At 36.0% G+C, this 454732-nt stretch overlaps 25 protein-coding genes, 2 long non-coding RNA genes and 1 pseudogene across 42 annotated transcripts; 12 read left to right on the top strand and 16 right to left on the bottom strand.

Annotated features, from left to right (window-relative positions):
* Positions 1-22352: 22352 nt before the first annotated feature.
* Positions 22353-26224, bottom strand: LOC118270619 (fumarylacetoacetate hydrolase domain-containing protein 2-like). The gene is made up of 5 exons (XM_050698213.1): positions 25801-26224; positions 25134-25350; positions 23612-23776; positions 22961-23127; positions 22353-22536 (listed from the first exon to the last, which is right to left on the bottom strand). The coding sequence occupies exons 1-5, from the start codon at positions 25956-25958 to the stop codon at positions 22380-22382; spliced, it is 864 nt and encodes a 287-aa protein (XP_050554170.1). The 5' UTR covers positions 25959-26224; the 3' UTR covers positions 22353-22379.
* An 882-nt stretch (positions 26225-27106) lies between these two features.
* Positions 27107-30738, bottom strand: LOC118270449 (fumarylacetoacetate hydrolase domain-containing protein 2-like). The gene is made up of 5 exons (XM_035586040.2): positions 30331-30738; positions 29465-29687; positions 28731-28895; positions 28029-28195; positions 27107-27395 (listed from the first exon to the last, which is right to left on the bottom strand). The coding sequence occupies exons 1-5, from the start codon at positions 30486-30488 to the stop codon at positions 27239-27241; spliced, it is 870 nt and encodes a 289-aa protein (XP_035441933.2). The 5' UTR covers positions 30489-30738; the 3' UTR covers positions 27107-27238.
* A 238-nt stretch (positions 30739-30976) lies between these two features.
* Positions 30977-37304, bottom strand: LOC118270542 (fumarylacetoacetate hydrolase domain-containing protein 2). The gene is made up of 5 exons (XM_050698212.1): positions 36921-37304; positions 35183-35402; positions 33866-34030; positions 33117-33283; positions 30977-31844 (listed from the first exon to the last, which is right to left on the bottom strand). Exons 1-5 carry the CDS (start codon positions 37190-37192, stop codon positions 31685-31687), a joined length of 984 nt encoding a protein of 327 aa, XP_050554169.1. The 5' UTR covers positions 37193-37304; the 3' UTR covers positions 30977-31684.
* A 941-nt stretch (positions 37305-38245) lies between these two features.
* Positions 38246-41572, top strand: LOC118270450 (peroxiredoxin-2). The gene is made up of 7 exons (XM_035586041.2): positions 38246-38413; positions 38505-38553; positions 38786-38927; positions 39260-39395; positions 40084-40186; positions 40639-40767; positions 41229-41572. The coding sequence occupies exons 1-7, from the start codon at positions 38381-38383 to the stop codon at positions 41318-41320; spliced, it is 684 nt and encodes a 227-aa protein (XP_035441934.1). The 5' UTR covers positions 38246-38380; the 3' UTR covers positions 41321-41572.
* A 6586-nt stretch (positions 41573-48158) lies between these two features.
* LOC118270797 (cytochrome P450 4C1-like) lies at positions 48159-61930 on the bottom strand. Of its 2 annotated transcripts, none has more exons than XM_050698202.1 (10): positions 61888-61930; positions 59288-59377; positions 58690-58800; positions 57603-57788; positions 55142-55341; positions 52881-52932; positions 50630-50819; positions 50130-50278; positions 49102-49278; positions 48159-48730 (listed from the first exon to the last, which is right to left on the bottom strand). In XM_050698202.1, the coding sequence occupies exons 1-10, from the start codon at positions 61913-61915 to the stop codon at positions 48576-48578; spliced, it is 1338 nt and encodes a 445-aa protein (XP_050554159.1). In that variant the 5' UTR covers positions 61916-61930; the 3' UTR covers positions 48159-48575. The 2 variants fall into 2 exon arrangements, with proteins under 2 accessions (XP_050554159.1, XP_050554158.1); XM_050698201.1 differs by lacking the exon at positions 61888-61930 and adding an exon at positions 60695-60944 and having other exon boundaries at positions 48160-48730.
* Positions 61931-65576: 3646 nt separating this feature from the next.
* LOC118270350 (cytochrome P450 4C1-like) lies at positions 65577-79552 on the bottom strand. Its single transcript, XM_050698178.1, has 10 exons — positions 79251-79552; positions 75228-75317; positions 72420-72530; positions 70174-70359; positions 69493-69689; positions 69022-69094; positions 68618-68807; positions 67688-67839; positions 67113-67289; positions 65577-66226 (listed from the first exon to the last, which is right to left on the bottom strand). Exons 1-10 carry the CDS (start codon positions 79408-79410, stop codon positions 66072-66074), a joined length of 1491 nt encoding a protein of 496 aa, XP_050554135.1. The 5' UTR covers positions 79411-79552; the 3' UTR covers positions 65577-66071.
* A 4551-nt stretch (positions 79553-84103) lies between these two features.
* On the top strand, positions 84104-210006 carry LOC118270728 (cytochrome P450 4c3-like). 2 transcript variants are annotated; one of them, XM_035586487.2, is made up of 10 exons: positions 197111-197293; positions 201035-201124; positions 203842-203952; positions 205343-205528; positions 206124-206320; positions 207004-207070; positions 207534-207723; positions 208281-208432; positions 208950-209129; positions 209547-210006. In XM_035586487.2, exons 1-10 carry the CDS (start codon positions 197143-197145, stop codon positions 209699-209701), a joined length of 1479 nt encoding a protein of 492 aa, XP_035442380.2. In that variant the 5' UTR covers positions 197111-197142; the 3' UTR covers positions 209702-210006. The 2 variants fall into 2 exon arrangements, with proteins under 2 accessions (XP_050554143.1, XP_035442380.2); XM_050698186.1 differs by lacking the exons at positions 197111-197293; positions 201035-201124 and adding an exon at positions 84104-84121.
* On the bottom strand, positions 102531-106535 carry LOC118270484 (uncharacterized). The gene is made up of 3 exons (XR_004783213.2): positions 106341-106535; positions 103093-104619; positions 102531-102769 (listed from the first exon to the last, which is right to left on the bottom strand). It is a non-coding gene; the product is annotated as an uncharacterized LOC118270484 (long non-coding RNA).
* Positions 112521-125570, top strand: LOC118270312 (cytochrome P450 4C1-like). Its single transcript, XM_050698203.1, has 10 exons — positions 112521-112710; positions 114481-114570; positions 115364-115474; positions 115863-116045; positions 116531-116727; positions 117407-117467; positions 120833-121022; positions 121504-121655; positions 122307-122486; positions 124060-125570. The coding sequence occupies exons 1-10, from the start codon at positions 112572-112574 to the stop codon at positions 124212-124214; spliced, it is 1458 nt and encodes a 485-aa protein (XP_050554160.1). The 5' UTR covers positions 112521-112571; the 3' UTR covers positions 124215-125570.
* Positions 130061-141304, top strand: LOC118270316 (cytochrome P450 4V2-like). Its single transcript, XM_050698170.1, has 10 exons — positions 130061-130242; positions 136464-136553; positions 136953-137063; positions 137452-137637; positions 138127-138323; positions 138409-138475; positions 138691-138880; positions 139791-139942; positions 140432-140611; positions 141146-141304. The coding sequence occupies exons 1-10, from the start codon at positions 130068-130070 to the stop codon at positions 141298-141300; spliced, it is 1503 nt and encodes a 500-aa protein (XP_050554127.1). The 5' UTR covers positions 130061-130067; the 3' UTR covers positions 141301-141304.
* Positions 147226-154581, top strand: LOC118270574 (cytochrome P450 4C1-like; annotated as a pseudogene).
* Positions 157401-164121, top strand: LOC118270576 (cytochrome P450 4C1-like). Its single transcript, XM_050698188.1, has 10 exons — positions 157401-157572; positions 158172-158261; positions 158626-158736; positions 160182-160367; positions 161249-161445; positions 161730-161805; positions 162017-162206; positions 162875-163020; positions 163579-163758; positions 163940-164121. The coding sequence occupies exons 1-10, from the start codon at positions 157431-157433 to the stop codon at positions 164092-164094; spliced, it is 1473 nt and encodes a 490-aa protein (XP_050554145.1). The 5' UTR covers positions 157401-157430; the 3' UTR covers positions 164095-164121.
* Positions 164882-226161, bottom strand: LOC118270857 (cytochrome P450 4C1-like). Its single transcript, XM_050698179.1, has 10 exons — positions 226001-226161; positions 225245-225328; positions 224474-224584; positions 224198-224383; positions 223549-223745; positions 222937-223021; positions 222601-222790; positions 222160-222308; positions 221376-221555; positions 164882-165075 (listed from the first exon to the last, which is right to left on the bottom strand). The coding sequence occupies exons 1-10, from the start codon at positions 226146-226148 to the stop codon at positions 164918-164920; spliced, it is 1488 nt and encodes a 495-aa protein (XP_050554136.1). The 5' UTR covers positions 226149-226161; the 3' UTR covers positions 164882-164917.
* LOC118270858 (uncharacterized) lies at positions 167900-170943 on the bottom strand. 2 transcript variants are annotated; one of them, XR_007705888.1, is made up of 3 exons: positions 169079-170943; positions 168793-168997; positions 167900-168493 (listed from the first exon to the last, which is right to left on the bottom strand). It is a non-coding gene; the product is annotated as an uncharacterized LOC118270858 (long non-coding RNA). The 2 variants fall into 2 exon arrangements; XR_007705887.1 differs by having other exon boundaries at positions 168793-170943.
* On the bottom strand, positions 211428-215990 carry LOC118270645 (cytochrome P450 4C1-like). The gene is made up of 10 exons (XM_035586384.2): positions 215798-215990; positions 215321-215407; positions 214664-214774; positions 214065-214250; positions 213592-213788; positions 213176-213233; positions 212910-213099; positions 212498-212646; positions 211903-212082; positions 211428-211614 (listed from the first exon to the last, which is right to left on the bottom strand). Exons 1-10 carry the CDS (start codon positions 215943-215945, stop codon positions 211460-211462), a joined length of 1461 nt encoding a protein of 486 aa, XP_035442277.2. The 5' UTR covers positions 215946-215990; the 3' UTR covers positions 211428-211459.
* LOC118270644 (cytochrome P450 4C1-like) lies at positions 220987-237884 on the bottom strand. Of its 5 annotated transcripts, none has more exons than XM_050698183.1 (10): positions 237705-237884; positions 237056-237139; positions 236140-236250; positions 235873-236058; positions 235020-235216; positions 234771-234855; positions 234435-234624; positions 233804-233952; positions 231954-232133; positions 220987-221298 (listed from the first exon to the last, which is right to left on the bottom strand). In XM_050698183.1, the coding sequence occupies exons 1-10, from the start codon at positions 237850-237852 to the stop codon at positions 221144-221146; spliced, it is 1485 nt and encodes a 494-aa protein (XP_050554140.1). In that variant the 5' UTR covers positions 237853-237884; the 3' UTR covers positions 220987-221143. The 5 variants fall into 5 exon arrangements, with proteins under 5 accessions (XP_050554140.1, XP_050554138.1, XP_050554139.1 ...); XM_050698181.1 differs by lacking the exons at positions 231954-232133; positions 233804-233952; positions 234435-234624 and adding exons at positions 226792-226971; positions 227579-227727; positions 228188-228377 and having other exon boundaries at positions 220995-221298; XM_050698182.1 differs by lacking the exons at positions 220987-221298; positions 231954-232133 and adding exons at positions 226544-226714; positions 226792-226971.
* A 368-nt stretch (positions 237885-238252) lies between these two features.
* LOC118270864 (cytochrome P450 4C1-like) lies at positions 238253-243100 on the bottom strand. Its single transcript, XM_050698184.1, has 10 exons — positions 242947-243100; positions 242197-242280; positions 241249-241359; positions 240982-241167; positions 240317-240513; positions 240066-240150; positions 239730-239919; positions 239299-239447; positions 238507-238686; positions 238253-238429 (listed from the first exon to the last, which is right to left on the bottom strand). The coding sequence occupies exons 1-10, from the start codon at positions 243092-243094 to the stop codon at positions 238275-238277; spliced, it is 1485 nt and encodes a 494-aa protein (XP_050554141.1). The 5' UTR covers positions 243095-243100; the 3' UTR covers positions 238253-238274.
* Positions 243101-243669: 569 nt separating this feature from the next.
* LOC118270305 (cytochrome P450 4C1-like) lies at positions 243670-248539 on the bottom strand. The gene is made up of 10 exons (XM_050698185.1): positions 248356-248539; positions 247686-247769; positions 246996-247106; positions 246726-246911; positions 246081-246277; positions 245472-245556; positions 245136-245325; positions 244727-244875; positions 243924-244103; positions 243670-243846 (listed from the first exon to the last, which is right to left on the bottom strand). The coding sequence occupies exons 1-10, from the start codon at positions 248501-248503 to the stop codon at positions 243692-243694; spliced, it is 1485 nt and encodes a 494-aa protein (XP_050554142.1). The 5' UTR covers positions 248504-248539; the 3' UTR covers positions 243670-243691.
* A 5227-nt stretch (positions 248540-253766) lies between these two features.
* Positions 253767-261662, bottom strand: LOC118270855 (cytochrome P450 4C1-like). The gene is made up of 10 exons (XM_050698211.1): positions 261520-261662; positions 259854-259943; positions 258448-258558; positions 257758-257943; positions 257177-257373; positions 256525-256597; positions 255697-255886; positions 255331-255479; positions 254302-254481; positions 253767-253921 (listed from the first exon to the last, which is right to left on the bottom strand). The coding sequence occupies exons 4-10, from the start codon at positions 257936-257938 to the stop codon at positions 253767-253769; spliced, it is 1125 nt and encodes a 374-aa protein (XP_050554168.1). The 5' UTR covers positions 257939-257943; positions 258448-258558; positions 259854-259943; positions 261520-261662.
* A 157-nt stretch (positions 261663-261819) lies between these two features.
* LOC118270461 (cytochrome P450 4C1-like) lies at positions 261820-269735 on the top strand. Its single transcript, XM_050698176.1, has 10 exons — positions 261820-262189; positions 263055-263144; positions 263216-263326; positions 264692-264877; positions 265298-265494; positions 265592-265673; positions 267185-267374; positions 268472-268620; positions 268702-268881; positions 269556-269735. The coding sequence occupies exons 1-10, from the start codon at positions 262027-262029 to the stop codon at positions 269708-269710; spliced, it is 1503 nt and encodes a 500-aa protein (XP_050554133.1). The 5' UTR covers positions 261820-262026; the 3' UTR covers positions 269711-269735.
* Positions 269736-271088: 1353 nt separating this feature from the next.
* On the bottom strand, positions 271089-277987 carry LOC118270304 (cytochrome P450 4C1-like). Its single transcript, XM_050698177.1, has 10 exons — positions 277715-277987; positions 277050-277139; positions 276553-276663; positions 275368-275553; positions 274832-275028; positions 274659-274740; positions 274250-274439; positions 272264-272409; positions 272003-272182; positions 271089-271403 (listed from the first exon to the last, which is right to left on the bottom strand). The coding sequence occupies exons 1-10, from the start codon at positions 277875-277877 to the stop codon at positions 271249-271251; spliced, it is 1500 nt and encodes a 499-aa protein (XP_050554134.1). The 5' UTR covers positions 277878-277987; the 3' UTR covers positions 271089-271248.
* Positions 277988-280144: 2157 nt separating this feature from the next.
* LOC118270460 (cytochrome P450 4V2-like) lies at positions 280145-305375 on the bottom strand. Of its 9 annotated transcripts, none has more exons than XM_050698193.1 (11): positions 305220-305375; positions 304929-304982; positions 295209-295244; positions 294759-294869; positions 294007-294192; positions 293059-293255; positions 292641-292713; positions 291975-292164; positions 291627-291775; positions 291216-291395; positions 280145-280323 (listed from the first exon to the last, which is right to left on the bottom strand). In XM_050698193.1, the coding sequence occupies exons 1-11, from the start codon at positions 305353-305355 to the stop codon at positions 280172-280174; spliced, it is 1464 nt and encodes a 487-aa protein (XP_050554150.1). In that variant the 5' UTR covers positions 305356-305375; the 3' UTR covers positions 280145-280171. The 9 variants fall into 9 exon arrangements, with proteins under 9 accessions (XP_050554150.1, XP_050554149.1, XP_050554152.1 ...); XM_050698192.1 differs by lacking the exon at positions 291216-291395 and adding an exon at positions 280933-281112; XM_050698195.1 differs by lacking the exons at positions 291216-291395; positions 291627-291775 and adding exons at positions 280933-281112; positions 281326-281474.
* A 6211-nt stretch (positions 305376-311586) lies between these two features.
* Positions 311587-322510, bottom strand: LOC118270458 (cytochrome P450 4c21-like). Its single transcript, XM_050698187.1, has 10 exons — positions 322229-322510; positions 318073-318162; positions 316865-316975; positions 316065-316250; positions 314982-315178; positions 314344-314410; positions 314001-314190; positions 313381-313532; positions 312866-313045; positions 311587-312279 (listed from the first exon to the last, which is right to left on the bottom strand). Exons 1-10 carry the CDS (start codon positions 322377-322379, stop codon positions 312125-312127), a joined length of 1479 nt encoding a protein of 492 aa, XP_050554144.1. The 5' UTR covers positions 322380-322510; the 3' UTR covers positions 311587-312124.
* Positions 322511-343298: 20788 nt separating this feature from the next.
* On the top strand, positions 343299-352610 carry LOC118270691 (cytochrome P450 4C1-like). The gene is made up of 10 exons (XM_050698198.1): positions 343299-343459; positions 344408-344497; positions 347780-347890; positions 348199-348384; positions 349783-349976; positions 350115-350178; positions 350467-350659; positions 351109-351260; positions 351755-351934; positions 352135-352610. The coding sequence occupies exons 1-10, from the start codon at positions 343315-343317 to the stop codon at positions 352290-352292; spliced, it is 1473 nt and encodes a 490-aa protein (XP_050554155.1). The 5' UTR covers positions 343299-343314; the 3' UTR covers positions 352293-352610.
* A 1905-nt stretch (positions 352611-354515) lies between these two features.
* Positions 354516-365383, top strand: LOC118270689 (cytochrome P450 4C1). Its single transcript, XM_050698199.1, has 11 exons — positions 354516-354697; positions 355232-355321; positions 355667-355777; positions 356316-356501; positions 356955-357148; positions 357635-357698; positions 357958-358150; positions 358574-358725; positions 359045-359224; positions 359496-359738; positions 365250-365383. Exons 1-10 carry the CDS (start codon positions 354553-354555, stop codon positions 359651-359653), a joined length of 1473 nt encoding a protein of 490 aa, XP_050554156.1. The 5' UTR covers positions 354516-354552; the 3' UTR covers positions 359654-359738; positions 365250-365383.
* A 4480-nt stretch (positions 365384-369863) lies between these two features.
* On the top strand, positions 369864-374819 carry LOC118270862 (cytochrome P450 4C1). Its single transcript, XM_050697917.1, has 10 exons — positions 369864-370008; positions 370338-370619; positions 370724-370834; positions 371264-371449; positions 372016-372209; positions 372561-372627; positions 372877-373069; positions 373421-373572; positions 373759-373938; positions 374545-374819. The coding sequence occupies exons 1-10, from the start codon at positions 369864-369866 to the stop codon at positions 374697-374699; spliced, it is 1665 nt and encodes a 554-aa protein (XP_050553874.1). The 3' UTR covers positions 374700-374819.
* Positions 374820-378579: 3760 nt separating this feature from the next.
* LOC118270860 (cytochrome P450 4g15-like) lies at positions 378580-385387 on the top strand. The gene is made up of 10 exons (XM_050698200.1): positions 378580-378911; positions 379398-379487; positions 379800-379910; positions 380783-380968; positions 381329-381522; positions 381929-381995; positions 382453-382645; positions 384240-384385; positions 384634-384813; positions 385184-385387. The coding sequence occupies exons 1-10, from the start codon at positions 378767-378769 to the stop codon at positions 385336-385338; spliced, it is 1467 nt and encodes a 488-aa protein (XP_050554157.1). The 5' UTR covers positions 378580-378766; the 3' UTR covers positions 385339-385387.
* Positions 385388-404522: 19135 nt separating this feature from the next.
* LOC118270377 (facilitated trehalose transporter Tret1) lies at positions 404523-422201 on the top strand. Its single transcript, XM_035585951.2, has 7 exons — positions 404523-404679; positions 409679-409870; positions 410311-410393; positions 419609-419689; positions 420197-420357; positions 420681-420856; positions 420983-422201. Coding segments are annotated over exons 1-7 (1629 nt in total). The 5' UTR covers positions 404523-404678; the 3' UTR covers positions 421918-422201.
* Positions 422202-454732: the final 32531 nt, after the last annotated feature.

Here is a 454732-nt window from a genome sequence, read left to right as displayed (position 1 = left end):
AAAATAACCCCTATACCTCTGAGCGGAAGGGTGGTTTTTGCACATATGATCAGATCATCGCTGATCTGATTCCATCCCTGTTCTTTATGCAAGCAATTTTTCAATTCATAGATGCTAGCCTGTCATTCTCACTCAATTGCAAAATGCCCATGGTGATTTAGCCCGACCTAAATAGGAAAATCGATCTGGCGATGCACAAAGCAAATTATTTTGCATCATATTTTGACGGTATATTCTAGATTTTTTTCTTTAGCATTATTTTTTTCTTCATTAAAGCGATATAGAGGGAGATCTATGCGTCCAGTGTGAAGCGGTCAATTTTAAATTCCAAGAAATACAACATTTTTGGAAAAAATGCATTCACCCTTTCTATCGTATAGTCTATTAATGTTGTAAAAGAGGTTAATTATGCAAACAGTAGATATTTTTGTATTTGTATATAAAATAAATAAGCAGTGCTGTCTCAGTAATAATAAGAAATATCTAAGATACATGACCTAACCAGTGGACCAAAAGTGGTTGAAATAATGATACATGTGACTAATTTTAGGAAAAAAATATTAGTACACTCTAACCTAACCTAACTGTAAAGTTAAATAACCCATCAGTATACAGTTTTTGTCAAACCAGAAATCGAACCCAAACCTGTGGTCTACCACTGCATGTTTTGGACTGCAATTTTTTATATAAACACATTGGTGTTTCTATAAAATCCAATTAAATATTGTAACTTTTATTTATCAAAATAATTTTATTATTGATCCATAATAACACCTCCGTAATTCTATAGTCTGGGACACAATGGTTTTCCTTGAAACACTGAAAAATCTTTCCTCCTAAGTTTTGCCTCATACAAGATAGGGTTCAAAATTGACTACTCGAATCACACAGTTGCAGTAGCAATCCTCGGAATAAAGGGAGTCCCACACCTCCCCGCGACGGCTCAATGGAATAAGTAGATAATGTGGGCATCACTATTTAAAGCTAATCAAACTTAGTTAAGAAGTAGTCAGCAAGTGTGCGCCGGCGACGCGCGTTGTGCGTCGTGCGTCCTGCGACACCATATTGGCGTCCATGCAGTTTTATTTCAAATACCGAACGTGACGGTCGTTCTTAAATTCAAGTGTTCAGTTTGACGTTAAGCAGTGACAGTTGGATATGGATATATCATATTTATACAAAGCTGTTTCTACGGAGCGGTAAGTTTTTTTTCTTCATCAAATGTTTCTCGCTTCATGTCTGAGGCGACGCATCAATTTAAGTTTTCAGAATTGGTCATGTTAGTCTGTCTTCCACAAATTGTGTGACATTCCTCTGCTAATGGATGAACTCTTGACATTATAATTTATTTATCGTCATATTTGCTTACATGCGTTTGTACACGTTACTTGTGTGTATTTACTGGTTAACTGCAGGAATTTTCCTTCATGTTTACATTTGCTGGGCTCCAAATGCGCTTGTTTATTAATTTTAATCACCACTCGTTGATGGTATAGTAAACAAAGGGTTATTTCATGATTTCTTAAAGTATCCAGTTAGGATGCCGTGGCTTTAAACAAAAAGTTTTATGTTTTATACATTTATCTCTTTTTCATTACCAAAATTTTGATAAATCTTGGGCAAAATCGTCTTGTAGTCCTATTGGTCCTTTGGTACCCATTCGGTCCTTTTGAACAAAAGGCCTTTGACCCACAGAAGGACCATAATAAACATTCTAGGCGCTTCATGTAAGAACTTTCCTACAAGTAAATACTATAAATTCTTCATTCCGATAACTGTAGTACTAACACGATAAGGTCAATATGTCAGAGTAGTAGAAAATAACATGAGAACCTTCGATCAACAATACCAACTAGATATCGGGTCGGCGCAAGAAATACGTCTCGATAAATAACAGCTCACTTGAGACGTGAGCTCTTATTTTGTTTAGTTTGCTTGTAACACGGCCAATGTAAACACGTTTCACAATGCCGCAATGTGTATTCAAGAAATGCAAAAATAATGTCCGAAAAAGCAATTTATCGGTCGGAGTGTCTTACTTTCGGTAAGTACATGTAAATTAAGTTATATTATAATTTTATAACTAACAAATAATATCTAATTTTGAACAAAATTACCGATTTTTAATCACCGCTACAAACGTTTGGCCAACGTCGGCCAATATGTGCCCAAACTTTTGTGTAACAGAACAGTAGACGCATGGAGTAGATTTATGTTGTAGATAATAATTTAAAATAATTAGTTACTAGAACTTTCAAATAGGTTAATGCTACTGTTGTGTCTGTTTTTTGGACTCTCATTAGATAGTCACTTATTTCTTTTTTTTTAGTTTTCCTAGCAATCCGTTTACGTGTGCAGAATGGGTCTCGATTGTCGCCAGAGAAAGATAATATAACTTTTATAAGCCAGCTAAGAATTCATTTCATCATTCGTTTAATTTTATTTCATTCAGCATTTCATCGCTCCCGCTCTTCCCTTCTCCAACATACTTTACTCTACAGTACAATTTATTATAGGATTAAAACAATTAAAATTAAAGCGGTGTTTAATATACATAAGTATGTATAAACGTAATACCCGAAACATACATAATTTTAACTAAACTTTTACGTTCATATTATAAATTATTTTAGTGCTGAACGCGACTCCATACCTCCTGTAGTAATATTCGACAAAGCAAACTGACACGAAACAAAACGCTGTAACTCACAAGGCCGTGACAGGAAATAGTACTTTATTTGTTGCTTTTTAAAGTTGATTTTACACTTAATGTTATTTGACTTATGTCTTTTCATTTCTAAGTGACAGAATAGGTTTATTGCCATTGTTACGAAAGATAGTAAGTGTAAGATAATATTTTAAAGATTTGTGACTTTATTACTAGGTGCGATGGTTGAAATTAGGTTAAACTTAAAACTGTTTTAAAACTTTTCTCTTAGTACGTTAAAAACAAATGCAGCTATATAGGTATAAATTCACGCGGACAGCATTTGGCTTTGATTTTGTATGTGACCCGTTATCTAGTTGGTATTGTTGATCGAAGATGAGAACATATTGAACGTCAAAATTATGATAAAACTGTTCAAGATGTTATTTATTATGTCTGAGAGTAACGCGCGAATTTACTTGTAGGGGATTCATATGAGTTATGACAAACCACTGGCCTTGAAATGTAAATAAAACTATAAACCGCAAAAGACCAATGCGAAGGGATTAGAAAAACTTTAGAAGGACTTGTAACAAACATAGCAAATGTTGACACAAAGAATTTGATCAGATTTGGAACAATAGCCCCATAGATAGATAAAAGTCTTGTCTCCAATTGTTTTAAACACAATCCTAAATAACATATAGAGAAAGTAAAAGAACAATACAGACAAAACAGAATAGAATATTGTCATATCATTACAAATGACTATCTTACGTAATTTAATGCATTTGCCTAAAAATATAACAAGGAAAACTATTTGAGGACAATTTAATGGAAGAGCTCTGTCCATTCAACTTGGTCCACAATGCGAGTTATGATTGTATGACGTGATCACTATTTAGAACGTTATAACGGCTGTAACAGTGAATCATTCATCAATCAACTTTAGGTGTCTTCTATTCTTCTAATTTGCTGAATACGGGCGCGAAGTGTCGAGCATTCTTTCGATTTTGTGAATCGATATTTTGATATATTATCGATATCAAGTACTCGATTGTTTGGAGTACAGATTTAACTTAATAAATTTTTTGTAGAAACATAGAAGTCATAGAATAGTCTTTAAAATAGCAGATTATGGAGGTTATTTTAGATATTGCCAATTACACAAATAAACAACAGCTTTCGTTGTCAAAGCAAAAGTTATCTATTGAGGAATATGGTCATTTTAGAGGGAACAAACCACTATTCTCTAATACAATCACATTTTTCCAAATCAGCAAAATACTGTGTTTATAGGAAATTTTAAAGATATGGATCGAAAAAACGTTTCTGTTTTAGTGATTCAAAATAAAATTATGATAAATATCGTTGAACATGTGTAAGTCGAGGAAGATCTCCTTGTTATCACAACGAGCAGCTAACCGTTTATTTGTTAATTAGCCTATTACTAATTTAAGTGGGCCGGCACGACAAAGAGGCGGGAACCGTCAGCACAGAATAGATCGCTTCCAATTTTGTTCGTTACTTTTTAAATAATTCGAAAGCGGGTTCATATCATACCTTAGATTGTATTTGGGCTGTTTATAATAGATTTTACTTCTATTTTTAATGTTTGGTTGTTCTTTCTTCAAACTGGTCCTTTTGTCCATAAAGGACCAGTTTCAATACTTGACTTATTAATGTCTCACCACAATGTTTACAATTCCAATAAATTAATATAATGCCCCACATATTTTTATATCTCCTGCAGTATACAAAGTCACAATAAATGCATTATACGCGGACATCAACATAATAATATTAACCAGCGTTATCGACGCGAGAAACTTGACTTTTAACACAGAGGTCTCATTATAGGCACAATATTGTTGGATCTTTGCCTTCAATAGAGCACTATAGTTGCAGAAAAATGAATGGACCGTGTTCTATTTTCAAAAATGTATTGGCCCATTGTGAACGAACTGTGAATGAACAAATAAGTTGGAAGTCTTTATAGGGCGTTATTTGATAAAACGGGGTGGCAACTCGACCGAGAGATAGTAAGGGGCAAATGTCAAAGATGAGCATTAAACAGATAACGCTAACGCGACAGTGTGATGAACTTGCGGCCAAAGTAAACAGCGCTTTATTATTTATTTATAGTTCACCACTCGCATTGTTTAGACTTCGATCTTTAAAGGATAGTCTGTTCAATTTCTTTCACAATTTAAAAATTACTTTCTTCTTCATACAAGTTCTGCTTTTCGTGCGAGTATTTTGTTGTAACTAAATCGTATTTTAATTAAAAGTGGAAGTTTTAAATACTTTTTCCATATTATTTTGCTGTGTGTGGTTAATAATACGGGTCTCTTGTAGACTGCTATGTAGCGTAAACTTCACATTCAAACAAATTAATCAACATGTATTGACAAGGTTATCGTGTCGCGATAAGAATATAAAAAGACTGGATATTGGGTCAGTATTTTAAAAATATTCTTTTTCATAACCATGTGCTTCATATATTTCAAAATGTTCTTAATTTAAAATAATTTTTAACGTCATTCTACCATATTTTTTTAATATTTTCAAAATCAGCACTTTTTCAAATTCAAATATAGAACATGAACTATAAACTACAAAAAAAAAATATGATTCGACCTCATTTCAACGCATTACACATTACCGCGGCCGAGCAATTAAACTTTTTAAAACTATTTTTTTAATTGCGATCAGTTGGCGCGCTACCGAAAAAGCTGGTCATTCATCCCGCGGCCATATGGGAGCGCACGTTGCTACCATGCCGATACAATGTTATAGACAGGCCACGTGCATTATTTGCATATTTTTTGTTCAGTTATTTTTTATACATGTCTATGAATAGGTATCATAGCTTGGATTAGGTGTACTTGCTTGGTTAAAGGTCGAAGGTAGGGTTATAAATGCAATTGGTATTTGGGTACTTACCTTTATTTTCATTCACTTATTCACTCACTGGTCTACATTTCTCTTTGTAAGACGGAACTATTCATCTTCTGTTTCTCCTGGCTCTTGACTATTGAAGAGTTAAAGAGTTAACCGCTGTACTCAGAGTCATTTAATGGGTACTTAACCCAGTCCTTAGCTAATATTTTCGGAAAAAAATAGTTACTTAGGAATACTTTAATTAATCATTTAATGTCTCTGAGTGCGGCAGTAAGAGCCTAAAGTTTACATAAATAGAGTGACTGTCATACACTACCCCCTAGACTCTAGGGCCTAGAGGCTATATATGTCGACTATTCAAAAATCCCAAAACTAACGATTACTTCAAATATTTTACTTCTCTTTTCAAGAACCATCTTGTATTAAACATGATAATTTGTTAGAATAATTATTGTAATAGTACAAACAACTAAACCTAGTTTAAACAAGACAGACGATGCCTAGATAACCCTTTGTACTGATAAACCCCTGCGAATATGAACTATAGTTCTAAATATAAGGAAAATTAGAGGAAGTTTGGAATATTATTATACATATATACTAATAATATACTTTTTCTAAATTCCAATTTTATCATACAAATTTCAAAGTTGTTAGGTAAATGTTTGAACGGATTTTCCTCTATTTCATTGATTGGTTTTAGGAATTGATAATTGTAACATTTATTTGACAGTTGTCATTTTAAAAGTAACGTTTTTTTTGCGCCATATTTGAACTACTTGACAGCTATTAAAAATGTTATGAAATTTTTTATACTTACAATAATCTAGTGGACCGTATCTATCATTGAAAAATACATGAGAACATTTATTAAAATTAGTGATATTGACACACTAGTATTTATAATAAAAAATTGGGAACTACCATACATTGAAACAGACAACTAAATCAATATTCTTATTTCAAAAATCTCAGACTGACAAACCAATCCACACAAGGGTAGGCGTCACCGTTTAAATCTCTCACCGAACAATTGATTGGATTATCAGAATTAACGGCAGTTAAATGTTAACATAGAGTGGGTGGGTTAACGTGTGGCCAGTTCTAATAGATTCATCAGTCTTTGTAGCACGGATGCGACCAATTGAGCAATAAAATTGAAGATCTGCTCTCTGTATGAGTACTGAAGCTATGTTGCATGTGGCTCGTAGTTTTTCTCGTTTTGTAAAATTGTAACTTGTGCATTCGTTTTTAAGTTGATTTTGCTTTGGATCTTTGTAGATGTTGGGTCTGTTAAGCAACGCTATATGTGAATGATGTAGTGCGAAAGCTTTAGTGCAGTTTGGTAAGATAAAATGTGTTCATTTTATTTAATGGAAGAGTTATTGGTACTAGTAAAATTTCAAACTTACTCTTTTGTTTAGTAGAGTAATAATTTTATTTCAGCTTTACTACTTTTCATTTAAAAGTTACATATCATTAGGTAAAACATTTTATAGATCCGTTCTGTCTACTAAAAAGACAACATGTCAGTTAAGGTCCATTTATAAAATGTATCGTTCATAATATCGTATGATTCTGTCAAAAAATATGCACGAGCATGGCTGACTCGGACACGAGCACCAATTAACTCCGTCTGGATTCACAATTATTTAGTACAGATGTTTGACGCGTCGCGCTCGCAGCGCTCACGATAAAATTACTTGAATTTTTCAAATTAGGGCGATGGTTGGTCCTTTTTTCACTCGAGCAATGAAGATTAAAGTGTTTTATGCTGTCTAATGTCCAATAGTAATTTGCGCGTTTATGGGATATTAGATTAATGAGATGTGTAGTTTCTATTTCATTGATATGTGGTGACGATAGAGTAGAATATACCTACTTTTCACCATCATCACACCTACTCTTCCTACAAGTGATTTCAACGAAGACCAAGGGGCACATTTGATACAGACGGGATAAAAACATTCTCAGCTAAATGTTAACTTTTTATTCATAAAATTCTTTTCTACTACGAAAAATGGTCCTTTCTACAACTCTTTTGGTCCTTTCGGATCTTTCTGAAATGGCACAAGCGAAATAAGATAGTGGTAGTTACCTACCTAGCTACTACCATACAAGTAATATAGCCACATATAAATTCATTGATGTAGAAATCTAATACCAACATAAAACCTAATTAGTAGATATCCTATTTATGGAGTGTTAAGTTACAAATTCTCAATTCAAATAGCTGTCTGTGCCCATGTATCTATGCCTACAATACATGCATTGCGGCCAGTGAATGAATCATGAACAACTGGCATGTAGGTATTTAACCTACCATGGTGTTTAACAGTCTTAATTGTCATTATTACAGTTCAAATTTCGAAGCGTTTCGAACCAACAGGTTGTAACGCCCTTTTTATAAAATGTTGTACAAATACATTTTTAAAATGAATTTATTCTTTTAGCTTTATTTAGGAAGAAAAAATATTTGTATTTTAATTCATTTTTTTTATTTGTTGTGATGTGTGTTGCGTCTCTAACTGCCGTATTCCGAGTCATTTAATGATTACTCAAACTATTCCTTCACGATTCCGTAACGATTTTGTTCCAAAAACGGTTGCTAAGGACAGGGTTAAGTAACCATTAAATGACTCTGAGTGTGGCGGTAAGGACCAATATTTTTTGGTCTTGTTCTACGTCCTTTTATTGCTCACAATTGTTGTATATGTTATATTCTTATTTGTAAATACCTATCTATGAGATTTAGTGACTTTTACAACACTATCCTAAATAACCACGAGTCTCAAAGTTAGTTAAAAAATATAATATATTTGTATGTAAAATTAAATTGCTAAAAGTCACTAAATCTTTGTTTCTGAAGAAAGAAGATAGAAGAAGGCTGCCTTCGAGAAGAAAGAAAAAACTAAGTCTTGTTCCTAAGTACTAGTGCCGCAGGAGTGTTACTAATTTCTCCTGCTGCTTCAGTGCTTATCAATGAGTATTTAGTGTTACAACATCTAGAAGAACAGAGAAGATGATTTAATAGTATGAGAAGAAACAAGAAGATGAAGATTTTAGATTAAATTTTTTTGTTTGTTCATTTTGTGTATGTATATTGTTGTATATTTTGACCAGCATGTTAACTTACTTTTATCTGTTAAACTTTAATTAGATTTCAACATTTTTTGTTTTGTTATAAAGTTAATAATGCAAAGAGAATAATTACAGAGTAGGTTTAATTTGAATTTTGTATTTGAACTAACTAATTTATGAAACTTAATTTGTAATCAAAGTATTGCGTAGAATTTTTCATTCAACACTATAAAGTCAAAGTCATAGTCAAATCATTTATTCCAATTAAACCATAAATAGCTACTTTTGAAATGTCAACAAATAAAGAAATAATAGTCTGTCAGTCTGTCCGTCAATGAAGCTAGGTGCTCGTTCCAAAGTATAGCTTCAAATGGAGAAGAATTTGCTATACCCGACAGGGTCCATAATTCTGACTTAATACTGTAGGTATATTATAATACCTATATACATTATGAATGCAATAAATACTTGAAAAAGTAGGTGACTTTTTCCCAATCAATAATTGGAAAGGCTTTTCTTGGTCAAGGACCACTTTTGTTTCGTTCTAGTCAGGGTAGCAACCACTATTACTTTATATTTCATAAATAATTATGTTTCCACATTAAGATTTTCTCCAGCGTCGGGGGTTCGTTCTTGTAAAATAATAACTTTTGGATATAAGAATAAGCTATTCTCAGTTGTCTTCTTTGACATAATTTAGTTTAATTATTTAGTTAAAGCTGGTTTTAACTGTGGAAGAGTTGTTGTCTTGTGTTTTTTCTTGCATTTTGCGGACCATAGTTTTGTCGTCTGCAAATCATTGGTGGTCTGCGAGACATCAATTGGGAACCAATTACAGTGTTGGAACAGTTAGATTTAGCTATTCAAACAAAAATAAATGTTAGGTGTTTCAGTATTCGTAAGGCACTACGTTTAGTACAGTCACTTTAAATACAAATTATTTAAGTGTGGAAAAGCCATGCTTCGGCACGAATGGGCCGGCTTGACCGAAGTGATACCACGGCCTCACAGAAAACCGACGTGAAACAACGCTTGCGTTAAGCCGGGTCCAGACGAGTGTAACGTGTAATGTAATCCACCGTGTAATGTAACACGAATTCTACGTGTGGACGGCAGTACGAGCATTACATGTAACGCTCGCGCGGCGCTCGGGGTTGATCCATCGGCTGTCGGTTTTTCGCGTGAACACAAAGACACTCGCAGTGCTCGTTTGGACGGCGTTCGTGACGGTTGTGTCGTATGTACGTTCATGATGTGGAGTGACGAACACGCTTGAACTTATTAGTTTGTATCACGAAAAACCTGTTATTTGGGATCCAAAAATTGTTGAGATCCACAAGTAAAGAAGATCTTCTTTTATACAAATTAGTTTTCCACCATCGACGCTTCAGACTTTTGCGGTCTTCAGTTAGTAAATACATGAAAATAAAAGCCGCACCAGCTATCACGACCTTCCTATTCGTAGCAATGTTCGTAGCAACTGAGTGGAAACAGCTTTTGAAATATTTTCGCGTTCACAATTCGCTTTGAGTTCGTGTGCCGTCCACACTGTTGATGCTAAATTACACGTAATCTTACATTACATGTTACCCTCGTCTGGACCCGGCTTAATCTTACATTACACGTTACACTCGTCTGGACTCGGCTTTGTGTTTCGTTGTGTGAGTGAGGTTACCGGAGGCCCAATTCTCCCCTTCCCAATCCCCGATTCCCGAACAGCAACCCTTAAATTCCTAACCCCCAAAAAGCCGGCAACGCACTAGTAACGCCTCTGGTGTTTCAAGTGTCTGTCTATGGGCGGCGGCGATTGCTTACCATCAGGTGATACGTCTGCTCGCGTGTTTCATAAAAAAATATATATATTTAAATTAATTTGTTTTACATTCTGAATTCAAATAGAATTATCTTTTTCGATGCTGTCCGGCCAAAATAGGGTAAACGACATTTTTTTTTGCAATTTTGAGATATACCTACATATTCTCGATCCAATCGAAATTCCAGGAAATTGATAACAGGCATCCTATAGGCATCGATTAGTGTATTATAGTGTGTTGGTATCCTATAGATAATTTTGTTTCGTGGATAGGTATGGGGGCTTCTTTATTTTATGGGGTATATTAGCAGTTATATATTATACATGGAATGATGCATGCTATGGATGCGTGTTATGGATGTGTAGGTACTATAGACGGCTTTCCTAATATCGATGCATCGTTAACTCGAGCTGTGAATGAAGTAGCTGTGCGAGGAAGATGTGCACAGCTACTTCATATCAGTGGAAACAGTCAAATAGTTTCAAAACTTAGCTATTCTACATCTTCGTAGTATAGTTGTTACATAGCATATTTCTGGTGGAAAAGCACCCTGAACCTCATTAGCGGTTGTTTATGTAGTTTAAGTTAGTCAGAGATTAGACAACCCTTATTTCAGTAATCCCTGTACATATATTGAAATGCTATTCAATTATAAGTCATACTTATAATTTCAAGTCATATAATTTTAAGTCATACTTATAATTTCAAGTCATATAATTTTAAGTTATATCGTGTTATTACTGTAATTTTATAAATGACTTGAAATTGAATAACGTTTGATTTAATGAACTATATGGTATTGAGATTTGGCTTTGTATTCCGTACTCTGAATGCTATTTTATCAGCTACAGTTGGGGTTGTATTGTATAGTTTTGACATTGAATATTTTTTGAGATTACTAGCTTCTATCAAGGGCTTCGCCCGCATTCCGTGGGATAAAAAGTATCCTATCACCTAAGTCATCTCATACCCTGTCTGTATTTTTTTGTCTGTAGAGAAACCAAAGCCGCATGGCGGTGGCCTGACCAAACATCCAAATCTGTTCACTAGTTTTGATTGACAGACAAATATAACAAACAAATATCCACATTTAATATTTGTGTGATGTTATATTGGATAGACATTGCACTGACATTGAGATTGGTTTCAAGAGTAAAGGATCTGGACCTGGACTAAAGACTTAAGAGAGTTTCTTATTATCTGCAAGTTAATCTGGTGAGGCGAAATATCGCAGATTAAAAGGTTCCAAGTTTATCAGAGAGTAATTCCAAATTTTCTTGTAGTAGTAGCACGGAGTCTGGAATTGTTTCCAATAGACTCACTCCCAATTACATGGGAATTATAACGCCAATAGTGAAACACTGGGTGTACATTCTACCTACAGTGGCATTACGTGCCGTAAGGTGCACCTCTGCCTGACTTTTTCGGGGATAAAAGACGTGATGATATGACGACGACGATGATACTCTTATTTGAACTTTGTCAGCATCCAATGGAAGAGTAAGGGTGGTCTGATATCCATATTAATCGAAGAGCCCTATCATTACCATTTTGTAAACGTTGCACCTTACTAGGATTTTCTCTTGTATCGTGGGTGCGTTTACAAACATATAATTTCACATACACATGACATCCAGACCCAAAACAATAATTTGTAGATCACACAAAGAGTTACTCCGTGCGGGAATCTAACTCGCCATATGTTGCGCTGTTGCCCAGGGCCCAAACACCACTAACCGTGCAGAAAGTAGGTAAATCATATTTGTATCATTAATTATATGTCAGACAGGAAAAAGTTGTCGTGGTAGCCCGGAGCTTTAATTTTTCACATGCATGAAGGCACGATTTCGAAACCTACCAATGGCAAGTACCAATGTGACTTTTACCGAGTTATATTATGTACTGTCTAAGATTATTCATACACCATACACCAGTCTGTATCATTGAAAAACGGAGAAGGAAAACATTGTGAGGAAACCTGGATTTATAATTGCTAATTTTAAGTTTGCAATTGCCAACCAGCATTGAATAAGCGTGGCGTGGTGATCAACTCAACAAACCTTTATCGTGTGAGAAGAAGCCTTTGGTCAGCAGTGGCCACTTATAGGCTGTTGATGATGAAGAAGATAAAGTTAATCGATTTAAAGATACCAGAATTAGTTACAATAATTAGCACCTGGCATTACTTAAGCCTTTCACTGCCAACAAAAAACTGTTAAATGCTATTTCTCCACTAGCGTCAGACAGCGTTGTCCGACATGGTGTCTAATGTGTTAACCTGAAATTATTACAATTTTAATGGATCAAATATCTGCAATTCTCCAACCCACCGAGCAAAGGGTTCCATTCAGGTTCAATATCTCGGGTGGAAAAAGTGACAAAGTATGAACCCCGTCTCTACTGTAGCACTCTGAGACTTAGGTATACTGCATAGCAATCGTCTGAGGCCCTTAGCCATCTTATCATTTTATTATCTGTCACAAAAAAAGTTGCATCGGGTTGAAAATACCAGTATTAGTTACAATTATGTAATGGTGTACATTTAGTGTAAACCTTGTGGTGTTCCACAGGGCTTGATATTGGGACCACATTTGTGAAACATAGAATACGACTTGGCGCAAAAGAATTCCCTTTGGAGAGATCTACCGCTATCCTACCACGGAGCATCGTGTCCTCCGTTTGCAATAAAAATTTATCAAACATAAGAATAATAAATAGAAATATAATATTATGTCCAAATCACTATCAAAGAAAGTGCAGCCAACAATGAGATATACTTCTATTTCTATAGATCTATTAATTCCAAGAATTGTGTTTCGTTGTGTGAGTGAGGTTACCGGAGGCCCAATTCCCCCCTTCCCAATCCCCGATTCCCGAACAACAACCCTTAAATTCCTAACCCCCGAAAAGCCGGCAACGCACTTATATCACCTCTGGTATTTCAAGTGTCCATGAGCGGCGGCGATTGCTTACCATCAGGTGATACTTCTGCTGCTCTGCTCTGCAATCTGCTCGTTTACCGGCGCGTTTCATAAAAAAAAGAAATATTCCAGTAGTTATATAGGTACCTAGCTCATTGTATAAACATCAACCGATAACAAGTTCAAATTGAGTTAATCGATAAATTGATCGTAATAAGGAAATCACATAGTTCACTAGTCTATTGTGAATTGTTCCCTCTTTTTTTTACCCGACTGCGCCAGAAGGAGGGTTATGTTTTTCGAGAGTATGTATGTATATATGTATGTATGTATGTATGTATGTATGTATGTATGTATGTATGTATGTATGTATGAATGTATGTATAATTGTTTGGCACGCCCTGCAGCCTAAACGGCTTGATGGATTTTGGCTTGAGAGGTGTCGTTGGATTCGTATTTACTGTGAGAGTGACACTGGATATATCAAAATATTTAAAAATCAAAATGGCGGATTTTTGGCGCCAAATTCGAATATTTCTCACTCTCTACCCTAAACGGCTTGATGGATTTTGACTTGAGAGGTGTCGTTGGATTCGTATTTACTGTGAGAGTGACACTGGATATATCAAAATAATAAAAAAACAAAATGGCGGATTTTTGGCGCCAAATTCGAATATTTCTCACTCTCTAGCCTGAACGACTTGATGGATTTCTGCTTGATAGGGGTCGTTTGATTCGTATTTACTGTGAGAGTGACACTAGATATATCAAAATATAAAAATAATAAAACTAAAATACCATAAAATAAAAAAGGTAATTTAAAAAACTAAAAAACCCGACTGCGTTTCTTTATAATATTTAAATGAAAAATCCCTAAAACAAGAAAGTCATCGTAAAATTGAAGCAGTCGGGACCCATTCTAAAAAGCCAGCCGTAAGTATGTGCCCTCACTAAGTTTTCATATTTAGAATGGGTCCCGACTGCTTCAATTTTACGATGACTTTCTTGTTTTAGGGATTTTTCATTTAAATATTATAAAGAAACGCAGTCGGGTTTTTTAGTTTTTTAAATTATTTGTATAGTAAATCAATCGGTATCAATTATTATTGGTAGAATTTGAAAGAACAGGGTGTGATGTTCAGTTAAGTAAAGGGATGATCCTTCAACTACGTATGGTGATCATGCCTGGTGGGTGTCATTTCGCCCTAGGCAGAGTGGTCGTAGTCACATTGAGGCGGTCATATTTGTATTGCTGGTGGATGTTCTCAAGTTCTCAATATGCTTACTACTAGGTAGTCCAAGATTCCATCAGTCACCTTCTAATTCCATCACTAGACGTGCTTGAAGGTTCATTAGATTGTATGCTTATTTAATCTGCACATTATTGCCAAATTTGATGATGTCGGTAATCGACCCCCGACATCGCCGAGTGCTGCACGGGTCGGCGACAGCGGGTCAGGCGCGACGCGCAAGCTACGTGTTGTGCAAGCGCCGGTCATCATCGGGTATGATCGAAACTATTAGTTCAATTGCTATAAACCTCTCTTCGGGCTTCGCTTGTGTATTCTAGTTTTCTCCTAATTATCACCAGGGATCAGTCAAATACTCCTTACTAAAGCATATTCCTTTTTAAAAAGGCCGGCAACGCACCTGTGGCTCCTCTATTGTTGCGGGTGTCCATGGGCGGCGCTGATTGCTTACCATCAGGTGGCTCGTTTGCTCGTTTGCCTCCTATACCATAAAATACAGACTTCACTCATTTGACACCCATCTTGTGAACCTAATTGCTGTATGCAACAATGATAAAACAAAAATTTAAAGCGCTTGTAATTCAGATTCTTAGATTTTAATTGATAGCTATTTAAAATTTTTTCGACAAAATAAAAGCGTACTAATAAAGAATCTAGGTGAAATGAAAATTAAATAGTAGAGTGCACGAGAATTTTAGCTTTGAATCTCTCAAGGAGCGAAAGAGTTGAACCATTCTAGGCTCTTTTGTAACTTTCAATTCACAAGATTGAAGTGAACTTGATCGCGGTCCACCAAGTCATTGGTTGTGAGTATAATCTCGACCAATGAGAGGGCAAGAATGCAATCGAACTCACTTCGAAAGTTTGAATTGATACTGACAGAATAGTCTAGCAAGATCTTTTTCTTTGATTTTCTAATGTCTGTACTTCAACATCAAATCAAATGGTAAGGGTCCTTTTTACCAGAGATGCACTATGCATCTGTGCTACTAGCGAATTTAGCGTAGCCATTATATCTGTGTAACATAGCTGGCCGGAGGCCCAATTCCCCCCTTCCCAATTTTCCCAATTCCCGAAAAACAACCCTTAAATTCCTAACCCCCAAAAAGCTGGCAACGCACCTCTGGTGTTTCGAGTGTCCATGGGCGGCGGCGATTGCTTACCATCAGGTGATATGTCTGCTCGTTTATATTCATAAAAAAAGCTGTGAAACTATGTGACCGTTTCAGTGGATATAATCAGATATAAAGTATCAGTGGATACTAAGCTGTGCGAGGAAGTTGCGCAGCTCGAGTATGCGATGTATCGATAGAAGGGAAGCCATCCATAGCACGCATCTTTCCATATTAAAACAGCTTAGCTGTGTCCGTTCTCACAAGTGCTATGCTACGTGTACCAATGAATATTATTGGTGGAAGCCAAACGCATCTAGAGCAACGTGGCACAGCACATTTCAGGTAGAAAAGATCACAAAGTAACACTTTTACATGACAATTTTTAAATTATTCGTTGATGCCGAAATCACACTTTAGGAAACATTTTTATTAGTAATCGTAACCTTTTAAATCAATTAGACATGCTCGTCAATTGTGATGCGACTGATTAGAAATAGAATCTGCAATTTGTACCTGTACCATTGCAATTTGCAAAAAATAAAAATAAACCGCTACCAGACCTGAATTGAATAACTGTCGATGAATTACACAAAAATTGCACTTACCAACAATAACACGACGGAAAATGATTTATATTGTAGTGTTATGAATACATAAAGTAAATTAGAATACAGATATTTTGATTTTATTCTCATCGAATCACGAACAAATTGTATCTAATTCAATAATTCTATTGACAAATTATTGTCCAATAAAATTGATCCTATAAAGGCAACTGCATTTGTCATTTTACTATTGTAATCTGCATTTGACATTTCCCGCATTGGGCGAGCCGAGAGAGAATGTCAGACTCTTTTTTTTGAGGGGGGAAAATCATCCAATGACTTCTCCCGCCTTGGGCGAGACGGGAGGGAGTGTCAGACTCTTACTGACTAAAAACCACCCCATTCCTACTCCTGCTTTTCGAGCCGGAGCCCCGGTAAACCCGCTAGGTAGTCCGCAACTGATAATGTCAGACTCTTACTGACTAAAACCACCCCGTTCCTACTACTACTCTTCGAGGCCCGATAACCCCTTAAGTCCTTCGCAGCGCCGTAAAATTTGTGTAAAGAACACCTAAATATGACTAAAGTCAGATTTTTTTTCGGACAGTCACCAAAATTCTGTACGTCTAACCTACTTGTGATAGATATATTAGGTATATTATTTGAGAACCCACAATAGGTATAAAATCAAAAACCGGCTAAGTGCGAGTCCGCAAATAGATGACATAATATAAAAGTTATAAAATAACTTGGTTTTACATAGTTTTTGTATGAAGGACAAAGTTATATTTGCGGTTTTTGATATAGGTATTACATATTTTTCTTAAAAACTAATAATGATATCTGGTTCAAACCAATTTTCGTTGAAAGTTTCCATTGAAATCTACAACATATATTTTTTTTAGCTTTCTCACTCTCTTATTTTAAAAGTTAGAGGGGGGGGGACTAATTTTTCCACTTTGGAAGCGTCTAACTTTCAAACGATTGATTTTGACGAAAAATTGTTCTAGAAACCTTAATGTTTTTTTTTTTAATTCTTATCCACAGACAAGCACCACGGATAGGTTAGCTGAAAATAAATAAATAAATAATTTCCATGAATGGAGTGGAGTGCAGACAAGCACCCCTTTAATCTTTAAATTTATTATTTTTTATTCGAATTTGGAATAGCGGTAACTAGAATACATCAACTTACAAAGTTTCAACTATTTAGGCCCAACAATGGCTGTGACATACGGACGGACAGATAGACAGACAGATAGACATGACGAATCTATAAGGGTTCCGTTTTTTGCCATTTGGCTACGGAACCCTAAAAACGACGCTCTTCTGTGATATTTACAAAAAATATCAGTATATATATTTCCGGGTTAGCTGGTTTTGGTGGCATACATACATAACTTCACGCCTGTCTCCCATCGGGGTAGGCAGAGACAATGGACTGCCAATTGCTATTTGCTATGACTCTTACATACCTCTTTCGCCTTATCAACAGTCATCAGTTTTGGTGGTATATCATAATATATTGCCATTTCTACAATATATAATTATGTAGAAATGACAATATCACTACATAGTAAAAAACAAAGTCGCTTTTTCTGTCACGTTGTATGTCCCTATGAACGCTTAAATCTTTAAAACTACGCAACGGATTTTGATGCGGTTTTTTTTAATAGATAGAGTAACTCATGAGGAAGGTTTTTATGTATAATACAGGTATAATATATCACCATTGCACCCATGCGAAGCTGGGGCGGGTCGCTAGTATTATTATATACCACCGAATCTTGTCGCTCACAAAGTTCACAGAAAGAAGTTGCGTGATCTTATAGTTAGTAGTATAGTTTGTTGGTGACATACTCGTACCTATAATCCAGGGTAAATTAGTGGTTGATCTTATTATCTTGTTCTATTGCCGTCGATTGCAATTCAATGCGATACATCCCGTACATTCATATTGTTAGGTATCACTTCACATAGCAAGAGCTGATGTTCCAGCGATAATTTACAAGTTTCTGGCAAAAGCTGGTTTTCCAGTTTCATCCAATATAAGTTATATTGTTGCATAGATATTTTATCTCTCTTGGCTTTATCATGAGTCCTCTAGGTAAGACGATAGTCGCAGGGTGAGTCATTGATGCACAGCTTCATCGAAGTGCAGTAAAAAAAGTTTCAGTGACGGATGGCAAAAATTGCACTGAGGTTAACAGTGTTTACTCTGTTTTCCTTATTCTTTACTTGTGTGTCCATTTATGCACTTTATTTAACCCGTAGTTCGCCGCTACTACGCGTTTTCTATTGTATCTCATATAACGACATACTAGAGGTTAAACCAGCCAGCGTATCCAGCGCTTTTTATGGAATGAAACCAGTTGCAATAATTACCGAATCATCTGTGAAGGTGACGGTCGTAACGCTCGCATATCAAAGACAGATCTTAGGACGGATATTAGGACGTATCCAGCAATTTTTCAATAAAAATAAAAAGAATAGACATTTAATTAACTTTGTCGACAGAGTATATCTTCTGAGATAGGCATGTCTCGAGTATAGGGTAGAAACTACGCAATACATAAATTATGTTTTAGGGTGATTCCACCAGAGATATGCTATGTAGCAATGTTACGAAGTTGCAATAGCTAAACTGTGAAACTATGTAACCGTTTCTACTGATATTAAGCCATGTACTGTGCGAGGAATATACGGACCTTGAATGTGAAATTTATCGATAGTGCGGAAGCTATCTATACCACACATTCATAGCACGCATCTTTCCGTATAAACAACAGAGCTTAGCTGACTCCGTCTACACGAGTGCTTTGTGTGCCATTGAATAAGATTGGTGGAAGTCAAAGGCATCCACAGCAACGTAAAATAGCACATCTCTGGTGGAAACGCACCGTCAATTTGAGCACTTCATCAAAGGTCTACTGAATGTCTACTGGAAATCTACTGGAAATCCGACGAATAGTATATCCTTGCTGTTTACGATTCGATAAACATTTTTTACATATGTGAACATTCAGTTTAGTTGGTAAAACTCTTTGTGAACCACAAATAGTTGTTTCGGATCTGGGTCTGATGTGTCTCTATTTATTTGGTTGTAAACGCACCCATGACACAAGAGATAATTTAAAAAAGGAATGTGTTGAATTAAAAAAGATACCAATGAATAGCCATCTATGAATTGCACCATTGTGCATTCGATGTTTTCAATAAAGTATTACTTGTCATTATGATATAAATTGCAAAATAGGATACAAACGCTGTACACTTATACCCATATCAAAGCACTAGTATAAACCAAAATTGAATAACTGCGTCCTCGTCAATTTGCAAGCCCGTACCTCATGTTCCTAACAAGGAAATTGCACTTATCAACAGTAACGTGCATGTGATAGGAAACGTTGATAGGATAAAAATATACTTATTTCATTGTATCGCAATTGAAGTTCTAACAAACCCAAATTGAATAACTGTCAATGAATTGCATACCGAATGTCCTTTAAAAAGGAAATTGCACTTGTCAATTGTAAGTTACATACACGTGATGGGAACTGTTCAATCTTTTGCTCAAAAGGTGACCTCGCTTGATAGATTAAGATACAAATTAAATAACAATACATAGGAACTTAAAGGAATCACTGTAGCATTTCAAAAGACCCAAATTGAAAAATTACAGCAGAATTGCATAAGTGCAAATCCAAGTGTTCAATAACAAAATTGCACTTGTCATTGTGATTTGAATCGTATGATAGGATAAAATATGTATCTCATTGTATCCATATCAAAAACTTTAACTAACCTAAATTGAATAATTGTCAATGAATTGCATACCCAATGTCCTTTAAAAAGGAAATTGCACTTGTAAGTTACACGTGATAGGAACTGTTCAATCTTTTACTCACAAGGTGGCCTCGCTTGATAGATTAAGATACAAATTAAATAACAATACATGTGAACTTAAAGGAATCACTGTAGCATTTCAAAAGACCCAAATTGAAAAATTACAGCAGAATTGCATAAGTGCAAATCCAAGTGTTCAATAAGAAAATTGCACTTGTCATTGTGATTCGAATTAAATGATAGAATATAATAAATATCTCATTGTATCCATAGAAAAACTTTAACTAACCGAAATTGAATAATTGTCAATGAATTGCATACCCAATGTCAACTGTAAGATACACGTGATAGGAACTGTTCAATCTTTTACTTACAGGGTGGCCTCGCCTGATAGAGTAAGAATACTGATAAATTGAATAACTGTAGGCAAAGTGCAATCCATCAAGAGCTACATTTAATGTGAGACTTCCTAGAGAAGACAAAAATAGAGGGGAAAGGATTGAATACAAGATTCGCCAGTTGGAAGTAGATCATCAAGTCATCAGGCTCAAGGGTGCTGAGAATAGAATACAATGCAGTTGATTCCTTTTGATGACCGTGGAAACTTGCCATTGCAAAGATTGATCCAGATGTATGCAGTTTAAAGAACTATTATCAAATTGTAAGACGAGGAAGGATTGGTTAACACCAATCACTGCACCAGTGTCCAATAAATTAGATAAATATCCTACAGCAACGTGACTGAAGCAGTTATTCCATTAAAATCTCCATCCTGACACCAATTGGTTGACGAAGTACAATTTGCAACACTAGAAATAACGCTTCAATCCGTGTGAACCAGAGAATACGTTACAGATCCATCTTCCACTTACAAGAGACCTAAGTATCAATCACTGCACCAATGAAACCAGATTGAATAATTGAATAATCGTCAATTGCAAACGTTAGAACCAATTCAACGAAGCGTTAACAACATAATACGGGACGATCCCATGGTATCAATATAGACAGACAAGAATACAATTGCAAATTGCAAGAAGATGCTGAATGACGCACAAGGAACAGAATACAAGGCACCCGTACAACAGACACCCATTTTTCACTTACAGACGTATCACTGCACAAATAAAACCAAATTGCATAACGATCAACAAATTGCATGCACTAGAACCAATAAATACAAAATAGAGCTCAACAATAAAATTGCTCGAAATAATATCCATAACGATGAATATCCGTCGCGAATAGACGCGCTTAGAATCAGCGGGCGTCAAAACATAAAATACCACTTAAGCTTGATCTATTGTTCGGTAATAATCGTCAGATAACGGCGGCTCAGCTTGTACTGGCATAACAACCCGTATAGGCCACTTAACTCAATAAAACTCCCCTTGGCTGACATTAAATTTAATAGTCTATGAAAAGGAACGACGCGAGCGCAAATGGTCCTTCCTGTGAGCGAACGGAAGACGGCGATTGGCTCAATTGCGGGGCCCATTCACCAATCAGCGTTCTGATCTGCTTGCAGGTCAACCTGTCCAATTTAAAATTGGTAGTTGTAGTCGCAAATCTCCGGATTACATAAGTTTGCTTTTGGGTCAAACTTGTACTTGTAGTCTTTTTCTTCGATCAATTAAATATTATCAACGCCATCTATGATTGTGGTGCGCAAAGCTCAGTAGTAGTTGTTAAGTTGTTATAATACATTACATTTGGAAACTAAAATAGGTCCTTAGGTACAGCATCATCTACAGATATTTTTTACCTATAGTGATCTTCTTATTAATAGTCCTAGGTTAATCATTAGTATCATTACTAGTAACTTAACCTACATTTACTTAGTTACTTATTTTAAAATATTTGAAGTCAAACACTCGCATGTTTCGAATAACCAAAGGCACTTGTATACAAGGAACACTTAATTAGTTTTACGACAAACGTTAATTGCTTAAATTAAGCTCCATCGTGGTATGAAATGTAATGAAATCGGGAGTGCATTCTTTATTTATCTTTAAACTTTATTATAAAACATTTAGGGTGCTTTTTCACCAGAGATGTGCTATGTAGCTGTGCGAGTAAAATACGCAGCTCGAGTATGCGATGTATCGATAGTAGGGAAGCCATCCATAACACACATCCATGCTAGGAACTACGGCATTCATGACAATTTGAAAACTTGTTTGTGTATCTTAGCGACTTATAGAGTTGTCTAAATAAAAATACATCTAATTCTTGCAAAACACTTTTATTACAATATCAAAACTGAACCACTTTTGTTGTCAATATACCGATGTTTTCTATTTCGCTTCGTATTACGTCGCCCGGTTTTAGGTACTCTGGGGGATCGCGCGCACCCCCAATTCCGCCCGGCGTACCGGTCATGATGATATCGCCAGGGTATAGCGTCATGACACTGTAAAGAAATAAAAAAAATTGTTTACTTTGTCAGACCTTGCTCTAATTATTGAGAAAAATATTATCGTACAACAGGGAAACGAACGAAATGACATCGATAGACCGTAACTTAATGCAGTGAATATAAAGTATAGAAATATATGGGGAGAGGAAATCATCCAATAACTTCTGCTATATTTTTATAGTAACTATCGCCAGATATACTAAATTCTACGGGAGTAAACTGTGATTTTTTAGTTAACTTTTGCCGACTTGAGTTAGGCGAGAGCTTCCTCTCGCCAAACTCTTACAGGCGTTCGTCCATTCCTACTCCTGCTTCGAGCCGAAGCTCCAGTAACCTGCAAGGTCGTCTACAGGTCTCGGTGATCTCAATAACTATAGGTATACGTTATGTATCAAAATATGCAAACAAACATACTTACGTAGATATCCTCTCTATAAGAGCCGGTATCTTGTGTATCATTTGAGAAGTGTTGCTTTTCTGCTTTACCTCTCCGTTCACACTGCATACCATTGTCAGGTTATCCACATTTCCAGCCTCATCTGACGACATGATGTAGGGCCCCAAAGGACAAAATGTGTCTTGTGACTGTTAACACAAAATATATGTTTTGAAAAACTGTTTCGTACTTACATACTTACTTTTGTGTTTCTGTGGGTAATAGTATGTGTTCTGTGGTAGTATCTATGGTGATAGATTAATAAAATTATCTAAGGCACGTGGCTGAGTCCACCAATTTGTAAAGAAATATAAAACGCAATAAACAGTATTTCGCTCCCGTATTTTAACTTACTTAACACATACGATAGTATAAACTCAATTCATAAAGCTTATTCATAGCTCAGTTTATGTAGATAGTAGAAATTATTATCAACCATTAATAAGGTTTGATTTCAGGATAAAATAATGGCTTCACCCTTTCAAACGTAGGTAGGTAGTCAAACTGTAGTTTGTTATCATGTAAACTATAAAAGCCAAACAAATGGATAGGGACTCTTTTATTGATTTCGTTCATTTTAGTACCTAATGACTCTTCCTCTTAATTATAATAAAAGCAAGTAAACTAACTTACCTTCCCAAGCAAAAACTGTGTGCCATTCTGATTTTGCAGCCAATCTCTTTCAGTAATATCCTGGGCTAGAGTATATCCGAATATGTACTTGTGAGCGTGATCCGCTTTTACAGAACTCGCTTTCTTTCCTATCACAACGGCTAGATCTAATTGCCAGCCCGCTTTCTAAAAGGGAAGAGGGGTAAAAAATTACTTGGATGCAAGAAAAAGAGTAAGCTATGAAGTTTCTTGCTCGTTCTTCTTCATGACTATAGACTTTGGAACGAGCAAATAGTTTCACTAGAGAACTGACCGTCAAATAGACATTTTAATACTTACTTCAATATTTGTTTTGACGTTCAAAAGTGCCTTCCTGGTCTATTGACTGTGTAGATTTGCTTACTTGAGATATGAGAGATACACATTTTATATTGAATTTTATTATGACAAAATGCCTATAGAGTTAAAGTTACTGTCTCAGGGTTCTAATACTAACCCTCATGATGTAAGTACAAAGAGGAGATACAATAATGTGATTGTGCATTGTGGCAAACCAACTGCCCTGCCCAATATTATTACAAGTAAAAAGGTGTAGATAGATTATAAGCACTCAGAAAGTGGCACATTAACATGTGGATAATTGGCAACGTTTTTGTAGTATGTGACCGCTGAATAAAGAGGGGCGTGGTTCGTAACGTCTCGCGTAAGGTGTCATTCATTATGTTAAAGGTAAATCCAGTTATGACATCTCCTCTTTGTATTTGCTTCATACAAAAAACTTAAAGAGAGTTAACTATTAAGTCTCACTCTCTCAGGGTGTTGTGTAAGCTAACCTTCTGGTCTAGACATAACAAGCAAAAAGGTTTTACCTACTGTGAAGTACCTAAATAACAGAAACGGTCATATGGTTGTCCAAGTAGCTTCAAAAACACAAAAATTAATCCCATACCATCATCAAAACGGAAGACATATTATACACGAGTGATATTATTTCATCACGCGAGCCACACCTACGCACTATGAATTACCGAGTCAATTTACTTCGATAATTGACCCCAATTTGCGTCGCTCTGAGGTCAGTGCAGACCTCCGTGATTCACTACGAATTTTTGACCTCATCTCTTACATGTTGGAAGATGGTATAGGTCGTTAAACTTGGGTATTCGGAAGCAATTAATGTTGTGTCTTATTAGTAAGGATTTTCTTTAGTTACGAATGGAGATAACCATTTGATATATTGCCAAAGTCAAACTCAAAATTATTAATTTCAACTAGACCGGGAAGGCACTTTAAAAAGTACCTTCCCGTCCGCGCCAATGCGGCAAAGTCGGTTAGTCCTCTAGTAAAGCTATTTGCTCGTTCCAAATTGTCAAGATTATGTAGGTAAGCTGGCCTTAGGCAGGAGCCTATAGTCTTGACCCTTTTTAGAACTTAGCATATATGGTATCAAATGGGTGGGCTCATTTCTGTATTCACAAAACAAGTCCTAGTTATACACATCTTGAGTGAAATGGTGTCAATAGGTAGTAATAAAAAGCCTTACTTCACAAACAGGTCTGATTCTCACAGCCTGGTTCGGTCCAATGATAGTACTGGGAAATTTGCTGAAGAAACACGGCACACGAGGCTCTTCCGCTCCAAGTTCTTCGCACTGATCTGAGTAGTTATAGGCGACGCCTAACACCTTGTCTACTCCAGTGATAGGCGCTATTAGTACTACGCTATTCAAGGGTATAACGTCTGGATTGTTTTGTGGTACGCTAGAAGAATTAGAAGTTTTATTTTAATCCCTTTCTTCGTTGGTAAATGTCGGAATCGAAGTTTTTGTTTCAGTCGGATACTTACTTTCATTGTGAATTCATATTTCATTAAGAAAAAAAAACATACTTAAACATTGAAAACTGACTTTGTTTGTTCCTTTTCTAAACTTCAGTGTTGTGACTACCTATCCGTGTTGTATAAATACAAACTTATTACTCAAAGCGAAATAATAATAAGAAAGAAACCCAAACTTCCCAATTCCCGTTTCAGCAACAAGCCATAAATTCCTAACCCCCAAAAGGCAACGCACTTGTAACGCCTCTGCTGTTTCTGGTGTCCATGGGCGACGGATAATGCTTACCATCAGGTGATTCGTCTGTGCGTTTACTGCAACAGCTAGCAAAGCTTCTACACCAAGTACTACGTATATAGTATCTTATAAAACTTACTGGATAATTTTTTCAGCTACATCATGCTTCAATATTTCTAGCATAGTACGCGGCATGGCACAATCCCTGCAGGAAATTTCAACCACTCCAACCCCACGCAAATATCCAACCCTAATCTCATTCGGATTTTCCCTTTTAACAAATTGAACGAATTTCATTGCTCCTTTTGTTCAGTATTTGTTAAAATGTTAGCTTTCCCACCAAGTAATGTATTTTAATTCATTTGGTAAAGTTGTTACTGTTGTAGCAGGAAGGTCTTAAGTTAAACTTTTGTAATTTTATTTCGTAAGTATAGGTAAATATCGTAAATATAGGTAAATAAATATCGTTTTGTCGTTACATTTTGGCTAATTGACCAGTGAAAATACATAATTGGATAATATGACAAGTTATATCTATCATGACATTTGACAACGTAATACAGAAAAGATAATCAGGACTGCAAACTCTATGCTGTTAATGTGAATATTTATGAAAATCGATGTCCCAATATTTGACGATTACAATACGCAAATCGAATGATACATTTTTAACAATCGGAGAAACTGAACTATGAGGTAAAACAAACTTGGGATCGCGTGCCCCTGTGGTTAGATTAACATCCACATACAACCAGTTTTGGCGATTATACGATCTGGACATTTATCACGACCGACCCACTCTTTTCCGATCCAAAATAATTAAAAAAATATGAATAATGTTCCAATTTAATTATTAATTATGTTTTGTTACTTGTCTTTAATTTTATAATGTTATATTTATTTCAATATTCCCGTTCCTGTTTTTATGTTAATTTAAAATATTTTTTAATTTTATAGTTCCTATTAGACTTAAGTACATAATATTGTTAATTGCATTGTATTTATATTATTATTTAATTTTAATTTTATGACATCTAACTGTGTTAATACTATGAATGTGGTGCATGTCTATAATTGGCATAAGCACATGATCTTGTGTCTTCATCTTGTCTTACTTTAATGTTGGTGTTTATTCTGTTGACGTGCCTTATAATAATAAATAAATAAAAATTAATAAATTTTGGAGTGCCCCAGGGCATCGTTCTTGGTCCACCTATGTAATATTTTGTGCAGTGTACACTACAGACGGCTTTGTACGAATTTGTTATAAGTTTATGAGATCAAAACGAGAGCTGCTTAGGCGCTCTAATTGGTTTGTTCATTTGAGTCGGCCAATCAGAGCACTATATATACCATACATATTTGAGATCAGAGACTGAAGATCCCTCGCTTTCCCTCATTAGGTATAGGTAAAAGAGTGCAGAGGCAGATAAAGAAAAAAACTATTTAAAAATACAATTTATTTACAAAAATCAAATAATAGTGCTAACAAAGAATAAACGCAATTCGAAAACCTCTACAAAATATATTGTATAACATTATTGTATATACGAACTCAAATCATCTTTAAAAAATAATTAAAATTGCTCGACGTTGACAACTAAGGTTCCAATTTTTTCTATTTCACTAGTAATTACATCGCCTGGCTTAAGGAATTCGGGAGGGTCACGGTATACTCCCACTCCTCCGGGAGTACCAGTGAGGATAAGATCACCAGGAAGCAGTGTTATTATTCTAGAAAGGAAGTTTGCCCTTTTTGTTTCAGTTTTTTAAAGAAACAGCCTCACATTGCCTCTTTCGTTGTGTGTAAATTCTTCTTATAAAGTCCTTTCTCTTCAATATGCTCATTAGGTACAAAAGCTAGAGACATAGGTACACGTCTTCCTAGGGATGTGCCGTAACAGGCGTTGGTTTTAATAAACCTGGGGGCCTACTCTAATTCAACAAAAACGAAATTTCGTCCGAAACTTCGCAGATTGCATACTACAATTCTATTTATTGCGAACTTTCGTGAACAAAAATAAACGAATGAAATGAAGATAAATAAATAGGTTTTGATATGGAATTAAAAATAAAACGTTATTTTAAGCAATTCTATTAGTAAATCAATAGAATCTACGGCCGAAGATTAAACGAAACTTCGCATTCGAGAACACCGGTAGGCCCCCTGCTCTGGAGCCCCCACTCCGGAGCAGGTCTATTAAGAGGACTCGGTGCCCCTTACAGGTGCTGAGGGTGGCCACCGGGGTGGTTTTAGTGAGGTAAAAATACCACACTCCCTAGTCTCTTTTATCCCCAAAAAGCTAGGCGCCTTTTGAAGGTTTCCCCCGTCATCAAAAAAAAGGTACAAAAGTTAAAACTATTTACGTGCTAAGTCTCTCAATGAGTGCAGGTATCTTATAGATCAGATTCTCAGTGTTGCTGTCTTGTTTCAGTTCAGTGTTCAAAAAACATTTGATGGCCAAGTTGTGTGGGTCACTGATCTCATCAGTTGTCACTATCCACGGCCCAATTGGACAGAATGTGTCTTGAGACTGGAAATATAAGTTTAAGGGTTTCTTACGGTTTTTTAGTTAAAGTATTCAAACTCATACTAAGGGCACAGAGCAAAATATTATTATTCATCATATCAGTCGCAAACTCGCAACTGAACATAGGCCTAATATGAATTCTAGATTAAGTATCGATTATTTTAAAAATATTTTGGATTCTGTGTCCCAATAATGGCAAGACATTTGAAATAAATAGTAGGTAGGTAATGTTTGGTTCCAAGGAACACGCCGAAATGTGCATTGCTTCAGAGAATTTGTATAAGAGAGATGTTTGAGATGAGAGTAAGTAAATGGATCCTTTTTTATAGTAAAAATGGCATCTTATAAGCCATCTTATGGTGGCTTCAAAAGTGGGTGTACATTGTATATTGTATTGCCCATTACGGCACGTAGTGCCGCTGTATAGCCGTATTGCTGTAATGTGCACCTCTGCCTCCCCTTCAGGGATAAAAGGTCTGACGTTGATGATGATGATGATGATGACATCTTATAAGCAGCATAGTACATGAATACTAACTTTCCCTAGTAAGAACTGCCCTCCATTTTCATCCTTCTGCCAATCGCGTCCGCTAATATCCTGAGCTATAGTGTACCCGAATACATAATTGAATGCATCTGCAGCTTTCACACCTGATGCAGTCTTGCCTATGACCACAACTAGCTCTGCTTCCCAATCCACTTTCTGTAATAGGTAACGTAATTAGTAGATTTTACGAAAACCATGCTTCGACACGAATAAGCCGATTTGGTCAACGTGTTATACCGCTATACATATAACTAAGGGAGATTACCGAAGGGCCTTTGGCAACCTCAGATAACAACATCACATAAGAACATAGCGAAGCAATCTGCAAAGCGAATCCTGGAACTCCAAATCCCCCAAAAGGGGCCGGTAACGACCGTTTCACAAGTCTTCTAAGCTGGTGAAACGTCACGTATTATTTTTTATCAGGTGTCCCCGTCTGCTGGTCTATCCCATACAAATGCACTTTAAAAATCTATAAAACATACATAAAACTTATAAGATCTATAAAAGTTTATCTCAACGATGAAATTGGAGTATTATAATTCGGAAACTACGACAATTTAATTTTAATTAATATCTGATCCGGTAAACTTTGTGCAGCCTCAAACATTTTTTTCTAATCTTTTAAACCTTCGTTGGACTTCCACAAATAATTTAAGACCAACATTTGCCGTTTTCGGGTTTTAGCGAGACTACCGGACAGCAATTAATTTTATACCAATTACCTTAGTTACTTGGGTCCTAATCCTCACAGCCTCATTAGGTCCAATGATGGTACTGGCAAACTTGTTGAAGACTACCGGTACCGTTGGTTGTGCTAGGTTCTGTTCCTTGCAGTGATCAGCATAGTTTAGGGCTATGCACAGGATCTTGTCCATGCCGTGGATTGGTGCTTTCAATGTCACTTCTGATAACGGCACTATAGTCTTTGGGTTTGGAGTTGGTGCCCTACAGCAAATAGAAGGTAAATAATAGACTGATATTCTAGCGGTTATGAGCTCATACAATATTTTTCCATATTTTCTCAACTTTAAACTCTTTCAGGTAATAGATTAAGTGTGGGAGAGTCTTGCTCCTGTATGAATGGGCCGGCTCGACCGGAGTTATACCACGGCCTCACAGAAAACCGACGTGAAACAACGCTTGCGTTGTGTGAGTGAGATTACCGGAGGCCCAACTACCCCGCTTCCCAATCTTCCCAACAACCCTTAAATTCCTAACCCCCCAAAAGACCGGCAACGCACTACAACGCCTCTGGTGTTTCGAGTGTCCATGGGTGGAGGCGATTGCTTACCATCAGGTGACACGTCTGCTTATTTACCGGCGTATTCCTTAAAAAAAGATTCAACGTACAAATCTAAATAATTCCTACCTAAAAATAACCCCTCACTGGAAGAAACTCTGAAAAGTTAGAAAAGCTATATAAAAAATTTTGAAAAGCTAGCATTTGCACAGGTGATTGGGGACAATCTTCACAGGCGCTTATCATCGGTAGGTATACTTAAATATCATAAAAAAGACTCTACAAAGAACGTTCATATAACTAATTCTTCAAATGAAGAAGAGTATAGAAATGGTAATGAAATCTTACGTCATAATAGAATGAACTAAATCAGCTTTTAGTATATCGAGCATAGTTTTTGGCATATTGATATCGTAGCTACAAACGTCCACTACGGCATCACCATACAGGTACCCGACCCTCAGCTGATGGGGAGTATCGCTGGGAATAAATTGAACGAATTTCATTGCTCCTTTTGTTCGTAATTGGAAAAATGTTAGCACTAATCACTTGGTATTGTACTTCAAACAATTTCGTTTTGGCTATTTATCTATAAATTTATTGCTTTACATTAATTTTGTTGTAGACCAATTTATTAAGCAGGTACTTGTCATAAATCTGTCTAAAGAGTTGTCAACGTGATCCAGAAAAGTCAAAAATAATAGAGAATGATATTATTAAAACTTCAAGAAAAGTATATAGGTATAAGTAGGTACTCCTTTTTAAAATACTGGCAGTGTACTTATTGTAAGTCTTTGGTGTGGGAGAGCCATGCTTCGGCACGAATGGGCCTACTCGACCGGAGTGATAGCACGGCCTCACAGAAAACCGACCGTATGACTGAGGTAACCGGAGGAAAGGAACACTATCAAATGGAACTGTATGTACATTTTAAGTTATATCTGTTACAATTTTGTAAAAACTCAGTTTTTAACTACAAAATCAAAACAAAAAATTCCATCAATATTAAAAACATGATTTATTTACAAAACGTAAATAAAAATGCTAACAAACATTATGAATAAAGGCTGTACCTATACTGATTATATTAAATGTAACAATAGTATATACTTATATTTAAGCAGGTATATAAAACAAGCAAGATATATCATTTACAATAAATTCATTACAAAATAAACAAAAGCATTAAAAAACGTAAGTACAGAGTGTTCAAAAAGAGAAATGACTTTAAAGGCAAGCGTCCATAGGCCCGTATCGTATGCATCGATCGAATCGCATCAAACGGATTAATTTTTCAGACTACGTCCACACTATCGGCAGCGTTCGGATTGCCGACGCGAATATTAGCAATCAGATTGCCGATCCCAGTTTCACTCGGATTTTTCGGTACGGCATTCGTGAGACGTGTCCGATGCCTACGATGCGGGCCAGTAGACGCTTACCTTAAGGCCGATATTAATAATAGCCGATCTTCAAATCTCTGGACTCTAGATCGATCAGTTTTTGACAGTAATTCAATAGAACTAAAGTCAAATTTTAATTAATCTCGACCTTATATCAACGTAATTAGAGTCTTACTCGCGCACTCAGAGTCATTTAATGGTTACTTAACCCAGTCCTTAACAGTTGTTTTCCATACAAAATCGTTACTAAGTAATAGTTTAAGTAAGCATTAAATGACTCTGAGTGTGGCAGTTAATCATTAATTATGTTCTTCAACTGAAACAACTAATGTTCCAATTTTTCCAATTTCACTGGTGATTGTGTCGCCTGGTTTGAGGAATTGTGGGGGTTTTCGGTGCATCCCCACTCCTCCTGGAGTGCCAGTGAGGATAATGTCACCTGGGAGCAGCGTCATTATTCTGGAAAATATTATATTTACTTTTAATAAAGTCATGAGTACCGAGAGTTTATGAATGGGCTAAAATTAAGTCACAATGAGCAGAAACGTATTTTAAGTGACTTATTTGTAATCCACAGACCACATGTTAAGCAGTTCTAGTGTTGTCTGTACAGATCCTCTGTAGAGGGAAAACAAATGCCTTTTCAGCAGTGGACGTTTTAAGGCCGATGATATTTTTGGTAACCCATCAAAAAACACCCCGTAATTTACATATATATAATAACAACAACAACGTCGCGCCTTTTATCCTCGAAAGGGCAGGCAGAAGTGCATCTGCACATTACGGCACGCAATGCCACAGTACAATGTACATCCACTTTTTAACCCCCGACGCAAAAAAGAGGGGTGTTATAAGTTTGACGTGTCTGTCTGTCTGTCTGTCTGTGTGTCTGTCTGTGGCATCATAACTCCCGAACGGATGCAGTGATTTCAATTTAGTTTTTTTTGTATTAAAGGTGACTTATGTGCGAGTGTTCTTAGACATGTTTGATGAAAATCGGTTGAGCCGTTTTAAAGTTGTGGGCGGTAAGAGTGGAGAGAGTAACCGAATGTCGGCAAATAAACTGGGATGGGGTCTCAAATGAAACCGCACTGAAAGAAAATATTGAAAGAATAAGTCTAACCGAACCTACCTTTAAAAAGTATGAAATAAAAAATTAAATAAAAAATTTACAACCAACAATTTAAATACAAATAGTTCAATTAAGCAACGAAGATGAACTTAAACACAAAATTAGGAGCGGTCCCCCAACGCGACGTATTTTTTATTATTTTTTATCAATACTTTTGTTATAAGACCCATGTATGATGGTATGATGTAATAGAGGGTGAGTCTATTGCCATATACCGGGCACAATTCCCGACTCCGTGCTACTACTGAGAGATTTTCGAAAAACCGAAAAAAGCCTAGTAAGTAATTCTTTTGCCCGACCCGGGAATCGAACCCGAGACCCCTTGTCTGGCAGTCTTGCGACCACTGGACCAACGATGCAGTCAGTTATAGGAATATTATATTTAAGTACTAGCAAACCCAGCGAACTCCATTTCGCCACCAATGACTTTCCAACGAATGCAAAACCGTGGAAATCGGTTCGTGTGTTCTGGAGTTATAGCGTCAGGAAGGAAAACCCGACTTATTTTTATATTATAGAATAAATAGAACCATAACTAGTATTCTGTGCCATAACTTCTAAATAGAAGTCACTTAAACTCACAATATATTAATACTTACGAGCTAATCCTTTCAATGACATCAGGTATCTTATGGATCAGCTGACAAGTGTTGCTGTTTTGTTTCTCTTCGTTGTTCACGGAACATTTGATGTCCAATGTGTGTGGGTCTCCGATCTCGTCGGCCGATACTATGCACGGCCCGATTGGGCAGAATGTGTCTTGCGACTGGAATATTATAATAATATAATGAGTAAGTTGTTAAGAGTTGATTGTAGAACTTAATGTCTAAACAGAAGGCTTTGGTGCTTTAAAAACACAGTGGCGCCATCTATGATCGAAGAAAATGATATTATGTTAGTTATGATGCCATGTGTCATGATAATCTAGCAAATAAACAATGAAAGAGGGTTATTTATGTTTTCAGTCAAAAATGAAGATAATGACTGGGCAACCTTGCAACCTTGGTTCGGACGTTTTTTAGGGAGCCTGATGACAATATTGATGAGTTCATGAACAGTTTACATACTCTACTGTCTAACTAATAGGCAGTGTTACTGTTAATTTTACTTAGTAACATGGTTACATTTGAAAATAACGCCATCAGTTGGATTATACTTAAACTTGTCTTCAATGTCAGTCGCAACAGTTTATTTGAGCAATGGCTAAGCAAGATCAGAAGCCACCAGGATGGTTTTAGTGAAGTAAACATCCCACACTCCCTAGTCTTTTATCCCCAGGAAGCTAGGCACCTTTAAAAGGTTTGCCCTATCATACAAAAAGACAAGATCAATAATTAATAATACAAACCTTTCCCAGTAAAAACTGTCCTCCATTTGCCTCCTTCTGCCAGTCTCGTCCGCTAATGTCCTGAGCGACGGTGTACCCGAATATGTATTTGTATGCGTCCGCAGCTTTCACTGATGATGCAGTCTTGCCAATGATAACGGCCAGCTCCACTTCCCAGTCTACTTTCTGGAATGAGAAAGATTTTTCTTTTAGACTTTGTACTGGTATACCTAAATTGGCAGAAGATTAGAATTTGCAGGTGCTTTGTGTCTAGGTGACCGGCCATGATAGACGGTGCACCGTATCACGAATCTGATCCTTGGATGACTTCAAATAAAGTGCTTTTCAGTTTGACCTTAGTCTGCTATTACAATTGTGTCAGAATGGTCGATCATTGAACAGTGCAAGAGGGATGGAGCTATACAACCTACATAGCTCCGTCCCTCTTGCACTGTTCAATGATCGGTATGTATGTATGTATGTTTGTGTGCGATGTTTTGTGTCTTTTCAGCATAGTATTTTTCAAACTTAGAACTAGGTTTTAGGGATATTACCTGACTTAAAAAAATGGAGGCGGTAAGTAATTTGACTTAGGTAGAAATAATTTCGCCTCACTAGGTAATAGTCGTCATTTCTCAGTAATGACTTCCTTACTGTTTTTGCTAGAAATAAGCGTTTTATTAAGGAAAAGTAAGCACGTTGCCTTGAACTTGAAAAAAACAAAAGAAGTCAGTTAAAAACAAGTACATTGCTGATATTTCATTTACATCACACTTTGAAGAAATAGGCAAAACTACGGTACCTACCAACTTATTTTAAAGTATAGGTATCAAGAGACATTTACGTAATAAATGCAAATATGATAATTTGGCTCGATGAATGGAACAAACAACATGTGATTTACGAATTTTAAAGTAGCGAATGTAATGTTGAAGACTATACCTACGTAAAATTAAGTAGCTACTGCAAAAATCTTGTAGTTATATAGCATTTGAGAACTTTGAGATCTCCGGTATATAACGAGAGCGCGTTCGGCGCTCTGATTGGTTGGTTTATTCGAGCCAACCAATGAGAGCCTCGAACGCGCTCTCGTTTCGTTAACTTTAAACGTATAGCAAACTACTACTACTACTGAGACTGGGCATTTCAGAGCAAGTAGAACAGACTATAGTAGTGTTTCTTTAGCTGTGGACTAGTTGATGACGCGATGACAATAACGTCTAATTTCTGAGCCGTATTCTAGTATTCTAGTTCTGCGTGGAGGACTAAGGTTGGCTAGAGGCCTTTGTTCAGCAGTGGACGTCTCTCGGCTGATGATGATGATGATTCTAGTATTACCTTCGAAATATGAGTCCTAATCTTCACAGCCTCGTTGGGCCCAATGATTGTGCTGGAGAACTTGCTGAAGATGATCGGTATCTTGGGCTCTTGTAGATTCTGTTCCTTGCAGTGATCAGCATAGTTCAGGGCGACGCATAGGATCTTGTCCACACCGTGGATTGGAGCCTTCAGTGTAACATCTGAGAGTGGCACGCTTTGTGGCTTTGAAGATGGGTATCTAAAAATTTTATGTAAGTAACTGTTACTAGAATGGTTATCTTATTATCGTGTTAGGGTAACTGTCCACACCCGAAGCTGCGGACTGCCTGACTGAGCTGCGACTGCGGGTTACCGAGGCTTCAATTTTCGAGCCGGAGCCTCGGGCCAGGCGACAGGAAGTGTCAGACTCTTATACTGACTAATAACCACCCCATTCCTACTCCCGCTTTTCGAGCTGGAGCCCCGGTAAAGCCGCTAGTTGTCCGCAACTCCGAAATATACTTGGGTTGTATGGAATTTCTGTCAGAATTTGAGATTGATTAAGGTGTACAAAAATATTTTGTAAGTTAGATTTTTTTGAGTGAGGAAATCATTCAATGACTTCTCTCGCCTATTATCAAGGTATGTTTGTCTTATCAAATATAATAATATTGCTGTTTGTTGAAGTTGCAAGATATTTCACAATACCTACATGTAGTTATAGGTTACTTACTTATAAAATACAATGCCTACTGATAATTTCAGTGTCAATGTTTATAAATTGAGATTACTATCTTGTAAAGTTTTCTTGTTATCAAAAGAGTGCTCTATTTCAACGAGACCAAAGTTTGTTTTTCATCGACTGAACTGTCTTTATACAGAAAAACACTATTTTTTTCCAGATGATAACAAGATTATAGAAAGTATGACATTATAAATAATAAGTGATAAGTGCTGATGACAGTTTCAACAATCACAATATTGTATAATCAATACTGGCTTAACCTAGCTATGTCGATTAGATTGGATATGCATGAAGTACACTCGGGAGCAAAGAATGGGAGTCATTATGTGATAAATATTTTCTGTTGTAGGTATGTATTTTATTTATTTGTATTGTATCCCATATTTAACAGCAATGATCCTCAGAAAGCAAATATCCGTGAAATTAGAAAGATACACAAGATACCACCACCTACAAAAATACCACAGTTAAATATCAAAGAAAATTTATGTCACGACTGTGAGGATCAACTGATTTCGGTAGTTAATCAAAAAGTCACTATTTTTATGATTTATTACCTCATACTGCTCTAGAGAAAATCTTATGTGGGACCATGAAAAAAATGTTAAAAATATTGTTGTTGGTCATCAAACAATTGGAAACCCTTGCTATATTAAAAATACTCTCATGAAATTGATACAACTATTATTTAAACTTCCTTGCTACAGATTAGATTACCTACTTAATTGAACTATCCAGTTGGTCAAGTGCTTGTTTTTTTAATATTATGTAGAAAAAAACCGGTTTGGGTTATATATCTATTAGCAGATTAATTCATATTCATATTATTGAGACAAAAATGACAATCATGCATATGTTTACAAAAAGTAATAGTTAGCTATTGTTTAACCGCAATTAAGAAATTACTGAATTTCAGTGTCACTATTTCATTGTTATTTAATAACAAATAAGTGTATATTTATTTATTTAACCACATTTATTTATTAACAATAGCAAGTATGAATAACAAAGTATAAAAAAAAGTTTACATACCCAGAAACTTTGTTCACATATTCCGAATTCAACAATCCCAACAATGTTTGAGGGGCTTTAGAATCAATTTTATTAATATCAACAACACGGTCCCCTTCTAAATATCCCGCTCGAATTTGCTTCGGGTCGTCTTTATATGCGAACTGGACGAATTTCATATTGTTGATGTTTGTTGTCGATATATTTCTTTGGCTGACTAAACTGTTGCCGGTCTGGCCTTTTGACAGCAAATGCGTTGTAAACGCGCGCGCGCCTATCCTCATGGCACTCATGATTGAGTAGCTGAATTTAGATTATGTAATTTATTTGAAGTGTTTACTCAAATTCAAGGTTGTTTGATAATTTAAAATGTAAGGCTAGTACACACTTGATTGGGTTGCATTGCATCAACGGTCTTTAAATTATTTATTTATTAAATATTGAAAATACATTAAATAGTTATGATTTCTCAGTTAAAAGGTTTTTATGTTAGTTTTAATAAACAGAGGCATTTTAGATCGCAAATTATTTCTGTGTCCTAAATATTATGTTTGTGGTATAACTGTTTTTTAATGAAAAACTGCTGAATTAACATCTTAATGTGTGTTAATTAAAACGGTTAGATTGTAATATTCATTTTATTCTTATTGACTATAAAATATTTCTTATCAAAAAGGAGTGATTTGTTGATTAAAATGATAACGATTTTTCTGTCAACATGTATATCTGTCATCTGTCATGTGACAACTATGGTGACATTGACAGGCTATGTGTTCGTTTAGAAATCGAATTAAAAATACTTTATCCCAGTATTTTTAATAATGGTTATTCAACTATTTGCACACAATAAAAACATTACATAATTTATAACTGATATTCTAACTTGTCACTAAAATTCTTCTCTGGTATTTCTACAGTCCACTTGTATTTCAAACAATGTATACTTTCCGAACTGATAGAAAGAGGTCGTAACTCCGACTTGTTCTTGTAGTGATGTCCACATCATGTTAAAAATCAATGTATCGACAATCGATAATTATTTCTAATCAGATAACTAGCTTCTGCCTACGGCTTCGTCTGCGTTCACGTGTAATGTGTTATTCCATTTTAAAGTGATTGAATAATAATCTAGATTAATTATACTGGGAACTTAATGGATCACGCTATTATTATTTTGCTCTCTTGTCTTTCATTTTATTTATTTCGTCCTAATATTTTAAAGCACAAATTTGGACAGTGATTTAATTAAAATTTACTATTAAAACTATTGGATGATCTAGAGATACTTGGTAGTTGGTACTGAAATAAAAATTATCGATAACATTTTGTCTGTCAGTGTCGAACAACAAACATCACTATAATAAATTGTTGTCAAATCACGGGTGAATCAAACGGAATCTATTAGGCCGGTTAAGAAAAAACTAGAAATTCATCTAACAGCTCATTGTTCTTGTTTTGTGATTAGAACCAATTTAAACAAAATGTCTTTCTTGGTAAAACAGTTGGCTCGCAGAGTAAGTTTGTATTTTAGATTTTATAAGACCAGTTTCATTACAATAATAAATTAATGACCTATTTATTTAACATTGCTTTGTAATTTCAAAGGTCTTTACTCCAGCCGTGGCATCGGTGAAAACAGTTAATTTTTCTACTAGTAAGTATTATTTTTATTGAATTTGTTATTTTTCTATCTCATTACATAACCTCAAAACGTTGTAGGAAGAGAGCTGTTTTTTTTTAAGATGTAGAGTAAGGTCTCCCTTTATAGAGCCTTATTGCGACCTTTTTATTCTAAAAAAAAATATTTGTGTTATCTGTACCTAATTTTCTTTTTGCTCCTTTTAGTTTTCATTGATATTACTTATTTGCATTTTGTAATATTTCAGCTAGTGCAGTATTTGTACCGAAAGTGCAGCAGCCTGCACCTGCTTTCGAAGCAACTGCAGTGGTGAATGGTGAATTCAACAAGCTGAAACTTGCTGATTACCATGGCAAATATGTTGTTCTAATTTTCTACCCATTGGACTTGTAAGTATTTTTAATTTATTCTAACCTAATACCTAAGTATACAAGGAAAATATTACCAGTAAATACTCACAATTTACTAGTCTTGTTATGGTAATAATTGTTATGGTTGAATTGGCATAGTTTTGAAGTATTCAATCTAAAAAGTATAAGCTAGGTGCTGGTTCTAAATGGAGAAGAAAGAGCAAAAAGCCCACTTGTTACTATTAACAAAAATACATGTTTACAACTTCTCTGATACATTTTTTCTTTTCAATCTATAATAATTATATACTGAATAATATTCACTATAAAAATATCCTGCATTAATTTGTATTTGTATTGGCATCTTCCAGTACCTTTGTCTGCCCAACCGAACTGATTGCATTCAGTGACAGGGCTAAGGAGTTTGCCAGCATTGATTGTCAGATTATTGGAGTCTCCACTGATTCCGAGTTCAGCCATTTGGCATGGACTAACACTCCTAGAAAGGTAGAGTTTTTTTAGTTTTTTTTTTAACATCTATTGTTTCATGGTTATTGGTCATAAAGGGTTTTGGTTTTGATTCATTGGTTAATCAAATTTCTTACTGAGTCATTATGGTTTTAGAAAATTCTCAGTAGTAGTATACTGTCTATTTTAGTGCCTACTTGTGGTTAATCATAAGTTTTATCAATTTACATAATGTTTATTGTAAAAAAAATACTTATATGGGGGCAACAGATAATAAAGGTCATAACTAAATTGATAAAGTTGACATATTAAATTAAATGTTCATATTAGTATTTTTATTTCATTAATTTCAACTTCTAACACATTTTTTTTAAATTTTGTGCACATAAGATGATGTTTATTATAAGATCATTTTTTATGATGTACAGAAACTTTCAAAAGGCGTCTAGCTTTTTTGGGGAGAAAAAACTAAGGAGTGTGAGATTTTTACCTCACTAAAAACCTGGTGGGCCCATCATCATCTATAGGGGCACTAGGTCCTTTACCTGCTCTGGAGAGGCATAAGATTCTAAAAGTCCACTCTGCTTAGATGTTATAAGTTAGCTGACCAATTACTTATAAATAGTAAATCTTAATATATTGATCACTAGACCTTAAGTTACTATAGTGTTTCTAGTCGCGGAAAATCCTTCTATTTAAATATAACTTGTATTAATATACCTTTCAGGATGGTGGTCTTGGCAAGATAGAGATCCCACTTCTTGCTGATTATTCCAAGAAGATCTCAGAAGACTACAATGTTCTGTTAGATGCTGGTTTCGCTCTTAGAGGTAATTCAAGCTATTGAAATAGAAATCACAGGGAGCTGCTTGATGCAGTTCATTTCTCCAAGCCTATCTGAAAATCGTTGGGGGAGGGCTATGTTCAGTAGACGTCTTGTGGCTGATATGATGATGATACGGAATTAGACCACATCCATAATTTATGCTGTGACTTACTGTCCGATGCTATAACATGCGAGTCCATTTTTGGGGCCCCTTATGATGAGCAGAATACATTATATAATTTAAAAAAGGAATTGATTATTTGGGCTTTTGTAATATCTGAAAGAAATAAAAAAAAAAGGAAGTTGGCCGTCAGAGGCGTGGCTGTATCAGCTACGCCTCTGATGAGAAGTCATTCTCTGTTCCATTGGGAACATAAACTCCCTCAGCGAGACTTGTTCAGCAGCAAATGTCTTTCAGTTAAATTGATTCTATGAATTTTCCGTTTATTATTCCAGGTCTATTCGTGATTGACAGGAATGGTATCCTAAGACACATGTCGGTCAATGACCTGCCTGTCGGAAGGTCAGTGGACGAAACGCTCAGACTTGTGAAGGCCTTCCAATTTGCGGATAAACACGGAGAAGGTATGTTCATGTTTTGTTGCTGTTTAACAGTTCTATTTTTTATGGACAAACTAGTAGTCGAATCTCCTGGTGGTAAGCAATCGCCTATGGAAACTCGCAATACCAGACAATAGTTATAAGTGCATTGTAGACCCTCAGCGAATAGGGATTAGGTATTTTTTAATGGTGTAATGGCTTTAAAAGCTTTAGAGTATAGAGAGTTAAGGGCCCTAAGAAAAGGAGGATCCTCCGACCAAGTGAGATGATCATGCCTAAATGGCTTTCTGCTCAACTGTTGTTTGCTGGAATTTTATATCCATATTTATTCACATGTAAACTTCTTGTACGATGTAGGATTTATGTCGTCATCCGTTGATTTATTCGTCGATCTACCTATTTTTGTCAAGTACATTACTTTTGTTTATATAAGTAACAGTGTCTTGTTTCGTTTTCCGTTTCTAAATCATATTTCCTCTTTCCAGTGTGCCCAGCTAATTGGAACCCTGACACAAACGCAGCCACGATCAAGCCTAGTCCCAAAGCCAGCAAGGAATACTTCGAAAAATCCAACTAATGTCTTCCATTCAAATTTTAACCTTACGGCATTTAAATAAGAGTACTTTTTGCGTAACAATTGGACATACATAGTATTATAAAATGTCTAGAAGGAAAACGGGTTTTTCGGAAGGAAAGGTGTGCAATGCAATTTGAGCTTTATTGTAAGGGAAAATGGTGTAGAACAGTAATTATTATGTAATTTATTATTTTCAGTTATTGTGTAATGCATAATGTATCTTGCAGTCATTATAAATGAGTTTTGTTAAGATTTTTATTGTTTTATTGCATCAGGCACTTTAAATATAAGAACGAACATGGTACAAACTAAAAATAGTTAGGTTTTAAGGTGCTTTTACACCAGAGATGTGCTATGCTGCGTTACTGTGGATGCATTTGGTTTTCACCAATCATATCACAATCATACACATAGCATACTAGTGGAAACGGACTCAGCTATATTATGTTTTTTATATAGAACCTATATTTTTTATATGTAAAGATGTGTGGTGTGGCTTCCCTACTATTGATACATTTCATACTCATGCTGCGCATCTTCCTCGCACCGCTACATAGCTTAGTATCAGTGGAAACGGTCACATAGTATCACAGCTTAACTATTACATCTTCTCTTCTCTACATAGCATATTTCTAGTGAAAAAGCATCCTTGCTCATCAATTGAGTGAGGCTAAAGTCTAGCCTTAGTATTCGTATACTCGAGTTCTCAATAAATATTGTACCTAGGCACCAACTAGTTTTTTAACTGTGGAATTTAGAAGACTCAAGTATTTTTCGAAACTAGTGGTCGCCTAGTGGTCGAAGTTCGACCACTTAATATATGTTCAAGGATAATTTTTATTTAACGGATTGCTTATTAGTTTTGTCAAATTCAAATTAATATATTTTGGCGCATCATGAACAGAAAAACTATTCATGTAAGACTCACGTCTTATTATTATTATTCTCACGAATATCATCGCAATGTCGGTCGATTTTGACGTTTTGTCAGATACAAACAGATACTATGCATGGTAGTGTGTGTAATGTTTTATTTATTGATTTAATGAAAAATGTTAGCGTTCTGCACTTCTCCTACACATAAACTATAAGTGTACCGTTAGTGTATTGTTATGCTCCTACGTCCGCGCAATTTTCGTAAAAAGGGGTCCAAAGCTTTTTCCTCACGTATTAATATATAGATCTTTGCCACTACGACTTTCTCCTGTTTTGTGAGTGCGTTTAAAAATGTACAAGTACACATACACACAGACCCACACCCGAAAAAAATTGTGAATAACACAAATAATTGCTCCGTGCTGGTATCTAACTAACTAAATGTTGTGCGACAGCCACTTCGCAAACCGTGCAGTATTTTTATCAATTATGTGGCTAATAATTTAATTAACGAAAATATCCATAATCTCTTCACGGATTAACACGATCACTTGTGAAATCATATTACGTAATAATTTGAAGGCCAATACATCAATTAATGTTCTTCAAAACATTCTTAACGTTTTTAATGACCACAGATTATAATAATTATATTGTTTACCAATCTGTTAGTGTTTTTAGGCGGCAAACTAGCCGACGGATCACCGGACAAACGTTCAGAGGTTTTACCATAAAGCAAGTACACAAAGAAGCTGATGCCATAATGTGATTGTACACTATGACACAAAAAACACGGTGCTGCCCAACAATTATAAGTAAAAAGGTGGAAGATAGTTTTTAAGAGCTCAGTAAGTGGCCCTTAAAATGTAGACAATTATTGGAACCTTTTTCTGGGGGTTCGTGTTTAGTACGGAACCGCTAGATAAAAAATAGAGAGGGGCGTGGTTTGCATCGTCTTGAATTCCCTGTAAAGTGTCACGCATTATGTTAAAGGAAAATCCAATTATTACATCGCCTCCTGTAGGAATTTACTTCGTAAACTTTATAAGTGTTAGATACAAGAGCGTTTCTGGCCCTTAAGAGGTCAGAGCGTTTAAGGATTGGGGATAGGGTGGAGGATTGGCCCTCCGGTACCTAACCTCCCTCACCCGGCATAGTACCTAAGTACCTGATACTATGACTGTATACTGTGTAATTCTTCATTTGATCTTACGCTTACGACATCTGCAGGCAGAGTAGAGGTCACCAAACAGTACAACGGTATTCAATCACTTATTTCTATAGATAGGTTCTTGTAAGTGTCAATTCATCATTGATAAGGTCAAGTACTCACCTAGATTTATTCGTTTTATTGAGGTAGGTGTAGCAATTAATTATGTAAAGTACCTACTAGCTTCTGTCAGCGGCTTCATCCACGGTTTTCGTGGTATAAAAAGTGGCTTAATATATGTTATTCCAGATGACCCGTTTAAGTGTGGGAGAGCCATGCTTCGGCACGAATGGGCGGGCTCGACCGGAGTGATACCACGGTCTCACAGAAAACCGACGTGAAACAACGCTTGCGTTGTGTTTCGTTGTGTGAGTGAGGTTACCGGAGGCCCAATTCCCCCTTCCCAATCTTCCCCATCCCCGATTCCCGAACAACAACCCTTAAATTCCTAATTCCCAAAAAGCCGGCAACGCACTTGTAACGCCTCTGGTGTTTCAAGTGTCCATGGGCGGCGGCGATTGCTTACCATCAGGTAATACGTCTGCTCGATTGCCGGCTTGTTCCATAAAAAAAAAAAAAAAAAAAACCCCAGACCTACCCTCTTTCCTAGCCGTTGCGCGAGACACTCTGGCCGTCGGGGATCGCGCAATGATCTCCGGCCACCGTAAGGGCGGGTCTGCGACCAGAACCAGACCTGCGCGTTCAGTGCGCGCCTCAAAGAGCCAGGCCAGCATAAATGAGGCCCAGCTGCGAAGCTGATGCCCGATCCGGTGCTGCGGACTACCTAAAATGTTTCCGGGTTCCGGCTCATAGCAGGAGTAAGAAAGGGGTGGTGTTAAGTCAGTAAGAGTTTCACTTGCTCGCCCTTACCCTAGGGGCGGGAGAAGCCACTGCATGATTTCTCCCCTCAAACAAAAGAAATAAATATTTTCTTATACGGGGTAAACAAGGCACGCTTAGGTACTTACACCACTGGCTTAATGATAAGTACCTACACATAAACAGCCAGTATAGTACCTATTTAATTAATTGTACCTACAGAATCTGTTATAGACGTGTAGGTAGATGCCTAACTGTATTTAGTCAAGTACTTATATAAAAATTGTGGTAATCGTATTAACAAAGTAGGTAGGTACTTATCTTTCAAGTGGTTATTTTAATAGCGGTACGAATATTAAGATTAACAGTTGTTGATGACTATACATGTCTGTAGTGGAGTGGACTCTCTGTCTAGATTGGCTGTTGTGCAGCATGTTGTAGGTTCGATTCTTTCTCAGAGCAATAGGGGTGTAGATTGGATTTGAAAAAGTAAAGGGATATCGTAAACAGCATGCTAAAAGGCGTTAAGTATATCGAGTATGAGTGAGTATGCTCAATACAAGCGTGCTTATACGCAGTTTACATTTGTTAGCAATAGACGTGCTAATTTTCTAAGTAGATATGATATTTAGTAGTTTGAAGTAAGTGTTACCTCTTTAGACGCGTTAAAAACTCCTGTCTGCCCGCACCGCAGGTGACATGTCAATAGAAAACTGTTAAAAGCTAATCTTCAGCTGATGTCACAGCGTTCATGTGTGGTCACCCATGGCGTTTAACATATTAATACATTTTTAACTCTGTTTTAAAATAATAAGGTTGAAAATCTCTTAACGATTGAATCTTGTCAGATCTGCCGACTCAGTTCATGAGAAGAGAATAGGGAACGAAGTTCAGGAGAAATAACATATGAATAAATTGGCGAATAAAAAATAAGGCTTAGGATTTGTATCCAATTATAAAAGAGTTAAGTAAGTACATAAGTAACTCTCAGACGGTCGAAACGATACAAAGTCCGCCAGTACCACGTGTATACAAAAAATACAATTTTAATAGTAGTCTCCACATTGGACCATTGGACTAACATAATAATGTACCATTTTAATGCTTTTTGACAAACAAAACTGATCAATTAGGTGATAATAATGCAGTAATTATTCTGTAGTATTACAACGAAACACAACGTCACGCATGGCTTTAGATAGGTAGAAATATGTAATTAATACGTATTGCCGAATAATTGTAAAATAAAATAGATTTACTGGATTAGGATGTTATAAGCCATATTATAATAATACCGACCATTAACTAACTGACCGGTTCGAACCCCCAGAAGACCCCTTGTCTGGCAGTTGCACTTACAACCACTCGACCAATGAGGCAGTCAGTTTATTTTATAATCATAATTTATAATTCCACTACAGAATAAAGGTCTACCTACCTGTAATCCTGTTTTACGACAAGTAATAAAAAAGTCCTCTGAAGCTACTGAACTACTGAAAACCGACGTGAAACAACGCTTGCGTTGTGCTTCGTTGTGTGAGTGAGGTTACCGGAGGCCCCATTCCCCGATTCCCAATCTTCCCAATCCTCGATTCTCCAACAACCCTTAAATTCCTAACCTCTAAAAGGCCGGCAACGCCTCTGGTGTTTTAAGTGGGCGGCGGGCGGCGCTGATAGCTTACCATCAGGTGATGCGTCTGCTCGTTTCCATAAAAAAACTCTGCCACAGAATACTCTGTTCTGAGTTATCAAAATTCATGTTAGCGATACAACTAACAAAAATGTGGCACGCTTCACGATTTTGCGTGTCATCCTCGCGCAGTAATTATTCGGTGTTAAAAATACCTATTTAATTAAAATATTTAATATGTTATTCATAATTATTATAATTGAAAGATTAGCTAGTATTATTAACGTCGTGTTGCGCGCAGTTTAATTTTATAAATTGACGCTCATCTTAATCGATTATTCAATAAAAGCCTATGCTGGTCTTTTGTTTTATTTGTTAGTGTTTTTTTTATTGGTATTTTAGTGACGTCTTTTTTACTGACTTCAAAAAAGGAGGAGGTACTCACTTCGAATGTTTCTTTTTTTATTTGTAAACCAATTACTCCGCCATTTGTGGACCTATTTTCAAAATTCTTGATTCAAAATATGAGCGAAGAGCCATTAGCTCATATCAAAATAATATAAGTTAATGCTTACGAAATTGTAAACAACTTACATATAGGTTCTAATGAATAATTTTATTTAGAAGTTATGGCACAAACTTCTCTTTTAGTTGTTGATTTATTGAAGTCGGTTGTTTAAACGCATTTTTTTATTTTTCACCATTAGGTATGTAGGTTCTGCCTTAACCTGCGCAGACAAGGGAACAGGGTATTCAAAAAAAGGAAAAAGAAATATTGGTATATTTTATTTTTTATTCTTATCCACATCTAATTCAGTCATTTACATAATACTTTCATAACTAACTTAATTCAATCTTAAGGCTAAGTAGGTAATTTAAATGAATTAAAATACCGAATTTACAATCTGTTATTAATTTCTACATTGTCTTGTTATATATCTACATAACAGGTAGTAGATACATAATAGTTAATAACGTAGGATAAAAAGTTTTTTATTCCTTAGTCCCATTTTATTAAAATTACGACACAATACCTAAAACCTTTTTTTCTTTGTGATGGCAACTGAGTCTCTCCTAAAACGTTAACCTACCTTTTAAGTAAAACAAGTGGAATGGTTAATTTATTACAATTTATGACATTTTAGTTCACCACCACCGTCCAACCATAGAGATTTCTAGAAATACATAGATTCCTATAATATTTTGTTTCAAAAAAGTATTTTGAAATGAAAATGGTATAACACATTAGCTTCTGCCAGTGGCTTTATAAGGTGAGCGTCCATAGACCCGCATCGTACGAATCGCACGCATTCAGTATGACGTCATCAGTACGCATCGCATGAAGGCATTGCCGATGCTGCGGTTCAGTGGACGCAGTTGTAGGAATCCAAGAGAAACTAAAATCCGTTGCGTGCGATGCGTATGATGCGGGCCTGTGGACGTTTACCTTAAGCCGTAACTTTATGATGTTCCTATTATTTCCATTTTCACGTGTCAAAAAACATCCGTTACTTAATGTCAGCAAACTGATATATCTAGAACGATAGAGAGATAATCACGAAAATTTAAATCTTTAATCCAAAAAACCATTTTTTTTCTAATGTTTGAACCTCAAAAATTGGCCTTGGCAGCTAATCCGAGTCACTGCTCTCTAGACGTCCGACAAACATTGTAAGCTCGTGTAATGCTAAATAGTTCGTATACTAATTTGGTTAGTAAACTTTAACATTTTTTGAAGAAACATTTAGTGTTAAAATTTCGTTCCAATGTCCATTTAACAGATCAAAAATATATTCTCTAGGCACCTATCTACCAACTAGTTTTTTTATTGCTATTTGCCCATGTGGAATTTAGAAGACTCAAGTTTTTTTTTTAAACGTGTGTGCGTTTACAAACATACAAGTTCACATATACATGACACTCATACCCGAAACAACAATTTGTGCGTTACACAAAGAGTTGCTTCGAATCGCACCCGCTACACGTTGCACTTTCAATAAATGAATGTTTTCTATGCTACTTCTTAAATTTTATTTTATTTTATTTTATTTTATTTTATTTTATTTTATTTTATTTTATTTTATTTTATTTTATTTTATTTTATTTTATTTTATTTTATTTTATTTTATTTTATTTTATTTTATTTTATTTTATTTTATTTTATTTTATTTTATTTTATTTTATTTTATTTTATTTTATTTTATTTTATTTTATTTTATTTTATTTTATTTTATTTTATTTTATTTTATTTTATTTTATTTTATTTTTATTTTATTTTAATTTTATTTTTTGAGTAGATAAGCAGTATAAGGATTATACAAGGTCTAAAATAGCTCCGAAACCTAGTTTAGTAGATCTAGTTTAAGAAACAAACAACATTTATTTCCTATTCAAAAAGTACCTCAAGTGTGTTTTCCGTGAAGAGTAAGTTTTCTAAGGAAAGCATTTTACAAGCAACCATTAGATTTGTGTTAATGTACTAACAAACAAACTATGTATTAAATCTTTTTTTCCAAATCACACTACCTATAACCTTATTGACATTGGCAACGTAAACATGTCTAGATTTGTAGATCTAGGTACCAATTAGTATAGATCTGTCTAAATCTATTATTTACTTTTAAATTTATAAAGTACATAGTACATATACGTCGACCCGTCTAACGTAAAAAAACATAGTGTCACTTTAAAAATAAAGTCAGTACCTATACTTATTCGGTTCACGTTCTTTCCTCAATAGTGATTTCATGTCCAGAAACAGGTTTCAAAAGAAAATCGACCTTAAGTTTTAGGTTGCTGTCGTCGGCTGACACCTTGAAAGTTCTCAGGAAATGTACTAGCGTCGTCTTCATGGAGATCATCGCGTATGTTCTACCTGTTAAAGATAAAATTTGAATGAACCAACAGTCTGGTTAATACGGAGGCCAAATTACCACGTCCCCAATTTTCCCAATCCCCGATTCCGCAAGAACCCTTAAATTCCTAACACCCATAATGCTGGCAATGCACTTGTAAAACCTCTGGTGTTTCGGCGGTGGCGGTTTCTTACCATCAGGTGAACTGTCTGTTCGTTTACCGACAAATATATAACATAAAATATAGATTTATTCATCGTACGTGCATTTACAAACACCGTACACAACACACTTCACCCCAAGATAATATTACACAACATCAACTCACATCACTTCACGCATTTTTGTCAGATCTTTTTGATTACAAACTATTTGATTTTAAAATATGTACCTAAACAGGATCGTTTGCCCAAGCTGAATCCGATGAAGGCACCAGGATTGACAGGCGTGTCGGGGTTCAGCCATCTCTCTGGTCGGAACTGCTCAACATCTTTACCCCAAACGGGGTCCCGGTGGGCTCCAAACAACAAGATGATACATTGACTGCCTGCGCGCATCGTGTAGTTTTCTGGAAAATTATTAAGTTGTTAAAACATGTTTCTTGGTAGTTACAAAACTTACAGCTCCACAAATTAAAAGTGGTGTAGGTAAAAACATTTATATTATAACTAGCAAACCCGGCGAACTCTGTTTCGCCACTAATGATTTTCCCTGTTTTCCTGCTTTTCTCTTGAAATTTCCAACGAATGCAAAACCGTGGAAATCGGTTCATGCGTTCTGGAATTATAGCGTCAGGAAGGAAAACCCGACTTATTTTTATATTATTACAATAATTATCTATCAAAATAGACTTTCAACGTGTAAGTCGACCACAGTAAAACAAGGCAAGATCCTGAAAAACTACTTTGATAAATCTCCGTTACTTCCTAAATTCTATAAATTGTGTTATTTTATTAAATTGTTCTTTGCATCCATGAGCCTCACATTCTTATACGATGATATTTAAAAATAGCAATCAAGTTTTAGATAACAATAAAATTATGCTGCTACTATAAATAAATTCAATAATTGAAACTTGTTTTATTTAAGATCTTTCTAGACTTTAGAATATTAAGTTTTACTGCCGTATTTAGAGACATTTGATGATTACCAAAACTATTCTTTATTAACGATTTTGTTACGAAAACAATTGCTAAGGACTGGGTTAAGTAACCATAAAATGATTCTGAATACGGCGGTTCGAGGACTATACGGAGCTGCGGACTACCTAGCGGGTTTACCGGGGCTCCGGCTCGAAAAGCAGGAGTAGGAACGGGGTGGTTTTTAGTCAGTGAGAGTCTGACACTCCCTCTCGCCTCGCCCTAGACGGGAGAAGTTGTTGGATGATTTTCCGCACGCAAAAAAGAGGTTAGAACTTACTGAGTTTGACATCCTTTTCAACGTATCTCAAGGTGACCGGCCCAGTGGTGAAGACTCGCAGACTCTCTTTGATCACTGCTTCTGTATACACCAACTTTTGGAGATCTTCCTTATCGACGTCCCTATCCGTTGGAAAGACTTGTTTGATCCTGTTGGAAATGAGTATTTTGATAGGAAAAGAGTGAAAAAAAAAGAAAAAAATGAATATCTGTTTCGGTAGAGAGTTTGAAATACTTTACTGGGCTTGGTACAGAAATAGAAGTTATAATAAACTAAATAATTCAAGCTTGGGTTATGTTTAACCTTAGGTTAACACAGATTTATTCAGGAGATTGTAGGCCCAGTATCCCTTAACATGTTACTAGGGCTTTGGCTCGAAGAGCAGAAGTAGGAATGAGGTGGTTTTTAGTCAGTATAGACTAGTTTCTACCAGTAGCTTCGCCCGTTCATCTATTGTGACATAATAGTTTAGGAGAAATATTTACTAAAATAAAACTTACTCTTGGTAGATCTTCTCCTGGATTTCAGGATGGGTTCCCAGCAGTATCATGATGTAACTTAGTAAGCTTGAAGTTGTGTCGAAGCCGGTCACGATCGCAGTGTCCACCTCCTCTCGAATCTCCTTGTCAGATAATGCGTTATCGTCCGATAACTCCAATAGAAGATCCAGGAATGGCTTGTATTTTGTATCTGGATAAATACAACAATATAAAGTGGGTTATTTTGTATTCGGAAAAGCTTTCTTTTTATTTATTTCTTTGTTACATTTCAATACAGTTTTACATATTTTTGCACCATTAAACTAGATCTGGTTTGTATTGAAAGGAATGAATAGATGTGGTCAAAATATTCTACACTTAATACAATAATAATAATTGATATTAAGCCTCATTCGCGTTCCCTAGGGATGTGCCGTAACAGGCGTTGCACTAATGTCTAGTTGAGCAGGTCTAGTTAGTGGTCTCGGTGCCTCTTATCGGTGCTGAAGGTGGCCACCGGGGTGGTTTTAGTGAGGTAAAAATCCCACACTCCCTAGTTTTTCTCCCCAAAAGACTACATTTTAAAGGTTTCCCCCCGTCATCAACAAAGGCCTTATTCGCGTCACGTCGTATAGGCATCCGTCGTGCATTGCTCATTATGTTTGTGTTTGCGCGAGCGATGACGCGGATCGCTGCGGCAATGTATGACTGACGCCCGACGCACCGCATCTTAGAGCGTAGCACATCGTAGTTACTAGTATTACGCGTAGCGTATACGTAGCAGCCAGCGGCAAGCGTAGCGGCGCACAGTTTCTACGCACTATGCTACGAAACTATCTTATTACTAAAGAATAACTTTCATACTCAGAGACGTTTAATGTTTACTTAAACTATTCCATAGCAACGATTTTGTTGCGAAAATAATTAATAAGAACTGGGTTAAGGAATCATTAAATGACTGTGAGTACGGCGGTAAGAGTAGTAAAGTATTTTTTTAAATATTTAATCTTATTTTTATACAACTTTCCATTGTATTTCGCTATTAAGTAGGTTTAAGCAATCTTAATTTTTAAATAACAAAAAGATTAGTCTAGCTATATTCAAGATTGGCCTAATAGCCTCAAATCAAATATGTATGATGCATTAGCATAACAAAGACATAGATTTATAAAGATAGATAAGAATATATCGTCGAATCGTCTATTTAAAATTATTGTGCAGTTATTTAAAACAATCAAGTTAATAATATAATATGAAAATCAACTACAAGTCTAAAACCTAATCTAAAAATAAGTATGAGCTTTGAGGAAACTATTCTAATACAGAGATACGTATTTTGTTTAGCACAAAAGTATTATTTACTAAAATAAAAAATATCCGTATTGTAAATCTTTTTCTATTTAACGTTATCACGTTTGGCGTCTATGTCTATTATAATCTGCTAGACTCAGCCAGCGGCTTCGCCCGCTTTTCCGCGGGATATAAAGTGAGGTATTCCACATTGGGCACCTGTTTAAATGGCACCCGAGATAATAGCACCTGAGATATTCCCGTTAAGGCACCTATAGGTATTTGTATAGCTATTTCATACTATAATCTAGACCTATTCCATTTTTTTTCTTGATCCTTCAGTAGTTTTTGCGTGAAAGAGTAACAGACATACTCACGAAGTTTCGCATTGGCAATTTTAAAATTAGTATACTGCCTTCACTATGCGGCTCAGGGCGCTTTCTCTTGCAATCAATCTCAATGTCAATACAATTTCAATGAAATAAAATCTCAATAATTATTCAATGTCAAAACCATAAAAACCGACATCGTAGCTGTTAAAATAAAAGCAATCAGAGTGCGGAATATAAAACCAAAATCGATACCATTTAGTTCATTCAATATCTACGCAATACGGATGCAATGGGCGCTAGTGTTACAACTCAAGAATATGGGATTACACAATATCAAAATTAATTGAGCAGGGGGGCCTACTCCGGTTCTCGAATCCGGAGTTTCGTTTAATCTTCGGCAGTAGGTTTTATTGATTTACTAATAGAATAACTTGAAATAACGTTTTATTTTTAATTTCATATTAAAATCTATTTATTTATCTTCATTTAATTCGTTCATTTTTGTTCACGACAGTTCGCAATAAATAGAATTGTAGTATGCAATCTGCGAAGTTTCGGACGAAATTTCGCTTATCGTTGAATTAGAGTAGGCCCCCAGATTTGGATTAAAGAGTAAGTCTTTACTGGAGGATATAGATATAGATAATTACCTGAAGTATAATCTGTACCGTTGAGTCTCGCTGCTTTCTTCATTTGTATAACCTGAAAAGAAGTAAACAATTACAATATGGAAGTAAAGATAGACTTATCGTCTTTTTTTAAGGGGCGAATATCATCCAATGATTTCTCTTGCCTTGGGCGAGGTGAGAGAGTGTGTCAGACTCTTACTGACTACAAACCAATTTTTTGATGCCGCTGTTCTTGATTCAATGCATGCTGTGATTTAAGTTAATGCTCAGTATGTAGATGTCTGAATGTCCAGAACAAGTTGTTGAAAAAATCCCATCCCGTCCCTAACGTACTGTTTCCTGCTTTTCGATCCGGAGCCCTAGTAACTGTGGAGGAAGTCCGTAGCTACGTGAGGCTCATAGGCTCATCCTGTTATGAGAAAGACTGCCTTATCGGCAAAGTGGTGATTGTTTCATTTTTTGTATCGTATCAGACAGTACGAGACTTTGTCAAAAAAGTTTTAAAAACAAAATTACTCCAGGAAACCTACTTTAATACTAAGTTTATTGCACTCATGAATATGTACGTAGACTAAATCAATTCCGCTAGAGAAACGGTATCTGTATAGGAACGCTAATTGAATAAGTGTATAGTAAAGTCAATGTACTTATGGGATTGACAACAACATCGAAAAAATAAGTTGAAGCCTATGTATCAATGACTTTAGTATTCATTCGTTCAATTAGTATTCACTCTTTACTATTTAAATGCTATTTGTCAAGGGGATTGTGCTATGTGTGTCAATGTAATGTCAATCATTCATAAGTACATACATACATATCGTCACGCCTTTAATCCCCGAAGGGGTGCACATTATGGCACGTAATGCCACTGTGTACACCCACTTTTCACAATTTATGTTAAGTCCCATGTAATAGGTGGTGAGCCTGTTGCCATATACCGGGCACATTTCCAGACTCCGTGCTACCACTGAGAAATTTATGAAAAACTGAAAAAAGCTGAATCGAACCCCTTGTCCGGCAATCGCACTTGCAACCACTCGGCCAACGAGGCAGTCATTCATAAGTACGTAACGTATAACAAACTGGTTATGGCCTATGTGTAATTTCAGTGCAGTCAGCATTTATACTACATATTAGTTATAAAATTCATTAATTGATTCATTAACCACTTGACGGCCGGTATATAAGACAGAATAGAATTGTGTCGTGTGGATCTGCGTTCCTATAAGACAATAGAAGATACCTACTTTTTGTCTCGCGTGGATCTATGTTCAATGGGTTGTGTGTGATGCAATGGGTTGCACAAACAAACGTTTAAAGCTACAAAATTTTAATTACATAGACAGGCTATGGTCTGTCTTAACCTTACCGAAGCTGGTTTATCAATTCTTGGTTCAAACCAATTAAAACTAACTATAGTCGACGAACTAGTCTTTTTGGATATGACTTCATTGTGACGAATTTACTTAAAAATCTTGACATAAATGGCTAAATCTTGATATTTATTAGTCAAAAACGATTTGACTTTAATTAACTTTAATTAATTAAATAAATAAATATATACCTAATCGTATTGAGTTGTTAATTGGAATTCTAAAAACAGAAAGCCTGAATGGTGTGAATTATAGCAACCTGTACAATTAGGAGCCCGGTCAAAAATAGATACTTTAAAAGTCAATCGCAGGTTGTACGAGTAAATAACATAATATAAAATAAATGATGTCTTAATTTTGATTTTCGTGTCCCTACACATGATGGTGTGTAGTATAGTACCTAATATCAAAAATATCGAAGATTAAACCATACCTATTATTTTTAAATTAAAAATACTAAAATAGTAATTTGGCGGTATTTGAGTTCGAGGAGTTAGTTTAGTTAGAGGAATAATTTGCCTAAGCTAGAAATCCAGCTCGTATCCTCCTGCTGACTGCCTAACGGGTTACCGGAGGTCGGAAAGCAGCAGTAGAAACAAGGTGGTTTTGGTCCGGAAGAGTCTGACACTCCCACTCGCGTCGCCCACGGCGAGAGAAGTCATTAGTTAGTCACGAGCTTATCATCGGTTGAGTATGAACGGTCAATTAATTGTTTTTCTATACATTTGTCAGTTCTGGCGTTAGGCGACCGATGATACGCGACGCATGTTTCGACAGATATGAACTGATCCTTACTTACGGCGCATTCCAATAACCTACCGATCGGTAGATTTGCCTACCAGCGGTAGAATTTTGACATAAGCTCCATACAAAATGTGTGAAAATAAAACAAAACATCTTTCTTACCTTATCAGACATGTCATTGACGATCTTCACCACTTCATCCAGGCGTTTCTGATAGCCACACAGCTTGAATATTAGTTGACTTTGCAACCAAAATTTCTGGAATCTTCGAGTCACTATATTCAAGATCTCGTCCACCGCAAGCATGTATTTCTGAATGAATTGTTTGTCTTCGAAACCGTTCGAGAAACCAAATGCTGTTACTGAAACAAAGCGATTCATTAAATTGAATGACCATAATATTTTATAATTATTTCGCAATGCCACACATGTTTAATCATGAAGAGGTAAACAGAGGTGTAATTAATATATAGATATAAAGTGGATGATTTTTCAGCAGTTATGTTGTGGTTTCAAAAGTACCTATTTATGGTTTAATAGATCGTTCCTTTTTTGGAATAAGTCATTTGATTTTGACTTTGATTAACATAAAAAAAGTATAAGTAGGTAAATATAAGAAATCTAACCACCGTACTCAGAGTCATTCAATGGTTACTTAACCCAGGTCTTTGCAGAGCATTGGTTTTCGGTACAGAATTGTTACAAGGAATAGTTTAAAATCATTAAACGTCTGTCAGTACGGCGGTAATCAGGAAATGCGTTTTTATTCAAAAAAGTGTGATACTTAAACATTGAATCTTTAATAAATTCGCACATTGAAGTTGACAGAATGTTTCCTTATTTATCTAGCCTACAAGGTATCTAGACATTTTTTATGTTTGTGCATCGTTTAGCAATACTATGTAACATGTGCTACTTGTTAATTATCTGAGCAGTTACAGCAAAATGTTATTTTTAAACAGTTATAAACGTGTCTGCCAAAGGTTGGGCAAAGTATTGACTATCTTTTAGTTTACCGGAAAATCTTAATATGGAGTGGGTTTTGGAATTCTGCTTGGTGTATGACAATAGATTCACATATCTATAATGGACTAGCTTCTGCCAGCGGCTTTGTCTGCATTGCGGTGGGATAAAAAGTAGCCTATGTTTTTATAACAACTATTGTGAGACATACTAAATTGACTAAAAATCAAGTCCCGTGTCTGCGCACGTTGCTCATGATGAAGAGTCCCTCTGTGACTGGAAACTAGTAGAGCTTTTCTCCATTAATGTACGTGAGTAAACAGTGATTTTTAGTTAATTAAGTAACCTATGTACCTTTCTAGACCATAATCTAACTATAATGTATCAATTCCAAATTCCATCCCGAACTTATCAGCCGTTTTGATGTGATTGAGAAAAATATTGATACACAATATATACAAAAGTAATTTGCAAACTATTGCATTTAAAATATTAGTAAGGAATATAACAGATCTGGGGGCCTACTCTTGAATCCAATTCTGATCAATCAACTTTGATATTGTGAAATTTCGTACTCCTGAGTTGAAACAATAGCATAGCATAGCAATAGCAATGCATTAAAATTGCATTGACATTGAGAATGATTTGAAGACCCTAGTTCTCTCCACGTGTGGTTTGAAAATAGCAGTTAAAAAAAATAAACCGACTTCACTAAAAAAGTTAAAAATAACTTTAATTTCGGAAGTCGGTGTTTCTCGGTATTATTTGTTTGTTACACCGACTTCCGAAATTAAAGTTATTTTTAACTTTTTTAGTGAAGTCGGTTTATTTTTTTGTAAAAAATATTTTATTTCACACTTTTTAGTTGCGATACTCCGTATCGCAATTAAAAAAGTCGGTTAAAATTCTCTATCTCAATAACTACTTTTTTTTATTTGTATTGTCACAGTCACTTAATTAACTTTATTGTGATTTCTATGTGAGTATGAAGTTCCATTGGCCATTTCTGGTCTTCTTCATCAGTTCCACCTCTTCAAAGGTTACTTTTTGACTGTAAATGCTTCAATTCTAGATGAATATACCAAAATCACTATATAGTTCCCTATAATATTTGAGGAGTTCCCTCGATTTCTCTAAGATCCCATCATCAGATCCTAACTTGGTGACAATGGGACCACCTCAGAACTATCTACCATCGAACAAAAAAAGAATTTTGAAAATCCGTCGACAATTGACGGAGTATAACTTTATTGTGATCTCTATGTGAGTATGAAGTTCCATTGGCCGTTTCTGGTCTTCTTCATCAGTTCCACCTCTTCAAAGGTTACTTTTTGACTGTAAATGCTTCAATTCTAGATGAATATACCAAAATCACTATATAGTTCCCTATAATATTTGAGGAGTTCCCTCGATTTCTCTAAGATCCCATCATCAGATCCTAACTTGGTGACAATGGGACCACCTCAGAACTATCTACTTTCGAACAAAAAACGAATTTTGAAAATCCGTCGACAATTGACGGAGTATTCGATGAACAAACATACAAAAAAAAAAAAAAAAAAAACATACAAACAGCCGAACATAGTACCTCCTCCTTTTTGTGAAGTCGGTAAAAAGGTTCAAGTTTATCAGTGAAAATAAATATTATTTATATACTTACAACAAAAAGTCTGCAAAGCGTTGTTCCTTAAATAATCAGTGTGATCAAATTTTCCTTTTCCAACTTTAGCTTTTAAATTGTCAACCAGCATTCGTGATTGGCTGTTAAATACTCCTAGGAAGCTGTACATCACTGGAAGGCTGAACGCTGGAGTCAACAGCTTTCGATGACGTTTCCATATTTCACCTTGATGAAGAAACAGAAGCCATTAATGAATTGGGTTTATTTTTCATTAGAACTATTATCAAACAAGGGGGGGGAATCATCCAATGATATTTCCTGTCTTGGGTTAGGTGTGGGCAATAGCTCACCACCTATTACATGGGACTTACAACATGAAAAGTGGGTGTACACTGCGGCATTACGTGCCGTAATGTTCTCCTCTGCCTACCTTTGATTAAAGGCGTGGTGATATGTATGTATATATGTATGTATGGTTAGGTGAGGGCGAGAGGGAGTGTCAGACTCTTACTGACTAAACACCATCCTATACCTTCTCTTGCATATTACAATAAAGATACTTTGACTTTGACTTTTCTTTGAGGCAGAGCTATGTCTTATATTTACAATGAGTATCAAACTCGATTTCCGCACAGAACAGTTTTGTGTTAATTTCTTCTAAAAATGGTTATTCCGTATCTGGACATGGAATAACATTACAGTCACATATCACACCCAGGTGTGATGTCCAAGTATGACAAATTATGTATTTGTAAACATATTTATTACGATATAGGAGAAAATTGTATTTGTAAGTAAAACTTTTTGATATAGTTAAGAAGAAAAAATAAACAATTAAAGACGAAATAATTAAAATGAAATAAAAAATCGGAATAAAGGGTTACAAGAATTAAAATAATATCGTAATCGTGAAGAATAATAAAACTACTTTTTTGAGACTGGGGGGGGGAGAAATCCAATGATTTGTCCCGCCTCGGATGAAGTGAGAGTCAGAATATTACTGACTAAAAAACAATCCTTTCCTACTCCTGCTTTTCGAACTGAAGCCCCGGCAACCTGCCACGTCTTCTGCGGCTCCATTATAATCAAATTAGCATTGTTTCAGTTGTATGACAAGTATACTAACCTGAAGATGTGATCAATCCTTCTCCCAGCCAAGGTTTGGCATAATCGTAAGTAAAATGCTTCTGTAGACAGGCATTAGCGGCCGTCAACGCGTCTTCAGGATCTGTGATAGCTGTGATAAAAGATATACAAGATGTATTATATGTACTGATATCATCATTAAATTGTATGTAGGTACCTATTAAAAGTACAGGGCCCCAATCTCTCCAATCCCTGAATTTCCCAATAATCCATAAATTCCTAACACCCAATAGGCTATGCATTTGGTAACGCCTCCAGTGTCTCGGGTGACCCAGCTGATCCGTTTGCCCGTTTACCGGCTTAACACATACATAAAAAAACATCACATACAGACAGATTACTGCTAGCCTTTGTGCTCTCGGTTTTACCTATTACGATGATACATATAGAGATAATTTCTTTTAGGAATAGACATGGGTAACACAAGACTAAATATTCAATTTCCCCGGTTATATTAAAGCCCTACGAGGTAAGCTCTTTACCGAATCTGACCACAATTCCAGAATTAGTCCCAGTGTAATTATCCTACTATAGGTAGGGTAACTTGTACATCTACATATGTGTAGGAGTGTACTTACCGTAATATATTCGGTATCCCAAAAGCAAAACAAGAACGCCGCCTTTTTCCATGGCTTTCATGGCAACTGATTTTGCAAAATTCCATAAGTCTGTCAGAGAAAGAAATAATAATAGTATCGAATTATTATTTTAAGATGATCATATTTTTAGATGATCAATGATGGGTAACGCTGCTGCAGGAATAGCTATAATATACAGAGTGGGCAAAAAGTCGTGGATCAAACGAAACAGGGAGATAAATATAAAGGAGGTAATCTCCATTAAAATATATTTCTAGAGCAAATCAGGACTGCTTACCAACACCCTTGCTTAAAAAATTGTTTTTATGTAGATAATAGTTGATGAAATTAACATTTTTATTTTATTACAGCACTTTTTTATTGATATCGTCCATGTTAATTTTATTGTTAACATGGACAATATCAATAAAGAACTTGTACTTTATTAATACTTGTTCTACAAAAAATGTGAATGAATTTATTTCATCAATGAAACTGCGGAGTTTGGTACCAAGAGCTGAAATACAATTTTTGTAGAATTGGTACATTATCGTTATTGAGTCATAATACCTTTTGTTTTTAAACAATTTAATGTTTTACTGACTAAATTGTAAAAAGTACAGTTTCATTGAGAAAACAAATATCATTCATATCCCATTCCATTTCAAAGGTTTTTTGCTGGGAATTACCTCCTTTATATGCCTGTTTCGTTTGATCCATGACTTTTTGGCCAACCTGTATAGTATCGTATAGCTGAACCTGTGTCGTCAAATGATAAGTTTTACGTATGAAATTATTGCTGTATACAGGATGTAAATGGAACGCTTCCGATGAGGGCAACCGATTTTTTTTTAATTATAATTATATTTTAATCGTTTTTGTTTTCGTGTTTTACATGGAACATCAGTCCTAAGCAGTAGATTACAACTATTATAAAACCAAATAAACATTGTATTCCTTAATTTTTAGTAAATGAGATTCGTTTGTGGCGTTTGGGAGCGTTCACTTCACACCCAGTTAGGGTGTGAAGTGAAGCGAACGAACTTTCTCATGATAAAATAATTATTTAGTTAAATGACAAATTTATTCAATGTCCAATTACATAATTCATTTTTTATACCTTCAATGTAAAGTTATTCTATTCTACTTTATTATTCAAAATAAACCGATAAAATGGCTTCAACTCAACAAATATTCAAACAATAATTGAGGGTTACATTTCAATAAATTTACTTAATTTTCAATACTAGATATCTATATCAGAGCTGTACCAATTCTTTTATTCATTTGTATAATTCGGCAATATCAAGCAATGACATCCTTCCAAATTTAAATATTTGAAACGACATAGAACAATCAAATTTTCTAATATATTCAGCTCAAAAACCTATAAAAATCGGTACTTACAAACTCCATCACCTATAAGCAGGTGCAAATGTCCAATAATGGGTAGGTGCCCAGGATAGAAAGGGGGCAGTTTATGTTTCCCATTCACAACGAACACAAGCCACGCCCACATTGCGCAGAGGCACATTATAACACAAAACAACAATACACCAATCATCTTGTCTGAATATCTATCAAGTATTGAACAAACTGCAAACTTGAACTCAAATTATATATGTATAGAGAGGCACAACCGGTGAATCTGTGTATATGACAAAAAATTAAAGGTATGTCCGTCAGTTTGCCGCTCTGATTAGTGATCACTTAGGTGCTATTTATTTGAGTGATGTGATAATGAATTGATATGATTTTTATTATGTTGCTGACGTAATATGTTTTTAATTGATAATATTTACTTTCTTGTATGAAGGACTATAAGTTAATGTTCAGTGGATTAAATTTGACAGGTTATTTTTGAATTTTTTTAAGGGGGACAATTATCTCATGCCTTCCCCAGCCTTGGGGGAGGCGAGAAGAAATGTCAGACTTTTACTGACTAAAAACCATGCCGTTCCTATTCCTGTTTTTGAGCCGGAGCCCCGGTAACATGCTAGGCATTCCTGGAAGTTGCTCAAGACCAAAAGAGATGGAGAAACTGAAGAAGGCCTACACCCCAGCGATAGACGAAAGTTACAGAAGAAGAAAAATAATAATATCATACTAGATTACCGTTTTTGTTAATTTAGAAATGTACTAACTTCTAACTATAACTCCAGAACGCACGAACCGATTTCCACGGTTTTGGATTCTCTGGAAAGATCTCGGGCTCCGTGAGGTTTATAGCAAAGAAAATGTAGAAATCGTAAAAATTGCGAGTAAAGTTTAACACACAAATACTATGTTTAATGAAAAAAAAAACTTTAAACTGCGTTCAATTTGTATGAAAATACATATGCATAACTATATATTATGTTTGCGTCATTTTTTCAAATAATCTGCGTGAAATTGAATAATGTTTGGTATTGGATAAAAAAATTGTTTTGCTACACGTATTGTCTAATGCCGTGCGCACAACTTTGCCCGTTTGCCCTCTAAAAAAATTATGACACAATTAAGTTACACCATTATACTACACATTATATATTAAAAAAATGTTGTTTTTTTTATATATAATGTGTAGTATAGTGAGATCGGTAAACGAGTAGACAGATCACCTGATGGTAAGCAGTCACCGCCTCGCATGGACACTCAAAACACCAGAGATAATAGGTACAAGTTCGTTGCTGTTTTCGGGGTTAGGAATTTAAGGGATGTTGGGGAATCGGGGATTGAGAAGGAGGATAATTAGGCATCCAGTAACCTCACTCACACAACGAAACACAACACTTCACACTTGTTTCACGTCGGTTTTCTGCAAGGTCGTGATATCACTCCGGTCGAGCCGGCCCATTCGTGCCGAAGCATGGCTCTCCCACACTTGAATGGATTTTAAGATAATAATAAAAATATTATAGAATGAGAATGAATTGATAAGAAACAACTGAAATAATGTGTCTGCACGTGGGCGTGATTAACATTCTTTAAAATTGTATTAATTTGAATGTTAATGTAATAAATAAGTTATTTTATTACCGATGTATAAAATAATAGCCCCTTGTTGGATTCCATCGAAAATGCATAGCGAAACATATTATAATTTTTAAAATACCTGTTTATTAACACAAAATGTGGTTTTTCGAATTTCCTGTTAAAATTAACATTTTTTTTTATTAGATAAGAAAAGTTCACTTCAATCTTGAGCCTTGAGAATTTCAGTTAATCTCTGAGGCGTGGAATAATTACTTTAATTTGGCTTTTTAAAAAATAAAGATTCACAGATCCTTCTCTGTGTGTGATAGCGTGATAATATGTATAATCTTGGCCCGACCGATTAGTAAGATCCATGCCTAATTTGAAGTAAATCCATGTATTACTTTTTGAGTTTAACCTGAACGTACAGTCTGATTTTTTTCAACAGCAAAATATTTTCTGAGAGTTAGGTATCATTCAAACATTCCATTTTTAAATAAAAAAACTTTTTCTTACAATAAACAAAATGTACGATGCGGGCCTGTAGACATGTATCTTTAGTGTTCTTTTTAACCGATTTTCTTAAGTGAAATCGGTTATTTTGTTTGTTGTAAATTGTTTTTCATTTATATAAAAATGGAATGTTGTTTGCTAGTGATAAAAAACAGGCTGTATGTACATACAGACATACATTCTAAAAACTATATTTTCGGTTTCGATATTATTTGTAGATCACGCCCCAAGTATTCTTTTATTTTTGTTCTTTTATGTTTATTTCAACCAATCAGAGCGCCCAACGCGCGTTTCTCGTTTTCTTGTTTCGATTACTTTAAACGTAAAGCAAACTCGTAGTAAGGGTACAATTTTGACTTTACTAACTACGATTTTATTATAATTTTATGTTTAGATGACTAACTATTTAACTAACTTAATTTTAAGTTTCTTTTAACTAAGATTATTTTTCTATGTAACTAAAAAAGAAAACCTATTGGGTACTTAAGGGTCAATGACTGTACGACTATGACTGACCGTATGTTGTGGGGTCCCAGAGGTCTTATACGACTGCTTTTCGTGCAAAAGTGTACGAGGTCCTAACCTTGCAACGGCAAGTATCAATATGTCTTTTTCCAACTTATAGGTATACACTTTCTAAGCTTCCTTAGACACCACTGACAAACGGTTAAGGATAACATTATTTTTTGTAAGGGAGGAAAATCATCCTATTACTTTTCCCGCCTTAAGCAGGCAGTCAGACTCTTACTAACTGAGCTTATAATTTCTAATTATAAGTTTGAAGCGCATTCAGCAAGCGTGGCGATTAATGCTCAATCATTTTCTATGTGAGGAGATGGCCTTTGGTCAATAATAGACACTTATATACTATTGATGTATGTCGATGTATGTTATGGTTTAAAACTGGAATTGACTGGTTATTAGATAATTATGTTGATAGCATGAAGAGGAAAGGTCAAGAGGCAGGTTCCGTTTTGTTACGACCTGTGTGTGGTTTTGCACTAGTATGTCAAGAGGTTTATCAAGTACTTATACAGTGAAGTACCCACGCGATATGTCAGATTGAGTGGAGAAATGTTTGTGTGACCACGCAAAATTATGGGTCAATGTTAATTTAATAAAGAAGATTTGTTTTGTTTATTATTTATTTATTTATTTATAAAAATCTTCCTACACTCTCATGACAGGATTTTCCCAATTCGACAGTGAGGCTTAACCTAGTGTACATAATAAACTTAAGAAACTATAAATTATACAAAAAAGGAGAAAAAGAAACAAAACACAATCATAATGAAGAAACCCTTATTTGCATCTAAATGTATTTGTAAATGATCAAAATGTTTTTTTTTACCATATTTACCATTACTATTATAGAATATAGGTAGTACCTAATATACATATCCAAATAGGTACAGAGATACATTCCAGTCTGGAATAACACAATTATTTTGACGTGTAAAAGTTAAGTTCAGATACGGTATTATTATAATCTCATTCTTGTCATTAATGTGGGCGAAACTACCAACAAAAGCTAGTTGTTTATACGTAATGTCACATTTTTTATCCCCGAAGGGGTTGGAAGAGATGCACATTACGGAACGAAATGCCACTATACAATGTACACCCACGTTTCACCATTTGTATTATGTCTCATGTAATAGGGGTCACCCTGTTGTAGGTAGTATTTACCTAGTACCTTGGGAAATATAATTATCACCTTAAAGTAACATTTAATTAGTACAGGTATACTAATGCCAGATATTTCCAAACTTAAACAATTTTTTAAATGAAAAGGATTTTGAATACTGACATTTAAAGGACATCGCACATTTTGATATGATCTTTTGTCCAGGTAGTGTTGACGTTTTATTTGCTACTAGCTTCCGCCCGCGACTCTGTGCGCGCGGATGTCGGTCTTCGCGTGGATCTTTTATTTTTCCATTTTGAGTAGGTAACTCCGACAATGATATCTTATAAATATCAATTGGACCCAAATACGGATTCACTTCGGGTAATGCAACGTGTGTTCGCGGTTCTACAGAACAATGCCTATGGAAAAAACTGAAAAAAATCTACGTATTTTTCCAGGACACAAATTATCCTATTTTATGCCAAGGATAGTAAGGTATAATTATATCAAGTTTCATCGAAATCGAACGGTTAGTTTTCTCGTGATGCCTGAAATTATAGACAGACAAAAAAAAAAATAATCGCACATTTGGGTTTGGTATCGATCCAGTAACACCTACATATTTATTATATGTATAGATGACATGCCTATTTCTTTACATCAGGTTAGAGGGGTATATTTGACTAATTAAGAAATGAAAAGGTACACAATATGTTTATTAGTATTTAATTCATACCTTATAATGACATATCATGTATAATTTATGTATGAGTACAATATTTTAACATATTTTTAATGTACATACTCAATTTATTTAATTTACACTGGCTTTAAACTAATATTAAAATATGGTAGATGACAAATTTTGATTTTAATGTCCGTCTTGTAGATTATTTTTAAATATTAGACACGTATTTTTTTTATTTTCTTACAACACAAACAACAACAACAAATACTTTCGGCGATATATTGACTTGAAATAGCGCATGACGTCACTTTTACGTACGTTTTGTAGTAGAAATTACGTATTTTCTCCCACTCCTAAACTTTGATTCGTTTTATATAAGTATTGTTATCTTATATGTCAAAATAAAAAAAAATACGTGTCTAATATTTTCGTACCCCGTCATCACATCTATTGTGCAACACAGCTATTATAATCATCTTTTTTTTCTTTTGGTTCAATACAAATGTAGATAATTTTGAGTGATCATATTCATAGTCATATTTTATGAAAAGTTTTACAGTTTTTCATGATTAAGATTTTTTATTGGAAATACACAGTTCATTCGACTGAACTGCATCAAACCAAAGGATATCTTATTGTGTGCTTATGATAACGTATTTCGCGTAAAACACAAATACATTTTTATCAAAGCAGATGACGCCGTTGTACTTTTGAAGACATCAGTCTAGTTCAAGTTGTGAATTAAAAAATGTAATGTATCTAATAATGCTTTTTATACAATGAGACAAGAAAATTCCTTGAAATTATACATATTCATTAATATCAACGAACACTTACAATAGTATAATTTCTATTTACTTATTATAATTTATGTTAGCCGACATATAATCTAATATTTGACCACTAGTTCAATATTTACTTAACATAAACTTAAAATTAACTACGTAAATCTAAATGTTTAATATAATTTAAAGCATCGATTGATTGTAATTTTAAGACTAATTTCTCCTTTCTAAACTGACGAGGGATCCTGAGACGGGTTTTAGCAAGAAGTCTATCTTCAGCTTCAGGTCATTGATGTCAGCTTTGATCTTAAACCGTCGCAGTACGTGGGACAGTGTGGTCTTCATCGATAACGTTGCGAATGTCCTTCCTGAAAAGAAAAGGTGGAATTTTGAGGGTTTTATCTTTGATATTTTTTGTTAGTGTTGTTTCTGAAGATATTTAAAAAACATAAAGGTTATTTTTAATCACTGAAAGAGTTGCAAATGAAAAACTAATCCACGACATAGGCAGCAGTCGAGTGGTCAACGGAAAAAATCGAGCTATCCCTCTCTAGCCTTTTAACTACTAGGGTTCCCGATCGAAACGAGTCGGTAGGGGTAGGAACAGGGTACGGCGAGCAAGGGTAGCTCGCCACCCGACCAGAACCAGACCCGTGCGTACGGCGCTTCAAAGAGCCAGACCACCACAGATGGGGCCCAGTAGGGCTGATGCCTGATCCGGAGCTGCGGACAACGTATCGGGTTACCGGGCTCCGGCTCAAAGCAGGAGAAGGAACGGGGTTTTTTAGGGGTAGGAACAGGGTGATTTTAGTCAGTAAAGCGGGATAAGTTATTGGATGATTTTCCGCCTCAAAAATGCGTGCTAACTATCTCCAGACAAATCATCATCATCATGATCATTACCATATCTAACGGAGGCTTCGTCCGCGTTCCATTGGGATAAAAAGTAGCCAATGTGTTATTCCAGACCAGAATCTACCTCTGTTTTATCAATTTTCATCAAGTACCCTTCAGCCTTTTGATGTGATTGAGTAACAAACATACACACAATCACACAAAACTCTTACACTCTCTCTACTCTCTTACTCTTACTCGTATTTATAACATCCCACAAATAAGATACACATCGAATACAAGTCTTCCTCGATGATTTTAGTATCAACCGGTAGATCGTTAGCATCCAGCGACTCCAAACGACCTTTATCAAATCGTCAACAAACACGGCATTAATAAAAAGCAAAAATTTAAACATACCCATGCAAGCTCTCTTTCCAATACTGAAACCAGCAAACATGTTAGGGTTGGGGGCGTTGTTGGGGTCCAACCAGCGCTCAGGTTTGAACTCCCTCACGTCTGGACCCCAGCTCTCATGGTAGTGGATGCCGTAGATCAACAGCGCACATTGACTGCCAGCGCGCATCGTGAAGTTTTCTGGGAAAAGAAGTAAACAATATTATCAAACTGTGTAGGAATACTAGTAGAGCCCTTCGGTTAGCTTGATCGTATTGACAGTTTGAGTAGTATTTTTTCAACTTTCGGTAATTCGACTGCAATCCTTAAGTCATAGATTTTAACTATTTTTTTTCTTCCTTTTTTAATTTTTTCTTTTATTAAAAACGTTACCGCACATTAGGATTTCCTCCTGGGTCGTGGGTGCGTTTACAAACATAAAAGTTCACACACACATAACTAAATGTGGAATAACTAATGTGTGGAATAAGAAACATGGTTTTACATGATATCTAAGTACTTTTTGATAATTATTTTTGACAGGATTCATTTTCGCCTGTCGATACCCAAACTATTCAGTTTTTGTTCTTATTACTTACTCAATTGAACATCTTTGTCGACATATCGTAGTCCTACAGGGCCAGTAGGGATCAGTCTTAGAGTCTCCTTGATCACAGCGTCAGTGTACACCATTCTCGGCAGGTCATCCTTTGTGACGTCACGGTCGGTGCCTTCGAATATTTCTTCTAATCTGTAAAGTTGGAGATAAAAGGTGAGATGAGGTTGAAGTAACAGTATGCTCAATTGTTGGGCTATCTACATAAGAGGGTTTTATTATATCTAATCTCCACGTCTGATTTGGTTTATAAGAAAGCGCTGCAGTCTCGTCTCTGTTAAATATACATAGTATAGTCTCTTAATCGAATCTTTCGATACATGTTACCAGGACACCATGGCGGTGCAATCAGTAGCACCAGGGTGGTGTCCGTAAGCTTTCAAAGTACACTATACAGATACCAGAGTCATTACAACACACTGCGCCAGTTCCAAAATATCTTCTCGAAGAGATACCACTGGCGGCCCGACTAAAGACTGTGGATACGGAAGACTGTGGATACGGTGCTATAGTAATTAGTGGCGACGCGAATAGCATGGATACGCAGCCAATAACATTCTGTAATGTCCTCCGAGTTGATCACGTCCCTAGATTAGTTGAGCAACCTAGCGGACACCAGGAGAGTAACTCTCTATTGATATAAAATAGGATACTTTTTTATCCCGGAAAGAAAAAAAACATTTTTTTTCAGTTTTATACTACAGAACTCGAGCTCGACAGCAGTAGCTCAATAGAGGGATCTCCTTAATTATTATGGGCCTAGCCGTATTTGGGACCAATAGATATTTATAAGACGACATTGTCAGAGTTATTCAAAATGGAGAAATAAAACAACCACGCGAAGACCGACGTCCGCGCGGACGGATTCGCTGGCGGAAGCTGTTATTAATAGAAATGATTAAATCATACTTACTCTTGGTACATCTTCTCTTGTGCCTCAGGGTAAGTTCCCAACATCATCATGATGTAAGCGAGCAAGCAAGAAGTAGTGTCATATGAGGCTACGATAGCGGTGTCTACTTCTTCCCTGATCTCCTTGTCCGTGAGAGTGTTCTCTTCTGCCAATTCCAGTAGAAGGTCCATCAGGGCTTTGCATTTGATACCTGGAATACCATTTTAGGATTTAGAACTCTAAGTATGTTTTGATACGATTTTAATTCATATGGCACGATTAATTGCACCAGGGTAGTTATTGTGATTTAAACTGAAGGTCAATGTAATTAGTTTCTTTTACCTTTTAGTTTTCTGCAATTTTTTGAAGAATAAATTTTTGTATAGATTATTTTTAGGGTATTAAATAATTTAATTTTTGTTTACCTGTGCGTTGACGTTGTGCTTCCCATTCTTCTCTGGGCAGGCTTTGCATTTGTTCTTTTTTCCTTTTAATGACCTGGAATATTATTAAATAAAAGTTATAAACCTTCAATTATGTATAAGAATATTATAGTCACATATCAACTCACTGCTTCTTTCAAATGTTAGGACAAAGGTATAAGAATATTATAATGCCTATTATCTCTATTAACAGCACCTGTGTCTGGAATCGTATCAGATATTATAGAAATCATATCATGACCAGGGATAAGTGTTTTTTTTAAAACGTTGCTCCATCCGCGATAAGTTTCATGGCAGCCAGTTGCACAACCACCGCGTCAACGACGCAGTCTAAAAATATGGTTGTTTAAAAACAACAATTGGCCCTTTCTTTAACGGGACTTATAACACAACTGGCCAAACTGTGCTTCTTCTTCTATCAGAGAATAAAATTCAGTTACATTGATTACTTACAGCAGTAGACATAGCATTCAGCACTTTGACCACCTCATCCTGCTTCTTCCTGAGCTCTGTGAAGCTGTAGATCAGGTCGCTCTGCAGCCAGAAGTTGGAGAACCGCATCGCAATTATGTTCAGGATCTGGTCGACGGCTGCCATGTACAGCTTGTTGAAATCTTTGTCTTCGTCTGCTGTTATTCCGAAGGCTGTTACTGGAATCATCAAAGTAAGGAGGTTGAATTTTCTAGTCTTTTAAGAAGAAAACCATGATAATGATGATGATGAGCAAGTATATGGTAACTAAAAATCATTGTAGTACAGTAGGCTGCGCGACATCGCCGCTGTCATCACGGTGCTCACGATGAAGAGTCCCTCTGTGATTCGAAACTAGTAGAGATTTTCTCCATTAATTTTCGTGAGAAAAAGGTGTTTTTTAGTTAATTTAGTATGTCTCACGACTGTTATTCTAAAAAATTTGCTAGTATATGTTTTTCTCATAAAGAAGGTATTTATTTTTTAATTGTGAGAAGAAAATCGATATTAATGATAGTATCATTACTTTAAGATATACTTCAAAGTATAGATAAGTTTAAAACTGAAACAACAAAAAAGAATATGTTTTTTTAACCGATGTTTGTCCCAAAAGCATTTAATTGCATGTATTCGTTCTTATAATATTATGACAGATATACTTACAGCATACTGTTTCCAAAGCAATGTGTTTCAGCGAGGCAAGATGGTCGAATTTCCCATGGCCGACTTCAGCTTCGAAATGCTTGACCTGACGTCTAGCTTGAATATTGAACACTCCTAAGAAGCTGTGCAGCACCTGAAGACTGAACGCTGGGTTCAGAAGCTTGCGATGTCTCTTCCATGTGGGGCCTGTTGAAAGAAAACATACGTTATATTGTGTCGTGTAAGGTTCAGATTTCATAAATCAAGTTTAAAAAATAACGGTAGAATTAGATTCATTGATATTGACACATATAAGGTGTTCTAAAATTATCGTTGCAGCTTTAATAGGAGGTAGTATTGTGTTTGAAGATTACAATACAATTAAAATAAAATATTGATTATGAGTAATTAATTTTTCATAATAATTGTTTTCATTGATGAAACGACGCATCGTGCTTATTTTTAATCGACTTCAAAAAAAGGAGGAGGTTCTCAATTCGACTGTATTTTTAACCACTTTATGCAGAATAGAGTCAATGATTATTTAACTTCTTTATGTTTCACAAATTGAATCAACTGATCCTGGATACGAAATTTCTTCACTATTGTAATCTTCAAACACAACACTACCTCCCATTAAAGCTGTGGCTGATAATTTCGGCAAGCAAGTTGGTTTATGCTTTAAATTCAATATTGTACCTAAACTACTTTTTTTTTGTTAATAGTGTTCTTTTTTTATGTTCTTAATGGACTAGTATGTCCACCGATTAGCTTAAAAAAGTAAAAATAATAGATCTATTTAGCATAGTTATGCAATTAAATTTCCCCATTATATTATTTTATTGGCATTTGATTATTAATAATGGGTACTTTTTTGTATTTTTTTAATTTCCATTGCAATAAAACTCACTTTTTTATTTTTAATCGTAATAAAATTGCAGTTTTATTACTGGCATTGGATTTTCCAAAATTAGTAGGTACATAATATTTTCAACCTTTTCGAGTACATACGAAAATATTCTGCTCAAATCTGCTTATTTATTTCTATTTTTTTTTTACTGAGTAACATATAAATATTTTAGTATATTTAGCATAGTCATTCATATGATTTACTTTATTTATTTTTTTTGGTCTTTTGGTATGACATTTCAGGCTCTTGGATCCGCGTCAAAGGAATTATAATAAACGATAAAACGATAATTAATATTAAGTCACAAAATTATCAGTCAATTGTTAAATGAAATTTACGTTTATGCTTTAAATTGTATTGTACGAATTTTGCATTTATAAACCTCAATAAAGGAAAATTTTTAATCGATTTAAAAAATAAATAAGGATGTTTTCATTTCGACCTGTACCTATGTATGTTTATGCGCGATTATTTCGCATTTGGCTGAACCAATTTTCGCTGTTCGCACTTTAACACGTGTGTTGAAGTCGGTATTTTTAAACATAGTTTTATTTTAGTAAAAAGTGACAGTTTTCCTCTAGAAGATCTGATTATTCGAAATATTTGAGTGAAGTCGATTTTATATAAATATTTATGAGAAATGTTACGATTTGAATCTTAATAAAAAACGAGAATGAATGTTGAATATTTATATAGAACAAGTATAGCGTTGTCTATCTAATCCGGGTGGAAACAAAATTTTAATTTGAAAAAATATTTGGAAAATATGTGTCTATCAGCCGCAGTCAGAGACATTTAATGATTACTTAAACAATTCTTCAGTAACGATTTTATTATATAGAAAGCAATTGCCAAGAACTGGGTTGAGTACTTAATCATTTAATGACTCTGAGTACGGTGAGTTCAATGTCTTTGAATTATTGTTTTTTTGTTTCGGTTTTCCGTAAAATTGTAACAGCACGGAGTCTAGAATGGTACCTGGTGTATGACTGACTATACGTGATACCATGAGACTTGAAAACAACAGCGGTGTTACTCTTTTAATGTGTATACATAAATAAATATCCTTTTAAGCAGTTAATTGTAACAAAAATAATCTATTTTGTTTCCCAAATATAATAAAACAAATGTATTTAACAATTGGCGTTCCATTGTCTCTGCCTATCCCCATGGGAGACAGTAGTGAGGTTATGTATGTATGTATGTTTTTGTGTCCTCTCTGTGGAAGAATATTTATAAACAAAGGTAGATTTATCAGTCACTTGAGAGCTCATGACAGGCATCATTAATCAAGAAACAGTCGTTTTGCCCAAAATCCGCCTATAAGGATTATTATTATCAATGTTTTTAAAATTACCTGAAGCCAATACAAGTCCTTCTCCCATCCATGGCTTTCCGAAGTCATAAGCGAAGTGTTTGTGCAGGCAGGCATTAGCTGCGGTTACGCTGTCCTCTGGGTCAGCAATAACTGAAATAAAAAAAAAAACAACAAATAAATAAAATCTCCCCGATCGATCCCAACCTTTGGATCGTGGTGGTCAGTCTGTCTAACCCGACTAGTCTACGGACGTGACGGTCGAAATCAGGTAACCTATCTGAATCCAAAATATGTAGATGCGGTTCGATTTTAAACATTAGTTGTATTGAGTTTCAGTCTACAATCGATCGTACCTAATCCACAGATTTTGGTTTGAGATAAGATTTTTTAGAATAAGCCCGTAATCTCCCCAACCCGCTACAACTGCTGTATGCCAGGATCTACAGTAAATACAATTGAAGTCCGGCGCGTCATAGGGACATGATGAGTGTTTTGGATTCCGCATTGCAACTTTGGAACGAGCAAATAGCTTCACTAGAGGACTGACCGACAGACAGACGTTATTAATATTATTATATTTGCTTTGACGTGTAAAAGTGTCTTCCTGGTCTATTTAAAAAAATAATTTTGACTTTTTTGAAAATAAATCAGAAGATATTATTAGAGGAGAAGAAGATACCTACTCGTATTATACAGTTTGACATAAGTAGATAATTACGGCTGATATCTACTAAGAAAACATTATAGTGCACAAGTTTTAGAATGAATGTAAACACGGTTAAACACTCTCTCTATTCCGTCACTCTCTTAATCCGATATGACCGGATAGAGGTCAGGTACAAGACCAACGGCTTTTTATTTTTTCTGAGGCATAAGAACTAATAAATAACGGTACTAATAATAATTAATACAAAAAACATAGTTTAGATGTCATTTCAATGGCGTCAAGTTTTTGTACACATACCTACCTAACTATTTTAACCACAATTCACAGTGCGTCTAAGCTAATCGGACATAAATATTTTTTCTACTTGTCTTTCACGACTTTAACCATAGGTAACAAAAAACGTAAATAATACCGTGTTGGTTAGTATTAAAATCGATAGTCTAACATAGTACTACTAAATGAAAACACGACGACGTTTTGAAAATTTTACTAACGATACGTATACGAGTAGGAACGGGGTGGTTTTTTAGTCAGTAAGAGTCTGACACTTCCTCTCGCCTCGCCCAAAGCGAGACAAGTCATTGGACGATTTTCCCCAATGTTCCCTCCTTAAAAAAAGTTCCTTTGCATCGTGATATTCTTTGATAAATCTTCCAAGTCACATGCAGGTGAAGTCGCTGTCCGAAAGTTAGTTAGGTAAACAGTTTGAAATATTTTCCTTGTACATCCCTAATCAGCTTTTATGCACTTAACATCTTGTCAGACCTTGCAAATGAGATCATGAATCTCCTAAAGATTAGTTGCAGACCTTTACAAAAATTCACATGATGTCATTATACCTATACCTACCTGCTTACTTTCATTTAGTAACCATTCATCAAATAAAATAATCAAAAAATTACATTTGAATGTTTAAAAAAATATACCTAAGCACTTAGGTACCCTAAGTAAGTACAAATTATTATAAAAAATTGTTTTCAAACCGCTTTGGGTCTTTCAATTCAGACTTATTTTGACTTAAACAACTTACAAGTACCAAAAAAAAGACTGTCATTATGTTTGGGAACTTAACGTTTTATTCACACTACACATTTAATAACGACACAAAAAAAAACCTTTACATTAATGTGTTTTCCTCGTTTAATTATATTATTGTTCCAGTTCCAGTACCTAAGTAGTTGACGGTACCTTTTTTGTGGGGAGAATAACATCCATTGACTTTTCCCGCCTTGGGTGAGGCGGGAGGGAGAGTCAGACTAACTGACGGCCCGAAAAGCAGGAGTAGTAACGGAGTGTTTTTTAGTCAGTATGATTCTAACACTCCCTCTGGCCTCGCCCAAAGCGAGAGAAGTCATTGGATGATTGTCCCCCCTAGAACTAATTGGTGGAAAGAGCGTTTCAATTATAATACAAATTTCTTTCAACATACAAAATATAAATTACAATCGAACTATGATAAACATGACACTAATAGAGTAACTTTTTAAAAACCTTGATCATTGTCAAGGTGAGCTATGTAGGTAACTGTACCTACCTATAACTTCATTATTATTCGGATTATCATAAAACACAATTCGGATTATAATATTCATGAATAATCTCTCAAATGTACCAAACAAGTTTTATTTTATTTTCTATTCTTATGATAATTTTAGCAAAGTACTTCTACGAGTATGATGAATGGTGTTAAAATTAATTTGACTAATCGGTTTTTACTTTAGATATTAATCTTCAATAGAATACAATGTAATGATTCATTGTTGTACGTTAAGCGTATAATCAAGGCCACAAAAATGAATTAATCATGTTGACGTTACCACTATGGGGGAATAGGTATTTTTCAAATGGGGGAAATTATCCAATGACTCCAATCCTCTTGCATAGACCGAGGTGAAAGCGTGACTGCCTAAAAGGGTGTCTCGGCTTGAATTCTTTGATTGGGTAAGGTATTAGGTATGACAGTCATGTTATAAAGCTTTTTTTAATTTTTTTTTTGAGAGGGAAAATCGTCCAATGTCTTCTCCCGCCCTGGGCAAGAACAGAGGGACGGTCAGACTCTTACTGACTAAAACCCACCCCGTTTCGATTCCTGCTTGTCGAGCCGGAGCCCCGGTAAACCCGCTAAGTAGTCCGCAGCTCCGGATCAGATGTTATAATGCTAGTATTAAAATAATACTTACTGTAATAGAGATCTTTTCCAATAAAACCAGATATGACTCCACCATTCGCCAACGCTTCTTTAGCCATTCTCTGTACCATAGTCCATAGTCCTGGAAGAGAAAACAATACAACACTTTAAAAACAATTATTATAACAGCTAAGAGTAACAACCCGCTAAGAGTTGAGAGTATTAAAAGATAACATAATAATTGAGGTACCGTCGATATCTCAATTATTATGTTATCGACTTATTCACGTTTGTGTTTGACGAGGCACTCAACTAGTTTCAAGCCATGCTCGGCAAGCTTTTCTTTTCTTTCTTTTTTAAAAAACGTTGCCCCACACTAGGATTTTTTCCTGTGTCGTGGGTGCGTTTACAAACATACAAGTTCACATACACATGACACCCAGACCCGAAACAACAATTTGTAGATCACACAAAGAGTTGCTCCGTGCGGGAATAGAACCCGCTGCACGTTACGCAGCAACCGTGCAGTCAAACCGTGCGCTTGGCAAGCTACTAAGTAGCAGCGCGACAATCGACGTGTCGCGGAATGCTGCTCATAAATATAAACCTCTAGCAAGGCTAGAAACTAGTCGAGTTCCTCGTCAAACAGTTACGTGTGTAAGCTGAAAACATTATTAGTATGTGTCACAAAAGTTATAAGTAAAATAAAATTAGACATCTTGATAATTATGGTCTACATATAACTTCCCGATTCACTCCTCAGAATGACGTGGAGCGAGAAGCGGGAAGCTCAAGACCGGTCGAGATGAAGGACCTTTGTGGACGCTTTATACCCCATCTAGGGGTCATAGGATTTTAAGGACTTGTTTGACTTGGCAATGTCTGGATAGCCGCTATGTATCAGATAATTTGGAATTAAGAATGTAATATGTATGCACTATCTGTCACATAAGTTTATCGGTCACATAAGTGATTCATATAAATGAAGGTGGTGAAACAGACGCTTTGTAAAGTAAGTCAAGGCATATTATTGTAAAGGGCTTCGTACTATTATTTATAGAAGATAAAGGGTGATTAAATAAACGCAAAAACTGACCAGTACTCATTCAGGTTACGAAACGAAACAATTTATATTTTTTTAAGATTTTTGAAAAGTTTTGAAAAATATCAAAGTTTTGCATAATAATCGTCGTAAGTCGCTTCAGTTTATATAGAAAAAAATATTTATAAGTAAAATTACATAACACATATCACACCCAGACCCGGAACAATAATTTGTATATTTCAGTAGCCGCCTAGACACTAACTTAATCATATAAATTACTAACAATTACAGACTAGATAACACCAATTACAATCTAAAACCTATTCTAAGGTTATCCAATTTTTTATTTACATTAACACTCTCTTTGAATTATGTAGGAAGCTTGCACTCTGAAGGCTGTACTGTATTTATTTATGTTACGATATAATAGTTCCATCTTCAGTAAGAATAATACTTCTGTTACTGAGTGTGATTAATGTTCAAGCCTTCTCCGTGCGAGAAGAGATGTTTGGTCAGCAGTAACGACTTATAGGCTGTTGATGTGATGTGTGATGTGATGTTATAGCTAACTAAAGACTGTAGACTTCGAACCCGTTGCACGTTGAGTGGTAGCAGGTTTGCCGTGCATTCGTTTTGTTTTTAGGTGTTTATAAACAAGATCACTTTTCTATACCTCAATAATTATCAAATCACCCAGTTATAGCTAGCGTCTACGGGCCTACACCGTACGCATTCTGTATGACGTTATCGGTACGCATCGCATGTAGGCATTGCTGATGATGCGGTCCGTACGATGCGAATCAGTGGACGTAGTTGTAAGAGTTTCTATACGAGACAAACTAAAATCCGTTGCGTGTGTGTGCGAGGCGGGCTTATGGACGCGTACCCTAAAGGTCCATAAAAACTTCTTACTTTTTATTCCTCGTTTACACTATTACATGCGTTAGGTTGTAAAGAACTTCTAGTTTATAAAGTGAGCCGATGGCCATAAACCGAGCGGATTCCATATTCCGTGCTTAGTAAAAAGGATCTAAGTTGGTCAAAAAGAAAGCAATATTAATTTAATGATTGTCGCTTTCAAAAAGAATAATGAATAAAATAAGAACGATGGAATAAAATTAAATTATATTTAGATTATAACGGTAAACCATCTGCATCATAGCAGTTTCTAGAAAGTTGCACGACAAAAATTAATTGTCTATTTTGATATACATATGTAGTGAAAAACTTGTTTGAAAAATGCTAATGCTTTTGGACTAGAATGACCTGTCAAATATATAATTACTAGCTTTTACTTTTTCTTTCTTTATTTATGGACTCAACCACCACAAATTAATAACGACACTATAAGCTAATATCCAAATATTTCTCAGTAGTAGCACAGAGTCTGAAAATGTGTCCGGTATACAGCAATAGACTCCACTCCTATTACATGTGACTTATAACATAAATTGTGAAAAGTAGGTGTACATTGTACAGTAGCATTAAGTGTCAAATATGCACTTCTACCTACCCCTTAGGGGATACCAAGCACATGAATATGAGCCCTGAGCGAGACTTGAAAATAGTCGAGTCCCCTCGAGAAACAGTTATGTGACTACTAATGCAAATATCTACGATCACAACTTAGAGTGCTTTTCCACCAGAGATTTTTCGAAATTATTTTTTTCACAATCGAAATTTCTTATTACAGTTTACTCTTTAGTCTTTGATCATTAATGGACATATTCCAGCTGATAATGACGATGACTTCTATTAATTTTACTTCTAACTTCGGGTAAGCATAAAATGTCCCATAGTATGCTTGTCAATGCAACAAAGTGCCTCTGTACGAGTGTAAAGTAAAGCCCATTTTTACCGACCTCCTTTACATTTTAAGGAACTCGATACCGCGAGGTCCCTAACTTGCCGGATCGAGCCAGATCGAACCGGGCTCGAGTCGGGTTCAGTCCAGAGGAGGAGTAAGAACGGGTAGTTTTAGTCAGTAACAGTCTATATCAGGGGTGGCCAACTTATATGTAGTCGCGATCGACTTTTTTTCTAAAAGTTCGTCGCGATCGACTTTTTATACAAAATATTTATGTCTACACATACTTTAGTACCAAAAACTTTAAAGCTTTTTCTTATTTTCTGGTCCGCGATCGATCAAAAATGCTCTCGCGATCGACCTGTTAGCCACCCCTGGTCTATATCTAGCCTCACCTATGGCGGGATACGTTCGATAAACTGGTCTATGCAGTCACGATTATTATGGCTAGCCCCAGCAACTATGACAGGGTTACGTTAATAACGGTTGTAATTTTGAATTTTTCACCTCAGATCTACTTTAATTCTTATGGCCCACTAATGTAGGTGCTGTATTAATAATCCTAATTAAGTTTGGGTTTAAGTCTTGAACAACAATTAGGTATAGTTTACAAGGTAAAAATATGCTCATATTCATACATAATTTTATTAAACTCTACAAAATTATACGGTTGACGCAGCGGTTATACGTCCAGTTGGTATAGTAACGTGTTTCGGATTTGAATTTTGCTCAGAATTTGAGTATTTGTCTAATCTCCTAATTATTATACCCAAGAAACTCTTTGTAGAAAACTCGGGTGTATTCAATTATATTTTTTGTGTATGAGGGATTTGTATTCTTAAAAGCAACAGGAACAAACGGGTGATATGTATAGATTGGGGTGACGCCTTTTTAACCGACATAAAGAAAACGAGGTTCTCATTGTTCTCATTGTATATAATTATGTATCTAAGTATGTTTGTGCGCGATTATCTCGCGTTTGGCAGAACCGATTTTGACGCGGTATTTATCATAGTATTTTTCAGTCTTAGGGAAAGGATTTTGGTTTATTATCTAACTAAAAAAATGGAAACGATAAAAAATATTATTAAATGCGGTTCCATTTTTAAATAACATCGTTTTATTAAACTTCTTTACTTAAATTTAACGTATATTAATTTTAAAGGAAACTTTCTGTTATGTTTATTTTAAAAATTAGAAAAAATAATGTTATACAAACTTACGTGTAGTATTTCCAATGAGCAAATGCGCGTGGCCGATGATAGGCAGCACTCCAGGGTACATAGGGGGCAGTTTATAACTCTTCAGCCGACGATAATTACTCTCCCATTGGTACCACGCATACAGAAAACACGACACAGCACACAAAATTAACGCCAACATTTTTAAAAAATTACAAAAAAAAATTTTTTTTTAATTGTTATTAAAGGTTTAATTCAACATAAACATTCGTTATTATATTGCACTGTATATTTATTAATAAAATATTAATATTCGAAATATGAATATTCAAAATTTGAATATTCAGAGGACTGTCCAGTATCAAGGGTTATTCATGAATGTGAGATTTTCATCTAGGGTTGAAATAAATGCGGAATTGAAACCGGTTTCAAAAAGTACAACTGTCATGGGTAGAAACAACGTTATAAAAATGTGTATTGGTACAGTCATGTGCGAAATTTTTTAAAACTAGTTTACGTATAAAACTGTTTTTAATATGCCATTTAGTTGGCTTGCCTAGTTTTTTGGTTTTTGTTATAATCCGCTAGTTTTTTCTATTAAAATCGTGAATAGCTCATAATATTTTTTGTGACAAATGAATTTCTGTCTACATATTTTAATTTGGATATACACATATTCACGAATTTTTACGAAATATGATATTCTACATAATACTATATACTGTCCTATATTATGCCATGCTAGAGGTTTATTTATGAACAGAACAGCATTCTGCGAGTAAAATATGAGCCTCAGGCATACTTTTTTCTAATCTATAATTTGCTGGAAAAAATTAAAAATAAAGTATGGTCGTCAAATCAATGAATACGATACAAAATAATGATTAAGATCATTTTGGGATATTTTATTGTATATTAACAACGTCAAAATTCTTTTTGACCTAGAAAACTACCCAATTAACGGAGTAGGCTCAAGAATATCTATTTTTTTTTTTCATAAACTAAATTAACAAAATATGAATTAGGTTCTTGAATTGTCACAAAAAACAGTATCTCTCTGTAATTAATTTTAATTACCATCATACATAATTATATTTTATTACAAAAAATCATAATAAATATTTGATTACGATATTAATTTAAATTCCGGAGTATTCTTCAACGCATAGTAATCATTTTAATAAAACTGGTAATATGACCTATCATTTATATAAAACTTAGTTTTTGTATACATAAGTATTTCTGAATTCTCTAATTGATTTAAGTTAGTGACTGTACCATACCGCCCACCAATTTATATTTAATGAATCCAGACCTCAAACAGGTTGCACTATTTAGGTAGGTGTATCATTAGACATTTTGTTACATATATGTGTAGATATGTATTAGACGGGCACATCATAAAATTATTCTATTTGCACACTATTGGTATTCTAGCTTCTGCCAGTGGCTTCGCCCGCATTCCACGCGGATTTAAAGTGTTCTATATGGTTATCCAGACCAAAATCTATCTTTATTCCATGTCTCGATCCCCTCAACATACATTTTTTGCGTTTATAATATTGGTGAGATGTGCTTTCAGGGATATAAGTGTGAAATAATGAAAATAATTGAAAAAACTGCTTGATGGTTACTTAACCATCTTTTGCTAAAGCTCTTTTGGTCTTCCATGATATGATGATGATGAAGACACTAAGCTCTTTTGGTATATTTTTTTATAAAATCTAAGTAGATTGATTGAAGACTCCATTGCCATCACAAAGAAAAAAAACACATCATATCAGCCATAATACGTCTACAGATGAACATATAGCTTAGTGTTTCAAGTGAAAATGGGCAAGGAAGTTAGTAGAGAGCTTCTTAGAAGAAAGGATGGATGGAGGAAAAAATTTAAAACAGACCAGAGTAAGAAGTCATGTACGTTTTTTTGGGTAATCGAGTAAAGCCTTCTAAATGCCCATGTGATTAACTAAAGCACTGATAGATAGGAAGATTAGCTACCTAAAAGGTTACTGTTTGCCACAATTCCATGATCCATATTTATAATAAAATAAATACAGGCTTTTTTTGAGGGGGGAAAATCTAATGAGAGGGAGTGTTAGACCTTTACTTGCTAAAATCCACTCCGTTCCTACTCCTGCTTTTCGCGAAAGACTCAGGTTTACTGAATTGGATTGAATTTGAAAAAGTACACTATACACTTTGAAACGAGCAAATTGTTTCACCAGAGGACTGATCGACAGATAGATATTTTTTAAATATTATTATATTTGCTTTGACATTCAAAAGTGCCTTCCCGGTTTAATTGAAAATTATTTAATTTTGTCTTTGGCTTTTTTATATCAGTCAGACTACGTCTCTGACTTTTTACCTCCGTGTGTAAAATTATAATTAATTTTAATTTAACATAAAAAGAATAGAAATTATTTAGGTCTATAATCAAGAAAATTGCTAAACAATTATTTATTAGATCATCGTTCAAGAATCTAAGACTTTTTGTTAGATTTTAATTAATAAAACTGTAGTTTTTACATCTTTTTATTTTTTTGACCAGGTAGTGGCAATCAGAATGTTTAAACTTGACATATACGGTGAGAAACAAAGTGATTTTAATTACAGGAAAATATGTAAATATATCAAGTTATGTACTTAGGCCTACATACCTACCATCACAGCAATGTTACCAAACCAGTTGAATTGACAAAAAAATATAAATAACATTATAAAAAATCGTTTGTTTTTCCCCCTTTTTGTTGCACGTGACTAAGTCACATGGATTTTTTTAATTTGAATGTATTCTTGTATATAAAGTTCTAAAAGTACATGCCACGACTGGTTAAAGATTACAATATTAAATATAAATGAGTGATTATGAGTTTTTTTAAATATACAAAAAAATTACGTGTTATACTATCTCTTTCACTGCCTCTGTCGCTTTATCAATGAAAATAATTGCTAACAATTGTTTTCATTGACCAAGTGACGCAAAGTGCGTATTTGTGAACCACTTTATGCAGAGTAGAGTCAATCTTTATTTAACGTTCTTATGTTTTCAAATTAAATTAGCTGGACTTGGTACACGTTATACGTAGAAATGATGTATTTGCTCTCACTAATCAACTTTGATTCGTTTTATCTCAGTATTGTTGTCTAAGTATTGAAGAAGAAATGACGTCACGCGACATTTGCAATAAATTTATCTTCAAAAGTACCTATTTGTTTCCGTAAGAAACAAAATACGTGTCTAATGTTTTAAAATAATACCTATACAAGACGGACATTAAAATAAAAATTAGTCATCTACGCTATTGTTGAAAATGTGGAGAAACATTATTAGAATTTATAGGTAGGTACAAAACTGGTAATAGATAGACTGTATACCTTTTCGGGTATGTTATCTTTTTATAACTTTGACAATAAAATAACTTGAAAAGTAAAACTCGATATATAGGTACTTTATTACGTTTTGTTACCCATTAATTCTCAGACCTGACCGTACCTGTATCTAACAATAAATACCTATAAAAATTCTAAAGATCAACCGAACAAGTTTATGTGTGGGAGAGCCATGCTTCGGCACGAATGGGCCGGCCCGACCGCAGTGATACCACGGCCTCACAGACAAACAAACCGACGTGAAACAACGCTTGCGTTGTGTTTCGTTGTGTGAGTGAGGTTACCGGTGGCCCAATTCCCCCCTTCCCAATCTTCCCAATCCCCGATTCTCGAATTCCTAGCCCCCAAAAGCCGGCAACACACTTGTAACGCCTCTGACGTTTCAAGTGTACATGGGCGGCGGCGATTGCTTACAATCAGGTGATACGTCTGCTTGTGTTTCATTAAAAAAAGAACATTTAAGATATCAATCTCATTAAATTTTCTAGTTTATAAGACCATATCATTAGCAAGGCTTTGACCGGCCCAGAGGTCAATGTGAAGTTATTCTTATTTATATTTTTATTAGGTATAAATTGGATAAACCGGATCTTGGCCACCTGGCTGAGATGCCCCATAGTGACATATGGTAGAAATTTTTGTTACCATCCATTAAGAAAAAACTCGTCCTCATGTCTTACTGTCGTGGTGATTTGTTGAATTTTTGTATAATGAGAAAAAAGAAAAGGATGTATGTATGTGCGTGACTTTTATGGTGCTTTTCGATCAGAGATACATACATCTCTATACTACGTCGCTATACTACGTTGTTGAGGATGCTTCCACCAATCGTAATTATTTGACAAAAAAACACACCAGAAAAGTTGAAAAGTAAAAGCTGTAACCGAAACCGAAGTAGACAACTAGTCAATCATAAAAATATTGGTTACCATTCATTAAAAAAACTGGTCCCTTTAATAATGATTTGTAAAATTTAACGTTATAGATAATTTATTACAGGTAGGTGATTGATTTCGCATATTGTTCGGACAATTAGTTTGAATTTACACCTGTATGTTAATTTTACTGTGAAGTGATCTCAAGCACAAATAAAATAGGGTCTTTTAGATTGTTGTTTAATATTTAGACACGTATTTTTATTTTCTTACGGAAACAAATACTTTCGAAGATATATCGATTTGAAATATCGCGTGACGTTACTTCTATGTACAATTTATACGCAAAATGACATGTTTGCTCCTGCTTTTAAACTTTGTATTTGTTTTATCCAAGAATTGTTATATTCTCCAAAGAAATACATAACGGTTACACAATGGTGCACTGATTTGTTATGTAAACAGTGATATTTTTTTTCTTAGCAACAACTGTATAAATTAAAACAAGTACAGCGGCGTAAATTAACTACAGTAGAATCCGGTTATAACGACTACCAAGGGACCGGTGACATTACGTCGTACTAACCGGAAGTCGTATTAAACGAACAGAAAAAAGTTTTTTTTTATATAACAGATATTACAGTTAAATGCCCGTTTAGGTGATGAGCAGATAAAAAAAAACTCATTTTAATCAAAATAGTTATTTATTAATTATTTAAATTACGTAAGGATGTGTAATGTACGTACATAATGTACCGCTTTCTTATATGGAAGTGTAAATCTATTCTAACAACTTTACATTTAATGCAAATGGTCTGTAATTTTTGTTTATTTCTGGTTTTATTCGCGTTTTATCGCGTCACTTGGATTTACCTACAAATACGTACTGCCATAAAATAAACAGTCAATTTCCAATCAGAGGCGTCGCGCGGGGCGATAGTTGAGATAGCTAATCATTTATTTCATTATTTTCTATGAATTATTTGTAAACACGGCAACGCTCGTCGTTTTGTCGTTGTAACCGGACAATTATGTGTGAAATTCGGTCGTTAAAAGCGGTTGGTCGTTGTAAGCGGAGTCGTAATAAACGAATGTCCATTAATGCAAGTTTATACTAAAACCAAACAAATGCCTAAACTTTCGTCGCTAAAAACGGTTGGTCGCTATATGCGAAGTCGTACTAAAGGGACTACACTGTAGTTATTTTAATTACAAATAAAACAATAAGTAGTTTTAAAGCTATCCCAGAAAAAAAATTGACAACTATGCGACAAAAAAATTAAGTTTATTGCCGAAGCTGGTTATATATTGAGGAAGTTGAATATTAAGTAACAAAATAATTATTATGTATTAAAAATAATAACATCATATTTAAAGGTTAGTTATCATGCTTTTTATTCTTTAAAGAGGTAAGTACACGAAAAATGGTTACCATTCACTAGTAAAATGAAAGAGATGAGCCTTTGTTGGGTTGAAAAGTATAGTATTAGAATTATTTTCTATCATCACGCTTTTTATCCGCAAAGATATAGGTAGAGGTGCACATTTCTGCACGTAATGCTATACAATGTACACCCACTTTCATCAGTGTGTTATTAGTCCCATGTTATAGACCTTATTACCATATACCAGACAAAATTCCAGACTCCATGCACTCAGAAATTTAAAAAAATCTGAATAAGGAAATAGGTAGGGTAATAGGTACTTTGCCCGACCTGGGTATCGAACCTGAGACCACTCTACCAACGAGGCAGTCATATTGTAAGAAAAAAATATATTATGAGAGAGTTACTAATCAACAGCAATGTTATAAATCCTTTAAGTAGGTATATGTTTATTTTTTCGAACAGTATTTTTTTTATTTTGACTGCAATTGTTACACTGTTTTTGTGTACCGAACGGAACAATGTTTTTTATAAACCTCAAATTATTGTTTTTGTGTGTGTATATCAAATCTTGTTTGTAATCGTGTCAATGATTGAAGAATTCTAGTTCGTTCGGGGCAATACCTTTTCCAAGAAAATAGGTAAAAAGAAAATGAATTTTTAATTTGAAGCGTAGTTCAGTGACATGCCTGCTCTACAGGTCTTGTGACTCCATTTTATTTTGGAACTATACCGATTATTATCATTGATTTATTTAGGTACCTACTTTATATTTGTAGTTTCGATTTATGCACCTAATAATATAAAAGAACATAATTATTTATAGAAAAACGTGTTCTCTTGTTTCAGTATTATTCTTTTTAAACGTACAATGTCTGTTTTTATTAAAAACTAGCTTTTTTTTGAGGGGGAGAAAATCATCCAATTACTTCTCCCGCCCTGGGCGAGGCGAGAGGGAGCGTCAGACTTTTACTGACTAAAAACCCCGTTTCTACTTCTGCTTGTAGAGCTGGAGTCCCGGTAAACCCGTTAGGTAGTCCGCAGCTCTGGATCAGATTAAAAACTAGCTGGCCCGGCAAAGTTAGTATTGCGTCCAACATTTTTTTTCTCATCTTTTAAATGTTCCCTGTATCTACCACCCCGTTCCTACTCCAGCCCTTCGAGCCGGAGCCCCAGTAAACCTAGTAGGTAATACGCAGATCCGGCTCAGGCATCAGCCCTACTGGGCCCTATCTGTGGTGGTCTGATGGCTCTTTGAGTGTATTCATAGCTTAAGTATTCAACGCAGTGTAATGTAATAAATATCCAAAACAGTTATGACTAGGCCAAAGTGTAAGTCATTGTACTTTACCCAGAAAAGGTATGAGACTGGTTTTTTACGCAATAATTAATGTTCGTTGGTCCTTTACACATAATGAAACTTATCTACAGTTACAAGTACGTGAATTAGGTTTTTATTTCTACTATGAAATTGGGCTGCGAATTTTGGTTGCAAAAATTTCTTAAGCCTAATTTTAAATTTTATTTTTCTATTTAAGTTTTACTTGTTCTTATGTTTTGACGTATCTTTCAATATTTAATATACTGTTGAATACTTGTTAATTATAATTTATATCCACAAAAGTTATTTTTGGAAATTTAAATCAGATGTGCAATAAAACCAAAAATTTTTAAAAAGGTCAGACTGGCGAACATATTTTCGAAAAACAGACAGACTTAGTTTTCATGTTTATACCTGCCTATAAGTTACATAATATTTACATTTTGTATAAAATATTTTTTGCAGTGGTCCATGTTCTTGCTAACTTTTTTGGGATGAGTTGGCATATACTTATTTTGACTTTTTGAAAATGTATAAATCATTCTGCTGGTTGTTAGAAAAAACATACTATGGGTAATTGGGTACCCACAAAAACATTTCATGTTAAATGTTGCCAAGACGAGACCATATAGCTCGCACTGTCAAAAAGTAATCAGATCCCGTGTAGAGCCAAGTTTCTAACCCTACATGCCCAGACCTAAATCGATAAGCCGCACGGACTTTTTGCTATTCGTCATATGGGCTTGAGCTTAAAAATCTATTCAATCTTCTAAACTCTTTCCGTGCGGCCAACTCGCCAGTTACGTCCAAGGTTTGCACGCCTACGAGATTATGGCGTAAAAACTCTGCTACGCGCTACGAACTACGCAGTACGAGCTATGGCTGTAGAATTTCCCCGTAACTTGAGTGTGAAATTAGGGCTTATCGATTTAGGTCTGGGCATGTAGGGTTAGAAACTTGGCTCTACACGGGATCTGATTACTTTTTGACAGTGCGAGCTATATGGTCTCGTCTTGGCAACATTTAACATGAAATGTTTTTGTGGGATTTCATTTCTTTTTGTAGGTTGCTTATGATAGAAAGATAAAATGAGCGACAAATACAACCTAATACTTTTTATCAATGAAAATTAAAACACTAGTATCTAAACCTTTACCTACTAAACTACTAACAATTAAATATTAGGCAAATGGTTTTTTTCTCCGCGATAGCAAACTTTTAAATCACCGAAATATTCCGAAAATTTTTCATTCAACGAGACAACCGTCAACGACGTCTGCCCTCGCGCGTCTGCCCGCGTTCGGGTGCCGCGCTCGCTGACGGGCCGATTATTTTTAGCTACTGCGCGGGGACGAGGGGGCAGGCGGCGGGCGTTGGCGCATACTATACTTACGATGCTTATGTTCAAAAGTATAGGTTGATTAATAAACACTTACCGAAGTGAAGTGTAGTAATATTATTCATATCTAAGTACTTATGGGTAGGATAATGTTTTGATTTGATGAAAAGTTTGTGTTCTATGTACTTGTGTATAATTTTCAGATCTCAAGCAGGAAATAGGGAATTAAGTTTCCCTATTTCAGATTTTTACCCTCCGCGGCCGCATTCAGACCTCTAGCGTCAAAAGTTGCGGAAGTCTCGAACAAACTTTCACCCCTAGTTTAAGGGGTTGGGGGTAAAAGTTCCAAGTTTTAGGATTTTTTTGTTGTTTGGGTACTAATACTAGCTTACATACCAAATTTCAGTTTTCTAGGACTTCAGGAAGTACCTTAAGAATTTTGTTGATCATCAGTGAGTGAGTGAGTGACGAAATCGGGGTATTTTAGATATCAATAAAATCTAAAGTATAAGAGCTATGCAATTGAAACTTTAGAGGTTTATTAAGTCTACCACTGACATTATATCCTGAAAATTTTGTTTATCTGGTATAACCCAAACTCAAGTTATGAAGGTTCAAAAATACGACGAAGCGCTTCGAGAAAAGGTAGGTAGTGCCCTTGCGCTTGCGCTTCGCTTGGCTCGTCTTGGCGGGGGCACTACCGTGCCCCCAGATATTATACGGATGTGCAGCGAATCGTTTTACGCGTGCCTTAAAGCGTCATCAGACTACCACAGATGGGGCCCGGATGCCGACCCGGAGCTGCGGACTACCTAGGGGGTTACCGGGACTCCGGTTAAAAAGCAGGAGTAGGAACGGGGTGGTTTTTAGTTCGTAAGAGTCTGACACTCCGTCTCGTCTCGCCACAAGGCGGGAGAAGTCATTGGATGGTATTTCCTGCTCAAAAAAGGTATATATTATTATAGATTTTGCACCTCTGCTTCCCCTTATGATGTATAAAAGGTGCGACTTTAGATTACGTGTGCTATACAATGACAACCTTTAAGTACTACTACCCTTTAAGTGTGGGAGAGCCATGCTTCGGCACGAACGTGCCGGCTCGACCGGAGTGATACCACGGCCTCACAGAAAACCGACGTGAAACAACGCTTGCGTTGTGTTTCGTTGTGTGAGTGAGGTTACCGGAGGCCCAATTCCCCCCTTCCCAATCTTCCCAATCCCCAATTCCCGAACAACAACCCTTAAATTCTTAACCCTCAAAAAGCCGGCAACGCACTTCTAACGCCTCTGGTGTTTCAAGTGTCCTCGGGCGGCGGCGATTGCTTACCATCAGGTGATACGTCTGCGTGTTTCATAAAAAAAAACTACATGTCATAGTTTTTACGCATGCGTGTTTGTCATTACCGTTACCACAGAACGTTAACAAGGTAATGATAATTGTGTGTGTGAAGTGTGTCAACATACTTTGTTTTATTATTTTATTTACACCGGCTTAAGACAAGTACCTACCGGTAATCAAGGCATTGACTCGGCATACATATTCATAATACGGAAGTTATGTAATACTTATACATAATTATATGAGTAAACTCTTTGTGTCAAGCTGCTACTAATTACCAGTCAACATACAGATCTCTACCGTCAGTACAAGTTTGTTTAACCTCGAACAAAACGAAACGAGAGCACTGATTGGTCGGTGCGAATGAACCAACCAATCAGAGCGCATAACGCGCTCTCGTTTTGATCTCGTTAAACGTAAAACAAACTCGTACTAAGCCCTCTGAATCTGACTGCATGGTTCGTGCAAAGGTTGCAACGTATTGCAGATTCGATTCCCGCGTCGAGCGAAAAGTGCTAAGGTAATTTTCTGAGTAAAATGACCATTTAACCCGGAGTTAGAAAGTTCGGCGGTGTTTCACCCCGTGCCTCCGAATGCACGTAAAGCCGTTGGTTCTATATCTGACCTCTCTCCGGTCGTGTTTGTCTGCCATCCCTTCGGGTTCAGTGGAGTGAGGGAATAGAGAATGCAACTGTGTTTGCGTAGGTACACACTTATGTACTACAACATATCCTGCCTAGTAGGCTAGTTATGTCCGAATACTTAAACGCTACTCAATTTTAAGACGCTCTCAAAACTAGTTCTGTCCCTATCAATTTTTTATAAAATGACTGAAATAGCAGATAGTACAATTTAAAATTAAAATAGAGTAGCATTTCAGTATTCGGGCGTTAGACTTGCCACATTGATCGAAACCCTATCCTATAATATTATCCGATCTACCAGAGATAGCCCTTTATCTCTGGTAGATCGGATACTTAACCTATATCGGATACTTAGACCTTATACTTAAACGTCGACTCTTACAGAAGTGACCGGCACACTGCTTCTTCAGCTTACTAATACTTTGGTCTATGTTGAAAACGTTTGTCGGATTGTCCCGACATTAACCTTTCAGCGAAAGCCAAGTGTCAAAATTAACATACTTATAAAGAGAGTAAATTAAATTTATTAATGAATTGTTAATCAGTTAAATACGATCACGAAAATGTTAAACAATATTGTTAAAAATGTTTATTTGCAAAATAAGGTCAAATGTCTACAAGTAAATGATCTCTAGTTTAAGTAAATTGATAACATTCAAAGAAAAAGTTTGTTGATTAATATTAATGTATTCATTTGTAAAACATTGTTATTAATCTTACTATTTCGTGTGTGCTTTGAACTTCTTTAATCGAGGAAATATGTAATCAACGTCAAATCACCAGATTTTTTTTAGGGAAATGATAAAATCGTGTTGTTATTTTGACATCCTCCGTGGTTTAATCAAATCCAATAAGTGATTTGGCAAAATCCCTGTTCTTATCATATCGCTGCGACATATATATTTAGGTTTATATAGTTTGTAATAACTCGCTAGTTAAATTGTTTAGCATTTCGATAATTTTCTCGGGTGAGGAGAATTATTAAAAAGCAAAAACTCAATAAAAAAAAACTACGTTTTAAAGCCCCGACTTTCATAAACTAAAAATAACTATGATAGTTTTGATGTCGGCGCCAAAAGTACTAAACAATCTAATTAGGTTTTAATATAATTTGTTTACGTACCTAGTACCTATACCTACATTGTACATGTTAATACATACCTACAAATTACCTTAAAACTTATGTTTTAAGTATCTACTTAGGTTTTAATATTATTTTGTTTACCTGCCTATACATATAGGTAGTATAGGTAAGTTATATCTTGTTATGAGGTTGTGGCACCGACTTCTAAATTCGTAGTTGACAAATTCAACATCAGATTTCGAATCTACATTTAGATGCTACGTGTGTTGGACCAAAGTTCAAACTTGGAAACAAAATAAAAAAAAATCAAAATTATTCAGTGTGTTTTCGGTTTCTAAATATGACTTTGTTAATATACATATTAAATGATATCTTGTCTAGTATAAAAATGCATAATATTATACTAAATAATTTTATATTAATTTTTATACTGCATAATATGCATTTTTATACTAGTCAACACCGCGAACTTTTGTTTTGCTTTAACTTCTGCGTATTTTTGTATTTTTTTTTAAATGGTTTTATTTAGCTTGACCTGTTTGTTCGTTTCGGTCAAATTTAGTAATAGGAATTTCTCCCGCTTTCTGAGGACAGATCAATCTGATTTTTTATACACACTCTATTTTTTGATTACCATACACATTAAAACCAGAACTAAAAACACCAACATTTCATTACCATGCCTCAATAGTATTTTGTGGAGGGGTTTTTTTTTATGAGGTGGGAAAATCATCCAATGACTTCTCTCGTTTTGGGCGAGGCGAGAGGGAGTGTCAGACTCTTACTGACTAAAAACCACCCCGTTCCTACTCCTGCTTTTCGAACCAGAGCCCCGGTAAACCCACTAGGTAGTCCGCAGCTCTGGATCAGGCATCACCCCTACTGGGCCCCATCTGTGGTCGTCTGATGGCTCTTTGAGGCGCGTGCGGAACGCGACGCGCCGCACGCACGGGTCTGGATCTGGTGCAGACCCGCACTTACGGTGGCCGGAGATCGTCGCGCGATCCCCGACGCCCGGAGTGTCTCTCGCGACGGCTGGGGGTTTTGTGGAGGGTGATGCTTTAATCCTGTCGTAAAGAGATTTTTTTTTGTAAAGGATTATGGGCATTTGAAATAAAAAATTAAATTAAAAATTTAAAAAACCCCCGACATAAAAACTTAATTTCCCTTTAAAAAGTAAAAAATAATAAAAGAAACTTAATCTTAAAGTACCTAAGAATGTACTAATAATTCTAAAAAAAAAATACGTCTCGTTGGGGGACCGCTCCTAATTATTTCTTACTTATCTACAATTTGTTCATAAGTATCACATGCTTGGTGTTAACATTAAAGTAAATTGATGTTTAAGTACTTAACTATAACGCAGAAAATAGAAATATAACGGCGCGTGCGGCGGTGTACAGTCCGTATGAATGCGGTCCTAAATTGAGATCACTGCATCCGTTCGGGAGTTATGATGCCACAGACAGACAGACAGACAGACAGACACGTCAAACTTATAACACCCCTCTTTTTGCGTCGGGGGTTAAAAATGTAAAAAAGCGTTTATGAAGTCACAAGAAAAATACATAGAGTTTATTATTTTCTTTTGTTCTCCTCTAATTATATTTTCTGATTTATTTCGTTGCAAGATCCATGTCCCTGAGAAGCGTCGGACTTCAGTGTACTGGTATTTTCATAGTTGTATCTACTGTAGATGCTGGCTTAAAGGAAATAAAGCGGTTCGGGAGGTTGTGGCGGGCTTGTATAAAAAAATGTTTACTATTTTGACGTATAATTTAATAACTGGTCTCATACTGGTTTTAATATAATATAATATTATATAATATTAACCTTCGTATGTAATGAAATAGATGCACCAATTACCATTACATTTTTTACTATTAAAATTTGTTTCGCATAGTCGACATTATTTATTTAAATGTCATTTCCTTGTCAAAATAATAATTCGGTTGTATGTAATATGTTTATGTTAATTATTTTTTATTGTTTTATATAAGGTGTTCTAAAAGTATCTGCCACGGCTTTAATCGGAGGTAGTGTTGTGTTTGAAGATTACGTATGGACGTAATTGGACATTTCTACATGTTTTTTTTATCACATCAACATCCACAGCCTATAAGTGCCCACTGCTGACCAAAAGCCTCTTTTCGCACGGAGAAGGTTTGAGCATTAATCACCACGTTTGCTCAATGCGGGTTGGCGATTTCAAACTTATAATCAGAAATTATAAGTCCAGATTTCTTCACGATGTTTTATTTCACCGTTAGTTATTTGTATTTAAATGATCTTAGAAAGAACATATAACTCGGAAAAAGTCATATTGGTACTTTGTCGTTGGCAGGTTTTGAACCTCCGGGCCACCATGGCATTCTTTTTTATGAAGCTTTTTTTATCAAGATTCCTTTATTTTTAAACCAGTTTGCAGTAATAAATTATACGTGGCTATTTATATTTTTATATTAAAATCCAGTACCTTTGATGCATTGCTTTTCTAGAATATTCTTGTATCACAACTGGACATGAAGTGAGCTTAAAACCTGGCTCTGGAAAGGTCAAAGGCCTAATGAGATGTGTAGACCAGTTTATGGCCTCGCCAAGGAGACATAGGTATAAACTATTTTTAGACTAAGCCATGAGTCGTTAAATCCTAAGTCAATGAGGAATGTAATAAAAATAAGTGTATCTTAACGTTTATTTTGAGTTTGTTTCAATATTTTAATAAGAATAACAAAGTTTTTAGTTAGATAAGAATACCCTTAGTACGAGTTTGCTTTACGTTTAACGAGATCGAAACGACAGCGCGTTCGGCGCTCTGATTGGTTGGTTCCTTCGCGCCGGCCAATCAGAGCACCGAACGGGCTCTCGTTTCGTTTTTCCTCAACGCAAAGCAAACTTGTACAAAGGGTACAGATAGCTTCAAATTAGTATTTTAATATTCATTTCTTGTTCAACGCATAATATTTGTATTTGTATAATTTGTAAACACGTGGCTTAATAAAATCACGTGACCAAGTGAAATTTTTTTCCTTGTCGAAAATTCGTATAATGTATATACTACATTTCCATTCTTAATAAAAGTCGAATTCTTGCTACTTTTTAAAATATATGTATATGTCGCTAGTCGCCACTTTTACCGTAAACATAATTTATCAATGATCATTTATAAAAATAAATTTATTAGTACCGTTTTAACGGAAATCGGGGCCAAAGTTGATATATTCAAGATCAAACAAAATTTTAATCTTCCAATGTAGAAATTAAAATAGTATATACGGTAAGTTAAAATAGTAGGGATTAAAAATAGACGAATATTATAAATCTGAATGAGTGTGTCTATGTTTATTAATAAACAATCACCTCAAAATGGCTGAAGGGATCGGGATGAAATTTGGAACAGGGGTAGATATTTTTTTTTGTAATATACCTTAGCCAATAAATATACAGTAATAAGTATACGGATCATCCGATTTCGTGAATCATGCACCTTTATATGCTTTAAGGTAAAATTGTCGTTGATGTTGAATAAACAGGAATTTCAGATGTCGGCAGATGCTATAAACAGGTTTTTAAGTGATATTATCAATCTTGACATATACACAGTGAATGAAAACATGTTTTTTTTGTTTGTTCTATTATACTTTATTTATTTCTAATACTTGATTATTCCATTTGTAAATATTGAATTTGAAAAAAACATTAGATACGGTACTAATTATTAATATCTAAAATGATTGACTTTTCCGAAACACGGGAGATGACTAATTTTTATTTTATTGTTGAGAGTATGTGTTATTACAGACTATTATCTACCTTTGTTCCCGATCCCTTCAGCTGTTTTGATGTGATTGAGTAACAAACATACACACAAACTTACTAACTTTCGCATTTAAAGAAAGATACATAGTAAGATGATAAAATGATTTTAACAGGCTTATTAAAATTTATTGTATGACGACATTGTCAGAGTGGCGGGGAGCCAGTGAATGCAGGTGGCGGCTTGTCGTTCTACGTGGAGGACTAAGGAAGAGGCCTTTGTTCAGCAGTGGACGTCTCTCGGGTGATGATGATGATGGTGATGATTTATTGTATGGTCATAAAGATTAATAATGTTTACCAAATACCTGATCGATCGGACGTCAGGAAGGGGACCCAAACAAACAAACAGGGGCCTTAGTTTGCTATTACAATTGTGTCAGAATGGTCTCCTCTTGCACTGCTCAATGATCGACCATTCTGACACTATTGTAGTAGCAGACTAAGGCCCCAGGTTAAGCGAAATAAAACCATTTAAAAAGATGTCACCATCGGTAAAATTGGTATACGTTAATAGACATAACCAAAGACCAAAGCTAGTTTTAAAATAAAAATAAGATGGATAACTAGTTAAACTCGTTTTGGGAATCAGCACATAAAGTGCCCGTCTACAATAAAAACTAGTCCTGCAGTCGATCACGATTAGACTTTGGTATTTTTATAAATTATTCAGATCTTTATACATTGTATATTTTTGTATTGATTTTAAGGTGTGTAAAATAAAGTATGCAAGTGTGGGAGCCATGCTTCGTCACAAATGGGTCGGCTCGAACGGAGTGATACCCCAGAATACCGACGTGAAATAACGGTTGCGTTGTTTGTTGTGTAAGTGATAATCTTTCCAGTCCCCGATTCCCCAACAACCCTTAAATTCCTAACCCCCAAAAAGCCGGCAACGCACTTATAACGCCACTGGTGTTTCAGGTGTCCATGGGCAGCGGCGATTGTTTACCATCAGGTGACACTCTCTGCTCGTTTACCGACTTACATCATAAAAAATGTATTGTTTTTCTCCATTCTTTTTCTTTATTAATTAACTTAAATACACTTATATACTACTTAATATACCACTATATACTGTGTAGGTACTGTTTACTTATATTCGAAAATATCTCTAATTTTGGAAATAGTCAATTCAGAAGAAGGATATCGCTAGTAAATATGCGTTTAAAAATCGTTAATAATAGAATAATTTTGTTTTGACCATGAAAATCGAAAATATTAGTATTAAAAGTAATATTTTCGATTTCGATAGTTATATTATTAGTATTTAAAGTAAGATTTTTCCTGTTTTTTTTTGTAAGAACGTCATCGCGATGCGACGTGTAATCAAACATGAGGTCTCGTGCTGCGCGTAGTTCCAATATCTTTAATTATGAAGCAAGCACGTTTATACTACTTTTTTGTATAATAAATCGAAGTAATAATAATATGTATTAATTCAAGTTCGTTGTTTTATTGTTACCAAACTTGCCACTTAACGATGACATAATATTTAATGACATAATATTTGAAAACAATATGAATTGTTTACGTACAAGTTACAAGCAGGCAACAGGCAGCAGTGGACGACGTGTTGTCGTGTCGCTTCATATCGCCACGACACTTCACTATGACCTGTCCCTTTTTTTTGAGGGCGGAAAATCATCTAATCACTTCTCCCGCCTTGGGCGAGGCGAGTGGGAGTGTCAGACTGTTACTGACTAAAAACCACCCCGTTTCTTCTTCTGCTTTTCGAGCCGGCCCCGGTAAACCCGCTAGGTAGTCCGCAGCTTCCACTGCAGTCATGATTTCGAACTATAAGGCTAAGAACTCACGAAGTGGTTTCTACCCGCGGCCGCTGCGGTGGCGGAATAGGGTTTTATTTTCAAAACTCACGAGACTGCAGTTTTTACACAGCTTGCCGCTGTGATTATCGCCCGCAAGTTTGATTATCGCAAAACGGGCGGTTGTAAGACGGGACGTTAAACGGTCAGTGTAGTTCCAGACCACCAAGGATAGGTACATACAAAGAATATAATATTCTGTGTATCTAACACAGAATATTGAAAAAAATAAAGTTCCGGGCCCGCTGCCACAGCGGGTGTGACAGAAAATCACTTCATGAGTTCTTAGCCTAAAGCTCCGTACTCACATACGGTATTAGTCGATGAAGCTAAGCTGTCGAGTAAAACCCATGGCTTGGCCTTTCGCCCACACATTCAGTATTGATCTATCGAGTGAAGTCCACCGTTTAGTATTCGCCGAACAATTTGAGCCAAAGGTTGACGGTGCTTCGAGTAGGCTCGAAGGAAATTACTTTCATTTAATTCCATCGAGCTAGCTCGGTGTGAGCCTTCGAGCTGTACGTTTTGCTGTCCATACGTTAATTTTTACTTGACTTCGAGTAAAACTGTCAAGTAATACCACATGTGAGTACGGACCATAACAGTGACACTACAGACCCGCGATCGGGCGACACTGTCGTCTGTAGCTCGACGACGCGTCGCTAGCTTCGTATCGCTAACCACGTAGGTAATTTCATAGAAATACATAAAAACCAGTAATGTCGCTGCGCTGCTGCCTCCTGTCGCCCGCTTCCAACTTGTACCTTTAATGTCATCATGGTGAAGTTATGTAGAATGAGATAACATCACGGTATGTGTTTATTTTTCCCAGAAGGGTGGGGCAGTGTCTACAGTAATAAATGTATCGCTTGAAATGTGCATCATACATTAATGTATAAAAGTATAGCGTTAGAACTTCGCTATTAAATACGCAATCCTAAATTGTGACTATTTGCGTATTGTTAATTATTATGTTATCGGCTTACTCACGTAATGTTTTGACGAGGAACTCGACTAGTTTCAAGCCATGCTAGAGGCTCATATTCATGAGCAGCATTACGCGACACACGACGCGGCGATTGTCGCACTGCTACTGGCGATTCGAGCCACGCGCCCATCGCGCCCTCTGCCTGGAATCGCGCGTACTATCCGTATTGTTACCGAATTTGTTAAAAAAATTGTATTATTATACTTAGGGCCGATTTTTTCAACACCACATTTTTATCAGAGGTTAACTTTGTATTGACAATTCTATGTACGCCATATATACCACAAATATCACCTCGTTTTTTGCAAAGAGTACGGTAACGATGGAGTTTCTTGCCTTTCTTCTCCATTAGAAACTACACTTTGGAACAAGTACCTAGCTACTAACAGACAGACTGACGAAAAATTTTAGTTGACTGCCTAATTAAGGATTAATTGAAATAAATGCTTTGACTTTGTGACGTTTGAAGCAAGCCTTTTTCTGTTGTGGCATTGAAAGATTTACGAATATGTCTTGTTGAATATTTTCATTTCCCTCTTATGTCTGTATCAGATCTGATCAGCAGTCAGCAACGGCATTACACAGGTTGCTGTACACAGTCATGGTGGATATTTTCAAGATTTTTTTTAAATAGTCGAAATAATGTGGGACTTTGCTTAAGTCCTTGAACTTCTAGTATATATAGCGGATCGGGAATTACCGGCCTTGAGTTAGACTAGTTTCTAAAACATTACACATTAGGACTTGATTTCGAAAATGAATGAATAGTTTTTTCTACCATGTGATTTATGATAACTGGTGTTATTTTTAGAAAAAAAAGATTATCATTGCTAATTTACTTAAAATGGTTAGTTTACATATCGGATTGGTATCTACCTATAGTTTATTTTATTGACATTTTTAGACTTCTATATAACTTGTCAATTATCATTCGTCTTGATAAATTACAATAGTTTTTTTTTTATTGGGAAAACCATTCAATGACTTCTCTCGCCTCGGGCGAGGCGACAGGGAGTGTCAGACTCTTCCTGACTAAAAACCACCCCGTCCCTCCTCCTGCTTTTCAAACCGGAGCCCGGTAAACCCGCTAGGTAGTCCGCAGCTCCGAAAATTATATTTTGTATATATCCCCTTTAAACTTCAAATTGTATATCGAAAGCTGAAAGAAAATTTTCCAAATACATTCCGCCATTACCGTCGACAAACCGTCTGATATTTTATCTATAGATATATAAAAGTCGTTTGTAGATAAAAAACGAACTATAATCCTGTATCGTCTATAGATTTCAATATTTAACGAGCTTGATAGAAAATTATAACCGGAATTGAAAAATGTTGCTCGGTCGAAACTATTTTAGCTACCTATCAGGATGTAATTTTTTTTAAGTTCTACTTACTCAAGGATCACAGGTCTTTCTTATACAATACTAGATACTTAATTATTATGTTGTCGGCTTACTCACGTAAGTGTTTGACGAGGAACTCGGCTAGTTTCAAGTCATGCTTGAGGCTCATATTTGTGAGCAGCATTCCGCGATAAATACTAGATACTGCCCCACGATATCACCTACTGCTTAACTACTTTTGATTGTAGCGTGATGTTTAATAGCCTACGTCACCCTCCATTCTTTTAACTATCTCCTCTTAAAAAATCACGTCTATTTGTCTCTTTGTTTTGCCGTGAAAGATAGACACAAAGTCAAAGTAACATTTTCATAATTTATTCCAATTAAACTATACAGAAATAAATAATAGTCTGTCAGTCTGTCCGTTAGTGAAGCTAGGTAGGTACACAGTTTCACATTTATAAAATTAGTATGAATTAAGTATCTGATTTCGGTAAATTATTGTTGGGATTTCCGATATTTGAAGCTATATCACATAGTCTGGAATCGTAAAGATTATTACGAGTATTTAAGAGTCAAAGCCAAAGTCAAATCATTTATTCCAATTAAACCATAAATAAGTACTTTTCAAATGTCAACAACTAAAGAAATAAACAATAGTCTGTCAGTCTATGCGTCACTGAAGCTAAAGGGACTCGATGCTAAAGTAGAAGAACGAGCAAGAAACTAAAATCGTTACTCTTTAAAAAAGATACATTTTTACAGTTTTTCTGAATTCAGTTTCATTGAGTGACAGTGCCAATTACGCCGCTCATGAATAAGAATCCCAGTATGATTTGAAACTAGTCGAACCTTTTTCGAATAATTCGTCAAAGCGTGTGTGAGTCATATTTTACTGTTAATTTAGTATAATATCTTACGAAAATTATTTATTACATAAAATGATTAATGAATTCTTAAACCCTTTACTCTTTAATCGACAGTTGAACTATTAAGTAAACATACAAAAACACCTGTTTAGTTTAAAAATGATTAATAAAATGTCAAAGTTTGTTTTAAAAACGTGACAAATCGGAAAGTGTAATGAATATTTTATGGTATTCGAATACCTATATTAGCATAATGTTCCTAAACTTGTTTTTTCACTGTCATCAAAGGTACGTCTGTCCTATAAAATATGCCATTTGCATATGATTAGGAGTTCACACGAGCTTGTATTCCATAAAATTTATGAATAAACCTGATACCTACTATGTAATATACTTACTCAACATAAAATCAATGGTTCTGCATAAAAAATGTTATGCTCCTAGCGGCCCTTAGGAGCTTTTCGATATTTTCTATGATTGATCGAAGTCATCTTTTCTTGGCTATAAAGAAGATGATACACAGATTTATAAAAATTCATTTGTAGGTACTTATGTATTGTAACACCTTAGGAGTTACACACGCCGAGGAAGACCTGATGGGTTGCTGGGGATCCGGCTCGAAAAGCAAGATTAGGAACGGGGTGGTATTTAGTCTTTAAGAGTTTGACACTGCCTCTCGCCTCACCTAAGGTCGGAAAAGTTATTGGACTATTTTCTCCCCTTAAAAAAAGACTTAGTTACACACGGATAAGGTTGTATCGTTTAATACAACCTTAAGACTTCTCGTCAGTTATCAAGATTTACGTATCGCCACGCCCGTTATATTATAAAAAAGTAACGTTTCACACACTATTTTATTTCTCTAGAGTAGCCACCTGGTTGACTAATCCATAAGTCACCGACAGTGTAGGTATGTATGTACCTACACTTTGGCGCAAAATCAAGTTTATCAATAAAAAAAGGTAATTTAAAAAACTAAAAAACCCGACTGCGTTTCTTTATAATATTAAAATGAAAAAACCCTAAAACAAGAAAGTCATCGTAAAATTGAAGCAGTCGGGACCCATTCTAAATATGGGTACATGCGGCTGGCTTTGTAGAATGGGTCCCGACTGCTTAAATTTTACGATGACTTTCTTGTTTTAGGGTTTTTTCATTTTAATATTATAAAGAAACGCAGTCGGGTTTTTTAGTTTTTTAAATTACCTTTTTTTATTTAATTTTTTTTTAGTTTTATTATTTTTGTATTTTGATATATCTAGTGTCACTCTCACAGTCAATACGAATCAATTGACACCTATCAAGCGGAAATCCATCCAGGCTAGAGTGAGAAATTTTCGAATTTGGCGCCAAAAATCCGCCATTTTGTTTTTTTATTATTTTGATATATTCAGTGTCACTCTCACAGTAAATACGAATCTAACGACACCTCTCAAGTTAAAATCCATCAAGTCGTTTAGGCTAGAGAGTGAGAAATATTCGAATTTGGCGCCAAAAATCCGCCATTTTGTTTTTTTTTATTATTTTGATATACCCAGTGTCACTCTCACAGTAAATACGAATCTAACGACACCTCTCAAGTCAAAATCCATCAAGCCGTTTAGGCTGTAGAGCGTGCCAAACAATTATACATACATACATACATACATACATACATACATACACTCGAAAAACATAACCCTCCTTCTGGCGCAGTCGGGTAAAAAATACTAGTTTGAATTTTTAATGTTTCAAACACGTGCTTGGTACATCTTGGTTAAAGTCATATTTATTGGCTGTTGATTATAATAATGTTCGCATAACTTGTTAAAGGCTTTGTTTGCCATTTTACTTATAACTATATGAGATTTGAATCATTTGACTCAATGATTTGTTCTAGATATGTGTCCCAGAGATGAGCTATGTACCTACCTATGCTACGAAGATGTAATTGCTTAAGCTGTGAAACTATGTGACCGTTTCCACTGTTACTAATCAGCTATGTGGCTACGCAAGGAATATGTGATACTCGAGTATGTAATGTATCGATAGTAGCGAAGCCATCCATAGCACGCATCTTTTCATATAAAAAAGTTCGTTTCCACTAGTACTAAGCTATGTGTACCAATGACTAAGATTGGTGGAAGCCAAACATATCCATAGCAACGTAGCATAGCGTATCTCAGGTGGAAAAACACACTAAGACGGGGAAAATATTGTTGTATCTACATTTAATTTTTACAAACTTATAAATAAATAAATCACTAAACTTAAAAATTGCAACTAATCTCTCAAGCTCAGTGGTGTTTTTGTGGCTATTAGATCAAAGAAGAAGTATTTAAACATGAGTAAAAATTAAAGAAGATATCACCTAGATAACTACCGCCATCTATCCATAATCAGTGCAGTTGAGTGTTTGTATCGTTAAAATATTCTCAGCTTCTCATGATACTGGTTTTACTAATGTACTCAATTTGTAACAAGTTTACACGAATGTCAATAGATGGCATGTGTACATATTTTCTTCTCTATTTTATACATACTAGTGGTCGCCTAGTGGTCGAAATTCGACTAAATACGATTTAATTTACAATACCACTTAACATACGTTCAAGGATAATTTTTATTTAACGAATTGCTATTAGTTTTGTAAAATTCAAATTAATATATTTCGGCGCATCATGAACAGGAAAACTCTATTCATATGAGACGTAAGAATATCATCGCAATGTTTGTCGATTTTGACGTTTTGTCAAATACGATCAGATACCATGCATGGTAGTGTGTGTAATGTTTTATTTATTGATTTAATGTACTTTATAAGCATTATTTTTGAAAAATATTAGTGTTCTGTACTTCTCCTACACGTAAACTATAAGTGTACCAAATTTTATGCTCCTACGTCCGCGCAATTTTCGTAAAAGGGGGCCCAAAGTTTTTGCATCACGTATTAATATATAGATAATATAACTGTAGAAGTGTTAATTCTGTACAATGAAAAAATAAAAATTTAAAATTCGCCACTTTTCATTATAAGATTAAAATGTGCGCTTTCGTTTTGACTTCGTTGAAGCAAACTCGTACTAAGGGTACAGTTACAAAAAAAAAAACAACATTTGTAAATATGTAATACATATAATCATTACAATACTTATATACTAGTATAGATTTTGACAGAAGATGGGCTTAATATTGACAATACTTACATTGTATATAACGAACATATCATATAAAACAATGAACCAAAATGTATATAAAACTTTAATATTGTTTTCTGCTTAACTAGGTGTAGTTTTTAGGCCGTAGTCCGATTGATGAGCTCGGTAGATGAAGGGAACCCGACGGATCAGGTTTCTGAAATAAAAGGAATCTTTTTCAAAATGCATTTTTTCTCTGGCCGGGTAATCTCAGGCCAAATACCGGCTCAGACGGATCACTGGATGGTAAGCAATCTTTTGGAGGTTATAGGGTTGTTGAGGATTCGGGGTTTGGGTAGATTGGAGACAATTGGGCCTCTGGCAACCTCTCACAACAAAATACAACGCAAGCGTTGTTTCACGTCGGTTTTCTCTGAGGCCGTGGTATCACTCCGGTCGAGCCGGCGCATTCGTGCCGAAGCATGGCTCTCCCACACTTAAATGTCCTAATAACAACACCAATCACTTATTTATACTTACCAATATCTTTAGGTACTCTTGTGTTCGTTGTTGAAAATTCCTTAAGCTTCGTCTGTGGCACGAAATGTTGAACAGTCATCCACACCCAGGTACCGATCAATATCATCCAAATGAATATAATTAACAAAGCCAACATTATTACACTTTATTCGAGTATTTTTGAAATAGTTTCCAACTGACTGTGAATCCCGCTTCTGACTTATTGAATAATTATAACCGTCTTGTTAAGCTCGTTTTATACAATCTCGTGCAAAAATTATGTCATCTATGGAATATATTAGTGATGTACATATATCTTCTTTATATGTATATGTATGTATTATAAAACTAATAAAAGTTTGTTTTGGCTAATCACATCCTCAATTTAATAAAAGGTCGCGGCAATGACATTGACATTTCTTTTGAGTTGCATTTAGTTAAGATGATTAAAACAATTCAACTAAAAATACGTCCAAGTCGATGTATGTCTGAAATAAAAGTGTGTGTTATTTTTGGCTATATTTGTTCTTTTATCTTTCACTTCTTAACTTAACTTAACCTTTTCCCTTAATTAATTGAAACTAACTAACTATTATATTATTATGTAAATGCAATTTAATTAGTAATAAAAATAATACTGCACTGGGCGCATTATTCTCAAAAACAATCTTAATGTCAATCCAATAAAATCTCAATAATTATTCAATATCAAAATTATACAAATTCAATCGTAGCTGTTAATAACATAACATTCAGAGTACGGAATATAGAGCCAAACTAAATGTACGTCACTACGTCAATAAACTAAATGAGTATCATTTAGTAAATGAGTATCACCAGGCAATTGGATGCTATCTATTGGGAACTACTGTTGGTTACGCAAGAGTACAAAAATAATTCAGCCTTTGTCATCCTAAGCATTTAACTTAGGACGACAAAAGCCAAGGAAATGTAACCAATGTAAAACGTATGCCTCACTCAGAATTAAAATAAAATTTACTGCTATTTATTGGAATTTACTAAAATGTTGAAACAATATGTAGAAAAATGTTCCTGCGCGATTAACCATAGCAATACATAAACATACAATTAGTTGCTGCTACTAATCTTAACCTGTTCTAAGATATATACCTACATATCGTATCAGTCTAGTTGATTTTTAGATGTATTTTGTAAATCTATCATGATATTTTCTATTTACTATAATGTATATTCAATTAGCAATGACATGTGTCTTATTGAATTTCTTTACTGCTTTAAGAAGGAAGCCAATATTTTTTTATTATAATATTTTATTCTCTATTTTTTTTGACAGCATTTATAAAAGTTATAGGTAACTATGATATTATATTTAAAATACAATATACTACTTAATTAATAGTTGATTATGATACATATTGTTATCGCATAATTCATGTAAAATAAAATATGAAAACAAATAAATAAGAACTTGTTATCAAAAACTGATGTAGTTTCTTCTTTGATGAGTTTTGTTTTTCTAAGTTTTGACGAGTGTTGATAGAAAACGGCAAACGGTGGATAAAGTTTCTGAAACAAAATAAATAAGTTATTTTACTAAAAGAATAATAATAATACTTGTTCTTCTTTAGGCCCTCTGGTTGCAAGTGCAACTATTGAAATAAAAAGTTCTGGGTCAGAAAATGTATTTTCGAGGTTTTCCGATATCTTTCACACGAATAACAACCTTTCGCTTGCGTTCAATGGCTACAGGATATAACACACTTAATGCGCAACGGTCCAACCCAGCAATTAACTTGACATTTAAAATATACAATAGAATCAGGCGTTACTTTGCAGAAATCCATGCTACACTAACAATACAGTAAGATTTACCTACAGCAAGCCGGGCACAAGTGAAACATCGTCGCATCGCGCGCTTGCAGCACGCAGTCGGCACGCCGTAAGCACGCTGGCAGCTAGCGGCAGCCACAATTTTATTCGAAACCACGCAATATCGATGCCGTGCGTGCTATGTGTGTTTTGACCTTAATTAATAGTGTTTCCTACATTGCCGTTTAAATAAATAACTAGTTTATTGATTTAATGTGATGGTGATGATTAATGATAAACACTCATCGTCACCTTAATTATAATATTTAAATTAATGAATACTATTCAGATTTATTGTTTTTTTTTGAGATAAGCCCGCCACAGCCTTCCACAACTACTTAAACTCTTGTTAACTAGAATCAACAGTAGATATCACCATGAAAAAACCGGACCACCGAAATTCAGCACGTTTCAGGGACATGTATAACTGTCTTAGACTCCGCAACCAACGATACTATTCAAATTATGGATTTTCGAAACATTTTATTAAAAATAACTTTGACCCACACTATGATTGTTTCGGGTCTGGGTGTCATATGCATGTGAATGTGTATGTTTGTAAACGAACCCACGACACAGGAGAAAATCGTAGTGTGAGGCCATGTTAAAAAAATAGATAAGGCTAACAGGCCACGTGGTCCTCTTGAATTAATTTCAAATGCATCTTCAAGAAGTTATATTAATAAACAATGCGTCTAGTGTCTATAATTATAAATATATACCTAATCTAATAGGTAGTAAAAAAAACATAATTTCTACAATAATTACGTAAATCAGAGCAAATCTTGAGATAGTTCTTTTAATAACCACAATATAAGTGTTTGTACAAAAAAAGAAAAACAATTGACCATTAAAAATAAGACAAAGGGTTTCATAACGGTGAACAATAATAATTTACTGTAATGATTTCTAAGTGAAAATTGCTACCTAAAGTACCTGCAAGAATCAGTGTTTATTGAGTTTCTTTTAAACTTAATTACATTTAGTATTGCTTCTCCTGGTTACTTGGTAAGATATAGGTCTCAATATCTGATACATTTAGTTGTTTTTAATTTTATTGCGAAGGGCTTACCTAAAAAATTTAGCTGTATGGCAAAGAAAATATATCACTTAACATATGTTATGATCCCATTTGATAATAGGAGTTTTTTTTTGAGGGGGGAAAAATCATCCTATGACTTTTCTCACCTTGGGTGAAGCTAGAGGGAGTGTCAGACTCATACTGACTAAAAACCACCCCGTTCCTGCTCCTGATTTGAGCCGGAGCGCTGATAACCTGTTACGTTGTCCGCAGCTCATATGGGGTGAGCCCAAAACCATTTGTCCGGTATCACACTTGTGAATGAACGACCAACGACGTTAGAATATTTATATTGATGATAATCATTAGAAAATTATTAATAGGTAATCGTACTTACAATTAAATCGAAAAGAAAATCTTCAGAAAGATTTCCTTATTCCATTTGCGATGAAAAATGTTGAACAGTCATCCACGCCCAAGTACAAATTAAAATACTCCAAACCGATATAAACATCAAAAACATCATGTTCGCACTTTTCTCAAGGCTTTTTGGATTATTTCTTACTTTAACTATGAATCTGGTCTTTTGGTACGCGCTAGAATAATTAAACTGAATTGTGGTCTTTTAATATGGTCCTTTTATACACAGAACTAACTTTAAAGAAATAATTAGATACCCACTAACTTTATTAGATAATTGTAAGTGGAACAAGCATAAATATTCCATATGTTACATAATGCTTTTAAATAGATATAGACTTAAGAGTTCTGTATCTTTTTTATTTAGTTTTATAGAAACGAATTAAAATATAAAATTTTATTTATCCCATTTTTATCATAGTAAAATATTTTATAGTAAAATAATGTATCGGGGAATTCAATGTCATTGTTATTGGTCACCTTCTCCCATTCGACCTTCAATCTGGCACCTTCAAAACTTCAAAATATGATCTCTGATTGCCTGCCCATTATTCTCTTTGTAAAACTACTTAAATAAAATATTCATGCATCACATCATCAGCCTATAAGTGGCCACTGCTGACTAAAGGCGTCTCACACGGAGAAGGTTTGAGCATTAATCACCACGCTTGCTCAATGCTTTTTCAAACTTATAATTAGAAATGTTTTCACGATGTTTTCCTTCACCGTTTGTCACTGGTATAAAGTACATATAAATCGGAAAAAGTTACATTGGTACTTGCAATTGGTAGGTTTCAAACCCGCACTCTCTTGTATGTATAAGAAGCTGTACACAAATACAAGCACGGTTGATACAGTGTCTGGGTCAACTGCCTGCTACGCAATATGTCGCGAGTTTGATTACCACAAAGAACGGTTTTAGAAAATGGTTTATCTCCATACTGTAGAGATCCATAGAAACAGTCATACCACCACAGGTCACACAGGGTACCTAATGCCTTATAGCTATGATTATGTCTTATGATATTTAATTATTATAAAAGGTCCTATACTTATACAGAACTTACATAACTTAATTCACCGTTATTATGAAATCGCAATTTGCTCTAGTTTACACACACTTTTGATTGAGGATTATATTTAAATTTTGACTCTAATAAAGAGACCCTTTGAAATTAAGAAAGAACACTTAAGTAATCAAAATTTTATTTGAACATCTTTCCTTAACCTCTAGAAAATCGGCACTTTATGCCGTTATACAATGTACTCGTACACCCACTTTTCACCAGGGGTAGGCTTTGTAATATTTGTATGTAATACAAAGTATTATTTCTATGTAATATTGCCATAAACTGGGCACGATTTCAGACTCCGTGACTCTGACTACCGACAAAAAAGCCCAGTAATACTTTGCTCGATCCGGGAATCAAACCCGAGACCTCTTGTCCGGTAGTCACACTTGCGACCAGTCGACCAACGAGGCAGTTTTCTATAATCATAATTCACATAATCCAATGTAAAAACCATTGAATAAAAGGACCAAAGAAAAATAGTCCTTAAATCCGCGGTGACAGATAGTCTTTGCAACACATGTTTTTTGCGTACAGGGTCACAAATCTATGGTGGGTTGATAATAGTACGTTTTTCGGGCCGCGTATAAATGCGAAAGCCTACCCGATGGACGGAATAGATCAATGGTTATTGGAATTTGGCTCGCTGACAGACTTTGTCCATAGAACAAAAATGAATTGCAGATGTGATAGGGGTTTAAGTTTTATTTATTTATTTATTTACGCTGCGGCATATGACATACGAAGGCGGACTTAATGCCAGGTGGCATTCTCTAACAGTTGGGTGATGCAGTAATGTGTTTTTTTTAAGGGGGGAAAATCATCCAATGACTTCTCCTGCCTTGGGCGAGGCGAGAAGGAGTGTCAGACTCTCACTGACTTCTCATGGCGGAATGGCAGCAACGACTGTCGCAACCGAGGGCTGGGCTCGCTGTCATTGCAGCGGTAAGTCCCCTCTTTGAGGAGTGGCTAGAGAGGCGCCACGGCGTCCTCACCTACCGCCTGACGCAGGTGCTTACCGGACATGGGAGTTTCGGTAGGTTCCTGTTCCTTATTGGGCGGGAGGAAACGTCCGGGTGTCATCACTGTGAGGACCGCCCGGAGGACACGGTAGAACATACGGTGGCGGTGTGCCCTGCGTGGGCTGAGCACCGCCAAGTCCTCAGGGATGTGGTCGGCGACGGCGACCTCTCGCGCCCGGCACTGGTTCAGGCCATGGTGCGGAGCGAGAGGGACTGGGATGCCGTCTCCTCCTTCTGCGAAGCAGTCATGCTAGCTAAGGAGGAGGCGGGGCGCGTGAGAGAACAAACATCCTCACGCCCCAGCCGCCGCGAGAGACACTCCGGGCGTCGGGGATCGCGAGACGATCTCCGGCCAATGACGGCGAGCAAGGGTAGCTCGCCGCCCGACCAGATCCAGACGTGCGTGCGGCGCGTCGCGTTCCGCGCGCGCCTCAAAGAGCCATCAGACCACCACAGATGGGGCCCAGGGTTGATGCCTGATCCGGAGCTGCGGACTACCTAGCGGGTTTACCGGGGCTCCGGCTCGACAGGAGTAGGAAGGGGGTGGTTTTTAGTCAGTAAGAGTCTGAACTCGCTAGAGCTAGAGGCTAGAGAAGTCATTGGATGATTTTCCCCCTCAAAAAAAAAAAAAAACTCTCACTGACTAAAAACTACCCCGTTCCTGCTTTTCGAGCCGGAGCCTCTGTAAACCTGCTAGGTAGTCCGCAGCTCCGCATGCAGAAATATGTAACAGTACCAAAATAGTGCATCGATTTGTTGCACAGAATAAATAATAAGTTTTAAGTATTATTTTAATTTACGCATGTTTTTTGACTTTATCTAACCTCTTTTTTCGAGATAACATTTTCATTTAGTGTTCGAGTGTCGAGTCTTTTTCTTAATCTTTGTCAAGCTAGTAGCTAGTCCCCACAAATTCACGTTCGCAATGTGACTAACAGATAATATAAAGAGTAAGTCAATTCTACAAGCTCATTCGTTACGGATACAATTTGATCCAGAAATTGAATGGATTCGTATGAGGATATCCTTTTTGTTTTCTCTAGACGTAAATTATTATCTAAGAAGATTTTTAAGGTAATGGTGGAATTAGGAATGAATGGAACTTTGGTAGAAACAAATTATCTTATGATTTCATTATTGCTGGCACGGAGTGTAGAATCATATTTGATAATGTAGGCCATTGTAGACTTTCTGATAAGTATAAACATATTTTTGTAAAACTGAAAATCCCCTACATAAATAGCGGCCAGATTCGCGATATATTAAACAAGGGCCAAATTAAATCTACCTTTAACCGACTAGTATGCACGATAAGAAAGAAGACTGTTTATGAAGCGAAAGAGGTGTGTAAGAATCGGTTCATTTAGCGTTCCATTGTCTCTGCCTACAAAACAAAGGTTTCTAACCTACCTTTATGTATAAAAATCCCAGTACCTAAAACACTGTTAAACAATAAAATTAAATCTAAATATAGCCCAAAGTGACCTATCACACAAAACAGTAGCCAAATTAATTCTCAAATAAAATTAATACATCCAAAAATTCAAACAAAGCAAAAGATTATTCTACAAACAATATTTTTTGGAGGCAATTGCCTTCAATTTAATTTGTATGGACAAAAGAGGAAGAATGAACGGTAAGGCGCATAAAGGCGAATCATTATCTACAGTAGAACGGTCCTGGAGAATTTCAATAGACAGCCCTATATTAAATTACTAATTAGAACAGGTCTTTGTTATGAATGGCCGCAGCTCTGTAGGGTTGCTGCCTTCAGTGTTGATGTATTTGTGAGTAAGATTAATTTGAACATTCAATGCTAATATTTTGTTTGAAACGTGTTCAATGTATGTAACTTATGCATATTTTTTAGTAGGAGTAACTAGCTTCTGTCAGCGGCTTCGTCCTCGTTCCCCTGGTATTTAAAGTACCCTATGTGTTATTACAGATCATAATCTACCACTGTTACAAATTTCATACTGATCCCTTTACCCGTTTTGATGTGATTGAGTAATAAACATACACACATAACACATAAACTTTCGCATTTATAATATTAGTAAGATAAGCTAAGATGAGATTATACGAAATAAGTTGTTCAAGTATATTCAGTTTATGATTTTGACCTAAGTACCTTTTAATATTCACGTTTTATTTTTCATCCGATTTTGGTTCTAAAACTGTTAACGAGTCGTTTACACAACCCTAGCGGGGAAGATTTGGGACAAAAATTTAATCAGTAGAAAATGTCCAGCAATCGATGAAACAATATTCTCATTATGTTTCATTGTCTCTGAGACATTTGAATTTACGTTCTCATCACGGTACCTGGAGCCTGTACCCTTAGTACCAGTTTGCTTTACGTTTAAAGTAATCGAAACGAGAGCGCGTTCGGTGCTCTAATCAGAGCACCGAACGCGCTGTAGTTTGACGCAACATACAATAAAACAATAAAGCAACCAATCGGTTGCTTTATTCGAACCGGCCAATCAGAGCGCCGAAAGCGCAACGCGCGTCAAAATGTCAAAAAAAAAAACACAGAACTTTAAATCAATGCACTTCTTAATATGAATTACAAATGGCTATTTTTATTTCTATTTGAATATCCTATTGCTTTTCTAACTTCTAACTTTCAATAAATGTACAATCCAACATAATAAGAATTATACAAACCGGACCAGTATTTCTGGAGATTAGCGCTTTCAAACAAATAAACAAACTCTTTATATTATATTAGTATAGACTATACCTTTACCGAACTTTACCTAAAACAACTAATATAAAGAGGTACAAATAAAAAATCACGATCACACATAAATAAAAGATTACAAAAGGAATATTTAAGTAGAATATACACGTGAATGGTAATGTGGCAAGCGTCGCCACCAATTTTATTAATATAGTACAGTACCTACCTCATAGTGTGGAATATTCATGATTGGATGTAGACACGCGCTATGACATAACAACATGCTTTACTTTCTATATAGTGGTAGGCAATGATACGCGTATTTATATTGTGGCTATATCACTAGTTTTTCACCCGCGGTTTGGTAATGGAAAAAGTAAACTCAACCTCCTATCTTGTGCGGGTCTGCGGACGGCGAGCAAGGGTAGCTCGCCGCCCGACCAGAATCAGACCCGTGCGTGCGGCGCGTCGCATTCCGCGCGCGCCTCAAAGAGCCATTAGACCACCATATTATGTAGGGCCCAGTAGGGCTGATGCCTGATCCGGAGCTGCGGACTACCTAGCGGGTTTAACGGAGCTCCGGCTTGAAAACCAGGAGTAGGAACGGGGTGGTTTTTAGTCAGTAAGAGTCTGACACTCCCTCTCGCCTCGCCTAAGGCGAAAGAAGTCACACACACTTGTGAACTATAATATCTCTTGCGTTGTGGGCTAGTCTAGTCAGACAGACTGGCGACAGTGATCGAAATCGATTGGGAAAAACTTTGTTTTTCGATCGGTTATACTGCTGTTGTGGATTTAATTTGTTTTTGGTTTTGAAAACATTTAACCTTCAATAAAATGTTTGTCCTGTTTCATGAGTGCGTTTACATACATAATTTTGCTTGCACAATAAACCCAGACGCAGCACAATTTTTCGATCATAGAAATAATTTTGTGGATCATAAATATAATTGTATAATAAGGGAATTTTAGCGACGCGATGAGGCGCCAACGGCCGGTCACCTAATTTGTCAATGTCTATTACTGTATTCACAAGCGATATGGTCGTTTTATGAGACACGTGCGCGAACCTTTTAGGGAAAATACACGTGATACATTATCGTCTTCCATCAAAGCAGTTGATCGACATTCCAAATACGATTATATTAAAACTAGCCCGTTTGTAAAATAGGCCTAAGCCTATTAGGCATGATAATAGAACTGTCAATTTGAAATTTCGAAGCGGGCTCGACCACATTCTCGCCCGTTAGTGGTCAAAATTTACTTATATAAAATAGTTCAGCTGTTTCAATTATCAAAACGTGTAAACACAGACAGTCATGCGCATTCGTTAGTCACATAGTTTTCATAGACCTTTGCAAATTCCAGGCTGGTATATAAAGAAAGACTGCTACAATAATTAACATACATTTAATTGGTTTCGTGTGAAAATGGTAGTGGCAGTGTATTTGATATGTTTCGTGGTAATCAGTGTGTGGCTGTGGGTTAGGTCAAGGAGACTAATGCCTCCAGTTGTTCCTGGAGCTCTTCCACTTATAGGACATATGCATCGGTTCCTGGGTTTAGAAAGTGAGTACAAAAAATGCATTGTGACAGTGCCGGCGTCAGGCCGGGGGCTTGATGGGGCGATGGCCCAGGGCGACAAATTCTGGGGGCGTAAAAGTCTGAAGTTGGAGTCTCTTGCCTCTCCTGGTGCAAACCCTCAAAACTGTGCTCTACGCTCTGTGCATGGGATCAGCAAAAAACTAACACTTGATATTGCTTCCCTCAAGTGGGCGCCACAATATTTTCGCCCGGAGTATCAGTAGCCCTTACGCCTGCATTGTGAAATAATTTTAAGAAGCCAGGGATATGAGTAGATATTAATAATTATGATGATTATTTTCTCACCTTTTCTTGCTTTTATATAATAAGTAAGCGTTTAACAATCCACTTAAGAGGGTGTATATGAAAAAATATCATTAAAATTAAAGTCAAAACTACACGCAAAGTATTCTTTCATCAGATTTAATTTAATTACAGCGCAAGGACAAACATTTGCGTTTAGTACAGTAGTCGCTTCTAGAGATCGAGTCGCACAATAAAATTTGTGTTTTAGTGTATACTTTTGCCGAATAAAATATCCAGCGTGATGTCCAGGATATTAAAGTATAATTATAACAAGTTTCATCGTAATCGGAGCGGTAGTTTTGCGTGATGTGTGAATATACAGGCAGACAAAAAAAAATTGTTTAATCATATTTTTGTGTTTAGTATCTGCCTAGTAACACCTCTTTCTATATCACCTATTTTTTCCCCCTTACTTTCCCAAAATGTTGGCACTGATTTCTGACCTATCAGTTACCTATCAGTACCTACATAATTATTATGACTCATAACAGCTATTTTTTGCTTTTAAAGCTTTAACCATTAGTTAGTTTTTGTTTTAGTTTTTTGAAGTCTATTTTCTTAATTATATAGGCATTTTCAATGTACAGAATTAACACGAATATAGTTTTATTATATCTATTTATATGGATATCAAATATTAAAATAGACTATAGATTGGAAAATCAATTTCATTTAAATATCAGTTCCATATCTGCAAGGTTTCACCCTAAATACTCGAGACAGAAAATATCTATACTTACGAGTTTTATTTCACAGTTCAAGGACAAATTCTTTATTGCATATAACGTTAATGTAAATAAACAATTCAAAATCAAAGTCAAATAATTTATTCCAATTAAACCATAAACAGGTACTTTTGAAATGTCAACAAATAAAGAAATAAATAATAGTCTGTCAGTCTGTCCGTCATCACTGACGCTACACTTTGAATCTAGCTTTAGCTAATTGAGCTTCGTCGCTTTCTACTATGAACAGCTGAAAGTACTGACAAAATTCTTCAATATTTTTTTATTTTGAATTAACTTCTAAAATGATTATTTAACAGATTTGAATAAGTCGATGTTCTGATGTCTCTACGTGTGTTAATGTCCTTGTACCTACTATACATATGTATACAATTTGTAAACATTAAATATGTAATTATGTATATAACACGTGTCTTTAAACTTTAAAATTGCTAATTATATTTTGATAAAATCATTAGTATTTTATCATTGTCACTCTTTTGTCTCTCAGAACAAGGAATGTTAATGTTACTAGAGGATTGACCGACATAATTTTTTTTTTTCTAAAATTATAATATTTGCTTTGACTTTCAAAAGTGCCTTCCCCTGTCTATTTGAATTTAAATAAATAATTTAGACTTTTTAATTTTAGATTTTTTGGAGATCAATAGGACTTTGTCTTTGATCCTAACTATGATGTTTAGATACTTATCTTGTTTTTCAGGTATATGGAATACAATCGAAGAAACCAGTAAATTTTCATTGGAAAATGGAGGGATTTCCATATTGAAAATCTGTGAACATAATGTATACAGTAAGTAAGGCAACTACATCATCAACTTTGTCTTTTACAATAGGTAGTAATATGCCTTGATATGTGACCAGTTTCATTTTTAAACTAATTTTCTACGGTAAAACGGGGTGAATAGAAATCAAAGGGTGTATACTTAGACATAGGAATGGGATGAATAGATGTTAGAAAATTTTCCCAACATTTATTCACCCCACTTGCGTGTCTATTCATCCCGTTTTACGGTATTCATTAATAGAACATACTTATATATATAAGACGAGCTGACGAGGTCTTTTGGTACTGTAGGTATCCAAATGACGTGTTGATCTCTTATGATCAAGTGATGTGTAGAAGAGTAAGTTTAGGAGACCCCTGCTTCGGCACGAATGGGCCGGCTCGAGCGGAGTGACCACGGCCTCACAAAAAACCTATGTGAAACAAAGCTTGCGTTGTGTGAGTCAGGTTATCGGAGGCCCAATTGGAAGGGTATCTTCCCAATCTTTCCAATCCCCGATGCCCCAACAACCTTAAATTCCTAACCTCCAAAAAAGCCGGCAACGCATTTGTAACGCTTCTGGTGTTTTGGTTGTCCAGGGCCAGTGGGGATTGCTTACCATCATGTGATTCGTCTGTTCTTTTGCCGGGTTATAACATAAAAAAATCGAATTCAAAATCGTATTAGTACCAAAGAAATATGCTCGTCTTCTAATAAAACTAATTAACATAACCGTAGAAAGGTGCTCCTAACATGTGTCATATTAATATACTTATTTGACCTTGAAGAACAAATCGGTTATAAATAATTTTGTTTTAGTGCTTACCGATCCGGATCTCAGTCTCATGGCGTTCAACATATCCTTAAACAAGATGTTCCTGTACCATTTCACTAAAGATTTAATGGGCAATGGGCTTGTCACTTCTGATGGTAATGTGTTTCTTTAACTAGTAACATTTTTATTATCTTACAAGACCGCTAATCTCTTAAGTTCTCATAAGACTGTATTAATAATCTAGATTTGCTTTCTCCAATTGTAATGAACTGCAGTCAAAAAGTGACCAGTTTAAAAGATTTAATCCCTAATGAATAGTTCACCCATAAAATATAATGAATAGTTGGTGCTGTTGTATTTTGTATTTACATTTAGTTATAAATACCTTTTATTAGCCTTCGGTTGAAAATCATATAGGAAACCTAAGTCACAGTGGAAATTGTTTCATTACCTACATAATTTTACCCTGGCGGATATTTTAAATCACAATGCCTGCTATTAGATTATTAACTATTAGATTATGATAAAAGTTTTCTTTTACAGCACAAACCTGGAAAATACATCGCAAGTTAATAAATCCAGCGTTCAATCAACAAGTTCTAAATTCATTTATAAACGAAATGAATGTTCAATCAAAATGGCTCGTCTCTGAACTCTCTACTAAGCTTGGAAAATCAGTGAATGTGCGCAAACCTCTTATCAAGTTCACAATGAATATTACTAGTCGTAAGTCTATAATATTATTATGTTTGTTCTTTTCCTTTCACGGGACCATTGAGTTCCGGACCTATGGAAGGCGTACGAAGAGCTGAAGCGCAAAAAAATTCTGAAGCCAACGTCAGCCGGCAATAAGGTATCCCTATACTACTATGGAAGTACGCCCAAGAACAATCTCAGATGCAAGAGTATTGTGAGATATGGTAAAAAGAAATGATAGGGTTATGGATGTTAGTGGAATAGTTAACCGGTTAACTATGGCCTCTGCCCCTGACCAATATTGATACATGCTGATAAACAGGCTGGGGGTGACTAGTAAACTCAATTAATGGGTCCCCGGAAAGGATGCTAGTATGTAGTGACACGGGGGCAAAATACGTTGAGCTGTATCTCATATACATGTACTTACTTACACCTCCTTGGATGTTGTAAGTGTACACCAGTGAACCGCCTGCTCTTATACCCCCTCTCACAAAGAATCTATTCTGTTGCAGGTATTTCTTTAGGATTAAATGCCGAAGATCAAACTTTAATTGACAAGGATTATGCTCACGCATTTGAAGTTTTGTCCGTGATATATTACGAGAGGGGTACGAAACCGTGGCTGCACGTACCTTTCATCTTTAACAGAAGCGCATTGAAGCGTAAACAGGACAAACTGACGGAAACATTGACAAATATTCTTAATCCTGTAAGTTTTACTTGAATCATACATTTTTACACATACACAATCATAGTCTGTAAGTGGCTACTACTGATCAAAGGCCTCTTTTCGCATCCCGTGCGTATGGCGCGTCGCAAAGATGTGGCCCAGTAGGGCTGATGCTCGATTCGGAGCTGCGGACAACGTAAAGGTTACCGGGGCTCCGGCTCAAAGCAGGAGAAGGAACGGAGTGGTTTTTAGTCAGTAAGAGAACACTCCCTGACACTCCTACCCGTCTCACCCAAGGCGGGAGAGGTCATTGGATGATTTTCCCCTCTAAAAAAGGGCTCTTCTCACTATGCTTGCTCAATGCGGGTTGGAGATTTCAAACTTGTAATTAGAAATTATAAGGCCAGGTTTTCTGATGACGTTTTCCTCCACTTAGTTAGTCAGTGGTAGATGAGTGAATAGAAATAGGATTTTTAGAAACATATATATCTTGCTGTCTTAGATTTTGACTGAGACGCATGAGGTCAACGCCCGAATACATATTTACAAAGTTTCAGTTTCGAAATTTTCTGTGTGAAAAGTTTTTGATAATTTCACTTATGCTGATTTGTTTTTAAATGATATTATTATATTATGTTTGTATCTACAATGTACATATCGGAAAATTGAAAAATTTTACTTCAATTTTATGAAACTATCGTTTTGTGACTTTTTTCAGGTAATACACAAAAGAAGATTAGAAATGAAGATGAATTCGTATAACAATAATGAAAATGATGGTACGTATCTAGACACACGGCAGTGTGTCCGCCAAGTTCGAGCAAGAAAACCGACACACCGGCCGTGGGTTATATTACACGAACCATTTCGGGCCAAGTTCGACCCGCATATGAAATTTCTAGTATCTATCGAGATCTACTTACTTATCTAAAATACAAAATTTCATTAATGTACCTATTGTAGATCTTGAGATATTGACGTCAGAAAATCGCTATTTTTACTATACACTCACTGACTGACTCACTCACTCACTCATCAAAAACCTAGACCACTACCAATGGTCGTATTGACAAAGTTTCAGCATGGAGGTAGGTCTGAAGGTCAAGGTAAAGGAAAAAATCTGAAAATGGTTTTAAGTGTGATCGGTTAGTTAAAAATAATGAAGGTGTAAATTCATACACTAAGGAATTAAAACAATTATCTATATCTTCCAATATACCGACCTGTAAATTCGTTACGAAGGTTTGTATTTAGTCAAATAAAGTAAAATAAGAAAAAAAAAAATGAACTTACAAAAATAAATGAAATCCCACCCAAAACATATGTTTTGGATGCCAAGTTCAGATAATATTGGATTGAAGCCTAGAAATGAAGTGAAATCTATAATAATGTACCAATGATACACAGACCTATTAAAAATGATATAACTTGGCAATTTTAATAGAAAATTATATACTTGACTCATTGCGTTTAGTACTGGTTTATACAAAGTGTGTGAAAACTTGCCAACTTGTTATATCATTTTTAACGAGGTCTGTGTATGGAAGTTGGTACTTATTTAGATTTCACTTCTTTTATAGGCGAAGCAATCCAATATTATCGAACTTGGCATCCTTTCACATTTATGTTTTGGGTGGGAACATTCTTACGAGGGTAGATGACTGATTTGGGTTTTGTTTTAAGAAAAAAGTAATGAATAACCATCAGCTCATTAATTATTTGGCCATGACCGTACATATGAATGACTCGTAACCTATATTTTTATACATCTTTATTTCATTTTATGCAACAGAAGTTTTGATGTATTGAATCGAATAGTATGCGATAAATTGCATCGTAATAGGTACATATGTACATAATGATGAATTACGTAGGAATCTAAATTTACTTGTAAGGTCAAGCAGTTGTGTAAGTATAAGAATGGAATACGATACGATTTACAACGTTTACATAAACATATACTAGTGAAATCATTTAAATATAATTGAATAATGATGAGGGAATACAAAATCGACTGGAGGTTTAAATATAAGGAATTTCTTTTTCTTGTTAAGCCGACATGTCATTTTATGATTCTTATATATCATAATCATCATCATCCTTTTTAGTTTATTTATAACACTCTAAAATTATATTTTTAAACATTACTTATAAAAATAAAAAACAAAATAACATTTAAAAATATAAAAATAGGAGCCGACCAGTAGCGGGAGCATGGTCCAAGCTACCGGTGGTTAGGGCATATAAAGACAGAAACCTCCTCACAATATAATTGCCGTTTCGAGGAGTACTGCCTTCTGCATCTGGGCCCTTAATCCAAGGACGCCTAACCCCAGCCTCCTAAGGTGGTTGTCGAGGCTGTTGGGTATTAATCCGTTGGCCGAAACGACTATCGGCACAATGATAGCCGAATCCGTATTCCACATGGTGACAACCTCGTGAGCCAAGTCAAGATATTTTATTTGTTTATCTTGTTCAGCTTTCACGAGGTTCTCGTCATGAGGGATGGTTCATCATAATAATCGTTATCATAATCATCATCAATATCAGCCGGAGGAAGTCCACTGTTGAACAAAGTCCTTTCCCTTAGTCCTATATGTAATATCCTGTATGATACATATAAAGTGGAATTTATACTTCATTTGAAGCTCTATGATCTATGTTTTTGAACTGTGTCACAGATTTTTTAATTATCACTAGTTTTCCACCCGCGACTTTGCCCGCGATATTTTAAAAGTACTAGCGGCAGATTTACAAAAAAAAAACAATGATGCACGATCGATACCAATTTGTAGCATTGTACATTAAAAATTATGCCATACAAACTTCCACTTTAGGGAAGTATAACCTCATACTTCTCATATAAGAGATAAAAAGTAATTTTATTATAATTTTCGTGAGACATAATAAATGAATGATTATGTTATCGGCTTACTCACGTAACTGTTTGTATGTGTATTAATTGTATGTACGGTACTGTCGCGTTGCTATGCGGCGACTGTAGCGCGTAGCAGAGCGACGTATCGTGTGTCCCGGAATGCTGCTTATGAGCCTCTAGCTAGCATGAAACTAATCGAGTTCCTTATCAAACATTTACGTGAGTAAGCCGATAACATTATAATTTGGATAAAAAGTAGCCTATGTCACTCTTCACCCCTTCAAATATTTTCACTTAAAAAAATCACGTCAATCCGTCGCTCCGTTTTACCGTGAAAGACGGACAAATAAACAGACACACACACTTTTGCAATTATTGTATTTTAATTTAATTAATGGATATTGTTCAACCGTTTACAGAAAACAAAATCAATACATCTAATAAATATGCATAACTATACATTGTTCTAATGCATATTTTATGTAAAAATTGGTATGACAGTTGCTTAAAATGTTTTTTTTTCGTCTGTCATTTTGACTGGGGGGTCGCAAGTGCAATGCAGGTCTTGGGTTCGATGCCCGAGGCGGGCAAAATATTGTTGCCTATTCTGTTTGCGTTTCTAAAATCATCCAATGTCTTCTCCCGCCTTGGGCGAGGTGAGAAGTAGTGTCAGACTCTTAGTGATTAAAAACCACCCCGTTCCTACTCCTGCTTTTCGAGCCGGAGCCCCGGTAACCCGCTAGGCAGTCTGCAACAAATAGTACCTATAGTCTAGATTTGTCCCTTTCGTATGAATAACTTATATTGCATTATAAACTTGGCAATCATAATATACAGCGTGTGTCATAATTATGAAATAATACGTTCAGTACGCTATTGATGTAACAAATCTAATGCAAAAAATATACAAAAAAAAATTAACTTTTGACCAGGGCAAGTAAAAGTATATAAGGTTTGCTTCAATGACATAATAATATTATTTCATATACATATTTATGACAAATGCTGTAAAAATTAGATGACCATACAATATTATGATAGGTACTATCGAGCTAGTCTGATGATGGAATTGGAAGGAAGCTAATTCAACCATATATATCCTGCTTTAAACCTAATTATGCAGTTGAAGACTTTGAGGTCATTAGATATTCCATTCTCCATACGTTCATTTCTCCTGGCGACGTCAGGAAATATTGCTAACAAAGTCGTGATTTTAGTTTTTTTTAATAAGATTTTTCTCTTGTATTTCTTTTATTATATTTACAGATAAATTCAAACCACTGTTGAACCATCTACTATATCTAGCCGATGAACAAAATGCTTTCTCTGACACCGAGATACGGGAACATTTGAACACTTTTGTGATTGCTGCTTACGACACTTCGACAGTATCACTGACTCTCCTACTGATGATGATTGGATGGCACAAAGGTGTGCAGGAACGGGTTTACAATGAGTACGTATGTTATAATGCCGACAAATCCTAAAATTGCCAGCCAGATCAGCAGACCAGCCACTATGAGACTGATCGACGTCAATGCACTTCAAATTTTTGTAGAGTTATCGGCAGTGGTCATTTGCCATACGTAGGAATCATAGCAAACGAATAGACCGAACTCCTGATGGTAAGCAATCGGCGCCACCTAACCTATGAACATTCGCAAAACTATATGAGTTACAAGTGCGTGCGTTGCCGGTCTTCTAGGGATTAGGAATTTGGGGATTGGGGATGGGGAGTTCCCGGGGTAAGGTAGGTATGGGGCCTCCGACAACCTCACTCTCGCAACAAAACACAATGTAATCATTATTTCACGCCGGTTTTCTGTGAGGCCGTGGTCTCCGGTCGAGCCGGCCCATTCATGCCAGAATATGACTCTCCCACATTTACCCTAAAAGGGTAGACAGAGACATTAACATCCACTTTTCACCCATTACAGGATACAAGAAGTATTAAACAATGAAGACAGAGACTTTACAAAGAACGATTTGCCAAAATTAGTGTATTTGGAAGCAGTAATAAAAGAAACGTTAAGGTGTTATCCCACGATACCGATCATCGGTCGACAAGTTGACGTCGACATGAAATTAGGTACGTAAGTAATAAATAATTAGGTTTTGGCCGTGACTTTGTATGCATACAATTAGTTTTAATTAAGAGCGGTACTAAACGTAAACACTTTGTGACTACGTGCATGCATGTAATTGTAGATTATTCTGAATAGTGTTATTTTGTCTTCAACAGTTTTGCTATCATTAGAACTCACGCTATCATGAGTTTCCAATATTGACTTATATTGTACTCATCCGTGATCATGGCGCTTGCAACAGTGCCGAAATATCGGAAACTCATAGACATAAATAAACATGGTAAATATCCCGTCTCAAGTTCTAATGAAAGTGTTAGTGACCATGTCAGTTTAAAAACTTCTATAGTTTTGCTGTTAAACTAAACAGTTAGTCACGTTACTTTAAATAGTACTGTTTGTGTGTCAAAACACACATAACAAGTACGGCTCCGGCTCAGTTCCGATACGGCGTAGTATAGAATTGTGGCTACCACTAGCTGCCAGCGTGCTTACGGCGTGCTGACTGCGAGCTGTAAGCGCGCGATGCGACGATGTTTAACTTGCGCCTGCCAACGATTTTAGTTCAGTAATTTTTAAGTTTTTTCAACCGTATATACAAAGACTGCGGAAGATTTATCTTACAAACTAATAAGTTTAAAAATATGTTGTTCCAGGAAAATATACCATACCAGCCGGTAGTTCTTGCGGAGTGTCATTGCATGGCATCCATCGGCACCCAATGTGGGGCCCAGACGCTGACCAGTTCAATCCAGACAGGTGGCTTGATCCTGCCCGGCTGCCAAATCTCGCAAATGCCTTTGTAGCCTTTGGTGTAGGGAAAAGATATTGTATAGGTAAATCATTTTCTCATTTGAATATATACATAATATAATAGACTGCCTCGTTGGCCGAGTGGCAAGTGCGACTGCCGGGCAAGGGGTCTCGGGGTCGATTCCCAGGTCGAGGTCGAGCAACGTATTGCTGGGCTATTTTCAAAAATGTCTCAGTAGTAGTACGGAGCCTGGAAATGTGCCCAGTATATGGCAATAGGCTTACTGCCCATTACATGGAACTAACAACATAAATTGTGAAAAGTGTGTATACATTGTACAGTGGCTTAACTTACCATAATGGCCCTAAAAACTTATAATAAGTGGCCATAATGTGCACCTCTGTGTTTGCTTGTATGGGTGTCCGGGCTAAACTCAAAAAGTATTGCATGGATTTACTTAAAAATTTTCATGAATATTACTAACAGGTCGGGTCAACATAGGCTACATGTTATCACGTTATCACCGCTACGCGGGAGGACTTGTGACCGCGGCAAAACTACCTTTTTTTTGAGGGGGGAAAAACATCCAATGTCTTCTCCCGCCTTGGGCGAGGCGAGAGGGAGTGTCAGACTCTTACTGACTAAAAAAAACCACCCCGTTCCTTCTCCTACTTTTCGAGCCGGAGCCCCGGTAAACCCGCTAGGTAGTCCTCAGCTCCGGATCAGGCATCAGCCCTACTGGGCCCCATCTGGCAATGCATCTGGGAATGCGACGCGCCGCACGCACTGGGAAAAACTACCTAAAGTCTAAATTTAGCACACCTAATAATAATTTATACAAGATATTTTTTTATGGTCTGGATAATTTTCATAATTATTCTTCATCCATAACGGCAATAGAACATGTTTTCGCAGATGAAAAAAAAATCTAGCTTCAGATTAATTAAAAAAAAATAATCTATCTTTATCTATCGGTCATAACTTGAGATTTATGTACTGAACGTGACAAAAAAAAACATGTTTAATTAATTTAGGTACTAAATGAATACCATATTTAAATTTAGACACACCTAAAAAAAAAAATATCCTACATATAGACTATTATACAGTACGGTGATAAATAATTACACATTGATTTTTGGAAAGAAACAATCGGTCACGTCAAATCTCGAATCATAAAACGATTGAAAAGAAGAAGAAAAAAAATGTTTAGTACAATATAAATACATAAAATGGTCTCTTTCCAAAAGTGCATTTATTTATTATTTTTTATGCTATAAGCCTATACGATAAACGAGCAAACGGATGACCTGATCGTAAGCAATCGCTGCCGCCCATGGACACTTGAAACACCAGAGGCTTTACAAGTGCCTTCTAGCCTTTTGGTGGTTAAAAATTTAAAGGTTGTTGGGAAATCGGGGATAGGGAAGATTAAAGAGTACTTAATTGGGCCTCCGGTAACCTCACTCATAAACCGAAACACCATGCAAGCGTTATTACACGTCGATTTTCTGTGAGGCCGTGGTATGACTCCGGTCGAGCCGGCCCATTCTTGCCGAAGCATGGCTCTTCCACACTTAATATTTGTTAATCGCCGAGTACCCACTGTTAATTTTAATGGTGTTGTTTAATTTGAATATTTTCGCAATTTTCAGGTAAAACATATACCATGATGCTGATGAAGATCGCAGTAGGACATATAGTGCGTCAGTACCACGTGCAAAGCGATCTTTCCAGACTGAGGTTCCAATTTGAAGGTGTACTGCAACCAACGAAGGGTCATCGAATTACATTTACAAAAAGAACGTAATATTCCAAAGATGTTTGAATAAATGAAAATCTCACCAAAAACCAAAAGCCAAGTTCAATACAAAACCTATGTTTGGTTGTGGGTTTCGCTGCAAAATGAGTGGAGATCTAAATGAATGCCCTGATCTGTACATAAACCATTTCTCCCAATTTATAGGAACAAAATAACACCATGAAAAAGTACAAGACTATTTCTATGTTTTATTAGATACCTATAACAATTGCTGTTATTTAAAATAGGAATGATTTGATTTGGCCAGTTTTCATTACCTCAGTCATTCTATAAAGATATTCAACATTTTTTTAATCCTGAAAAAAAAAAACGTTCGTGGTCCATGTTGTGAGCCATAACCAAGCATAGGTTTTGTATTGAACTTGGCTTTCCTTTTTTACATTTATGTTTTTGGTGGGATATCATTACTTTTTGTAAAGAAAACTAGGCACTTAGGCAGGTATAGTCTTCGGCACGTAACTTGGCAATTTTTTTTTTTAAATAATAAGAAAGTTCCGCCAATCGCACAGGGATTGATCCTCACAAGCATCGTGCGCAGACGCGGCGACGTTGCGCTGACTATTGAACGTCCGCGTCCGCGTATTTTTAGTTAATAAAGTAATTTTCTTCAATATGATAACAAAATCTTGCCAAGTTATCTGCCAACCTTTATATAGATTTAATTTATTTTTCTTGTACCGCTGTACTGTACAGTACTCTCAATGGATCGTGGCAGGTCTGAACTACGTGCAGAAGGCTGCGCAATAAGTCTTTTTTAGAACCAAATGGTGGCATGAGGCGAGGTGCGGGGGGCGGCGATCTAGGCTAGAGATTGACCATTTCTAAATACAATTGACCCTTTACACTTATTGCGCAGCCTTCTGCAAAGTTAGTTCAGACCTGCCAAGATCCGTTGAGAGTACTGTACTGTGTTACCGCTGTATTGTTCTGTGTATGTATATGTGGTGCCGCGCGCGCCGCCGACGACTGACGACACTCCACGTTGGCTGGTTGTTCAGCGCGTATTACTATTTTGTATGGGGTTTTCACACTTCGTTTTTGACTTGAATTTACTTTTATATTTCTGTAATATAGCAAATATAATAATATATATTTGGATAGTTTCAAATATCTGTTAGTATCTAATGTAGCATAGTTCTGATGGAAAAGCACCGATATTCGGCATCGGATCTAAGTTTAATGTGTCATTTTGTACCTATGTGAATTTATATGTTTGTAAACGCATCCACAACATAGAGGATAAAATATTTGAAATAATGACAAAATGTCATATTCGTTTAAGTATAGTTTTAGATGTAAATAAAACGTAGTTTTGTAATTGAAATAAATGTTAAAGAAAATGTATGTTCTTATTTCATTTCTGCCCTTGATAATAAAATTGTAGTTTTTTTCTATGGTAAATATCGGTGAACTGGCTGATGGATCACCTGATGGTTAGCAATCGCCATCGCCTATACCTACCCAGAACATCAGAGGCGTTACAAATGCTTAGCCGGCCTTTTGGGAGTTAGGAATTTAAGGGTTATTTTGGAATATTGGATTGGAAAGGGAAGGAATTGGACCTCCGTATTGGAATTTCCGTCAATAAATCAGCAAAATCAATTTATTTACATATCTTATTCGTCCGTCGCACTTGGGCTCACGCAATATAATAAAATAGGTATTTTAATTAATTCTTAAACATTAAATAGGTATAGAATAAAATTAAGATAAAACCGCTTATTTTATTTTTAGAGGCCTATTAATTTACCATAGTTAAGTTCACGGCCGAATAAAGAAGTAAAAAAATAGTTATCTAGTATTTCTATAAAATCCTTCATAGACAGATTTTCAATTAAGATTTATTATACAGGGTGTCCCTGAAGTCGGCGTCCAACGGGCACTAGATGATCAGCAAGGTTCCAACTGTTATCAGAAAAATTGGCTGGTCTAAGTCCTACAGCGTTTTAAATTACAGTGATTATGTGTTATCCACGAAAAAGTACACAGTGTGCCAGTCTCACACTTGTTGCTACAAATCTTAATTTTTTCGTCTGCAGTCTTCCTTACATTATCCTGAATAGTGCTCCAGTAATATGGAATCATAAATTCTTAGCCAACTGCTTTAGATTGGAAAACATTGTTAGTTTTAGAGGAACCAAATACTCTGAATAAAATTTTCACCTTGCTTTAAGTGACTGTACTGAATAAACTATGTATGGCAATAGTAGTGGCAAATTTCACCAAAGTTGGCGCATTTAATAAGGATTATAAAATGGTATAGCACTTTGCACACTATTTCTTAAATTCGACACAGAAAAAGATTTTTCAACGAAACTCCGTTTCGATGAATTTATTTGAACTTACTAAAAATTCTTCCAGTGTACTAAAAATTCGTCAAATCATACGTTACAACCTCGTATGCACTAGACAACACTTTGCACGCGATTTGTAATCATCATGTTGAAAATCAGCGAGGATCTATTGTCAAACAACATTGTCTGTCTACTCATGATTTCGCTTGCAGCTTTCGTCGGCAATATTACTAGACTTACTAGAGGAACTGGTGTTGTGTATCATGTTTCACTAAATAATACTGAATGATTGCAATATGATGTTGATAGTGCATCAAACACATTATCAAATGTGTAGTAAATCAACGGACGCAGCAGATTCATGTACACAGCATATCGACGCGGTAGTGGTATGGTGTACATTTTACGCACAATTATGGTCATATCCCCATCAAAAAAAAAGAAATGGGTGAATCCTCCGGCTTAAGTTACGTGTTCATGCCTTGTGATCAAATGCGGGGTGAAGCATCAAATATTCTTTAGTTTGTCGAGAAAGAGTTATTTGCACCGTTACACGGAATTGCAGGTAAAGCAGAAGCCGAAGCCCGGGTACGATGCCTCGAGATGCACGACACTAGTTCGTCTAGCGATAATATTGCCGACGAATGCTGCAAGCGAAATCACGGGTAAACAGACAATTTGTTTGACAGGAGATCCTCGCTGATTTTCAACATGATGATTATTCGCGTGCAAAGTGTTGTCTAGGGCATACGAGGTTGTAATGTATGAATTTGAGCACTCTGTAAGAATTTTTAGTAAGTTCAAATAAATTCATCGAAACGGAGTTTCAATGGAAAATCTTTTTTTGTGTCGAATTTAATCAAATAGTGTGCAAAGTGCTATACCATATTTTACTCGTTATTAAATGTCGCAAACTTGGGTGGAATTTGCCACTACACGCCATACATAATTTATTCAGTACAGTCACTTAAAGTAAGGTGAACATTTTAATTCAGAGTATCTTGGTTCCTCTACAACTAACAAATGTTTTCCAATCTAATAAAAGTTGGCTAAGAATTTATGATTCCGCTATTACTTTTATTCAGGATAATGTAAGGAAGACTGCAGACTAAAAAATTAAGATTTGTAGCAACAAGAGTCAAAAGTTCACACTGTGTACTTTTTCGAATAATACATAAGTCACTGTAATTTAAAAACTAGTAGGACTTAGATATATTTTTCTGATAACAGTTGGAACCTTGCTGAGATCAGATGCCCGTTGGACGTCGACTTCAGGGACACCCTGTATATGATTATTATAGGTAATAAATAGTTGTGGAATATCTGTATATATAAAAATCAATTGCTGTTTGTTAGTCTCGCTAAAACTCGAGAACATCTGGACCGATTCGGCAAAATTTGGTCTTGACTTAGGTATTTGTGTGAAGTTCAGGGAAGGTTGAAAACGTGAGAAAAAATTGTTTGAGGCGGAACGTAGTTTGCTGGGCCAGCTAGTTTCTAAGTACATTTTAAGTTAAGTATTAAAATTATTTATTTACAAATTAAATGTATGCAGTTTTCGTTAGTTACATTATTAATGTCATGTAATAGTCACGACCCTGACGACCCTGGTATACTTACCTTATGAAAATTTGAAATGTCCAAAAATATAATTATTTCGACTTCGGAACCCAAGCCAAGAACTAATCACAGTTTTACGATTTTATAATTATGTATAAAGTCAAAGAATCTAAAAAAAATTCATTGCCTAGCAATGAATTTTTTTTTAGATTCTAAATATATCTCTATTATCGAAACCCAATCTATATAACTCTGTATTAAAAATAGAACAAAAAAATATAATTGTGAATTAATAGGCTTTTTTGAGGGGGAAATCATCCAATGAGATCTCCCGTTGGGCGAGGCGAGAGGGAGTGTAAGACTCCTACTGATTAAAAACTACACCGTTCCTACTCCTGATTTTCGAGCCGGAGCCCCGGTAAACCCGCTAGGTAGTCCGCAGCTCCGGATCAGGCATCAGCCCTACTGGGCCCCATCTGTGGTGGTCCGATGGCTCTTTGAGGCGCGCGCGGAACGCGACGCGCCGCACGCACGGGTCTGGATCTGGTCGGGCGGCGAGCTACCCTTACTCGCCATCCGCATCTGTTGCCTCTGGATAGTCCGCATCTGTTGACTATCCAGAGCTGCCTCTGGATAGTGTGATGCACTGCGTCGACGGTCAGTCATCACGTTTTCTCGAGTATCTGAAACGCAGCTGCGATCTCGAGGGTTTAAAAAAAATACAAAAAGTTAACGGCGTCATTATACTCAACCAAAAGTTAACAATTCTGGCAATTAACTCAAAAATAAGCTACCACAATGCTTAAGAACGTGGGGAAAATGATTTGTTAAATAAAATTTTAAGATTTTTGCAGAAATACCCGGGTCGTTAAAAGTCGAAATTGTTTATTTCAATTAGGCCAGGAAGGCAATTATGAACGTCAAAGCAAATATAAGAAGTCGCAACCCTAATGAGACCGTACTATGCATTGTTCCGCTGTGACGACGCGACGCGACTTCACGCAGCGCATCGGACAGGCGCCTCGCTCATAGGAAATAATTTTGCCGCAAAAATTGCACTTGATCAATGAATGAATATTAAATCAATATATACGGAACTGTCTACCATTAAAAGGTTATTTTGTGTTTTTAAAAACAACGTTCTCTTAACTTTTTAATTGCACACAATTATGTTTTCTTAAAAAAATAATTCCTATAAATATCCTGAAATGGTTGACAATGCGCCCGCGACTAGTCGTGATGCTTGGAAGGTAATTAGGCGACGCCAACTGTGACTACTTACCAGCAAGCTTTCCGTAAGGCTTGTTTAAAAAAACCAGGTGCTAAAATTACTACTACTACTTAATAACAATTTATAGTACTATATATCACAGTATAGAATCGTTCGGTAGAAGGGGCTGCATCGACGACTGACAGTTCAATAACATAATCTTGATAACACCGGACGGATACGTCAAAAATAATAAACCAGGGATGAACACTTTGGCAATGCGTAGAGATGTAGCCTCGTTGTGCATTTTCTATTGCCTGTACCACGGGAGTGCTCTGAGGAATTGTTTGGTCTTATACCTGCCAATTCCCTTCACAATTGACCTATACGACAGCATTTCCATCCCCATCATATAGATGGTTAGCAGGTCACAACTGTGCGCTTCTCGCACAATTGTGGGATGTTGCGGATGTCCATGGGCGGCGTTGATTAGCAAACCCTTTTACAAAATGTGTAAATTGCTCACTCGCTAATTACGAAACATTTCTTCTGTCAATTTGATCGCCTAGTACCTGTATCTACATAATTTTGATGTTCGGTTTCTGGAATTTTATGTATTGGAAAAATTCATAACTTCGTTCCATGAAAACATAAGTTTACAAAACCCTTCCCGTATGGTTTGTTATGTTATCTAGGAACCATGCACTTGATATGTATACCCCCTTTTTGTTACACCGTGTATATATAGGTATACCTATATATAAGGCTTTCGCTTGTATGAGAGCGCAGATAGTTGTCAGCCTCAGAATGCCAGTGATCGCACCATTTTTAATCTGTGTCATTGTGTTTACACTGTGGTTGTGGTGGAGGCCGAGAAAAAATGCCCCCCCGTGTTATCCCGGTGCATTGCCATTAATAGGCCACGGGTACCAACTTTTTGGAAATCGTAAACGTAAGCAAATGATGTATTAATTTTTAATTTGTTAAATATATATACTTTTTTTCAGTAAAAAGCACCATGTTTCTAAGGTAGTCCCTTAAAGAAAGCAATGCATTTTTTGATGTCTTCTTTTTTGCGTTGACACATTTATTAATTGTTTTCTTAACAATCACGAACTCAATATAAAATTGATATTATGATCCACTTTGGTGAGATTGTGGCCAAACGTCGACCCATATATTATGCACATATTTTTTTATTTTTTTTATTTTGATACAACAGTATTGTAATTTTCGTTTTAATGGTTAATTGATAAAATATTATAAAATATATTGGAGATAAGTGATTTTATAAATTATGCCTGGTGTATAGGAAGAAAATTTTATGAAAAGATTAAAATAAAAAATAATTAAAATTAGAAAATTTTACCTTTTATTATAAATATAACGTAACTAATGAAAGTGGGTGCTCCATTAATATTTTGTACTTCTGAATATCCCTTCTGAGATTAAAAGCCATCATGAATCACTTCAATATCATAAAAGACTTCAAAAAGGGGGGATCTCAATTTGACGTGTTTGTATGTATGTTTGTGCGATATTATCTCGCGTTTGGCTGAATCGAGTTTGTTGCGGTTTTCAGAAAAGTATTTTTCAGACTTATGATAAGATTTTTACAATATTAGCCGACTTAAAATAAAAGTCGGCGAAGAAAATTAAAGGCAAAGGAAAAAATAAGTTTAAAAAAAGATTTTATGTTATCTCTGTCTAAAACCTAATTTAATAGAAATTAACGGCTTACTTAAATAATTTAATTAAGTAAACCTCTTTATGAGGTTTCAAGTAATTTTTACCTGCCTGTCGTTATAGACTTGTATAGATCTTGCAGTCTTGTATGTCCGTAAAAATATTTTATTTTAAGGTTTTTGGGAAAGCTTGTCTGGCATTGAATTTATTGTCAGAGAGTGGTACTTACTTATTAACGTTTCGGGTTTTATATTCAAAAAATCCTTTCTTTTTTATTATCTTTTATCTTACTTTAAGATTTTAATGCTTTTAATGTTTAACACGTGCTTAAATTTTACGAGTGTTGTGACATAATTTTAAACAAATTTTGTTATTTAATATAATCATAATATTACGAATTGACTGGCTCGTTGGTCGAGTGGTCGCAAGGGCGACTGCCGAACTAGGGGTCTCGGGTTCGATTCCCGGCTCGGGCAATGTATTGCTGGGCTTTTTTCGGATTTTCGAAAATTTCTCAGTAGTAACACGGAGTCTGGAATTGTGTCCAGGATATGGCAATAGGCTCACCCCCTATTACATGGGACTTATTACACAAATGGTGAAAAGTGGCTGTACATTGTATAGCGGCATTACGTGCCGTAATGTGCACCTCTGCATACCCTTTCCGGGATAAAAAGGCGTGGAGTTGTGTGTGTGTATTACGGATATTACAGTTACAAGAAACAATGCGTTACACATTTTATATTTAAAAAGAATAAAAATTATTTTAAAATAACCTACCTCAACACATGTATTTAAACACGTGATCAAGTATAGGTGGTACAAGAGGATGGCAAGCGAGCTGCCGGCGTTCTTACCACCATTTTGTATTGACGTTACAAATTATATCATACGAAGTACAATTTAAAGTTAAAATTTAAATGACAATGTAATTGCTGGGTTGGATCGGTACTTATTAATTGAGTTATTATAATACCATGTACAGAGCGAACTTTTTTTTTGAGGTGGTAAAAAATATCCTATGTCTTGAGAATCCGAGAGGGAGTGTCAGACTCTTACTGACTAAAAATCACCCCATTTTTACTCCTGTTTTTCGAGTCGGAGCCCCGGTAAACCTGCTACGAGAGTGGGTCAAAAAGTTCGCGGAATGTGGGGTATATAGGGGGAAAAGGTAACTTTTTTACCTGCACTGGTTGTGACACTCATTGAAGGTTTAAATATGAAATTTTATTATAAAAACAGGTAATTATTCACTGAGATATACGTCAATCAATAAGTCAATCCGGAAGAAAATTTGAAACTTGGTGAAAATTTAATTTCGTGCAGTCATAAAGTTCCCTACCAAGCAAGGAAAACCTCCTCAAACTTTTGGAAAGAGATGTTTTTTGTTTATGGGGACGCTTGCCCTTGTAAAACCATGATTTACAACTGGCACAACCTCTTCAAGCAAGGCAGGGATTCGATTGAAGACGATCCCAGGCCAGGACGTCCTGTCGAGTCGACCACGGTGGAAAACGTCGACTTGAGATGAAACTTGGGTTCATCATTATGAGTCTGAGTCCAAATACGACTCGATGCAGTGGCACAAAAAGGGTACACCACCCCCAAGAAATTCAATGTGTCTTCGTCGGCTGGAAACTCATAGCCACTGTTTTTTGGGATACAGAGGCAATCCTTCTTATTGACTACAAGGAAAAGGGCGTCAACATAACTGGAAGTAACCACGCTACATTGCTGGAACGACTGCGACATGCTGTGTGGGAGAAAAGGTGGGGAAAAATGTCCAAAGAAGTGCTCCTTTTGCACGACAATGCACCCGTGCACAAGGCACAAGTTGCGATGGCTGCTGCACAAATAGTGGGCTTTGAAACCTTGAAATATCCTCCCTATAGGTCAGATTTAGCCCCGTGCTATTATTATCTGTGTTCAAAATTGAAGAAAGAGCTTCAAGGGTAGAAATGAGGACGTGAAAACCGCAATTTCGGCCTATTTTGACGACAAAGACAAAACATTTTTTTTCGAGGGTATTAATAAATTAATTCACCGTTCTGATAAATGTATTTGAGTCAAGGGAGAATATATTGTATAGGAAAAAATATTTTGTGTTTAATTTCTTAATTTTTCCCCTCCATTCCGCGAACTTTTCGACCCACCTACGTAGGTAGTCTGTAGCTCCAGACAGTGCGAACTTGATACCAGAGCTGCAGAGAGAATTACCGGGGCTCCGGCTCGAAGCAGACATAGGAACGGGGTGGTTTTTAGTCAGTATGGGTCTGACACTTTCTCTAGCCACACACTGTACGGCAAAAGCCGTTTGAAGTTTTTCTCTCCCAACATAAATAATTACTACTTATGTAAATGAGAATCTGAGTAATGCTTCATTCAACCTGTTATAATTATATATTTGAATACGCTTACTCTACACTCGCGACTGAAGAACCAATAAGAGTATATTAATTTATGCTAATTTTATTAACATGTTATTTTACTCAAATAAAATAACATGTTAATAAAATTTAATAATCAGTTTATAATTCGGCTGAAATGTATTTTTGTTAAAGGGCTAATTATTTTTTTTATATAAGGTGTTCTAAAATTATCTTCCACGGCTTTAATGGCTTTAATGGGGTGTTGTGTTTAATGATTACAATCTATACATATAATAATACATATAATAAATCTGTAGAAGGGTCAATTCTGTACATTGAAAATATTGAAAAAATAAATAGCAGGGGGTGTTACTGGATCGATACCAAACCCAAATATGTGATTAAAATTTTTTTGTCTGTCTGTCTGTCTGTATGGTTCGATTTCGATGAAACTTGGTATGTTCAAGCATCACGTGAAAACTAACGGTTCGATTTCGATGAAACTTGGTATAATTATACCTTACTATCCTAGGCATAAAATAGGATACTTTTAATCACGCTACGATCAATAGGAGCAGAGCAGTGAAGGGAAATGTTAGGAAAACAGGAGAACTTACTCCATTTTTTAAGCTTCCGTCGCGTGTGCAGCCTTAGATATAGTTTAGAACCTTAGAAAGGACATAGATATATTTTTATTTCAAAAATCTACACAGAAATAATGTATGACAGAAATGTTCTCCTTAAAATGGTTTAAAAAATATTCCACGACAGCAAATGTCTATCTCTTATGGTTGACTTACAATGTATTATCAGTCGTATGATTATTTGTCTGTAGTGGTCCTGCTGTTTCGTATATTCTAAATTGCGTTGTATTTGTCAATTAATAAGTTTATTTGTTGGGTTTTCCTGGTTTTTTGGTTAAACTATTTAACGTAGGTTTAGTTTGATATCGATTATTAGTAGTTACTGTAGTTAGTTTTTTTAATAAAATTGTAAGTCTAATTTTTTTTTAATTAGATTAGATTTAAGTCGTTTCTTTTAAATTATTTAGTTTAAGCTTGGTTATTATAGCATAGAGGATAGGTTGTAATATAGTTTCTTTTTTAATTGTTATAAATTCGTAATTCGTAGCTTTCTTTAGTTTTAAGTTAGTTTAAGTCCGTTTTTAAACTATTTTTTCAATGCCCTAAGTGAGTATACATCTATTAAATTCAAACGCAGAGCTCATTATGTTGATTTTTGAAGAGTTCCCTGGAATATCTTCCACATCTCATTTTTGAAGAGATCCCGCGAGATCGGGAACTTAAAACCAAAAATTTGCCGGAAGTCACTATTCCACGCGAACGAAGTCGCGGGCAAAAGCTAGTATTATAATAAATCTTTAGAAGGGTCAATTCTGTTCATTGAAAATATAGAAAAAATAAATAGCAGGGGGTGTTACTGGATCGATACCAAGCCCATATATGTGATTAATTTTTTTTGTCTGTCTGTCTAAACAACGTGTAACAAAAAGGGGGTATACATATCAAGTGCATGGCTTCTAGATAACATAACAAACGATACGGTAAGGGTTTTTTAAACTCATGTTTTCATGGTACCAAGTTATGAATATTTCAAATCGCGCTGCCGCTTGATTCAAAATTAGGTAGACAGGTACTAGGCGATCAGATTGACAGAAGAAATGTTTCGTAATACTAGCGAGTGATCCCTGTAGTGTTGTGACATGTTTGTATGATTTAAAATCAAGAAACATGCGATACCAAGTATTTGGTACAATTTTTTTTAATCGTATTTTAAGCTGAAACTTTGTGTAGAGACTCTATTCAACCTGTATTCATCATCGTCTTTTGTTACACGTTGTATATGTTCAGGCATCACGTGAAAACTAACGGTTCGAATTCGATGAAACTTGGTATAATTATATCTTATTATCCTGGGCATAAAATAGGTTACTTTTTATCCTGGAAAAATACGTAGAAAAAATACTTTATTTTTCAGTTTTATTCTGCTCAACAGCAGTAGCTCAATAGAGGGATCTCCTTAATTATTATGGGCCTCGCCGTATTCGGGTCCAATAGATATTTATAAGATGTCATTGTCAGAGTTACTCAAAATGGAGAAATAAAACTTCCACGCGAAGACCGACATCCGCGCGGACGAAGTCGCGGGCGGAAGCTAGTGATTAATAAAATTGCTTTCAAAATTATTTTCTTTGACGAAGCGACGCAACGTGCGTAAATTGAATTAAATAAATATTACTTGAGGGTACGTCAATTTCTTCACTATTGTAATTTACAAAATTACAACACTGCCTCCCATTAAACTCATGGCAGATAATTTTAGAACACCTTATATATGTTCAACGTGATCGAATTCTTATGAGTATCATAAATATTCATGCAATGTCTCGTTTAATATTTTACTTACACTTTTCCAAGCTGTCTCTTGTTCTAAATTAAACTTTATGTTACTTGTAAAACTGTTAAAAGAAAACAAAATCTCAATACGTTTATAAAAATATTAACAGACTAGTTTCTGCCAGCGGCTTTGTTCGCGGTTCCGTGGGATATAAAGTCTGGGATTTTACCATAATCTATCCATGGTCCAAATTTCATTCCGATCCCTTCAGTCGTTTTAACGTGATTGCGTAACAAATAAACACACATACTTTCGCATTTATAATACTAGTAAGATAGTAAGCTTACTAATGCCGTACTACCTGATATTATTGTCAGTTAACGCACCCAAGACACAGGAGAAAAATCTTAGTGTAGGGCAACGGTCTTTACAAAAAAATGTAAGTGAAGAACTGGACAAACGTGTTAATCGTGTATTTTAACACGATTAACACGTTTGTCCAGTTCTGATTTTCTTGATTTCCATGACCACAAACGTAATAAACTGATGTTATATTTTTTATCTCTCATTAGTATTGAACCCAATTTTCTGTCTCAAGAAGTCAAAGAACATTTTTTCTTTTAATAGTTAGTGCAAGTGACATAGAGTTCAATTTAGAATAAAAAACATATTTATATTAATAATACCTTTCATTTTTAGGGTTAAATTTTTTTTATTGTTATAATAATTGAAATACCTCTTAACACTATTCTTGTTTCAGAATTATGGATTTACTTAAAGAAAATATTTAATTATTCTTTGGAGAAGGGTGGGGTTCTTGAAATCTGGATTGGAACGCATTCTGTTTATGGTAAATAACACAAAATTTTCCTATTTTTGCCAAAAAACGAAAAGTCGTGGTAGCGCGGAGGTTTAAGATGCCCGCTTAGGGCATGAGAGTGTTGGTTCGAAACCTACTAATGTGACACATTCCAAGTTGTATGTACTTTCTAAGATTATTTTGACAATGACAAATGGTGAAGGAAAACATCGTGAGGAAACCTGGGTTTGTAATGCCTATTTATAAGTTTGAAATCGCTTACTCGCATTGATTAATGATCAAACCTTCGCCATGCGAGAGAAGGCCTTTGATCAGCAATGGCCACTTATAGGCCGATGATGTGATGTGATGTGTAGCCAAAGTATTTTTTCAAGTGTGTTGCGGGCGATGTGGGAAACTGTTTAATGGTTTAATTATTGTCTGTTGCAGTATTGACGGACCCAGATGAAATCCTAACAGTCTCTAACTCATGTTTGAATAAAGCATACTTTTATGAGTTTGCAAAGGAATATTTGAAAAATGGGTTGATTACTTCAGACGGTGAGTGTCTCATAATGACAATTAGTATTCAAAAGTAATACTTTAGGTAATACTGTGATTGTAATATTGATAATACGAATGGGCTAGCTCGACCGCAGTGATACCACGTGAAACAACGCTCGGCTGTGTTTTCTTGTATGAGTGAGGTTACCGGAGTCCCAATTACCCCCCTTCCCAATCCCCGATTCCCCGAGTTTAGCTAGCGTGACCGCTTGACAGAAGGAGGAGATGGCATCCCAGTCCCACTCGTTTCACATGTTATACATAAATATCTATACATATATACATAAAATGTAAGGCCTATCAAGCCATATTATTATACAACTTTATTACACGTGGCCTTGTATTTTTACTTTAATTTCAATTTAGACTTATTTTTTTGTTCTAGCATCAACATGGAGGAGCCATCGAAAATATCTAGATGCGGCCTTCAGTCAGAAAGTTCTGGAAACATTTATCGATGAAATGAACACACAGACTCGGGGTTTGGTCGCTCATTTAAATGCCCATGTGGATAAAGAGCCATTTGATGTACGACAGTACTTGATCAATCATACGTTGAAGACTGTCAGCCGTAAGTTTTAAGACCTATATTTTTTATTTTCTTTGTAAGACGTTGCCCCACACTAGGATTTTCTCCAGTGGCGTTTACAAACATACTAGTTCACATACACATGACACTCAGACTTGAAACAACAATTTGTGGATAACATAAAGAGTTATTCCGTCCAAGAATCGAACCCGGTACAAACTGCGCGGCAGCCGGTTGCTTAGTCACCGTACAAACCGTGCAATATGTATATACACTATCTCATTGGTCGAATAGTTTCAAGTCCAATAGTATTGTAAGTCATACTAAGATTCGCCATACCTACGAAACATTGCGCAGCAGCTGATTTCCTAGTCCTTCGTTTAAAAGTAAACAATGCAATTTTATTGGAACCACTCAGAAATTTCAAAATATTGAAAACACATCGACCCCTTGTTTGACAGTCACACTTGCGACTAGTCGATAAACGAAGTAGTGATGATCGAAATAAAAACATCAATATATTTTTTTCAGGGACCTCACTAGGACTAGAAGTTAAAGACCAGACAATGATAGATCACGCATACGCAGATGCATTAGATAATTTAATCAATGTTTACTGTGAGAGGGTTCAGAAAGTTTGGATGCACCTCTCTTGCATCTACCAAAGAAGTTCTTTAAGAAAGAGAGAGGACTATCTGCTAAAGATCATGAATAATATTATAGATGCCGTATGTATTATGACATTTTGTTAATAAATGGTGGTTTGAAATTTCTTACTTGTATGAGATACATTTTAATACAATTATTTTACAGGTTATTGTAAAACGCAGATCAGATTTGAAGAAAAAGGAATCTGTGGAGTGCGATACAGTAAAACCAGGTAAATCTCATACTAAACTTTAAACTTAATAGAGGAAAGGTAGATTCTTTTATGGTATAGGCCCTTAAATGAACAGACGCATCAATTGATGATACAAGTGTGTTGCCAGCCTTTTGGGGGTTAGGAATTTATGGATTGTTGGGGAATCGGAGATTGGGAAGATTAAAATACTTAATATGAACAAAAATAACATAACACTGGTTGTCCCATTTCAGGTAAATTCAAACCAGTATTAGATCAAATTCTGCAGTTAGTCGATGAGCAGCATGTCTTCAGTGATGAAGAGATTAGGGAACACCTGGATACAATTGTAGCTGCTGCTTATGACACGACCTCTGGAACCCTGACTTACATATTGTTGGCCATAGGATCTCATCCAGAAGTACAAGAGAAAATTTTTAAAGAGTGAGTTATTGAAGTTTAATTCTGTATTTGTTTTGTTTTATTTTATTTCTGGTAGTCTTTTATTTTCTTTTCTTTATTATTGGTCGAGTGGTTGCAAGTGCGACTGCCGGACAAGTGGTCTTGGGTTAGATTCCCATACCGGGCAAAGTATTGCTGAATTTATTTAGGTTTTTCGAAACTTTCTCAGTAGTAGCTCTATAATGTGCACCTCTGCAGGGGTAGGCTCCTTTTGTGGATGAAAGGCGTAACGATACATGTTTTTATTATTTTTGTTTAATCTTGTTTTCTTTACGTACTATTCCATGTATTTTTTTCTTGTTGTTCTTAACTTATTGATAGAATATAGATTCTATCCATAATTGTACTCAAACACCATGCTCAACACCATGGTTGCATCAATGACCTTGAAAAACAATGCAGAATAAAATAAAATTGTTATAATTGCATTAAGTAATTATTTAATTAAATGCTATTAACTGTGATTGTCGCAAGCATGAGCGAGCCTTTGTTACGGTCGAGAAAGTCAAAAGGTCAGCTAGAGTAGTGTTTTCTTAAGTAATCATTGTTATTAAAACGATATTTTTTATAATTAATGGCCACTGTTAACAACGCTACTTATAGACACAAACTAAGATCAAAATAAATACAACTTTAAAATTAAAACCCCGTGCAACGTTTCGTGGGTTCGCTTCCCATACGGAACGACTCTTTGTGTGATTCCACACATTGTTGTTCCGGGTTTGGGTGTCATGTGTATGTGGAATTGTATGTTTGTAAACGCACTCACAGCACAGCAGAAAATCATTTTTTTTACAACAGAAAATCCTAGTGGTAAAAACTCTGTTGATATGAATATTCTTCGGAATATGTAGGAGATATATTTCCATAAATAAAATTGTATAAATTACAGGATACAAGAAGTTCAACCGAACAAAAACGAAGATATCACAAAATATGACCTTTTGAAACTGGAGTACGTGGAGGCTGTGATCAAAGAAGTACTTCGGTTGTACTCGCCAATGCCAGGAGTCGCAAGGAAAATTGATAAAGATGTTAAACTAAGTAAGTTTGTTCAATCGTACCTTAAGTTGGTTCTGTCAGCATGAAAATCCCAGATAGTCTGATGTTGGACAGCTTCAGACTACCTAGCGGGTTACCGGGGCTTCGGTTCGAAAAGCAGGAGAAGGAGAAGGAACGGGGTGGTTTTTGGTCACTAAGAGTTAGATTCTACCTCTCACCTCACCCAAGGCGAGAGAAAACATTGGAAGATTCCGAGAACCGCCTCATAAGAGGGTCCTGTCTTCTATATAAGAGGGTGGTACAATCTCACAACAGGCGAGTTGGAGATTGCAGTTATATTATGTTTATCAGAAAGCGCTGCTATCTATACCCAGACACTGAAAAATGTACAGTGCCTTAGTCGTTTATCTCGATGCCTTAGAGAAAAGAAGATTAGGTACACCTAAATCTAAGTGTTTCATGTATACAGTACTCTACCGTTTCCAGGTGGCTCATGTTTGTTGACTAACCTGATTTCGTTACTTTTTACAGAAAATTACACATTGAGAGCGGGCAGCACTTGCATATTCAGTCTTTATGGGGTTGGCCACCATCCTATGTGGGGTCCCGACGTGAACGAGTTCAAACCAGAGCGATGGTTTGATGTCGCAAACTTTCCTACCAACCCAAATGCGTTTGGTGGGTTTGGCATCGGCAGACGAAACTGCATTGGTAAGTTTGGAAAATTTTGGCTACAATAGTATGATTCTGGAAAAGAACCGTGATGAGTGATTGGAACTGCAATTATCGTTAATGAACTCAGATGAATTATTATTGGTTGTTTCGACTTTTGGAACTCTTAGCCATAACATAATTTTTACTAAGTGCTCGCAGCGGTGTGTACCAAGCAGAGTCTCGGACTCGATTCTTAGTTAGGCAAAGTATTATCCCGATCCGGAGCTGCGGACAACGTAACCGGTTACTATAACTCTGGCTCAAAGTTGCAGAAGGAATCGAATGGGGTGGTTGTAGTCAGTAACACTTAGATACTCCTTGTCGTCTCACACAAGGCGAGAGAAGACATTAGTTGATTTTCCCACCTCAAAAAAGGCAAATGATTGTCGGGATTTTTTCTGCTTTTCAATGTGGTCTGAAATTATTTCAGTTCTTAAGAATTAAGAAATGAGGAGTTAATAGGATCCAAACCAGTACCAGGCTTTTTATAATTTTGTGTAAACAATACTAATTTTCCTTTTACTTTTACAGGTAAACAATTCGCCATGTCAGTGATGAAGTTAGCAGTTGTATACATAGTGCAAAACTACCATCTCTATAGTGATATAAGTAAACTAGAGTCTGAATACGATGTAGTACTAAAACCTGTATCAGGACATTTAATTAGTCTAAAACATAGGTCATAAGGGTAGCGTAGAGTAAGATATCAAAACAAGGTTTTACTATAACTTTTGTGAGACATAAAGGACCATGCAAAAAATCGTCCCATATCATCAACAGATGCCAAACCTATCTCATTAAATACATCTAGACATTATGATTATTTTTTACTATGACGACATCACTGAAGGATATGGGGTTATCGTGCAATAAAGAGAAATATTTTATACTTATACAGTTTATTAAGTATTAAGAACTGAATTAAAAATGTACTATTTAACTAAAACTATAGTATGTAGGCAAAGGTCGACATATCAACTTTAATCTACCAGCGGCAAGCGTTATTTTTGTTTGGATAATAGTTTTGTTGTTATTAAGTGTCTACTTGCACAATTGTTTTTGTGTTATTAATACTTAAAATGTCTAGTTGAACAATTGCTTTTTTGTAATTATCGTCTAAAATATCATTTTATATTTTAATTTTTTTTTTATGAAACACGCCGGTAAATGAGCAGACGTATCACCTGATGGTAAGCAATCGCCGCCGCCCATGAACACTTGAAACACCAGGAACGTTACAATAGCGTTGCCGGCTTTTTGGGGTTAGGAATTTAAGGGTTGTTGTTCGGGAATCGGAGATTGAGAAGATTGGGAAGGGGGTAATTGGGCAATAACCGCACTCACATAACGAAACACAACGCAAGCTTTGGTTCACGTCGGTTTTCTGTGAGGCCGTGGTATCACTCCGGTCGAGCCGTAAAAACCCCATCGAATTCCGATCTAAAAATTGGTACGATACTTTTCATGGGACGTAATAATGATATTGAAACTTGTTCCATGTTTGTTGATGGGGTGGGACACTGCCCATACATTTTTTTGCATGGTCCTTTATTAATTATTTGATCATTTATTTATTTCTTATACTTGTTTATTACATTTTTAAATATTAAATTAAAAAGAAAAAAAAAACATTTAAAAATATAAAAAGCAGTAGCCCACCAGTAACGGGATAAATCCAAGCTACCGGTGGTCAGGGCTCAAGAGAGAGGAATTTCCGGACAATACGCGCCGTGTCCAGAAGTACTGCCTTCTGCATCAGGCTCTTGATCCAACCGTCTAACGTTAGCCTACTCAGGTGTTGGTCGAGGCTTTTGGCTATAAGGCCATTGGCAGATACGACTATCGGCTGATTATTGCTGAATCTACATCCCACATGTCGACAACCTCATGAGCTAAATCAAGATATTTACTGGCTTTATCTTTTTCAGCTTTCACAAGATTTTCGTCATGTGGGATTGTTATATCAATTATCATTGTGCGACGGCTTGGTCGATCTATCACCACAATGTCAGGTTTGTTAGCGACAATTGCCCTGTCTGTGATGATAGTTCGATCCCAATACAGTGTGACATCTCCATTTTCAAAAACTGGGTCAGGCAGATACTTATAATACGGCACTTTAGATTCAACAAGTTTGTATTTTAAAGCAAGTTGTTGATGAATAATCCTGGCAATAACATAATGATTAATTTGATTATTAAATTAATCATTATGTTATCGGCTTACACACGACGCGGCGAGTGTCGCGGAATGCTGTTCATGAATATGAGTCTCTAGCATGGCCTGAAACTAGTCGAATTCTTCGTCAATTACATGAGTTAGCCGAAAGGTTTTACAACCATATTTGTGTATGAATGAATTTGTTCGCATCTTCGGCATTTGTTGATTTCAACCTTTAATTTTGGTTTTACTTGAAATTATCTGTTATTATTACTGCAGTAGAATGATTATGGCTGAAAACATAATTATTATTATTATGTAAAGTTCTAGTATTTAAGTTTTTGTTGCATCCACAATGTACGAGTTAAATCATTCCCTTTACTTTTAATGATAGTGATCATTTTTATCATTAATTACCCTTCATCTAATTTTAATATTTCTTGTTATTTGAAAACATACGTCTGTATGTTTCACAAAATATTAGAGATAACTATGTATTTTTGTGCCTCTAAAATAAAATTGGATCTATGAAACTTTCCTTCAAGTAGACATTGTATACAGGGATTGCATTAAATCGTTGTAAAAATGAAGAAATTATTATTATTAATGAAACCATTTAGACAATGAAATGGGTGTCCTTTCTATCTTTAAATGATGAGGGCTATTAAAAAGGACATTTCATTGAAAACTTAATTGATTAATAATGTTTTTAATGCCTATTTTTTGTAGTGTAATAAATTTGTTTTGACTTAATAAATTATGTATTTTAATTTTCTCAAATTTACCCTTAGACAATACATCAAGAACACTAATAAAGTGGGCTGTTTACCCTTAGACTATACATCAATGGATAGTTTGTAGACTCACATAGAAAAAAGATTGAGAGAATTGGTTTTTTTTATTCGCTATCAATTCTTTCGAAGAAGATACGACGACAAGAGTGGTCATAAAAGTAGTGATACCATGTTTTATGATCAAGATTGCATTCTCTACTGCGACTTGCGACTACTCGATCAACAAGGCAGTCAGTGTTTACTAAAAATTTAACAATTGAAGGTAAAGTAAAAGTGGAAATAACCACAGAATTAAGAACGGTATGTGATTATGTTTGACAGCTCTTAACAGCAGACTTCCTGATACCAATCTACACTGACCTTAAAGTCATCATTGAAGAAACCTTTTACTGTGTTTAAAATATTGCATAAAAATTCTTAATTTATAAATTTCAATAACAACTTTTTTTACGTTTGATGGGACGACGTTTGGCCGCTATCTCGCCTGATGGTAAGCGATAATGCGGCCTACGATTGATGACAATGCCAATTGCTGTAATTAATACCTTAATTGCGCATTGTCAGATATGCCGATATATTATGAACTATTCACATCTTACCCCATCTGTTGAGTCTTGCTCAAACTGTTTTCATTGTGATGTAATTTGTTGTGATGAAGTCAAAGTAGATGTCGCCACATATTAAAATAATAATCGATCCGATAAACTCTATAAAACTTTCATAAACTCTTCAAAAGTTATAGTGCGTACCTCCATTTTTTAAGTCAAGTAATATACCTACCTAATACTTTTTCCTAAGTCTAAAAATACTATGTCATTAACCACATCAAAATCAGTGTAACACAAACATAATGTTATACAGCTTGATAACCTTTAGACTGTCAAAAGTGTTGTCAGAGGCAACACGTGCTCTCAGATTTTAATTGTGATTGTGTTAAAATATTTATTTATTTATACTTTATTGCACACATACATTAAACACATTTACATTGTAATTAATAGTAATTAAAGTACAATGGGCGGTCTTATCACACACGGCGATTTCTTCCAGAAAACCTTTGGATGGAATTTATCATATCATCTGGGAATGGGTAGTATGTGCACAATAATTCAAAAGGGGGAGAAAAAAAAGAAAAAAAACAACTAAAAAATAAAATTTACAAACTATGCTAAAATGTACTATAGTAACATGAGAAATTGGACATAATTCTAATTAATAAATAAACTAATATTATATAAGAAATAAATGAATATTGAGTAATAAATATATAAATGCAATATGATAACTACATATGTGTGTGTGTGTGTGTGTGTGTGTGTGTGTGTGTGTGTGTGTGTGTGTGTGTGTGTGTGTGTGTGTGTGTGTGTGTGTCCTCGAATTGCAAGGATACAAAAAACTACAATGACAGGTAGTGTTCCCTCACAAGCCTTTTAAACTGACCTGGAGTTTTAGCACGCCGCGCTTCCACTGGTAAAGCATTCCACAACCGAGCCGCTTGTATTGTGAAGGACTTGTCGTAGAAGCAAGTGGAGTGCTTACGGATGCTGAGCTTAAGATTCTCCGATGATCTCAGGAACTTCGTATGCGTGACACCCAGGAACTGAAAGCGTTCCTTTCAGTAGTATCCATAAAATAGGAAAACCTGCGCATGAAGTAACGTCATATCGCCCGATTAGCTTACTACCAATTTTGTCCAAACTGTTTGAGAAAGTTCTCCTGCGTAGAATTGAACCGATTCTTAGAGAAAACAAGATTATACCTGACCATCAATTTGGTTTTCGCCAACAGCATTCAACAATAGAGCAAATTCACAGGGTCTATGAAACAATAAGAAATGCCCTGGAACGAAAAGAATACTGCTCATCAGCATTTTTGGACATTCAACAGGCATTTGACAAAGTCTGGCACCCTGGCCTCCTATACAAAATTAGAATCAGTATTCCACACAGCTACCACCTACTAATGAAATCTTATCTCTCTGAAAGAATATTTCAAGTGAAAGAAGCTGGATCTACTTCTACTTTTAAGGAAATTAAAGCTGGTGTACCTCAGGGATCCATACTAGGTCCAATTTTATACATCCTGTATACAGCAGATCTGCCAACAATACCTGGCTTAACCACGGCAACATACGCTGACGACACTGCCATTCTCGCCTGTAATAAAGATCCTAGTGCGGCATCTAAGGTCCTTCAGCAGGGACTGTATGAAATTAATAAATGGCTCCAGAAATGGAAAGTCAAAGCCAGTCCTTCCAAATCTGTGCAGGTAACTTTTGCTTTAAGGAAAGGAGATTGCCCGCCTGTGCAGCTTGGTAACATCACCCTACCACACAGTGACAGTGTGAAGTATCTTGGCATGCACCTAGACCGTCGTCTAACGTGGGAAAAACATTTAAAAACTAAAAGAGAAGAAATAAACATCCGATATCGATTACTATACTGGCTACTTGGAAGAAACAGTAAATTGTCTACTGATAACAAGTTGCTGATATATAAATCTGTCCTCAAGCCCATCTGGCTTGAGGACAGATTTATATATTTATATATATTTTTATTTATATATATTTATATATTTATATATTTATATGACGAGTCGCTAGTGATAGAGCAAAGTGGCGAACAATTGGGGAGGCCTATGTCCAGCAGTGGACTGCTATAGGCTGATGATGATGATGATGATGATGGGGTACAGCAAGTAATTCAAACATCTCCATAATACAAAGATTTCAAAACATCATCCTCAGAACAATTACAAACGCCCATCGGTTTATCAGAAACAATGAAATTCACGAACACCTACAAATGAATACAGTCAAGGAAGAAATAAGAATCGCAGCTGAGAAATACCAAAATCGATTGACATACCACCCCAATGAATTGGCAGCCAAACTAATATCTCAGAGTTATACCAATCGCCTGAAGAGACACGACATACTGAAGCTACAGTCTAGATTGTAGCAATACTGCATATGAGAGTAGCTGTCTCACTGGAGACGGCACTCCACATAACAACATCCAGACACCTCATCTGATTATAGTTAATGACGACTGATTGCAGATTGAACCACAAAAACAAAAAAAAGGTTGATAAACTTATTGACTCAGGTCGATATGGGAAATAACAGGTATGTTAATATTGTGTTGATTTCCTAGACAGTGATCAAGGTGAGACGTACAAATAACCTAAATGTAATCTGAACGTTCTTGAAACTTTCATAAATAAAAGAAAAAGGTAAACAGAGGGTTTAGTACGAGTTAGTTTTACGTTCAACGAGATCGAAACGAGACGGCGCTCTGATTGGCCGGCTCGGATGAACCAACCAATCAAAAACGTTTATGTTTCGTTTTCATTAAACGTAAAGCAAACTCGTACTAAGGGTGCTGGACAGACCTTTTACTGATTTTAAAATCCGAATCTTTACTTTTTTTTGTATTTGTATAAAATTACTATTAGAAGATAATAGAACAATACATTTTTCTGAACTCAAAATCCTCATCGCAACAGTGGTTAAATTATATTATAATGATATTGATATTCATAATGAGCGATACTGTGATATTATTCGAAATTTAAAATAAACAGGATTCTGATAGATCAAGGTTCTTATTAACTTAAAAAGTCTCGAATCTTAAACTCGAAGATTATTCAGTTTTGTACATGTACGAGGAAAGGTTGTAAAACAAGTCTTTATTGATAATGTCAGTGTTAGTGCAAGCTGTGTTATTTGGTCTAGTATTTCTAATATGGAGGTGGTGGAAATCTCATTGTCGTGCACCTCCGAAGTATCCCGGTGCATTGCCCCTCATTGGACATCTGCATTTAATGATTAAAAGTAGAAATGGTAAGTAAAATTATTTTGATTGTTATTGCGTGCGTTATCGGTGAAGTGTTGTATTTTTTTAAGCTTTGCCCCACACTAGGATTTTCTTCTGTGTCGTGGTTGCGTTTAGAAATATACATGTTCACATACACATGACATCCTGGCCCAAAACAACAATTTGTGGATCACACACAGAGTTGTTCAGTGCGGAAATCGAACCCACTACACGTTGCGCGGCAGCCGATCAATCAGTCTCCGTGGCAACCGTACTGTTAACCGTATTAATTTAAGGTAAAAAATCAGAAGCAAATTAGGAGACTAATTTTACACGGCAAGTTTTTAACGGGTAACAAGTTTGTTAGCAGACACATATCTATAGATGCTGTGAACATCTGAAATTAACCTTTACCAAATCAAATAAACATAAAAAACGATACCTATATACAAGATTTTGGGCGAGACATATAATAAATTAACCTTTACCAAATTATATAAAAGTAGAAATGGTAAGTAAAATTATTTCTTGCATGTTTATGCAAGAATTTCGGGTCATCTAAATGACTTCAATTTTAATGTTGTGTTCATATTCATCCAGATTTTTTCATACATTCTACTTAATATTATGTTAATTTCAGACAAATGGAGCTTCATGAAACGCGTTGGTGACTACATGGTAGAAAAAGAGGACATTTTGCAGTTACGGATCGGCCCACGTACTGTTTACGGTGAGCAAGAATCGTACACCAATATCAAAACAATTTTTCTATATCCATAGAAAAAAAAAACATTGTTCAAATGAACTAAAAAGAGAGCAATTATTCAACAACAACTGTTAAAATTAAACACTAAATTGATTTGTCCTTGATGCCTAAAGTACAGAAATAAAAAATAAGATAATAAATATGACGCAATAGTCTCACCCCCTATTACATGGGACTTATAACACAAATGGTGAAAAGTGGGTGTACATTGTATAACGGCATTACGTGCTGTAATGTGCACCTCTGCCCACAGCTTTGGAGATAAAAGGCGCGACGTTGCGTGTAATAAATGATATAAAAAATAAAAGAGAATGGATGAAAGCTTGGTAAGTAAGTACAAGTATTAACAAAATACAGGGAAGTGACAAAACCATGATCTTCTAATTACAGTTGCAAGCGAACCAGAAGACGTCGGTGCAATAGCAAATGCATGTCTCGACAAAGCTGATCATTACAAATTCACAAAGGATTATTTAGGAAATGGATTAATAACGGCTGATAGTAAGTGATAAAAACAAAGAACATTAAATACAAATTTTAAGTACATTATGTAGGTATGGCATTATAAACTTTAATATTGAAAAACAAGTACCTAGGTATAAGTTTTGAGAAATATAATAATGAATAATCATTATAATATAGAATTTGAAACTACGTGTTGTAAAGTTCATTAGCATTTCTTTCTTATTTAATGTCATTTTTTATAACTAAACAATCACTGAAGCTTACTTATACAGGAATGCCACAGGGTTTTATTTGAGGACCATTTTTATTCTCATAATTTTTTATTTTATTTCAGCTGCTATGTGGAGGATACATCGCAAATTACTAAATCCAGCCTTTAGCCAACAAATATTGAACACATATTTAAATGAAATAAATGTGCAAGCTCGAAACCTTATCTCACAATTGAAAACTGTTGCGGGAATGGGACCAGTTGATGTCCATGAATTTTTGGTTAAATACATTTTGAGAATAGTTTGTCGTAAGTTCATGTCGTATCATAAAATAAGGCATTTTATCAAAATAAATAATCTCTCTCTCTCTCTCTCTCTTACTCTTATGACTTAATTGAAACTACTTACATATTTGTTTATTATCTTGGCTGACAAAATATGAAAAATAAGCGAAATATTTCTGTAGACCAAGTAGGTAACCCAAAAAGTGCATTTTCTCTTTGAACTAATTTGAAGCCTCTTTACAAATACGACATTGCAAGAGCCGCGCCGCGTCGCATGATCGTAACATTCTTAGACAACCTACAACATTACAGCTCTTCTGTTATCAAGGAACATGGAGTTGTTCATACAAAATTTAATACTTGATTATTTTTTATTTATTTCGTTTGTTTTTTTTTCACTTTCAGTTTTTCCTTGAAATATTTAATTGTATTATGCCTCTGTAGACTAGTAATACTTGTAGTTTCATTAAGTCATATGAGTGATCTCTATAATGTATACCTAGTTCACATATGAACTTTTGATATGATCACCTGATTGTTAAATTTATTGTTAAATGATGTTAAATGTTGACTAATGTTGTGTTTGTAGGAACATCATTAGGGTTAGAACCTACAGACCAAGACATGATTGACAATGATTATGGAAAAGCGGTCGACGAAATTATTGCACTAATTTGTCGTCGGGGACTTACAGCGTGGTTACATCCACCATTTATATACAACAGAACTGCTATGAAAAGGAGGGAGCAAGAGCTCATCAATAGCATTAAGAATATGATGAATCAAGTAAGTATGTTGCCTCTTTTGAAATTTCTAATTTTGCGTATCCTACTTTTTCGATAAAATTTTATGCATTTCAGGTAATCCAAAAACGTAAATCTGATTTAAAAGCAAATAACAACGTTGGTAATGACGACAGTTTAATGTCAGGTAAGTAGATATTATTTATTTCATAATTCGTTTTTATAACTATCGCTACTCTTTCTTCAACGTTGGCTTTATATTATGTATTTAAATATTATTATTTTGACGAATTTTACATTCCATTTTTAAAAATGAACTAAAACTGTAGTAGACTGGAGCTAGCTGTTCCATAGATAGGATGATAGGAGGGATGAACGTCAATGTCAAAGTCAAAGAACTAGCGACGAAAAAAGGTGCCGTAATGCTTAAAACCGTTGAGACATTGACACAAATAACGTTGATTTTCTCTTTTCCAAAGGTAAATTCAAACCTATACTAGATCTATTGCTGCATTTATCTGATGAAGAACATGTGTTATCTGACGATGAAATCAGAGAGCATCTGGATACATTTGTAGTAGCTTCTTACGATACAACTTCGTCGGCACTGATGAGTTTGTTATTGATACTTGGATCGTATCCAGATGTACAGGAACGAGCTTATAAAGAGTAAGTTTTGGATTAATAGAAAACCGTTTTTAGACTACATTTTTTATAATTTTATTATAACTTTCGTGAGACACACTAAATGATTGACACTGATTACGCCAAAGCGATTGACGAAATTTCTAGAGTTTATAATGAGAGAGGTTTTAACGTGTGGCTTTATCCATCGTTTATGTATGACTTGTCTGCATTGAAACGTAAAGAACAGGAACTGATCACAAGAATTGAGAATATTATAAATTCCGTATGTACATAATTTATGTTTTATCACATATCTAGTTATTAACTAGCAACATGTTCTGGTTTTGTGTTTTGCTAAGAAATTTTGGCTTTTTGTCGTATTGTTTGTTTAGTGCAAGCATTCCGATTTACTAATTAATTTAATTTCCCAAAGCAGTTAATTTGATTATAATAAAACAGAAAACATATCTGCATTTGAATCATATTCAGGCGGCCAATTTTTTAATTTAATATCAGCTTAATTAATATATATTTAATTAATAATTTTAGGTGATTCAAAAACGTAGGTCTGATTTAAAAGGGAAGTACATCACAAATGACGATGCATCGACGGATAGCGTAAAAGGTACGTAATATTTACCCATTATTAAATAAAAGTTGTGGGACGACCATGGCTGAAAATAAATAAATTATTTATATTCGCTATTTCCTTAATTTGAGAACCACATGAAATGATGGAATAAAAGAAAGTCCCCATTCTCATTTAAAAAAAAAAAACAGATAACTTGTGAATCTTTTTTCAGGGAAATTCAAACCTCTTCTAGACTTACTGTTGCATTTAGCTGATGAAGAACACATCTTCAATGACACCGAGATAAGAGAGCATCTGGATACATTTGTAATGGCTGGTAACGACACAACTTCAGCGGTACTACGGAATGCTTTGTTAATGCTGGGAACTTATCCAGATGTACAGGAACGATTGTATAAAGAGTACGTTTCATAGTTAAAATATTAAATTCAGACTTCAATATTATGGTCAATGGTTTCGGAGCTGCGGACTAGCTAGCGGGTTTACCAGGGCTCAGCCTCCGGTTTGAAAAGCAGTAGAAGGATCGGGGTGGTGTTCAGTCAGTAAGAGTCTGACACTTCCTCTCGCCTCGCCTAAGTCAGTCAGTCATTGGATAATTTTCTCTCCTTAAAAAAATGGTCATTGGTCACGTCATTTGCTATAATAATTTTTTTAAACGACTTTATCCTCAAATTAAACTCAGAATTTAACGGAGAAGTCACAGTCCCATGTAGAATACGAGTATTGCTAACATTGTACTTTTCTTCATTGTAAAGTTATTGTTTGTGTTTTTTAGGGTTCCGTAGCCAAATGGCAAAAAAACGGAACCCTTATAGATTCGTCATGTCTGTCTGTCTGTCTGTCTGTCCGTCCGTCCGTCCGTATGTTACAGCCGTTTATTTTCGAAACTGTTGGGCCTACATAGTTGAAACTTTGTAGAGTTGTGTATTTCGATAACCGCTTTTCGAATTTATAAAATGATAAAATTTATAAATTAAAGGGCCCCCTTTAATTTTTCTCCATACATGGAACTGATTCAAAAAAAAAAATTTCATCTAACATATCCGTGATGGGTGTCTATGGATAGGTCTTTAAAAAAGACATTGAGGTTCGTCAAAATCAATCGTTTGAAAGTTAGACGCTTCCAAAGTGGAAAAATGAGTGTCCCCCCCCTCTAACTTTTAAAATAAGAGAGTAAGAAAACTGAAAAAAATATTGCATAGATTTCAATAGAAACTAACAACGAAAATTGGTTTGAACGAGATATCATTATTAGTTTTTAAGAAATAAAACATTTTCAAAAACCGCAAATATAACTTTGTCGTTCATACAAACACTATGTAAAACCAAGTTATTTTACAAATTTTATATTATATCATCTACTTGTTGTAGCAGCAAGTAGTTGCTGCTACGGAACCCTTCATGGGCGAGTCCGACTCGCACTTGTCCGGTTTTTACTTATTTCTATTATTATCTTTGTTGTACCCGACTTTATGAGTTATTGCTATGAAAATGATACCTTTTATAGCATCAACAATGTTTTTTATGCTATAAGCCAATAATCGAGCAGACGGATTAACTGCTGGTAAGCAATAGCCGCCGCCCTTGGACATCTGAAACCTCTGGTGTTTCACACGTTTGTTTGTTGAAACGCCAGAGCGGTAAAAATGCGTTGCCGGCCTTTCGGTGGTTAGGAATTGTTGGGGAATTGGGGATTAGAAAGTGGGTAATTGGGCCTCCAGTAACATAATTCGTATTTATTGTATTTTTATTAGTTTTGCTTAATATTACAGAGTGAAGGAAGTATTTCACAATGAAGATTTAGGAAAGCATGACTTGACGAAACTCGTTTACTCAGAAGGGTGATAAAGGAAGTATTGAGGTTGCATCCTCCTGTTCCCTTTGTCGCGAGAGACCTTCAATCTGATGTTGTACTTCGTGAGTATTCATTTTTTAATATCTGACTACTGTTCCACGTGACTTTTCATCTGGGGGCCTACTCTAATTCAACGAAAAACGAAGTTTCGTCCGAAACTTCGCAGATTGCATACTACAATTCTATTTACCGCGAACTTTCCTGAACAAAAATGAACAAATTACGAAGATAAATAAATAGGTTATGATATGAAAATAAAATTAAAACGTTGTTTCAAGTAATTCTATTAGTAAATCAATAAACCTACGGCCGAAGATTAAACGAAACTTCGAATTCGAGAACCGGAGGAGGCCTGGTTTAGAAAACATGTTCAACTGATCTCATCATTATGAAATTTCACAATGTCCACGATTGTTATTTTTTATGGAACACGCCGGTAAACGATCCGACGTATCACCTGATGGTAAGCAATCGCCGCCGCCCATCATGGACACTTGAAACATCAGAGGAGTCACGTTTGTGCCGAAGCATGGCTCTCCCACATTTAAATTGTTTTTTTCAACGTGGTCTACAGCTAGTATTTTCTTCTGTGATGTATCGGTGCTGTTATTTTTGTGATGCATATTGAAATTTTAACGACATATCAATAGGTGACGTCAAAAAATTTTACATTGCTGATGTGAAATTTACTGTATAAAATTTATTCCCTTTATCGGCCTTATTAACCTGCCTGGCCGGAGGATCCTCATTTTCTGATCTTAGAAAACTTTATTCTCTGTTCCCTAAAATAATTATATTTTCTCTATAATTTCAGCAAAGTATACATTACGAGCTGGAAATACATGTGCCTTGTCATTGTACGATCTTAACCGTCACTCCTCGTGGGGACCAGATGCAAAAGAATTCAATCCAGACCGATGGCTGAATCCCGATACATTACCTCAAAACCCCTATGCATTCGCAGGATTTAGTATCGGCAAACGAAACTGTATTGGTAAGAAATCACTACAATTTAATTTATCATTTAGAGGCTTTTAACACACTCCGGTTGCCAGATATCCTACAGCGTATGTACAGTCGAAGACTTAGTACCCTTAGTACGAATTTGCTTTACGTTGAATAAAACGAAACGAGAGCGTTTTCGGCACTCTAATTGGTTGGTTCATTCACACCGGCCAATGAGAGCGTAAAGCATAACCAGTTAAGTAAACTCCTACTAAGGGTACAGAAGTCGTTTAGCAATCTCACAATACTATGACTCGATATGCGTATAGGGTGTATAGACACGGATATAAAGCACAGGCGCTGGTCATTGTTGTGTTAGTGTACTTGTAGACAGAACTCGTACATTGAACCGTACGAGTGAAAAGGGCCTTATAGTATTTAGATTTGGTGTTACTTTGTACATAGATACTAATTTTATTCTTTGTAGAAACTATACTTAACAGAAAACTTATACTTATACTATACAGGTAAGAAGTACGCCATGATGACCTTGAAGACATCGCTTGCACACATCGTACGCAAGTTCCACATTTCTGGTGATATCACTGATCTGAAGTGGAAAATTGAAGTCGTATTGAAACCCACAACACCAGCTCTTGTTACTTTGACATTAAGGTCTTAATTTGCGATTAAAGATTGTTATTAAGCGGTTGTTTTGTTTTACTGTCTAAGAGAAAATGATTGTGAATAAAAAATATTGAAACATAAAGGAAATACGAATTATAATGACCAGATAAATTATTTATTACCAAGAACATTTTTTCTCTCGTTTTTTTTCTTGTCTGTAAAATGTTACACGACATATTAAATAAATAATTGTAAAGTTGGTTAATGAATACAAAAAAAGTATTTCCTTCATTCAAATTATGTGGAACGATTTATACGAGTCCTTACTCGTAACCAAACCACCTGTTTTCACAGACGAAACAGGCAGATAATTAATTAAATGTTTAAAAGGTCTTTGGTGCAGATTGAGTACGTTTGATGGAGATAAGGCAGTCAGCGCTCTCTGTCAAACTCGTCTACCAAGCTTGGAGATTGTAGGAAAATCTCTTACTTAGAGAAGGCCTATAAAATCACATGTAACCGTGAGAGAGCCATGCTTATACTTATAATGGTGTTATAACTTTATAACACCGCCTCACCGAAACTTGTCTGAAAAACGCTTAAGATTGATTGAGGTTACTAATATAAGCCCGCCCATTTCCTAATCCTCAAATCCTTTTATTTTTATTTATTTTATTTATTTATTCATTTATTTCACTTTATAGGCCCATATCAAATACTATAAACTAATTCATTAGAATTTATAAATACTATACAAACATTAAGACAAACAATATCGCAATTATTTAGTACCGTACTTAATAACTAGTTCACACGAAGAGACGACGTCGTGTCGCGCGGTGTCCGGTAGCCGACCTCGGAACTTCGGTAGACTACTTTCGCGGCCAAAATTTTTTTACAGATGTTGACAATAGAGAGCATTCAAATGGTTTGTCTGAATCTAATGAAATCCAAATCTCCTCCACCATTTGTGTAGTCATGCAGAACAGATAGAGCAACTTGGTACAGCAGGACGTCAGATAATTGTGTCCTGTCAATGTTTGATTGCGGCAAGTAGGCTTCCTTGACAAGGAAAAATTCCTTGTCATTCTGGTTCTTTTTACTAAACTTTAGCCACCGTAGGGCCATGGTGTATTTGTTAGACCCTTGTGTTTGCTCTGTCTGTCTGGGTGGTGTCAATTCTATTATGTATCCATGTAGTAAAATCAAGTGTAGTATGTTTCAAACACGAATCGGCTTCGAAGTGACACCACGGCCTCACAGATTACCGACATGAAACATTTATAGCCTTTGTAAGTTTGTAATCTGGTGTTTCGGATTTCTAGTTTTGCGGCGATATTTTATTGTCGTGTATAAAAATGGCTGCCTCATTATTGGACAGACTTGAAACAATGCACCGATATCAATACTATAACGCTCACGAAGTAATGTATCAATTGGTTATTGATTAAACCATAACAAAATTATAATACAGTCTTTTATTTTTCTCAGTCCCTTAGAAAAATGGCTCTTAAGTGTTCTAATGGTGCTGTCGACAATTACTTACAATGTTGTTTAGTGGTGGCGATGACCTTCTATGATTATAAAATTTTTCCATTCAACGATAATGTTTGTTTATTTTTAGGGTTCCGTAGCCAAATAGCAAAAAACGGAACCCTTATAGATTCGTCATGTCTGTCTGCCCGTCCGTCCGTATGTCACAGCCATTTATTTCTGAATCTGTTGGGCTTACATAGTTGAAATTTTGTAGGTTAATGTATTCTGGTAACTGCTATTCGAATTTTGAATAAAAATTTGTAAATTTCAAAATTAATGTGGGACTCCATACATGGAACTGATTAAAAAAAAATTTTTCAGCTAACCTATCCGTGATGGTTGTCTATGGATAGGACTTTAAAAAAGACATTAAGGTGCGTAAAACCATTTTTCGTCAAAATCAATTGTTTGAAAGAAAGACGCTTCCAAAGTGGAAAAATTAGTGTGTCCCCCCTCTAACTTTTAAAATAAGAAATAGAGAAAATTAAAAAAAAAATATGTAGACTTAAATGGAAACTTTCAACGAAAATTGGTTTGAACGAGATATCATTATTAGTTTTTAATAAATAACAAATTTTCAAATAACGCAAATATAACTTTGTCGTTCATACAAACACTATGTAACACCAAGTTATTTTATATTATGTCATCTACTTGCTGCTACGGAACCCTTCATGGGCGAGTCCGACTCGCACTTAGCCGGTTTTTTTCTTTAACTTGTTGTTGGTACACAATAATTTATTTATAAAGATGTATTTAAAAAAAATATGTATGTCTGTTTATTTTTTTTTTATATTCGTATTCATTTTTATTTTATTATGTTACTTTTCTGTCGCCATGTTTTACGTTGTCTCCGTCCGTGGGTCATTGCAAGGGGTGCCAACTGAAAATCAGTGCTGGGTACTTTCGGTGCCCAGCTCATACTGAGGTGGCAACCCTTTTGGCTTGGGCACGTTGCCACCTTGTTTTTGCATGTAATATTTTTATAGTTTTACTTTTATTGTATTTACAAATATTTTTATTTATTATTGTACAGTACTTTCTTTGTTTCCCCGGTTTCTAATTAAATAGAAAATGTTGTATTAATGTTTGTACTGTTTTTGTGTTATTTTTTCATGTTATATCGTGCCCGGTGCTAAATAAATACTTTTTTTTCTTTCTTTCTTATTTGTTCATTAAAAATTCTCACGAAATATTAGTAGTAGTACTTCCTCCTATTTTTGAAGCTGGTAAAAATGTTATATGAAATTTTAATTACCGGTTACTGAGACAGTATCTCAGAATAACATTATTAGAGATATAAAGCAGTCACACGGGTTCATTAATAGGCCCTTCTATGTATAAATATGAGGTAATTCATGCCATTAGCGTAGTTAATAAGTGTATTCCACAATGGGTGTGTTAGTATTGGCCCTTGTTTTTTGTATCGTGTTTCTAACTTGGTGCTGGAGACCTCGTAGTCGGTCACCTCCAAAATATCCTGGTGCATTGCCAGTGATCGGGCATGTGCCTAAAATATTAAAAAATCTTAACGGTAACGTTATTATATTATTTTTTATTAGTTGTAAAAATCTTTGCCCTTCACTAGGCTAGATACTATAATTTATTGAGTAGTAATAAATAATAAATTCTCAAATTTCTCAGTAAGGCGGAAGAAATTATTAAATGATTTACCCCCCTTAAAAGGGCAATGCTGCTTGGCTTTTATCGGTTTTTCAAAAAGTTTTCAGTACTAGCTTGGAGTCTGAAAATGTGCCCGCTATATGGCAACAAGCTCACCACCTATTACAGGGGACTTACAACATGTACTCTGCAAAGTTGGTATACATTGTACAGTGGCATTATGTGCCATAATGTGAATCTCTGTCTACACCTTTGCGGATAAAAGGCGTGACAATATAAAAAAAGTTTTGGGTTAGGTCATGGAATACCTCTCCATTTCATTGGCTGCCATAGTATGAAAGGGGATTAGATGCCCATCACCATAGCCATTACTAATAGGTTTCTGTGACTTGAATTTACCGCCTTGTACACCAAAGTACCGAAGTTGATATTATAGGACCACTGGTATAGGCAATAGAATAAGAATAAACTAAGTAATGTTACGATTATTTCAAAATTAATTTATTTCAGATTTATGGACGTATTTTAGAAAGATATGTGATTACATGGTGGAACACGATGGATTGATTAGTTTACAAGTGGGCCCTCATTCTATTTACGGTAAGTTTTTTTTTTATTCAACACGCCGGTAAACGAGCAGACATATCACCTGATGGTAAGCAATCGCCGCCACCCATGGACACTTGAAACACCAGAGGCGTTGCAAGTGCGTTGCCGGCCTTTTGGGGGTTCGGAATTTAAGGGTTGTTGGGGAATCGGGGATTGAGAACATTGGGAAGGGGGAATTGGGCTCCGGCAACCTCACTCACACAACGAAACATAACGCGAGCGTTGTTTCACGTCGTTTTCGGTAAGGCAGCCCGTTAGTGCCGAAGCATGACGCTCTCACTCTTAAGTTATAATTCAGCTGGTAATATGTCAGCAGATGTATCAATAGACTAAGATGGTGTTTCTTGTGTTACAGTTGTAAGTGATCCAGATGACGCGAGTGTGATAGCAAATACATGTTTAGAAAAATCATACCATTACAAATTCTCGAATAATTTTGTAAAAAATGGATTGGTGACTTCAGATTGTAAGTAATTGTATGGTTAATAATTTATTAGATATATAGTTTCTTTTTGTGAGAAGTCTTTTAAACATAATTACCTAATTTAATGTCACATACTAGGGTTGATTCAAAAGTAAGGATAGTGAAAATAAAACACAGTATATTTTAATTTTACGGTAAAATTTATAGTTAAAATACATACAGTTTGTCATCATCTTAAAATTTCTTGCTTCTGAGGTGTTCTTTAAGCCGAGTAAAGAAGTAAATGTCACTAGGAACTTGATCTAGAAGAAAACTAGCGGTTTTTGAGCAGTCTGAATCTTGTTTCTTGAATGGCAGCCATCGTAGCTGAGGCTGTGTGTGCCGTTATTGTAATCGTCATATGCATATATTACGAGAATTATTAATAATTAAAAATACATAATAATTGTATTCACACATAGGACAAAATCATTTATTTGAAGGTCAAATGGTAGTTCGTGTTCGTACATGGTGTTACAAAACACATCATTACTTATAACATAAACAAATATTAACCTAAATAGTTACAATTTTAAACTGTACTTATTACAAATGTCACAAGGTTGTATCTTAATTGAGCCCTTTGCCTTATTATCACATATTATTATGTATATGTAATAGAGGAAACTATTAACCCCTTTACGACAAAACGGCTAAAGGGATCGAGGTTAAATTTGGAACAGGAGTAGATTATGGTCTGGAATATAAACATAGGCCACTTTTTAATTCCACGGGAACGCGAACAAAGCCGCTAGCAGAAAGTATATAGGGCATAGGCGTAGGGTTTTAGTTCAAGAAAGTCAACCCATGAAATGTGTGACCAAAAAAAACCATTTATGTAATATATGATAAACAGATTCATACAGTCATGGAGACCTTTGCCGAATAAGGGGTACTATGCAAACTAGAAAAATAACGCTCTGTAATGTCTAGGTACGCATTTTTCGGGGGGGGGGGGGTGTGTTGAACTGGAATGGCTATGCTATGCTATGCTAAGCTATGCCATGCCAAACCATTATATCTATGCCATGCAATAGCTATAGCATGGCATAACATAGCATAGCATAGAATAGAATAGCATGGCATATCTTAGCATAGCATTGCTTGGCATAGCATAGCATAGCATGCATAGGATAGCATGCATAGCATAGCATGCATAGCATAGCATAGCATAGCACGCATAGCATAGCATGGCATAGCATAGCATAGCATAGCATAGCATAGCATAGCATAGCATAGCATAGCATAGCATAGCATAGCATAGCATAGCATAGCATAGCATAGCATAGCATAGCATAGCATAGCATAGCATAGCATAGCCATTTCATGCCATGCCATGCAGTACCATGCTTGGCTTGCTAAAATTCCAATTAAGTACTAAATACCCAAACAAACAAAACAACGGAGTAAGCTAAAACCATTTAGTAAAAATAATTTATTAATTTCAGCTGCTACATGGAAGGTACACCGCAAAATATTAAATCCAGCGTTCAGTCCGTTAGTACTGAACACCTATGTAGATGAAATGAACGTGCAAGCTCAACATCTTGTTTCAAAATTGACTCTTTATGCTGAGAAAGGGCCAATAGATGTCAAAGGATTCATCACTGAATTCGTATTGAGATTAATATGTCGTAAGTATCCATTAACACGTTGAACACCGCCGGTGACCGACGTTAGCGGAGGATTTGCCTTCAACAGTTTGACTGTCAAAGTCTTAAACTACATATAAATTTATAAAATTGCAAGTAATTCTCATCTAAAGCTCTGATTTACTGTTGTATTGACGAAGATGTCTTTCTGTATATTTGATATCTTGTACTCAATCCCAGATCACAATGACTTGTAATTAATTTTATGACTTAAAATCTTTAACGTGTATTGGCAATTGTCATTTTATCGCCATCGCCCATATTATCAGTTTCATTTCTATTGACACGTTTTTCTTTCGCTTTACAATGTTTTTCACCGCCGTACACAGTTCTTGGCGATTGTTTTGGACTAAAATGTTACTGAGGAATAGTTTTTGTAATTATTAAATATCACTGAGTAGTTATTAAAGTTATACCTGATTGAAATGTAAAAAGCCTAAGTTATTTACTACAAGTAAGGAGAGTAATAAGAAATATTCATTGGTATTAGATAGATAAACAAAATCGGCCTCAGAAGCGAACCTCGAGGTACACCATAATGTACCTACCATATTTGATGTTAAATAAATAGGTTTTACTAAATACTATTGGACTATTTGTCCCTCAGTAATCATTATCCATCCTGACATCATACAATTCTTTATACATTCAGTTTCAAGATAAAGATTTATGATCAACCTTGCCAAAGGCTTTACTAGAATCTGTGAATATTTTAGCATTGTGACGTAGGTTTCAAGTTTCAAATACTTCAATCATTGTAAAAATCTTTTGTTATTCAATATCAGTGAATGTTAATAAAAGAGCGTGCATCTTTGATTAATTATCAAGTAAGTATGATAATTTTTATTAATTTATATTTTTAGGAACATCATTAGGACTTAAACCTGAAGACCAAGAAATGATTGACACCGATTACGCCAAAGCGATTGACGAAATTTCTAGAGTTTATAATGAGAGGGGTTTTAACGTGTGGCTTTATCCATCGTTTATGTACGACTTGTCTGCATTGAAACGTAAAGAACAGGAACTGATTACAAGAATTGAGAATATTATAAATCCCGTATGTATATAATTAACATAATTTATTATGTTCTATCACAATATCTTTGGTTATTAACTAGCAACATGTTCTGGTTTTGTGTTTTGCTAAGAAATTTTGGCTTTTTATCGTATTGTTTGTTTAGTTCAAACATTCCGGCTTCGTAATTTATTTAATTTCCTAAAGCAGTTACTTTTAATATTATAATACAGAAAAAATATGTGCAATTTGAATCACATTCAGGCGGGCTAGTTTTTTTTTGGTACGTAATATGTAATTAATACGAATTTAATTGAACATTTTAGGTGATTCAAAAACGTAGATCTGATTTAAAAGGGAAGTACATCACAAATGACGATGCATCGACGGATAGCGTAAAAGGTACGTAATATTTACCCATTATTAAATAAAAGTTGTGCATTACTTATATTCGCTTAGCGACCTTTATCCCGATTCACACGTTAAATGTCATCATATTCGCTATGTGCTTAGTTTGAGCACGGCGTGAAATGACCGAATAAAAGAAAGTTGTATTACTGATTTAAAAAAAATTTTCTTATCCTTCTAAAAAACGTACACTTCTTTCTTTCAGGAAAATTCAAACCTCTTCTAGACTTATTGTTGCATTTAGCTGATGAAGAACAAATCTTTAGTGACACTGAGATTAGAGAGCATCTGGATACATTTGTATTAGCTGCTAATGACACAACTTCAGCGGTACTACGGAATACTTTGTTAATGCTGGGAACTTATCCAGATGTACAGGAACGATTGTATAAAGAGTAAGTTTCATAGCTTGAATATTTTAATTCAGACTTAAATATCATGGTCATTTGTTCCGGAGCTGCGGACTACCTAGCGTGTTTACCGGGCTCCGGCTCCAGGTTTGGAAAGTATGGAGCCTGACACTTTCTCTCGCCTCGCCCAAGGTAGGAAAACTCATTGGATGATTATCCCCCATTAAAAAAATGGTCATTGGAACGTCGTTTGATATAATTATTATGTTAAATTACACATCATCCTCCAACTTTAAAACAGAATTTAACGGAAAAGATACTGTCTCATCTAGCATACGTATATTGCTCACATTGTACTTATTTTACTTCATTGTAAAGTTGTTGTGTTTTTTTACTTATTTCTATTATCTTTATTATACCTGACTTTATGAGTTATTGTTTTGAAAATGATACCTTTTATAGCATCAACAATGTTTTTTATGGTATAAGCCGATAAACAATTGCAATTGCCGCCGCCTTTGGACATCTGAAACACCAGAGGCGTTAAAAATGCGTAGCCTTTTGGGCGTTAGGAATTTAAGGGTTGTTGGGGAATCGGGGATTGAGAAATTTTGGGAAAGGAGGTAATTGCGCCTCCGGTAATCTTACTTACACAACGTATGTATTATATTTTATATTGTATTTGGTATATTTATTTTTGCTTAATATTACAGAGTTAAGGAAGTATTTCACAATGAAGATTTAGGAAAGCATGACTTGACAAAACTCGTTTACTCAGAGGCCGTGATAAAGGAAGTATTGAGGTTGCATCCTCCGGTTCCCTTTGTTGCGAGGGACCTTCAATCTGATGTTGTACTTCGTGAGTATTAGTTTTTTCTTTCAATATTTGACTACTGTTCAACGTAACTTTTGTTCTGGTTTAGAAAAAATGTCCAACTGAATTCATCATCATGAAATCTCACAATGTCCACGATAGGTTTTTTTTTTATAAAACACGCCGGTAAACGAGCGGACGTATTACCTGATGGTAAGCAATAGCTGCCGCCCATCATGGACACTTAAAACACCAAAGTGGCACTTTCACACTTCCCAAATTGTTTTTTTTTCAACGTGGTCTACAACTATTAATTTCTTATGTGATGTATTGGTATTTTATTTTTGTGATGCATGCAATGATAACATAGGTTGTCAAGTTTCAACGACATGGCTCAATAGGTGATGTCATATACATTGGTACTAAAGTAAAGATAATTTGTATTTTGCAGTTAAGAATAAATTCCCGCAATGAAAATTAGCCCGCCTAGGTCACGATTACACTTCTCGCTTTTTCGGCGGATCCTGAGCCGAAAGTTTTTCTAATCTTAGAAAACTTTATTCTCTGTTTCCTAAATTAATGTAATTTTCTCTTTACTTTCAGCAAAATATACGTTACGAGCTGGAAATACATGTGCCTTGTCACTGTACGATCTTAACCGTCACTCCTCGTGGGGACCAGATGCAAAAGAATTCAATCCAGACCGATGGCTGAATCCCGATACATTACCTCAGAACCCCTATGCATTCGCAGGATTTAGTATCGGCAAACGAAACTGTATTGGTATGGAATCACTACAATTTGACTTGACATTTAGTGGCTTTTAATACTACACGCTCCAATTGCCAGATATCCTACAGCGTATGTACAGTCGTGTACAATCCATTGGTGTTACTTTGTAGATACTTATTCTTTTTAGAAATACTTTGTAGAAACTAATTTTATTGCTATATTATTATTACAGGTAAGAAGTATGCCATGATGACCTTGAAAACATCGCTTGCACATATCGTGCGCAAGTTCCACATTTCTGGTGATATCACTGATCTGAAGTGGAAAATTGAAGTCGTATTGAAACCCATAACACCAGCTCTTGTTACTTTGACATTAAGGTCTTAATTTAAGATTAAATATAGTTATTAAGCGATTGTTTATTTTACTTTTCAATGACCATGTCTAAGAGAAAATGATTGTGAATAAAAAAAATATTAAAATACAAAGGAAGTATGAATTAATATGTCTTGATAAATTATTACTAAGAATATTTATTTCTTTTGGTTTTTCTTTATCCACAATGAATGTAAAGTATTACCTATAGTTTAATAGTGGAAAGTGACAATAAATTGTGAGAGAGTCATGCTTATAAGTTATAACACCGCCTCACAGAAAGTGGCATAAAACTGCTTGAGATTTCTTCAAGTTACCAGAAGCCTAAGCCTAATCTCCAAATCCTTTAGCCACTTAAAGGTCTCTGGTATATTTATAACACCTCTATGTTGTGTTTGTCTATGGGTGGTGTCAATTCTAATTATCAGGTAGTCCATCTGCTAGTTTAGCCCACTACTCCATAAGACCCAAGTGTGGGAGAGCCTATGTTTCGGCACGAATCGGCTGGCTCGACCAGAGTGATACGGCCTCACAGAAAACCGACGTGAAACAATTACCACCCTTCCCAATCTTCCCAATCCTCAATTCCCCAACAACCCTTAAATTCGTTACTCCCAATAGGCCGCCAATGCACCTGTAACGCCTCTGGTGTTTCAGGGTGTATATGGGTGGCGGCAATTGCTTACCATCAGGTGATCCGTCTGTTTGTATACAACGAAAGACGGATATAAATATAACATAACACGGACTTAAATATAATATAATAACGGATATAAATATAATATAACATAACAATAAAAAAACAAAAGACATTATTATAAATCTTTATTCTTAATCAAGGTCTTAACTTAAAATCGACAAGAGCTGTGGTTGCAGGTTTCAAAGCGAGTTCATATTTCCATTGCATGTTATTGATATTATCACTAGATATTTTAAATTTGCGTACGATATGTGCAAGCGACAGTTTCAAGGTCATCATAGAGTATTGTTTCCCTGTAACAATTAAAAAGTTTTATTATAACTTTCTTGAGGCATACTAAATTAATTATTATGTTACTGTTTCGGCTTACTCACGTAACTGTTTGACGAGGAATTCGACTAAATTCAAGCCATCCTAGAGGTTCGTATTCATGAGCAGCATTCCGCGACACACGACACGGCGATTGTCGCGCTGCTACTGATGCGCGCGATGAATACGAGCCTCTAGCATGGCTTGAAACTAGTTGAGTTCCTCGTCAGCCAGTGACGTGGAAAAGCTGATAACATAATAATTAATTAAAAAAACATTGTTATTATTTTGGTAACATACCAATAATGTTTCTTTACATTCACGTTAAATTATAAATGGCATGAAACCGATAGCTACCTTTAGGTATATTGATTTTTATCTTAAGGTTTTCACCTTAAATTCCAAGATCTAATTTTTATTTATACAGTCATGACTCCTTAAAAAGTTAACATGAACGTACCAATGCAGATTCGTTTGCCTATACCAAATGCGGCAAATGCGTGGGTATTACTGGGTGAAGTGGCGGGATTCAGCCATCGCTCCGGTTTGAACTGATTCACATCTGGTCCCCACGAAGGGTGACGGTGAAGGCCGCATATTGACAGCATACATGTACTACCAGCTTTTAAGGTATATTTAGCTGAAATTGAACAAATAGCAGTTACACTTTACAGCTATAATTTTTACTAAACATGTGGGTCAGCAATGTATTCGTGATGCCTCTGGTATTGTAAGAGTACTTAGGCTACAGTAGTAGCTTACCATCAGTGGATTGGCATACGTCTAAGTATTAAAGAGATATTAGTGAGTGAACGAAACATAACATTCAAATAACATGACATCAGCAAATAATCTTAAAAAATCTGGAAGGTTAATTTTTATGCCCAACAACGAGCAATAGCATAAACATTGATTTATATTGTAACTTTCGTGAGACATACTAAATTAATTATTATGTTATCGGCTTGCTTACGTAACTGACGAGAAACTTGACTAGTTTGTAGCAGCGCGACAATCGCCGCGTCATGTGTCGCGGAATGCTGCTCCTGAATATGAGCCCGACTAACGATGATTTGAAACTAGTTGAGTTCCTTGTCAAACAGTTACATGAGTAAGCCGATAACATAATAATTAATATAGAATAAACATTTTAGCTTTAAAAATAAAGTGGAAGAAAAGTTACATACGTAGTACAACATCAGCGTCAAGTTTTCTCCCAATCCAGGGTATCACATTATATAGCCTCAGTGTCTCCTTCAGGACTGCTTCTAAGTAAATGAGTTTAGGCATGTCTTGTTTAGTCAACTCCTCATTATTATTAAACACTTCTTGGATCCTGAATAATGCAAAAAAATATCTTAACTTCGTTATAAAATGAATCATAAAAGTTTTAAAGTCTGCGTTTGGCCACCAACCTGCTTGCTACCAAGCGAAGTGAAGATATTGTGGCCGAAGATGGAGCGCACAGACTTAGAAAGTACCTATTCACTCTGATCTTGAAAAGACCCGGGTCATATTTCTCAGGAAAAATGGAAGCCGGCAGATTGTTCCGATCCCTGGGTGCACGGATTAGAAACGTGGATTCGCACCGTTTCGTTTGCACCCGAGGGAAGTCAACTTTTAATTAATAATTAATGGTGCTTCAACTCGGGCTAGATAAACAATGGTTTAAAAATTATTGAAAAACTCTTACAATATCGACCAATACGTACTCTTTATAAACCCATTCCTGTACATCTGGATATGAACCTAGTACAAATAACATAATCTGAAGAACTGATGATGTTGTTTCAAATGAAGCTATAACAAACGTGTCCAGATGTTGTCTGATATCATCGTCCGAGAGTACATGTTGTTCATCAGATAAATGCAGCAACAGATCTAGCATGGGCTTGAATTTACCTGGAAACGAGAAGTACGTATTAATTAACTTTTATGATATAGAATAGAATTAGGCGTTGCTTTGCAGCAATCTATGATACACTCACAATACATTAGATTTGACATACAGTTTTAATTATAAGATGAATTGAAACTAAAAATCTAATGTATTGAGAGTAACGTTTATGAGTTGAAACAGCGATAGATCAAGGAAAACTATTTGAGAGTACTTCTGTGCGTGTAAACTTAAGATAAAGAGTAATATACTTAGTTTATTGGATGTCTTATTATATTATTGTTCATAAAACATTAACAAAGATCAATCAATGTATAATTGTGCTGTTTTCTTGAGAATGCTTTGCTTTGATCTGGATTTCTTTTTTATAATTTAGCTTGAACATAAGCTGTGTTGAAGATTTTTCAACTAACCTGTCACTGAATGATTGCCATTATCGGTAAAGTTGGTTTCTCTTAAATCAAATCTACGTTTTTTAATTATCTGGAAAGTACAAAACATACGGTTAATAATATAATATGATAAATATAAGGTTAATAATAGAATATGGGAAAGTGTTAAAGATGGCTAAGATTAAAATGGACAACCAGTGTGTGTTGCCAGTGATGACGTACGGTACCGAGACATGGTCCCTAACTGCTGGCCTTTTAGAAAGGCTCAGAGTCGCCCAGCGCGCGATGGAGAGAGCTATGCTCGGAGTATCTTTGCGCGACAAAATCCGAAATATGGAAATTCGCCAAAGAACAAGAGTTACAGACATAGCTCTCAAAATATGCAGGCTGAAGTGGCAATGGGCAGGCCACGTCGCTCGGAGGACTGATGGCCGCTGGGCCAGGAAGGTGACTGAGTGGCGACCGCGGACCGGAAGACGCAGCGTGGGCAGACCTCCCACTAGGTGGACCGACGACATCGTCAGAGTGGCGGGGAGCCAGTGGATGCAGGTGGCGGCTTGTCGTTCTACGTGGAGGACCAAGGGGGAGGCCTTTGTTCAGCAGTGGACGTCTCTCGGCTGATGATGATGATGATGATGATGAAGATTAAAATAATGAATACCTATAGACCTAGACATCATCGGAGCTGCGGACAACGTCTAGAGCTGCGGGCAACATAACGCGTTACCGGGGCTAAGACATAAAGTAGGAAAAGGATCAGGGTGTTTTTTAGTCAGTAAGAGTCTGACAGTCCCTCTCACCTCACCCAAGGCAAGATAAGTTATTGGATGATTTTCCCCCCTTTAGAAAAAAGCCATAAGTGACTCATGTATAGGTTTTCAGACTTTACAATGGGTTAGATACTATACACGCTTATAGGATTTATAATATTCTTGATATCTTCGACTACTTTTAATTCTTTACTTCTCAATGTAGTCCAATTGTATATCAATGACGGATGTAATCCCACATTATAACATCGACTACATATTATTTTCGCATATTCGTCGATAGTTCTTGCATATTCGCGGTCAATCATGTCTTGATCTTTAGCGTCAAGTCCTAGTGATGTTCCTGGAAACTGTCTGACTAAACCTTAACTAATATTATTATTTCATCCCCATCTTCTTTCTGACTTTCTTTCAGTTCATCTAAAGGGCCGTCATCAGACCTTCTAGTTGCATTAGTAAGTTCTATCCCTGGTTATTTGCGCACTGCATTTTTTCTTCTCCTAGTGTCTTATTTCGCAGTGAAGAAAGTAGCAGCCCCACTGAAATGCTTCCCTTTCATTGCCGTCCCAATTCTCTCTTACTTATTACACTACAGTAATGTATATTGAATTCCTTCCTTCTCATACAGCTTAAAATACTTACGACAAACTGTTCTTAGAATATATTTATTTAAACATTCTTTGACATCAACTGGTCCTTTACCCGCCATGACAGTTAATTGTGAGATTAGGTTTCGAGCTTGCGCGTTCATTTCGGGCGTTTAGTACTGTGAATGAAGAAAATGTGTTTAGTACTAATTGACTGAATGCTGGATTAATAAGTTTACGATGTATCTTCCACATTGCCCCTAAAATATCACACATTAGTAGATTTATCTTTCTTACAAATAGGACTGAACATAATTCGAATTCATTAAGTTTCATTATACCATCTGTTGTTATCAGTCCATTTCCTATTCCATCAACTAAGAAATTGTAAAAATATGGCTTGTCCAAACATGTGTTAGCAATAATCCTGACTTCTTCTGGGTCGCTTGTAACTGTAATAAAACAATATTTGTTCAGTTGTCTTAACACATCATCGACACGCATCGTGTATTCTTGAGCTATAACAATTGCGCCTACTTTGGGCACTTTAGCAACAAACACTAGTTAAGCACATGTTAAGGTGTAGGTGAAAGGAAATTTAAATACTCTCTAGTTACAGTAAGCTATTTTTTGCAAATGTTTCGAATGTAGGTATGTCTGCAAACAATTTAATTTGGCACCTATATTTTTGAGATCAGTGGAAAAACAATGAAACTAACCAAACAATTTTTAGTAATAGGACTTTTTACAAAATATTTAGTTGCCTGGTATTACTTACTGTAAAGAATATGAGGCCCCAACAGTAATTGAACAAGCTGTTTGTTTTTTAAAACCGAATCCACAATATTTTTCATGTATCGCCACAAATCTGAAATACACAACGCCTCCAGTACCTAGTTTTTGTTTAAAAAAAATCTTAGCTTTCTTATATACTTATACTTCAAAAAGTATTATTATACCAGCTTCTGCCATTGACATCTTAGTCAAAAATAGGAATTTAAGAAAATCTTCTCTTAGTACTACCCCTACTCTCATCAAGAAACATATATGCTAAGTTTTAGCTTTCTAAGTCCAGTAGTTTCGGCCTTACGTTGTCTGTTAGCCAGTCAATCACTCATTCAGTATTGGATAATACATATACATTTTTAAATAAAATATTTTGAGTGAACCTAATAACCAAACAAGCTAGACGCCTACATAATTTCTATTAATTATAGAACTAAAATCAACGATCTGCGATTGTAAATGAAGGTGCTTTTCACTGTACTGCGTCATTGCTATTTGAGTTAAAATCATCCAATGACTTCTCCCGCCTTGGGCGAGGCGAGAGGGAGTGTCAGACTCTTACTGACTAAAAACTATCCCGTTCCTACTCCTGCTTTTTGAACCCGCTAGGTAATCTTCAGTTCCGGATCAGGTATTAGCCCTACTCGGCACCATCTCTTTAAGGCGCGCGAAGAACGCGACGCGCCGTACGCACGGGTCTGTTTCTGGTCGGGCGGCAAGCTACCCTTGCTCGCCGTCCGTAGACCAAAACCATTGGTTAGATAGTGAACCAATCAAATGGTTCCAGAAAATATGGCTTGGTTGAAAAATACATAATTTAGTATTATAAAAGCCACTGTTTCTGTACTACTCTTTATTTTCTTCTTTGCATACTTAGGACGGATAATTAGCTATATGTATAGTGTCACTCTTTACGTGCCATAATGTGCACCTCTGCCTACCTACTACCTAAAAAAATTTATGACGTTTTACTTATAAAATATGTAATTTTAGTAGAATGATCATTTATTTATTTATTACATTTGTTTATTACATTTTTTAATATTAAATTAAAATAAAACATTTAAAAATATAAAAAGAAGTAGCCCACCAATAACGGGATAAATCCAAGCTCCCGCGGCTCAAGAGAGAGGAATTTCCGGACAATATGCGCTGTGTCCAGAAGTACTGCATAGTAGAATAATTGTATTATTATGTATGCATAATCTAACCATGATTTCGAACAATATTTGTTAAAGGATATACTAATACTTAATTGACTGAGATTTATAACGTGAGATCATTGCTATCGATAACAAAATGTCTGCCATACATCCAATAAACATAGGCGCAATAGCAAAAAAAATAATCCTGTTTCGTATTGATGATATATCACCAACGTAATAGTAGCTACCTCTTAGCTAAATGTTTTTATTTTACTTAATGGTTTCAAGGAAAATCATAATATGAATCATAAATCTTGTTCTTGAATACATAAATACCTACTTATGCCTCGATTTTAATTAAAAAACGTGCTTCACTTGCTACGATAGGCCCAATGACCTTCAACAAGCATGCCTCTTTCGAATTATGAAAGATTTAATTTGTTCATACATTAATTCAACACGTGTTTTAATATTTTTTAACTAATAAAATTATTTTGCTCCATTGTGTGGATTTTCTCCTGTATCGTGGGTGCGTTTAGAAACACACAAGTTCATATTCACACGACACCCAGACCCGACCCACCCATAACAATGTGAGGATCACACAAAGAGTTGCTCTCTGTGGGAACCCACTACACGTTGCGGGGCAGTCGGTAACCCTGCCACCGCGTCAACCGTGCAGTCAATTATAAAGAAGTCTCAGACTTCAAGATTTACCAAGTTTCAAGTGACCTACAATTAGCGACTCTCAGCAACCTTAATCACGTCAATGACCTGACTGAGTGCGTTGATGGATGGACCAATGGTTTCAGGTCGCTTCCAACCTGCCTATTTGGAACTCATTGGGGGAGACCTATGTTTATGGTGATATACATAGTATGGGAGACTTATTTTCATAGTGAATGTGCATGGTATGTTTAAAAACACATATTTTGTCAAGCTCTTAAAATTACGCGGTAGATTTTTGTACACCTGCTAATAAATAGGCTTTAAAGTATTTTTATTTTTAACTTTGCCCATACTACGACTTTCTTGTGTGACGTGTGTGTATTTACAAGCATAAAATCACACACATAAGTATGACACCACCAGAAACAACAATTCGTGGATCACACAAAGAGTTGTTCCGTGTCGGAATCGAAAACGCTACTATAGATTAAAGAATCCACTAAAAAAAAAAATGATATTAGTTTTGCAAAATTTTTAAATATCAGAAGCCAATACCGCACCAATACCAAAAGGAGAAGGGGACTTTTGGGCCCAGCAGTTAACTAGTTGAAATGTACATTAAAAAAACCGTCATTTTTTTCTAAGCGAAATCACAAAATATGGTACCTTGTTTCTATCTGGGAAGCGAGAAAACTTAAATTAAGTTATCAAACATTTATGATTATTTAATCATTTATGTATAACGTACTCTGTGATTTAAACTTCTTACAACACTCCTGTCTGATATCAGTCAGTCACCGATTGACAGATGACACTCGTTCATTGTGTTTCGTTCTGAGTGCGCACGTATTTTCCATGTTTTATTGTTTAACCCCACGACCTCGGCTTTATAAAGGACTTTTGACGGATCTTGCATCTCTAAATTACCTGACTCTCTATTTTGGACAACTGTTTAATCGGATATTGACGACATGGATCGCTGTGTAAATTGTACGATTGCGACTGGTCGCAGTAACTCTATTGGTAAAAGAGTCTTGGAAGATGTGGCGATTTTATCAGCTATTTGTCAGTGGCGTGCATCTCAGCCTGTATAATAATATGGTATCTCAGTTGGGAAAGATACCAAGAAAATATACGTACCCCGACCCCCTACCCAATTCTTAGATGACATTCTCCTAATTATTGAAAATGAATAATACATATTTTATACTAATATTGGTGTTTTATTTATATATCCTCCTGTCCCTTTTTTAGTTTTTAAAAGGTTAGTACTGCTTCTAAGTGCAGGATATTGAGAATGTAAAAACTTGTCTTTAACTGTAGCGACTGTTCAGGGTCCGGGAGAGCCAAACGTGTCAGATATTCGACACGTCGCACCAATGAGGTTTTACTAATAGAGACGTCATACTTATTCTAAAGAAATAATATTCAGATTCAGATAATATATAATATGTATATATATATCCTCAGATTATATATAATATCATTGCGTCACACACGCTCCTTGCTTAAAACCATAACACAACCAAAACTATTCAAAAGTATTTCGTAAAAAACATAGAAATACTGCAATGTTATAATATAACCTCACTTTTACTACATTAGATACATATAACTTGATTCCTGGATAGCCAAATTTCGCCAAATTTTCAGTGAGGCCTTGTTATTATATACTCTTACAAATAAGGCTAGTTTGATTCAGTTAACACCTGGGCCCAGGAATGTATGGAGAAGTCCCCTTCTCCTTTGCAATTTCATTGAATTTGCATAATGCGTCATCCTAAATCTTCATAATTATGCAAAGTATTATTGAGTCATTGAATTTTTTCGAAAACTGTTACGCACTAGCACAGACTAGGTTTTTATCTTCATGTTTTTTTTTTACAATAAAATGTAGCCAGTACGAGATAGCGGTTTAGACTTTTATATTTTTGTTATTCCTGGTATTGTTGGGTGCCTTATAAACCACAAAACTACCTCCCATTTAAAGTCGTAGAAGATAATCTTAGAACACCTTATAGATATAAAATAAATAAATATACTATAATGTAAAATAGCATAAAATTATATTACCCTTCTTCGACTTGAATTTTCATTGCAAAAAGAGTATTATATAGATAAAAACAATATCTAGTTTAACCAGAAAGTGCCCCAACACCTTTTTGCGCGCACCGATAACACTAATGTTAAGTAGATATCTATACATATAATAAATCTGTAGAAGGGTCAATTCTGTACATTGAAAATATTGAAAAAATAAATAGCAGGGGGTGTTACTGGATTAATACCAAACCCAAATATGTGATTAAAAAAAATATTGTCTGTCTGTCTGTCTGTCTGTATGTTCAGCCATCACGTGAAAACTAACGGTTCGATTTCGATGAAACTTGGTATAATTATGCCTTATTATCCTGGGCATAAAATAGGATACTTTTTATCCTGAAAAAATACGCAGAAAAAAATCTTAATTATTATGGGCCTCGCCGTATTTGGGTCCAATAGATATTTATAAGATGTCATTGTCAGAGTTACTCAAAATGGAGAAATAAAACTTTCACGCGAAGACCGACATCCGCGCGGACGGAGTCGCGGGCGGAAGCTAGTATGTAATATATAAGAAGGTAGGTCTGTGTACACTTGTGCATAATCCGTATGCGCTTCGGGTACAAAATAACAAATAAAACTTTAACAAAACATCGATTTCTCTTAAACCTTCATATTACGGCTAATAGTAGGTAATTAGGAAAAATATAAACACATTTAATTAAAAAATCAACGTTTGAGGCGAATGACCTATGGACTGAACCACTGGACACTTCAGAGACGGATGGACGATAGCAACACTTAGGTAGTGAATGTAATATTTTAGACATTTGCGAATGCCAATATGATTGCGAATATACCTAATTGCGAAGACGCAACGAACTGAGAGATCGATTTGAGAAACGAGAATCGATGAGATAAATTTTTTAATTAGTTTCTTAGACAGATTCTGATCAATTAAAAAATAATGTATTAAGATACTCATTAAAAAAATAATCTCATCATCATCATTAACAGTCGGACAAAGAAAAAAAATAATTCATAAAAATAATAATATAAAACCTATTACTTTGTAACATAGCTTTACAATTTAATGCAAATAGTTACCTTATTGGCATAATATACTTATAAAAACCAAGGTTAAATAAATACCATCTACATCTAATCTATGTCCGGATACCATATCCGGATACCATAATCCATTTATAGTACTAACACAAAATATACGTAGTATTTGCAGGAACTTTGACAGTTTTAGCATTTTTCTTCATAGACTAGACATAGCTTGCGATATCATAATACTAACCGAATGCTGGTTACCAAAACGACTAGACAACATCCCTACTATGACGGGATACAACATGTTCCACAGCACAACTAACCAGAATCAAAATGATGGAGTCGTGGTTTACGCAAAACAATCGCTTATAGCCACAGTCGAAGAACAGAATCAACAAGACTGTAACTGCCTGATAATAAAAATAGGATCAAATATAGCAATAATAGCTATCTATAGATCCCCATCATTTAGTAATTTGGAATCCTTTCAACATTTCTTAAACCAGACCTGTCATAATCTTTCCGCTTTTAAACATATCATACTAACAGGTGACATTAACATAAACATCACTGCTGAAAACTGCGATGTAGGAATCCAAAACTACCTTAATTTGTGTTCATACCATGGGCTTTTCACCGGTCATATACTACCAACTCATCAGAGTGGCTCGTGTCTCGATCACATGATGATAAAAACTAGCCTACCATATATTACCCTAGTAACTAATTCATCAATTACCGATCATAAAGCCGTCCTACTAACAATCAACTTAACGCTGCCTAAGCAAAATCGTCCCCTGACAAAGTCCAAACTAAATATGCACAAACTAGAACATGACCTGCATAACATTGATTTCAGCCCAGTTTACAATTCCAATGACGCTAATTTGTCTTTATCGTATTTAATTAAAAATGTCCAGCAAGCAATATTACATAATACGAACGTTATAACATTAAATCGGAAGCATTATAATATTAAACCGTGGATTACTCCGGGCCTTGTCCGATGTATAAGGCACAGAGACAAATTACATCAGAAAACCAAACGATTCCCTGATAATATAATGCTTCTTGTAATATATAAGAGGTACAGAAATTATTGCAACAATCTCTTGAAAAAACTTAAAATTGATTACGATAAAAGCGAATTGCAGAAAGCAGGCAATAACAGTAAACAGATATGGAAACACATTAAAAACTTGACTTACAGTTCAAAACAACGAGAATCCATTTCAAGTTTACTGCTCACTAACCCATCACCCCTATCATCAGCTAATAATGTAAATAACTACTTCGTTAATGTGGGGAAATCCCTCGCTGAACCACTTCTGACACAATCGTCTTATCAGTCTCCCGCGCACTATCAGACTTCTCTTAAGAGATGTTCTAAATCTTTAGCACTTTTGGATACCGACGAAAGTGAAATAGAACAAATTATCTCAGCACTAAAAGATGATAGTGCGGCCGGCTGGGATAATATTAATAATAAAATCCTTAAGCGTTTTAAGCACATTTTAGTCCGACCGTTAACATATATATTTCAGAGGTGCCTCAGTGAAGGAATTTTTCCTAAATGCTTAAAAAAAGCAGTGATCATCCCTATTTTTAAATCTGGATCTAGAGATGTAGTGAATAATTATAGACCAATATCTATACTGCCTTCTTTGTCCAAAATCTTAGAAAAAATAATAAACAAAAGACTAGTCAGTTATTTAGAAACGAACAACTTACTGTCTTCTTCACAATTCGGGTTTAGAAGCAAATTGTCCACAGCAGATGCGGTTCAAAAACTAACAGATCACGTTGCACAAGAACTTGGCGATGGAAACCAAGTCCTGACTATCTTCCTAGACTTAGCAAAAGCTTTTGATACCGTATCTGTTCCTTTGCTTTTAAATAAACTAGAGGCTTTAGGCATAAGAGGTACACAGCTGAAACTCTTTGAAGATTATTTATCCAATAGATCCCAATGTGTTCGAATAGATGATATAACTAGTAACGACAAAAAAACACTAAGTTTTGGAGTTCCACAAGGCAGTATACTAGGTCCATCATTGTTCCTCATTTATATTAACGATCTATGTAATTTGAATGTAGGAAATTGCAAAATAATATCGTACGCCGATGACACTGCGCTTATTTTCACTGCAAAAACCATTTCAGAGTTATACGATGTTGCACAAGCTGGTTTTAACATTGTTCTAAACTGGCTTCGTTGTAATTTACTAACACTGAATACAGACAAAACAAAATATATTCAGTTCAACATGCGCAATGTTAAAAACAATACTAATAATCCTCGCTTATATGCACACCAATGTAACGATCCGTCAGTCACTTCATGTACCTGTCCTACGATCCTGGAAACAAAATATCTCAAGTATCTTGGGGTTTTTGTTGATAACACTCTCTCCTTCAGGCAACATATTGACAGTTTGGTTACTAGAGTTCGTAAACTAATGTTTGTTTTCAAGCAATTGCGCTCCATTGCAGACACTAAATTAGTCAAGCAAGTTTATTTTGCTCTATGTCAATCAATCCTTCAATATTGTATCACCTCATGGGGCGGAGCATCAAAAACAATTATTCTCTCCCTTGAACGAGCACAAAGAGCCGTGCTAAAAGTAGCAAATTCTCTGCCTTTCCTTTTTCCTACCAACGAGCTATTTAGATCCTGCGAAGTGTTGACTGTTCGTCAAATTTACATTCTGCACATTGTACTAAAACAGCATGCTACACTTACTTACAACGCTGACATAATTAACAAAAGACGGAACGATATAGTCTGCAGCTCAACCACTACCTCTATATATGCATTTTCAAATAAATTCTTCATGTTTTTAGGGCCCTTGTTGTACAATAGATTAAATAGAATACTAAATATTTATAATTTGAATTCTTTTATGTGTAAAAATAAGGTCTCGAAATATTTGCAAGGCTTGTCTTATGACCAGACCGAAGAACTGCTGACTGTATGTAAATAAAATTACCTAGAGATATAAATAAAATATCGATGTAAGCAATATTATACTTATAACAACTTTATGTATATTTTTAACTTTGTCCTAGTTTTTAGTTTTTTTGATAGCTATTACGTAGTTGTTAATTTGTTGCTGACCATTACTATATATTAATAAGCATTTTTATGCCTGAAGCACAGGTTTTACCTAGTTCAGGCAATTTACACATTAGCATTTTATTTAGAAGTAAGCAAATTATTGTAAAATATTTGTACAAATGGAGTAAAATAAACAATTTATTTATTTATTTATTTATTTATGTATGTATATTAATCGTATTATTAGTGCAATAATAAGTCAAAGTCAACTCGTTTATTGCAACTAAGTGGACATAAAATTATTATAGTGCTTTAACACTTTGCGGTCTTTTACAGACATTGTAACATTTTAGATTAATAAATTCATTGTTATTAATATTTCTAATAAAATTCTAGGCAGAAGGTGCAACATCCGGAGATCAACACCCGTAAAGAAAAAAAATTACAACTTTAGGTCAAATAATAGTAAAAATAAATTTAATAAATACAATTTTGAAAACAAGTTGGTTTATTAAGCTGGCTGTAAAACGATACTAAAACAAAATAGACAGCACGTAGGTTCTGGGTAAATCCTATGACACAGATGCAAATTCTAGCGTGTGACATTATTTTTACGAGTATTTTAATGTTGGTAGATGAAATATATTGACTATTATACCTTTGACAGAGCCTGGTATCAGGCACCTAATCCAACCTTCTAACATCAGCATCCTGAGGTAATAGGACTTTAACTGCATGGTTGACGCGGTGGCTGGGCAACTGTCTGCCATGCTACGAGTAGTAGGTACGATCCCCGCACGGGGCAACTCTTTGTGTGATCCATAAATTGTGTATGGGAAAATGGATTTGTAAACGCAAAATTCTAGTGTGGGGCAACGTAAAAAACAAAATAGAAAAAGACAGGAGAAAATCCTAGTGTTGGGCAACGTAAAAAACAAAACAGAAAAATAACTATCGAGATTTCAGGGGATTTACTAATTACGTATGTACGGGAATTTGCCCATCGCATCGGTAGATCTTGATATCATCGGCTAACTTTTGCCTCAAGTTGTATTATTATTAGAACAGCTAGGTAGTGGAACTCTTTGCTTTGAGTCTGTTCCCCGATCAACATAACTTAGTTCTCTTCAATCTCCGACTGAACACATTGCTTATACGCAGGTGTGTTTTATCGTAGGCTGCATTATCGCTTACCACCAGGCGAGATAGCGCCCAATGGGGGGCGGCCATTACCATTATAAGAGGTCAACATATATGATAATCTAATAGGGATGATGGCGACGTATGAAAACTAAAGATCTAATTAATCCGTCCGTTAGGTCATGAAAAAATATTAGACACGTATTTTTTTGATAAATGATATTTATTTTTGCAAATAGGTTATAAAATAACACTTCTATACGTCAATCTCTTAAATAACTAGATGAGGCCGGCATTTCCTTCTCTTTTAAAGTCCAGACAAAATCAATTAAAGACGTCGGAGAACCGTGCAAGTTGATTCTGTAGTGGTCTTTTGAGGAAAGAACCACAGCAGTTTGAGCGGACCTGTTCAGATGGCAGCACGCATGTGTCAGTTTACAATCAGCTCAGCTGACGGCTGTTGCTGAATGATCCGACGAACAATACCAACCAAAAGAACATTTGGGTAGGCCACACAAATGCTCAAACTGTCAGAATATAATTTACTAAAAATAAAATGACTAGCAAAAGTCTCACACGGTCCTCAAACTAACAATTTTAAAAGGAAATATAAAAATATAAAAGGAAAAAAATATATAAAACAATGTCAAGTTATGTTAATGTCAAATTGTATAAAAAATTTAACTATATGTTTTTTTTTTTTATCTTTATTAAATACATAAGTTGGAGGGTTTAATCACACAATGATTATGTCACCCTCATAGGAACTTTAACAAAATATATAACTTAATTTCTATTAATCAAAATATTTTTAACTAGTAGATATACTTTTTTAGCTATGTCTGATAAAGGTACAGACAAAACACTATTAAATTTGCCAACATTATAATTTAATTTAGGAAAAATTTGCTTTCTTTCGACTTCGCCCCGAACACATTCCGACAGAATATGGTGCACATCTTCCACTATATTACACACTGCACAGTCAGGCGACTCGACTTTGCCCATTAGATATGCAAAACCATTGGTCGGAATATGTCCTGAGCGAAGCCTTAAAGCTGTGACTATTTCATATCTGCTCATATTGGCTTGATCTATCCACGGAAAGCGGTGGATGTTTGGTTGGATCGTTTTGTACCAGATCCCTTTACTTAACGATCTTTGGTCGAAGTATTCGGTCCACAATTTTACACACTGGTTTTTAATAATATATAACAGATCGGAGAAATATGGTAAACAATCCACATCAATACCATCTGCTATAGCTTCCTTCGCTAACTGGTCAACTCTCTCATTTTCAATCAAGCCAATATGAGCTGGTATCCACTGGAGAACAATATTTTTATTCCTATCCACAAGTTCACACAAAGATTGAAGAATCGTGTAGGCTATCGGTGCACCTCGAAAGTTCGAGGTACATCGAGCTAGATGTTGGAGTGCGCTCTTCGAATCCGTGAACACGACGTAATTACCGCTTTCAAGGGAGTTAATATATGACAAAGCTTCTGCTATTGCAATAAGTTCAGCGTACATAATATTAATGTTACATTTTATTTTTAACTTAATGTGGGTATTCGAATGCGGATCAAAGAACGCTGCTCCTACTCCACTTCCATCTTTTGAACCATCAGTAAAGATCATACCATAATTAATATAATTTTGATTAATATACTGCGTACACATTCGATGAAGATTATAGGAATTATAACATCTTTTTGATTTGTCTACAGATTCAATCTTTAGTCTAATAATATTAGATAAATCCACATTGCTGACCCAAGTGTTTAAAGAAAACATTTCTAATTTTGGACTTACATAAATCGCCTTTGTCTTAAGGAATTGATGAACAGTTATCAACAAAGGTTTTTTCTTCCGATACCAATATGAATTATTATCATTAATAATATCACTCAAATTATCTAACAAAGAAATGACTGCATCACGGGTGTAAGATTTTGATTTAAGCCAATACTTTCCTGCTAAATAATACCTACGGATGTGCAATGGTTGAAGATAAAGTTCATTTTCCATGATATGTATAGGAGTGGTTTTAACGAAACCACCGATAAGTCTCATGATTACGTTTTGCACTTTAATCAATTTACTTAAATGTGTATCACTAGCATCGTCATAAAGGAAACTAGCGTAATCTATCCTACTTCGTATTAGAGATATATATAAGCGTCTTAAATGCACCGGATGTACTCCCCAATTAGAACCAACAAGAAATTTGAAAATATTAACATGTTTCAAAATTTTATCTTTAATTTCATTAATGTGTCTAGACCATCTTAGAGATCGGTCAAGCCACAGGCCTAAGTATTTTATATTGTCTACCACTGGCAATAACATATTTTTAACTTTAATTTCTGCTAATTCTTTCCTAAAACCCCTTCTAAAAATGCAAATATTACTTTTTGACGTAGAAATTTCTAATCCTAGACCTGAAAGTATATTTGTAAACTGATCTAAGGCTAATTGTAAATTACAAGCTGTTTCTGAAATATTACTGCCAGTGATATACAAAACAAAATCATCAGCATATTGTGATATATTTACGAGACTTATATCCTTGCACAAAGAAAATGTGGCAATATTAAACAATAGAGGCGACAGTGGGTCACCCTGTGCCAATCCCCGACCCGCCCTACGGCCCAACAACACATTGTTTACATTAATCTTAAGATTTCTTTCTTTTAAATAGTTCCAAATATATCTACACATTTTATCTCCTACGCCTAGTCGATCCATTATTTGTAACAGGGAGGTAATGTCGATGTTATTATATGCGTCCTTAATGTCTATAAAACATCCAATCGTTGACTGTTTTCTTGCAAAACCTATTTGTATTTTTAATAATAGTTTGCTTAAATTATCTATTGTTGAGCGACACCTTCTAAAACCGGTTGTGTCATCAGATAAAATGCTGTGTTTTTCAATAAACCACTCTAACCTTCTCATTAGAATGGTATGAAAAACTTTACAGATGCAAGAGATCATCGAGATTGGTCGCAACGAAGAAAGACTGTTGGGATTGCGGCCGGGTTTTGGTATTGGCACCACCGTAACATCACGCCATTGTTTAGGCACAAAACCTGTCAAATAGATTTGATTATAAAAATAGAGTAATATTTGTTTTCCATTATCTGGAAGATTTTTAATCATTGAGTATGAAATATTATCATGACCTGGTGAAGTATCTTTAGATCTAATGGCTTTATCTAGTTCCTGTTTTGTAATAATAACATCTAATGTAGGATTCCGAGAATAAAAAGACGGATCTAATGGATTTACAAAATCCGGCGCTAAACTATGAAGCAACTGATTGACTTTATTTGTATCTACATATTCTTTTCGTGATTTGTATCCTTTCAACCATTTCATTTTTGACCAAACTACATTTGGAGAAGTTGCTTCATCTAAAGCGGAACAAAAGGATTGCCACGCTTTGTTTTTAGCATTACGAATTAATTTTTGTGAGATACTAATATTTCGTTGCAATACTTCAAGATTCCGCGGAGTTGGGTTCCTCCTAAAGTTTGATAAAGCTAACCGGCGTTCAGCTACACATTTCGACAAGTTTGCATTCCAGTACGGTTTGGGAGAAAAGGTTGAGTTCGGGTTTTCGCAAATTTTGATAAAAGGGATACATATGTCTGCTGCCATATTAATATTCTCAATGAAAAGATCATAACTAAGTTGTAAACTTTCCGAATATTTAAATTCATTAAAAAGATTTAATAGTATGTATTTATACGCATCCCAGTCCGCGTTTTTGAAATTTCTACGTAACGTACTTTTCGCTAAGCATTCAATATAGGAAGACATTTTAATCACATTATGGTCGCTGCCTAACGTTTCATTGAAGGAGGTCCAATCAAATTGTAATGCTATGTCAGAAGATGCTAATGATAAATCTGGAGAAGATTGTTGGAGTACACTATTAACTAATTTCACGCGGGTAGGTGCTCCGTTGTTCAGAATAATAAATGGGTGGTCTATTAAAGCGTCGAAAATCTGATTACCCCTACTATCCGATTTAGACGACCAGTTTCTATGATGTCCGTTGAAATCACCCAATACTAATGTGTTCTTAGGCATAATAGAGAATATTTCATCCCAGTCATTCTGACTGGTAGACACTGACGGAGGACAATAAACTGAAACTACATTGGTGATATCTTGACAGTTAAATAATTTGACACTAATAATTTCTATCCCTGAGTTTCTAATTTGAAGACTTTGTAACTGGGCTTTTATTGACATATGAGTGAGTATAGCTACGCCTCCATAACCATCATCCCTATCTTTACGAAATACATTGTAACCACTTACCTTAAGCAAACTCTCCGGTTCTAACCATGTTTCACTTAACACAGCAATGTGGATCTTTTCTTGTAACAATAGATTTTCAAATAGCAACACTTTAGGCCTTAAACTTTGACAATTCCATTGGATAATATTGATCTTTAACTTTTGATGACTTTTAGCCATTAACAAATTCAAAAAGATTTTTAACTATAGGCCAGTCTGCAATGTTATCTGCAACAACTAAAATTACCCATTCAACACAACATTTAATCATCCTAAAAAACTTAGTTTGATATGAATCACTTTTTAAAAATAAAATCTCCTTTAGTCTAAACAATAATTCATGAAAATGTATTTCTCTATGTTTTTCTTCTTTAGTTGTATCTTCTTGGTTGACGGGTTTTTGATTATTTACAGGAGACTCCGCTTGAAAATTAAATTCTGGTATCTCTGATTTAACCGGCTTTTTAGAACTTTTGGCTATGTATTTTGGAGATTCTTCTTTATGAATTTCAACAGTTGCTTTAGATTTAACAACATCCGCAAATGATAGTGTACTGCGGTAATCAGGTTGAAAATTTTGCTGAGTATTTGATACGGTTTGAATGTCTACATCATCTGGTTCCTTTTCTTTCATGACTGACATGGTCGGTCTGACAGGAGGCACGTACATTGTAAGGGCTCTTCGATAAGTACAATTAAATTCAGCCATAAGTTCTCTGATCCTCTTTTCCTTCAAGAAACCAGGGCATATTTTCGTCATAGCCATATGCTTTCCTTTGCAATTTACACATTTAAAATTTTCAGTAACACAATTCTCATGATTATCGCCACATTTCGGACAAACTATTTTCGACGAACATGTTTTTACTGAGTGTCCGAATTTCCAACATCTTGTACATTGTGTAACTGGGAATATGTAAGGATCCACCTTTATTCTTAGTTCATCGACGTAAATGTAAGCGGGAATATTCGTTCCTTTAAAACAAAGTCGAACAGCTTCGCTCTGTAACCATCGCTCATCCGAATCCTTGATTCTATTACGTCTGTTAAGTCGAAGAGCTGACACCAACTGTATGTCATTCGGACAAGTAATACTTTTTAGTATTTCGGCTTCAGAAATATCCATATCGACATCTTTTATTACTCCGTATGAGTAACTTTTCTCCATAGCCCTATGAATTCTCCATCCTTTTTCAATAAAAGTTTTACACTGCTCAAACTTTATTGCGCTCAACTCATTACTAAATTCAACTCGTACCTTGAACTGGTTTATATACTTAACTTTTATAATATCTTTTATGTCTTCCTGTTTAAAGAGTTTCGCTAACGCGAATTGTTTAGGTAACTGTTCATTCCATGAAATATACAATTCAATTTTATCTTGTTCTTTCATCTTCTTTCCCTTTCTTTGTACTCGCCATTCTGTATCAGTCTCTTCTTCTGTATCGGATCTAACTCGCTTCCCGGATTTTGTATCGTTACTCATCTCAAAGTTCATCTCCTCCTCTTCATGATATTGTTCTATAATTTCGTTAATATCATTCTCACTAAGTGAATTGTAGCTCGATCCGTTGGTAAGGCATATACTTTCACTACTTATTTGTTTATTATTATCCGCCATCGTTTGTAATATGAGTTACGAGATTACTCATAGTAATGTACTCGTCGATCAAGCCCCAAGGTCACCGGGCGCAACGAACACAATACCGACGTCAGCTAATTAGCACAAAATAAGAAATACGCCTTCTAGGTACGAATCCCGTAACGCAATTCACAAATTGATTTCAATAACTATTAAATATTTTGAAATTTTACTTTCATAAAAATAACCTCAACAAACACGCTCGTTTGACATTGACGTTATGTTAACTATATGTTACAAACATGTCAGCAAGACCTGTGTGAACATTATAGCAGTTCATTCCCAAGCCTGATTATCCTCCAAATAGTCTTTTATTTTATAAAAAGCTTTGGAGTTACAAAGTTTTTCTTTAATAACGTTTTTAAATTTACTTAAGTTTAAACTTTGAACACTGTAGCTTAGCGTCTAGGGTTATACCTAAAAAGATAGCTGTATCTACAGGGTCCAATTCCTCGCCCTGGATTAGCACGCTGGTTTTGACATGTCTAACATTTGGTGTTGTGAATTTAATGCATTTAGTCTTTGATTCATTTAGTAACAAACTATTTGCACTAAACCAGTGTACTATTTTTGAGAGAGCACTATTTACATGATCACTGGCTAATTGTTCACGTTTGAGTTTAAATAATAGAGAGGTATCATCAGCAAACAGTACTATCTCATGGTTATCCTTTACAAGGTAAGGTAAGTTATTAATATAAATAAGAAATAAAAACGGACCGAGAATTGACCCCTGCAGAACACCCATCCTAACAACAGACCCGGCAGAAATTTTCCCGTTAATCTCGACTTTCTGAATTCTATTATTTTCTGAATTTTATTTTGTCATATAAGAAAACAATACTAAATGGATAAAACGAATCAAAGTTTAGGAGTGGGAGCTATCTACGTCACTATTCAGTATGAAACGTACTCAAAAGTGACGTCATGCGATATTTCAAATGGATATACCTACAACATATCTTCGAAAGTATTTGTTTCCATAAGAAAATAAAAAATACTTGTCTAATATTTTAAACTATCTACAAGACGGACATTAAAATAAAAATTAGTCATCTAACTTATTATTATTATTATTTACAAAATGAAATCCTTCATTAAATCACGTGCCTATCAACATAATATTCAAAAAATGTAAGTTATAATTTATTAATCTGGTGTGAACCGGCCTACTGGTTATTCTGGTATGGACAAGCAGTTGACCGTCAACATAGTTACTTATGAATTAATTAGTTAGATGTCAATTAAACTTTGAACTATTTTCTCGGAACTAAAATATTTACATTGTTTTTTATTCCATCAGTGCAGATACAAACGACAGATTGAAATGATACACAATAATCTTATCTTAATAAAATTATATTTTTATATCTGAAATTAAATTACAACTGTACATGATATAATATCATATAACTTACTTATAGTTAAAAAAAAAAGTTACACCAATCATTCTCAAATATTAATTTCCTTTTCTGTACCAAATGACGTTCTATTTACCGACTACTACACAGAGTAATAGACATAGCTCTTCAAATATGCAGACTGAAGTGGCAACGGGGAGGTCAGTTCGCCCGAAGGACTGATGGCTGCCAAACCAGGAAGGTGATCGAGTGGCGACTGGGGACAGCAAGACGTATCGCGGGCAGACCTCCCACTAGCTGGACCGACGATATCGTCAGAGTCGCAAGGAGCCAGTGGATGCATGATAATGATAATGATAAATGATAAATGATATTTATTTTGCAAATAGGTTATAAAATAACACTTTTACACGTCAATCTCTTAAATAACTAGATGAGTGCGGCATTTCATGTGGCGGCTTGTCGTTCTAGGGGTGAGGCCTTAATCCAACACTAGCCATCTTTCGGCTGATGATGATGACGATGATAAATTAAACACAAAATCAGCAGTTAATTAAAATTGACAACTAAAGAAAAAAAACACGAAGAACAATCCGGTTCAAAATGGAGCAAAGTCCGGAAAACCAATAAAATTAATGTTTGGCATTTATTTTCTATGCAAATTGAAATGACGTAAAGATTTGATTTGATGATGGCCTTCAACATTTTTTAGATGTAGAAGACGCTTTTATTGGGCGGTCGTATATATCAGCAATTAGGTACGTCTGTAATGAAATCTAAGGTATTGAACTTACCCATCTTCCAAGGACCGCGACCGTAGCGTTATGATAATTAACAGTTGTATGTATTAAAATTGGCAGTTGTATGTGGTTCTAATGACCATACAATAATATGGTATTGTTAACCTGATCTGATGATGGAGCTGGAAAATGTGAACTGGTATCGGCGGTATTATTTCCGAACCGATACGACCTTCAAACCTTCAAGAAAAACCATACCGTACTCCTTTTTAAAAAGGTCGTTAACGCACCTGTGACTCCTCTGGTGTTGCGGGTGTCCATGGGTGGCGCTGATCGCTTACCATCAGGTGACTCATTTGCCTCCTATTCCATAAAAAAAAACTGGCATTCCATGATGGATTTTCATATCACGCTCGTATTTGGACTTTTGGAAAGGTAAAACGTAATACACAACTAAGTTTCAACTGGCCGAGATGGTAAGGATACAAGCCCATACGTCTACTTGAAACTAATGTGTATGTATAAATAAATGTAAAAAAAGACTAAAACGTAGAAAATAAATTAATAGTTAACAAAAAACTAGGAAAATACGCTCTTATAAAATGTTTGTAAAAGTAAAAAACTAACTAAAAATGAATAGTTAAAAGCACAGACAAATATTTTAATTTTGAATCCAGATAATGAAACATTTTGAATGATCTAATTGTTTATTTTTGACTTTTACGTGCATTTATAAAAACGTGTTTTTCTAGTTTTGTTAAAATATAGATTTATAGCGAATTCATTAAGCATCCAACAAAGCTTAGCTTAAAACATTTTTAGTTTTCCTTGTAATGTTTGCATAAACAACGCGATTTATATAAAAATAATTTAATAATTAATAATAAAAATATATTCCAAAATACACAGATGATTCCTTGTATCACAACATAAAAAATATTAAATATGTATTAGAATAGAATAGAATAGAATTGCTGTTTGTTAAACTCGCTAAAATTCGAAAACGGCTTCACCGATTTGGCTAATTTTGGTCTTAAAGTATTTTGTGGAGTGGTGAGCAGTGCGAAAAGGGTAAGAAAATAATTTAGGGGCAAAGTTAGATAGCATAAAAATAATTTTATTAAAAAAAATAATTATTAATATCAGTTATCTAACTGAAAGCACTGAACATGATAAAACCATCCTTCAGCTTCCGAAAAACTCATTTGCCTTGTATTATATCTTTATATAATAAAAAATTAAATTAAAAATTTAAAAAACCCCCGACACAAAAACTTAATTTCCCTTTAAAAAGTAAAAAATAATAAAAGAAACTTAATCTTAAAGTACCTAAGAATGTACTAATAATTCTAAAAAATATACGTCGCGTTGGGGGACCGCTCCTAATTATTTCTTAATTATCTACGATTTGTTCATAAGTACAGTACGGTGTGCAGTCCGTATTCATGCGGTCCCCCAACGAGAATTACTAGTTTTTGTTTCTATAAGTAGGCTAAAGATTACATTGGTGCCAGATTTTTTGTTCATAATAAAACATTAAGTTAAAAATTTTTGTTATTAAATTTTTAATTTATTATTTAATATTTTTTTATTTTTTTTAATACGAAAAAATAACATCTTTCAATATATATTCTTTGAGTGCGGTTTAATTTGAGACCCCATCCCAGTATATTTGCAGACCTTCGGTTAATCTCCCGCTTACGTTACTTTCACCGCCCATAACTTTATAACGGCTCAACCGATTTTCATCAAACATGTCTAAGAACACTCGCACATAAGCCCCTTTCATACGAAAAAAACTAAATTGAAATCACTGCATCCGTTCGGGAGTTATGATGCCACAGACAGACAGACAGACAGACACGTCAAACTTATAACACCCCTCTTTTTGCGTCGGGGGTTAAAAAAGACATTAAACGTTTAACACTGGGCTCGCAGTCATTGCAGCGGTAAGTCACCTCTTTAAGGAGTGGCTAGAGAGGCGCCACGGCGTCCTCACTTACCGCCTGACGCAGTTATTTACCGGACATGGGAGCTTTGGTAGGTTCCTGCTACTAATTGGGCGGTGTGGCGCGTGTCATCACTGCAAGGACAGCGGGGAAAAACTATTTGATTGATTTTCCCACCTTAAAAATGCACTTGCAACCTACTGATGTAACCAGTTTCTATTCATCCATGTTCTTATTATAAGATCGCTACTGATCTATATGGTTTACACCTATTTGTCCTAAAAAGCTTATTTTCCAGTCAAGTAAAAGCATTGTGAAATTCTCAAATGAAAAAAAATCTATTGATGAACTCGTTGGTAAAGGTTATAAAATGTTCAAAGCATGTATTAAGAAAATAATAATAGCGAATACATAGTTTTGCAAATGTCTGACATTTAAAATTACAAAATTATTAATAATAATTAATCAAAATAATCATTATGTATTAATTTCTGGTAGAACTGGTTTTTCATTCTGATGACGTAAGATTCTCTGGTATGTCAGGATCAGAAACAAGATATGTCGGTAACGTGCTTTTTTGTTGCTATAGGTAGGTAACATCATTTCATTGAACTTGTGATCTTTTTTCTATGTGTCGGCTTGAACTTGTTAAGCTAAGCAATGGAAGTAGTAAGTAGTTTGATTTCGAAACTGATAAAGTGATAATCAATAATAATTACAATAATTAATGTGTTCCTTATTTCTATGAAGGTTGTTTGAAGTATCGAATCTGAAACGAAGTGATCCAAACAAAAAACAAAATTATCGACATAGACCATAGAATTAGCAAACCCAACTAAATCTTCCAAAACTTTGCAATGGTAAGCAAGGTATTGCAGATTGCTAATAAAGTCATTGAACATACGCAACGTCACGACTTTTATCGCCGACGAGGCAGGGAGAGGTGCATTACGACACGTAATGCCGCTATACAATCTACATCCACTTTTCACCATTTGTATTATAAGTTCCATGTAATAGGGGGTGAGCTTATTGCCATTTATACTGGCCACAATTCCAATTCATTGTAAAAAATTGAATATCATGGAACATATTGTATCAAAATTTTACATTTTTAGGTTTTGATAAGAACAAAATATAAGTTGATTGCATTACAATGCAATACGAGAGCGTGTCCTCACAATGCAATAAAGTCTTCCCATGTGAAGCACTGGACGTCTTGTCGATGATATGATGATGAAGAAGCCGGGGTAAAAAAAATCTTCTTTTTTTTAGGGTTCCGTAGCCAAATGGCAAAAAAACGGAACCCTTATAGATTCGTCATGTCTGTCTGTCTGTCTGTCCGTCCGTCCGTCCGTATGTCACAGCCATTTATTTCCGAAACTATTGGGCCTACATAGTTAAAACTTTGTAGGATGATGTATTTCGATAACCGCTATTCGAATTTTGAATAAAAATTCCTCCGTACATGGAATTGATTCAAAAAAATTTTTTTTTCTGCTAACATATCCGTGATCGGTGTCTATGGATAGGTATTTAAAAAAGACATTAAGGTTCCTAAAACCACTTTTCGTTAAAATCAATTGTTTGAAAGTTAGACGGTTCCAAAGTGGAAAAATGAGTGTCCCCCCCCCCCCTCTAACTTTTAAAATAAGAGTGTGAGAAATCTGAAAAAAATATAAATGCTGTAGATATCAATGGAAACTAACAACGAAAATTGGTTTGAACGAGAAATCATTTTTAAGAAATAAAACATTTTCAAAAACCGGAAATATAACTTTGTCGTTCATACAAACACTATGTAAAACCAAGTTATTTTACAAACTTTTATATTATGTCATCTACTTGCTGTTACGGAACTCTTCATGGGCGAGTCCGATTCGCACTTGGCCGGTTTCTTAAATAAACGATATTTTCCTAGAAAACTGGCAAATAGTTAACCTTGAAAGACGAGGTGAGCCGCTAGTTTAAAATATTTTACTTAATCAACGGCATTGGTCTCGGTTTTACTCATTATTTACTTAATCTGCATTGTAATGGGAGATTAATGAAGGATTGTTTTTTTAATTAATTCAAAACATTAACTTAAGATTTGAGCTCGAACTCTCAAACTTAGCGTCACTGATGGACTTATTGGTTTGGAGAACTAACTTCTAGACAACATTCTATAGAGCTGCAATTACAATAATTGAATATGTGCAGTATCAAGTGGTATGTGTTGGACATACAGCTATGACCATACAGAAACAATGAACCCCAGTGTTTATTCGGAACATGAAACAATCTTAGATACTATATTAAAATAAATCAATAGTAATATCTTATGTCCTAGTAAAAGTTTACATTAAGTTTAAAGTAATCGAAGCAAGAGCGCGAGCAACAGTAGACCGACAATTCTATTTCTGACATTTAAAAAAATTGAAATAGAAATGCATAGTTGCCTTGACGTTTACTCAACTCGTATACACAAAAATCGTATATGATTAGTATTTCGTTTTGCGTACGGTGGACGCAGTTGCGTAGTTTGATAGATACTTCATCAGAGTCCTTCATGTTTATGGCGTAACACATAAACGCGCTGACTTTGGCCTTTTTATACGATCTATCAAACGATACAAGTGTAATAAAACGATCAGTAATTCTGTGCCCTTGCTCTTAAATATTTTATCTAAACATGAATGAAATATAAATATTGGAAGTAATAACTACATAAGATAAGTATTGCCATTCAACGTAGCAAAGCGGCCAGTCTTCTGGGAACGTTTCCCAATGACAGCAATTTTATGCAATAAAATTATAAATACCTATATTAACTCAAAAATCACGGTTTAATCGCGTAAACTAATAGAGAAAAGACAGTAGGCTGTGTGACGTCGCCGTGTCTGCGCACGCTGCTCATGATAAGAGTCCCTCTGTGACACAAAACTAGTACATTTTTTTTTCCATTAACTTACGTGAGTAAACCGTGTGTTTTAGTTCATTTAGTATGTCTCACGATCGTTATTATAAAAAGTAACTTCATTCGTAGGTATTCATACAAAGAGAGGATACCCAAGTTTAGGTTAATTTTTCAATCAAATCCATTCTAATATTATAAAGCTGAAGAGTTTGTTTGTTTGATTGTTTGTTTGTTTGTTTGAACGCGCTAATCTCCGGAACTACTGGTCCGATTTGAATAATTCTTTTTTTGTTGGATAGTCCATTTATTGAGGAAGGCTATAGGCTATAAAACATCACGCTATGACCAATAAGAGCCGAGCAGAGCGGGTGAAACCGCGCGGAAGTAGCTAGTTCATTATATGTATGTATCGATAGGGTATAGGACTTCAATTTACTCCAAAATGAATGGATGACAACAAAGGAATAAGGGTATTAAGGGTGCTTTTCCACCAGAGATGGGTTAAGCCACGTTCCAGTGGTTGCGTTTGGCTTCCACCAATCGTTGATACACACAGCATAGCGCTGGTGGAAATAGACTTAGCTAAGCTATGTTTTTTGTATGGAAAGATGCGTGTTATGGATGGTTAGTAGAACTCATGTCTTGGACTCCGAACGAACAACTACTTACTGCAAATACTGTCACTCGATCACTGTTATGAAATCATTAGAACCAGTATTGTGAGTTTGATATCATCATCATCATCATCATCAGCCGAGAGACGTCCACTGCTGAACAAAGGCCTGAGTTTGATATAGTAACATTGAATTATTTGATGTTATAACACTGAATTATTGGTTTGTTAACCACATTTGCACTTTGAAAGTGACAGTCACCTTGAAGTTTGTTTCGGTATTTCTTCTCAGAGTATCAGTATGACCCATCAGTGCTTAATTTAAGTAACAGTGCAGTATTTTTTTTGAGGGGTGAAAATCATCCAGTCATTTCTCTCGCCAGTTCGAGACGAGAGGGAATGTCAGACTCTTACTGACTAAAAACCACCCCGTTCCTACCTGCCTGTCGAGCCGGAGTCCCAGTAAACCCGCTAGGTAGTCTACTGAGCCCCATATGTGGACTGAGCCCCATCTGTGGAACAGTGCGGTTTACCATCATTTTATTACAAGCAACCTTTTTTCTTCCGCCCCGGACGTAGTGACAGGGAGATTCAGACTCTTACTGACTAAAACCCACTCTGTTCCTACTCCTGCGTTTCAATTCGGATTCCCGGGTAGGCAGTCCGCAGCTGTTACGAACAACCTATTGTTTTACTGCTACCAATATAGTCAGACATATTATTATGTACAAAATCTATTTATAATTATAATACTAGGTGCCTGCATTTATATTAATGACGATGTCATCATCATCTAGAAACTCCAAAAGCGTTATTTATGGATTATTTCTTAAATGCCAAAGTTATAATTTTTATTAATTGTTTTTTTTATTTATTTTTTGCAAATCTAATCCTGAAGCTGTTATTATTGTCTTGTATTAATAAGATATCTGTTTTTTTAATTATCACTTAATGTAGCCGTTTTTGGAAATCGTGTTTCTATAGAAATGATGACGGGCATACCCCTTCAAACAAAACTAAAAAAAAAATCAGATTACCCTATACCTAATAATAGCATTACCTACAATGAAAATATATAAGATACGTATTTTATTTACCAGGTACACTGTCCTAAAAATTACCGATGATTGCAGAAAATATAAAAAATACTGATGAAAAGCTATTTATTATTCTTCTATAGTTCTATGTGTAAAAATATCACTACATAGTATAAAACAAAGTCGCTTTCTCTGTCCCTATATCCCTTTATATGCTTAAATATTTAAAACTACGCGACGGATTTTATTAATAGATCGTACCCTATGTTTGTTATGGCAATTAACTTATCCTTGAATATATTAACTAACACATTATTTACAACTTAAAAATACCAAAAAAAGGAATAAAAACTAACTTAAAACTAAAATAAAGGCGTTAGGCGTGGTTAGACGTCGAAGTACTCGTCCGCATCGCTGTCTCTGGGGAACTTTCCCAGAAGACTGGCCGCATTGCCACGTTGAATGACAATGCTTATCTTCTGACCGAAGAAATAGCCGGCCTTCTGGTCACGCGTAGGGTCGAATAACGAATATGTGCAATCTCTTTATATAGAGAATGTGCACCAGGACCCCATGGCCCAAGTGTTTCGACCCCAAACGGCTCAAAACAATAATTGCCAACTAAGTTAGAATATTTGCGCCGGTTGAGGTGCTCTGCCGCGGAAGCAGCCGCACCAGCGCATGCAGCAGTACTTAGAAGATGAGATGGCGCAAGGGTGTCTACGCACGTAGCGTCCCACACCAAAGGCCTACCCATCTTCCAAGGCAGCAACGACATACCATCTGGTCTCTAATAGATAGAGTGATTCAGGTTTATGTGTATAATATATGCATAATATATCACCATTGCACCCAGGCGAAGCTGGAGCGGGACGCTAGTATGCTATATGGCCAGTGACGTCAGGGCCCACGACAGGAAATAGCTTCTCTAAGGTCGCCGTTACCGAAATCGGTAAGGAGGACTATATATATATGATGGAAAACATCAACAACTATTTTAAGTCGTAGTTTATTAGAGTATCAACTAAGAATTTCTATCATCATCACCATCATCATCTCCATCACAGACAGACATATCAAACAGGACGTCCACTACTGAACATTGGCGCCCTCCAATTATTTCTTGATAAGCTGGTTGGATGCGACTATTTACAATTTGGGTCCAAACATCTCTGAAAGAGTTATATTTTACCTTATATATTTACCTATAGTTCTTCAAAGTCAAAGTCAAAGCATTTATTTCAATTAATCCTAAATAAGGCACATTTGAAACGTCAAATTGAATTGTCCGTCAGTCTGTCTGTCAGCGAAGCTAGGCGCTTGGTATTTGTAATACAAACAGTCTACATAATTTTATAGCAAGACATGATCAAATTCATCACAGTTCATTACATTCGAGACACCTGCATATCTAATTTTAGTATTTCAAAAATATTATCTTAAATCTAATACTCTCCAGACTAATAAATTAAATTAGAAGGTCGATTTGCAACATTGAAATAGCCGCAATTTACTACAAGCATATGAATATAATATATACATACACCAAAATAACATTTTTTGCAAGTTTTGTCTGTCGATTTGTACCGACTAATCGCTGAAATGGCTAAACTGATTTGACGGGACTTTTATTGGTACGTAGCTTATGTACTTACGTACATGGGCTTTTTTTTTTTCAGGGGCATTATCATCCATTGACTTCTCTCGCCAGGGCAAAGCGAGAGGGAGTGTCAGACTCTTACTGACTAAAAACCACCCCGTTCCTACTCGTGCTTGTCGAGCCGGAGCCCCGGTAAACCCGCTAGGTAGTCCGCAGCTCCGGATTAAGCATCAGCCCTACTGGGCCCCATCTGTGGTGGTCTGATGGCTCTTTGAGGCGCGCGCGGAACGCAACGCGCCGCACGCACGGGTCTGGTTCTGGTCGGGCGGCGAGCTACCCTTGCTCGCCGTCCGCAGACCCGCACTTACGGTGGCCGGAGATCGTCACGCGATCCCCGACGCCCGGAGTGTCTTCCGCGTCGGCTGGGGCGTGAGGAAGTTCCTTCCCTCACGCGATGTACATAGGCTACTGTTATAAAATTCTATTAGAAGTTATTATTCTACGCAGACTAAGTCGCGGGTAACATCTGTTTGTTTGAACACGCTAAATTCCGGAACTACTAGTCTGATTTGAACAATTCTTTTTGTGTTGTCCGTGTATTGAGGAAGGTTATAGACTAGAAGACATCACGCTATAAAATGTGTATTATTGACTATAAAAGCGTATGACAAGGGCACGGACTCCAGTCCGTGGAAAACCAACTATAATATCTATACTTAATATTATAAAGCTGAAGAGTTTGTTTGTTTGTTTGAACGCGCTAATCTCCGGAACTACTGGTCCGATTTGAATAATTCTTTTTGTGTTGGATAGCGCATTTATCGAGGACGGTTATAGGCTTTTTTTTTTTTTTTTTTAGGGTGGAAAATCATCCAATGACTTCTCCCGCCTTGGGCGAGGCGAGAGGGAGTGTCAGACTCTTACTGACTAAAAACCACCCCGTTCCTACTCCTGCCCGTCGAGCCGGAGCCCCGGTAAACCCGCTAGGTTGTCCGCAGCTCCGGATTAGGCATCAGCCCTACTGGGCCCCATCTGTGGTGGTCTGATGGCTCTTTGAGGCGCGCGCAGAACGCGACGCGCCGCACGCACGGGTCTGGTTCTGGTCGGGCGGCGAGCTACCCTTGCTCGTCGTCCGCAGACCCGCACTTACGGTGGCCGGAGATCGTCGCGCGATCCCCGACGCCCGGAGTGTCTCTCGCGACGGCTGGGGCGTGAAGAGGTTCGTTCTCTCACGCGCCCCGCCTCCTCCTTAGCTAGCATGACTGCTTCGCAGAAGGAGGAGACGGCATCCCAGTCCCCCTCGCTCCGCACCATGGCTTGTATCAGTGCCGGACGCGAGAGGGTGCCGTCGCCGACCACATCCCTGAGGACACGGCGGTGCTCAGCCCACGCAGGGCAGACCGCAAGCGTATGTTCCACCGTGTCCTCCGGGCGGTCTTCGCAGTGATGACACCCGGGCGTTTCCTCCCGCCCAATCAGAAACAGGAACCTACCGAAGCTTCCATGTCCGGTAAGCACCTGCGTTAGGCGGTAGGTGAGGACGCCGTGGCGCCTCTCTAGCCACTCCTCAAAGAGGGGACTTACCGCTGCAATGACAGCGAGCCCAACGGTTATAGGCTAAATCATCACCCTACGATTAATAGGAACCGAGTAGAGCGGGTGAAACCGCATGGAAGTAGTTATTATGAATATATACAAAATAACACATCACGACTTAAGCCATAAGCAGAGCGGGTGAAACAGCACCAGAGTCTAGTATAATATAATTTTACAATGCTGTTTATGACAAATTCAAATCTGGTCTATGTAGACCTAACTCTTTTTTTAATGGGTTAAATCATGCAATCACTTCTACGGCCTTGGGCGAGACTAGAGAGAGTGTCAGAGTCCTACTGACTAAAAACCAAACCGTTCCTTCTCCTGCTTTTCGAGCCGGAACCCCGGTAAACCCGCCAGGTAGTCCAGAGTCCAGAGCCCAGATTGCCTAGCGGGTGCTAGGCAATCTGCAGCAGGCCTAACCGTTTTAATTTTTTTTTCAATTTATTCTATCAAATGTTTCTATTGAATTTCTTAGTATCAAAACACTAATTACTATCGCAATCGTTATATAATAACCAATTTTGACATCTCTTATGACGCATTATATAACATCGTATCAATATTGTTATAAAAAATGCAAAATAATATATTTTGAACAAAATATAGATTAATTAAAAAAAATATGCTTTGACGTCAAGGTTTTCAAACCAGTGTTGTTTTAAAGACATGGTAATTTAGTTACCGCGACCACGTCACACATAAATAGAAGATTTCGAGTTAATCGGGCTCAGAACGTTGTTGGTTTTTGAAAATGTATATAGCAGTGGGGTTAGTGTTGTTATGTATCGTGGTGCTCGCTGTGTGGACGACTTGGTTCAAGCAGAAACCTGATGCGCCTCCTTTGATGCCTGGCTCGCTCCCGATTATAGGACATTCCCATCTTATAATCGGAGACCGTAAACGTAAGTTGATTTTTCATGCTGATTTTCTTTGGTTTTCCGTGAGGTAATTTTAATATTTAGTGTATAGTTCGGTCTCATGTCGTTATTTAAGAGATATACGTGTAAAAGTGTTGCATTGTTACCTCTTTGCAAAAATAAATATCATTTATCATTTAAAAAAAATGCGGTGTGTAGTTTTTTTCTAAAAATGAGTGTTTTTTGTTATAGTTTCGGGTTTATCGTGTCTTATAATTTATTTGCTTAATTAGTGTTTTTAGAATATAATTAAAGTAATTTCTTTTGAGTTGCGGAACAAAATTTAGCCAATTTTTAAACGAGTCTCGAACGTGGTTTTCTGTTCAAATATCTCGCGTTTGGGTGAACCGATTTTGATGCGGTTTTCAGCATAACATTTCTTAGACCTAACTGCATAAAAAAAGTGGAAGTGGTAATTATAAAAGATAATTTATAAAACAATTTCATGCTTGTTCTTTTGTAAAATTATTATATTTGTATTTTATATATATCATAACGAAAAATTGAGACCTCTTGCCACAATAGTCGTACTGATAACTATTCGACTAAACGAGGCATACCTACATACAATAATTTATAAATAATAATATTAATAGTATTTTTTTTGTATCAATACAAATCAATGTCGCAAATTTCGGATTTTGGATATTTTTAATAGAACGGAGATCATAAATTAGTCTTGTGTAAGAAAAATTTGAATAAAGATGCGCAGAAAATTTTGCAAGGTGAAACAAATTTCGCTGATGCGCGCGGCTTCGTTTACGTTTTATGTTTTTACGTTTTATAAAATATTTTTTTCTAAAATAAAAATAGCCTAAGTTACTCTCTCTTTTTAGTAGATGTACTAAAGCTAGCTTAAACAAATTAAGGCCAATAAGATTCCCCGCAAAACCGGTCCAGCTATTTCAGAAATTACCCGGAACTAACAAACAGACAAAAATTGTAATAAAATAATGTTATTTTGGTGAATGTGTCATTGAATACGTATATATTCATATGCATGAAGTAAAAAGATTAAATCGTTATTAACCTTTTGTATGCTGGTATACGAGACACAATAGAAAACTCATTATGTCTGTGAGATCTGCGCTTCTACTACTATATACTAGGTACGGGTTAAACGTTAAATTCGGATTATGAATATTTTTACTAGAACAGTGACCAAAATTTTGTCTAATTAAACGAACTGCACGCTTTGCGCAACGGCTAAGTTATCGACGGCAACAGTTTTTTATATGTGATGTTGAAATTGTTGATCCGGTTCTAGGCGTGGCGTGCGTATATTGTGAAAATGCTTATATTTAACGCACGCCATAGGAAAAAAATCTGGTGTAGTAACTAAAAGGATAAGAAAAATACTTGTAGTTATTGTAAAAAATATGTTTGCAAGTGTCAATGCCCTTTTTTAAAGGCGCAAATCGTCCAATGACTTCTCTCACCTTAGGCGAGGCGAGAGGGATTGTCAGAATCAGTAGTGACTAAAAACCATCCCGTTCCTACTCCTGCTTTTCAAGTTGGTGCCCCTTTAAATCCGCTAGGTAGTTTGCAGCTCCGGAGCAGGCATCAGCCCTACTGGGCCACATCTACAATGTGTAACATAAAGGGGGTATACATATCAATTGCACGGCTTCTAGATAACATAACAAACGATACGGGAAGGGTTTTTTAAAGTCATGTTTTCATGGTACCAAGTTATGAATTTTTCAAATCGCGCCGCCGCGTGATTCGAAATTAGGTAGACAGGTACTAGGCGATCAGATTGACAGAAGAAATGTTTCGTAATATTAGCGAGTGACCCCTGTAGTGTTGTGACATGTTTGTATGATTTAAAATCAAGAACCATGCGATACCAAATATTTGGTACACATTTTTTTTAATCGTATTTTAAGCTGAAACTTCGTGTAGAGACTCTATTCAACTGACTGACTGTATTCATCAGCCCTTCTTGATGTATATGGGTATTTTGTTACACGTTGTATAGTGGTCTGATGGCTTTATGAGATACCTCGATTTTGTAGTTTTAAACAAAAATTAGTACTCGCTTAATCAATTAAGAAAATAAAATGAGGAAAGCAGTAGAGGGAACGGTTATGAACTATTTACCTGATCATTGGGAATTAGTACCTAGATTTAAAACAGTATGCTTTGATGATTGGAAGAAACTTTTTGAAAATCAATCTATACATAAAGGCATTTGGTATAAGACCATACAGAGTGAGCTTCCTCGTGTTCCTTGGTTTGATGACATTAAATAAGGAAATTACATTAAATTAGCTTTTAGACTTAGATCATGACACTTGCCATCAGCAAAATTTGCGTTTTTGATGAAAAAATCAATTACCCCCAATTGTTCAACCTGCAACAAAATTGAAGATGTTCAGCATTTGCTGATGGAATGTGTCCGTAATAAGAATGAACGCGACTCGTTGCTGAATGAACTGAAATTAAATAGACTGGATGTAGGCTTGATTCAAAGCATTTTAGTAAACCCTAAATCAAAAGCTGCAAAAAAATTGTGTAGATTAATGTTAATTGTTCAGCAGTGAGGAGCAGATTTATAGTTTTATTTATAATTCAGTTAAGTTTTTTTTTATAACAAATGAATTTATTATTGTTATAAGGTATGATGGGGTTGACATATCCTTGTTGGACAAAAACCCCAAAAAATAAAATAAAATAAAGATTAAAAAAAAAATGAGGAAATTACTAATTACTATATTTAGACATCATTAATCACAGTTTATCAATGACGAAGGCATACAGTAAATACAACTTAAAAAAAAAACAAGTAACAAAACAAGTTCGGTTCAGTAGAATAGAAAGTAATTTAAATTAAAACAACTTTTACAGTCGGAACTCATTATATACATACCTACCATCCATTTATAGGACCAAGGCGTAAATCACGAGAACCGATTTCGTTATTTTGATAAAATACAATACCAGCATCATTGCACTTTTTAAGAAACTTGCATAAGATTGAATCACTAACATAATTATGTGTCTAATTTTAGTTGCCATAAAACCAATTTTTATTATGGTTGAATCTACGATTTAATGTATAATTAAGTTGATATTTATATATGAATTAAATATAACTTTGATTAACATTGAATCCAATTTTATTAGCATTCCTTGACTTATTTTATTTGTCATTCAACTCCTAAATATCGTTAATTTATTTAATTATACCTCCTAATAATACTTATTTCAAAACGAAAGCAACTTCGTTCCATTCGGGTGTCCCGCAAGTGACACTTAACCTTTTTCCTTACTCTTTAGAAGATGTATTAAAGCTATCTGCTAGTAAAAGTATCGTTAAAATCGGCCCAGCCATTTCAGAGATTAGCCGGAAGAAACAGACAGACATACACAAGTTGTAAAAAATGTGATTTGGGTGTATCGTATGTACAAGTATAATATTCATAATATGCATGTAGTAAAAAGCAGTTATTTTAATATTAACAGACACTCCAATTTTATTTATTAGTTTAGTGTAGAGATTAGATTAGATTATACATATAAGATTTTCTCGTCTGCCGAAACGACAATTATTGAAGGCACAAACAGTTACTCCGTGCGGGAATCGAGCCCGCTACAAGTTGCGTGGCAGTAAGTTGCCAACCACCGCGCTAACCGTGCAGTCTAATTATATTGCAAGCTAAATAAAAGGTTGTAAACAATACAATTTTGAGTTGACATTTTAATGGGAATATATTATTTCAGATCTCTGGAGCTTCGTAAAGCATATGAACGAATCATCACTTGAGCATAATGGAGTAATTGAAGTGTGGTTTGGTCCAAACAGATATTACAGTGAGTAATTTTAAGTATTTTTATATTATAAGACATACTATTGTACGCGTCCAGAGGCCCGCATCGTACGCATCGCATGCAACAGATTTTAGTTTGTCTAGTATAGAATCTCATACAACTGCATCCACTGATTTGCATCGTACGGACCGCATCATCAGCAATATCAACATGCGATGCGTGCTGATGACGTCATACGGAATGCGTACGATGCGGGCCTGTAGACGCTTGCCTTAAGATGCCTGATTCTCATGTATCGCGCGCACTGCGCGATCGAAACCTACCAAGTACCAATGTGACTTTTTCCGAGTTATATTATGTACTTTCTAAGATTATTTAGACACCACTGACTAACGGTGAGGGAAAATATCGTAAATTTATACACACACACAACGTCACGCCTTTTATCCCCGAAGGGGTAGGCAGAGGTGCACATGCACATTACGGCACGTAATGCCGCTATACAATGTACACCCACTTTTCACCATTTTGTGTTATAAGTCCCATGTAATAGGGGGTGAGCTTATTGCCATATCCTGGACACAATTCCAGACTCCGTGCTACTACCGAGAAATTTTCGAAAATCCGAAAAAAACCCACTAATACTTTGCCCGACCCGGGAATCGAACCCGAGACCCCTTGTTCGGCAGTCGCACTTGCGACCACTCGACCAACGAGGCAGTCGTAAATTTATAATTGGTTTGAAATTGCCAACCCGCATTGAGCAAGTGTGGTGATTAATGCTTGAGTATTAAGAAGGTTTGAACCTTCGCCGTGTGAGGCCTTTGGTTAGCAGTGGCAATGGCCACTTATAGGCTGTTAATATGATTGTGACCATGGAATTCTCGTAGTTCATACTATCTTGAGCCTACTTTAAAAATTAAAATATATTCAAATGATAAAATTGTAAAACTATTTCCATTAATTATTTTTCAATTTGTGCTGTGTGAATCTATCTATCTATCTATCTATCTATCTATCTATCTATCTATCTATCTATCTATCTATATCTATATCTATATCTATTCTATATCTATATATCTATATCTATATCTATATATCTATATTCTATATTCTATATTCTATATTCTATATTCTATATTCTATTCTATTCTATATTCTATATTCTATTTTATATTTTATATTTTATATTTTATATTTTATATATATATAAAAATATATATATAAAAATCAATTATTCCTTTGTCTCGCTAAAACTCGAGAACGGCTGGACCGATTTGGCAAATTTTGGTCTTGAATTATTTGTAGAAGTCCAGGGAAGGTTTAAAAGGTGAGAGAATATCAAATAATTGACGGAAAAACCCTAAAAACTGCCCTTTCCTTTATCCCATACAAACGTTTTCTAACTAATACGTAGAGTCAAATTGAGCTTTATTGCTATTGGATAAAGTTCATTGTTGTATAAATGCTATTGGATACTAAAAAACAAATGCTATTGAATAAGTGTGCGTTGGAGACTTGGAGCACAGAACCTACTAATATTATAAATGCGAAAGTAACTCTGTCTGTCTGTAATTACGCTTTCAAGTCTAAACCAGTGAACCGATTTTGATGGAATTTAGTACTGAGATAGAATAGACCTTGATACATTTTATTGCAAAAAAATAGCGGAGAATGGGTAAAAATAAGGGATAAATGGTCATATGGAAATTCGTCATTTTAAAAGCTGTAACAGTAAAACTTTGTATTTAGATACTTAATGAGGAACGAAAGAACATGGTCTACTTTTTATTGCAAAAAAAGGGGAGAGTGGGTAAAAATAGGGGATGAATGGTCATATGGAAATTCGTCATTTTTAAAGCTGTAACAGTGAAATTTTGTATTTAGACACTTAATGAGGAGCGAAAGAACATAGGCTACTTTTTAATAAAAAGGGTAGAAGGCGTAGTATGTTTAATAGAGGAGATTAATGTTTGCTTAAAAATTCGTCATTTTCGTTAATACGTTGCCTGTGGCTTCACTCGCGTTCGATTCTTATTTAAATACACATATACTTATTTAAATCGCCAATATTCCTACTACCATACTAATGTTATGAATGCGAAAGTAATCCTGTTTGTGTTGAGGTTACGCTTGCACGAATGTTTTTTTTTTTGGAATATAACAACAAAACAATGTGTTTTTTATTGATAGGCAATATATAGGAAATTAAAGGATAATAATATAGATAACCTTGACTACTTTTCATCATGATTATAAAATGATGAATCGGCGGTCGTGGTTTCTTTGGAATACATATCTTTAAAAATGCTAACAGTAACATATTCTCAAGTAATTCACATTTTAGATGACATACGGCAGCATTTTGACCACTAAAACCACTACGCGGACGAAGTCGCGGGCAAAAGCTAGTTTATAAATAAAATATTATCGTTTTGACATAATTTTAATATGATAAATTTTTGTTTAGTTTTTTAATCTGATAAAGTAGCTCAAATGATTTTGTTATTTTGGTGTTCCTGATTAAGGTCTATAAGGCACATTGTTTAATTTTTTACGTATTTAGTCTCTGACTTCCATGTGTTAAATGTTATGCATACCATGAAGTAACATTATTTTGTAGGTTATGTTAATTGAATATGTGGGTGACTGTGCTGTTGGTGTGTTTATTGTTAAATAAATAAATAAGTTTTTCAAGCCATTTTGATAAATCTGTGAATACTAGATTTTTTTAAATTATTTGTATTTAACTATTTCAGCTGTGACGGATCCAGACGACAGTCTTGCTCTAGTCAACGCATGCTATAGTAAGCCTTACATCTATGGTTTTGCTAAGGATTTCTTAAAAAATGGACTGATTACTGCGGATGGTGAGTATGATTTTATAACATACTAGCAAACTCGGCGAACTCCGTTTCGCTACCAACGATTTTCCCTGAATTCCTGCTTTTCTCTTGAATTTTTCCTAAATTTTCTTTGCTATAAATCTCACGAAGCCCGAAACCTTTCCAACGAATGCAAAACCGTGCAAATCGGTTCGTGAATTTTGCGAGAGTGCAAGAGGGATGGAGCTATGTAGGTTGTATAGCTCCATCCCTCTTGCACTGCTCAGTGATCGACCATTGTGACACAATTGTAATAGCAGACTAAGGCCCTTGGAGTAATAGCGTCAGGAAGGAAAACCCGACTTATTTTTATATTATAGATATCTTGTAACTCATCTTATGTTGCGAGTGTCCATGAGCGATGCCGACCAATAACCTTAGTATAGGTTTGCTTTACGATTAAATTAATCGAAACCATAGCGCGTTCGGCACTTTAATTGGTCGGTCTATTTGAGTTGGCCAATCAAAGCGCCGAACGCGGTCTCGTTTCGATTACTTTAAACGTATATCAAACTCGTACTAAAGGTACATGTGATCCGTCTGTTTGTTTGGCGCATTATCTTATATCAAAAATTAAGGCTGCAGACAAATTTTCCCCTTGTGTTCTAGGTATTATGTGTTATATTTACATAGCAGGTACAAATTATGTTAATACTAAGCATTGACCATGAGATTGGTGACCTTTTGATGACGATTTTCTTTATTATTTGTTTAGCATTTTAAATTTTTTTGGAACATTTATCATAAACTTCCTACTCTCACGCGGTTTCACTCACTCTGTTACGTTCTTTTATAATCGCAGCGTGATATTTTGAAGCTTATACTCTTCCTAGATAAACGTGCTATACAATACAAATATATTTTTTCAAATAGGACCAGCGGATTCAGAGTTTAGCGTATCGAAAGTCAAACATTTTTTTCCAGCTTTATACATGGTGTAACAAAAAGGGGGTATACATATCAAGTGCACGGTTTCTAGATAGCATAACAAACGATACGGGAAGGGTTTTTTAAACTCATGTTTTCATGGAACGAAATTATGAATTCTTCCAATATTTTATTTTTAATTTTTCATGCGAATTAAAATGAGGTAGATTGGTACTAGGCGATAAGAATTACAGAAGAAATGTGTCGTAATTAGCGAGCGACCCCTGTAGTGTTGTGACACGTTTGTATGATTTATAAAATCAAGAACCATGCGACACCAAGTATTTGGTACCATTTTTTTTAACGTATTTTGAGCTGAAACTTTGTGTAGAGATTCTATTCAACCTGTATTCTTCAGTGCTTCTTGATGTATCTGTATTTTATTACATGCTGTATATTAAAAATTTATGTAGATAAATTGAATTTGTTTAATTTTCTTTTTTTACAGTTTCTGTATGGAAAAATCATCGTAAATTATTAAATCCTGCATTCAACCAGCAAGTTCTGAACACATTCGTTGATGAAATGAATATACAATCTCGGAATCTCGTCTCGAATTTTAAGAATGAAATTGGAAAGAAACCTTTCGATGTTCGTCATTATTTAATTACCTTTACGCTGTCAACTATTAGCCGTAAGTATTTATTTACATCTAAATAGCTGGCCCTGCCAACTTTTTTTTCCCTGGACTTCCAAAATTTGCCAAATCGGTCCAGCTGTTCTCGAGTTTAAGCGGGACTAACGAACGGAAATTGATATTTTATATAGAGATCTACTATTTATCTCTATATTTCATACCCATTACTTTTATGAGTGTCAGTATGTCATAATGTTATACGAAACCAAGAAGGCCAAAATAATTATCTAAATCAATTCGCCAATGTTGGGCAATCATTTGCCGTAGCAATGCGACGAGTAGCAACATCTAGTGGCACCTAGTTCAAATGTTTTTCAAACGTATGCACTTATGTTTTTATTATTTATTTAAATTACTTTATTTGCGACTGTGTTGTTATAATTATAGTTTATACAGATATACCAGATATACTACCATATACTATATTACCATGATAAGCGCTACAAATCTTTATCTGTAGCACTTGTCATAGTTATGTGATATGCACGATTGAATATAGCTGATCACGTCCCAGCCTTGGTAAATAACTACTTAAGTAAGACAACGGGGAATCAAAAACTAGATAACTATCTATTTTTTTTTTACATTTCAGGTACCTCACTGGGTTTAACAACTCAAGAACAGAAGCAAATAGACAGAGACTATGCCGTGGCTATCGAAAATTTATTGGCTCTCTACTGTGACAGATTCCAAAAAGTATGGCTACATATGGATTGTATATTTAACTGGAGCGCATTAAAACGCAAACAAGACAAACTGATATCAACCCTGAAGAATATTATGAATCCTGTAAGTTTCATGTTTTTAATATTCGAGATATTTTTTTTTATATAGAGAGGAGAGTAGAAGGACGGTACTAGGATGGGGAGGCCTTTGTCCTGCAGTGAGATTATCATGGCTATAAATAAATACTAAATTAACTAAAAATCACGGTTTATTCACGAGAAAAGTTCTGTTTTGAGTCACAGAGGGACTCTTCATCAAGTGGCTTCTAACCCGTAGGCGGTGCGAAGACGACGACGCTGCGTTATTTTTATTTTCCAAGTTTCACAGAAATAATGATATTGCTTTTATTTAAGCACGTCTTACTTACCTCCCAAAGTATTAAAATTTTGACACATTTAAGACCTTGATGACTAGATCAAGGTCTTAAAACTTGTTTTTTTTTTATTCATGGCACATTGAGTTTTTGGAATTCATAAACGAATAAACGCTTGATTTGCAATTCATTATTTCAAAATGATATGGAAAAAAATCCTATTAGTAATTTATTAATTCAATACACTTTAGTTATGGAAATGCATAAAAGATGGCGTTAATAATATCATATAGGGTTACATCTTTGATTCTTGCCGTGCGAAACAAAACCTAGTAATCTTAAGCAAGTACTTAATCTTAAAATGGGTTTATTTGATGAGTTATCTTTAGCTTAAATCAGAAATAATTAATTATATATGTGTTTTATTTTTCAGATTATACTGAAAAGAAAATCAGATATAAAGACTATAGTAGAACCTACGCATTATGACGATACACCCGGTAATTATGACTTTAATTCATAATTTGTTACAATATTTCTTTAGAAAAAGTTTCTTTACAGTAAAAGTTTCTTATGTAACTAACCTAAAGGTGCTCAAAGTTAGGCACCTTGGTTGGGTTGGATACCGACTAAACATTGGCATTCAAACATTTCATGAAATGTAATGTAATAATTATTATGCAACGTCATGCCTTTTATCCCCGCAGGGGTAGACAATTACGGCACGTAATGCCACTGTACACCCACTTTTTACCATTTGTGTTATAATCCCATGTAATATCTGAGTCTATTGCAATATAGCATAATTCCAGTCTCCGTGCTACCACTGAGACTTTTTCGAAAGATCGAAAAAACGCTCTATAATACTTTGCCCGATTCGGTTATCAAACCCGAGAAACTCGATCAACGAGGCAGTTAATGTAATAAGTAAGACAAAAAACAATGAACATTTGTTTTTTGCAGGTAAATTCAAACCAGTTCTGGATCAGATGCTTCACATGTCTCAAGAACAAGAAGTGTTCACCGTCAGCGATATCAGAGAACACTTAGACACCTTAGTAGCTGCATCATATGATACAACGTCATCAGCCCTGACATTCATTCTATTGGTGATTGCAACTTACCCAGAAGTACAGAACCGAATTTACAATGAGTAAGTTACACCATTTAATGATATTATGGGACTTTTGGTCGGACGGTGAAACTGTAGATTTTTACTGGCATGGTGACTGGGCTACTTCAGGGTGTTTTTCCACCAGAGATGTGCTATGCTACATTGCTGGGGATACGTTTGGCTTCCACCAATCATATTCAATGGTACACATAGCATAGCATTGATGGAAATAGACTCATCTAAGCTATGTTTTTTTTTATGTAAGGATGCGCGTTATGGACGGCTTCCCTACTATCGATACATCATATACTCGAGCTGCGCATCTTCTTCGCGCAGCTACAGAGCTTAGTATCAAAAGACAATGTCATATAGTATTATATAGTATTCATATAGTATTACAGCTTAGCTATTACATCTTCGTAGCATAGCTACATAGTACATTTCTGGTGCACCCATATTTTCGTGAATGCGTCCATAAGTACGGAAAATTAGACAATTTGAAACATATTATGAAACCAGAAAAGTAATTCTATAAAGTAAAGTGTAAAGTAGTCATGATTAATACAGCATAAGATTAACAGAGAAATATTTTACAGGATACAAGAAGTATTACAGAACAAAGATGATGATTTCACAAAACACGATCTTCAAAAACTCGTGTACTTAGAGGCAGTTATGAAGGAAACAATGAGACTGTACTGCGCTGTTCCAATTATAGCCAGACAAATTGACGTCGATGTTAAACTTAGTAAGTATTTGTACCATAAAACAAGAGTTATAAGTTTTGAAACTAACATTGTCACTAGTAACGTCGTTAGAACTCAAAACGGAATATTTACCATGATTAAACATCGGAATTACCGTTGAAATATTGGAAACTCGAAAAAACTAAGAAACATGGTAAATATCCCGTTTTGAGTTCTAAAAACAAGAGTTATAGTGTGGGAGAACCATGCTTCGGCACATATGGGCCGGCTCGACCGGAGTGATACCACAGCCTCACAGAAAACCGACGTGAAACAATGCTTGCGTTGTGAGAATGAGGTTACCGGAGGCAAAATTGCTCCCCTTCCCAGTCTTCGCAGTCCTCGATTCCCCAACAACCCTTAAATTCATAGACACGCACAAACATACATACATGTCAAACTGAGAACCTTCTATTTTAAGTCGGTTAAAAATTAAGTCCTAAATGTTTATACGACAGATATTTTTATTTTATTTTCGTTGCATATTTTATACTTATTATTTTCGTTGTTAATTTTCAGAAAACTGTACTCTACGTTCCAACAGCACTGGTATCATTGGTGTGCATTCTCTTCATCGTCACCCTCTCTGGGGTCCTGATGCCAATGAATTCAAACCGGAACGCTGGTTGACTCCCGGTGCCTTGCCTAGTAACCCTGTTCTTTATGCTTCCTTCGGTATTGGCAAGCGGAACTGCATAGGTAATATTCTAATTTCTACCCTGTTCTATGTCTTTAAACAAGCGTTTGTAATTACCAATAGACACCTCATGTGTCACGTGTCTTGCGTGGATCTGCGTTCCATACCAAAGGTTAATAGAAAACTGTTGTAGGAAAATTCTCCGCTCCGGAGCTGCGGACAACGTTAAAGGTCCAAAGGGGCTCCGGCTCAAAGCAGGAGAAGGAAAGGGGTGGTTTTTAGTCAGTAAGAGTCTGACACTCCCTCTTGCCTCACCTAAGGCGGGAGAAGTCATTAGATGATTTTCCCCCATCAAAAAAAAAAATTCTCGCTCGCTAACGAATCAATATCAATATAATATCAGTCCAACACGACACTCAAAGTACTATATAAAATATTGCATGACGCACTTTTAAAATGTTCTATGATTATTTTTTCAGGAAAATTGTTCGGCATGCTGATGATGAAGACAGCCCTAGCACACATTGTTCGACAATATCAAATTTGTGGCAACATCCATAATATAGAATGCGAATTTGATGTAGTTTTGAAACCAGTAACAAATCATCATATCGAATTAAAATTAAGGTCGTAATGTTGTACCAAAAAGGCTGTATTTAAGTTTTAGATTATAGTAAATTAATTAAAATGTGGTGGTGAAATTTGATGGTATTATGATAATACATACGTACACCTATCTATTTTAAGGTAAGCGTCTACATGTCCGCATCGCACGCATCGTACACATTCCGTATGACGTCATCAGCAATACCTACATTCGATGCGTACTGATGACGTCATACGGAATGCGTGCGGTGCGTGCGATCCGTACGATGCGAGCTGTGGACGCGTTAATCACACTTCTGTGATAATGTTCCGAAAATAAATTGTTCTATTTTCTGTTTTGACTTATTTTTCCTTGTAACACTACTTTGAAAATAGGCTAATTGAATATTTATGCGTGTGCAAATAGCATTCAAAATTGCATTTACAAGGCCATTGAAACTGGTTGCCTACGAGCCAATGCACTAATGAAAAAAATAAATAAATAAAAGAAAAAAAAACTTTGGTGCTCCACATTATACCTAATATTGGCGATTTTAAATTTTGAATGTATAATGTGGACTTGTGAAATAAAATGTTGTGTTTTTAAATACGTAGCTTTACTGATCCAAACAAAACCCACAAACAATTTGAAAATGGTAACAACAACAGAATTTTCCATACTTGGTCAACTACCTTGATGAAGCAGTAACTTGATGGCGTACTGTCTCCCTGTAACGCGTAATAATTGTAACGTCATATAAACATTATTTTATAATTATCTGCATTGTATCGAATAATAAGTAATTATTATTTTAATGCTCATATAAAAAATAATGACCAAATACAATAAACTCTATTAAAATACAGTAAAAGAAAAATAGTAAACTATTAGGGTCGGTTCATATCTGACGGAACATGCGTCGCTTATCATCGGTCGCGTAACGCCAGAACAAACAAATGTAATTATATAGAAAAACAATTGACCGTTTACACGCAACCGATGATACGTTCAACGTATTTTACGTCAGATATGAACCGACCCTTAATTAAAAAACAATAGTAATATTTTTTATAATGACACACTTTCTTATATTTTATACCGAAGATGCGAAAGAATGTATTGTTTACTATTTATATAAGTATGTATGTCATTTGACAAACCCAAGGTGAGTAAAGTCGTATTAGTACGTGAGCTGTTTGGCGATATAATTAGGACAATCATAAAAATTAAATCTTTCCTTTCATTATACTAATCAGAGTTTGTAATTACAATATTGTTCTTTACTTGATGCTCAAAACCTTCTAACCTAGAAAAAAAATCTAAGAAAGGCTGACTCGAAATCAGACGTAGGAACAGGGTGGTTTTTAGTCAGTTAGCCTCGCCCAAGGCGGAAGCGAACCACCCTCAAAAAAAAACCTCAGATATCTTTTTACGATGAAAATTGTATGTAATGTAGGTGTAGTAAGGGTGTATTTCATATTTGTTTATTTTTCAAAGAATAATTTAGGGGTGTTTTCCACCAGAGATGTGCTATGCGTTTGGTTTCCACCAATCATATTCACCTTGGTACACCTTAGCACTGGTGGAAACGGACTCAGCAATGCTATGTTTTTTATATGGAAAGACGCGTGCTATGAATGGTTTCTGTACTATCGATACATCGAATGCTAGAGCTGCGCATTTCCATCGCTCAGCTACATGCACATCTCTGGTGGAAAAGCACCCTAAAAGTGGTAAGATTATGAGTAGTACAAAATAAAAAAAAAACACGTAATTCTTAGTTCACATAGTTTTTTAATTTTTTATTTAAGATCTTAACGTAAAAGTAACAAGAATTGGTTTTGCTGGTTTCAATATAACTTTGTATTTCCAGTTAAAATCACTAATATCAGCAGATAATTGGAAATTTCGTATGATATGTGCCACTGAAGTCTTCAGGGTCATCATGGCATACTGCTTTCCTGCAAAGTAAGAACAATAAGGAAAATAAGATTCACAAAGTTTTTTTTTTTATATTTGATGGGTCGACATTTGGCCGATATCTCGCCTGATAGTAAGTGATGATGCGGAGTCCAAACAAAACATTGTCTTACTTTTCATGTGGCTATACCTACCAATACATACCTACATGTATAACAAGGATTGGCCGCAAAAAGCTTTAAACAAAGAAGAGTGGAAGGAGGGTAGGGAGGCCTTTACCCTTTACAGTGGGACGATCATGGTTGAAATTGAATTGAATTTATACCTACCAATGCAGTTTCGCTTGCCAATACCAAACGGTGCGTATACGTTGGGGTTAGTAGGTAAGGTGGCGGGATTCAGCCATCGCTCCGGTTTGAATTGCTTTGCATCTGGTCCCCACGAGGGGTGACGGTGAAGATTGTATAACACCAGAACACATGTACTTCCAGCCCTTAATGTATATTTTGCTGAAATACCAAAAAACTTTCATTGGTTCCATATTAAAACAGAGTTACTGATTGGGAACGGAGGCGTTCCCAATCAGTAACTCTTACTCTCTTGCCTCATTCTTGCTGTTTGAGTGGAAATTCGTAGGAGTAGGACTAGAAAGATACTCGTGGAAAGGAAATATCTCAGTAAGAAACCGATGGAGAGAGGGCCTTGACCGTAGTTCAGACTTTCTTTGATAGACGTGAGATGCCTCTCCGTCCTCCTCCTTAAGCAGATCTATGTATGTTGTTCCCGTGTTGTACTAAATGCTAGCGGCCGTTTCTGAGGACCCATTAATTGAGTTTTCCAGTCACCCCCTGCCTGGCTATTAAGTGAGTTTACCAGTTACCAAATAAAGGAAAATTAATTGATAAATAACAATTAATAACATACGAAAAACCATATCAGTGTCAATTTCTCTCGAAATCCAGGGAACTATAGAATATAGCCTCAAAACCTCTTTTATCACTGCTTCTAAGTAAACCAGTTTTGGTAAGTCGTATTTGGTCAATTCCTCATTATCTCCGAATACTTCGATAATTCTGGAAATAAAATAAAAAGATATTACGCGTGAACTATACATATATGTGTACCATAAAAAAACGATAAATTAGCACATCACTAGCTCTGAATCTAAGCAGTCAGGGTCCTCTTTTAATGTCCCTGCGTGATGCTACACAAAATAAACTTCAATTAATTCACCATTTTACCTAATTTGCCCCGTTTTCTTATAAGAGTCATGAACTGCAGGCGTGTTTTTATTTATAATTTTAATATTTATTTCTCTTCGATATACAAAACTTACTCTTTGTAAACTTGTTCCTGTACATCAGGATATGATCCAATCACTAACAACACAATTTGTAGTATTGATGAAGTTGTGTCGTAAGAAGCTGCCACGAAAGTATTCAGGTGCGTTTTGATTTCATCGTCGGAGAGGACGTATTGTTCATCAGATAAATGCAGCAACAGATCTAGTATAGGTTTGAATTTACCTGGAGACCAAGAGAAATATTTATTTTAGTTGCAATTGGTTGATAAAACTGGGGAAGTTTAAAATAATTAACTTACCATTCCTTGAGTAGACACTGGAGCTGCTTTTAATATCCGATTTACGTTTCTGGATTATCTGAAAAGTACAAATCTTAATAAGATATATGAGGGACATGTAGATAGCAATTTTATTTCATGCTCTCTTTTGGTAAGTAACGTGTATCTAGCAAACGACCAAACTGATCACTTGATGGTAAGCAATCGGTGCCGCCTATGGATTCATGTCACACCAGAAGAGTTACAAGTACGATGCCAGCCCATTAGGGGTTCCCTAACCCCGGATTATTGGATTGGAGATAGGAATTGGGCTTCCAAAACCACAATACAATTGTGTAACATACATTTTTTTAAGTGCGAGTTATTGGCATACTCGTATATGGCCTTATTCAAGAGCTGTTGTTGATAGCTACATTATACAATAACACCATACTTACGCTATTTAAAACGTTTTTGATACTTGTAACAATTTCTTGTTCTCGTTTTCTCATTGCAGTTCTGTTGTAAATAAATGAAGGATGCAATGCCACGTTCAGACCTCGTTTCACTGCCATTGTTATGATTTCGTCGATAGCTTGTGCGTATTCTTTGTCAATCATATCTTGGTCTTTAGCTTCCAATCCCAATGATGTTCCTAGAAATATAAATTGTTATACAACATAATCCATATCATGGTATTACATAATATTATTTATGGTTAAATGAAGGTTGACATCTTTTTAGTTAAACAGGGGTTGATTTTGGTATCGCTTGTATTAAAAAAATAGTTAGGAACTCAATACTCTCAAGACATGGTAGAGCCTCATTCAGACGTTCATGAGCACCACCCAGCGCGAACGTTACCGTGTCGTGAGTCGCGAAATGGTGAGTGAGTAAGCCGAAAACAGTAATTAACTGAAGACATACTTACTGCAAACCGATCTTAGAATGTATTTAATTAGAAACTCTTTTATATTGACTGGTCCCTGGCCCGCTATAGGTTTCAATCGTGAGACTAAATTTCGAGCTTCTACGTTCATAACATTTAGAAATGTGTTCAGTACGTGCAGGTTGAAAGCAGGGTTCAGTAACTTACGATGTATTTTCCAAGTGGGCACTGAAATAAAATGCGATATTATGTCAAACATTTTTTAGTGTGTGATGTGTATAAATAGTAGGGGAGCCTACGATGCTAAATTTGGTTTTGCTCGAGCGTCTTAATGAATTACTGGATTTAAAAGATAATTATGGTTATTGAGAGAAAAAATGGTTTGATGACCTATTTTTTTATTTATTCATGTGTCATGTAATGGGGACATTAATATCTTAATTTGACGCGCTCGTGTAACTAGCAAAATGCCCTTTAAGGGCTCCCCTACTATAAAACAATTATATGTTGTTTACACTCTCTTCACACAAGAAAGAGCAAGACAGCGTTTAACTGCATATGTGACAAATATTTTTGCAATCACAATAATAAAATATAACAGTACAAATTTAAAAAAAAAAATAAATACGGAATAGCCATACCATCTGATATTAGAAGTCCATTTCCTAAAACGTCGATCAAAAACTTGTAGAAGAATGATTTTTTCAAACATGTGTTTGCGATAATATCAACTTCATCTGGATCGCTTACAACTGTAACAAAACCATTAATGTTAAAATGTTTCTTTAAATACAAAGAAACACTTTTACAAGTCACTAACATAATGTTACTGCCAAACTTATAGCGATGGCCATCCAGCACATTTCATCATATCATTACAAAATAAATATCATTTTACAATAATAAATGTCTTATAGCATCGTCCAAAGGTACACTGCGTGGTCAGCATGCACGCAGTTTCTATGTCACACGCTAATTAAGAGACCTTCACACCTTATACAGACCTTCAAGATGTTTAATTAAAATCGGTAAAATTCAGTAGTTTCCATGATTTCATGTTTTCATGTTGTCTAGACCAGTTACAAAAAAAAAACAATCGTGGTACTTGAAATGGTGTTGTACCTATTGATTATTAATTCTTTAGCTAGGTTCTAATGTTAATTTTTCCTTAACTAAGCAACAAATAATTCATTACAACTATACATTAATTAAGACAAATTACTACACAAAAAAAAATATATTGGTGCACAAAAATTAATTTATCAAAATACTTACTAGCCGCCGAGAATTTTACTCACCATATATGATATGAGGACCCATCCGAAGCTGAACACACTCATCTGTTATGAGATAATCAGCAATACGTTCCATATACCCCCATATGTCTGAAATTAATCCACTTAATTAAATAATACCAATGAGTCACAGTTAGTGCATTTCATTATACTTAATTGGTTATTGTTATAATGTTGTGTGAGTGAGGTTACCGGAGACCCAATTACTCCCCGTCCCAATCTTTCCAATCCCCGATTCCCCAACTACCCTTAAATTCCTAACCCCCAAAAGGCCATCAACGCACTTGTAACGCCTCTGCTGTTTCAAGTGTCCATGGGCGGCAGCGATTGCTTACCATCATTGATTTCAATAAGGTAATTGAAAACATTCTGTAAGGGTTATACCATCCATTAGGCCATCAATGTCCAGATACCAAAACTAAATCATCGAAAAATATCTCAGGTGCTGATTAGTCAAGGAATTATACTTATTATTATTACCATTGCGATATTTTATTCCCTCAACAATGTGTCCAATGATGGGCAATGCACCAGGGTACGTTGCGGGTGCCCGAGGTAGAGGTCGCCACCAGTACCACCACATTGCAAACATCGCACTAAATATTAAGATTAGCACTAACACAGGCATTGTGGAACACGACAATTATGAACTGCGCTGAAATTAATAGGCATCTCATATTTATATATTATAAGTTAAATGACTTTTTCTTTAACGGAATTTTAAATTGTACAATAAATTCTGCATTTTTAGGGATCTGCATCTAATGAGAAAGAAACGAAATTCTTGTAGAATTATTTTTTTGGTCTGCCTGTGTGCGCGCTTAGTAAGAGTTGAGTGGGGGAATTCATCCAGTGACTCTTCCCGCCTTAGATAAGGGGAAACGGAGTATTAGACTCTGACTAAAAATCTCCTCGTTCCTACTCTTGCTTTGAGATGGAACCTTGGTAACCCTTTAAATTATTCACTGTTCCGGATCAGGCATTGGCCCTACTACTATCCATCAGATCAGCATAGCTGAAGTCCAGTCCTCCCGCGCCACCCAAGCGGGGAGAAGTAATAAGAAGATTTTCCTCCCTAAAAAGCTCTATTACTATTTTATAGCCCACTTATACTGGGTGTAAGGGAAACGCTTCCGAAAACAAAAACAGGCGATAGTGCTGGTGATTACTGATACGAAGGCACCAAAAAAAACGCGAAAAAAAACCAATTTTTTACACTTTTTTTTCGGTTTTTTTTTAGGTCACTAGCCTTTGATACATACAAAGAAATAGAATCGCAATAAAAAAAACCATATTCAGTAATTATTTTTCAAAACGCAATGTAAATTAATTCAATCAGCTGTGAAGCCACGGGTCAACTAACTCGACCGCGCAATACTTTGTTGCACGTAGTAGGCACAGCGGAACAGACTATGTGTGCGTGGGCAAGCCCTACACTACTACATACGCAAACGTCAAGCGCCAAGCCGACGCGCCTAAAATAAAACAGAGGTGACAATAATGATTTAACATGCATTATGCCTACACTGCTAACATTTTGTTTTATTATTTTACGTAAGTTCGTTTTTTGTATTTAAGCTTTTTTAACTTCACTATTCTGATTTATTATTTCATCATCATTTAATCATTTAATTATTATGTAATCATTAAATCATCTTTCTAAACGAACTACAAATCAAAACATTTTGCTTACTTTAAGTAACATACCAACATGCCGTATAAGTGACATTGAGATAGTTTTATCCCTAACGTCAAGTACCGTTAGGTAGCGATAGTAGGTATCAATTTAGTCCGTTTTGCTTCACTACTAAGAAGCCTTCACACGTTCATGCATTTAGTTTGATTCTCTATTAATTAATTTATTAAAGATAAAATAACCGAGAAACGTAATTAACCACGAATAAAACAGTAGCAGACAAAGGAAGCAAGAGGAGTGTCTGCAATTTATTGATCTTTGAACAAGAAGATGGCGCCGACACCGCGCCGCCACCGGGTAGATCTTTTCGGGGAAGTTCGAGCAATGTTGCCACTTTTATTTGAATTTTTGTATTAAAATTTGCATTTGTTTCTTCTTTATTTCTTAAGTGTGCAAAAACTATTATGAATCAAGTAACTATTAACATAGTTTTTCTCAAGTTCATCAGTAGTAGGTCATGGGGTAAAAATCAAGACCTCGCAACAAGGTATTTTTTGTTTTTTTATTTCGTCTAAGTATTATTTACATAAAAATAAACTGGCAACACTGTTGGTACTTGTGCAACCGTGCAACAGTTTTAAAGTCAGTATTTCCTCGCGAATTACGTAGACGCGCCTAATTTTGTTCCGGTTACGTTTTTAGATTAAAATTACAGTTTTGTTGTTATTGTTAGTTAATTGTTAAGTTTCTTTTTAGTTATTGTTAAGTCTCTTGTTAGTTATTGTTAAGTTTGTGTTCGTGTTTTTAAGTTTGTGTTCGTGTTGTTTAACAATGCCACAACCGTACGTGTACAGTGCTCGTGAATACGGCAACATGTTGATGTGTTTAGGCGAGGCTCGGGGTAATGCTTCCCTTGCATTAAGGATTTACCGGGAAAGACATCCAAACGTGCGGCATCCCTCTGATTCTCGTATAATAACGGCAGCATTCCAACGAGTTCTAGAAAATCGCCCGATTGCTCCCGCTGCGTCAGGTGGTGGGCGACTTGCTGATGTACAATCGGAGGAGCGTATTTTAGAGGTCGTCCGTCGAAATCCACGCCTAGGCACACGCAGCGCTGCTAAGTTGCTGCGACGGCGTAATGGATCAGTCGTCTCTCACTGGCTGGTGCATAAAGTGTTACGGCGTGAGAGAATGCGCCCGTACAAGGTACATAAAGTACATGCGTTGGTTCCCGGTGACCGTGAGCGTCGTCTTAATTATTGCCGCTGGCTAGTGGGCCATCAGCAACGGAGTAGGTTCATTGAGCATGTCATCTGGACGGACGAGGCGACATTCACAAGGAACGGTCTGTGGAACAGAAGGAACGCTCACGTGTGGTCACAGACGAACCCATACGCCTGCCAACAAACTGGGCACCAAACCCGATGGTCCGTCAACGTTTGGGCGGGAATTTATAACGGCCAAATACTGGGACCAGTGTTTTTGCCACAGCGACTCGATGGAGCACGTTATCTAGAACTGATCAACGTACATGTGGACAACTTTTTAGATTCGTTGTCGCTGGCAGAGTACCGAAATACATGGTTCCAGCACGATGGTGCCCCGCCGCACGTAGTGAGAAGTGTCCGTGAGCGTCTCTCGGTGATGTTGGAAGACCGGTGGATCGGCAGGCTAGGACCACAAGCTTGGCCACCCCGTTCGCCCGATCTAACCCCCTTAGACTTTTTTTTGTGGGGGTACGTTAAGGAAAGAGTGTTCGACCGCGAGTGTTCTAGTGCGGATGAAATGCGGCAAAGACTAATAGACGTATTCAATCAGTTACGTGAGCATTCTAATGAAGACCCAACTTTGATGCCCCGTCTTCATGCGGAAACATATCGCCGAGCCCGCCTCTGCATCGAGATGAATGGGGCACAATTCGAGCCCCACCTTGTTCGATCGCAAAGGATTTAGCTAGGTAAGTGTTTTACAGTAAACAATACGCTTCAACCTATACCTACGTATGTGATGAGTACCGCCCGCACGATCCAGCGGCGCGGCGGGCGGTACGGTAGGTATGAAAATTGCGCGCGCGTGCGATGTCGTTTACCTTAAATTCTGTACGCTGTACATTGCGGTTTTGAAAAATACTAAATCACTAATACATTAACCATTTGGTGAATGGTTATTGTTATTAAACTGTGTTCGTATAATAAAGCAAAAGTCTTTTGGCTTCGAGAGCGTTTTCCTTACACCCAGTATAGTGGTCTGAAGGCTTTTTGAGCAAAAATTGAAATGAAAATGTTTTTGGTGATGAATAATTTTCCAACTTTTACAAAACACAAAATTTTTATCTATATTGAAAATTATAACTAACATTTTTTTTTCTAACCACATCTCAGCCTCAAATATATTTTTTCCTACTTAAATGTATGTTATTTACGGAACCCAAGATGATATTATTATGTACTAGCTTTTGCCCGCGACTTCGTTCGCGTGGAATAGTGACTTCCGGCAAATTTTTGGTTTTAACCACATAGTTCCCGATCTCGCGGGATCTCTTCAAAAATGAGATGTGGAAGATATTCCAGGGAACTCTTCAAAAATCAACATAATGAGCTCTGCGTTTGAATTTAATAGATGTATACTCACTTAGGGCATTGAAAAAATAGTTTAAAAACGGACTTAAACTAACTTAAAACTAAAGAAAGCTACGAATTACGAATTTATAACAATTAAAAAAGAAACTATATTACAACCTATCCTCTATGCTATAATAACCAAGCTTAAACTAAATAATTTAAAAGAAACGACTTAAATCTAATCTAATTAATTTATAAATTAGACTTACAATTTTATTAAAAAAACTAACTACAGTAACTACTAATAATCGATATCAAACTAAACCTACGTTAAATAGTTTAACCAAAAAACCAGGAAAACCCAACAAATAAACTTATTAATTGACAAATACAACGAAACCAATTTAGAATATACGAAACAGCAGGACCACTACAGACAAATAATCATACGACTGATAATACACTTTTTCTACGATAGTACCGAAGCGCTCGGCCGATACCCAACCAAATGAATGTAACGAAACCATAGCGCGATCTATTTCGATCCCAACGCCATCTATCGAGGATAAAGACAACTTGGATTATTTATTTATACTCCGTTCGGGCATTTTCTTTGTACTAAAAGTTTAATTATATTGATATTATTTTTTTCATACCTTTTTACTATTTATTTACTTTTTTTCGATGAATTAAAACAATAACATGAACCGAAGTCGTGTAACGATCGACATAGAATTATCTATACTCCGTTAGAGCATTTTCTTTGTACTAAATGTTTTATTATATTGATATTATTTTTTTCATACCTTTTTACTATTTATTTACTTTTTTCGATGAATTAAAACAATAACATGAACCGAAGTCGTGTAACGATCGACATAGAATTATTTATAAATAATTTATTTCTTATTTTTATTTTTTGATTTTTGAAATAAAAATATATCTATGTCCTTTCTAAGGTTCTAAACTATATCTGTACCAAATTTCAACCAAATCCGTCAAATAGTTGCGGAGATTAATGGTATAAGCATAGAATGTTCGACGTGATTCTTTAATTTGACATAACTTTTTTATTTATGAACCGATTGACATGAAACAAACACTAAATGTAAATTTAAGCATCCCACAATATATTCGTGAAAACCGCATCCAACTCGGATCAGCCGTTTCTGAGATTAGCGCGCACAGACGAACAGACAAACAGACAAACAGACAAACAGACAAACAGACAAACAGACAAACAGACAAACAGACAAAAAAAAAGTTAATTACATTTTTGGGTTCGACATCGACATAACAATAACCCCTGCTATTTATTTTATTTTTATTTTCAATGTACAGACAGCACTTTTCTACGATTTTATTATATGTATAGATTACGATAATCATAAAAATAATGTTTTTTCATTTGATTATAAATTGTCTTCTAATTACAATATTCAATATTCTTTAGTTGTTGCAGTAAACTTCTCATATACCGATTTTATTACCTACTAGGATTTAAAAAAAAAAAAACAACCATTCCAAAAGTTTTTTGACATTGAGCGATCTATTTTAATTTTACATTTTTAGAGAAATTCGTTAATGTAAAAGTAAGGGGATACAAAAAAACCCTTTTTTTTAAATTTAAGGTCTTAACGTAAAACTAACGAGAATTGGTTTTGAGGGTTTTAATACAACTTCAAAGTTCCAACACAAATTACTAATATCAGCAGATAATTGGAAATTCCGTACGATGTGCGCAACCGACGTCTTTAAGGTCATCATGGCGTAGCGTTTCCCTGTAAAACAAGAGCAATGTGTAAAATAATTATAGAGTCCATACAAAATTACATTGTCTTCAATTATGTGACCATACCAATGCAGTTTCGCTTGCCAATACTGAACGGTGCGTATACGTTGGGGTGAGTAGGTAAGGTGGCGGGATTCAACCATCGCTCCGGTTTGAACTCCTTTGCATCTGGTCCCCACGAGGGGTGACGGTGAAGATTGTATATTACCAGAATACATGTACTTCCAGCTCTTAAAGTATATTTTGCTGAAATACAAGAAAAAGTTTAGGATGTTTCCATCTAACAATAGAGTGGAGATAATAATAACAATAAATATGATCCACTTTTAGAAAACGGTCAAATCACGTTGTACTAATCACTGACAGGACTATTGTAGCCAATAAACCTGATATAGTGGTGATAGACCGACAAGCGCGCCGCACGATCATAATCGATGTCACCATCCTCCATGACGAGAACCTCGTGAACTTGAAAAAAGTAAACAAGAAAAATATCTTGACTTGGCCCACGAGGTTGTCGACATGTAGAATGTGAATTCGGCTATCATTGTATCGATAGTCGTGTCGGCCAATGACTTAATACTCAAAAGTTTCGACAACCACCTTAGGGGGCTGGCGTTGGGCGGATGGATCAATGGCCTAATGCAGAAGGCAGTGCTCCTCGAAACGGCACGTGTTGTGAGGAGGTTTCTGTCTCTGGAGCCCTAACCACCGGTAGCTTGGACCATGCTCCCGCTACTGGTGGGTTCCTAGTTTTGAATGTTATTTTACTTTCTATTTCATAGGTAGTATTTAAAAATGTAATTTAAGAGGATTTTGAATAAATATTTGGAATAATTACAATACATACGGAAAACGACATCAGTATCAATTTGTCTCCCAACCCAGGGAACTATAGGATATAGCCGCAAAACCTCTTTTATCACTGCTTCTAAGTAAACCAATTTTGGTAAGTCACATTTTGTCAATTCCTCATTATCTCCGAATACTTCGACAATCCTGTAATACGAAAATAAATAATCAATAAGTTTCGTGTGTACCATAAACGCATTGACAGCTTCAATCACATAAATGATGCTGTCACTGGGTAGTCCGGAAAAAGTGACCCTCTTAAAAGTCCACCATAATAATACAAGAAAAACCTTCAATTATACAAAAATTTTGCAAGTGATCAATTTGTTTAATGGTGTTTTTCGTTTTAATTGAGAGTCGTGAACTGATAGGTTGTTTTCATTCATTTCTGCTAATAGCTACTTATTTCTCTTGCTCATCAAAAACTATCCACACTTACTCTTTATAAACTCGTTCCTGTACATCTGGACGTGATCCTAGCACTGCCAATACGGTCTGTAATACTCCAGAAGTTGTATCGTAAGATGCAAATACAAAAGTATTCAGATGTTGCCTGATGTCATCGTCGGAGAAAACTTCTTGTTCATCAGATAAATGCAGCATCAGATCTAGAATTGGTTTGAATTTACCTGGAGGCCAAAAATAAAATATTAAGCACGATTAGCTTTCTTACTCTCTCACTCTTCTTCTGTCACTTAAACGTAAGTTTAACCGTCTTCTTTAAATAATTTCATGGATAAAGTTAAGGAAAGTAAACACAAAATCCAAAACTTACTATTCGCTGAATCATCACTGAAGTCCGTTTTGTTATTTTGTTTGTTATCGTTGTTTTTAAAATCAGATTTACGTTTCTGGATTGCCTGAAATGTACAAATGTTAATAAGAATGAGGGACTTGAAGCAAGCTGGTTTCTTGTATGTTTTGGCAAGTGATGTGCAATATTATGTCGGAGAACAGTTCGTGAACACACTTAAGACGACCGCTGCCAGCCCCTTTTCCATGAATCACTTCAAAATCAATTTGTTTAGTTTTAAGATCTCACCAAATTGTAAAGATACTTAGTGTGATCGACACAAGTTAAGTAGGTAAAACAAAAACAGTTAAGGGCTGTGACGCTGAAAAGAGAAAGCGGTTTTTTAGGGACGCTATAGGTCCAGCCGATACGAGGAAGGGTCAGGCACACTTTCCTTCATGGGACACGGTTGCGCGATCACGCTCATCTCTTAAGACACTGCTAATTGTAAAATAGTGTACTATTAACAACTGTTGTGATAAGCTTGCATTAAGTTATTGACTGTTATCATTGCGAATATTATATTGGCTGTTGCTGATGAAAATGAAATGAAATATCTTAGATAGAAATAAAAAGTAAAGTATACATACTAACACTATTTAAAATATTCTTTATTCTCGCGATTAATTCCTGTTCTCGTTTTCCTTTTGCAGTTCTGTTGAAAATAAACGAAGGATATACTGCCACGTTAAAAGATCGTTTTACTGCTATTTCCATGCTTTCTTCGATCGCTTGTGCGTATTCTTTGTCAATCGTATCTTGGTCTTTAGCTTCCAATCCCAACGACGTTCCTGGAAATATAAATTGCTAACTAAACCATTATTACCTTGGTATAATAAACACAATATTAAACACTACATTATTGTTTTTTTAATGAAGGCTGGTATCCGTTCAGGTAAAAAGTGGGCCGATTTAGTTCTCGCTCATTCTATGAAGAATGGTACCATCAGCAAATTACAGGTCGATTGCACTATACCTATATGCTTATGGTACGTTAACAGCTTCATTGAGCGATTATGATGTACTCGCCCCATATGCTAAACAAAATAGGCGACAATATGCTGCCTTGAGGAACTCCATATTTTTACGTTCTCATTAATAAACATAGATTAGAATAAGATTAACTTTACTATGGCTTAAGTTCGAAATAATCAAATTCAGTATTAAAATACAAGAAGTGAGATATGGTAAGTACATAGGTCATGTGTGAATTCTTAGTAACGAGTAGAATCTGTATACTTACTGCAAACTGATCTTAGAATATATAGAACCATAAGTTCTTTCACATCGAATGGTCCCTTTCCTGCTTTATCTTTCAATTGTGAGACCAAACTTCGAGCTTCTACGTTCATAATATTTTGAAATGTGTTCAGTGTGTGCAGGTTGAATGCAGGATTCAGTAACTTGCGATGTATTCTCCACGTGGGCACTGGAAGAAGTTGAAAAATATCAAAAAATAATATTATAGAGAGCAATAAATATATATAAAAAAAAAAACAGGCACTTGTCATCACCGTACCATCTTCTAGCAGTAGTCCATTTTCTAATATGTTATCCAAGAAACTGTAATGATATGATTTCTTCAAACTTGTGTTTGCTATAACACCAACTTCATCTGGGTCGCTAACAACTGTAACAAAACAATCCATGTTTAAAAATGAGGAGGAAATCGTCTATTCTAATGGCACCTCTCGCCCTGATTAAGAATACTAACACGTGTGTGTTAGTTTTTTGACGACACCTTTTAGGCGTCCAAAGAAGAACATTTGAACATTCGAAGTATTTGATTGATGCGAGGTTCAACTTTATTCTATGTATTAATTGAAATAAATATACTTTGACTTAGTCGTCAACAGAACAGTATATAGAAATAACTAGGAAATAGAATTGAAGCCAAAGTTAAGCCGGCCTTTTAGAGATTAGGAATTTGAGGGTTGTAGTTTTGGAGATTTTGAGCAAAAATTGCGGAAAACATCTTTCAAAATTCTCGCACGCTACCTACCCAAGTTACCGATTAAGCAAAATGCAGCCTGTATCCATACGTATTAGTTTCTTGGTAGAGAAAAATTATCAACAAACAAACATTAGAAAAAAATTTACGTCATTTTATGATGTACAAAACTTAAATGACAATCAATATTCGTTAAAGTAAAATGTCGTTTGAAATAATTAATTCTAAACAATCTAGATCCTGTCAAACTGGTTGAATTTGCCTTAAAATGTCGGAACTGACGTCTGCGACTGTGTTTACTCTATGCAAGCATAATACAACACTATGGCTTTTACTTACCATACATATTATGGGAACCCATCTTCAACACAACACACTCATTTGTTACACAATTGAAAAGACGTTCCAAGAAACTCCATACGTCTGAAATGAAGACACATAATCCCTTATTTAAATAATATTTCAATATCATGTGAGGCACACATTATGCATTATTTTAAATTTTATTGGATAAAATTTTATGCAGAATAATTTTTTCACTACTGAATAAAAAAACATGGAACGTAACTTTGAATATAGGTAGGTATATAATACTTTCAACCAATTTTGGAAAGAAATCTTCTGGTAATATATTCTTTGGAAAAAATACGTGCATGTCGGATTTCAAAGCGGATAATCCCTCAAGGTTTCACCGCAAAATTATCCACTCCCAATAGCTGATATGAATCAAGTTAACCTATGATGACATATACAATTTGAAATCTGAAATTGCCACATCGGCTTGAGCAGTCGTTGTACTAGCCTGTCATCTTCAGACCTAGTAAAAGGACAAACTTGAGATTATTCTATTACTGTCGTCATCATATCAGTAACAACACTGCAACTGCCACTGCAGACCGAAGGCCTCCCTTTAATGTTTCCTCATCGACCAGTTACTAGTAACCTGATCTGACCCGACTTAAAAATAGGTCGTATAGCTACTTTTAGGTGGAGATGGATGGTGCATCCTCTCCAAAAATAATCCATATAAACTCAATCATGGAAAATCCAAATGTCAGATAGTTCAAGATGATTAATAAGGTAAGAGTATTATACCATTCCGATATTTGAAAGCCACATGAATGTGTCCAATGATGGGCAATGCACCAGGGTACGGTGCGGGTGACCGAACTCGAGGTCTGCACCAGTACCACCATATTGCAAACAACACACTATATATTACGATTAGCACTAACAAAGACATTGTGGAACACAAGACGAACTGCGATGAAATTAATCGACATCTCTTATTTATACGTACCTATATAAGCTGAATGACTAGTTTTTCTTAAAAGGTATTTTAGACCATAGGAAAAAAAACATTACCGTTTTAAGTGTTCTGGATCTAAAAATAAATAGAATGCTTGTAGACCTATTTCGTTGTCCGCACGACCTGTTGGTACGTCTAAAGATGTCAAGTATTTAAAAAACGTGATTTAGCCTCGTCTTGGCAAACGAAAATGTTTATGGAGACATACACAATATACCACCTGCTACTTACTACGTCTGCTGTTTATAGAACACAAAATTTTGCGATTCTATTAACAAATAGAAATTATCTATTAAAGTAAGGGGATACAATAAAATACTTAGTAATGAATTACTTATTTTTAATTTAAGGTCTTAACGTAAAACTAACGAGAATTGGTTTTGAGGGTTTTAATACAACTTCAAAGTTCCAAGACAAATTACTAATATCAGCAGATAGTTGGAAATTCCGTACGATGTGCGCAACCGACGTCTTTAAGGTCATCATGGCGTATCGTTTCCCTGTAAAATAAGAGCAATGCGTAAAATAATTATAGAGTCCATACAAAATTACGTTTCCTTCAGTTATGTGACCATACCAATGCAGTTTCGTTTGCCAATACCGAACGGTGCGTATACGTTGGGGTTAGTAGGTAAGGTGGCGGGATTCAACCATCGCTCTGGTTTAAACTCCTTTGCATCTGGTCCCCACGAGGGGTGACGGTGAAGATTGTATATTACCAGAATACATGTACTTCCAGCTCTTAAAGTATATTTCGCTGAAATACAAGAATATGTTTATGATGTTTCCATCTAACAATAGAGTGGAGATAATAATAACACTAAAAACGATCCAGTTTTAGAAAACGGTCAAAACACGTTGTACTAATCACTGACAGGACTATTGTAGCCAATAAACCTGATATAGTGGTGATAGACCGACAAGTCGCACACGATGATAATCGATGTCACCATCCTCCATGACGAGAACCTCGTGAAAGCTGAGAAACATAAACAAATAAAATATCTTGACTTGGTTTACGAGGTTGTCGTCATGTGGAATGTGGATTCGGCTATCGTTGTGCCGGTAGTCGTGTCGGTCAACGGATTAATACCCAACAGCTTCGACATCCACCTTACGAGGCGGGCGTTGGGCGGATGGATCAAGGGCCTAATGCAGAAAGCAGTACTCCTTGAAACGACACGCATTGTGAGGAGGTTTTTATCTCTGGAGCCCTAACCACCGGTAGCTTGAATCATGCTTCAACTACTGGTGGGCTCCTATTTTTGAATGTTATTTTACTTTCTATTTCATAGGTAGTATTTAAAAATGTAATTTAAGATGATTTTAAACAAATACCTATATGTAATAATTACAATACATACGGAAAACTATATCAGTGTCAATTTGTCTCCCAACCCAGGGAACTATAGGATATAACCGCAAAACCTCTTTTATCACTGCTTCTAAGTAAACCAGTTTTGGTAAGTCGTATTTGGTCAATTCCTCATTATCTCCGAATACTTCGACAATCCTGTAATACGAAAATAAAAAATCAATAATTTTCGTGTGTACAACCAACGCTTCAATCTCATAAATTATGCTGTCACTGGGTAGTCCGAAAAAAGTGATCCTCTTAAAAGTCCACCATAATAATACAAGAAAAACCTTCAATTAAGTATATTAAAATTTTACGAGTGATCAATTTGTTTAATGGTGATTTTGGTTTTAATTGAGAGTCGTAAACAGATAGGTTATTTTTATTTTATGGAATAGGGGCAAACGAGCAAACGAGTCACCTGATGGTAAGCGATCAGCGCCGCCCATGGACACCCGCAATACCAGAGGAGTAACAGGTGCATTGCCGGCCTTTTTTTTAAAAAGGAGTATGCTCTTTTGCTTGAATGTTTGAAGGTCGTATTGTATCGTATTTTTATTCATCTCTGCTAATAGCTACTTATTTCTTTTGCTCATCAAAAACTATCCATACTTACTCTTTATAAACTCGTTCCTGTACATCTGGACGTGATCCTAGCACTGCCAATACGGTCTGTAATACTCCTGATGTTGTATCGTAAGATGCAAATACAAAAGTATTCAGATGTTGCCTGATGTCATCGTCGGAGAAAACTTCTTGTTCATCAGATAAATGCAGCATCAGATCTAGAATTGGTTTGAATTTACCTGGAGGCCAAAAATAAAATATTAAGCACGATTATTTTTCTTACTCTCTCACTCTTCTTCTGTCACTTAAACGTTAGTTGAACTGTCTTCTCTAAATAAGTTCATGGATAAAGTTAAGGAAATTAAACACAAAAACCAAAACTTACCATTCGCTGAACCGTCACTGACGTCCGTTTTGTTATTTTGTTTGTTATCGATGGTTTTTAAATCAGATTTACGTTTCTGGATTGTCTGAAAGAACAAATGTTAATAAGAACGAGGGACTTGAAGAAAGCCGGTTTTTTTCTATGTTTCGGCAAGTGATGTGCAATGTATTTATGAACTTTTATATGGTATTTTGCCGATGATGAAATGAAATGTCTCAGACAGAAATGAGAATTAAATTGGATATGCTTACCCTATTTAAAATATTTTTTATTCTCATGATTAATTCCTGTTCTCTTTTTCCCTTTGCAGTTCTCTTGAAAATAAACGAAGGATGTAATGCTATGTTTAAAGCTCTTTTTACTGCTATGTCCATGATTTCTTCGATCGCTTCTGCGTATTCCTTGTCAATCATATCTTGGTCTTTGGCTTCCAATCCCAACGACGTTCCTAGAAATATAAATGGATTTTTATTAATAACACTATTAAAGTTCAAGCTGTTAACGCCCACACGTTATCACTCACAACAGTCAAAAACAACTCATCGAGACAAGCGGCGAGGTAAGCGGGACACTCATTCTTATGGTAAGCGTCCACAGGCCCACATCGTACGCATCCCACAAATCGGATGGATCGCATCCAACGGATTGACTGCGTCCACTGTTCGGCAGTGTTCGGGTTGCCGACGCAAGTATTGGAGCAATCGGATTACCGATGACACTTTCACTCGGTTTTTTTTCATAGGCATTCTCATTGCTGATGAGCGGTCCGTATGAAGCGGATCAGTGTACGCAGTTGTATAAGTTTTGATACAAGACAAACTAAAATCCGTTGCGTGCAATGCGTGCGATGCGTACGATGCAGGCCTGTGGACGCTTACCTTTACACAGCAATTGCTGTCACTTGTTTATTTTTTAACCTTAATTTTATTTCAAAATCTATTGAAGAGCGCGAGTTATATCATCTCAACTATGCTGTCCACTGTTCTTTTATCTGAACCTATCTACATCTACAAGCAGATGATTTATTTGTATTTATGATTGCTTGCAATTTCAGTCATATATAACATTCTTAGTAACGAGTCGAGTCCGTATACTTACTGCAAACTGATCGTAAAATATATTTAACCACAAGTTCTTTCACATCGACTGGTCCCTTTCCTGCTTTATCTTTCAATTGTGAGCTTCGAGCCAATTTTGCCTTTGCAAAATTGGTTAAAAGGGAAGCCCCTTTAATATTTCCTGATTTGACCTGACTTACACTAGGCTGTATATCGTCTTGTGTGTGGAGGTAGACCGTGCGTCTTCTCAAATTTTAAATAATCTATTATAAACTCAAATATGGAAAATCCAACTGTCAGATAACTCAAGATGATTAATAAGGTACGGTACCAGGGTACGTTGCGGGTGACCGAGCTCGAGGTCTGCACCAGTACCACCATATTGCAAACAACACACTATATATCACAATTAGCACTAACAAAGACATTGTGGAACACAAGACGAACTGCGATGAAATTAATCGACATCTCTTATTTATACGTACCTATATAAGCTGAATGACTAGTTTTTCTTAAAAGGTATTTTAGACCATAGGAAAAAAACATTACCGTTTTAAGTGTTCTGGATCTAAAAATAAATAGAATGCTTGTAGACCTATATCGTTGTCCGCACGACCTGTTGGTACGTCTAAAGATGTCAAGTATTTAAAAAACGTGATTTAGCCTCATCTTGGCGAATGAAAATGTTTATGGAGACATCTATATCTATACATATAATAAAATCGTAGAAAAGTGCTGTCTGTACATTGAAAATAAAAATAAAAAAAAATAGCAGGGGTTATTGTTATGTCGATGTCGAACCCAAAAATGTAATTAACTTTTTTTTTGTCTGTTTGTCTGTTTGTCTGTGTGTCTATGCGCGCTAATCTCAGAAACGGCTGATCCGAGTTGGATGCGGTTTTCACGAATATATTGTGGGATGCTTGAATTTACATTTAGTGTTTGTTTCATGTCAATCGGTTCATAAATAAAAAAGTTATGTCAAATTAAAGAATCACGTCGAACACTATTCTATGCTTATACCATTAATCTCCGCAACTATTTGACGGATTTGGTTGAAATTTGGTACAGATATAGTTTAGAACCTTAGAAAGGACATAGGATAGTTTTTATTTCAAAAATCAAAAAATAAAAATAAGAAATAAATGTATTCCGGACATACAGATGGCGATCACGGTTTCTGTATTCGCGGCATATTTACGGAACGCATACCCCGCGAATAAAGAGCTTCTACTGTATAAATAAATAATCCAAGTTGTCTTTATCCTCGATAGATGGCGTTGGGATCGAAATAGATCGCGCTATGGTTTCGTTACATTCATTTGGTTGGCCGTTCATTTATCGGCCGAGCGCTTCGGTACTATCGTAGAAAAAGTGTATTATCAGTCGTATGATTATTTATTTGTCTGTAGTGGTCCTGCTGTTTCGTATATTCTAAATAAATTGGTTTCGTTGTATTTGTCAATTTATAAGTTTATTTGTTGGGTTTTCCTGGTTTTCTGGTTAAATTATTTAACGTAGGTTTAGTTTGATATCGATTATTAGTAGTTACTGTAGTTAGTTTTTTTAATAAAATTGTAAGTCTAATTAATTAGATAGATTAGATTTAAGTCGTTTCTTTTAAATTATTTAGTTTAAGCTTGGTTATTATAGCATAGAGGATAGGTTGTAATATAATTTCTTTTTTAATTGTTATAAATTCGTAATTCCTAGCTTTCTTTAGTTTTAAGTTAGTTTTCATCTTAAGTTCGGAAAGATTATAATATTTCTTTAGTTTAAGTCCGTTTTTAAACTATTTTTTTCAATGCCCTAAGTGAGTATACATCTATTAAATTCAAACGCAGAGCTCATTATGCTGATTTTTGAAGAGTTCCCTGGAATATCTTCTACATCTCATTTTTGAAGAGATTCCGCGAGATCGGGAACTATGTGGTTAAAACCAAAAATTTGCCGGAAGTCACTATTCCACGCAAACGAAGTCGCGGGCAAAAGCTAGAACACAATAAATATACCACCTGCTACTTACTAAGTGTCCGGTTTATAGAACACAAAATTTTGCGATTCTATTAACAAATAGAAATTATCTATTAAAGTAAGGGGATACAATAAAATACTTAGATAATGAATAATTTATTTTTAATTTAAGGTCTTAACGTAAAACTAACGAGAATTGGTTTTGAGGGTTTTAATACAACTTCAAAGTTCCAGCACAAATTACTAATATCAGCAGATAATTGGAAATTCCGTACGATGTGCGCAACCGACGTCTTTAAGGTCATCATGGCGTATTGTTTCCCTGTAAATAAGAGCAATGTGTGTAATAATTGTAGAGTCCATACAAAATTACATTGTCTTCAATTATGTGACCATACCAATGCAGTTTCGCTTGCCAATACCGAACGGTGCGTATACGTTGGGGTGAGTAGGTAAGGTGGCGGGATTCAGCCATCGCTCCGGTTTGAACTCCTTTACATCTGGTCCCCACGAGGAGTGACGGTGAAGATTGTATATTACCAGAATACATGTACTTCCAGCTCTTAAAGTATATTTCGCTGAAATACAAGAATATGTTTATGATGTTTCCATCCTAACAATAGAGTGGAGATAATAATAACACTAAAAACGATCCACTTTTAGAAAATGGTCAAATCAAAGTTGTACTGGGATTGATCTGTCATCACTGACAAGACTATTGTAGTCAATAAATCTGATATAGTGGTGATAAACCGACAAATACGCCGCACGATGATAATCGATGTCACCATCCCCCATGACGAGAACCTCGTAAAACCTGAAAAAGATAAAGAAATAAAATATCTTGACTTAGCTCACAAGGTTGTCGGCATGTGGAATGTGGATTCGGCTATCGTTGTGCAGATAGTCATGTCGTTAACTGGATTAATACCCAACAGCTTCGACAACCACCTTAGGAAGGGCCTGATGCAGAAGGCAAAACCCCTCGAAACGGCACGTATTGTGGAGGAGGTTTTTATCTCTGGAGCCATAACCACTGGGAGCTTGGACCATGCTCCCACTATTTTTTTTTTTATGAGACATAATCGAGTCAGTAAACGACAGTAATCGAGCAGACGTATTACCTGATGGTAAGCATTCGCCGCCGCCCATGGACACTTGAAACACCAGAGGCTTTACAAGTGCGTTACCGGCTTTTTGGGAGTCAGAAATTTAAGGGTTGTTGTTCGGGAATGGGGATGAGGAAGATTGGGAAGGGGGGAATTGGGCCTCCGGTAACCTCACTCACACAACGAAACACAACGCAAGCGTTGTTTCACGTCGGTTTTCTGTGAGGCCGTGGTATTACTCCGGTCGAGCCGGCCCATTCGTGCCGAACTACTGGTTGGCTCCTATTTTTACCCGACTGCGCCAGAAGGAGGGTTATGTTTTTCGAGAGTATGTATGTATGTATGTTTGTATAATTGTTTGGCACGCTCTGCAGCCTAAACGGCTTGATGGATTTTGGCTTGAGAGGTGTCGTTAGATTCGTATTTACTGTGAGAGTGACACTGGATATATCAAAATAATAAAAAAACAAAATGGCGGATTTTTGGCGCCAAATTCGAATATTCCTCACTCTCTAGCCTGAACGACTCGATGGATTTCAGCTTGATAGGGGTAGTTCGATTCGTATTTACTGTGAGAGTGACACTAGATATATCAAAATAACAAAAATAACGAAATAGCGGATTTTTGCCGCCAAATTCGAATATTGTTCACTTTATAGCCTGAACGACTTGATGGGTTTCAGCTTCAAAGGCGTCGTTCCGGATGCATTTATGTATCATGTGTGTGTGTGTCATATTATAGGTTATTATATAAACTCATTCAATAATAAAACTAAAAGAAATTAAAATAAAAAAGGTAATTTAAAAACAAACTAAAAAACCCGACTACGTTTCTTTATAATATGAAAATGAAAAAACCCTAAAACAAGAAAGTCTACCTATTTTAGAAAGCCAGCCGTATGTGCCCTCACTAAGTCTTCATATTTAGAATGGGTCCCGACTGCTTCAATCGGGTACGATGACTTTCTTGTTTTAGGGTTTTTTCATTTTCATATTATAAAGAAACGCAGTCGGGTTTTTTAGTTTTTTAAATTACCTTTTTTATTTAATATTATTTTACTTTGTATTTTATAAACAGTATTTAAAAATGTAATTAAAGAGGATTTCAAATAAATATATGGAATAATTATAATACATACGGAAAACTATATCAGTGTCAATTTGTCTCCCAACCCAGGGAACTATAGGATATAACCGCAAAACCTCTTTTATCACTGCTTCTAAGTAAACCAGTTTTGGTAAGTCGTATTTGGTCAATTCCTCATTATCTCCGAATACTTCGACAATCCTGTAATACGAAAATAAAAAATCAATAATTTTCGTGTGTACAACCAACGCTTCAATCTAATAAATTATGCTGTCACTGGGTAGTCCGGAAAAAGTGACCCTCTTAATAGTCCACCATAATAATATAAAAAAAAACCTTCAATTATATTAAAATTTTACGAGTGATCAATTTGTTTAATGGTGATTTTGGTTTTAATTGAGAGTCGTAAACAGATAGGTTATTTTTTTTTTATGGAATAGGGGGCAAACGAGCAAACGAGTCACCTGATGGTAAGCGATCAGCGCCGCCCATGGACATCCGCAACACCAGAGGAGTAACAGCGCACCTGTTACTCCTCTGGTGTTGCGGATGTGCCGGCCTTTTTTTAAAAAGGAGTATGCTCTTTTGCTTGAAAGTTTGAAGGTCGTATCGTATCGTATTTTTATTCATCTCTGCTAATAGCTACTTATTTCTTTTGCTCATCAAAAACTATCCATACTTACTCTTTATAGACTCGTTCCTGTACATCTGGACGTGATCCTAGCACTGACAATACGGTCTGCAATACTCCTGAAGTTGTATCGTAAGATGCAAATACAAAAGTATTCAGATGTTGCCTGATGTCATCGTCGGAGAAACCTTCTTGTTCATCAGATAAATGCAGCATCAGATCTAGAATTGGTTTGAATTTACCTGGAGGCCAAAAATAAAATATTAAGCACGATTATTTTTCTTACTCTCTCACTCTTCTTCTGTCACTTAAACGTTAGTTGAACTGTCTTCTCTAAATAAGTTCATGGATAAAGTTAAGGAAATTAAACACAAAAACCAAAACTTACCATTCGCTGAACCGTCACTGACGTCCGTTTTGTTATTTTGTTTGTTATCGATGGTTTTTAAATCAGATTTACGTTTCTGGATTGTCTGAAAGAACAAATGTTAATAAGAATAAGGACTTGAAGAAAGCCGGTTTCTTCTATGTTTCGGCAAGTGATGTGTAATGTATTTATGAACTTTTATATGGTATTTTGCCGATGATGAAATAAAATGTCTCAGACAGAAATGAGAATTAAATTGGATATGCTTACCCTATTTAAAATATTCTTTATTCTCATGATTAATTCCTGTTCTCTTTTTCCCTTTGCAGTTCTCTTGAAAATAAACGAAGGATATAATGCTACGTTTAAAGCTCGTTTTACTGCTATGTCCATGATTTCTTCGATCGCTTCTGCGTATTCCTTGTCAATCATATCTTGGTCTTTGGCTTCCAATCCCAACGACGTTCCTAGAAATATAAATGGATTTTTATTATTAAGACTATTAAAGTCCAAGCTGTTAACGCCCACACGTTAACACTCACAACAGTCACAAACAACTCATCGAGACAAGCGGGGAGGTAAGCGGGACACTCATTGTTATGGTAAGCGACCACAGGCCCACATCGTACGCATCCCACAAATCGGATGGATCGTATCCAACGGATTGACTGCGTCCACTGTTCGGCAGTGTTCGGGTTGCCGACGCAAGTATTGGAGCAATCGGATTACCGATGACACTTTTACTCGGATTTTTTTCATAGGCATTCTCATTGCTGATGAGCGGTCTGTATGAAGCGGATCAGTGCACGCAGTTGTATAAGTTTCTATACAAGACAAATTAAAATCCGTTGCGTGCAATGCGTCCAATGCGTATGATGCAGGCCTGTGGACGCTTACCTTTACACAGCAATTGCTGTCACTTGTTTTTTTTTACCTTAATTTTATTTCAAAAACTTTATTTTAGAACGCGAGTTATATCATCTCAACTATATTGTCCACTGTTCTTTTATCTGAGCCTATCTACATCTACAAGCTGATGATTTATTTGTATATGTATTTATGATTGCTAGCAATTTCTGTCATATAAAACATTCTTAGTAACGAGTCGAGTCCGTATACTTACTGCAAACTGATCGTAAAATATATTTAACCACAAGTTCTTTCACATCGACTGGTTCCTTTCCTGCTTTATCTTTCAATTGTGAGACCAAACTTCGAGCTTCTACGTTCATGATATTTTGAAATGTGTTCAGTGTGTGCAGGTTGAATGCAGGATTGAGTAACTTCCGATGTATTCTCCACGTGGGCACTGGAAGAAGTTGAAAAATATAAAAAAATAATATTATAGAGTTCGATAAACACAAAAAACAGGCTCTCGCCATCACCGTACCATCTTCTAGCAGTAGTCCATTTTCTAATATGTTATCCAAGAAACTGTAATGATATGATTTCTTCAAACTTGTGTTTGCTATAACACCAACTTCATCTGGGTCGCTAACAACTGTAACAAAACAATCCATGTTTAAAAATGAGGAGGAAATCGTCTATTCTAATGGCACCTCTCGCCCTGATTAAGAATACTAACACGTATGTGTTAGTTTTTTGATGTCATTTTTTAGGCGTCCAAAGAAGAACATTTGAACATTCGAAGTATTTGATTGATGCGAGGTTCAACTTTATTCTATGTATTAATTGAAATAAATATACTTTGACTTAGTCCTCAACAGAACAGTCAATAGAAATACGTAGGAAAAAAAATTGAAGCCAAAGTTAAGCCGGCCTTTTAGAGATTAGGAATTTGAGGGTTGTAGTTTTGGAGATTTTGAGCAAAAATTGCGGAAAACATCTTTCAAAATTCTCGCACGCTACCTACCCAAGTTACCGATTAAGCAAAATGCAGCCTGTATCCATACGAACTAGTTTCTTAGTTGAGAAAAATTACCAACAAACAAACATTAGAAAAAAAAATTACGTCATTTTATGATGTACATAACTTAAATGACAATAAATATTCGTTAAAGGAAAATGTCGTTTGAAATAATTAATTCTAAACAATCTAGATCCTGTCAAACTGGTTGATTTTGCCTTAAAATGTCGGTACTGACGTCTGCAGGTTCTAAGATCTATCTGTCCCTTACTCTCTGCAACTTCAAATTGTCGAGAGTTTGATGGCGATAAGTTCGAGTTAACGAGTCATTTGGTCACAGGACTTTGTGATAACTTCGAATTATAGAAAGTTTGAATCTACGACTGTCGACTGTGTTTACTCTATGCAAGCATAATACAACACTATGGCTTTTACTTACCATACATATTATGGGAACCCATCTTCAACACAACACACTCATTTGTTACACAATTGAAAAGACGTTCCAAGAAACTCCATACGTCTGAAATGAAGACACATAATCCCTTATTTAAATAATATTTCAATATCATGTGAGGCACACATTATGCATTATTTTAAATTTTATTGGATAAAATTTTGTGCACAATAATTTCTTCACTTCTGAATAAAAAACATGGAACGTAACTTTGAATATAAGTAGGTATATAATACTTTCAACCAATTTTGGAAAGAATGATTCTGGTAATATATTCTTCGGAAAAAATACGTGCATGTCAGATTTCAAAGCGGATAATTCCTCAAGGTTTCACCGCAAAATTCTCCACTCCCAATATCTGATATGAATCAAGTTAATTCACATATATAGATCACATATACAATTTGAAATCTGAAATTGCCACATCGGCTTGAACAGTAGTTGTACTAGCCTGTCATCTTCAGACCTAGTAAAAGGGCAAACTTGCGATTTTTCTATTACGGTAAAATAGGCCTACTTGTAGGTGTAGATGGATGGTGCGTCCTCTCCGTAAATAATCTATATAAACTCAATAATGGAAAATCCAAATGTCAGATAACTCAAGATGATTAATAAGATAAGAGTATTATACCATTCCGATATTTGAAAGCCACATGAATGTGTCCAATGATGGGCAATGCACCAGGGTACGGTGCGGGTGACCGAACTCGAGGTCTGCACCAGTACCACCATATTGCAAACAACACACTATATATTACGATTAGCACTAACAAAGACATTGTGGAACACAAGACGAACTGCGATGAAATTAATCGACATCTCTTATTTATACGTACCTATATAAGCTGAATGACTAGTTTTTCTTAAAAGGTATTTTAGACCATAGGAGAAAAAAACACTACCGTTTTAAGTGTTCTGGATCTAAAAATAAATAGAATGCTTGTAGAACTATTTAGTTGTCCGCCGCGACCTGTTGGTACGTCTAAATACATATGTCAAGTATTTAAAGAACGTGATTTTAGCCTCGTCTCGGCGAATGAAAATGTTTATGGAGACATACACAATAAATATACCACCTGCTACTTACTAAGTGTCCGGTTTATAGAACACAAAATTTTGCGATTCTATTAACAAATAGAAATTATCTATTAAAGTAAGGGGATACAATAAAATACTTAGTAATTAATTACTTATTTTTAATTTAAGGTCTTAACGTAAAACTAACAAGAATTGGTTTTGAGGGTTTTAATACAACTTCAAAGTTCCAGCACAAATTACTAATATCAGCAGATAATTGGAAATTCCGTACGATGTGCGCAACCGACGTCTTTAAGGTCATCATGGCGTATAGTTTCCCTGTAAAACAAGAGCAATGCGTAAAATAATTATAGAGTCCATACAAAATTACATTTCCTTCAGTTATGTGACCATACCAATGCAGTTTCGTTTGCCAATACCGAACGGTGCGTATACGTTGGGGTGAGTAGGTAAGGTGGCGGGATTCAACCATCGCTCCGGTTTAAACTCTTTCGCATCTGGTCCCCACGAGGGGTGACGGTGAAGATTGTATATTACCAGAACACATGTACTTCCAGCTCTTAATGTATATTTCGCTGAAATAACAGAAAACGTTTATGATGTTTCCATCTAACAATGTAGTGGATATAATAATAACAATAAATATGATCCACTTTTAGAAAACGGTCAAATCACGTTGTACTAATCACTGACAGGACTATTGTAGCCAATAAACCTTATTATAGTGGTGATAGACCGACAAGCGCGCCGCACGATGATAATCGATATCACCATCCCTCATGACGAGAACCTCGTGAAAGCTGAGAAACATAAACAAATAAAATATCTTGACTTGGTTCACGAGGTTGTCAATACGTGGAATGTAGATTCAGCTATCGTTGTGCCGATAGTCGTGTCGGCCAATGGATTAATACCCAACAGCCTCGACAACCTTCTTAGGAGGCTAGCGTTGGGCGGACGGGTCAAGGGCCTGATGCAGAAGGCAGTGCTCTTCGAAACGGCACGTATTGTGAGGAGGTTTCTGTCTCTGGAGCCCTAACCACCGGTAGCTTGGACCATGCTCCCGCTACTGGTCGGCTTCTATGTTTGAATGTTATTTTACTTTCTATTTCATAGGTAGTATTTAAAATTGTAATTTAAGAGGATTTTAAATAAATAATAATATATGGAATAATTACAATACATACGGAAAACCATATCAGTGTCAATTTGTCTCGCAATCCAGGGAACTATAGAATATAGCCTCAAAACCTCTTTTATCACTGCTTCTAAGTAAACCAATTTTGGTAAGTTATATTTGGTCAATTCCTCATTATCTCCGAATACTTCGACAATCCTGTAATACGAAAATAAAAAATCAATAATTTTCGTGTGTACAACCAACGCTTCAATCTCATAAATTATGCTGTCACTGGGTAGTCCGGAAAAAGTGACTCTCTTAAAATTCCACCATAATAATACAAGAAAAACCTTCAATTAGGTATACAAAAATTTTGCAAGTAATCAATTTGTTCAATGGTACTTTTGGTTTGAGAGTCGTGAACTGATAAGTTATTTTCATTCATACCTGCTAATAGCTACTAATTTCTCTTGCTCATCAAAAACTATCCATACTTACTCTTTATAAACTCGTTCCTGTACATCTGGACGTGATCCTAGCACTGCCAATACGGTCTGTAATACTCCAGAAGTTGTATCGTAAGATGCAAATACAAAAGTATTCAGATGTTGCCTGATGTCATCGTCGGAGAAAACTTCTTGTTCATCAGATAAATGCAGCATTAGATCTAGAATTGGTTTGAATTTACCTGGAGGCCAAAAATAAAATATTAAGCACGATTAGCTTTCTTACTCTCTCACTCTTCTTCTGTCACTTAAACGTAAGTTGAACCGTCTTCATTAAATAAGTTTATGGATAAAGTTAAGGAAATTAAACACAAAAACCAAAACTTACCATTCGCTGAACCATCACTGACGTCCGTATTGTTATTTTGTTTGTTTTCGACCTTTTTTAAATCAGATTTACGTTTCTGGATTGTCTGAAATATACAAATGTTAATAAGAATGAAGGACTTGAAGAAAGCCGGTTTTTTCTATGTTTCGGCAAGTGATGTGCAATGTATTTATGAACTTTTATATGGTCTGTTGCCGATGATGAAATGAAATGTCTCAGACAGAAATGAGAATTAAATTGGACATGCTTACACTATTTAAAATGTTCTTTATTCTCATGATTAATTCCTGTTCTCTTTTTCCCTTTGCAGTTCTCTTGAAAATAAATGAAGGATGTAATGCTATGTTTAACGCTCGTTTTACTGCTATGTCCATGATTTCTTCGATCGCTTCTGCGTATTCCTTGTCAATCATATCTTGGTCTTTGGCTTCCAATCCCAACGACGTTCCTAGAAATATAAATGGATTTTTATTATTAAGACTATTAAAGTCCAAGCTGTTAACGCCCACACGTTATCACTCACAACAGTCAAAAACAACTCATCGAGACAAGCGGGGAGGTAAGCGGGGCACTCATTCTTATGGTAAGCGTCCACAGACCCGCATCGTACGCATCGCATGGATCGCATCAAACAGATTGACTGCGTCCACTGTTCGGCAGCGTTCGGATTGCTGACGCGAGTATTGGAGCAATCGGATTACCGATGACAGTTTCACTCGGATTTTTTCCATAGGCATTCTCATAAAATCTATTGTAGAGCGCGAGTTATATCATCTCAACTATATTGTCCACTGTTCTTTTATCTGAGCCTATCTACATCTACAAGCTGATGATTTATTTGTATATGTATTTATGATTGCTAGCAATTTCTGTCATATAAAACATTCTTAGTAACGAGCCGAGTCCGTATACTTACTGCAAACTGTTCTTAAAATATATAGAACCACAAGTTCTTTCACATCGACTGGTCCCTTTCCTGCTTTATCTTTCAATTGTGAGACCAAACTTCGAGCTTCTACGTTCATAATATTTTGAAATGTGTTCAGTGTGTGCAGGTTGAATGCAGGATTCAGTAACTTGCGATGTATTCTCCACGTGGGCACTGGAAGTAGTTGAAAAATATTGAAAAATTATATTATAGAGTGCGATAAACACAAAAAACAGGCACTCGTCATCACCGTACCATCTTCTAGCAGTAGTCCATTTGCTAGTGCGTTATCCACGAAACTGTAATGATATGATTTCTTCAAACTTGTGTTTGCTATAACACCAACTTCATCTGGGTCGCTAACAACTGTAACAAAACAATCCATGTTTAAAAATGAGGAGGAAATCGTCTATTCTAATGGCACCTCTCGCCCTGATTAAGAATACTAACACGTGTGTGTTAGTTTTTTGACGACACCTTCTCTTCTTCTTTGGACCTCACTTTCTTTGGACGCCTAAAGGCGTCCAAAGAAGTACAATTAGACATTCGAAGTATTTGATTGATGCGAGGTTCAACTTTATTCTATGTATTAATTGAAATAAATATACTTTGACTTAGTCGTCAACAGAACAGTATATAGAAATAACTAGAAAAAAATATGCCAAAGTCAAGCCGGCCTTTTGGAGGTTAGGAATTTGAGGGTTGTAGTTTTGAAGATTGGGAGCAAAAATTGCGGAAAACATCTCTCAAAATTCTCTCATGCTACCTACCCAAGTAACCGATTAAGCAAAATGCAGCCTGTATCCATACAAACTAGTTTCTTAGTTGAGAAAAATTACCAACAAACAAACATTAGAAAAAAAAATTACGTCATTTTATGATGTACATAACCTAAATGACAATTAATATTCGTTAAAGTAAAATGTCGTTTGAAATAAATTATTCTAAACAATCTAGATCCTGTCAAACTGGTTGATTTTGCCTTAAAATGTCGGTACTGACGTCTGCAGGTTCTAAGATCTATCTGTCCCTTACTCTCTGCAACTTCAAATTGTCGAGAGTTTGATGCCGATAAGTTCGAGTTAACGATTCATTTGGTCACAAGACTTCGTGATAACTTCGAATTATCGAAAGTTTGAATCTACGACTGTCGACTTTATTTACTCTATGCAAGCATAATACAACACTATGGCTTTTACTTACCATACAAATTATGGAAACCCATCCTTATTACAACACACTCATTTGTTATACAATTGAAAAGGCGTTCCATATAACTCCATACGTCTGAAATGAAGACACATAATTATCCCTTAATTAAATAATATTTCAATATCATGTGAGGCACATATTATGCGTTATTTAAAATTTATTGGATGAAATTTTATGCACAATAATATTTTCACTACTGAATAAAAAAACATGGAACGTAACTTTGAATATAGGTAGGTATATAATACTTTCAACCAATTTTGGAAAGAATGCTTCTGGTAATATATTCTTTGGAAAAAATACATGCATGTCAGATTTCAAAGCGGATAATTCCTCAAGGTTTCACCGCAAAATTATCCACTCCCAATAGCTGATATGATTCAAGTTAACCTATGATCACATATTATACAATTTGAAATCTGAAATTGCCACATCGGCTTGAGTAGTCGTTGTACTAGCCTGTCATCTTCAGACCTAGTAAAATTTAAATTTAATTACTGTCGTCATCATATCAGTAACAACACTGCAACTGCCACTGCAGACCGAAGGCCTCCCTTTAATGTTTCCTCATCGACCAGTTACTAGTAACCTGATCTGACCCGACTTAAAAATAGGTCGTATAGCTACTTTTAGGTGGAGATGGATGGTGCATCCTCTCCAAAAATAATCCATATAAACTCAATCATGGAAAATCCAAATGTCAGATAGTTCAAGATGATTAATAAGGTAAGAGTATTATACCATTCCGATATTTGAAAGCCACATGAATGTGTCCAATGATGGGCAATGCACCAGGGTACGGTGCGGGTGACCGAACTCGAGGTCTCCACCAGAACCACCATATTGCAAACAACACACTATATATTACGATTAGCACTAACAAAGACATTGTGGAACACAAGACGAACTGCGATGAAATTAATCGACATCTCTTATTTATACGTACCTATATAAGCTGAATGACTAGTTTTTCTTAAAAGGTATTTTTAGACCATAGGAAAAAAAACACTACCGTTTTAAGTGTTCTGGATCTAAAAAGAATTAGAATGCTTCAAAAACTATTTAGCTGTCCACCGCAGCAAGCAGCAGAAGTAAGCAGGAGAAGGAACGGGGTGGTTTTTAGTCAGTAAGAGTCTGACACTCCCTCTCACCACGCTTAAGGCGAGAGCAGTCGTTGGGTAATTTTCCCCCCTTAAAAAAGTCCATCTAGCCCAATTACCGCCCTTCCCAATCCTTCAAATCCCCGATTTCCTAACAACCCTTTATTTTCTAAGCCCCAAAAGGTCGGCAACGCAGTTGTAACGCCTCTGGTATTTTGAGTGTCCATGGGAGGCGGCGATTGCTTATCATTAGGTGATCCGTCTGCTCTTTTACCAGCTTTTACCATAAAAAATCTATCGATTTTTTTTATTGATTTTTTAGTATAGTAGTATAGTAGTAAGGGGATACAATAAAATACTTAGATAATGAATAATTTATTTTTAATTTAAGGTCTTAACGTAAAACTAACAAGAATTGGTTTTGAGGGTTTTAATACAACTTCAAAGTTCCAGCACAAATTACTAATATCAGCAGATAATTGGAAATTCCGTACGATGTGCGCAACCGACGTCTTTAAGGTCATCATAGCGTATCGTTTCCCTGTAAAGTAAGAGCAATGAGTAAAATAATTATACAGACTTTACAAAATTACATTTCCTTCAGTTATGTGACCATACCAATGCAGTTTCGTTTGCCAATACCGAACGGTGCGTATACGTTGGGGTTAGTAGGTAAGGTGGCGGGATTCAACCATCGCTCCGGTTTAAACTCCTTCGCATCTGGTCCCCACGAAGGGTGACGGTGAAGATTGTATATTACCAGAACACATGTACTTCCAGCCCTTAATGTATATTTCGCTGAAATAACAAAAAAACTTTTGTAATGTTTCCAACCTACAATAGAGTGGAGATAATATTTACAGCAACTATGTGCATACAACAAGTATGTGCCCGATCCAGTTCTAAAAAATGGTCATATCACGTTGTACTGGGATCGATCTATCATCACTAACAGGACTATTGTAACCAATAAACCTGATATAGTATTGATAGACCGACAAGCGCGCCGCACGATGATAATCGATGTCGCCATCCCCTATGACGACAACCTCGTGAAAGCTGAGAAAGATAAACAAATAAAATATCTTGACTTGGCTCACGAGGTTGTCGACATGTGGAATGTGGATTCGGCAATCATTAATACTCAACAGCCTCGACAACCATCTTAGGAGGCTGGCGTTGGGCGGATGGATCAAGGGCCTGATGCAGAAGGCAGTACTCCTTGAAACGGCACGTATTGTGAGGAGGTTTCTGTCTCTGGAGCCCTAATCACCGGTAGTTTGACCATGCTTCCGTTACTAGTCGCCTCCTATTTTATTATTTTTCTTATTTTGTATTTTATAAGTAGTATTTAAAACTGTAATTTAAGAGGATTTTAAATAAATAATAATATATGGAATAATTACAATACGAGTACATACGGAAAACGATATCAGTGTCAATTTGTCTCGCAACCCAGGGAACTATAGAATATAGCCTCAAAACCTCTTTTATCACTGCTTCTAAGTAAACCAGTTTTGGTAAGTCATATTTTGTCAATTCCACATTATCTCCGAATACTTCAACAATCCTGTAATACGAAAATAAATAAGCAATAAGTTTCGTGTGTACCACAAACACATTCACAGTTTCAATCACATAAATTATACTGTCACTGGGTACACCATCATATTAGAAGGAAAACCAATTATACAAAAAAATTGCAAGTGATCAATTTGTTTAATGGTGCTTTTCGTTTTAATTGAGAGTCGTGAACTGATAGGTTGTTTTCATTAATCTCTGATAATTACTACTTATTTCTCTTGCTCATCAAAAACTATCCACACTTACTCTTTATAGACTCGTTCCTGTACATCTGGACGTGATCCTAGCACTGACAATACGGTCTGCAATACTCCTGAAGTTGTATCGTAAGATGCAAATACAAAAGTATTCAGATGTTGCCTGATGTCATCGTCGGAGAAACCTTCTTGTTCATCAGATAAATGCAGCATTAGATCTAGAATTGGTTTGAATTTACCTGTTGGCCAAAAATGAATTATTAGGTACGATTAGCTTTATTGTGAAATCAAAAAACCGTTAGCAATTTAACGTAAGTTGAACTGTCTTCTTTAAATAATTTCATGGATAAAGTTAAGGAAAGTAAACACAAAATCCAAAACTTACTATTCGCTGAATCATCACTGAAGTCCGTTTTGTTATTTTGTTTGTTATTGGTGGTTTTAAAATCAGATTTACGTTTCTGGATTGCCTGAAATGTACAAATGTTAATAAGAATGAGGGACTCGAAGCAAGCTGGTTTCTTGTACGTTTTGGCAAGGGACGTGCAATATTATGTCGGAGAACAGTTCGTGAACACACTTAAGACGACCGCTGCCAGCCCCTTTTCCATGAATCATTTCAAAATTAATTTGTTTAGTTTTAAGATCTCACCAAATTTTAAAGATAGTGTGATCGACACAAGTTAAGTAGGTGAGACCAAAACAGTTAAGGGCTGCGACGCTGCAAAGAGAAAGCGGTATTTTTAGGGACGCTACAGGACCCAGCCGATACGAGGAAGGGTCAGGCACACATTCTTTCATGGGACACGGTTGCGCGATCACGCTCATCTCTTAAGACACTGCTAATTGTAAAATAATTACTAATAACAACTTTTGTTATAAGCTTACATTACGTTATTGACTGTTATCATTGCGAATACAATATTGGCTGTTGCTGATAAAAATGAAATGAATTATCTTATATAGAAATAAAAAGTAAATTATACATACTAACACTATTTAAAATATTCTTTATTCTCGCGATTAATTCCTGTTCTCTTTTTCCCTTTGCAGTTTTGTTGAAAATAAACGAAGGATATACTGCCACGTTAAAAGATCGTTTTACTGCTATTTCCATGCTTTCTTCGATCGCTTGTGCGTATTCTTTGTCAATCGTATCTTGGTCTTTAGCTTCTAATCCCAACGACGTTCCTAGAAATATAAATTGTTAACTAAACCATTATTACCTTAGTATAATAAATACAATATTAAATACTACATTACTGTTGTTTTAATGAAGGCTGGTATCCGTTAAGGTAAAAAGTGGGCTGGCTAAGTTCCCGCTTATTCTAAGGAGAATGGTAACATCAGCAAATTATAAGTCGTTTCCACTATACCTATGCTTATGTTACTTTAAAAGCTTCACTGAGCGATTATGATATACTAAACAAAATAGGCGACAATATACAGCCTTAAGGAACTCTATATTTTTTACCCTCTTATTAATAAACATAGATTAGAATAAGATTAACTTTACCGTGGCACCGTTCATATTAAGTTCGAAATAATCAAATTCAGTATTAAAACACAAAAAGTAAGATATGGTAAGTAAATAGGTCATGTGTGAGTTTTTAGTAAAGAGTCGAGTCCGTATACTTACTGCAAACTGATCTCAGAATATATAGAACCATAAGTTCTTTCACATCGAATGGTCCCTTTCCTGCTTTATCTTTCAACATTGAGACAAATTTTTTAGCTTCTACGTTCATAATATTTTGAAATGTGTTCAGTGTGTGCACGTTGAATGCAGGATTCAGTAACTTCCGATGTACTCTCCATATGGGCACTGGAATAAATGAAAAATATCAAAAAATAATATTATGGAGAGTAATAAATATAAAAAATAAACAGGCACTCGCCATCGCCGTACCATCTTCTAACAGTAGTCCATTTTCTAATATGTTATCCAAGAAACTATAAAGAAATGATTTCTTCAAACTTGTGTTTGCTATAACACCAGCTTCATCTGGGTCACTAACAACTGTAACAAAACAATCCATGTTTAAAAATGATGAGCAAAATCATCAAATGACACCTCTTGCCCTGAGTAAGACGATAGGAGTGTCATTTTCTTATTGACTATAACTTACCCCGTTCCTATTCCTGCTTCGAGCTGAATAGTACAGTTACCGGCAGCCAGGTCAACTATGGATGCAATTTAAAGGTATTTCTACGGTTGAAGCCTGACCCTATGCTAAGACGTTGTTGGCTCGTTAGTCGAGTTCCTCGTCAAAACATTACGTGAGTAAGCCGATAACATAATAATTAAGTCTAATATCATGTTGAATATATACACCAGATATTATTCGATCCGATTAAATGACTCTAACTAAGTTTAGTTGGTTTCGTCAGATATAATATCAATATTTGACAGGTTTGCCCACTAGAACGTGTTTACGCGTAACAATTTTATAGATCTGTGGATTCCCCCTTCCTCCACCGGTAGAAAAATGTCACTAAACCATTTTTTCTTTCCATCACCATATTTTCATTGAAAGTCGTAAAAAGTATTTACAATTGCTCTATGCAAGCATAATGCAACACTATGGCTTTTACTTACTATATATATTATGGGGACCGAGCTTAATGACAACACATTCATCTGTTGCATAATTGAAAATACGTTCCATGAAACTCCATACGTCTGAAATAAAGACATGTAATCACTTAATTTTATCAATTAAATAATATTTCAATATCATGTGACGCAAACACTATGACATGTACTATTTTAAAATTTATTGGATGAAATTTTATGCACAATAATATCTTGGCAACCTTGAATAAAAATCATCTTTGAATATTGGTACGTATATAATACTTTTAACCAAATTGCGACTATTTAAATAAAAGGGGTGCAAAAATATCGTGGTATAAGCCTCTTGGGCGTAATAGAAAAGTGAATCACGAAAGAGTGATAGATGTTGCCGCGTCGGCCAAAGAACTGCATCGAACGATCAATGTGATACATGTTGTATTTGAAAGGAAAGGCATGAAAGTCTCCCCTTGCTGACATAATATAGCGACCAGATTTGCGATATATTAAAGAACGGATAAAATTAAAAGTACTATTAACCAACTAGCATGGACCAAAAGACGATGACTGTTGATGAAGCGAAGAGGTATGTAAGATTCGTAGCCATTGTGTATAATATGTGTCTATGAGAACTGAATTAAGAAAATCCAACAGTTAGTTAAAAAAGAACACCAATAGGTTAAGAGTATTATACCATTTCGATTTTTTAGTGCCACGAAACTGTGTCCAAAGATGGGTAATGCACCAGGGAACGTTGGGGGTGACCGAGATCGAGGTCTCCACCAGTACCACCATATTGCAAACAACACACTAAATATTACGGTTAGCACTAACAAAGACATTGTGCAACACTCCAGTTACAAACTGCGCTTAAACTGATCGACATTTTATATTTATATGTAAGCTGAATGACTAGTTTTCTCTAGTTCTTTTATTAGATAAAAAACACTAGTGTTTTTAGGGTTCTGCAACTAAATGAGAAATGAAATGCTTGTATATTTAGATGTCCGCCGCTGTAAGAACGTGATTTAGCCTCGTCTTGGCAAACGAAAATGTTTATGGAGACATACACAATATACCACCTGCTACTTACTACGTCTCCTTTTTATAGAACACAAAAATTTTGCGACTGCATAACAAATAGAAATTATCTGTTTTAGTCTCAAGCAACGCACCTCAACACGACAATTTTGTGATCTTATCCATAAAAAATGTTTCAGTATTCCATGGTCTTATCGATAAGCCAATGTGGACAGTTGATACACGATCCTGTTAGACAATAGCAACATAGGTACTTAGCTTGAAAGATGGGAAGACGCAAGAGTATTAACGCAATTGGCGATCCATACTAAGGGACTTTTTTAGGGGAGAAAATCATCCAATGACTTCTCTCGCCTTGGGCGAGGTGAGAGGGACTGTCCGAAGATTACTTACTGACTGAAAACTATTCAGTTCTTACTCTTGCTTTTCGAGCCAGAGCCCTCAGCTCCGAGTCAGCAACAGCCACACTGGGCCACATCTGTGGTGGCAAGCTACCCTTGCTCACCGCCCGCAGACCCGCGCTTACAGTGCCGGAGATTGTCACTTGATACCCGACGTCCGGAGCCTCTCGTGTCTAACAGGGCGTGAAGAGGTTTGTTCCCTCACGCGCCCCATGTCTTCCTTATCTAGCATGACTACTTCGCAGAAGGAGGAGACGGCATCCCAGTCGCCCTCGCTCCATACCATCGCAGCCCGCACATTCCTGAGGACATGGTGGTGCTCAGCCCATGCAGGGCCCACCACCACCATATGCTCCATCGTATCCTCCGATACTAAACCCATCTTCCAAGGGAATAATGACTTCTAACTTAAAAATAGTTATTTTATTGCAAATAAATATATATGAACCCGAGGTGAGCAAGCTCGATTCGTATGATCTAAAGTTCCGATATAACTTCCACCTTTATCGTTCTGTGTAATGGATAAAAATACTTAATCTCTTTTTGGAAAATAAAAAAAAAAATATAGCTTCGAAAAGATTTTTTAGGAAACCCGTATGTTTACAACTTTTAATCGTATCCCCTACTAGTACGTCAGCAGTTATACATATATGATAATCACACATTTCGCATATCTTAATGATATGCAAAACATTTATTTTCGGTTGTAGTTATAAAAACTTGTGTCATTCCTGTCATTACTATTATCGATTCCAAACTACAATTTGTATTGGATCGCAGCGATCACTCTATAGTCGTGGTCTATTCTACATGTGATGTGTGAGGGTGAATGATCTCAGAAACGACATAGTACGTACTTACTCTACGAATCAAATTGATGATCCTTCTTTATTTAGTGGCTTATTTATACCGTATGATCTTGGCTAACGATATACGAAAAATGAGCGAAATAGGCGCAGCAGTTAAGCCAATAACTGCATTATTCTCTTTGAGCTAATTTGATCACTATTTACAAATACGACATTATAACAGCCGCACCGCATGCCCGTCATATTGCTAGACGGTTGTCTTTTTTTTCCAGCTCGCAGCTCCGGAATTTCTAGATAACCTACAACATTACAGCTCTCGATCAAGGAATATGGAACTGTTCACACAGAATTGAATACTTGATTAATTTCATTATTTATTTTGGAAAGAGTACTACTTAGTGTAGTTTCATTTAAATCATATGAGTGATCTCCATACTGTATATGGAGTTGGTATGTGTCGATATGCTTATGAACTAGGAACAAATCTTATCTATCTTACTTAACTATGCTACGTGACCACATCACACCGCATTAAGTAAAAAAAAAACTAAATTACACTTTTTTTTTCATTTATTTTTAACGACTGCCTCGTTGGCCGAGTTGTTACAAGTGAGACTGCCGGGCAAGGGATCTTGGGTTCGATTCCCGGGTCGGGCAAAGTATTACTGGGATTTTTTCGGTTTTTCGAAAATTTCTCAGTTGTAGCACGGAGTCTGGAAATGTGCCCGGTATCTATATGGCAATAGGCTAACCCCCTATTACATGACATAATGCCACTGTACACCCACTTTTCACAAATTGTGAAAAGTGGGTGTACAGTGGCATTATGTGCCATAATGTGCACCTCTGCCTACCCCTTCGGGGATAAAAGGCGTGACGTTATAAAAAAAAACAAAAAAAATATTTTAAATGAATATTCTACATCTTATAATGCCTCTAACTTTTTTCTAAATATATCTTATTTTTATACTTAACTAGATGACATTTGGTGACTTGTTTTTTATAATTTGAAACGGTCCATTATAAATGCATTGCAATGTAGTTCCTGTTTGTCTTTTTATTAATATCAAGTTACCTTCGGTATAAGTTATACAATTAAGATTTTTGTCGTAACAATGCTTCCTCGCTAATTTACTTGCTATTAAATTTTCTTTCGCATCACTTTGAGCCCTGTGCAATCTATACTTAAATTCTAAAGGATAGTTTAACACTTTCATCTTGAAAATTCCTTGGTAACCTGCAATTTATTGCTTAAGACCCTTAGAGCTTGCTTCTGTTACACTTATTATAAACAGCCTGTTTAAAAAGTGCCAAAATATTCAGGGATCAAAATAAATTAAGTAAAATTGTGCAAATGGTGTTTTGTATTTTTAATTTATTTTTATCTCACGTTATTTTTTTCCCAAATAATAAAAAAAAACGGGCTAAGTGCGAGTCGAACTCGCACATAAAGGATCCGTAGCAGCAAGTAGATGACATAATATAAAAGTTATATTGTTGTGATTATATTGTATCAATGACCTATATGTGACCTATATGTGTGCCTTTTTTTTTTGAGTGGGAAAATCATCCAATGTCTTCTCCCGCCTTGGGCGAGGCGAGAGGGAGTGTCAGACTCTTACTGACTAAAAACCACCCCGTTCCTTCTCCTGCTTTTCGAGCCGGAGCCCCGGTAAACCCGCTAGGTAGTCCGCAGCTCCGGAGCCTGCTAAGCAAAAGCCTATTCTCACTCGGAGATGCTTCTCATGAGTATTAATCACCATGCTTGTTTAAATGGTTGGCAATCTATTCATACGGGCCTTTAACAGATTGAACGCCGTGTTGGTCACCGGTGACCGACGTTAGCGGAGGATTTGCATTCAACAGTTTTGTATTAGCAGTCAAAGACTTAAATGATTAAATTCACTCGTAAATGGCTACAAGAAAATAAAATAATAATTGTAGTAGCGGTGACTTTTTATAGATATTAATTTTTGCGACGAAGTTCGCACGTGAATGTCATCTATCTCGCTTTGCAACTTTTTTGTCTTTAGTTGTCGATCATTGTTTTACTATTCTATTTTAATACTACTCTATTTTATTATGTTAATTTTGTTTTTTTGATGTTTTTTTGTTCGTATCGTCGCTTTTAAGTTTTTAATATTTGTCTCCGATTACTACTACTATATAAATGGTTGGATTCGCCTGTCTCCTGTAACTTTAATTTGTAACCCACTTAGTACATAATGCATGTTGTACTTACCTAAGTGATTGTTGTACTAGGCTTTAACTTAATACTAATTAATGTTCCATCAAAAATATCATAAATGTAGGCCTATATTGTATCTGTGTAATCAATAGGGATGATGACGGGGTGTAGTATCAGCTCGCCCCCTGGATCTTGCCCCTTCCGATTAAAATGTTCCACTCGCCCCGTTTTTATTAATTTGGAGTTGTGGTTCGCCCCTTACGAAAACCCTTACGGGGCGAGTGAAAAATTTAACAATTAAATAATTATTTTGATGCATCGACTCGCCCCTTGCGGCATTTAAGTGTGGGAGAGCCATGCTTCAGCACGAATGGGCCGGCTCGACCGGGAGTGATATCACGGCCTCACAGAAAACCGACGTGAAACAACGCGTGCGTTGTGTTTCGTTGTGTGAGTGAGGTTACTGGAGGCCCAATTCCCCCCTTCCCAATCTTCCCCATCCCCGATTCCCGAACAACAACCTTAAATTCCTAACTCCCAAAAAGCCGGCAACGCACTTGTAACGCCTCTGGTGTTTCAAGTGTCCATGGGCGGCGGCGATTGCTTGCTATCAGGGTAATACGTCTGCTCGGTTACCGGCTTGTTTCATACAATAAAAAAACCCTTTGAAATTTTTGAAGTTTTATTGAAGAAGAGAGAGTTTTATAAGAAGCATTATTGAAGTTTTAAGAAAAAATATTCATTTAAATATTTTATAAACTTAGAGTGCTGACAGTACTTTTAACTAACCAACAATCGGGGGCGAGTTGGAGTATCTAATAATTTAAGGGGCGAGTTGATGCACTTAGGCAATCAGGGGCGAGATCCAAGGGGCGAGCTGAGCCTACACCGATGACGGGGTATGAAAATTAAAAATAACCGTCAGAAGAGATAAACATTACTTTGTGGGCAGTCCATGATGTTAAAATTTAATGGATATGACAAAACAGTTTGGATACATACTAATTAATATAATTTTAAAATATATAAACAATCCTTCAATGCAGGTTTAATTTTTGATAAATAAGATAAAATAATGACTAGTTAAATACACAAGTTGTATGTCCAGTTACTCACGTTTTATAAATATATTCATTAAAATATCTTATGCATTAATTCTCAGAGAGAGAGAGAGAGAGAGAGAGAGAGAGAGAGAGAGAGAGAGAGAGAGAGAGAGAGAGAGAGAGAGAGAGAGAGAGAGAGAGAGAGAGAGAGAGAGAGAGAGAGAGAGAGAGAGAGAGAGAGAGAGAGAGAGAGAGAGAGAGAGAGAGAGAGAGAGAGAGAGAGAGAGAGAGAGAGAGAGAGAGAGAGAGAGAGAGAGAGATATTCCCTAACCCACTTGATTCTATAATTATCATCAATAGATCATTACATGCCAAAGTTTGGATCGAGATGAAATTTGGAATAGGGGTAGTTTATGGTCTGGAATAATATATAGGACACAGGAACGTGGACAAAACTGCTGACAGAAGCTAGTATGTAGTAGACTATAATAAACACAATTATGTAGGTTACATTGACTACACTGTAAAAACTGATGAAAAGTTTCAGGGAAGTTGTAAGAAAGGGGTTCGATATAGAAATAAACAAACACATACGCAGTAAGAATAGCCTTTAATTTATCAATTTAAGACCTTAACGTCAAGTTAATAAGAGGAGTTTTTGCTTTCAATACGACTTCAAAATTCCATTTCAGCGTGCTGATATCATCACCAGTAATGTGGAACTTTCGTACGATATGCACAAGCGATGTCTTCATGGACATCATGGCGTACTGTTTGCCTGTGAAGTTATAAATATAAGGTTACAACACGCCAATTGGACTGCCCCGTTGGCCAAATGGTCGCAAGTGGCCCTAACCCGGGTTGGGCAAAGAATAACTGGGCTTTTACGGTTTTTGGAGAATTTCTCAATAGTAGCACGGAGTTTGGAATTGTGCCCAATATATGGCAATAGGCTTACTCCCTATTACATAGGACTTATAACACAAACAGTGAAAAGTGGGAATACATTGTACAGTACAGTAGCATTACGTGTCATAATGTGCACCTCTCCTTACTCCTTCAGGGATTAAAGTCGTGAAGATACGAGGACGAGTACGTTTCTTTAATTGAATTCGAATTTGAAACGAAAAAGCGAGTAAAATGGACAATTGGACATACCAATGCAAATTCGCTTGCCAATACCAAAAGGGGCGTAAACGTTGAGGTTAGTAGGTAAAGTAGCGGGATTCAGCCATCGCTCCGGTTTGAACTGCTTCGCGTCCGGTCCCCACGAGGAGTGGCGGTGAAGGCCATATATCGACATGATACACGAACTTCCAGCTCGTAAAGTATATTTAGCTGAAATTACACAATAACAATCACTACATAATTAAGTACTTATAATGTTATTTATTTTGATAATGGGACTTCAATAGACTACAAAGTGGAAGAAACATAGCGTGCTTCGATACGGTCTTCTTTTTTTTGAGGACGAAATTCGGTGAGAAGTAGTGTCAACCCACTAGGTAGTCCGCAACGCCCGAAGTAGACTACAAAACGTGGAAGAAACATAGCGTGCTTCCATACGGTCACAATTAATGAAGAGTAAGAAGAGGGGGGAGACCAGCTGACATTGAACATTTCACCAGACCACACGCTCTTCATTATAGCAAATGGGTCAATGTTTGGTCACCATCTTGCCTGGTGGTAAGCTGCGATGCGGCATTCGATGACCATGTATACTCACTCAGGCCAAGAACCAAGCAGACCATCTCAACACGAGCATGCTGACAACCGAATAGATGGTGTAAACCATTCAGTTATTCATCAAGAAAAACAAAAGAGCCCGATAAATCTACAGCCCAGACACAAAAAAAATGTATCCACTAAAGTTGCTAATGTTAAAATTTGTGTTAAATAGTAAGAAAAAATAGTGGATAAAGTCTTAAAATGAAAAAAAACAAACTCTGGCAAAGTGTACCACTCCATTGATCAATAAAAATTCTAGAGGCAAAAAGCTTCGTGCGTGTAGGTGGGATATCTAACTTAAATTTGGCACTACGCCTTACCAATTGTCTGGTAGTGCGATGATAGCAACGACTCGGTGGAATCAAGTAGTGCAATTCTCCCGTAAACATGACAAAAACATCTAAAAACCGATCCGGCTGATTTATTTGCAAAACAAGAAAAATAGGAGAGAATACTTACGGAGTACAATATCAGTGTCAAGTTTTCGCGCGATAAGAGGAATTGTATTATACATTCTCAATACTTCTTTAATTACTGCATCCAAGTATATTAGTTTCGTGATGTCGTGTTTAGTCAACTCTTGTCTGTTTCCGAAAACATCTTTAATCCTGTAAAATTTTAAAGCTAAAGTTAGATCCTGTATGTCGCTTAATATATACATTTGAAAGAAGATGATTTATAATTATGAAAACCGTCGAATTTTAGTTGTTTTTGTTAAACAACTATGAATTAATTATCATATAAGTTAAAATAACGTGAAGTAGCTAAAAAATAAAGTTTGAATTTTGGATTTTCTCAAAGGAGATCAGCAACAGCAATACTTACTCATTATAAACTCGTTCCTGTATCTCAGGATATGATCCAAGCACTAACAAAACAATTTGTAGTACTGACGAAGTTGTGTCGTAAGAAGCTGCCACGAAAGTATTCAGATGCGCCCTGATTTCATCGTCGGAGAGGACGTATTGTTCATCAGATAAATGCAGCAATAGATCCAGTGCAGGTTTGAATTTACCTAAAACCAAACCATTACATTTAATTTACATTTATTTTTCTTAAAAACAGATATACGTAACTTAAAATTATTTTGTAGGTGTTGCTAGTTGCTACCAACTCAGTGTAGGAGAGCCATGCATCGGCACGAATGGGCCGGCTCGACTGGAGTGATACCACGGCCTCTCAGAAAACCGACGTGAAACTACACTTGAGTTTTATTTCGTTGAGTGAGGTTACTGGAGGCACAATTACCCCCCTCTTCAAACCCTGAAAAGACCTGTAACGCACATCTAACGTCTCTGGTGTTTCGGGTGTCTATGGGTGGCGACAATAGTTTACCATCAAGTGATCCCTCTGCTCGTTTATCGGCTGAGATATAAAAAACTGTGCAGGTTTTTAAATCCAAAGATGACGTAAAAATTTGAACAATTCATAAACTTTTTTCTAGCACAATCGGCAGTATGGTCTACAAACCCTGTTCAGAGCGTTGGGACCTTCAAGAACCGCAACCCAAATAGGCATTATCACTAGATAGGATAAGGATACTTATATCCTTCACATAATTTGGTGACATCACAAGTATAAATCTTACATTTCAAACTGTTGGGTTCGTATTACAAAATATTGGTAGGTAATTCTAATTTAATATCGTCTTACCTGGTACCGAATCATCGTTGTTATTAACTGTGCGTTTGGTCGCTGTTAAGTCAGATTTTCTTTTTTGAATTATCTGAAATGTATAAAAATAAATTGTTATACAAAACAACCTGCCCAGTTATATTATAAGTAAAAAGGAAAATAAAGAGGGTATGTATGTTTTGGCTCTCCCCGAAATTTAGTGATAACATCACCTCTATGTATTTGCTTCAAAGTATTAACTATTATTAGTCTATTGGTTACTGTATTTTTTTATATTTTGGTTTAATTGATACGGGCTATAAAATAGTTTTATAGTTTAAAATTAAAGGATATATAAAATATGAAGTAAAATTATTACTATAACATATTACGCGGTCTATAGGGTCATACACATACATTAAATGGCAATAAGTTTTACTCACAAAATAAAATATTATGTAGGTATGCATACATCATTAATATTCAAGTCAAGTGACTGTACGGTTCATGTGGTGACTGGGTACTGCCCAACAACGGGTAGCAGGTTAGAATTCCACAAGGAGCAACACTTTGTGTGTTTCACACATTTTTATTTCGGGTTTGGGTGTCATGAGTAGGTATGTGAACTTGTACTATGTTTGTAAACGCACCCAAGACACAAGATAACATCTTAGTGTGGGGTAAAACTTACAGGATCCAATAGTTTCTTGTTATTTCGACTTAGTTTCACTTGTCTTTTATACATTGCTGTCCAGTTAAATAAAAATGAGAAATGAAAGACTGGATTTAAAGCACGGCGAACGACAATATTTGCAATTTCTTCAATAGCTTTCGCATACTCATTATCAATCATATCTTGATCTTTTGCTTCCAGCCGCAACGACGTACCTACGAACAGAATTCGGATGATTTAGTATCGGGTGTTATTTGACTAGCTTCTTTCAGCGTTCACATGGAATAGAAAGAAACCAATGAGTTTTTCTAGACCATAATCTACCATTGTTTCAAATTTTATCCCGATCCCTTCAGCCGTTTTGACGTGGTTGAGTAACAAACACACACAAACACAAAAACTCACATACTTTCACATTTTTAAAAAAGATTAGAATTTGCTTTACTATGTGCTTACTGAGAAGTAAAGCTCGCTAAATATGTTTGTCAATCCTATATGTAAACAGCAACTTCACCAAAAGAGGAGTCTTTTGAAGTCGATTAACATATTATTTGAGCTCTTCAAAGTCTTTTTAATTTATTTCAGTTTAATAAACTTACGACAAACTGTTCTTAGAACGTATTGAATCAAAAACTCTGTGATATTAACAGGTCCCTTCTCCGCCACTGTTGTCAATTGTGAGACAAGATTTTGAGCTTGTGCGTCCATTTCATTTAGGTACGTATTCAGCACATGCTGACTGAACGCTGGATTTAATAACTTATGGTGTATCTTCCACATTTCGCCTGAAATAATACAATTTAAGCGATTGTTTTACGAATACAAATACATTTATATATATGATGTAAACAGAACGCTGTTAAACCCTACAAACAAGTTATGTTAATAAACTAGTTTTATTTTAAACACATTAAGGAGTTCAATGTTTGCTTTATGTAATAATAGTTGTAATCAAATGCTTATGAGGGCTTTTCCACCAGTATTGAGCTATGCTACGTTGCTGTGGATGCGTTTGGCTTCTACCAATCATATTCGTTGGAACAACACAGGTGGAAACGGACTCAGCTAAGTTATGTTTTTATATGAAAAGATGCGTGCTTTGGACTACTTAGCGTGTTTATCGGGGCTCTGATTCGTAAAGCTTGAGTAGGAACGGAGTGGTTTTTAGTCAGTAAGAGTCTGACACTCCATATCGCCTCGCCATAAGGTGAGATAAGCATCCTTAGGCTGATGTTTCTTCCAAAACAAAAAATATAAATTAAATTAAAATAACAACAGTATGGATCTACCATTTAACGTTATCAATCCATTTCCCAGTCCATCGATCAGAAACTTGTAATAATACGGTTTGTCCAAACACGTGTTTGCTATGATGCCAACAGCCTCTGGGTCATTCACAACTGAAATGAAATAATCAGTATCAAATCAGATCATTCGTAATCATGAAGCAACTACAAAGAGGAGATGCCATAGTGTGATTATGTGTGTGACACAAAAAAGCAACCCTGTCCAATGATATTAGATGTAAAAAAAGGTTATAATTAAACATTAAAATGTGATTAATTGGCAACGTGTTTGTTGTATGAGACTGCAAGTTAGAAAATACCAGGTAATTAAGAATATAATTATAGTTTTATAATAAACCTAGTTAAAACCAATTTTAAGTATTTTTCTCAACGCTCAATCATTATTCATATTTGGTATGCAAACCCAGTACAAATGGTTGTTTTTCGTTTTAATTTTTGCTTATATTATCTCTTGCATAATCATGTTTTTTAATTTATGATTATATTAATTATAAACATGGTCAAAATTCAATGATGTCTAAAAGTAACTGCACGGCGTGGCGGCTGGGCAACTAGCTGCCGCACAGCGTGTAGCGGGTTCGATTCCCGCACGTAACAACTCTTTGTGTAAATTACAAATTGTTATTTCGGTTCTGGGTGTCATGTGTATGTGAACTTGTATGTTTGTAAATGTACCCACGTCATAGGAAGAAATCCAAGTGTGGGACAACGTCTTTAAAAAACAAAAACATGTGACCTAAAAGAAATGAATGATACTGTTTATTGGTCAAAAAAATGGCCGATAAAAAACTAATGAAAAATTATGGTTATATTGCTAAACTAGCTTCCGCCCGCGACTCCGTCCGCGCGGATGTCAGTCTCGCGTGGAAGATTTATTTCTCCATTTTGAGTAACACTGACAATGACATCTTATAAATATCTATTGATTAGACCCAAATACGGCGAGGCCCATAATAATTAAGGAGATCCCTCTATTAAGCTACAGCTGTTGAGCTCGCGTTCTGTAGAATAAAACTGAAAAATAAAGGTTTTTTTCTACGTATTTTTCCATGATAAAAGGTATGCTATTGTATGCCCAGGATAATAAGTTATAATTATACCAAGTTTCATCGAAATCGAACCGTTAGTTTTCACGTGATGACTGAACATACAGACAGACAGACAGACAAAAAAATGTTTCACATATTTGGGTTTCGTATCGATCCAGTAACACCCCCTGCTATTTATTCTTTCAATATTTTCAATGTACAAAATTGACCCTTCTACAGATTTATTATATGTATAGATACGTGTCATGTACCACTCTGTATTCAGAGTGGTACATTGGCGAATTTCCACTTTCGTCACTTTCGTGGAAAGTTTCGTCACTCAGGGATTATATTACTTACCATAAACTATATGAGGACCCGCCCGAAATTGAATAATTCCCCCATTTTCCAACACGTAGTCACCGATACTTTGAAAATAACTCCATATGTCTGAAAATAAAACCACTGTTATAAGTATATTTTTGTAAAAACTATCGTGAGACGTATATTAAATTCACTTAAATTACGTATATTTATGGAGGCAAGCTCTGCTACTTTTGAGTCACATGGGGAGTGTTTATGTGACTGTAAACCGTGATTTTCAGTTGACTTTTATAAGTGAGTAATTTATTTTTATTGGTGAAATTTAATTACCAATAATATATGTAATAGAAACATGGGTGAAAAGATTAACTTTTTTATTTATTTAACGTGGCGGAATAAAATACATTGGCTAACAAAGATTGTACTACACTGTTTTAAGGTCAAAAATATTATATGTGTCAAAAATTGTAGTTCACGATTTTAAACTCTTTACCGATTTACTAATTAATGCAATCATTATGCCTATTTACATTTCGGATACCTACATAAAGCATCATAAAAATAAAACCGTTTTCAAGTAACTCGATCAATGATTTTTTTGAATCAGCGAACAAAAATAATTCAAAATTAAATTAAGTATAATTATAATTTATAAACTTCGTGTTACCATTGCGGTGCTTAAGTAATATGTGGGCATGTCCAATGAGCGGTAGCTGGCCAGGGTATGTAGGCGGTGACCGCGGCTTCCACCAGCAATATGCATACACTACGCCAAGTAGTACGAGTAACACTAACACATACATTATGCAACACCACAATAAATTATGAACTGAAGCCGTGCTAATAGGCTCGTATTTATAATTTTCTTTATTTTATATACGTTGTCCTACACTAGGATTTTCTCCTGTGTCCTGGATTTGTTTACAAATGTACAATTCTATATTTATGCCTTCAAGGCTTAAGTCATTCTGTCTCCTGCGTTATATTCACCGGGGAAAGTGGAAACTACATATTTTGTTTTTCTTCTTCTCTAATAATATCTTCTGATTTATTTCGTTGCGGGATCCACGACAGTTATTCATTTTCCTGGGAAATGTTTGTGCCAGTGTCAGTGTTTCAGTGTTTGGTTGTATCAACTGTACAATAGCGTTTTCGGAACATTGTGCCGGGCTTGTTCCATAATAAAATATAATCCAAACACACATCCTGACACATATTATTTGAGGACACTTGATTTTCTAAAATAAATTTTTATTCCGTTTTTGTTTAACATTTAATAATCATACTAACCAACAAACAAGCCAATGTGTTTATGAAAAAAACATGAAAGTTATAAAATATGACTGTGTGTTGCATACATATGCATGGAGGCCTTTTTTATTTATTTAATACGCATCACATTTAACTTGACATTTACCTACATTTAAATCTATAGATACAGTTTTTTTAAGGGAGGAAAATCATGCAATGACTTTTCTCACCTTAGACGAGGCGAGAGGAAGTGTCAGACTCTTACTGACTAAAAACCACCTCGTTCCTACTCCTGCTTTTCAAGCTGGAGCCCGGGTAAACCCGCTAGGTAGTCCGTAGCTCCGGTCAAAATAGATACGGTATTCGCTAAATATTTCACTAAAATATTTATACAACAGTGATGATAGTTATACAACAAATGGCAGTAAAATGGACGAAATCTGCCACATACCTTTTAGTATAGAGGGGTATACCGCTTTTAAGGTATAATTTTTACATCACAAGTTTGTTTCACATAGTAACGAATGGTGTAATCTTCTCATTTCATAGAAACTTATTTGGAAGAAGAAACATGCACTCCTTTGGTAAAAATTGAAATTTAGTAGTGTGGTACTTGTTATGAGTGTATATGTGTGTGAAAACACAGCTTTGGTGGGGATGTAGCCAAAATGGCGCAGTCTTTGTAAAAACGAGTCTTGTTATATTTAACGTCCAATAAACCTATATTAAATGTGTTACCTATTTCTCTGACTATCATTTTAAACACCGACTAAAACAGTACTGTGTCAAACAAACAAAGTTTCCTCTGTAATATTATTATGAAGCGTAAAATATTTTCGTCCTCTCAATTATGCGCATAAGCACAAAACTAGTTGTACCCAGTTAACAGCATGCTAACAACAAAGTATAAATTTAAGTTAAGTAATAGAATCGGCACAGTGTGTGATTGCATTTGACAATGTTAGTGTTAGAACTAGCCGTGATATTCAGCGTGGTGTTTGCGGTCTGGTGGTACATATACTACTGGAAACTTCCCCCTCGGTCACCTCCAGTGTACCCAGGAGCATTGCCCATCATTGGACACGCGCATGAACTATTCAGACACATGATTGGGAGAAATGGTAACGTAATAAGTGTTCTTTTTTTTATTTTATGTAACACGGTAAACGAGCCCACGTATCACCTAATGGTAAGCAATCACCGCCGCCCATGGACACTTGAAACACCAGAGGCGTTACAAGTGTCCATGGGCGGCGGCGATTGCTTAGGAATGGTGGTTAAGGGTTAGGAATTTAAGGGTTGTTGTTTGGGAATCGGGGATTGGGAAAATCGGAAAGGGAGGAATTGGGCCTTCGGTTTATAAGAGACTAGCAAACCTGGCGAACTGCGTTCCGCCACCAATAATTTTCCCCTGTAAATTAAAAAAAAATCCTGAATTTTCTTTGCTATAAACCTTACGGAGCCCGAGCCCTTCCCAACGAATGCAAAACCGTGGAAATCGGTTCGTGCGTTCTGGAGTTATAGCGTCAGGAAGGAAAACCCGACTTATTTTTATATAATAGATGTGAGCTATATTTAAGTAAAATAATGTTTTATAGTAATTTTTAATGGTATTTTAATTTCCTTCAGTATGTTTTTGCGTATTCAGAACTGAGGTAATATAGGGTCTATTAGTATTCGAAAGAACTATGACGAGTTTGTTGTCAGTAACATTCAGTGGGTGTCACAGTTTAGACTGCAGGGTTGGCGCGGTGGCTAGGCAACTGGCTGCCGCGCAACGTGTAGCGGGTTTGATTCCCGCACGGAGCAAGTCTCTGTGTGATCCACAAATTGTTGTTTCGGCTCTGGGTGTCATGTGCATGTGAAATTGTATGTTTGTAAACGCACCCACGATACAGGAGAAAATCCTAGTGTGGGGCAATGTTTTTTTTTATAGAAAGTTTGTAGAAAGCTTTGTAATATATCTAATTGTAAAGATAATTTCAGATATATGGAACTATTTAAGAAAAGTATGTGAATACGCGATAGAAAACGAGAGAATTAGTAGCCTACGAGTGGGCCCTCATTTCGTATACGGTAAGAATGAATTCCTAACTATTTATTTAGTCAGCGTACCAATGAACTAAGTCAATATTACTTTATTTCAGTTTTAACTGACCCAGAAGATGCTACATTTATCGCAAATACATGTTTTGACAAAGCATTTGTTTACAAATTCGGAAACGATTTTATTGGAACTGGATTACTACTCTCAGACGGTAAGTGATAAAATGGATAGACATTTTAAGCCAGGTTAGTCTATTACAATGTGTCAGAATGGTCGATCACTGAGCAGTGCGAGAGGGACGGAGCTATGTAGGTTGTATAACTCCGTCCCTCTCGCACTGCTCAGTGATCGACCATTCTGACACAATAATAGCGACTAAGGCCCCAGGTTCTATGATGCTCCATCTTCAGCCACATCTTCGCTTCGCCGTCCTGGTAGTAAGCGGGTTAGTGGCTAAACGCAGACTGTATTTTTAGAAAATCTCAAGGTTGTATGTTATTCAAGCTGTATAATTATTATTATAACTAGTGATCGCCTAGTGGTCGAAATTCGATCATATACGATTTAATTTACAATACCACTTAACATACATTCAAGGATAATTTTTATTTAACGAATTACTATTAGTTTTGAAAAATTTAAATTAATATATTCCGGCGCATCATGAACAGGAAAACTCTATTCATATGAGACGTGAGAATATCATCATCGCAATGTCTGTCGATTTTGACGTTTTGTCAAATACGATCAGATACTATGCATGGTAGTGTGTGAAAACGCGACACGACGTATTTTTTTTTTTTAGAATTATTTGTACATTTTTAGGTACTTTAAGATTAAATTTCTTTTATTATTTTTTACTTTTTAAAGAGAAATTAAGTTTTTATGTCGGGGGTTTTTAAAATTTTTAATTATATTTTTAAATATTATTATATTATATTGTATTTTGTAAGAAGCATATAAAAGGTAATTTTAGAGGATTTTAAATAATAATGATAATGTATTATTACGTAGTATGATGATAATAATGTAATATTACAATATTTCATACACCTATTTAAACTTCTTTAAAATTCTATTTTTAAATATTCCTTAAAAAGTACAAAAAAAAAACATTTACAAAATATAAAAATAGGAGCCGACCAGTAGCGGGAGCATGGTCCAAGCTACTGGTGGTTAGGGCTCCAGAGACAGAAACCTCCTCACAATACGTGCCGTTCCGAGGAGTACTGCCTTCTGCATCAGACCCTTGATCCATCCGCCCAACGTCGGCCTCCTAAGGTGGATGTCTGGGCTTTTAGGGATCAACTCATTGGCCGACATGACTACCGGCACAATTATAGTCGAAATCCACATTCCTCATGTCGACAACTTCGAGAGCCAAGTCAAGATATTTTATTTTTACAATATTATTATTACACAGTTTATAAGACCTTACCATATACTCACGTTTTGGTCACGTTTTGGTTTCTCTCATTATTCATTCATTTTTCGAGAGTTACAATTCAAAATTATATATTTATCTCTTCTCACTACTTTTCGGTTACCAAATAAAATTGTACTTTAAAAATTTCAGCGGCCGAGTGGAAGGTACAACGCAAATTATTAAACCCAGCATTTAGTCAAACAGTAATGAACACCTACGTGGATGAATTCAACGTACAAGCCCAATATTTTGTCAAACGACTGACTGTTTTGGCTGGAAAAGGGCCCATTAATATTCAAGAATGTGTTACCAGTTTTCTATTGGCGTTACTTTGTCGTAAGTTTCCAAAACACTATTTAAAAAATTGTATGTAGTTGCACCTAATTCACAGTAACTGGTCTTCAGACACCTTAACCGATTAGGGTGTCTGGAGACCTGCTACTAATGCTGCTACTACTGTTTTATTATCTTATTATCTCTGATTACTATTTATCGAAATTACTCGTTGTGTTTGCTTCGGACAGCATATTGCTTTATACAGCGCTTGATCTCTTTCAATCGCATTGAAATGTTTTCTGCATAGATGACTATTCAATGTTGAGACTGTGGGTGATGTATTGTATGGCCTTTATAAACGAGTCTCTAATTGTTATTATTCCTTTATCAATCATATTAATATATTCAAAATTTAAATTGACTTAGTATGATCCTTTCTTAAAGTGATGGACATAATTTTTAATTGTTTTGTGTTTAAAGGAACGTTTTTAGGACTGGCACCTGAAGATCAAAATATGATTGACAACGGTTATGCAGAAGTTATAGATGAATTTGCAAAGGTAGTCACTGAGCGAAGTTTTAACGTGATGTTATACCCATCATTTATATACAACAGGTCTGCATTGAGACGTAAAGAACAGGGGTTAATCAGAACTGTCAATAATATCTTAAATCCCGTACGTATGTTCTATCTCAGTTTTGTGATTTATTATTGTACCCAAGTTTAATTGTAAAGCTGTCTATGAATTTATGTTATATTTTTATGTATTTTAGATAATCAGGAAACGAAGATCTATAATAAAAGAAACATATTATATTAAGAATTGTGACGAATATTCACAGACCAGTGTAACAGGTACGTGGTGAAATGATTACCTACTGTAACAAAATTATATTGACTGCCTCATTGCTAGAGTGATCGTAATGTGCACCTCTGCCTACTGCTGTAGGGATAAAACGCGTGACGATAAAAAAAATTGAATACCACGATTTAAAAATGGGAATACCAAATTCATCACTATGAATCAGATCAGTGGATCATGTTGACTTTGATAATAGCAAAGATGATTTATTATAAGAACTAGCTTTTGCCCGCGACTTCGTTCGCGTGGAATAGTGACTTCCGGCAAATTTTTGGTTTTAACCACATAGTTCCCGATCTCGCGGGATCTCTTCAAAAATGAGATGTGGAAGATATTCCAGGGAACTCTTCAAAAATCAACATAATGAGCTCTGCGTTTGAATTTAATAGATGTATACTCACTTAGGGCATTGAAAAAATAGTTTAAAAACGGACTTAAACTAACTTAAAACTAAAGAAAGCTACGAATTACGAATTTATAACAATTAAAAAAGAAACTATATTACAACCTATCCTCTATGCTATAATAACCAAGCTTAAACTAAATAATTTAAAAGAAACGACTTAAATCTAATCTAATTAATTTATAAATTAGACTTACAATTTTATTAAACAAACTAACTACAGTAACTACTAATAATCGATATCAAACTAAACCTACGTTAAATAGTTTAACCAAAAAACCAGGAAAACCCAACAAATAAACTTATTAATTGACAAATACAACGAAACCAATTTAGAATATACGAAACAGCAGGACCACTACAGACAAATAATCATACGACTGATAATACACTTTTTCTACGATAGTACCGAAGCGCTCGGCCGATACCCAACCAAATGAATGTAACGAAACCATAGCGCAATCTATTTCGATCCCAACGCCATCTATCGAGGATAAAGACAACTTGGATTATTTATTTCATACCTTTTTACTATTTATTTACTTTTTTTCGATGAATTAAAACAATAACATGAACCGAAGTCGTGTAACGATCGACATAGAATTATTTATAAATAATTTATTTCTTATTTTTATTTTTTGATTTTTGAAATAAAAATATATCTATGTCCTTTCTAAGGTTCTAAACTATATCTGTACCAAATTTCAACCAAATCCGTCAAATAGTTGCGGAGATTAATGGTATAAGCAAGAATGTTCGACGTGATTCTTTAATTTGACATAACTTTTTTATTTATGAACCGATTGACATGAAACAAACACTAAATGTAAATTTAAGCATCACACAATATATTCGTGAAAACCGCATCCTACTCGGATCAGCCGTTTCTGAGATTAGCGCGCACAGACGAACAGACAAACAGACAAACAGACAAACAGACAAACAGACAAACAGACAAAAAAAAAGTTAATTACATTTTTGGGTTCGACATCGACATAACAATAACCCCTGCTATTTTTTTTATTTTTATTTTCAATGTACAGACAGCACTTTTCTACGATTTTATTATATGTATATACATATAGATTGTATTTTCTTCAGGTAAATACAAGCTGTTACTAGACTTATTGATACATTTAGCTGATGAACAAGGCGTTTTTACCGAAGATGAAATTAGAGTGCAACTGAATACTTTCGTAGCAGCAGCTAACGACACAACTACATCCGTATTGCAGAATATTTTATTAGCACTTGGATCACATCCACAAGTACAGGAACGACTTTATAAAGAGTAAGTTTTACTGTTTGGGTTTTTCACTACTATTTCCATTTCGAATTACATTTTTTTGCCTAGGAAGGATAATATTATTAAAACAAAGATATTTTTGGTCCCCATTTTGTATGCTCAAAATAAAAAAATAAGCCAAAATAATGGTCCTAAAAGTAAACCCTGTGGGATACCTGAACAGGAGGTTATAAAATATTTTTTAAACATTTTCCTCCGTATTTTTTTAAGTAAACCGCCTTCATTTTTAACTTAGATAATCTTGTCCAAAGTCTGAAAAATATAAAGCTGAAAAGAGTATCAAAACTGGTTTAGCTAAACGCGAGATATACGCGCACAAACATACATACAAAAAAACCTTTTTTTTGGATTCGGTTAAAAAACAAGTTAGACATTTGACAAATTAAAAATTAACATTAACATGTTTTTTTTTGCGTCCAGCAAAATGAATCAAATGTATGTAAACACTCTTAAAATTTTCCATTGATATAACTACGTTCACAGATAATTTTTTGAGAAAGTATCTCTTTTCTTAGCTGTCAAGCTAGTTTCATACATAATTATTACCGGCCGAGGCCAAGTAAATATAGTTAGGTGTTTGTGGGTGTCGTTTAGTGATTAATCTCATTGTCTTCTATTTGCATGAACTTTCTGACTATTCTTTTTTTCTGGAACAAGCCGCTAAACGAGCACACGGATCACCTGATGGTAAGCAATCGCCGCCGCCCTTGAACTTGGCGTCACTTGAAACACCAGAGGCGTTACAAGTGCGTTGCCGGCCTTTTGGGGGTTAGGAATGTAAGGGTTGTTGGGGAATCGGGGATTAGGACGATTGGGCTTCCGGTAACCTCACTCATACAACGAAACCCAACGCTAGCGTTGTTTCACGTCAGTTTTCTGTGAGGCCGTGGTATCACTCCGGTCGAGCCGGCCCATTCGTGCCGAAACATGGCTCTCTCACATTAAAACTTCTACGGGTATTTAGGATTTGGCTTTTTGGAGAATTATATACAATATTTCTTTTGGATCTAATAATTCGAGGCTATAGAGAAGATGTAATTTTAATTATATTATTGTTAATTTTGTGAATTTAAATATTACAGAGTTCAAGAAGTTTTTAAAAATAACAAAGATTTGGATAAAAATGATTTGACGAAACTCGTTTATACGAAAGCCGTGATAAAGGAAGTGTTGAGGTTATATAATCCGGCTCCATGGGTTGCAAGACGAATCCATACTGACATCGAACTCCGTACGTATTACTTTTTAATGAATGGTGAAACTATCAAAGTGACTATATTGTATTCACATTTCGCTTTATGTTTAATTTTAGCGAAATATACATTACGAGCTGGAAGTACATGTGTTCTGTCGCTGTACGATCTTAACCGTCACTCCTCGTGGGGACCAGATGCGAAGGAGTTTAAACCGGAGCGATGGTTAAATCCCGATACATTACCGGAAAACCCGAATGCCTTTGCAGGGTTTAGTATCGGCAAACGAAACTGCATTGGTAAGAATTCACTACGTTAAAATACTAATGACGAATTATACATACACTATAGAGATTACTCATATGACTTCAATAAAACTACAAGTAGTAGGTACACGTCCACAGAAGCTTAATACAACTAAATATTTCAATGAAAACTGAATATTTTAAAATTGAGTTTTCAAGTGAAACACATAATTAAATGAATCAAGTATTCAATTCTGTATGAATATGACTCCATGTATCTTAAGCACGTCTCCATGATCTAATGTTGTAGGTTGTTATGGAATTACAGAAATGCAGCGTGGCTAATGCAAAGCCGAGTTAGTAAAGAGTGTTCTAATTTACTCACAGAGCAAAATGCATTTTTTGTCTTAACTACTAGGCCTATTTGGCAAATTTTTCGTAAGCTGTCAGCCTAGATGACAACAGTGGTTTAACTCAAATGAGTTTTCACAATACGGTATAATTTCAACTTTAACATTTTACAAACTGTATCTATACAACTGCGTAAGTAGTATTTAACTATGAGACTCGTGTATGAAATTATAGGCTAATAAACGATTAACTAAGTCCAGGAACATGAAGCAAGCAATAGAGTTTATGGGCATCCTATAGTAGGGGTCACAGTGAAAGCAAAAATAGCATCGTCGGCGTTTTATACACATTTATGAAATAGTTTTCTATTGTTACAGGGAAAGAGTACGCCATGATGACCTTGAAGACATCGCTTGCACATATCGTGCGCAAGTTCCACATTTCTGGTGATATCAACAATTTGAAATGGACATTTGAAGCTCTATTGAAACCAACAACTCCAGCTCTTGTCACTTTAACTTTAAGGTCTTAAACAGTAATTAATGATTGTGTTACTATACAGCCCTTTTTTCTAGTGTATATATCATTACAACTTATTATTGATAACATAATTATATTCAAGTGTGGGAGAGCCATTCTTCGGCACGAATAGGCCGGCTCGATCGGAGTACCACGGCCTCACCGAAAACCGACGTGAAACAACGCTTGCGTTGTGTTTCGTAGTGTGAGTGAGGTTAACGGATGCCAAATTCTCACTTTCCCAATATTCCCAATTCCCTATTCCCCAACAACTCCTAAATTTCTAATCCTCAATGGCCGGCAACGCACTTGTAACGCCACTGGTGTATCAAGTGTTCATAGGCGGCGGCGATTGCTTACCATAAGGTGATAAGTCTGCCCATTTTCCAAAAAAATCTTTCAGAAAAGTATTCAGTATTTGCTTAATTAATGAATCTAGCGTTTGTAAACAAATACTGAATATAAAAATACTGAATATAAAAGTGAAATTGTATTGAAACCAACAGAACCACCTCTTGTAAACTTGATTTTAAGATCTTAATTAAATAAAAAATACACTTGTAATTAATACCCACGTGTGTTATTGTTTACTACTTTCACATTTACCAAACTCTACGAAAAGAAAAAAAACTTCAATCATTGGATTGACACTAGTGGTACCATCTGTTGCTAAGTAACTAAAAGTATATTTATACAAGAGTCAATTGAGTTCAGACATTGCCACTGGTCTGGATTTGAGATTTGAGGTTCTCGATGAGAGATTAGGATTTAGATCCAACTGCCATGATCGACAAAGTTGCCTCCCTAACCTCGATGAGAAATGTTGGTACCTAATTTAGTGTTCCATGCCAATAAAGCTATTTTTGGAACTTAGTAACGGATTAACGGTTAATCCGTGATCATGGCGCTGCAACAGTGCCTATCGGAAACTCACAATCTACAGTAGACATAACCTATGATAAACATCGGAACACTTAAATCAGAAGATATTATTAGAGGAGAAGAAAATGAACGAGTATTTCTACTTCCTTTGCTAAATAGAGACTTTCAATACAGCTATCAACTGCCTCATAGATGCTTAGTGGATCCTACTTAAATGTATTTAATAGAATGTAATGAATAATGACATATGCCAAGTCTGTCCTAAGAGTTGCTTTGTAATTTCAGCCTATCCATATACCTATAGGACATTTATTTTAGGATATACAAACTTTCGCATTTATAATATTAGTTTATAGTATTAGCAACGACCAAAAGAAACCAACAGATTCTATTTTTCCAGATTGATATAATGTAATAGAAGTGAATAAAAGACTTTTTTCACAAGATAACGAGGGTGAAGTCGCAGGCGAAAAGCTAGTTCTGTAGTGTACAGTCAAATAAATAAACAATAGAGGTTATTTACGTTACTTTATTGAAACAGTTACATGTTCTATGGTAGATATTACATGCATACTAATGACAAGCCAATAATATTGTTATCAATAATAAAGAGTAATGATATACACTAGAAGAAAATGTCCGTATAGTAACACAATCTTTAATTACTGTTTAAGACCTTAAAGTTAAAGTGACAAGAGCTGGAGTTGTTGGTTTCAATAGAGCTTCAAATGTCCATTTCAAATTGTTGATATCACCAGAAATGTGGAACTTGCGCACGATATGTGCAAGCGATGTTTTCAAGGTCATCATTGCGTACTCCTTCCCTGTAACAATAGAAAACTATTTCATAAATGTGTATAAAACGCCGACGATGTTATTTTTTGCTTTCACTGTGACCTCTACTATAGGATTTTTTTTTTAATGGGTCGACGTTTGGCCGCTATCTCACCTGATGGTAAGTGATGATGCGGCCTACGGTGGAGCACGTCTGCCCATAAGCAACCTATAAAAACTATTGCTTGCTTCATGTTTTTGGACTTGGTTATTTTGTTTATTAGGCCATAATTTCATACACGAGTCTCAAAGTTAAACAATACTTACGAAGTTGTATAGACACAGTTTGTAAAATGTTAAAGTCGAAATTATACCGTATTGTGAAAACTTATGAGATTTAATTTAAAGCACAAATTTTTTGTCATCTTTTGACAACTAACGAAAAAATTGTGAAATAGCCCACTGCTTAAGCTCACAGTTTTTGCTTTGTGAGCTAATTATAACACTATTTACAAATTCGGCTTTGTATTCGAATTTGTTGTATTACTCTGTGGACGTGTACTTTGTTTAGCTTCATTTAAGTCATATGAGTAATCTGCATAGTGTATGTATAATTCGTCATTAGTCTTTTAACATAGTGGATTCTTACCAATGCAGTTTCTTTTGCCGATACTAAACCCTGCAAAGGTATTCGGGTTTTCTGGTAATGTATCAGGATTTAACCATCGCTCCGGTTTAAACTCCTTCACATCTGGTCCCCACGAGGAGTGACGGTTAAGATCGTACAACGACAGAACACATGTATTTCCAGCTCGTAATGTATATTTCGCTGAAATTAAACATAAAGCGAAATATGAATACAATACAGAGACTTCTATAGTTTCGTCCTTCATTAAAAAGTAATACGTACGGAGTTTGATGTCAGTATGGACTCGTCTTGCAACCAAAGGAACCGGAGGATACAATCTCAATACCTCCTTTATCACGGCTTTCGTGTAAACAAGTTTTGTCAAATCATTTTTATCCAAATCTTCATTTTTAAAGACTTCTTGAACTCTGTAATATTTAAATTCACAAAATTAACAATAATAGAATAGGGAAGATCAAAAATAATATTTACTCTAAAAATGCTAGAATTTTTCATTTTAAATGTTGACATAAATTATGAATAAAAAGTACATGTAAAGAAACGTATTTCATTAGTGACGTCACGCCTGCTATGTCAACTATTGACTTTGAGTTGTGAACATTTTAAGTTATTTTGCATTTATCGGCTAAAAATGGAAGCTGGGTTTATCAAAGCAGATGGAGTTAGCGTAGACATTTGTAACTTTTTTATGGAAAGTACGAGTGTAGAAATAATATGGCGATAACCCAATCGGCTATGTTCAAATCAAAAGGATGGAGAATTATGTATAGTAAAAAGTCGAGTTACGCCGGAGCATGAAATACGTAAAGAAGGTTATCGTGTTACAGCCATTATACATGGTCGCAAAGCTTGGTTCAGTCCTGCCAATGCGAAGATTGTGCGGCTTAAGGTAAACATTTCAGGTTATTTTAAGCTCTGTAGCATGGATAATTTAGACTATATTTCCAGGTAAATGCTTACTATTGCTAAATCTGAGGATCCGATAACGTCCATACATGTTAATACAAAATTTCTATATGTACTTCTAGAAAATATAAAAGCGATACAATTTTTATAAATGAAGTTATGAATGCTGCAAAGAAATTCTGGATAGATGCTGTGAAAATTAAAAGATATTAATTACATGTTTTTTCTGTAACCATTTTGTAGGTTTTTTAAATACTTTTTTTACAATTTTAATTAAAGGTGATTGCAAATTGACAAGCGCACAACAAATGATTATACTATAGTCTAAATGGGGAATTAGTGATAAACACAGGCATGTGGCTTCAAAAAGCAAACTCAAGTCTTCTGATCACTTTTCAATATGAATTCTTGCAATTTTCTAAAGTACATTCTCTGAACTTTTCTGTGTTGCTAACACTATGGTCTTATCAACTGAAATTGCTTGTGCAAATGTGCTTGAAGCCTAATACAAGCTCCATGGTAAAATGTCATACATAAGCTTGGAACCACTACTTTGGGATCAGAAGGCCTAGTTAAAAACGTTTATTAGGAAATTTGGTTGAAGTTGATGGACACAATGGCACAAACATGTAATACACATGTTGTACCAGATGTTAATGTCCATTTTTAGTTTTATTATATCGGAAAAAAGGAAATTTTGAAAAAAGCCAGCGACGGTAACAAACAGTGAACAGTGACTTACATCGACAAACAGTATGACGTCATCGGAAGGTCCGTTTCCGCGCGAACTATCATTTCAAAACGACATTATTTGCAATAATTAGGGTTTTTTTTTAAATATACTTGTGGTGATTCTACATGGAATGCACAATGAAGGCATAAATGTATTGCATCTTCCCTATTAAAATTTACAATGGTACTGAATATGGAAGTTCTGTTCAGTAAATATTTTAAAACCTCCCTTTATAAGGTATTCCACAGGATTTTATTGTAACTTTCGTGAGACATACTAAATTAATTATTTGTTATCTTCCACAGAGGGCTTTTATTGCGACAATTCGTGTGTTGCGTAGCATAATATGAGCCTCTAGCAAAACTAGTCGACCTCGTCAAAACGTTACGTGAAAGCCGATAACATAGTATTCCACAGGGTTTAATTTTGGGACCATTATTTTTTTGTCTTACCTTTTATTTTGAGCATACAAAATTAGACCAGAAAAATTTGTATTTTCCTAATTTCTCCGACTACCTATATACAAAAATGTAATTCCATCTTGATAATATTTCTCGTGGGCACGAGAAATAGAAGTTTAGAGAGTAGTGATAAGCGGTAAAACTTACTCTTTATAAAGTCGTTCCTGTACTTGCGCATGTGATCCAAGTGCTAATAAAATATACTGCAATAAGGATGTAGTTGTGTCATTAGCAGCTGCTACGAAAGTATTCAGTTGCACTCTAATTTCATCTTCGGTAAAAACGTCTTGTTCGTCAGCTAAATGTATCAATAAGTCTAGTAACGGCTTGTATTTACCTGAAGAAAATAAAATTATTAAATCATCTTTGCTAATATCAAAGTCAACATGACCAGTGATGAATTTGGTATTCCCATTTTATAATCGCGGTATTCAATTTTTTTTTTTGTTACGCGTTTTATCCCTAAAGCAGTAGGCAGAGGTGCACATTACGACCACTCCAGCAATGAGGCAGTCAATATAATTTTGTTATAGTAGGTAATAATTTCACCACGTACCTGTTACACTGGTCTGTGAATATTCGTCACAATTCTTAATATAATATGTTTCTTTTATTATAGATCTTCGTTTCCTGATTATCTAAAATACATAAAAAATATAACATAAATTCATAGACAGCTATACAATTAAACTTGGGTACAATCACAAAACTAAGATAGAACATACGTACGGGATTTAAGATATCCTTAACAGTTCTGACTAACTCCTGTTCTCTACGTTTCAATGCAGACCTGTTGTATATAAATGATGGGTATAGCCACACAGTAGCACCTCGCTTATTGTATACTTTTTCAATTTCATCTATGATTTCTGCATAATCGTTGTCAATCATATTTTGATCTTCAGGCGTCAGTCCTATAGAGGTTCCTTTAAACACAAAACAATTATTTTTTTGTCCATCGCTCATTACAGGATCATTCAAAACAATTTAATTTATAAATGTATTTTATGAAGGAATAATAATAATAATTAGAGACTCGGTCATGAAGGCAACACACACAAACTCAACATTGAATAATCATCTATACAGAAATCATTACAATGTGATTGAAATAAATCAACCGCAAAACAACATGCTGTCCGAAGCATTAATAAGAAAACAAGGAGTATAATTCTAAACACACATAATCGAGGTGTATGAACAACTGCCACTGAGAATTAGGTGCAACTACGTACAATTTTTTAAATAATGTTTTGGAAACTTACGACAAAGTAACGCCAGTATATAATTAGTAATAAATTCTTGAATGTTAATGGGCCCTTTTCCTGCCAAAACAGTCAGTCGTTTGACAAAATATTGGGCTTGTACGTTGATTTCATCCACGTAGGTGTTCATTACTGTTTGACTAAATGCTGGGTTTAATAATTTGCGATGTACTTTCCACTCCGGCGCTGAAATTTTTAAAGTACAATTTTATTTTGGTAATCGTAACTGAGAAGTAGTAAGAAAAGATAAATATATCATTTGGAACTGTAGACCTTAAAAATATGGGAGAAACCGAACGTAAGTTTACGTATATAGTAAGTGAAAGCTGTGTAATAATAGGGGTTAAGCCTGTTCTTTTTGGGCTCGCTGTCATTGCAGCGATAAGTCCCCTCTTTGAGGAGTGGCTTGAGAGGCGCCACGGCGTCCTCACCTACCGCCTGACGCAGGTGCTTAGCGGACATACGACATTCGGTAGGTTCCTGTTTCTGATTGGACGGGAACGCCCGGGTGTCATCACTGCGAGAACCCGTATGCCACCCGCGTATGCTCCACCGTGTCCTCCGGGTGGAGGACACGGTGGAGCATACGGCGGCGGTTTGCCCTGCGTCGGCTAAGCACCGCCGTGTCCTCAGGGATGTGGTCGGCGACGGTGACCTCTCGCGTCCAACATTGGTTCAGACCATGCTGCGGAGCGAGGGAGACTGGCATGCCGTCTTCTCCTTCTGCGAAGCAGTCATGCTTGCTAAGGAGGAGGCGGGACGCGTGAGGGAATAAACCTCCACACGCCCCAACCGTCGCGAGAGACACTCAGGGCGTCGGGGATCGAGGACGATCTCCGGCCACCGTAAGTGCGGGCCTGCGGGCGGCGAGCAAGGGTAGCTCGCGTGCGTGCGTCGCGTTCCGCGCGCGCCTCAAAGAGCCATTAGACCACCACAGATGGATGCGAAGTAGTAAGCATGCTTCATAAATATATCATTTGGATCACTGTAGACCTTAAAAAATATGGGAGAAACCGAACGTGAGTTTACGTATGTGGCAAGTGTAAGCTGTGTAATAATAGAGGTTAAGCCTGTTCTTGTGCGCCAAGTTGCACACTTAAACTACTACCTTTATGTAAATAATACTATTAATATCAAATCCGGATCTATTCTGCGCTTAAAATGTCTATCAATTTCGTCACTTACTATCTGACAGTAGTAATCCTTTTCCAAAAAAGTCGTTTGCGAATTTGTAAAAATATGCTTTCTCAAGACATGTATTTGCGATAAATGTGGCATCTTTTGGGTCAGTTACACCTGAAACAAGGCAATGTTGTACTTAGATTATCGGTATTTACGCTGTTTTAATAAATAGAATTCAGTATTAATGGGAGGATATTGAATAAATAGAATTCTAAGTGTGGGAGAGCCATGCTTCGGCACGAATGGGCCGGTTCAACCGGAGTGATACCACAGCCTCACTGAAAACCGACGTGAAACAACGCTTGCGTTGTGTTTCGTTGTGTGGGTGAGGTTACCGGAGGCCCAATTCCCCCTTCCCAATCTTCCCAATCTCTGATTCCCGAACAACAACCCTTAAATTTCTAAGCCCCAAAAACTCGACAACGCACTGGTGTTTTACAAGTGTCCATGATAGGTGATAAGTCTGCTCGTTACTCGGCGTGTTTAAAAAAAAGTCTTACCGTATAAGAAATGAGGGCCCACTCGTAAACTAATAATTCCCTCGTTTTCTAACGCGTAATCACATTCTTTTTTGAAATACCTCCATAATTCTGAAATTATATTTACAATTAGATATCGCAACCAACGATTAAGCAGAGGCGTATATAAGGTGTTCTAAATGTATCTGCCACAGCTTTAATGGGATGTAGTGTTGTAGTTTGCAGATTACAATAGTGAAAAAATTTCGTACACCGGACCAGTTAATTCTATTTGAGAACATAAAGAATTTAAATAAACATTGACTATATTATGCATAAAGTAGTTCACAAATAGGACCGATGCGTCGCTTCTTCATTAAGAATGATTGATAGCAATGGTTTTCATTGACGAAGCGACGAAGCTCTTTCGTAACAAACACATACGAAGATTTTTTATAATAAAGCCGTTGCACATAATGTTAGAACACCGTATATATTAACGTGTAACATCCACTGAATGGTACTGACATCAAACTCAATTACACTGATTTATAATCTCCGTTCTGAATACTCTAGCAAAAAATATACAAAAATGTAAAAAAAATGTATATTTAATAAAAATATATTTTATTAAAAGCAATTAAAATACCATAAAATATTACTATAACTTTACTTAAATGTGGCTTATATCACACTTATTACATTACCATTGCTCCCAATCATGTGTCTGAATAATTCATGCGCGTGTCCAATGATGGGCAATGCTCCTGGGTACACTGGAGGTGACTGAGGGGGAAGTTTCCAGTAGTATATGTACCACCAGACCGCAAACACCACGCTGAATATCACGGCTAGTTCTAACACTAACATTGTCAAATGCAATCACACACTGTGCCGATTCTATTACTAAACTGAATTTTATATTAAGTAAACATGATAGGTCACGAGGTGCAACTAGTTTTGGAACAAATAAACGCATAATATTACAGAGGAATCTTATTTTTCTTTGACACAGTAGCTCACCTGCCCTGTACGTTACAACTTACCTGTCCTGTAACATATTTTATTTTTGTATCTGTTGACACAAATACAGGATGTGGAAACCTCTTATGACTTAATTTAAACCACATATTTGTTATCATCTCGACTGACAATATACGAAAAATTAACGAAATAGGCCCAGTAGGTAAGCCAAAAAGTGCATTATTCTCTTTGAGCTAATTTGAACAATTCAATTAGGCCGCGTTTCCACTGACGCGGAGCGGGGCGGAGAGGAGCGGTGAAGAGCGGTGAAAAGTGGTCAGTATTTCCACTAACGCGGAGCTGGGCGGAGAGGGGCGGAGAAGCGGTAAAGAGCGGAGCGTAGAGCTTAGTTACAATCAATCTCTCAGAAAGACCAAACGTCATGTTGTCGTTAAAGAAAAAAGCAATCATTTTATATCTTCCTTTACTTGAAGACGATGTAGCTTTTAAATGGTGAAAGAATTTTTAAATTATATTTATTAATATTTATTACAACCAAACAAACAAACAAATTTTCCTCTTTATAATATTAGTGTAGATGAATATCCGTTCAGCTCTGCTCCGCCCCGCTCATGCTGTTTCCATTGAAGCGGAGCGGAGATTTCGAGCATAGTGATTGGTCAATTCGTGCACCACTAAGCTCATCTCCGCCCCGCTCCGCGTCAGTGGAAACGCGGCCTTAAAGAGGTAAACAAGAACGGCATTTTCCAAACAGATGCTGAGTGCCTTTATTTGCGTTTGTTATTGTTGACGTTAATGGCTCAAAGTCATTTTAAGAATCGAGAACTATTAACGGTCATTCGTGTCAAACATATCGTGAAGAATGTTTGTTGGAGAATGATGTACATTTTTTTTTTTTTAAACGTTGGGATTAGGATTTTCTCCTGTGTCGTGGGTGCGTTTACAAACATACAAGTTCACATACACACGACACCCAGACCCGAAACAACAATTTGTGGATCACACAAAGAGTTGCTCCGTGCGGGAATCGAACCCGCTACGCGTTGCGCGGCAGCCAGTTGCCCAGCCACCGCACCAACCGTGCAGTCAAATGACATTGGGATTCAACAACTCATATTGCATCTGCTTCAGCTCATGCATAAATTACGATGCTATTTGCTATTCTGTTAACAACATGTATGCCTATGCCATCAAACCGAAATGAATAGGGATGGTGACCGGGTCTAAATAATTAAAATCTGTTTAGGTAATGAAAAAATATTCAAAACCTATTTTTTATTATCGGAGTAAACGAATCACATGTCTTTAATGTTCAAAACAATATTTAAATCATCATTTTGTTTTTGCATAGTTAGAATTCGAATACTTAATACCTTAATAATGCAAACATAATCTCTATTCATAAAAGTATTTTTATTTATTTGACATTTAATTTTATAGGTTATGTTTTATTTTATTTTATGCAGGGATAACAGACTGGTACAATATACATGTTAAAATATGAGGAAAATATACAAGAAATATGTTAACAATATCACAGGCGACTGCGTTATCCGCATATAACCAAAAGAAATGATAATGAGTGCTGGTTTGGGTAATTATTATTTTATCGACAAGATTATGAATCATTATGGTCGAAATAATGAAACTATACAAACAAATTAAAATATTGAAACAATACAAACAAATGCAAATAATAAATTATGAAAGAAGGTAATTTTGTAATTTGTTTTTTCTCTCTTAATGTCAAAGTAAAAGTCAAAATTATTTATTTCAATTAGACCAGGAAAGCACTTTTGAACGTCAAAGCAAATATAATAATATGAATAACATCTATCTGTCGGTCAGTCCTCTAGTGAAGCTATTTGCTCGGTCCAAAGTGTAGATTTCTATGGAGAAGAACGAGCAAGAAACTTCATTAGTTACTCTTTTTCAATCAGATTCACAATACAATTCTTTGTTACTTTGTTTCGATTGCTTCAAGTATGTGAGAACAATGTAAAACTAATATTCAGTCAAAGCGATAGAAAAAGAAAATAATGAAACAGTTTGCTTCTAAACCGGAATATTACAAAATATTATACACTGTATGGAGATCACTCGTATGATTTAAATGAACAGGGCTTCAATATGGTAATAAATTAAACAATACCCATTAATAATAGCCTTTAATTATTAATTTAAGACCTTAATGTTAAGTTAATAAGAGGTGCTTTTGCTTTTAGAGTGACTGCATATTCCCACTTTAAAGTACTGATATCAGCAGAAATATGAAACTTTCGCACGGTATGTACAAGCGACGTCTTCATTGACAGCATGGCGTACTGTTTCCCTATAAACAAAAGGTACATAAATATTAGGTTACAACACGCTAGCTAAGAATAGTTCATTAGTAAATAAGTTTTTTGTATTCAGGGTGCCCCTGTAGTGGACGTCAAAGAATGCCAGTTGTAACCTAGCCGATCACTTGGTGCTACTATTGGACGTTGACTTCTTGAACAGTTTGTATACAGCGTGTAACAAAATATTCATATGCATAAAGAAACACTGAAGAATACAGGTCTAACAGAATCTCTACACAAAGTTTCAGCTTAAAATACGTTTAATAAAATCTGGTACCAAATACTTGGTGTCGCATGTTTTTGATTTTCTAAAAATCATACAAACTTGTCACAACACTACAGGGGTCACTCGCTAATTACGAAACATTTCTTCTGCAAATCTGATCGCCTAGTACCTATCTACCTAATTTTAATTCACATGAAAAAAAAAAACAAATATTGGAAAAATTCATAACTTCGTTCCATGAAAATATGAGTTTCAAAAATCCTTTCCGTATCGTTTGTTATGTTGTCTAGAAACCGTGCACTTGATATGTATAGGTACCCCCTTTTTGTTACACTGTGTATACAAAAAGGCGATTCACATTTATTGGACATACCGATGCACATTCGTTTGCCAATACCAAACGCTGCGTATACGTTGGGGTTAGTAGGTAAAGTAGCGGGATTCAGCCATCGCTCCGGTTTGAACTGCTTCGCGTCCGGTCCCCACGAGGAGTGTCGGTGAAGGCCATATATCGACATGATACACGAACTTCCAGCTCGTAAAGTATATTTGGCTGAAATTACACAATAAATGTACATAATGAAAAACTACTACGTCATTACAGAATTTCAATTTATTGGAATTGGAATTATATTGAAGAAACTTGAGAGAATAAATAGTGCAACTATTGTCCTGTACTCGCTCTGAAATGTATTCAGTAAAAAACCCAAAAGACCGACCCAACGATCAGTATAATGGAAAATTAAGAGAGAATAATAATACTTACGGAGAACAATATCGGTGTCAATTTGTCGCGCGATAAGAGGAACTATATTATACATTCTCAATACTTCTTTAATTACTGCATCCAAGTATACGAGCTTCGTGATGTCGTGTTTAGTCAACCGGTCTCTATTTTTGAAGATATCTTGAATCCTGTAACATTATTGAAAAGGTCAAAACTGGAAGTTAAAATATTACGTAACCTAACTTAAAGGAAAACATAATTTTGACAATAAAATAAAATATATTATATTTATTCCAGAAATTGAAATAACGTGTGGTAGCACAAAAATAATAATTGAATAATTTTGACAAAGGTAATCAGCAATACTCACTCATTATAAACTCGTTCCTGTATCTCAGGATATGATCCGAGCACTAACAAGATAGTTTGTAGTGCTGCTGAAGTTGTATCGAAAGAAGCTGCCACGAAGGTATTCAGATGTGCCCTGATTTCATCGTCGGAGAGGACGTATTGTTCATCAGATAAATGCAGCAATAGATCCAGTGCAGGTTTGAATTTACCTGAAGCCAAAATGCTCATTTCATTTACAGTTATCTTTTTCAAAAATAAATGTGTATAGTGTGGAAGAATTATGCTTTGGTACGAATGGGCTGACTCACGGGAGTGATACCACAACTGCAAAGATACGGTTATCTGTGCAGTTGTGGTATCACGAAACATTGTTTCGCATCGGTATGCGAAACAGGTTTAAAAGTTACTAGTAAACTAGAGATCTCTAGTATTACCTGCAATGTGGTCTACAATCACCCTTGAGAGCAGCGAGACCTTCCAGAACCGCACGTAAGTAGGCACCATCTAGTCTCCTTCATACGATTTAATGACACCATTAAACTAACTAAAGAACTATAAATATGACTTAATGGTCTCGTATGAAAAAAAATTGATTATTCCAATTTGATATCGTCTTACCTGGTACCGAATCATCATTATCATTAACTGTACGTTTGGTTGCAATTAAGTCCGATTTTCGTTTTTGAATTATCTGAAAGGTATTAAAAAGTATTAGTTCATGGCAATATGTAATTCATTCACCGAAGGACCACAGACCATAATTATTTTGTCGGCTAGTTTTACAGCAAAGCTAACGAGAAGGATATTGTCATACTTACAGGATCCAATAGTTTCTTGTTGTTTTGGCTTAGTTTCAATTGTCTTTTATACATTGCCGTGCACTTGAATAAAAATGGTAAATGTAATATTGGATTTAAAACGCGACGCATTATAATGGCTTCCATTTCTTCAAACGCTTTCGCATACTCATTATCAATCATATCTTGATCTTTAGCTTCCAGCCGCAATGACGTACCTACGAACAGAAATCGAATTGTTTAACATAACGCATTATTTGAACAATGCCTTCTTGACTAAAGCTAAAGGATGCTATTCCACCAGAGATTAAATATGCGTGCTATGGAAGCGTGCTATGTATATGTGCTAGGGATGAGTGTAGTAGTAATCTTATATAGTAGTACAGAGAAGCAAAACAAAAATGGGTTTTAAAATTATGCTATACATTTGTTTTTTAGTATTTCAATTTCATAAACTTACGGCAAACTGTTCTTAGCACGTATTGACCTAAAAACTCTGTGATATTAACAGGTCCCTTCTCCGCCACTGTTGTCAATTGTGAGACAAGATTTTGAGCTTGTGCGTCCATTTCATTTAGGTACGTATTCAGCACATGCTGACTGAACGCTGGATTTAATAATTTATGGTATATCTTCCACATCTCCCCTGAAAAAAAAATGATATTTCATATTGCCTTCTATTAGTGGGAAACGAGCAGAATTGCCACCTGATAGTATGCGATCAGCGCCGCCAATGAGCACTCATAACACTAAAGCAGTTACAGGTTCGTTGCAGGCCTTTTAATAAGGAATACGCTCTTTCCTTGACGGCTTGATATGATTGTTTTACGAACACAGATATAATATTAGATGTACGGATTTTAAAAGCAATATAAATTATTTTTTTTATTTATATTATACTTTGACCGTGGGAGAGCCATGCTTTGGCACAAATGGGCCGACTCGACCGGAGTGATACCACGGCCTCACCGAAAACCGACGTGAAACAAGGCTTGCGTTGTGATTCGTTGTGTGAGTGAGGTTAACGGAGGCCCGATTCCCCGCTTCTCAATCCCCAATTCCCCAACAACCCTTAAATTCCTAACCCTCAAAATGCCGGCAACGCACTTGTAACGCCTCTGGTGTTTCAAGTGTCCATGGGCGGCGGCGATTGCTTACCATCAATACGTCTGCTCGCTTACCGGCTTGTTCCATAAAAAAATTAAAATGTCCGTTACCATTTAACGTTATCAATCCATTTCCTAGTAAATCATCCATAAAATTATAAAAAAACGCTTTGTCCAAACACGTGTTTGCTATGATGCCAACAGATTCTGGGTCGTCCACAACTGAAATGAAAAAATGATGATAAAACCATTTATAATCATAATATAAAAATAAGTCGGGTTTTCCTTCCTGACGCTATAACTTCAGAACGCACGAACCGATTTCTGTGTTTTGCCACATTGGAAAGGTCTCGGGCTTCGTGAGGTTTATAGCAAAAATAATTCCGAAAAAATTATATTGATGGCGAAACGGAGTAAAATAAAAATAAGTCGGGTTTTCCTTCCTGACGCTATTAGAACGCACGGACCGATTTATTTTGCATTCGATTAACGGGTTCCGTTGTTTATAGCAAAGAAAATTAAAAAAAAAAAACAAGAAAAGAGCAGGTGGCGGAACGGAGTATTTGCTAGTTTATTATATAAATATATCCATGTACAACTCTAAACTCCTTAAAAATACATCACCCAAAGCGTTGCCATCAAGATTATTACTTACCATAAATTATATGAGGACCCACCCTAAATTGACAAATTCCGCCATGTTCCAATACGTAGTCACCAATACTTTCAAAAAAACCCCAGATGTCTGAAAATAAAATCACACTAAAATAATAAGTGTGAAAATTGGTTTTGTTGGATGTTTGGACGTTTTTCTGTCAATCACGCTGAAACTAGTGAACGAATTTTGATGAAATTTGGTAAATTGTAGTTATGTGTAGATAAAACCACGCTTTCAACTAATTTGATCAATGACACATTTGAATCAGCAAACGAAAATAATTTAAAGTAAAATGAAGCTCTATCGCCTACACTAAACTTCGGTTCTTATACAGAGTCGAAGGCGCATCTGGCTGGTAGGAAGTTGGGTATCCTCTGGAGGGTAACACAGTACTTCACAGCAAAAAAACTTCTGAGCCTGTACCAAGCGCAGGTTCGGTCATATACTGTTCTCACCTTTTGGGACGGCTCGGCTAAATACCAGCTCGATGCGCTAGAATACTTCGAAAGGCGTGCCAAGAAGCTTATTAATGATGATGCGCTTGAGGAGACCCGACTACGAAGCCTTGAACACAGGCGCAAGGTTGCAAGCCTTTCCGTTTTTTACCGGATACATTTCGGAGAGTGTGCGGGGGAATTGCACAACTTGATTCCCCCTAGTCCTTTCCATCACCGAACCACAAGACAATCGGCGAGGCGTCACCGTTTCATGGTCGGTATCCCACCCACTCGCACGAAGTGCTTCGCTTCAAGCTTCCTTGTGCGAACTGCTAGGGAGTGGAACTCCTTGCCGGAGTCTGTGTTTCCTGATGGGTATAACCTGGGTGTCTTCAAAGCCCGAGTAAATAGGTTGCTTATGGGCAGACGTGCTCCATCGTAGGCCGCATCACCACTTACCATCGGGTGAGATAGCACCCAAACGTCGACCCATTAAATGTAAAAAATATTTAAGTTACCATTCCGATGCTTTAACAAAATGTGGGCATGTCCAATGAGCGGTAGCTGGCCAGGGAATATAGGCGGTGACCGCGGCTTCCACCAGCAATATGCATACACTACGCCAAGGAGCACGAATAACACTAACAGATACATTGTGTAACACCACAATTATGATCTGAATTCGTACTAATAGGCTCGTATTTATAATGATTACAGACGTGAGATGTGAAACCAGTTTTCCTAAAATACATTGTGTACAAAACATTAAAAAAATAATTGTTAGATTTTCTCAAAATTTGAAAAAACAGCACACCTTTTTATTAAAATAACAAACTTTTAGGCATAGTTATTAAAGTTTGTTATTTATGTTATGTTACGTGCTAAGAACAGTTTGCCGTAAGTTTATGAAAATGTAATACTAAAAAAAAATAATGTATAGCATAATTGAAAATCTTTTTATGTTTTGCTTCCTTTTTATTAAAATAACAAACTTTTAGGCATAGTTATTAAAGTAGTATGAATCATTAACAATTACTTATATCCAAGAAACATTTAGAAAAATTAAAGTTTTGAAATCGAGACGCTTGACGCTTCGTCCAGTATTCAGCGTTTCTCTGGTGTTTCTGGTGTCGGCTTGGCGGTGGCTTGGTAAAAGAGAAGACGTATCACTTGATAGTAAGCAATTGCCGCCGTCCATGGGCACTTGAAACACCAGAGGCGTTACAAGTCCGTTGCCGACTTTTTGGGGGTTAGGAATTTAAGGGTTGTTGGGGAATTGGGATTAGGGAAGATTGGGAAGGGGGGAATTGGGCCTCCGGTAATCTCATTCACACAACGAAACACAACGCAAGCGTTGTTTCACGTCAATTTCTGTGAGGCCATGGTATCACTCAGGCCGAGGCGGCCCATTCGTGCCTTTCTGTCAGTCTCTTGTTCAAACAGATGTCAATACGACCCTACTAGAGTAAGATCAGGTGCAGAACCAATATATTATGGTATGTAAAACACATACTTTCCGAGCGACGAGGGGGGAACATGGCACGTAATGCCACTGTACAATGTATAATATACTCAATTTTCACAATTTATGTTATAAGTCCCATATAAGTCAATTGATAAGTCTGCCATAATTTACCGAGTACATTTCCAGGCTCCGTCCGAACAATTGAGATTTTTTTTAAACCGGTAATATTAATTACTCGCTTCCGGCCGCGACTCCGTCCGCGTGGATGTGGATTCATTTTGAGTAACTTCTTATAAATATCTATTGGACCCAAATACGGCTAGGGCCATAATAATTAAGGAGATCCCTCTATTGAGCTACTGCTGTTAACGCAACGTGTTCTCGGTTCGCGGTTCTATAGAACAACGTCTATGGATAAAACTAAAATAATAGGTTTTTGTTTCTACGTATTTTTCCAGGATAAAAAGTATCCTATTTTATGCCCAGGATAATAAGGTATAATTATACCAAGTTTCATCGAAATCGAACCGTTCGTTTTTACGTGATGCCTGAACATACAGACAGACAGACAGACAGAAAAAAAAATCACAAATGTATTTGGGTTTGGTATCGATCCAGTAACACCCCCTGCTATTTGTACCTGTACAAAATTGACCCTTCTACAGATTTCTTATATGTATAGATAAAAACCAATTGGTACTTATTGCCCGATGTGTGGGAATCGAATCCAACAGTGCTGTAATTAAAAAATATATATCAGATTACTAGAACAATTGGATGAATCTCAAATATTTTCACGATAATTGTCTTACTACCTATATAATTAACATAATAATTTTCTCAATCATTGTCTTACTGCCTATGTAATTAACGCAAAAAAATATATTCGGCAATTAATTTTTATATCATAGATTTTAAAGTTGTAAACAATTCAGTTGTTATTGTTATGTGAATCTTTTAATCATCTTTATTTTTAGGAAATTTTGTTAACTACTAGCGGCTTACCTATAAATTGAAATAATGAAAAACATATATATTGGAACATTAAATTCATTTATACAAACAAAAAAATATTTGATTAAATGCTAGTTTAACTATGAAGTTGGCCATGTGAAAAACAGGGGGCCTACTCTGTGACCGGTTCTCCAATCCAAAGTTTCGTTTAATCTTCGGCCGTAGGTTTTATTGATTTACTAATAGAAATACTTGAAATTTCGTTTTATTTTTAATTTCATATCAAAACCTATATATTTATCTTCATTTTCATTCGTTCATTTTTGTTCACGAAAGTTCGCAATAAATAGAATTGTAGTACGTAAATAATAATAAATAATAAAATTCTTATGCAATCAATGTATACATTTTCCAATTTACAATATGTAGTTTTTTTTTCGTTCGTTCGTTGAATTAGAGTAGGCCCCCAGGATTTTTCCAAATTCACACCACAAACGTCAAGTGTTTGAACTTGGGCCTTGTTAAAGGACATCGCACACAGGATATTGTAATGGTTTGAACTCAAATGGCATATCAGTTGGAATCATAGGGATACGCGATATCAAACAAACAACTCCTTTTGATTTAGCAGTTAAGATCGTATTTGTCAACAATTACCACGCAAATCTTGTATTATTTGATTAAACTCATCTCATAAAATTATTGACATTAATCGCAGTGTGCGATCCGACCACCTTTTAATAATGTAGTAGCAATTTTTTACGGATGAGAAAATTTTTGCAACTATTTAACAAACAAAATGACCGTATTTATGCTCAAAGCTCTAAGGAAGCTTCCCAATTAATCGACAGAGTGCAATCGCGATTTGGAAAAGAAGGTGTTTTATTACACAGGTTTAAACAACAGTTAAACTGACGGGAACTAACTCTGAAGTTATAAGGCAGGGCTTGGATATGGTAATAAAATAAACAACACCCAGTAAGAATAGTCAAAGTCAAAGTCAAAATTATTTATTTCAATTAGACCAGGAAGGCACTTTTGAAAGTCAAAGCAAATATAATAATATTAATAACGTCAGTCTGTCAGTCAGTCCTCTAGTGAAGCTATTTGCTCGTTCCAAAGTGTAGATTCCTATGGAGAAGAACGAGCAAGAAACTCCATAGGTTACTCTTTTCCAATCAGATTCACAATACAATTCATGGTTACATTGTTTCGATTACTTCAACTATGTGAGAACAATGTAAAACTAACATTTAGTCAAAGTGATAGAAAAAGAAAATAACCCTGAGGACAACAAACTTAATGCAGTCCGGAGCTGACCAGTCCCAGTTGACAGCGCCCGTTCACGAACATGACACGTACACCAGCACCGCCCAACTCAACCATATTGCAGGGAATCGAGCGATCCAATGCCCGTGCCACCGCCAATGAGACCTTTGAGTGAGTATGACAACTCCAAGCTGACACAAGTGCATTCTACTAGTCTAATTCAGTTTTAGCTAATTACAGGGCTCTCACATTTACAATTATTGTATCTAATTTATCAGAACAAACTGAAATGACACTGTGGAGCTGGACCAGCCTGCCTCCAAGCATTTTTATCCTCTATATAATCATTCAATTTGTAGTATGCTAATCTACACATCGTTTTTTTAATACATACTTTAAATTGTCTTTCATTTAGGTGTTTTATTTCCTCTGGAATTTTGTTATAACATTTAACACCGAATCCCATGAACGACTTACTTATTTTTGTCAATCTAAAGAATGGCTGGCTCAATCTATCCTTATGTCTAGTTTCATAATTATGTCTGTCAGACACTTTGTCAAACAAGTTTAGATTTTTCCTAACATACATAATGGCCTTTATTAATAGCCTTTATTAATTAATTTGCGACCTTAATGTTAAGTCAATAAGAGGTGCTTTTGCTCTTAGTGTGACTGCATATTTCCACTTTAAAGTACTGATATCAGCAGAAACACGAAACTTTCGTAGAATATGCACAAGCGACGTCTTCATGGACATCATGGAGTACTGTTTCCCTGTAAACAAAAGGTACATAAATATTAGGTTAGGTTACAACACGCCAACTTAGAATAGTTCATCTATACTTATAATAAATCTGTAGAGAGGCCAATTCTGTACATGAAATATATTTCCTCGATAAATGCACTATCCAGCGGGTCCGATTAGTTCAAACAAACAAACAAACAAACTCTTCAGATAATACTGACGCCAAAAATGCATTCAGAGTTTTTTTTTGTCTGTCTATCTGTCTGTCCGTATGTTCTTTATAGAAATAAAAACCACTCGACAGATTTCAATGAATCTTGGTACAATTGTTCTTTATACTCCTGGGTAGGTTATAGTATACTTTTCATCACGCTACGATCAGCCTTAATGGTTAAAGCTACACAGAAATAATGTGTGACGGAAATGTTCTCCTTAAAATTGTTTAAAAAATATTCCACGACAGCAAATGTCTATCTCTTATGGTTGACTCACAATAACACGTATAACTCCCGATAGCTTAGCAGTTCGGAGCTTTCTGATTATATTTGTCTACACATACGTTTATAACACATTCATTCATAATTCATTCATATCTACACGTTGCAAAAACTTTGGACCGCTTTTTACGAAAATTGCGCGGCCGTAGGAGCATAAAATTTGGTACACTTCATTCATTCATTCATATTATAATAAATCTGTAGAAGGGTCAATTCGGTGCAACGTGAAAATAAATCGTGAATTTCAACCACTACGAACTAAAATAAATAGCAGGCAGCAATGTTACTGGATCGATACCAAACCCAAATATGTGATTAATTTTTTTTTGTCTGTCTGTCTGTATGTTCAGGCATCACGTGAAAACTAACGGTTCGATTTCGATGAAACTTGGTATAATTATACCTTACTATCCTGGGCATAAAATAGGACTTTTTATCCTGGAAAAATACGTAGAAAAAAATATTTTTATTATTCAATTTTATTCTACAGAACGCGAGCTCAACAGCAGTAGCTCAATAGAGGGATCTCCTTAATTATTATGGGCCTCGCCGTATTTGGGTCCAATAGATATTTATAAGATGTCATTGTCAGAGTTACGTTACTCAAAATGGAGAAATAAAACTTCCACGCGAGACGGAGTCGCGGGTGGAAGCTAGTTAGTAAATAAGTTTCTTGTACACAGGGTGCCCCTGTAGCGGACGTCCAAGTAGTAACAAATGCCAGTTGTAACGTTTTTTGTCGATCACTTGGTGCTATTTGGACGTCAACTTCTTGGACGGTATGTATACAGCGTGTAACAAAATACCCATATGCATCAAAGCACTAAAGAATACAAGTTGAATAGAATCTCTACACAAAATTTCAGCTTAAAATACGTTTAAAAAAATCTGGTACCAAATATTTGGTGTTACATGGTTCTTGATTTTATAAATCATACAAACATGTCACAACACTACAGGGGTCACTCGCTAATTACGAAACATTTCTTCTGTAAATCTGATCGCTTAGTACCTATCTACCTAATTTTAATTCGCATGAAAAAGAAAAAAATGAAATATTGGATATTTAATTCATAACTTCGTTCCATGAAAACATAAGTTTAAAAAAGCCTTCCCGTATCATTTGTTATGTTATCTAGAAACCGCGCACTTGATATGTATACCCCCTTTTTGTTACACCGTGTATACAAAAAACCGGCCAAGTGCGAGTCGTACACGCCCATTGAAGGGTTCCGTTGCAGCAAGTAGATGACATAATATAAAAGTTATGAAATAGCTTGATTTTACATAGTGTTTGTATGAACGACAAAGTTATATTTGCGGTTTTGAAAATGATTTGTTTCTTAAAAACTAATAATGATATCTCGTTCAAATCAATTTTCGAATCAAAAAAACATTTTTTTTAATCAGTTCCATGTATGGAGTGCCCCCTTTAATTTTTCAATTTATTAATTTTATTCAAAATTCGAATAGCGGTTACCAAAATACATCATCCTACAAAGTTTCAACTATGTAGGCCCAACAGTTTGGGAAATAAATGGCTGTGACATACGGACGGACAGACAGACATGACGGATCTATAAGGGTTCCGCTTTTTGCCATTTGGCTACGGAACCCTTAAAAGCGATTCACATGGACAATCGAACATACCGATGCACATTCGTTTGCCAATACCAAACGCTGCGTATACGTTGGGGTTAGTAGGTAAAGTAGCGGGATTCAGCCATCGCTCCGGTTTGAACTGCTTCGCGTCCGGTCCCCACGAGGAGTGTCGGTGAAGGCCATATATCGACATGATACACGAACTTCCAGCTCGTAAAGTATATTTGGCTGAAATAACACAATAATGGTTATGTGGTTATGTGTGTACATAATGAAAAACTACTACGTCATTACAGAATTTAAATTTATTGGAATTGGAATTATATTGAAGAAACTTGAGAGAATAAATAGTGCAACTATTGTCCTGTACTCGCTCTGAAATGTATTCAGTAAAAAATCCAAAAGACCGACCCGACAATCAGTGTAATAGAAAAATGAAGAGATAATAATAATACTTACGGAGAACAATATCAGTGTCAATTTTTCGCGCGATAAGAGGAACTATATTATACATTCTCAATACTTCTTTAATTACTGCATCCAAGTATACGAGCTTCGTGATGTCGTGTTTAGTCAACCGGTCTCTATTTTTGAGAACATCTTGAATCCTGTAACATTATTGAAAAGGTCAAAACTGGAAGTTAGTTTTGGTTTAACATTAAAATATTACGTAACCGAACTTAAAGGAAAACATAATTTTGACAATAAAATAAAATATATTATATTTATTCCAGAAATTGAAATAACGTGTGGTAGCACAAAAATAATAATTGAATAATTTTGACAAAGGTGATCAGCAATACTCACTCATTATATATTCGTTCCTGTATCTCAGGATATGATCCGAGCACTAACAAGATAGTTTGTAGTGCTGCTGAAGTTGTATCATAAGAAGCTGCCACGAAAGTATTCAGATGCGCCCTGATGTCATCGTCGGAGAGGACGTATTGTTCATCAGATAAATGCAGCAATAGATCCAGTGCAGGTTTGAATTTACCTGAAGCCAAAATGTTCATTTCATTTACAGTTATCTTTTTCAAAAATAAATGTGTGCGTGTATAGTGTGGAAGAATTATGCTTTGGTACGAATGGGCCGACTCTACCAGAGTGATACCACAGCTGCACAGATAACCGCTGCGAAACAACGTTTGCGTTGTGTTTCATTGTGTAAGTGAGAATCGTCCAAAAACCATTCCGTTTTTACTCCTGCTTTGAACCGGAGCCCCACCGGTAACCTCTTAGGTTTAAAAGTTTATCATCCTTCCCTAGTAGTATCATCTCTAGTATTACCTGCAATATGGTCTACAATCACCCTTGAGAGCAGCGAGACCTTCGAGAACCGCAAGTAAGTAGGCACCATCTAGTATCCTTCATACAATTGAATGTCACCATTAAACTAACTAAAGAACTATAAATTTAACTTAATGGTCTCGTATGAAAATGATTGATTATTCCAATTTGATATCGTCTTACCTGGTACCGAATCATCATTATCATTAACTGTACGTTTGGTTGCAATTAAGTCAGATTTTCGTTTATGAATTATCTGAAAGGTATTAAAAAGTATTAGTTCATGGCAATATGTAATTCATTCACCGAAGGACAAGTCACACCGAGGATACTCATACTGGTACTCATTCTCTCAGTTGCCAAGTCACTCGTAAAATAATAAGTAGGTAGACAATAACGCGCTGTGATTTGCTGAATAAGTCACGTTTCTTCTTCGTTGTCTCTCCTTCCTCCTCTCTGGGAGTCTTTGGTTGTGTGTTGTTCTAATTTTTTCTACTACCACTTTCACAAATTTATACGCCAACCTGTGCTCAGTCCTTTCCTCATATTTTGTCGGCTAGTTTTACAGCAAAGCTAATGAGAAGGATATTTTCATACTTACAGGATCCATTAGTTTCTTGTTATTGTGACTTAGTTTTATTTGTCTTTTATACATTGCTGTCAATTTGAATAAAAATGGAAAATGTAATATTGGATTTAAAACGCGACGAATTATAATGGCTTCTATTTCTTCAATCGCTTTCGCATACTCATTATCAATCATATCTTGATCTTTAACTTCCAGCCGCAATGACGTACCTACGAACAGAAACCGGATTGTTTAACATGACGCATTATTTGAATATTGCCTTCTTATTCCAGTCATTTGGTAGTTTTACCTGGAAAGTTTTCCGGGAGTTTTGAAAATTGGTGAAATTATAGATTTGGGTATGCTCTTTTTGAATTTCAACTTTGCCACCTCGTACAACCGCCGCTTTAATTTTTTTCGTAAAATGCGTCAGAACGGAGATATTCGCAAAAAACCGTTTTTAGGCGCCATTTTTTCAATATGGCGGCACGAGCGGCGGTTGTTGAAATTTAAAAAGAGTATACCCAAATCTATAATTTCACCAATTTTCAAAAGTCCCAGAAAACTTTCCAGGTAGCCCCCTTTTTATGTACCAAATGACTGGACTATCTTTACTATGGGCGTATGGAAGCGCAAACCTAAGGGTGCTATTCCACCAGAGATTAAATATGCGTGCTATGTATATGTGTTATAGATGAGTGTAGTAGTAATCTTATATAGTAGTACTAGCTTCTGCCCGCGACTTCGTCCGCGGAAAATTTAAAAAATTAGGTTTGTACTACCCCTAACATTTAGGGGGATGAAAAATAGATGTTAGCCATTCTCATAGATACCGGATAAGTACAAAAAATTTCATCAAAATCGGTCAAGCTGTTTCAGAGGAGTATGGGAATGAAAACTGTGACACGAGAATTTTATATATTAGATAGAGAAGCAAAATAAAAATGGATTTTAATTAGTATTTCAGTTTCATAAACTTACGGCAAACTGTTCTAAGCACGAATTGACCTAAAAACTCTGTGATATTAACAGGTCCCTTCTTCGCCACTGTTGTCAATTGTGAGACAAGATTTTGAGCTTGTGCGTCCATTTCATTTAGGTACGTATTCAGCACATGCTGACTGAACGCTGGATTTAATAATTTATGGTGTATCTTCCACATTTCTCCTGAAACAATATATTTTTTATGATATTTCATATTGCCTCCTACTAATGGCAAACGAACAGACTTGTCACCTGATAGTAAACGATCAGCGCCGCCAATGGGCACCCGTAACACCAAAGCGGTCACAGGCGCGTTGCTGGCCTTTTCTTATTAAAAAATAAGGAATACGCTCTTTCCTTGACGGTTTAATATGATTGTTTTACGAACACAGATATATTATTACATGTACGGATTTTAAAAGCAGAATAAATTTAAAATTATATTTACTAAAAATAAATTTATACTTTAAGTGTCGGAGTCGGCACGAATGGGCCGGCTCGACCAGAGTGATACTACGGTACTTGTGTGAGTAAGGTTACCGGAGGCCCGATTCCCCTCTTCCCAATCTTCTCAATCTTTCCAATCCCCGATTCCCTAACAACCCTTAAATTCCTAACACCCAAAGTTCCGGCAACGCACTTATAACGCCTCTGGTGTTTCAAGTGTCCATGGGCGGCAGCGATTGCTTACCATCAGGTGATACGTCTGATCGCTTACCGGCTTGTTCCATAAAAAAAATGTCCGTTACCATTTAACGTTATCAATCCATTTCCTAGTAAATCATCCATAAAATTATAAAAATACGGTTTGTCCAAACACGTGTTTGCTATGATGCCAACAGATTCTGGGTCGTCCACAACTGGAATGAAATAATCAGTATCATTAACTAAAAATTACGGTTTACACACGCAAATTAATAGAGAAAAGTTCTACTATTTTCTAGTCACAGACATAGTCTTCATCATGAATAAGGTGCGCAGCCTCCTAGTTAGAACGTGATTATTAGTTAATTTACCATGTCTCACGATAGTTATAACAAAAAAAATAATTAAGAAACTCGTTTGTGAAAATAAAATGGATGATAAAAAAAAATACATGAAAAATTTGTGATATAAAAATCTATTAATCCATGTAACAACACTAATCTACTCCTTAAGAATACATCACACAAAGCTTTGCCATCAAGTTTATTACTTACCATACATTATATGAGGACCCACCCTAAATTGAAAAATACCGCCATGTTCCAATACGTAGTCACCAACACTTTCCAAATAACCCCAGATGTCTGAAATTAAAATCACACTTACATTATAAATATGAAAATTGGTTTGATTGAATGTTTGGACGCTTTTCTATCAATTATGCTGAAACTACTGAACGGATTTTGATGAAATTTGTTAAATTGTAGTTATGTGTTATATAAACTACGCTTTCAACTAATTTGATCAATGACACATTAGAATCAGCAAACGAAAATAATTTAAAATAAAATTAAGCCTAACCGGGATAGTTTCCGAAAAGTATCCGTTCCAATATCGGATCACCTTGAGCTTCTGGGCGTAACTCTATCGCCAACGCTAAACTTCGGCTCTTATATACAGTCGAAGGTGCATCTGGCTGGTAGGAAGTTGGGTATCGAGGGTGAGACGGTACTTCACACCGAAACAACTGTTGAGCCTGTACCAAGCGCAAGTTCGGTCGTCTATGGAGTACTGTTCTCACCTTTGGGACGGCTCGGCTAAATACCAGCTCGATGCGCTAGAACACATCGAAAGGCGTGCCAAGAAGCTCATCAATGATGATGTGCTTGTGGAGGCCCGGCTTCAAAGCCTTGAACACAGGCGCAATGTTACAAGCCTTTCCGTTTTTTACCGGATACATTTCGGAGAGTGTGCGGGGGAATTGCCCAAATTGATTCCCCCTAGTCCTTTCCATCACCGAACCGCAAGACAATCGGCGAGGCGTCACCGTTTCTTGGTAGATATTCCACGAAGCGCTTCGCTTCAAGCTTCCTAGTGCGAACTGCTAGGGAGTGGAACTCCATGCCAGAGTCTGGGTTTCCTGATGGGTATAACCTGGGTGTCTTCAAAGCCCGAGTGAATAGGTTGCTTATGGGCAGACGTGCTCCATCGTAGGCCGCATTATCACTTACCATCAGGTGAGATTGCGGCCAAACGTCGACCCATTAAATGTAAAAAAATAATAATATAAGTTACCATTCCGGTGCTTAAACAAAATGTGGCCATGTCCAATGAGCGGTAGCTGGCCAGGGAATATAGGCGGTGACCGCGGCTTCCACCAGCAATATGCATACACTACGCCAAGCAGAACGAGTGACACTAACAGATACATTGTGCAACACCACAATTATGATCTGAAGTCGTAGGTACTAACAGGCTCATATTTATAATGATTACAGACGTAAGAAGTGAAACTAGTTTTCCTAAAATAGATCTTAAATCTTTAGATCTATATACACGGTGTAACAAAAAGGGGGTATACATATCAAGTGCACGGATTCTAGATAACATAACAAACGATATGGGAAGGGCTTTTTAAACTCATGTTTTCATGGAACAAAGTTATGAATTTTTCTATTTATTTTACCCGCGACTTTTCGTTTCAGTGACCCCTGTAGTGTTGTGACAAATTTGTATGATTTATAAAATCAAGAACCATGCGACACCAAGTATTTGGTACCATTTTTTTAAACGTATTTTGAGCTGAAACTTTGTGTAGAGATTCTATTCAACCTGTATTTTTCAGTGCTTCTTGATGTATATGGGTATTTTGTTACACGCTGTATATAAAACAAAGACAGGTTGTTCAAACAAAGATGAATATATAAAAGAATGAATCATTTACAATTAATTTTCATTTGTACATGTCAAACATGTATTTTTTTTAATCTATTGTATAGGTTGAAAAGCGCATTAAACAGACACATAGAAATGTATATTTTTCAATATTTCTGACATATTTTCTTAATATTTTTTCGAGTTTTAAAGACTAAGAAGATTTTTATTTATTAATTACGGTAAGTTCACAGCTTCATATTGATTTTTAGTAACTTTTGATGACTACACAATACTACAATTTGGTATACATGGTTATACAGAAAATGTCTGAGAGCTCTTTATTTTCAGTTGGATTTTCGTGTTGAACAATGCCACCAACCAGACGTACAAGCTTAGGCCGAAAGCTCGAAATACGGCAAGTCAAAGAAATATAAGAGCAAATCAAACTTATGAGCAACGCGAAGCGCTAAATGAACTTGAACTGAATCGATATCAAGATAGAAATGTTGTGTTTAATCCCCGCAAAGCTGCATTCAGTTAAAATGTGGCAATTGATTACAGTTCTGAGCAAATTGTTGCTATTGGACTAATGAACATTGTGTGTCCACATTGGGATTGAAATTCAAAAATGAAGCCTCTGGATTGTGTTGCGCCAGCGGCCAAGTCAAATTGACGCCATTGGTACCGCCACCAGAGCCACTACATTCATTGGTAGAAACCAAGATTCTGGGCCAATTCGTTCTGGAATTGGCCCAGAATCTTATCATTTTTGACTTATATCCAGCAATACAATAATTGTTTTCAAATGATATCATTTGGGACAACAAAAGTTATTCGAGACAATTTTATGCCTACTTTTAAGTAAGTACAATGGCAAACATTTTGTTTAGTTTTACAACCATGTACATAGCTGGCGCAAAATATGTTGAGTCAGTGATGTGCTTATTTTGTAAACAATAAGTCAAATACATAATAATAATCCGAAGACTTAAAAGTATATATATCAGATTACTAGAACAATTGGATGAATCTCAAATATTTTCACGATAATTGTCTTACTACCTATGTAATTAACATAATAATTTTCTCAATCATTGTCTTACTGCCTATGTAATAAACGCAAAAAAATATTTATATTCGGCGATTAATTTTTATATATATTATCATATATTTTAAAGTTGTAAACAATCCAGTTGTTATTGTTATGTGAATTGTTTAATCGTCTTTATTTTTAGGAAATTTTGTTACCTACTAGCGGCTTGGTACGTAGGTCACTACGTACCTAGAAACTGAAATATTAAAACATATTTCATTGATTATTAGTTTAAAACTCAATCAAAAACATTTAGTAAAAACTTATTTTGAGCCGAATAGCTCGAAAGGGGTGATTCTGCAAGTCAGGCAGCCTGGAGAAGGGCATGTAAAAACAAGATTTCAAATTCACTCCAGCAAACGTCAAAGCGCTACCCTTGAACCTTGTTAAAGGACATCGCATATCAAGCATAGAAATTGTTGGTTTGAATCCCCGCAAAGCTGCATTCAGTTGGAATTATAGGGATAATAGTGATATCAAACAAACAAATCCTTTTGATGTTAGCAGTTAAGAACATTTGTCAACAATTACCACGCAAATCTGGGATTAAACTCATCTTATAAAATAATTGCATTAATCGCAGTGTGCGATCCGACCACCTTTTAATAATGTAGTAGCAATTTTTTACGGATGAGAAAATTTTTGCAATTGAGCAACATTTTAACAATCAAAATGACCGTATTTATGCTCAAAGCTCTAAGGAAGCTTCCCAATTAATCGACAGAGTGCAACGTGGACATTATCCGACTTCAGTGATGGTTTGGTGGGGTGTTAGCTATGAAGGAGTGACTGAGCCTTATTTTTGTGAAAAAAGTATCAAAACGTTAGCACATAAGTGTATCAAGATACCATTCTTGAGAATGTAGTTAAGCCTCTTAACATCACCATGTTCAATAACCAAGTATGGTCCTTCCAGCAAGACTCGGCGCCGGGTCATAAAGCTCGGTCCACGCAGTCTTGGTTGGAAGGGAACGTTTCGGACTTCATCAGAGCTGAAGACTGGCCATCGTCTAGTCCCGATCTTAATTTTTTCAATTTATTATTTACACAAAACAATATACAATAAATAACAACCAAAAAAACTAAGGTTTAGGCCGTGCTATGGAATCTGCCTTAAATATTACAATATGAGGTTGAGGAAGGTACAATAGTTTTGTTAAATAGTACTTAGGTTCCTTAAGTTCACATTTTATATTTTTAGGTGTGATACATTTTTTTACTTCTGCGGGTATACTGTTAATGAATCTGAAATATAACCAGTAGTTTGCTCGATATGCATTGTTAATCCACTGGATTATGATTTATGGTCAGTTTTAGGATACAGCTTGCTCTAAACGCTAAAATTTAGAGTCCCTAAAACAATCTATACCTTGGCAGTAAGAATTTTCCCATGAATCGAGTGCGTGCTTCTTCTGATAACTACTAGCCTCGACGTTTAAAGGACTGTATTGCAGCCAATTGAGACCACTTCAAATAAGCTCTTTATATTTTTAATTGTTGTAATTTATGTATTAAACTAACACACTGCCAAAGTAATAAATTTAATTTGCAGTTAATATTTTTTTCTTTATTACAATATTTATGGCAAGAAAAGGTAATTGTAATTTTACACTTAAAACCTATGAAATGTGATCAATGCTGCTGCCATTCCCGAGTGGAGTGGGTAAATGTCATTTGATTAAAATTATCTTAATGTAAAGTCAGTCGTTGTTGAAACGCGAAAGAGTACAATTGACTAGTTATTAAGTATACCGATATTAAATATTGTGCAGTTAAATAATATAAATCGTGAAGGAAATTTATTAATTCGTGATTTGGAAAAGAAGGTGTTTTATTACACAGGTTTAAACAACAGTTAAACTGACGGGAACTAACTCTGAAGTTATAAGACAGGGCTTGGATATGGTAATAAAATAAACAACACCCAGTAAGAATAGCCTTTATTTATTAATTTACGACCTTAATGTTAAGTTAATAAAAGGGTTTTTTACTTTTAGTGTGATTTCAAATTCCCACTTTAAATTACTCATATCAGCAGAAACACGAAACTTTCGTAGAATATGCACAAGCGACGTCTTCATGGACATCATGGAGTACTGTTTCCCTGTAAACAAAAGGTGTATTAATATTAGGTTACAACACGCTAAGAAATACTAAGAATAGTTCATTACAATAATATTAGTCAATGAGTTTCTTGTGTACAGGGTGCCCCTGTAGTGGACGTCCAAGTAGTAACAAATGCCAGTTGTAACCTTGTCGTTGTAATATAAAAATACACACATTAAAAGCGATATACAAAAAAGCGATTCACATGGACAATCGAACATACCGATGCACATTCGTTTGCCAATACCAAACGCTGCGTATACGTTGGGGTTAGTAGGTAAAGTAGCGGGATTCAGCCATCGCTCCGGTTTGAACTGCTTCGCGTCCGGTCCCCACGAGGAGTGTCGGTGAAGGCCATATATCGACATGATACACGAACTTCCAGCTCGTAAAGTATATTTGGCTGAAATTACACAATAATTGTTATGGTGTCTACATAATAAAATACTTTTGTAATGTTATTTATTGTGATTACAGAATTACAACACGAAAGGAAGATGGCGCGCTTCGACATAGTCTAGTGTGACGTCATACCCAACGGAAAGGAAGGGAGACGCAGAGCACTCACTCTTCTTTATAGGTTTCTTTTTTTAAGGGAGGAAAATCATACAATGTATGGAGAGATCTTGAAGGCAATGGGCCCAGCTGGAATTGATGCTCTGCACAGGATATGCGACGACGTCTGGCGCACCGGGAATGGCCTTCCGACTGGACGAAATCTATAATCCTCCCGCTACATAAAAAAGGTTCCACTGCAAAATGTGACAATTACAGAACGCTGGCCTTAATATCTCATGCCAGCAAAGTATTGCGACACATTATCAACAATAGGATCCGTTATTTCCTTGATTGGCAGATACCGCAGGAGCAAGCCGGTTTCGTCAAGGGCAAAGGAACTCGAGAACAGATTCTCAACATTCGCCAGCTGATAGAGAAATCATACGAGTTCAATACGCCTCTCATACTGTGTTTCATCGACTACAGCAAGGCTTTCGACTGCGTTGTTTGGTCGGAACTCTGGAGAGTGTTGAAGGAGATGGGCGTACCTGTGCACTTGGTGGCTCTTATTGACACACTGTATCTGAAAAACCAGGGAGTGGTAAGGATTGACAAAACAACATCGGAACCTTTCAGCTTCGGCAAGGGTGTCAGGCAGGGCTGCATTCTCTCTCCCATTTTATTTAATGCATACGGGGAGTATATCATCAGACGAGCTTGTGAGGATTGGAATTTAGGAGTAACTATAGGTGGCACTAAGATCTCCAATACCCTTCTAGCCAGTAGTGAAGCTGAAATGGTCGACATTCTGGACAAAATGGAGCGAATCAGTCTTGAAATGAGGCTCAGAATCAACCATAGCAAAACCAAATTCATGGTGGTGGACCGCGGTAACAAGCTGCATTTTTCGGGTGCTCGGGTGCCTTGGAGCTAACATTAACAACACTGGTTCGTGTGAAAAGGAAATTAGAAGATGAATAGCTATGGCTAAGACCGGGATGTCCCTGCTGCAGGGAATAAGGAGAGATTCGCAACATTTCCCGCAAAACGAAAATGCGACTTGTGAAGACCTTGATATTCTCCATATTCAGTTATGGGGCAGAAACATGGACATTGAAGAAAGCTGACCGCAACCGCATCGATGCCTTTGAAATGTGGTGTTGGAGGCGAATGCTACGGATCCCATGGACGGCCTTCCGCACAAATGCGTCTATCCTACAAGAACTTAAAGTAAAGACCCAACTCTCATCTATTTGCCTTCGAGGAGTACTTGATTTCTTTGGTCACATCGCCAGAAAAGAAGGAAACAACCTCGAGCAACTTATGGTCACCGGAAAGGTTGACGGCAGGAGACCAAGAGGACGTAGCCCAACTAGGTGGATTGACCAGATCCGAACAACCTTGGAGACCAACTTACACGTTGCCCTCCATTCGGCCAAGGAGAGAAATAAGTGGGGTGCAACTGTTCGGACCAAGATCATCCCTCAAATAGGGAATCACGACCCTCAGTAATGAGGATAACGACGCGAGGAGGAGGAAATCGTCGCAACACCAGACAATTTTCGGCAAGGTATATTATACCTTGACGTTCTGACTATCCAAGAAACTTGAAAAAATTAATAGTACAATTATTCTCCTGTACTCGCTCTGAAATGTATTCAGAAAAAAATCCAAAAGACCGACCCGACGATCAGTGTAATTGAAAAGTAATACTTACGGAGAACAATATCAGTGTCAATTTTTCGCGCGATCATAGGAACTATATTATACATTCTCAATACTTCTTTAATTACTGCATTCAAGTATACGAGCTTCGTGATGTCGTCTTTAGTCAACCGGTCTTTATTTTTGAGAACATCTTGAATCCTGTAACATTATTGAAAAGGTCAAAACTGGAAGTTAGGTTTGGTTTAACATTAAAATGTTACGTAACCTAACTTAAAGGAAACTGGATGTCTTTTTTAATTTAATACCATTTGGGAGAGTCTTATGACAAGTATATAATTATACAAACAAGAAAACATAATTTTAGCAATAATATACAATATTTAATATTCATTCCAGAAATTGAAATAACGTATGGTAGCACAAAAATAATAATATAATTGAATAATTTTGACAAAGGTGATCAGCAATACTTACTCATTATAAACTCGTTCCTGTATCTCAGGATGTGATCCAAGCACTAACAACACATTCTGTATTACTGCTGAAGTTGTGTCGAAAGAAGCTGCCACGAAAGTATTCAGGTGCGCCATGATTTCTTCGTCGGAGAGGACGTATTTTTCGTCAGGTAAATTCAGCAACAGGTCTAGTGCAGGTTTGAATTTACCTGAAGTCAAAATGTACATGTAATGAGCTGAACAAAAGTTACTATCAGCTCAAAATTACCTATCCAATGATGTAACACACATAGCTTTTGGAAGTGGGACCAGATTAAATAGAAACTTTGACATCCTCCTTTAACGATTATTCCAATTTGATATCGTCTTACCTGGTACCGAATCATCATTATCATTAACTGTACGTTTGGTTGCAATTAAGTCAGATTTTCGTTTTTGAATTATCTGAAAGGTATTAAAAAGTATTAGTTCATGGCAATATGTAATTCATTCACCGAAGGACCACAGACCAGCCCTGGTACTCATTCCGTTAGGCGCCGAAGTCTCTCGTAAAATAATAAGTAGGTAGGCAATAACGCGCTGTGATTTGTTGAATAAGTCACGTTTTTTCTTCGTTGCTTCTCCTTCCTCCTCTCTGGGAGTTTTTGGTTGTGTGTTGTTCTAATTTTTTCTACTACCACTTTCACAAATTTATAAGCCAGCCTGTGCTCAGTCCTTTCCTCATATTTTATCACCTAGTTTTACAGCAAAGCTAATGAGAAGGATATTGTCATACTTACAGGATCCAATAGCTTCTTGTTATTTTGACTTAGTTTCAATTGTCTTTTATACATTGCTGTCCTATCGAATAAAAATGAAAAATGTAATATTGGATTTAAAAGGCGACGAACTAAAATAGTTTCTATTTCTTCTATCGCTTTCGCATATTCATTATCAATCAAATCTTGATCTTTAGCTTCCAGCCGCAATGACGTACCTACAAACAGAAATCGGATTGTTTAACATGACGCATTATTTGAATATTGCCTTCTTGACTATGGGCGTATAGAGGCGCATAAGCTAAATGTACTTTTCCAAATTGAGCTATGCTACGTTATAGATATGCTTTTACATGGAAAGTACTATGTAATGGTCCGTGCTATGAATATTGCTATATGTTTTCATAATATATCGATTCATCGCATACTCGAGCTGCGCATCTTCCTCATGCAGCTACTTTGCGGCGATACATCTTCATAGCACATCTAACTTGCGCAGCTATATAGGTTAATATCAGAAACGGTCACATAGTTCCACAACTTAGCTATTACATCCTCTTGAGTATAGCTACATAGCACATCTGTGGTGGAAAAGCAACGGAATTCCTGATGAGATTTATATTATGATAGTTAGGCTTCTGGCTGGGAAACTGATGTGTAATCATGCAGCTAAACCTATAAGTAGTATACAGAGCCAAAAGAAAAATGCATTTTAATCATGCTGTTATTATTATTTTTTCTTCTAAGTATTTAAGTTTCATAAACTTACGGCAAATTGTTCTTAGAACGTATTGAATCAAAAACTCTGTGATATTAACAGGTCCCTTCTCCGCCACTGTTGTCAATTGTGAGACAAGATTTTGTGCTTGTGCGTCCATTTCATTAAGGTACGTATTCAGCACATGCTGACTGAACGCTGAATTTAATAACTTATGGTGTATCTTCCACATTTCCCCTGAAACATATATTTTTTTTATGAAATAGTAGTCAAACGAGCACACGTGTATGGATTTTGAAAGCAATATAAATAAACATGTCAGTACCATTTAACGTTATCAATCCATTTCCTAGTCCATCATACAAAAAGCTGTAAAAATATGGTTTGTCCAAACACGCGTTTGCTATGATGCCAACAGATTCTGGGTCGTCCACAACTGGAATGAAATAATCAGTATCATTAACTGAAACTCACGATTTACACACGCAAATTAATGGAGAAAAGCTCTACTGTTTTCTAGTCACAGACACATTCTTCATCATGAGCAGCGTGCGCAGACATGACGACGTCTTTAGTACAACGAGTGACGAATTTAGTATGTCTTACCATAAAAACAGTTCATATGAGGACCTGCTCACTCATAATTACACCCTAAAATTTACTTTGTCCCACAAAAGTATAATAAAAAAAAAATTAAAGAAACCTCCATAAAAAAATTACATGAAAATTAGTGATATATCACAACTCTAATCTACTCCTTAAAAGTACATCACACACAAAGATAGGATCTTACCATAAATTGAGGACCCTAAATTGAAAAAATCCTCCATTTTCCGATATGTATTCAACAACTTTACTAAAATATACCCAGATATCTGAAAATAAAATCACGCTAAAATTATAAATGTGAAAATTGGTTTGATTGAATGTTTGGAAGTTTTTTCTGTCAATCACGCTGAAAGAATTGAACGGATTTTTATGAAATTTGGTAAATTGCAGTTATGTGTACATAAAACTACGCTTTCAACTAATTTAAACAATGACCCATTCGATTCAGCAAACGAAAAAAAAAAAATTAAAATAAAGGCTAATCGGGATAGTTAATAACTTACCATTCCGGTGCTTAAACAAAATGTGGCTATGTCCAATGATCGGTAGCTGGCCTGGGTATGTGGGCGGTGACCGCGGCTTCCACCAGCAATATGCATACACTACGCCAAGGACCACGAGTAACACTAACAGATACATTGTGCAACACCACAATTATGATCTGAAGTCGTACTAACAGGCTCATATTTATAATGATTACAGACGTAAGACCTGAAACTAGTTTTCCTAAAATAGATTGTGTCAAAATAATAATTGGACAGTTCCGGTAAAAAAAAATATTTCGACTTTTCAATAAAATAAAATATAAAAAAACTGGCTGTTGTCCGCGGCTCCGCCCGCATGTTGGTCGCTTTTCGCATAACCAAATATACAAAACTTAAAATAATAACGTACAGAAAGTTTTCTTCCGGAAGAAAATTTTGTAACGCTAAATAAATTGATCTACTCTTTTCTATATGCATGTCGCTCACGATCACCAATCAATCGAGACTACGTTTCGGTAAACGTTTTCGAAGCCCGAAACAAAGCACTCAGTCGAGACACACCTAGCTTCACTGACAGACAGACTGATGGACAATTCAATTAAACAACCTGATTAATTTAAACAAATGCAACAACTATGTAAGGTCCTTCTACCACCACAGATGGGGCCCAGTAGAGCTGATGCCTGATCCGGAGCTGCGGACTACCTAGCGGGTTTACCGGGGCTCCGGTTCGAAAAGCAGGAGTAGGAACGGGGTGGTTTTTAGTCAATAAGAGTCTGACACTCCCTCTCGCCTCGCCCAGGGCGTGAAAAGTCATTGGATGATTTTCCCCTTCAAAAAAAAAAGTATGTAAAGAATCGACACCGGGTCATAAAGCTCGGTCCACGCAGTCTTGGTTGGAAGGGAACGTTTCGGACTTCATCAGAGCTGAAGACTGGCCATCGTCTAGTCCCGATCTTAATCCACTGGATTATGATTTATGGTCAGTTTTAGAGAGTACAGCTTGCTCTAAACGCCATGATAATTTGGAGTCCCTAAAACAATCTATACGATTGGCAGTGAAGAATTTTCCCATGGAAAGAGTGCGTGCTTCTACTGATAACTACTGGCCAATGGAGACCACTTCGAATAAGCTTTTTATATTTTAAATTGTTGTATATTTATGTAATAAACTGCAAAACACGCTGTGAAAGTAATAAATGTTATTTGCAGTTAAAACATTTTTTTTCTTTTATTATTATATTTATGGCAAGACTACTTATTGTTTTAAAATTGTCTTGTTTAAAAGTTTTAAAGCGAAAGTGCTTGAAGCAAATGTTCAGTTGGCCATAACTTCTTTTTCCCTTAAGCGATTTTGACTAAACAAAGTTTTGACAATGACAATCCTAATTATATTATGTTGTAATCCAACTGTGAAAATCCGTTGAGTAGTTTCGAAGATATAACGTACTAGACAGAAAGACAGACAGACTGTCAAAAATTCCAAAAAAAAATTATTTTTTTTTCTGTGACTCATTTTTAGTTGCCTACTATCAGTTTTTTTGGAAAAATATTGAATGTACAGACATTAGATTTTTACTGTTCTATTATATCTATTGATAATGATGATGTTAATTACATTTTTATTCATTTGATGATCTTTTTTTTTCCAGTTTTTCTAGACATAAATTCGCTGTTTGACGTCAAAACCTAATGACGTCATTTAGCACTATTTCATAAAAAACACACACAACTTTACGCCTTTTATCCCCGAAGGGGTAGGCAGAGGTGGACATTACGGCACGTAATGCCGCCATACAATGTACACCCACATTTCACCATTTGTGTTATAAGTCCCATGTAATAAGGGGTGAGCCTATTGCCATATCCTGGACACAATTCCAGACTCCGTGCTACTACCGAGAAATTTTTCGAAAATCCGAAAAAAGCCCAGTAATACTTTGCTCGACCCGGGAATCGAACCCGAGACCTCTTGTTCGGCAGTCGCACTTGCGACCACTCGACAAACGAGGCAGTCATTTTATAAAAAATCAAACAGTTATTTCATAAAAAAAAATCATAGAAAATATAGAATGTGATGTTTCTAAAAACGTATTGAAGTTTTTGGAAACATCACCTTTTTGATTAAAATTACAAAGTGTAAGACATCGTTATTAAAATTGTATAAATAATTAAGAAATAATTATATCCAGGAAAAACTTACCAAAAATGTTTTTTTCTATGTATGTACAAAAAATATTAAGCGATTAATTTTTGTATCATAGATTTTAAAGTTGAAAACAATTTAGTTGTTACTGTTATGTGAATCGTTTAATCATTTTATTTTAAGGAAATTTGCAGAATTTTCAAACAAATCTTGCATCTTAAGATTTGGTGCGGTACCTACCTACCAAAATTTGGGAGAGCCATGCTTTGGCACGAATGGGCCGGCTTGACCGAAGTGATACCAAGACCTCACAGAAAACTGACGTGAAACACCGCTTGCTTTGTGTTTCGTTGTGTGAGTGACGTTACCGAAAGCCCAATTACCCCCCTTCTCAATCTTCCCAATCCCCGATTCCCCAACAACCCTTAAATTGCTAACCCCCAAAAGGCCGGTCACGCACTTGTAACGCCTTGGGTGTTTCAAAAATCCATGGGCGGCGGCGATTGCTTACCATCAGGTGATCCGTATGCTCGTTTACCGGCTTTATTTACTAATGCTGTATTTGTAATTGCTCGATATATATCTTCAATTATTATTAAAACTTCGTTGTACATTTTCAAGGTAATCAACATAATATTATCAGGATTTCTTACATGATGACGCATGTGAATTAATTGGATGCTGGTATTTGTTCTATAATGGGTTAGATTACTATTTTTGTAATGCTTGTCTTTTTTGTTGTGTTTTAAAATAGTCTACAGATTATTTTAAAATATTACCGCCGTACTCAGAGTAAAAAAAATAATATAATAAATTTATTAATTTTCCACCATATTAATACAGACATTGGTCTTAAAACTAAGCTTATATAATAATTATTAATATAATAAATTCTGTAGCAAGTTACATGACCAGGTTTAAAACAATTGAAATGACAAGTGGTGGGATTCAGGAACCCAAACTAGGAAAACCTGTACTATGGGCTCCTGGCCTTGCCCTCACGGATATGGACTATTATTTTGTAAAATGTACAAAAAATAATAAATTTATATGAAAATAACTTCAATCAATCAATAAACAAAAGTAAAACTTCTTCTAAACAAAACAAATACAAATAATAAAATTAAAAAAGTAGGTACCAATCTGTAATGTAAAAGTGTGTTTGTGTGTGTGTGCGTGTGTATGTGGTGAAAAGTAATACATATATGTGTGAACAACTACTCACTACTTAGCATAAAGTGGTGAGTAGTTGTTATGTCTGTTCGTAATCTAGTTCGGAAAACTCCGTCGAGTCTTCTCATCGTCAATCCCACAGTGCCTAAAGACGAAAGTCTTTAACCAGTGCGTCCTACCCACCCTACCCACTTACGGCTAGACTGGTCCACAAACTCAAAGTCGCTCAGCGGGCTATGGAAAGGGCTATGCTCGGTGTCTCTCTCCGGAATCGCATTCGAAACGAAGTGATTCGGCAGAGAACCAAGGTGATCGACATAGCCCACCGGATCAGCAAGCTGAAGTGGCAGTGGGCCGGCCATATTAGCCGCAGGACCGACAACCGTTGGGGTAAGCGAGTCCTGGAGTGGAGACCGCGTCTTGGTAAACGTAGTGTAGGACGCCCCCAGGCGAGGTGGAGTGACGATCTGCGCAGGATGGCTGGCAGGAGCTGGATGCGAGTCGCTAGTGATAGAGCAAAGTGGCGAACAATTGGGGAGGCCTATATATGTCCAGCAGTGGACTGCTATAGGCTGATGATGATGATGATGACTCTGAGTGCGGCAGTTAGATAGTCTCAGCACAAAACCCAGCTTTCGAAGCCTTATTAGCTCATTATGGATATCGAATTGAAGTTTTATATCATGACTAGCTACTTCCGCACGATTTCACCCGCTCTGCTCGGCTATATCATAGCGTGATGTTTTATAGCCTATAACCTTCCTCGATAAATGCACTATCCAACACAAAAATAATTATTCAATTCGGACCAGTACTTTCAAAGATTAGCGCGTTGTTTGAACGCGCTAATCTTTGAAAGTACTAACAAATAAACAAACTCTTCAGCTTTATAATATTAAGTAGAGATAAACACCAAGGTCATGCACTCCATTACACTCTTCCGAAGTCATTGATTCTTAATTCCAGTTTTCACCGCATCAGACTCTTTTTTGGCAAGCTGTAATTTATCACATCACACAAATTAATAGCCTCTAAATGGCAAAGACCTCTTCTCATATATGACTGCCTCGTTGACCGAGTGGTCGCAAGTGCGACTGCTGGGCAAGGGGTCTCGAGTTCGATTCCCGGGTCGGGCAAAGTATTACTGGGTTTTTTTCAATATTTCGAAAATGTCTCAGTAGTAGCATGGAGTCCGGAATTGTGCCCAGTATATGGCAATAGGCTCACCTCTTGGACTTACACAAATGGTAATAAGTGGATGTACATTAAATAGCGGTATTACGTGCTGTAATGAGCACCTCTGCTTACCCCTTTGGGGATAAAAGGCGACTGCACGGTTGGTGCGGTGGCTGGGCAACTGGCTGCCGCGCAACGGGTAGCGGGTTCGATTCCCGCACGGAGCAACTCTTTGTGTGATCCACAAATTGTTGTTTCGAGTCTGGTTGTCATGTGCATGTGAACTTGTATGTTTGTAAACGCACCCACGACATAGGAGAAAATCCAAATGTGGGGCAACGTTTTTAAAAAAAAACGGCGTAACGTTTTGTTGTTGTTGTTCTGTAATTTTAAAATCCGGATCACTGTCTTTTTTTAATGGGACAAGCCCGTCACAAGCTGCCATACCGCTGCAACTCCTGTAAGCCAGGATCTACAGTAGATACAAATATGAAAACACCGGAACAGTGAAGTTCGGCGCGTCCCAGGGAAATGAATGACTGTCTTGGATCCCGCAACGAAACAAATCAGATGTTATTAGAGGAGAAGAAAAAGAAAACGATAGTTTCCACTTCCCTCGGATCACTTTCGTCAAAAACAACCTCAGCCAATAAGAAAACATATAGGCAAAGGTATGAGTATATTTGTAATCAGTTTGTGCCACTCATATTTAGCCCTGGAAATATCCTAACACATTTCCTCCACTACTCCGCGACCACTTGTCCAACGAGGCAGTCATAGTTAAATAATCTTCTTCTTCTTCATAATAGTGACATCACTGGGAAGAAATTCGGGTTGGGAACAAGATATACAAAAAAAAAACGTACAACAAAAGATACCCTTCCTACAATGTTTTATTTGTATCATTTATATATTAATACGTGATGCAAAAACTTTGGACCACTTTTTACGATAATTGCGCGGACGTAGGAGCATAAAATTTGGTACACTTATAGTTTATGTGTAGGAGAAGTACAGAACGCTAATATTTTTCAAAAATAATGCTTATAAAGTACATTAAATCAATAAATAAAACATTACACACACATGCATAGTATCTGATCGTATTTGACAAAACGTCAAAATCGATAGACATTGCGATGATATTCTCACGTCTCATATGAAAAGAGTTTTATAAAAGAGTTTGAGTTAAATAAAAATTATCCTTCAACATACGTTAAGTGGTATTGTAAATTAAATCATATATGGTCGAATTTCGGCCACTAGGCGACCACTAGTTATCATAATTATGTATAATTTATACATATAACTTACATTTAAAAAGGATTCAAATAATTTCAACATAGCAACTATAGAGAAATACTTTGGTGGTGCTTATATTTAATTAGTTTTTTTTAAACATATCACATAACCCATTAAGAATTAATTATACTATTACTAACTAGCCCGACAAACTTCGTAGTGTCTCCAAAATTTTTTTCTCACCTTTTAAACCTACCACAGAAACCTACTACAAACAGCAATTTATTTTTATATATAGATTACTAAATTACCACATCCTTGAGAGAATTGAGAGGCAAGATAAATTCAAAGAGTGGACGTAGTAAGGAAGCTATTTCGAATAAATAATAAGGTCCTGGCTTATCGTCGATACATTTAAAATGTCAAACGAAACATGAATATTTATATTATAACTTTTGTCAGACATACACAGATCTAGTAAATTAATTGCTATGTATTTTGGCTTGCTCACACATTTACGCGACAGTCGCCGCGTCGTGTGAAACGCTGCCCATAAATATGAGCCAAATATACATAAATTTTCTTAAAGACGATATTTTTTTATTGTTTTAATCGTATGATTTTGTTTGAAATATAGATAACTTCTTCTTCTGTAGTCTAGTTATAGTTAGAAATCAGTCCTTTCTAGTACGTAAATCACTTCAGTTATTAAGAAAATTTCCCTTTAAAAAAATCTTTCATTTCATTTTTAGTCCAGCATGGATTACCTAGTCGTGGTGGTCCGGAGCTCTGCATATTGGAGGCATAAGATGCCCACTTTTCATGCATGACTTTATAATATGTACTTTCTAAGATCATTTGGTTACCACTGACAAACGGTGAAGGAAAACATCTTAAAGAAACCTGGGTTTATAACTTCAAATTATTTGAAATCGCCAACCCGTATTGAGCAAACGTGGTGATTATTGCTCAAGCTTCCAAGAAGAGGCCTTTGGTCAGCAGTGGCTACTTATATGCTGTTCATGTCATTGTGTACCGAGTCGTATACAGATACCTCTTTTCATTCTACTTAATATTAGTTTTAGCTACGCAAAAAGTAACTTGATTGTACTATAGAAATTAAATACATTTAAACAACTTATAAATAAATTACACTATAATTTATAGGCTCAGGATACAGCCATTTTTAAGATCTAAGTTTCAATCCTATAAGGTGATTTTTTACCGGCTTAACAACTACGTCAAATTCACATTCTATATTATTGATGTTGCCAGAAATGTGATATTGTCGAACAATGTGTGCTAGGGCTGTCTTCATCATCAGAATGCTGAACAATTTTCCTGAAAAGATACACATATGAAAATGTTAATAGAAATATACTTACAATCATCTATCAGGCGAGATAGTGGCCAAACGCCATCCTATTAAGTATAAAAAATATATATTTGTTGTGCCTTTACACTATTTGTACCGAAAAACTAAGTACAGTAAGTACCCTTAACACGAGCTTGCTTTACGTTTAAAGTAATAAAAACAAGAGCGCGTTTGGCGTTCTGAAATAGCCAGCTTGAATAAACCTAGTTGGTTTATTCAAGCTGGCTATTTGAGAAATCAGAATATAAAAAACTATTACGATAGTTTATTGTATATGATGTATAGAATTCTGTATAGAATAAGAAGTAGAGGAAAACTATCGTAATGTTTAGAGATTCTGCAACGGATTTGTTATGATTTATCGCATCACAATCCTATCCGCATCAGCTCATACCCTGTCTGTATATCAAATTTCATCAAACTCTGTTCAGTAGTTTCAACATGATTGATGGACAAATATATAAAACAATTAAACTTTTACATTTATTTTATAAGTGTGATTAAATAGCTGCTCAATAAAATAATTTAAACTTAGATTTTCTAAAACCTTACCTATGCAGTTTCTTTTGCCAATACCGAAGGCAGCAAAAAGAACAGGATTATCAGGTAAAGTGCTGGAGTCCAACCAGCGCTCTGGTTTGAATTCGTTTGCATCAGGACCCCAGAGTGGGTTGCGATGAAGAGCATGGGCACCGATAACACAAGTACTGTTGGAACGTAGCGTGCAGTTTTCTGAAAATAAACAACATTGGTATTTTTAAAGGTGGAAAATGGCAAATATGTAAAAATGCAGTGAAATTAAGCCATGAAAAAATAATCAAAAATATATCGTTTGCCTGATTTTCTTCAGAGGGCCTTAGTACGAGTTGATTTAACGTTTAAACGAGAGCGCGTTTAGCTCTCTGATTGGTTGGTTTATTCGTGCCGGCCAATTAGAGCGTTGAACGCACACTCGTTTCGTTTTCGTTCAACGAAAAGCAAACTCGATCTAAGGGTTCTGTACCCTCAATTTTATTACCGCTTTTATTTTGTGTAGCATATTCTTACACTGAACAATTAATACTTACTCAGTTTAACATCCACATCAACTTTTCTTGCCATAAACGGAACAGCAGTATACACTCTCATTGATTCTTTTACAACAGCGTCTAAGTACACGAGTTTTTGAAGATCATGTTTTGAAAAGTCATCATCTTTGTTCTGCAGTACGTCTTGTATTCTGTAAAAATAAGTTTTTTATCAGTGCCGGGTACAGACTTACGTAATGTAATATGAAAGGAGCATTTCATAAGTGTGGACGGTCCTTCACCGTCTACACTTATCACGTCACACGTATGTCCCAGGCGTCGCGAGAGACATTCCGAGCGTCGGGAATCGCGGGACAATCTCCGGCTACCGTAAGTGCGGGTTGCGGACGGCGAGCAAGAGTAGCTCACCGCCCAACCAGAATCATACCAATGAAGCATCAGACTACCAGAGATGGGGCCCAGTAGGGCTGATGCTTGATCTGGAGTTGCGGACTACCTAGCGGGTTTACCGAGGCTCCGGCTCGGAAAACAGGAGTAGGAACGGGATGGTTTTTAGTCAGTAAGAGTGTGACACTCCCTCTCGCCTCGCCCAACGAAGCATGTTTGGGTTTATAATAAAGCATTGCTGTCATTGTTACATGTAAAGATATGAAACTTACTCATTATAAATTCGGTTCTGTACTTCTGGGTGAGTTCCAATCACCAAAAGCATGAAGGTCATAGCTGAAGACGTCGTGTCATATGATGCAGCTACTAAAGTGTCTAAGTGTTCTCTGATATCTTCGTCTGTGAAGACATTTTGCTCATGGGCCATTTGAAGCATATGATCCAGCACTGGTTTAAATTTACCTGAAACACAATCCATAATTAGTATGTTTAAACTTTCATCTATTGTATTTATTTATGCTCAGATATGGATCACCCAATACAGAACTTCATCTATTTAACTACGTTGCTGTGTTCCAAAAGTTCCAAAATAAATACAATCATAATTATATTTACCATTTGTGTCATCATAAGTTGTAGGTTCTGGTTGGGTCTTCATCTCAGACTTTCTTTTCAATATCACCTGGAAACATAAAAATAATAAAATTTTATTATAAGAGACTTTTCAATTATTCAAACAGTAGTTTAAAACTCAAAACAGGTTTAGTTTTTTTTACGTAAAAGAAGAAACATATACACGTTTAATACTAACAGTGCCATCTGTTGTTTATAACGTAAACTAACACTTTATTTTGTTGTGGAAGTATATAAATATTACTGACTGATACACTGATATGTAAAAGTATTTTCTTCGTGACAAATTAAAATTATGCTAGACATTCAAACTTACTATAAATTTTAGTAGAATGAAATTTTATTGGGTCTGTGTGTAATTTTCAAATGGGAAGCAGTTATTGCTTTCTATAGCCATTAACTATTTTTAAAAAACCGAATTCATAGGCGATGTAGTCACGGACCATACGTAAAACACAAACATGCTCTACAATGCTGAAAATACGAAAATGCCAAATGCGAAATAAACGCGTATAAGCATACATTAATATACATATACAGGTTAAACAAAGATCCTTCTATTTTTGAAGTCCTTTAAAAAATCTAAAATAAGGTTACTACATCACAAGCAAACTACTCACAGGATTAATAATATTCTTCAAAGTTTTCGTCAATCTGTCTTGTCTGCGTTTCATTGCGCTCAATTTGAACACGCATCCGACATGCAGCCATACTTTCTGAGCTCTGTCGCAGTATAGAGCCAACAAATCTTCAATAGCCTCCGCATACTCTCGGTCTATTATCTTCTGTTCTTGATCCGTCAGGCCAAGTGAAGTTCCTGAAACATAAAATAGATTTAAAAAAAACTTTAGTGCTCGTTTATCAAAGTGACTGCACGGTTGGCGCGGTGGCTGAGCAACTGGCTGCCGTGCAACATGTAGCGGGTCCGATTACCACACGGAGCAACTCTTTGGGTGATCCACAAATTGTTGTTTCGGGTCTGGGTGTCATGTGTATGAAAACTTGTATGTTTGTAAACGCACCCACGACACAGGAGAAAATCCTAGTGCGGGGCAACGTTTGGTTAAAGAAAAAACAAACTAAAAAATGTGTGTAATAAATCTCAATGAGATGTAGTGTGTGTGACACCTCGCCCTTATAAGTAGTACGTTAGTTGTATAAAACCTCATCTCCACTTGTCGAGCGACATCGCCCGATATCTCCGGAGTAACATGTCGCTCGACAAATGTTCCTAATAGAAATGAGTCTTAAGGGACACTTAAATTAAAGGTATATGTACTTAGCATTAACTCTCTCTCTTTCATTTGCCTCCGAAGTCTCCACATTGCATGTCGACCCTGCCAGGATCCTACAGGCAATTGCGACGAACGGAGTTTATGTCACACACACTATAGAGAGGAGCATATAGAACAACAGAACAATAAGATAGGTTTATTTTATTTATAACAAAAAATCATTAGTATTTTAATTCCTAATTAAACGTTTTAAATCGCTATCCAGCAGCATTTTGACGTTTAAAAGTGCCTTCTCGCTGTATTAAATAAATAATTTTGACTTTGGCTTCAACTTAGCATTTAGGAAGCAGGATAATAATGCTCAGACCTTATTTGTGTGAGAAGAAACCTTTGCTATTTAGATGCTGTTGATGTGTGTGATGTGATAGTGAACAAATGAACCAATTAAAATTTGATATGAATACTTACGGCTAACAGTAGACAGTGTAAAGTTGACCAAGTAGTGTCTGATGTCGAAAGGCTCTTTGCCCAATTCATTGCTCAAATTCGAAACAAGATTTCGAGCCTGTTTATTCATTTCGTCAACGAATGTGTTCAAAACTTGCTGATTGAATGCGGGATTCAATAATTTGCGGTGAGATTTCCATATGTTGGCTGCGTAAAGGAAAATAAAATTATATATAAATTTTATAAGTTTGTTCCATCTTATTTGTTTAAGGATAACAATTATGTTCTGTAGTACCTATCAGTTGATTAAAAAATATAATAAAAGTAAATAAATATTTGAAGGAAGAACATAAAAGAAAATCGAAAACAAGATTTTATTCGATTGAGAAATGCAATATATTTATTTATTCACAATTCTGGGAATTGGAACGAGCAAATAGCTTCACTAAAGGACTGACCGACAGACAGTAGACATTTTATAATTTAATATTATAATATTTGCTTTATCGTTCAAAAGTGCCTTCTCAGTCTATTTGAAATAAATGACTTTAAATTTGACTTTGTCTTATTTTTATTACTGCAACTTAGCCAAATTAAAGGCATTTTTCTTGTAACTTAACTAAATTAAATGCGTTCAGATAGATAGATGGTTAGAATAGATTTTATTGTACGCCACAAAAAAGAAACGACAAATAGAATAAAGGGCACAAAGGCGGTCTTACCACCTTATCACGACAGTGATTTCTATTTAGTAAAATAACAATTAAATAATATATGACTTTATACTTATAATAATTTATACGGAATATTGTCACCCTTACCTTCAGCGGTAATCAATCCATTATTTAAGAAATCCTTAGCAAAATCGTAGATGTACGGTTTGCTATAGCACTTGTTGGCCAGTGTAAGGCAATCTTCTGGATCTGATATGACTGTAATGGAAAACAAATTGTAAGTTAGTTTTTAAATTAGCATTATTCTAAAGGTAATGAAGATACCACTAGTACTTAACTCAAAAAACTACAGTCACATTATTAGACGCATTCTTGTTTTTTGTTCAATTTGTAATATATTTAGATGAGTTCACTGCTTATATTCAGTACCTTTATGCTTAAACATAATTGTTTCATACATTTCGACAAGTCACGTGACCTAAAATTTATGGGTCAGTTGATTGGAATTTTGCAATTTCGGAGTTGGCCCCAGTATAAATTGGTCATAATGATGAGTACAATGACCCCTAAAGACAGTGTGCGTTAATTATGTTATAGGTTGTATATGTATCAATTATATTTATTGAGGAGATTTATTGTATAATTTGGATTTGCTTCTTTTTTAAACATAGAATTATAGTGTTGATTCATTTCTATAGTATTACTACATATTATAAAACTGAAATCTTTGTTTGTTTGGGCGCTTACCTTGCGCACAGGTGTCAATTGAAATTTTTTTTTGTCGATAATTGTCCATTTATCAAGAAAGGTTACGAGATAAAAAATATGACGCTACACCCTAAAAGGTAAAGGTACATGTAATCATCTAAATAATTTCTTACTATAAAAATATGGGTACATGTAATAATGTGACCAGGGACAGTTGAGTGGCGTTCATTATACAATTTAATGACATTGAAATATTATGATCAGTAATGAATATGTATTAATTTTGGGATTTTCATAAATTACAAGGGAACATTGTGTTTTGTAGTTTTTTTAAATAAGTTTCTTGCACACATTAGCATAATACAAGTAAATTGTCATAATTTTATGGTAAATAGTTATACAAATATTGAATGGTCATCAAGATTAAGAGTGTATGCTAAATATCTGTGCTCTTAGTATGAGTTTGTGTTGATTTATTCGAGTTGGTCAATTGAGCGCCGAACAATTTGACATCAAGAAGGGAGTAAAATGCCAATTACTAGATTTGACTTAAAAAAAAACAAACAGGGCATGTTAGTATAATGGGGGAATGATAAGAATATGTTCCGTTATATTGTGAGAAATACTTAAAAAAATAACCAACTTACTATAAAATCTCTGGGCACCCAAATAAAACTCCAAAGCTCCGCCATGTTCGAAGGATAATTCGTTGATACGCTTTATGAAGTACCACAGATCTGAAACATACAATACCTATTATTAGCATTGTGTCGTGTAGTGCCTTTTGTAACTCTAACCGCGGGTGTTGAAAGGGGTTGTATTTTTTTTGATGGGGAAAATCATCCAATGACTTCTCCCGCTTTGGGCGAGGCGAGAGGGAGTGTCAGACTCTTACTGACTAAAAACCACCCCGTTCCTTCTCCTGCTTTTCGAGCCGAAGCCCCGGTAAACCTGCTAGGTAGTCCGCTGCTCCGGAAAAGGGGTTGTCTAAGGGTGCTTTTGCACCTGAGATGTGCTATGTAGTTATCGCACACATCCATAGTACGTATCTTTCCATATAAAGAAAACATAGGTTAGCTAGCTAATATAATTAATCTTTGATCGCCAACTAGACAACACAAATCGCACGCATGTGTCAAGGTTAATAATGTAGATTTAATTAAACTAATAATATAATTTAAAACTAAAGGAAAATATTGCAAATGTATTAAAATAATACCCTATTAAAATAATTATAATAACCTATTAAAATAATATTTTATAATTTATTTACGTAATAAATATTCCTTTGACATAATAATATGTAAGCATATTATAATTTAATGATCTGTTGACTTTAAGTAAGACAGTTTCAGATTTTATAATATTATTTATTGTTGATTTTTACGTTTTATAACTTTCATTGTAATAAACTTACTAATTTATTAAATTAAATGTTTTTATCGATAATTACGTTAAAAACGATAGTTTTCTATATTTTTTGTACGAGATTGCAAGTTGTTACGTCTTTGTCAACAGCCTATAAGTGGCCACTGCTGACCAATGATCTCTTCCTGCATGAAGAAGGTTTGAGCATTAGCACTACGTTTACTCAATGCGAAGTTTCTCGCGATGTTTTTCCTTTGCCGCCCGTCAGTGGAATCTAAATAATCTTAGAACTTATTTGTCACTTGCATGACAATAAACCCCTAATTGGTAAAAATATTAAACAATTTTACAGATTTTTAAAGTCAGAAAGTCAACCATTTCGTCACTTGGCCTTCGATTGACCGATATCGATAGGCCGGGCCACTTTTTTTATGTTTAATGGGCCGATGTTTGGCCGCTATCTCGCCTGATGGTAAGTGATGATGCGGCCTACGATGGAGCACATCTGCCCATAAGCAACCTATTCCCTCGGGCTTTGAAGACACCCAGGTTGTACCCATCAGGAAACACAGACTCCAGCAAGAAGTTCCACTCCCTAGCAGTTCGCACAAGCTTGAAGCGAAGCGCTTCTTGCGAGTGGGTGGGATATCCACCATGAAACTACGTTACGTGGCAGGACTAGCTTCAAATATAGCGGTAGGTCGAGGTCTGTCGGGTGCGGTGAATCCCCAAAAGCGTCCTGGGTTATGGCCACAGGTAAAGGAGGAACACCGCGGTAGTTTTAGCCGGTAAGAGTCCGGCACGTACCCCCGCCGTCCCCAACGTGGGAAGTTCAAGAGCATTGCCATCTTTTTTTTTTATGAAACATGTCTGTAATCGAGCAGACGTATTACCTGATGGTAAGCAATCGCCGCCGCCCATGGACACTTGAAACACCAGAGGCTTTACCGGCTTTTTGGGAGTTAGGAATTTAAGGGTTGTTGTTCGGGAATGGGGATGGGGAAGATTGGGAAGGGGCGAATTGGGCCTCCGGTAACCTCACTCACACAACGAAACACAACGCAAGCGTTGTTTCACGTCGGTTTTCTGTGAGGCCGTGGTATCACTCCGGTCGATCCGGCCCATTCGTGCCGAAGCATGGCTCTCCCACCATCGTGTGAAAAAATGTTATGGTCAATTATTATACGTAATAAAAATTAAATAAAGTTTATTAGTTATTCAAAAACCTGTTTACGAGGTATTTTTTAACGTGAGGTTAATGGTAATTTCATGGGCTGCATAATAATTTCTTGACGTCAAAAAAATTATTCAATTCTGTCATTCATTATTTTGACGGTCAAACGCAACCGCCACGTCAAAACGACAAGTTCGATTTGTGTGTCAGAATAAATGATATTTCATAATTTTACTGCACTGTTGGCGCGATGACTGGACAACCGGTTCCCGCGCAACCGACGTGTTCGATTCTTGCATGGAACAACTATTACATTGGACTAGGTCTAGGTTTATAAAATCGTGTGCTTAAAAAAGCATCCACGACTCTACAACATAGGCAAAAATTTCAGTAGCTGTAACATTCACTTTTCATGTTACACAGCCTTTTTTTTAACACTACCCATTTTGTTTAGTTTTTTTTTTAAATGGAATGTTTGCATGATACCTAACTCTCAGAAAAAATATTTTTAGGTGATAAAAAAATAGGTGGTATATAGATGTATTTCACTATACTCCGCACTGTTTGTTATTCCTAATTCTCTTACTCCATACAATAAAAACAATTTCGTAAAACAACTCCGAAATTGCTTTATCAATAATTAATCAACTATGCAATACTAAAACCCAATCTCAATAAGCCCTATAAATGCAACATTTTTAACTTACGTAACTAACCGGTCAATTTATTCATGTAGGTTATGTTATGTTAATTTAAAGTAGATCTTAATACTACGATTATACCGCAGCTATGTCCGTTAAAAAAATTAAAAGGCTGTCTGATGGAAGATACATTTTGGGTTTTAAAAATTGTTTCTTGTAGATTTTTTGTGAGTAAGAGAAAAAATTATCTTTGTGAATAATTTTATTCAGATCCGTCCAGTCGTTTTGGAGGAATTCAATGACACACATTTATGAATCTGTTCGTACAGCTCAACCAAAACATTCATGTTTATTAGTATGGAGTAAAAGATAAAACAACAAGTTTCGGATAAACCTTGAAACTCATTCGTTTAAATAAATTATAAATTATTATGTATTGATTTAAATACATATTAGACTATAGATAGTAGATCATTATATTGTGTTATCCAACTATCTATGATCTAATTTACTGTAAAACAAATGTCAAAAATTAAAATACTAAACATTAAAAACATCATTATAATTTTTGTTTAAATATCCAGTTCAATATCAAATTGAAATCAATGGCAAGGATTAAAATGAACACATTTTTTAAGGCGAGAAAATCATCCAATAGCTTCTCCCACCTTGTTGAGGCGAGAGGGAGTGTCAGACTCTTACTGACTAGAAACCACCCTGTTCCTACTCCTGCTCTTCGAGCCGGAACCCCAGTAATCCGCAGCTCCGGGTCGGGAATCGGCCCTACTAAGACCCTCTAAGGTCTGATGGCTCTTAGAAGCGCGCTCGGAACGAAACGCGCCGTACGCACGGAACGCACCGCACGCACGTGTAAATTGAACACTTAACAATCTTTAATAGGAATGTTTCTTCAATAAATATATATTGTAAATAAAGGGCTGATTTTTCAATCAACAGTTAATTCTTAACTGAAAAATAAAAATCACATTTACTGTTTTTAGTACGAAAGTCTGTCTATCAAATACTTAAAATTATTCCTACGATAATATTTGTCTTCCGATTGAAAAATAATACTAACTTTCATATAATTGAGAAGTCATTGGATGATATTTTCACCTTAAAAAAATCATATATCTAATTATTTCGGGCTAGTTTAAAAGGACAAATTAATATGACGCTACAATTAACTCACAATCTCGTACAACAGAACAAAGGCATTATTCCATCTTAAATACACCTTAAAAATATGCAGTGTTATTTTCAATACATAACGCTATGTTGGACCAAATAAAAAAAAATACACATTATTCGAATTTTTAAACTTTAAAAAATTTATTTCAGACAACATGCCTAGTATAATACCTACTATAGTAAAATATTCTATTAACCAATTTATTTTGAATATTATTATTATTTCTCCACGGGCTTTTGTTTCGTGTCCTTGTCATACAATTATATTTTTTTACAATAAGTCTAATCATCTACAATAATTATCAGTTCATTAACCTATTATAATATTCTATTTTTGAAACAACTAAAAACACTATCCACTAATAGTCCGAAAACAAAATTACGAAAAAGAAAACAGAACAAAAAAAATAAAAGAAAATTTTTACTCACGTTTTCGGTCACCAAAAATGAGATGGGAATGTCCTATAATCGGGAGCGAGCCAGGCATCAAAGGAGGCGCATCAGGTTTCTGCCTAAACCAGGTCGTCCACACAGCGAGCACCACGATTATTAACAACACTAACCCCACTGCTACGTACATTTTGTAAACCTAACGACGTTCTGAGCCCGATTAAGCCGAAATCTTCTATTTATGTAAGAAGTGATTGCTAACAAATTATCATGTCTGCAACTGGTTTAGTAACACCGGTGACGTCAATTTAGGGTCATTTTTTTATTGAGAAAAAAAAAAATAACTTGGAAAAAAATAATTGCGCTTTTGATTTTTGTTCTGTAGATTGGTACTGGGATACTGGTATGTATTGCGTTGGTTCTTAATTCAAAATGTTGACAAAAAATGGAATTAGAAGAAAAGGGTTGTAAATGTTTCTGATAATTATTACTTTTAAATTATTAAAAAAAATCTTTCCAAAAAATTACATTATTAACTTCAAATAAAATTTATAAAAATGCCTTTACTTAAATACTTAAGAATTATTGTTTCTTAGTCGAATGAAAATCGTTTAAAATTATGTCAATTATTTTTTTCAAAAGATCTAAAATAAATTTGGCAGCAAATGCTCACTTGGCTCGAAGAAAATTATTAAATAATTTTAACTACCTAAATACCTAGTTAAATCAATTTAGATTTTTTGCTACGGTGACTTTTTAGTTACGAAAAAGTAATAGAAAAATATAATTATACTTTTTTTATAACGAAACTGAATCTACACAACCTCAATGAAAAATTAAACTAAATTTTTCACAGATCTCGGCTCAACTAATCGAAAAAAAAATGTATGCGACAAGTTTTTTTTTTAATATTATTAATTTATTTAAGATGCGTTATCACTTGGCGGTGACACCGCTTAAAATATTGGAATACCAACATGGCAACGGCAGCCAGTGAAGCGCGTTTTCGAAATGGCGGGGCTAGCTAGAGTAAACTCCAAAAATATACTTGAATGAACTTAATAACCTAGTCGGATGAATCAAGTTCGATTGGATAAATTAATAATATTACCTAATAAATTTTATGATTTTCTACAACACTCGATGATTTTTTTAGTTTAGACTAGAGGATGACGCATAGCAATATCTGTTTTCCTTTTACTAGTGATATCATTTTTACAAAATGTGTATCTTTTCGAGGAAATACCTAATGATGTGTGATTTTAATATAATATGGAGGTAAAATGTTTAGTAAAAAACGATAAAGTTTTTAAAAAGTGAGCTGGGCTCCTCTTTCTAGCTAGCTTTAGTTCCAGATAGATGGTAATAAAATTGTAATGAAGTTACATGTTACTAAAAGTCTGTCAATTCATCGAAATTGAAGTACTGGATCGTTTAAATTCACAATATTAATTGTAGATAGGTAAACTTTTGTATGATGAAAATTACCGCACATAATATTTATTGTTATTAGTTTAACTAACAACTTCACAGGATCGTATTAAAATGTACTAAATGTGTGGGAACATATTTCAATTTCATCAATGTTTTCTTCAAAAAACTAAAAAGAATATTAATTCAATAAAGAATACAATTGTCTTATTCTCATAATATACCTAACTACTAGCAAAAATCAAGGTTATAATAGTGCAGTAAACAACATGTGCATTAATTGTGTTTGTATAATGTATATTATGAATTTGTCAAATCAAAATATTCTGCACGTAGGTTCTGCGTTAATCGCATGTCGCAGATAAAATCCTAATGTGAAGATCACGTTTTTACCTTTAAAAAAATAGTTTTATGTATCTATAAGGTTCTTGATCCAACTCTCTAACATCAGCCCCCTGAAGTGATTAGGTCTCTCTAATTTGGATGATTTTGCCCTCCCAAAAAAATCTGATATTATAAATGCGAAATTTTGTTTATTTGTCCATCTTTCACGGCAAAACGGAGCAAGATGGACATAAAAACAAAATTTCGCATTTATAATATCAGATTTTTTTTCACAACAAATTTGTTGCTCCGTGTTTCAAATGGAGAAAGTTGAAGAAAGAGTAATATATAATATAACACATCACGGTACTATCAAAATGAGCTGACCAAAGGATGAAACAGCACGTGATTAGCTAGTTACACATAAAAAAACTAAGTCAAAATATTTGATTACGTAGTAATTACTATATTATTATTTCGAAATGAGATCCTTAATTAAATCACGTGCCAATTAAAACAATGGCGTGAGAAATTCAAGTCTAATTAAAATTCATTAATCTATTGTAACCAGCCTACTGGTTATCATAAGCAAGTCGTTGACAGTGAACCAGGGGTCAACTCCTTGAAAAAAATTGTTGGAGGACTCTATCATTTTGATACGTTGTGACTTAAATTACTTGGGTTAAGGTGATTGAAAAAATTGCAATAGCTATTTTTTTTTTTTGAGGAGGAAAATCGTCATATTACTCCTTCCGCCTTGGGTGAGGCGAGAGGGAGTGTCAGACTCTTACTGACCAACCACCCCGTTTTTTCTCCTGCTTTGAGCCGGAGCCCCGGTAACCTTTTACGTTGTCCGCGACTGCGGAAACATTGCAATAGCTAGATGTTAGAATTCGTAATTCGATTTTATTTTAATGGTGTAATAGTTATATATATTTAGTTTTTTATATTAAATGGGCCGACGTTTGGCCGCTATCTCGCCTGATGGTAAGTGATGATGCGGCCTACGGTGGAGCACGTCTGCCCATAAGCAACCTATTCACTCAGGCTTTGAAGACACCCAGGTTATACCCATCGGGAAATACAAACTCCGGCAAGGAGTTTCACTCCCTAGCAATTCGCACAAGAAAGCTTGAAGCGAAGCGCTTCGTGCGAGTGGGTGGGATATCCACCATGAAACGGTGACGCCTTGCCGATTGTCTTGTGGTTCGATGATGGAAAGAACTAGGAGGAATCAAGTTGTGCAGTTCCCCCGCACACTCTCCGATATGTATCCGGTAAAAAACGGAAAGGCTTGCGCCTATGTTCAAGGCTTTGAAGCCGGGCCTCCACAAGCGCATCATCATTGATGAGCTTCTTGGCACGCCTTTCAATGCGCTCGAGCGCATCCATTATTTATATATTTTTTTAGGCGTTGCCCGTCACTAGGATTTCCTCTTGTCTCGTGGGTCCGTTTACAAACATACAAGTTCACATATCTTGCGACCAATTTGTGGATCGCACAATACTTTGAGTGGGAATCGAACCCGGTACAAGTTGCTCGGCAGTCAGTTGCCCAGTCAGCGCGTGAACCGTGCAGTTATCAAAGTCGGTTAAGAAAACTCTCAGTTAAAAACTGAATAGGTTGTATTTTTCACTGATATAATTTTCAGTCATTTTAGTGAACATTTGCAAAGACTTTTAAAATTACAAAATTTGACCTCTACTCGTAAAACTTCAGAATTAATTATGCAAAATAATTAGTGTTTTAATTTGTGGTAAATGTGTTTTTTATTCTAAAGACGTAAGATTCTCTCGTATGACAGGGTCAGAAACAAGACTAGTTGGCAACGGCCTTTGGATTTTTTGTGCAGAAATAATTGTGTTGCTATATAAGTTAAAAAAAAAAATGTACTCATGGTTGGGTTGAACTCGCTCAGCTATTGAAGTTCAATTTTGGTTTTGAAACTGACAAGACAGCTTTTGCAAAAATAAATTAGGATAATTATTTTCTTTGTATCTTTTCTAAGAGATATCTGAAGGATCCAATTCAAAACTAAACGAAGTGATTCGACATCGACTGAGACCCAAAGTTCTCGATTTAGACTTCGGCCCCCATGTCTGCAGTGCGGACAAGCGGGGCCTCTATTTTAGACAAAAGGATTAGCAAGCTGAAGTAGTAGTAGACCGGTCACATTTGGTGAAGAACCGGTGACCGTTGGATAAGACGTGTTCTAGAGTGGATACCGCATACACAGGTGATGCCACGTCGACAAAAATGTAGTATAGGCCGACCTCTAGCTAGGTGGAGTGACGATATCCAAGAACTGCCTGGTAATAGTTATATGAGAATGGCTGAAACTAGAGGTCTGTGAAGAGGCATATGTCCAGCAGCAACAGCTATTTCTTCAAACAGATTTCTAGTACAGCCAAAAATAATAAAAATGCTTCTGAGAACTAATCTTCTGAGAACGTTCCCCAATGACAGCGATGCGGATGTTATTTTTAAAAACAAAAATAAAAATATATTTTTCAAAATTGCATTCTAAATGTCAAGCTGCAACTAGTCATTAATGTTTTTATTTTAAGGTGGTTTATTGCGTATTAGTAAGTTTGCTATTACCATCCATACTATACTAAAATTGTAATTGGTCAGTGTGTTTGTTTGTCCCTTTTTCACGTCGCACGACGTTTTTTGTGTGAAGTTAGTTGGAGGCCTGGAAAGTGACCCAGGCTAGTTTTTGACGCTTTCTAACTTCACTTTTTTAAAATGGGGAGTGGAATTTTGGTTAGTACATTCAGCAATTTTCAAGATCACCAAAAAAAAAAGAAATCTGTCCGCTGACGAAAAGCTTGTACTTAATAGATATTCTTTTTGGGTAGTCAAAATTGTTGTTGGGTGATAACATTTATGACAAAGTTACTATTATTGTCATACTCATTCCACAAAAATAAAGAATAGTATAAAATAATGCCCTCTGTAACAAAAAAACTATAGTCCTATTGTCCTTATGTTCATGTTACGGTAAGAGTGAATAATTGAAAATTATTAATAATTATGTACTATTATTAATAATTACCAAAACTCGAGGTTAAAGTGATAAATTAATCACATTTGTCGGTTACTATTAATAATTTTACCCTAGTAGTGATAAATGTAATAAGTGGCCAAGATATTATTTTTATTTCAATTTAAACGGCAATATATTGTATTTGCACAACAAATATAATATTGAATTCTATGATAATAATGGGTGTCCCAAAATTAACGCAAGATTTGAATTTGCCGCCATTTGTGCAGTGAAGTGTTGGCAACCCTGAAAAAAAAGCAATTTGACAGCTAACAGTATAGGGTTATTAAAAATGGAGCGTTACACGATAGATCAACGTGTCTTCATTATTAAAGAATATTTCAAAGACATTTCCAGGTCGTGTACTCTCTCGTTTCGGTGATCAAAATTGGCCTCCTAGATCGAGTGATTTAACACCATTAGACTTCTTTTTATGGGGTTATTTGAAATCACAAGTCTATGTCAACAAGCCCACAACCACCCGTGCATTAAAGGAGGAGATTCAACGCTGCATCAACGAAATTCAGCCACATTTATGCAGAATGGTCATGGAAAATTTCAACAAAAGAGTGCGCATGTGCATGCAAAGCCGTGAGGCCATTTGTCCGATGTGTTATTCCATACATAACCCTATCCTATGTACTTTACGAGTCAATAAAAATATAACTATCAAAAGACTAAAAACGGCGTTTTCTATTTAATTCAAATCTTGCGTTAATTTTGGGACACCCTATATTTTTTAAATTTTTATTTGTTGAATTTATAGGTGCTACAGAAGATTTACAGACAAACCAAATATGATTGTTGATGATTGCTTCTAGGATGGAGGTGTTGATTTTGTTATAAAAAAAAAAAAAATATTTTTGTTACAATTTTATGTACCACGAAAGACTTTCTTGCATAAATTTGATGGTAGATTTGATTTTTAAGGAATTTTATTGTTAATTTTGTGATAAATGTGCCTTTTTTGGCGAAGCGAGAAGGAGTGTCAGTCTCTTATTGACTAAAACTGCGTAGTTGGTAGGTTCTCGAATCCGAAGTTTCGTTTAATCTTCGGCCGTAGATTGTATTGATTTACTTACTAATAGAAATACTTGAAATTACGTTTTATTTTTAATTTCATGTCAAAACTTGTTTATTTATCTTCATTTCATTCATTTATTTTTGTTCACGAAAGTTCTCAATAAATAGAATTGTAGTATGCCATCTGCGAAGTTTCGGACGAGGCATCAGCTCTACTGGGCCCTATCTTGGTCAAAAAACAATGGGTTTATATTTATTTTATTACTTTCACCAATATGTATCGTGAATTATTAATAATCACTACAAAAAGTAATAAATTACGACCGATTATTCACATTTACCAAATCATGTGATTATTATTAATAATTTTGTCAAATTATTAATAATTTTCAATTAATCAGATTTACCGTAACATTCACATTGTGTTAAAGGTTTATGATTCAAGATGAAGATGTTATCACCTGTTTTATTATTTGTTTTTTTTTTATTTTATTTTAAGTACATTTTGTGACTTTGGACGTCTGCTAATTAAGTTTTAACAAACGAATATGAATAAACTCAATTAGGTATATCATATCCTAATTAAACATACGGATACGGTTTAATTAATGGAGAAAAGTTCTACTTGTTTCGAGTCACAGAGGGACTCTTCATATGAGAAGCAATGATGAGTATGTCTCATAATCGTTATTATAAAAATATTAATATTGGTCTTATCAGTATGGTTAATAATTAATTAATAAATAATAATTCTTTATTTTCTTACCTGCATACCAAATAACTGCCGCTTTTCATGCATGAGCATGAAGCTTTAAAACCTGCCAATGGCAAAGTACCAATGTAACTTTTCTTCTTCACTAGAGTGAGAATTTGAAGAAATGGGAATCTTTATTTCTACCTAAATATTCTGTGTTATGATGATTAACAATATATTTTTGAAAACATCTATCGAATGTATAAAATTAAATGTATTTGTATCTAGTGGTAGATATAAAATAATAGCTAAAATATGTACTAACAATACTTAAGTTTATTTTTGTGGCAGTATTATTAGTTTTATGTCTGTGTCTGCTAAAAAATAAAAAAGTCAAACATTTTGTCTTATATTCAGCGTATACCAATTTCAACTTTATAAGGAAAAGCTAAAGTAGAAAATCGCAACACAATCTCAAACTAATTTCTGTTTATTTTATTCCTTTTTTGTTCACGATTTTTGCAATAAATCAGAGTAGACCTCCAGTTTCTTGATAGACAAAAACTAGCAACAAACAAACTTTTCAAAACAATATTTTCAATCAATATCGTCACGCCTTTTACCCCCGAAGGGTTAGGCAGAGGTGCACATTATGGCACGTAATGCCACTGTGCAATGTACACCCACTTTTCACAATTTATGTTGTAAATCCCATGTAATAGGTGGTGAGCCTATTGCCATATACCGGGTACATTTCCAGACTCCGCACTACCACTGAGAATTTATTGAAAAACCGAAAAAAGCCCAGTTATACATCGCTCGACCCAGGAATCCAACCCGAGACCCCCTGCTGCACTCACTTGCATCCATTAAGCCAATGTGGCAGTCAAATTATTGTATGTTATTATAAGGTGTAATTTAATGAAGATTATTTTAACTTAACGACCAAAGGTCGACCTATCAAATATTAAAAAAAGATTAATTATAATATACGTAGTGTAAAATGTCGTTTTAGTTCATTCAAAAAAGTCTAGTCTAGGTCCTGTAAAACCGGTTTTGTAAGTTTTTACTCAAAATACTAGACAGGATTTTGAGTTAGCCAGTTTTTTGCATAATTTTTGTAATTAAATTTCGACATTTAATAACGACAGAATTTCGGTGCATAGTTTGGATATTTTTCATGATCAAAATTAAAGTCAAAGAATTTATTTCAATTATTCCTTAATTAGGCATTTTTGAAACGTCAAAATGAATTGTCCGTCAGTCTATCGGTCAGTGAATCTAGGTGCTACTGTTAAAAAAATAAAAATCTACAAATAACCTTTGTCTTACCAGGAAATCGACCAGAACCTTCTTCTTCTTAGGCTCTAGATAAGCAAAATCATTAAATTAAGGATGTAAATTGACAATATTTACATTTAAAATATTATTACATATTATATTAAGCGAATATAATAATATTTACACACATAAAAAGTAAAATATAATGCAAAATTAAATTTATGTAATCTTAATAGGTAGTAGGCTGATGACGAATGTCAACATTATTTTTAAATTTATTAGGCAGCATTTTAATAGATTTCCTTTTGTGACCTTTAGTATTGGTCTATAACTTATTTATCGTAAAGGCATTAGGAATACTTCTGAAAACATTTTTTATGGGACAAGCCCGCCATACCCACTCAAAACTCCTGTAATACAGGATCTACAGTAAATACAACTATGAAAACACTAGAACACTGAAGTCCAGCGCATCCCAGGGACATGAATGACTGTCTTGGATTCCGCAACGAAATAAATCAGAAGATATTATTAGAAGACAAGAAAAAGAAAACGATAGTTTCCATTTCCCTCGGTGAATTTAATGCAGGAGACAGAATGACTTAAGCCTAAAGGCACAAAAGAGACTACACAACTGTGAGACACTGTTTTTTTGCGACCTACCCGAACTATTGACTCCAATTTGTTATGACATCGTAGACATACAAACCGGAGCAGCCGGAATCCAACAGATGACATTGAATCGTTATTTTTTATAAGCCGGTAAACGAGCAGACGGATCACCTGCTGTTAAGCAATCGCCGCCGCCCATGAATACTCGAAGCACCCAAGGCGTTACAAGTATGTTGCCGGCCTTTTGGGGGTTAGGTATTTAAGAGTTGTTGGGGAATCAGGGATTCAGGGGAAACAGGGGCTCCAGTAACACAACAAAACACAACGCAAGCGTTGTATCACGTATCACTCCGGTCGAGCCGGCCTATTCGTGCCGAAGTATGGCTCTCCCACACTTGAGCATGGCTCTCCCATACTTGAATCGTGAAATCGTACTCAGGAACAATAGCAATCCTCCACATTATGTAACTCACAAACACTAAACTGCGCGTAAAACATACATATCAGGACCTTGCCAGGTGTGGTATAAAATACCTAAGTGATAGCTTCATCAGTCTTCCTCTTCACATAATAATCATTGAACCCTCACATTTCTCAGAACATCCTGATAATGTAATTACAAGAATAGAATCTTTGATTCATCAATTCTCGGAATCTCTGATTCATCATTTGTTATCGCAACAATTTTCCTTTTGTTATTTTGGTGTGTTGCAGTGAAATGGTAGAGGAAAGTCACCAATTATTGAAAACCATTTTGTTTTGGGGAAAAATATAACTATAGTATACAAATTAAATCAGTTTTATGTTGTTACTCATCAATCATAATTATCAAAAAAACAAAATCACTAATTAGTAACTAACTATGGAATCAGGACCCATATTATTAGGACACTATTCCATATTGATTTGTTTTTTGTGTTTTAAACAATGATATATTAAACCAAGTAATACATAAAAGTATTTTTTTAATTGAGCGGTTTTAATGGACTTATGTATATGGTACAGTCATCAAGATTAAGAGTGTGTACCAAAAATTAGAGCGATTGTACGTTAGGAAGGGGTTTAAATGCTAACTATATTAATTTTGCCCCAAATAAACAAACATGGTCAAACTAAATGAAACGGTTAAATTAATAAATAATAAGTAGATAAATCACTTAGTAGTTTACTTTTTGTATTTTTTATCGATTAACCTTTTCCAAAATAAATGACTTTACTATCTGTTTTTGTTATTATGTATGTTGCGTAATACGTCAGCAAATGCATGCATAAACATTTTCTGACTAAGGTTTTCGAAAGTATTATTACATACAATAATTAATAGTATGTATTCGTTTTCGACCTAATATGAGCGTTTGATATGCAATACCGCATCTAAACCGGTCGATTGGTAAGGTAAAAGTAGCACAATGCTTGAAATTGAACTCCATACGTCATAATGGTGTCTAGTGAGTTTTCTATGGTATATGCGAGCAGACGGATTACCTGATGGTTAGCAAACGCCGCCGGCTATGCACACGAAAGAGGCATTACAATTGCGTTACCAGCCTTTTGGGGGTTAGAAATTTAAGGGTTGTTGGGAAATCGGGGATTGGGAAGATTGGGGAGGAGGGTAATTTCATTTTCAAGCGTTGCTTCACGTCGGTTTTCTGTGAGGTAGTGTAATTTTTTTTAAGTTATATTTGATAATGTCATTTCAAAGTACTATAATTTAATACCGTGTAAATCGTTAACCATTTGTCTCGATTTTCTAAAAATATAACTATTTTCCATTGAAATTTTAAAAATTCTCACCTAGGACTTAATAATCGTTAGTATTCCTCAAGATATTTTAATATGTTATGTTTATAACAACTTACTAAAATATACGAATAATTTACTATTAAGTTCTAAAACGTATCTTTCTAAGTTTATTTTTTTTATATTTTTGGCTTTGCATTGGCCATCAGTCAGTAACCAGCATTGAAATAATTTGAGGTTGCACAAAAGGCAATAGGAACATAGATAAAACAACTTTCGAGAAACAACGTTTAGTTTCAAGTTGCATAAACGAAGAATTTTGTTGTTTATTTGCTAATAGTAATGTTACAGTATGAGCGATTAATAAGTTATATAATATGTATAAATAACCGCTCCAGCTTCGCATGGGTGCCATGGTGGTATATTATATGCATGTATTATATGAATCACTCTACCTATTAAAAAGACCGCATCAAAATCCGTTGCGTAGTTTTAATAGTATACGTCCCCGCATCAAACTAATTTGGCAGAAAGTTCACACAAATTACGTTCTTCATTTTTTTTTATCTGATACAAAGCTATTATCCAGTCATTGCATTTTTTATTATTTTTAAATATATTGAGACGTAATACTACTTATTTATTTAAAGCAGTTGTCTCAAATTTTCGAAATATCCATTTTATATAAATAAAAAGTTGTTGACGTCTCGACTGCTTTACTGCAATTTAAACAAAAAACATTAGATTATGCACATAGATAATTATATGAAATAGTTAAGTTTTTAATTCAAATGGTTTTATGTATAAAACCTGTCTAAAGGTAATTTATATGCTTCCTTTTATAAAGACCTTGTGCTTAAATATTGAATAAATTAACATAACATAGTTCAAAAACTTTTGGAAATCGTCTCATCTGTTCTATGGCTACTAAAATTTTGTTTATGTGACTTCAAAGTTCATTGACATTTTGTGTAAATAAATAAAAACTAACCTATATTAACAATAACAGTTTCGTAACAAAATCAAACATTCAGATAACCAGTTTTTTTATAACCGTCAATCATAATAAATATTCAAAATTTTGCCACAACTGTGAGGCCTTGTTTTGAAATTCTAATGGGTTTTGATGGTTTATTTATTAATTTAATTGAATATAACGACATATACCTAATAATATATATATAATATGATCACGATGCGACTAGTCGTGGCCTTGTTAAAGAATAAGGATGAAGAATGGAAATTAAAAATCTATTGAGTCCGACAGTTAGATAATGAATAAAATATTAGACACGTATTTTCGTTATTTTGTTATACATATGAGATAACAATACTTAGATAAAACGAATCAAAGTTTAGAAGTGGGAGCAAATACGTTATTTCTACGTATAAAACGTACCTAGACGTGACGTCATTCGATATTTCAAATCAATATATCTCCGAAAGTATTTGTTTCCGAAAGAAAATAAAAAATACATGTCAAATATTTTAAAATAATCTACAAGACGGGCATTTAACTAAAACTTAGTCATCTATTATTAGAAGTTATGACGGGATATTTACCATGTTTATTCACTTTGGTGAGTTTCCGATATTTCGGTTCGTTAGTGACCATGTCAGTTTAAAAACTTAGTCATCTGTATATATACTAAAGGAAGGATATTGACTAACAAAAATTATGACAGTTATGTCTACTTTTAAAGATGATCTCGTAGAATGCTACAAATTGCGAGAATTCAAATGCCATTTAAAAGTGCATTAAAATATTTCTTGGGAATGAATGTTCTTAATGAGGATAAACAAGAAACTCCACCATTAGGTACTTATATAAAATCGATGTATTTTTTAAAAGCTTTTTCATTTGAGTGAGAGAGAAGAAGACATTAGTGCTATCATTGTCATTTTGTGTTTGACGTCATTGAATAGTAATTTGTTTTTTCTTTTATATGAATAGTCAATACATAGTTTAATAATAATAGGGTAGATGACAAATTTTTATTTAAATGTCCGTCTTGTAGATTATTATAAAATATTAGACACGTATTTTTAATTTAGTGCACGTATTTTAGAAACAAATACTTTCGAAGATATATCGATTTGAAAGAACGTATGACGTCACTAATTCTACGTTCATTTTATTTCATTACGTAGAAATGACGTATTTGCTCCCACTCCTAACTTTGATTTGTTTCATCTCAGTATTGTTATCTTATATGACAAAATAAAATACCTCTAATATTTCTTCATTACCTAAATGACGGACTAATTAGATTTTTAAACCTAAACAACAATTTTTATGATCCACAAATTATTGTTTCGGGCCTGGGTTTCATGTGTATTTCAAGTTGTATGTTTGTAAACGCACCCACGACACAAGTGAGAATCCTAGTGTGGGGCAAGGTTTAATAAAAGAAAACAATATAAGTAAAAAATTGTTTCATAGAAATCAATCCAATATGACCTGTACATATACCAAGCACAAAAATTACATAAAATATCAATTTCATACAAAACGATTACATAAAAATGATTACAGACTACGCACGCTTATGGAATTTCTATAAAAAAAATATTACCTCTCTAGTATGTAATCAATATTTTTTTTCGATACGTTTGATATGCTAAACGGGTTGTAACTGGTTATATTAGTTCATGTTTTGTTCCGGCTTTAAGTAATGTTGATTAATATGGACTCATCAACGGAAGACTTGTCACTAAGCAGTAATATGAAGGACAAAGTTCATGTTATGTCACTACATTAATTTTTCTTCTCGAAAAGATATACACGGAACTCATTGTTTTTAAAATACAGCTGTTTCAGAACGATATTAAGGGTGCTTTCTATCAGAGATGTGCTATGCTACGTTGCTGTGGATGCGTTTGGCTGTTACCAATCATATTCATTGTTGTAAATAGCATAGCACTGGTGAAAACAGACTCAGCTAAGCTATGTTTTTTTTTATATTATGGAAAGATGCTATGGAGACATCGCATACTTGAGCTGCGCGTCTTCCTCGCACAGCTACATAACTTAGTATCAGTAGAAACAGTTTCACAGCTTAGCTGTTACGTTTTCATAGTATAACATCAAATAACATAGCACTTTTGTATAATAATACGTTTCAAACATTATTTTTGTAATAGCGCCATCTATTATATGTGAAAAGAACTACGTGTAGCAACAATTTTCATAGAAAAACAGTTCAATTGTAGTGCTATAATTTTGTGCAGTTAAAGATCATGTTAATACGTGGTTATTAATAAATGACTTATATTGAGATGAATTGTCTTTTTGCTCACGAATAACTAGTAAAGCGCCGCGGACTGTACTGGACTCTGTTGCAGCAACAAGCCAGTGACGCTTTAATAATTAACTGTTACTACTCATGATGGCCTTAGACGATCAAGCGGTTGATTAAAAAAACAAAACAAAAAATCAATCGCCTATCTAGCCTTAACATTTTTTCTTACGTAATTCTTAATAACTGGTATAACTGATGTCTCGATCAATTGAAAAAAAACTAAAATGTCTATGTCTATGACTTCACGTGAAAAAATGAAAATTAATAATGTACCGTTCGTTTTTTATGGACTAACCGGCTCATGATTGTAAAAAAAGAAGATTTTTTATACACTAACTCCATAATTTATGATTATAAAGAAAAAAAATATGTAAGGTGGATATATTATTACTTAATTCTCATAGCTACACATTTTTTTTTTACAAATGAAAGATATTTGACATGAGCTGAATGTGAAAAATAGTCGTATCCATACTTTATTTAATGTCCATCCAGTAGACTATTTTAAAACAGTACAACTTGTACAGCGAGCCTTCTTGAGATGCAAGTCTTCTTAGCATGTGCCGTAACAGGCGTCGCACCGATTGGGCTCCGGGACTGGTGTATTAGCAGGTCTATTAGAGAACCCGACGTCCTGAGCGTCCTGGCGTTTACAGGTACTGAGAGTGGCTGAGGTTTATGACTTCCAATTGATAGGCCATGTCAGATTGTGCAAAAAATAACTAAAAACTGTGCTATGATAAAAAATATAGAAACGTCAAATTATTTTTTACGCTAAACATCGTATTTTAAACGACGTAGGCAATAATTTAGACAGACAGATAAAAAAATATTTCTTCGATTAAAACTTGTTTAGCCATGGATTACTTAATCGATTGTGTTGACTAGTTGTTTTCGGCAACTTCACCTGTCTGTTTTATTCATTACAATTATAGTATGATAAGAACTTACCTATGCTTTCTGGTGTTGGGTGTCCATGGGCAGCGCTGATGGTTTACCATCAGGCGATACGTCCGCTGGTTTGTCCTTTATTCCATAAAAAAGCGACGATGACATCTGTGGTCTACTATTATGAATCAAACGGGGATCTGGATTTACTGGTGTTAAATGCCGTCTGATGGTAAGCAATCACCAGGGACCGCTCATGGAATTTCAGTAAATTATAAAGAGGAGTAAGTTATAGTGAAGACAATTATTCATGACCCTGAGATGCGCTGCACTTCAGTGTTCCGGTGTTTTCATGTTTGTATCTTGAGGGCAGCTGAAGAGGAGGTATATAAATGTTTGTTTGGTTTGTATTTTGACCGTCAATCACGCTGAAACTACTGAACGGAATTTAAGGAATTTAGTGCTGACTTGGGTGATATGATGTTTTTCCCATGGGATCGCGGGCGAAGCCGCTGTCAATTCTTGTTTTAAAGTTTAAGAAAAGCAAGATTTGCAGTTCTTTATTGCTTTCATTCGTGATAAACAAATAGCATTTTCTACATAGTTTTTGATAGTAAAGGCAATGCTTAATGTAACTTATTATATTAAAAATGGAGGTCTCCAAAGGCCATAGTACCAGTTTTGTTGCGCAAAATATTAGCATCCGGGGTACAAATCGTGTCCTTGAAAGTACCCGAGACCAACCCATGTTAGGTACCAGTTGATGAAATAATGTATCATTAACATAACTTGTAGGGACTGGTGAGAGTGCCTTTTTTGGGTGATTAACTAATTAATTACATAACAAGTTCGTTGGTTCAAGGATTTGTTTTAACTCACGTCACATGATTTAACTGATATTTTGTAGGTACGTACCTACACTTACTTTTTGTACAGTTAAACACGTGATATTTTACCGTCACATTAAAACAGTTTAGCAGTTTTTATGGCGTTTACAAACATACAATTTCACATACACGTGACATCTAGATCGGAAACATGAATTTACAGATAAAGAGTTGCTATGCAAGAATTAAACCGTTACACATTGCGTCGCCCGGAGTTGCAGACTACCTAGCGGGCTTATCGGGGCTCCGGCTTAAAAAGCAGGAGTAGGAACGGAGTGGTTTTTGACTAAAAACCACCCCGTATCAGACTCTTACTGACTAGTAAGTAAGAGTCTGATACTCCTTCTCGCCTGGCCCAAGGCGGGAGAAGTCATAGGATGATCCCCGCTCAAGAAAAAACACGTTGCGTGGCAGCTGGTTGCTCAGCCACCGCACCAACTGTGCAGTCAAACATAATTAGGTTGTATGACCTCTCATCATCATCATCATCATCATCAGCCGAGAGACGTCCACTGCTGAACAAAGGCCTCCCCCTTGGTCCTCCACGTAGAACGACAAGCCGCCACCTGCATCCACTGGCTCCCCGCCACTCTGACGATGTCGTCGGTCCACCTAGTGGGAGGTCTGCCCACGCTGCGTCTTCCGGTCCGCGGTCGCCACTCAGTCACCTTCCTGGCCCAGCGGCCATCAGTCCTCCGAGCGACGTGGCCTGCCCATTGCCACTTCAGCCTGCATATTTTGAGAGCTATGTCTGTAACTCTTGTTCTTTGGCGAATTTCCATATTTCGGATTTTGTCGCGCAAAGATACTCCGAGCATAGCTCTCTCCATCGCGCGCTGGGCGACTCTGAGCCTTTCTAAAAGGCCAGCAGTTAGGGACCATGTCTCGGTACCGTACGTCATCACTGGCAACACACACTGGTTGTACATCCTGGTCTTCAGACACTGCGGGATTTTTGACGAGAAGACTTCATGCAACTTCCCAAATGCTGCCCATCCGAGTTGGATTCTTCGGGCGACCTCTTTCTCGAAGTTGGACCTACCTAGCTGGATGATCTGACCCAGGTATGTGTAGTGGTCTACAACTTCGAGTATATCGTTCCCAACGACAACCGGTATAGGTGCAACATGGACATTTGACATGATTTTCGTCTTGTCCATGTTCATTTTAAGGCCCACCTGTTGGGAAACGGTATTGAGGTCGCTGAGCATGGTATTCAGCTCTTCCAGCGACTCTGCCATTACGACTATGTCATCGGCGAAACGGAGATGAGTGATGTATTCGCCATTAATGTTGATGCCGCGTCCGCTCCAGTCCAAGAGCTTAAAAACGTCCTCCAGTGCGTTCGTGAACAGTTTCGGAGATATAACGTCTCCCTGTCTCACGCCCTTCCGCAACTGGATTGGCCTCGTAGTCTCTTCCTGGAGTCGGATGCGCATGGTGGCGTTGTTATACAAACACTTCAAAACCTCGATGTATCTATAGTCGATGTGGCACCGCTGGAGAGACTGCAGCACCGCCCAGGTTTCGATTGAATCGAAGGCTTTCTCATAGTCCACAAACGCCAAGCATAGTGGCAAGTTATACTCCTCGGTCTTCTGTATAACCTGCCGCAGCGTATGAATGTGGTCTATGGTACTGAAACCTTTTCGGAATCCGGCTTGTTCGGGAGGCTGGAAGTCATCAAGCCTGCGTTCGAGACGGTTCGTGATGACCCTCGAAAACAGCTTATACACATGGCTCAGAAGTGAGATAGGTCTGTAGTTCTTTAGCAGACAGTTGTCGCCTTTTTTAAAGAACAGAACCACCACACTCCGTTGCCATGCTGCCGGCGTGGTTCCCCCGAGTATGACGGAATTGAATAGCTTCTGGAGGACTAAAAGTATCGGTTTTCCACCCGCTCGCAGAAGTTCCGACGTGATTCCGTCATCGCCCGGCGCCTTGTTGTTTTTAAGCTGTTTGAGAGCCATCCTAATCTCGTACAGGCTGATGTCTGGGATATCCTCAGTGTAGTGCCGCGTCAGTTTAGCTCTTGGGTCCCGAGCTGTACCGACGATGGGTTGCCGTGTTGAGGTGTATAACTGTCCGTAAAACCTCTCGAGCTCTCCGAGGATCTCGGACTTCGACGAGATGACGCTGCCATCCTCGGTCTTCAGCCTCGTCATTTGGCTTTGCCCAACAGACGAATTCTTTGCGAAGACTTTTGAGCCCTTGTTTCGCTCAATTAAGTCTCTGACTCTTGCGGCGTTATAGGCCCGCAGGTCACGTCGCATGTATTTCGAGATTCGTCTATTGAGCTTGCCGTATTCAGACATATCGTCTGAAGACTGCAGCTTCATCTCGCTACGATCCTTAAGAAGTTTTAAGGTTCCGTCGGAGAGCTTTTGGGGCCTGTTTCGGCGGGGGATCTTGAAGAAGTCTGACCCCACTGCTCGGACAGTTTCCACCAACCCATTATTTATCTCGTCCACGTTTCCACAATCAGCTAGACACTGGAAGCGATTTTGCAGTTGGAGTTGGAACTGCTCGGGGTTTTGGATCTGGGCACGTCCAGGGCGGAGCGTGGACTTCACCAGGCGTGACCGCTCTAGTTTTACATTGATGTTCAGTGTGCCCCTGACAATACGGTGATCGCTACCGGTTTTCACCTTCGCTATCACAGAGACATCACTGAATATACGTCTTTCGGTCGCCATGATGAAGTCGATCTCATTTTTGGTAGAACCATCAGGGCTTATCCATGTCCACTTCTTGGCCGGTCGCTTCTGGAAGAAGGAGTTCATCAAATAGAGTCTCTCCCTCTCCATAAAGTCGACCAGCCGCTGGCCCCGATGGTTTCGCTGCCCATATCCAAATGGCCCTATTCTCAACTCATCGCTATTCCGTGTGCCCACCTTTGCATTGAAATCCCCCATCACAACGGTGAAGTGTGTTTCGGAGGAGTGTATGGCTTTTGAAATTTCCTCATACAGAGCCTCTACTTCGTCGTCACAATGTGTCGAGGTCGGCGCATATACCTGTATGACCTTCAGCGAATACCGGTTAGATATTCTGAGTATAAGGTACGCTACCCTGTTCGACACACTGTCGACCTCACACACGTTGTTGACGAGAGACTTGCGGACGAGAAATCCGACACCACCCTGGGATTTACGGTCTCCTTCCCGGAAGAAGAGCAAGTTGCCGGAATCTAGGATTATCGTATCCTGACCCTCTCTTCGGATTTCAGATAGTCCCAAGATGTCCCACCGCATTTTGCTCAATTCTTCCTCCAGCTCGACAATCTTCTCATCAGTCCGCAGTGTGCGGATGTTGTGCGTTGCCAGGGCCAAAGTTCGTCGGGGGTGGTAGCGCTTTCTCTGCCGGGGATTCTTAGCACCCCCTGCTCCGCCGTTACCTGATCCGCTACCTAGATCAGGAATAGCGGAGCTGCCGGGGACTGGGGGCCGTATAATTATGTTGTCGCTCATAGTGAAAGGGGGGGGGTTGCCATAATCCCCACGCTTGGCAGGCGGCTTGGGGATCGCAGTTAGGTCACCGATAAATTTTGAGAATGCTGCTGCCCATTCCTCGGTGGCTGGTCGCAGTTTTAGGACGTACCCGGGGACGTACCGGTGACCTCTATCTTGTGAGATTCACATTGACAACTAAATAAAAATAATGAATGCACAGGATTACACCATAGTTAGATGTTTATTTATTCGTTTACAAGAACGGAACTACGGAATTATACTTGATTAGTAAATTATTCAGTAACACCAAGCCAATTCCGATGGGTGACGAAACAAACAACATCTTTACCTTGTTCTGTGTTTTAGGCTTATACTAGGGCTGGCAACTTCCAATCTTATCCTGATAATTATTCAGAGTTTGGACTCAGGCTCGACCGGATTGATACCACATGGTCTCACAGAAAACCGACGTGAAACAACGCTTGCGTTGTGTTTCGTTGTGTCGGTTACCATAGGCCCAATTCCCCCCTTCCCAATCTTCCCAATCTCCGATTCTCCAACAACCCTTAAATTCCTTACCCCCAAAAGGCTGGCAACGCAATTGTAACGCCTCTGGAGTTTCAAGTGTCCATGGGCGGCGTTTGCTTACCATCAGGTGAAACGTCTTCTGCTCATTTACCGCCGCGTTTCTTAAAAAAAAAAAAAACAATATTTGACCTCAAAACATCAGTTATGATTAAACCAAAGTTCATCAAAACAATCAATGTTTATATTTTGTTGCTTAACACTCGTGTTACTCACTCATTCACATAAAATACGTCATCGAATCATAATACCAATCAAAGTTATACGAAAAAAATATTTACGTTGTTAATTTAAAGTCGTTAAAACCGTCATTTATGATTCGCTTTGATTTATTCGTACTAAATCATACCAATTACTCCATTATTAAAGTTTATGTTTCAAATCCAGTTTTGATGAACACGAGAGTCCAAAGTGTTTCTAAGCACGAAGTTCCTGTCAAACTGGATAGATGGCGTTGTGTATAAAAATTCACCTCGCTGACTTAAGTGAAATAATTATGTTTTAAAACCAACCTGGACAAAAGTTTAAGAGGCGAAAATAGTGAAATTACTTTACATTTTTATCGTCATCCTTTTTATCCCAGAAGGGATAGGCAGAGGTGCGTAATACCACTGTACAATGTACACCTACTTTTCACAATATGCCATAATGTCATATTGCATACCAAATGCTTTTGATATTTAAACATATCATATTATTCAATGCACAGAGAACATACATTGTCTAAGACACGTTCCCAAGTAATGCAGACAAACTAGTGACCCCGGAGCAACCATCGGACCATTATTTAACTCTTAATTAAAAGATAAATGCTCACTTTTCTATAACGTTGATGTCATAATGTCCTTTTTGTAGAAGGCGAGTAAAGGTGAGCTATTTAGTCCTAACCTCAGTAATTACAGTTTTATTGCAGGCACTAGAACCTTTAGACTAGCTTTGCTTCGTTGTTTTATTCATTAATTACTAATTCTGTTTCCCCTTTTAGGAAAGATGGGTATGCGTGTGAATGATTTTCCACCCTTAAAAAAGGCATTAAGTAATACAAGTCTTCCGTCAGTTAAATTATATCTCGAATCTATAAGAGGTGTATTTATCTAGGTCATGTCTACGTGGTGTGTTACTTATTCAAGTCGGAATGTCGAAAGGAACAAACTAATTAAAGTATATTTTAAAAATATGTAATAATCTACCCGATCCAGGAATGGCAGCACAAAACAAACAATCTTTCAAACAATTTTATTCATATCGTTGATTATTTTCCACCCATCACGTGCATAAATGTTAATTACACAATTTTATGTAATTATACTGCACTTGAAATTAAACTTACAGGAAATTAAATAGTGTAAAGTTAATATTTCACATACTAGCGGTTTGCTACAGCTTAACCTGAAGTGTCCCGATGTTTCGTATGTGTCAATTTTACCTTTCATATTAATCATCCTTCATCCTAACATAGATTAGATTTAAATTTCAGCCATAATCGTCCCACTGCAAGGCAAAGGCCTGCCTACCCTCCTTCCTTCCTAACATAAATATGACAATAATATAATAATGGTTTATATATAAACACGAAAAAAATGAGTACATATTGGTATATTGAATTTTAAATTGTTTGGATTTTTAATAGACTTTCAATGAACTGGCACATTAAAACAGGAGTTCCTCAGGGTTCCATCATTTCTAGTTAAAGGTTTTAAATCGTTTTGAATTATATTTTTTAATTCCAATCATAGATTTATTGGACGAACAGACAAGCAGTAATTTATTTTATAACAATAATCTCATAAGTATCAATTGTACGTATAAATATAGTAGTGCAGTTATATGCATAGAGCACTTATTGTTTAGCAGTCATGATTTTGGCAGTGCTTATTGTGTTATTCTGTGCGTTGCTCGCGTTATGGAACAAGATGAAGCCGCGAGGCCCATCGCCTCCAGTGTATCCTGGAGCGTTACCGATATTAGGGCACGCTCATCAATTGTACGGAGATCCTATATGTAAGTGAAGTTTTTGTGCGTATAATTGGATGCGATAACTTTTTGGGAAGATCTTCGATTGTAAGATAAAAACATGATAACAAACATATCTACAATATAAAAATATGTCGGGTTTTCCTTCCTGATGCTATAATTCGCACGAACCGATTTTCACGGTTTTTCATTCGTTGGAAAGATCTCAGACTCCGTGAGTTTTATATAACAGAATATTCAGGATGAATTTAAAAAGAAATGCAGGTCAATGGGGAAAATCACTGATGACAAAACGGAGTTCGCCGGGGTTTGCTAGTAAGATATAAGATTGTAACATAACTAGCTACTACTCACTTGAAGTAACAACACGTTATGAGTGCCTATGAGCCATCATACAAGGACTGCTCTAGTAGTTACCCAGTGATTTATAGTTTGATCAACAGTTTCAGAGTGCTTCTCTACCAAAGATGTGCTATGCTGTTTCTGTGGATGCGTTTGGCTTCCCCCAATCATATCCATTGATTAGCACTGGTGGAAACGAGCTAAGTTAAGCTATGATTTTTATGTGTGCTATGCATGGCTTCCTTACTATTGATAAACCGCATACTTGAGTTGCGGATCTTCTTAGTAAATTATAACTAACTACATAGCATACATAAGGCTTTAATACTAGTATTTGCATTACGATAGGCTGGAATAATAATTTTAACTGCTTTTCAATTGTTTACCTCTTTAGAAAAAAAAGGAAACCTCAAAATGTGTTATTTCTATAATAAATACTAAATTTTTTGTAATGGTCAGTTTAGTGATTTTTGCTTAAAAAATAACATATTATTTGTTAATTTTGGATTGGCAAAATCTTTTAAATTTGTATTGTTAGTAGAATATTTGATTTTGGTCCTGATTAGACTAAATCTGTATAGAGTATCATTGAATCTCAGGTTATAATTTATTACTTTTACTTATATTTTTCAGATTTTTGGACGATTCAAAAGAAAATGTATCAATTCAGTTTAGACAACGGTGGTGTCTCGGAGATAAGATTTGGCCCTCATTCTGTCTACAGTGAGTATTTTTTAGCATACTTATTTTTCTTCTCCTACTTAGATTTCGAAAAAAATATGTTATTCGACTCTAGTCTTTCCTCATACAATGTGTTTTACGTCTTCTTTTCTCAATAACTTCTTGTTTCACTTTTCAATATTTGACAATGATTAGCACGACTGCTTGATTTCAATTCCCTCGAATTTCATAATTTTTATTGTCAGCCCTGTATAAGGTGTCCTATAATTATCTGTCAAGGTTTTAATGGAGGGTAGTGTAGTGTTCGAAGATTACAATAGTGACGAAACCTACCTCGGACCTGTTAAATCAATTTGAGAACATAAAGAAGTTAATTAAACATTGACTCTACTCTGCATAAAGTGGTTCATAAATACGCACGATGCGATAAAAATATTTGCTATTACCTAATTGTTTTCATTGACGAAGCGACAGACACAATGAAAGAGATGGCTCTTTCATAACAAACTAAAGGGACAGTGAAAGAAATAGTTCTTTCATAGCAAACTAATACGTAGATTTTATGTATTAAAAAAAAACTCATAATCAATCATTTATATTTACTATTGTAATCTTCAAACACAACATCACTTTCCATTAAAGCCATGGCATACTTTTAAATTTCCTTATATTAAGTAACATCAAGGAACCTGTTGCGATAAGCACACCATAATACTCAACAGAGCCGCAAATTGCGACCCAACCTCTTGCTAACAAGACAGTTCTTAAATCTATAATCATTATTCTTGAGACGATTATAATACGCGACCTTCACGCGTGGACACCTTACTACAATAGTATATAAATAATTAATTGCTCTACACACGCACTGTGACATATAACATATATACATACATTCAGGATACATCTGTCTTCTATTGTAGTTGACTTTGGAATACTAAAGAACATGATTTGGGCCTGCTTTATAGTTTTATCCACATTAATCTTATATCTGTCATTCATCTCCATTATTAGGTAACTAAAAATAAAGATATATAACAAAGAGAATCTTCATCATGAGCAGCGTGATGGGAAAAAGCCTCTACTCACACGGAGATTAATCAATTTTACAATTGAATAGGCCATGTACTGGTCTCTGCCTATAGTGCACTTTACCAAATTTTTTGAATATTACTGCTCGCATAAAATCTTTTAACACCTTTTCCACATTAAATAAAACAGTGAATAAAACAGTGAAATAAAACAGTCCATATCGTAACAAACATATCCATACAAATCATAACATACATATCTCATATCAACATACATAACTTTTATATACATAAATAATAATCTAACTTTTTTATGTTTTATAAACTTGTAGCGCCATCTATTGGCACTTTGCATAATTATTATCTAATAAATTAATCTATTGAAATTTATTACAAATTGGAAGATTTTCGAATCGAAGGTCAGCATTGATGGTATATTAACGGAACGACCTTGATTGACCTTGATAGGCCATCAGTCTTTTAAGGTCGTGTGCTAATGTCCTCGTGATTATCACCTGTAGTAGGACATATAATACGATATTGTCTCATAGACCGATATTGCTTACCATAATGCTTGTTGTGCACTTTAAATTGACTAAACTGATCACCTGTTCTAATCATTAACCGTTTTTTATTTAAATATATTTTAATGTATATGTATAATTGAAATAACTTGCTTTTGCCTAATGTGCCGATCTGTATTAAGCAAGCGTGGTGATTAATGCTCAAACCTTCTCCGTGTGAGAAGATGCCTATGGTCAGCAGTGGTCACTTAAAGGCTTTTGATAATGATGATTAAAAATTCCTATAGCATAAAGGCACCATTAAATATAATAAATGACATTTCTAAGAATATATTATAATTACAAGGTGTAAGTTCAAAGAGCCAATTAAACAGTTTTTGCGTAATTACATCCTTCATAACACACTTTTATGTACGTGATTAGTAATTGTAACTAACCAGCTTCATGTATGTATGTATAGATTTAAGTGTGGGAGAGCCATTCTTCAGCACGAATGGCTCGACCAGAGTGATACCACGGCCTCAAAGGAAACCGACGTGAAACGCCGAAACTAATCTCCAGGATAATCGTTAGGCTATTTCTTCATAATCATAGTCAGCGTTTTGAAAATAAAAAGGCTTATACGTCCTGATCTGTAGCTACGGACTACCTAGCGGGCTTACCGGGGCTCTGGCTCGAAAAGCAGGACTAGGACTAGTAACGGGGTGGTTTTTAGTCAGTAACTGCCACACTCAGAGTCAGTTAATGGCTACTTAAGTCGTTCCTTAGTAAAACTTTAAAAAATTTCACTCTCAGAGACAGTTAATGGTCCTTTATCTTGCTTAAATGACATTTAAAGTTAAGTATGGCAAAACCTTTACTTAAGGTAGTTAATGGTCGATTATGACGTCCGCCATCTTTGTCGAACATATGTTTACACAAAATTGGTCATATTTTAATTTCTAGTTTCATTGTTTTAAGCGAAGATGTTTGATTTGGTAGACTTTATTGATTTTGTGGAATTTGCCAGAAGGAACAGAGAAGTCGGATCGTGGCGGTTTTCGAGAATTCCATGAGCGTTATAGATTCACCCCAGTATCCGTATAGTGTTATAAAATTGCCTTTACCGGCTCCTAATCTAAAGAAACCAACGAAATCAGTGTTATGGTGTTAATATAACACCAATTTTAAACAGAAGCCAAATGAAAACCAGATATACTGTGGATAAATGTTTTTGTATTTGGAAAAGAAGATTTCCTTGTCTTTAAGACGGACTGGGAATGGGTATGAAAGTGGAAACAATTGTAACTATCGTATTTGCATGTGCAACATTGCATAATATAGCATTATTGGTAGACGGTTTGGCGCCAATGAACTGTGTTGGTATGTCAGATACAAAATGATGTTACCGTTGTACTAATTAAAGAAAACACCAACAACAATGTGTTTTATGGTACAACATTCTTTGGATTGATAGGTTTCTATGTGTCCATATCAATTGTTGAATACGTAAAAATCTTCATAGAATAATCAATTGCAAACATTTATTTCAATCACAATTTAGATTATTTTTTCTTCTTATTCTGATTTAGCTTCATAAATAATAGAATACTTTAATCGCGACATATGTTTAGGTCTGAACTACAAAGCACTCAAATATAATCGGCAAAAATATCCTCGCTCTTTGCTCACCTTTATAACTTAGGAGTCAAGTATTATAAATTAGACGTACATCATTTTATGCCACAGTACACTTGAACTATGTAACTGTATGATCTATTTTTTTTCAGTGGTAACCGATCCAGATGACAGTCTAGTCATAGCCAACACGTGCCTCAACAAGCCATACTACTACGACTTTGCCAAAGAAATGTTCAACAGAGGACTCGTCACCGCCAGTTGTGAGTTAAAAATTACTTACCTACATTACTTTGTGTAATCCACAAATTGTTGTTTCGGATCTGGGCGTCATGCGTCTTCAAGTATTCAAGTATTTATTGCGTGAAATTGTATGTTTACGTGGGTGCGTTTACAAACATACAAGTTCACATACGGATTTTGTGACAAAATTCTAGTATGGAACAATGTTATTAAAAAAATCATTGGCAAGATGTGTATGAAAGATAGATAATTAAAAGGAGTATAGATTAGTAAACATTTTTTTTTTAATTTTGTTCGAAAGTTTTATTGTATGAAAAATGTGTTCCAGTAACAACATGGAAACCTCATCGACGACTGTTGTACCCAGCCTTTAATATGCAAGTCCTGGCCACATTCGTATCTGAATATAATACTCAAGCCCGGAATTTGGTCACTGCATTGAGTTCTGAAGTTGGAAAGGAACCGTTCAATGTGCGTCATTATTTGGTCAACCAACTGTTGAAAACTGTTTGTCGTAAGTATTTTTTTTTTTTTATATTAAAATAAGTCGGGTTTTCCTTCCTGATGCTATAACTCCAGAACACACGAAAGGCTATAAGGCTCCGGGAGGTTTATACCAAAGAAAATTCAGGAAAAATTCAAGAGAAAATCAGGAAAACAGTGAAAGTCATTGGCGGCGAAACGGAGTTCGCCGAGTTTGCTAGTTCTTTATAAACTTAAAACATGATTTAGTATTACTTATTATGTTATCACTTTACTCACGTAATTGTTAGACGAGGAACTCGACTAGTTTCAAGAAATGCTCATATTCATTAGCATAGTATACATATAGTATTCTGTGACCCACGACGCGGTTTTACGTCCACCAACGATACGAACCAAATACCTATGTAGTCGCTGGCGAACGAGTCCAACGTGTCGACGCGTGTCAAGAGACGCGCGCGCCAGAAAGTGCGTGTGATATCAGACAGAGGGCGCTATGGGTGCGAAACTCGAGTCGCCAGTGGCAGCGCGACAGTAAAACATACTTTAAATAACTAACGCACTTGTAACGCCTTGATTTGAGTATCCATGGGCGGCGGCGATTGCTTACAATCAGATGATCCTGGCCACATTCTATCTGAATGTAATACTCAAGCCCGGTTTGATCACTGCATTAAATTCTGAAGTTGGAAAGGAACCGAACGTGCGACATTATTTGGTTAACCAGTTATTGAATAACTGTCTGTCGTAAGTATTTTTTTTTTTTAATATAAAAATAAGACGGGTATTCCTATTGTGATGCTATAGTACGCAGAACACACGAACCGGTTTCCGGCGGTTTTGCATTAAAGTTTATACTCCGGGAGTTTTATAGCAATGAAACTTCATTGGAAAAATTCAAGAGAAAATCAGGAAAACAGCGTAAATCCATTGATGGCGAAACGAGTTCTATGCAAATAAACAAAACATGATTTAGTATTACTTATTATGTTATCAGTTTACTCACGTAATTGTTAGACGAGGAACTCGACTAGTTTCAAGAAATGCTTATATTCATTAGCAGTATCCTGCGACCCACGACGCGGTTTTACGTCGACCTACGATTTGAACCGAATATCTATGCAACCGCTGGCGAACGAGTCCAACGTGTCAACGCGCGTCAGAAAGTGCGCGTGATATCAGACAGAGGGCGCGATGGGTGCGAAACTCGAGTCGCCAGTGGCAGCGCGACAATAAAATATACTTTAAATAACTAACGCACTTGTAATGCCTGGTATTTTGAGTGTCCATGGGCGGCGGCGATTGCTTACGACTCATACTATGAAAAAAGATTTAAATTTAAATTAATTACGATAGACCTAAAAAGTAGACCTATTATATTGTGTGTATAGTACGCAGAGAAAAAATATTAAAGTTTTACCTTTTCCAGAAACTTCATTGGGATTAGAAACAAAAGACAAATCCATTGATGAAGACTATGCAAATGCCACGGAAGACCTCTTCATGATATTCGTAGAACGATTGAAGAAACTGTACTTGCATTTGCCTTGTTTATTCGCTTGGAGTTCTCTGAAGGCCAGACAGGATCAGCTGCTCAAAATCACGAATGATGCAATGTTTAGGGTATAAAATGATATATTTATACACTTTTAAATGAGATATGTAATTTATTCAATCAATACCTGCTTTAGACAAAATACGTATCATTTTTGTGTTGTTTTTTAAAGATTTAATGCTGACTTTCTCCAAATTTTCTTTCAGGTGATCGATAGACGAAAAGTGGAGTTCAAAGGCAATGAAGACAAAAACAAAACAGCTACTAGAGGTTGGTTGTATTTTTTTTTCATTTATTTATGAATTCTATTGGTCGATGTCATGGTGGCCTGGTGCTTTAATTAATAATCTAATTATTATAAGTTTGAAATCGCCAACCCGCATTGAGCAAGCGTGGTGATGAATGTTGAAGCCTTTTCCGTGCGAGAAGAGGCCTTTGGTTAGCAGTAGCCACTTAAAGGATTGTTAATATGTATGTGTGTGTGAATGGTCGATTAGTCCCAAAAACGATCACTAAGTGGTCCTATTTTATAAGTAGTCAAGTTATAATTGGTTTCAGATATTAAATTCAAGCCGCTACTTGATCAACTGCTAGAGCTATCAGACACACAAGATGCTCTATCGGACGCTGAGATTAGAGAACATTTGGACACTGTAGTGGCAGCTGCTTATGACACCACAGCTACGGCAGTTACATACGCACTGATATTATTAGGAACATATCCAGAAATACAAGACCGCGCTTATAAAGAGTAAGTAAGAATAAAGCTTTTCCTTTTTTTGTGGCATAAGTAAGCAAACGAGTAGACGGATCCCCTGATGCTAAGCAATTGCCGCCACCATTAGGCACCCGAAACACCAATAAAGTTTTTCTTATTTTTGTGGTATAAGCCGAAAAACAAGCAGACGCAGAACCGATCACCTAATGAGTATTAGGCCCATGGATACTCGAAACACCAGAGGCGTTACAAGTACATTGCCAGCCTTTAAGCCTTTAAAGGGTTAGAAATTTAAGGGTTGTTGGGAAATCGGGGATTTGGAAGGGTGGTAATTGGGCCTCCGGTAAACTCACTCACAAATCATAAGCGCTGTTTCACGTCGATTTTCTGTAAGGCCCAATTGGTGGTAGTGGTATCACTCCGGTCGAACCAGCCCATTTGTAGAAGCATGGCTCTCCCACACTTAAAATTATTATTTACAGAGTGCAAGCAGTACTTGGAGATGAAGATAAAGACTTATCCAAAGATGATCTGCAGAAGCTAGTGTATGTAGAAGCAGTTTTAAAAGAAAGTATGAGAATGTATCCATCAGTTCCTTGTGTAGCAAGAAGTATAGAAGCGGATGTAAAATTAAGTAAGTACAGTAACGTCACACCTTTTATCCCCAAAGGGGTAGGCAGAGGTGCATATGAGAGCACGTAATGTACCTGTACAATGTACACATTAGTGTTATAAGTCCCATGTAATAGGGGGTGAGCCTATTGTCATATACTGGGCGAATTTTTGCTCCGTACTACTAAGAAATTTTCGAAAAACGGAACGAAAAACTCGAAAAGCAATTATGTATTTTTTTATGGCAAAGATTGACAAAGGAGCAGACGGATCACGTGATGACAAATAATTAATTCCGCCCTTTTGTTAATTTAGAATATAGGTGGAAGAGAAAGGTTGGGTCACAGGGTGAAAGACAATGTAAGCGTCATTTTATGTCAGTTTTCTGTGAGGCCTTAGTATAACTGTGGTAAAGACTCGACCATATGTATGAAAGTTTGGCTCTCTCTCGTATACAATAACGATAATTAACACTCAAATAATTTTTAAAGTGCTTACATCAACTTTTTGTTGCAGAGAACTACACTCTACCAGCTGGTGCATCTTGCATGATATCAATTTATGGCCTGAATCACCATTCCATTTGGGGTGCTGATGTGGATCAGTTCAAACCGGAGCGATGGCTGGATCCATCCACTTTGCCAAACAATCCAAATGTTTTTTGTAGTTTCAGTTTAGGAAAACGCAATTGTTTAGGTAAGATACCATCCAATTAAAAAAAAATAGTAGGTAAGAGATTAATATTAACCTCTTGTCCGCCGATATATGAGACACAATAGAAAACAAATTGTGTATGGATCATGTTCCGGCTATACCAGGGGTTAATAGACAAAATATAAGACACGATGTGCTGTTATGCACTTTAAAAATACAATAAAATAAAACGTCCTTTACAGGTCGCCTATATGCGATGCTGGTGATGAAGACAATGTTAGCGCATGTACTTCGCAAGTTCCTGATAATCAGCGACATAAACAGCATCACAACACAATATGATATTCTAATAAAACCAGCTGATAACTCACAAATACGTTTAGAATTAAGATCGGGATAGAAAGATTTTATTTAGTACCAGCAAACTTTCAAAAGCGGCAAACTTCGTGGCGCCGCCAACATTTTGTTTTCACCTTTTAAACATTTTCTGGATTTCCACTAATAATTCATGACCAAAATTAGCCAAATCGGTCCAGCCGTTCCCGAGTTTTAGCAAGACTAATGAACAGCAACATTGATTTTATAACATAGATAAATAGTCAGAGTAGAATAAGGTGATTTCTTCAGTCATTTCGGCGTGTGCAATGTATTATTAGAACTTATGACGGGATATTTACCATGTTTATTTATTTTGATGAGCTTCCGATATTTCGGCACTGTTGCAAGCGCCATGATCATGGCGCTTGCGAAATAAATAAAGGAGGTAAATGTTCTGTCATAAGTTCTAAAAATTGTGTTAGTGACCATGTCAGTTTAAAAACTTGTGTCAATGTAATAAAATATTTGAAAATATTCATACCTTTATTAATTTTATTTCATTAAGTTTACAAAAACCGTATTTTAAATTATATTGCAGATAAGACATTTTAACCAGACAGGAAACATACCAACTATATCAGATTTCCCCATTTTATTATGGATCCATTAAAAATATAAAATATACGTCAACAGACCGAATTTTAATGTTTCTTTTTAAATTGTTTGTTAAAATTCGCAAGCAAAAAACATAGTTTTTGTTTTGTTACTAACTAGTTTCTTAAGTTTTTCTATATGGTTTTTTAGTTTTAGTTTTTCTATATCCCTAATTAGGGATATTATTATGGGTACAAATATATACACAAAAAATAATTTGTCAAACTTTAAAGATATTTAATTAAATGAAACAGTTAATATTACAATTAAATTTTATACAAAAATATAGATCTATAGGCATTGAATAAACTCATAAACGAAAGCCAAACTCCACCGAATTTTCTAATCGATAAAAAGAAATCAAATAGTAGAACCAATTACAAAATGCATGACGACTTGCTATAAACAAGTTTCTGCTGACAAATGATGCAGACAGCTATTCAGTGTCAGTTTCATAACCCCTAGGTAGCTCTGACCACGGTCTGGTTAAATCTGTATCCACATACGTCCCAGAGCCGACCCTAACAATTACTGTAAGCCACCCACATTTGGATTAGCAGTCTCGCCTGATGTATCGAAGGCCTTTGACAGGGTTTGGTACAATAGTCTTATCGGCAAGCTTCCTGCATATAGATTTCCCGCTGATCTGTGCAGATGGATTGCAGACTTCCTGAGGGATCAGTCAATTCGAGTAGTCATCGATTTTGTGGCCTGCCAACCACCTATATGATGGAAGTGCTGTCGTGTAGCTCGATGGCGAAACGGAGCGGCAGCTATTAGACCAAACAATTTCTCAGAGCACTCCCCGTGGTATAGGCGATAGTAAATGCACAACGAAGCCACATCCTACGCATTGCCAAAGTGTTCATCCCTGGTTTATTATTTTTGACGTATCCGTCCGGTGTTATCAAGATTATGTCATTGAACAGTCAGTCGTCGATGGAGCCCATTCTACCGAACGTTTTTATTCTATGATATGTATAATAATATGTATTAATAAAGTGCATTTGTCGCCAATTTAACTTTTTTTGTTGACCTTGACTTATACTAGAGTTTAATAAAGTAGTTTATTAGATGTCAGAGTTTATTTGTCTCGTCTCAGTGTCCGCTTTTTAACTTGATTTTCGCATATTTAACATTTTAATGTTAAACACATTTTTTATCTAGCATAATATTTGATACTGGTGATTTCAAACTGCGCAATAAGTTTTAGCAGATTTTTAGTGAATACTGTAACTTTCAGTAAACAGTTATTGTAGTAAACATTTTATTTTTAGTTTCCAACTAGTTACTTCCCCGCGGTTTCACTGCGCTCGGCTCCTATATAGGTGAATGGACTATCAAACACAAAAATAATTTCAAAAGCGTCAGACGAAACTACAAACTCTTCATCTTTATAATAATTATGTATAATAGTCTGGAATACGTGTTAGAGTATAAGTTGCATCATAATGATGCATCGTTAAGAAGTCTCATAGATACTTTCGACTCGGCCGCATAATACACCTGCATCCTGCCTCCGACGGCATCACTCGAGTCGCCGACGTCGTCATTACTTAAAACCGCACGCGAGTGTGTCCGAGTTTCATTTGTTCTTTACAAATTTCACTGAAAAAAAGAATTTTATTGCATTACTATACAAAACCGATTGGGACGAGATCGCAGCCTGCACTTATTGTTTCGCAGTCATGATTTTTGTAGTGCTAGTCGTGTTATTTTGTGCTTCACTCGCGTTATGGAACAAGATGAAACCTCGTCCTCCATCGCCTCCTGTTCATCCTGGAGCTTTACCTTTAATAGGACATGCTCATCAATTTTACGGAGATCCTAAACGTAAGTAATGTATTCAGAGTAACAACCCCAGTTTAAGTGTGGGAGAGCCATGTTTCGGCACGAATCGATTGACTAGACCGGAGTGATACCACTGCCTCGCAGAAACCCGACGTGAAACAACGCTGTCGTTGTGTGAGTGAGGTTACTGGGGGCACAATTAACCACCATCCCAATCCCTGATTTCCTAACAACCCTTAAACTCCTAACCCAAGGAAGATATTCCTAATCACCAACTCCCCAGCAACCTCCTAACTCCCAAAAGGCCGCACTTGTAATGCCTATGGTGTTTTGGATGTCAATGGGCGGCGGCGATCGCTTACCATCAGGTGATCCGTCTGCACGTTTACCGGCTTATACCATAAAAAAGCGATAGTTTTCATCGTCTGCTATACCTAGCTGTCCTCTTCTGAATCAAGGTCACTCTCTTAACAGGAACGTTAAATAATTCCTCGTTGGCTTGGCGACCAACATCCGCTTGCTACTGAACCTAACAGAGTGTAGTATTTCTTAAGAATAATATTTGTATAATTTCAGATTTTTGGGAATTTAAGAAAAACCTGAGTCACTTTAGTTTAAAAAGCGGTGGTGTGTCTGAAGTCTGGTTGGGCCCTCATATTATTTACAGTGAGTATTTATGTCTCAATTAATTTATATTCTGAATTAGACAGTATTTGTTGTATCACATGAAATTGTAATACGCTTACGCGACGCGCCTCAGAAATTGCACTTAGCAACACACTTAGCGATATTTTTCATATTATAGATAAATATACAGACTTTTCGCGACGTGTGAAGTCTGAAATCATGCTCAAGATTTAGCAATCCGTCGCTCCCTTGATGAATTATTTAAAAATAAAATAGGCTCACCTTTCTAACGTAGGATATAAGTAAATTAATTATAAGATTTAACTCATTTATACCAAATTACACTTTAGCTATCTAACTGTAGTCATCTATTATTTTTTCCAGTGGTAACTGATCCAGACGACAGTCTAGTCATAGCCAACACGTGTCTCAACAAGCCATACTACTACGACTTTGCCAAGGAAATGTTCAACAGAGGACTCGTCACCGCCAGTTGTGAGTTGAAAATTACATACTTCAGTAATAACTCTTCATACGAGATTAAGAAAGACACCTATTACCCCCGAAGGGGTAAGCGGAGGTGCACGTTACGGCACGTAATGCCACTGTACTGTACAATTTACACCCAGTTTTGACCATTTCTGTTAGAAGTCCCATGTAATAGGGAGTGAGAATTAATGTTCATAATTATTGAGACCGAACTGAAGTAGATAGATTTGAAATGATAATCGACTGCACGGTTGGTGCGGGGTTAGGCAACTGACTGATGCGCAACTTGTAGCGGTTCAGATTCCTGCTCGGAGCAACTTTTTGTGTGATCCGTAAATTGTTTTTATTTAAACTTATATGTTTGTAAACGCACCCACGACTCGAAAATTCTAGTGTGGAGTAACGTTATTCAAAAAAGTAATTAGCAATTATTGTAATGATTTATATTATGAAACATAAATAATTCATAGATGGATAAGTAAACATAAACTTTTTATTGTATATCGTTCGCAAGTTTTAATATAATATGAAAAATGTATTCCAGTAACAACATGGAAACCCCATCGTCGACTGTTGTACCCAGCCTTTAATATGCAAGTCCTGGCCACATTCGTATCTGAATATAATACTCAAGCCCGGAATTTGGTCACTGCATTAAGTTCTGAAGTTGGAAAGGAACCGTTCAACGTGCGACATTACTTGGTCAACCAACTGTTGAAAACTGTTTGTCGTAAGTATTTTTATACTCTTTACAAACTAATTATGTTATCAGGTTACTCACGTATCTGTTTGATGAAGAATTCGACTAGTTTCAAGCTGTGCTAGAGGCTCATATTCGTTGCGTGCGTTTTGCGTCGACCCAGGATTCGAACCTATCATCAATGCAGCCCGGTGAATGAGTCTAACGTGCCTACGGCATCGCGCGCGCCAGAAAGTGTGCGTGATATCAGACAGAGGGCGCAATGGGCGCGAAACTCCATTCGCCAGTGACTCCACGACAACCGCCGCGTCGTGTGTAAATCGCACTTTTACACACGACAACGCACTTGTAACGCCTCTGGTGTTTCGGGCGATGACGGTGGCTTATCATCAGGTCTGCTCGTGTGTAAGCTGGTGCTTATACCATAAAAAACAATACGATAGATTTAAAGAAGACCTCTTATTTACGCTTTACCTTTTCCAGAAACTTCATTGGGATTAGAAACAAAAGACAAATCCATTGATGAAGACTATGCAAATGCCACGGAAGACCTCTTCATGATATTCGTCGAAAGATTGAAGAAACTGTACTTGCATTTGCCTTGTATATTCGCTTGGAGTTCACTGAAGGCCAGACAGGATCAGCTGCTCAAAATCACGAATGATGCAATGTTTAGGGTATAAAATGATGTATTTATGTTGTAATTTTAGACATTGACTGCCTCGTTGATAGAGTAATCGCAATTGCGATTGTCGGGCAAAGGGTCAAAGTATTACTGGGTTTTTTCGGTTTTTCCAGAGGCACTCATTTACATGTAATAAAAAGTAGCTTGAAGTGAGCACTTGATTAATAGCCAGCCGTAGCCTGCGTCGTTAAGGGATTTATTTATCTCTGTAGTAGCATAACGTTTTCCCGTTGTATGGCAATAGGCCCACCTCCTATTACATGGGATTTATAACAAAATTAGAATTACGTATCGTAATCTGCATATCTCACCCCTTCGAGAATAAAAGGCGTGTCGTTGCATTGCATTGCATAGTTTTAAATAAAACACTTATTAACTTAAAACCTACTACACTTACTAACTTACACAAAATACCTACGTATCATTTTTTTGTAGCTTTTTAAAGATGTAATGCTGACTTTCTCCAAATTTCTTTCAGGTGATCGATAGACGAAAAGTGGAGTTAAAAGGCAATGTAGACAAAAACAAAACAGCTACTAGAGGTTGGTTGTGGAATTTTTATAATTTTTTAATGACTAGGTTAGATAACTAATTTCGAATAATTTTAATTTTAATGTCCGTCTGGTAGATTTTTTTAAAACATTAGACACGTGTTTTTTGTTTTCTTCCGAAACTACGAAACACATGCTATACTTTCCAAAATACATGGATTTGAAATTTTGCGTGACGTCACTTCTCGGTACGTTTTACGGTCCCCAGAAACGATCTATGACTAAGTAGTCAAGTTATAATTGGTTTCAGATATTAAATTCAAGCCGCTACTTGATCAACTGTTAGAGCTATCAGACACACAAGATGCTCTATCGGACGCTGAGATTAGAGAACATTTGGACACTGTGGTGGCAGCTGCTTATGATACCACAGCTACGGCAGTTACATACGCACTGATATTATTAGGAACATATCCAGAAATACAAGACCGCGCTTATAAAGAGTAAGTAAGCTTTTATAGTATAAGCCGGCAAACGAGCGGATAGATCACCTTATGGTAAGCAATCGCCGCCGCCCATGGACACCCTAAACACCAGAGGCGTCAAAAGGGTTTTTGAGGAATCAGGAATTGAGAAGTTTGGACAAGGGGGTAAATGGGCCTCCGGTAACCTCACTCACACAATGTAAGCGTTGTTTCATGTCGTATATCTGTGAGGCCGTAGTATCACTCCGGTTGGGCCGGGCCCATTTGTGTCGAAGTATGACTCTCCCACTATCACCCATTTATCAAAACAAAATACCATTAAGTTCTACCTATCTAAGCTAAGGAGCTTTCCTATATTTCAAGAAAGGTTTATGAAAATGACCATGGGGACTTTAAATAAAGATGTACCGTGATTCTAAAAACTGTTATTTCAATTTACAGAGTGCAAGCAGTACTTGGAGATGAAGATAAAGACTTATCCAAAGATGATCTGCAGAAGCTAGTGTATGTAGAAGCAGTTTTAAAAGAAAGTATGAGAATGTACCCGTCAGTTCCTTGCGTAGCAAGAAATATAGAAACGGATGTTAAATTAAGTAAGTACTTTGATTGTAAAGCTGTTTGTAAGTAAAATGTTTTTATCCATGGCAAAGGTTGGCAAAGTTGCAGACAGATCACCGGATGTTGTCATCAATTAGTGCCTGCCATAGTTACTCGCAGCACCGGAGGAGTTATAAATGTGTTGGTCTTTTACTTCATTACTTAGTTCTGGATAAAGGTTGGGTCTCTGGTACCCTTACTGGATGAAAGACAAGCGTCATTTCATGTTGGTTTTCTGTGAGGTATAACTGCGGTAAAGACCTGGCCATGCGTTTTAAAGCTTGGCTTTCTCACGTAATTTTATTTTTGTTCTAGAGAACTACACTCTGCCAGCTGGTGCATCTTGCATGATATCAATTTATGGACTGAATCACCATACCATTTGGGGTGCTGATGTGGATCAGTTCAAACCGGAGCGATGGCTGGATCCATCCACTTTGCCAAACAACCCAAATGTTTTTTGTAGTTTCAGCTTAGGAAAACGCAATTGTTTAGGTAAGACACCATTAAATTTTGAAAAAGTTTTTAGCCGAAAAGGAGTAATGTATTACACGTATTTATAATATTATGTCCTAAGCGATTTTTTGCGATAGTAACCATATAGTTTCGATTTACTCAATGGAAACATTTCTCCTGAATGATGTTGATTTGTATAATTTATGACCTGATACGCATGCCACTATTGCACTACCGTACTATTTTGTACGATCTTTATCCACTGTAATGTAAAAGCACATTTTAGAATAAAATATAATGTTTTTTATAGGTCGCCTATATGCCATGCTGGTGATGAAGACAATGTTGGCGCATGTACTTCGCAAGTTCCTGATAATCAGCGACATAAACAGCATCACAACACAATATGATATACTAATAAAACCAGCCGATAACTCACAAATACGATTAGAATTAAGATCGGGATAGTAAGATTTGATTTAGTACCCGTTGACACAGCAAACATCAAGATAATTCAAGATCAAAATTAGTCAAACCGATCCAACCGAGTTTTTTTTTTTTTTTTTTTTAATCTTTATTTAAGGGGACTCGGTCAACATGACGATGTCGCCCCGTAATTCTAAATTATAATATACTGTTATAGCTAGGTATCTCTTAACACTCTAAAAACTTATCTTAGCGAACGGGCGGAAGTATCGCCCAGCCGTTGCTGGGCAGTGCCTCCGCCCGGTAGACGGGACAAGTATAATGAACACAGTTTCTTGGCACTTTCCGAAAAGGGGAAGGCCAAGATGCTGCTACATATTCCTATATTGTACTGCGTGCCTCCAAAAGCCTGTCGCCGCTGTGTCTCATTCCGGACACATTCGAGCAAAACGTGGTGAACATCCTCGATCACGTTACAGTCGGTGCAATTAGGTGAATCCGTTTTACCCATTAAATGTGCAAATTTATTTGATGGGATATGCCCAGATCGCAGTCTCAACAATGTCACAACATATTGTCTATGGGCCTCCATATCCTGGAACCATGGGCAACGAAAAGGTTCAGCCTGTATAGTCCTGTACCATATGCCCTTTGTTAGCGATCTCTCATCAAAGTATTCCTGCCACAAGTCTTTGCAGATATATTTAACTTTGTGAACTTGATCTGAATGTAAAGGTAAGCAAGTGTATGGGATCCCTTCCGATGACGCTAATTTTGCTGCCTGATCCGCCTTTTCATTGCCCATAATGCCAACATGAGATGGAATCCACTGTAAAATTATAGTCTTGTTAGTCCTAAGTAGCTCAAAAATAGTCTGAACGATAACTAAGGCTATCGGGGTACCTCGATAGTTCGAGGGTAGCCGAGCCAAATGCAATAAGGCACTTTTAGAGTCAGTTATAACTACAATACGTTGTGTGTCAAGAGTTAACGCGTAAGACAGAGCTTCAGAAATCGCTATCAGCTCGCAGTACATTATAGAAATATTAGCCTTTATTTTAAATTTAAACATATCATTTGATTGGGGGTCGAATACAGCCGCTCCCGCACACTGCGCGTCTTTAGATCCGTCTGTGTACAGTTGATAAAACGTACCATATTTATCGCATAAGAATTTGGAACATTTTTGCATTAAATCTAACGTATTCATCGATCTCTTTGGAAAGTGTACATCAGGAATATCGAAATAAATATTTTTTGTTAAGTCAATACTGGACAACCAAGTATTCAATGAGAATGCTCCTAATATGGGACTAGAATAAATAGGTAAATCTTGCAATTTCCTATGCATGTCTACTATAAGTGGAATCTTTTTGTTTCTCCAGTATTGACCCTCACACAGGTTTGACAATTCATCGATAATACTTATTGTAACATTATTCTGTATAGATCTAGATTTGAGCCAGAATTTTCCCGCTAAATATCTTCTGCGGATCTGTAGTGGTTGTAAACACAATTCGTTCTCCATGACATGGATTGGTGTGCTTCTAATGAAGCCCCCTATAATCCTCATACATAAATTTTGAATTCCGTCTAGTTTATTTAATTGACTCTTAGCGTAATTGCCAAATAAGAAACTGCAGTAATCGAATCTGCTTCGAATCATGGAGATATATAGACGCCGTAAGTGTTTCGGGTGGACGCCCCATTTGGATCCAGCCAGAACCTTAAATATATTTATTAATCTGGAGCACTTTTCCCGTAATTCGTTAATATGTTTTTTCCACTTCAAAGATTTGTCTAGCCACATACCTAAATATTTTGCATTATCAACCTGTTGAATGCCATGGTTATTAATTTTTACGGAAAATACATTTCTAGTTCTACCCTTGCTGAATAAACATATTTTTGTTTTATTAAGAGAGATCTCTAATCCGACTTCCTCTATTAAACATTGAAATATTTTTAGTGAATTTTGAATGTTGGTGACGGAGTCTGAAATTTGTTTCTTAGTTACATACAATACAAAGTCGTCCGCATATTGGGACACAGACACCTCGACTATATTGTGACAAATCTTTGAAGTGGCAGCATTAAATAATAGTGGGGATAGCGGATCGCCCTGTGCTATGCCTGTCCCTGTGGTTCTTATAACTGTGCTACTATCGTTAATTTGGATTGAAAGGTGTCTGTCGTGTAGAAATTCCCATAAGTACCTGCACAATTGCGCTCCCACTCCCATCCTGTCTAATATATTTAAAAGGGCCACTAAATTAACGTTATTATAAGCGCTGTCAATATCAATAAAACATACCAAAGTGCTACTATTTTTTGAAAACCCTTCCTGAATGCGCGATACTAATCTAGTCAGGTTGTCCGCACAAGATCGCATTCTCCTAAATCCGGTAGTTTCGTCCGCGAAACAATTATTTCTTTCAAGAAACCATTCGAGCCTACGGTTTAAGATTGTGTGTAAAATTTTACAAGGACATGATAACAAAGCAATTGGTCTGATACCTGATACGGATCCAGCATCCCGACCAGGTTTTGGTATGGGCACTATTTTAACCTCTCTCCATTGTTTCGGGGCAAAGCCCGAAAGTAGAAATCTATTGTATAGTGAAACTAAAACTAGTTTTCCTTCTTCTGGTAAATGTCTGATCATGGAGTAGGATATATCATCTCCACCGGGTGCTGTATCAGTTTGTTTAATACAATTATTTAATTCTTGTATTGAAATTGGACTGCTCAATTGCTCATTTTCTGATATAAAATTAGGGGGAGGGGGGCTCACGTAATCTGGTGCTAAGCTATGTAGCAACTTTTCCGATTGTTCCTGATCCACAGCGCATCTCGCCATCCTATGGCCTTTGAGCCATTTCATTCGTCTGTATACTTCAGCTGCTGACATTGTGTTATCCAAACTATCACAGAAGTTTCTAAACGAACTAAGCTTGCTATTCCGAATCAATTTCTGGGCCTCACTGGTTTTCCTTTGAATCTTGTCTAAATTTTGTGGTGTCGGGTTCTTCCTGAATTCTGCTAAGGCCAGACGTCGCTCAGCAACAGCGCGTGATAAGTCCTGCCCCCAATATGGTTTAGGTTTAAACATCTGTTGTCGAATTGGATTATCACAAATTTTTATTTTAGGTATGCTTTGATCTGCTGCCGTATTCAGGACCTCAATAAAATTATCGTATGCTTTTTGATTATCTGTTTGTATGTCTAAAACGTGAACTTTTTCTTTTATAATCTCTCTATATTTTACCCATTCTGCTCTTTTATAATTCCTTTTAGTTTTACATGTATTTATAGTGTTGATTTCAGTTTTAATTTTTAGGACTAAGTGATCGCTCCCTAGGTTCTCATTCATAACTTGCCAGCTAAACTTCATTGCCAAATCCAGGGATGCTATGGTCAAATCAGGTGAAGTACTTTGTAAGATACCATTAACCAGTTTAACACGTGTAGAAGTTCCATCATTAAGAGCGACGTAATTGTTTTCGAATATGGAGTCAAACAGTTGTAAACCTCTAGCGTCGGTCTTAGATGACCAGTTAGTATGGTGTCCATTGAAATCTCCAGTTATAAGTGTTCTTTCTTGTTTTAGAGAAAATATTTGGTCCCAATCTCTTTTACTAGTGTATACAGAGGAGGGGCAATAAATAGCGATAACGTTTTCTAAATGTTCACAATTAGTAACCCTTACTTGTAATAACTGTATACCAGCATTGCTGGTATTGGTGTTGCAACGACTTGCTCTCAAAGACCAGTGAGTTAAAATTGCGACGCCACCATATCCGTCATCACGATCATCTCTGAATGTATTGTAACCGCTTATACGAAAATTGCTCTCAGGTTCAAACCACGTTTCGCTAATTATTGCGATGTGCACCTTCTCTTGACTCAGCAACGCTTCGAACTCCGTGGCTTTGGGCCGGAGGCTTTGAGCATTCCATTGTAGGATATTAATTATTGAGTGTCTGTTGTTTTCTTGATCCATTGTGAAATATTAATAAAAACTGGCGCTTCTAAAATGTACTTCAAAATAAAAGATTTGATCCATTCGAACAATATACCTGCACAGTTAGTTATTTTATTCTCCCACGAAGTCTCTGTATCCAGTATTTTCTCTTTTAACTTACTCCATATCCCACTAATGTTCGATCTTCTTCTTTCAGAACCGTTAGCACCATTCTTATCCTCCAAGCTACCACACTCAATGTCATTGTCCGATTCCTGAAAACCTCCCTCCGATACCTCTTCCGAGCCATAGTTCTGCAGAGGGGGCACGGGAACGGGGGTACCCTTCCTTCCATTCCTTTTCTTCACCTTCCTTGTATTTTTTCCATCCTGATTATTTCTTTTTACTATGTCTGAGTAGGTATTTTTGTTTGTTGGGGACCGAGCCAAGGTAAGGTTGTCACCCGACCCATGTGTCTCCTCTCCTATAATATATGGACACTCTCTTCTGGAGGTTTCCATTGCAGGGTGCTCTGGCGGGACGTACATAGTAAGGGCTCGTTTGTAGGTGCAATTAAATTCGGCCATCAAGTCTCTGATCTTTTTCTCCTTAATATATATGGGACAGTTTTTTGCTAAAGTCATGTGATTTCCGGAACAATTATTGCACTTGTAGTTAACTGTCTCGCAATTAGGGTGATTCTTGCTACATTTTGGGCATATAACCTTATTTGATGGGCATAATTTCATTGTATGTCCAAATCGCCAACACCGCGAACATTGCGTTACCGGGAATATATAGGGCGTAACTTCTGCTCTAGTATTAAATATATAAATGAAGGAAGGCAACGACGACCCCATGAAACATATACGAACTGCCTCCGATGGCTCCCATCTGGAATCTATGGTACTTCTGCGTTTTAACCTTTTCACTCCTATGATCTGTATATCACTCTCCAATCCCTCCAATATTTCTTCTTCAGATAAATCCAGGTCAATATATTTCACTACTCCATAAGACTGGATTGTTTCCAAAGTTCTTTGACATTTATAGCCCTCGCTCTTAAAATATTGAGAATTAATCAGCCGATCGCAACTGTCTTCATTATTAAACACCATCAGTACTTTGTGAGGGTTAATGTATTTTATTCGTATTATGTCACATATGTTCTCCGATTTTAATATCTTTGCCAATTTAAATTGTTTCGGTAGTACACTGGTCGATGAAACGCATACTTCGATTCTGTCTTCTGCTGTTCTTATTGAGTCATCTACCTCACTTCCTCTGGCATATCTTTTACCTCTTCTGTTAACTGTCGTCCAAATCTCATCCCGGCTTACTTCTCGGTTTTTCCTCTTTGCTGCCGTAGAATGTTGTTGAGATATAACAGCACTTGACATGTCATCCTCACGATTATCTCTCGATAGATTCAATTCTTCCATACTACTTGTCATCTCACTATTCTCCCTAGTCATACTGTTCACATTATCATGATCATTTAACTCTGAAACATCTAACTCGTCGCTAGCCATTTTTAAACAACATCGTAATGAGTTTAATAAGTGCGAACAATAATACTCGGGCCGAAAGCAGGTAAACAAAAACCGGTTTGGCGTCGAGCGAACAACGCGTCTAACGATATGCAGCGCCCGCGCGCAACTGCAACCGAGTTTTAGCGAGACTAACAACAAACCGCAATTATTTTTATGACATAAAATAGTCAATTAGTCAGAGTAGAATTAGGTAATTTCTCCAGGCAACAATAAATAATTTCGTCGTGTCAATGTAATAAAATATTTGAAACTATTCATACTTTTATTAATTTATTGTTTTGTCAATATTTTTAACCTTTAAATAAATGTTGACTGCACGTTTGGCGCGGTGGCTGGGCAACAGGCTGCCGTACAAGGTACAACGTGTAGCAGTTTCAATTGTCGCACGGAGCAACTCTGTGTGATCTACAAATTTTTTACCCCTTTAACTTCACACAAAAAACATGTCATACTCGCAACGCTGCGACGTGAAGGAAGGACAAACAAACAGACTTTCCCATTTATATTATTAGTATCAATTATCTTAAAGTTAATCATCTAGTTTCGCTTAAAGGTATAGCTAGCTACATTGAAAAATTTTTTTCCGTATTTCTTGGCTGTGTATGTGTAAACATAGTTTTTAAAACACATCACGCCTATAACAAAAAGTGTCTATATAAATTGACTGGTACCGTACTTAAACAAGGATATTTTAAGCACATGATTGTACTCATGAATATAAACAACTTTCTCAAAGAAACATTTTTAAGGTTCCATAGCCAAATGGCAAAAAACGGAACCCTTATAGATTCGTCATGTCTATCTATCCGTCCGTCCGTCCGTCCGTCCGTCACAGCCATTTATTTCCGAAACTGTTGTTGGGCCTACATAGTGGAAACTTTGTAGGTTATATTAGTTTGTAGGTATTTCGGTAACCGCTATTCGAATTTTGAATAAAAACTAATAAATTTAAAAATTAAAGGAAAAAAATTTTTTTTGAATCAGTTCCATGTATGGAATGCCCCTTCCATACATGAAACTGATTCAAAAAAACATTTTTTCAGACAACATATCCGTGATGGGTGTCTATAGATAGGTCTTTAAAAAAGGCATTAAGGTTCCTAAAACAATTTTTCGTCAAAATCAGCCATTTGAAAGTTAGACGCTTCCAAAGTGGAAAAATGAGTGTCCTATTTTAAAAGTTGGAGAGTACCCTCTAACTTTTAAAATAAGAGAGTGAGAAAACACACACACACACAACGTCACGCCTTTTATCCCCGAAGGGGTAGGCAGAGGTGAACATTACGGCTAAAAAATATATGCTGTAGATTTCAATAGAAACTAATAACGAAAATTGGTTTGAACGAGATATCATAATTAGTTTTTAAGAAATAAAACATTTTCAAAAACCGCAAATATAACTTTGTCGTTCATACAAACACTATGTAAAACCAAGTTATTTTATAACTTTTATATTATGTCATCTACTTGCTGTTACGGAACCCTTCATGGGCGAGTCCGACTCGCACTTGGCCGGTGTTATTTGTATACTTATTTTTAAGACAATCACAAAACAACAATACCAAGCGCCTGTCAGAACAATTATTAATTACCTTTTAACACATTTAACACATGCAGAAATAAAATTACTTATTTTTAGACAAGATAAATAAAGTTATTTTTAATCGATTTCCCAAAAAGGAGGTGGTTCTCAATACGACCGGTATTTTTTTTTATATCTGTATCGGAGTACGTAATCGGTATGTAATTGGTATGACGCGGATTATCTGAATTTTGTTTCAGAATGGTTTAGTATTTTTTTATATTAGCATTATAAGGACTTCAAGTCCTCTGTCTAGTCCGATGTCATTTTTACAATAGTTCGTAGATTTGTAAATTGATTACTTAAACATTTCTGGTCCGATTTGTATGATTATTTTTTTGTTCAGTAGGGTATTTAAGTTGGTACTTTTGCCACCTGATAATCATCTGATGATAAGATCCCAGAATTATCGTGGGCACCCCTCAAATTATCCAATGACTTCTCTAGCCTTGGGCGAGGTGAGAAGAAGTATCAGACTCTTGTGAACTGACTGAAAACCACCCCGTTCTTATTCGCTTTTCGAACCGGAGCCCCGGTAAACTCGTGTGGCGACACATTGACAAGTAACAAGTGACAAATGATAGAAGTCGCACATAGACTATCGACGAGCAAATCAACGGATGACGTCACAAATAACCTGCATCGCACATATGAAGTTTACATGCGAAATAACACGGATAGAAAATCCCAACGAACAACAGTTGGGCAGAAAGCCCGCCAGGCACGATCACCTCGCCTGGTCGGAGGATCCTCCTTTTCTTACGGAACTTACTCTCTGTTCCCTAAACTCGCAAGGCAGTCCACAGTGGATAGGTAGGAGCGAGGTTCTGCTTTTTTTTATGAAACACGCCGGTAATCGAGCAGACGTATTACCTGATGGTAAGCAATCGCCGCCGCCCATGGACACTTGAAATACCAGAGGCGTTACATGTGCGTTGCCGGCTTTTTGAGAGTTAGGGAGGAATTTAAGGGTTGTTATTCGGGAGTCGGGGATTGAGAAGATTGGGAAGGAGGGAAATTGGGCCTCCGGTAACCTTACTTACACAACGAAACACAACGCAAGCGTTGTTTCACGTCAGTTTCACAAAGATCAAAGGTGAAAGGTCAAAGGTGAAAGGCCAAAGGTCAAAGGTCAAAAGTGAAAGGTCAAATGACAAATGTGAAAGGTCAAATGACAAAGGTGAAAGGTCAAAGGTCAAGTTTGGTCTTTCGGGTGTCCATGGGCGGCGGCGCAGCTTTCAAGTCTGTTGTCTCCTCTTTCAGATACCTAGAAGATTTACCGAACATCTACACATTTTCCAAGCAGCTGGCATGTTGCGGAGTACAAAGGAATTCTTCCAGGTGTCATCACCAGACCTTCCATTGGTACGTCCCTTAGGGTGCTTTCCACCGCAGCGGTAAGTCCCCTCTTTGAGGAGTGGCTTGAGAGGCGCCACGGCGTCCTCACCTACCGCCTAACGCAGGTGCTTATCGGACATGGGAGTTTCGGGAGGTTCCTGTTCCTTATTGGGCGGGAGGATACGCCCGGGTGTCATCACTGTGAGGACCGCCCGGAGGACACGGTAGAACATACGGTGGCGGTGTGCCCTGCGTGGGCTGAGCACCGCCAAGTCCTCAGGGATGTGGTCGGCGACGGCGACCTCTCGCGCCCGGCACTGGTTCAGGCCATGGTGCGGAGCGAGAGGGACTGGGATGCCGTCTCCTCCTTCTGCGAAGCAGTCATGCTAGCTAAGGAGGAGGCGGGGCGCGTGAGAGAACAAACCTCCTCACGCCCCAGCCGTCGCGAAAGACACTCCGGGCGTAGGGGATACCGAGACGATCTCCGGCCACCGTAAGTGCGGTCCTGCGGATGGCGAGTAAGGGTAGCTCACCGCCCGAACAGAACCAGACCCGTGCGTGCGGCGCGTCGCGTTCCGCAGGCGCCTCAAAGAGCCATCAGACCACCACAGATGGGGCCCAACAGGGCTGATGCCTGATCCGGAGCTGCGGACTACCTAGCGGGTTTACCGGGGCTCCGGCTCGAAAAGCAGGAGAAGGAACGGGGTGGTTTTTAGTCAGTAAGAGTCTGACACTCCCTCTCGCCTCGCCCAAGGCGAGAAAAGTCATTGGATGATTTTCCCCCTCAAAAAAAAAAAAAAAGGGTGCTTTCCACCAGGGATGTGCTATGCAGCTATGCTGCGAGGATGTAATAGCTAAGCTGGGAAACTATGTGACCGTTTCCAATGATACTAAGCTATGTAGTTGTGCTATGAAGATGGGTCGCCGTAAATGGCAATAGGCTCACCCCCTATTACATGGGACTTATAACACTAACGGTGAAAAATGGATACCATGGTACATGGTACATTGGGTACATTGTATATTGGTATTACGTGGTATCACTCCGGTCGAGCCGGCCCATTCATGCCGAAGCATGGCTCTCCCACACTTAAATCTTTTTATAAATATGTGTATTTTAATTGTTAACAGAACACCAAAATTTTGCGCACGCGCGTTCTTTTACATGATCAGCTGTTAGCCGCGAGGCGTCCGCGCCCGCATTAACGAAAAACTATTAACTAGGTGGGTATTTTGGAACTTTATATCTCATTGCCAGTATAACGGTACAGCATTGTGCGTGCCGGCATCAAAAAAAATAAACAAAACAATGTGCATACGACGCCCTTTCCGAGGTCAGAGTTTAGCTGTGAGGCGCCCGCGCCCGCTAAACGACAATGGCGTGCAGTTAGTGTTGTTATTGTAATAAAAATAATCAGTATACAAAAAAGTTTTTTGGGAAAGTGGTTTGTAATTATAAGTACCTACAATCACGTGTTAAAATATCCTTGAGTCACCACTTACCAATCACCCTATATAAGCAAAGGAGAGGTTAACTTCCAAACAACTACACGTTAAACCAGACCTAAGCCCTCCCATATTTACACGTCCAATATAAATATACAAATTAAAAAAAAAAACAGTCTGGTTGGTTACATAAGGGCCACACTTTGAACGCCGTGGTGGTCACCGGTGACCGACGTTAGCGGAGGATTTGCCTTCAACAGTTTTCTATTGGCAGTCAAAGACTTAATAAAAGTTGCCATTATCAATACCGTTGTGAAGGACTTTAAGAAACAAAGGACTACAGACATTGATACTTATTGTTTCGTAGTCATGATTTTTGTAGTGCTTGTAGTGTTACTCTGTGCTTTACTGGTGTTATGGAACAAGATGAAGCCGCGTGGCCCATCGCCTCCTGTTTATCCTGGAGCTCTACCTTTAATAGGACATGCTCATCAATGTTATGGAGATTCTAAGCGTAAGTAATGTATTCAGAGTTAAAACCCCAGTTTAAGTGTGGAAGAGCCATGCTTCGGCACAAATGGGTTGGCTCGACCGGAGTGATACTACGGCCTCACAGAAAACGGACGTGAAACAACGCCGACGTTGTGAGGACTGTTTTACTGGAGGCCTAATACCCCCTTCCCAATCATCCTAATCGCTGATTCTCCAACAACCCTTAAATTCCTAACCTCCAAAAGGCCGGCAGAGCATTTGTATACCTCTGGTGTTTTGACTGTTAATGGGCAGCGGCGATGCTTACCATCAGGTGATTCGTCGGCTCGTTTACCGGCTTATAATCATACAAAAGCAATAGTTTTTATCGTCCGCTATATTTACCCCTTTTGAATCAAAATTACACTCTTCTACAATTCCTGGGTGGCTTGGCGACTAACATCCGTTTGGTACTGAATCTGGCAAAGTGTAGAATCTTATACACATATAAGATTCTACACTTTGAAGTACTACAGTACTTCATAAAAATATGTATAATTTCAGATTTTTGGGAAATTCTTAAAAACCTGAGCCACTTTAGTTTAGAAAACGGCGGTGTCGTTGAAATCTGGATGGGCCCTCATATTATGTACAGTGAGTATTTATGTTTCATTTTATTTATTCTCGGCCATAGACATTTCGATATTTCGCGCGCATGTTGTATATATGTTGAGTGTAATTTTCTTCATTATTTCCAGTGATAACTGATCCGGATGACAGTATGATCGTAGCTACCAAATGTATGGAAAAACCATACTTCTACGAATTTGCCACGGAAATGTTCAAAAATGGGCTGATTACAGCTAGCTGTAAGTTACCAACTTCTTGGATATGTATTAACTCAGCACTTCCATCCTTTACTAATACTGTTTCTTTATAACTTTGTATAGGTAATATTTTATTGTGACATAGTCAATAAAAGTTATTTGCATTTTGCATCTAGAGATTAGAGTAGATGATTAATTATATTTGTTGTCGTTTTTAATGTCCGTCGTCCTTGTAGATTATTTTAAAATATTAGACACGTATTTTTTATTTTCTTACGTCAGTTCTAAGTACATTTTATACGTCGAAATGACATATTTGTTCCCACTCCTAAACGTTGATTCCTTTCATTAAGTACTGTTATCTTATTTGACAAAAAAAAAAAAACGTATCTATTTCTTGCTTTATCTCAAATTGTTTCTTGTGGTTGTTTTGTGTATGTCTTATTTATCAGATCTTCTTTTGCATTTCAGCAACAACATGGAAAACGCATCGCCGTTTATTGAATCCATCGTTTAATCAACAAGTGATGACAAGTTTTCTTCCCGAATTTAATACTCAGGCTCGAAATTTGGTCGTGTCATTGCAATCAGAAGTAGGAAAGGAACCATTCGATATCCATCAATATCTGATTAAGCAGTTGTTAAAAACTGTTTGTCGTAAGTATTTACACATTATCGATTCTTAAAACTTCAGGGCTAACCAGATAGCGATAGTGCTTTTACAAACTCGGACCGATTTTGTTGATATGGCCTAGTAGGGCTGATGTCCGACAAAGAGTTGCAGATGACCTAGCTGGTTACTGGGGCACCGGTTTGATGCAGGAGTAGGAACGGGATGGTTTTTAATCAGTAAGCGACACTTACTATACACAAAAAAGAAAAATATTACACTGCAAGCCGAAGCCCGATATCTTTAAAATTATTGTACGTGATTATAGTGATGCTAATACCTACTTTCTCCGGAGCTGCAGACTACCTAACGGGTTTACCGGGGATCGGGCTCGACAGGCAGGAGAGGAGAGGAGTAAGGCCGGGGTGGTTTTTAGTCAGTAAGAGTCTGACACTCCCTCTCGCCTCGCCCTGGCGAGAGAAGCCATTGGATGAATTAGCCACTTAAAAAGACATCTACATTTCCTTTCTACATCACCTAAATGTTCCACCCGCAATCCTGGTTGGAGTTCCCTGCTACCTTTTTAGGTACAATTTATTGTTACTTCTTCCAGAAACTTCATTAGGATTAGCCACTGAAGATAAAACAATTGATGTGGAATATGCCAATGCTACGGAGGATCTCTTCGCGACACTCGCAGAAAGATTTACAAGAATTTATTTACATTTATCTTACACATACGCATGGAGTAGTTTGAAAACCAAACAGGATCAACTGCTCAAGATTACAAGGGAGGTTATGAATAAGGTATAAAAAAATAATAATAACGAAAATTAATTACTATGTCATCGGCTTGCTCATGTAACTGTTTGAAGAAGAACTCGACTAGTTTCAAGCCATAGACTGATTGATATTCATGAGCAGTATTTCACGATTTTCACGACATACGACGCGGCAATTGTCGCGCTGCTACAGACTAGTCAAGTTCTTCATCAAACAGCTACGTAAGCCGATAACATTATTATTAATTTAGTATGCCTTACAAAAGTTCCAATAAATATAGTATCAGAAAAAAATTACAATGATAAAAAGTCATCTCTTTTGAACCTATCTCGAACAGACAGAATTTTAAAGAATTGTATCTATATAAAATCCCAGATCATCTACAGGCGAAAAGAGGAATTGAAAACGAACAATAAAACACAAAACGGAACTTCTGCAAAAGGTAAGTACTTGCTACAGTTTTTTTAGGGTTCCAAAAAATCAACATGAAATTCAGAGCTGTATATAAATATATTTATTTAATAATCCATATTTTTTCGTATAAGAAGTATCGTGAAACATACTAAATAATTAAAAATAACGGTTCATTCAAAAGCTCTATTAGTTTCAAGACGCAACTGGACTCTTATTAAATGTAAAAAATAATGTGGAAATGGTACCCGTTCAGCAAAAATTATGCGCTTTGTTGCAGATGTTAAATTCCAACCACTCCTCAATCAACTCTTAGAACTAGCTGACACACAGGATGCCTTCACGGACGATGAGATCAGGGAACATGTGGACACTGTAGTGGCAGCTGCTTATGATACCACAGCCACAACAATTACATTTGTCCTGATAATGTTAGGAACATATCCAGAAGTTCAAAACCGTGTTTATAAAGAGTAAGGATAATAGTTAGTATTATGAATCTGTTTAAAAACGAGTAACCTATGAAATTTCTTGCTCGTTCTTCTGCATAGAAATCTACACCTTGGAATGAGCAAATAGCTTCACTAGAGTACTGACCGACACATTAGCTTTGACCTTCAAAATTGACATCCTGGTCTAATTGAAATAAATAATTTTGACTTTGACTGAATTAATGATGAATAAATGAAGAGTAAGATGCTGGCGTGTGATGTAAGGCCTAGAGTATTTTAGTAATCACAAGAATATTAAATTATTTTGTTCGTATTCAAATATGAACTTAATATGCTTAAGACTGTGTTACAAAATGCTTTTTCAATTTACAGAATCCAATCAGTCCTTGGAAATGAAGATACAGATTTGACTAAAGACAATCTACCAAAGTTGGTGTATTTAGATGCAGTTTTGAAGGAAACTTTGAGGTTGTACCCGCCTAGCCCATGCGTAGCAAGAAGGATAGATTCAGATGTAAAATTGAGTATGTATTTCTTTTTATTAAGGACAACTAACAGAAGTATATTAAACACGTCACATGAATGAAATAGTAAAATAATAGATTTAATAAATATCCTACTGACAACGTTGTCACAGATTACATTAGAAATACTTAGCAATACAATGTTGTTGGTAAAATTAATTTATTATAACTTATTTTATATTCCAGAAAACTATACGCTGCGTACTGGAGGTACTTGTATTTTATCAATTTATGGAATGAGTCGACACGCGATGTGGGGTGCCGATGCAGACCAGTTCAAACCCGAGCGATGGCTAGATCCGTCTGCTTTGCCAAGCAACCCGAATGTGTTTTGTACTTTTAGTCTCGGAAAACGTAATTGTATAGGTAAGGTATCATCCGAGCTACGAAACTTTTTATCTTACTGCAATCAGATTTATTTTGAAACTAGAGTCATAGAATGGGCGTCGGGGATCGCGCGACGATCTCCGGCCACCGTAAGTGCGGGCCTGCGGACGGTGAGCAAGAGTAGCTCGCCGCCCGACCAGATCCAGACCCGTGCGTGCGCCGCGTCGCACCTTAAAGAGCCATCAAACCACCACAGATACGGACTACCTAGCGGGTTTACCGGGGCTCCGACTCGGAAAGTAGGAGTAGCAACGGGGTGGTTTTTAGTCAGTAAGAGTCTCACACTCCCTGTCGCCTTGCCCAAGGCGAGAGAAGTCATTGGATGATTTTCCTCCCTGAAAAAAAAGAGTCATAGAATAGAAAGTTATAAACGGACAACTGCTTTATTTTAATCCTCTAACAAAATCTTGTGTCTGTAATTGGAGAGGGCTTATGAGAAGTTTGTTTTACGTTTAACGAGATCGAAATTTATTCTGTGTGAGAGAATTCCCGGTAGTGCTGGCCTATTTAAGTTGTATATAACAAAGATTTACCATCGTAAAGTTGTGTTAAATATTTGTTTCAACAACTAAATGTGATTTCTAGGTCGTGTTTACGCAATGCTGGCGATAAAGACGATGTTGGTGCATGTCCTCCGCAAGTATATCGTTTTCGGCGACGTGAACAGCGTCACGACACAATTCACCATTTCATTCAAACCAGCTACTGCCTCACAATTACGTTTGGAATTAAGATCGTGATGGGAAAATAAACGTGTTTAAGTATTTACATGAATTTATTTATATAATTAGACAGAAGAAATCAATTTTTTTAGAAATTACTAAATATTGTTTCTCAATTTAATTTAAAAAGGGGGTCGAGATATATGTATTATTAAATTATTTTCATATAAATCGTGTTTTTATGCGAACATTACAAAGTAAAAATAAAAATGGTTAAGCTAATAAATATATTGGACACTTAATGTATTCACAATAAATTAACAATAATATTTATTTTGATTTTCCTCAAGTTGACCCAAACATAAAAGATAAAATAAATTATAAATTGTTTCGATTTCTGAACTCAAGTGTAAACTATGTATGTATGTGCTATGTATGCAACTATGTACTCATATTCATTAAAAATAATTCATTTTTTAGTTTTAGTGCCATTTATAAAGGCGTGTTTTTGCAATTTTGTTAAACTATTAATTTATTTTCTACTTTTTAGTCTTTTAATATATTTTTATAATCAATAAGACTGTAAAAATGTAAAGTCTGTACATTAAATATTTTTCAAAAAAACTGATAGGAGGCAACTAAAGAAGAGTCACAGAAACCAAAGGGTGATTTATCAACTCGTCCCACATGTCTACGGCCCACTTTGGACGACTTGCAGAAAATCAAAATAAATATTATTTTCATTCTGCAACTTGTCCGACATTACTTTTTGGGTGGGATTTTAAACTTTATAATCGTTTGGTACAGTCAGTTAGGCAAGATAATTTTAATAATATTTTATAACGGTCGGCCTTATTTAGCTATTTGAAATATTTGATGTGTAAAAGTGTTATTTTATAACCTACTTACAGACAGCTCACGCATAGGACCCATTTAGTATTTTAGTTTTAAGTAAAATTTCGGTGGTGCTTGGCGACTGGGCTTCTCCCAGTTGTGCAGTCTCTTTTGTGCCTTAAGGCTTAAGTCATTCTGTCTCCTGCATTAAATTCACCGAGAGAAGTGGAAACTATCGTTTTCTTTTTCTTTTCCTCTAATAACATCTTCTGATTTGTTTCGTTGCGGGATCCAAGACAATCATTCATTTCCCTGGGACGTGCCGGACTTCAGTGTTCCGGTGTTTTCATGTTTGCATCTACTGTAGATCCTGGCTTACAGGAGTTGCAGCGGTATGGGAGGTTGTGGCGAATAACGAGTACTACAATATGAAGTGGTTTTATTAATATTTTACACAAAGATCTCGATGTTCATATTTACAAGCGATTATCTAAATAAAACAAACCATCACTCTAATAAATACATACATTTTGAAAAACTATTCATTAGTATCATAAAATAGTTTGCAAGGATCTTGAGCGATGACCTTCAATTTTTTTATTAATATCGATTTTACACTAACTCTTTCGCTATTGACTGTACCTAAGGTATATTTAATTTATGCCAACTGTTATTAGTTCACATTCATTCTTAGCCACATACATGACATCATCATGTGTCAGCCCATGACAGTCCACTGCTGAACTGTAAGTCTCCTCCTGAACTCCTCCTCAGGACTTTCTGGGCCTATCATGATGTCTTTTTGAGGGGGAAATTTGTCTAATATCTTCTCCCACCTTGGGTGAGGTGAGAGGAAGTATCAGACTTTTACTGACTATAAACCACCCGTTCCTACTCCTGCTTAGAGCCAGAATCTTGGTAACCCATAATGACATTTGTAGTTCGATACTGGAGTCCCACTAGTCAATAACTTTACAAAAACCGTATTTAAATTATATTACAGATAAGACATTTTAACCAGTCACGAGACATACTAACGATATCAGGTTTTCCCATTTCATTATGGCATCGATTAAAAATATAAAATATACGACAACAGACCGAATTTAAATATTTCTTTTTAAATTTTTCCTCAAAATTTGCAATCAGGAAACAAAACATAGATTTTGTTTTTTTTTATGTCACTAAACTAGTTTATTAAGTTTTTCTATATTAGGTATATTATCATCGGTACAAATATGAAGCCCCCTAAACTCCAACTAATTTTCTAACAGTTAAAAAGAAATCAAAAGGCAGAACCAATTATAAAATGCACGACAACTTGCTAAAAACTAATTTCTGCTAATAAATGATCCAGACAGCTACTCAGTGTCAGTTTCATCACCCCTGGGTAGATCTGACCACGGTCTGGTGAAATCTGTATCCACACACTCCTCGCCAGATCCTAGTCCCAGAGCCGACCCTAACAATTACCGACCCATCTCGGTCACGTCGTGGAACGTATACTGCACAATAGGCTCCTGGCATACCTTGAGGGTAACAATCCACTGGGGACCTTTTTCCGTATGCCACCTACATTTGGAGTGAGGCCATCGAGAAGCATGGGGATGCATTGATATGTCGAAGGCCTTTGACAGGGTATGGCACGACAGCCTTATCGGTAAGCTTCCTGCATATAGATTTTCCGCTGATCTGTGCAGATGGATGGCAGACTTCCTAACGACTCGGTCAATTCGAGTAGTCATCGATGGCTGCTCGTCTGACTTATATGGTATCAACGCTGGGGTCAAATACTTTCAGCGACGCTCTTTTTGCTCATTTGTTTATCCCTTGGTATATTATACAATCAGTCGTCGATACAGTCCTTTCTACCGAACATTTCTATTCTGTGATATATATATTTTTTTTAATAAAGTACAGTTGTCGCCGATTGTACTTGGAAAATCAAAAATGGTGATTTTTTGGCGTTGATTTGACCTTGACTTGTAGTCATGTTTAGTAGTAGTTTATTTAATGTCAGAGTTTATTTTTGTCTTTTATGTCCGAGTGTCCACTTTTTAACTTGTTTTTCGCATATTTAAAATTTTAATGTCATCCACATATTTTATCTTCCATAATATTTGATACTGGTGGTTAATATCAAATGGCGCAATAAGTTTTAGCACATATTTAGTGAATGCTGTATCTTTCAGTAAGCAGTCATTGTAGTAAACATTTGATTTTTATTTTGCACTGGCTACTTCCGCACGTTTTCGTTGTGCTTGGCTGCTATCAAACACAAAAATAATTTCAAAAGCGTCTGACGAAACAACAAACTCTTCATCTTTAAATAGTACTTATGATATACGTGTAAGAGTATAACTTAAACAATCACACTGATCCATTGCTTGATTTTGAAAACATAACAAAGGAATCTTCCTCCTCATTAAACATTCTCATAGATAATATCAACAGAAATATCAGGTCTTTAAAAATGTTAGAAATCAAAACCGAGAACAAGGAAGTTATCATTATTCACATTACGAGGAAAAATTAGACAATACTTCTAACACGGCATGGAAAGAACATCTGAACTTGCCAAAACATAAAACAAAAACTTTAGAACAATTTATAAATTTTGTAAAAATTTTTGTTGGGCGTGTTAAACTTTTAAAGAACCTTGAAGATTTCATTAAAATCCTATTTTAATTCACAAATCATCCAGTGACTTCTTTCACCTTGAGCGATTTTAGAGGGAGTGTCGGACTCGTACTGACTAAAAACAATCCCGTTCCTGCTCTTGCTTTTCGAGCCGCACCTCTGATAACTCCTTAGGCAATCAGCAGTTCTGCAAGGGCACAAGCCTTTGCGGCTCATTTTTGGAAACGGTATCAAACAGAATATGTCTCAGAATTAGAAAAACACGCAAAATGGCGAAAGCGCCACGATCAGGAGCTGCTGTCGCTGGGAGACTTGGTCGTAGTCAAGGACGACCGAATCACGTCCAGTCGCCGACGTCAGGGTGGGTTCGGGAGTGCTTCGCTACAATAGACTCTGCCTCCTGCTTACTTCAGGTCTTAGAACATGTTTCTACGAGGTGAGCCCTCCCGCGCCGCAGCCGCCCGCGCCAGCCGCCACTAGAGCCGGTCGCCGCTAGCGCTTAGCACTTCTTCCAGAGCAGCCATTACGCACGGCTGTCGTCATTACATAAAAACGCTCGCGATTGTGTCTGAGTTTCCTTAGTTCTTTATAAATTCCACTTAAAAAACGGATTTTAAAAACAAAACCGATTGGGACGAGACCACAGCCTGCATACCTATTGTGTCGCAGTCATGATTTTTATAGTGCTTGTCTTGTTATTTTGTGCTTCGCTCGCGTTATGGAACAAGATGAAACCTCGTCCTCCATCGCCTCCTGTTCATCCTGGAGCTTTACCTTTAATAGGACATGCTCATCAATTTTACGGAGATCCTAAGCGTAAGTAATGTATTCAGAGTTACAACCCCTGTTTAAGTGTGGGAGAGCCATACTGCGGCACGAATGACTGCCTCGACCGGAGTGATACCACAACCTCACGAAAAATCGACATGAAACAATGCTTGCGTTGTTTTTCGTTGTGTGAGTGAGGTTACAAGAGGTCTAATTACCGGTCTTCCGATTTCCTAGCAACCCTTAGGATTTTAATCCCCAAACAGGCTCGAAACGAACTTGTAACGCCTATGGTATTTTGGATATCAATGGGCGGCGGCGATTGCTTACTATCAGGTGATCCGTCTGTACCATAAAAAAGCGATAGTTTTCATCGTCCGCTACCTAGCTGTCCCCTACTGAATCAAGGTCACTCTCTTAACAGGAATATTCTACAATTCCTATGTGGCTTGGCGATTAAAATCCGTTTGCTACTGAATCTGGAAAAGACTATAATCTTATGTAGTACTTTTAAAAAATATATTATAATTTCAGATTTATGGGAATTTGTTACAAAACTTAGTCACTTTAGTTTAAAAAGCGGTGGTGTGTCTGAAATCTGGATGGGCCCTCATATTATGTACAGTGAGTATTTATCTCTCATTTAATTTATTTTCTCAACTAGACATTATTAGTTGTATCACATGATATTGTAATATGCTTGCCTATTATTCGATGAGATTTGCCTGTGAAAACACGTTTTTGAATGGATTTTGAACTTAGGCAAGGCTGCTGGCATAAGCCAGCTTTCTGTAATAAATAATGTTTGGTAACGATAGTCTTATTTTTTTAACGATAGTAACTTATTAGATACTTTTTATCCGACTGTAGGAAGGACATTGTTTTTCGTGCGTATTTTGTATGTATACTGAGTGTAATAATCTTTATTATTTCCAGTGATTACTGATCCGGATGACTTTATGACCGTATCTACCAAATGCATGGATAAACCATACTTCTACAAATTTGCCACGGAAATGTTCCAAAATGGGCTGATTACAGCTAGCTGTAAGTTAACAATTTCTTGAATATGTAATTACTTGACTGCGTCGTTGGTCGAGTGGTCGCAAGCGCGACCGCCGGACAACGCGTCTCGGGTTCGATTCCCGGGTCGGGCAAAGTAATATCATCGCTCTAAATAAACGTTATGTGAAAACGAAATTATGCGAAATTAGGCTTTCCCAAAAGTAATTATGCCAAATAAAATTCTGCCATCTTAAAAGTATACCTTAATAAATTCAAACGTATAAACATTCGGTCAAACAATAATTATATTTGTGGCGACACTCTGACAAGTGACAAATGACAGAAGTCGCGCGTAGACTATCGACGAGCAAAATCAACGGATGACGTCAGAAATATCCTGCACATAAATGCATAAATACATAAATACTTGCGAATTAACACGGATAGAAAATCCCAACGAACAACATTTGGGCAGAAAGCCCGCCAGGCACGATCACCTCGCCTAGTCGGAGGATTCTTCTTTTCTTAGGGAACTTTACTCTCTGTTCCCTAAATATTAAATGATTTTTATACCATATATTGTATACCTATATATTCGTTTAAAGTAGATTATGCCAAGTGTGTAATGCCGTATGCCAAATAAATTTCGAAACATTAATATTCTGCCAGATAGAGGAAATCCGCCTTGGCTTTAGTGTTGAAAATATATAATTAATATTATTATATATAGTTAAATAACTCCTTTATTTTAGTTTTAAGTTACTTCTTATTTCTTTGGGTATTTTCAAGTTATAATTAATTTAGTCATAGTTATTATTAAATAACGCTAGATAACTTCTTCTATTTTTTGCTTTAAATCTCAAATTGTGTTTGTTATGTTGTTGTCTTTTATCAGATCTTCTTTTGTATTTCAGTAACAACATGGAAAACGCATCGCCGTTTATTAAATCCATCGTTTAATTTGCAAGTTTTGACAAGTTTTATTCCCGAATTTAATACTCAGGCTCGGAACTTGGTTGTGTCATTGCAATCAGAAGTAGGAAAAGAATCATTCAATGTTCATCACTATCTGATTAAGCAGTTGTTAAAAACTGTTTGTCGTAAGTATTTACACATAATCGATTCTTAAAACTTCAGGGCTCACTAGATAGCGACTATAGTACTGTCTTTTTTTGAATTTGACACCATTCACTCATCAGTTACACTTTGGGAATACACTACCAACTTGGCAGTGTAGAATAAAGAAGTATCGACTCCTAAATAAGAACAAAATGAGTCAATAGATTTTAGATGTTTTCATTTTTATTAGAAATCAGGGACTTTGTTGCACCTACCCACAGTACCTACGATTGTACTACCTATTTTCTAATTCAACTAAATGTTCCATTCGCATTCCTGGTTGGATCCAGCAGTTCCATGCTAGGTAGCAAACCTAAAAAGGTATTTTATACTTCTTCCAGAAACTTCGTTGGGTTTAGCGACTGAAGACAAATCGATTGATGTGGACTATGCCAATGCTACGGAGGATCTCTTCGCGATACTCGCAGAAAGATTTACAAGAATTTATTTACATTTATCTTCCACATACGCATGGAGTAGTTTGAAAACCAAACAGGACCAACTACTCAAGATTACAAGGGGGATTATGAATAAGGTATAAAAAATTAAATAATATTAAAACAATAACATTAATATCAGGAAAATTTCAACAATGACAAAAACTAATCGATTCGTAACCTACCCTGAAGAAATAGAATTTTAAAGAGCTGTATCTGTATAAAATGCGCTTTCATAATTATATCTTTGGATGTTATCAAATCTGATGCTTGATCCAGAGCTGTGGACTACCTTGCGGGTTTACCGGGGTTCCGACTTGATAAGCAGGGGTAGGAACGGGGTGGTTTTTAGTCACTAAGAGTCTGACACTCCCTCTTGCCTCGCCCAAGGCGAGAAAAGTCATTGAATGAAAAAATGTGTCTAGAAGATTTTAGATTCGATTATTAGATTGTAGAAAATTACTCTTAAGAAATAAAAAATTGTTTATCCTCACCACTCCCCAGATCATCTACAGGCGAAAAGAGGAATTGAAAATGGGCAGTAAAACAGAAAACGGAACTTCTGCAAAAGGTAAGTGTTGCGACGATAGCTCAGCAGGTGGAGTAAATAATAAAAGTGGACTGTATAATATGCTATATAATGAACTTAGGAAATACTGATTACAATTAAATCGAAAATATAAAAAAAGGCAAGATACGATGTGCGCGCGGTCGGTGCGTAGGAGCAAGTTGACCTCTGGACTCGGCGCATACGGTCGAGCCGTTGCGCTATGACGTCACTGTTGCCCCCACTTCTCGTGGACGCGGTTCAGTGAGGACGATGCTTCAACAGTAAGAACTTACTACGATTTTGTTGTACGTTTAGTGGGTTAGATCCCTGCACGGTGCAAATATTTGTGTGATACATAAATTGTTGTTTCGGGTCTGGATGTCATGTGTATGTGGACTTTTATGTTTATAAACGCACCCACGGCACAGGACAAAATTCTAATGTGGGGCAACATTTAAAAAATATATTTTTGTTACAGTTGTTAAATTCGAACCACTCCTCAATCAACTCTTAGAACTAGCTGACACACAGGATGCCTTCACGGACGATGAGATCAGGGAACATGTGAATACTATAGTGGCCGCTGCTTATGACACCACAGCTTCATCAATTACATTTGCCCTGATACTATTAGGAACATATCCAGAAGTTCAGAACCGTGTTTATAAAGAGTAAGGAAACTAATTTAGACCAATATGTATCAAAAAATACTTTCTACCAACTTCTCCCGCTTCGCATTTCTCTTTCTTCATAATCCTGATTAGTATATTACATTAGTATATATTATATTAGTATATACGTAAATTAAAATTATATTACTTAGACACTTTTAATTTGTAGAAATATTTAACAAATATTTCTACAAATTTTATTTGAAAGTAGGTGTGGGTTAAGAATGAGTGACACAGTGATCAAAACATTGTTGTACGCCGACGACCAGGTACTTATTGTCTCATCGGCCGAAGAACTACAACGAATGATCACTGTGATGAATGATGCTTTTGAAAGGAAAGGTATGAAAGACAATGTGAACAAGACGAAAGTGTTGGTGATAGAAAGGAATGAATTAGTAACAGAATGCCAGGTAATGATAGGTGATGAAAAATTGGAACAAGTGAATGAGTTTGTGTACCTAGGTTCTTTATTTACGAGAGATGGAAAGTGTGAGGGAGATATTGAAAGGAGAGTGAAAGCGGGAAATAGTGTCAATGGTGCTTTACACTCTGTAATGTCGAGTAAAATTATATCCAGCAAAGCTCGACTTGCGGTAATACAGCGTGTACTAGCACCTACACTTATGTATGGTAGTGAATCATGGGTGTGGCAGAAGAAGCATGAAAGCAGGATTAATGCGGTGGAAATGAGAGCCTTGAGAAGTATGTGTGGAGTAAAACTGAGTGATCGAGTAAAAAATAGTGTTGTTAGAGAAAAGTGTGGTTTGAAAGACGATGTAGTGACAAGGATTGAAAGGGGAATGTTACGATGGTTTGGACATGTAGAAAGGATGGATGAAAGCAGATTTACAAAAGAAGTATACAAGGCAAATATGAGTGGGACCGTCGGTAGAGGGCGCCCCAGACGGACATATAGCGACCAGATTGGCGATATATTAAAAAAGGGCCAAATTAAAAGTACCTTTAACCGACGAGCATGCATGAAAAGACTGATGACTGTTGATGAAGCGAAAGAAGTGTGTAAGAACCGTGGCAATTGGCGTTCCATTGTCTCTGCCTACCCCCATGGGAGACAGGCGTGAGGTTATGTATGTATGTATGTAAATATTTAACATATATTATTAACATAGAGACTCAGCGACCTCACAGTCAAACCATTACAACGGTTTTGTGGGACTTAGTATATTGTAATGTAATTTATATGGAAAAGGAATAAATAAATAATAATAATATAAGGTGTTCTAAAATGATATGCCACGGCTTTAATGGGAGGCAGTGTTGTATCCGAGGATTACAATATTAAAAAGAAACTTCGTACCCCGGACCAGTTAATTCAATTTGAGAACATAAAGAAGTTTAATAAACATTGATTTTATTCTGCATAAAGTGGTTCACAAATACGCACTATGCTTCGCTTTCGCATGAATACAATTGATAACAATTATTTCTCACTTCAGCTTCACTAGTGGACTAAAGACAGACATTTTTAATATTATCGTTTGTTTTGAAGTTTAAAAGAAATTTTGTTGGTATTCAAATATGAACTTAAAGTGCTTATGACTATGTTACAAAATGGTTTTTCAATTTACAGAATCCAAACAGTCCTTGGAGATGAAGATTTGACCAAAGACAATCTACCTAAGTTGGTGTATTTAGAAGCCGTTGTGAAAGAAACTTTAAGGTTGTACCCATCTAGCCCATGTGTAGCAAGAAGGATAGATTCAGATGTAAAATTGAGTATGTGTTTTTAAATGGTTCACAACCGTATTCTTGTCGACCATACAATATAAACTTTTTTTACAACTATCTCCTTTATGGATACCAAACGAAAGGGCTTGATTTATAGAATAGATAATGGTAGAATATTAAAATCGTTTGATATAAAACAAATTTTATTTGGAATTTTTTGTACACCATATTTGATGAAGAATTCGTACAAGAAACTAATGGTTAATTATAATTCACCATTATATCTTATGTTCCAGAAAACTATACGCTGCGTTCTGGGACCACTTGCCTTTTATCCATTTATGGAATAGGTCGACATTCGATGTGGGGTGCTGATGCAGACCAGTTCAAACCCGAGCGATGGTTGGATCCGTCTGCTTTGCCAAGCAACCCGAATGCGTTTTGTAATTTTGGTATCGGGAAACGTGATTGTATAGGTAAGGTATCATCCGAGCTAAGAAACTTTTTATCTTAATACAATCAGATTAGGGCTTCATTTTGAAATTAGAGGAGTTATAGAATAGAAAGTTATAAATGGTTTACTACTTTATTTTAGTCATCCTACAACATCTTGTGTCTGTAATTGCAGAGGGCTTAGGATGAGTTGTTTTATATTTAAAGAAATTGAAACGAGAGCGCAAGTTTGGCGCTCTGTACGAGTTTGCTTTACGTCAAACATCGTACGTTTGGCGTTCTGATTGGCCGGTTCGAATAAACCAACCACTCAAAGCGTCGAACGCACCCTCGTTTCATTTTCGTTCAACTTTGAGTTAAATCTATTTTTCAACAAATAAATGTGATTTCTAGGTCGTGTTTACGCAATGCTGGCGATAAAGACGATGTTGGTGCATGTCCTCCGCAAGTATATCGTTTTCGGTGATGTGAACAGCATCAAGGCACAATTAACCATTTCATTCAAACCAGCTACTACTTCACAATTACGTTTGGAATTAAGATCATGATTGTAAAATACACGTTTAATGAATACAATTAAATACAAGCCTTTTTTTATTCTTTGTTCTTATTATAAAAATATGTTTCTTTTTATTCATCATCATCACTATACCAGCCATGAGACGTCCACTGCTGAACATAGGCCACCCTCAATGACTTCTAGATAGACCGGTTAGAAGCGACCTGCATTCGGCGGCTCCTACCTGATTAAGGTCGCAGACCTCAGGTAAGACTACCTGATTACCATTTGGGTAAAAGTCCTAGACTGTGTTACCCTACATTAATATGCATCTATCTAGACTAATAAATAAATTTGGAGTGTCTGTTTGTAATATTGATATATCTGCTTTTTACTATTTGCATGATTATGAAAATACAAGTGTTTCTTGTCGCACGGTTAACAATATCGTGGCGATGTCATCAGACGTTTCCCGACATCTCCCGATATCGCCCGAAGTCTTTGGTCACACATATCGCTCGACAAATTTTCCTAGAGGGAACGAGACTAACGAAAGATAACACTCGCTCGGCGACACTCGCCAAGCGATTAAAACTCACGCCGAGCGAGCAACCAGTGGTCATTTCTCTACAGTGCGTATCGTAGTGCGAGTAATCGCCCGCCTCACTCGCACACTCGCTTATAGCCGAGCTACACAAATATCAGAACTACACACTCGCTCGCCACGTCTCGCTTAACTCGTTTCTAGTTCTAGCTCTACTCGTTACTCGTTCATCGTTGCCGGTGGGACAACTGCCTTAAAAGCTTGTTCACGACGAAAACGTAACAAAACAATATTACAAAACAAAAGCTAGGTAAACAAAATCTAATTTAAGCAGTATCTTTTCACAAAATAATTAGGTGTTAATGAAAGGAGTATCCGAAAAAGGAGGATTTAATAATGGCTACTGAGATCAATTTCACAAAACGCCCGCCTGATTATCTTCCCTCATTTCGGTCCAAAATCTGGCCGCAGTTCTAATTGTATTATTAGGGCGATGTCTTATCATAACTCAAATTAATAGCAGTAGCTACTCTGTGATTATTAATGGATGCCTTTGAACAAAAATGTCTGCATGACAGGCTGTAAGTCAGGGGTTATATTTAAAATTTGTATGCTTTTATCATTTTAGTGCACTGCTGGTGCGGTTGCTGGGTAACTGGCTGTCCCGCAATGTGTAGCGGGTTCGATTCCCGGACAGAGCAACTCTTTGTGTGATCCACAAATTGTTGTTTCGGGTCTGGGTGTCATGTGCATGTGAAAAAAAATATTGACCTTTTTTGGAGGTATTTAGCTGTGTTTACCAAGAAACTTGTTGTCACTGCTATGAGGATGAAGATTATTATTTTATAAAGTACCAATGTGACTTTTTTGAGTTATATACTCAGAAAACAGTCACATTGGTACTTACCGTTGATATGTTTCAAACCAGCACCCTCATGCATGAGAAGCGGGCGTCTTAAACCACCGAGCCATCACGACAGTTTTAAGTTTACCTTAAATCCTTTGAAGAATTCATATTCATTGTAAATGTATATCAATAAATAATCCTCCTCTCAACACAACATTGAATTCTTTTCAAACCACTGACAACAGGCCGTTGTTTGGCGAGGACGTAAATGAAGCTAACCAAGATCGTGGCATGTTAAACATTATCTGTTCGTGATTGATGGGTCCGGGCCTCCAACCCAGATCTCTCCGGGTCACTGGATAGCGCATCCACCAATTTATTTTGTGAACTTACCATAAAAAGGGATTTGTGGAGGTCGATCTGTTGGTGTTTTGCATTTGTCGTTGTGAGTGATATTTGCGATTACTGACTTACGAAGTAAATGTTTTCTTTTTATAAGTTTTTAAACTATGATGGTCACTAACACTATCATTAGAATTTGAGACGGGATATTTACCATGTTTATATCAGTTCATCCGTGATCATGGCGCTTGCAACAGTGCCGAAATATCGAAAACTCATCGACATAAATAAACATGGTAAATATTCCGTCTCAAGTTCTAATGATAGTGTTTTGTTTTTGTTCAATGTAATGCAATATTTTAATCACAGTAGTTTGTTTAATAATGCTGTAAGACTTAGGTGCTCATAAATTGGTCGACGTATCTACTTGATTGGTTTCAAACTTTGCAAGGAGTTTACAATCATGAGCCGTAAGAAGAAGCTACAACTAACTCATGTAACTGTTCTTTTAATTTGTAGCGAGCTCATGTATTATTGTTTAAGATTTTGAGAAGATGGATGGCTGATAAATTAGCTTTAAGTAATTAAAATTATTATACTTTTTATATCACTTTAACAGCATAATGCATAAAATTAAGCATGTTTTTTGTACTAAATAAATGAATTACTTACCTACTGAAAATATTAACAACTGAATCAAAATAAAACCCAAAAAGTTAATGGCATTCTCACATTACAAATCAGTCACAAATTTTTGCCTACTATTTGAGCTACGTACAAACATACGAGCTAAGTTTGAGAGAGCCATACGGCACGAATGGGCCGGCTCGCCCGGAGTAATACCACGACCTCACACAAATCCGACGTGAAACAACGCTTGCGTTGTGTTTCGGCGTGAGAGTGAGGATACCGGAGGCCCAATTACTCCCAAATCTCCCCTATCTCCAACAATCCTCAAATTCCTAACCCCCAAAAGGCCGGATTGCTTACCATCGAGGGGTTGCGTCTGCTCGTTTACCGGTTTATCTCATAAAATAAAACAATACATAGTATTATTATTATTTACAGTTCCCAATGCAGTTGTAATAATAACTCTAAAGCGACTCTTAATGCCATTAATATGCGTAACTTGTTACTTCATAGACATTTACATAAACTTAACTAGAGTCGTTAGTGGCAATGTTAAGTACGTGACCTAAAGTTCGATCTCAGGGTTGAGTAAAGTATTATTCAGTTTTTCTATTAAGAAAACTGTTTATCGTGTGTATGGAGAAGCAACTTCTAAGTAAAATATTCTGGTTTCAATACTTTGATAAAACCAATAAAAGTTCAGGAGTGAGAGCTAGTTATGTCATTTCTAAGTATAAAACGTATGTGACGTCTCGCGATATTTTAAATCGATATAATTATCGTCGAAAGTATTTGTTTACTTAGGAAAATTATAGCATGTCTAAAATACGTGTTTAATGTTTTAAAATAATCTACCAGACGGACATTAAAATAAAAAATAGTCGTAAACCGTATTACCTATGTGAATTTCTCATACATTACGTCTCGTAAATACAATCTTCGTCAAAATAAAATGCACCTACAAAACCATTGTCCATTCGATCCACTCGTAGTACAGAAACTAGTTTCTTGTTTATCCGGCAGATCAATGTACACCTTTCTGTCTCTCTGTATTAAATTTTCAACTTTATTGCTTAGGTATAAAGTCAAAAATTCAATGGAAGATATTGTCAGGTTGGAGTAGGTTGATATGCTGCCGTCTGCATTTGCAGTCGTGACTAGACTAATAGTTGTATTCTACAGTGTTGTATTGTACGTAGCACGTGTTCACTCTACACAGGATAAAGTATTGGTGAAAGAATTGCACCTGTATTTCGATTACACTGTCCTAGAGCAATTATTTTGTTTGTTTTTGAAACGGTATTTTAAGTCTGTTTTGGATTACAAGTGTTGGCTATGTTTTTATAATAAGTTGTAAGATAATATCTGTTTGTTTCCCAAATAAAATAAAATAAAGTCAATCTGTTTAGACTTTTGGCTTACTCGTGTATTTGACGAGGAATTTGACTAGTTTCAAACCATGCTTATGTGTCATATTCATGAGCATTCGACGCACGATGCGACGACTGTCGCGCTGCTACTGATTGCTAGTGGTAATACAACAAGTAATTATATATCTTTTGTATCTGAAAGTTTATTTTTATGGGCACCAAGATTAAGAGTGTGTACCTAATATCAGATCGATTGGATTTCAAGAAGGGGTTTAAATGGCAATTACTAAATTTGACCCAAACAAACAAACATGTCAAATTAAATAAAACCATTTAACAGTTTAAACGCCACGGGTATCACAGGTGAAAGACGTTAGCGGAGGATTTGCCTTTAACAGTTTTCTGTTGGCAATCAAAGACTTCAAAAAAATATTTTCACGCCAAAAAAAACTAAATCTCCGGCTCTTCCAGCCATCAACAGTCACGTGCCTACAAACAAACATCACACTCTATGATTGATGGAAACAGGACCTACTAAAAATGGATAAAATTCGCGTTAAGGCTACTCAGTACAACGCCGACGGACTCAAGCTTCGCAAGGGGGACTCGAAATTAGCATTTTATCTTCTTTCCCAGGCTTCATTTTGTTTTTTGTCTTTTAAAAAATGCTATTTTTAGAAACTTTTGTTTAGAAGGAAATTGTGTAGCTATTTTAATTTTAGGTTCAACTGGGCTATTTATTTTATTACTTTACTATAAATATGGTTCCTAATTGTGGAATGTTTTGTATTGAGTAGAAATTATGTGTTAATAAATTACCTAGGTGTATTGAGGGGTATAAAATATACTCGGCGAAGATCATTGTTTTTAAAAAATACAGCAGAGATGTGCTGTGCTACATTCCTTTGGACACGTTTGGTTTCCACTTATCATATACATTGATACAAATATCTTGGCATTGGTGGAAACGGACTCAGCTAAGCTATGGTTTTTATATGGAAAAATGCGTGCTATGGATGACTTCCCTACTATCGAAACATCGCATACTTGAGCTGTACATCTTCCTCGCACAGCTACTTTCATACCACATCTAACTCACACAGGTAAATAGCTTAGTATCGGTGAAAACGTTCACATAGTATCACAGCTTAGCTATTACATCCTCGTAACATAGCTCCTGAAACATGAAAATTCCCTTGTAAATGTTCCTACCGCTACTAAACTAAGAAATCAAACACATGGGCGTTTATTCACTTACAACCCAAGAAAAATTGCACGAACTACCTCTCATATTTCATGACAAAGAATTAACCAATAATTCGATACAATACTAGGAATAGCCGGAAAGATCTCGGTATTGAATGAAAGGAGCAGATTTAGTAGGTCATAAAAGAATTATATGAGACCATTGGAGCGGCAGAGGGTATAAAAATCAAGGGTCTACACCAGTGGTTCCCAAATGCTGCTCCGTGGTCCACGCAAAAAATTAAATTTGATCCGCGGAATGAAAAATACACAAGACAACACATAACAAAAATATTTCAAGGAAGTCAACTGAAAATAACAACTGATTTTAATAATCTACAAGTCACTATTTTTGTAACAACGAACCCCACGACTCTGGAGAAAACTTAGTGTAACACACATGCAAGCATTTATTTCAATTAATCCTAAATAAGGCCGTCCGTCAGTCTGTCTGACTGTGAGGGTAGGTGCTAAAATGGACCATGACCAAGAAAGGGTTGGCAACCCCTGGTCTACACAATAAGTGCTTTGCCTTACCGTAGAAATTTTTGCCTTGACAATTGAAAGTTAATACTGTTCATATTGGAAGGAATTTGGTAGGCCATTTTATGGTTGTACCGATTTATTTAAGCGTTCCATGTATTTGTGAATTTACGGCTTTGCGAATTTGTACGCTATTTGTGTTATGGTAGGATTTATTTTTGTTAGTTGTATTGTTTTATGAATCTTGGGATCTGCTGCTGGAAAAAGGTCAATGTACAAAGATTTTTTTTTTCAAAATCATCATCATATTCGTCATCATCAGCCAAAAGACATCCATTGCTGAACAAAGGCATCCCCTTTAGTCCTCCACGTAGAACGACAAGCCACCACCTGCATCCACTGAAAGCAGTTTTCAAAATGGTGGTTAAAAATTAAATGTGGAAATAGGTACCTACCTAAAATGAAAGATTCTTTTCCATAATATTAAAAGTTTGGTGCTAATTAAAGCAAACCTTAAATATTTTGGTCCTAAATTAAAATGAGAACACCAAAGTTTCCACCAAGATATTTGCTTAAACTATTATGGAACGTCAAAAAGTTTTCGTGCCCGAGCATTTTCCGTAACAAGTCTTGCTAATGAAATGAGATAGAGGTTTCCAATCTTCAACTAGTTTATAATATTTTCATAATTCTATTGTGTTTTTCTGTTGTGTAGAAAAAAATTAAATAAATATTTGAAAACTACACACCGCACAGCATCGCCTTGGTGGAATTTTCCGTAGATATTTCAAATCTTTGTCCTAAAAATAATGAACAAAAAAAATCATTTAATTTTGTCAAGCAATTCATACGTTACTTACATGACATACATACATTTCGCTTATTCATTTTTATTTATACTATGGATAAACCTTGGAACATTTAATGAGTTCGAGAATGCAATTAACATATAAGATGTAATTAATGGATAATTAAGGCTGCTTTTCTACCACAGATGTGATATGCTACGTTGCTTAAGATGCGTTTGGCTTCCACCAATCATATTCATTGGTACACATAGCATAGCACCGATGGAAACGAGTTCAACTAAGACATGATTTTTATACGGAAAGATGCGTGCTATGGATGGTTTCCCTATCGCATACTCAAGCTGCACATCTTCCTCGTGCAGCTTGGCAGCAGCACATCTTACTCGCACCGCTACGTAGTTTAGTATCTGGGAAAACGGTCACATAGTTTCACAGCTTAGCTATTACATCTTCGCAGTATAGCTTCATAGCACATCTCTAGCGTAAAACCACCCTTAGACCTGAAGCAGGCGACGGATTAACAACGTGTAATTAAATGCCAGTCAATGCTTACCGGATTAATTAACGAAACAATGAAACACAAGATAAAGGACATCGCTTGCATTCTAGTATTGTCATTAGTATTGAGTTAATTGCAGGAGAATAGTATGAAGATGTAGATTAGAAGAAAAGAAGCTTTCTCTGAGTTGTATAATAGTTATCAATCCCACATTGAGTAAGCGTGGAGATGAATGCTCTAACCTTCTCCATGCGAGAAGAGGCTTGGGTCAGTAATGGCCACTAAAAGGCAATTAACGCGCGACGTGTTGCTGACCAAAGCGTCTTCTCGCTGTTTTGATTGGAAATTATAAGCCCAAGTTACCTCACGATGTTTTCGTTCCCCATTAGTGAGTGGTATCTAAATAATCTTAGAAAGTACATATAAGTCGGAAAATGTCACATTAGTACTAGTCGTTAGTATTTTTCGTACCCACATGCATGAAGAGCGGTTTGATTGCTGACAACGCGTTTACAGCCTTTTTGCATTGTATCCAAAAAACCACCATGCCGTTACAGTGTGCAATGATTCTTAAACTACAATCACCAACTTGTCAGTCAAGCAAAGAGATTAATAGAATACTCCTTTTGTAGAGATATTTTGTAGCTTGCCAATGGACTGTCATAAACTATCGATGATATAAACAAATTATATCATCGATAGTTATAGTATCTAATAATATAACAAGCTGGATGATGTTGATTAACACGGGTATTTAATTTAGACACGATTTAATATAACATGCCAAATAATAACAGTTCAACTAATAACCCAGCACTCAAAAGTCCCATTTTCTCTCGCTTACCAACCTAATGACCTAGAAAACAAAGTCATTCCTACATTCATACTCAATGAAGGAAACTAACCGAACAAAAATTGCAAACTCAAATAAAAATCTCTCGGCATCCTTAAAAGTAATCGAAAACCAACTTGACTTGGATGAAAAGTTTTTCTTTTTACAGGAGATAAGTTAAATTGATATTTCAACGTGGAGTTAAAGCGATTTCTTAAAAACCTTCATCCGACTTGTTGTCGGGTAATGCAATTTGTTGAATACGACTCTTCGATTTAAACTTCAGTGCGAAATCAGTTTTCGGTTTTTGTCAGATTTGGTGGTGGATTACAGTATAGGTAATTTTTGATTACAGTATAGGGCCATTTTTTTTTTTTGACTTTTTTTTTTTTGTCTTGTAAAAATCATCCAATGACTTCTCCCGCCTTGGGTGAGGCGGGAGGGAGTGTCAGACTCTTACTGACTAAAAACCACCCCGTTCCTTCTCCTGCTTTGAGCCGGAGCCCCGGTAACCTTTTACGTTGTCCGCAGCTCCGGATCAGGCATCAGCCCTACTGGGCCCCATCTGTGGTGGTCTAGCTCTTTGAGAGTATAGGGCTTGCCACAATCTCCCTGTCTTGTAAACAATTGCATATCACTATTTAAGGGTTTTTTTCCACCGGAGATGTGTTATGCTACGATGGTGTGGATGCGTTTGGTCTGACTTAAATCTTCCTTGCACAGCTACATAGCTTAGTATCAGTGGAAACGGTCCCATAGTTTCACAGCTTATCTATTATGTCTTCGTACCTCCGTAGCACATTTCTAGAAAAACACTCTAAGACTAATTTACTATCACTATACAGAACTAAACATACGAAAACATGTACATATAGAGTTGATCAATTGGTCAATTTTATGTTCAATTCGAGAGAAAACAAGATTCAAGTTTTCCTAATAGAAGATGAAATGACAATCTTTTCTTCACTTTGTAATTCTAAAAACACTTCTTATTAGAAATCTGGCGTTACTTGGTAGCATTAGATAAGCCAGAGCACCGTAAAGGGTAGCAAATAGTGCATGCCCTCTAATACAGATGGCGTTAGTTGTACTAATGGTGAACTTCAAACTTGTTTGATAGAAAAAACAAAATAAAAGATAATTTTCAATGGTTCTGATCAAAATTGTTGCAGTATTCACAATTCTCGTCACTAGGGACTCGACCTGCTTAAACTTGCCACGAAATTCTAAACTTTTATTAAACGAGTTAAGATTCAAATTTGAAACGTCAATAATACAAATCGGATTTACGAGATTCGAAATAGATTCTTTTATTAGAATAGGATTTCGATTTTTCTTTACAAATTTCATTTATTTATTTATGTTACTTGTTAATTACATTTTTAAATATTTATTTAGAAAAAAAAATATTTAAAAATATAAAAAGCAGTAGCCTACCAGTAACGGGATAAATCCAAGCTACCGGCGGTCAGGGCTCAAGAGAGAGGAATTTCCGGACAATACGCGCCGTGTCCAGAAGTACTGCCTTCTGCATCAGGCTCTTGATCCAATCCTCTAACGTTAGCCTACTCAGGTGTTGGGCAACTACGACTGTTCAGTCGCAACAACGACTGTTTAGACGCAACAACGATTGTTCAGTCGCAGCAACGACTGTCCAGGCACAATTACGACTGTTCAGTTGCAAAAACATCTGTTCAGTCGCAACAGTGACTATTTAGACGCAGTAACGACTGTTTAGTCGCAACTACAACTGTTTAGACGCAACTACGACTGTTCAGTCACAAACACGACTGTTCAGTCGCAACAATGACTGTTCTTAATCGTACCTAATCGCAGGGGTAGGCAGTAATACGTTGTAATGTGCACCTCTGCCTACTCCTTTGGCGATAAAAGGCAACGTCACAGCAACACATCAGCACAGTTCGTCAAAACAAAAAAATCTTAGAGTATTTATTTAGACTGTTTACCCCAAAAGGGTTAGTCAGAATGCTATACATTAATGAGTTTGAGAAGTTTTCGCTCTACGTGGCTTGTTTAAGGGTATCGTTAGCGTTCCGTGACTAGATTACACCACGGGGAACTTTTTGGACGGTAATTAAGATAGGAAGAATTAAACACGTTTGATTCTGGAATAGTTTTTAAGATTCAGAAACGGGTATTTGTATATTGAAATTGATGCTAAATATTATAGTATAAGTTTTTAAACTGACATGGTCACTAACACTATCATAAGAACTTGAGACGGGATATTTGCCATGTTTGAATTCATCCGTTATCATGACTCTTGCAACTGTACCGAAATATCGGAAACTCATAGACATAAATAAACGTGGTAATTTTATCCTGTCTCAAGTTCTAATGACAGTATAATTGTATTGTATAGTCTTCCTCTACATTAGACGGCTTACTATAAACTTTAAATTTGCCAAGTTTCTAGAAGTAATAAAAAAATCAGGTGTATTAAAATGTTACTTCTTTAATAAGCTTGTCAGTTTTTACGACATCATCATCATCGTCACATAAAGAGTTGCTCCGTGCGGGAATCGCACCCACTTCCCGATGCACGGCAACCGGTTGTTCAGCCACCGCATTCATCGTGCAGTCACGGAAGGACTCGTTGTTTATAATTAATAAAAAAAAACTTGTAATAATAGGTAAACTTCTCATTAAAAATAAAGGTTTTAATGAGAAGTTTAACACTAGAGTTAAACACACGTGGAAACTCTCTAGAGCCCTAGTATTTGAGGAAAACTCACACGTGTAACCAAAGCGGTGAGCTTCAAAGTGTTCGTGATTATCAATATTACTAGCTACTATGAAAAACAAAGATAATTTGACACACACCCATACAACTTATTAGAACAAACCTGCCCTGAGTCACGTACTACTATAATTAATTCACATAAAATGTGAATGTTTTGGTAGACACATAAATAATTATCATAGAAACAATGATTACTTCATCTCCGGTAAGATAATGGATGTATATCTGGTTTTATGAATTTGGAAATTTTTTGAAACTAGCAACTTGGTCCGTGTATATCTGTATTAGTGATGGAACCAATATACATTTTTAGACACTCGCGAATGCAAATACCTGAATACGATATTTGCGAATGCGAATATTGAATTAAGAATTTAGACCTTTTTTTCTATGAATTTGTTTTGAGAGTTTACTTGGCGCGCTAGTCGCAGCACATATTTGTAATTGTTTGCATCAACTTCTAGACAGGCAAACATAAAAACAGCAGTCAATTAATAATAACCAAGTAAGGGAAGAGCCAACTTTTGATAGAAACTGAGTTTACCATTAGAAATTTGTGAAGTGTCAAAAGTCCCCATAGATCCCGTTAGTCGTCAAAAGTAATTTGGATCAAATAGCCTACACCTTTTATAAAGTTTTTTAGATACAACATCATATTTTTATGTATTAGTTACAAGGGTCAAAAAAGAGTTTATAACGAATTTTATTACCAAACTACGTTCTAGTCATAGGAGTTAGAAAAAACGTCGCTCTATAAACTCTAGCAAAGGCTACCAAAGATCACAATCAAGTTGAATTCAATTTGAAAATTCATTCAGTTTGCAAGTCCATTCGGATAGTAGTGAGTTCATTTGGAACTTTTGCTGGGACGTCACTAACGTATTACTATGGAGCCTATATTTTAAATGTATGTTATTACATTTACTTGAGGTAGATGTCTATGTGTTTATGTTTACTTGTTATTACATTTATGTCGTGGTGGCCTGGTAATTTAAGACGCCCGCTTCTTATGCATGAGAACGCGGGTTCGAAACCTACCAACGGCAAGTACCAATGTACTTTACAAGATTATTATTTAAACACCACTGTCAATTGGTGAAGAAAAACATCGTAGAGAAACTTAAGCTTATAATTTCTAATCATAAATTTGAAATCGCCAACCCAAATTGAGCAATAGTGGTGATTTATGCCCAAAAATTCTCCGTGTGAGAACAGGTTGGGCTCTGAACACAAAATCTAATTCTATTACAAATCTTGCATACAATTAATTAGCTACTTAAACACATAGACATCCACCTCAACAGAATCTAATGCAAATAAGATATTTCCTGGCGCTTGAACACAGATAACGATGCAACCGATTACTAGAGGTCAAGGCTCCAAGTAGTATCTTAGACTAAACATACAACAGTTACGCAATTGGATCACTGGGTCGACACGTACTTTGATCACACCATGAGGCGGGGCTGTGTTTGATTCATAATAACATCAACAACGAGCTTGCTTATCTAGTTTGTATAGATAGAGGTACATGATGTAGGTAGTAGTGTGGAGTCTTTAATTGCTAATGGTATAATGATGGGCATTTATACATGACGTTAACCTTTGTAGTCTGATGTAGTTAGTAGAGGTAATAGAGATGATGACGGGTATGAAAATTAAAAATATATTTAGTTCGTCAGTTAGGTAATGAAAAAATATTAGACTCGTACTTTTTTATAATAATGCTTAAATAAAACGAGACAAAGTTTAGGAATGGGAGCAAATACGTCATTTCTACGTTTACAACGTACCTAGTACAAGTAACATCACCTGTTATGTCAATATATCTTCGAACGTATTTGTTTACGTAAGAAAATAAAAAAAATATTGTCTAATGTTTTAAAATAATCTATAAGACGGACATTAAAATAAAAATGAGTCATCTACCTTATAATAAGAACATAGTCAAAAGTCCCACACAACAATAAGGAAGATGATGACAAAACTGATTATACGTCAGGATGATTGTAATAAAAATTTAAGATTATGACAAAAGAGTGTTTGCTGTTGAAATCAATCGCAATGTCAAGCATTGACAACCCAATAAAATCTCAATAATTATTATTTAATTTTAAAACTATACAACCGCAATCGTAGCCGTTAAAATAACATTCAGAGTACGGAATATAAAGCCAAACTCAATGCCATTTAGTTCATTCAATATCCCCCAATAGGGTAGATACAATAGGCGCTAGTGTAGCAATTCAAGAGTACGAAATTTCAGCCGAATTGCCGTGTTGCTTCTCCTAATAATTGGGAAAATGAAAGCCTCATCAATTTTGGATGAGCTTATAAGCGATGTATTAACGACTGCCACATTAAATGTAAAGACTCACTTCGTATGACACGAATAAATCCCACAGCTGAATAAAGTATTTTAGAACACAACATTTTATTATAAGACTAAAGACACAATTTTTGCTTCCACACTTAGCCAGTCCTTTCAATTTTATAATAGTGCTACTGCTATTTCCCTACAAGCCCTATTTTCTAAACATCAAAGCAGCGCAGTTCTTTCTATTTTACATATGGACTGAGCGACGCATAAGCTTGGTTGAGTAATCTACTTTTCTTGGAGGCTCTTTCTTGCAAATGTAGCTACGAAAGCATAAGGGATGAATGTACTATGAATCTAGATATTGTCCTGAAAATTTATTTCGAGATTATGCTTATGTAAATTTTATTAAATTTAATCAAAAGTAATGGATGTATAGAATCATGTTTTTCGATGGAATTGAACTATTTTTGGAAGCTATGTATATTATAAGTATCAAGATATTTATTCGTGGAAAGTGTAGATGTGTTTACTATAAACCTAATTGTTATCAGTTATTAGTTCGATAGTAATCAATGAAGAGTCTATTCCCATAATAATTTGAATAATACTTCATATAATCGAAATTAAAAACCGGGATTACCGGAGGTCTCATTGCACCCATCCCCAATCTCTGAATCCCCAACAATCCTCCAATTCCGTACCTCCAAATGGCTGGCAACGCACTTGTATTGCCTCTAGTGTTTCAGGTGTCCATGGGCGGTGCCGAATGCTTACCATCAGGTGATCCATCTGCTCGTTTACCGGCTTATCCCATAAGAAAGATTTGATTATTTTTATTATTTTGTTTTTGAAACTGATAATACATAATCACACGCAAAACATAACACCTATCTTTGTAGTTATAAAAATATCACAATGACTATAATATTTAATAATTAAATGAAATATGCAAGTTACCTATTGCATTATCGCCGTTTTAATAAAAATATTTAATTATCTTTTAATAAACAACTCGTCTATCTGTGTTTAATAGTCATAAAGGAGATTAGAAAGTCATAAGATATTGGAAAACAAGATTAATGTACGTAAATGTATACTGATACACCTATTAATTATCATTTGAGTAATAAAAATGCAATAAAAGGAGAAGTTGGGTGAAACATTTATTTTCATCATTATCAACAAAGTGTACTGAATACTATCCAGAATTACTGGGGTTTCTATACCTCACAGGCATAGCAGACAAGTAAAAGATTGCAGATTAAAAGTTTTAGGTTTTTTCAGAGAGCTCCTCGTTTTTGTCTATCCATCTCCAAAATCTGACAATATTATCTGTACCTACCTAATTAAGAATTTTCTACGCGATTTTTTAAGTACCGTGTAATATGTTGAGAGTCAGTCAAATCGGATCATACTATACCGGATACACTTAATGTAATGTTTTTAAAGAAAGAAGGAAAAAATACCCTTCCTACACACGGAAAAAAGTAAATTAAAAAACTAATGTCCTTTAGTGACCTTTGGTCTATACGTATCTTTGTTTGATCTTAAGATTTATGATAGAAGTAAAAAAAATGCTGTCGACATTGATACAAATTAAAATCGGACAACGATTTTTTACTAGCAATGTACTTTTTACACACAGTACTAAAAAAACCGTTTAAAAAAATTTTTGATAGGCTATCAAAATGTTTTTAGACCACGGTTGAGACGTCTGCGCAATTAAATTTTGTGTAATTAAATTCTTGTTTGAAATTAATACCTCATATTTTATACCCATGATAAAATATATAATATAGAAAAACTAAAAAAAGCTGCGTAGTTAGTAACAAGAAAAAAAAAACTCAAAAACTATGTTCGATTGCTTGCGACTTTTAATAATAAATATTTAAATTAGGTAGGTTAACGTATATTGTGACTTACGTCACATTTTTAATGGCTGCCATAATGTAATGGGGAAACCCGATAACGTTAGTATGTCTCTGCTTGGTCTAAATGTCCTAATTACAAACAGTTTTCGTACTTAAAAAAAACATTTGATTGCCCACACTAGGATTTTCTCTTGTATCGTGGGTGCATTTACAAACATACACACATGACAATTGACACATGTCAATAATTCGTGGAACTGCGGTATACGTATCGAGTTACAGATGGCGTTACGGGTGATCGGGGCTCCGGTTCTAAGCAGGAGTAGGAACGGGGTGGTTTTTAGTCAGTAAGCGTCAGACACTTTTACTCACCTCACTCAAGACGGGAGAAGACATTGTATATAATAAAATCATAGGCCCATAAAGTCCTGAGGACGGATATAGATGAATGTGAACTAATAGCAGTTGGTATACATTAAATGTACCTGTATATCTATGCCAAAATTAAATACGCATCAATTTTCTTTTTCTAGACTATGATGACACAAATACTAATAAAACCATTTAAGATGAATAAAAAGATGATTTTTTACATAATAATACAGAGTGTTTGCTAAAAAATAACACATGATCGGTATGATGATTAATCGTAGACAGAAAATAGCTAGATTTATTACCTACCTATTGCTAATTTTTATTCAAATATTAAATGAATATAAATATTTTATGTTATGCATATTTTTGGCTCTACCAATTTTGCAGTATGAGGTAATCAAAAAAGGATTTATATTATAACTTTAATGAGACATTCTACATGAATGATAATATTGCCTTGTGTCGCAGAATGCTGCTCATGAATGTGAGCCTCTAGCATAGCTTGAAATTAGTCCTGGAGTTCCTCGTCACACGGTTACGTGAGTAACGGCCAATTCCATAACCTATTTATTTGTAGATTTGCTTACTAGAGATACAATTTTGACATAAGCTTCATACAAAATGTGTCAAAATTCTATCTCTAGTAAGATAGATAGGTTATTGGAATTGGGCGTAAGCTGATAAAATAATAATTAAAGAAAAGTATTTGTTACAGTTAGAGCAGGTTTTACTATATTACCAATTTTATTAAGGAGTTTGATATTTTTTTTTATAAATTGACCGACACGTTCGAACTTAATACCAATTCTCTCTCACTTACAACCAGATACCCAGACTCACTTGCAAATGTATCACAAAATGATGATAGATGAAACACAATAATATGATACATAGTATATGAACCAAGATTGCTCCGAGGAAGCTTCAATTATCGTGCGAATATTTCTCCATCAGAAGAAGTATCGTTTATCTAAATGACCAATGAGAAATGGAACATCTTTTGATATCAGATTACATCGCATCTGTTCACTCACCAATTCACCATGCCTTTTGTGAATAGAATAAGAATTATTTTATGGTATACGTCGGTAAGCGAGCAGATGGATCACCTGATGGTAAACTATCGCTGCCGCTCATGGACACCCGAAACACAACAGGCGTTACAAGTGCGTTGCCGGCCTTTTGGGGATTAGGAATTTAAGGGTATTACTCTAATTCTCTGAGTTGCGGAATATTTGTTTAATGTTTAATCTATTAATCAGTTCTTGAAACTTGGTAAGGCGTAGGAAGAATACCTTTAATGCACCTCCATAGCCATATGGTAATACACACATCTTAAACACAATCTTACTATTATTATAAATGCAAATGTATAGTACTGTATGTTTGTTACCTAATAACGTCGAAATGGCTCAAGGCATGAAAATTGGAACAGCGGTAGATTATGTATGGTCTAGTCATATAACACGTTTTCCAAAGCGACCTCGAGCGAAATCGTGGACAGAAGCTAGTTATCCATATCCACAAAAAAAAACAACGCACATTAAATAAAACAGCGAACGCACACACCCCTTATCTGCGAAACATTGTTAAAAAAAAAACTTAAAAATATCACAAGTTATCGTGTCTATAGGGTGAGATAACAAGTTTTTGTCTGTCCCATCCCAACGATAATGAGTGGGACGGTTTAGACCGACTCAGTCACCTTAGATAAGTGGGAACGACACAGGGGAGCCACAAACTGAGCTGGGACGCTAACATGTACATTTACCCTATATATTTTACTCGAAAATCGTGTTTTTTCTGGACTTGTAACGTTGATTTATTCTTTATTTCTTTGTGTAGTGTGGTAAATAATATATGAAATAATGTAAAAAGATCCAAAAGTGCATGGCTCAGTGATAAAATTATGCTTTGTTATAATTTTGAAGGACACTTTTAAAGTCACAAATATAATATTTTGTAAACTTTAGTGTCGAGATTAAAAATTAAGATAATTAACACTTTATTCTTAATAAGCAACAGATTTATTTGTTCGTAATAAATATACGGTTTTCATCGGGGATATTTGCTTTCTTTTTTATGGAATAGAAGGCAAATGAGCCGACGGATCACCTGATAGTAAGCGATTAGCGCCGCTTAAGAACACTAAAGGAGTCAAAGGTGTGTTGCCCGCCTTTTAAATAGGAATGCGCTCTTTTCTTTAAGGTTTGGAGGTCGTATCGGCACGGAAATACCATCGACGACAGCTCATTCTACAGTTGTACTGTGTGAAGCAGAAAGTTTCGAGAGAAACGCACAGTTGTGGCTTACGTACCTATTAAATTGTGTTAACAAACGTGACCAACTTTTGTTTATTTTAAAAATAAGCCACAAACTTGACTCAATGACCAACAAAAAATAAGTTTTTTTTATAACAACATTAGACAAGACAAGGTTATACTTGTAACGTATTAAACTTAACATACTTTTACGAAGATTTTATTTAAGTGAGATAATGTTATTTATAAAAATCACGTCGATAGTCGCGGTTATCTGTGCGTGTTTATAGGCGTTTAGTACTAAGATAGATAGGCGCGAGGTTACGGGACGACTCGGGGGTATCGCTACAGAGGTAGAGAAACAGTAGCCGTGATTTATATTCTCTTGTTTTTTGGCTTTTTTTTCGTTAAAAGGAAAATATAGTGAGGAATTTTTGTAGTGGGGAAATGGATGGGAAATTGTTGTTTTTGTTCGGGAAGGGTGTACTGATGTGTTTACTATGTATACACATATTTAAAACATCTGCTTGGCAATTTTTTCAGTACAAGTTGTCTTATAATTCTACTGCATCTAAGCATTTATGTAATTAAGTAACAATTAATAAATTTTGAAACAACTACCTGATGATGAAAAGAAAGCCAAAAATGCATATAAAACCATTGAAGCATTTTAAAAACTATTTTTAGAATTCATAATAAAATTGTAATGAATACATTATTCAGTGACAAACAACCTAATACTAATTAATCTTATTCCTGTTTTTACTACTTTTGTGTTCATCGGTATACTCGAAAACATTCAATAGATATTTTTCAAAGACATATACCTATATACATAGTGTAAAATGTCATAAAACTTTGAAAAACATTCTCACTAATAATATGGGCATAATTAATTCACTTGATAGCGTAGTACGATCAGAAATCGTTTCGCTAAAACAGCAACCATCTTTTCTAAACTAAAGAACATTCTCGAACAATCTCCGAAATGAAATCTCGATAACCCTCAATAATTTAGAATACGGGGAAATCTTAACCGTCAATTAATAAAATAAATTAACGAACGTCTCCCGTGTAATTTTCATTAAAGGGAAATTTCCGTTAACCGAAGAAAATTAGGGATATTAAGAAAAGCCAAGATGGTAGATGAGTGGCGGTGAGAAAACCGAATTGTTTGACAAACTTGTTTAGAACAAGTCGTCCTGTATTTTTTAATTGGTTCGCATCTGCTATTTGATCTGATTTTAACTTTAAGAAGATTAGAAAATTTGTTAGAGTTCGGTTTTCGTTGTGGTGAATATTTTTCAGTTACTTTAATATCCATCTTCGACCGCATCGTCACTTACCATCAGGTGAACCGCGGTCAAATGTCTGTCTAGTTTTAGATAAAAAAAACATTTTTTTAGACTGCATTATTATCGGGAACCAATTAATATCACAGGGTGCAAACAAACTCACAGTTACTATAGGAGTTACAAATGTGTTGCTAGTTTTATCACACTTCACACTAATATTAAAAATGTGAAAGTTGGTTTGTTTGGTTGTTTAGATGTTTGTCCGCTAATCACGCTGAAAGTACTGAACGGATTTTGATGAAATTTTGTATACAGCTCAGTTATACCTTATCTCGTATAAGCTGACTTGGGTGACAGGATACTTTTTATGTCACGGGAATCCGGGTAAAGCAGCAGGCAGGAGCTAGAACTTTATAAATTAGTACGTTCTTTTCTAACATGTTTGAAAATTGTATGGGTTTGGATCATCGTCATCATCACATCATCAACATCCGTGAGCTGCAGCTGAACTATGGGTCTCCTCTTCTATAGAGCGGGCATGACCAAATGATCAAATGTTGATAAAGACAAATCTTCGTGTTCATCGTCAACATTATTATTTATACCAAGCCCATCCCTACAAACCAACCCCTACACGAGCAAAAAATACACACATAGAAACAAGCCATACAAAAATAAATCATTCCATTACTCCACATTTCATCCAGTTACTGATATAAAGCGACCCAAGTTTGTTCATCCCTGGTTTATTATTTTTGACGTATCCGTCCGGTGTTATCAAGATTATGTTATTGAACAGTCAGTCGTCGATGCAGCCCCTTCTACCGAACGTTTCTATACTGTGATATATATTTATTTTTTTAATAAAGTGCAGTTGTCGCCGATTGTACTTGGAAAATCAAAGTAGGTGATTTCTTTTTTGTTTTGACTTGACCTTGACTTGTACTAGTGTTGGTTTTTTGATGTGACGTCAGAGTTTCTTATCTTTTGACTTTTTTTCCTTTTATTTTGTGTCTGAGTGTCTGCTTTTTAATGAGTTTTTTGAATATTTAATATTTTAATATTGATGTTTTTTTTTATTTTTTCTCTCATCTTACGTAATCTTTGATACTGGTGGTGAATAACAAACCGCGCAATAACTTTTTAGCACATTTTTAGTGAATACTGTAACTTTCAGTAATCAATTATTGTTGTAAACATTTAATTTTTATTTCACAACTAGCTACTTTCGCGCGGTATCTTCTGAATACAAAATACGGTATACAAATGGACAATACAGGACAAAAAATGTTATTCAAATCGAACCAGTACTTATAGAGATTTGTGCCTTCAAACAAGTAAACACGTTTGCTCATCATACATATTCTCTTGACCTCATAATTAGAGGAGAATTATGACCTAATTTTTGTGACTTTTCAATGCCAATTTGATACCAAACTGGTACAATAATATTGTACAGTGGCAGTACGTGCCGTAATGTGCATCTCTGCAATTCCCTTCAAGGAAAAAGGCGTGAAGTTACATTCAATTATTTTAAATGTAAAAGTTTGAGTGATTGTGTGTATGTTTGTTCCTCAATCACGTTAAAACGGTTGAAGGATTGGGTCGAAAGGAACAAAGATAGCTTATGTCCTGGAATAACATGTAGATTATTTTCATCTACGGGGATGTGAGTAATCACAAAAGTCGCGATCGAAAACTAGTCGTATTATATAATTTCTACTGTCAATAGACAATTATTGTCATCAACAATATGGGCCTGTTGTTGTCAATTGACATTTTATTTTGTTCTGAATACCTATCTAGCAGTTGAGTACTACACCGCTATATAGGTATCTATATCCATTATTGTCGTACGACAATAGACTCGCGTATAAGATATTATAATAGACTAATAACCGCGTTGTAGAATAAATGTTTTGACTTTGACTTTGACATCATATTTTATGAAAATAAAATTTATATTCATGTGATTTAGACATCAAATACTTATCAATAAATGATTTTTCATTTCTTTTGATTGAACGTCCAATTTCCATACTAAAGTGTAGTAAAGTGCCCATGAACGTTTTCAATCTAGAAGTCGCAATAGACATTAATGTCTAGATTGATCAAGTATCCGGAGCTGCAGACTACCTAGCGGGTTTACTGGGGCTCCGGTTCGAAAAGCAGGAGTAGGAACGGGGTGGTTTTTAGTCAGTAAGAGTCTGACACTCTCTCGCCTCGCCCAAGGCGATAGAAGTCATTGGATGATTTTCCCCACTAAAAAAAAAGTTTTATCAAGTGCACAATCTTATTTACTACCCTTCTTTGCTCTTCAACAGTCCACAAGCGGACGTTTCACAGCATATAAGTGCATCAATTAACTTGTTTTGCTTCAGAAGTAGGTAGTAAAGTGACCTGAACTGTAATCATATTATCAGACCTCTTAACTACGGTCAGTTGTACCATATACATAGCAAAATCACCTTTATCACTTCAGCATACGGTGTCTTTTAGCGTGACATCAGTTCTTCACGGTCTGTAATAGCGCTTGAGATGCAAAATCCAACCTTGTGATATGCATGTAATAAGGTTGGTTGTTGTGTGAAACTGTAATCTAGTCTCGTTTACGTGTGTCATTTGAACTTAGGAGATATTAGTTATAATTATAATGTTTACATCTAATGGAAATTTGTTATGAATGAGTATGGAGGGTAATTATATTTTATGATTTAGATGACTCATTGTCATTAACTAGTTTATTTTATTTGTTAACTTCAGTTTGTTAATGGGTGTTGTAATGGGTCTATCTGAGACAGTATCTGAACTTACAGGGACACATTTATATAAGGTGACGTTGAGTAAGTCATGTTTTGTCTTCTAACATGTCATGACTGTCATTGTTTTTATTGCTGACACCATAATCGGCTCATAAAAAATAGTTTAATAGTTAAATAGTTAAATAGTGTATAAACTCCAGGACTTATGTCAAATTGTATCTGTAGTAACTACCAAAGACTAGATTTAACTAAATTTACAAATAGATTATTGCAATTGGTCATAAATAAATTCAAGGGCAATAGGTACTCGTATAATATAACCGTGGGATAAACAGTATCCTGTATGTTATTCCAGATCATAATCTAACCCTGTTCCAAATTTCAACCCGATCCCTTCAGTAGTTTTTGCGTGAAGAAGGAACAAACGTACATACAAACTGTCGCATTTTTTATATTTATTAGATTTTGGATACGAATCAGACCTTTCCTTAGCCACATCAAACTACAAAATGTGGTCATTTCAGTAATAAAATGGAATCAGTTACTTAAATTACTATAGGTGTACAAATTAGCACAGTTTAAACCAAGTTAAACGGTGTAACTTAAATACCCAATTTGTACAAAATCAAAATGGACCCAATCATTACACGATTCAGTTAAACTTTAGTCCGTAATAGTACCTGCTATGATTTGTCTCAATAAATCTTTATAAAAATAAATGGAAAACTAAAAATCCTTGCCAATACCTCCGTCCTATAATCTTGTAGAGTACAGGAAACGCTAGGATCGAGAGACATAGAGCTATGTTTGGGATAGACGAGATACGTGTAACATTCTTATTAAAAAATGTCTATACTACAATTAAATGTATTAGAATGATTTTTATATAAAAAAATGTATTACGCCAGAATATAATTTTGACCCAAATAATCTTAATTTTTAAGTGTTGTAATTTTTTTTAATATATATTGTCGTTGCCCGAAATATGAAGCAAGTAAAAAAGGAGATGCCATAGTGTGATTGTGCCTTGTGCACTGTAATTAAACAAACGGGCCCTGCCCATTTATGTCTTTTCGGATCATTATGATCATCATATTAGATACAAGACGTCCACTTCTAGACATAGGCCTACCCCAATGACTTCGGGACAATATCTTTGAATTTCGTTAACATCGTATTCGACAATATAGATTGAAAATTTTCTGAAACTCATAAAATTATTATTTTTTAAACAACGTTGCCCCACACTAGCCTATTCTCGTGTGTCGTGAGTGCGTTTACAAACATACAAGTTTATTTATTTTATTTTAAAAGCTTCTAGAACATTGAAATTAAATGTTTAATCTACAAGGAAAGTAATTTAACGTAAAAATATCCTCAAATAGGCTTATATAATGACAATATCAGATATCAGACTACAATTGTTTTGGTTCAGCAAGATAACTAAGGTTAACAATATCTTAATTGTTGACACCTAGTCTGGTATCTTTGTCAAAACAATTTATTTATATATCAAAATTAAATTGCATAAGACGTTTTATGATATTACACTAATGCAGTTGTCGATATTATAGTTGCCTATTGAAATTAAATAATACTATGTTTTAGTTTATAACGAGTATCAAGGCTCCTCTTTAGATTATACAAACTTTATAAGTGACATTTTGGCATATATTGAATGTAATGAAAATTTAATCAATAATGCTGTACATAAATAAAATGAAGTGTGGGAGAGCCATGCTTCGGCGCGAATAACCCGGCTCGACCGGAGTGATACCACGATCTCACATAAAAACGACGTGAAACAATAATTGTTTTTCGTTGTGTAGGTGAGGTTAACGGAGGCCCAAAAATCCCCCTCCTACCTAATTTTCCTAATCTTGGAGGGCCCAACAACCCTTAAATTCCTAACCCCCGTGTTTCGAGTATCCATGGGCGGCGGCGATTGCTTACCATCAAGGAATCCGTCCGTTCGTTTACTGGCTAAAAAAATACAAGAATAATTTTCCAATTTCATCCAATTAGTCTTTCTCTTTGTTAACTTTCTTTCTTAAACAAATATAAACTTTCTACAAATAAATTTCAAAGCCCTATCTATAACATCTTCGCTCTATGGGAATTGCAGTATAGCCGCGTTTAGTGGTTATAGCTAGTTCCAATTTGTGGCGTCTTGTGTGTTGGCGGCAAATAGTTTACGAGAAGCCTCTTTGACAATGGTTTCTACTACATGTACTTAGGATTCATATTAAATTGAATAGCCTAGTGATGGTTTATAAGGTAGAAGATTTAGCGGTCTAGCGGTTAGACTGCCTCGTTGGTCGAGTGGTCGCAAATGCGACTGCCGAACAAGGGGCCTCGGGTTCGATTCTCATGTCGGGCAAAGTATCTGGGTTTTATTCGGATTTTCGATAATTTTTCAGTAGTAGCACGTAGTCTGGAATTGTGTCCTGTATATGGCTTAGCCCCCTATTACATGGGACTTATAACAAAAATTGTGAAAAGTGGGTGTACATTGTATAGCGGCATTACGTGTCGTAATGAGCACCTCTGCCTACCCCTTAGGGGATAAAAGGCGTGAAGTTGTGTGTATGTGTGATTTAGCGGTCATAGGAAAAACAGTTTTACGGTTTTATATTCTAAGTTCATATTTCCTTACGACAATATCAATGATACACTTAAATTAGGATGGCCCAGTAAATGGACGAAGATGGCCTCGTCCATTTAACTTCAACCATTTAGTGGTTGCACTGCTTTTCATTCTCTTTGATCATTTGAGTGCCACTTTAGAAATGTTTAGTTATACGCATATGCAATCTTCAATTACTTAATTAAATTTCCAATTACTTGTCGCATATACTTGCACTTTTCATGTGTTCTTTAGTCGGGTTTTACGTACCGTATGTGTTGGTCTCTATACCAAAAAGACAATGAAATTAGTTAAACCTTAAAAGCTACTAGCACGCATATTTTATGCAATCTCAAATTACTTAAGTTAATTTTCAATTACTTATCACATATACTTGCAACTTTTCATGAGTTCTTTAGTCATATTTTACGGTAACTATAGGTCTCTATATGGAACGACAATGAAATCAGTTAATTCTTAATAGCTACTAAAAAAATCTATTTTACTTCTGCAGTGGAAGAGCAAAGCACATCGACGGTAGACGCAGAAGCAGCGGCGGCGGCAGCAGTACAAAATGGAGAACCGGTAGAAGAACCACCAAAGAGAAATGGAATGAACCAGAAGATGTTGAAACGAATGGAAACAGTTCCTGACATCAAACGAGACACTTCTGGCATTACCACACAATACATTGCTACTGGGATAGGTGAGGTTCTTTAAATATTTCGCTATATACTATCTATAAGGATGTCATCCCCTAAATGCTAAAGTCTTTGACTGCCAATAGAATACTGTTAAAGCCCACCACCACGCCATTTAATGTGTTAACTAACTTTAAAAAGCAGGTTCTTTTTATCAGTTCGAAATAAGACAATTAAGAGGAAGATTTATTTTATTTACACCTCTGTGTATAACATACAATGACGGATTTAATTCTTTAGCAGTTAACCATTGGGTGGTGCAGAGACTGATATGCAACAGTAGAATTTAAATATTGTTCTTAAAATTTAAGTTGTATTCCCCAAAATGTTCCTTACCTGAAACGAATAAAACAATTATGATTACCTTTCCCAAACCATTTTTGGTACTACCAGCAGTTCTTATTTGTATATTCTTCTCAACAAGATGTTCGCTTCTTTTTTGCAGTAAATCTTGGTGCGTTTGCGGCTGGCGTTTGTGTGGCGTGGTCATCATCAGCTCTACCATTATTGATAACCGAACCTTTCGAGGTAAGTTTATTTTGGCTTACATTAATATTGATAAAACTGAATGACTAACTAGTCCGGGGGCGTAATCGTGACTTTTAACCTTAAATATCTTTAATCGTCTTAAAGACAAAGTTCAGTTGAAATTTACCTCTTTACGTGACTTGTTTGTAATTTTGATTAATGAAGTATTTAGCCTTGATCTGAACCCGGAGCTGCGGACTGCCTAGCGGGTTACTGGGTCTCCGGCTCTAAAAGCAGGAGTAGGTACGGAGTGGTTTTTAGTCAGTAAGAGCTATCGTCTCGTCCAAGGCGGCAGAATCATTGGATGATTTTTCCCCCTTAACTCAAACGCTGGTTTGTTAATAATTTTTCTCAACTTAGGCGACTCAGGGCGGAAGAAGCTATTCAAACATTTTTTCCTTAAAAAAGACCTAACAGTCACACAAAATAACTTCTTTTTAAGGGGAGAAACTCATCTAATGATTTCTCTCGCCTTGAACGAGGTGAGGGGGAGTGTTAAACTCTTACAGACTAAAAACGACCCCGTTCCTACTCCGGTTTTTCGAACTGGAGCCTCGGTAAACCCGCTAGGTAGTCCGTAGCTCCAGACCCAATAACCTCTAGATTAACGATACATTTTAATTACATTTGTTACCATCTCCCAATGTTCCCCAAATCTAAATACCGTATCTAAAGGGTTATTTATCCGGTTAGATTTATACTAAATGTAGGGGGCGGGGCATGAGTACATCATAAATAATGTTTTCATTAGCGACCAACGATAAATTAGACCGTAGTAAGGTGCTACCGTTGAAATTGTAGACTGGCGGGTTAAGAACCACGTTTTGTTTAAAGTAGAATGGCATATAAAGAGCTTTAAAAGTATCTGCCACGGCTTTAATGGGAAGTAGTATTGTGTTTGAAGATTACAATATTAAATATAAGTGATTGATTTGTTTAAACAAAATAATTTACGTAATGGGTTTGTTATGAAGGAGCAATCTCTTTCACCGTCTCTGTCGCTTCGTCACTGAAAACAATTGATGATATCAACCGTGCAGCGATTGTCGCGCTGCTCCTGAATATGACCCTCTAGTATGGCTTGAAACTAGTCGAGTTCCTCGTTAATCAGTTACGAGAGTAAGCCGATAATATGATAATTAATTTAGTATTAGTATGTCTCACGAAAGTTGTAATAAAGTAAATAACTATTGAAATTCCTTGTTTCGCAATCTTGTAAAATATTTTTAGACAGATATTTCGATGAATTGGTTTCAAAATAGTTAGAGATAGTAATTCCAATTTACTATCCACTATTCCGACCGTCATTTTAATTAAAGAAAACGAATCTGTCTCCTAATTTTAATGTTTATTTTAGGGCTACGATTTTGTGCTTAAAATATTATATTTTTTTACGAAAATAATTAGAAACAAACGAAATATCTCCCTACGAACTTTTAATTGATATTCCTTACATAGAGAGCGGTTTCAGTTCTAATGGTTATAACAGAATTCATATTATTATATATTTTTTAATTTATTTCGTTAATGTGGAATAATGCCGAAATTATTGACTGACCGTAATTATTACTAGTTTATGATTGAATTCGTCGCACATATTTCAAAATACCGAAAAATTTAAACGACAATATTTTGCCAAGACACTTCCTCGGATGCTGCCGGGTTCCGTCACTAAAATGTCTAAAAAATATTTTAAGTGTAGGAGAGTCACGCTTCAGCACAAATGGACTGGCTCAACTGGAGTGATACTACGGCCTCACAGAAAACCGACGTGAAACAACGCTTGCGCACTTGTAACCTCTGTTGTTTCGGTATCTATAGGTGGTGGCAATGGCTTACCATCAAGTGATCTGTCTGCTTGTTTACCGGCTTATAGCATAGAAAAAACCAAAGTCACAAAATTTGGAACGGTAGACAGTAGTTGTGTACAAATTATTTGCACCAAAATAAAAAATAAAATAAAAAAATATACGTATCTCGCCTAGACTAATTGCCATCAAGAATTGTAATCAAGGAGAAATCCTTGACGATTACATTTAGGAGCCACTTTTTAGCGTCTCGCCTTTGTATTTCGGTAGCAAAGTTTTGTTCTTTGATTATAAGTTCCATGGAAATCTGCATAATTGAGTTGACGAAGCTGCCGTCATCAAAATGAGGGAAAGATTTCGTTGCGTACGAAATAACGTCTTACTTTGACGTTGCCTACATTTGCTTAACCATGCCAATTACTCATTTGTATAAAGTAAATGTTCCAGAGGCTTCTGTGTTTCTTTTTTCTGTTACTATGTTGACTTTGGGCGAGGCTTAAGATTTTGGTTTTTAGAAAAGTTTGTTGTTTCCATTCTGCATTCTTGTCAGCTTGTATATATTCAAAGGTTCCTCACATCATCATACATCAACAGCCTTTTAGTGGCTCCTGCTAAACAATGCCTCACCTCTTATTACAAAGGTTGCTTAATGCGTGTTGGCGATTTAAAAATTCTAACCACGACCAAATACTTATAAGTATTAACAAAATATTTGAGTTTATTAAGTTCATCTTCAATTTAGTATCTTATAGAATCTAGGCACTTGTGAAGAGCGCTAGAATAAAATACTACATAAACAATGTCAATGTCACGCCTCTACTAAAAATGCACCACGTTTATGTGTATTTAAAATAACTTTTATTTTAATCTTAGTGAGCAAAAATATAGTTTTTCCACACAAAGCTACAGCTTTACAGTATTGTAATTCAGCTTAGCTTTAAGCTATACTAAAAGAGCTTGTAAAAACCAAAATTATTTGCTGAACCCGCATTATTTACAATCAACAAATCTTTTGTGTGACCGCCAAAAATTGGAACTGCGCCCGAAATACGCCCGTTTACATCCCACACAAAACTAGCTTGAACGTTAATCCACGAAAACTTGGAACTTTATGAATCTTAGTTCAGTGCAAATTGCCCACTAAGTTAAATTAAATTTCATAGATTTCATTTTTGGTCTTACATTTTTTATTAGAGTAAATGAGTTTTAAATAATGATTAGGTCCACCAAAAGTACCAAAAGTAACCAACATCACTTTTTTTGACGGGGGCGAAACCTTCTGAAGACGCCTAGCTTTTTGGAAGGAAAGACTAGGGAGTGTGGGATTTTTACCTACTTAAACCACCTTGGTGGTCACCTTTAGCACCGTTAAAGAGTACCGGGTGGTCTAATTAGACCTGCTCTAGAGGCTATGGTGCAACGCCTAGAGAAGTGCCGGTTACGGCACTTCTCTAGGAAACCAATATCACATAGTTCTATAGTCTTAATCTCCTCATTATTTTCTAATCTCCCTAGGCAGCCTTCACTGTAAATAATATTAGTAAGAATGTTTATAGTAAAAGTCTTTATAGAAAAATAATACTCGCTATCATAACTTACTTACCTTGAAATGGTGAGATTTTATCTTCACTTAAACCAAAGAAAAAAATTGATGCCATCGTTATTTATGTCCTGTTTAGATGATCGATCACCGTCGCCTTGACCGCCGATCTTCAAACGAATGAGATATCAATTTTCGCTTTTTGTTCCGTACAAAACCTCCTTTACGATTTAAGAAAATATTTGAACTTTACAGGGATACTAGCGGACCCGACAGACGTTGTCCTGTTTACACGTCTTTAATTTGAAAATTTGTCGGATCCAATGTAAAACACTCCAAAATCATCAACTACTAATAAATTAAAAAATAATTAAAAAAACATTGTCCAGCGGACTAAATTGTGAATCTAAACCATTCTCAGATCCCCTTGAACACACACAAAAAATTTCATCAAAATCGGTCCAGTCGTTTAAGAGAAGTTCAGTGACATACACACTTACAGAAGAATTATATATATAAAGATAGGAATGTACGCTTAAAATAGATTTTTCCACTATATAGGGTGACTGGTAATTAGTGAGTGATATATTTATTAAACACGTGATTACAAACAACTTTCCCAAAGAAACTTTTTTTTATACTCATTAGTTTTATTTTTATCACAATAACAAAGTAAAGTAAGTAACGTTCCAAAATACCTATCTGTCACTAGTTGTATAGGTAGTTTGGTAGGTGAAATAGTCTAGTTACTAGTTGTTCCAACTTTGCTCAACCTTTGTCTCGAATTTGAGATGATATTAATATCCAATAGTTGATTTGGTAATCGGGAGTATGCGATCACCAAATCAAAGAAACAATCCCTCAATATTTAAAAAGAAAACAGCAAATAATAATGAATGGAATCACGCATAAAATGTAGTCCATTGGTCGACCTCATAACCGGAGACATGTCTGGCAACGATAAGAGCCAGACAATTTATTAGAGAGACCAATTAAATAATCGAATGCTATTAATTAAAGTATTATAAGGAAAGTTTCATTAGCACTGGCGGCGGCTTCAGACAATGGCGATAAGGTGTTAATTATCACACGCGGCTACCGTTTTTATGTTATATCTTTGAAAAAAAAACTGTGAACCTTATCGGGGCTGAAAAGAGATGGAGATATTTCTTTTTTTTGTTTTGTTTGTATTTGTATAAGTGTTAGATAAGTTTTGGTGTTTTGTTTGGTTGTCAACTTTTTCTCATTTTTTAATGATATAAGCCGGTAAACGACTAGCCAGTTCATCTGATGGTAACCAATCAGTGCCGCCCTTGGACACCCGAAACACCAGTGACGTTACAAGTGCGTTGTCGGCCTTTTTGGGGTTAGGAATTTAAGGGTTATTAGGGGATGGGGCTAAATACACAACGAAACAACGCAAGCATTATTTCACGTCGGTTGTCTTTGAGGCCGTAGTATTATTCCGGTCGAGCCGACCCATTCGTGGAGAAGCATAATGCTTCCACACTTATAGGTCCTTAATGTTATACTTGATCTAATAATCACAAATTCCTTTTATATCTTTGTTATTTTTTAAAATATGACAATAATCGAGCAAATCAAGTACTACAATATATAGTAGTAACATGGTAGGTATCCGAAAAGTGATGCAAAATCAAGTTCATAATACACAAATACCGGAACATTCTAAAGTTATTGGAACAGTGAAAGTTCATAACTAAATACAGTGATCAAATTCCTGAACAGTTTCAAATGATTGCCCTTAGTTTCTTGTTAGTTGCCTAAACGCAGCGGAAACTCTAAGTACACGAACTTTATCGAACTTAGCCGAAGTTCCCCGAACGACTAACTGCACCGCATGCGGTGAATCTTTGACTTATAAAGTTATGATATTGCGACTTTGTACCGTAACTGTGACTGCGAGCTTATAAAGTGTTATTTATGTCTCCATAATAAAGTTTACTTTTGCTTGTCCTGACAGAATATTTACGTTTGTTAGTTAAAACTCTTAAAGTGCGCAATGCAGGTACTTGTAAAGCATAGTTTTTCAGTGCGCTGTTTCCAATTTAACCTATTATTGAGTTGTCTCGGATTTTGAAAGTCGGTTCCAATATTGAATTATCGTTGGACATGCAACATGAATCCCCATTAGCAAACGTATCAATGCTTTTCGAGAACTAGAAATTGAGGTTTACCAACGTTGCATTTTTTCTCACTTGGTCATTTGTATTACGACTTCACCTTTTTGTGATATAAGCTGGTAAACGAGTAGATGAATCACCTGATGGTACGAAAAAATAATCGCCGCCCATGGACACCCGAATCATCAGAGGCGTTACAAGTGCGTTGCCGGCCTTTTGGGGTTAGAAATTTAAGGGTTGTTGGGGAATCGGGGATTGGGAAGATTGAGAAGGGGGTAATTGGGCCTCCGGTAACCTCACTTACACAACGCAAGCGTCGGTTTTATTGTGAGACGGTGGTATCACTTCGGTCCAGCCTACCCATTCGTGCTGAAGCATGGCTTTCCCATACTTAGATTCACATACAATTATACGTGCTTTGAGTTTTGTTTAAGAAAGTGTTCGTATTTTAAATTCAAAGTTATCCAATAAAGAAGTTTAAAGTCCACACTACACAACATTACCATCTTTCTGGAGAACGGAACACTTATTCTACTAGATAGCACTGCATTGCCAAATAATTTTGATGGTATCAGACTCAACATGGTTCCTTCGCAAAGTTATTGTGCAATTGATGAAATTGTTCTATTCTTGTTTGACGTAAAAATAGAGATAGCCAAGAAAAATTGCAGACTTGAATATTGCAAGTAGTTCTACAAAATGCAGTGTTGTTGTTTCCAGCTGTTTAGCAAATTTTTGGACATTGTCCAGTCGGATTTAACTTAGATACGTTTTGAATTCCTTTACAAGAAAAGATGTATGTGTGTATTTGGCAATAAAAAATTAGAACAACTGCACATTCACCGGCCCCGATGTTTTATAGTCATCTTATCAATTTTCCAATGTTATTCCTAAATTCACAATTACCTCTCGGTAACACATTGTGTCTCGCAAGGATCTGCGTTTCAGCACACCTATCGAATAGGGTTAAAAAGGGTTAATGTTACTTTAAATAATATTTCCAAATGACTGCATGGTTTGCGCGGTAGCTGAGCAACCGGCTGCCGTGCTACGTGTAGCGGGTTGCATTACCGCATGTATCAACTCTTTGTGTAATCCACAAATTGTTGTTTTGAATCTGGGTGTCATGTGTAGGTGAACTTATTATGTTTGTAAACGCACCCACGACACAAGTAAAAATCTTAGTGTGAGGCAAAGTTACCGGGGCTCTCGCTCGAAAAGCAGGAGTAGAAACGGGGTAGTTTTTAGTCAGTAAGAGTCTGATAGTATCCCTCCCGCCACACCTGAAGCGAGAGCATTCGTAGGTAACATGATGCACGATTAATAAAACCCTTAAAAAAAAATGAAATACACGAACAAAAGATAAACAAAATTTTACTGAAACACCTACAGCATTGTCATCAGAAAAGGTTGATTGTCTGTCAGATCAATTTGATGTAATACGGCTATTTTAATCATCCCCTGACCGTCACGGTGATCGATCATGAGGATATCATGACAATGTTCTTTGTGATTGATTGTTTTTGTAATAAACATGTAGAGTAAACAGTTTTTATTTATGTCCGTGAAATGTGGGCTGATGTAAAGGGGTTATTTGTATAGGTATTGATAATGTTCTAGTAGATAATAGGGATGGTGACGGGGTGTGAAAATTCAAAATTTATTTAGTTCGTCAGTTAGGAAATGAAAAAATATTAGATATGTTTTTATTTTGTTTTGTCTTGAAAGAAAGTTTAGGAGTGGGAGCAAATAAGTCATTTCTACGTATAAAACGTACTTAGAAGAGACGTCACGCGATATTTCAAATTAATATATCTTCGAAAGTATTTGTTTCCGTAAGAAAATAAAAATACGGGCATAATGTTTTAAAATAATCCAAGACGGACAGATCTACCCCATTATTATGTATTATGGGTTTATTTTTTTTTTATATGAACGCTGAAGCTTGGCACTGCATTTTTAAAACAGTATACAGAGAATATGTTCTTGTACATACGTATTACATTATTTACTCACAGGGAGAGCGCTATATATAAAACCATAAAAATAATTGGCAGACATTTGAAAACGGTCAAACAAACTGTCAATCATTCATCATTACAGTACCTAAAATATAGTCAAAGTCTAAATCTAAACGTCCCTTTTTACTTTTATTCCATTTTCAATGATTCGCTTCGTAACATCATCAGTATAAAATAAATGTCTACATAACATATTTGACATATTCTAATAACTTCTCCCGCCTTGGGCGAGGCGAGAAGGAGTGTCAGACTCTTACTGACAAAAAACCATCCCGTTCCTACTCCTGCTTTTCGAGCCGGAGACCCGGTAACCCGCTAGGTAGTCCGCAGCTCCGAATACATATTATAACCTTTAAATTTCAAACCTTGATTACATGTCTAGACAAGAAATGAAACATCTAAGCAACTTCTCAGTAATCAACTAGCTTCGAGACTATCTACATACATACACAAAACCACTATAAACTGACCCTCGAATGTGTAGAAAGATTATACAAAGTCAGATCATGATAAACTGGTTCTGTATAGTTCGATGTGAAGCCGTGTTTCCAAACTTTAGTTCTGTTGACAGTACTGTAGCGTGAATACTGAACTTTGGAAGCGAAGGAACTTCTAAATATATGGTAGTGATCTTCCTTGCTGTAACTGCTACTGTAATTTTGGTACGGAACTGGGAATTTATCTTTGGATAATCTTTTGGGAATAAAGGAGAGTCTAAGTTAAAGTTATTTTGTACTAGAGAGGAGAATTATTGAATTGATTTGCAATAGATTTTTTATTGCATTTTAACCAGACGTCTGGCCGTGGCAAATGTCTTCTGCGCCGACGGTGACGCGTAAGATACTCGATGGGTTTATATGTTCTTAAAAATGTTACTAGTGTGTTGCCGGCATTTTAGGGTTAGGAATTTGAGGATTGTTGAGGATTTAGTGATAAAGGAGATTGGGTAATTGGGCCTCCGGCAACCTCACTTATACAACGAAACACAACGCAGCGTTGTTTCACGCTGGGTTTTTGTGAAGCCGTGGTATCACTTCGGTCAAGCCGACCCATTCGTGCCAAAGCAAGGTTCTCCTAGATTTTCATTTACATACATATGTGCAATTACACTGTGCATACTGTCTCTGTTTTAATTAGTGAATATGTACTTAGGCTATTTATTTAACTTGCACCTGTGTTTGCAACCACATTTTATGAAATATAGTTTTGGTCTGTTGTTTCGGTACGAAATGAATGAATGGTTTTAATTTGTCGCTTGTTGGTTTTCATAAATTAATTATAAGTTACAAACGACCGTTCTAACTATGGCGTTGTATTACCTAAAATGTAACATCATTCACCTTTTACTTATGAAGGGGTAGGCAGAGTTGCACACCTATGTGATATAACATCCAAACGAACCTTACCTAATCGATCATAAATACATACATACATATATAACCTCACGCCTGTCTCCCATGGGAGTAGGCAGTGACAATGGAACGCCAATTAGACAGAGACATGTAGAAAGGATGGATAAAAGCAGATTTACGAAAGAAATCTACACGGCGGATATCAATGGGGCCGTCGGTAGAGGGCGCCCTAGACGGAGATATAGAGACCTAATCGATCAATTATTATTAACTCAATATCAACAATACCAATATTTCTTCAGTTATTAGTTCCAAGATAAATGTAGTCAATAAATACACGTTTGTTCCAGCCACCGTCGCCGACCCGGGATATAATTGCCATAGAGAACACAACACCGACCTTACTGCCGCCTCCACATACTAAACTTTCGGTGAGTTAACCCTATTCTTAAGGGTTCTGGTTTATATTTTCTTGTTGTGACTTTTATTGTGGATGAAGGTAGCGTTAATTTAGTTTTGACTTTGTTCATTCTAAATTGAGAACAAGGATTCAATATTTCTCTAAAGATAGATATATGTATGGGTGCTTTTTCCCCAGAGATTAGCTATGTAGCCATGCTACGAAGATGTAATACTTAAGCTGAGAAACTATTTGACCGTTACCACCGATACCAAGCTACGTAGCTGTGCAAGTAAGATGTGCTATGTAGGTGCGCCGCCGCAAAGCGGTTGTGCAAGGAAGATACGCAGCAGCAATTTTTAACTCCTTGTTAATGAGAAATTCAAAATTGAAGACCCAATAATACTTTTACTAATTCGAGAATCAGACTCAAAACTCCATCTTCGACAAATTAATTTTATTGCTTTAAGTGATTACTATAAAATCTCAACCACTTTTTAATATTTTTTGTAATCGACGCATAAATTTTGGATTCCAGCTGACTCCATCAGAAGCATCTTGGGTCGCATCTCTACTGTGTCTTGGAGCACTATGGGGTGCAGGACCAGCTGGTCTCATCTCGGAGTACTTCGGGAGGAAGAAGACTCTGCTTTACCTGGCTCTTCCATTAGTGGTGTCCTGGATACTCGTCGCCTCAAGGTTGGTGAATGATCTTAGCTACATAAATAATTATGGCGTCTATGGACTGCACACAAAACAATTTCAAAGACTTATTAAAAAGTAGAGTGATAAATATGGTTACAATACTTTCAAAGACATGTCGATTTGAAAAATCGCGTAACGTAAGTTCTAGGTACGGTTTATACGTAAAAATGACATTTCTAATATTTCTTTGTTACCTTACTGACGAACTAAATAGATTTTTTAATTTTCATACCCTGTCATCATTCCTATTGCATCTAAATTATTATGGAAAAATGAACTATACAGCTTAATTGTTATCCTACCTTTTGTGTTTCCAGTCCAAACGTGTACGGTCTGTACGTCGGGCGCTTTGTTGGTGGAATGGCGCTGGGAGCCTTCAGTGTGGGTATACCACCATACGTTGAAGATATAGCCGAGAAGCACATACTGCCGACACTTGCCAACTTCTACCACGTGCACTTCAGCTGCGGCGTTCTGTTTGGATATATTATTGGTAAGCAAAATTACTTATATAAATTTTAATTCATATTCTCTAGAAAATATTACACTAAAATATATTGTTTGCTCAATTACTATTCACACATCGACACTAACCTAACAAATTACTTTTATTTTTCAGGTTTGGTGGAGAACACATCATGGTTGACAGTACTCTGCGCTAGTGTACCAACAGCCTTCTTCGTTGCCTTCATCTTTCTACCTGAATCACCAGCCTACCTGATGTCACAAGGAAAATTCCACGAAGCAAAGGCAGCTCTACGCTACTTCAGAGGCATCGACAATGATATTGACTCAGAAATGAAAGCTTTGAAAGAACGCCTTAGAAACTCTGCCAAGATCAAAGTCACTTTCAAAGAACTCTTTGGTACCAGATCCACAGTAAAAGCTCTCGTTGTCTCTTTCTTTCTTATGGTCTTCCAACAAATGAGTGGTATATTCCCTGTCCTTTTCTACGCTAAGAATATCTTTGAAACATTCGCTATATCTCTCAATCCTCCAAGTGCGGCTATTATTTTGGGTTTCTGTTTTGTTTCATCCACATACTTTTCTACTATGCTTCTAAAAGTGGTTAGAAGGCGAATACTTTTGATGATTTCCTTTGCTGCGATGGCTGTGAATTTAGCTTGTTTAGGAATCTACTACCACTTAAAAGCATCAAACTTCTCTCCAAGTAGTACATGGGTTCCTTTATTCACTCTATGTCTTTTTGTAAGTTTCTATGCGTCTGGTGTTGGACCGATCCCATGGTTGATGCTTCGAGAAATTTTCCCACCTCACATGACACGAAGAGCAACAGCTTTGACGGCTGGATTCCATTGGTTCTTGGCGTTCTGTGTCACGAAATTTTACCAGAATTTGGTAGATATGGTGAAACATGGATGGACTTTGTGGGCCTTCTGTATAGTTTGCATCGTAGGGATTGCGTTTGTCTTCTTTTTTGTGCCAGAGACGAAAGGCAGGACGCTAGAAGAGATTCAGAATGAGTTTGAAGGGATTCATAAAAAGAGAAAGCACAGACATGTGATTGAGGTAGAGAGCGTATCAGAAGCTTAGATCAAGACTGTTAGGATTTGGATTTTTTATTAGATCGTCCAAATCCATAGATTTATTTATAAGTTCAGTTGCTCAATTTTTTATAATGATTGTCCAATGTAAATTAGGTTTTTACTCTAATAAATTGTATGTAATATTTCGTCAGACAAACGTTATAAATTAAAGAGAAAATGTAAATTATTTTTATACCTAGGGGCTATTGAGATGTTTTAGTGTTCATTAAAATAATTAGCTTTAGTGTATGTATTTATTTTTATTATTGTAATAAACGTAACTTTATGTCAGCTACAAGATTTTTATTACAGACTAGCAAACCCCGGCGAACTCCGTTTCGCAACCAGATGGGCTTTTCTCTTGATTTTTTTTCTAATTTTTTTTTTTTGCTATAAACCTCACTGAACCCGCGACCTTTCCAACAAATGAAAATCAGTTCGTTCGTTCTGGAGTTATAACGTCAGGAAGGAAAACCCGACTTATTTTTATACAATATAGAAGATATTAAAGATAATATCTTAAAAATATTCCACTTAGCCCTACTATCCAAGTGTCCACAGCGCTTCATTTGATGAAGGCATGCAACCTACAAAAGGTGATAGCCAGCAGTTTTGTATGCGAAGTAATTGACGCAATGTTGACGCTATGTAGACCCAGTTTTGAATTTTTTCTACGCATAGCCAGTGTAAGCTGACCGTCTGAAGTGTAGAAAGATTATACAAAGCAAGACCATGGTAAACTGGTTATGTATAGCTTGATATACAGGGTGACTTTGAATTCGACGTATTCCTCTCGGGAGGTGATAATACAACTAATTTCCTACAAAATTAGCCCTGAGGTCCTTGGGCGGAAAGTGGCTAGTTTCTGAGATATTCAACATTTTTGGTTTTGGTAAAAAATCCCGAATTGATTACAAAAACATCAATAAATAAAAAAGTACTGGTTGGATTTTAGTTATTTTAGTTTTAATCAGTTGCCAATACATCAGTTATCATTTATAAATACTAATAATGGCAGAAATATCATTCGTTTTAAAATAGCAAGTAATTTCCTATGAAATTTTGTTTTGTTTCACTAATTTGGTCATTAGATAACTGGATTTATTTCGAAAAAATATATGACACTAAGCGTATAAACCATTAGAAAAACTTCCTTGGTTTATTAGCTACCCAGGAACGTAAAATTATTTACAAAATTCCCAAAAACAAATGAATTAATTGATGATAAGTAGAGTGTAAAGAGAAAAGCGCAATTTCAAAAACATCTTATTTTGCAAAATTTTGTTCAAAATGATCTTCCCTACGACGAATACATGTCCAAACACACTTCCTTATCTCTATGACGTTCACTCTTGGGCTGAATATGCGTCTTATTTCGTCACTATGTTTTTGAGAAGAATTTCGATGCTCGGCCAATTCCCTCTGCATAAACAAGGGACTTCATGTAAAAATCAACCAGCGTTAGATTCTGGACACCGCGCTTGCCATGTAGTTGGACCCTCATGCCAATATAACGCCTGGGCACCAAGGTATCCAACCATTGCCCCACAGAAGTTCGATAGTGCGCTGGATAAACTATCACAATATCCATTAGTAGCCACAAAAAAGTCAACAAATTCCGAAAAAAGCAAACCATCGCTAGCGCATCGCGGTTTTAATTCAAATGTTTGCAGGGGTATCATAAATAAGTATTTGATTGGACCCTACTTTTCATCCAACAATTTAAATGGTGAGAATTATGAAAAAAAAATTAAGGAATGTGCTAAGGTCATTGTTTTAAATTTGAATTTAGAAACAATATGAATTAACTTATTGAATTAATTTATTAATTTGATTGACGAATTTATTCCACACGACGATTGTCAAGTGCATTATCGAACTACTGTGCGGAAATGGTCGAAAACATTCATTCTTAGGCATTAGATTAGTAGGGCAGTCCAACTACATGGTATGCACAATGACCAAAACCTAACGCCGGTTGATTTTTACATGAAGTCCCTTGTTTATACAGAAGGAATTGGCCGTGTATCGTAATTCTTCTCCGAAACATATTTGAAGATAATGACGAAATAAGACGCATATTCAGTCCAAGAGTGACCGTCATAGAGATAAGGAAGTGTGTTCGGGCATGTATTCGTCGTAGGGAAGATCATTTTGAACAAAATTTTGCAAATTAAGATGTTTTTGAAATTGCGCTTTTCTCTTTACACTCTACTTATCATCAATTAATTCATTTGTTTTTGGGAATTTTGTAAATAATTTTACGTTCCTGGGTAGCTAATAAACCAAGGAAGTTTTTCTAATGGTTTATACGCTTAGTGTCATATATTTTTTTCGAAATAAATCCAGTTATCTAATGACCAAATTAGTGAAACAAAACAAAATTTCATAGGAAATTACTTGCTATTTTAAAACGAATGATATTTCTGCCATTATTAGTATTTATAAATGATAACTGATGTATTGGCAACTGATTAAAACTAAAATAACTAAAATCCAACCAGTACTTTTTTATTTATTGATGTTTTTGTAATCAATTCGGGATTTTTTTACCAAAACCAAAAATGTTGAATATCTCAGTAACTAGCCACTTTCCGCCCAAGGACCTCAGGGCTAATTTTGTAGGAAATTAGTTGTATTATCACCTCCCGAGAGGAATACGTCGAATTCAAAGTCACCCTGTATGTATGGCTTGCTCAAGAACCTACGTGGATACAGGGTCGCGGGTAGGAACATGTCATAGCATGACAAACTACGGTTACTCTCAGGAGATGGTGCAAAAGAAACAATTTCCCGTAAGAAATAACTTTACTCAGATACAGGATATTTGTTTTTTTTTTTTTGGAAAATATATTAGACTGGTGTGATGTGTTAAAGTAATATGTATGGTGGCCTTTAGTAGAGGTGATGCAGGTAGTATGGTTTCAATTTAAGGGATGTTTTATTATACTATGCACGAGGGAAATTAGTTTGGAATTTCGACTTAGTTAAGTGAATATAAGCGATCCTCCTCCTCTTTGCGTCGTTTGTCCTAAATGCTGCTGGTCGTGACCTCATGAATCACCTTCTCACGGACTATCGTTCTTGTCCTGTTTTTGGCGGTGTGATAATGAATATATAAGCGATAATTTATAAAATTGAATGAATAGATACTTTGAGTATTCCATAATTTGAATTGTAGACTAATCAAACATCCGCAGCCGCGGACCACGTAACAGGTTACCAGGGCTCCGGCTTAAAACAGGAGAAGGAACGGGGTGGTTTTTAGTCAGTAAGAGTTTGACACTCCCTCCCGCCTCGCCCAAGGCGGGAGAAGTCATTGGATGATTGCCCCCACTTAAAGACTAATCAAACATCACACAATTACATCTCATTCTCATTCTCATTGTTTTAGTGCCTACCAATACAATTGCTATGATGTTTGAGATGCCTGCAGAAACATAAACTTTCTACAATACGAAAATACACAACAATACAAACAGTCCAATGACATAATTCACTCGCAAACGTTACTCAAAAGAGCCACGCAGTTTAAATCTCGCATCAACAAAGAAAAATGCATCCATGTATCACTGGCGCGATGCGTTTTCACAAGTTGTAGTTACTGGAGATTTATGAATGCATGTGTGTACCCAGCTTTATCCTTGTACTCTGTTATAAATGTAGGCGTTATGTCGTACGATATATTTCACGATACAATATATCTTTGCGCTTCTATAAACGGTAATATATTCGTTTTTAAAAGTGAATGGGTTTTTTAAAACTTTTTTCTTATGGAACGCGCTGGTAAACGAGTAGACGGATCACCTGATGGTAAGCAATAGCCGCCGCCCATGGACACTTGAAACACCAGAGGCGTTACAAGTGCGTTGTCGGCCTTTTGGGGGTTAGGAATTTAAGGGTTGTTGGGGAATCGGAGATTGGGAATTTATAAAGGAATCTACAAGGTGCAAGCAACAAGTAATAATTACTTGCCCATTTTCGAAAGTTAACAGTTCTGGAGGAAGAGGTTCTCTAGTAACTTTTTGAATCCTGTTAATTCAGATTTGTTTCCAAATGTTGTAATTTGTTGTATACTTAAGGTGCCATGCCCAAAAACCTTTTTTTCCGTCGTATAGATTTTTACAGTTTTAAATAATGTATCTGGTCGTTTGTTGGCTGTTACAAACAAAGCCATCTTGTAAACACTTAAGTAACGCAGCGTTTTAATAAACACACTTCCATGTCCACGTTTTCGAGGAAAACCACCTTTCACACAACACACAATTCTGTAAAACCTGGGCCTAAAAAAAATAAATAATTTTACATGCGTCGCTCATCACACGACACGTTTCATCACCGTAAGGAAGCCATTCGAGGAAATGACCCATTACACGAGCAACGACAGTCGTGGACGTGTCTTAATAGAGTGAGGAGACGAAGGTATGGTCCGCGATGAGAATATAAATCAGAACATTCTGACAAAACTTTTCCCGGCCTTACAATTTTAGGTTGCATTCTTCTGTGAAGAATATTTGAGAATGTAAAATCATACTGTATAAAATGCCAAAAATAACATAAATTCTCATTTTAAAAAGTTGTAGATTATATTACGTAGACTGCATTGCCGCTTACCATCAGGCGAGATAGATAAGATAGATATAATAGATAGATATAGATATAAGAGGCCATTAATCCCGATAATATCATTCCAAATCAAGTAGTAAACCTTTTTCATAAAAAATCAAGCCTGCTTTATCAATTAATTGAGTATTAATACAATAAAGAAAATAAACAACTACTAAAAGTAAAGTAAAATACCTACTTACTAATAAAAACTGAAATCATCACACAATTAGAATGAACACAAACATAAACCAATTCAAGTTAAAATAGTAAATCTCTGTCGAGAACGCCCCATCGATCGTTCCAAGTCTAGTTGCAAAGCAAACATGGGCTCAGTACAAACTTTTAACTCAATAGAAAACAAACTTTACCATTTTAAAAATAAGGTCGTAAATACAGATGACGGATACGAAAATTTAGATATAAAAGCACTAGATGATGACAAAAATGGAATATAAACTGTGTCTCTTTAAGGTAAGGTTGAAAATTGAAGTGGTGGGGGTTGGTATGCAGGGGTATTTTAACTTGTAAATAAAAACTATGGAATGTGCCGGTTGAACGATTTGAAAAGTCAGTGTGGCTTTCATGTGTCTTCAATGTATTTAGGTCGGTAATGTTTACCGGTGACATTAGCATGATGAATGCTATTATATTGGAATCCATTTGAATGGGTGGAAAAGTTCCGATGCTTGATGAGTGTGACGGGGTATAATTTAAATAAAGGTTTGTGAGTATGTTTTTAAGTTTAGTGGGCGGTTTATTTGTTTAGATTTTTTTTATGGTTTATTATTGATGGATTACTGTTTTGCTAACTAATAACCTGTAGCGGGTTCGGTCCCGCATGGAGCTACACAAAGAGTGTGATCCAATAATTGTTGTTTCGGTTCTGAGTGTGATGTGTATGTGAACTTGTATGTTTGTAAACGTACCCACGACACAAGAGATATTCCTAGTGGGACAACGTTTCGTTTATTAAGATGAAAGAAAAAAAATCAAAAAGTAGTAAATTAGTAAATTTATTTCTAATTGTTATAAGATAATTGGATTAATAATATATCTGCCAAAAATATGAATTCCCTGAGCAAACTCCCATTTGTTTTTTTACGGGAATGTTAAATTATTACTATAGGAACAGAGAGAAGACATTATGTACCCAAAATATGGCGTTGAAACTTCTTAGAAAGCCAGTTTTATGTATTTTTATTGTAAATCTTATAAGTATGAGAGATGCGGTGAAATAATACTTTGGAACGCAGAGCGGATTTGGTAACTTCCTGCCTAAACGTAATATGTGTGTCGTTAGACGCGGCATACAGAAAGAAAGTACGGCTAGCAAAAATCAAAATGATGATATGTTATTAAAAGCTATATAATTTTTTACATCACACAAAAATAGTGCAAGGGTGTTAACTGCAATGAATTAATAACTATTGTACAATAAAATGTCTAAATTTTGATTTCACACTAGAAGCTCTAGAAGTCTCTCATAGGAGTAAGCAGAGACAATGGAACGCCAATTGCTACGAATCTTACTTGTCCGTGTGGTGTCCGGACGTAAAGAATCAAACACCAAACTATCTCTTCCAATCGGTGTCATAACAGGCCTCGTTTGGAATTCTTATGATCCCCAACGCACATAAGTCTGCTAGATTGTGTTTGGCGTCTATATCTTGTCCCATGACATGATCTAACTTGGCAGCAGGGTAATGCGAAGCACCTTAAGGGCGACTACCAGGATCCATATAGTGGTTTTCGGCCTTTCGCTGCATCCCGACCTTTGCCGATCGTACTGGCCTGCCAGTCCATTGGACCACAGAGGGAGGGACGAGAGAGTGGATTTGCACCCGCGCAACTGCCTGTCCACTATAATCAAATTCACGCGCAGATGACCTTTAGCTATTTCTTGTCGGATATGAGCGTAAAAAAGCCCTGCGGCGATGGGGTGCTGGCGGTGGGACTGAGGTATCGATGTACTTAGGTTTTAGTTAGTATCCTGCACGTAGGCGGCTAGGGGAGAGTGGTCGCTCCTAGAGTCGATTTGGGTCGGGACTCTGGGTTCGGCAGCACCACTGGCGACAAAGCAGCCCTATTTAGGATCGCTCTGCTTTCCTCTGCACAGAGGAGGGGTCTAGAAAAGGTGACCCAAAAATAGTCCGACCCATCTATCACCTGGTTGCCAAACCGCGGGCGACTGGACATCGACAAATGCGGTCGAAAGATACAAATAAAAGATAGTAAACAACAATACCAACGACTTTGCATCGCTACTTGGAACGTACGAACATTATTGGACAACGATCGTAACCTATGTCCAGAAAGAAAAACTGCTCTCATAGCAAGAGAACTAACTCGTTATGGTGTAGATATAGCTGCATTAAGTGAAACGCACTTGAATGATAGTGGAGAGCTCCGTGAAGATCTCGGGGGCTACACTTACTACTGGAGCGGACGTCCTTCGGGTGAAAGAGCGGGTAATGGTGTAGGCTTTGCCATTCGTAATGGTTTGGTTAGAAATTTTCCTGAACTGCCTAAAGGAATAAACGATCGACTCATGACCCTGCGCCTTCCAATTTCTAATAATAAATATGCCCATCTGATTAGTGCATATGCTCCCACCCTACCTTCATCAGACGAGGACAAAGAAGCGTTTTACCAAGCCCTAAAACGCACTCTGGTTAATGTGCCTAGAAGTGATAAAATTATTCTGTTGGGGGACTTCAATGCCCGTGTTGGCACCGAACATGATATCTGGAAAGGAGTACTCGGCAAACATGGCATAGGAAAATGTAATGACAACGGACTGAGACTCTTGTCATTATGTGCTGAATTACATCTTAGCATCACTAATACATACTTCCGACTTGCCGACAAATATAAGACCTCGTGGATGCACCCAAGATCAAAGCATTGGCATCTTTTAGATTACGTCATTGTGCGCCAAAAGGATCTGCGTGACGTTCTTGTTACGAGAGCGATGCGCGGGGCTATTGGTTGGACTGATCACCGTCTCATCAGATCAAAGATGCACCTGCAACTTAAAGCGCCACGACGAGCTCCTAGTAAAATTCCACCTAGATTGGCTTTTTCGTCCCTGGTAACATCAGCGGAGCTGGGTAAGAGACTGGATACCAAATTTGCCTCGTGTGATCTGCAATCGAAATCATCAAATATTGATGATGATTGGGGATGTGTTGCTGAACATCTGCATGCCTGTGCGTTGGAAATAGTAGGAAAACCTCATAAAAGAAACCAAGATTGGTTCGATGCACATGACCAAGAGATTAAGAGACTGGTGGACAGACACAGGCATGAGCTAAACTCATCGACTGCACGTAGCGGCAAGGACACACAGCAAAAACTAAGGTTGAAAGTTCGTGAACTGAAAGATAAATGGTGGAAGGAGAAAGCTGCGGAACTCCAACATTGCGCGGATACTCACCAGACTGGTAGGTTTTTCGAGGGTATTCAGGCCGTCTTTGGCCCACGAGTTAGGAAGATAGCACCCATATACACAAAAGACAGACAGCACCTAGTTACGAGTAAACCTGACGTAATAACGAGATGGGCGGAACATTTTAATGACGTCCTAAACCCTACTGCACTCAGCGCTGATATGTCGTATATAGATAGCCTTGATAATCTTCCAGTTAGGCAGGATTTGGACGACCCACCTGATTTTGATGAGTTTGTACGAGCAGTAAAACGCCTTAAAAACTGTAAAACACCTGGTATGGACCAACTACCCGCAGAAGTTTACAAATACAGTGGGAAGCATATTGTAAACAGACTCTATGAACTCATTAAAAGGGTGTGGGAAGTCGAGAAAGTCCCACAGGGCTGGAAAGATGCAGTGATCTGCAAATTGTACAAAGGAAAAGGGGATGTCTCAGATTGTGGATCCTATCGAGGCATTTCACTGTTGTCCAGTGCCGGTAAAATCCTTGCCCACATAATCAACATGCGCCTTAGTAAACTTGCTGAGGAATACCTGCCTGAGACCCAATGTGGCTTCCGCCCGAGCAGAGGTACTATTGATGCCATATTCGTCGTGAGGCAACTCCAGGAGAAGAGCTTAGAACATCAACGGCCTCTCTACATGTGCTTTGTTGATTTAGAGAAAGCATTTGATAGAGTTCCGCGGGAGGCCCTATGGCTCATTCTCCAAAAATATGGTTATCCTGACAAGTTTGTCAACCTCATACGCCAATTTCATGTTGGCATGAAAGCGCAAGTCCGGCATGAAAACGAGCTTTCTGGGGAGATTGACATCTCAAGCGGCGTAAAACAAGGCTGTGTCATGGCACCCACACTCTTCGCCATTTATTTTTCAGTAGTTGTAAGAGATGCCCTGCAATACTGTAGTAACCAATTACAAGTAAACGTTCGGACAGATAAGGGCGTGTTTGATGTCTCAAGATTCAAAGCCAAATCCAAGTCACAGACATTATCAATTCTGGAGATATTGTATGCTGACGATGTATGCCTTATGTCCGACAGCATGGCAAATCTCCAGAGTTATATCGACGCATTACATCAGTCTTGTCAACGATTTGGTTTGGTGATCAGCGCTTCCAAGACCCAAATCCTAAAACAGCCACCACGAGGTTGCGTGGCTGATGGATCCGTTCTTCGTCTGTGTGGGAAGCCACTTGAAGAAGTTACGCATTTTAAATATCTTGGAAGCAACATTAGACACGACAATACCTTGGCTGCAGAGATACCCTCTCGTATTGCAAATGCTGCTGCAAATTTTGGGCGGCTCAATGCCCGTGTCTGGAGATCTCATGACTTAAGGCTAGAGACAAAGATTAGTGTCTATAAGGCACTAATCTTACCTGTACTTTTATACGGCGCAGAAACTTGGTGTCTCTATAAATCAGACATAAAGAAACTTGACACGTTTCACCTAAGATGTCTTCGATCCATTCTTAACATCAAATGGATGGATCGAATTTCTAATACCGAGGTTCTGCGTCGTGCCGCAATACATGGCATGGAAGCTTTGCTCATGCGGCGCCAGCTCGGGTGGTGTGGGCACATCCTTCGCATGAAAGAAAACCGTTTGCCCAAAAAGGTATTTTACTCTGAGATGATGGAGGGCAAACGAAAGCATGGCGGTCAACATCTCCGCTATAAGGATGTGCTCAAGAGGCATCTCAACGCATGCGGCATTAATGTGAACGAATGGGAGAGGCTTGCTATTCACCGACAGTCTTGGCGCACTGCTGTCAATGAAAATATTAAAGCGTACGAAAACCAGCGCTTAGATACGTTAGATGTAAAGCGTCAATTACGTAAAGACCGACCCAAGCCCTCCTATATTTACACATACAACTCTGCCGGCCAGCTTTACTGCTCTAATTGTGATCGGATTTTTAAAACCAAGTTCGGTCTGGCCAGTCACATCAGGGCCCACGACAGGAAATAGCTTCTCTAAGGTCGCCGTTACCGAAATCGGTAAGGAGGACTATATATATATACTATATATATCTTACATATCTCTTTCGCTTCATCAACAGTCATCAGTATTTTCATGCATACTCGTCGGTTAAGGGTTCTTTAATTTGGCCTAGGGCGCCTTCTACCGACAGCCTCATTCATATCCTCCTTGTATATTTCTTTCTTCATAGTCTAAAATAATAATGGAACGTAAACGGGATCTTCTAATCATACCACAGCACTGCTTGTCATTACGATGTTTCTGAATGGATACAATATACCTACAAAAAAAGTACAATAATTATGTTCAGATTGTGCATCAACTTTACAAAGTGAAGACCGCGATTCTTCACTTTCAGTGATATTTCTTATATGAAAATGCTTTCCCATCTTTTCTACCATATGTATCGCAAGTAAACGACGTCACGCATCAGAATTCAAGAAAAAAGTCTTCACGGTAAGTCGGTTCCGCTATATTTAGCGCTGTCTAAATGAAAAACAGCGGTTCAGCCTTATACCACATTCAAATGTATCCCACACGTCTGTCATAAAAAGTTAGAACTTGGTATTCTGTGGCTATATTATGGAACTTTTTTTTTGTGTACATCTTATATATAAAAATGAATCGCTAAAATCGTTGGTAAGCGCATAACTCGAGAACGCGTGGACCAATTTGGCCAATTCTTTTTTTGTAATATTCGTCGAAGTTCGAGGATGGTTTTTACGGCGAGAAAATATCAAATAATTGACGGAAAAGCCCTAAAAACAGCCCTTTTCTTTATCCCATACAAACGTTTTCTAACTAATACGTAGATTCAATTTGAGCTTTATTGCTATTGGATAAAGTTCATTATTGGATAAATGCTATTGGATACTAAAAAACAAATGCTATTGAATAAGTGTGCGTTGGAAACTTGGAGCACAGAATCCCTACTAATATTATAAATGCGAAAGTAACTCTGTCTGTCTGTAATTACGCTTTCACGCCTAAACCAGTGAACCGATTTTGATGAAATTTGGTACTGAGATAGAATAGACCTTACTTGATACTTTTTATTGCAAAAAAATAGCGGAGAATGGGTAAAAATAGGGGATAAATGGTCATATGGAAATTCGTCATTTTTAAAGCTGTAACAGTGAAATTTTGTATTTAGACACTTAATGAGGAGCGAAAGAACATGGGCTGCTTTTTAATAAAAAGGGTAGGAGGCGTAGAATGGTTGATAGAGGAGATTAATGTTTGCTTGAAAATTCGTCATTTTCGTTAATACGTTGCCTGTGGCTTCACGATTTCTTCTTTAAATACACGATGTTCGATTCTTATTTGAATACACATATACTTATTTAAATCGCCAATATCCCTACTACCATACTAATGTTATAAATGCGAAAGTAACCCTGTTTGTGTTGAGGTTACGCTTGCACGAATGTTTTTTATGGAATATAACAACGAAACAATGTATTTTTTATTGATAGGCAATATATAGGAAATTAAAGGATAATAATATAGACAACCTTGGCTACTTTTCATCATGATTATAAAATGATGAATCGGCGGTCGTGGTTTCTATGGAATACATATCTTTAAAAATGCTAACAGTAACATATTTTCAAGTAATTCAGATTTTAGATGACATACGGCAGCATTTTGACCATTAACAACATTACGCGGATGAAGTCGCGGGCAAAAGCTAGATGTTTTCAATAAACGTTCATGTCAAATATTTGTTGTCCATCCTGTCAAATACTGTAAACAATGATTGACATTTATGCATAAACTATTTGAAAAGGGTGAATAAACAATTGTCTTTATTTTTTTTAAATCTATTGAAAATGTTGAAAAGTGCATTGGGCATTAAAAGAAATTCCTCAAATATTTATGCGTGCGTTCAGAAATAATGATAAATTATCAACAGTTACGCGTGTGTTCAGAAATTTCTTTTGTGTAAATTAAAGTTTCTCTTCACGTTTTCGAACAAACGATGCTCTTTCAATATAGTCTATTGGTGTGAATGACATTGACATTCATATTGCGCGTTTTTTAAAATATGCAAAATTAAGTTTATATTTTTCAATATTTCTGAAATATTATTTCTTAATATTTTTTCGAGTTTTAAAGACTAAGAAGATTTTTACTTGCTAATAAGTGTTTGTTAATCAAGGTAAGTTCACATCTTCATATTGATTTTTAGTAACTTTTGGTGACTACACAATACTACAATTTGGTATACATGGTTATGCAGAAAATGTATGAGAGCTTTTTATTTTCAGTTGGAATTTCGTTTTTAACAATGCTACCAACCAAACGTACAAGCTTAGGCCGCAGAACTCGAAATACGGCAAGTCAAAGAAATATAAGAGCAAATCAAACTGATGAGCAACGCGAAGCGCGAAATGAACTTGAACTGAATCGATATCAAGATAGAAATGTTGTGTTTAATCCCCACAAAGCTGCATTCAGTTATAATGTGGCAATTGATTACAGTTCAGAGCAAATTGTTGCTATTGGACTAATGAACATTGTGTGTCCACATTGGGATTGAAATAAAAAAATGAAGCCTCTGGATTGTGTTGCGCCAGCGGCCAAGTCAAATTGACGCCATTGGTACCGCCACCAGAGCCACTACATTCATTGGTTAATTTTTTGACTCATATCCAGCAGTACAATAATTGCTTTCAAATGACATAATTTGGGGCAACAAAAGTTATACGAGACAATTTTATGCCTACTTTTAGTAAGTATAATGGCAAACGTTTTTTTTTTTTAGTTTTAAAACCATGTAGCTGGTGCAAAATATGTCGAGTCAGTGATGTGTTTATTTTGTAAACAATAAGTCAAATACATAATAATAGTCTTTAATCCGAAGACTTAATCAGCACCATTTTATAACATGTTGTTTTTTATAATGGCATGAGCAAGGTGTTCTTGGTAAAGCCTACTGCCCAAAGCTGCCGTGGATGGCTGTTTAATGTCGAGGTTTAAAGTAGTTTTAATTTGAAATTATGTAAAGTATTGTGGCAGTATTTTGCGAGCCACATGGTGGTACAATTTGCTATACAATTACCTGTATACATATTTATATTCTTGCAGATTCAGGGATTCAAATATATCATCAAACAGGTTCCTTATTGCCAGTGCCTGTTGAAGACTATACATTTTTGGAAATATATTTTATGGACAATTCAGCAAGAGAAGTTGATCAGCGTTGCGCACACAACAACTCAGTAAAAAGATCCATTGTGATGAACAACTTCAAACATTTTTCCATCAAATCAACACAATGAATTAGTTGCATTATTCACAAATGCATTAGACCACATGCCATCAGATAATCACAAAATTGTCATCAGAGCCGATAAGGCGCCTGCAGGACAAAATGCTGGACATTTTAATGTACCAACAATTGATAAAGAGCGCGCGTGGTATTTAGCTCAATGTTTACTTAAAAATGCCAAGTTCTTCAATAGCGATTTGTAAAAATAGTAGTGAAATTATTGAATCCTATGGAATAAACACTATTATGAAAATATATTTTGTTTTCTATTAAATTAGTAAAGTCCTTTTCAGGTATAGTGAGATCAGGAAATTATGAATTCATTTTTATATGGAGGATATTATAGATTCCTGTTCAAATTGAATAGGGACTCATACCTAAGATAGCTCAGCTATACAAAATAAAGTAGAGCATCATTGCTACGCGAAGGCGGTACGAAGTTCGCTGGGTCAGCTAGTATATATATATATATGTACACAAATATATATATATATATATATTTTAAATCGTTGCCCCACATTAGGATTTTCTCCTGTGTTGTGGGTGCGTTTACAAACATACAAGTTCACATACACACGCTACCAACTTCCGAAACAACAATTTGTGGATCACACAAAGAGTTGTTCCGTGCGGGAATCGAACCCGCTACCCCTTGCGCGGCAGCCAGTTGCCCCGCCACCGCACCAACCGTGCAGTCATATATCACATACGAGTAATGCATATTTGCACATTCCGCTTTATCTAATGATAACTTTAAAACTAAAAGACATCTGAGAACTTACTCTTGTATCCAATTCCAATCGATCGACATTGATATTGTAAAATTTCGTATTCCTTAGTTGCAACACCAGCGCCCATTGCATCCGTACTGCGTGGATATTGAATGAACTAAATGATATTGAGTTTGGCTTTATATTTCGTACTATGAATACTATTTTAACAGCTACGACTGGGGTTGTATAGTTTTGATATTGAAAAAATATTGAGATTTTATTGTATTGAAATTGCACTGACATTGAGATTGGTTTCAAGAGTAAGCACCGAAGATACAAGTGGTTATTCAACTCTTTTCTTAACAACATACTCGTAAAAGCTTATCCGTTGAATTAATAACAAGAGAACATAGTATAGAAATAAACCACTATGATAGCCAACTTTTGACTCCCACTAGAGAATTATCCCAGTAATGCATATTAAGTTATTTCACAATGACTTTACCGTAGTAATGTTGCCACAGCGTTGGCGGTCATTGCGGACTGGACGAGAGTTTGCGGGAACGAGCTCAGTGCCGCACTATGTGGTTGTGGTCGCTATATCGATGACATGATCACACAGCACACCTTAGTATGGAAGCCGCAGAATTCGGGGATTTCGAAATTTGGACTTTATTTCTGGGGTAGGAAAACTTTATTTTGTGTAGGATTTTATGGTAGTGATTGTTCAATTGTGTTTAAAGGACAGTTAAAGTATTTCTATGTAATTCAGTCTTGAATTTTTTATTAATAAAAATACGAGTATAATCAAAATAATTATGTATTCTGTTACAGACAAAAATAGAGGAAGGCTAAAGGGGAAATAATAAACCTTATCAGAGAAAAAAAGAGGTACTGCAACGCTGAAAAATATTCTAGCTAGCACTAAAAATACCGTATTGCATTTAAAGCAGGTGCTGCAACGGGAAGCATAAAACGGCCAATTTCCTGTGGGTACTAACCCGCTGTGACCTTGAAACATTTTCTTCATCGCATTTTCCTCTTTGATATTCCTTCAATAGAAAATTCTTAGAATCACGTAGTTCTTGATCGTGACAAGGCTGCTTAAGGTATCCTATCTTTGTCAGTTAGATAACTGTTCTGGGAACAGTAAATTAAAAGCTTAGCATTTTCTGATATAGGAACTAAAGTTTAAAAGGAAAATATGATAATTTATTTGCATTAAATACGGGTCAAAGTTTTTAAGGTATCTCAACGGTATTTTATTTATAAAACCAAATTGGTTTTCTTCGCCTTTTTTTTCGTAGAACATAGACCCGCATTGGGTTTTTCTCCTGTGCCGTGGGTGCGTTTATAAACGTACGATTTTACATACACATCACACCCAGACCCGAAACAACAATCTATGGATCACACAAAGAGTTGTTCCGTGCGGGAATAGAACCCACGACACTTTGCAGAGCAGCCTGTTACCCAACCACCGCACTAAGTCAAAACTTTATATATTAATTTAGTCTATCATCAAATGCAAATGTACTATTCTGTTTCAAGCAATTCAGGCATTACTTACGAAACTTTTAAAACCAAAGCAAAGCTTCTAACAACAAAAATTAAGAATTTTGAAATTCTACCTCTCTCGCAAGTAAACTCGCCCCCATACAATATGCCAAAATATTGTTTCAAAAACAAAAAAACTAATCTAAAAGTTGTTACAAAACTGTGAAAAACTTACCAACTAGGTACTAGTTGTTACTCAACCCGTTTCGGTTAGTTCTTGAGTAACCTGCGTCGTATTTCGTAAACTTTTTAAAGTAAACACACCCCTGTTAAAGTTTTCACGTGACTGTTTAAGCAATCCAGGAAACTACTTAAAAATATTGAGTGTTTTGGTAGTCTTTACTGGAAATGTATTTCATAAAAAAAATACAAAAATTTAACGTAATGAGTAAAAGAGCATTACCTAAGATAAAAAGTTACTATTGATACATATCACTATGATATAATTATTCATATTCGGTGGTCATTACGAATCTATAGCCTCAGTACGAGTTTGCTTTACTTTTCTTTGCTAAACGAGAGCGCGTTAGGTGCTCTGTATCCTTAGTACGAGTTTACTTCACATTTAAAGGTGCTCTGTATCCTTAGTACGAGTTTATTCAGGTGTTTCTTTTATTCTAAGGGTACTGATTGGTTAGTCCATTCGCACCGGCCAATCAGAGCGCCCAGCACGCTCTTGTTTCGATTTCGTTAAACGTAAAACAAACACACACTAGGGAACTCAAATCGAGTCGTAAACTATCAAGTATTGATGAACCAGTACATAATTTTTGTTTTCTTTAAAAACAATATAATCTTCAAACGTATGTCAAGTAAAGCATCACTTTTCCTTACTTCTTGTCCTTTTGCTCACGTCTTGTTTTAACACGTAGGTGCTTACGAAAATCTTCTTAAAAATATTCTCTCCATAACTTCTGCCTACAAACAGATTATAGATTCTTCGAAGGCCAGGCGTTGTGTGATTTTTTCCTAAGTATAAGGCCTTTGACCGATAGTGTTATGCAAATGTTATGTCAGCACGTATATTATATCGAAGGGTCGAATATTAAAACCTCATTGCTCACACCTCAGGGAAATCAATTTTGCGTGACGTCCAAACTTTTTGTGGAGAACTTTTTCTTCGCGGAAGGTTTCTCGAGAAGTTTGGGATTGAATTGAATTGTAAAATTGGAATAAATTTTACCATTAAAAATTCTATTTGTTAATACCTTGATTTTAAATGTCTGCCGCAATGGACAGTCTGGGAGAGCCATGCTTCGGCAGGCATGGGCCAGCTCAACCGGAGTGATACCACGGCCTCAGAGAAAACCGACGTGAACCAACGCTTGCGTTGTGTTTTGTTGTATAAATCAGGTTACCGGAGGCCCAATTACCCACTCTTTGATTCTCCAACAACCCTTAAATTGATTACCCCAAAAGCCTGGCAATACTTGTAACGCTTTTGGTGTTTCAGGTGTCCATGGGCGGCGGCGATTGCTTATCAGGTGATCCGTCTGCTCGTTTACCAGCTTATATTATAAAAAAAAAAGTTAAGTTACGCACATTAAAGTGTAAAGTATAAATGAAATAAACAGGCCAGCTTAAATTCTGACGTCACTAAACTCAACCTGTGTACAGTGACGTCACGATGACATTTAATACGACCACAACGCACACATTCGGTTAATTTACAGTGTAACGCCACTGCTCCGTGGCGGCAGTGAATGGCTGTGATTATGTGCTGAATTAAGGGATTTTGACAAGGAAACCTTATTAACATGGTAACAGAGTTTATTGTGGTGTTTATATTACGTGTCTTATGTTTGTTACGTTTATGAGGTTGATCGATTTTGCCGGTTGTTTTTTTTCGGGGTAGTTATTATTACCGTTTCACAAGGTACCTGTTTTGAAAATCTCGTTTCATCTATCTTCGTTAGCCTTTTCCATGTTACCAATGTGCAAGTCCATAGTCATCTAACAGACACCCAAAGTTATTGACATAGCCCATACAATTAGTAAGCTGAAGTGGCAGTATCGGTCCGTTTCGTCGAAGAAGCGATACTGTTGTGGTAGACATGTTCTAGAATCCGCCACAGATGGGGCCCAGTAGGACTGCTGCCTGATCCGGAGTGGCGGACTGCCTAACGAGTTTACCGGGGCTCCGTTTTAAAACGCAGGACTAGGAACGGGATGGTTTTTAGTTAGTAAGTGTCTAAAACACACGCACTCGCCTCACTCAAAAAAAACAAGTAATTCAAATAAAAATTAGTCATTTATTCTATTGTAACTGCAAAATTGAGGATTAAAGATGGGGGGATTGGACGCCAGTATTATTATAAACAGCATAATTAAATAGTTGAAAACAAATAGAGAGAACACTAACAGAGTGTTCAAACTATCTCGTTTCGTATTTACAATGGAGCTAGCATGTCGTTACATCAAACATGAGACATAGCTAACAAGTTTGCGGTACTTTAGTAAATAAAGACATATACATATATATACATATATGAACATGATATGTGTATTACTATTTAAGTATATGGTTTCAAGAGACGAAATGTCTAGTGATAAATTATTGTGTAATTGTAGCTTAATAGAAATATAATTAAACATATTTATATGACAGTGTAATTTAGTTCTTAGTAACCGCAGTTTTAGGGTGATTTTCCACTACACATCCACATCCTTTTTTTTTTTTTTTTTTTTTTTTTTTTTTTTTTTTTTTGAGGGGGGAAAATCATCCAATGACTTTTCTCGCCCTGGGCGAGGCGAGAGGGAGTGTCAGACTCTTACTGACTAAAAACCACCCCGTTCCTTCTCCTGCCTTTCGAGCCGGAGCCCCGGTAAACCCGCTAGGTTGTCCGCAGCTCCGGATTAGGCATCAGCCCTACTGGGCCCCATCTGTGGTGGTCTGATGGCTCTTTGAGGCGCGCGCGGAACGCGACGCGCCGCACGCACGGGTCTGGTTCTGGTCGGGCGGCGAACTACCCTTGCTCGCCGTCCGCAGGCCCGCACTTACGGTGGCCGGAGATCGTCGCGCGATCCCCGACGCCCGGAACACATCCACATCCTACATGTGCTATGCTACGTTGATGTGGTTGCGTTTGGCTTTCTTTCAAAAATCATATTCATTGGTATAAATAGCTTAGCACTGGTTTAAACGGACTCAGCTAAGCTATGTTTTTTATATGGAAAGACTGCAATATAGGTAGATGCGTGCTATGGATGAACGTACATTAGAACCATTACACAAACAAACAATTTTACATAGATAGGAATACGGAACAAGAGAAAACTTCGCTACGTATGGTTCTGATTAAAAATCCGAGCCCGCATGTCCTTTGTGAGAGCAACAATATCACGCATCAAGCATTCAAGCTTACCATCTGAACGTACTCGTCACTCGTCGCGAACATATTTCATGTTTGTTTTCATTTGTAAGGCTTTTTTAAGGGGGGAATATCATCCAATGACTTCTTTCGCCTTGAGCGAGGCGAGAGGGGTGTCAGACTCTTACTGACTAAAAACCACCCCGTTCCTACTCCTGCCCTTCGAGCCGAAGCCCCGGTAAACCCGCTAGGTAGTTCCCACCTCCGGATCAGGCGACAACCCGTTATTTGTAAGGCTTGCTGTTTGTTTCTTTGAATTATTTTCGTGGTAATGCCTTCACAGCTTAAACATTCCATACCCGAGAAACTAATAAAGTCTGCTTAAGCAGAAGATAAGTGTAAATTGCAGTGGCAGAGCCATGCTTCTGAGTGCACGAATGGACCGGCTCAGATCGGAGTGATACCACGGCATCACAGAAAACCCACGTGAAACAACGCTTGCGTTGTGTTTCGTTGTGTGAGTGTGGTTACCGGAGGCACAATTACCCTTAAATTCCCAACTCCCCAAAAGGTCGGTAACGCATTTTTAACGTTTCTGGTAGTTGCCAGGCTCGTTTGCCATCATACTCGTTTACCGGCTTTTTCCATAAAAAAGCTATGCCGTACCTTTTAAGCGAACTAATAAACAACAAAAAATCTTGATACCCATACATTGATTAGCATTCTACCTATCACTAACAATAGGTCGTGAAAGGTGCACTAATATAACCCGGACAATATAATAGACGTGACGTCACTAAGTAGCATGCCTTACGGATGTAAACACAGGTGCCTCACCCGATGGCAGCGTGTATTTTGATGGCAACAACTCTGCGTTTATGGAGCAAAGGTGCTGTTCATGATGTGAAATTCATGCTGGACGTGTTTATAAAATTTGAATGTTTTCAATATTTTTGAATTTAGAGTGAAGGTGAGAAGTGTCTTTAATAGTTAAAAACCGTAGGCAGATTTTTTTTTTTTTGTAGTTACAGCGTGTTGAGAACGTAACGCTAAAGCTATTCCAATCGCCCTGTTTTATTAATACAATTACAAACTACAAATCTAAGGATATAAAGCTACTTTTTTTAATGTTCTTAAATGTGTATCTGCGTTTGCGTACTACAACTGCGTCTGTAATTTTAGCCACTGTATTGTTTGCTCGGCAGAGGAACTGATGAACGTACTACAACTGCGTTCAATCGCAAATTATAATATGCTACTGATATTTATGCTTACTGCAAGAACAACTCTCTTTCTTCGTTCAATAGAAAATTAGCTAGTGCTACACCATTTAGACGTTCAATATTTGACAGCTGCAGTGATTTTACTAAAAAAAACTATGCTCTTGTCAAGACTATATTTGCGTCATCTGGTGACCTAAAAAAAAAAACAGTAGCTGCAATTTCTTAAGCACACCTATCCACAATAATAATGTGCGACAAAAAAATCGCACCACGCATACAACACCTTACCATGTGTAGCGTATCTAGCTAATGGTGTTTATTTCGATAGCAGCCGTGCTCGTTCCATGTAATGGACAAAGAAAATTGCCGTAATCAACACAGCTCATAATTTTCTTGACACGATACATTTATAAGTTGCGTGTGTACGACATTTAGTACTAAGTGTATTGTATTGATCTTATTAGCTATTTATGTCTAAAGTAGGAAAGTGGTGGTTAATGAAATGTGGTACTATGATATTAGGTTAGGCTTAGGTCTAAATCCTATTATATTTAATGGACTGTGGAGGAAAATATACTGAAAATTCAAGCAAATAAATATTTGAAGTTCTATATTATAGAAGTAATGATATGATGATGATAGCTATGATGAGCGTCTTGGCAAACAAATACCAGAAGTACGAGTATTGAAATAGATTTGTATGTATTGTTTTAAAAAAAATCCAGTTAATAATCTTTGATGCCTCGAATATTCTCTAAGCAAAGTTTCTGGTCCATGGAACTTTGAAATAACTTCAAGAAGAATAAAACTCATCTCATATTTGACGTGGATTTTATTTACTTCTTATTCTAGTTAGATGTCCATATCCAGACTTAAATCAAATCAAAATAAATGCACAATATGGTTACACTTATGAGATGCTTTTCCACCAGATATGTGCTATACTACGTTGCTATATGGAAAAGAGCCCTTGAATAGCTAACAAGGTACAAAAAATCCAAAAAACGGGCCTATTCCCGTACATGTTGCCAATTAAACTTAGTACACCTCCGTTGAATATTTTATTTCTTCCTCTCGTATAAATATTCATTCGGTTGATTGGCGACCTAGATCGAAGCGTTTCCGTGATATGCCTGAATGACTCCCAATCAGAAAAGAAAGACAGGAATGAATCAATGAATCGGAATAATACACGATTCAGGTATTAGGAGATTTTTCCAAGATGGTTGGTGCGTGGATTAGACGAGATACAGATGGAGATGCGTTTTATTTTGAGTATAATATATTATTATTATATACAACGTCTTGCCCTTTATCCCTGAAGAGGTAGGCAGAGCTGCACATTACAGCACGTAATGCCATTTTAAAATGTATACCTACTTTTCACCGTTTGTGTAATAAGTCCCATGTACCTAATAGCGGGTTAGCTTATTACCATATACTGGACAAAATTCCAGACTCCGAACTACTAATAAAAAATTATCGAAAAACCGAAATATGTATATACCCAGTAACTTTTAGGCCGACCCAGAAATCGTTACCAAGACCGGTAATCGCACTTGCGACGATTGGACGAATAAGGCAGTATATTATTATACATCTTAGCTTTTTTTGGAAAAGATAATCAGACTATGCAAAGATAGGCATACATTTCATTTCATACATGTATTACTATGTAGTCTGAACTTTATTATTATACAAAAATATATACAGCTATTTAATTATATTTTAGAGGTCAGACTAAGTATAATTGAGATATACATCTAAAAAGGACTCACATTATGCTGCTATATGATATTTCAAGACAATTTATATTCATAACTTGCCAAAACATAATTTCCAAAAGAAAACGTGTTCAGTTTCTTTTTCATTCTTTCTTATTCTCAGATACACGTACACGCAACCAAAAATTCAATTTTCTACATTCCTTTACTCGTTGAAAGTAGTAAATCAAATAATCCAGGCTTTATAGAGAAAATAATAGGAATATTCTTAAAGGGTAGTCGTCAAAGACTATGTTTGGCTTTCTATTCATATCACGTAGCCTTCTTAAGTCCGGTGTAGACAGAGGCCAAGTACATGTAGACCAGGCCGCTAAGTTTCTATGGAATAGACTTTTGGTTGGAGAAAAATATTTTAGACCAAAAGTGAGTAGAGCTTTTTGTTGTCTGTAGTAATGAATTGTGTATTGTTAGATCAGTGTGTGTGGATTTACTATAAAACATGTCTCCATAAGTCGAAATAAAATTTCAAGTTGGTAAAGTAGGTATATCTCATCAATTGCCTTTTTAGCCAGTAAATGAGCATAAGTGTTAATAATAGCATGAGAGCACGCGGATCACTTGATGGTAAGCAATCGCCGCCACTCATGGACATTCGAAGCACCAGAGACGTTAGAAGTGCGTTGCCAGCGCTTGTATTAGTAATTGCGTTGTGTGAAAATGAGGATTGGGACGTCGGAGGGGCCCAATTAACCTCACCTTCCCAATCCCTTAACGCCCCAACAACCCTCAAATTTCTGTGAGGCCAGTAACGTTTCACTCCTGTCGAGCCAGCGCGTTCGTGCCTAAGCATGTTTCACAGTTAAAATGCGGTGATTACTTACCACTAGCAAAGTGACCCGTCTGCTTGTTTACCGGCTTATATCACTACTATGTTTAAGAATACTGAATGATACCTGCTAAAAGGCTGTATGTATGTAGGTAATCTTAAAGCTCATTAAACGCACAATTTTGTGTCCACATTTTCCTTATAAAATAAAATAAAAAACGAAACAAATTTTCTAAACAGTATCTTCATCTAAACGTTTCAATTTCAGTCTGCTATAGTCTTTTGGCAATTTACATAAAGCAAGCCAAGGGTTTCTACCCCAAGGCTTCTAACCTAACCCGTTGGTATAAAATGCCATAATAAATTGTAAGGGTTAATTCTACGAAGGGATTCGCAAGGTAAGCTTAGAAGTTAACCCGTTACAGCTAAAAATATTGAGTTATATTGGTATTATCTTACCTTTTGGTAGCAACCTGCCTCCTTTCTAAGTGTTCCTTCGTGGATGAACTATTAATACACATGAAAGGTTGATACCATGCTAAATTCTAGGTCTTGATTACAGTTTTGCTTATATAAGGTGTTCTAAAATTATCTGCCACGGTTTTAATGGGAGGTAGTGTTGTGTTTGAAGATTACAATAGTGAAGAAGTTTCGTAATTTGGACCAGTTAATTCAATTTGAGAACTAAAGAAGTTAAATAAGCATTAATTCTAATCTGCTAAAAATGGTTCAAAAATAGGCACTATGCGTCTCTATCAATTATTTTCATTGACGAAGCGACAGAGACAGTGAAAGAGATAGCTCTCTCATAACGAACTTATACGTAATTTTTTGTATGAAAAAAAAAACTCATAATCACAAATGTATATTTACTATTGTAATCTTTAAACACAACACGCTCCATATTATTTTTTATTTCCGTTTTCTTAGTAATTTAATATTCTGATTTTCTTTGAAAATTAGGTATTCACATCTAAACCTTAGTGGTCTTTTGGTTCCTATTTGTTATTTATTTTATTATTGTTTAGTGTAAATAATAAATAAAGTAAAAAAATCTAATAATCAGAGTATATTATTATTGTGTAATTATTGAGTATAGTATTTTTGTGTAATATCATCTCTCTTAGTTAATTACTTACCCTATATCATTGTTTATTTCCAACACAACTAATTAGTTTACATTACAAAACAGCTCACAAAAAATGGATGAGTCATTCAGAATTAATAGGATTCTAGTTTTCTTAATTCGATTCCTTATTCCTTATGCTAAGCAGTCATATTATGATTTATTTCATCAAACCCAGAACACAATCATCGAAACAACAAAAACGAAATCTCCCATCTATTTATCCTGTTTAGCAAACGCCCACAAAACATAATTTATTCACGAAATAAAAAGAATATGAGAAACACACCCACGATACGATATCAAGGTAATTTTTCTTCATAATATTTCGAGAAATCAGATTGACATTTTATGTGCTTCTCTGTACGTGATCCCCTTAAGTTTTCTAACTTACAAACTGACTTACAACTTAAAAAAAAGTAAGCAAAAGTCTTCCCCAATTCCTCGTATTACGAAGACGTATATGAATAAACCGATTAACTTTTTTCTTTGAGTATATATCTTAACAAATATTATTTTATCTCTTATTCTCGGAATATAAAAATAAATATGCATAGGTACTAAATGTAACGCCTACTTTTCTAAAACTAAGATGTCATTAATATGTATTGTCTATTTACCCTTATTAGTAGCTAGGTCGTATTTTTAACACTTCAGTACCCTCACTATGAGTTTGTTTTACGTCTCAAGTAATCGAAACGAGATCGCGTTCGACTCTCTGATTGGCCGGCTCGAATAAACTAACCAATCAGAGCACCGAACACGCTCTCGTTTCGATTACTTTAAACGTAAAGCAAACTCATACTAAGGGTACCTAATTACGAGACCTAATAATACTTTCACCGATCACAATGAAATAATCTGGTAAAAACAGACATGATTGTATACTCCCAATAAAATAAAATAAACATAAAATAAAACCCACAGAAAGCATAAATGGACGTGCAAAAAAGCGATCGTTACAAAATCAATAGGTACGGCAATTTGGACGGATACTAGAAATACTGACGCAGCTAAATCTAGTGTTTGGAAATCAAATAACGGGAGATAGCCTGAGAGTCGGGCGTCCAGAGTTTGTAAAGCCTGGTTCTCACAAGGCAACATTTGATGCGCAACATAACCCAATATCTTTAGCTACGTTGCATAACTGTGTTGCTGGTATTGATGAAGTGGAGTTTTCTTTATTTATTTTCTTTCTTTCTTTAAACAAAATGTTGCCCCACACTAAGATTTTTTCCTGTATCGTGGGTGCGTTTACAAACATACCAGTTCATATTATATACAAACCACCCAAATCCGAAACTACAATTTGTGGATCACACAAAAAGTTGCTCCGTACGGGAATCGAATGGTCGGAATAAGTCGGTAAAGTAAAGTAGAGTAGTATTAATGACTTGCTAGTAGATGCAACCAGGGAGAGTCAAGCAGCCAGAGTTGATAAAGCCATCTTTAACGAGGCAACATTTAATTTACAACTGTAACCTACTGTTGGCAACACACTTTTTCAATGAAGACGTGACGCCGATGAATCATGAATGATGAACATCGTGAATGTTTAAAATTTTGTGAGAAGATGGATAGCTGATGAATTAGTATTAAGTGATTAAAATTACCGTACTTTTTGTGAATAATGTGAAGTATTTTATATCACTTTAACTGTATAATGTTTTGGCTTAAACTGTAAAATTATGCATGTTTTTTTTCTACTAATAAATGAATATCTGTAGTTAGACAAACAACGTGTTGAGTTTATTGAGCAACAATTTATCCCGCAAGTTGCGTGTTAAAAGTTGCCCAGTGTAGACGAAGCTTAAAGTAAACAAAAATCGAGAGCCCTCTGAATCTATTTGCTCTCTTGTTTTATGTGCCTGACGTGGAAACGAGGCGGGAGTTCAGGCTTTCATTCCAAGGCTATTCAAGGTCGTTCGGTTTTAGGATTGGGTCACAAGAAAATATAAAATGTTTTACTTCTATGGTTGATCTCAGTATTTTCGGAGACAGTTGAACAATTGTTCACTAGTACTTGTTTTATTTTTTATTTTAAAAGTCACTGTCATAAAACATACATAATAAACTAAAAATCACGGTTTAATTATGTACATTAATGGACAAATAGACACGTCGTACGCTGCTCATGATGAAGAGTCCCTTTATGACTCGAAACTAGTAGAGATTTTCTCAATTAAATGTGAGTAAACAGTAATTTTTAGTTAATTCAGTATTTTGTTTTCTCCTATGTTGTTAGTGCATTTAATAAATTAAAGAAATATATTATGTTTCTTTCATTTAATAAATTAAAGAAATAAAAACCATTTATTTATATCTGAAAAATTTATTAAAACCATCATAGTTAGAAAAATGCTTTATTTCTCACCAATGTGAACATTACCTTATTTTGTTAAAATTTTATCAAATTGAATGAAATGAATTCTGTTTTTAGTCTAGACCATTTTGTTAGTTATTTTCATTAGGTCCCCATGAGACGTTATCCAATTAAAGTTATTTACGCATTTATTTATTGACTTTGAACCCAAAGACGTTCTTTGTAGTTCAAAGCAATAACTCATCTAAGTGGAGATCAAAATGGATCAACTTGTTAAATAAGGAATAAGTTTTTGTGACTTTCCTTCAAGTTATTTATATTTTAACACAACCCGGAACTTATTAAAAAGTCATCATATTTAAATCATACAATAATACACGTAGCAAGAAGTTTGTTGTTCACAACAAACAATGATTCAGCTAATTAATATAGAGAACGCTACTTTAACTGTATTTCTCAAAGGATTTTTCATTAAAAACTCGTCGAAATGTCTCCATACTATGGAACACTTCAATGAATGAAAATGAGCTTTTAATGGTGGCCTGAAAGGGCTCAATCTCGGTTATTCGCCTGATATTTGGGTCATATAATTACGAGTAAATTGCTTTTTGTTTTGTTACGTTGTACGGAGTATGTAGTTAATGGAGTTACATTTATAGACTGATTTGATGATGCTATTGAGTTTTTCTACTTTAGATATTTTCTGTATTATAGATGGGCTAAGGTAATTTGACAATACCGCATAAGTGTGAAAGTAATTTGACTTATGGAAGTTTACACGTTTGTAATGGCCCAACTACAATAGTACTTCGAATCGTAACACAGGTTATGGATAACTTATCATACCAAAACGGTGACTTATAACATAATATAAAGCGAACATTACTCGATGTTTTCATCTGTACCTCCTTTTACTTACGTTAATAACAAAGTTGCGTACTCTACACCAACATAAGGCGAAAAAGGTAAAAGCATTTAATACTCCATTCGTATAGCAAGCCATGTAATAACTGGAAGCTACTGGAGTTGCGTGAACGAGCTCTAATTTCTCATCAGCCAACCCTTCGTTTGGATCGAGTATAAAAAATGCAGTGGCTTGGTAAATAACTGGTTATTGTGCATTTAGGAATCATAAGTTTTGCTTTGGCTTTTTGACTATTGGTTTAGGAATTTTGATATTAGTTATATTATATTAAGATAAGTGAATGGTTGACTGTGTAGTTAGTGCGCTGGCTGAGTAACCGGCTGTCGCGCAACGTGTAGCGGGTTCGATTCCTGTACGGAGCAACTCTTTGTGTGATCCAAAAATTGTTGTTTTCGGTCTGGGTGAGATGAGACTAAGAAGGGCTTCGGATCCGAAACTGCGGACTACTTAGCGGGATTACCAGTGCACAGAAAGCAGAAGTAAGAACGGAATAGTTTTTAGTCAGTAAGTAAGAGTCTGACACTACCTCTCGCCTCGAGCAAGGAAGGAAAAGTGGATGATTCCCCCCCCCCCTAAAAAAAACAGTTTATAGATAAAATTGTAATAAAATGTTAATCGTTATAACTAACTCATGAATAAACTTTTACATTGTAAATATGGCTCTATAAGGGTAAGGACCTCTTGTGAAATAAAATATATACGAGTATTGTTATATTATAATTATTGGTTGTTACACCCTCCATAGGTTTTGGTAGTGTAAACAAGTTTAGTATCGTTCTTATAATTGATGCCCTAAGGGTCAAAGTCGAGAATTTAATTATATTTTGTATTTTTAGGGAGGACCCTTTTGTCCTAAGCGTCGTCTTTTGTAATAAATGAGGGTAAATAACAAACGATTTCATAATTGGTTATGGTATGGGAAATATAGGGAATTTTGTGTGAATAAATATAACGTGTTGCTTTATGAAAAGCCTGGAAAACTGGAAATGAACTTAGCTTTAAGGTACTAACAATTAAAACACCAATTTTAAATGACACACTCTGAATCTGTAGATTATTTAAGTAGATCGGATCTTAAAGTTAATAAACAACATTTTTTTATTACAGGTGCAATGTGACTTTGCTACAAAGATGTAAAATAGCTAAGCTGTGAATCTATGTGACCGTTTCCACTGATACTAAGCTATGCAAGAATGATGCGCAGCTTCGCAGTATGCAATGTTACTATAGTAAAGCCGTAGCCGTAGCCGTAGGGAAGCATCCATATCGTTTGCCATCGGCTTATCCGCCTATTCATTTGCCTCCTATTCCAATAAAAAATAACTTCAGTCTGGGGCGAAAAAATAGCCAGCCATCAGTATTGCAAATCATATTATATTATATATCATTGCACAATACAATTCTGCACTTTGACCTATAAATATCACCCCATTCAAGCCAACCCCATTTTTCTCAATTTCCAAATGAATGAACGTGTAAATTAAATCTATGCAAATAAATCTAAACATTCTTTTTCACACATTGCATAGAAATTGAGGATGCTTCTTCGTGTGGAAAGAGGAGAGCATTGTCATCGGTCTCATGAATTGTAAATATTGTATTCGAGTATGGGTGAATGAATGTTGTAATTGTAGAAGATTCAAACTCTTTGTTTTTTCGATACTAAGTTTCTAAATGTTCTACATCAAAACATTGCAGGTCTTATAAATAAAACAGATATATTATCTATTCATTTAGATGAGCTAAAGGATAATAAAGTAGACATTGATGTAATATGTATCACTGAACATTTCATGTTAGCCGGTCATGAACAAGTGTTTAACATACACAACTACACTCTTGCCTCAACTTACAGTCGTACACAGACCAAAAGAGTTGGAGCTTGCATAATTGTAAACAATATACATAAGTTTAGAGAACTCCCTCAAATAAGTAAATTATCTATTAATAATGTTATCGAGTGTTGTGCAATTGAACTGATAGAATGTAGGATTGTTGTTATCTGTGTGTATAGAGTACCCAAACATAATAATTTGAATCTATTCTTTCAAAGATTAGAGGAAATTCTTGTACATGCCTCTAAAATTAAATCCAATAATACTATTGTGGCCGGTGATTTCAATATTGATGTCTTGAAGTGCAATAATGTAACTTTAGATTTTGAATGTTTACTATTGAATTATAATTTTAAACTAGCTCTAAAACAACCTACTAGAAAAATAAGTAACACATGTATAGACAACTTTGCCCATAATTTTCAGAAACAATGCGAAACTAATATACTAGAACTTGGTATGTCGGACCATACAGCACAAGTAATTAAAATCCCGGTCAAAAAAATGCTGAGATTAAAACATTGGTATAAGATTACGCGAGATTATAATATTGATAATATACAGAAATTTAAAACATGTATACAAAGCTTGTCTTTCAGTGATGTATATGAAACTGAGGACCCAACACTAGCATATAGTAATTTCATAGATACATTTAAACTATTCTTCGATTTATGTTTTCCGATAAAAAAAGTATTAGTGAGAGTAAACAATAAACCGAAATGGTTATCGCGTGGAATCAAGATGTGTTCTAAAAAGAAAAAAGAGATGTTATGGAGTTATAGACGTAAACCCACACTTGAAAATAAATATAATTATAAAAACTACTCGAAAAAAATTAAAAAAATTATAAACTTAACAAAACGGGCACAGAATAATTATAAAATAAATATATCAACTAATAAAAGTAAATCAACATGGCAAATAATTAATAATAACAAAACAACTACACCAAAGGAATCGATTGATAAAATAAAGTTTAATAACACTTATATTCAAAATCCTTCAGAAATAGCGAACGCGTTTAATAAATATTTTATTGAAAAAGTAAAACCTACCGTTGGTGCAGGAAAGCAATCTACGAGATTAATTAATCACAATACAGATTCCATGTTCATGTCGCCTTGTCTACCTAATCAGATATTAAGAATTATTAATAATTTAAGAAACACAAATAGTGTCGGTTATGACGGAATACCTACTAAAATAATTAAAACAGTGGATAAGGGTATTGCATGCCACTTAAGTCATATAATAAACCTTTGTATAGCGAACGGTACATTCCCAAGTGACTTAAAACTTACCATTATAAAACCATTGCATAAAAAAGAGGATAAATTTTTAATGGAGAACTACCGTCCAATAGCTTTAATACCTATATTCTCTAAAATATTTGAAAAATACTTTTATATTGAAATCAATAGATATTTAGAAAAACATAAGATTTTATGTGATAATCAAAAGGGTTTTAGGCAAAGAAAAAATATAAACATGGCAGTATACGACTTCTTATACAATGTATACACACATGTAGACAGATCCCTGCCCGTCTGTTCTATATACTGCGATATGTCACAAGCGTTTGACTGCGTAGATCATAATATTTTAGTAGACAAACTCTCGGCATACGGTATACGAGGTAATGTATTGGAGTTAATAAGGTCGTATTTAACAGGTCGTCAACAAATAACGGAAGTAACAAAGTTTAATCCAAAAACTAAAAGCGAACAAATATTTACATCTCATAAGCGTAGTGTATTTTATGGCGTTCCTCAAGGTAGTGTATTAGGTCCCCTCCTGTTCTTATTATACATAAATGACCTACCGTCAGCAACTACAGAACCTATGGTCCTTTTTGCTGACGATAGCACAATAACTGTAAAATGTAAAGATCCAAATAATTACAATCTCGAAATAAATAATTCATTATCAAATATAATTGATTGGCTTAATAATAATAATTTAAAAATTAATCTTAAAAAAACTAATATAATGCACTTTAAACAGCGGGAAAACATATCAAATTCATTACCGGTAAACCTAAGGTATAACGAGTATACTATTCAAGAAGTAGATACAACTCGATTCTTGGGTTTAACTATTGATAGGCAACTCAATTGGAAAACTCATATTGACGGAATAAGTAAAAGAGTTAGTAAGTCAGCATATGCCCTATATAAGTTAGCCCCTACAGTTAGCACGGAAACTTTACTCACAGCATATTACGGACTTGTGGAGTCTGTACTTAGGTTTGGAATAATCTTCTGGGGAAATTCGACTCATAAAGATATAATCTTCAAACAACAAAAACGTTGCATTAGAGCTATGTTCGGAATAAAAAGTATGGATAGTTGTAAGCCGCTATTTACCAAACACAAAATTTTAACACTTCCATCTTTATATATTCTTGAAGTTGCGTTGTTTGTCAGAAACAACCTGCATTTGTTTCCGCGTCTGTCTGAATATCATGTCAGAAATCGTCGTAAAAATAACATTTGCATTCATCCCTCTAGAACTGCATTGTTGCACAAAAGCATAATATGTTTAGGTCCTAAAGTTTATAATAAAATACCTAAATCCATACAAGTGCTAAATTTAAATTTGTTTAAAACTAAACTTAAAAAATTGTTATACAAGAAATGTTATTATAGCTTAGAAGATTTTTTAAATGATAACCTAGATTTTTAATTATTGATATTTTTTTAATAGTTTTGTAATATAATTTAATAATATAATAATCCTTATTAATTTCTAACTTTGTTGTTTATGATTACATTGCCATATATTGTGATAACTTATTGTTAGATTATCTTCCATTGTTTTGTTTATTTAAGTTTAATAATTTTATATAATTCTTTATATGATTAAGAATTAAAATTACAAATATTTGTACGCCTAGACGGCATAACATGTAGCTCATACCTATTCTACCACCATTACATGTATTTCCTATGTGTAATATCACTCATGTTAATGCAAATAAAAATATCTTTATCTTTATCTTTATCTTTATCTTTATGCGTTTCGCTTTGAGTACGTAATGTAGGGACACAGTGGGTAATGGAAGTTTGTTTTGGGATTGCTTTTTTGATTTAGAAGGTAGTTTTAGGAAGGTTTTTTTGAGTAATGCTGCAGGGAATTAATGGTAATAAAGAACTTTTTTTGAGGGGGGAAGAACTTTTTTTTTATACATCCAATGTCTTCTCCCGCCTTGGACGAGGCGATAGGGTATGTCAGACTCTGACTGACTATAAACCACTAAGTTTATACTCCTGCTCTTTGAGCCGGAGTACCAGCAACCCGAAACCCCCCCCTCCCCAAAAGCCTTACTTATACTTATATGTACCGAAAATTTTATCATAAAATCGAATCCTTTGGAGGCCAACAAAAACTTACGAATAAAATTATTCATTATGTTTTTTTTTGGCTTTGGAAAACAATTTGAAAGTCCCGTCTTCTAATTCTAATAATCTTATAGACCAAGATTCACAGAAATCAAAATAATAATCATTTTCTTATCCTTAAAAACAAAAATAATTCATCTCTCACTTCGAACTCGAAATTGAATTATCTAGTCATAATTATTTCTTCTCAGAATAACTTTCAGAGGTTAACTTAGAGAATAAATTATGAAGTGTAATCAGCTGTAAGGTCTCCAAAGGTTTTCTTAAGATATTTAAATCTATTCTATAAGTTTTACATTTAATTGAAAGCTATGTACGTCAGTCTACCGTGGGATTGCGTATTTTGCTGTTAATTTAATTGAAGATCTGAAATATGAATAAAAAATCTATACAAGTTAGTCTTCTTATAGTTTATAAGAAGCCCATCGTCTAGTCAGAAAAACTGGCCACCGTGATCAAACTTCATCGGGAGATTTATACTTTAAATTGATAATAAATTTTGTATGGCGCAGTAAGAATTGCTAAGATTTTTTACA

This window comes from Spodoptera frugiperda, chromosome 13 (genome assembly GCF_023101765.2).
Source record: "Spodoptera frugiperda isolate SF20-4 chromosome 13, AGI-APGP_CSIRO_Sfru_2.0, whole genome shotgun sequence".
Lineage (NCBI taxonomy): Eukaryota > Metazoa > Arthropoda > Insecta > Lepidoptera > Noctuidae > Spodoptera > Spodoptera frugiperda.
The sequence above is the reverse complement of the archived record's forward strand: the minus strand, read 5'-3'. Positions and strand labels throughout refer to the sequence as shown.

Excerpts from the sequence above, each read along its gene's own strand:
- LOC118270619 (XM_050698213.1), bottom strand. The coding sequence starts at position 25,958 with ATGAAATTCGTTCAATTTGTTAAAAGGGAAAATCCGAATGAGATTAGG. Across the intron at positions 23,777-25,133 it reads GAATCAGACCTGTTTGTGAA|AAAGCGGGCTGGCAATTAGA; the intron begins GTAAGGCTTTTT and ends CTTCCCTTTTAG. Across the intron at positions 23,128-23,611 it reads CACAGTTTTTGCTTGGGAAG|TCACAAGACACATTTTGTCC; the intron begins GTAAGTTAGTTT and ends TTGTGTTAACAG.
- LOC118270449 (XM_035586040.2), bottom strand. The coding sequence starts at position 30,488 with ATGAAATTCGTTCAATTTATTCCCAGCGATACTCCCCATCAGCTGAGG. Across the intron at positions 29,688-30,330 it reads TTAGTTCATTCTATTATGAC|GGCACCAACTCCAAACCCAA; the intron begins GTAAGATTTCAT and ends TATTTGCTGTAG. Across the intron at positions 28,196-28,730 it reads GGCAGTTCTTACTAGGGAAA|TCTCAAGACACATTCTGTCC; the intron begins GTTAGTATTCAT and ends TTATATTTCCAG.
- LOC118270542 (XM_050698212.1), bottom strand. The coding sequence starts at position 37,192 with ATGAGTGCCATGAGGATAGGCGCGCGCGCGTTTACAACGCATTTGCTG. Across the intron at positions 35,403-36,920 it reads TATGTGAACAAAGTTTCTGG|ATACCCATCTTCAAAGCCAC; the intron begins GTATGTAAACTT and ends TAAAATTTTTAG. Across the intron at positions 33,284-33,865 it reads GACAGTTTTTACTGGGAAAG|TCGCAAGACACATTCTGCCC; the intron begins GTTTGTATTATT and ends ATAATATTCCAG.
- LOC118270450 (XM_035586041.2), top strand. The coding sequence starts at position 38,381 with ATGTCTTTCTTGGTAAAACAGTTGGCTCGCAGA. Across the intron at positions 38,554-38,785 it reads AACAGTTAATTTTTCTACTA|CTAGTGCAGTATTTGTACCG; the intron begins GTAAGTATTATT and ends GTAATATTTCAG. Across the intron at positions 38,928-39,259 it reads ATTTTCTACCCATTGGACTT|TACCTTTGTCTGCCCAACCG; the intron begins GTAAGTATTTTT and ends GGCATCTTCCAG.
- LOC118270797 (XM_050698201.1), bottom strand. The coding sequence starts at position 60,851 with ATGATTGGTGTATTGTTGTTTTGTGTTATAATGTGCCTCTGCGCAATG. Across the intron at positions 55,342-57,602 it reads CGCTTTGCAGACTTTTTGTT|TAACAGCATTTGGTTTCTCG; the intron begins GTAAGTATATAA and ends GCTTTGTTTCAG. Across the intron at positions 50,820-52,880 it reads CGGTACAGATTATACTTCAG|ATACAAAATACAAGCCATTC; the intron begins GTAATTATCTAT and ends GTATTTATCCAG.
- LOC118270350 (XM_050698178.1), bottom strand. The coding sequence starts at position 79,410 with ATGTTGGCGTTAATTTTGTGTGCTGTGTCGTGTTTTCTGTATGCGTGG. Across the intron at positions 70,360-72,419 it reads AGGACTTGTATTGGCTTCAG|GCCCCACATGGAAGAGACAT; the intron begins GTAATTTTAAAA and ends TTCTTTCAACAG. Across the intron at positions 69,095-69,492 it reads TGAATGCTATGTCTACTGCT|GTCATTAAAAGGAAAAAAGA; the intron begins GTAAGTAATCAA and ends ATAATATTCCAG.
- LOC118270312 (XM_050698203.1), top strand. The coding sequence starts at position 112,572 with ATGGTAGTGGCAGTGTATTTGATATGTTTCGTGGTAATCAGTGTGTGG. Across the intron at positions 114,571-115,363 it reads CTGTGAACATAATGTATACA|TGCTTACCGATCCGGATCTC; the intron begins GTAAGTAAGGCA and ends ATTTTGTTTTAG. Across the intron at positions 116,046-116,530 it reads CACAATGAATATTACTAGTC|GTATTTCTTTAGGATTAAAT; the intron begins GTAAGTCTATAA and ends ATTCTGTTGCAG.
- LOC118270316 (XM_050698170.1), top strand. The coding sequence starts at position 130,068 with ATGAGAGCGCAGATAGTTGTCAGCCTCAGAATGCCAGTGATCGCACCA. Across the intron at positions 137,638-138,126 it reads TACGTTGAAGACTGTCAGCC|GGACCTCACTAGGACTAGAA; the intron begins GTAAGTTTTAAG and ends TATTTTTTTCAG. Across the intron at positions 139,943-140,431 it reads TGATAAAGATGTTAAACTAA|AAAATTACACATTGAGAGCG; the intron begins GTAAGTTTGTTC and ends TACTTTTTACAG.
- LOC118270576 (XM_050698188.1), top strand. The coding sequence starts at position 157,431 with ATGGGTGTGTTAGTATTGGCCCTTGTTTTTTGTATCGTGTTTCTAACT. Across the intron at positions 158,262-158,625 it reads GGGCCCTCATTCTATTTACG|TTGTAAGTGATCCAGATGAC; the intron begins GTAAGTTTTTTT and ends CTTGTGTTACAG. Across the intron at positions 162,207-162,874 it reads CAGGAACGATTGTATAAAGA|AGTTAAGGAAGTATTTCACA; the intron begins GTAAGTTTCATA and ends TTAATATTACAG.
- LOC118270728 (XM_035586487.2), top strand. The coding sequence starts at position 197,143 with ATGTATATAGCAGTGGGGTTAGTGTTGTTATGTATCGTGGTGCTCGCT. Across the intron at positions 203,953-205,342 it reads TGGACTGATTACTGCGGATG|TTTCTGTATGGAAAAATCAT; the intron begins GTGAGTATGATT and ends CTTTTTTTACAG. Across the intron at positions 205,529-206,123 it reads TACGCTGTCAACTATTAGCC|GTACCTCACTGGGTTTAACA; the intron begins GTAAGTATTTAT and ends TTTACATTTCAG.
- LOC118270645 (XM_035586384.2), bottom strand. The coding sequence starts at position 215,945 with ATGCCTGTGTTAGTGCTAATCTTAATATTTAGTGCGATGTTTGCAATG. Across the intron at positions 213,789-214,064 it reads CATTCTAAGATCGGTTTGCA|GAACATCATTGGGATTGGAA; the intron begins GTAAGTATGTCT and ends TTATATTTCTAG. Across the intron at positions 212,083-212,497 it reads TGACACTGATATGGTTTTTC|CAAAATATACATTAAGGGCT; the intron begins GTATGTTATTAA and ends TTGGTATTTCAG.
- LOC118270857 (XM_050698179.1), bottom strand. The coding sequence starts at position 226,148 with ATGTCTTTGTTAGTGCTAATCGTAATATATAGTGTGTTGTTTGCAATA. Across the intron at positions 225,329-226,000 it reads GGCTTTCAAATATCGGAATG|ACGTATGGAGTTTCTTGGAA; the intron begins GTATAATACTCT and ends TCTTCATTTCAG. Across the intron at positions 224,384-224,473 it reads TGGACTACTGCTAGAAGATG|TGCCCACGTGGAGAATACAT; the intron begins GTACGGTGATGA and ends AACTTCTTCCAG.
- LOC118270644 (XM_050698183.1), bottom strand. The coding sequence starts at position 237,852 with ATGTCTTTGTTAGTGCTAATCGTAATATATAGTGTGTTGTTTGCAATA. Across the intron at positions 237,140-237,704 it reads GGCTTTCAAATATCGGAATG|ACGTATGGAGTTTCTTGGAA; the intron begins GTATAATACTCT and ends TCTTCATTTCAG. Across the intron at positions 232,134-233,803 it reads TGACACTGATATAGTTTTCC|CGAAATATACTTTAAGAGCT; the intron begins GTATGTATTATA and ends CTTGTATTTCAG.
- LOC118270864 (XM_050698184.1), bottom strand. The coding sequence starts at position 243,094 with ATGTCTTTGTTAGTGCTAATCGTAATATATAGTGTGTTGTTTGCAATA. Across the intron at positions 241,168-241,248 it reads TGGACTACTGCTAGAAGATG|TGCCCACGTGGAGAATACAT; the intron begins GTACGGTGATGA and ends AACTACTTCCAG. Across the intron at positions 238,687-239,298 it reads TGACACTGATATGGTTTTCC|CGAAATATACATTAAGAGCT; the intron begins GTATGTATTGTA and ends CTGTTATTTCAG.
- LOC118270305 (XM_050698185.1), bottom strand. The coding sequence starts at position 248,503 with ATGTCTTTGTTAGTGCTAACCGTAATATTTAGTGTGTTGTTTGCAATA. Across the intron at positions 245,326-245,471 it reads CAGTGATGATTCAGCGAATA|GTAAATTCAAACCAATTCTA; the intron begins GTAAGTTTTGGA and ends TTTGGCCAACAG. Across the intron at positions 244,876-245,135 it reads CAGGAACGAGTCTATAAAGA|GATTGTTGAAGTATTCGGAG; the intron begins GTAAGTGTGGAT and ends TTCGTATTACAG.
- LOC118270855 (XM_050698211.1), bottom strand. The coding sequence starts at position 257,938 with ATGTGGAAGATACACCATAAGTTATTAAATCCAGCGTTCAGTCAGCAT. Across the intron at positions 256,598-257,176 it reads ACAAGAAACTATTGGATCCT|ATAATTCAAAAAAGAAAATC; the intron begins GTAAGTTTTACC and ends TATACATTTCAG. Across the intron at positions 255,480-255,696 it reads CAGGAACGAGTTTATAATGA|GATTAAAGATGTTTTCGGAA; the intron begins GTAAGTATTGCT and ends AAAATTTTACAG.
- LOC118270461 (XM_050698176.1), top strand. The coding sequence starts at position 262,027 with ATGTTAGTGTTAGAACTAGCCGTGATATTCAGCGTGGTGTTTGCGGTC. Across the intron at positions 265,674-267,184 it reads TTCACAGACCAGTGTAACAG|GTAAATACAAGCTGTTACTA; the intron begins GTACGTGGTGAA and ends TATTTTCTTCAG. Across the intron at positions 267,375-268,471 it reads CAGGAACGACTTTATAAAGA|AGTTCAAGAAGTTTTTAAAA; the intron begins GTAAGTTTTACT and ends TAAATATTACAG.
- LOC118270304 (XM_050698177.1), bottom strand. The coding sequence starts at position 277,877 with ATGTTAGTGTTAGAACTAGCCGTGATATTCAGCGTGGTGTTTGCGGTC. Across the intron at positions 274,440-274,658 it reads TTCACAGACCAGTGTAACAG|GTAAATACAAGCCGTTACTA; the intron begins GTACGTGGTGAA and ends TATTTTCTTCAG. Across the intron at positions 272,410-274,249 it reads CAGGAACGACTTTATAAAGA|AGTTCAAGAAGTCTTTAAAA; the intron begins GTAAGTTTTACC and ends TAAATATTACAG.
- LOC118270460 (XM_050698189.1), bottom strand. The coding sequence starts at position 305,355 with ATGTATCTGTTAGTGTTACTCGTGGTCCTTGGCGTAGTGTATGCATAT. Across the intron at positions 295,245-304,928 it reads CATATCGGAAAATGGAGGAT|TTTTTCAATTTAGGGTGGGT; the intron begins TTTTTCAATTTA and ends AACATGGCGGTA. Across the intron at positions 291,396-291,626 it reads TGACACTGATATTGTTCTCC|CCAAATATACTTTACGAGCT; the intron begins GTAAGTATTATT and ends GTGTTATTTCAG.
- LOC118270458 (XM_050698187.1), bottom strand. The coding sequence starts at position 322,379 with ATGTACGTAGCAGTGGGGTTAGTGTTGTTAATAATCGTGGTGCTCGCT. Across the intron at positions 318,163-322,228 it reads CATTTTTGGTGACCGAAAAC|ATCTGTGGTACTTCATAAAG; the intron begins GTGAGTAAAAAT and ends TGTATGTTTCAG. Across the intron at positions 314,191-314,343 it reads AACTTATGATGACACAAATG|GTAAATTTAAACCAGTGCTG; the intron begins GTAAATATAATT and ends ATTGTGTTTCAG.
- LOC118270691 (XM_050698198.1), top strand. The coding sequence starts at position 343,315 with ATGATTTTGGCAGTGCTTATTGTGTTATTCTGTGCGTTGCTCGCGTTA. Across the intron at positions 347,891-348,198 it reads AGGACTCGTCACCGCCAGTT|TAACAACATGGAAACCTCAT; the intron begins GTGAGTTAAAAA and ends AATGTGTTCCAG. Across the intron at positions 350,179-350,466 it reads AAACAAAACAGCTACTAGAG|ATATTAAATTCAAGCCGCTA; the intron begins GTTGGTTGTATT and ends AATTGGTTTCAG.
- LOC118270689 (XM_050698199.1), top strand. The coding sequence starts at position 354,553 with ATGATTTTTGTAGTGCTAGTCGTGTTATTTTGTGCTTCACTCGCGTTA. Across the intron at positions 354,698-355,231 it reads ATTTTACGGAGATCCTAAAC|ATTTTTGGGAATTTAAGAAA; the intron begins GTAAGTAATGTA and ends GTATAATTTCAG. Across the intron at positions 359,225-359,495 it reads AGGAAAACGCAATTGTTTAG|GTCGCCTATATGCCATGCTG; the intron begins GTAAGACACCAT and ends TGTTTTTTATAG.
- LOC118270862 (XM_050697917.1), top strand. The coding sequence starts at position 369,864 with ATGATTTTTGTAGTGCTTGTAGTGTTACTCTGTGCTTTACTGGTGTTA. Across the intron at positions 370,009-370,337 it reads ATGTTATGGAGATTCTAAGC|AAAGCAATAGTTTTTATCGT; the intron begins GTAAGTAATGTA and ends TATAATCATACA. Across the intron at positions 372,210-372,560 it reads CAAGGGAGGTTATGAATAAG|ATCATCTACAGGCGAAAAGA; the intron begins GTATAAAAAAAT and ends ATAAAATCCCAG.
- LOC118270860 (XM_050698200.1), top strand. The coding sequence starts at position 378,767 with ATGATTTTTATAGTGCTTGTCTTGTTATTTTGTGCTTCGCTCGCGTTA. Across the intron at positions 378,912-379,397 it reads ATTTTACGGAGATCCTAAGC|ATTTATGGGAATTTGTTACA; the intron begins GTAAGTAATGTA and ends TTATAATTTCAG. Across the intron at positions 384,386-384,633 it reads AGATTCAGATGTAAAATTGA|AAAACTATACGCTGCGTTCT; the intron begins GTATGTGTTTTT and ends CTTATGTTCCAG.
- LOC118270377 (XM_035585951.2), top strand. Across the intron at positions 420,358-420,680 it reads TGGATACTCGTCGCCTCAAG|TCCAAACGTGTACGGTCTGT; the intron begins GTTGGTGAATGA and ends TTGTGTTTCCAG. Across the intron at positions 420,857-420,982 it reads TCTGTTTGGATATATTATTG|GTTTGGTGGAGAACACATCA; the intron begins GTAAGCAAAATT and ends TTTATTTTTCAG.